The sequence below is a fragment of the Mustela erminea genome, chromosome 9 (genome assembly GCF_009829155.1).
Source record: "Mustela erminea isolate mMusErm1 chromosome 9, mMusErm1.Pri, whole genome shotgun sequence".
NCBI lineage: Eukaryota > Metazoa > Chordata > Mammalia > Carnivora > Mustelidae > Mustela > Mustela erminea.
In genome coordinates this window covers 95430219-95929666 of record NC_045622.1, presented here as the reverse complement: position 1 = coordinate 95929666, position 499448 = coordinate 95430219, and the positions used below count along the sequence as shown (strand labels likewise).

Below are 499448 nucleotides of genomic sequence, written 5' to 3'. Positions count from 1 at the left end.
GGGGTGGGGCGGAGAACGTCCAGACCCTGGAGCCGAGGTCTCAAGGCCCAGATAGCTGCTTTCTGTGACCTTACCCCGCTAAGGTTCTTGGGCTAGGGTCTTCCAGAAGGTTCAGTCATCCTCCTGGGTCAGTTGACGCTGATGGGAGAGGAGGAAACCAATTCAGAAAGGAAGGACTAGAGAGGTCTCCTTGGAGTCCATTTTGGACTCCTCTATTTCCCCCTCCAAATACCATGGTTCCCCCTTGCATACTCTCCTCTTGTCCCTGGGATGTTCATCATCTGAACCTCACATCTGGTTGATGATGGGACCCTGGTTGACTTCTCAGATTTAACACCTCCATTTCACTGTCCTAGACTCATCTTCCTGAAGCTGGCCTTTGACCATAGCACTTACTCCCCATCTGTGGAATTTAGCCTGGCATTCAAGGCCTGCCTCCATCTTTCCACATACTATACTGTGGTTCCATCCATTTCCTTCCACTCATCTGCGCTCCTTATTCTGGGAATTGGCATGAGGCCTGTATAGCATTGTTCATCTCCAATCTCCTCCTGTTGATGTATTTCAAATTCCAGGGCTCCACTCAAATGCTCACTCTTCCAGGAAGTCTTCCTGGATGGCTCCAGCTGAAAGTCATGCTCCTTCTTCCCAGACCCTATTGCCCTCTTCACCAGGTATCCAGTGTGTGTCTAGTCTAGTCTATGGTTTATCTTTTGCCACTGACAGTGAGCCCAGGGAGGTGGGAAGCACCAGATTCCCAGAGCTAGAGAATGGGCTACAAAGGGGGACAGCTACTTAGGGTTCCTCCAACTCTAATCGGTCCTACAGTGGTCGTCCTCCTATGTGTCCTTATACAGGTTGTTCCCGTGGCCTGGAGTGTGTCCTCTTCTCTAAAATCCTGTCCATTAGTCAAGGCCATTCTCAAGTGCCACATCCCCCAGGAACCCCTCCCTGATCCTCTGCTACAGATGTTGTCTCCCTCCTTTAGCCCTAGAACTATTTCCTGGGCCTCTGTCAGCACCCTCCCCTTCACACACGAACAATAACTAACATCTCATTTGATTCTCACCACAACTCTGGGTGGTAGATATTATCACTTCCTCCATGTTACAGATGAGGACACTGAGACGTCATTCAAGTGATTCAAGCAAATAAATCACTTATTTAATAAATAAAACTACCAAAGGGCAGGACCCGGCTTCCCTCAGCTCTGCGTCCCACCTTTCTCTTGCTCTAGTCCTCCCGTGTTGGGTGAATGGAATAAATGGAAGTGCATTTAAACTTCTTGGCCACAGGGTAGCTTCCTCCCTAAATCCAAGTTCTAAAGAAGCCCACCCTTGGAGGGGGTGAGGCAGGGTACTTGGGAGCCATCCCCTACCCCCAACCTTCCAATGTGCCTTTGGGTTTGCTAATTTTCCTAGCAGCCTGGCCCAAGGTAACCTCCTATACCATGAATTATGGTAGTTCGGGCTAGATTTGACATTCCCTCACCAGCTGCCTAGCTGCTGGGTTTCCAGGTTGGTTTTTCCTTCAGCTCTTTCCTGCAGAGCTCTCCCCGCTCAAACCTTTTTAAACTAAAGCATCTCCCCTTCGTCCTCACACCTCCCCCCAACCCCTCCCCGCCCCACCTTAGGACCAGCTGTTGACTGTGTTATGGGTGAGTTGTGGCACTTGCTCACTTCCCAAGAATCCAAGGGAAGAATGAAAGCCCTCTCCCCTGACTAGTCCAGCTACCTTCTGCAGCGTCTCCCGGCTGCAGCTAGCTGCTCTGATCATCTCCAGCCCACTGCCTCTGCACTCAGAAAATAATAGCTAATGCCTTTTCCAGTGTTTACTGCGCAGCTGACCTTGGGCTGAGAGCTTTGTATGCAAGCTTTCACTTGCCCCTCACAGCACCTTCAGGAGGGTGGGGACAATTTCACAGATGAGGGCACTGAAGCTCTGGGAGCTGGGTGCCTTGTTAAGGTCAAGTGCAGTGCAGACGTCAGGACCTCCACCCTTAACTGCCACTCTGTTGACAAAGCAACTGAGCCTCCTTTGGAGGTGAGTTCCCAGCCTGGCTCCCCTAGCGACCCAAGGAGCACCTGTTACCTACACCCCAATTTGGCCAGCTGGCTCCTGGGACCATCCAGCCCTCTGGAACTGGAACATCGCTCTGACTCACTCCATTTCCAGGCATTGCCCACAGTTGTTCTCCCTGCTTCTAGGGCTTCAGTTTCCAGTTGTAACCAAGGGTCTGTTGTGGCAGTCTGGATGGGATGGCTGGCACTGGGACAGCCATCAGCTGTGTGCGGGGCCAAGCTGGCTGCTGGCAGAGCGTGGAATCTACAGGTCCATCACCAGGGACACGTGAGGGATGTGATGCATGACCCTGAGGAGGTCGTATGTCAACAGGTGGCTTGTGCAAGCAGACTAACCCTGCATCCTTACAGAGGCAGGAGAGACTGCTCTGGATAAACAGACTTTGGGTGGTGATTACAGATAGCCTCACTTGGATTACCTCACCAAGCCCTGAGCTCTCTGGATTAGTTGTTCTAGGTAGCTCCAATGTCCTTGGAATTTAAAAAATATTTTATTTATTTATCTGATAGAGAGTGAGCTTGTGCATGCACAAGTGGGGGGGGGAGGGGTAGAGGGAGATGGAGAATCAGACTCCCCACTGAGCAAGAATCCCAAGGATCCCAGGACTCTGGGATTGTGACATGAGCCAAAGGCAGCCGCCTAACCAACTGAGCCACCCTGGTGCCCCTCCCCACCTTTTAAATAAGATTTATTTATTTATTTGGGAGGGAGGGGCAGAGGGAGAGCCAGAGAGAAACTCAAGCAGACTCTGCTGAGTGCTGAGCCTGTTGGGGGCCTGGATCTCATGACTCTGAAATCAGACCTGAACTGAATGGGGGTCTGCTTCCGGTTCCTGTCTCCCCACATTCTGCATCTGCAGAATGCCCTCCCTTTGTCTGGGCTTCTCTGGTCCAGAGTGGACCACTCCATCCACTCCATGAATCCTTGCCCCACCCGCCTAATCCTCTTCCCTCTCTGTGGGCTCCCTGTCTTCTAGAAATAACCATGGTCAACTTTCTCCCATCCAAAAGAATCACCATATTGTACACTTGAAACTAAACTTGTACTGTATGTTAACTAACCGGAATTTAAATAAAAACTTAAAAAAAACGAACAGCCCCCAGATTGCTCTTGATCTCACCTACCTCTGCCCTCCAGGTGCCACCCTCTGTTCCTTCCTAGCACAGCTCCTCGAAAGAATGCAGTGCATCCCAGGTCCCCCGTCCCCTTCCCATCCATCCCTCCTGTTCTCACTTCCACCTCTCCTCTCCCCAAAACAGCTCTGACCAAGGTCACTGGTGACCTCCTCATTGTCCAAGCGAGCAGACACTTTGTGTTCTTCTCATCTTTCCCAGCCTCTCAGATGTCATCTGACTCCACTGATCTCCACTCCTGGAGGCTTTCCTCTGTCAGTTTCTGGGCCACTCTCTTCTCCTGTTTTTTTTTTTTTTTTCCCCTCTCCGATCATTCCTTCTCAGCCTCCCTGTACACTCCTTACCTTCTACTGTCTCTTCATGTCCATATTCCTGGAGTTCTGCCCTCACCTCTCTTCCCTTTATGTAGACTCCAGACTTGAACACACCAGATGCAGACAATGTCCTTATCTCCACCAGGGATCCCTTTCTCCTAAGCCCTAGACTTCCATGTTAACGGGAACATTCTACAGGCAGCTCAACTTTGAGGTGTGCTCAAATGAATTATTTTCTCCCCAAACCAGCTCTTCCTCCTGTATTCTCTGTCCCCTCTGATGATCCCATCAGCCACTATGGCCTCCATGTCAGACATTTCAATGTCATCCAGGCTCTGCCCTCACTCCTGCACCCCACAGCTAATCTGATGTCAGAGCTGTTGTTAATTCTTCCTGATTATCTCTGGACTCTGTCTCATCCTTGTATACCACCTGCAGAGCTGTGGGACAGGCAAATCTGATGATCTCACTCTCTGGCTTAAAAACATTCAGTAGCTCCCCATCACCTTCAGAATGATATGTTCTTGGTTTAGATCCCGGGAAAGGCCATCCTTTTCACCAGGGCCAGGACTCAGGTGAGGCTAGCTGAGTGCCTGTGTGTACAGTTTAAGGAGGGGCTTGTTCTCAGGCTTGTTTGTACAAGCACCTCTATGCATAGGGCACCCTAACCCTCCTTGGCTCGCTTCGGTCCTGGCCCTGTTTCTCATGGCTCCACACCTTTGCCCTTGGCCAATCTCTCCACTTCCAACACCCTTACCTCTCTCTACCTTACCAAGTCCTACCCATTCTTTGAGACTCAGTTCAAGGGCCACCTCCTCCGAGTGACCCTCCCTGATTCACCCAGTCTGAAGTCTATGAAGTCCATGTAGCTCTCCATCACACCAGCCCTGATGGCTGGTTTACTCCCCAGCCTCCACCACCAGCCTAGCACCTCTGAAGACAGTTTGTTGAGTGACTAACAGAGGGAACAGATGAATGTCAGGAAAGAGGTCTGCTAAAAGTTATTGTTAATGAGGCTGGAGTTTAGGGCCAGGAGCCCAGTCTCTCGTGGCCTTGCCATAGAGGCCTGCATGTTCTAGCAGCTCAGACTGATGCTCAACAGCAGGCAGCGAAGTCCCTATCCAGTGGTCAAGACGAGGCTGTGAAGGAAGAGGGAGAGAGGATGGCCTAATGGCTAGTTCTGAGGTTCTAAGGTTCCACCAGCTGGGGGGCAGCTGGTATAGGCACATCCCACCACCACGTCCTGCTTCTGGATAGGAAAGTATCACACCTGCATGATGAAGTCCAAATGCCTTAGAAAGACATTTGAGTCCCCTTGGGATCTGGCCCCTGATCACCACCTGGCCTCAGCTCTCTACCATCGGGCTGTTCTAAATGATTTGAATTTCCTTGAAGTTTTCCTGCTCTCTGACATCTGAGAGGCCTTTGCTCGGGCTGCTCCCCTTCTTCTGAAATGCCCCTTTCCTCTCTCCTGCCTGCTTCCAACAGTCCATGTTGCCTCCTCCAGGAAGCCCTCCAGTCTGGCTGAGGTGCCCTCCTTTGTGCTATGACAACACCCTCTAGCTTGGCCCTTAGGAGGGGGCTCGATATTGCCTCTAAATGCACAGCTCATCTTTCTTGGAGTCACCATGGGCCAGGACCTGCTCTAAGCCCCTTACATAATTTACCTTGTTGACTCCCACAACTACCTCATTCCTTGGGTGTTATGTCCTGTTTTACAAATGGGGAAATGGAGGCTCAGAGAGATTCGGGTTATATAGTATCTCACTTTCCTATGCTGTGTAACAAATGACCATGAACATGGAAGCTTAAGATGACATATGGATGATCTCAGTTCCCATGGCCCATAGTCAGCTCAGTCTTGCTGGCCCTGTGTGTGTGTGTGGGGGGGTCTCATCTGGAGCCGAGATGAGGCATGTTGAGGTTTTGGTGGAATTCAGTGCTTTGCCACTTTGGCCCTCAACTCCTGTAGGCCACCCCCTCCATGCACTTTACACATAGTTGTTTGCTTCAAGGCCAACGGGGGACTGTTTCTTCTCAGGAAAGGCTCAGTGCCTTTAAAAAAAAAAAAAAAAAAAAAAAAAAAAAGCTTTCACCTGATTAAGCCAGGCCCACCAAAGATCATCTCCGTTTTGATGAACCCCAAATCGGTTGATTTGGGACCTTCATTACAGCTGCAGAATCTCTTTACTTTTGTCGTAAAAGGTCACCTAATTATGGGAGGACATCCCCTTGTATTTACAGGTCTCCTGCACACCCTAGGGGATGGGATTAAATAGGTGTGTATGGGAGGGGGAGGGGAGCAGAGGGGAAGCAGAGTAGGGGCCGGGAAGCTTGGAGGCAGCATAGAATTCTGGCTACCATGCCCAGCTAGGGAGCGGCAGCCTCAGGAGTTAAACACAGATCTTCTGACTATGGAGCCTGCACCTTTGACCCAGTTGAGGCAGAGGACACGAGGGCGGAAATGTTGGCAGGTGTCAGGAGGACCACACTGGGTAGAGCATGGGAAGTGTCCGGCACAGCGTCTGGTCCACAGGACAGGCTTGATCCTAGCAGTTTGCATCCCCAAAGGCCAAGACTGTGGCTGATCTGCTTCTCTGCCTCCATTGTCAGCAGTTGGAGGAACAGCCTCCAGTGGAATCCTTGGAGCATCTAGTCGGAATCCTGCATCTCGCTGGAAGAGGGAGAAATGCCCTCCCACATACCCACACCCCCAATGAACCCCTGGCGGAATATAAGATCGATTTCCCCTTCTCACTCCCCATCTCTCAGTCCTGGTCCCCTCCCCCACCATGAAGAAAGGCACAAAGTCAGGAATTGATGCTGAATCTTTTTTTTTTTTTTTTACTTTTGCCTTCTTAAAGCTTGTGCTGAGCTGATGGAAGAAGCAGTTTGGCAATTAAAAAGGCCCAGCGGCTTGGGCAGCGGCAGGGGAGGCCGGATGAGGGCCAGGGGAAGAGCAAAGCCCGCACTAACTTCATAAAATATAAAACAAGGGAGGGGTGAAGGGAGGATGGAGACTTGTAAAATACAATATTTTAGGGGATTGGCAATAATAAAAAATAAGGTTCATTATTTACAAACAATTTCTGTTCTTGGTCTCTGTACAGTGGGGTGGGGGGTGAGGGGGGTGTGTGTTGGTGTGTTGATGGGTGTGTTTGTGGGTGGGGGCAGGGAGGCAGTGGTCCAGTCGGTCATTATGAGAAAGGAGGGGGTCAGCCCAGTGAGTGGTTTATCTGAGAAGGACGGATGGCTGTGGGAGGGAGAGGTGAGAACAGAGTGGTCCGCCCAAGGGAACAGTCCAAATGTGATGGGGAAAGGAGAGGCCCTGGTAGGGAATGGGGCAAAGAAGGGCTGGGGAAAAGTGGAACCCCTTCTCCTGGGGTGGGAGCCCAGGGGGCAGGGGGACAATCTGGATCCGGGTTAGAGAGCAAGACCACCCCTCTTCCAGGTGCCAGAGGGGACGTCCTGTGTCCTGGGTCTTGATGCGCCTAGGAGAGTTTGATGGTGGTATTGGGGCCGAGATCCCTGGAGAGAGAACAGAAGTCTGGGGTGAGTCTGTCCATCGAGGACCTTCTCACCACTCTGCACGCTGGATCAGAATGCGGGTGGGATGGGGCCTTGGGGAGGCGTGGCTGAGATGGGGTCCAGCCCCCCTCCCTGCGGAGAATGGGTGGAGCCTGGGGCCCAGGAAGGGAAGGGGCCCCGCCCACCTACCTCTCACGGAACCACTCCTTGGGGTGAGAGAAGTCCGGGCTGGTACCGTTTCCACTGATGTCTTTCGGCCAGGCCTCGCTCAGGTACTTGGTGGTCTCGTGGGTGCTGTCCAGGTGGTCATGCTGCAGGTGGTCCTGGGGCCGCTGCTCAGCCGGCCCCCCGGGCTTGATCTCCCAGCCGTCTGGGGGCTCCACGGGCAGCAGGGCGCTGCGGCCATCCTCCCACGAGCCTGCCCCCTCATCGTAGAACAGGAGGCTCCGGGAGGGCACTGGACAGAGAGCTGATGGTGAGCCTCCGGGCCGAGCCTCCCCACTCCCAGCCACATTCCTGGCCCACCAGTGAAGTACGAGGACCTGAGTCAGAACCCCAACTCTAACACTGCCCTTGGGTATGACCTCTGGTGTCTTAGGCCTTTGCTTTAGCCTTTCTGAGCCTCAGTTTGCTCCTCCATAAAGTAGGCATACTAGGGTCGAGGTCGTGTGAATGTGGTTTGAGACCGTTATGGACAAAGTGATTGAAACTGTTCAGTAAGAACTCCGAGAAAGTAGTTCTTCCCAAGCAGAGGGTACCAGGGTGGGGCATCTGAGAACTGGGTTTTTTTTTTTTTAAGATTTTATTTATTTATTTGACAGATAGAGATCACAAGTAGGCAGAGAGAGAGAGAGAAGAGGAAGCAGGCTCCCTGCAGAGCAGACAGCCTGATGTGGGGCTCAATCTCAGGACCCTGGGATCATGACTTGAGCTGAAGGCAGTGGCTTAACCCACTGAGCCATTCAGGCGTCCCTGAGAACTGGGTTCTAATCCTACTTCAGCTACTCACTTCCTCTGAGACCTTGAATCAAAATCCTTCCATTTTTCTTTTTTGTGGAGATTTTATTTTTTTGAGAATGAGCACAAGGTGGGTTAGGGCGGGGGATGTGGAACAGCAAATTCCCCCCTGAGCAGGGAGTCTGAATGGGGGGTGGTGAGGGGGGCTTAGATAAAGGTGTAACCCACCGAGCCACCCTGGCTCCCTCTTCCCTGTTCTAGGCCCTAGTGTGCCCTTCAGGAAAATGAAGGAAAAGGAAACAGTTTGATGGATATCTACCCTGTGCTAGGCATTGTGCTAAGCCCTTTGACCTGTATATCAAATAACGAGCATCTCACAGAAACTTCTGGAAAGGGGATATTCTTAGGCCTGTTCCAGAGAACAGGTAACTGAGGTTCTAGCTTATCCGGTACTTTGGCCTACAAAGGGCTGCCTGCCTCCAGGATCTACCGCCACCTTCCAGGCCCTCAGGCCCTGACCTAAGAGAGTGTGTGAAGGACACTCCCTGCCATTGAGCAACGCAGCAGCCCGGAAAGCCAGCCGGCTCCAGAAGCCATTTCCTACCACAGACACACACACTGGGCCTGCCACCCACTGCATTCTCTCCAAGGGGCTCATTCATTCCCTCCCTTCCTCGGACTCCCTTTGTTCATCCACACTGGCCCAACCCCCCACTTCCCTCCCTTCCTCTCCTCCGGCTTCCTCTACCTCCAAATACCCCAGGGCGCCCCTGGCCTTGGAAAACGGATATGTGACTTTCTCGACTCTCACACCCCCAGGGCCCACCTCCCTCTGCAACTGTCCTGTCTCCTCTAAGGCCACGCTTGTCCAGGGAGTGGTTTTGGCTAGCCACCTCCACTTCCTCTTCCTCTAACCCTCCCCACCCCTTCCTCCTTTCAAGGCCCTGATGGTCTAGCTCATTCTCCCTGCCTATCCCTCCTTCTTGACTCCTACTCCTCCCCCGTCGCCTTCCTCTCTGACCCCCATCTCTTTCCTCTTCCTCCTCCTGTCCTGCCTGATGATTCGTTTCTGGTAGACGATGTGACCGTTAGAACATTCCTCCGTAGGTCTACCTGAAACACCTTCCTTGCCACCCACCTAGTGTACCTTTTCTTGCCCCCTGGCAAGGTCTTCAAAAAGGGAGGGGATGCACTCAATGAGTAAGCGCCTGCTGTGTACCAGACCCTGTGCTAAGAGTGTGTGTTCCCTGTGCCATTTAGTTGTGACAACCGCCATGCTTGGGGAGTGCAGAACGGGGACTTCCGTTTTTCAGATGAAGACACAAAAGCTTAGGGAGCTCAAGACATGTGCCCAAGGTCAAGCAGTTAGCAAGCGGCAATGGCAGACATGACGAACTTTGAGGCCCCATGCTCTTAATCACCATCGGTCCCCCGCGGGGTGATAACTACCTGAGCTCCCACCACGGCTGCCCCTCCTCTGCCGTGCTTGACATCCTGGCATTCCTTAACACGATGCTTCAGCCACCACTGTCTGATCAGAAAGTGCCCTTGAACCCAAACTCATGTGCTATCCCAGTCCTGAAATGCTAATTGTTCCTGGCAGATGCCCTTTAACCACTGGCACTATAATTCATGGGGGCCGGCGGGGTGGGGGGGAGCAGCAGTAGGGTGGGAACATTCCTGCTGTCCCCTAATCACCCCCCAACCCCTGCAGGCCACTCTTGGGTGGGCTGGGAGATCAGGGAGCCTGCAGCGTAGCCCCATTTCTACAACTAACGTTGAATAAATCATGGACCCATTGGGGGCCTCAGTTTCCCCATCTGCAAAACCAGGAGGTAGAATAAGATGTCGCCAACCGGGAACCCGCCTGGCTCCTGTCTTATATCTGGCTGATGCCCAGACGTTGGGACTGATGGAAGATGGCCTGGCCGAGAGCACTTACTCTGACTGGCTGTGTAGACGCTGTCAGCAGCCACAGGGTCTTCCTTCACAGTCTGGGAGCTGGAGGAGAACTCAGGGAGGCAGGGCACAAGGGAGCCCAGCACCAGAACGAAGCACAAGGCTGCCACCTGGTAGTGGAGAGAGCGGGCGTCAGAGCAGGTTGGGGTAGGATGCAACGCCTGCCACCCCCAATTCTCCTCCAAAACAATTGGTATAAAAAGCCTGGTATTTTTCCAAGAAAGCAGCACTCAGAGCCAACCACCTCCTAGATGTGCGGTCTTCTCCCCTTGTTGGAGAAGGTGGAGGAGGCTGCTCAGGCCATCTCAGCCCCTCAGGGGCCACCACAGGCAGTGTCAGAAAAAGAGGGAAGTAGTCAACATGGATATCACCTATAAGGTGGAAGGTCAGGACAGGGAAAAAGGAATGGGGGGATTCTGGGGGGGGGGGGCAAAGGAGGGGGACAGAGCATCACACCAGATTTGCAGCAGGACGAGGAAGAGTCACACATCCGGAACTAAGCCACGCCCATGCAGTGCCTGACACCAGACAGCATGAGGATCTCAGAGGCCCCAGGGAGTAGCCAGGAGGTATCAGGCTGCACATTCCCAAGACAGTGTGCAGAACCTGCAGATGCCTGAACCACACCCTGCACATTCTTTTGGGTTTCTAGAGATTTGCTCAGCCTTCTCCTCACTCACTATTCATTCCAGTAAGAAAGAACCAAGTGTCTCCCAACCTTGTGTCTCCCTAAGCCCTTTCCCCCTTAGGGTATAGAAGCCACCTCCTCAAGGGACTTGCCCTACCTCCTAACTGGGTTCATGTGCGTTGCTGCACATCCACATTGTGTTAGAACTGGTCAGGGAAGGTCATGTTCTAGAAGGCTACATGCGCTTGGTGAAAGAGGCTGGGGTCTTCAAGAGCCAGCCCAGCAGGCACTAGGGTGGTGTACCCTGGTGGTGTTGCCCAACCCTCAGAGCTCTGCCTGCCTTCCTAGAAAGCCAGCCTGGGGAACACTTGTCCTTGCGTGGCCCTGTGGTGAGGGAAAAGCACCTACCATGAGGCAGGTCCCAGTCTGGGTGGCGGCCATTTTGTAAGGTCTTGAGATCTTGTTGGTGACCAGAGTCTGGAGCTTCTGCAGCTGCTGGAGCAGGGTCCTGAGGAGGACACAGTGGTCACCCAGCAGGCATCTCTGCCTCCTGGAACTTTCCCAGAGAGCCCCCGGACTGGCCCCACACTTGGCTTCCACACCAGGTGCCCGTTCCGGTCAAGACAGAAAAGGTCACCTCCTGGGTGGCCTCTCTGTGGTGTGGCCTGGGGAACCTGGGGTCTATATTGGGGTGAATTTTCTGGGTCACCCTATGGGAGCTCAGGGGTGCTCTGTGGTGCTCCTTGCCAAAGTGGGTTTGGAAGGTCTGCCCCACCTGGGCTGAGGTCACCTTTATCTTCACCTACACCAGTCACAGCTACATTGACTTTCCTTCCTTTGTACCCCACGACTGCCAGAACGGATAAGAAAGCCATGTCTGGCAGGTGTCAATTCATGTTAGCTTTTCTTCTCCTCTTTTTTTTTTTTTTTTTTATGGTGTAGAGAGGGTCCAGTAAATAGTAGGTACCATTTTGGTTAATTTTGTCACTGTTGCTTTTATCCGGGGACCTGTAGCATCTTATTTCTGTTCGTGGATTTCCACGTCAGTCTCCTTCACTAACTGTGGGCTCCCTGAGGGCTAGGACTGGGTCCCACCCAACGTGGAGCCCTCTGGGCACACACAGGGGGTGCTCAGCCAGTGCCTGGCCAACTATAGTTTAACTCTCTTTCCTCCACCTAGCTGGCCAGTGGGGCTGCAGTTACCAGAATGTACAGCAGGTGGCGAAATAGCTCCAAGGGCCTGGCCCTATTTTGGGCCAAGAGAGGAATCTGGGCCAGAGGTAGAGGGGTGAGGGGTGTGGGCCCCCGCCCCTCTTCCCTGAGTGGGGGGCATTCTCCAGGTCAATTAGGGGGAGTGGCTGGATCCTGCTGGAGAAGCTGGGGGAGAAGGAAGGAAAGAAGGAGAAAGCCTTCTGTTGAGCACTGGTTAAGTACCAACTGTCGTCTCTTGTCATTTCAATTTACCCCAGCAAATAATTATTAGAGACCTACTGTGGGCTCATGGCGAGGCACTATCAAGAATTCAGAATAACCATAAAAAAAAAAAAAAGAGGAGAAGAAAAGCTAACATGAATTGAGCATTCCTAAATGCCAAGCACAGTGCTGGGCCTTTTACCTGCACTGTGTCATTGAATCTTCCTAAGAATCCTGGGAGATAGAGCTTCTATCGTCCCCTTTTAGATAAAGCAACCGGGGCCCAGAGAGCTTTAATGGTTTTCGCAGGATCACAAAAATGGCAGAGTGGGATTAAAAAACCCAGGCTGTGACTTTAGGTAGCTGCTGCGTGCTGGGCCCCATACTGAGGTTTCTCAAAGGAAACAGTGCGTGTGAATCACGGAAAGATCTTGGTGAAATGCATATTCTGATTCTGCAAGGTGGGGTGGGGGGTGGGGAGAGTTCTGAGATCCTGTGGTTCTTACAAGCCCCCAGGTGGTGTGGATGCTGCTTGTTGGTGAGAAGAGCTTGGAGTGGCAAGCACCCGTGCCAGGGGTTCTAACGTTAGGGCTCTAACGTTAGGGTACGTCAACATCACCTGGAGGGCTCAGTAAAACACAGATTGCTGAGCCCTCCCAGGAGTTCCTGATTCAGTAGGCTGGCTCCAGGCCTGAAAATCAGCATTTCCAATAGTTCCCACGCCTGGGGAATTCCGCTTTGAAGGCCACCGCCCTACACCAACTCATTTAAGCGGCTCACCTACCCTGTCAGGTGTCTAGACCTATGCGTGGATGAAGGATGGGAAGCCAGGGGTCGCAAGCTGCAGGGTTCCATGTTTCTGGGGTTCCTGTCATCCTGAACTCCGCAATCTGGCCTGTCTCCTGTCTATGCCAGAGCCGGGCCCTGCCTGGAGAAGGACGGGGACCACGGACGATGCAGGGGGCGCTACCTACCTGTTGGCATTCTCCAGGGTCTCTACCTTCTTCCACAGTTCGTTGTTCTCTGATGTAAATGTCTCCACCCTGAGGGGGCCAAGCAGACACAAGCTCAGGGGCAGTCCCCAGGTTCACTGCTGCCCCCTCTGCACCGCCCACCCCTCCCTGAGCGCCCCTCCCATCCCCACTCCTGCTCTGGTGCCCTTGGAGCGAGCACTGGGGAGAGGGGCAGGTGGGGAGTGGGTCCCAGGCCCGCCACCCTGCTCAGAATGCTTACTTCTTTTCTAGACATTCCACGTACTCCTTCTTCTTACGGCGGCTCTCCTGGGCCGAGATCTAGAGGGGGAGGTCCCAAAACAGGGGTTACCACAGCCACATAGCCATTTCCGGGGGGGGCCCACAATTTTAGGGCTGTTATCACCAGGGGAGCAGAGACTCCCATCCACCAAGGAAGCAGGAAGCAGCGCTGGGGCAGGGCCAGGGTCCAGCTCATGCCTTACCTTATTCTTGATTTTTCTCCGGACCCTCTTTAAGGCCTTTTCTTCGGCTTTGGTGAGGGGGAGTTTCGTGGGGATGGGGTAGCCCTCAGCAATCAGGGTGCGTTTCTCCTCCTCTGTCAGGAGCAGTGGCCCTGATGTCCCTTGTAGTTTCTGTGGGAAGTCAGACATGCTGGTTAGGAACCAGACAGCCCTGGGTGCAAATCCAAGCTCTGCCATAGACTCTGCGTGACTCAAGGAAGGCATGGACTCTCTCAGCCTCGGTTTCCTAATCTGAGATAGGGTGGACTTGGATTAAATCCGCTAACATGTAGCGACAGTGTTGGGAGCCCAGCATGTTAGGTGCTCAGTATATTATCTCAGGGTGGGCGTGGGGCCCCCCAGACTCCATCCTGGAATCCACACCCTCAAAGCTTACTTGTTTGGAGCCACTAGACAGCAACCCTTTTACCTGCACTATGATCTTTGCTTGGGAGGCTCCACACAGGACTCAGCTCCATGTTTCCCAGGGCAATTTTGGGCCTCCTGAGCACCACTCCCCAAGCAGTGCTCCTTGGAGCTGGCCTGAGCCATCATCCCCGGTAATGTGGAGTTCTAGTCCTGCCTCTAGTCCCTGCCACAGTGGGGATTCGGCAGCTTCTTGGACTTCTCTACCTGTTTCCTCTTTACCCCAGAGCAGGAGGAAAAGATTCTCACTCTCATCTGCTGGGCACACACCTCTCTGAATGCTTGTGGGGATGGGGACCATCAGGGTTGGGGGTCCCAGACCCTTCATCGCTGCTCTCGTGCAGGGTGGACTTACTCAATCCCTCACCTCTAGGGCCAGCCCGCCCCCAGCTGCTTACGTGAGGGGCGGTGAGAAGGGGGGAAGTGGAGATGGCCGTGGACGAGCGGGCCATGGGCCGGACAGGGCTGGAGGGGGGCAGAGAGCGGGGACTCTGGGAGCCGTCACTGTCGCTGCCGTGGCTGCTGGGGGGCGTCAGAGGCATCTGCACCAGGTCCTCTGGGGAGAGCAGGGGGAATCCAGGTTAGCAGGGTTGCAGCCCACCTCTGCTCGGACATCAGAGGTCAGCCGGGTCCCCCCGACACTGTGGGGGACGGAACACTGGGGCCTTGACCAGCTGTCCCATCAGAAGCTCCTCTGCCATGTCAGAAAGTTAAGCTAACATCCTGGAAGTTCATTTCTGAATGCCAGCCCGTCTCCGACGCCACAGAAGCCTGGCTCCTTTAAGCCTGGTCCCTGGTGTGATTATCATGGAAGCCAGATTCTCGAAGTCCCTCCCCCTCCCTGACTTCACAGGGTCCAGGCCCTTGGGAGCCTCTACTGGTAACCCCAGAGGGGACTGGAGTTTGCCCACAGCCAGACCCATGGGGATCAGGCGGGGCAAACAACAGCCTCTGTCACTTCCTTTTTCCCACTGCCAAACATCAGCCACAGCAATCCCAGGGTTTCCACTTCCAACTTGAGTGTGACAGGACAGCAGGCACTGGGCTCTCAGCAGACCAGCCAAGAGCCCTGCAGTCCGAAGCCTCCCCTCCCCACTGCTGCTCTGTGGCCACAGCATCAGGAAGACTGACACGCTGTAGGTGGTCAGAGAAAGGCCTGGGTAGAGCCACGAGGACCGAGAGCCCAGGTGCAGGGAGAGCTCCCAGGACAGCACAGAAAGCCCTGATCATTGCGGAGCGGGCTGAGGCTACGGAGGAACAGCCACATCCTTCCAGACTCTGCCTCGAGCTGCCCCCCTGGAGGAGTCCTCTCTTTCTCCCTGGACTTTCATTTGCCTCTTAAGAATGCCATAAGGTAAAGAGCCTGGAATATGGAGTCAGGGGGCCTGAGTTCAAGTTCTGCTGTCATGTGCCCCAGGTGTGTGACCTGTAGTCATATTTCTTAACCCCTCCCAGCCTCACTTCCCTGCTGGAAGGGAATGAATGGACTGCAGGGAGCCGTGAGGACACAATGAGCTCATGTCTGTGAAGATGCCTTACGGACTGAAGAGCGCTTTACAACATGATGTGTTTTCACGATGGCCCCTTCCTACCTTCTGTGAATCTTCTCTCCGAGGAAGGGAGCAATGGGAGGGCGAAGCTTGGGTCTTATTCATCTTTCTGAACCTTGTGCTACTCAGCCCGGAGCCTGATACACAGTATATGCTCAATGAATGTTTGATGTTTGATGAATTAATGAGATAGGGTTGGAAAGATTTGGTCAGCCTGTTCTTCTTCTGGCCAATTCAAGAAGCTTTCTCTGTTCCCTTCTCCCCTGTCAGATCTGGGGATGTGCCCCCACAGCCTCCTGGAAAATCTGCCATCTTTAGCCCATACCTGTGCTATGAAATTGGCCCTCACTACTCTGTGATCTACTGGCACAGGACCTGTCTTCTGTCTCTGCTTCCCGAGACATGCCCAACGAACTCTTTTGGATGGATGGATGAATGAATGGGTGGATGGATGGATGGATGGGTGACCATAGAGTGGGCTTCCATTAGTGAATGACAGGAGGGGGGATTAACTAACAGGGTGAGGGTGTCAATAACAGAGATGACAGTTGTAGACTAGGTATAAAGGGAGCTGGATGGTTGGAAAGTGCACAGGGCAGGGAGGAAAGGGTATTCTGGGGAGATATGGGGGCTGTTGAGGGAGATGGATGGGCTGGGCCAAAGGATGCTGTCTGCCCAAGACTGGAAAGAAAGAGTCCCTCTCTGGACACACTTACCCGATGTCACTTTGAGGAACTGATTCACCTCCTGGGGCTCTGCTTTGATCACTGGCAGCTGAGTCATCTCTCCTGGGGCCTGAGGAAGAGACAGGTCCAGCTCCATCAGCTGCCCCTGGGGCTGTCCCCACCATGCCGTTCAACCTCCCACCCTCCCTAGGGCTGGCGGTCTGCTCTGCACAATTAAGGAGATGGATAGACCCAGGGTTCTGGGCACAGCCCAGACGGAGGAGAGGCAAGTTCTGAGGCTTCGAGAAGTCAAGTCAGACCTAAGAGAAGAGAATGATAGCTAAGTAGCTAGTGTAGTTTAGACCTAAGCTTGGAGAAGGAGGGCTTCTTGCTGCCTCCAAGGGCAAGGCCATCTCTTTAATGGAAGCTGCTCTTTGCTGACTCTGAAGGTCACAGGCCTTGGTATATGGGTTGCCAAGAGGAGAAAAGTAATGTCTGGCACATTGTTGCTGTTCAGTGAATGGCAATAGTAGCCCCGATGAAGAAGGCCTGACCTGGCTGGGGGCGCGGGGTGAGCTCTCTAGGCAGCTGAACCTTGAAAGGAGTCTTGAAGTATAAACAGGAACATTCCAGATAAAGGACAAGGCAGGTGGTAAGTGAAATGAAAGGAATTTCCATCTGCAAAGGCCCAAGGGGCTAGAGAGCATGGCTGGCTCTGGAATCTGCAGGTATTTGGGGGTGTCCAGAGTGTAGGCGTGTGCCAGGAGGGAGTGGTAGGAAACAAGACCAGAAGACCTGGGCAGGGGGTCGGGTGGGGGTGGTGGTAGGATTCACAGAAGGTAGAAAGGGGCCAGGCAAAGAAGTCTGAAACAATAAAGAGTCCCTGATGGGGTGTATCACAAGGGACTGACAGAACTAGATTTATGTTTTAAACAAACACGCGCTGCTATCTCTTTATGTTCCAACTTGCTGCTCCAGAAAGGGCATCAAGAACATGCATGGCCTACTAGGTATTTACCCCAAAGATACAGATGTAGTGATCTGAAGGGGCACGTGTACCCCAGTGTTTATAGCAGCCATGTCCACAATAGCCAAACTATGGAAAGAGCCTAGATGTCCATTGATAGCTGAATGGATAAAGAAGATGTGATATATATGTGTGTGTAGATATACACACACACATACATACATACCATGGAATATTACTCAGCTATAAAAAAAAAGAAATCTTGCTATTTGCAACGACATGGATAGAATTATGCTATGCAAATAAGTCAATCAGAGGAAAGCAATTATCATAGGATTTCACTCCTATGCAGTATTTAAGAAAGAAAACAGGAGCATAGGGAAAGGGAGGGAAAAATAAAACAAGATGAAATCGGAGAAGGAGACAAACCACAGGAGACTCTTAACCCTGGGAAACAAATGGAGGGCTGCGGGGTGAGGGGGAGAGGGGATGGGGTCACTGGGTGATGGACATTAAGAAGGGCAGGTGATGTAGTGACCACTGGGTGTTACATGCAACTGATGAATCACCGACCTCTACCTCTGGTACTAATAATACATTATGTGTTAATTAATTGAACTTAAAAAAAGAACATTCTTGGCTTCCTACACACGATTCTCAATATGCATCTGACTGGTTCTCTCTTTGTGGAAGGCACCGTGTTTTGGGGTGCTGGATTTCAGGGCTGAGTCTCTCTTTTGGGTCCACAGCCAGCAGAGAGAGGCCATGACACTGTGGGTGCGACACAGAGCCTCCAATGTAGGCAGATGAGTAAGAATCACAGAAGGTTCAAGTTGGCAGGGACCTTGGAGAGTCTCTGGTCTGCATCCCAGCTCAGCCCTCAGGGGACAGAGAAGGCACTGTGATGCGGGAGGGTGTGTCACCCAGCCTATTACCGACAATGCCAGCTTCTGGTTCCTGGACCTTCCACAAGGGCATCGCGCTCTTACTAGAGTGGAAAGTGTGGGCTTCTGAGACTTGGAGGCCAGTTTTGGAATGCGGTTCATTATTTCCGCGTGTGGGATTTTTGTTTTTGTTTTTTTAGAGAGAGGGGGAGAGAGGTGGGGGAGGGATAGAGAGAGAGAGAGAGAGGCTCTTAAGCAGGTTTGATCTCACGACCTGGAAATCATGACCTGAGCAGAAACCAAGAGTGGGATGCTTAACTAACTGAGCCACCCAGGTGCCCTGCAGCTCATTATTTCTCACTGTGTGATTCTGGGCAAGTCCCTTAGCTCCTTGAGCCTCAGTTTCCCTCTCTGAGGCACGTGCCCCGCCTCCCGAGGCTGGCTCTCACTGCTGCTGCGCCTTCCTTTCCTGCTTTGGCAAGGCCTGAGGAGTCGCTGAGCCATCTTGGAGATGGTCACAAAAGATCTTCCGTCTTTGCAAGGGGCCCTTGGTCATCTGGGTCAGTGGGGGGGCGGGTGGGTAGGAAGGGGCTAATCTTGGCCTTGGGCCGCATACATTTTGATCAGGTGAGACGTGTGTGGCCAGCAGGGGGCAGAGCCAGTCAAACCCCAAATGTAGGCATTTCAAGCAGGCCCTTACATTGTAGACTCAGGGCTTGGAGCCCCTTAGAGGCAGTTCATGCTCCCATTTTACAGATCAGAAAGCTGAGGAAGAAAGAGAGGGGCAACATGCCCAGAGCACAAATGAGAGCTGAGCTGGGACCCAGGCAGGGCCCAGAGTCTGGGGCTCGCATTCCCAGGAGGCTCTTCAGATGTTCCTGTTCGATCTAGAGTTGAATGCGTATCATGGAGAGTAGGGGGTGGGTGGGAGGGTAGGGGGTGGGGGGGTGGGGTTGTGGGGGGAGGGGTGGCCTGAATGTATGAGGTAAAAAATATTGATCTCACAAACATATACAACTGAAATACAGCGCAACTGTTGTATTCTCATTTTGGTCTTTCTTTTTTAAAAATCCCAACACTTTTGAGAGAGTTGTCTAACCTGGGCTTTCTCCATCCCTGAGACCCTGGACCAGGCCCCTGGTGCTCAGCCCTGCCCAGGTCCCTGTCAGCTGCCTTCTGCACACAGCGAGGGGCCCCAGCTTCCTCCGAGGGTGCTACAGCTTGTTCCCATTCTAGGCCGGGGAAGGGGCAGCCCAAGGGGTCGGCAGAGGCCTGGTGCAAGAGTTCTGACCCTCAGGTTGCTCCCAGTTCACACAGCCCCGGGCTACGCAAGGCTTCCGAGGCCTCTTCCCACAGAGGCCCACCCCCACCCCCAACCCCAGCGTCCCTCCCTCAGCCCCTGGGAACAGTCCTCAGGCTCACCTGGTGGGGGATGGGCAGCCTGGACAGGGGGCTGAGGCCCAGCAGCGGGGGGGCGGCCATGGCGGCAGCAGCGGCCATGGCCGAGGAGGCAGCCAGAGGGTCCACGGGCAGCTCCGGGCTCTGCTCCTGCTTCACCATGACGGAGCACAGTTTGTGTCCCAGCACCCATGCTCCATGTTCCACGTCTGGGGAAGGGGGCAGGACCAGGCTCAGGGGACTCCCTGAGCAGAGGGCTCTGCTGCCCTCCTCCCCCTAGGAGCTGCTCTAGACTGCGCTGAGGAGAGAGACTAGGGTACAGGCAGGCAAGGGCAGAATGGGGCACTTGTGAGGTAGGCTGGGGCCAGAAATGTTGGGGGTTGGGTGGGCATCTACTTTACTCAGCAGCTCACAGAGCAGGCATGGACAACAGATCTGGACCCCTCTTGACTGGCTGTGTGACCTTAGGTAAGTTGCTTAACCTCTCTGAGCCTTAGCTTCTTCATCTGTAGATGTGCCCGGCAAGAAGGAAATGCTCAGTAAATGCTAGCTATTGTTAATAGAATGATTGCTATTCAGTGAACATTTGCTGAGCACTGTGCTAGGCTTTCAGGACCTTGTGAGAGTCGCCAGCAGTTTAGAGCAGCTGGAATGCAAAGGGAAGGGGAAGGCGGGCCCACAGAGGCCAGCAGGGGTAGTGCAGCCTTGGAGGCTGGGCTCACAGCTGTGACTTTGTCTCAAAGGTAATGGAGTGGGGGGAAGCACCGAAGGGTTTAAGCATGCTCAGATTTGTAATGTCAAAAAAAATCATGCTGTGTGCATATGGAGAAGGGCCTGACTGCAGGCAAGATGGAGGCAAAGAGACTCGAAGGAGGCTGATGACATAGTCCAGCAAGAGAAGATGAAGCCTGAGCAAAGGAAGGGACAGTGGGATGGAGGGGAAGGGACATACTGGAGACAGGTTTAGGGAGAATCCACAGGACCTGGTGACGGGCTGGGGGGGGTAGTGAGGAGGTGGGGGTGGTGAGGAGGTAGGGGTGGGGAGGGCATGTGGGTGGTGAGGTGTGATGTGCAGGTTTCCTAGGGGACGTCCACTTCCTGCCCTCTTAGTGGAGCTCCTGGCCTCACCTGGGCCACAGGGCTGGCAGGCATCACCCCTTTTCCTGAGTAGTGCCTACAGTCCTGCACTCCAAGTCAGCCCTGTGAGCCCCCGGCAGTGGTGAGATGAGGCGGGGGTCTGGGGATCCGGGATGCAAGGGAAGGACCAGGGTACTCTGGCCTCTGGGGCCTGCTGTGGGTAGAGAGAGGGGGTCAGTGGTGCCCGGTCCCACCTCAGAGATGAGGCCCCACCCTGCTGGGAGCCTGAGTGCCCCAGCTCTGGGCCACAGCCTGCCCCAGGGCTCCAGGAACACCCACAATCTTCCCAAATTACAGGGCCAGCTGTCCGGCCTCCGGGAAGCTACCCCTGCAAAGGGCCCACAGACAAATTGCTCTAAAAATAGACTTGGGGTGGCCAGCCTGGGCTGGCCTAGTGGGGGTGGATGGAGAACCTGCCATGGGAGGAGGTCCACCCCACACGCTGCCCCTCCCCAGGGTGGGGCCTGAGGACCTGCTGATGTGATTTCCAGAAGCTTCCCCGAGAGGCCAGGGCATGCAGGGATGCTAAGACCTCTGCAGCCCCAGCCCTGAAGCCATCTGAACCCCAGGCGGTGTCCCTGCCCCCCAGAGGTGAGCAGGGTGGGGATGCAGAGTCCCATCTCTGCCCCTGGGGGGATCTCAAAGACCCTCAGAAGCAGCACACACTTCTTGAGCTGAGTGAGGCTTTCAGGCCTCACTACTTCTGAATTCTTTTATCCCTCCCGATATTCCTATGCGGCAGGCATTATTATTCTTCCCATTTAATAGATGAGAATATTAAGAAACTCATTCAAGACCACTGTCCTCAGAAGAGAAAGCGGAATTAAAAACACTGGTCCCTGGGCCAGCCGCTGAAGTATTAATAAGACTTTAACACTCACAGTGAAAATAGCCACTAATTCTTTTTATATATTATGTGCTGGGCAGTCAACTGGGTATTTTATGTACAGATTTAAAAATCCTGGCCAGAATTCCTATGACACATTTATTATCTTCATTTTATAACTGAGAAAACAGGCCCAGGGAGATAAAGCAACTTGCTCAAGATCACATGGCGGCTGGGAGAAGCATCCGAATGCACAGCGGAACCGGATTGGTCCACACCCTGTACCCCGTGCGCAGGCCCTTGAGGCTGGAGGATGCCATGGTGGCAAGGGTGGGGGGCTTGCTTGCTCCCATGTCCCTACCAAGCATTTTACCGTGTGTGTGAACATGGTAAAATTCTCCTGAAGAACTTTCCTGAAGCCTCATTTTTCTGGGGGGGTGGGGGGTGGGGGAGGAAGCTTTCAAGGGAGCAGAGAAGGGCACTGTAGGCTGAGATGCCCAGGGGCTTCCCGGAGGAGTCACCCACAAACACCTCTCAGAGGAGTGCGGCCCCCTGCCTTTTTTTCTCTCTCATATCAAACCCTCCTGGGGGTCCTGGGGTCTGGGCTGTTCCTGGGTTCTGCTACCCGTTCTTACCTTGGGTGGTGTCCTCCATCTTGATGGGCACGAGGGGGCTCTGAGGCGCCGAGTCACCGCTCAGGGAGTAGCTGTGCTCAGCCTGGATGCCTGGGGTGGGGGAGTCCAGTTCCATGTCCAGTAGAGGGCTCTTCTCGTCCAGCACGGGATCATCAAAGAAACTGCTGAACAGGTCGTTGGAGAAGTCCTCCATGTTTTCCGCAAAGTGGTCCAGGTGCTCTGGAAAGTGCTGGGGAAGGAGGAGGGGGAGGGGGCAGTCAGCTTTGCTTGAAAAGGGGGCGCACATGCTGTTGTAGTGGGGCTCCCAAACCTGCCACCACAGCCACTGTCACTGCAACCTCCCCATTATTCTTCCTGCCATCAGTAACGCCACCACCCTCCCCACTACCCAAGTACCCAGGACAACTATTATGGGTTCTGTCATGACCATCACCGCTGTCACCACTACCTCTCCCTCCACCCCCGCTTGCCATCTCCTGCCTCACTGTCATTATCCTTAAGGAGAGGGCGCAGTAGCATCCCTGGACCAGGTGACAGGATACCAGGCTCTCAGTTCTGGCTCCGGGACCTTGGTTCAGTCACTCAGACTGATTCTCCATCTACCCTACTTCATGGGAAGACTAAATAAAGAGGGTGTGCCTACACCAGCAAGTCTGCATCCTAGAGATGTGTTGGTGTCTTTGGTATCTTTCGCTGGAGTGCAAGGTGGGGGATTATCAAGGCTTCTCCTCCCCTCATTAGCACAGTCCGCATCTGTCCTTGTGCCTCCAGACTCTGCTCTTCCAGACGTACTTTCTGCCAGGAGATTAGGCTCCAAAGCCATGTTACATGGGTTCGAATCCTGGCCTGGATACTTATGGCTATGACTCAGTGTTGATGAAACTGTGGCTCAGGGACTCATGAACGGGTTGTGAAATCAATCTAGTAGGTCACAACCAGGATTTAAGAAAAAATAAAACAGAAAGAAGAGTAGAAAATACCAGACTGCACTTCATGTAGGGAGCTAAAATACCTGGTGAGGTTCTTGTCCCAGTTGTGTGTGCATGTGTGTGTGTACTCAGTAATGAAGTAAAATACATTTCTTAGAAACGAAAAAGGTTGAAAAATATTCGTCTCTGAGATCTTGGGTAAGTTAATTAACGTCTCTTTGCTTCATTTCCTCTTTCGTATGGTGAGGATGATAACAGATTCTGTCAGAATTGTTGTGACGATGGCCCTGAGTACATAATAAGTACTCAACAAACATTACCTCTTATTATTAATAAAACACCCTGTGCCTGGTATGTAGTAGGTGCTTATTTTTTTCTCTCTTAAAGAATTATAAACATGTAAGGAAACACTACTGCTGTTCATTATTTACTGACTGAGTACATTTGCTGGTGGGGTGGAAGAGGCGGTGGGAGGGGGATTGCTTCAGGTCCCGGAGTCCAGCCTGGTGAGGGGTTAATGACTGGCTTCTGTGGTGGTGGCTTGAGGTCTGGATCCATTGGCCCTTTGTGGCATGGAATACTCAAAGCCTGCCCCAGTCCTGAAGGGGTGAACAGAGAAGCCCTCTGAGAATAAGCTTGAGAATATTTCACTTCTCGGTGCCTCAGTTTCCCTATCTGCAAAGGGGAAATAATAGTGCCTACATCATAATGTTGTCATGAAGAGCAAATATTTGTGAGGTGCTTAATATTCACCTTATAGGATTATGAGGGTAAAATGAGTAAAGTACATATACCCCTTACACACAGAACACACACACATTAATGCACGTAGCAGAATGGTGCCTAGTGTGTAGTGAGTACTCAGTGGTTGGTAGCCATTATTGGTATGAAAATAGCAGCTGCCAAAAGCCAGTCTGAGCCTGAGCTGAGCTGAAGAATGATCAAAGAATCAAGGACAAAATAAATGCAGAAACCCAGCAACGCAGGTTCTCTCTCCCCTTCTCCCAGTTTGCCAGGACTTATCATCTACTCTCCATTTTTACCATGATTTTAACCTTCCAAAGTGCTTTCATATGCATGATTTTAGTTAATCCTCATAATCACCCAATGGGATAAGGAAGTTGCATATCTGCATTTGACAGAGAGGGAAACTGAGGCCCAGGGAAGCCAAGTACAACAGGAAGTGTCCACAACCCCTCATTGTCCAGTCCTTCCCCAACTGTAGCAGACATTGCTCTGTTCACAAATTGCCTGTTTGCCAGCCTGAAAATTCCCTGAGACGGAATCTGTATCTCGTTCACCTGCTGGATCCCAGCACCTGGCCGGTGGTAACTGCTGGTGGTGGGATATGGCCTTGAACCCCAGAAGGCAATGCCATCAGTATGTCAACTGATCATCAGCGCCTGGCGTGAGGCACTAGGAGGAGATACTAGTACTAAACACATCTCTGAGAATAACTGATCCCGCACTAAGACCATTTACAAGGTACTCCCCCCAACCCCAGCCCCAGCCCGCCCCAGGACTGTGACTATGCGAGCTAGACCCTCTGCAGGACTGGGCCACCCCAGCCCTTTCTCTCGGGGTCTCTCAGAGGCATGGTGTGGGGCCCAGTGGGAGGGGGTGGTGAGGAAGGGAGGGCAGTGAGTCAGCCGCTAAGGTATTCCTCCAGCAGCTGCTTCTCAGGAGATAAGGGTTTGCCAAGCCTTTTCCTGGGGCCTGGGAGAGGAGAAATGCTTCCTTCAGTCTGGGCTGGGGGTCCCTGAAGGCCTTAACTCCAGGCAGATGAAACAGGCCCTTCTCAGAGACCCCTTTCAGGGTGCCCGCAGATCCTGCTCAGGGAGCTCAGCTGGCCCCGTTTTGTGAGCAGCCCCCACAGCAGCCAAGGCCCAGCAAGATGGAGCTTCCAGAGGGTGGGAGCCAAGTGTAAGGGGAGGGCGGCCAAGGGGCAGACAGGGTGTGGGGGGGAGGGGGAGGACATTCAGAAAACACATCCTCTTTGCGCAGGGCTTCCTTGTGTGCTGGTCGCACCACCGGCGGTCATGGTGGGCATGTCTCATTACCTCCAGGCCAATCTCCTACTCAAGGGAACATACCAGAAGGGACTCCCTTCGGAGAACTTTGTAGCCTTGTTTCTACCTGGTGCCTGACTTTTCAAAGCAGCCCAGTTATGGCTGGTTTGTATCATCACATTAGAGACAGAAGGTACCGGAGAAAACCGACGGTCCTCACTCCCCACTCCCATCCCATTTCCTAATGAAGAAACTGAGGTCCAGAGAGGGAAGGCCACCTACCCAGGGTGACACAGTGAGTTGGTCGTGGTGAGGGAGGGGTTCTCTGCAGCTCCAAGGCTGCACAGGAATGGGAATCACCTTCTCCTTGTCCTCTCACTTCTTCCACGGTACCCACCCTCCCCCAACCTTGAAAAGCCCACTCCGGGGATCTCGGGCCTCCTCAGCTCCAGCATGCCCGCGTTTCACCTAAACCCCCAACCACACCCAGCGCTACCCCCAGTTCGCACGCTAAAAGCTGATATTTCTTCAAGACTATCCGAAGGAAATTATTCGGGGTGGGGGGAGAGGGGGTGTTAAATCTGTAAATGGCAGGGGGTCATGGGGGGTGTTAAATCTGTAAATGGAAGGGGGTCATGGGTCAACGTTCAGAGGGGGATAGGGTTCTATGGGGGTGGTGAGCGTTCTGGGGTGCCTTGCCAGGCAACCGGGATGGGAAGCCAGAGAAGGAAATATTATGATTTGTTTCCCTCCTCGTTAAAGACTTTTTCCTACAGTCCTGCCAATATAAGCTCCTTCTCGGAGGCCAGGCGCAGTTAGCCCCGGCTTCCCTCTCTCTCTCTGTCGGAGAAGTCTCGGACTGTCCTGCTTGCATCCCCGCGCACACCACTCCCGGCGACACCCGCAGCGGTAGCCGGGTCTCAGCCGCCTGCCCTTTGAATGTAAAGAAACACCGGGTCCCGCCAGTCACAAGTCGCCCGCCAGAGGTTAACGCCCGCGCGCTGTGGGACCGCCCCGCGCCGGAGTCTGGCCTGCTCATTGGTGGGTCCCGCGGAGCTCCTGGCCAATGGGAGGAGGCTGCGGGTAGCCGGCGGCGGGGAGCGAGCGAAGGAGGATTCCGCGCTTCGCAGACCGCCGGGGCGTGGGAAGGGCCTGGAGCGCCAGGTCCGACCGCGCGTGCTTCTCTGCGCTTTGGGCAGAGGCGCTGACGGCCCCTGCGAGCTTCAGGAGGCCGGCAGCCCCACGCAGTCCCAAGACCCTTATAAGTGGCACGACCCCCCAGCAGGAGGGGGGAAGTGGAGAGGGAGGGTCTCTCCGGACGTCCCCGGCTCGCAGGGGAGGCCGAGCCGCAATTCTTAAGTCCCTTCACGGCTCTTCCAGCTCAGCTCCCTCCGTCCCTCTTCGAGCAGCCCTACCACTGGGCGCACTGACGGGGCGGCGGGTCCTTAGCCTTGCGGGGAGTGGGAACGCTCTTGGGGCGGTAACAGGACCAACTGTAGCTCCTCTCCTGTAATTCCCCTCCTGTAATTTCTTCACTGGGGTCAAGGCAGAGAGGGGAAAGCTCCGGGAGTCCAGCGGTCTGCCCAGACGGTGTGCGGGAGAAGGTTCTTCCCCCATCCTGGGGCAGCCTCAGAGCTCCCCCTTCCCTCCGCCCCTAGCCCCACGGCTCATGCACCCGGGTCCCTGACTTCTGCCTCTCCCCTCGCCCGCGCTGATTCCGTCGGTGCTTGGGGGAAGGAGGGAGGAGACCAGAGTGGGTCCAGCCTGAGCTGTGGGATAAGGAGTGGGGGGGGAATCCCGAGCCCGGACATTCCTTCCGAGAGTTAGCTCTGGGGAGAGATGGGAGGAGAGTCCTCTCACATTTCCCCCTTCCCTCCCCCGCAGGCGCCCCCCCCCCCCATACTGACCCATACATTCCGGGACGGTTACTTGCCTCGTGGTCACTAGAAAATCGACCCCATTTCAAGCTGAAGGGCCACCAGTCTGAGTCAGTGCTGTGCCCTGAGTGTGTATGTGTGTGTGTGTGTGTGTGTGTGGTGGGGAGAGGGGTAGGCTCAAGAAAGACCAGGGAGGGACTCAGGGGAGAGGAGATGGGCCCCTGGGTATCTGGTTGTCAGGCCCTCCCAGTCCTTAAGCATCACCATCCGGGCATTTGGGGGCCCCTTCCCAGAGCCAGAATCAAAGGTCCTCCCTTGAAGGGGAAAAGGCCCTGGACCCAGACTTGGGAGTCCCCAGTTCAAGATCCAGCTGTGCTCCAGGGCAGACCTGGGCAGGGGCAGGTGATATCTCCTTGACAGGCCTCAGTTTCCCCCATCGGTTATACACCGTGTTCCTACTGAGGCAGGGGTGGTAGACAGAAAAAGGGTGAGGCGAACAAGTCTTCAGAGATTGGGCTCTTTTCCTCTGTCCTGGCCTCCCTGGGGACTGGGAAGGGGTGGAGCCAGTTCTCCAGTCCCTGGAGCTGCTCCCTGAGTCTTCCTGGCAAAGGCATGGGGGTTAAGGAGGGGGACACATTGTTCCAACCTCCAACCTCACTCTCATCCCCTGTTCCCCACAGGCCCAGGGAAGGCGGCTGCTGAGGTTTCATATTTTCCCCCTACCGAACTATTCACCACAAAGCCCAAGTCCAAGTAAGCAGAAAAGCTTCTCTGTGTGTGTATGTGTGTGCATACATGTGCATGTGCTCTACAGACGTGGGCTGTGAGGTTCCTTCTTACAAACAGGGAAACACCACTTTTCTGATACCACACAATGGAAGATCCACATCCTCGGACACATCCCACATCCAGCCTGGCACACACACACTCAGGGGTTCCCCAAGGCTGACACCGGCAGGCACCAACACAGCCCCATCAAGGACACACTCCCCAGGGGTGATCAGACGGACACACATTCTCCTGTATACACGCACATCGCGCAGCCACCCCCGAGATGGTCAGGCACGGCCCCGCACCCTCTCACTTGAACACACACAACATGTCACACCACCACAGAACTAGAGGCTGACTGCGCCAACCCACACGCCTGAGTCATATGACCCCCAGTGAGGCAGCATTGGGAGTCCCAGGCTCGCCTGGGGCTGGGACAGTGAGGGCTGGGACTGGAGGAGGGGATGCCACAGGGATTGAGCCTTTCCTTGCTTGTGCTGGAGAAAGGAAGGGAGAGCCCACCATTGGCTGCTTCCCGCACACACAGCAGGGTCTGGGGAGAGCCGTGTGTTCTCATTCTCCTCTATAGCCCCCTGCTGGTGTGGCTCTCTGCTCCCCTCCCCTGACACAGGTAACCCTTCCCTGGCCAGGCCACAGACCCCTCAGGAAAGCAGAGAGAGCTGGCCTGCAGGTTCCTGGCCAACCCCTGGCACCTTCCAACCAGGCAGCCCATGTGCTGTGGCCCAGCCCTGGGGTTAGTGCCAGGTACTGTCTGGGCAGGAGGAAGCGGTGGCAGCAAGTGCCGCCGCCCAGGGCTGGGATTAGCTGTGACTGGCACCACTGAGGGCGCAGCAGCCCACGGTCTGGCTGCTGGAGATGTTGGTCCATACGCGGTGGCCAGAGGATCCCTGTGGAACAGCTCAGGACACTGGAGACTCAGTGCCAGTGCTGGCACTGGGGGCCTCTGGAGAATAAGGACATCTAATCACATCCATTTATTCATGACTTATATATTCCTTCAGGATTTACTAAGCACCTACTATGTGCCCAGGCCTGTGGATATACAGATGAACAAAGTCCAGCTCCTGCTCACAAAAGACTTTCTGACTAGCAGTATGAATACACCCCACTGAGGAAGGTAAGTCTCAGGCTTGAACTCTGATCAGTCTCCAGAACATTCTCTACCTTCCATTAAGAGGTACCTCCTAACACAATATGACTATGTGACTTTCCTCCTCGGTATCTATCGATGGCCTCTTACTGGCTTTAGGATAGTTTCCTAGTGTCTTAGTATAGCTTGAGATGATCCAGCCACATCGCCTCTATGTCTGCTGTGACCAGTTCTCATGTGTATCTCCGAAGCCCAGCGCTGGTCGCAGCACATGCTAGGTGCTCAGCTGTTTGCTGAGTGACTGCCTGATGGACTGAACGAATGGGTGAATGAAGGAATGTGCCAGTGAGTTAATGGACTGAGGCCTTTCTTCTGCAGCTGAGCCTCCAGGAATGACTGGCCTGAATTCCGCTTCCATGCCAGCTTACTCCCGCTGCAGGCAGAGTTTCCATGCTCCTGGCGTGCTTCCCTCAGCTCCTCCCTAGTGGGGCCTGTGGTACCCAGGTGGTTCTTTCCCAAGGCCCTATTGTTCTTAAGCCCCAGACAGACCAGTTCTCAGGGACCAGAGTCCCCTATTTGGTGCTGTAGGAGCTGCCCTCAGGGTTTGACTAGGCCCAAGAGTGTCAACAGAGCCCCGTGGCCACCCAGCCAAGCTGCTCTCCCGGCCCCTGGCCAGCTGGAAGGCCCTTCTCAGTTGGAGCCTGCCACCCGGCTCTGGCTGGAACTCCCTTGGCCTCTTCCCTCTCTCCAGTGCACTCAGCGTTCGGCCCCTGGCTTCCTCAGCTGTCCCGGCCCGTCTGAGTTGTCCTCAGGTTTTATTTTTGGAAGACGCTGCATTCTCTCTCCTTATTTACTCCTTGCCTTCAGGGAAGGTGCGGGACCCCTGGGTTCGGCTGGGGATCAGGCTGTGGCTCTAGCCTCGAGGGTTTGGGCCTCTCTGGGACTCCAAGGGAGGGGAGCTCCAAAGACTCCCGACCCATCAGATGCTTCAAAGCCAGCTGCCTCTGTTCTCCTTCCCCCACCCAGTGTGTGACTAATGCCTGCCCCTGCCCTTCTTGAAGAGCCCCACGATCGCCAAAAAAAATCATCACCATTTTTGAGCTAAAAAGAATTCTGGCATCGTTAGGTCCGTCCCCTCTTATTCACAGAGGCAGTGGAGTTCAATGGTTAAGAGCAAGGGAGGCAGACCGATCCAGTTCTAATTCTGGCTGTTACTTACTGTGTAGCCTTGGGCAACTTTCTTAACCTCTCTGGGCCCCAGTCCCAGCTCTAAACTAGGGGTACTGATCTCTAACTACTAGGGTGCCACGAGGCTTCAATAAATGATGACATTTGTAAAGTTTGGGACACAATGCAGGATGTGTGAAAGGGTCTCACTGACACGGAGCTGCTGCTGCTGCTGTTGTTATTATTATTATTATTATTACAGAGAAAAGAACGGAGAGCCAGGGAAGACAGTGGAGTTGCTCAGCATCACACAGCTTGAGGTAAGCAGCCATTTCCAGAGCCTTTCCTCTGTATCTCCCTTCCAAGGAGAAGAGAGGGCTGGCATCAGCCTCCGAGAGGAATCTCCTGGAGTCCGTTGCACAGGCAAACCCCTGGGCCTTTGGTGTGGGGCTTTTACCGCCATGCCCAGGCCCTCCTCTGGGGCAGGCGTTTCCTCCGGGGCCTCAGCAGCCTCATTCTTGCTCAATGAGGGTGAGGGGTCTGGCGAGGAGACCCTAACATTCAGCCCCAAGGTGGACCTCAGGCCAGTGGGACTCAGAGAGGAGGGGGAGTGCTGGGTCCTGACATCACAGAGCAAAGAAGCTGGAGCCACAGCCATGCGGCCAGCTGGGGCCCTTCCAGCGCGTCCAGATGTCTCAGGAATGTGCTGAGCTGGGAACTACCTCGCTCCTTCCCTCACCACCCCCAACCCCTCATCCCCTCATATGCTTTGCTCAAGCTCTGTCTCGGCCCCACCCCCTCTCCCCTCTCTCTTTCATCTCTCTCTGGGAGGGCCTCCTGTCAGTGGTCCCTCTGGTGCCTTGCCACAGTCTAGCTCCCTCTCAGACCTCTGAAGAGGTCACGGAAGGCAGGAGCCCTTCCCCTTCTGCAGACCCATGGGCTGACCATGTGGGGTGGGGGGAGATGGGAGCCTGAGCTAACTGGGAGGGGAAAGTTCTGAGCAGATAGTGCATGCCAGATCCCAAATGTGGAACTGATTTGCAGCTCTGGGAGAGGAAGGGGTGAAGGCCGTGGGGCAGCAGAGGGCAGGGCTGGGCCTCTTCTCTGGGAGGATGATGAAAGGGGCTCTGGGCATCTTGTCTTAGCTGATGGCTGGGAGGGCCAAGGAGGTGAGGGTGCCAGACTGGGATGGCCTCAGAAGGAGGGCTCAGATCCTTCTAGACCCCCAGCGCCCTACATGTCCCTGTAGGGCTGAGAGTGGAGGGTCCTGAGCTGTTGGAGGGGTGGGGGAACCCTTTAGGGCCCGGGGCCGGGCCAGGAGGAAGGACATGGTTCAGGCTGGAGCTCTGGGCCCTGCAGCGCGAATTCTGTTTCCTTGCAAGGGCGGAGTTGCCTTGGGCCTCTCCAGGTCAGCCTGGCCCAAGGGCTGCAGATGAAAGAGCCTGATGAGAACTGGTACTCCAGCCCAGTGTGAGAGTCACATCAGGGCACAGGGTGGAAGTCAGAGAAGAGAAGGGACCTGGGCTTGGCTACAGCCTCAGGCTGCTCCGGACTCCAGACACAATCCTCTCACCCTTTGGTGAGGGTCTCTCAGCATCCAGACAGGCTGACAGAAGATTCCTAATGGATCCTAAACTCCTAGCACTGATACAGTTCAGAGTCACTGGGACCACCACTTTGTCCGGCTCAGAACTATCTTTGGCTCCCTCCTCCCTACTGAAAAACTCCTATCTCCTAAGCATGGCATTGAAGCTCTGTTATTCATGTGTCTCAACTCAGCACTGTAGTTGGAGACCCTCGTCCTTCTCTTCCCTCTATCCTAGTGGATGACCACTCCCAGCTCCTTGAAACTGCTTTGAGCTTCAGTGCCCCAGGGCCTTTGCTTATACCATTCCTAGTGTCTGGAATACCTTTGCCCTTTATTTCTTTATTCCAACTCCTATCATCCCCTAAGGCCCAATTAAAATGCCACTTCCACTAAGAAGCCCTCCTTGGTCGCCCACCGTACCACCTGATGCCCCCTTGAACCGCTACAGCACTTATAGATTGTTGAGTCACTGGTTAGTATCATGTCCTGAACTCTAAGTAGGCGCAATGGGACCCATCTCTCCTTCTGAACTCATACCTCCTTGACGGTAGGATGCAGGATGGAGAGGGCCTAGCATATAGTATGCCTAATAACGAAAATAATAATAATAATAATAATAATAGCAGCTAATATCTATGTCCCTGGCACTGTTGTAGCTCCTTCCATGTAGTATCTCATTTAATTTTCAGAAGATAAGGTAGTATCCTCATTTAAAGTTGAGGAAACTGAGGCACAGAGAAGTTAAGTAGTTTCCCCAGGTTCATTCAATTAGCAAGAGACTGAATCAGGATTTGAACCCAAGCTCTGATTGCAGAGTTCGTGCTCTTAAACAAACATGACAATGCTGGTTGTTCAAGGAATCGTTGATTTTCTGCTGCCCTGTCCCAACACCAAGTACAAAGCCAGGTACAAACTATGCCCCCAAATTCCATGCACTGGGTCCTCACTTGGGGTCCCAATGTAGCTCATCCCTGGCTAAGCCCAGAAAGAGCTTTGCGAAGGGGGTCTGGCATCTTCCGTCTTTACTCAAAAGAGCCTTCCAGCTCCCAAGAGGTCAGACAGATAAGGGAAATAAAATTCCTACAACCAGGGCTCACCACAGGGATGGAGAAGGTGGGACCTTCCTCCGAGGACTGGCCAATGCTGGGACCTCCCTTTCAGGTCATGACAACAACAATCAGAATAAAATCAGTGGCAACAACTACAATTTATGGAGGCCTTACTGTGTTGCCAGGCGCTGTGCGAGGCCTTATCTAACAGAATCCTCCGAAGAACCCCATGGCCTATGGTCATACTTAATGGATGAAGAAAATCAGCTGGGAGAGGTTCCAGCATCTGCCCAAGTTCACAGAGATGACAAATGGTGAGAGCCAAGATTTGCTCCCAGGTCTGAGCCATTAAAGGAGATCATTTACGGCCACCCACCCCATCTCAGGATGGCTCAGGACCCCTGTGTTTTTGAGGTATTAGCTATCTGACCTGTGGACTTGCTGTCTGGTCAGGTTGGGTCTGGGAGTAGTTACCAGGTCCCAGGACATTCCTGTTCAGAATCTGCCCAGAATGGAGTGGACTCAGGGTCCCTAGAACACCTCTCCCCCAAACTCAGGCAGCTTTGAGAGACTCAGAGCTGGGCTCAGTTCTTTTTTTTTTTTTTTTTTTTTTAAGATTTTTATTTATTTATTTGATAGGCAGAGAGGCAGGCAGAGAGAGAGAGGGGGAAGTAGGCTCCCTGCTGAGCAGAGAGCCCAATGTGGGGCTCGATCCCAGGACCCTGAGATCATGACCTGAGCTGAAGGCAGAAGCTTAAACCACTGAGCCACCCAGGCGCCCCTGGGCTCAGTTCTTTAACAGGGGTAGTGAGTACATACATATCTATTTTATTATCCTTTACAATTCATATGCATGCCTTACCTATATTCTTTTATGACAGAACAGGCTAGTATGGTAAAGTGAAAGGTAGATGTGGAATTTAGGTTAACAATCACTATGTCCATAAAAAATAAAGTCCATTTTAACAAAAGGTACCATTAAAGCTGGAAGTGTGGAAGTGTCCTTTCTTCCACTGTCTGTTCATCTACCCATCTATCCATCCATCATCCCTCCCCACTCCTTCCTTGCTTTCCTTCCTTCTTTCCATCCATCCATCCATCCATCCATCCATCCATCCATCCATCCAATAAATAAGCATTTCCTCAGCACTCAGTCCCTATAGCTATAACTGGGCAACAGATAAAAATAATCGTCTGGGGACACCTGGGTGGCTCAGTTGGTTAAGCGGCTGCCTTCGGCTCAGGTCATGATCCCAGTGTCCTGGGATCGAGTCCCACATCGGGCTCCTTGCTCGGCAGGGAGCCTGCTTCTCCCTCTGCCTCTAGCCTGCCACTCTGTCTGCCTGTGCTTGTGCTCTGTATCTCTCTCTCTAACAAATAAATAAAAATCTTTCAAAAAAATAAATCGTCTGATGTTCCTGCTCTCAAAGAACTCTCCGTCTAGTTCAGCAATGATGCAGCCAGGGCCCAGAGAGGGGAAGTGATTTGTCCAAGGTCACACAGTGAGTTTAGGAGAGGTGAGGATGGCCCAGGCAGAGGGGCACGCTTGGGAAAGGGCTTGGGCCTCCCCGCCTCAGAAGCAGCTCCCCTCAGTGACTGCTTTAAAACCGCCTCCCGGCTCTCCAGGAGGGCCTGAAGAGCCTGCCTTACTCCTCTGCTGCTTTCATTTTTGTTTTTCTTTTGGAAGGGGAAAAGGGGGACAGCTGCTGCTGTCCAGCTGTTATACTGGACCACACAGCCCAGCCCAGATGTGTCAGCCTCTCTGGGATGGGTGAAATGGCTCCTGGGCCAAGAACCAAGGGCCAAGGGCCAAGGAAGCTGCGGCGAGGGCTCTGTCCCAGGAGACTTGGGAGAGGAGGCATGGCGAAGTCGGCAGCAGGGAAGCCCATAATTGCCCCAGTTGTCAAGCTGACTTTGCTGGTGACATGGTATGTCCAGGTCATGGAGATCAGACTCTCTGACATTCCAAGGAAATTGATCCCTTGGACATATTTTCTGTGATAGTCAGAGTTCTAGACCATCTCTTGTGCCTCCCAGCCTCTTCTGAACCAGACGCCCCCACCCTTACCTTCTTCTTACCCATCCTGGTCAAGGTCAAGGGTCCTGCCACTTATTCTAACTTCCCCTCGTCTGCTTGAGGGGGTTACACAGTGTTCCAGCCAGAGCAATGCTCACGGTCTTGACTTAACTCCACCCAAATCTTCCTCCTCCATCCTGCCCCCTGGAGCGCAGAGACTTCCAGAAGAACAGCTTGTTCTCCAGCATCTGGAGCTGGTTTCTTGAGGGAGGTTCAGGGGCAAGCCAGGTCCCAGAGAGGGTGCTCCAGGAGGGCCTCTGGACCAGGATTTGCAGGAGGCACATGGTATGGGGCGGGGAAGACACAAGGTGGGGCTGTCCTTTGTCCTCTCCTGGCACAGCAGGCAGGCCAGCCAGACATAAATAGATCCTCCTGGGGAGTCCTGGGAGCTACAGAGAGCAAAGGTCCTAGTTCCCAGGTGGGCCAGGGAGCAGCATGCCCAAGCGAATCTGAGGACAGGGCATGGGATGGGCTGTGGGGCCTCTGCTCTGCTCTCACTGGCCAGGCGAGCTGCTGGCACTGCCCCTAATGCTCCAGGCATCCGTGGTTCCCTGAGGTTGACAGTGGGAGAGAATGAAGGCGGGGTCCCTCTCATATCAGACAGCCCAAACTTCCCGTGGCCTAGAGAGCAAAGTGCAAACCAGAACGAGAGAGAGAGAGAGAGAGAGAGAGAGAGGATGAGAGAGAGAAATTGAGAGAAAGAAAGAGTGAGTTGACGGTTTTCTCCCCGACTTGACTCATTCCATGGGACCCCTGGCTCCTTTCCATCCTTGGCTTTCTTATCTGCACAGGGGACAAGGATACCTCTACAGGCTCAATAAAAGAGACAGTGCCTTCCAGCAAGTTCTTTGCCAAGAGGGATGGGGCCATGATGGAGAGAGTGTGCCAGGTCCCCTCCTCTAAGAAACCTGCCGTGACCTCGATCTCAGCTGGATGCTCCTCCTGGGGGGCCCGCCCTGCTCTGCACCGTCCCTGCACCCGTGGTGCTGCTACTGTGTCTGCCCCCCTCTCTCTCACTTGCCTGTCAGTTGCTGGAGGTCGCTATACACAGTGACCAGCAAAGGGCTCCTTCTGTGCCCATTTGTTAAAAGACTGGACGCATGGATTGAAGAACAACCAAGCGAAGCCCCAGCTGGTCCAGGTAAGCCAGAGGGACCCCATTGTAGTTTGGGGTACAGGCAGCATTTTTTGTGGGGTCCAGCATCCCAATGACCTTCCAGGCTAACCAGGCCAGGACCCTGAGAACTCTGGGGCCCCTTCTGGAATTAGCAATACACTTCTGGAACACTCAGGCCTGTCTTTTAAAAAACATTCTCCTATTCCCTTCCAGGGACTGCTCTAGTCTGAAGTAATTTTCTCTACAAATACAGTAAATCCTTGAAATGGAGCAAAATCCACTACAAGGCAACCCAAAGTTGTCTCTTTCCTCTGCCTGGAGCCCACCTCAAGTGATGGTGGGCAAAACCCTTATCTCGGGGTGGGCCGGTTGGTAAAGAAGTGACTGTCCCATGCTCCTCCGGAGCTTTCTCAGTTTGGTCTGCTGCATGTGGTCAGGTTCCACGATCTTGACTTTTGGGCTTTTTGTCATAGTACAGACCAACAGAAGAACGTTGCTTTTCATTGCTCCTGAAATAACGTAACTCCGCATTTTGCATGACTGAAAAATTTGGACTTGGCTTCTTGTCTTATGATGGAGTTTGACTATATTAAGCCCCTATTTTGTACCAGAGCACTGGGCTAGGTTTATGACCTAGCCATAAACCCTAGAACTGACAGGGTCTCTGTTCTCATGGAACTTGCTTCCTCAGTGGAGGAGATGGACAGTAAGCCAGCAACATAGCTGTACGCTGGGATGAGGGCTATGAAGGCCTCAAGGGCTGAAACCAGAAAAAGAGAGGGGGTCAGGGGTCACTTGAGGTGGTCAGGAGGCTGCTCCAAAGAGTTGGCATCTGGACTAAAGAGAACGGGATGGAGAGAACCGGAGGGGAAGTGTTCTAGATGTCAGAAACAGCATATGCAACAGCCCTGAGGCAGGACTAGAAGAGACTTCCTTTGAAGCTGGGTAAGTATGGATCCAGGAGTCCCAGGCAACCCGAACAAGAGAAAACTGGAGAAGATGGAAGGCCTAGGGCTAATGTTCAAAGATGAGACCTAAGCCACAAGTTCACATCTGCTGTGGGTCAGCTAATTTACATTATCCTTGTCCAGGGGCCCTGGGGGTCTGTGCCATAGGATGGGGATGACTCAAGGCAATGACAACTCATTGGGAATCATGGAGATCCCTTCTCGAACCTCAGAGTATGGCTTGCAGGATCCTGATGGCTGGCGGCTTAAGCACCCTTGTTCCTCCTACCTAAAAATATGTGAGGTCTGGGGTGAGCCCCCTTTCCCTCATTTAGCCATCCTCGGTTGAGGCCTCCTCTTTGTCAAGCACTGTGCTGGGCACTGGGGATAGCACAAGGGAACAAGATAGACTCCTGCCTTCAAGGAGCTTGTATCCCAGTGGGGGAAGCAAAAACAAAACAAAAGACCCCTACCCCAAACAAACTCAGTGTTTTGGAGGAGGACTAGGTATCTGGGGAGATCTCTCTTCCTGAGTTGGAGCCCTGAGATTTTAGCTTCTCCATTAGTTCTTTTCTAGGGGATTCTACTCTGAGACCAGAGTGCCTTGGCCCTTGGGTCTTCTTTCCTGTTGGTGAGAATTTAAAGAGAAACACACACACACACACACACACACACCCCTCCCCTTTTAGGGGCTGTTAAAGGCCCACACACAGACATAGGAACACCCAAATGCACATACTTCTCTAATCTCCCTAATCCCCCAAGGCTGGGATAGTGGTGGTTGTGGTGGTTCTCTGTTTCCCTATTTAGCTCTGGAGAAGCCAGGCTCTGGGCCTGGCTTAGCCCCCACAACTCCCTTCCCCTGGGCTGGTCCCTGGGTCCTAGTCATTTCCACACCTGGCCTCCCCAACTGCTGGGAGGTAAACGAATGAATGTACTGGGCAAACATCCTTGCAGCTTCCTGCTGCTCCCCTTTGAGAAAACAGCACTCCTCTTCCTCCTTCTCCTCCCCACACCCTCCCAGCTGGGGCATCTGTGGGATCCGAAGCCGTTTCTCTCTGGAGAAACTAGAGTCAGTCCTTCTCCTTAGCCAGAAGAAGAAGGCAAGAGGCACACAGACATAGTATCTCTGTCTGGAGACACAACCTGTTCTCCCTCTAGTGCTTTATCCCAGCTTTCTGAGCACCAGTCCCTCTCTCATACCTGCCCAGGTGCTTTAGGATCACAGGATACAGGGGACAAGGGCTCTCCTGTGGTCACATCAGGAACTGGGAAGGAGTGGGGGATGGAGAGGGAGTAGAAGTCCCCCACATCTGTCAGGAAGCACAGCCGCTTCTGAGGGGTGTCCCCGAGAATCACACGGATAAGCTGGGAACAGCATGAAGGAATCTTCATAGAAGGTAAAAAGAAAATGTCCCTAACCCTCCAGATGTACCTGACTTGAACTGCAAACTCATTCTGTCTCTGTCCATGTGAACATGTATTTCTTACAGAGTTGTGTACAGGGTGAGCATCAGAATTTTGGGTTCTTGCTTTTTGCATGGGGCAACAGAACACACACACTTTCCACATGATCGTATGGCCTTTATCTGGATTTTTAAGAAGGAGAGTGAATACCCTGTTTTCTATCTTCTAGACTGGGAGACACACAGACTCCATTCCTTCCCATCCTTACCTTGGAAAAACTTCCCTACCCTCATGCCAAATGAAGAGGGAGTCAGGGGTAGGGTTGGTATGTGGTCTCAGCTGTAAGGGATCTTGGACATATAAGCGGAGGCACCAGAGAAGGAAAGTGATTTGCTCAAGGTCACACAGCAACTCATTGAGTAGTTCTTAACCACCACTCCATCTAGTTTCTGGAACAAGTTAACTATAGAAACTTACCTGCCAGGCATTTTCCTCCATTGATTTTTTAATTAATTTTCTCACCACTATGGGGAAGGATCTATACCTCCATTTTTCCAATGCAGGAACCAAGGCCCAGAGGAAGAAAAGCCACTTGTCTGAACTGCCCAGCTGGCTGGTGACAGAAGAGCTAGAACCAAATCTCCAGATTCCTAGCTGGGAGTTCTTGGTCTATCCTCCTAGAAATCCCTTCCTCTCTCCCTTCCTGGCTTAGCCTTGCCTAGGTTCAAGGTCAGGAGTTTCCCCGGCAGGGCTTCCCCTCCCTAGTCCCAGTGCTGGATACCACTGTCTGATCCTGCCTCCTTTCCTGCGCTGGACCAAGGCCCAGCTGAGCAGCTGGGGACACAAGGCTGAATGGAGGATCAGGAAGAAGCTGTAGGCAGCAGAGTTCATTCAGAAGAAAGACCCACTCAGCTGCTGAGGGCACCTCATGGTGCTGTGGGGAGAGCTCTATCACCCCCCCCCCCAACCCTGCTGCAGGGGAACAAACTCCAAACTCCTCTCCCTCTGACTGGTATCCGTTACCAACTCCAGGAGGGGTGTACAGAACCCCCATTCCCTGCCACTTGATCCCCAGGATCTGTGCCAGACTATCCTTAGAAAGACTTGATTCAACTTCTGCCCACTTTACAGACAGAGCAGCAGAGGCACAGCACACAGTGGGATGCTGAAGCAGGCGCAGGACTAGAACCCTGCTCTCCCCACTACCAGCTCAAGTCCTCCCCACCTCCTGTTCTTGGCCTGTAGCAGAAATTGTGTTGCTCCCTTTCCCTGGGACCAGGGGCCATCCTCAGAAAGCAGGGTGACCCAGATATCCCTAATGGAGGGCTGGGAGACCTCACACCCCATGCCTCCTGGACTCAGGTTCCTGTCCCTTGGCTTGTTTCCCCACCATCAGTCTAGAGGTCTGGGACAATTGAAGTCAAAGTCCACGATGTCCAATCCTGGAAGTCTCTGCATTTGGCTCTTGTCTGGCCAAGTTTATCGTGGTCCCAAGAGGTGGAGACTAGCCAGCAGAGACCCGTCAGACGGAATCCCAGCAGATTCCCCAAGCTGTCCACATTTCAACCCAGCAGGCCCTTCTGAACCCAAATATTTTCTTGCCTTGCTGAGCCCATGCCCCTCCCCCCAGCAGGGCTTTTGGGCTGAGCCTGAGAGAGGGAGGAAGGGAGGGAAGAAGAGAAGCCACGTTTCCTTAGGGAGGGAGGGGAAGAGAAAGAGAAGCACAAGCTCAGAGACAGAGATAGTCACGAAGACACAGGGAGAGAGTCAGAGAAAGGGAGATACGAAGGACGGAGGAACAGAACTAGAGACACAAAGATGGGGAGAAAGACCTCCCTTCTCCAGACCGATCATCCTGTGCTGCCCTGACCATCTCAGCCTCGGGTCCGTCCCTAGGGAACCTCAGGCCTGACTCCGCGGGGCGGCCGCGGCAGCACCCATCAGTTACCAGGACTCCCTTAGAACCGGGGTACGACTCTGGCCCCCCAAGGGGCGTCGGGTCCCTGGCCTTCCGAACACTTCCGTGTGCGCCCCCCAGCGGAGAACCAGCCGCTGAGCCACCGAGGTCCTAAAGGGGGCGCAGGCAGGGGCGCCGCCACTTTTAGCCCAATCTGGTCCCGGAACCCCGGGGGTGGGTGGAGAACCGCTGGAAAATGGGGGGGGGGGACGTGGGGGGAGGCAGGACTGGTGTCCCTCGGGGACGTATCCAGGGATCGACTGGCTCTGACTCCTCGACATCCCATTCCTCCTAGAAAGCCGAGGTCAATGTATCCACGGACGGAGCCCCCAGGACGGGTGCGCACTAGCGCAAGCTCAGAGGCTCCGGCCCAGGTTCGGGGTCTAGCGGGGGTATGGAGGGATCTAGTGCCCAAATCTCACAGCTCTAACCACGTGTCTCTCGGGGACCCTGCACCGAGCCCCCTCCCCCGCTTCTGCCCTGTGATGTGTAGTCCCGTCCCTCGGGAAGGGGGGGTCAGGCGCGCCGCGAAGAGGGGTGCGGAGTGGAGGAAAGGGGACGCAGACCCTTCATCTTACCGCATTGTTGAGGAAATCCGACTCGTTCAGATCCCCCAAGTCCAGGAAGCTGGATCCAGGGAACAGCCTGTCGGCCGGGAAGGGCTCCAAGACGGCGTCCATCGCGGCCGGCTCCGGAGACCCCCTTCGCCTGGGCTTCCCTCACTCCAGGGCGGCGGCGCACCCGGCCCAGAGCTCCTGTCTGAGCGCAGGCTAGCGGGCGGGGGCAGGTCTGGGGCAAAGCCCCGGGGAGGGGCGGGCAGGGGCGGCGCGGCCCCGGGTAGGGGGCGCCGGGGGCGCGGGGGCCTTAGGGCAGCGGCGCGGAGCAGGCTGGGCTCAGGGGCCCCGGGCGCACCGCGAGCATTTAGCCGACTCCTCCTCCTCCGGCTCCTCCCGGGGCACAGCTGGCTTCCATGGGGAGCCTGGGAGTGGGGCTGAGGGCTTGAGGAGCCCCCCCGGACAGGGTGGCAGCCGGGGGTGGGGGAGCTAAGCGCTCCCCCGAGACTGGGTGGCTGCCCGGCGCTCTGCTCTCTCTGCGTCTCCCTCTGCACAGCTTCTGTCACTTTCCTCTCTGTGAAACCGGGAACCCCGGGCTGGTTAGCCCAGCTGGCCGAGGCGCCACGCCCCCACATCAATATTCACGATAAATTTCATATTAATGAGAAGAGGGAGGGGCCTGAGGAATGGCCCCTCCTCTTTTAAAGAGACAACGGCAAGCTGATCTTCCCTGTTTAATGTCTCTGTTCTCTGAAGATCAAGGTAGGGGCTTGAAGCAAAATTATCCTGGAGCCAGTAACTGTGTTCCTGGAACCTCGGCATCTCGTCGAGGCTTTGCCAACCACTGTCCCATAAATTCATTAGGGAGCTGAGTTATTTCCATTTTTCCAGCCTTATGCTAGAGCCTGAACCAAATCCAAAGTTGGGCAATTCTGTCTCATGGGCCCCTCAACAGATCTCTCGGTGGAGATCTGTTCACATGTCTCCTCCTCCAGGGAGACTTCCCTGGTCTGCAGGCTGGAGCAGTTAGCATCCTATACACTCGAGGGACACAGTGTGCTTACCTCCTCTGTGGTGAGTCTAATGTGTTACTGTCACCATTTGCTCACATGTCTATGATCCCACCGGACTCTGAGATCCTTCAGGGCAAGGGCCGGTATCCAGGTTTCTTGTGTGTGAAAGGGCACAGTGAACAGCAGAAATGAGGCGAAGACTCCTCTGCTCATCAGTCATCCAGTCCCTCTAATGGCTCGTAAAAACAGCAGAGCCCATGGAGCTTGCCAGGTGTGGCTGTCTGCACACCCCAGGGTCACCGAACACTCCCAGGCCCCCTGGAACCAGTACCCAAGTGGCCTGCCAGGGAGTTCAGCTTAATCTCTTGAAAAAGCTGATAAACAATCACCAGGCACCTGAACAAATGGAGGGAATGAGAAAGGCACTGGTTCCTGCCCAGAAGTCATTAATAGGATTAAGTGTGTCCTCTCAGTCTGTGGCTTTTAATTAGCTCAGGAACCAAAAAGCCTTTAAGAAGCAGAGATGTCATTGTGGTTAAGCCAGAGTGTCACGGAAATTGCTCTGTTGGTGCCAAGGTGGGCACACACGGTGAGGCAGAGATAGAAGCTGTTTGCTCGCCTGGGGCAGGTAGGCAGGCGCGTGGCTTTCCCTCCGTCTCATGACCCAGTTGACAGAGTTCTGGAGAATAAGGTTCTGACCCTCCAAGCTGTCACCTGACTATTAGTGCCCAAGCTTCCTGAAGAGTTTGCTTCTGAGAAGCTGAGAATATAGCCCACACTCTAGGTGGGCCCAAAAGCAATCAGCTGACTCTCAAAACAGTGACAGGTAGAATTAGGGTGCTGAGACCGTGGGTGTGTTCCCCACATGCCTCACATCTGGCCACCTGGGGAACATTCCAGCACTGAGAATGTGGCCGATCCTTTTCCAGGAGGAGGGGCATATCTCTGGCAGGGCCAACACACCAGTCTGTGGCAGGTCAGTTTGAAGTAGCAGGTGTCTGGGGTCCCGGTCCCCAAGCTTGGAGTCCCTGGAGGCCCCCAGGAGGAAGAAAACTGTCCCTCTGCCTGAGGTTGGCTGGAAATTGTGTGTGTGTTCCTCCCAGCCGGCTCTGTAATTGGAGACAGAGGCACCATTTAAATGATTGGGGAAGATTATATAGTTTTAGATAAATAGGATTAGAGTGTCCTCTCTTTCCTGATTCTTACCCAGGTGAACACCCCAGGAAACCATTGGAAATAATCCTGGGGAGACAAACTGGTTCCGGTACCTCCCGTGGAGTCTGAGAGGCAGGATCTCCCAGGAGAAATCCTGAGGGTGGGGGGGTGGCGGAGGGGGCAGGGGAGGAGGAGAGAAGAGAGGGAATGGGCAGTGCAGAGCCTGGCACATAGTAGGAGCGTGATCTTGCTTTTTTCCCGGGTCAAGGGGATGGCGAAGTCCCGCAAGGACGAGTGCGGCAGGGAATTTAGTCACATGTTCTGCAAGTATTACTGAGCGTGATACACAGCCCCGGCACTGAAGATATAGCAGTGATTAAGAATTTTTCCACAGTCACTGAGGGAAGAAAGGGTAGAAAAAATGGAAGAAAATGGTTTCAGAGAGTGGGAGGACCACGAAGGAAATAAACCAGTGTGATCCAGCTGAGTGGGGAAGGAGGCCCTCTCTGAAGACGGGATGTGTGAGCTGAGAACCCAGGCCTGGGCTGAACGGTAAAAGGGGGCACAGTGGAGGGAAAAGGACTGCAGCCAGAGGGAACAGTTAGTAGAACAGAAAGGGTGGGAGAGGCAGGCATTGGTGTGGGAGCGCGAGAGGGACGAACGTGAAACCCCGGTGCCCTCCACCAACCTGATCGTATGATCTATGATCACAGGAGGCTCGAGGCTCCGTTCAAGTACTGCAGAGAGTGGTGCTAGCTCAGGTTAGGGGGGCCACCCGAAGCCTTCTGGAGCTGTGTGTCCTTTCTGTATCTTCTCTTACCAATTTTTGGGGAGAGGAAATTAGACAACTCACTGGGTCTGAGGTTTGGGGGTCTCTCCTCATAGGGAGGGTCTGTTCCCTCCCTGCTAGTCCCTGGACCTGGCCCCACACCCTACCCCCTCTCAGGCCCCTTCTCTGCATCTGAAGGGTCAGGGGAAGGAGGCCAAAATTGGCTCTGCAAACACCTGCAATCCAGGTCAAGCAAAGCACAGACTGCAGCCCCTTCCGTTACGGGCTTAGGAACATCTGGTTGTTGCTCTCCAGCAGCTGTTTCAGAGGGTAAGCGAAATGCATAAAGACATCCCATTCCGGGCAATGACGCACCAGAGAGAAAGGACAGAGATAAGCTTCCTGCCTGTCCCAGACCCTGAAGGTCAGGTGGAGAGAGGGGCTCCTTGTCCGGCTGCGCTGTGAACAGGGATGGCGTGTGTGTATATCTTAGGGTGGAGGGGGTGGGAGCTTGGATGGGGATGGCCACGCTTTCATACCCCTGGAGAGTCACTGTCCTTCTCTGGGCCTCAGTTTTCACATCAATAAAATGGGAGATGTGTTAATGACGCAGAGGGTCCTGTCCTCTCCAATGACTTTCTAAATGCGCCTATACCAGCACAGGTCTTGTTGGAGAGTGGAGGTGGGAAGGGGCAAAGCACCTGCTTCCTTAGGAGGCTTGGCACTCCGATGTTCCAGGCTCCTGCCCAGAGCCTCCAGAAGGGTGCAAGGCTGGGTATTTACACTCCGCAGGCAGGCCCTGGGTGGTAGGTAGAAGGTCACCCAAAGTAAACCTGCCTTGTTTGCCTGGATTGTAAAGGGAAAAACACTTCGGCATACTCTAACAGGAACTTCTGAGAAATGAAAACACATTCATCCTGGAGATTAGGCTGACTTCCGGGGCATAGATGGGGCCCTTTGTTCTCTTGTGGCTTCCTAAAAGGGGCTGCACAGCTGCTTTCCCCGTGCCCCCTGCTGGGGCTGGACCTGGAGTCCCTGGGGTGGCACCCTGCCGGGTGGGTGGGGGTAGGCTTCAGACCCATCCCCTTGGCCTGGTTCCTTCCCTGCTTCACCCTGAACCATAAAAATACCTGAAATCTATTGAGTACTTGCGTTGTGCCAGGCACTAAATACTTATGTTATCGCATTTAATTCTTGGAAGACACTTGTGAAATGAGTATCATATTCACTGATGCTGGGAGGTACGTTTCAGCATCGCGGAAATCAGAATGTGTCTTATAATCGATGGCATGTGATACTTAGGTAGTTTTTTCTGAATGCACATGAAATAGTGGTGCATCATACAATTGATGATATCGATTCTTAGATTTGATGAAATGTGATTTATTATCATCCCCAATCCTCAGATGAGAAAACCAAGGCTCAGAGAGTTCATGACTTACCACTCCTTTGTTTTGCAGGAGACCAAGGCCTGGGGCAGAGGAGGCTTGCCTTAGGTCACCAGGTTTAAAGGAGGCAGAGATAGGGATGAAATCTGGGCCTCCAGGCTTCTTACCCAGGGCCCTTTCCGCTCACCCGAGATGAACTGGGTTTGCTCACTAGGGAGAGGCAGGAGCTGAGGGGAGGGCCTTCCAGGGCCTTCCTCAGCAGCTAGTGAATCACCAGCCACCCTGCCTTGGAAAAGGACCTTGATTTTTACCCCCTCTCCAAATTCTCTGAAGACTGAAGTTCCTTAAGGACTAAGAAAACACTTGCCTCTCTTCCAGTGACTTTTCCTGGTAATTATTTAAGCTTCGTTTTCCCTGAATTTCTGTTCTACTGTCCCTTCTTTGGACTGGAGGCAGGCCCGCCCCTTGGCCCTCTGTCTGCCTGCCGCCTGGGGAACAGCTCCACCCGCTTCCTGCTTTGCTCAGTCCTGCTCTGAACTCACCCTTCTTTCCTCTACCTCGAGTCACCTGTACCAACTCTGCTTCTAGATGCCTCTATAATTCAGGCCACTGGCTCCAACCCCAGAGTACGTACACTCAGGTATCCAGCCTCTAGCCCCTTCGCTTTCTAATGGAAGCCAGGGGAGAAAAGTCAACAAAGCCAGGCCTTCCTTTTGCCTTGGTGAGCCCTTGTGTTGTCGGGAACACTCCCCAGCAAATCCTGCCCCACCTAGGCCTGGCAGAGCTGGAAATATGGGACTGAGACGGAGGGCAGGGGTATGGAAAGTTCAGAGGCTAGACCCTGACCCCTACTGCCACACTTGCTCAGTCTACCTCCTGCCTGCTTCTACCTCAGTTTCCCCAACCTCCAAGGCTGGCGAGGCTGAAGGGGCCCATCAGCAGGAAAGCAAAGAAGAAGCATTGGGCATTTAAATCCAAAACTTTGCTAAAATGCACCCAGGCAGTGTTCAGGTGTGTGGGGACAGGTAACGGTCAAGGTTAAATCAAGACTTCAGACTCGTTTTGGTAAAATGAGGGTCTGGGACAGGATGATCGCTCAGATTCCATCCTACCAGCCCTGAGCTGCTGTGATTCGGTCTCCCTCTGTCCAGAGAGCACATGTGGGCTGTGTGTGTGAGGAGCTCCTGTGTCTCTGGGCGTCCATCAGCCAGGAGCTGAGTTTGCAGTGGGCGGCCCTGAGACCGTGCCTGCTCGCGCTGCTTGGGCGGCTGATCCTGCGTCTGGAGGTGTCGACTGACCTGAGGGGCTTCTGCCATTCGAGCCCGCGTGCAAGCCTCCGGAGGGAGAGTGCCAGCTCACACCTAGAAGTGGACCCACCCCTCTGTGCATATCCGCGCCAGCGCGTGCGGCCGCAAATCTGGTTTCCATCTTCTTCCAATAGGCAGCAGGGCCGGGGGAGACGGAATGGAAGATTAATGGTGCTTTTGCACGTGGCTGAGCTCCATGAATGTGGTGGCAGGAGGGAGCAGCCTGAAGCTATGTGGGGAATGAGGGGCAAGCCACAGGAGTGGGGTTCCCTGGGGTTTATAAGCCTGCTCGAGGGGAGGCAGAGCCCTGAGACCAGGAAGGGTGGGTGGTGGGGGGGAAGGGAGAGGACTTCTGAGACCAAGAAGGATCTGGGGACAGCAGGAAAGAATCGAGTGAGGTTTAGGGCAATTCCCGCACTGGCCTTGCCCAGAGCCTGGTACACAGTAAGTATTTAATTAGCATGTGCTGAAGGGTTGAGGAGCTGTGTGCACAGATCTCACAGACACTCCTTACCTGGGAGGAGACTGAGGACCGAGGAGGACCGAAAAGGAAGCGAGGGAGGGAGAATGGATGTATTAAGCACCTACCTACTATGGGCCAGCTGCTCTAAGGGTCACTGTCAGGCATTTTTATTTTAATTCAAACACAAAAAAAGCCCTAGAAGATAGCCTCAGCTTCGCTGTGTACACACTCCTCCTCCCCAACCTGCCCCCTTTGCTAGGTCCAGGGGACAGAGCTTCGTTGACCTCAGGGCACAGAAAAGCTGGTCGCTTCTGAGCTGTGGGTCTATTTTGAATCTCATGGCCACTTCAGATTTTGTGTCTCATTGAATTTCCTTTATCTGGGCTGTCAGGAAGCTCAGAGGTGAATTTGCTGGGGCACACCTCTGTAACAGGATCTCATGGCGAGGGTGGGGGTGGTCAGGACGGGTGGGGGGGGGGTGGGTGTTCCATTTCACAGACTGACTGCAGCCTGGCTTCATCTTAGGTCTTTATCCCCCCTTTCTTTGTATCCTTTTTCTCCTATTAAGATCTAATTCTGTTGTCTGCAGGGTTTCTCAAATACCTTTAATATACCCTGAAGTGAGATAAGTGTAAATACAGAAATATTCTTACTTTTATAGATGAAAAAGGTGAGGCTCAGAGAGGTTATGTTATTTGTCCAAGGTCACACAGCCATTAAGCTCAAGTGCGAATTGATCTGTTTGACTTAATCTTTCCAGGTAGGATCCAGACTCTAGGACTGGACACATTTGTAGTAATGGGGGGCTTTCTGGGGGCATTGGGAGGAACCTGGGGGCTTTGGAGACTCCAACCTTTAATTCTTGGTAGCCTTCATTCAGTTTCCTTTGCTTGAAGAGCAGGTCCACGTCTGGGCTCGCATCCCCTGTCATGCAGGGAGAGAGGACTTTGGGGGCTATGGGCATCCCCCATCCGCAGGAACCAGCTCCAGCTCCCATGGCTGAGTAGAACAAACAGAAAACCAGCAGAGCTGGCCTTGGCAATCACCAGGGAGAGCAAATATATATTCCAGATGCTCTGAGGAACATTTCTGGAGCCTCCAGAATTGAAGGGCGGACTAATTCCCTGGAGAAAATGAATGGATGTGGGCCCAGGGGAGCCACGTTTTTTTTCTCAGCTCTGTGGCAAGCAAGCACCAAAAACCCAAGGATCAGGGCGAGGGGCTCCAGTGGTGTGTATTCGGGGCCCTGATCCCTTGCTATACACCTTCAGGCCTAATCACTTGGAGTCTGTCTCCCCTGGGGAGCCCCTGCATGAAGACTTGGGGATTCCCAGGGTAGGCCTTAACTCATCTGTTAGTGAATTCAGTCCTTACACGGCCCGGCACCACGCATGTCCTCCACAAACTGGGCACCTCTAGGGAGGGTGCAAAGAATGAGTCTGATCGAGAGTGGAAGGGGAGTTGTTCCGAGAGCTGAAGTGGAGAATGACGGTGTCTGGCAACCCCGGGGACACTGGCAGTGACACACAGTGACACAGAGCTGATGAATAAAGACTTCGTTTCTCGGGCCTGTCCAGATGAGCCCTAGGGCCTCTCGTGTGGGACGCCTGCAGACACTCGCCTGCATGGCACGGAGGGGAAATCGTCATAGAAATAAGGATTCTCACAAACTGCCATGTATTCTGGTCCCGTTGACCCTCAATGCTCTGCCGATTTGCCGCGAGGATCTCAATCTTCTGAATCCATAAATCGCCCCTGTAAATCAATAAGACAAAGACCAACAATTGGCAAAAAATACCAACAGTGGGCCTGGTACATTTTTACGGTAACATTTATCATGTCTCAGGATTTATGCTATGCAGTTCCTCTGCCTTTTCTTAGTTAAGCCTCATTTAAGCCTTATCACAGCCCTCAGAGGCAGATACAGGATTATCCTGTTTTCCTGGGGCTCACACGGTGACTTGGACCCCTGTCGTAGCCTGCCCTTATGTGACGTACCGCTTGGGACAACAGCCACCACAGACCCGGACCCAAGGCCTCAGGAAAATACGGCAGGGCCCGGGCATGGAAAGTGAGGTAGGATCCTCTCTACCTAGCAACTTTGGAAAAAGCCTAGAACCCCCAGTATCTAGGTAGATGGCTTTGGAGGGTTGTTTTTTTTTTTTTTTTTTTTTTTATAAAGATTTTATTTATTTATTTGACAGAGAGAGATCACAAGCAGGCAGAGAGGCAGGCAGAGAGAGAGGAGGAAGCAGGCTCCCTGCTGAGCAGAGAGCCCGATGGAGGGTTGTTTTTTAAAAAATTATTATTATTATTATTATTTTTGGTCTTTTTGAATTTGTTGACTAGACAATGTCACGTGACCCAAAAACATAAAAAAGGGAATACAATAAGAGGTAATCCTCTCATTCCTATATCCTCCAACCTCATGGCTACATTTTCACCCTTTAATCAACATACAATCAATTTGATTGCTTCCTTGGGTACCCTTCTTTGGGGTGTGTATGTTTGTGTGTGTGTATGCATATGTATCTATATATTTTTTCCTCTCTCTCTTTTTTTTGGAGAAAGAGAGAAAGAGAGTGGCGGGGAGGGGCAGAGGGAGACAGAAAATCCTAGGCAGGCTCCATGCTCCATGTGGAGTCCGACATGGCACTCACGACCCTGACATCGAGACCTGAGCCGAAATCAAGAGTCGGACACTTCGCCCATGGAGCCACCCAGCTCTTTCTCTTTTTTAACTGAAAAGAGGGTTATTATATACATTGTTCTATATCTTTTTTTCCCTTTTTTTTTTTTAAATTTGTTTTGGAGATCTGCCTATATTAGTACATAGAGAACTTCCTCATTTTTTTTTTTAAGATTTTATTTATTTATTTGACAGACAGATCACAAGTAGGCAGAGAGGCAGGCAGAGAGAGAGGAGGAAACAGGCTCCCTGCTGAGCAGAGAGCCTGACGCGGGGCTTGATCCCAGGATACCGGGATCATGACCTGAGCCGAAGGCAGAGGCTTAACCTACTGAGCCACCCAGGCGCCCCTCATTCTTTTTTTTTAAGTAGCTGCATAGCTACCCGTTGTATGACTGTACCGTAATTTACTTCTCTATCCCTAGATGATGGACATTTGGATTGTTTCCAAGTTTTTACTATCACAAACAATGTTGTATTGATAGTCTTGTTCAAGCACTGTGTATCTGTAGGGTAAATTCTCAGGCAAGGTACTACTGGGTCAAAGAGAATGTGCATTTGTAATGTCGATAGATAGTGTCAACTGGTTCATATCAATTCACGCCCCGGAGCGGCTATGTACACAGTGCTGCTTTCTCTGCTGTCATTGAAATAAAGGGTATCAGTAAACGTTTGAATGGTTTCCAGCTTGCATTTCTCTTCTATTAGTGAGGCTGAGAGTCATTTTAGATGCCCAAGAACACTTTAAGTTTCCTTTTCTGTAGACCCTGTTCATATTCTTTGACCTTTTCAAAATTAGTGGTTGGTCTTGTCTTATTGATTTTTAGAAGCTCTTTATATGTTAGGGAGATTGTGCTATGATTGATAAGGGCAGCGAGGCCACAGTTGACATCCCCTCTGGGAAAGGCTGTGGAGGTGGATTCTTCCTCACACCTCCATCCTACCATCCAAAACTCAGTCATTTATTTAATGAGCATTTACTGAGTACCTCTTGAGTGCTAGGCTCAGTGCTTAGCCATCAGAGACCTTAGGTTGCTCGAAGTCCGGTGGGGTCTCAGATATGTAATCAGACAGGTTGTACGTCAGTGTGAGATGAACTGTAGTTCAGGGATTCAGAATGAGTGCTTCAGGGCATGGGAGGGGAAGCGGTAGCCTGTGCCTCCCAGTAGACTCGGACATTTGTTTCCATCTGGGGCTGGTTCAGAGCTGCCAAGGCTTTGCCTGCCTCCCTTGCCCTTGTGAGTTCAGCCCTCACACCCTGATTGCCGAAATGCTCGGCTCCAGGAAGATGGTTCTGTCAGTCCGTATCTACAGAATGCTTACCGCACGCGGACCTCCCATCTTGTGCACTTGGACTGCGCACGACTTCCTTCCCTGCCCCTTGCTGGTCCTCACCGTCTGACTCTATCCTGTCTTGCATCGATTACCACCTGTTGCTGGTCTGCATTCCTCCACTGCTCAGAGGATTGTAATCTCCTTGATGGCAAGATGATAGACTTCCCTCTGGGTCCTCTCTCCTCCGTGCTTAGCATCTGGTGACACTCAGCAAAGGCTTGTTGGATGATGGGTTGTCAGATGGCCGCGTTGGCCGTTAGAGAAGCTGGAAATCACGGCTTTCCTGCACTGGGGCGTGCATCGCAGACAGGCGAGATGGGCACACGTTGGGCACAGGGTTGGGTAATATGCTAGGATGAAACCCCAGCATAAGAGCCCAGCCAGGAAAGGGTTAAGCTTGCTGGAGTTTTGTATATGAAATGGCACCAGAAAAAAAAATGTGCAGACTAGCAATTGAGCCCTGTCTCATCCTGGTTCAAATGACATTGTCTGAGCTTTCCCAGCCTCGCCTCCTGCACTAATTACAGACCTTCCTGGGGAGGAAGACTGGGACCAGGAGGGCTTCATTACAGGCTCCTTTGCTGGAGGGAGCAAACCCCAATGACTGAACCCAATGACCAAACAAACTCTCTTGAAGAGAGGCCTGGGGGTTCCTCTGATGCACTTCCCTGCTGCTGTCTGGCTGATAAAGGGTTAAGAAGTAGACATGGACTGGAGGAATAGGCCCAAGTCTAATGCTGGGGTGGGAGGGCCAAGCCTGGGGTGGGGGGAGCAGCCAGGCCTAGGCTGAGCTACCCATCCCTGCTCTACTCCACTCGCCTAGGCTTGGGCCCCCCTCTCACCTCTTGCCCCCCAAGATGGCCACTGCCCGCTGCCCGGGCTGCGTCAGGGCCTCCCCTCTGTGGTCGCCTGCCTGCTGCCTCTCCCTGTGGCCTGTGGAGACCTCGCCTTCTTTAATCTTCCATTTATCTCGAGGCCTCGCCCCTCTGAGATTGGCTTTGATGTGGGGCCTGCTCCCAGGGGGGTGGAAATCAAGGGTTTCCTAGGCCTGGTCTGGACGCTGCCCACTGCCCCCAGCCCAGGCGGGGCCCAGAGGTCTCCTGGCCATCCGGACAAGACCCTGAGGATGACTCCCACAGACAAGAGGGCAGGAGATTTGGTCCCTGATCTGCAGGCCCATGGAGGGGCTGCTTCCTGGGCCCCAAAGTGGTGGACTGTGTTCAGAAACAAGAGCTTCGTTACCACACCGTGTGACTTACTCTCACGCCCGTCACCCCCACTGCTCACCCATCGGCCCCCCAGTGATAACAGCAAGAGCAAAGCAAATACCAACGTTCTCCTGTACAGCAAAGCACCCGGCGCCGGGCTCGGCATCTTCCGTGTATAACATAATTAGTCCTCCTAGCTAGGTGCTCCAGGCATCATTTTAAAGGGGAGGCAACAGCATGATTGATACATTCCTGTTCATCAAAATTTACTGAGTTCCTGCTATGCGCCCAGCGCCATTCTAGGCGCTGAGGGTATAGTAATAAACACAGTGGATGCATTCTTACTCTTCTGTACAGGAGGTCGTCAATGGTCAAATACACATAATTGTCATATGAAGTCAGTACCTTGAAGAAAAGCACAGGGCCATCGTTTCGGACTCAGTGGTGTCCTGCCACTTGAAGATGCAGAGAGGGGGCGGCTTGAAGACGCAGAGACCGACGGGGCGGCAGGAGAGATTTTGCTCTGTGACCATCTGCGGGAAACCCTGTCCCGAAGCAGGAAGAGACGGTGCAAAGGTCGGAGGTCGGAGGTCGTTCTTTTGCTGTGGGCACAGCCAGGAGGCCAGTGGGACAAGAGGTGGGCGGTGGTAAGAAGAGAGCTGGGTCAGGTGTGGTACTGCGGAGCACGATGGGTGTGATGGGAGGGTTTGAGCATCAGACAGGTTTGATCTCATTTACGTTTTGAATCAGAGACTCAAAACTCTTAAGTTGCAGAGGCTAACAGGAGCTCCGGCTCACCTGGCTACACCCAGATTCAGATCTTGGGGCTAGAAGTGGCTGCCATCTCCCACGAGGGGCAGGGGCTGTGGCCAATTCGCCTCGGCATCCCCTGAACCCTGCAGAAGGCCTGGCACAGACTAAAGGCTTGCAAATGCCTGCAGAAGAATGGGTCAGTTCCGAAACTTCCACGAAGTGGAAGTGGGAAGTGGGGAAGTGGTGGTTGGGGGCACGGGAGGCAAGTCAGCTAAATCTCTCGGGGTCTCAGTTTGTCCATCTGGAAATGGGGGAGAAAACAGTTTATTTGTCTTGCCTGGAGGACCTCACCAGGTGGGGATCCAGTGGGCCCCGGTGTGCGAAAGGGCGAGGCATGGTGTGAAGTGTCCGAGAATGCTCTGCAGTCTGATTTCATCTGTCTTTGCTCCTGGATGGCCCCTGACCTGATGGCTGAGGGGTGCAAATGTGTCCTTGTGACTGAGTGTCCCTGTCACCTTTCTGAGGTATGTGTGTGCCCAGGTAGATGTCTGTTTACCTGTGTCAACAGCACCTGGAAGGCTGCTGCCTTGGGCTGGCTGTCTGTGGGAACTTGGGCTCCAGAACGGGCACACAGGGAGTAGAAGACACAGACCCAGAGGACCTCCCTCTACCTCCATCCATATCGGGGTCCCCGGAATTCCCATCACTCCTACATCCTCTGTCCCAGCTCACAGTGAAAAGTGAGGGAATTGTCTGTACATCTGTCATTTTATCCCACTTGTCTGAGGGGTCCTGCGGGCCAGAGCTACTCCAGGGACAAGATTGTATCTGCTGGGTGGTTGGTGTTTAGTAAGCCATGGATGGATGAGTGGATGGATGGTCCCTGGTCTCTGGAATCAGATGGTTCTAGAGTCAGAGGGCCTCAGGACTCTACTTTAATAACCAAGTCACTCCTCCTATCTGGGCCTCAGTTTCCTTCTGTAGAAAGGGATTTTTGTCTTCATTCATTCATTCATTTGCAGCCCCCCCTTGTGAATGTTAGGGTACTGTCTATGTTCTGGGCAAAAGACATTATTTAGAATCAGCGCTGCCCTCAAGAAGCTGAAAGGTGTCACAGGCACAGGTCGCAAGAATTGCAGTGTAAAGTGAGAAATGTCTCTACAGAGGGTGCCGAAGGGGCTCAGAGTGGGCAGTGGCCTGCTCTGCATTGGATGGGAGGACAGGAAGATTTATTTCCCCGTACACAACGTCCTTGATGTGGGTCTTGGAGGAGAGAGAAGTAGGTGTTTGTTAGTGTGGACTTTCCAGGCCAAGGGGATGGCATGCCAAAGATCCTGGAGGTACGACAGAGCTTGACCCCTGGGGAGAGTGCCGGCACTGGGGTACTGGCCCCAACTTATTGAGGCTGGTAGGGCGTGGTGAGTGACTGGGCTGGGGAGGGCGGCCAGGGGCCAGATCATTCAAGGCCTAAGCGCCTTCAAGGAATTCTAAGCGTTATCCTGAAGGCAAATGGGGCCACTGGCAGATTTCGGGGGCAGAAAACTAGCATGATCCAGATGCATTTTCAGTAAACCGCTCTGTGGTGGTGTGGACAACAGATCAGAGGTGCGTAAGACTGGAACCAGCCCGTGGAGTTAGGACGCTGCTGCGGTTCTAACCAGGTGGGCGAAGATAAGGGCCTGAACAGAAGTTAACAATAGACCTCAGTCCCCAGAGCTGACTGTATGCCAGCCCAGCTCTACGTTAAACATTTGCAAATACTATCGCATTTCATCCTCAGAATCCCCGGTGCATGGGTGCTATTAGGATCCCTCTCCCCCTGCAGGAGTTCTTCCGTCACTCCAGGAAGAACATTTCTGCGGTCCTTTCCAGGATTCTGCTGCCCGTCCCCCGCCTCCCCCGCCAGGGGCCATAGCTAGTGTATACACACCGAGGGGTGGGTCAGCCTGAGAACCTGGCCCTCACCTGCCTCTCTCCTTGGGCCCTGAGGACTGCCCTGCCAGGGCTGAAAGCGTCCCCTGAAGGAGCCCGGCCCTTGGGCCAGAGCTGAGCAAATGGGATATTCTTCCCATTAAGAGGTTTCCAACAGGCCCACTGGCCATGTGGCTTCCCTCTGTGCTTCCTCTCCTGGGTCAGTTTGAAATGCCGGCCTCCCCCACTTACCTCTGTGGACTTTTCCAGGCCCCGGGAGCCAGCTGGGCCAACTGACGTCAGGACACCGATAGCCTGCGAGCGGCGGGCTGAATCACCCCCGCCCCAAGTGGACGCCCAAGTCTCTACCTGCGTGTTGCTTTGTCCTTCACAGGTCAGGGCGTTGGTTTTCTTTTTAAATAAATAAAGCTGAACCTGACTCACAACTCAACTCAAGAGAGGCTGCCGCTCAGCTCAGCGTCACCATGGTAACCGCTCCATCCATAGAACACTTGAAAATGTAATTATCAACAGTGACACTGCCACTTCCTTCTGGCCTCTGAGCAGCCCTGGGCTGCACAGTTCTCAGATCCTGGGTGCCGGGTGAATGGCCCAGGGCTATGCCTGGCTCCCGCAAAAAGCAGGGAGTTGAAAGTGGGGACTTGAGGTCCCCACTCCTGCCGACCTGCTTGCTGCTTGCACGTCCTTCTGGAAGGTCCTGAGAAAACCTTTTTCATCCTGGAGCAGGCTCTAGGGGTTCCCCAGTAAGCCCGCAATTCAGAGCCATGGGTCCATGGCTCCATCCATGATTTCTGTTGGGAGGATAAGATTGAGTGGCCGGTACAGCTCGAGGTGAGGATAAGCCTAGAATTAAAACGAACGTAAGGATGATAGTAATAATAACAGCTGTGAATTGAAAGCCTAGTAGCATCTGAGCCATGCAGCCTCTAAGAAAGCTTTCTATATCTGTCTCTGGTCGCTGGCTCTAATTACTTACCTAAAGGCAGTTTTAATTAATTTAATAATAGCTAGCTTTTATTGCCTGCAGAGACACTCTGCTAAGCGCCAGTGTTTGTTTTCACATGGGGAGCAGGAGTCTTCCCATTTTACAAATGGGTAAACTGAGTCTCAGGGAGGTTTAAATAATTTGCCCGAGGTCACTCCGCTACGGAAGGATGGAGCGGCTATTTGGATTCAGGTGTGTCTGACAGGTGTCCTCATTATTTTGTTAACAGCTTAACACTCAAGACTCAAGACACATACAAGCTGACAGAGGCTCCAGGTGTGCCTGATTTAAGAGACCTCCAAATTCCTAGACTGATATAGTTCTCCACCAAAACGGTTCCGGATCATGCTCGTCAGTCACCCGGGGAGACTGGAAGAAATGCAGATTCTAGGCCCCCTAACACGAATTGCTTCAGGTATTTGGGTATGGTCTTGAGGATTCTGTATTTGAGGCACACAGCCGGCTGAACTCTAACATCTGAGAATTTAGATTTGACTGGGTTCCTGGAGAGCAGGGACCATGTCTTCCCTGAGACATCCCCAGGGACTGGTGCAGGGCATGACCCCGAGGAGGGACACAAAAGGCAAAGGTTGAACTTGAGGGAAGAATGAATTGGGGGGCGCCTGGGTGGCTCAGTCGGTTAAGCGTCTGTCTTCGGCTCAGGTCATGATCCTTGATCCTGAGATCGAGCCCCACAGCAGGGAGCCTGCTTCTCCCTCTCCCTCCGCACCTCCCACCTGCTCATGCCCTCCCTCTCTCTCAAATAAATAAATAAAATCTTAAAAAAAAAAAAAAAGAATGAATTGGGGCCCATGAAGTCCCCTTGCTTCTACAGGACCATGTCCACCCCTGGCTCCCGAGAGTCCACAGTCCCCTCCCACTCACTCCTTACCTCCAGCCGCCAACCCCCTTGTCCCCCACCCCATCTTCCTCCCGCCCAGGGCAGAACTGCCCACCAGCCTCTGCCCCTGTCCCTCTGCCCCCTGCACTGTGACTTCCTCTGAAAGGGGAACAAAGGTATACACCTGTTGTCAAAAAGCTTTACTTTTTTTTTTGCAGAAACAAATTTAGACTGGTAAGCCAGCTTTCAAGACACTATCCTGATACCTCAGCAAAATGTCTTGGGTGGTCACCCCCAGGGTATAGAGGAAAGGTTGGGATCTCTTCCTCTGACAAGTTTTAACCACAGAAGAACCTTCTTTGCTAGAACAAAACACCCAAATATCAAGGAAGAGGGCGTTGGGTCTATGATCACTCTTATCTGCATATTAGGGAACATGAAGCAGCCATGAAAATGGAAGAATATTTAATGATGTTGTCAAACGTTCACCAAAAAAAAAGAGAAAAAAATGGGATATACAACTAGGTGTCCTAGGAAGACGTTTGTAAAATGCGACCGAGAAGCCAGTTAGCCCCCCAAAATCTGTTCTTCCTTTTTTCTATAGTAATAAGAGCTCTACTCAGATAAATCCTATTTCCTGGTGGTGGGGGGGCATGGGACTTAGTTCTGGCAAGGTGCTATGAGTAGGTGTGATGCATGTGAATTCCAGGAAACGCCCCTTTGAGGAAGAGGGGGTCTCTCTTCTTTACTGAAAGAAGCCGTCTTCCTCCATCAACCGTCCTGGGGCCCTAGTGGGAGGCATACACTGACGATGGAGAACCCCAGGTAGAAGGGGCCTGGGTTCCTTGATGGTCACGGGGCTGCTATACCAGCCAGGGCTGCTTACTTCCAGACATCATTTCCTAGAGAGCGAAACGAGCGTGTTGAAGCCACTGTTCCTTTGGGTTTTCTGTCATTTGTAGCTGAAACAATCCTAATTGATGTCAGATGTATTGTTAAATAAACAACAGAATGTGAGCTAAAAATAGTAGGAATCATAGGATTCCAATTTTATTGCAAAATGTATGTTTCCGTATATTTACCTGTGTACCTGAAAATGTGGACAGGATGGTTCAACACAAAAATGTTAGCAAAGGTTATTTTAGCAGGCTGTAGGATTTTGTGTGTTCATTTGTTTGCTTGTCTGTATTTTCTAACTTTTCTACAACAAAAGTGTATTACTTTTCGGGTAAGAAAAACTAATAAATGCTATAAATTGTATGATCCTAATGGGATCTATATGGATCGCAATCATAAGAAATATACCTTATTCATGATTACATGGGGAAAAATGCTGAAATGAAGAGAAGTGCATTAACAATTAAGATCCAAGGGTGTGGGAAACTGTTCAAAATATATTGTGAAGGGGAAAAAAAAAAAAATATATATATATATATATATATATATATATTATGTATAAAATATATTGTGAAGGGGAAGCAATGAAACAATATAAAGCCATTTTTTGGGTAACAAGAATAAAATGAACCTAAAATAAATACAATATTATATGTCAATTATACTTCAATTTAAAAAAAAAAAGAATAGGGTGCCTGGGTGGCTCAGTTGGTTAAGTGTCTACCTTTGACTCAGGTCGTGATTCCGGGGTCTTGGGATCGAGTCCCACATCAGGCTCCCTGCTGAGCAGATGGTCTGCTTCTCCCTCTTCCTCTGCCCCTACCCCCGTTTGTGCACGCTCTCTCAAATAGATACATAAAATCTTAAAAGAAAAAAAAAAGAATAAAAGGACATGAATGCATGCTAGAAAAAGGACCAGATATGAGGACCAGGATGTAAGTCAAATGGATAAATGGTCTGTTTGCCGAGAAGAGATTCTGGTGATTCTCTTCTCTTTCTACCTTTTGGTATCCCCTGAATTTCCCAATAAACCTGCATGAATCTTATTGACTTAAAAGTATTTTGATTTACAGGTGCCTGGTGGGCTCAGTTAATAGAGCGTGCACCTCTTGATCTTGGGGTTGTGAGTTCGGGCCCCTCGCTGAGTGTAGAGACTACTTAAAATCTTAGAAAAATGTTTTTACCAAGAGCAATTTTAACAATACAGAAAAAAATGTGACAGAGAACAGTAAAACACACACATCCATCTCCACTGCCCAGAATGAAAATGATCACTATTTCATTAGATATATTTTTAAAGAATTTATTTATTTATTTGACAGAGAGAAATCACAAGTAGGCAGAGAGGCAGGCAGAGAGAGAGGAGGAAGCAGGCTCCCCACTGAGCAGAGAGCTCTATCCCAGGACCCTGGGATCATGACCTGAGCCGAAGGCAGAGGCTTTAACCCACTGAGCCACCCAGGCGCCCTTATTTCATTATATTTAATTCCTGTCTTTGTTTTTAAGAAACAAGGATTAACAGGAGAGGAGGGATGTCTATCGGGATCCTGGAAGAACATTTCGTGTGAGAGCACTTGCCCCTTCTGGGATGGCCCAAGGCGGGGCTGTGGGAGGGCAGGCGAGAAGCCGCGCTCAGGGACTCGGACTTCCTTCCACCTTCAGCCAAGGGTTTGGCTCCAAGTGCCTATTTCCAGGACGGAGGCGGCCTGGGTGCGAGGGTGCCAGATTTGCCTGGCGCTGCCTCTGGAACATACGGCAGCAGGCAGGGCTGGGAGAGGAGGGTCCCGGTGAAGCACTTCCCTCCTGAGGTCACTTGGTGCCCAACGGGTGTTTACAAAGAGGGTGGGGTCCCCCAGTCACAGGGCTCTGAGGCCTTTGCTCTCTGGGGAGCTGGCCCGTGGCAGGCCACAAGCAAAGGGTGGCAAAACCACTGTCTCCTGCGAAGCTCAGAAGCTGGGCCGCGGCTGGGAGGATGCTGGGAAATGAGGGGCCTGAAGCGAGGTGGTACGGTGGTCAGTGGAGGTTAAGGGGATCCAGAAAGAAGAAGGGGAAAGGGAAGTGGCAGGAATGTTCACGTTGACTGCACTTAAGACCACGGGTAGTTATTATCTCCGTTTTACAGAAGAGGAAAGAGGCTCAGAAGGATTGGGTCCCCTGCCCCGGGCCTCATGGCTCCTGGACTGAGGTCCAGGCTGAGATTCAGAGGATCCCAAGGTTCGTGCTCCCCACACCACGCCAGACTGAGTCCCATGGGGCGATTACGAGGGAGCCGTTCCGCTTTGCTCGGAGACCGGGGCAAGGCGTGGGGTCACGTAGAGGCTGATTTTCAGGAGGCAGTGGTGTCTGGGGATGAAGTGCTCAGAGACAGCCTGTCCTCACTTGGCATGAGTCCTCCCCCGCTCTGTAAGAGGGGCTGATAAAGTTGGAACTGATTTTGGAGAAGAGTTTACTGGTGTCCTTTCTTCTTGACTTTGTGGAGACCTACAGCCTCCAGGCTGGTGGCCCGCTTTCCAGGAAAATGTTAGAGTCTTTCCCTGGGAATGGAGATAGGGATGACCGTGGAGCCACCCAGCCCTTCTCTCCTCACTTATCAAATGCAGAGTTCTCCCTGATTCTCTCCTGCACCACCATGGAGGTTAGGCTGGTGTGTCCATTTGCGTGTGCACACGCACACACGCCTACACACATGCAAGCCTTCCTACAAGTATCAGCAGAGGCAACCTCCCAGTGGACCATCCTTTTCGGCCACTGCCTTGTCTCCGACATCTGGCACACACCCTAAAGGCCTGGAGGCCCACACGGGGTGATGGGCGGGTTCTGCAAGCCACCCATTTCTGTGGATCACCTACTTCCTTGACTTAAATGCCAGGGCTAGCGTCCTCTCAATGCCAGAGCCAGGGGTGGTGAGACATGAAATCATCCGGGGGAGACTGGAGGCTTCTAACAGATCAAGTTGGTTGGAACTGTGGCTCTGCCACATTCTGGCTGTGTGACCTTGGGCGGCTTTCTTAATCTTTCTGAGGCTCCATGCCTTAATCGAATGGGAGGAGGACATTTTGGTTGATGGTGATAACAGACTTCCACCTCCTCTTCTAGCCGCCGGAGCAGGAAGCCCAAGAGTGCGCAGTGGTGTCCTGGCGTCGCGCACAGAGCCTGGCAGACGGCAAACGCGCCGTGGCAGCATCTGATACTTGCGTGGCCCTCTGTCTCTCCTACCCCCAACCCCATCCAGGGAGCCAGTCTTCACTCTGGAGTGGCTGGGGAGGCCCCAGGCCTCCTCCACTGCCTTCGTAGGCATGGAGTAGTCCCTTGTTCAGGACTGGGGCAGCTAGCATGTCTGAGGAGCTGACTTGACTGCGGTCAAGTCTGAGGTACCATAGATATGGGTCCCGGTCCTTCGAGCGGGGAGACCAGCACTACCCCCAATCCTGCCGCTTCCCTGTTTGACGGCCCCACAGTGGCTGTGACCGTGTCTCTTCTGCCCCCGCTCTCCAAAGACCTTCACCGCTTATGGTTCTTTCTCCTAGTGCTGCTCACATTGTTCTTCACGGCCAGGATGAATGTGGCTCCCGGTTACTGACCCCAGTGTCCCCATAACGCAGACGAGGACACTGAGATCCAAAGGGGTCAAGTGACTCTGTCATCATGGAGGCAGTGGCCCACGTGAGTCTGTCTCAAGGCTGGGAAGATGTGAGTGGACAAATGGAGCCTGCTGGGCGGGAAGACATTCTGCATGTCTGGACCCCGTCGGGTGACAGAGCTCCTGGTTTGGGATCCACGGGGTCCGGCTGGGGGCTGCTCAGTTCTGCTCACTGGTGGCCTCGTTTGCAGGATAGGCTTCAACTCTCCACCCCTTTCCACCCATGCTCAGGAATTGCCTTCCTCCTGAATTCAGACCTCCTATGGTTAAATGCACGTGTTGAAATCCCGATGCCCAATGTGATGGGGTTAGAAGTTGGGCCTTTAGGAGATGCTCGGGTCACGAGGGTGGAACCCTTTGAATGGGATTAGTGCCCTATGAAAGAGACCCCATGGAGCCCCTTGGCCCTTCCACCACTTGTGGACAGGACAAGGAGTCGGCAGGGTGTGACTCGAAAGACGGCTTTCGCCAGAAGCCATCCCATATTGGCGCCCGATCTTGGACGTCGGTCCTCAGGACCTGGGAGAACGACGTTTCTGTGTCTGAGCCACCCAGTTTGTGGTCTTTTGTCCTACTGGCCCCAGCAGACCAAGGCCCTGCTGCTCTGCCCAGGGAGACTGCCCCATCCACAGCTGGGGAAGGAGGTGAGGACCCGGTCTGGGCTAGAAGTGTGGAAAGAGGGTGTGGGAGTGGGGAGGCATGTGGGTTCGTGGCTGTGGGGAGGAGGAAACTCAAAGGGAAGAGGGATGGGTAGAGAGCCCAGGGCTGGGGCTGCCCACGGAGGGGCTGAGGCTGGAGGTGCTGCCTGAAGCTGGGGTGGGGGGCAGAGAAACACCTGGACTTCTCTTCCCGCGCTCCCCTTCCTCTGACACCTTTCATTGGGTGAACCTAGTCAGAAGCCCATTAGCAGGGGAGTCTGGCATGTGTCATTTGCCCTCTGAGATGTTGAGCAGAACAGAGAAAGGTAAGGAACAGATGTGACAGCAAACAACAAACAAGCGAGCAGGACCCAGACCTTTCCAAGGTGACGTCCTGCTCCCGTGGCCAACCCCAAGCCACTGTAGGGCTCCTGCGGGGTGGTGGGCCGGGAGGCTCCTGATGCTGACGACTATACTCCCCCTTACAAAGAAGACCTCTGTTCACTACTGGTTGGGTCCCATGGAGCCGGCCACCCTCCTTGCGTCTGACTGGGACTGCCGGGTGGTCTTCGTATGTCTTGTCCTTCACTCCAGTGACCGCCTTTCTCCCCTTGCCTGTCCAACCTAGAAGACCCAGAGAAGATGCTGCCTAGGGTCTCCCACCAGACACTCTGGTTAAGAACCTGAGGTCAGATCCAGCTCTGTGGCTACAGACTCCAAGCAAGTGATCTCACTTCTCTCGGCTCAGTCTGCCTATCTGCAAAATGGGACCAGCAACAATACATCCCTGCAGAACAGCTGTGAAGATAAAATAAGCTAATGCAGGGGCACCTGGGTGGCTCAGTGGGTTAAAGCCTCTGCCTTCGGCTCAGGTCATGATCCCAGGGTCCTAGGATCGAGCCCTGAATGGGGCTCTCTGCTCAGGGGGGAGCCCGCTTCCCTACCTCTCTCTGCCTGCCTCTCTTCCTACTTGTGATCTCTGTCTGTCAAATAAATAAATAAAATCTTAAAAAAAAAATTAAGCTAATGCACTAAGAGTGCTGAGCACAGGGCTTGGCTCTCAGTGAGTGTCCTATAAATGGCAACTTCAAAAACCATGGGAAGGAACGGTTGAGAGTCACTGCAGACTCGGGAGGGAGCACCTCCAGACCCTCAAGGTCCTGGCCACCAGGGTCCATGGTTGCTCATTTTCCTTGAGAGCTAAAGTCTCCCACATTCTGGGGGGCTGAGGAACGGGACAGCTCTCTCCCCGGTCTCACGGAGTTCTCATGGCTGGAAGGAGGAGATGTTTTGCCCGGAACTGGCCTGCACTCCCGTTTTGTACAGCACTAATGGCAGTCTGGAGGCTTGGGCATCGGATGCAGGAAGCTGTGTGTCCTTGTGGCAAGACCTACTGAACATCTGAGCGTTTCAAGGCCCCTTCCTTGCCGCCTGTCTGTGTTTCTGGTCTCATCTGGAAAGACAACGTTGGAATGGTCCAGGCCCTCCCTAAGCCTTTATCTTTTGTGCTTGGCTGGAGGTCTAGCAGCCAGTCAAAAATTTCTTCGGTTGTGCATAGTATTATAGTGTCGTGGGCCTTCAGGGCTTGAAAAGACATCGAACAGAACCCCAGACAGTGCTGGAAGGGGCCTCCTGGGGGACCACAGGAGTGGTCTGTGGTTCGTGCTAGACGGGTCTTCGGTCTGAGCATGGAATGACTCCTTCAGAACAAGCCTCATGTCATGGGACATGAGAGCAGGACAAGGGACTAGATGTAGTCAAACCCTCAGCTCCCTGTATAAGTAACTGGGGGGAGGGGAGGTTCTGAGAAGAATTGACTAGAGATGAGGTCCACATGACTACTTTAAGTGTTTAAGCTGGGGCAGAGAGAAAGAGAAAGGGCTTAGAGCTTATCTGTGCGGGGTGGGGGCTGGTTAGTCATTACAGGTAAGAGGAGAAAAAAAACGATGGGGCATTCATTCCACTAGTGATTGTTGACTCCTGTGTGAGGCCCAGCAGAGATGAGGAGTGAGACCCCATAAGGTGAGATGTGACAGAAAACCAACCCAAGCTGGCTTAGACAAAAGGTCTTTGTCAGCTCACCTAACCGGAGGCCCAGGCAGGGTGTCTGTTACGGATTGAATGGTCCCCTAACCCCCAAATTCGGTATGTGGAAGCCTTAATCCTCAGTGTGACTGTATCTGGAGACAGGGCCTTTAAGGAGGTCATGGAGGTTAAATAAGGTCACAAGGATGGAGCCGAATCCAAATAGGATTGGTGTCCTTTAAAAAGAGGAGGAAGAGACACCAGCGCTGGATTTCTACACACACACACAGCTCACCGAGGGAGGACACAATGACAAGGTGTCTGTCTACAAGTCAGGAAGACAGGCCTCACCAGAAACCACCCCTGTTGGGCCTTGCAGCCTCCAGAACTGTAAGAAAACAGATCTCTGTTGTTTAAGACCCCGAATCTGTGATATTCTGCTATGGCAAGCCATCTACAACAGCGGGCTCAGGGTGGTTCAGTCCAGAAACTCGGACACCATTTCTCTGCCATTTTCTCAGCTCTCCCCTCAGGTGTGGCCCCATTTTTAGGCCGGTAGCAAGAGGACGGCCATCGTTCCAGGCCCAGCAATGTCCAGAGGAAGAGAGAGAAGGTCGCTGCATGATCTCTCTCATAACAACAGGAGAGCTCTTTCCCAGAACTGCCCCCCAGAGAAAACCTTGCCTTCTGTCTCACTGGCCCTAACGGGGTTCCAGGGCTTATCTTGAACGAGTCCCCGAGGCCCGGGGAAGCCAGGCGCTGTGTATTTTGCAGAGCATGGGAAAAGTCGCTTTAATAAAGAGACTTCAAATCCAGAAGAGTAAGCAAAATAGAAATTTATGTCACTTTGATATCCTGTAAGAGTTCAGAGAGAAGTCATCCAAGACTGAGAGAAGGACTCCACCATCCTCCAAATGTGCCTTCCCTCCCTCTGTCCAGGGAGACCGCAGGCTTTATTTATTTATTTATTTGACAGAGAGAGAGAGAGAGAGAGATCACAAGTAGGCAGAGAGGCAGGCAGAGAGAGAGGGAAGCAGGCTCCCGGCTGAGCAGAGAGCTCAATTCGGGGCTCGATCCCAGGACCCTGGGATCATGACCTGAGCCGAAGGCAGAGGCTTAACCCACTGAGCCACCCAGGCACCCCAGGGAGACTGCTTTAATTTCGGTCACCTCCTAGTCAGGGGGAGGGGCTGGGGAAGGGTCAGGGAAACACACACACACACACACACACACGATCCTTTTGAGGGCACAGCCTAGAAGTGGTACACTCATTTCTGCCCACAGTCTGCGGTGAGACTTCAACTCAAGGCCACCTCAAGCTACAAGGGACGCTGGGAAATGGAGCTCTTATGAGCCAGCCACCTGCTTAGCCAAAACTCAGGAGTTCTGTTATTACAGAAGGGCACTGCTGATGTTGATATTGGGAAACCAGATTAGTTTAGGCCCAAGTTCTTGGACTAATTCTTGGAAGGGGTAGTGGGCCGACCCCTGGCGCCGGGCATGGGGTCAGTTTCCACTGAGGCACACGGGCTTGCCTCTGGACTCTGGATCTGTTTGTTAGAGCGGCTTAGCTTGTAGGCTAAACAAGACACTGTGCCTTGCATTTCTTTGGCTTCTTTTAGGAAGGGATAGAGTGGGTGTTGGGTAGCCAACCAGCGGTGAACACTGCATGACCTGGCTTGGAGGCCCTCTGCCTCTGGGTGGGGGAAGAGATGTCTTCAATCAGATAACTATGGGTCAACGTGACAAATGGTAAACTAGCAGCTATATATAAATCCCAATGAAAACAGAGGGGAGAATTAAGAGAAGGCTTCTAAGAAGGGGTGGGGGAGTATAATGAGTTCATTTTGTCTGGGTCTCAAAGGATAGGTGGGAATTCCCCAAATGACTTTGGCTGGGGAAAGACGATTCCAACAAAGAGAACAGCCAACTCACAGAGCCGTGGGGGCGCGCAGGGTGGGGCTGGCGGTCTGGTGTGGCCGGAGAGTGGGAGGGAGGTATGCTGGGCGCGGGGAATGAAGAGAACCCGAAAGTCACGAAAGTCACTGGAGGAAGCAGCCTGTCTGATAGGCCTCTGGAAGCCATGCAGGGTTGTTTTAACCCAGCAGAGATGTGGGCTTTGTCTCTGTCCTTCTCGGAGGTAGAGAGGGGAGGATGACTCGTTAGGAAGCTATTTCATAAATTCGGCTGAGTAATGAGGAGAGCCTGCATCGGGGTTGTGGTGCTGGGAATGGAGACAAGAAGCTAGATGACAGGGAGTCTGGGGTAGGCCTGACAGAACTTGGTAGCTGAGTGACGGAGGGGGTTGAGTGGGAACAAGGTGGGGGGGGGGATGTTAAATATGGTTAGACACAATCCTAAGTGTATATGCTTGTACTAGAAACCCGGAGAAGGAACATCAGAGAAGTAAGTTCGGGGGTGAGAGCAGAGGATGGCTTCCCACCATCTGAAGCCTGGTTCATGACAGGCTTCTTTGGGATCCTTGGGTATATGACATTCTCTCTTAACTAAGGGCTTCTGAACACTCTGTCCCTACTCCAAAAAACGTTCCCTCACCCTCAAATGTCCAGCTGGCTCATTCCTCATTCCCTCCAAGAGCCCTTCTTATTTTTTTTTTAAAGATTTTATTTATTTATTTGACAGAGAGAGATCACAGTAGACAGAGAGGCAGGCAGAGAGAGAGAGAGAGGGAAGCAGGCTCCCTGTTGAGCAGAGAGCCCTATGCGGGACTTGATCCCAGGACCCTGAGATCATGACTTGTGCTGAAGGCAGCGGCTTAACCCACTGAGCCACCCAGGTGCCCGCAAGAGCCCTTCTTGACCCTCTTCCTCCACCCCACCCATGCGAAAAACCCTCTTCGATGTTCTTATGGTATGCTGCTATTTCTTCTCTTTACGTGCCTCATGCTCGGGGTTGTTGAATGTCTGTCTCCCCTGACTCAGCCTATCAGATCTATAAAGACAGGAGCCATGTCTGTCTGTTTGCCCCTTCCTGCTCAACAGTGGATAGTGTCTGGCACCCTGCAGGCACTCATGCTCGAAGTATTCAACACTTGTCCTTGGAAAGAGGAGTTGGCCGGTAGTTTTTGTCAGGGCCCACTGAGACGTGATGCAAGGCAATGAGGCCACCGTGGGGACAGGTGGTGTGATCTAGTTGAAGACCTGGATCACCACAGACCAGTGGTTCTCAACTAGGCGCCATTTTTTGCCTCCCAAGGACATTTGGCGTGTCTAGAGACATTTTTGATAGTCATGAGTCATGTGTGTGTATGTGTGTGTGTTACTAGCATCTAAAGGGTAGAGGCCAAGGATCTAGCTAAACATTTTATGGGGCACCAGACAACCCCTCACAACCAAGACTTATGCAGCCCAACATGCCAATCGTGCTGATGCTGAGAAATCCCGCTCTAGAGACTGGGGAGCCAACTGGATGGTTAAGTTCCCATCTGGCCTGCTGGTTGCTACGGCCCAACTGAATGAGAGCAAGAGAAGCTTAGCGGCTGTCATAAGAAATATGGACTTGTGATGTGCAGCCAGGAACCACCTTGGATCGGGCCTCAGTCAAAGGTCCCAAAACCTTGGGCAGTTTCCCCTTAACTGAACTCCCTGCCTTAAGCCCAACAGACCAGCCTGGCACTCGCCCCTTTCTGACTCACTCCATTGGGTTTCTCTCGCTCTTTGGTGGAAGCGGCCACCACACTCTCTTCCCACCCCATCTGCCTCACTGATTATTTTCAGCTTGGCTTGCACAGGCCCAACGCTGCAATTACACCCCAACCTCAATGGCTCCTTCTGAAAATAACATTTGGGTCGAAGAAAACCTCAGTCTGGTGGGCTGGATTTTATACTAAACAGTTAAAGAGTGGGTGTGGGCATGGGGGTTGAGGGGGGGACAAGGGAGTGGCACAATGGTACAATTAAATGAAGAATCTGGAAGAAAGGGAAGGAAGAGGAAGTGAAGAGAGGGAAGGGGTGGTGGTGGTAAGGGCAGTCGCAGAAAATATACCTCCTGGGCAGGGGTCAGCCATCTTCTAGAAGTCTTATGCCAAGTCTTCATTTATGCCTCTAATTGAAGGTTTTGTTTCTGAAATAACTTGCCCCATCACCGAGGCCTGGGAAATTCATGTCTGCCTGGGGCCAGAAGAATTAGTCTATGGGCATACCAATCTTCATCCAAGCTAGTGACCAGATTTTCCAACCCCAAAATAGGAGCCACATGGTTTGACATAGGATTTCTGTTCTCTTTCCAGGTGAGAATAGCAGTCTGGGAAACGTAGTTTCACCATGCTGGTAGGTGGAACTTCCATGGTCCATGGAGAAGAGTGGGTAGGACTTTTAAAGTAGGGATTCTCATGGATATCACGAGAGATTTATGGGTTGCTTTTAGTTCAGAGGAAAGAAGGAAACCATTCAATGAGAACCTCCGTCTTACCTACAGGGGTGGGAGGGGGGTGGGGATGTAGGGGGGCAAGGAAAGAAAGAACTTGGAAGCACCTTTTGAATTCCAAAGGAGGCAGACAGATTTTAAAAGGCTGTATGAGGCGAGATTTGGGGAACTAGGGAAGTGTTCCATACAGTAGTTAAAAGCTCAGTTCTGGAGTCAGACTGACTTAGGTTCAAATTCAGACTATACTAACCCCTGGGTGATCTCCAAAGGTCACTCACTTGGCTGTTTCAGAGAGGCCAGCAGTAGAGGCTCTAGAGTGAGGCTAGTAAGGATTTGCATTCTGGCTCTGTGATCTTCTGCAAAGGTATTTCCCTTCTGCGTACTTTCCCTTTGTAAAATGGAAAGGTATGTATCAGGACCCAAACCTTTTCACAACACCACTTCTCAGGTGTCATAAGGTCAGATAATAAAGTGCCTGGGACACTGGCAATTACTCAACATATGTTAACTATTTTTTTAATTTTTTTATTACTTCTGGAGTTTTTCTCCAAATGCAGTAGGCAAGAAACTTTTTAGCTAACATACACATTTTTCTTTTTTAAAATTTGAACAGTTCTGAATTTATTTTCAAGTGTATTAAACTATATGACTAACATGTCAAACTGTGGTTTCGCTAATGTTATTGCTTAGGGCAAGGCTATGTAGAAAAAGGGAATCGATTTAAAGTTAATTTAGAGAATAAGGAGAGTTAATAAAAGAAGTCAATTAAAAATATATAATATAGATGGAATGTGGGTATGGAAGAAAACCATGCAGGCAATTCCTGAAAGGCTGAAAAAATTGGAAAATAATCCATGCTGCTTTCTGCCAATAAAACCTTCTAAGGCACATGGATGAAGAAATGAGGCAGGAAGATACCCATCAAGACGCTATCAGAACGTTGTCTCCCCGCCCCCCCAACCACTGTTGTTCCCTTTTTGAGAAATCGGTAGGAAGGCACAGACAAGCGAGGCCTGACGCCCTAATGTCTTGGAACCCCGATAGATTTGTGGCTGGTGGGGCTGGGGTGGGGGATGGCAGGCAGAATCCAAAGGCCCAGCTCTGAAAACGGAAAGCCAACTCCCCAACTTCTCTCTCCCGTCGTTCAGGGCGATTCAGGCCTCTCTGATTTTTTTGGATCACTGGGTCAATCAGTCAGCCAATGCCTCGGGAGAAGTTTAATTAAGCTCAGATCGCCAGCGTGAGCTGCCAAAGGTCTCCCTGCCCGCCCCCCCCCCCACACACATCTGGTGAAAAGCTTCTCCCCCGCCCCGCCCCGCCCCGCCCGGCTGGGCCTCAGCCCGCGCATGCGCGTCAGCAGGGCGCCCAGCGTCCAGCGGCAGGCTCGGCTCCCAGAACCAAGCGTTGCAAACTGTTGCATCAGACAGCAAGCAGCCTGCCCGGCCGGGCCGCCAGGGTTTCTAGGAAGATAGCAAGGGTTTGAGGTCCTCTCTGGTCGAATGGGAGCGTTGGCTGTCACTCACGGTGTTTACACGCTGGTAACACGATCCCCTGAAACCTCAAGTTTGCGCCAGTCCGGGGAGGGCCTTAGCCACAGGTGGAAGTCGCTTGAACCCCACGGCTTCTGCCTGCACTCCACGGCCGCAGGCTGGACCGACCGAACGGACTCGGCCTGTTTTATTAATGGCATGGGCCCTGAAGGAATGAGCTGGGTTGGATTTCTCTTCCCAAGTACAAGAATGCCCCTGAGGAATTTCTCACTCTGTGAAAGTGCAAAACTAATTTCCCCAGACAAGCGCTGTTGCCGGTTCCCAAAAGGGCTTGGAAAGATCCCAGCAGGAATGTTCAGTGGTTCCAAAGCTCTTCACCCCAGCTGCTGGACGTGCAGACACTGACCACCAAGATCTTGGCGGGTGGACACACGTCCTTCACAGACGGGCCTTCGTTTTAGAGTCTCTCAGGCCCCTGTGTTATGGACGTTTTGGACATCAGCCAGAAAATGCATAACCCCGAACTCACACAGACACAGCACAAATGTAACGGTTGTCTAGATTTCAAGTGGCTCTGCAACTCAGGTAAGGGAAAGTTTTCCTCACTACTCCCGCATCGTTCTGATCTCTGGGCTTCTGCCTTCCTCAAGGGGAGAGAAAATGATGCTGTAGCTAGCTAGCTAGCAGGGAGGGGACAGTCTTGGGCGGGGGGTGAGAATTTCAAGAAGAATGAATGTGATTTGGAGTCTACTCTCTAAAGGGATTCCCAGGGAGATCACCTGAACCCTGGGGTTCAACACTCTTTTTTTTGGAATGGGTGAGGACCAAGTCATTGAGTATTAATGGATTTTCCAAAAAGATAAAAACTGACCGTGTATACCTTAAGCATTCTGTCTTTACTAGGGTGTTGATGTTGAAAATCTATTCCATCTGAATAATCTGGAAAGCTGAAAGGGCTAGTGTTCTTCCTTCCCCTCATTATTTTGAATCAGTCAATCCCAAGTTTCGGTAACAAAATGACCTGAAAGACATATCCACTTGCCAGCTCGTCACCGTAGTTTGTTTAAGCCAACACTGTCCTTTGAACAGTGGGGTATTATGGCACTATGGGATTTTGTTGTTGATGTAACCGATGCTTCATAAATATGGCCCAAGCTGTTAAGGTCGCCCACAATGATCATCTGAGCTGAAGGCATGCCAGCTGGGGAAGGGCAGGAAGGAGTATGGGCAAGTACGTTTCCAGGCCCTGCTTCTGAGGGTATATCTCAGGGCCCAAACCTCCTGCCCAATGGATGTCACCAAGGTGGTATCCTGGGGTCACAGAGCCTGGCCTCCTGGAGCTATCCAGAATGTCAGATGTGCCTGAGCAACAGTCCCCACCTAGAGAAGCAAGTCATTGACTATTGTGGGGCATGAAAGTGGAGCAATGAGGCCAGGAGCCGGGTAGGAACTGGTGAAAGTAAGCTTGTGAGCTCATGTTAGCTTCTCTGCTGCATTCACAACGCTTACACACAGTGGGCTGTCAATGCATGTTTCTAGAATGAATGCCCTGAAAAAATGAGGGAAGGAGCAGAGAGAGGTAAGGTCGGAGAAGTCCAAGAATTTTGCAAGAAGCCTCCTGGGATGCCCAGGGTTCTTCTGTGTTGGGCAAGAGGGGAGTCCTTGTAGTTCAAAGACATAGGGCAAGAGAATCAGAACTGTGAAGTCACAAGTCTTCCGAGGTCCCTTCTGCCTCGGTTTCCCTGTTTGGAAAGGCCTCAAGTTAGTGACTCCAGAGCTGAGCAGTCAGTGTATTTAACCAAGCCTAGTGCATCATCATCAATAACAATTGCCTCACCTTGACTCAATTCCCAGAGCAAACTTCTGGGAAAATAAGGGGTCTGAGGCAGGGTGTGTGACTAAGACCCAGGGGACAAGAAAATCCCCTAGAAGCCACACTCTAAAAGCAAAGTGGTGGCCCAGATGGTTAGATGATGCAGACATCCACCAAAAGTGTGATTCGTTTTCCACATTTCTCGGGCACTCACCGATTTTAGACACTATACAGAGCCCAAACCCAGACAAAGCTCCTGTTCTAAGGGCTTATGATCTAAATTCCTTGTGGAAAGTCTGTCTTTCAAATGTTTAAAGCACCTCATTCAGTCCTCATTTCCATTTCAAGTCATGCATCTCCTTCCTGAGAAACCCACCAGGTTTGAAGTTTGTAGCTGGCCTTCCTTCTGTTTTTGCTATTTATGTGCCAATTTAAAGGGTGGGGAGAGCTACGTTAATTTAAAAATAAAACACAAATAGTGAAATGAGGCTTGGTTAAAGTAAAAAACCACAGAAGGCATTTTTTTTCCCTTCTCATATTTTTCAGATTTTCCTAGAACCACCTTTATTTCCTCAGAGCACAGTCATAGAAAGTGATGCTCTTCCAAGTGAAAGCTACAAGCCTTATTCCTATTCTCTCTCATCGCACCTTCAGGTTTTCTTTTTCCTTTTCAGACATTTGAGGGAGCAACTGAAAGCCCCTAATTCACATGTGGTATTTCTGAGCACTCTAAGAGTAGATTTTGGGTTGTTTTTTGCTCTGTTTGTATCTTACCTCTTCTGTTCAGTTGGCTCGGCTTGTACATTCTGGGGATGGGAACACGGCTTTAAAGTCAGATCCTCCTGGCGGATGCCCAGACCACCATTTATCAGTCTTGTGGCCTCTTCTATCAGAAGGAGAGTAATGGTGTACTCCTCCCAGGGTTGTCATGAGGATTGAGGAGTCAAGACACATAAAGGGCTCAGCACAAAACAGGCTCTTAAGACACAGTAGCTATTAAAAACAGATCCTTTCAACCAATCTGCTCCTTCCTTAAACAAGCTCCTCCTCCTGTTTTGGAGAAGAAAATCAGTTATCTATTCCAAGTCGATGATTTATCCCCATTTTACATCACCAAAGGGCCCGTGAGAGGGGGAACAAAACCGAGATTGACCTTGCAAAAGCGCGAGCCTTTTAATGGAGTGAAATCAGTTTTCTTGCCTTTCAGCAAGAGGCAACCAAATCAGCGGGGCAGGGACTTGGGGGAAGACTTGAAGGCCCACGGTGGGATAGCAGGACCACAGAAAATGGGGGAGAGTAATCAGGGAAAGCAGGTCCAGGGCTGAGATGAGGGGCCAGAGGGGCGACAGTCGCCAGGTAAGAAAGCTTCCCACTTGGGGAGTTCTGAGTCCAAGCGTGTGCCTGCCGAGGCTGCCCGGCCCCCGGGGTTTGGTGACCACGGGACCCGAAGAGCGTGCGACAGCGCCCTCTGCCGGCCGCGCCGAGCAAGCCGGCGACCCAGCCGCTCTGCAGGTGGGACCAGGGATCCATCTCTCGCAGCCTCCGCCCCGGCTGCATCCCTTCTGAGGACCGCGCCGCCAGGTCCCGACCGGATTCTGGGAGACGCGTCCCCATCAGACGCCTGCGGGCTGAGCAGAGACGATGCTCGGAAACGTCCGATTCACCCGGGGATCGGAGGCTGCGGGAACCCACCCAAACCCCGCAGAGGCTGCGCCTCTTGGGACCCGGGGCCAAAGCCTGCTGGGCTGTCGGAGGTGTTTGGAAGTGGCATCGCCTATGGCCAAGACCGCGGGTTCTGCGGACAGAGAGGAGCCCTGGGTTCGCTTTCTGCCTCATCCATTTTCCAGCTAGGTGACCTTGGGCAAGGTACTTAAATTTCCATGTGCCTTAATTTCCTCATCTTTAAGATGGAGAGAATGATCCCGACCTTATGGGTTGACATGAGGATTACATGGGATCAGACAGCCTGGGTTGGAATTCCGGCACTGACATCAGCTAGCTGTGTGCCTGGGGCAAATTACTTAACCTCTCCGTGCCCCAATTTCCTTAAAATAGGGATAATAACGGTACTTACCTCCGAGGGCTGTTGCCTGCAAAACGCTTAACACAGTGCCTGGCACAGAGTAAGCGCTCAATAAATGGTGGCTCTTATGGTTGTTGTCGTTATTATTGTTCTTAAGAGCGCTGAGCACACGAGCAGAACTCTAGCGGGCTGCTATTATTAGTCTCTTTCTTGGGTCCGGCTATTTCTTTCCGGCCATTGTTAAAATCTTTACCATGCGGTCGCGTCCTTATCAGTAGTCGAAGGACAGCCGGCCTTCCTGAGATTGGAAAAATCGAGGTTCCCCTGGAGGAGGGCCAAGGACGCGGCGGCGGGCTGCAAGGACCGGGACCTCCCCGGGGGACACCCGCGCCGCGCCGCCTCCGCCCGTGCCTCCATTAGCGCGCGTCAGAGCCGCAGTGACGTCGCCAGGTCCCGGCGCTGGGGAGGCGCGGCCTGGGCACGCGGGGAGCCTGGGTGGGGGGCGGGGGGTGGCCGGGGTGGCCGCCCGGCTGCAGGAGATGTCCGCGGCCGCGCGGTGCCTTGCTGTCTTCGGCGGCTTCGGCCGAGGCAGCCCCGGGAGCTGCGGGAAGTCCGCGGCCGGTGTAGGCTGTTCCCCGCGCCTGCCCGCGCGGTGCGCCATCGGGCTCCGCCCGCACCCCGCGGGGAGGCCTCGGAGGCCAATGCCAGGCCCGCCCAGCCGGCACGGGGCTGGTCTCCCCGCGGCCGCTCCGCGTCTGCGTGGTCCTCCCCCTCCCACCCTCTCTTCCCACGCCCGCCCCAGTCCCATTACTCGTTGTCCCGGAGAGACCTGCTCACTTTCTTCTTCCTCTACCCTCCTTCCGAACCAGCTCCTTTGCTGCGAGTGGTCAGCAGCCGCCCCCAGGAGGCGCCTCAGATCCCAGCTTGCGGCCCCCGGCGACCCCATCCCTTTGCTCGCTGGAAGGTTCCAGTAGACTTGCCCAGCACGCACCTCCAACTCACCGAGCCTTGCCCTCATTATTGCCCAAGACGGCGGTGTGCCCCCACCCACCCATCGTCCTATATGTCTCACCTTCCCTCCTAAATACCTCTCTGGGCACTCTCCACTTCTTCCAGGATGGCTTCGGAGTTCCAGCCATCCTGGTTTGGGCTATTGACATATTCCTCTCAAGGGGATCCTTGTCTGCACCCCAGCCTCCTTCACATGTGTCCTCCACGGGCTACGAGAGCCTGCCACCTACAACCCATGTCTGGCTATGCCTCTCCCGGCTTGAGGCTGGCTGCCCAGCCTGGGACCTCAAACCCTGTGTCTTCATGGACACTCTTGTCTGCCATTTTTGAGCATGTCGGGAGGTAGTCCTGGGTCTACCCACTCTATGAAAGGCCCTCCATGTCTTTATTGCTGTTGGTCCCTCTCCAGGGAATTTGCACTTCACTCCCTCCTTCTCCTTCCCCAATTGGCTTCCTCTTACTCATTCTCCACAACTCAAGATATGAGTCACCTCTGACAGGAATGCCTTCCCTGTTCTGCTATCTATGGAAGAGAAGTCTCTTGGGGACCCAAAGCTTCCCATCTCTGTTGCTTTCCTCATAGGGTAAAGACCTGACTTTCAAGATGGCTCTGGAAGCCCTGCATGGTCTGTGCACATGCCCCACCACCCACCATCTCCAACTCCAGTCCTTTTTTCCTCTGCTCTAGCCACACTGGGGTCTCAGTTCCCAGACCCTGTGCACACCCTCCAGCCCCAGGGTCTTTGCACAGCTTGTTCTCTTGGCCTAGTACAACTTTATGCCCTTCCTCACCTACTCAATTTTTGGCTCTCATCCTAGGTGAGCATCATGTCCTTAGAGACAGCTTCCCTGTCCCTTCCCATAACCCCACCTCCAACTCAGTCCACTTCTTCTTGGGTAGATCAAAGCATTTAAAAAAACTACGGGAGAGTAAGATCATCAAACCGGTTTATTCTGCACCCCTCCCGGGACCCTCCAACCTTTGCCAAAGCTCAACATTTGCCCTAATTTCTTCAAATCTTTTTTTTCGAGAACATAAAACATCTTTAGATCTAGATAGGGCCCTTTGAACCCATGTCTGTCCCTCTCCTAAGGTAACTAACCACTCTCCTGCTTCTGGGCTGTATCATTCCTATACAGGCTTTTGTATTTTTACTACATGTGTTTCTGCCTATAAACACTTCATAGAATTGTTTGGCATGTTTGTCAACTTTGGGGAAGTGGCATTATACTGAATACATCATAGTGCAACTTGCTTTTTTTTTTTTCACTCAGTGTTAGGATTTCAAAATGTATTCACGTTGATATATGTAGTTCTAGATCATACATTTTCACTGCTGATTTGGGTCCCATTGTATGAGTTCACCACACCCTATTTACCCATCTCTTTCTGAAGGACGCGTAGCTTATTTTTGCATTTTGTGTTGTTAGAAACAATGCTGCAGTTGATGTTTCTTATACCCATCCCCTTGTGTGAAAGTGAACTGTCGGGCCGATACTTGTGTGTGAAATTGCTGGACCAGGTCATGTCTATTGGCGGCTTTACTCAGCATGGCTGAGCAGTTTTTCAAAGTGGTTGTACCAATGTGCACTTTGATAGCAGCACGTAAGTAAGAGTTCCCGTGCTTGGCATCCTCGACAAGACTTGGTAATGTCAGACTGAAACATTTTTGCCAAGCTGGTGGGTGTGAAATGGTATTTCAGTGTTTTAATTTGCAGTTCCCTGTTTACAAGAGAGACTGAGCAGACTTTCATTAGTTTGTTGGCCATTTGCCTTTCATCTTTTAAAAATTGCCCTTGGTTTGACAGTGCTTCTATTGGATTATCTCTTATTATGCGTAGGAGCTCTTTATGTATTCTGGATACTAATCCTTTGTCAGGCTGTAGCCCATCTGGTGTGTTTTACTTCACTCAATTACAGTTTGAATCTGTGTGATTATTTGATTAATGTCTGACTTTCCCATAAGACTATAAGCTGCAGGAGAAGAGGGACCATTTCCTGTGACTAATGCAATGTCTAATACCTGCTAGGAACTCAATAAATACTTCTGGACTGAATTACATTGACCTTATTTGTCTTTTTCTGTGCTTCTGCTCAGCCCTCACCCTGAGCCTCTCACAAGGCTATAAATTCCTCTCGAGCAGGAATCTGGTGCTATTTTCCTCATCTTTGTATCTCCGTCTTTGGCTCCATCACGACACAACACCCCTGGCTCAGAGGATCTATCCAATCATTTCTGCTTGAGTTATTTTATTTGAGCTTTCTCTTTCCTTTCTCCTCAACCTATCTTTTATCTCTAAGCCCGGGTAGATATTATTTATAAAATGAACGAATAATCAAAACCTCTTTGGGTGTTTGTGAAAATCACAAGATATAACGTTTGCCGGTAAGAAGAGCAGTGCTTAGCACACAGTTGGCGCTCAGTAAATGGTGACTTCCGTTGTTCCCACAATGATCATTTGGGTGACTAAAGATATACTCTGTTTAACTTTAACAGACCAAATTCTTTGAGAGAGAGAATAAAAGTGAACTTCCTGAAGATCTGGTGAGCGGGTTTTTTTTTTTTTCCTTTATTGGCATTTGACCCATTATATAAGGCTCAGTCCCAACACGATCTCTGAAAAGCATCAAATATCATTCTTCTCCTTCTCTTTTATAAATTCCAGACATATCAAAGGCATATGAACCATACATAGAATTCAAACCTTTAAGTGGAAACATATAAAGGCCAATTCCACTCCTTTGGCCAGAAGTCAGAGAGCAGAAAGGAGGTCTGTGGGTGATACCAGGGGTGGGATTGAGTGGCTGCAGCCAGGGACAAAAGCAGAATTCTTACATCTGTTTCCTACATCTGCCATTGATTGTGTGACCTTTGATCTATTTATAAAATGAAGACAATAATTCTTGCTTTTTCTGGGAGGTGGAACTTCATTAATTGCGCATTTTTAAAAATGCCTTGAGATCCTTCCCATGAAAGCCAAAAGTTCCGCTATATTTAAACAGTGCTCCGGAAAAACGAATGGCCCAGCCCCACCTGTCCACACAACAGAGGAATATGATCTCTTTCTTACCAGAAAGCAAGGCTCAGGAAGGTCGATTTGCATGCCTGATGTGGTGTGTTGCCGGCAGACCGGGGAAACCCCCTTCATCACTGGCCCCAAGCTCAAAGGCATGAGAAATCTCAGGGCAGCCTTTATTTGATCAAGATGTCGTGCTCTACAGAGACCCGCCCTCTCTAGGGTTTTATCCCTGCTGCAGGAAAGCAGGTGACTGTGATGGGCCCACTACAATGTGAGCCCACCAGAGAGAATGCGGTGACCGCTGGCAGGGGCTTTCCCCAGAAGACCCAGAAGGAACGAACTTTGCTGCAGGATGTAACTGGAGAAGGTTGGCTGCTTCCCGAAGGTGGCGTAGGCAGGGCCCCCTCTGGAGCCTGACCTTCTCTTCAACTCCGGGGTCTGGGAGAGGGACCTGAAGGCTCAGGGAGGGCTGAGATCCCCAACTGACAGCTCTGTGCAGTGGCCTCCGAGGGTTATGCCCGCCCCTACAGTGGCTGTTGGAACCAGCAACACCATCTTGCAGGCGCTCGAGGAGAGAACCCTGGAACCAGAAGACCAGGCTGTAAACTCCAACTGCAAAAAAAAAAAAAAAAAAAAATCCAGCTGTGCCATTTGGTCACTAAACCCAGTCTCTGAGCCTCAGCGCTGCACCTGTGGGCCGGGGCAAATGATAACTGTGGGTGTTGTTAAGCAAGATCACAAGAGAAAAAACATGCGACAGTACACGAAACACAGACTGTGGAAGGGGGGAAGCCAGTACTCATCGAGAAGATGAAAACCCTAACAACTCATTTAAGTCTGAGCAGAACTCAGTCCCTTATCACAGTTTTTTTCTTTCTATTCTTTTTTATTATTATTTTTTAAAGATTTTGTTTATTTATTTGACAGAGGTCACAAGTAGGCAGAGAGGCAGGCAGAGAGAGAAGAGGAAGCAGGCTCCCTGCTAAGCAGAGAGCCCGATGCGGGGCTTGATCCCAGGACCCAGGATCATGACCTGAGCCAAAGGCAGAGGCTTTAACCCACTGAGCCACCCAGACACCCCTCTTTCTATTCTTTTTTTTTTTTTTAAAGATTTTATTTATTTATTTGACAGACAGAGATCACAAGTAGGCAGAGAGGCAGGCAGAGAGAGAGAGAGGAGGAGGAAACAGGCTCTCTGCTCTGCAGAGCAGAGAGCCCGATGTGGGACTCGATCCCAAGACCCTGAGATCATGACCTGAGCCGCAGGCAGAGGATTTAACCCACTGAGCCACGTAGGCGCCCCCCTCTTTCTATTCTTAAGGTAACACTTGCACCTGATTAAAAACAACAACAACAACAACAACAACCTACACCAAAAACCAAAGAGCCCGAGAGAGGATACAGAGAGAAATGAACATCTCTGCCATTGGAACTTCTTGTAACACTTTCTCCTTCCCTGGTGGCAATAAATATTAAATAACAGTGCCAGGTTCTGGTGTATCTTTCCAAAGATCACCAATGCATGTATGAGGATGTATGTGGATTATAAGCTGTGCCTCCTTTTGACACAGATAACATGCGATCTATGCTTTTCTTTTCTTTTCTTTTTTAAAAGATTTTATTCATTTATTTGACAGACAGAAATCACAAGTAGGCAGAGAGGCAGGCAGAGAGAGAGAGGAGGAAACAGGCTCCCCACGGAGCCGAGAACCCGATGCGGGGCTCAATCCCAGGACCCTGGGATCATGACCTGAGCCGAAGGCAGAGGCTTTAACCCACTGAGCCACCCAGGTGCCCCGATCTATGCTTTTCTTATACTCTGCATTTTTTTTTTCACTACACAGTGTTCCTTGACATGACTTGCATGTCAGTATGTATAGAGGCCCCTTTCTTTGAAGGCTGCACAGTATTGCATTTGCTCAGCCAGTTCTCTGCAGATAGACGTTTAGGTCTGTGGAGTTTCCTGAGGCTGCTGTAACAAATTAGCACACGTTCAGTGGCTTAAAACGACAGAAATCTATTATCTTACGGTTCGGTAGATCAGAAACCCAAAAATGGGTCTTGCTGGGCTAAGATCAGGATGTTGGCAGGATTGCCTTCCCTCTGGAGGAGACTTGAAGGGAGAATCAGTTTCCTTGCTCTTTCTAGCTTCTAGAGACCACCTGCCTTCCTTGGCTTGTGTCCCCTTCCTCCACATTCAAAGCCAGCAATGAGAGGTTGAGTGTTTCTCGGATCACCCTGGTCTCATTCTCCTCTTCTGCTCTCCTTCTTTCACTTCTGAAGACCCTTGCGATTACATTGAGTCTGTTCAGAGACTCTCCCTATTCTAAGGTCAGCTGTGTAGCAACCTTAATTCCATCTGCAATTAAAAAAATTTTTTTTAAAGATTTTATTTATTCATGTGACAGACCTCATGAGAGATCTCAAGTAGGCAGAGAGGTAGGCAGAGAGAGAGGGGGGAAGCAGGCTCCCCATTGAGCAGAGAACCGAATGCAGGGCTCGATCCCAGGACTCTGAGATCATGACTGAGCCAAAGGCAGAGGCTTAACCCACTGAGCCACCCAGGCGCCCCGCATCTGCAATTTTAATACCCTTTTGCCATGCATTGTCACAGGTTCTGGGGGGTGGGGATGGGGGACCTTTTGGGGAGGCCATTATTCTGCCCGCCAGAAGGTGATTTCCTGTCTTCTGTTATTACAGACAGAACTGATGAATGTCTTGTATAAATGCCATTTCCTACCTGTGACTATCTGTGTGAGATTAAATCTGATAAGTGGACTGTGTAAAAGGACATGTGTTTTAAAATTTGGGAAAGGTATTGTCAAATTTTGTTCCAAAGGGATTGTACTAATTTACACGCCTACTGAATACCCCTGTATTCTTGCAAGTTTAAAGAAAAATTGGTAGCTTTTTTATTTATTTTGTTTTTATTTTTTTAAGGTTTTATTTATTTATTTGACAAAGAGAGAGAGAGAGCGACAGTGAGAGAGGGAACACAAGCAGGGGGAGTGGGAGAGGAAGAAGCAGGCTTCCTGTGGTGCAGGGAGCCCGATGTGGGGCTCGATACCAGGACCCCCAGGATCACAACCTGAGCCAAAGCAGAGGCTTAATGATTGAGCCACCCAGGTGCCCCAGTAGCTTTTATTTTTTTAAAAGCAGTTTTAGGTTTACAGGGAAATTGATCAGACAGTATAGTTCCCACATTCCCCACCCCCCATTGTTTTCCCTCTTGTTTACATGTCGTGTTAATGTGGCATGTTTGTTACCACCGATGAACCAATGCCCATACATTATTATCACACAAAGTCCATACTTCACAGGAGGGTCAGTCTTGGTGTTGTACATTCTGAGGGTTTGGACAAATGTATAATGACATGTACCCATCATTGTAGTATCATACGGCGTAGCTTCACTGTCCTGAAAATCCTCTATGCTCTGCCTATTCATCCCTCTCTCTCTTTTTTCCCAGACCCCTCACAAACACTGATATTTTTACTCTATCCATGGTTTTGCCTTTTCTGGAGTGTCATATAGTTGGAATCATATAGTATATAGCTTTTTCTTTTTTTAAAGATTTTATTTATTTATTTGACAGACAGAGATCACAAGTAGGCAGAGAGGCAGGCAGAGAGAGAGAAAGGAGGAAGCAGGCTCCCTGCTGAGCAGAGAGCCCGATGTGGGACTCGATCCCAGGACCCTGAGATCATGACCTGAGCCGAAGGCAGCGGCTTAACCCACTGAGCCACCCAGGCGCCCCTATATAGCTTTCTCATATGGGCTTCTCTCACCTAGCAATAAGCACTTAAGATTCCGTCCTGTCTTTTTGTGGCTTGACGGCTCAATTCTTATTGCTCAGTCATATTTCCTTGTATGGATGGACCACAGATTGTTGATCCATTCACCTATTGAAGGACATTCTGGTTGCTTCTAAGATTTGGCAATTACGAATGAAGCTGCTATATAGTTGACCCTTGAACAACGTGGGGTTAGGCGACCGGACCCCTGTGGAAAATCTCAGTAGAACTTTTGACTCCCCCCAAAACTTAACTACTGATAGCCTACTATTGCCGATACCTATAATAACATAAACAGTAGATTAACACGTATTTTGTATGTTGTATGTATGATTTGCATATTTTTATAGTAAAGTAAGCTAGAGAAAAGAAAATATTATTAAGAAAATCAGATGGGGGGGCGCCTGGGTGGCTCAGTGGGTTAAGCCGCTGCCTTCTGTTCAGGTCATGATCTCAGGGTCCTGGGATTGAGTCCCGCATGGGGCTCTCTGCTCAGCAGGGAGCCTGCTTCTCTCTCTTTCTCTCTGCCTGCCTCTCCATCTACTTGTGATCTCTGTCAAAAAGATAAAATCTTAAAAAAAAAAAAAAGAAAAGAAAATCAGATGGGGGCTCCTGGCTGGCTCAGTCGTTGGAGCATGTGACTCTTGGTCTTGGGGTTGTAAGTTCGAGTTCTGTGTTGAGTGTGGAGATGACTTAAAAATTAGATCTTAAAAAATTAGGGGAAAAAATCATATGGAAGAGAAAATGCATTTGCAGTACTTTACTATATTTATTTTTTAAAATCTGCATATAAATGGACCTATGCAGCTCAAACTTGTGTGTTCAAAGGTCAGCTGTAAACATCCGTGTGCAGGTTTTTTGTTTTTTTAAGATTTTATTTATCTGAGAGTGAAAGAGAGCACAAGTGTGTAGAGGGGCAAACAGACTCCCTGCCAAGCAGGGAGCCTGGTACAGGGCTTGATCCCAGGACTCAGATATCATGACCTGAGCTGAAGTCAGACGTTTCACCAGGGGAGCCCCCCGGGTGCCCTTGTGTGCAGATTTTTATGTGGATGTAAGTTTTCAGTTGTACCACTTTTTACACATCTTTGAATGTACAGTATTTTAGAAAATTTTTTCGCCTTGGCTAATCTGGCAGATGAAAAATGGTATCTGGTTGTTTTAATGTACATTTCTTTATTTAAGAGTGAAGTTTGACATCGTTTCATATTTACATTTTTATTTCTGGAAATGGTCTGCTCATGTTTGTTTTTCTGTTGGGTTGTTTTTTCTTAGTGATACAAACACACTTTATATAAAAAGGAAAATTAGAAATGTGTTAAATTTTTGCAATTATTTTATCCGGTTTTCTATTGGTCTTTTGGTTGTTTTTTTTTTTCTGTGTAGAAATTTAGAACCTTTATAAGTCCAATTTATACCTTTTCTTTCTTGGGGGCCTTTGTGGTTATGCCTTGCCTTTTCTACTCTGAGATTTAAGAAAAAGTTCCCTGTTTACTTCTTGTGTTTTTATGGCTTTCCTTTGGACATTTAAGTCTTTGATACATCTGGATATATTTAGGTAAGAGGAGTAGATAGGTTTCCAAGTGCTGCCCTCCTCCCATTGTTAACCTATTAGGGAATGTGTGTCCTGGATCGCTTTCCAGATAATCCATCTTTCCTTTTTTTGGGGAAATTCCACCTTGATTATATACTGAAGTCTGGCAGGGAATTGTATTTTATTCTGGTCTTTGGAAGTAACTGTTTTGCTTACCAAAGTTTTACACCATTTTTTTAAAAGATTTTATTTATTTGACCAGAGAGAGTGAGAGAGGGAACACAAGTCAGGGGAGAGGAAGAGGGAGAAGCAGGCTTCCCCTGAGCAGGGAGCCTGATTCGGGGCTCGATCCCAGGACCCTGGGATCATGACCTGAGCCAAAGGCAGATGCTTAATGGCTGAGCCACCCAGGAACCCCTACCTCCTGGTTTTAAAAGTAACACTTTATTGAGATATAATTCACCCTTTTATATAGAAAATTCACCCTTTTAAGTATACAATTCGGGTTTTTGCTAGGTTCACAGCATTGTGTAATCATCACTGCTATCTAGTTCTACTGCATTTTCATCACCCCACAAAAAAACCCTGTACCTGTTAGCAGTCCTTCTCCATTCTCCCCTGCCCCCAGCTCCTGGCAGTCATGGATCTACTTTTCATTTCTATGGATTTGCCTATTGTGGACATTTCATATAAACAAAATTCTACAGTATATGGCATTTTATGTGACTTCTTTGTGACTTCTTTCACTTGCCATAATAGTCTCACGGTTCATCCACATCATAGAATGGATCAGTACCTCTTTCCTTTTCATTGCTGTGTAATATTCCCCTGTGTATCTGCACTACATTTTATCTATCCATTCATTTGTTGATGTATATTTGGATTGTGTCCATGTTTAGGCCATTATGAGTAATGCTGCTATAAACATTTATGTATAGGTTTTTGTGTAGACATATGTTTTCAATTATCTTGGGTCTATCTCTCTATCTATCTAGGAGTAGAATGCTAGGTCATATGACTACTCTATATTTAACTTTTTGAAGAACTGCCAGACTGTTTTCCAAAGTGGCTGCAGCATTTTACATTCCTTCCTAACAGCAATGTATGTGGATTCCAACCTCGTAGGTGTGAACTGGTATCAAATTGTGGTTTTGATTTTCATTGCCCTAATGACCAATGATGTAAGGCATCTTTTCCTGTGCTTATTAACCATTTGTATATCTTGTTTGGATAAATGTCTATTGCAATCCATTGCCCATTTAAAATTAGATTATTTATCCCTTTTATTGTGTAATAAGAGCTCTTTATAGATTCTGGACACTAGTCCTTCGTCAGATACATGATTTGCAAATATTTTTTCCCATTCTGTGGGTTGTGTTTTCTCTTCTTTAATGGTGCCCTATGAAGCACAAATATTTTTAATTTTGTTTTTTTTTCCTTACGTTTTTAATTTTGTTGAAGTCTAAATTTATCTGCTTTTTCCTTCTGTCCGTGGTTTCTGTGTTCTAGCTAAAATGCTACATTATGTTTTGATGTCTGTTAAGGAGTCTGTCCTTCCTGCCCTCCCCCCACACACTCCCCATGCTTGTCAGGCTCTTCTTGCTTATGTTTCTATGTGAACTTTCGAATCAGCCCGTCTTGTTCCAAAGCAATTCTTTATGTATATTTTAAAAACTGGAATCACTGGAAGTATAATGATTTGTGAGAACTGACATCTTTACAATAGCACACCTTCCTATTTGAAAACAGGGTATGTGTTTACATTTCTTCAGACTGTTAAAACTAGTGGTGTTCTAGGGCATTCTTCTTAGAGACTTAGCACAGTTGTAAAGGTTGTGTTTTTGTAGTGGCCCATCTGAATGGAATCTTTTTTTCTTTTTAAAAAGATTTTATTTATTCATTTGACAGAGCTCACAAGTAGGCAGAGATGCAGGCAGAGAGAGAGGAGGGGAAGCAGAGAGCTCGATGCAGGACTCGATCCCAGGACCCCAAGATCATGACCTGAGCCGAAGGCAGAGGCCCAACCCACTGAGCCACCCAGGCTCCCCTGAATGGAATCTTTTAAGAATTAGTTTCTAACTGGTTGATGATTGCGTATGAGAAAGCTACCCACTTCTGTTTATCTGTCTAAAATTGGTCATCTTATTCTATTGATACTGAATGATTTTGCTGATAATTCCTGAGTGAGTTATCTTGCATTTTCTAGATTTCCAGTCACATTGTCTAAAAATCATTATAATTTTGCTTTCTTCTTTCCTGTTTTCATACTTCTTGCTTTTTTCTCCCTGTTGTATAATTGTATAGGCCAGCACTTCTAGAACAATGTTAAATAATGCTGGTTAGTGAAGATCTTTATTTTGCTCCTGACTCTAAGGGAAATGTTTCCAGTGTTTACAGACTTTGCAGAGAGAAGGTTTCCAGCATCTCTTTTCTTAGTCTTTTCTTTTATTGTGTTCTTTTTGTCAGGTTTCATACACGGTTCTGTTGGCTTCATAAAAAGAATTTGGAAGTTTTCCTGCTTTCTCTTTGCTCTGGAACAATTTAAATAGCAGGTAGAATTCACCCATGAAACCATCTGGACCTGACACTTTTTTGGGGTATATAGCTCTTTGAAAACATTCTCAATTTATTCTGCAGTATTTAATAGGTCTCAGTTTTTTGGAGTGTATTTAAAAAAAAATCTTCTGGAATTAGCTGCCATATTTTCTATTTTCCTAGAAAATCATCTCTTCTCCCCAGGGTTTAAACATATCTGCTTTTTGGTTGACCAAAGTAATTGCTTAGGGTTCTGTTAATTTGCTCAGTGTCTATGCTAAGGTGATTTCTCAACTCTCATTTCTTATTTTGTGTATTTGATCTTGACGAACCAGGTCGGGGGGTGGGGCGGGTCTTCCACTGCAGGACTGTCTGTTGATATGGTCAGCCTGAAATTGAGGGCTCCCAATCATGAAATACCACCCCCCCCCCGCCCCCTGCCTAGCCAGTTCCATTCTGTTCAAGATGGCGGAAGATAGACACTTCTTCCATTACCTGGCTTTAGCTGTGACGGTTTGCCATGTGCCAGACCCTGTGCTAAGCTTTTTACTTTTGTTTTCTCACTGAATTCTCACAGCATCTCATGAGAGACAAAGAACTGCATTATTATTCCCATGTTGCCAGCGAGGAAACAGAGACCCGGGGAGATTAAGTAACTCACCCCAGGCCCCACAGCTCATTGCTGGCAAAGCTGAGGTTCTGACCAGGGCTGTCCACCTCAGGACCCATCTGAATGACAGCACCCTGCCCCACCCCCCCAGCCCCATTCTGCATTTGCTTTTCTCCTCATCGGCTGTCAGCAGCACAGGACTGGCCCGAGGTGGTGGACTTCTAACTCAGGCCCATGTTTTCTGCACTTTTTTTTTTTTTAAGATTTTATTTATTGATTTAACAGACAGAGATCACAAGTAGGCAGAGAGACAGGCGGGGGGAGGGGAAGCAGGCTACCCGTCGAGCAGAGAGTCCGATGTGGGGCTCCATCCCAGGACCCTGAGATCATGACCTGAGCTGAAGGCAGAGGCTTTAACCCACTGAGCCATCTAGGCGCCCCACTTTTTTTTTTTAAGGATTTATTTATTTTAGAGAAAGAGTGTGCACACAGTTGATGGAGGACAGGGGCAGAGGGAGAGGGAGAGAGTGAAATCTCCAGCAGACACCCCGCTGAGCGTGGAGCCCAACACGGGGCCGGGTCCTAGGACCCTGAGATCATGACCTGAGCTGAAATCGAGAGTCTGGCACTCAACTGACGGAGCCATCCAGGTGCCCCTGTTTTCTGCACTTCTCGTGTCTCATAGTGTGACCCCACTCCATCTCTTCGATGATGTTTGAGGGCTTGTTCTGTGCTAGCCACAACGCTAGGTGCTGGGACAATGGCTCTCAGGCATGGTGCTTATAATCCAGTGGGGAAGGAGCTGTGTCACCTGCAAAATGATGAATCTTTTTTTTTTTTTTTTTTTTTAAAGATTTTATTTATTTATTTGTCAGAGAGAAATCACAAGTAGATGGAGAGGCAGGCAGAGAGAGAGAGAGGGAAGCAGGCTCCCTGCTGAGCAGAGAGCCCGATGTGGGCCTCGATCCCAGGACCCTGAGATCATGACCTGAGCCGAAGGCAGCGGCTTAACCCACTGAGCCACCCAGGCGCCCAAAATGATGAATCTTATTTAAATAGCAGCCCCCTCACCCCACCAAAAAACCAGGCATCAAATCATAATGCCTTGAGGTATAATTGTTGAGAGAGCCCGGGACTGGTTTGAATCGCGCAGGTCTGCCCCTTAATGGCTATATGATCAAGACTTGCCACTCTGTTCCTCCGAGCCTCTTTCCACGTCTATAAAACGTGGATAACAATCGCACGCATTTTTCACGTGGCAGGCATATGTCTTAGAGTTGATGGGTGTCTCACAAGGATCCTTGACAGTGTCGTTGTTTCTGTTGCCTGTGCCACGAAAGAGTGGTGTGTCCTATGGATGGTCTTCGATTTGATGACACATGATAATAATCACATGGTTGTTAGAATGAAGTGACATAAAAGAAAGAGGAAATCTCTGTTAAATAGTGCAGGGAGATGGGCTGGTGCTCTAATCCCGAGTCGGTCATCATTACCTTGCTGGGTGATCCGGGGTTGGGGGGTGGGAGGCAGGTGACCGACATCGTGTGGTTTCCCCCAGTGTCCTTCTCTGGTCTTCCGTCTTAGCAAAGTGAGAGATTTATTTAATTTGTTAATTCAGCTGGCATCTCCTGAGCCCATTTTCTGGGCCAGGCACAATGCCCCTGGGCCATGGGAGTGCCTGGCTCAGTGGAATGCCGACAGGGAAGAGATTTTCCTTGTGAGCAGTGCAGATGACAAAGATAGAGACAGGAAGGGTGAGCTGATCTCATGGGGCTCTTCCAGCTTTAAATTCTATTCTTCTGGAAGGAGCAGGGCCAGATAGGGCTGGTGTGTTTGGAGAAGCCATATGGTGTAGGGGTTAATGCACAGGCTTTGGGGTAGGGCCATCTTAAGAGCACCAGTGCTTTTTGCTGTGTGACCTTGGGGCAGTGACTTAACCAACCTGAGCCTCAGGACCCTTATCTGTGAATGGAGAGTAACAGTAGTCCTGAGCTCATAGGATTGCAATGCGGTATGTAAATCACTCAGCTCAGTGAGGGGTAGTAATAAATGACTAATGAATGGTAGTCCTCTCTCTCTCTCCTTCCTTCCTTCCTATTCTGCCTCTCCTCCTTTCCCTCCTCCTTTTCCCCAGTTCACTTTCTGTACTTGAGAGGCAAAAACCTATTGGTGCAGGAATTCCTTGTCCAAAATTTCCTACTTTCTGTTTGGAAGTTGGCACAGAAAAAACAACTCTGGTGGATAAATTTGCCTCTCCCATTGCCAGCCTTTGCAGTGGCTCCCTAACCTTGCTGGAAAAAGTAACCTCCCTAACCTCCCTAACCTCCCTAACCTCCCTAACCTCAGTTCACTGTGCTTGCCCTGTCGCTGAAGGGACTCAAGTGGGGGCATTTTCCTCTGCGAGGCTAGGTAGACACAGAACCCAAGGCTTAGGTACTTTTAAAGGGCGTATGAAAAGGTCTGAATTCCAGAAAAAGCTATTGGCTCCAAAATGTGAAGAGGAAACTGTAAAATCAAGAAATGTTTAATTAGAAGCCTATTAAATGCCACAGCGTGTTAACATGATGAATTGTTGAAATTTACGGTTTCTTTATGTTTGAAAACAATTTGTAGGTTGGATTTTTCGCACTTTGCAAGAGTTCCCAAACATGTACAATAGTTATTACTGAGAAATTATAGCCAATTATAAATTAAGTGAGTTGTTCACCAGTTGTAAATTAAGTGTGTTTAGCCAAATTCAATAGCAAAAGTATAAAAAGCCCCTTCAAAAATTTTGCAGTTAAAATTGTTATTATGGAATATTTTAAACAATGTAAGCCCTCTCTTGGGTCTAGGAAGGTCTTTAAAATGCTTATGCTGTGCTTGGGAGGTTGTTAACCCTCTTTTTACTTTCCTCCTCTCCCAAGGATAGCTGATTTTTCTAGCCCTTTGTGAGACATCTAGCATTTAGAATTTGTAATAATTTTTGCAAATATTCACAGTGTAATGAGAAATTGCAGGACATTAAACTATAGATCAGTTTGATCTCAAGTAGTTTAAAAAATTCATACATGCATTAAAAAAAAGACTAGAAAGAAAGATACTGGAATGTTAATAGACTCTCTTGGTAGAACGACGTGCATAATTATCTTTTCTTTTTTATAGTTTTCAGACTTTCCAAATTTTCTACAATGAAAATGCATTACAATCAGAAAAACAATTTTGGTAGTTAAAAAAATTTCTTTCTTACTACAAAGTAATTTATGCTCATTATAGAAAAATCACAAAATACATATAAGCATAAGGAAGGAAAAGAAACATGCAAATTCCACCCACCCAGAGACAACCACTGGGTCCTTCCAGACCTTTTTTATGCATACATAAACATTTATATTTTTGTCACAAAATGGGATCATTCTGGACATAGTACTGTTTTGAAACCTGCTTCTTTCCCTCACAATATATATTGAGAACATTTTTTTTTTTAATGTCAACAGCACATTTCTACAAGATGATTTTAATGGCAGCATACCACATTTTCAGGATTAACTATAATTTACGTAACCTCTAATTATTAGACATGTATATTGCTTCCCAATTTTCCCTATTACAAAGAGTACTGTAATGAAAATATTTTAAAGCATTTTAAGAAGTCTTTATTTTCACGAGGAAATCATAGAGCACTACCCAATTTGTTTCTGAATGATGCCAGGCTGAGGATCCAAAGGTGTTTAAGTAGTGATCTGTGCTCTGGAGGAGTTCCCAGTCTTGGTGGGGTAGACAGTGGTGGGAGCCATGAACCCTGACTGAGAAAACCGAGAAAGACTTCTACGGGAGGGAGACAAGCCTGGGACTTGAGGACTGAGCAGGAGTTCACCGGACAGATAGGGTGGGGTGAGCAGGGAGCCCTTCCCTGGCCCAGAGAATAGGACAGGAGAAAATGGGAAGGTAACCTTTAATTTAAGTACCTGCAAGATGTGCTGGGTACTTATACCTAAGTTTTCTCATTGAATACTCACATCAGCTCTTCAAAGGAACCATTCTCATTCCTGTTTCCCAGCCAAAGAAACTGAGGGTGCGTGTTTGTTTCCAGAGGTAGAGCCAGGATTTGGACGTGGGTCTCACTTTAAAGTCCACGCTCTTTCTTTCTTCCTTTCTTTTTCTCTTTTCCCCGATGATAGCAGAGGCAGTTCTGTGCTCCAGGGAAGGTAGGAAAAGGTCTAATTCGTTTTCTTTTCATGTGCTTTTTCTTGGTAGCAAATATCCCAGCTATTTTAAGGCCTGTGCTATTCCCTGCCACAAAGAAGGGCTTAAGTCCCAGCCCTCTTCCTTCTCTTCCTTACAAAGCTTGAAAGTGAGGTGGGAGCATCCAGCCGCCATCTTGGGCGCTGTTCTTTGCCCGTCCTTGAGCAAGCCTGTCCCTCTTCTGTACCTCATTTGTCTTGGTGCAAGGACACAGAGTTAGGTGCAGAGAGGCCCATTTTAGGAACAGTGAGACGGAGCCTGGGGGATGGGGTGGAAAGTGGAAGGTGAGGGCAAGAGAGGTGAGTTAGACAGGTGGGCCATGTCAAGGCCTATGTTACTGATGTTTGCTAGGGGATGGACGTGGTCAGGGGCTCCTAAGGAAGAAGAGTCAGACTAGCTCGGGAAAGGATGGTGTGTCCTAGAGATGGATACAGGTGTTGGAGAAAACGTGATGTGGACCTAGAATAATAATAGGTAACAGTTTTTGATTGCCAGACACCATGCATGTAAAATATTCTTAATCTTGATGGGGTAGATGATACTATTATCCTCGTTTTCCAGGTGAGAAAATTGAAGCACAGAAAGGTTAAGTATCTTGTCCAAAGGCACACAGTAAGTGGAAAAGCCAAGATTTAGACCAAGGCAGCCTGTTTTTACCTTTCTTTTTATTTTATTTTATTTTTTAAAAAATTTTATTTATGTATTTGACAGAGATGACAAGCAGGCAGAGAAGCAGGCAGAGAGGCAGGCAGGGGGGGAGGGAAGCAGGCTCCTGGCTGAGCAAAGAACCCAATGTGGGGCTCAATCCCAGGACCCTAGGATCATGATCTGAGCCGAAAGCAGAGGCTTTAACCCACTGAGCCACCCAGGTGCCCCATGTTTTTACCTTTCCATCTAACTTAGCTCTCATGGAGCTCTGTGAAGACAGGGGTCCTCTAAGTTTCACCACCTGTGCAGGGTTGAACCTGTGAAACAATGCACTGTCAATAAATAGGGTTTATTAATATTTATTATGATGATAGTACAGTTAGGTGTGATGTATTTAATGTATATTATGAGAATTGCATATATTAGTGATTAAGTGTGGAAGCGACGAACAGACTAATACAGCAGCACAGCAACGGGAGGGAAGAAATGTTTCTGAATTACAATTACAGGGTTTGGTGACAGGGTGTGGGCTGAGGAGTAGAAGGGGAGGATTCTGGGTAGGTGACTCGGTTTCCAGGTTCGAGAGCAGGGAGAGGGTGGGGTCATTAATGAGGGTCTGCTTGGGGGGTTGTGGTAGAGAGTTATGTTTGGGCTGTGTTCCTCCGAGGGGCCCGTGGGCCTTGACCTTGGTCCCTGAAGAGCTCCTCTTGTGAGAATCCTATAAAGCTTGTTCTTCTGATTTGGATAGCAAAACTAACAGGTTTACAAACTTCTCACATGCTAATTAAAAAACTAATTAAAACCCATCAGTTCTAAAAGGCATATGGTTTATTTAAGGTTGATCCAAGCTTGATGTTTGGTTAAACAACATTTTAATAAATCATAAAACCAATTGGCTCTAATGATACTAGTATGCGTTTCCAATTTACTGGATATATTTCACATGTGGGTCTTTTTTTTTTCCCCCATTTGAAGGACATTAAATGAGGCAGTGTAGATAAAAATGCCTACTGCCTTATGATCATTTAAAATTTGTTTTCTTTTCCTTGAGCCCCTCGGCAACTCTGTGGGGCAGGTATAGTCTTTATGCCCATTTTACAGATGAGGAAACAGGCACCCTTAGGAGAGGTGAAGGAACACGTACGAGATGTCTTGGCACGAAGTAGAAAAGTCAGACCTCAAACCTAGGTCTGCTCCATGGTTCCTCTCTAATAGATTATCCCCAAACATAGCCGCTTAAAACAGAAAATATTTATTATCACACAAAGTTGCTCCAGGTCAGGAATCTATCTGGAAGTGGCTTAGCCAAGTGGTTCAAGGTCTCTCGGGAGGTTGCTCTTGAGCCATTGCTAGAGACTTCAATCTTTGGAGGCTGGACCAGGGCTGGAAGTACCGTCTGTAAGCTTCCTCACTGGGCGTTTGGCAGGAAGTTTCAGCTCCTTGGCATGCGGGCATTTCTCTGGGAGTGTTCATGACATAGCTTTACCCAGACTGAGTCATCTGCAAAAGAAAAAGAAAGGGGGAGGGAGGGGGAGAGAGGGAGGGGAGGAGAGCAACCAAGCTGGAAGTCTGAACCTCATCTCAGTAGTAACATCCCCATCAATTTCACTCCGTAGGAGCTAGTCCCTGGGCCAACCCTCCTTTAGGGCAGGGGACTTCCCAAGGGTGTGAATGACAAGAAGCAGGGGTCCCTGGGGACCACGTTAGAGGCTACCTATCACGGGCACCTTTTCCACTCCATCATACCATATCTTGTCATCTTCATCTTTGCAGCCCCTCCCCCGCTCCCCGTAGAATTACTTTATAAACTTCATGAAGTTGCAGTGTGACCAGTTTGGGGCAACTTATATTTTCTGGAGACAGACAATAGCACTGAACTACTTAGCAAACCAGGAAGTGGAAAATGGTTATGAGGAGATCCAGTCCTGTTCATTGCCAAGGCAGTGTAAAATGCAACATGTACAAATGGACTTAACTGGTGAAAAATTAATTAGACGATTAAACTTATTTCTGCTTAAATACACTTAGGTGTTAATTGGTAATTTGACTTGAAGTTTATTTTAAGGTGGATTTGTTATCCTGACTCTGTCCTTTAAGAAATGATCTCTTGTTTTAATATGCCATGAACACTCCTGGTCTTGCTGAGAAACAACATCTAGTTCATTGTCATGGTTCTTCTCCAGATGGGACTGATCAGGGTCAGACTGGCCCAGAGAGCAAAAAAGGCATTTGCTTTGGAAGCTCCATCAAGAGGAAAATCTTTCTGTTGCCTGAGGGGCTTTTCTGGGAAGGCTGAATGGTACTGGGAAGGACGACCTAGGATTACAAGTGGAAAAAACAGGGACTCCTTACATTTCTCTGCTGTGCGACTTTGGGCACGTTACTTCTGCTGTCTGGGTTTCGTTTTCTACATCTGTAAAATGAAGTGGTGAGAGTACATAATGTCTGAGGTCACTTCACCCAGAAAATTCCATGGTTGTCAAGAGCTCTCACTACGGCGGGGCAGGGGGTGGGGGTACTCTGCAACAGTTTTCTTTTCCTTAAAAAGAAAAAAAACAAAAAGAACTCTGAGCCTTGACTGTTTGCTAGAATTTGTTTCACAGGGTATCCTATGTTCTGGTTAAACAAAGTGGGTTGGTTATGTGTTTACTGTCATGTTCTCTTCAAGTCCCATTTAAGTGAAAAGGAGAAGGAGAATGGGTAAAGGGACATCAGTGGACAAGAGAAGGGATAGAAGGAGTAGATATTCAAGCCCCGCAGGGGGAAATGCCCACAAGAGGTCCAGAAGCTTGCCCTTCAGAATCCCAGAAAGGCTCAGGCATTTCAGGGAGTCACCGAAGGCAGAGTGAGGAGAATTAAATGACATTTAATGGTGAATTACATTCGCCTCCCAGACCTCTTCCTTCTCTCACCACCTCCAGGCAGGAGACTGGAAGATTCTTCTCTGGAAAACCTAAGCTATCCCAGAGGAAGGAGCTTCTCATTTGCCACCGGTGCAACTAACAGGGAACACCACCGGCTGACAAGCCCCACGTCACAGAGACAGAACTCTCCATCAGCCTGTAGTGCCTCTCTCTCTGTGAAGGCTCAGCCAAAGGTCACCAGGCACATAAGCAAAGCATCCTGACAGGAGAGAGGTCAGGAATTTTCCTCAGGTAGATGAGAAGATGCTCATTCAGATTTCTCCTCAATGGTCAGCTCATCGGAGAGACTTCCCCTGGCCACTATGTCTAAAACAAAACAAAATCTTCCACTACTCTCTACCCCTCACTCTGCCTAATTTCAGAAAGAGAGAACAAAGAAATGGAAGGGAGGACATTATCAAAATAAGTAGTAGGAAAAATTTCCTCAGAACTGAAGGAAACAAGCTTCTGGTTTGACAGGTCCATTGGGGGCCAAGCCCAACGCTGGACAAAAGACCACACTGTGAAAGTTTAGAACCCTGGAGATAAAGGAAAAAAAATCCTGAAAGCTTCCCAAGACATAGGTAGATTTGTACAAAGGGTCAGCAATCAGAACTGCCTCACTGCTCAAGGAAAACATCAGATGCTGGAAGAAAATAGAGCAAGTTATCAAAATTCTGAGAGAGGATGATACCAACCTGCAATTCTGTATTTAGTTCAATCATCAATTAAGTATTGAAGGGAAGTAAAGACATTTTTAGATAAGCAGGGTTATTTTTCTTGGAATAAACCAAACCAGAAGATGATGTGGGATTCAGAGGCTCTAAATCAGGAGGATGGCAAAAGAAGCTCCTAGGATTCTAGGATGACAATGGAAGCAACCAGTCCAGATGTAAGGAGAAAGCCAGTTAGGGAGGTCTGTGAACAGAAAAAATAAAATCCAGAATGGGTAGAGATGATCCAAATTGCTTGGTTTGAGGAATATCAAAAGGCTGTTAGAAGGCCTAAGAAAAACTATTGCTAGGTATCCAGAATAATAAGCAAATGAAAAAAGGGGGGAAAAGGTAATTATTAACTTTGGGGTAAACAAAAAATTATCCAAGAACAGAAGCATATCTTGGTACACTAGCTTAAGTGAATACAAATTATGTAATCAGAATAAGGTCCACATTAAGTGTGATCGTCAGCAGGGGTTCCAACTACACTGAGTGGAAGAGGGGAACCCTAGTGCTTCAGAAAAGCGAACCATTGGGCAGCGTTCATTGGCTGTCAGAGAGTTGATGGGGAGCTCAGCAGATGGAGACATAGAATGTTCTTTAGATTTGTGGAGGTGAATACCAGAGAAAAACATGCCAAAGAATGATTGTGCTGGCCTCTGGGGTGGAGAAGAGCGGTTTTTCATTAAAGGTGTATTTAGCACAATTTAACTTCTTAAACTAAGAGCAATCATTACTTTGAGAAAGATAAAGGGGACGTTCAAAAGCTTTGCATTTCATGTATGAACCCCTTCTTCATCAGCCGGTGTGAATTGCTTCCTGAGGTTAAGGCCTGGCTCATGCTTACACTGCTCCCTGAGTTTGATCTGAGGAGGCTGGGAGACGCCATCTTGGCCGCAGACCTCACCCCTGCTGCTGGTGGATGTCCACTATGTGGAGATGGTGGAGAGGGAAACCAGTGGACTGGAGTTAAAGGATTGGGGTTCATATTTAGTTTCTACCGCATGTTAGCCAAACAGTGTTATGAACAAACAAAACAAAACAAACCTCCTCTCCGATATTCCCCGAGCACCCACAGGACAGCTGTTAGACTTCGGGGATATACATCCCTGTGTTTGGATTGAGGAAGGGGATGAGTTTGTTTCTTGGCTGACTCAGTCGGTAGAGCATGTGACTCTTGATCTCAGGGTTGTGAGTTCAAGCCCCATGTTGGCTATGCAGCCTACTTAAAAAAAAAAAAAAAAAAAAAAAGCTTTCCTCAGGGATAAAATGGGAGCTCATTTATTCACTCATTCAACAACTACTTCCTGAGTATCTTCTGTGTGCAGGAGCCTGGGATAAAAGGGCAGCAGAGACTGGCTGCCGGGGAGGAGCAGGGGTGACAAGGCTGGGGCTCTGGCTGGCCAGCCTGCGGAGCACACGGAAGACTGTGGGGGTGAAGGGTTGCCGGGAAGGCAGCATCTCAGGGCAAAGGCCCAGACTCAAAGCCCTTGAGTTGGGAGGTGGAGTCACACAGCAGTGGTCCTAGTCCCCCACCCCCACCCCGTACCCTTCTATTTTCCTTCTAGGATTATCTTCAGAGGGCAGGGATTTCAGGGTTTTAGGTGAGAGGCTTAAACAGTACCTAGGCCATGGGGGCACTGGGGTGGCTCAGTCAATTAAGCGTGTCCGACTCTTGGTTTTGGCGCAGGTCCTGATCTCAGGATTGTGGGATTGAGCCCCTCATTGGGCTCCACGATGGGCATGGAGCCTGCTTAAGGTTCTCGCTCACCCTCTCTCTCTCTCTCTGCCCCTCCTCCCTGCTCTGTGCACTCTGTCAAAATAAATAAATAAATAAATAAGTAAAATTAAAAAAAGAATTTAAAATATCTAGGTCACTAATTCCTACACTTTCGCTATTCCTAAACCAGTAACATTCCTGAGTTGGTGTGGTGGGCCGACAGAGATTAACCAACTTATTTGCTAAACAAAGACACAAGAAAGAAACACCATGACGGGGGTGGGGGGTAGGGGGGTGGGGGGGAACTGGTACCATCTACCATCATTTCACAAAAGAAAGGACAGCTTCCTACAAAAAGTAGGAAAGACATAATCTCGGAATAAAGGACAGACTTTTCCATTGCATGAAGTTACCTTCCTTCATGAGAACACCTTACGTGGGCCTTATTTTTCTCATTTCACTGCCGTCATGGGGAACCTTGGGGACAGACCAATGCTAAACTGAGGTCAGCTTCAGGCACCCCTTTCATCACCGACCCATTCGTGTTATGGGTAAAGAGATCAAAGGTGAAGCCTCAATCAGATGTCTGGGATTACAGCAGAGCCAGAATTGAGAGCCAGGCCTCCCAGCCTCCCCCTTGGCTTCCATTTGTCCACTCTGGTGGGCAGGAAAGAGTGGCATCACTGACCAGCTCCTGCCCCGATGAAAGGAGAGACAAAAAGTTGAGAAGAATGGCTTCCCAATGAGGCTGCTGTCTTCTCTCACACCTTCCTGACACCCCCAGCCTGCCCACTCTGCAGGGACCCTCCTCTGTCTTCCTCTGCTGACTCAGGACTCTTGTGGGACCTGAAGCATCTGTCACTTCTGACTGGTCTCCCTCCTTGAATCTCTCCCTCCCCCCTGCTGTTTAATGCCAGTGTCTGTTGGGTCCTGTCCCGCTTCCTAAGCAACTCTTTCTCCTTCACTCATTCTTCTTTCTGCCTTGCGATGGTCGATTTCTCCTGGTGTTTACTCCTCAGCCCACAATGATCTCATTCATTACCATGTACATATGGATGGTTCCCAGACTTTTATCCCTGGTGCCATCCTCTCTTCCAAGCTTCAGATTCATGTCATTAATGGATATGTTGATGTCTCCACCTGGGACTTCTGGAAGGTGCCCAAAGTAACGAGGTGCAATCAGGAAACTTTCTTTCCCCTTCTAAACCTGCTCCTCCTTCCCTTTTTCCCTGCCTCAGGCTACAGCGATCACCCTCCACTCTACCTCCAAAGCTAGACATTTTGGAGTCAAACTTGACACCTCTCACTTCCTGCCAGTTTTGGATCAGTCACAAATCCAACCCATCCTTTCTTAGAAATGCCTTTCTAATCTGGAACGTCGTTCAGCCCATCCTCACTGCCTGGCGGTGTCATTTCTTTCCTTTGCTAGCACACCTAGTGCAGCACTTCCCTACTTTGCTCCCATGCAAGCACTCTCCTGCCTCTCTTCAGCCCAGGGGCTCTAGCATCTAAAATACAAACCTGAGCATGCTGCTCTTTCCTAGGAAACCTCTAGTAAAATGAAATTTTTTTTTAAAGGAGAATTTTTAAAAGTATAAGCCGCAGTGCTGATAAGGATGCTGTGAAACTGGCAATCTCATTTATTGCTAATACAAATGCAATTTGTTGAACTACTTTAGAATGCAGTTTAAAAATGCATCATAGAAGCTTACACATATTCAGTCTTTGACTAGTAATTCTATTTCTGAGAAGCTAGGGAAATAACCCCATCTATGGAAAAGCTTCATGAACAAAGATATTTATGACATCATTATTTATATGGAGAGAAATTGGAAATAGCCTAACTATATTACAATAAAAGTAATCTATGATACTGGGTGGCCTATTATATAGCTATTAAAAATGACATTTACTCATAGAACAAAGACAAAATAAAATACACTAAAATGTCTGTAATGATTATTTCTAACTGGTGGGGTTATGGATGGCTTTAATTTTCTTCTTTATAATTTTCCATATTTTCCAAAGTTTCTACCATAAATAACTATTATAATTAGATAAGAAAATTTACTTTTAAATAATGCTTAGAATACATTTATGGTAACTGAAAAAAAGAGTAGCATATCAAATTGTACATAAAACATAATCTCAGTACAAACACTAATGTGAATGTAAGGAAATACGACAAACCATTCAAACTGATTGACCCAAGGTCATAGCTCCCTAGGGAACTTTTGGTGATTTCACGTACCTGATTTTCAACCTATAGTGGAAGAAGAGTGTGCACACACACACACACACACACACACACAGGTGCATACACATGCACACACACGTGACACTAAGAAACCCTCTATTGCCTACAGGACTTAATCCACATACTTTGGCATGACCTACATGCCACAGGGACCCCAGAAGACATTTAAAAAAAATTAAGCTATAATTTGCATACCATAAAATTCACCTTTTAATTTGTGCAATTTTGTGGTTTTTAGCATATTCACATAATTGTACAATCATCACCGCTGTCTAATTCTGAAAGAAACTCTGTATCAATTCACAGTCACTCCCCAAATCCCCCTTTCCCCAGCCTTTTTAAATCACTAATATACTTTCAGTTTCTATTAATTTGCCTATCCCAGATATTTCATACAAACAAAAGCATACAATATGTGGTCTTTTGCATCTGGTTATTTTATTTACCATAATGCTTCCAGGTTCACCTATGTAGTACCATGTTTCATCACTTCATTCCCTTTTTATTGCCAAGTAATATTCCATTGTATGGATAGACTACATTTTGTTTATTAATTTATCAGTTGATGGGCTTGGGTTGTTTTCAGTTTTTGACTATTGTGACTCATGATGCTGTGAACATTCATGTACAAGTGTTTATGTGGATATATGTTTTCAATTCTCTTGGGCATATGTATGTGTATATATTGTGTATGTATATATATTCTACTCTCATATATATATATATATATATATATACAAATGGGAGTGGATTTGCTGGGTCATACTGTAACTCTATGTTTAACTTTTGAGGGAACATTTTCCAAAGCAGCTACCCTATTTTACATTCTTACCAGCAATGCGTGAGGGTTTCAATTTCTCCACATCTCCACTGCCACTTGCTAATGTCTACCTTTGTCATTAGCGCCCTTTTAGTGGGTATAATGTGGCATCTCTTGGTTTTAATTTGTATTTCCATGAGTAATGATGGGTCGATTTTTGTGCACTTACTGGCCATTTGTGTATTTTCTTTCGAGAGGATCTTTTGCCCATTTTTAAAGATTCGGTTATTTGTCTTCTCATCATTGAGTTGTAAGTGTTCTTTATATATTCTGGACACTAGTCCCTTCTCAGATATATAATTTGCAAATATTTTCTCCCATTCTGTGGGTTGTCTTTTTAATTTGATGGTCTCCTTTAAAACACAGAAGTTTAAATTTGATGAAGTTCAATGTATTTATTTTTTCCTTTTTGCTTTTGGTGTCATAGCTAATAAACCATTGCCTAATCCAAGATCATGAAGATTTGCACCTAGGTTTTCTTCTAAGTAGTTTTTAGTTTCTTCTTTGTAGTTTTAATGCTTACACTTAGGCCTTTGATCTATTTTTTTTTTAAGATTTTATTTATTTATTTGACAGAGAGAGATCACAAGTAGACAGAGAGGCAGGCAGAGAGAGAAGAAGGGAAGCAGGCCCCCTGCCAAGCAGAGAGCCCGATGCGGGACTCGATCCCAGGACCCTGAGATCATGACCTGAGCCGAAGGCAGCGGCTTAACCCACTGAGCCACCCAGGCGCCCGCCTTTGATGTATTTGGAATTACTTTTTGTATGTGGTATGAGGCGGAAGTCTAACTTCATTCATTTCCATGTGGATGCCCTGTTGTCCCTGTGCCATTTGTTAAAAAGACTATTTTGTCCCCATTGTGTTACTTAATATGCTGGTTGCAATCCAACTGACTCTAAATATAAGGGACTGTTGATGTTTTCACTTAATTGCTAGTCTTCATCAGACTTCTCAGTTTGCTATGTTTTTCCTATCCTTGATAACTTTGGACAGGTTGGTCCTTCACCTATACTTTCTGCTTGTCTTGGTAGGGGACTATCTTCATTCTTCAGGTATTATCTGTACCCACAGCCTTTCCATCTCCCCCCAGCAGTCAGATTCAGTGTCTTTGGAGCATTTTACACATATCTCTATCATTGTTCTATTCACATCATATTAAAGTTGTTTATTCCTGAGTTCATCTGGCTATGCTTTGAGATTTCTGACGGCTGTGACCACGTCTTTGAAACATGCAGCACAGCACCTGGCACTTAACAGGTTTTTCATAAAACCTGTTCATAAATGTAAATAGAGTGACCATTGACTGAAATTTCTGAAAATAAGCACTATGCCGAGAACTTTAATGGGAAAAGAAAGGAGCAATTTATTGGATCAATGCCTCTCACGCTCTCTCTTTCTCCAATTCTGGAAAATGGTATTTGTTCATTCATTTATTTAAGAAGTTTTTTATGAAGTACCTATTATCTGCTAGGCATTGAGCTAGAAGCTGTAGGTCATGTGGTGAACACAAGCAGACGTAGTCCCTACCCTTAATGGTGCATACAGTGTCATGAGTAAAATCAACATTAATAAAATAATCATATAAACATGAAAAATATGAGCGTCCATCATCAGACCATCTCTGTGCTCTGTACCTACCTCCTGCTCACGTGTTCACTGATGGTTTGACTACCCGGCTTGGTGACTTTCTCTGCACCCGGACTCCTGCCATTGCCCATAACGACTGTGAGGCCCACGTAGATGGTCATCTACGTCATCCTGCCTCTTACTTCTTGGTGCCTCCATGGTCCCCTCCTCCTCTCCATCTCAGCCATAGTCACACACAGACTTAGCCATAACAATAGCACCTCTAAAGTTTCCATTCCATCCCATTCAGACCGTCACCACGTACCTTCCCAACTCAGTGATCCTAGGGCTACCATTCCAATGACTCTCAGATCCTTTTGAGGTTCAGTCCACTGGCTCTGTACCCTATTTTCACCACCTCTTACCTAGGCCCTCCTTCCCTCCTCACCCAGCCTCGATTCTATGGCCTAGTGCTGTGATTTCTCCGTAATTCCCATGCTCACTGTTAACCCTGGTTAAGCTCAATGGAGCAACCCCTTTGCACCTGCATCTGAGATGGCACAGGAACATGGCTGGAGAAAACGCAGTTTTCTCAAATAACTAGATTGCCTCAGCAATGCCCAGCAATCCCATGACAGTCCGCAGTCAATCTACCACTCTCCAAGATGCCTATTCGTACTTTCTCCTCTTTTCTCCAGCCCCAGTGCCCTTCTTCTGCCTGGTTCTCAGCTAATGATCTCATCCTCCATTCACTGAGAAAACGGAGGGCATCAGAATGCTTATTATCCACCCCTAAACTGACCAGCCTCCAGCATCAGTATGTATGTGCTGTGCCCTCTCCTGTCACAGATTACAAACTGTCCCTGGGCCTGTGTAGTGCCAAGCTCTCCACCTGGGCTCTGGATCTCATTCTCCCTGACTTACTGGGGGACTGACTGCAGTGCTCTCTCTCTTTCTCATGAATCACCTGTGTCACCCTCCCTACTGGAACATTCCTTTTGGCACACAACTATGCTGCAATGTTTCCCACCTTAAAACAAAGTAAAAACCAAAACAGAGACACCCTCCATAATGTGCATGGGCTTCCCTGGTGGGAGCCCTATCTTTCTGCTCCTCAAAAGGCTTGTCTACATGTCCTTCAACCTCAAGGAGTACCTTCCCAATTTGCTGTCTCAACTCTAGGCACGTTGGTCATCTTCTGTTCTTCGGACTTATACTAAGTTCATTCCTGCCCCAGGACATTTGTCCTTGTTATTCCTTCTGTCCGAAGTTGTCTCTCCATACACCTCTTCATGGTTGGCTCCCTCATTTCACTGAAGCCTCAGTTTAAGTGTCACCTGCTCAGAAAGGCTTCCTCTGCTGCCCTTAATCTGAAATGATTACCCCCGCTCCTGCCACCACACTAATCCTTACCCAGTTTTTTTTTTTTTTTTCCCCCTCACAGCACTTACTACTGCCTGATTCTGGTAAACATGTATGTGCTCACTTGCTTATTGTCTCTTCTTCTGTTAGAGTGGAAGCTCCCTGGGGACTTCTTTTGTTCACCATTATATCCCTCACCTCTAGAAGACTGTCTGGCATATAGTAGACACTCAATAGCTATGAATTAATAAATATTTGGATGGCTGAACATGATTCTCTGAGGGTGTAGAAGGGAAGGATTTATCTAGTCAAGAAAGGTGGAGAAAGCTTCCTTGAGGAAGTGTGATATCAGGACAAAAAGAGGGGGTTAAACAAGTGAGCTTAGGAGGGACAAGTGCTCTATAGACAAAAGGAGTGTGCAAAGGTCCTGGGGTTAGCAGAAGGACAGCAAATTCAAGCTGAGAGAAGGCGTGCATGCAGCCCAGGGAATGAGAGGAAGCTGGTGCAAGGCGGGCAGGAGCCAGGCCCTGCGGTTCCTCCGTACAAAGAATGCCATGAAGGGCCTAGAGGCCGGGGGTGCGTTCTGGCTTCTATCCTAACAGCAGTGGGAGGCCTTGGACGAAAGGCACAATGTGATTAGATTTGCATTTGAAAAGCTCCCCCTGATCCACTTATTATTGCTAATAACGATGATATGATGATGATGATAAATGCTTGCATCTGGGTAGTGAAAGGTCTTTTCAAAGTGTTTTCACACTCTCCACCCCAGCCCCAGCCTCTTGGATCCTTCAGCAAAAGCTGTTGGACCTGAAGGTATAGTGTTCTAGTGTTCTCCTGTTACAGGGATCAGGTTTTCTGAATCCCAAATCAGGGCACATCTAAGAAAGGACACCCCCCCCACACGCCTTTTTTCTAAGTCTATAAAAGCTGTACATTCCAATCACATTTAATTACACATATGACAAGCCATCTCAGTTTTAAAAAATGCCCAGATATTGAGACTGTTTCAGAAGGTTAGGGAGAAATTATTACTGTGAGTAGTCCCCCCTCCTCACCAAGACACAGTCACGCTTTTAAGGCGATATGGATCCTAACATTGTTGGGTCGTAAATTCGATATATGATGACAATGATTTACAAGTCAACCAAAGTTCTTCTCCCTCCTCCCTCTGGTAAAAGGGCAGGCGCTTCAGGGAGTCTGGAGGTCTTGCTCTGATTTTGGGGGGGTGGGCAGGAAGGCAGAGAGAAGGCTGAGGGCTTGACCTTTTGGGACCCAGGGGCTCAGAGGGTCATGAGCCAATGTCCCTTCAGGGAGATCTCCTGGCTCACGTACACTGCTGTTGCTGTTGTGTATTTTGAGTGATGGTGAACCTGTTGACTTTATGAATAGGAGACACAACCCCAGGGAAGGCAGGAGAGGGTGTATGTTGGGTAGGACCGAGGGCAGATGAGGATGGACTGTTTAATCGGTTCTAGAAATAAAGGTGCTTATGCACACAAAAAAACACAGGAGGATACTGAGGTCAAGTCCTTCCCCGAGTCTGGCTGGGAATTGGGCAAAGGAACTTAATGTGATTTTGAGGATGCATTGGTGGGCCTCAAGAAATCTTTCTAGAAGTTTCCTGGAGGAAAGCAAGAGAGGAAAGGGTGACTTTCTGGGTGATGACTGTGGAGAACGATCACAAAGGAGAGGCGGAGTGAGTTCTAGGGACCAGGGAATTTATGGCAATCAGCCGTCAGAACTGGAACGTCCATGAGTCACGTTCTTCCCTTTTGCTATTAGTAATTGGCATCATTTGGCCAGGAAATAAAAGGCCGAGACATGATTTTATAACTGCTTTCAAGTAGGGAGAAGGTTTTCCTTTGGAAGATGGTCATGAGCTGTTTTCAGCCCTTAGCAGGGGGAAAACAGTTCGTTCCCACGCTGGTATAGATTTCAAGAGCTTTTCAGCTTTAAGTATAAGAACCGCCAGACCCTGGGGCTGGCTCTTGAGAAAGACTCAAGAAGGCCCCGGCATTTCCTGAGGTCTCGGCATGAGGCTTTGGAGTTGGGGCCCCATGGGAGGTGTGGTGTCCTGCCCCCCAAAGCCTCCTTTTCCAGGCGTGGGGGCAGTGGCGGGCGGGCAACCCCAGCACCTGCCCACAGTCCTCTGCACTCTGGAAGGATCCTGAGATGGTGAAACAACCACATTCCGGGAAGGCTGGTCTCCTCTTCTCTTGGGGCAGAGTGGCTGGGTTCACTGTCTGAATGATGAATGCAAAAGGGCCATGTCCTTTCCCACGCCATCTGATGTGAGAAGCATGACAGAAGTATGACAGAAGGGAGTCAAAGTGGGAAGAGACAGTAGTCTTCACTGATTGTTGTTAACACGTTTTACAAAAATGTGTGATGATGTAAACTCATTGCTGGGCTCCTCTGAGGGCATTGTAAGGGACTCATGCAAGTGTGTGTGTGTGTGGGGGGGGGTAAATTCCCAAAGTTGCCTTAGCTTTGGGGTAAACCTGCCTTTGATGCCCACCACTGTACATTCATGACTTTATTTTATCTTTACAATATTTCTATGAAATAAATACTGTTCTTTCTCCATTTTCCCAGAGACTGAGACTTGGGGAACTTAGGAATTTGCCATACAACTAGGGTGTGATAAGGCAGGGGTTTGAGGATTGAGAATAAGGCAGGGATCCTGAGGATCCATTTAAGAACTGGCATTTCTGGGGCGCCTGGGTGGCTCAGTGGGTTAAAGCCTCTGCCTTCGGCTCAGGTCATGATCCCAGGGTCCTGGGATTGAGCCCCGCATCGGGCTCTCTGCTCAGCAGGACAGCTGCTTCTCCCCTCTCTCTCTCTGCCTGCCTCTCTGCGTACTTGTGATCTCTGTCTGTCAAATAAATAAATAAAAATCTTAAAAAAAAAAAAAAAGAACTGGCATTTCTAACCACTGCCCTCTCTTACCCTTCAGGAGTATGTATTCCCAGAGAAACCAAGCACATATAAGTAGTCTCCTACCTTCCTTCCAGTGTCTGCTCAATTATTAACTCATCAAAAAGAAAGGGTTAACCAGGTGATGTAGGGAGGGACAAGTATTCCAGACAAGAGGAGCATGCAAAGGTCCTGGGGCTGCAAGGAGTGTGGTGAGTTGGGGAAGCTGAAAGAAAGCCTGCCTGGGGGCACAGGGAGTGAAAGGGAGCTGGTGTGAGGTGGGCAGGAGCAAGGGCTGGCCATTCCTCTTACAGAGTAATGGTCACCCACCCCCAACCCTGTTCTGATTTCCTCCACCGCACTTCTGATCACCTGCCATCCTCTATAGTTATTTTCTCTCCCCTGACTCCTTGCTCGATTGTGCTCTTCATGAGGGCAAGGACTTCATCTGTTTTATTCAGTGCTATATGGCTGGTGCCTAGGACGCTGTCCAGCAATGCAGGGGGGCATTTAATGTATATTCATTGCGATACACGGTTACAGAATTAAATAGGACCAGTGTGTTTTCGATAAATGCCTAGAGCATGTTACAGCCCACAGGTGATATAGTGGTTGGAAGACCGAAAACATTTCAAACCAGATTATCAGACAGGGTTTCCAAAAGGAGGTTGGCCCGTGAAGGATGGCTAAGCTAATATATATATTTAGGAGGCAATGGCGGGGGAAGGGATAGGATTGGGTAGCGGTCCAGCAAGCTGCTTGGCACGCCTCCCAGCCTCTGCCAGGCTCCTTGGATGTGGGCCTCTGTGCTATATTCACACATCATCTAAGTGGGTTGTGAAACACTGGCACTAGCTACCAAGGGATGCTATGGTTTCTCCTTCCTTGGAGATCTTTAAAAATAGGAATAAGCAATCAACTGTCCTAAATTCTTTAGGAAGGAAAGCACTGGCGTTGTTGGCTCCGACAGTGTATGAGGCCGTTTAACTTTTCCATCTGATACAAGCATCTCAGGAACTCGTGAGGCTGGCACCGGTTATCCCTATTTTACAGATGAGGAAACCAAGGCTCAGGGAAGCTCGTCCCACAGGGACGAGATGTGTCTCTCTGACTGCTGAGCCTGTGGTCTTCCCATTACCCAAAGGCTCTGGCGCTTTCTCCTCCATCTGTCTTTTTAGGACATGGTGTTTTTTTGTTTTGTTTTGTTTTAAAGATTTTATTTATTTATTTGATAGACAGAGATCACAAGTGGGCAGAGAGGAAGGCAGAGAGCGGGAGAGGGGGAAGCAGGCTTCCCGCTGAGCAGAGAACTCGATGCGGGGCTCCATCCCAGGACCCTGAGATCATGACCTGAGCTAAAGGCAGAGGCTTAACCACTGAGCCACCAGGCGCCGCATTTTTTTTTTTTTAAGATTTTATTTATTTATTTGACAGAGATAGCAAGAGGGAGAACACAAGCAGGGGAAGTGAGAGAAGGAGAAGCAGGCGTCCTGCTGAGCAGGGATCCCAATGCGGGGCTCGATCCCAGGACCCTGGGATCATGACCTGAGCTGAAGGCAGATGCTTAACGACTGAGCCCTCTGCCCCCCCTCCCCCCCACCCCAGCGCCCCAGACGTGTGCATTCTGTATTAGATTAGCACGTGGTGCTGCCGGAGGCTGATGGTAACCGGTGGCCTTCTGATCATGGTGGTGGCAGACATGACTCTTGTCATGTGATTGGATGTTAGGGCAGAGTTTCTTTGAGGCAGGAGGCTGGAGCAGACCCCCCTGGTCCTGCCTCCCCTTTGTTGTTGTTCTACTTGAAAAAGGTGGTATGAGTATGGATTTGATGACTCACTGAATGAACACCAGGTGCCCAGTGTGGAAGGGTAAGTTACATCAGTCCGGTGATGTATTGTTCCAGCCCCGTGGGTTGATGGATATGGAAGTCAGTGTGTGAGAATTTTCCAGGGAGGAAGCAGGTGGCAGAGAAAGTGAAAGTAAGGACTCGGAAGGCACCTGAACTTAACCCTCCATGCGTATCCTTTGAGAAGTGGCATGGGGGCTGGGACATCAGATAGCCTTGGGTTCAAAATTCTCACTTAGCCATTTACTGGCTGGGCAGTCTGGGGTGAGTCAGCTGACATTTCTCTGTCCATCAGCATTCTTTGGTTGCATGCGATAGAATCCATCTGTGGCTGCCTTGAGCAGGGGAGGGTCGCGGAATAGACAGAAAAGGCCCAGCTTCTGACCTCGGAGAGGGCTGATGAATGAGCTCTTCAGAGCGGTGCTCAGGGCACTTCCTCGCGGGTCTGAGGATTCCTCCGTGTAGGCTGGGGAAGGCGGGAGAGGTCTGGGTGCCTCGCCATCCTCTGGGCAGGAGGGCAGGGTGCATTGATTGTCGGTTCCCTCGTTATAGTACCCAGTGGGGGAGGGGAGAGTTCCCTCCCCCGAAAGCAGAATCAGGGCAGAAACATTACCTGCCCGCAGAGCTCTGTGGTAAGGATTTTGAGTTAATATAGCTAAACTGGTTTGCAGAAACTACTTCCAGGAAATGGTAGTTATTGCTGTAATAGAGCCAAATCTTTACTACCCCCTTTGTAGGTGACCCGTGGCAACTTCTATTTATTTATTTATTAATGATAGGGTGCAACTTTAGAAAAGAAAAAACAGATCACTGCATCGCTAAATTAATATGGATATCCCAGGTAACACAATTAATAATGATTCTTTTTAGATCACCTCATATGTCCATATTGGGATTTCTTTGGTGACTGTTAATTCTAGCCCGATGACTGCCTCGTAGAGTCTCTCTCTGTGGGCTCAGGAAGGATAAGCTCATTGTAATATTCGCCTAAGCCAAACAGAATTGGAAAGGTACATCTGTTACAGGAAAAAAAAAATCATGGACTGTATTTCAAGACTAAATAGAGTTGATCTGGGATTTCCCTCTGTTTCGGTGTATTCAGGTCACCACTCCCCCTCATTAGTACCGACTGTATTTAACACTGCCACAGTTAATGAAAGCTTTAGTAGTTAAACACGTACACGAAATCCCCTATTACTCCAGGGTGCGTGTCCAAGTCTTCCAGCGCAGTTCAACAAACATTTATTGAGTGCCTACTATATGCAAGAGATTTCTCCTTATAACCAGCCTCGTGGGGTTCTCGAGCCAAATTTGGGTGTTTTTTTTTTCCCCCAGTAAATTTTATACATCAGGACAGATTTGGCTGTCTAAAGTGGGAGAGAAGGAGCAGTCACACTACAGAATTACTTATCTATGAATTTTAAGATCTACTAAAAGGAACCCTCCTGGTTCCTTTGGGGACAAACATTTCATAATAGAAATGTTTAAAAATCAACCAAGATTTTTTTTAAAAAGGGTAGCCTGTTTGTTTCTTCTCGCCTAGTGACACTTTTCCCACCAAAGACAAGGGCAAAGAGATTTGCAAAGGAGTGTCTTCTGCAAAATCCAGGAAACTGCAGCCTTTGGGGCTTTATAGAAGCAGGAAAGACAGCAATTCTCAACCTGGAGTCTTCCCCGAAGACGGCTCTTTCCAGCTCCTTGAGTCAGAAATCACTGTCTCCAAGACAGCAGAGAGAAAAAGAGAAGTTGCAAGGCAGGGTTAAAAAGGTACAAAATATAATGTTTTATAAGACCAGCTGTGAGCAGTGATGTGGGGAAACGGGCCCTTCTCGACTCTGCTGTCGGGAACGTAAATAGATACAACCTTTCTGGAGGGCGGTTTGAAAATACTATCAAAAGCCCTAAAAACAGTCGGGCTCTTGGAATTGATCCCAGGGAAATAGATAGGGCCATACTCAAAGATTTATCCATAGGAGTAGTCGTTTCAACATTGTTTACAATAGTGGAAAATCGGAAATAATCTTAATGTCTAACCATAGGGGACCGACTTAGGTTGGTTCAGTAACTTACAGGGCATCCTTCCATGATGGAATATTATTCAGACATTAGAAATGATGTTGTAAAACTGGCTCTCAGTTAGGATCCATGGTTCAGGCGGGTCTCTGGAATTATATGCCAGATCATGCATGTGTATGTGTATGTGGGCATGTTTTGGGGTAAGGGAGGATTCTTATGGATTCTCAGACAGGTGCATGATCCAAGAGAGTAACAAATCATCATTGTAGAAAACACCTGAAGCAGAAAGGTGTTGGGATACCTGAGTGGCTCAGTCGGTTAAGCATCTGCTTTTGGCTCAGGTCATGATCTCTGGGTCCTGGCATCGAGTCCCAAGCTGGTCTCCCTGCTCAGCAGGGAGTCTGCTTCTCTCTCTCTCTCTCTGCCCCTCCGCACTGCTTGTTCTCTCTCAAATAAATAAATAAAATCTTTAAAAAAGAGCAGAAAGGTGTTGACAACATATTATATTAGAGAGTGAAGGGTAGGGTAAAAGTACTTTTAATATAATCCTATTTTTGTAAAATATGAGTGTGCGTGTGTGTGCAGGAAAAAGATGAAAAGGTGGACAACCAATTCCAATTTCTTCCCTGGAAAATTCCAATACACTTACTTCCATATTCATCAACCCACTGGGCATGAAATTTTGTCCACCAAAATGATAATTATGGTTATCTCCAAATGGGAAGATTATAGGTAATACTTCCTTTTTTCTTTGTTGTATTTTCTAAAATTGTTACCATGAACACGTATTACTATTATATTAAAAACAAATATTTTTTAACATATGAGTATGGACCTTGCACCCTAGACCCACACTGCCTGGGTCCCAACTGACCGACCAGCTGAGAGGGTCTACGGTGAGTTTCTTAACTTCTCTAGGCTTTAATTTCCTCATCTTTAGTATGGGATGATCATGTTCATATTAATAGCTGTAAAATACCAGGGCCTGGCACAGGCTCAGCGAAGACTGGTTATTTTTATTGTTAATAAAACAGAAGTGAGATAAGTGCATGAGCTTCGGAGACACAGGCTTAGGTTTGAACCCAGGTTTGCAACTCCTTAGTAAGGGATCCCTTTGTGAAAGCCTCACTTTTCCCATCTGTAAAATAGACACAGTAATACCTACCTTGCTGGGCTCATTTCAGCACTGGAGAAATATGTGCCTAATCCAGAGTAGGGGCTCGGAAGATGATAGGAAAGTTCCAACTAAAGTAGAACTTTATTCTTTGGGAATTGACAATCGGTGTTTAGAGAACTAATCCTTTGGCTTTTCTTCATGCCTTAACACAAATCTCCTCCTGAAAAACATTTTGGTTGCTTCCAAGTTTTGGTAATTATGAATAAAGCTGCTCTAAACAGGTTTTTGTATGGACATAAGTTTTTAATTCATTTGGGTAAATACCTGGGAGTGTGGTTGCAGGATCATATGGTAAAAGTATGTTCAGTTTTATAAGAACCACCAAAGTGTCTTTCAAAGTGGCTGCACCATTTTGCACCCCCATCAGTAATAAATGGGAGTTCTTACTGCTCCATGTCATTGGCAGTTTTTGGCGTCAGTATTCTGGATTTGGGCCATTTCAATAGCTGTGCAGTGGTATCTCATTATTGTAATTTCTCTAATAGCAGATGTCATGTCTTGTTGCCATCTATATGTCTTCTTTGGGGAGATCTCTGTTAGGGTCTTTGGCCCAGTTTTAACCAGGCTGTTCATATTCTTATTGTTGAATTTCAGAAGCTCTTTGTATATTTTGGAAATAGTCTTTATCAGCTATGTGTTTTTGCAAATATTTTCTTCCAGACTTTGGCTTCTCTTCTCATTCTCTTCACAGTGTCTTTCACAGAGTAGAAAATTTTTAATTTTAATGAAGTTCAGCTGGTCAGGTCTTTATTTCATGGGTTGTGCCTTCGGTGTTGTATCTAAAAAGTCACCACCAAATCCAGGATTATCTAGAATTTCTCCTATGTTATCATCTAGACATTTTATAGTTTTGTTTCATATGTAGGTCTATGATCTATTTTTTTATGTGCCTTCAGCCACTCTATGACCCATTTTGAGTTACTTTTTGCCAGGGGGTGTAAGGTCTGTGTCTAGATTCAATTTTTTGGCATGTGGATGTTGAGTTGTTCCAGGACCATTTGTTGAAAAGACTATCTTTTTTCCATTACATTGCCTTTTCTCATTTGCTAAAGATCATTTGACTCTATTTATGTGGGTCTTCTGCTTGGCTCTGTGTTCCGTTCCTCCTATATGTACTTCATAGAAATCTTTTGCACATTTTGTTAAGACTTATACCTAAGTACTACATTTTTGAAAAGTGCTAATATAAATAGTACTTTGTTTTTCATTTCAAATTCTACTTGCTCACTGCCGGTATATAGGAAAGTGATGAATTTTGTATATTAGTATTGTATCCTGCAAACTTGTTGTAATTGGTTATAAGTTCCAGTAGTCTTTGTTTTTGTTGAATATTTCAGATTCTCTACATAGACAATCATGTCATATGTGAACAAAGATAGTGTTATTTCTTCCTTTCCAATTAACATGCCTTTGTTTCATTTTCTTGTCTTATTATATTGGTTAGGACTTCCAGTACAATGTTGAAAAGGAATGGTAAGGAGACATCCTTGCTCTGTTCCTGATCTTACAGGATAATCTTCCAGTTTCTTACCATTAAGTATGGTATCAGCTGTAGGGTTTGTTTTTTTTTAAAGATTTTATTTATTTATTTATTTATTTATTTATTTATTTTATTATTTTTTTTAATATTTTATTTATTTATTTGACACAGAGAGATCACAAGTAGGCAGAGAGGCAGGCAGAGAGAGAGAGGAGGAAGCAGGCTCCCTGCTGAGCAGAGAGCCCAATGCGGGACTCGATCCCAGGACCCTGAGATCATGACCTGAGCCGAAGGCAGCGGCTTAACCCACTGAGCCACCCAGGCGCCCTATTTATTTATTTTTTGACAGAAATCACAAGTAGGCAGCGAGGCAAGCAGAGAGAGAGAGATAGAGAGAGGAGGAAGCAGGCTCCCTGCTGAGCAGAGAGCCCGATGCGGGACTCGATCCCAGGACCCTGAGATCATGACCTGAGCTGAAAGCAGAGGCTCAACCCACTGAGCCACCCAGACGCTCCTCAGCTGTAGGTTTTTTGAAGATGTTTTTAATCAAGTCGAATAGATTTCCCTCCATTCCTAGTTTGTTGAGAGTTTTTTTTTTTTTTTTATCATGAATGAGTGTTTGATTTTGTCAAACAGTTTTACTTCATCTATTAATATGATCACGTGATTTTTTCTTCTTTAGCTTGTTGGTGTAATGGGTTATATTGATTTCTCAATGTTGAATCAGCCTTGCATACCTGGGATAAACCCCACATGATCATGGTATATAGTTCTTTTAATGTATTGTTGGATTAGACTTACTTAATACTTTGTTGAGGATTTTTGTACCTGTGCTAGTGAGAGATTCTGATCTGTAGTTTCCTTTTCTGTAATGTCTTTGTCTGGTTTTGGTATTTGGGTAAGGCTAGCCTCATAGAATGACTTAGAAAGTATTCCCTCTGCTTCTATTTTCTGAAAAGAGAATGCACAGAATTAGTATAATTTCTTCCTTTAATTCTCGGTAGAATTCCCCAGTGAGCCCATCTGATCCTGTTACTTTCTGTTTTGGAGGGTTGTCACTTACTAATTTGATTTCATTAATATTCAGATTGTCTGCTTCTGTGTGAGTTTTAGCAGATTCTTTCAAATAATTGGTCCATTTCATCTAGGTTATCAAATCTGTGGGAATAAAGTTGTTCATAATATTCTTTGATTATCCTCTTAATGTCCATGAGATCTGTAGTGATGTCCTCTCTATCATTTCTGATTTGTGTCCTCTCTCTCTCTCTCTTTTTTTTTTTTTTAAAGATTTTTATTTATTTATTTCACACAGAGAGACACAGCAAGAGATGGAACAAAAGCAGGGGGAGTGAGAGAGAGAGAGAGAAGCAGGCCTCCAGTCGAGCCGGAGCCCCAAGCAGGACTCGATCCCAGGACCTTAGAATCATGACCGGAGCTGAAATTAGATGCTTAACAACTGAGCCACCCAGGTGCTCATGTCCTCTCTCCTTTTTAGTTAGCCTGGCTAGAGGCTTATTGGTTTTTATTTATCTTTTCAAAGAACCAGCTTTTATCAATTTCTCTGTTGATTCCCTATTTCTGCTTTAATTTTTTATTTTCTTTCCTTCTGGTTTTGGATTTCATGTTCTTTTCTTTTTCTAGGTTTCTAAAGTGGAAGCCTAGATGACTGATTTTAGTTCTCTTTTTTTTTTCTAAAACATCCATTCAATGCTCTAAATTTCCCTCTACGCTCTGTTTTTGCTGCATGCCACAAATTTTAATAAGTTGTATTTTAACTTTTATTTAGTTAAAAATATTTTAAAATTTCTCTCAAGAATTCTTCTTTAACCTATGTATTATTTAGAAATGTGTTGTTTAATCTCCAAGTATCTGGGGGATTTTCCAGTTATCTTTCTGTAACTGATTTCTAGTTAATTTTACTGTGTGATTCCCGTTGTTTTAAATTTGTCAATGTGTGTTTCATGATCCAGAATGTGGTCTATCTTGGTGAATGTTCCATGTGAACTTGAGAAGAATAAACGTTCTGCGGTTGTTGGGTGAAGCAGTCTATAGGTCTCAGTTATATCCAGTTGATTGATGTTGCTATTGAGTTCAACTATGTCCTTACTGATTTTCAATTTTCTGGATCTGTCCATTTCTGAGAAAGAAGTGTTGAAGTCCTCAATTGTAATAGTGAATTCAGCTATTTCTTTTTGCAGTTCTATCATTTGTTGCCTTACATATTTTGACACTCTATTGTTAAACATATCCATACTAAGAACTGATATGTCTTCCTGGAGAATTGACCCTGTTATTGCTATATAATGCTGTTCCTCACTTTCCCTGATAACTTTCTTTGCTCTGAAGTCTGTTCTGTCTGAAATTAATACAGGTACTCCTGCTTTATTTTGATTAGTGTTAGCATGATGTATCATTCCCTATCTAATTAATTTTAATCTATCTATCTATATGTTAAAGTGGGTCTTGTAGACAACATATTGTTGAGTCTTGTTTTTTGATCCACTCTGATAATCCCTGCCTTGTAGTTAGTTTATTTAAAGCATTGATGTATAAGGTAATTATTGATATAGATGGATTAATCTCTACCACATTTGTTAGTTTGTCCTTTTTTTTTTGTTCTTATTTTTACATTATACTTCTTTTCTTCCTTACGTGGTTTTAATTGAGCGTATTAGATGATTCCATTTTCTCTCATTTCTTAGTATATCGGTTATACTTACTATTTTACTCTTTTTAGTGGCCTAGAGTTTACAGTATACATTTACAACTAATCGAATTCCACTTTTAAATAACACTATACCACTTCATGGGTAGTGCAGATATCTTATAATAACAGAATAGTTCTTTTTTTTTTTTAAGATTTTATTCATTTATTTGAGAGAGAGAGAAAGAGAGCATGAGAGGAGAGAGGTCAGCGGGAGAAGCAGGCTCCCCGCCAAGCAGGGAGCCTGATGTTGGACTCAATCCCTGGACTCCAGGATCATGACCTGAGCCAAAGGCAGTTACTTAACCAACTGAGACACCCAAGCGTCCTGGTAACAGAATAGTTCTAATTCTCTCCTCTCATCCCTGGTATCATTGCTGTCATTCCTTTTACTTATACACGAGCATGTAAGCCTGCACACACACACGGAATTGAAAACATTGTTGTTATTATTATTTTGAACAGACCTTTGTTAGATCAATTAAGATAAGAAAAGTAAACATTTTTATTTTTACCTTCACTTGTTCCTTCTCCCATTTAGTTAGATTTAAGTTTTGACCAATATCATTTTCCTTTTCTCTTTTAACATTTCTTGCAAGGTAAGCATACTAGCAACAAACTCCTTCATTTTTTTGTCTGAGGAAAAAAACTCTTACTTTAAAAAAAAGATTTTATTTATTTATTTTAGAGAGAGAGAGAGAGCGAGAGCACACATGCACAAGTTGGGGGGAGCAAAGGGAAGAATCTTTAAGCAGACTCCCTGCTGAGTGCAGAGCCCAACATGGGCGCTATCCCATGACCTATGATATCATGACCTGAGCCAAAACCAAAAGTCAGATGCTCAACCTACTGAGCCACTCAGGTGCCCCTAAACTCCTTTATTTTTGAAGGACAATTTCACAGCATACTGAATTCTAGGTTGGCGGGGTCTTTTTTCTCCCAGCAATTTAAATATTTCATTCTACTCTCTTTTTACTTGCATGATTCTGAGGAGAAGTTGGATGTATTTCTTACCTTTTATTCACTATAGGTAAGGTGTTTTTCACTTTTTGCTTCTTTTAAGATTTTTTTCTTTATCTTTGATTTTTTGCATTTTGAATATAACATGCCTAGGTATAGTTTTTGTTTTTTTGTTTTGTTTTCTTTTGTTTTAGGGTAGTTGGGGGGGGTTATCCTGCTTTGTGTCTTCTGAGCTTTGTGGATCTGTGGTTTGGTTTTGGCACTAATTTGGGGAAATTCTCAGTTATTATGGCTTCAAATATTTATTCTTATTCTCTTGTTCCTTCCCCTCTTTGTTCTCCTTCTGTTATTCTCATTATGTATATGTTACTTTTTTTTTTTTTTTTTTGCAGTTGTCCCACAGTTCTTGGATATTCTATACTGTCTTTCCCCAGTCTCTCTTTTCTAATTTTTTAGTTAAAAAATTTCAATCTCAGAAGTTTTCTGTGGAGATAGCCGCAAGGTCAGTGTTTCTTTCCTCAGCTGTGTCCAGTCTACTGATGGGCCCATTGAAGGCATTCTTTTTTTTAAAAAATATTTTATTTATTTATTTTGACAGGCAGAGATCACAAGTACGCAGAGAGACAGGCAGATAGAGAGGGGGAAGCAGGCGCCCGCTGAGCAGAGAGCCCAATGCAGGGCTCGATCCCAGGACCCTGAGATCATGACCTGAGCCAAAAGCAGAGGCTTTAACCCACTGAGCCACCCAGGCATCCCCATTGAAGGCATTCTTAATTTCTGTTAGTGTTTTGTTTTGTTTTAATCTCTAGAACGTTTCTTTTTTATTCATTCTTTGAACTTTCATCTCCCTGCTTACATTTCCCATCTGTTCTTGCATGCTGTCTACTTCATCAAGCCCTTAGCATATTGATCATGGTTGTTTTAAAATGTAATCTGATAATTCCAGCAATACTACCATCTCTGGTAGTCCGGTTCATGTTCTATGTGATGCATGTTCTATCTCTTTAAGCTGTGTTTTTGCCTTTTAGTATGCCTTGTAATTTTTGTTTGATGACAGGATATATTGTACTAGATAAAAGGAACTATAGTATATAGCTGTGGGAGGAGGAAAATGTTCTGTAGTTCTGTGATTACATAGGTCTTTGTCTTTAATGAGCCTGTACCTCTGGACTGTGAATTTCATAAGTGCTTCTCAATCCCTCCCTGCATTAAGTAGGACAGCCTGGCTAGAGAGGGCTGGAGTTGAGTATTTCCCTTCCTCCATATTGATTAGGCTCTGGAAAAGCCCTCCACAGTTTAGGCTTCAGTAAAATTGTTTCTCTTGAGGGCAAGCCTTATTAAGAAGAACACAATATTCTGGTTTATTTCAGATGGTTCCTTTTCCTTAACCCATGCCAGAAGCAGGAGGGGATTTTTCTCCAACATTTACTGTGAAAACCTGGTTGAGTTCCTGGAGATAAAACAGAATGTAGGTGCCCCTTAAAGTCTGGGTCCCCCTAGAGTTTTTAACTTTCAGAATTGTGTGCACTGAGCCTCTAGCAGTTTGTCAATTAAATTTTAGGTTTTCCTTATCCAGCGCTGCCTCTTACAAAGGTTTCTGCTGGTGACCTCTGCTCTGAAGAGTTGTGATTATCTTCATTCACCTGTCTGTCTCTCTACATTTGGGCAGCAGTGGTTTGCCTTGAGATTTTTTTTTCCTCTGACAGATCTAAGAAGGGTTGTTGTTTTTTCAATTTGTTCAGCTTTTTACTTATTGTTAGGCAATTTCCAAGTACCTTATACACTGGGCCAGAAACTAGAAGACTCAAGGGGATTTATGTTATAGTCTCCTAACCAGTTTCCTTCTTCTGCTCTTGCTTACAACAGAATAACTCAAACTAGCCTTTAAATTTTAAATAATTTTTTTCCATTGGACATTATTTCCTGCTTTGTCAAAGATTAGTTGACTATCTAGTTGTGGTTTCATTTCTGGGTTCTCTATTTTGTTCCATTGATTCACATGTTTGTTTTTGTGACAGTACCGTTCTGTCTTGATGACTGCAGCTTTGTAATATAGCTGGAAATCTGGAATTGTGATGCCTCCAGTTTTGTTTTTTTTCATTTTCAGAATTGCTTTGGCTATTTGGGGTCTTTTGTGGTTTTGTACAAGTTTTAGAAACGTGTGTTCTAGCTCTGTGAAAAATGCTGGGTTTTTGTGGGGGTTTTTTGTTTGTTTGTTTTGTTTTGTTTTGACAGAGAGAGAGAGATCACAAGCAGGCAGAGAGGCAAACAGAGAGAGAGGGAGAAGCAGACTCCCCACTGAGCAGGGAGCCTGATGTGGGGCTCTATCCCAGGACCCTGGGATCATGACCTGAGCCAAAGGCAGAGGCTTAACCCACTGAGCCACCCAGGCGCCCCGAGTAGTTCTTTTAATGTACTGTTGAATTTGATTTGCTAGTATTTTTTGAGAATTTTTGCATCCCTATTCATCAGGGGTATTGGCCTATCATTCTCCTTTTTAGTGGGGTCTTTGTCTGGTTTTGGAATGAAGGTAATGATGGCCTTGTAAAATGAGTTTGGAAATTTTCCTTCCATTTCTATTTTTTTGAACATTTTGAGGAGAATAGGTATTAACTTTTCTTTTAATGTCTGGTAGAATTCCCCTAGGAACCCATCTGGCCCTGGACTTCTGTTTGTCGGAAGATTTTGGGTTACTGATTCAATTTCTTTGCTGGTTATGGGTCTGTTCAAATTTTCTATTTCTTCCTCTTTCTATTTCTATTTCTAGTTCAGCTTTGGTAAATTTGCAGATTTCTAGCAATTTGTCCATTTCCTCCAGCTTGCCAGGTTTGTGGCATATAATTTTTTACTATTTTCTTATAATTGTTTTTATTTCTGTGATGTTGGTTGTGATCTCTTCTCTTCTGTAGAACAGTTTGGAGATTCCTCGAAAAGTTAAAAATAGAACTATCCTACGATCCTACAATTGTACTACTCGGTATTTACCCAAAGGATAAAAAAATACAGATTTGAATGGATACATGCATCTCAGTAAAATACAGATTTGAATGGATATCTGCATCCAAGTGTTTATAGCAACATTATCAACAATAGCCAAACTGTGGAGACAGCATATGTCCATTGACTGATGAATGGATAAAGATGTGGTAAGTATAAATTTATGTGTACATACACATACATTTATACATATATATATGTACACACATATATATGTGTATATATGTATATACATACACATACATTTATACATATATATACACACACACACACACATATATATATATGCACACAATGGAATATTGCTCAACCATCAAAAAGAATGGAATCTTGCCATTTGCAATGACATGGATGGAGCTAGAGTATATTATGCTAAGTGAAATAAGCCAGAGAAAGACACATACCATATAATCACACTCATAAGTGGAATTTAAGAAAGAAAACAGAAGAACACATGGGAAGGGAAAAGAAAAAAAAGAGAGAGGGCAACAGCCATAAGTAACTTTTAATGATAGAGAACAAACCATGGGGGCGCCTGGGTGGCTCAGTGAGTTAAGCCTCTGCCTTTGGCTCAGGTCATGATCTCAGGGTCCTGGGATCAAGTCGTGCGTCGGGCTCTCTGCTCAGCAGGGAGCCTGCTTCCTTTCTCTCTCTCTCTCTGCCTGCCTCTCTGACTACTTGTGATCTCTGTCAAGTAAATAAATAAAACTTCTTAAAAAAAAACAACAACCAAAGGTTAATGGAGGGGTATGGATGGGGGATACGCTACTAAATGGGTGGTGGGCATTAAGGAGGGAACTGGTTGTGATGAGCCCTGGGTGTTGTATATGAGTGAATTCTACTCCAGAAACCAGTATGACACTGTGTGTTAGCTAACAAAATTTAAATTTGGAAAAAGTAAAAAAAAAAAAAAATTGAATTAGATTATTCTCCTAATCAGAACCTTCCAGTGGCTCTCACTCAGAGTAAAAGCCGAAGTATCAGGTCCATGTGGTGGCCCCATCTCCAATACTCTCTTCTGATGTCCATCTTCTCACCAACTACAAGCTCTCCTCCCATCTTCCTGGCCACCTTGTGGTTCCTTGGACTTTCCAGTTGTGTTCTTATGACTGGGCCTTTGCACTAGCTATCCCCTTTGCCTGGAATAGTCTTCCTTCAGTCATCTGCGTAGTCCAGTCCTTCCCTTCCTTCATCTCTTGGTTCAAATGTTCCTATCAGAACGAGGCTTTCCCTGATCACCCTACAGATCATAATGACCCTTCCAACGATCACCCCACTGGCTTCCTTTCTAGCTTTATTTTCTCCATAGCATTTATCACCATCTGATATACCATGTGTTTTACTACGTTCTTGTTTATAGAATGTAAAGTCCATGAGGGCAGGGGTTTTTAATCTACATTGTTCCCTATTGTATCACCGGTGCCTAAAATAATAGCTGGCATTTAATAAGTCCTCACTAAATATTCATTGAATGGATTATTGTCATACTTGTAAAGATGAGGTAAGGCATGCAGCTAGAGTTCAAACTCAGGTCTTCATGACTCAAAGCCCGTGTTCTGAACGACTATGCTACATTGCCACTCAATTCTGTGTTGAATATTGAATATCTGATGCGTTCTTCCAAATGGCTATTTCCTACACCCTGGCGGTTTTCTATTTCTTGGCTCTCACTGGAGTTGATTTTTCTGAGTTAGTAAGAACTCTCTATGAACTGCATCCTAATATTTCCTCAAGATCATTGCATTGCAAAATAGGTAGAAATAAGACTGCCCACTGCATTACCTGCAGGCTGTCTCCTTCATCTCACTTCACTGCAGCCTGTCTGCTAGCTAAGGCAAAGCACACTGGTCCTGGCCAGACACAATCTCAGGTTAAGTAGCTGATATGATGTAATCTGTGAAATAAGTTATTAAAAACCCAGGCAGATCAGTAACTGCCCCTCAAGTTTGCATGTTCAATAGCCTTCAAAGTGCCTTCAGGTTCATTATCTATTTTGAAGCTTATAATGACCTGCTGAATAGATCACTGCTTATCTCATTGCTTAGGTGAAGAATCAGAGGTCACAACTGGTAGCAGTTCTGGACCTAGAAGTCGGCTCTTCTGACCCCCCCAAACCCAGTTTCTCCTCTAACTGAGTTTCCTTCAGCTGGTTTATCACCATGTTTGACTTACAGATCTGCCAACTTTTGTTCATACACAGCACCTGGAATTTGGTGGCTAGGTGGCTAGGTGAATTGTGTAAGAGGAGAGAAAATGGGGCTGTTTTGGACATGGGTAATTTTTAGCTCCATTATCCAATTTTTGGCCCACCAGCCTGCTTCCTTCTTTTGGTAACAAACCCAGTTTCAGTTTTAGACAATTACTCATGCCCCATTGGTTGCAGTCTCAGTTGGGCTGTCAATCAAGGTGACAAAGGAAAGGGCATTTTGCTCAAGCCGAGCCCATCAGATTCAAGGACTTGGGATCTTCACCAGAATGGCAGAAAGATAACAATGTTGTGCCAGAAGCAAAGCCGTAACAAGATGGTTGATTGGCTCCTATTCTAGGATGTCATGGTTGTTCTCGTTCCCAACTCCACCAGCCACATTCTCATCTGTCTTTTGATTCTGTGAGCTGGGGCCCCACCTCTTAATACATCCCCTTGTCTAAGTTAGCCAAGGTTTGTTTCTGTTGCTTGCAACCAAAGAATCCTGCCTGGAGTAGGGGGGAATTATGGGAAGGCTGGCCTTCTCCAGCAAGACTGGACCCCTCTTCTTCAAGATGAGCTGGAGTGAGTGGGTGAGTAAACTGTGGTGGTACTCTTCTTGGGCAAAGGATTAGTGAATGCCTTTGTTTGTTTGTTTAGGATTTATTTATTTTAGGGGGCATAGGACAGAGGGAGAAGGAGAGAGAGAATCCTCAAGCAGACTGTCTGCTGAGCACAGAGCCTGACATGGGGCTCTGTCCTGGGACCCCGAGATTATGACCTGAGCTGAAATCAAGAATTGGCTGCTTAACCGACTGAGCCACCCAGGCTCCCCAAGTGAACCTTCTCACCTGGGACCTCACAGCCTGGCGTGGATGTGGACTTGGCAAGGCCCTCAGGCAAGTGAAAAGTCAAGTTGGGGAGGATGTGAGTGAAATGGGACTTCGGGGGTATTCCTCAAGGACTTGGGTGGAGAGAGCAAGGAGGCTCAGGGTGTCTTCCTGGAGCTGAAGGAGTTATCCAGACAGGAGGAACAAAACCTAAACTTGGAGAACAACTTTTGCTTTGCTGAGAAACTTGTGGTGGCCAAGGCTTCAGTGTCATGTTCTCGGGTCCTGATTTGCATATTTTAAGTAAATGGCAAAATTGTGAGCCAATTATCATGGAATGGAGAGTGGCACTGGTAGATTAAGGAGGACTCCCTGCTGCCACCCCCAACACATAGAGAACAGAGCTATTTCTCTTGGACACCCACTTCCTGTTTGCTCCTTCTCCACTTTTCAGCCCACCCCACCAGTTCTGATGCCTACCACACATCTTCTCTGCCGTGGACAAAGTATGTTGGATTTCCCATTGCTCATTTTCACGGGTCATATTTAAAGTACTAAACTCTCCCTTCCGAGAACTCTTTGCTATTTGTTTGGAAGTCAGTGGATTCCGAGAGCTCGCTTCATGCCAAGCACGGTGGTCGGTGTTCTTACATAAAATCTATGAACTTATTTAATTCTCACAGCAGCTTTGTGAGGTAAAAACCTTATGCCTCTTGGGGTGCCTGTCTCGCTCAGTTGGTACAGCTCTTGATCTCGGGGTTGTGAGTTCGAGCCCCATGTTGAATATAGAGATCACTTAAATAAATAAACTTTAAAAATATAAGGAGCTCTTCAGTGCTCAGCATTGAAAAAATATATTATCCCTGTTTATAGATTAGGAAATCGAGCCAATGAGAGGTTAAATAACTTGTCTAAGCTAGACCACATAACTAAAAAGTGGCAGAGCTTGGCCTTAAACCCATTTGATGAATTTCAAGGCTCTTCAGGAGTCTGGAGCTTTAATCCTGTGGAAACCAGCTACTTTCCAGCTCTGTGACTAGCTCTGCAAGTGAATCTTTTAGGCTCCAGAATCATTTATTAGTAAAATAAAGGTAGACATTGGAGATGAAGATTGGTTTTACAACCTGTGCCAAGTCTGGCTAATTAGTGGCTGTTCAGAGAGGGTGCTGAGAAAGATCTAGAGGCCATGCTAAGTTCATGAGGAAAGAGTTCGGGGATCACTTGGTGATGTTTGCCATGGGCCTGTTGGAGAAGAGAGATGGTGATTAGGTCACTTGTTAGCCCTCCCTGGCCTATGTGCTCACGAGGATATTAGGCTGTTCGAATGTTATGATTCCTTGATTTAAACATCCTGAACTTTCAATAAATAAGCCCATCCTGACTATGTTCTTTCCCGTCCTCTTTCTGTCTTTCCTCTGCTTGTGTCTTCTCCGTTTTCTACACCGGTCCAAAATCCATCATCACAGATTCATTGATCCAATTGCTAAAGCATCTCCTTCCCCCAGCCTAGGCAGCATTAAGTGTATCTGGTATCTATTGCTATGTAACCAGCCATGCCAAAGTGTAATGGCTTCAAACAGAAGTGGTTCGAAGCCATTTCTCACGATTCAGTGGCCCGGCCAGGTAGTTCTACCTGCCATGTGTTGTTAGCTAGGCTCACTCAGGTGCCCACATTCGGTTGAGAACTTGACTGGGCACCTCGGTTTTCCACATGTGGCCTTGTGCATCTCTGTGTGGTCTCTTTCCAGCAGGATAGCCTGGACTTTGGTCCCACATGGCAGCTGCATTCCAAGAGGGAACGTTCCAAGACGATAAGCAAGCTGTGGCGTGCAGGTGCTTCTCAAGCCTCTGCTTTTGTCACTTCTGCTACTGTCCAAGGCTCTGGATAAGTACAGAGTCAATGTAGTTTTACAGCGAAGGTATTACTCAAGGACTTAAATCCCAGGAGGCATGGTTCATTAGGGGCTGCCAATGTAACAGTCTGTCATAATAAGCAATTTCAATATTCCCCGGAATTCTCACTATGCATTTAAGTAATCACGGAGCACTTACTGATGTGTTAAGTGCTAAGGCTTAAGAGGTGTAAGGCAGAATCCTTGTCTTTTCGGAGGTTACCAATGGGTGGATAATACAGAATCTGCTCTGAAGGAATGAAGCAATACGAGTTAGTGGGAGTGGATTCCAACATAGAGTTGTATGTTGCAAAAGTTTACTGTGGGTCTATTATTTGGAATATTTTTTATGTAAACAGAATGGCTAGGCCACAAAAACCTGTTTAGCCCACAATACAGATAAATTTTTTTTTTGCATTTTATTTTATTTTTTTAATTAATTTTTTTTTTCAGCGTAACAGTATTCATTGTTTTTTGCACCACACCCAGTGCTCCATGCAATTCATGCCCTCTCTAATACCCACCACCTGGTTCCCCCAATTACAAATCAGTTGAAGTAGGGCTTCTTAAGTGTCACACATTTATGCACCAAGTTCATGACTTTTGCTGTCAGCATGTACACTGGAGCTGTTACTTAATATTCTCCTTTGATACAACTTACTTTTTAAGACCTAATTTTATTTTATTTTAAATATTTTTTTTAAAGAGGGAGAGGTTTTTTCTTTTTTTTTTTTTTTAAGATTTTTTTGTTTATTTATTTGAGAGAGAGAGCATGAGAGGGGGGAGGTCAGAGGAAGAAACAGACTCCCTGATGAGCAGGGAGCCTGATGCGGGACTTGATCCTAGGACTCCAGGACAATGACCTGAGCCAAAGGTAGTCGCTTAACCAACTGAGCCACCCAGGCATCCCTATTTTAAATATTTTATTTATATTTGAGAGAGCGAGCGAGTGAGAGCACACAGGTGGGGTGGGTGGAGGGGCAGAGGGAGAGGGAGAAGCAGGCTTCCCTGCTGAGCAGGGAGCCTGATGTGGGACTCAGTCCCAGGATACTAGGATCATGACCTGAGCTGATGGCAGACGCTTAACTGACTGAGCCACCCAGGTGCCCCTTAAGTCCTAATTTTATTTTTAAATAAAATTTTAGGGGTACTTGGGTGGTTCAGTCATTAAGTGACTGCCTTCGGCTCAGGTCATGATCCCAGGGTCCTGGGATGGAGTCTTTTTTTTTTTTTTAAAGATTTTATTTATTCATTTGACACAGAGAGATCACAAGTAGGCAGAGAGGCAGGCAGAGAGAGAGAGAGAGGAGGAAGCAGGCTCCCCGCGGAGCAGAGAACCCGATGCGGGACTCGATCCCAGGACCCTGAGATCATGACCTGAGCCGAAGGCAGCGGCTTAACCCACTGAGCCACCCAGGCGCCCCTGGGATGGAGTCTTACATTGGGCTCCCTCCTTGGTGGGAAGCCTGCTTCTCCCTCTTTTGCTTCCCTTGCTTGTGTCCCCCCCCCCTCAAATAAATAGATAAAATCTTAAAAAAATAAAATTTTATATCCTTGCTCTAAAAGTGAAACTAGTATTATCTGCCATAAACATAAGAATAATATAAAAAATGTTAATATAAATAGACGTAAATTCAGCTAAAATGTACAATAGTGATAACACCAAATGTTTTTGAGGATGTGGAGAAACCAGACCAGTCATACGTTGCTGGTGCAAGTGTAAAATGGTGGAGCCATTCTGGATGATAGTTTGCCAGTTCCTTTCAAAACCGAAAACTTACTGTATAACCCAGCAAGTATACTTGAGGGCATATATCCCACGTGAAAGGAAGGCTTATTTTTATGCAAGAATTTGTACATGAACATTCATAGCAGTTTTATTTGTAATCACCAAAAAACTGGAAACTACCCAAATGTCCTTCGGTAGGTGAGTGGTCAAACCAATCGTCATACCTCCATACCATGGAGTGACTACTCAGTAGTAAAAAGGTAGGAGCTGATAAATACAACTTGAATGAACCTGAAAGAAATTTACTGAGCAAGTAAAGCCAATTCCCAAAGGTTATATACTGTATAACTCTATCGATAATAAAATTTTTGAAAAGACAAAATTTTAGAAATGAAGAACAGAGTTGAGGCTTTGGTAAAGGATTCTTGAGAAGATGGTATAGTTGGGTATCTTTGTGATGGCGGTGGTTTCACAAGACTGCAAATGATAAAGTTGCATAGAACTGCACACACACAGGGATGCCTGAGTGGCTCAGTGGGTTAAGCTGCTGCCTTTGGCTCAGGTTATGATCTCGGGGTCTTGGGATTGAGTCCTGCATCAGGCTCCTTGCTCAGCAGGGAGCCTGCTTCTCTCTCTGCCTCTGCTTGCCTCTCTGCCTGCTTGTATGATCTCTCCCTCTCCTTCTCTCTGACAAATAAATAAAATCTTAAAAAAAAACAAAGAACCACACACACACACACACACACACACACACACACACACATGCAAGTACTTATAAAACTGATGGGGTCATTCCAAATCTCCTGGTTTTTCCATGGTACTATTGTTACGTAAGATGTTAACATTGGTGAAGATTGAGAGTAGGTGCCTGGGACCTTCCTGTCCATTTCCCTGCAACCTCCTGTGAATCAAAAATTATTTCAAAAAGAAAAGTAAAATAAAAGTGAATTCACAACAATTAAAAGATGTTTGTCAGCATATTAGCTAAAATACCTGAAATCGCTTCAGAAGTCACCAGCGGCACATGGATCCCACAGTGGAAGATTCTGAATGGGGGAAATAATAGAACTAACCTAGGTTTAAGGAATGAGGGCAGACTCTAGAAAACAGCATGGAGGCTCTTCAAAAAGTTGAGAATACAGCTACCCAGCAATTGCACTACTGGGTATTTACCCTAAAGATACAAATGTAGTGATCCTATGGGGCATGTGCACCTGAATGTTTATAGCAGCAATGTCCACAATAGTCAAACTATGGAGAGAACCTAGATGTCCATCAACAGATGAATGGATAAAGAAGATGTGGTATATATACACAATGGAATACTATGCAGGCATCAAAAGAAATGAAATCTTGCCGTTGCAACGATGTGGTTGGAACTAGAGGGTATTATGCTGAGCAAAATAAGTCAATCAGAGAAAGACAATTATCATATGATCTCCCTGATACGAGGAATTTGAGAGGCAAAGTCGGGGGTTTGGGGGGTAGGGAAAGAAAAAATGAAATGGGATTGGGAGGGAGACAAACTGTAAGAGACTCTAAATCTCACAAAACAAACTGAGGGTTGCCGGGGGGAGGGACGTATGGAGAGGGTAATTGGGTTATGGACATTGGGGAGGGTATGGGCTATGGTGAGTTCTGGGAAGTGTGTAAGCCTGATGATTCACAGACCTGTACCCCTGGGGCAAATAATACATTACATATTAATTAAAAAAAAGTAAAAAAATAAAAAAGAATGAGAACAGGACACTACACAGTATTGGAGAGAGTAGTAACAATGAGCATTTATACAGGGCTTACTCTGTGTTGGGCCCTATTCCAAACCCTTTCCCGAAACTAAGTCATCTAATTCTTGTAATGACTATGGGTAGAAGCGTTAGGTTCCATGGGAGACAGATACCGAAGCCCAGATGTGCATGCAGGAAGTGGGAGTACTCTCAGGGAGACCTGTGAAGGGTGACGGACCCCCTTAAACAGAGGGAGTGGAACTGTTACAAAGAGGTCTCAGCAGATTCTAGGGGGGTGCGCTAGGGCTGGCATGACCCTGCAGAATTGTCCTAATTAAACCCAGGGACCTGAATTATTTTACCTTCCGTTAGCAAGACACTGGATGTGGGCTGCCTCTAGAGTGAAGCAGCTTCCTTTGGCAGAGAGCAATGCCTGAAGAGGAGCTGAACTGTGAGTTGTTAGCAATCAACCCTCAGCCCTGAACCGGGAGAGAGTCGTCCGTGCAGTACCTCAACGTATCCACTACAGTCCACCCCTTGTGCCCAGATCCGCTTGCTTAATATACTAAGTTTGCCTTCTCAGAAGCTTCTTCAGAAGCCACTTTCTGGGGGCACATAGATAGACGAGGAAGGTAGTAGGACAAACAACTGCTCTGATTCTCTAGGCTGCTGCTTAATATTCCTTGCTACCTCCTCTCCCTGCATTCCAGATTCCCCTCCCTCTCAGTTAACATCTGCTGGTTTAGGCAGCTTGCTTGGCCTCAGGCTGTGGTTGATGGATTTGTCCATTTACTGCTGAGAGTGGACATTGAGTTCGGAGGGATATAGAGTACGTCCCAGTGATCATCTGGTGTCACATATCTTCTTTGCTCTCATTCTACTGCAGTCCCACCTCCTCTTAATGGTAAGTCTCAGTTGCTCGTTCCAGGAAGGTGAGCCCTTTCCTTCCCCACTGGTCTCTTAGCACAAGAAACTTAAATTGGCTGGGCAGCCGAAAGTTTAACTGGATTACTGCATCCCTGATAGAAGGAACCTTCTAGGGATCAAGACCTCTAGACTCCTTGAGCTGAGGTCACGGGGAGTAATGATAAGCAGAGCCACTCCTACCTTCACCCCTCAGTCCCCAGACCCATGTATTCCACCTTAATTGGGACACAGCACCATAAAATGGTCACTGATGTAGGCTCTAAATTATGTCCTGGAGGCTGGTGTTCCGTCTTCACAGGGCATTATTTCTGAGCTGTATCTCAGTTGTACTTTCAAAAGGCCATTCTATCACCCTGGGAGGCCAGCAGCTTCTGAGTACTGCAATATGCCATGGGCCAGGGATCCTGTGATCATATATCCATAGCCATACCTCTTTCATGGGCCCTTTGGTCTCATACAACATTATGTGAGATTCTGTTTCAGTGTATCAAACATTCTGTCTATAGTCAAGCAAATTCATGCATGGAACATGTGTTCATTTTAGTTTGCTGCCCTAATCAGTTTGGAAGGGTTATGGTGTATTCAATTTCCCAACAAGTTCACGTTGCTTTCCTGGAAGGATGGGGCCATGTAAGGAACCCAGCATTGGTCTCTGTTGCTGGTACATTGATATTTGGCAGCAGCAGTAGCTAGAGCGGTTTCTTTCTTTCTTTTTAAAGATTTTATTTATTTGTTAGAGAGAGAGAGAGAGAGAGAGAGTACAAGGAGGCAGAATGGCAGGCACAGGCAGAGAGAGAAGCAGGGTCCCTGCTGAGGAAGGAGCCCGACGTGGGACTCGAGCCCAGGACCCAAGCCAAAGGCAGCGGCTCAACCGACTGAGCCACCCAGGTGTCCCTACTAGAGCGGTTTCTTGCTGAGTGGGAGCTTATGCTGTTGGGCTCATGCACAGCTTTCATTCCTGCTCTGTTTGTGCCAGTACCGGGGTGGATGGTGGTAGAGCCTAGCTGACATCAACAACCCGTAAAATTCTGCCTACTTGGTTGTTTGGTGTCCTTTCCATGGTGGGTGACCTTTGATGGCTGTTAGCATGGAGTAAGAGCTTCACACGTCATGCACAGCCCCATAGATTCATCTGCCCACCTCTTTCCCAGATCCCTTTGTCCCTAACCTTCTGTTCTTTCTTCTTCCAGACCCTTGACCAATGAATCAACCAATCACACCTGCCTTTGAGTCACTATATAGTCTAATTTCAGGCCATTTTTCTCTGTACACCATCTAAAGGATTTCCCTTCACTGTTACCTTCAGAACCACCACTTTCCCCCACCCCTCACTGAGTGGGGCTGTGTGCAGCCACGGTCCATTTTCACTTTGCACCCACATACTGAGCTGACTCATCTGTGACCTACGCCCAGCCTTTTCCCTTTGTCATCTCCTGGCCATAACTGATCCCCCATGTGGTCCCTGGTGTGAACTGAGGGAGGGGTACATGGGAGTCTGAGCCTCCTACTCATGAAGCTTACTTATGCCTGCATGCTCGGCCCAGGCTTGATCCTGGATATGCTGCCTCCATCTTATGATGGGGGAGCTCTGAGCCCAAATGTCTTTGGACTTGGTGAGTCTGACAGACCCAGCCTGGGATGGAGCATTTTGACTTCACAGTCACTTAATGTCCCATAACCAAGGGCTCTGTGTCTACCGGAGCTCAGTAGAACATAGGTTGCTGTTTTTTGAATGAGAAACACAGTCCTCTGTTCTAGAGGATATGGCCTTGATCCAGAATATTAGGGAACTGCTTTGTGACTCTTCTCAGGGTTTGCCATAAACTCCATCCAGTGTCTTTTCCCATCATAGGTGCTTATGATGGGTCACTTGCACCATAGCCAGGCTTGACTGAAAGCTGACAGTCTTCTTTGTCAGTAAGTAAATGGGTGTCTTCAAGCATGGGACGCACTATCTCCAGAACCTGAAAAGGTCTGCCAGTTGCGGTTGGCAGCCTCTAAGGTGGTCCCCCATGACCCCTGCCTCCTGGCACTCCCTCCCTCATGTATTATCCCCTTAAGTGTAGACTGGACCTAGTGGTTTCCTGCTAATCCATAGAAAATAGCAGATGGATGGGATGGCCCATCCAAGGTTAGAGCCCAGAAAGGCTACGGCTTCCATGTAAGAATCCCTGGTGCCTTGTCACTCTCTCTCCCTGTCTTCCTCCCTCCCTCCCTCCTGTCACTAGCTGCTATGTGGAGAGGACAAACAGGACACAGGGAAAGGTACAAAGGCCTGCTAGCAACTGCATAGTTGAGCTTGGGAAAGGATCTCCTAAGGGCTGCAAAAGTCATGACAATGAGCTTGGACAGATGTTCCAGTTTCAGCTAAACCTCGTGATGCCTAGAGTGCTGACCAGTCTTGCCTGCAGCCTCGTGAGACTCTCAGGGTCCCATTCTTTCTAATCAGGCCTCGATCTTGGCACAGAGGATCCGCTGGAGTTGAGGATTCAATCTTCTTGGGAGTCCTGTTCCTCCTATAATTAAGTGCCGGGCCTGATCCTTCATTTTCTCTGCCCTCCAGTGCAGGAGATGGAGAGTCTCTCTATATGCTGCCGAAGATGGCCTCAAGCTCTTCCACTCTGCCCTATATTGGTGATTAATCATTCTGGGGCTTTCAGTGTCTTTCTCCAGCGAATCAATCCCCTGCCACCCCCAGCAACAGCCCTCTCATTCAATATTCTTTACAAATAGTACTTACCAGAACCTCCGAAACGCTTGAGATGCTGCACCCCCCAGGCGCCAGTGTTCACCTGTGTCCTATCCCAGGTCACCAGCAATGAAAGTTTGGGCAACTGCACTCCAGCCATGTGCCAGAGCTCTCTGTGCACCACCTGCCATCAGTAATAGGGTCCTTAGAGCCAGTCAGCTAGCAAGCAGTTCTGCTCCCAAATCCCAGTTTTGAGACTGCTTTCCTAGACCAACCACCTGTTGTAGGTCAGGTTTCCTGGGAAACAGACTTTGAAGCAGAGATTTGCATGCAGGCAGTTTTTTGAGGGGTAGTTTTGGGAACAACACCTGCGAGGAAAAGGAAAGGAAGCTGGAGTGGGCAGAGAGAGAAGTTGGTCTCTGATGCAGTCACAACAGGGACCTCAGGAGATTTTGTGGGGAGATTAGAAGCTGGCATGCCCGCTTAGAGTTGTCTCATCAAGGTGAGGCTGGCCAGGGCCAGCCCTGCCGACTGCCTCTGTGCAGGAAGCAGGCTTCCTCAGGGAGGGGACATGGCCTTGAGCAGTGCTGCTTCCTTTGGTCAAGGTCCGTTCTGGGGGGAACTCCGTATGAGCAGCCAGTGGCCATCACTCCTGCAGTTGGGGATTAAGTGTCTCCCTCTTGAAGGGGGATGGTCATGCACACGGCCACATCCATTCCAGAAGGTACTGGGTAAAAGGCAAAGGGTTGCTACCTCCTGCTTACAGATGAGGAAAACTGAGGCACAGAACAGATAAGGAACTTGTTCAGCCAGGAATTAACAGAGCCAGAGCCCGTGATCTTAATCACCATGCTCTATGCCATTCTAGGAGGAGGAGGAAGAGGAGGGAGAGAATCCTTCCCCCATTCCTGGGATCATGGCCAAGTCAAGTTAGAAATGCAAAATCTGCTTTTGATATTCCCCAGTCTCCATTTTGGTGCCTTTTCCTCACTTCTCAAGAGTGTCTTTCACAGACCTTGAAGTCATGGGAAGAGCATTCCAGGCTCGGGAGTGAAGGAAGTGGTGTTGTCCGGGTGGGTGTATGTATGACCCACAGGGAGGCAATCAATAGACCAATCTGGCTATTTAGAAGAAAAGAAGTCTGTGTAGGCAAGCAGGGAGTGAGAAAGGGCTAAAGGTGACCCAGAGGTCTTGATAGTCAAGCTGAGGCATTTGAACATCACTTTGTAAAGTGGCCAGGGAAGGGTGAGTCTGAGCAGAGGCGGGTGGATGAGAATGCTGTGCAAAGGGTCTAATGTGTCCCCAGGGCCAAGGATGAATGGGCAGGAACAGAGAGACTGGAGGGAAATGTGCTAGGAGGCTGTGAAGAAGGGCTCTCTGAGGAGGCCAGAGAGAGCAGAGACGGGGAGGGTGGAAAAGAAAGGCAGCAGGGTAGGCGTCATGAAGGAAGAATGTCAGGACACCATATGTGTTAGATGCGATGCTCTTAGACAAGATCAGCAAGGACCGTAGGACTTTAGGCACAGTAAGTAAGGGGTCCTAGAGCCAAGCTCCAGAAAGGCAGAAGCTCTTCAGGCTTCCCATGGAAAAGGCCATGGAAATCCCTTACCCACGTGGAAGCCTGAGTGCCCACACAGGAGAGACACCAAGAGCACAGGAGGCGTGTGGGCAGGCGAGAGAATATTTGTCAATCTGGGAAGCATTTTCTTTAACGATAAATACGGTGCTCGCTCTGTGCCAGGCACTGTTCTCTCTGCGAATAGCAACTCGCTTAATTACTTGTGGTCATTACAGCTCTGTAAGGTCTGTATGCCACTGCCATCTCTGTTTTACAGATGAGAACACCGAGGTACAGAGAGGTGAAGTCATGCGTCCAAACCTACCCAGGAAACGGAGGCACCGGGATTCAAACCCTCGCCCTGCCTCCACATCCCGTGTTAGGTTATTCTGTGGTCACGACACTTCGTGGTTAACCATGATAAAAGCTGAAGTGGGGATAAAAGAGACAATCACCGATTTACTGATAGGCACCATGAAACTCTTAAAATCCCCAGGATTTCTCGTTTTTTGTTTTAAAGCTGACCACTTCCCCACTTCTATTCAGTGAGCTTATCTTCCCTCCTCTATCAGATCTTCAATTCACGAATACGTTTTGGGAAGCTGTGCCCGTAGAGCTGTCCCAGGTAGCTAATGAGTCTGGACAACCTGCTGTGATTGCGTAGGTCGGCCATGACAGAAGCGGTCCAGATTAATTGCAATAGTTATTTATTCTTTCACCAAGTGCTTCATCTGTTTATACCAGGAAACACCTACCCCATGCCCAGTACGCCGGCGCCCTGGGGTGAACGTTAGAAATACGGGCACGAATAAAGGCATGGATCCTGACGTCTGAGGCGTCGGGAGTCTTCTGTTGCCTCCCTGAGCTCCCCAAACCAGAACTCTAAGAGCAGCCAACAGCTAGTGATGCAGAAGTGCACTCTGCGGCCGTTGGAAGCGGTGAGGGGTGGAGGTTTGCTGGATGAGTACAAGGAGATTTGGAGTAGTTGCTCTGTAAGGGGATGGGATGTGAGCCAGTGCCTTGCCTTGATACTGTTCCTTCCAGGCTGACCCTCAGATGCTTATCAGCTCTTTTCCCAAAGTCTTGGAAGAAGCTCAGGGGGCCCATTGTATTGATATTTTGCTGTATCAATGAAAGAGGTGACTTGCTTAATGTGGGTAGAATTCTCTGTCCTCCAATTGCATCAATTTCAGTTCTATAAAAGGTGTTTGATAGCTAAAAGAATACATACAGTGTATATCTAGCTACAAAGTATAATAATAAAAGGAACATTTGTAAACTGCCCAGTGCAATAATGTTTCCAGTTCTGTTAGCTACCTGCAAGCTCCTCCTCAGTCTTGCCCTTTGCCCCTACCTCAGAGGTACCCACTGTCCTGAATTTTGTGTTTATCATTCCCTTTCTTCTTCTTTTTTATAAACTCTTAAAAAAAAGATTTTATTTATTTGACAGAGATCACAGACAGAGATCATGAATGAAACCATTTTTTTTCTTCTTCTTCTTTAAATCTTTAAGATTTAAGAGAAGCAGGCAGAGAGGGGGGGGAAGCAGGCTCCCTGCTGATCAGGGAACCCAATGCAGGGCTTGATCCCAGGACCCTGGGATCATGACCTGAGCCGAAGGCAGAGGCTTAACCCACTGAGCCATCCAGGAGCCCCTATCATTCCCTTCCTTCTTAAGATTGTTTCATCACATGTATGCACCCCTTAACAATGTAATGTTTAGCATTGCTTGATCTATTTAGCTTTTTTTTTTTTAATTTTAAAAAGATTTTATTTTTTTGAGAGAGAGGGAGAGCACATGAGTGGGAGAAGGGGCAGAGAGAGAAGCAGGTTCCCTGCTGAGCAGGGAGCCCAACATGGGGCTTGATCCCAGAACCACGGGATCATGACTTGAGGTGAAGGCAGACGCTTAACCAGCTGAGCCACCCAGGCACCTGAATTATTTAGCTTTTATTTTATTTATTTTTAAAATTTTTAGCTTTTAGAAAATGGTTTCATTCAGGGTGCCTGGGTGGCTCAGTCGGTTAAACATCTGCCTTGAGCTCAGGTCATGATCCTCGGATTCCGGGATCGATTCCCGTGTGGGCTCCCTGCTCAATGGAGAGCCTCTCCTCCCCACTGGAGCTCTCTGTCACTACGTTTGTCTCTCTCTCTCTCTCTCTCAAATAAATATGTAAAATTTTTATTAAAACAATGGTTTCAGGGCGCCTGGGTGACTTACTGGGTTAAGCCTCTGCCTTCGGCTCAGGTCATGATCCCAGGGTCCTGGGCTGGAGCCCCGCATCGGGCTCCCTGATCAGCAGGGAGCCTGCTTCCCCCACCCCCCACCCCCTGCCGCCGTCTGCTTCTCGGCCTGCTGTGATCTCTCTCTGTTCCAATAAATAAATAAAATCTTTAAAAAAAAAAAAAAGAAAGAAAAAAAATGGTTTCATTCAGCATAGAGCTGACTGTGATTTGCTTTGTCCACTCTGCATTGTATTTCTAAGATTCATCCAAATAGCTCATTTTCACAGCTGTTTATTAATTCATTCAATAAACATTGATTGGGCCCCTGTAATATTCTATTAGGTGAATATATCACAATTTATTTGTTTAGCTTCCTATTGATGGATGTTTGGATGGTATTTTTTTTTTTTTTTTTTTTTTTTTTTTTGGCTTCTCTGAAGCACGCTACTGGGAATATTCTTTCACATAGCTCCTGACACACCTGTGGACGGATTTCTCGAGAGCACGGCTTTCCTAACTGAGATTCATGATCTTTAGTGGGCTGTGAAATCAATTTAATAGATTCAACCATGATTTTTTTTTTTTTTAACGAAAGAGAGCTATAACGACGTTAGTGCATTTCATGTGAAGTATTGCTTCGTGAAACTTCCTTTTCGGTTAGGTTTGTGCTATGAAGAGTTTTCTCACTATGGTTTTTAGAAAAGTTTGGAAGCCTTTACTCCAGGATGGTGCTTCTTGAACTATCTGTGGGTAGAGTGGAACTTGTTTTCCTATCTGTGCCAGACTGATACTTACGTAAAATACCATGAACATGATTCCCTGGAAAATGAAATGTTATTATATGCAAAGACACATATTTCAGTAAATATGTTGTGGCCGTTAATTAAAATAGACAAAAGATAGAAACAGCCCAACTGTTCACTGATGGATGAATGGATAAATGAAATGTGTGTATAGTCAATGGACTATCAGTCAGCCCTTAAAGAGGAAGGAAGTCCTGACACGTGCTACCACAAGGACGAAGCATGAGGACATTAAATTAAGTGAAATAATCCAATCACAAAAGGACAAATAGTCTATGATTCCACTCCTGTGAGGTACCTCGAAGAGTCAAATTCACTGAGATAGAAAGTGGAATGGTTGCTGGGAGCTGAGAGGGCAGGGAGAATGAGAAGTTGTTGTTCAATGGGTGTGGGATTTCTGTTGGGGAAGGTCATGAGAATGTTCCAGAGATGAATGGTGGTGGTGGTTGCACAACAGTGTGTATGGACTTAATGCCACCGAGCTACACACTTAAAAATGGTTTTAAATGGCCCATTAAAAAAAAAAAAGATGTATTTATTTATTTTAGAGAAGAGAGTAAGCAGTTGGTGAGTCAGAGGGAGAGGGAGAATCTCAAGCAGACTTCCTGCTGAGCGCAGAGCCTGATGCAGGGCTCGATCCCAGGACCCCAAGATCATGCCCTGCGCTGAAATCAAGAGGCAGCCGCTTAACCGACTGAGCCACCCAGGTGCCCCTGAATGGTCAACTTCTATGTTACATCTATTTTACTATGATAAAAAATGTCTGAAACATAAATAGAAGTTGGCAACAGCAAGTTGCTGTTGCATTTTCTAAATGCTGACTTTCAATTTTTGTACTTGTCTCATGAGGGCTTATCACAGATCATTTACTTCCTGGCACCAGTCTCTGGGCTGCACCTTGAGTGGCATTATTCCAGGGTATAAACCTAAGAACAGAGAAACCGATAGGCAGGCTAAGCACATGTTCATTTTACAAGATAATCCCCAATTGTTTTCTAAAGAGGGAAATAATTCACACTCCCCTGAGGAAGTGTACAAGTTTCCTGTGCCCCTCATCCATGCGGATACTTAGTATTGTCAGGATTCTTAACGCTTGCCAATCTGCTGAGTGCAAAAGAGTATCTCATTTTGGCCCTAATTTGCATTTCCCTGACTATTCGTAAATTCAAGCACCTTTTTACTTTACTTTTATTGACAAGTTGTGGTTTTTTTTCTCTCTTTTCTTTCTGAGATGCCTTGTTTAAGCCCGTGGCTGATTTTTCTGTTGGGTTTTTGGTATTTTTGTTATTGGTTTGTAAGTGTTTGTAGTCAATGCACATTTATTGAGAACCTGCTATGTGCTCTCTTCTGTATGCTGGGAATGCAGCCATGAACACAAGAGATCAAAATTCCTGGTCTCCTTTCAGAGTTTACAGTCTGCTGAGGAGAAGGGGAGATAGGCAATTAAATTATTTAGTCTCATATATAGTATGTATGGTAATGATAAATGTTACGGCTAAAAATAATGCAGGAAAGGCCAATAGGCAGGGCCAGGAGTGGTGGTGAACTTGCAGTTTTTTAAACAGTGGTCAGGGAAGGTTTTATTAAAAACATGACATTTGAGTAAAGGTTCTGAAAGAGACAAGGAAATGAGCATGCAGACAGCTATAGGAAAAATTTCTTATATATTAATTGGTCAGTTAATGCATTACAGACATCCTCTCCCATTTTGTGGCTTGCCTTCTCACTTTCTTTAAAATATCTCTATATATCTTTATTTGGGGGGGGAGGGGCAGAGGGAAAGGGAAAGAGAATCTTAAACAGGCTCCATGCCCAACTCAGAGTGTGACCTGGGGCTCGATCTCATGACCCTGAGATCATTGACCTGAGCTGAAGTTAAGAGTTGATACTTAACCAACTGAGCCACCTAAATGCCCCATTTAAGATATATTTTGATAAAAATATATTCTAATATGTCAGTCTTTTGTTTTATGATTAACATATTTTTTACCTTGTATAAGAAGTCCTTCTCTTTTTGATTTCTTAAAGAAATTCTATGTTTTTTTCTAAAAATTTAAAAGTGTTACCTTGTATGTTTTGCTTTTAATTTACACAGAATTCATTTAGGATATGGTGTGAGATAGAGGTCCATCTTCTTTCCCCTCTCCCCACATGAACAATAAATTATGGGCACCATTTAATAGATAATTCATCCTGTCTCTGGTGGTCTGCTGTGTCATCTGTCATAAATCAAGTTTCCATAGGGTTTTCCAAGGTTTCAAGTAGGTCTGCTTTGGAGTATTTTGTTCCATTCCTTTGGAGAATTTGTCTGTCCCTATATCTATACCACACTATATTCCTTACTTTATATTATGTTTTTATATATAGTAGAAAAGTTCTCTACACCTTATTCTCTATTCAAGAATATCTTGACTAGTTCTAGGACTCTACCTTCCATATAAGTTTTAGAATTATCTTGTCAAGTAACTTGAAAACACCTCTTGAGATAAGGACTTGAGTTGACTCAATAGGATCAGCTGGAAGAGAACTGACATCATTTTTACATTATGACTTTTTATCCATGAATATGGTTCATCTCTCCATTTACTTAACTCTTATCTAATGCCTTTCAATAAAGTTAGTTGTTTTTTTTTATAAAGGTCTTCCACACCTTACATCATGTGTATTCCCATGTACCTTAATTTTGGTTGCTATTATAATTAGCATCTTTTGAAATTATGCCTTCTGTTTATTGTTGGAGTTTAGAAATGCAATTGATTCATATTATCCACCCACCTTGTTAAACTTTAAAAAATTAACTCCAGTAACTTATCTATAAAATCTTTTGTGTTTTCTAGTAAACAACTATATTATCTATAATAATGTCAGTCTTGTTTTTTGTTTTCCAAAACTTACACATTTTAATTTTTTTTCTTTTCTTATTGTACTGGATAGGACCTCAAGTACAATGCTGGAAAGAAGACTTGCAGACATTTTTGTCTTGTTCCTGATTTTTAAAGAATGCTTCTAACATTTCATCTTCAAGAATGATGTTTGAAGAATGATGTTTGCTGTACTTATTTGGTAAAAAAAAAAATTCTCTCAGGTAGAAAGTTTCATTATGAATTGGTGCTTAATTTTAGCAAATGTTTTTTCTACAATTATTTAGATAATCATACAGTTTTCCTTCTTTATCCGTTAATGTGGTGAATTACATTAATAGCTTTCCCAATGTTAAATCACTCTTGCATTCTTAGGATCAGCCTAGCTTGATCATGATGTATTATATTTTTTATACATTGCTGAACTCAATTTCTAGGACAACCCCTCTTCTCATGAACCCCTTCTCTTTTGCACACCATACTCAGTAGTCAAATCCTTGGTGAAGCCTCTTTCCTTTCCCCGCCTCCTCACCCCTTGCAGTCAGTCTTCCATCCTCTGTGCTCTTCAGATGTGCCTTTAAAACAATCGCTTTAACCGGAAATACTTCTGTGTATATTTTCCAAGGTCAGGACATACTCTCACAGAGCTGCAGTAGAATTGTCATAGTCAGGATTTTTAATTTGGGTACAAATCCATTATCGAATGCACGGTTCATTTAAAAATCACATCCATTATCCCTGTCTTTAACTTTATTGTAACATTTGTCACATGGTTTTACAGATCCGTGTTCACATTCACCTGCCTCCTGTGCTCTCGCAGGCACGCGGTAACCCTGTGGGTTCGGGCTTATAGCTTTCATCCCCGGCTCCAAGGAGGAGCCTTGTCAGTTTTTATCCTCTGTGTATGTGTGTGTATGTGTGTGCATGCACGTACGTGTTTAATTAGTTCTCGAAGTTACATGGCTTGTCTTCGGTTCCTCTGGTCTTCCCACGTCCTTCCTGTCCATTCCCCAGATGGGGCCTCCTCCTACAGACCTGTGTCTTCTTGCTCTCTCTCTCTCTCTCTCATTCTCAACGCTTACACTAACTTCATTCCTGAGCCTTCACTTACACTAACTAGCAAATGACTCATGGTGGCTTGCAGTATCCCTCTTCTTAGGGGTAGTTACTGAGGGATAGGAAAAAAACCCCAAACAAATGCTACACCCCCACCCCCCGTCCTAAAGGACCTCCGATTCCTGCGTCCTGTGTGGTTTTGTTTCTCACGCAGAGGCCGACTATGTGCCTTGCCTGCCGTCAGTACTAGGTGACCGCTGGTTTGGGGAATGAATGCTAGCCTGCAAAGGTGGTCCCTGAGAGGAAGCGCCCAGGGTGCCACCTGGCAAGCCCCACCGTGGGGCCAGCCGGGTCCAGTGGCTGGACACGACGTTCCCAACCAGGGTATTCCATTACTTCCCTTTAGCTCACTTAAAGCCAGCAGGCCATTCTGAGAAGCAGGTCAGACTAAAAACTTGGACTGCCCGTTTTATGAAGTAAAATCAGTCAATCAATCTATCTTAATCAATTACCAAGAGACCAAGGAGAGAAATTGAAAAAAAGATGGAACCACTCCTTCTGAGGGTTGTCACTATTTTAAAATGCCCTTTTTTAAAAGATTTTATTTATTTATTTGAGAGAGAGAGAAAGCAAGATAGGGAGGGAGAAGCAGGCTCCCCGCAGAGCCGGGAGCCGGATGCCAGACTGGATCCCGGGGCTCCAGCATCATGACCTGAGCTGAAGGCAGTCGCCCAACCAACTGAGCCACTCAGGTGCCCTAAAATGCCTGACTTTTTAGCTGTCATCATTTATCCTTTAAATGCTTGGAGCTATGTGGGGAGAACATTCTCTAGGATCTGTAGTCCGGTTCCCTGCCCTCTGTCTGCTTATCACTTCTGCCTTGTGCCTTAGTTAGCTCCCGTGATTCTTTGAGCCTATCTTCCCATTGTTTTTATGTTTATTTAGTTGCACTATTTAGTTTATTTAGTTGCACTGGGATGCTAAATCTCCAGGGAACATCAGTGATAGGCAGGACAATGCAACAAACTTGTAACGGGGTCCTTGGAATACAAGCTTGACCAGGTTTCTAGGTTTTTCCACCTCTGTTGCTTTTGGTCAGTCTCCCCTAGGGTTCTGTGCGCTCTCAAGAAGGAGCTATCCTTCACCTGCTCTCTCACATGTCCAAGCTCTAGACTCTCCCCTGAATCTACATTTTAACCTTTGAACTCCTGAACCAATTCCTGTTCTGGGAGGCTTTTCAGGATGAGGACCTCTTCTTCCCAGTTTGGCCCAATTGACTTGTTCTCAGTGGGAAGCAGACAAAAACCTTGTCTTCTATCCTTTTCTGGGTGTCAGGACCCAAGCATTTCTCAGGCATTTTTAGGGCTTTATAAAAAACCATGTATAGGCAAAACATTCCAGAGGCTGATGGAGGCTGAAACTCTGCCCAGATCTCACCTTCCTCTGCCTACAGTGATGGGGAGCGAACCCCTTTTGAGCTAGCAGTTAATCCTGCGACAGCTGGTTTTGGACAAATAAGCCTGGGTCACCCAGTTCCCTGCAGGGCTCCAGGGGAAAGCCTGCGAGGGCCTGCGTCCCCAGGATCACTCTGAAATGGGACTGGTTTCTCGGAGATCATTAGTGCTCCTCTGTCATGGCCCCAGGTCAGACCCATCCCGGCTTATGTTATGACAGCTTGTGATATTTGTTGGCTCTGTTTTTCTCCTCGAATTGTCATCCTGTCTTCCTGAAGTGGAGGAGGAGGAGTGAAGGTGTGAAAGAGGCCAGAGGAAAAGACTCCGGTGGGAGATCATTGTCCTGCAGGGCCCAGAGCGGGACTGCTCCCCACCGGTATCTCCAATCTCCTCGGCACTTCTACCGCCCTGAGGCTTTGGCCCGTTCCCCTGGGGAGGTGGATTTTTCACAGTGACTCATCTTGTCCCTGACTTGGGGCTTTTAACACTCTCTTAATTCCGGCCATTGTTCCATTTCTTTTAATGTACCCTAAACAGCCCATCTTTTGCTTTGGTTCTTTTCACCTTGCTGGTGCTTGTAGATGGAATGATCGTTCTTGATTTATGAGTTAGCTAAGCTCTATAATTATTTCTTCATCTTTACTCATGGCTTCTTCCATCCCTTAATCACTCTTGTTTTTCCCTAGACTGTCACTTTCTTTATCCTTGTCTGATAATGAGGCAGCCGCTGCCGCGTCCGGTTCCTGTTCTGAGGACTGCGCGTCTGAAGAGGGCAGCTAATGTGCCAGGACCCGCCTCTGCCCCTTCGTGTTATGAATCAGCTCTCCTGACCATTCAGCACTGACACTTTCTTGATTTCAGCCCTTGTGTTTACTGAAAGTGCATCAGCCACGCAGTACCATAGTCCATCTCCTTCTCTCTCTGTCGGTGGATGGAAGGGTTTGTTTTTGATCTATGAATGTATTTATTTACAGAGGCTTTCTGAAGAAGACTCTTCACCACGTCGATTTTAGATGCTTTTCTGAATTCATTGTTGCTGAGGGAAGGCAGGACCAGACGTCGTGAGGTAGAGGAGGCCACGCTGGATGGAATTTCTGGCAGCCAGGGTTCAAATCCCGACTCACCCCTCTCCCCCTTCCTAGCTAAGTGGTCTTGGGCAAGTCACTTAACACACTTAACTGGTAAGAAGCCTCACTCATCACATGGAACAGCCGTCACCCTGGCCACAGTGTGGTCGCAAGAGTGGGAGGAAATGGCGTGCAGGAGCCCAGCACGGAACACATATCCAGTTCACGTGCATCTTCAGGACACGCGCGAGGCTGTCTCTTTTTCCCGGTGATTCCCAGACTTGTGTAGCTTGTAGACTGGGAAGATCTCAGAATGTATTTCGATGAGCTTAAGTTTGCCAACTTTTTATTTTGCTAAAGTAGGACAGTATAAAAAAAAAGCAAAAAACCACAACTCACCTCCATCTATTTTCACTAACTCTCATAAAATAATATTTGAAAACAAAAAGTAACAAGGACATGGTTTACGAGTGAGACGTGGAATACGTTTGGTGTTCCAGAAACCTCTCTGTATCATTCCTGTTTCTCTAACCTCACCAGGGATGCGTGAAAACTCGGTTCACAAATCAGCGTTTGGGAGCTGTCCCCTTCCACGGCTCAGGCTCAGAAGGGTTTTCCAGATTAGGGTTTCCTGCTGTGGACATGGCACCCTGAGGTGGGGAGGAGGACAGGTGAGTATGAGGGAGCAGCTCATCTTCTGGTATGAAGTTTAAAGAAGCGCTGAAGTGTGATTGCCTAGTCCGGGGACCTTGGCACAAGGAGAGACACCAGCAGGTGGGAGAAGTGGTTGTTGTGATACAAAGTATGCGGGGAGGGTGGGGCAGAACATTTCATGTCTGAGTTCCAAGTAAAATAATGGCTGTATCTGCATTTTGAGTCTAAAAAAAAAAAACAAAAACCACAAACAGATGCAAGTAAACAATGAAAACTTGCCGAGTCTGGTGGCTGAAATGTGCTTGGACTCACGATGATTTCACTCTGACCCTGTTCCAAATCACTTGTGGGTTTTCTGACAGCCCCCTCTCCCCCCCCCGCCCCGCCTCCAGAATACTTTAGGGTTGAAGCATTCCATATCTGGTCAAAGTGCAGAGGTGAATGGTTTTTGAGAAGTTTGAGTTAACTCGGCTCAGCTGGTTTTGCTTAGGGGTGTGTGGAAAAATCCTTGTTCCTTTTCCTAAGAGAAAAAAAATCATACACACACACAGACACAGATATGCATATCATTTGGGGGTCTTTTTAAAGTTGGATAAGCTTGGGCACCTGGGTGGCTCAGTGGGTTAAAGCCTCTGCCTTCAGCTCAGGTCATGATCTCGGGATCCTGGGATCGAGCCCCGCATCAGGCTCTCTGCTCAGCGGACGCCTGCTTCCCCTTCTCTATCTGCCTGCCTCTCTGCCTACTTATGATCTCTGTCTGTCAAATAAATAAATAAAATCTTAAAAAAAACCAAAAAAGTTGGGTTAGCTCATGCGCAGGTAAAAACCAGATAGAAAACCTTAGCAGACAACATCTGAACTTCAATGACTGACTGATGTCTGGAAGCAGGGGCGGAGCAGGCCCACGGTGTCTCTGTGTCCACGAGGGAGCACACTGCCCTGTGCTTGGGGCTGCTTCTGACCCTCCCAGTACTGCTGACTTTGCAGAATGAAGATCAAGGCCACTTACTATGTGCTGGGTGCTCTGCGGGGCGCCTGGTTTGGATCATCTCCTTCAACCCTCACACAACCCTCTGAGCTAAGCATTTTAGAAGGCCCATTTTCCAGATGAGAAAACGGAGGCTTACATAGCTGTAGGCAAAGTTGTTCAAAGTTGCAGCAGAGTGGATGAATGGCAGAGCTGGGATAGAAACGCAGGCCCTCCCCACTGGTGTTTCAGCCGCGAGAATGGTTAGCTCCTAAAGTCTTTGGTCTGGCGTGAGTGGGAAGAAATGGACTTGAACCGTGCCTTCTGAGATAGCATTTGAGCAAGGAGGCATCGTCCCACCACATACGCGCACACGTACTCTTTAAACTCTCCAAAGAACTCCGAAAGCACATAGCATTTCTCCCCTTCCTTTGAGAAGGCAACCTCGGAAACTCTCTGGATAACTTAGCGGTATTAGCAAAAGCCTTAATGTGATTATGCTTTTTTGACCCAGAAACGGCCCCACTCGGAACTGGTCCTGGAACCAGTATGCTCCAGGCTTCTCCAGCCTGTGGGTACAAAGTGGGCGGCTCAAGTGTCGCCTCCTCCAGTGGTGGGGGGGTGCTGACCAGCCCTACTGACGTGTCTCCCCCGTTCTCCTCACCCCTCCCCATCTTCCTCCAAAGCACCCACCTCCGGGTGAAATGACAGCACAGAGCTGTCACGGAAGGGGCGTCCTGTGATAGCTGGGATTTTTCTGTTTTGCCCCTGCTTAATCCCCAGTGACTAATAGAGCGTCTGACTCACTGAAGGCCGCCACAAAGGTTCACGCAGGAGTGAGTGAGCTCGGTTGCATAAATATCTCAGATCTCAAAATTCTGCTTGTCGGGGAGCAGATCTGGGCTCTTACAAATGTCCCAGTCTCCCACTCTGCTAAGACTCCCCTTCCCATCTCCATAAGTTGGTCCTAGACATCGCTTACCATCCCGGCACTTAGGTGGAAGGGGACCCTCAGTCGTGTCCCTAAGACCAGAGTCTCAGATCCTGGTCTCTCTGACGGCCTCTGAGAGCCACTTCTGCCGCATCACCTGGACCTGCTGTCCCCCGGAGCCCCTGGTGCTGTCTCCTCTTTGAGATATCACGTTGCTGCTGTTTGTGGCAGGACCAGAGGCTCACTCCTCAGCCGGCAGCCCACCCTAAGTGGCCCTGTGCAAACAAACCTCTGTCCATTTGCACCGGCAGTGAGGCACTCACATTTTTGCCAAGTTTTTTCGGGGGTGTTCTGCGGCAGAGTTGCCGGGGTCCCGACACTCTACAGCCCTTCTCCTGCGCCCCAGCAAGCAGACGTGGCACAAGCATCTCCAGCCTCCATCTCCAGCCTCCCGGGTTTGCCGACTGCAGGGGGAGCCTCCTCCTCTCTAAGCCCAGCCCCCGCAGCTGACTCCTTCAGCCTGTGAGATCCCTTCTGTCATCCAGCAGGAAGTCAGGCAGTGAGAAGGGCCCAGGGCAGGATCAGAATTAGAGTCTGTGGTTGGTGAAGGGGGTGAGAGGAGAGGCAGAGGCCCCACCCCCTGCCCTGAGAAGGCCCGCCCCAGGGCAGGGGCCTCCCTCCCTGCCTATTCCTTTCAAGGCAGGGTTTTTTCCCAGCAATCCGGACTCAGTTTTGTTGTTTTCTTTAAATCGGCTTTATTGAGGTGTAATTTCCATACTGTAAAATGCACCCATTTTAAGCGCACCCTTCAGAGTTCTGACATACGTATAAACCTGATAACCCGGATCTAGAAAATTTCCGCACCCTAAAAAGTTCCCTTGAGGGAACCTCCTACACTGTTGGTAGGAATGCAAGCTGGTGCAGCCACTCTGGAAAACAGCATGGAGGTTCCTCAAAAAGTTGAACATAGAGCTACCCTGTGACCTAGCAATCACACTACTGGGTATTTACCCCAAAGATACAAATGTGGTGATCTGAAGGGGCACATGCACCTGAATGTTTATAACAGCAACGTCCACAATAGCCAAACTATGGAAAGAGCCTAGATGTCCATCAACAGATGAATGGATAAAAAAAGATGTGGTGTATAAATACACAATGGAATACTATGCAGCCATCAAAAATCCAAAAATCTTGCCATTTGCAACAACGTGAATGGAACTAGAGGCTATTATGCTAAGTGAAATAAGTCAATCAGAGAAAGACAATTATCATATGATCTCACTGGTATGAAGAATTTGAGAAATAAGACAGAGGATCATAGGGGAAGGGAGGGGAAAAATGAAACAAGATGAAACCAGAGAGGGAGACAAACCATAAGAAACTCTTAATCTCAGGAAACAAACCAAGGGATGTTGGAGGGGAGGGGGCAGCAGGCATGGGGTGGTTGGGGATGGACATTGGGGTATGTACTATGGTGAGTGCTGTGAACTGTGTAAGACTGATGATTCACAGATCTGTACCCCTGAAACAAATAATACATTATATGTTAATAGTAAAAAAAAAAAAATTCCTTTGAGATTGCAGCCAATCTCCCCCACCCATCCCACCCTGCCCCAAGTACTAGTTAGTTTTCTATCCGGTTAGTTTTACCTTTTCTAGATTTTCATACAAATGGAACCATATTGGGTGTACTCTTTTCTGAACGCAGCGCCTTAGACTGCTCGGCCATCCTGACGACGGGTGTACTCTTTTCTGACTGGTTTCTTTTACTTAGGATATTTTTGAGATGCTTGTACATTGTTATACACATCAATAGGTCATTTCTTTCCATGGCTCAGTGATATTTCATGGTCTGGATTTACCACAGTTTGTTTATACATCCACCTGTTGATGGACACTGGGACTGTCCCAGTTTTGGGCTTTTGTAGATAAAACTGTTATGAATTTTTGGTACTAATATTTTTGGTGGACATGCTTTTTTTTTCTGCACCTGGAATTGCTAGTCATACAGACAATGAACATTTAACTTAATAGAAACTGCCTATTTTCCAAAGTGGCGACATAGGGAGGTTTGGTCAAAATCTTTTCACTGGCTTTATATAAGCCTTTATATAGGCTTTCTTATATAAAGAAAGCCTTTTTTTATATAGGTTCTGCCTTTCTTTTTTTTTTTTTAATAATTCAAATGAAATCATCCAACAAATACACCCATTTGTAAATTTTCAAGGATGTTCATTGCAGGCTTGTTTAGGAATTGTTTTTTAAAAATCCTGGAAATGATCCAAGTGTCAAAAACTAGCAGACCGCCGATTCTAGGACTGGGGCAGGAAATACACAAGTATCCTTGGTAAGCCAAGGATCATTTTGTCGGGCCAGAAAGTAAGGATGCGCTCAACGAAACAAAGACCGCACCTACAGTGGTCACATTGCAGAGAAGAGGCACAGAAAGAACTGCTGATTGGCTAAAGGTGGAACAAAATAGAGTAGTATTGGATTATAACCCAGAGTATAAAATAACTATCCACAAGCCCATACTGATATAAGTGATTGAATAAGTAAATAAGTGGAGGAGAAGAGACCCATCTGTCCTGCAGAAGAATTTCAAATAATTCATGTAGATACTTTGTCCCTAAGGCGGGGCAGCAGACTCCTCGCTCCAGAAATGTGGGCTTCACAGACTGACTTTCTTCCAAAGAGTAAGGCAGAGGAAAGGGGGAAAGGGGGAGAGAAACTGACAGTGGAAAAACACGACAAACCCAAGTCCAGCTGGTGGACCAAGGTCAACATCAGTAGTGATGAGTCATGTGGATAGTGTGTATCCTTAGTACGATGGGATGAAAATGGTAGTTTACTTCCATGGTCTTCCTTCTCAAAATATAACCTCAGTCGAATCATGAGAAAAACATTGCATAAATCCCAATTGAGATGCATTCTACAAAGGATCAGATTAGACTTCTCAAAACTGTCAAGATTGTTACAAACAAGGGAAGTCTGAGAACTGTCACAGTCCAGACGAGCCTAAGGAGACATGATGACAAAATGTAATATGGTGTCCTGAATGGGATCCTGTAACAGAAAAAAGATATTACATAAAAACCAAGGAAATCTGAATAAAGTGTGGATAATGATGTTATCAATGGACATTCACTAATTATAAAAAATTGTTCCATACTAAGGTAAGATGTTAATAATAAGGGAAACTTATTTTAGTGTGAGGAATATGAGAGCTCTCTGTCCTATAAACTATAATCTGTGTATATTCTCAATTGTCTTGTCAATCTAAAACCATTCAAAAATAAAAAGTTTGGGGCACCTGGGTGGCTCAGTGTGTTAAGCCTCTGCCTTCAGCTCAGGTCATGACCTCAGAGTCCTGGGATCGAGCCCCATGTCGGGCTCTCTGCTCATCAGGGAGCCTGCTCACCCCTCTCTCTCTGCCTGCTGCTCTGCCTACTTGTGATCTCTCTCTCTGTATCAAACAAATAAATAAAATCTTAAAAAAAATAAAAGTTTATTTAACCTACCCTGCCCCAAATAGCGTACTACTTAAATAAATTATAGTAGTTTCATAAATTGGAGCATATGACAGCTTTTAACATAGATGCAATAGATAATTATGTGTAGATATAGAAAGATATTTTTAAAACGTGGGAGTGGGGAAAAAAGTCAGGACCAGAAGAGTATGGATGTCATAATCCCATTACAAAATACATATGTACTTGGGAACAGTGGAGAGCGCTAAGTCAACCCTTAAGAGAAATTATCTCTAGATGGTAGCATTTCCATTTGTTTACTTTTTTTTTTTTTTTTTTTGCTTACTTATATTTTCTCATTTGTCCATGGTAGCTCAGTGTAAAAATATGATGCAATAGACAGAATTCAAGATGACCTCCAATGACCCTTGTGTAATTTCTTTCTCCTGAGTGTGGGTGGGACGTGTGAATATGATGGCCACCATTCCTTTGAGAGGTTACATTATATGGCAAAGGTGAGGGGATTTTTTGCAGTTGTAATTCGAATCCCTAATCTGTTGACTTTGATTTAATCAAATGGAAGCTCATCTTGGGTGGGCCTGACCTAAACAGGTGAGGCTTTTAAAGTGTCTTGGACCATCCCTGAGACCAGAGAAGATCCTACTGGTCTTGAAGAAGGAGGTGCAAGGAACTGAATTCTTCCAATAACCACAAGCTTGGAAGAAGTCCCTGAATTTCAGATGAGACCTCAGCCCTGGCTACATTGCACCCTTTTGAACCCCTGAGCAAAGCACCCAGCGAAGCCATACCCAGACTCCTGACCCACAGAAACTTCAAGGTCATAAATGGGTGTTGTGATAGTTTGTCGTGCAGCAATAGAAAATCAATAGAGATGGTAATGAACAACAAAACATGAAGAAAAAGGCAACTTAGGACAAATAGAATAAGATAGTTTCACTTCCAAACGAACAAAAAATGCCATTTTTATCCAGCTTTTTGGACCCATTTGTTGGGCTCTTGCCACTCACTTTTTATGGTTTCTAACTCTGAAGTCTTTCAAACGATGTAGGCAAAGTTGTTTGTATTTCATGACAATGGATTTATCATACCAAATGTGATGGATAACAGGACAAATAGTCTTAAACTGTACCTTGCTGTCATCCAGTAAACTCAAGTGAACAGGAAATCACCCCGCTGTGAAAAATGAAGGCAGAGAAAGCTGTTTGGAAGTCTGCTCCTCCCCACCCTCCACAAAATGAAAAAATAAACCCTCTGGTTTTTTTTTTAATAATACAAAATCATTATTTAAAAAATCTAAGCATACAAACAAAATGGAAGGACATGCTTCCAGGAAAGTCAGTTTCAAGATTAAGAACTCACTGAGAGAAGGACAGTGTGTGAGAAGGACATGGAGAAATGGTGCAAGTCCCTCATGGATGCTGAACTCGTGACCCCTGAGGTGAAATCAAGAGTCATGACGCTTAACTGGCTGAGCGACCCCGGTGCCCCCACACAAGTGGTTTTATGGCCCAGATGCTGCCTTGTTTGTTAAGTTGGGACGAGATGGGAGTTTGAGAAAAATGAAGTGGGAAGCGGGTGGTCCCGGAAGCCTCCTCTCACGGGGGTCGACATTCATTTAGGTTTTCCCACGCTTGGGGCAGGCTTGCCCTGTGGCCTAAGCAGGCTGGGCGGCCCGTCCAGGCTGGGAGGTTGCTGTCATTGGAGACATCAACTGCTCAAGTGTCCTTTGGACGGTAGAAGGAGCAGAAGAGGAAGCTATCTTTGAGGTGTGATTTAAAAGGTGGTGATAAAACTCAGACCCCCAAATTACTTCAATGACTCAGTTTCCCTGTGCTCTTGCTCACCATTAAAAGATTCATCTCTGAGGGGATGTTGAAGGCCTTTCTCTCTTCAAGAAGCCCTTCATAGATCAGATACCCATGGGAGACATAATAGAGGGATGACCCTTCAGAAAAGACTGGATGGAACCAGTAGATAGTAAGAGAAAGATGGAAAGGGGAAAAGAAAGAAATAAGTGGTCCAATTCCTGGAAAAGGTGACAGAGAGACAGCCTTTACGTCTTCCGTTTGGTATATATAGAAGACACAACGTGTGGTCGCGCCACGCTCCCGTATCTGCCTCAGACATTGCTAATGGACCGTGAGGCCCTTGCCCACTGGCCTTCAGCATCCTCTCCAACACAGCTGCTCAAGGTGCTTTTACCAGTCAACTGAGGCAGGCTGGTGAGGGGAAGCCTCTCTGTCATGAAACCAGGCCCCCGGCAAGCCGTGGCTGCTTGGGATGAGCAGAGAGGTCATTTCGAAACACGGGACAGTAAATGAGCTTTTGGGCCCCGAGGTCTAGTGTTAAGATAACGTTGGTGACCACCTGAATGGTGCTTATGATACAATGTCATCTCATTTGGGGTTCTTGGGTGGCTTAGTCGGTTGAGTGGCAGAGTCTTGATTTGGTTCAGGTCATGATCTCAGGGTCGTGAGATCGAGCCCCGTGGTCAGGCTCTGTGCTCAGTGGGGAGTCTGCTTGAAGTCCTCTCTCTCCCTCTCCCTCTGCTCCTTTCCCTGCTGATGTGCGTTCTTTCTCTCTCCCAAATAAATAAATCTTAAGAAAACCCAACAATATGATCTTATTGAATCTTACAAAATTCAGTGAGTAAACAGATGAGAAAAGGCTTCAGGTAGTATACGGTGGTCCTGGGATCGCCACCTGAGCCTTTTTACACCTCGAGCTCATTTTCTTTCCACCCCGCCCCCCAAGAGCCTGGCTCAGGCACAGCTGTCACAGATTAATTAATGGGGGTCACGGTAGAATAACAGTACAGGAGTAAACAACATGGCTTCGCCCCCACCAGCTCCTCCCTGGATACAACCCAGATAAAACTCATCACCGATAACCCATCCTCATCTTTCTGAACGCTATGAGCCTGAAAACACTGAAACTTAAACAATTCATGAATACATTTTTGTTTTAAAAATGCACACTATTCTTGGGACACCTGGGTGACTCAGTTAGTGGGATCATGACCTAAGCGTCTGCCTTCAGCTTAGGTCATGATCCCACGGTCCTGGGATCGAGTCCTGCATTGGGCTTCCTGCTCAGTGGGGAACCTGCTTCTCCCTCTGTGTGCCACTCCCCCTGCTTGTGCTCTTTTCTCTGACAAGTAAATAAATAAAATCTTAAAAAAAATGCAAACCATTCCAAAGTAAAAGTAAGTCTTCCTTCACTCATCCTTACTAACCCTAAAACACTTAAGTTCATCGTTAACAGTTTGCCAGACATGCTCCCAGACATTTTTTCTATGCATTTATACACATATAAATCTAAATGTTCAATATACAGGGTTTTGAACATATACCAATTGTATTTTATTATATATATTGTTCTATGACTTATTTTTTTACTTCACAGTATCTTGGAGAGCTTTCCATTTAAATGTACATAAATTTACTTTATTCTTTTAAACTGCTACCCGGTATTCAATAGTATGTGGCATTGTTTTCTTACCACCAAAGGACATTTATGGTATTAACAGTTTTTCAGTTTTATACACGGTCCTGCAGTGAAGAATATTGTAATCACAGCCTCTTGTACATGACTGAGTATCTCCCTGGGATTAGAGACCTAGAATTGAAATTGCTGGGTTAAAGAGTGTGTATCGCTTATATTTTGAAAGATGCTGCCAAGACAACCCCAAAAGTTGGTACCTTTACATTTCTACCAACAAGATGTGAGATTAACCCTTCCCCCTATCCTTGCCCACCCTGGATATTATTAATCTTGAAAATCCTAACCATCTGGCGGGTAAACAGTGATATCTTATTGTATTCATTTGTATCTCCTTATTATTAGTGAGATGGAACAATAAACTTTTTTTTTTTTAAGTTCATCTCAATAAATCTCTCAGAAAGTGTTGATGATCTCTCCCTAAAATTCTCCCTTTCCTTGGTTTCTGTGACCGTCCACAGAACAGTCCTGGCTTTGCTTCTACACCTCTGGTCACTCTCAGTCTCCATCCCTAACCCTTCCCTTTCCACCTGGCTTTACATATTGATGTTCCTCAAGGCTCGGTCTCTCTCCCGCCATCCTCCCAGCACACAGATCTCTCAATCTACATCCTTTCCCCAGAATATATCATTCAGGCCCATTCGGACTTCAGATATTGCCTGAACATCCATGACTCTCAATTTTTACCTCCATTCTCTCCTCTCCTCTTGCTCTGACCTGTCTATTCCACATCTTTCCTTGGATAGGTCAAGAGCATGTTAAATCACCATTCCAAAACTTAACTCAAGATTTTATTCCCCCAAACCCATCCTTCTCTAGGACTCCCAACTCATGGACTAGCTACCAACTTCTGGTTGCCCCAAAAGAACTGTAGGAGTCTTCCTTGATGATTTCCTTGTCAATGATTCTGGAATCCAATCCGTTTCAAGTCCTTTTGGCTTTATGTTCTAGATATCTCTGGAAAGTGTCCATTTCTTTCCATTTCTACCGGCTCCATCTCCCTAGATCTTTGGTGATGGTTTCCTCACTGGCTGAATCTATGCTTGACCTTGGGCACGGTGTGCTCTACAATATGACCAAAGGGATTTCCAAAAGGCAAATCTGACCACGTCATTCTCTTATACAAAGATACCACCACAAACTTGCTAAACACAAAATTGTTTATAATTGTTGAAAGGAAGAAAGATAGAAAAAAGAAAGGAAAAAATAATCTAAAATATACAACAATAACAGTTGGTTAACCACATTTAGTTCATCATTGATGGGACAATATGCAGTTGTAAAAAAACAAGTACGGTTCTAGCAAATGTTAAGTATCAGATAATTGCTGTTATTTAAAATTTAGAGCAGTGTCGCCCAATAGAAATATAATGTGAGCCTCATGTAGAATTTAAATTTTTCTAATATCCACATAGAAAAGTAAAAAGGAGCAGATGAAGTTAATTTTAATAATATATTCTATTTAATCCAATATATGAAAATATTTTCATTTCAGCATGTAATTAATACAGAAATCGTTAATGGGGTATTTTACATTATTTTTTCACACTCTTTGAACTCCAGTGTATTTTACACTTATCACGGGTCTCAATTCAGACACTAAATTTTCATCAGAAATACTGATCTCTAAAGATTTAGATTTCATGAAATTTATGTTAAAAAGTAGGTTTACATACCCATATTATTCTAAACATAAACAAAAGTTTTTCAGTAACTGAATCGAGGACCAGCTTTAAAATATAAATGTAAGTTAATCTAAATTAAATTAAATTAGAAATGTAGTTCTTCAGTTGCAATAACCACATTTTTAGTGCTCAGTTGCCACACACGGCCGGTGGCTACTGTATTAGGTAACAGGCTACAGAATAAGGGAGAGATCGCAAGTTCCCTAATTCATTTATAAGCTTTGCAAATTTTATTATAAAAATACTTCAAAGGATAAAAAATACAATAGCCCAAGCTCTCTTGGGAATAAATGCTAAATAAAATATTAGCAAATTGAATCAAGCCATATTTTTAAAATCCTCATAGCCAAATAGGGTATATTTAAGGAATGCAAGAATGGTTCCTTCTTGGCATTTTTTTTGTTTTTTTTTGCACAAAGGATCCATTCACAATCGGTATAAAAAATAAAATACTTACAAGTAAACTTAACAAAAATGGATATTTCATAAGAAACTGTAATGCTAAAGGACATGAGGAGACTTGAAAAATAGAGGCACACTCCATGATCCTGGGAGGAAAAACTAAATATTGGTAAAGATCTGAAGTCCTCCAAAATTAATCTGTAATTTTATTTAATTGATTAATTTTTTAAATCTGTAATTCTGATGTAATTCCAACCCAAACACCAAAAGATAACATATGTTGGGGAGGGGGAGATGGCTAGTTCATTTAAAAAGAATTTTGGGGGTGTGAAGGGCCTTTGGTAATATGGTAGTAAGTCCCAAGTCATGGAGGAAATGATTGACAGGTTTGACTATTTTGGCAGACACTACTGGTTACCAGCGAGATGTAAATAAAAATCTGCTGGGGACTACTGGGAAAGATTTTCCTTCCTGATGAGATAACAGATCTGTGAGATGAAAAAACAATTTTGTCCTCATCCTCTGCCTTGCTATTTAGACTATGAGACGTAAGATTTGAAGATGTCACAGCCTTCTCATCTTATGAGGGGAGACCCTGCCAGCACATTATAGCTAGCAAATCTGAGGGACGTCCATAAAGAGACGGATGGGACCTCTGAACCCCCACACTGATTCTGGGACCACGAACCCCTGGATCTCAGGTTAATTAAATAGTTAATATTTTCTGGCTTAAACCCCTGTTACTTGACTTTCTGTTACCTTGGGCTGATACAAATATATAAAAGCAAAAACTCTCTATGGCAGGGGCATCTGGGTGGCTCAGTGGGTTAAAGCCTCTGCCTTCGGCTCAGGTCATGATCTCAGGGTCCTGGGATCGAGTTCCGCATTGGGATCTCTGCTCAGCGGGGAGCCTGCTTCCTCCCTTCTCTCTCTCTGCCTACTTGTGATCTGTCAAATAAATAAAATCTTAAAAAAAAACAACCAAAAACCTCTCCATGACAAAAGACACAATGAACTAAGTAAGAAAAAATAATTTCAACATAGGTGTTCAGGTTAATATCCTTAATATATTAAGGATTTTTACTAACCAATATAAGGAAGAAAAAAGAGAGAGAGAGAGAGAGAATACTGCAGTGAAAGAAAATGGGCAAAGAACATAAACAGAGTTCATAAATTAAATTAGATGACAAATAGAGAGATAAAAACACGCTCAGCCTCACCAATAATCAAAGACTTACAGATTGAAACCACAGTAAAATATCATTTCCGGCCGTCATATCGGCAAAGATAAAAAGGAGTGAGAATGGCCAATGCAGGAGACAGCGTGAACAGTCATCCTAACTCATACACGTTAGTGAAATGGAAATTGGTACAACTTTCTGTAGAGCAATTTGTGAATATAAATCAAATTTAAAAAGATGTATGCTATTTTTGAAACTATTTTTATTAACATGTTGTATTATTTGCCCCAGGGGTACAGGTCTATGAATCATCAGGCTTATACACTTCCCAGCACTCACCATAGCCCATACCCTCCCAATGTCCATAACCCCAACCACCCCATCCCTACCTCTCCACCCCCAGCAACCCTGTTTGTTTTGTGAGATTAAGAGTCTCTTATGGTTTGTCTCCCTCCTGATCCCATCTTGTTTCATTCTTTCCTTCCCTACCCCCCCAGCCTCCCCACCCTGACTCTCAAGATATATCCTATTTTTCACAGCAATTTTCCTTTTAGGAGTTTTTACAAAGGGAACAATCAGCCATGTAGCAAAGATATGTATACAGTGATGTTTAGTAGTAACAGGAAGTAATAGGAAAATAATAGTTAAAGAAATTGGGACTCACTCACGTTTTCAACAATAGGTGATTAAATAACTTCTGACATTCATTCAACGGAATGGAATTCAAGGTAAACATGAAGAAAGATGGTTCAGTATATGTATTGACATGCAAGACGCTCATGATCTATTGATCGGCAGTAAAAAGCAGGTTACAAAACACGATGTGTTATGATTCTGTTTATGTAAATGTGTGTTTATATATACATGAACACTTGAAGGATTTATTTTTTAGTAACAGTGGCTATCTTTAGGAAGTGGAATTAGGAGGGAAACTTTATTTTTCTGTATTGGATGAATATTTTATACATCAGAAAAACAAACTGGATTCCAGTTTAGGAAATAAAATGTTTCCAGAATAATACGCAGGGATGTGCAAAGACATATATGACATATTGCTAAGTGGAAAAAGAGAAGACAAGTCAATGCTGTAGTAAGGAGTTATTTTAAGTGTGGGGCTAATTTAATTGACAGTTATCTGGAAGGTTATACACCACAGCGTTAACAGTGATTATCTCTTGGGGTGTGTGGTGGAAATTTAAATTAAAAATTTAAATTAAATTTCCATTTTATTGGTTATACTTCCCTTTTAAAAATGTTTTTTTAGAGATATTTGTATTGCTTCTACAGAAAAACATTACTTTGGGGCACCTGGGTGGCTCAGTCGTTAAACGTCTGCCTTCAGCTCAGGTCACGATCCCAGGGTCCTGGGATCGAGCCCGCATCAGGCTCCCTGCTCGGCGGGAAGCCTGCTTCTCCCTCTCCCACTCCTCTTGTTTGTGTTCCCTCTCTCACTGTGTCTCTCTCTGTCAAGTAAATAAAATCCTAAAAAAAAAAAGAAGGAGAAAAACATTACTCTTGAACAACAAAGGAATAAAAGAGGGAAAGAAGGAGAGGGGGAAGGAGAGATGGCAAACTAAGGCAAACTTGAACCCAGCCCTCTTGGAGGACAGCTAGGATCCTGAGAAGCCTACAAGATGTGTGTTGATTTGATGACATTACAAACAAACCCTGACATTTATTTAATTTTTTTCTTTTGTCGTGCCACAAAGAATTTGAGGCAGCTCAAAAGAAAAGATACGATAAATCAGAAAATTACAAAGAAAAAGATATCAGGCTCAAGGAAAATAACGGCACGCTGGAACGACAGGAGGGGGGAAAGCACGCTTTGGGGGTCATACACTTAGGAAAGGTGAGCTCCCTCCTCCATTCCACTGTCCTTGGGGTCCTCTGCTTGCCCGGATGGAGACTTGTAACAGCTGGGCATCTGCACAGAGTGAGCTCACAAAGACGATAGTGCAGTAGGTACACTGCCCAGCCCCTGATGACCCCTTTTGACCCCTTTACTTCTATGCCATAAAGGAGCTGGCAGTCTTGCAATTGATGGTGCTGGGGTGAACCTCTGGCCCACAAGGAGCAGGGCAGAATCTCTCTCCCAGACCTTCAGAACTGGGCCTGAGAGCTGGCCGCTGGGGGTGGCCACCCAGAGCAGAGCGCACCCCTTAGTTGGGGCCTTGGAGCTCATTTCTATTTTATAAGTCTCCTGGTACATTAAGAAATAAAGAAACAAGGTTACAAAAACGATGGTATATTTTTTAATGTTTATATTGGACAAATTAGTGCTTTGAACCCAAAAAATAGAGTGCCACGCATATGTTCTGTTCACAAGATAATTACAGGATTTATTAAAAATATTAATTCATGGTGCACTACAGGCGGTGTGGTCCAGAGCCAAAAGGGCCTGCGCCAACCTCCTGCTCCCCTCCTGCCATGTGCCCCTGAGGCTGTGAACTTGGGGATGAGCTGGCAGCCAGCAGACGTGGGGAGCTGCTTCTCCTGCTTCTCTCTCCTTTCCAGGGCTCAGTTCCAGGTCCTTCGGAGGCCCACAAACCTGGCCCCATGAGACACTTTCATATCCTTCCAGTGAGGTCCCTGCCCCTCCTTCACCAAACTCCGCTTGACGTGGATTTCTACCACCAGCCACCAAAAGAACTTTGCCAGGAACAACTTGCAGAGATCCCGGATTCTTATTTTTTCACAGGAGGTGTGTTTTGTTTTGTTTCCCTTGCACCGATATCCCCTCCCGGGGGAGAAAGGGAATTTTCAGCTTCCGTGGCCCTAGTGTGCAGCGAGTTCATGCATTTTCTCCCAAGGTGGAGGAGGATTGTTTAAAAGATGCTGAGTGGCAGGCAGAAGAATGTCACCTCAACATCCCTCCGCCAAGCCGGGAGAGGTTTGGCTGAGTCTCAAGGACGTAGGTTCAGACAAGGGCGGGCCCGGCTGCCTTACTGAGAGCCAGAGTCGTTTTCCCGATGCTGGAGAATGCTGGGGAACCTTGGGGTCCTGCTTCAAGCCCTCTCCTGGACCGGGTGGGTCCTAAAACTGGCTTCTGAGTGGGGAAGACAGCGAGGTGACAGCCCCTCTCAGGGGCTGCTTGGCTAACTCTATTTTGTGGAAAGATAGAACAGTGGAAGCTGGTTGCATTCATCTATATTATTTCCCCCATGGTTCCTACGGTGCCTAGCAGTGAGCCTTCCATAAGGCAGATACACCGCAGCTGTTTGTGGTCCCCGGGACTGTGGCAACGTAAAGCTTGTGTCCTTTGCTCTTAGCCCAGGCAGTTGTGGGAAAATGTTCCAGGACTCTCCTCCCCTCCTGTTGCAAACGGGAATCCATTCAGTTAGCCAACAAGTATTTCCTGAGCACCTACTTCGTGAGAGGCTCTGTCCAGGTGCTGGGAACCCAGGGGTGATGAGAGGTAGCCGTGGCCCCTTCTCTCCTAGAACACACATCTTTACATTCCACCTTTTACCACCTGCCCATCTCCTGCATATACATAATGGAAAAGCACACAAACAAGAGTGAATCGTATCTTCTTTCTCTTGACTCACCAAAGAATACCAACCATATCATTCTAGACAGAGAGAGAGAGAGAGAGAGAGAGAAAGGGAGAGAAAGCTCTCCTTCTACTTGCCAGAGAGAAAACTCCCAGTTTTGTGGTAATCTCCCAGAACAAGGGGCCCATTTTTGTCGTTCCTTGTTCAAAAATCCCGTGTCCCCCACTCAGTGCACGCACACACATACATATGTTCCTCGCCCAGTTTACATTCATCCCATGTACAGCTGGAGAGCGCTGAGGTCTGCCTCCCACATGATACAGAACGGATTGGCAACTGGGACTGAAGGCGATAGAAATAAGCTATTGATCAAGGGTTATAGAAGTACAGCCACTGGGATCCCGTGATGCTTGCGAGCTGAGGGCAGCAGGAAAGTGTTACACAAATGCAATAACATTTATAACCCCAGGGCAAGTGCTTTTTACATGAAAATAAAAAGCTGATCCTCTGTTTAATTCTTTCCCCCTCCTTGGGCCAGCCTGGCCAAGTGCAAGGACAGGAGCTAAGCAGGGCCCCTCTGGATGGGCTGGCCTCTTGCTCTCTGGGTAAGTGACAAGTGACGGGATCTATTTCCCCCTGGCTGGTGCCTTCTGGTGGTGTGGGGAGTACCTGCCCTGTTTAAGCTGCTCTGGCAGGAGGGAAGAAGTAGCCATGTCCTGCCATCCTGAGAGGGGCCCAGTCATGCCTCGGTCCCCTGGGTCTTCCTTGGTCAGCTCTGTGGATGTTGACTGGTCCTGTTGGGAGCTGAACTTTTCACTTGAATGGATGCTAGAAATCGCTCTTTCGAGCTTCATTCTGTGACATTTGTAAAAAGAAATCCTATTCTGGGGAGAAATAAATGGAGAGGAGAGACGGCTCTGGAGGTCCTACAAAGCAGTAAGCGAGGGCTGATGACTGAACTTGAGGAGCCCAGCTTTTTCTTCCCAAACTCACCAGACCACTGCTTTTTAACATGTGTTCCACAGGAGTGTCAGTCCTATAAGTTCTCCTTAAAAAATGGGGCTTTCTGGTCAATGATTGGGAAAACGCTTCCTCTTGGAGGTTTCCTATTGTATCTTTGGAGATTTCTTATTGCATCTTTGCAATTTAAAGGCTCTGAAAAGGGGCGCCTGGGTGGCTCAGTGAGTTAAAGCCTCTGCCTTCAGCTCAGGTCATGATCCCAGTGTCCAGGGATCGGGCCCCGCATCGGGCTCTCTGCTCAGTGGGGAGCCTGCTTCCCTTCCTCTCTCTCTGCCTGCCTCTCTGCCTACTTGTGATCTCTGTCTTTCAAATAAATAAATAGAATCTTTAGAAAAAAAAAAAGGCTCTGAAAAGTCCTGTAGTAAAGGAACAGTGTAACTTTGCTTGAACAGCATCTCCCAGATTTACTTGACTGCCAAGCCATCCCTCCACTTAGAATTTCTTTCATCTTTTCCTTTTATTACTTAATGCCTACTAACAACACATTTTTGGGAAAATGCTGCCAAGCAAGGTACTTAGAAGGATATGATATATTGCCTGCCCTGTATTGTAGACCTACCATGTGCAGAGTACTTGACATGAATTATTTCTCACCACCAAAACAACTTGGCAAGTGTTATTATCCCTATTTCACAGATGAGAAAAACGAGGTTGAACATGGGTACGTAACCTGTCCATGGCCCCTCGACTAAGTAGTGGCTTTGCCAAGAGTCTCACATCAGCTGTTCTGATTCCAAACTCCACATTTTCCATTATACCATGTGTCTCCCTACGTGGAATAGAGACTTCTCTTTTTGCCAAAGCGAAGTTAAGTTGCTCTTTTTGGGAGACCCTTGTCCCAGAATCTATTCATTTTTCTTTAAGCCTTGCCTGATTCATCTTTTAGCCGGGCACTAGCCCGTATCGCCTTCTCTGTGGCTCTTGGGGATTCCCATTAGAAAGCAGAGCCTTAATCTAAGTAGCCATGGGCAGGAGTCCCAGTTTTGCCATTTACTATTTATGTGACTTGAGGCAATTTACCTAACCCCTCTATACCTCAGTTTTCTTATCTATAAAATTCTAAGTATGCACAGAACATCTGGCCTGGAATGCTTAGTAAATGGCAGCTGTTAAGTTTACTGTTAATAATCAAGAGCAAGGGGTGCCTAGGTGGCTCAGTTGGTTAAGCAACTGCCTTCAGCTCAGGTCATGATCCTAGAATCCTGGAATTGAGTCCCGCTCAGGCTCCCTGCTGGCAGGGAGTCTGCTTCTCCCTCGGACCCTCCCCCTTCTCACGCTCTCTCTCTCAAATAAATAAATAAAATCTTAAAAAAAAAAAAAGCCAAGAATAAGACTTTGTCGGGGGGTGGTAGTGAAAAAAGCTTATTAGGAAAATTTCAGGGGTCCCTGTTTTAATCCCCCAACTATTCTGGTGTGATAAGAGACAGACATTTTTGTGTTGAAGAGGAAAAAACTGCAACCCGGTAAGCCAGTGACTTTTTCAAGTGTATGGTTACCCAATAGCAGAACTGGGACCTGGGCTCCCAGTTTCCAGAAATTTAAGACACCTGATGTGTCAAACAGCTAAATGCCCCCTGAGAAGGCAGAGACATTTAGATTTAAGGCTTTGGGAGCTATTTCCAGCTCAAGTCCAATTAGCAATGAGGATAAAATGTCTCTGGAATTGTTAAGTTTGGTAAAACTAAATATAAGAAACTTTAATTTTAAAAATTAGACCCACAATTAGATTGGAAGTAGGGCGCACTTGTCTTAACCACTATATCATAATTTCCTTGTTTGTTTACTTTTTCTGGTTGAATACAATTACTCAGGCCAAACCATTTTCTCTTTAAAACAACATTTTTGTAAATTGACTGAGGTTCTGATAACAGACAAACCTAAGATCTCTGTTAATGTTGTTAATGTTGTCATACTCTCGGTTGGTTTTGCTCTCTGATCTCTTTGGTTTTGCCTGGGCTGCTGAGGCGAGGACACTCCAGGATGAAACGAGCTGTCTTTAGGCACAGTTAGTCACAAAGCTTACGTTGGAGCATTTCAACTTGGAATGGGTCTGTTCCCATCAACCCACTGACGTTTATCAAAGGAAATGGAATATTCATCCAGATTGGAATTGGAATGAGTTTTTCTTTTCTATTAGATGAACGGTGACAACACAATGTACTTGGAAAAATAATAAGTTTGAGCCTTTGCTAATTGAGGAAGTAGTATTAAAATAAAGAGTGTGGTTCTGAGACCCATGCCTAATACTTTCGGGGAGTCAAAAGTCCCTAGTGGCTACTGGAAAATGCTTCTTGTTTTTTAAATTCTCACTCTCAATATATGAGGAAAACACAGTGTTCAGGTCCCAGCTTCTCTGTTAGTTCCATAGCTACCAACAATTCTTAGCCCAAAGTCCATAACCCACTGCTACCCCTAATTGTATCCAGTAACTCAGATGCCAGGATGGTAGAAGTGGAGTTATTTTAAACTTAATTAATTCCTCTTTCTTTCACTTACAGCACCAGTTTTCAGTAAACTCAAATCTTTTGCAACTTTTTAAAAAGAATTTTTATTTATTCATTTGAGAGGGAGAGAAAAAGAGAGTGAGTGTGAGAGGGAGAAGCAGATTCCCCTCTGAGCAGGATGTCTGATGCGGGGCTCCATCCTAGGACCCTGGGATCATGACCTGAGCTGAAGGCAGATGCTTAACTGACTGAGCCACTCAGGCGCCCCTCTTTTGCAACTTCTATCTAATTGGTTCTCTCCAGGCAAAGAGGGAAATGAGCATTATGTCATGTCCATTTCACAGATGGGAACACAGACTGTACCCAAAAGCTGTAAACAACCTTTCTCCCATCTCATAGTGCCAAAGAGATCTGGCTCGTTGATGTAATAAAGTGTAAAGCACAAGTGATCAACCTCTGTTTAGCCCTCACTCTATCTACAGAAATAACTAGAAATTGAGTCTAGTGTTTTTGAGTTCTGAGAGCCTTCAAACCATTTATTATTTTAGTAGATCTCTTAACACTTCCACCTATGGGAAAATCATATCCCATTTTAGAGGTGAAGCTAAAAGGAAAGGAAATTGGCCGGACTTAAAAGGAGGGAATACTCTCCAGGCCTTCTGCCTTTCTGTTCCCACCACTTTGGGGTGTGGTTCTCCATGTGTTCTAGCTTGGATGCACACAGCTGATTAGTAACACTAATGGGTGTCAGGTTCATCCAAAGAGCATGACCTCAGTATGTAAATTATTCAGCAATGAGGTTGATGTGACTATTTATAGGTCATAAATCAGTTATAAACTCAGAAATATGAGAACAGGTCCCTAAATAGAGAGGTACTTGTTACCTATCCAGGGCTTAATTTAAGTATGCAGGGTTGAAGCCAGGCAAATTTCAAATCTGATACTCTTTGAATTGGGCTTTGGGAGAAGTGGATAGAGTAGGTGTTACTTATAACAAGAAACGAGGGCCAAGCCCAGGTGTGACAAGATAGATTTCTTTCTTGAGCAAGTCCCAAACATTTGGTGAGGGCTGCCTGATGCCCTAGTGGAAGAAGGGATCCGAGGCCAAGTTCAGGCTCTGGGAAACCCACCGGTCATGGGCGGCTATCCCTAGCTCGGTTACTTCATCCCCTTTACTCATTTGTGACAGATGTTTCATGAAAGAGAGGACACCGGGTCACACTTGTTCACCAAAATTGTCCCGCTGAATCTTATTTATTGATTCATTCCCTGTAACCGGTCAAGAAAGACGAAAGCAAATTGCTTCCTCTTAAAGACGAGTAGAGCATTGTAGGCCCTTTTCCAGACTGAGATGATGAAGAGGAAATAAGGACATTTTAAGGTCCAGCTGTGACCGGTTAGGTTGCTGGCTGGCTTGGGGGCATCTCCTTGTCGTCATCGTCCAGAGGGGAGGTTTCCCTGCCACGCCTAGCTCCTGGGACTCTGTTCGCCTCTTTCTCTCATTCAGGATCCAAGTCGATCCGAGTGCACAATTACATCTTATTTCAGTGTGAAGGAATGCCAGGCCTGACAATATACACTTCAGGTCACTCCTAAGCTATAAGTAGCTCCGGTCTCTTAGCCTGGATAAAGTCCTAAACGAGTCCCTTCCTTCGGTGCACGGTCCTTTCAAGGCTTTGACCCCTGGGATTATGATACCTATGGCTGCTTCTTCTCTCATTCCTCTCTCTAGACTCACATCAAACAAACAATCACTCCTAGACCTTACTCTGGTCTCTGAAAAAATCAGGTCATGTCCTGTTTGGATGCCAGGCACACCCCTGTGGCTTTCTGTTCAGAACTGCACTATCTTTACAGTCCCTTGGTTCATCACCCTGCCTGCTGCCTCTGGGTACTCTGCTTCTCCTAGGCTTCATTCTCTAGCACTTGCTGGTCCCGGGGCTCAGTGACAGCACTCCTTAGCTGGTCTGATTCAGCTCCTCTTCAGTGCAAAATCTCCCCCTTTTCTAAAAGAATTTTTGCTATCGCCATAACTTTCTTCCTATTGTCCCTTGGAAAATCATCCTAAAATGGAAAATCATTTACATGGACGAAGAGCGTGTGTGTCAGAACTCATCCAAACTTCTGCAAGCATTATTTCATTTATTCCTAATAACAATATTGTTACCATCCCCATTTAATAGATAAGAAGACAGAGGCCCTTGAAGTGAATCATCTAGAATCTTGTATCAAGCGGTAGATGGTGAAATGACCTTGGCAATCTGATTCTAATTTATCATTTTGTAGTATCGCCATGTGACAATTCAGAATCACATTTGCATAGGAAAGACAGTTACTGTCTTGTCTGGAAATCGCCACTGCTTTCTTTCAGATTCATAGTAACCTGGGTGGCTCAGTCAGTTAAGCATTAGAATCTTGGTTTCAGCTCAGGTCATGCTCTCATGGTTCATGAGATCCAGCTCTGTATCCGGTCTCCGTGCTCAGCGGGGAGTCTGCTTGAAAATTCTCTCCCTCTGCCCTTCCCCCGCTTTCTCTTTCTCTCTCTCTAATAAATAAATAAATCTTTTATAAAAACTAATGCAGAGTAACCTTTTTTTTTTAAAACCCCTAATGATAAAAGACACGCTTATTACAGGATTCTCTAACCTTTAAAAACACCCAATGATTACATAAGTGTGTTTGCTTTGTGGAAATTTACTTATTTGTACAACTTGTGATTTGTGCACTTCTCTGTATGAATATTATACTTTAATTAAAAAGTTTATATAAAATAGGGGCAGGACGCCTGTTTGAGCATCTGTCTTCAGTTAAGGTCATGATCCCAGGGTTCTGGGGTCTAGTCCTGTCTTAGGCTCCTACCAGGAGCCTGCTTCTCCCTTTGCCTACCACCCCCTTGCTTGTGCGCTCTCTCTTTCTCTGACAAATTAATAAAGTCCAAAAAAAAAAAAAAAAGACAGGCACCTGGGTAGCTCAGTCAGTTAAGTGTCTTCCTTTGGCTCAGGTCATGATCTCAGGGTACTGGGATTGAGCCCCCACCCAGCTCCCTGCTCAGTGCGGACTCTGTTTCCGCCCTCTCCCTTTGCCCCCTCCCTGCTCACGCTCTCTCTCTCAACTAAATAAACAAATCTTTTTTAAAAAGTTTATATAAAAAATACCCTTTATTTCTATTTAAACCTTTTATATAGGGTTTGCATAAAAGATACCCTTTATTTATATTTATAAAATCCCTTTATTTATATTTAAACTTAGGAAACACCTCCCGCTACCCTTTTAGAACTGCAGTGCAGTTTGTTAACGATTTTGGGGAAGGTGCAACAGCATCTAGTCAGGCTCAAATGTTCAGGAGTGGACGTACATTGCGCAAGTTGGGCCTGCAATGCCTGACCCTATGTGTTTTATGTGATAGAGAGGTTGTAAAAAAACTTACTGGAATATTATTTCAGTAAAGGGAAGAGAACCTTACGTTACTGCAACAATCTTGTGCCCTGACTGATTTAACAGGGAAGCTGGAAGTTTGCACACTAGTTTAATGCTGCTTTCCCTTGGTTGGAATTTGGGATGCTACTTATTTATAACAGGCTCTCCCTCCCATAGGAGTATTCATTAGTTCTTCCAGTTTCCAGGTTTTGATGTTCATAGGGAAGAAGTTGCAATGAAATGATATGTATTTGTACAATTTGAGACAATTTACCAAAGACCACTAATAATATTTACCTGGCAGATGTGACACATTATCTCATTTAAATTCCGTAACAACCCTACGAAATCATAGGATTATTTCTGCATTTCGCACATAAAGTGTGGCTTGCGATCATGCATCATTTGCTCAAGGTCGACCCAGGACTCCATGAGCCTAGGGTTCCTAATTCCTCAAGAATAAGCCCTGCTACTTTTCACTAACAGCCTGGACCCTCATAACAATCCAGTGGATTAAGTATTATTTTTCCCCCTTTTTGGACAAGGAAATAGGCCCAGAAAGATAAAGTGATTAACTAGACATTTGCAGAGCTCAGACTCAAGCTCAGGTTCTCAGACTCCAAATCTGGGAATGCCTTCTACTAGATAACATCGTTGCTCGGGCCCACATGATAATTTATTTACGTTGATACTGGATAATCTAAAGGTGGAAATAATAAGATGATAAAATTCTTTTAACATCCCCAGTCTTGGATGATCTCCCTGTGATATTTTTAGCTCGGCAGCTTTAAGGCCATCGTTTCTACAGTTCTAATTGTAAGCATGTTTGTTTCTAACAACAGGTCCTGTAAAGGCCCCCTGATCTTTACCAGTTACCTTTGGAAAAGGAATTGGGATCTTCTTCTGTGTGGAAGGCAGAGTCACCTACATGCACGTACGCACCTAAATCTGTCCGTGGTGTCTGGTCCAGTTCAGTGGTTTTTGCACCCCCTGCCCTGCCACCACTCCGCCTGAGATTCCCTGGTATGATTTCACCCTCCTTCCCCCTGCCCCATACACACACACACACACACACACACACACACACTCACGCGCGCGTGCACAGGGGACATTTGGCAATGTCTGGAGATATAGTTTGTTGTCACAACTGTTGGGGAGAGGCTATTGGCATCTAGTGGGCAGAGAGCAGGGATACTGCTTAACATCATGCAGTGCTGCCGACAACAAAAAATTATCTGGCCCCCAAATGTCAAAAGTGCCAAGGTTCAGGAGCTCCAGGCTAGTTAATTCTATTAAACACGCAAACACCTGATGTTGCTTAGGATTAAATTGACCTTGGAGATTATGGCAAAGGAATGAAATTGAAGGCCTTCTTTAGAGAGTCAACTGCTTATCCACCACTATTTATATTTTACAAGTTATACCTGATTCATTTCCAATTATGATTTTGGCTTTCTGTAAATGCACGTGCAAGAGAGCTCAAGTGAAGATTTTTAAAAGATCAGGAACCTTTGAGACAGTGGGGAGAAAGAACATATATTCAACTTCTGCTAGTCACTGGGGATTTTCTGTCATGAGTCTTTAAAAATCACATGGATGGGTTTCCTGTACTTATTTAAGCACTTTGTTGGTACAAGCCAGGTTTTTACTTATTCCAGCCTATGAAGAATTAGAAAAGACCTGGAGAAGTCCAGTAGTTACTTCTGGGCCTCCATGAAGGAGGACCTTCGTTTTTTTAGACAATTTAAATCTCCTTTAGAGTGACCTTTTAAGAGACAATGGGGTTACTTTTCAGCCTTAGAGAAAAGGGGCGAAGGACAGGCAAGGAGAGTTGGATGAGAAAGCTTGTTCAATTAGACCTTTGTGGTGCTGGTAAGGGTGGGGGAGAGTTCATTACCTTGTTTGAAATACTCTCAAATTCAGTCAGAACATCAGAAACGATCATGTACAAATACAAGTACAAAACAGTTCACTCTCCCTGGGTGAAGTATGTGTACTATACTACCACAAAAGAAAATTCAGAAGAGACTTTTCTATTATAATGCATAATGCCTCCATATAATACTAATATATAAGCTTCTATTATATTTTTCCTACATGTACAGTATCTCCGCATTAGTCCTTACAGGGAGCTAGCTGTCTTAGCATTTCGAATGACATTTTATATTATCCAGTAGAATTCCAATATGAAATATTTTCTAGCAAGCAGGAGTTATTTAGATTCCTACCTCCTTTAATTTTTTTCTAAGATCTTATTTACTTTGAGAGAGAGTGAGAATGCAGGGAAGGACAGACAGAGAGAATCTCAAGCAGACTCCCCGCTGAGTGCAGAGCCCAGTGAGGGGTTCCATCCTAGGACTCTGACATCAGGACCCCAGCCAAAACCAAGAATTGGATGCTTAACTAACTGAGTCACCCAGGTCCCCTCTTACCTCCTTTCTTGTACACACACACACACACACACACACACATTATATGTGATAATGAGGTAAACGTGAAAAATAAAAACCATAAAAATACAAGAAGAAAATTATAGATATTTTTCTAATCTTGGACTTTGGATGACATTTTGAAACATGGACCAAGAGGCAGGAATAGGAATATATAGGAAACCTGAGATAGATTTGACTAGTTTTATAAAAATGAAAAACTGTACTCCAATATTTAATAACATTCAAAATTTGAGTTTACTTTTGCTCAACAGGGTCTTGATGGCTATTGAATAGTTTTGGAGGTATAAACAGGTTGTAGGAGAGCAAATTCTAAGTTGATGCACAGCTGCCCTTATTATTACGTCATTCATGTCTAAAAGTCGAATGATTTACTTCAAAGGAGCTTCTGGTGTAAACTTTAAATTTTCAGCTTATTTCTGGGATTTTCACTAACTTACACTAATGGATAGCTTTTTTTTCTTTGGTATTTATGCTACTCAACCCTTTCCAAAATCCAATAAAGATTATCTGTTGTGTTTTTTTTTAAGATTTTATTTATTTATTTGACAGAGAGAGAGATCACAAGTAGTCAGAGAGGCAGGCAGAGAGAGAGAGGAGGAGGAAGCAAGCTCCCCGTTGAGCAGAGAGCCCGATTTGGGACTCCAACCCAGGATCCTGAGATCATGACCTGAGCTGAAGGCAGAGGCTTTAAACCACTGAGCTACCCAGGTGCCCCATAAAGATTATCTTTAATTTGTGCATGAGAAACACAGGGTTCAGAAGGCTTAAGTGTCTGTCTAAGGCCATATAGCTAATGTAGGTCTACCAAATGCCCATGAGTGGCATGCTTAGAAATTGAGAAGGACCCACCAAAATCTATCACAATACCAACCCCACAACCTTGACTTACCCAAGAATTCTTGGACCTCCTATTGCCCCATCAGTGGCAGTGCAGACTGACAAGATGCTGGGACTCTACCTGTTCATCCTCTCCAGCGTTACTTTCACCCAGAAAAGGAATTTGAGGGCACAGGGAAAAAATGTATCAGGCACTGTACCAAGCACTTGTCGTGAATTATTTTGTTCAATTTTCTCGACAGCTCTGCAAATAAATACTAATGGCTGCATTTTACAGGATAGGAAAACTGAGGCTTTGAGAGGTTAAGTCACTTGTCCAAGGTGTCTTATATGAAAAGGAGTGGTACCACTTAGGTGACAGAATGTGGGTCGGTTTGGTTTGGTTCCACTCCTCCTCAGCATCTTAGGGTGGGAAAGAGTATGTAAATGTAAATAACTATCAATGAATCACAGCTACTCTTTTCTATAGAGTTTGATAGCTATAGGAGTGTTAAGAAAATGAGTCAGAATATTTTAATTACATGTAAATACCTGAAAAGAGATTTCGCATGACAGTGATGTTTGATTGACACACAAACATCTTAATGTTTTTCAGCTTGAGTCTTCTAAAGCCAGGGTTGGTAAGCCATAGCCCATGGGCCCAGTCCTGCTCACCCCCTGCCCGCAGGCTAAAAATGCTTTCAGTTTTCTCTAATGGTTGAAAAAATTAAAAGAGTATTTTGTGACACAAGAAAAGTAGACGAAATTCAAATGTCAAGGCCCATAAGTAAAAGCTTTATTAGAACACAGCCAGGTTCATATGTTTACGTATTGTCTATGGCTGTTCTTGTGCTACCAAGTACCTAGAGCTGAGAAGTCATGACCACTGTGGAGACTCTCTAGTCTACAAAGTCAAGATATTTATGATCTGGGTTTCTACAGAAAAAAGTTTACAGACTCCTCCTCTACGGCATTTACACACTCAGGCACGATATGAGTTTCTAATTTTTTTCTGTGAAATCCTGGAACATTTTAAAGTTTTTTTTTTTTTTCCCAGAAAGAACACTAAAGCAGTCTTGCTCTGAAAAAATTTCAACAGCCTGGGCTGATTTTTAGGCTGTGGTTCCAGTGCCTAGTTGGTCCAGTTTGAAAAGCCCTGCCTTAATTCATCTCTTAAATACATTAGCGTTATCTCTAGGTGGCAAAGCTGGGTCTTACTACCCAACCTGTCCTTCGGTGATTCATCTTGACTGTGTTATGGGTTCAGTTTCACAACATTATGAGTTCATCCAGGCTTCCTGAATCATTTATAGGGATTTTCATTTTCGCTCTCAAACTCTTACACACTTTCTCTGCTGTGAGGGTTTTTTTTTTTTTTTTTTTAAATATAAAGCTCAGAGTACTAAATGGCCTATGCCTGTAAAATAAAGCCCATACTTTTTTTTTTTTTTTTTTTTTTTAGATCTTTAAGAAATCAAAATTCTTAAATTTGTTTTTCTTGAGAAACTAAACTTAATTTTGCAGGTCACAGAAGTAAGAAAACACCTTCATACCCAAGGATCTCAAAGCACCTCTGGTGGAAATACACAAGGTAAAGAATGTCTATTTATTTTTAAATAACTCTTTATTTCTTGGAGGAAATACTGTTTAATGGGAAAGATGTGACTAGTAACAAATAAGAGTCTAAGGCTATTTCTGGTTCTGTCAATGACTCACTTTGACTTTGGGCAAATCATCTCACCACTGTTGCTCTTTATCTGCAAAAACTGGACTTCATGCCTATGGGAGTTGCATGGCTAATCAATGCCTGGAAAATGCGTAGTGGCAGATGCTACAAAAGTGCTGAGCCTTAAAAACACAACCACCCCCACCCCCCATTTGTATTCAGTTGAGGTTGGGGTTTATTGTTATTTAACATTCGAAGGCCAACACTAAGTCCAGCGTGCTGCACAGACCAGATAATATCACTGTCCAGTAGGGATTTTTTTTCTTTAATCTAGGATTTTGGACTTTTTTTCTTTGATTGTGGTTGGGGGTTATTTTAGAATCTAGTAGTAGATCCATACAAAAACATTAAGCTTTAAGTTGAAAACTATCGATTTGAAAATCTAAATAAACCCCCTCCAAAAAAAAAAAAAAAAAAAAGAGGCCCTCCCCTCCCCGCCAAGAAATCTCTCAAAACAAGAATTCCTCTGATGTGTGTGTGTGTGTGTGTGTGTGTGTGTGTGTGTTTCCTCCCTGCAGTTCTCCATGTTACAGTCCTTGGAGGTAGAATAGGCATAAAATACTTTCACTAATAAAATATGACAAACCGCCGGATTATACGTGGCCGATTCCCAGTGATTGCCCTGCTACACAAAGCAGAAAAGTAAATGCCATCATCCCCCTTAGAACAAAAGAACTTAGGAATAAAAAACATGGAGAGGGGGGAGAAAGCAGCAATAAATAAAGGTGAGGGAAGGACCCCGTCCCCCGCCCCTCCCCGACGCGACTGTGGGACTAAGTGTGGCTAATAAAGTGGTTCAAGGGTAGTTATTTGGAAAGGGGGCGGGGTGGCGAGGGGAGGGCGCGGGCGAGCGGCGGCCGGGGATTGCATGTTGCATTCGACTTGAGGTTGCATCTTTCTCCTGTTGCCTGGACCACGCTCCCCCATTGCAGTGCTTCCCCATTGCTTCTCTCCGCTCCTGCCCTCGCGGCTTTTTTCCCCCCTTAAAACTGCTGTTGCACTGGAGGGAGTTGGGGCCGCTCCGGAGCCCCTTTGCAGCTCTTGCCCGGGGGGAGGGGGAGTTGGGCTCGGGCCGCGGAGTTGGGGGGGCCGCAGCGGGCTCCGGCCTCGCCTCGGCTGCAGCTACATGGGAGCCGAGCTGCGGCGCTGCACCGGCCCATCATTGCGGCGGCCCCGGAGTTTGGCCGCCGCCGCTCCGTGCTCAGCCCCATCACCGCCGCCGCCGCCGCCGCTGCACTGGAGTTTGGCTGCTGCTGCCCTACTTCACTCTAGTTTAGTTTCACTCACTTTACATCCGGGTTTTTTCCCTAGGCAATGGGGGCCGCAGCACACCCCGTTCCTTAGGCAAAGTGAAATAAATTCGCCGCACCGACACGTCAAGTAGTCCGCCCGCCCGAGCGCCGCCGCGGGCCCCCGCCGCCCCCCCCGCCGCCGCCCCGCCGCCCCCGGGGGGCCCCCGTGCAGCCCGGGAGCCGCCGGCGGAGGCGAGGGGGCCCGGGCCGGCCTCCGTACAACTCCGCCCGGCAGCCCCCTCCCTCCCCGCCGTGCCCCTCTACCCCGGCGCCTCCTCTCCCCCCCTCCCTCGTCCCCGCTTTTCCAGCCCCAGTCCCTCTCGCCCGGCTCTCGGGAGCGGCGGGGGCGCGCACGGCGGCGGCGGCGGCGGGCCGGCGGGGCCGCGCGGCGGGTTCCCGCGCGGGCGAGTGTGTCTGGGCCTGGGCGGAGGGATCCCCGGGCTGAGGCGGCGGAGGTGCTGCGGCCCGGGGCCGGGTGGTGAATGGGCTGGTGGTGCTCGCTGCTGCTGCTGAGAGGAGGAGGAGGAGGATGAAGAGTTGGGCTTGTTTGTCTCCCACAGTTTCTCTCCTGCTGCTCTGATTCCCCCCCACCCCTATTCCGGCCCGGGGCCTGTGTGTGTCTCTCCTGGAGGAGGAGGAGGATCCAGTTCCTCCCCCCACCCCCTCCTCCCCACCCCCCCCTTGCCTGGGGAAGAGGAGGAAAGAAACAGCCCAGAGAGAGAGAGAGAGAGAGAGAGAGGGAGAGTGAGTGAGTGAGTGAGAGAGAGAGGGAGAGAAGAGGAGAGGAGAGGAGGAGGAGGAGGAGGGAGAAGGGAACAACCTACCATCTTAACACACTAATATCTAAAAAGTGCGAGAGGCCCAGAGCAGCAGCAGAAGCAGCAGCAGCAGCTCCAGCTTCTTCCCTCCCTCCCCATGAAGAAGAGTTCCCTCCTCCTCCTCCTCCTGCTTCTCCTGCTCAGAGTTCCTGCCTCCAGCTGCCAGGGGGGACAACCAGCCAGCAGCAGGAGGGTGCAGTATCCCAGCTTTTCCATTCTCTCTTCTCCTCACTCTCCTCTTTTTTTTCTTGAGTAGCTCTATTTCCCCTCCCTCCCCCCTCCCCCCTCTCCCCCTCTCCCCTTCTCCCTGTCTCTCTGTCTTGTCTCTGGTGTTTGTCTCTGGGAGGAACTGGGGCTGCCTGCTTGGAGTTTGTTGTGGGGGGGAGGGAGGGGGAGGGGAGGGGTGTGTGGGAGGGAGGAGGGAAAGGGGGGGTGTTCTCGTCAGGACCCCTCAGTCAACTTGAGATTTGAGCAATAACTTCCCCTTCGGGGCGCCCCCCTGCGTGCCCTTCCTATTCCTCCCCCCCTAAAAAAAAGACAATGGAAAAACCTTGTCTCCCCCTTCCTTCCCTCTGCCCTCCACCCCTCCCCAGGATAAATTGGAAGTAAGTTTATGAGCAGCCTCGGGAGCCTGGGCGCTGAGTGCAGGGCCGAAGCGGGTGACAGAGGCGGCGCGCCGGGGGTGGCGGGGAGGGGGCGTCACATTGTCCCGGCGGGGGGCCGGGGAGGGGGGGCCGCGGGCGGGGGCGGGGGGCGCGTAGCCTCGTCCGCCCCCTCGGCTGTCCCTCAGCCCGGGGATGGTCGCCTCGGGCCCTTCACCACCCTGCCCCCCCTCGGGATGCTGTCGGGGGGAAGTTTTTATTATTATTATTTAATTAATTAATTAATTTTTTTTTTTTTTTTTTTTTGAAAACCATCTTGTTTGGTGACTGAGGGATCTGGTTTAAAAAAAAAAAAAAAAAGCTGCGGCTGCTGACGCTGCCGGGCCCGAGTGTGTGTGTGTGTGTGTGTGTGTGTGTGTTGGTGCATTTGTCTTGGGTGGCCGGAGCAGCGTTGGGGAAATTCCGCTTATTCTTCTTCTTCTGCAACTTGTTATTCCGGAGAGTCTGCCTGCACCCCTCACCCCGGGGCCGGCCCTCCCGCACTCGCCCCCGCCGTCCGCGGCCGCTGGGCGCCCCCGGGACCCCGCGCGGGCCGAGGCCGGCAGGCGGCTCCGAGAGGGGCCGCGGCCGCCCCTCCCCCGCCCGCGCCCCCGCCGGGGGGAGGGGCGCGCGGAGTGGGACTCTTTCCGTTTGGTCCAGCCCCGTCGTGCACGCAGTTCCCAACACTTCTCGTCATCCTCTCTTTGGTCTCTTTATTCTGCTGAGCGGTGCTGTTAGGATTTCTTTTTTTCCCCTGACCACGTTCGCGATGGTGGGTAGCAGCAAGGTGGCCCTGGTAGGGGAGGGGTTGATACCGAGATTGGGCACCGGGGGAAGAATGTCTCGTTTCAACTTTGTCTGTGGCTTGCACCCCCGGAGAAGGCCACACGCCGGTTGTAGGGTGCAGATGTGCTGAGAGTGATTTCTAAGTAGTTGAGTTGTTGAGATGAGGGTACGACTGCTAATGGTAGGCAGGTTTTGTTTTCATTGGTGAATCTGGTGTCATCATATTCGGGGCATATGTTGAAATATTCTTTGTTTAGGTCTTGAAGTAGAGGATCTCACTCTGCACGTCCACATTGTGTTGTTTTTAAATGATGTCTGCAAGTGTGGCTTCCTAGAATTTCAAATGTGAGTTAAGGTCCGGGCGTGTGTGGGCCTCGGCATTGGCCTTGACAGTGAACTTTGTGGCTGTGTTTTGGATTTCAGAGATTTGCCCCATAGCTGGGGTGCAAGCTGTGCATTTTTTGTTAATAGTAGGTGTCAGGAATGTAGATGTTTAAGCTGGGGACATTAATGGGAGAGCATTCCTGTATTAATAATTGATAAGTGAATATTAGAATCAGATTAATTTGGGTTGATGAAAGTTTTTTTGTTTTGTTTTGTTTTTTCAAAAGCAGCTGTGCACTCTAGGAAGGAAGCCTTTCCATAGGCACACTTTATAGGGGTTCTTTAGGGTAGGGAAATGGAATATCTCCTTTTAAAGAGGATACTCATCAACATCTCTGGCTTCGTTGAGGGCCTGGTAAGGGGACTGAAATTGGGGCTAAGACATCTAAGTGTACTTTTCAGTGTTTATGTTGTTTGTTTACATCTGGTGTTTATCACATTTGGGCACTAGAAATAAATAGGGCAGTTTTTCTTTTTTTTTTGAAGAGTAGCCCCCCCCCTTTTTAAGTTTCACGATTTACTTGATTTCACAGCATTGTAGGAAACTGTTACTACATTTTTACTGGAAAAACTATTATTCATTTTGAGTTTGGTAAGTTCTTTCTATTCTTTTTTTCTATCTTCACTTGTGTATGGAATCTACATTGTGGGCTTAAAGCTAGCTTATTAGGGGCTATTTAAAATGTCTGAAAACTACATATTGAGATACCAAGACATATTTGATGGCAAAGAGGAAATTTTTGTGTGCACTTATACTCCTGTTTATAAAAAAATTTCTGTACTTAAAACTTCTGTAGATGGACAACTGTTCTTAAAAGGAGCATAGTAATAGTGCAGAAAATTCTTTAAACACAAACTTCCAGCTAATATGTTAAAAATATTCCAGGTATTTTTCTTTATGTCAGAATTTTGCTTTTGCTAACATAATGGTATTTGCAATATTACTGGCATTGCTTGGCTGGCCATAATAAAGTCTTTTGCTTGAGTGCTTTTGATGGCTTTTTAAGGTAGTTTTTAGATAATTTTGCAAGCTTTATTTAAGCATGTTGCCCTTTGGACTCAGGCAGGTCTTATGGAACCAGAATAGTAATAGATTAAAAAGACTCCTACCTATGCCAGATTTTCTTTTTAAGAGGTATAAGTGATGGACGGGGCCCTATTTCTTTTAAGCTTTGAAGGGTCCATCCTTTTTCCCATTCAGTCATCTGGAAGGAGCTGCCTCAGAAAATACTCTTCTTCTGCTTACATGAAGAACTCTAAATGCTATCCAGCAGGAGGTGCTACAACAAGATAAAGCCAATCTCTGAATTTTGAGGGCCTTGCTACTTATTACAGTTCTCTTAGCTTCAACTTAGCAACAGGATAAACGCCTTAAAGTTCCAGAAAGATTTTAAGTAAGTCCATTTAAAAGTCCATTAATAAATTACGTTTGCAATTTGAAACTGAAATCTTTGATTGCTTTTACCTGCTTACCATATTATACAAAGTAGATTTGTTATCGTGGTAGCTTAAGAATGCCACAGTTAGCTACAGAGTGCTGTTACAATTATTTAGATGTGGAGTTAGTCTTGTATTGGTGAGTGGGGAGTTGAACAGATATGGAAAAGGTGGTGTACAGTGGCTATAAACAAAAGAAGTTGGTGTGATGGTTTCGTGTCATCCCTGTAATATAAATACAGATAGGATATAGAGATATGAGATTTTGGACAGGGAAATGCTGTATGGAAAAAAAATTTAATTCCTTGTGTTTTTTTCCTCACATCTATAGACAGTGATCCTAATAGATAAATTCTTAGGCACTCAGCTTTACAGATATGTGTCATTGACGTATTTGAGTTGGCCTCCAAAGACTGAGATTCTCGAACTGTAAGTAAAGTTATATCTGTGAGTATAGGTCATTGCTGAGATGTCCCTTAGTAACACTTAACAATAACTGCATAAAGATGAAAGTTAGTTTCATAGCATTCACAGCACATGCTCCTTTGAAACTCTGTTAGTGTTAGGAGAATTGATTTATCCCTGGGAATATCATGCTACTTCAGTGCTTGTAAAGTTTTGTATCAAAGTTTTAGAAACTTAGGAATGTGTAGAAAATTTGATGAAGCTGCTTTGAATTTTGTCAGTTTTCTAGGCATAATACTGTACTTTTTTTTTTCCGGTAAGATCAAATGAGATAATACATATGAAAGTTCTTTGTAAATTGTCAGAAACCATGCAGATGTTGAGATAGGTAGCTAATTAATACATGGACAGAAATGTCTTTCTTTAAAATGTTAACGTTCTCCACATCATTTGGGAAATGAGCACATTAAAAAGTGTACCCCCAATACTTTATGAATTTTTTTAAAATGCTACTATGGTTACCAAAAAGCTCTTTGTTACAGTTTTGAAGCTTTGTTTAAAAAATGCCGTGGAGGCAGTTTCTCATAATTCAAAAAACAGATCATTTTTCTTTTTGTAGATCTTATGAAATGTATATCCCCCATTAAATTTTTTCTTCATTTCTTTATTGATGTGATAGTAGTTGATTTTAGTGAATATTTAAGTTCCTGGATCTTTCTATAGACTCTCCTTAACACACAAAGTAACAGATGTCACAGTTAAGATTTTGATTGTTTTCAGGGAGTCTGCTAACTTTCTGAAAAATTCTTACTAAGTAAAGCTTTCAAGCTTGTTTCAAAGTGAAAATGTGTATCAGTATGTATTAGTATTAGGTACGTGGGTATATCATTTTGTTTTTCTCTTTTAGGGGGATGCATGAGGAAATGACTACTCAATCTAGAAGAGTGCACTGAAATATTTTTGTGTAAAAATAACCCAAAAGTTTAAAACTCGGAGCCTTGATTTGTGGCTTTTTAAAAAGACTCTGCTTGCAAATTTGGACTAAAATAAAATAAAATACAGATAATTGGGAGTCCCTGTGTTTATGAGCATATCAAAAGGTTTAGTTTCAGTCTTACATTTTAGAAGCTACTGCTCTTTATGAAATAGCCCCTTTAATTAGAAATTAAATATAGAAACTTGTTTCTGTGTGTGAGAAAAACATTTAACTGTTTAAATAAAAATGAAACCTCTCAGGGTAGTATTAACTTTTCATCCTGTGGACACTGAAGACTAAAGTTGGTTTTGGTTTTTTTGTTGTTGTTTTTTTGAGGAAATACGGAAGTTAAGATTATAGTAATGTGCTTTTAAATTTTGTGTTCTTGGTATTTTATTGCTGAAAGCTTTTGTATTTAATAGCCATTCAAAGGGAGAAAAGGCAGGGATTAAAGTTTTGGGTCTCTAACCTTTTACAGAATTCCTTTATATCTATATTCAGACCTGATTTCTTGAAATCTTTCTGAACGTTCATGTTAATTTGTGCTAGGAAATAGTCACGATTTTTGTTGACTTCTCAGGAACTTTTATACATGGGCTTTTTTGTAGGCCTTAAGTATTCTTTAGGAGCACAGCAATATATTTTAATCACTTTAACTTTACCCGGTGTGTATTTTTGCTGCTTGGAGGGTTTTTTTTGTTTTGTTTTGTTTTTCAAGGAGGTAATATGCTAACCCTGCTTTAAATTTATTGCAGATAATTACTTTTTAAATAGCATATGTTTTTTTGTTTGTGTGTTTGTATGTACATGTGGCTGTGCTATTTTGTAGGCTTTCCTATAATTCTTGTGTGTGAAATTTCTGGAGTTAACTTTTGTGAGAATGTTGAAGTGGACTTTTAGGGATAACTTTTATATTACTTGTCTGTTAGTTCAGCGTTAAACTGGGGGTGGTGGTGAACTCTTCCACCACATTTAGAGATCATATGTGAGGTTCAGTCAACCTTTAGGTATTCTACAGCAACTTTCTCACACTAGACACTTGGTGTGGCAGTTTGAATAACCCTCCAACTTCTCTCCCTACAGTACATTGCAAGTCCTCCACCTGTTAAAAAAAAAAAAAAATCTCTGTTGAAGGAAAGTATTATTTTCTATATTTTGGAATCATCTATGGAAATGTTTTCTGGTTTTTTAAATAGACAAAAAGTGAACCGATAATATGGAGATAGGAAGGCAATGGGGCCTAACAGGTTGGTGATCTAGGCTTTATTTTGACTCTCTGGGCCTAGGGGACAAAAAATAACTTAAACACAGAAGCCAGAAAGATGGGTTTTGTTTTATTGTTTTGGCTGCATTGAGGATACAAACTGTCAGTACTTGAGGAGAAGGAGCAGCAGAAAGGAATTGATTTTTTTCTGCAGCAGATCCAAGTATTGTTAACCATGTGCATCTCTGAAGCAGCATACTTACAAATCAAACAGTAGTTGATTCTTTCACTCAATTAACAGTCAAGCCCTAGACAGGTTTTTTTAAGATTTTAAATAAGTATCAAAAACTTCAGAGTAATGACAATAATTTCCTGATAAAAGTGGGTGATAGTAACCATGGCAACTGTTATCTGGCCTTATGGCCAGTATGTTGTATTGATGAAGTCTCAGATCCTGTAGTAGCCTGTCACTTTTATGGTGAAATGTAGTAACATGTGTTGCAGGTGATTTTTAGCTGGATTGTGTTAAATTTGTGTGCCAGCTTATCTTTCCTTGTTAGGAATTTCTTGGACCATATTCCACAGCATGTTTGTGAAGGTGCTGTTGCCTGAAAATAACCCACCACCTGTGTTAGGCCTCCTGATGCAGATTGCACTTAGTTCTTTCCCAGCCTCCTTCCTCTGTCTTGCAGAAAATAGGGGTGTGCGTAGAAACTCTATATACATAAATAACATCTCAAAGTTATCTATTTGGACACATTATTGATAGTTTAAAAAAAGTCTTTTGGATGAGAGAAATGGGAATATTTTTTTCCCCAAGTGTTCTTTCTGGAAACGTGTGTGTGTGTGTGTGAGAGAGAGAGAGAGAGAGAGAGAAATGAGAGTTTAGGAGCGGAGGGCGTAGGTATTGAGTAAGGAGTTGACAAAAGAGAAACTTAAGTATTAATTGTTTTTGTGTGTGTGGTGGTGGTATGTGTACCTATTACTGTAAGAATGTTTTTCTTACTGGACATTATTAGAGTATGGGAAATGTTTTTGTATGAGATTTTCTCCAAGAAAATTATTTATAAAATATAACTTGAAAGACTGTTAAGAGAAAACCTGGTAAAACTTTCTTGGGGGAGGGGAATAGAGAACTTTGAAACTGATCAACCACACTTTAAAAAAATGGCTTTAAAAATGATGTTTTAAAAAATAATTTAAAAATTGTATGAAATCTTCTTGCTTTTTAAGCATTTCTTTTATTGCTTAACCTGTGTAAGATTTCTCTAATGTGAAAATGTTGATGTAAATATTCATTGATACTTTTTCCAGTATGTGGTAAAGAAACTGCCAGAGCAGAGAGCAAACAGGTTAGATTTGAATTTCACTAGACCCTGATAATAAGATCTAGTGAAACTGTGCTTAAATAGTTCAGACTTTCTTAAAACTTACTGTGATAGGGTGAAGTGGTTTACTTACTACATGTCCCAGGATGCATTTCGGGTTTTTGCTTAACTCCGGATTAGAGCGTTGCATGCTGGGACCTGTAGTTGATTTAAACAGCACAGAGAACCCTTCCCTCTTGTCTACTCCATTTTATACAAACAGCTTCCCAAGCCTCTAAGAACTTTCTGCTAAGTAAAATTTGATTGCTAATGTTATGATTATCATGGTGCTGATATTCTAAAGTGAGTCTTCAGAAACACCCTAGTGTTTTAGTTTACCTTGGATTAGTTTGTTTTTTTATCAGCTACTTTAAGATTTACATGTAAAATAACTGATACATGTTTATGTATGTTTGTGTTTATATATTTAAAACTTAGCAGTTGTAAATTTTTTTTGTCTGTGCTGCTATAGATTGCTTTATAATTACAGCACACAGATTGCTAATATGGGCATTAGGAGGTTATTATTATAGGGCCTGATATATATGCTGTTCTCTTTTCTTTGAATGGGGCCAGTTACTCAGTGCCCGTATTTAAATTTAGAGTTTATTTAAAAATTATTTTGTAATAATGGTCAATGTTTTGAGTCTTAGTGTTTTTTAAATGGAAGATGAATTCCTGAAAATAAATGTGGTTTCCATGTAAATTTAATACTCATAGATATAATCTGAAAGGTAGAGGAAAAGGTAAGGTTTCTTTAATAATTTGTATTTTCATTTGTAAAATTTAAATTTCTTTCTCTTCTTTTCTTTGAAGTTCTGATACTTTATTAGTGAATATCAGAATGTTGTTGCAGGGATTAGTTGTTGAAATCTGTGAAAGTGCTTAGCACAGTGCCGGCCACATAAAAAAGCCTCAGTAAATGTGTAGAATTAGCAGCAGCAGCAGCAGTAGTGGTTCTTGTTATTAAATAAATAGCATGCCTCACATTTTTTCCTCTCTTTTTACATTATTATTTGAACAGAAGCCCAGCCTGTTCTGACAAGACCTTGAGATTTTTGGCCTATGGTAATGATATGGCAGTTCCTTAGAATTTTTTGCTGTCCATAAGATGTCTTTGCACCTCAGTTTCTCCCTAAGTGACGTATGCCTGTAGTTAGCTACCAGCCAGTCACAGACTTTGTGACCAGAATTCAGCTGTGCCTGTTCATTACTCATTGCCACTGTACCACAGCTGTTGGTTGACTTTGGAAAGTTCAAAAGATAATAAAAATGTTTTTGTTCATAATGTTTGCACTGGTAAAATACCCAAACTAGTTGATTAATGAAAATAAGATGCTGCAAAAATGTTCCTCATGTCCCAGTGTATGTAACCTTGAAAAACTCTGCTGTGTTTAGAAGCACGAACGAAGCTATCGCCATAGTTTACAGTGTTAACAGGACTGGTGTATTGGAGGCCAGTGAGCAGCCCCAGAGAGAAAATGTAGTTTCAGGTCTGTGGGTTGTACTTAAAATGTTAGGTTCAAAAAAATCGTAAGTCTTTACATTATTTTCTCTTTTAGGACACTCTAACTTCTTTTAGGCTCTTGAACTTGTAGGATATTTTTATCTGCATGGCTGGTCTCTTTTAGCTTTTTGAGAAGGGAAAGGGACATCTGGGAATATTGAAAAATGTAAGCACAAGTTGTGATGTATGTGCCTTAGTTTGAGGGTATACAGAATCGATATAGTGTCTTTCCTACCTGCTTGGCCCGTATCTATTCCAGCTTTTCCCCTTGTGTGGAGTCCCTGGAATAATATTGCTGAGGGCTGCTGTGTTTATTTAAGAGAATTTTGCCTTTAGTAGTGATTATTTAAGCACTTGTTCACAAAACAAACCAACCCACTGTAATAATACTAACCTTTTTTTCTCTTATAAATATGAACTGAAATTTGTTAATATTTGTATTTTAGACATTGAATAGATTCTTTAGCTATGTCAAAAATTTGTGGGATCTGAGCCGGTAATGCTGCCACACCACGAGTGGCTTTATTTATCTTCTGTTAATTTGATTTTTTAAGACCTAACATTAAAATGAAATAAACTCAGTGGTTACCAAGAAGTTAAATACAAAGGACTAAGTATAAGGGGTAAAATTGTTTCTAGTGTTAATTTGGTCAGTGCAGGAAAGATCAGATTTGGATTAATGTTCCTTATCTACATTTTATAATTATACACGTGTGTAATTCTTAATATACTAAAGTTGGAAATAAGGAGAGTAAAACTGGGCAGCCATGTGTAATCCCTGTAGAGTCCTCCGACACACCTAAAGTATTGAGCACAGTTTTCTGTCTTTTTTTAATGAAATGTCCCAGGCCAGTGGAAATGAAACAATTGTGATGGTGTCAGAGGACTTGGCCCTAAGACCAGTCCTGTCACTAGTGGTGTGCTCTTGGGAAATTCAGCCTGCTGGGCATTAGTTTTTGCAATGGTAAGATGGGAATAGTGGAGAAAGGCAGCTTCACAGTGATGTTAAAAGGACTGGATGAGATAATACTGATGAATGCACTTTATAGACTAAAGTAGTATATATAAATTGAGTTTGTAGTCACTAATAAATGCCTGAATTTTAAGGTATTTCTCTGTATTGTGTTAACAATGTTGGTATTTTTAAAAGTTTAAATATAGGAGTTAGAATCATATCATATTTGGTGATCTGAATACCCCCTGCCCATGGTCAGCAGAGAAGTTCTTAATAGATAGTGACAATATGCACTGATGCGTTTGTGCGTGTGTATATATCTATATAATATACACAAATGTCATAAATGTACTGGTGTGTTGTTATGGTAATGCAAGTTTTCACTTATGGGCTTTTATATTGAAAATTATTTTTATGTGTTATTATACAGACTTACCCAAATACACATATTTGTTCTATAAATATATAAAGATTTATAAAGATATAAAATTGAACATTTGGCAAGTTGAGAGCTGTTCTTATACCATAAAGTTATGTTGTTTTAATAACAACAATAATAATGATTTTATATTTACTCTTTATTATATATAAAGTTAAACTCTTTTGTATATAGTATCTCATTTAATTGTAATCCTCAGCAATATTACAAGGATTTACTATTACTATCATACCCCTGTTTTAGAGATAAGGAAATGAAGCCCTCCCTGGGATCACATAGGTGTAGCAAATGCTACAACCAGCATTCAAGCTCAAGTTCGACTCCAGAGCCTCTTCTCTTAAGAGTCCATAATATTGTACTAAACTTAATTCCTCGAGAAACCTAGAAAGTGAATTTCTAAAGAAGTTTTCAGTTTACTGAAAAGGCCACAGCTACAATGTATCATCTTGAGACTGTTTCCTGCTGGTTTTGGTTGGGTTAGATTGAGTATTTTGGAAATAGTAAGCATTGGAATGGGATGGAAATGAAGGCATTTGGGTTAGTGCCTGTTTTGCTCATCACTGTATGCCAGTTGTGAAGCATAGTGCCTACCACGGAGTGGGGACTGATGCCTATTTCTTAAGGTTGGAATTTGGGTACTTTAGCATCATAGGCTATTTTATACATTTTTTAAAGTAAGTGCAGATATTTTACGTTTGCTGTTTTAATTAGTTCTTATGTAACTACAACATTTTAGAGGGTTTGATGAGAAATGTTCTTTTTTTTAAAGAAATATTATAAAGGCAGTGCATCTGAATAATTCTAGCCATATAGATATGTATAAAGTAGAAAATGAAAGTCATCCCATTCTACTTTTAAATTTTCCTGTGCATTAAATATGTACTATATATATCCATTTCAAAAATAAATAGAGTTATACCATAATACTGTCTTAAAGTTTACTTTTTTCAAGTGGCTATTTAAAAAACTTGTTTTTGAAAATAAAGCTCAGGTGGAAAGTGGGAGTGAGATTGGAAGGAGAGAGGTAAGATTTATACATTAAGATTATAAACTTAAACTCTAGACTGGTTATTACTTATGGGGCAGAAAGCATTTTAAGATCTTTTTAGTTGTGCATAATGCCTTAGTGATGGTCATTGTTATTTTTAAAACTTTAAAAAATAACCAATTTAAAATGGCAACACCATTTTCTGTCCTGTGCAAGTAATTTAAGAGGCATCATTTCAGAATTAAGTTCTACTAGTTTATTCTGGTAGCTACTATTTATAAAGAGATCAATTATGGTTTCACATAACTTTTTTTGAAACCGGTGGGTTCTCCTCTTGGTTGGTTAGAGGCATTCATTCAACATTTACAAATTGAAATAGCATTTTAAAGTTGAGAAAATAATTGTAATTTTTAATTCATGGAAACTCAAACCAAGTACTGCTTAATCGGCATTCAGATAGATACCCTTCATAGGAATTAGTGCTCGTACTCACATCTTTATGTCAGTAGTGTTGGCTGACCTCACCCCCATCCCTGTCCCTACTCACTCAACCACTACCAAATGCTATACTGATAATCCACCATTTTTTCAAGTGACAAAAAAAAAATTGAGTGCATGGTGTAAAATAAGACATCCTCAAGGCCTTATCATCTACATTAAATGTAATTTTTTGATTTTGGCTTTGAGAGTTTTATCTTGTTGCTAAAGCTATTAGTCATAATTCACCTTTATAATTTTTAGATTAAAAAATTTTATATCGTAGGTAATAAATTTTTCATTTCAGAAGTTTTAAAAAAGAGTCTTCCTTGTCCTAGAATGTACTCCTTGTGTCTGAGGTGCCTTAGCGTTTCTTTAGACTCATATTTAGTGAAGTGCTGACGCCTGGCCTTAAAATTCCAAGAATTGGATCTGACAGGGCATAGCAGTTTATTTAAACTACAGTATAGTCAATTATTTATTTACTTATTTATTTGAGAGAGAGGGAGGGCACCCAGGAATGGGAGTTGGGGTGCTAGGGAAGCAGAGGGAGAGGGAGAGTCCAGAGTAGAGCCCCATCTCACAGCCCTGAGATTAAGACCTGAGCCCAAATCAATAGTTGGATGCTTTACTGACTGAGCCACCCAGGCGCCCCCAGAATAGTCAGTTTTAACACACCAATTCAAGAGTTTTCTCATTGGCAGCATTCATATGTGCTTTTCATTTTGTGTGGCTCAGGCCATGCCCTAGAAAGTATTTTATTATTTCTCAGAATAGTCTTATAAGTATATAGAGGCTCAGTTCATGTCATGGATGGTCAAACTGAGGCAGAGACAAGAATTCAATTAAGTGAATAGCAGAGCGTGATTTTCCTCTGTTACTTTACCTTTGACATTCTTAGCCTGTTGTCTCCAAACTTTAAAAAATAACTGATAGCAGTAAATGTATATTTATATGTAATTTTCTGAATTAATGTATGTTTCAAAACATATAGAAAAGTTGAAATTTGAAAAAGGGTGATATTTAAAAATAGAAGTTGCAGTAATTCCTTCCCTGTCCTCCTTTCTTCTCCGGGGTGGGTGCACCCACTTGGAGACGAGTGCTTTAGATAGGCCATTCTTCTGCGGAAGAGGCAGCCATGGGGACACCTGGAGGACAGTTGGCACAAGGTGTGGGGCTTTTAAGTTGGAGTGATCTTTTGCAGCTTTTTAATTTTAAAGAAACAGGCTTTCTTTCTGTGAAAGGCTGAAAGACTGAGAGTAAAGGCCTTGAGAGAGGTGAGCTTAAAAGATGATAGAAGCTTTACTTATTTTCTTCAGAGTTGACCAAAGGGAAAAGGCAGCCTACCCTGTCAGCTCTTACTCCCACTATAGAGATGGCAGTGCCTTTTTCTGTTGTTGTTAGGCAGTTTATAGAACGCAGGATAGCTTGGTAAGCGTCTTCTCTGTGCCTGATATGACGTAACATTGTGGAGTATGCAGCATGCATGTTAAGTACAAGTGGTTGTATTTGGCTTGTTGCTGCAGCATTTTTGAGGATGTCTTAAAGCAGTTCTCATTCGATAGAGTTGGAGATGTGCAGATTATTGAAATCATCATTTCATGAAGCCCAAACTTTGTAACTTGAATTATTCTATTTAGTATTTGTTTATTTCTCTCCTCTCCTTCTCCCCTCCCTCCCTCCACCCCCCACCCCAGTACTTCAGAGCAGAATTCTTTTTCTGAAAGGAACAGATGCTGTTAACTTATCAGGACCTGATACTAAAAAGCCTACAAAAATCTTTGTGCTGCTTATTTTCTTTATTTAATCTATATGCAAAGCATATTGTAATTATTGCTGTTAGAGGGTTTTAAACTGATGGTTCCCCACCCTTTCTGTGCACAGGGGAGAGAGATTAGGAATGCCAAATGGACAACTTGGTATAAAGAAATAATGACCACTGAAATAAAACAGGAGTTCAAATAAAAAGCAAACCACATACAAATGTAGAATGAAAATATCTTTTAGTAAAATGTTAGCATGCTGTACTTGGAACAGATGCCACATTAATTCAAAAGAGAGCCCAGAAAATGTGGCAACTTTACGATGTCAATGGAGAGAGCTGCAATAGTTCCTTTTCTCATTGTGTCAAGTTCTCAGTACCTCCAGGTCCAGTCCTGTTCTTCTGTATTTATTTTTCTGGGTGTATTCCATGTTAGCATACAAATAATAAATCCGTGCTCATTGTTTTTATTTATGTAATTAAATATATTATCATACTAGTAGATATTAGGGTAGAAAGCCCAGTAACTTATAACAGTAATGATTTTTGTTTCAAATATGTGTATCAAAATATTCAAAATCTGAGGTAAAAATTGATTTTTCTCTCATCTTTTAAGGCACATTTATGATAATAAGGTAGTCTAAGAATTGAGACTTTCAAAGAGGCCTATGCTTTTTTCTTTTCTTTTCTTTTCTTTTTTCTTTTTCTTTTTTTTTTTTTGAGGCCCATCCTTTTTTGAATGTAGAATTTGGACAAGTTACAAAACTATGAGAATTTTGCATTTTTTTCTCATTTAAATTTGTAGTTATCATTGGACATTTGTTATGATTTTTAAGTAGCTTAGATTCATTCATTCCTTTTGCGGTATTCTTTATGGTGTTTGGGAAGAAGGAGAAAGGGTGTTGGAAGGGTACTACCATTCACACTTGGATACTTCCAGGCTGACGTTCATTTTATAGAGGATTGCACTGGGACATCTCTGAATTGCCTGCTTGTTGCAGTGCATGGCTAATGTGATTCTGAGCGTGGAGAGAGATGGGCTGGGGGTTCTTAACCAGACTTACAGTATGCCACTTCCTGAGCAGTGCAGTGACCCACCAGGGGTGGGTCCTCTGCACCTGTAAAGTCTGGCGGGCATGCTTAGAAGAGTACTACTAGTTTTCTCTTTTTTTTTTTTTTTTTAAATATTTTATTTGTTTATTTGACAGCTAGAGAGAGAGCACAAGTAAGCAGAGTGGCAGGGAGATGGGGAGAGAGAGAAGCAGGCTCTCTGCTGAGAGCCTGATGCGGGGCTCGATCCCAGGACCCTGGAATCATGACCCGAGCCGAAGGCAGCCGCTTAACCAACTGAGCCACCTGGGCGCCCCTAGTTTTCTCTTAATTAGTCAAGGCAAGAAGGCTCACAGTCCATTAGTTTTGTTGAAAAGGTTAAAAGTTTTGTTTTCATACAATCCAGGTGAAGGAAAGTTTTTAGCATGGCAATAAATAAAGCTCAGTGGTTGGGTATCTGTGCTGAAGCTGGAGCCAGTTTGCATGGGGCTGAAGTCCTGGCTTTGCCACCTATGAGCTCTCTAGTAATGGTCAAATCACTTCACTGTGCCTCTGCCTATGTAAAATATGAATAAATAATAGTACCTATATGGGTGCCTGGGTGGCTCAGTGGGTTAAGCCTCTGTCTTTAGCTCAGGACATGATCTCAGGGTCCTGGGATCGAGTCCCACATCGGGCTCTCTGCTCAGTAGGGAGCCTGCTTCCCCCTCTCTCTCTGCCTGCCTCTCTGCCTACTTGTGATCTCTTACAGTGTATCAAATAAAAAAAATACATATAAATAATCTTTAAAAAAATAATAGTACCCATAGCCTGAGGTTGTTAGGAGGAATTAATAAGTTAATGTATAAACTGCAGTAAGTTCTTGACACATATAGTATGTACTAAATAAATGGTAACTATTGTTAGGTATTACTTAACCTTCATTCTCAAGTTCTTTCTTCTCTTCTCAAGGCTTGAGAAAAATGTTGCATAATGGGAAAAGAGCCTGAGCTTTGTGGTCTGACCCCTCAATTGGAATCTCTGTACAACCACTTACAGTTGAGTGTGTGACCTTGGACTAATTATTTAAGCTCCCTTCAACAAAGATGTCTCTCATACATGCTGTATACCAAGCCCCGTGCTATTCTTTTGGACTTAAGTTTCTTCATCTGTGTTGTAGGGTTGATAACACCAACCTTCTGGGATTGATGTGAAGATAAAATGAGGAAATTTAAGACACTTGATAAGTAATAACTGCTGTTATCATTATTATGGTTACAGTCCCTCTTAAAGTTTATGGGGGAAGAGTAAATATGGAACAGCTTAGCTGGAAAGGAGGTTTTTTTCCCCTGAAATGTCATCGTGAGAAAAGGTATGGGTGGGAAAAGTGTATCTAATGAGTCCTTGTTTGTGAAAGCTCTGGGAGAAATAGAAAATATGTGGGAATATGTCAGTTTTAATAGACTTTAAAAAATATTATAGGGCACTTTAAAAAAACTCTTAGTGATATAATAAGCCTTTTCTTGTACCAGCATAGTGATGTGGTTTACAGTAGGTCACTTAGCATGGAGTCAGTAGTAGACTAGGCATTCTAACTCAGAAGTCTAAAATCCTAATCAGCTGCTCAGTCCCTTGGGTCAGCTGCTCAGGACAAAGTGTGTGCTTAACCCTGAGAACACAAGCTTGAATGGAATAACTAGTGGAAACAATTGTAGAGGCACACAAATGCTTTCTAGTAATGATGGACATCATTTATTTGCCTTCTGATTTTGGGCATTTTGCCTTTGTGAAATTTCCTCTCATCTGGTGCCTGGTCTTTTCTTATGGCAATTGTTATTTTCTTTCTATATTTAATTGTCGTATGTTACCTGTATTGAGCCTAGAAACTGGGCCTGAGGACAAGTTGGTTATGAAAAAAGCCACTCTTTAAGTTTCCACCTTACAATGATCTCAGACTTAAGATATTTTGGTAAAGTATTTGAGTTTTTAATATGTCCATTAGTGGGCACGTGTGCATGTGTGTGTGTAGGTATCTATCTGGTAAGTGAAATAAGTCGTTGAGGGAGGGGGAATGATCATTAAGTGTGACATAGAATTGATTTTATTTATTCACTACCAATTTGGAGCTGAAACTTTTTTGATCTTTGATCTGCGTAGTTTTTTCCCTAGGGTTTAGCAAATGTATTTACAGTAGCTTACCACAATACCGTAAATATGGCATGTGTTACCATGGATGAGCATTTGAGTTAAAGTAGAATAATAGCTTCCATTAACTTTTTGTTCTTACTTACCCAACTGTACCAGTTCATAAAGGCCTAGAAGGTAGATAGAAGCATTTACTAGATTTTATTTTGTCTGTGTTCCTAAAACAACGTTTCTGCTTTCTGAGCAGAAATTCCAGCAAGTTTGTTTTGATAACATGCTTATACTTTATCTCAACAGATATATTAAAAAAATCAAACAGTTTTATAGCAGGCTGTATAGTTTTCTTTCTTTTTTTCTTTTTTTAAGTAGGCTCCACGTAGGGCTTGAACTCAAAACCCTGAGATCAAGACTTGAGCTGAGACCGAGAGTCGGATGCTTAACTGACTGAGCCACCCAGGCACCCCAGTATAGTTTTCTTTCATTTTAAAAAAATTGTAATATTACTTTACAATTTATAGAGTGCTCAATAAGTGAAGCTTTGTAGTTTTAGAATTAGCATAGTGTATGCACAGTATTAAGGTTTCTTTATGCAGGGCTTACAAAAAAGTTGCTTCTCTTGGGTGAATGGAATTGTAGAAAGTTCAGAAGTATATTTCATTTCAATAAATAGAGGAGTTAGCAATAGGCCCTATGAGGCCTTTGAGGTTGACTTAAAGAATAGTACAATTTTGAAAATTAGTCTGTCTGATTTTAAATTTGTAAAAGTTGGGCCATTCATGTCAGGGCTGAACTCCTACTAGACTTATATGGGAACCTGTCTCATTCAGCTTGGTACATTAGCTGCTTCACAGAGAGACGCACGTCGATTGCACATACTCCCTCCATTGCCTTTCCTCGCCCCTCTCCTTTGCTATCTCTTTGCCGTCTCTTCTCTGTGTATGCTATCCTGTCTGCTCTGCATCACTGCCTCCAAAGCCACCACTGTCTTCTTCTCTCTCTCTGAAAAACAATACAAAACACCATTGTAATTATTAGTTTTTAAACAGAGCTGTTATCAGGACCTTGAGGCTTTAACAGTTTGTGGACCTCCTTATTTTGGGCCCTCAGCCAGGAGTTGGATAATTGATAGCTTAAAATCACTTGTGAAGTAACTGAATATTTGTGAAACATTTTATATCTGGACTGAGGAAGAGAATAGAAAAAGACCTTTTACCTCAAAAATTGCTGTATTTTCTGGTAGGGAGTGAGGTAGGGGCATAGTCAAAAGGGGAGCTTTGAAGTTACTTAAACTAAGACGAGGGAAATAGGAAGCATTAATTGATTAGATGGTTCTCTGTACTCCTGTGGACCTATCTGGAAGAGAATTTGGAAATTCTGGTGTTGCTGACCCTAAAAGTATTCCGGTTTAGTATGAGAGGACTAGTAGAATTTCTTTCTTGACTTTGTAAAATACAAAATATGGCTATTGTGCCTTGTTTTTAGGCATTGATTGCATTTCATTAATTGGTAATTGCAAAAAAAAAATTGGTATTTGCAAAATAGCAGATCATTTCCTCTCCAGATTTCTCGTAGTGGTTTTGAATTGTTAACTGAATTGTTTTGGTAAGTAAAGTAAAACGGAAATTAGTTGTGGTTAAATGTTAATGACTGTATTGGATTTAAATTCAGTAGCATATTTGAGACAAGAATTTTAACTTTATAGGATTTTTAAAACTTCTTTTTATGGAAATTTAAAAACATATGCAAAAGCAGAGTGAATAATATTAGCAAATGCCACATACCTCTTAACCAACTTCCAGTTATCATTTTACCAATGTTTATAGTGTGTGAAACATACAAGGAAAGTACTTTTATGTTTTTAAAACGGGCAGTACAAATAGATCTGTTGATATACTCAAAATGTGTGTGAGAATGTTAACTCTTTTCATACATTGTAAATTCAATGCCGATTTTCACCCTTTACCATAATACTGCTTTCATTTGTCTGTTAACTTATTGAAGGTGTGTGAGCCACTACTAACTTAACAGAGAACCACATCTGCTGGAAAGATTGTAGTTTTCTTGTGCCTTCTGTCTGTAGAAACTTATGATTATTAGTTTTTTGAGTTTACTATCTTTCTTAGTTATATTTTATTGTATGTACACTTGCCTATCGGCAACTTTCATATGAACCACCAATAATGGTGTTTCCTAGAGTATGTAGAGCAACTTAAAATTGGAAATTCTTAGATCTTGTTCTGCATATTCTCCTTTGAATATTCTGTTTCTCTTTCCTATTTGTATATACCAACTGACTAAGGATTACATGTTATAACATGTAAAATAGTTTGTTAAGGAGGGAATTTTGACTATCTGCTATCCCCGGACGTGATAATGGTGAACAGGAACTTAAGTTGTTTTCTCGCTTGTTCACTCCTCTTTTGAGGGGTAGTAAGTGCTGTATGTGCCTGTAGTTGTGGGGCCTATTCATTACTAGTCAAGGTGATGGTAGTCATATTTCTAAATTTTTTGCTTTTATTAGTTTAAATTAGACCCACAGGGGTAATTATCCTACCCCAGTGCATGAGGAAGCATAGTCACTGGGTGTTGTGCATCTGAACCCCCGTGAAGTGCATTGAAAAGGTATCTCTAACGTTACGATGCTGTTTGGCATATTTAGTTTAGTGCAAGGAGTGTACTTACTTAACAGGACCGCTAATAAGCTTCCCCTACACCAAAGATATATTTTTAAAAATTATACTTAAGATGACTTTGTAGTATTCCCCAGTAGAGTTCATCCAGAGCAGCAAAATCTTTCTAAAATAAAACTTATTCCTTTAACCGGTATTCATTTAAGTGGGTTTCTCTGTACTTGGTTTCCATGGAAATAGCGAATAGCTAACGTTATTTATAAGGTGGAAGTAAAATAGGGTGCCTAATGGGACCCCATGCTGCTCTGATGAAGAGACTTAGGAAAAAAATCCATGCTCATGGGATTTTTTTTTTTTTAAACAAGGTTAATGGAAGCCCTGATTTCTGTCTTCTGTAACAGAACATATTTTTGGTTTTAAAGGCTAGCATTAATATCAAGCAAACTTGTTCTTTTTTTTGTGTGTGTGTGTGTATATTGCTTTCACTTTCAACTTTTAGGACCACTTACTTATCAGCACGATGGAGGCTTTATGCTTCAGACTCGTGTTTCTTTGTGGTTTTTGTTTCAAAAGTTAAAATCCCCAGCATATTGTAGCTTTTACAATTTCTCATTGACATTTCAAAGTACAGATACAAGCTAAATGTTCATTAATGGTAGCAGCAATGATAAAGAATCAGTATGTTGGACTACATAGTTTGGTGTTTTGTTTTTACTGTGAGTATTATGGAACCATATTTAGTTTTCAGGCCTTAAGTCAGGGTGCTTTTTTATTTGTGTTGTGCAGCTAGACCAGTAGAGAGAGAAAAGATTCTAATTTTCTCTTGGGGTTAGAAAGGAGGGAAATCTTAATTTCTCTTTCTTTTTTTAAAAAAAAAAAAAAAAAGATTGTTGCCAAAGCATTTTAATTGAAATAAATGTTAGTTCTTTTAGTCTTTGAATGTGGATTTGGACTAAACCTTGGCTTTTCCTCATTTCTTCGGTAAGGCCTACTCTTAGGTTTCTAGGCCTACAGCGAAGCCTTGCATTTCTTAAGCCCCTTCAAGTGAAAGAATATCATTCCCTTTGTGTTTGTGTTTGTGATTGTGTGTGTGTGTGTGTGTGTGTGTTTGTGTGTCTCACTAATTTTTCTATAGCCTGAAAGGCACCTGCTCATTTTCCAGCCTGGTGAATACAGCAGTGCTATATTGAGAACTGAGGCAGTATGGAACACAATAAGGTGCTATAATTTTTATTTAGTTAGTTTTGGTCGTCCTTGGCAGCTTGTGATTGTTACCGTTTGTCTGGAAGTACTCTGTGATTATTCCTGGCTATCAATGCAGCAGGAGTTTTCTTCTGTGTTTTAAAAGCAAGGGTTGTAGTGTACTTAGGGCTCTTCAGGAGAGGAGTTTTTGTTTTGTTTTGTGTGTGTGTGTGTGTTTCTTTGGACAAGCTCCTGGCTATACTTGGGTTTACTGTGCTCTAATTTTTAAAAATTTGATGGACTTGATCTTGTTGAATTTTTGTGTGAGGTATTTTATCTCCAGCAATTTTCTAGTTTCTTCTGTACGTATTGGTTGGTGCTATTTTAAAAAATTTCTCCAGTGTGTCAGTTGTTTTAGTTTAGCTTTTTCTTGTAAATTTTAAAAATCAGGTGTTTACCAGTGACCTTCCTCAGTGACTTTTATTTGGATTGTCTTTGTGCTTTAGAGACATAGGAATTTGGGTCTATTATCCCATTTCTGAGAGAACAAGTCCCAGTTGTTGCAGTTAGTGCAGTAGAAAGGGGTTTTGCAGATACAGTGCTGGGCATTGATCCTCCTCCTTGGTGCTACGGTTTACACCCAGAACTCCCATTAGTGTTAATAGGAGACACTTGCTTAAATCCCTGTACACCAGGATAAACCCAAACTCTTTTGTGGTGCCTTATAGATACCTGAGTTGTTTTTTTGTTGTTGATGGCAAGAGTTTTGGTTCTGAGGTTAGCTGATTATTAGGATAAGAGTTTGAGTTATCTTGGGATATGGGGTGATTTACTAAGTCTGATCTGTAATTAAGTTTATGTTATGATTAGACTCAGAAAACATTTACAGCTTTGTGAGCTGTGGAAGCTTTTGAAAAAGGATTTTTGTACTTTATAGCATGATGAAGCAAGATTTCTTCTTTCCATTTATTTCTCCTAATACTTCTCAACTATAAAATAAATGATTTTACAAGTTTTTATACATATTGCAAGAGGACTTGGTAAAAACTATTCTTTTTATTTGTAAGCCTTCCTATAATTACTCTCTGGCCTTTAAAGTGTTTTATCAGCTAATGTTGCTCACATTTTCAAACATAGTGTGCATTGTCTTAGAGTGTGGACATTGCAATCACTGGTCAAGTGTTAGAAAATCACTATTTACTGTGATTACCTCTGAATTGTAGATTTTTGGTACTTTCATTTTATGCACGGTCATTTTATAAACTTTTCATTTATGCACGGTCTAATGGAAGGATTGCTAGATTGAGAGCAGTAAATCTGGATTTTAGGCTGAGCTTTGCCTCTTACTGTCTTTGTAGCTTTTGGCTAGTCATGTAGACTTCTTGGATTGCTGTTCCCCTGTGGAATGAAGGAATGGATTTTGTTCTCTGGGGTGTCCATTTTAGTTGTAGGCTATTTGAAGGCCTACTTTCCTAGGTACTGAAGGCAATAGAGGACCGTAAGGCAATGATTCCTAATCCCTACCCATCAGAATCTTCTGGGGGGTGTTAAAATAATACAGATATCTGGGCTCTAAATCAGACATCATGAATTTAGAATTATTAAGGGTAGGGCCAGTGAATTTATGTATTTTTTAAAAGTTTTAGATTTACCCTGATAAAAGTTTGAGAACTACTTGTGCAAGGCATTATTTCTACTCGTGTGTATGTGTGTGTGTGTGTGTGTGTGTGTGTGTATAGTCAGGGAGAGAAGACATACAATTTATGGTGTGGGACAGTATATGGCTAAATTTTAAGATGAATGTGAGAAATGATCAAGTATCTGAGAATTCAAAGAAAGGAAGAGCTGGGAGTTGAGATGGTTAGGGAAGGTCTCCATTTATCACTGAATCTTTATCTGGACTTGAATGACTGGCTGAGCTTTGGCTAGGTGGAGAGACAGTAAGAAAGGTATTGTTGGCATAAGAAAGAACAAGTAAGTTTGGGGAGAGGAACAATTCTGAGGACAACTGTGGTCTTTATTTTAGTATTCTCTTACAGATGCTGTAGATTTCCTAAACACTTTGAGGGAGTGAACCATGAAGATATTTTATGGAAGAGAGTGTTCCAGTCAGAGGGAAAAGCAAATAGAAGAGCCCTTAGAAGGGAACTTGTTTTGAGTTTTTGAAGTACAAAAAAGAGGTCAGTATGGCTAGAGCAGATTAAGCAGTGGCAGAGGGGAGGAGATGAGGTCTGAGAGTAGCAGAGGCCCAAATCACTTAGTCTTGGGGGCCATTTTAAAGGACTTCAGCTTTTTTTCTGAGTATTATGGGAAACTGTTGGAGGATTTTGAATAGAGGAGTAACTGGATCTGTCTTGGAGTTTGAAAAGGTACTCTGGCTGCTGAAAGAATAGACTATAGCAAGACAAAGATGGAAAAGAGGGAGGGCAGTTAGGAGGCTGTTGTAATAATCTAAGTGAAAGGTGGTGGTGCCTTGGATCAAGGAGGCTGTAGTGGAGTTGACACAAGTGGTCAAAACCTATGTATTTTGGGGCGCCTGGGTGGCTCAGTGGGTTAAAGGCTCTGCCTTCAGCTCAGGTCATGATCCTAGAGTCCTGGGATCAAGGCCCGCATTGGCTCTCTGCTCAGCAGGGAGCCTGCTTCCCCCTCTCTCCCTCTGCCTGCCTCTCTGCCTACTTGTGATCTCTGTCAAATAAATAAATAAAATCTTTAAAAAAAAAAAAAACCTGTGTATTTTGAAGGTGGAGGCAAGGTGATTGGCTATTAGATTGGATATAGGGTGTGGAAAAAAGAGGAGAAGAGGAGTGAAGCATGACTTTTAAGGTTTTGGCCTGAAGGGATGGAGTTGCCACTTACTGAAGTGGGGATGACTCTGAAGAGGAGGTTGGGAGATAGGGTGTCAAGAATTTACTTTTGAACTTGTTGAGCTTGAGAAACCTATTTGGCAAATGTTGAGTGGGCAGTTGTGTATATGAGTTTGGAATTCAGGGAAAAGGTTTGAGCTGGAGATAAAAATTTGGGAGTCACCAGTGTATAGATCCTTTTCTAGCCATGAGAGTGGGCGAGATTACCTGATGGGAAGCGCTCCAAGAACTGAGTCCTGGCGCAGTTCAACATTTTGAGGTCTTGAGAGATGATGTTACTTCAGTAGAAAAGTCTCAGCCCTCACTTCCATGTTTGATCAATAGCATCTCACCCGGTGGATCATTCCTTCCTTCTTGAAACCCTTTTCTCTCCTGACTCCCTGGACACCACCCAATCCCGACATTCCTCCAGATCTCTCTGGCCACTGTTCTGTATTTCTTATGCTGGTTTCTTCTCATCATTGGTGATCTTAAGAATGAAAGGAGAGCAAAGCCCTAATGGAGTGAGTCTAGTAGAGGATGGGGAGAAGGAACTAGGGACAGTCATATGGTTAAATGCTCTATAAATGGGAGCATAGACATGAGACAGTAACTAGAGAAGGATATGGAGGCAAGGGAGGCCTTTTTTTTTTTTGAAGATGGAAGAAACAGGGCGCCTGGCTGCCTCCAGTTGGTGGAATGTATAGCTCTTGATCTCGAGGTTGTGAGTTTGAGCCCTGTGTTGGGTATGGTGATAACTTAAAAAGTAAAATCTTAAAAAAAAAAAAAAAAAAAAAAAAGGTGGGAGAAACAAAATGATCCAGTAATGAGGGGAAAATTAATGGTTCTTGAAACTGAGAGGAGAAGTGCTAGAGGGATGTCCATGAGAGTGTAAGACTAAGAGAGATGGGGGACACAGGGATGATTATGGGATCGGGACCTAAAAGTCTAAATTTCATTAAGCAGTATTCTACTTTTTCTTCTGAGTACTTATTTGCATTTAAATTTATTTCAAACTTATTATGCTTTCTGTTAGAAGTTAGGAAGGGCAGATAAAAAAGCAGTAAAACTTATTTTGTACATAAGATTAGCGTATCAGCTTGGTATAGTAGAAGAGAAGAGATTGAATCTTTTGCGTAAGGTGACATTTTAAAGTGTCTTTGAATGACAATTATCTGTGCTATTCTAGTCCCTTATCAAAATTTATGATTGAGCACAGACTATAAACTTAATTGTTTGAATTTGTAGTGGGATGAATTTTAGCCTAATTTAAAACATGATCTAATGTTAAACCTTTTTTTCTGCAAAATTTGTTTATTATTTAATATATATGTTCTTCATACACAAAGGTTTTAGATATTTTACAAAAGGTACCTACGTTGTTATTAATCACCTTTGATTTATTGATGGTATTTTAAATTTTACAACCATATTAGAAATCTGAGTGATTCATTTCTTTACCAGCTCTAATTAAAGCAGCTACCTATGAAGTTCTAGAGAGGTGAACCATCTTCAGTTTGCAAAAATCATGGGAAATTATGTTAGCAAGATCATATTCACCTTTAAAAGCAAAAATAATTTCATTTAGTCTAACTTACGTGTTTTGAGTGCATTTTTTAAGAATAAATCTATATTTGAAAAATTTAAGCAAATATGGTTAAAATTTTTAACTGCCTCAGCTATGAGTATGAAGAATATGTGAGAAATTAAGTGGACTTTTAATCACCGTAACATGAGGAAATCAAACTTGCATTTCAGACTTAAATACATCTTGCATAAAGGTAGTGTTAAAATACACATTTACATATAGATTTTTTTTGCTCACTCACTCTTACTAAATTATAGAAATAAAATATTTTTTAAAATCAGTTTTCAAATGGTAGTCGATTAATCAGTCTTCAGAAGAAACACGCTAGTAGTTGGGATGCATGGTGTTTAAAAATCACTAGTCTAAAAAATGATTTTATTTTATTTTTTTTTGTATCAGAACTTCTGTGCAAATCTTGTTAAAGGTGTGGGGTCCTCTTCCCAGAATTCTTATACATACAGAACTTAACATACAGTATTGTAGGGTTGACAAACCCCTCTGAAACCCATTCATGAGTATCCCTTAGGCATGAGGGATCTCAAGTTTTAAAACCTGCCCTGTATAGCTTACTTATAATAATTTTTTTTTGAAACTTTATATGGAGACTTTTCCAAAACGTATTTTGCCAGTATTTAACTGTAATTTGTTTCTTAGAAGTGTTACTCCTGCACCTGGTTAAGAGGTGGTGAGGTCTAGTGGAAAGGCCAGCTCAGTCAGAGGAATCTCTGGGTCTGTAAGCTTTTCTCAAGCTTTACAACCAATTGGATTGTGACCTTCAGGGAAGTCACTTAACCTCTCAGGCTTTGATTTCCTATGTGACATCTACAGTCCCTGCAAGCAATTTTATGAGTAGTTTTATGATATCATGGTTTCATGATATGGTAAAATTCTTAATCAATTTGGGATTGACTCTGCTATTGATTTTTGGAGAAAATGCCCTAAGAGGTAAGGTGTACATCCATTGTGTCTTTTTACTGAATATGACTTTTCACAAGAGTTAATATGACTCTACTTTCTCAAATGCCATATAAGTAAAAGTAAAAATCACAATTCTATCCTGATCACTTTGAGTTTCAACATATTTCTTATGTTCTGGTTATAAACCATTGTTATTCTGTGTGTTGGAATTGTCATGTCCAATTCTGTGGCTTGTTTTTTCATTCTCTTGTGTTTTTTTGAGGAACAGAAGTACTTAATTTAGTACAATGTATCAGTCTTTTCCTTTTCATTACATTTTAAAATGGCAATATCTTCCTCTCTTATCTATTGTTTTTAATCCAAAGTCATTCATTTAACAAATAATGCTGTGGGGGATTGATGCATAAGAAATTATCACCAGCATGAAAAAACTAACAAGAAATGTCTCATAGAAAAAATAAGTCATCAACAGAGTTAAGGGTCCACTCACTCACTTCATTCATTTAACAAATATTTACTGAACATTTACTGTGTGCCTGGTACTGAGTGGTACAGAATCCTGTAGGTACTATCTGTAATGTTAAGAATTCACTTTTTAAAAATTGAGGTGTTACTGACTTGTGACATTATATTAGTTTTAAGTGTACAGCATAATGTTCGATATGTGTATGGATTGCAAAATGAATACCACAGTAAGTTTAGTAAACCTACATCACCACACATAGTTAACAATTTTTTCCTACCGAGAATCCACTTTTAAAAAATAATTTTTTAAAAAGACTTTATTTATTTATTTGACAGAGATCACAAGTAGGCAGAGAGGCAGGGAGAGAGAGAGGGAGAAGCAGGTTTCCCACTGAGCAGAGAGCCCAGCGGGGCTTGAGATCATGACCTGAGCCAAAAGCAGAGGCTTTACCCCACTGAGCCACACAGGCGCCCTGAGAATCCACTTTTTAATGACCACATCATTCTATGGACCTTTGCATGATTTTTTTTTTTTTGGTTGGAAGTCATTCTAATCTTGGTGATTAAAATAGCCATTTATATGGACTTGAGAACTTTCAGAGGTACTGCGCTAAAGAAAAGGCAGGATAAAACAGCAAATTGAATTTCTTTTGGAAATGAATGTTAACTGCTTGAACTGGGACCCTTTTAAGTTATTTTACTGCATGTTTGGTCTGACTGTACTTGATTAAATAAAAATTTATAATCTGGATGACATGAAGATTTTTTAAAATATATCCCTTGAAATGAGAACACTACTGAAGTAACATCAGTCAACAAGCACACTATGTTTAAAAACATAAGGAGGTTTTAGAGCATGCTACGTGGAGTTTGAATAATTTAATAGTAAAATATTAGGAGAAAGTTAATTTTTGTTTCCTAATGTTTTTTAAATGAAAAAGAAGTTTGAAAAAAAAAAAAGAAGTTTGGGGTGGGGAAGAGTTAAAAATAAATAATATAGGGGTGTCTGGCTGGCTCAGTCAGTAGAGCATGTGACTCTTGCTTCCAGGATCATGAGTTCGAGCTCCACGCTGGGCGCAGAGATTACATAAAAATAAAATCTTAAAAAACAAACAAAAGCAAAAAAAAAAAAATCCCAAAACAAAAACAACCCCCCCCCCCATAAAAACCAAAAACCAAAACAAAAAACCCTGAAACAAACCAGTATAGCTTGACTTGGCTCTTCTAACTTTGAAGTCAACTTAATGGAGTTTAGTTAATCTTAAAAAATGCAATTGATAATATCATCATTGAATGTTGAGCAAGATTCCCCAAACCTTAATTTTCTTTCTGGCTCTATCACTGATTAAATATGTGGCAGAGAGAAAGGCATGTTTGTGTTACATAGCTTACAGTCTGAAGTGGTGAGACTTGAAGAATGTAAATGAAACATGTAATCGAACTTACGATGATACATACAAGACGTGAATTTTAAAGCCTTGTATCAGACAAGTCAATTTCAAGATTAATTGAAAAGCCTTTTAAAGAGACCAAACTAAGGGTCAGTGCTGTAACCTTAATTTGTTACTACAAAGCAATGAACAGGGAAGACCATTTGTTGGGGATTGAGCTTATATTTGTGTTTTATTTAGATGAGGTGCATTTTATTTTTGTGCGTCCCTTAGGAAAGGGAAACTGTCAACTACTTACTTTTCCTTGTCTTGGAAAATTTGCAGTAAAGTGAAAAATGGAAAATTAGAGATTTAACTGCCTTTGAATTTTTTTCCTTGCTGTGAAAACTACCTCTTTTCCCTTTTTTGAGGTGGGGTGGTGGCTAAAGCTGTGGAGATTTTTGTATGTTTTACTTTTTCTTCTTAAAGTCAGATAGAAATCTTTAAGTCTTCAGCTTTTTTTAATGTGTCATAAGTCTGTGTTTATAGTCTAATTCCATTTTCCCCTTCTTCTGCTGTAGGGAGCAAGAGAGCTGAAGGAGAGCCCGTTTCCCCAAAATTGGTAAGTACTTTCACGAGGGAGGGATAATGTGCCTGATGCTAGTTGGGTAGTAATTCAAATGATCAGTGATTTTTTTTTTCTTTTTCCCCAAAAAGCTCTCTCCTAGAAATGAGGCTTTACTGTTTGCACTGAGTGAAAGTGAATTTTTGTCTAATTTCACATAGCTATATCTCAAATGCATTTATGTTTCTAATAATACTGCTGGGCTTGCATGTTCCTACATTCGATAACCTGTTAAAATGTAAAGATCCCCTTTCCAAAAATGTCCTTTATGCAGTGTTTAGAGCTGAAAATTCTAAAGTCAGGAATTTCAAAAGTTTAGGTTCCTATTGTGTTTTATATTATTTAATATGCTGTTAAATTTGATGGCCTTAGTATGTGTGCAAAATGGCTAGGTTAATGTAACTATGGGAACCTCGACTTTGAAATTTGGGACTCTTAAGCATTTATATCCTTAAATTTAATGCTGGATTGGCTTCATGTCTGATATTACATTTTTAGTGTGTGTTGTTTAGATAATTCTAAAAGAGGAAAAAATAAGAGAGAGAGTGAAATGTAGCAGTGTGGGGGCATATAGGCAAACATATTTTTTTCCTAAGATCTACTTTAGTATCTACTCTAACAGCTTATAGATCATCACACTTTAATCATTTTTTTTGGAATGACTAATTCAGGATTGGAAATCGCACAGGGCAGTCTAGTGACCAAGGATCAAACAAATATTAACCTTATTTGGAGAGCATGTATTATAATCAAAAATTAAACCAGAGAGCCGGAATAGGATCATTCCCTAATACAAGGCAACTTGTTTTTGTTTTTTAAATTCTCTCTCTCAAATTTTAATTAATGTAGTGGCTGGAGTAGATATTTGGTTAAGGGTTCTTTTTGATAATTCACTGTCCTTGAGGTGTCTCTCTTACCTTTTAGGGATTGGGCTTTGAACATGAAAGGGAGGCATTTGAACCAGTTAACCTTGCATTTTACTACATTTTTATTCTACTTGCCTTTCTCTCATGGAACCTTTTTAAATAAATAATCAAGACCCTATAGTCCTTTTCTTTGAGATGTGATAGAATCACAGAATCTTAGAGAGGGGACCCTAAGGGCTTTTCTCTTCCAGACTTTTACCGGTGTGGCAGTTTCTTCTCCTATATCCCTGACAGATTGTTATTCGGGTACATATTGAATACTACATTTAAAAAAAATGTAGCTCATTATTTTCTGTAATGTATTCTGAGGAATTCTAGTTCCTCAGAAATGAGTAACTATTATTGAGGTGGGGTGGGGGTGGGAAAAATGTTCTGTGGTCAAATAATTTGGGAAATGCTGCGTTAAACAAAGTTAAACAGGTTTCTTTACTGCAGGACTTCTCAGAACCTTTAATATGCTAATGTGCATTGTGAATCTCCAAGAGGGGGATATGATATGCAGCATTCTTGAATACTTCTAATGACAGGGAGCCCACTACCTCATAAGGTAACCCATTCCTTTTTCGTACAGCTCTAATCCTTAGCTCTTCCTTAAATTGATCTGAAATCTATCCTCCCGTAACTTCCACTTCTATTAAGTGCTTATTGGTTATGCCAAGATGACCACACCCTCTGGTGTTACTCTTTGTGTAGTAAATATTGATATGTTTCTGGCCAGGCTTATCTGGACAATTTTTTATCATTAAATAGCATTCTAGTAAATGTGGCAGTCAACTCTAAAATCTCTGCCTTGTTGTCACTGTGCTCTTATATACTACTCTCCAGACTCCATTCTGAATTTCTATGAGTTTTTAAAATTTACTTGCAATATTCTTAGTGGGTATAGTTGGGCTGATTTTAGTAGACTTGCTTGATTTCTGTAAAGAAAGGTAGGAAATAGAAGAATGTGTATATTAGCTAGGAGTGGGCCCAGGGATATGTGGTAGAAACTACATTTCAGGATGAGCATTGGTGGTAGATAGAGATGTAAGACAATGCAGCCGACCATGATGAAGAGGGTGCTGCTGGGAATCCCTGACTTGATGCTGTGTTGCGATGGTGTAACCTGTGTAGGGATTCCTTTTCTTTTTCTAAATAAGGATCTGGCCCCTTCCCAAAAAAACAACACACAGAGGAGAGATTTTTCAAACACATTCAGACATTATCATAAATCTAATTTTGTGTGTGTGTGTGTGTGTGTGTGTGTGTGTGTGTATGTATATGCGTATAAATCTAATCTAATGGTTAGGGCAACATCAGTCTCACTAGCTGAGGTGATTTTTGTCAACAGCTATTAATATCAAGACTTGAGCATAGTTACCTTGCCAGTGTCGGAGGGTAGCCTCTGAAATCAGGATTGCCAAGTTCTTTGTGCAGTAGTATTTTCTGTTGACATGTTGAGAGTCACCAAAGAAGTACTGTCATGAAAATAAGAAAACAAACATTGTATTGTTTTTTTAATGTCATTTTATTCATGTTAGTAAATACTAGTTTTCATTAAGTGCTGCTAAAGAGCTTTATCATCTGTGATAATTTTTAGCACTATTAGGTTAAAAGTTAAAGATACTATTTATGTCTCAGCATTTTTGTGCAAACTGAAACCTGATATTTTAGTGTTTGACATGTGACAAGTAAGGACACATAGATCTGTCAAGACTTTCTACTTCTCTTAAATTTTATTTTTAAGTAATCTCTATACCCAGTGTGGGGCTCGAACTTATATCCCCAAGATCAGGACTCACACACTCTACTGACTGAGCCAGCGAGACACCCCCTACTTCTTTTTTAAAAAAATTAAACCTACTCTAGACAGTATTCTGCATAATATATAGATCAAAAGTGGAGTCTTGGGGCACCGGGCTGGCTTAGTCAGTAGAGCATGAGACTTGATCTCAGGGTCATGAGTTTGAGCCCCACACTGGATGTAGAGTTTTCTTAATTAAAACAAAACAAAACAAAACACCAACTGGAGTCTTACACCAAGTTAATATTTGGTATAGACCACTGAGCTGTCCATTTTTAGGGAATTCAGTCTAGGGGCACAGTGTTTTATGGGCTTATTGTTGGTTAATGAAAGTTGGTGGACAACTTGAGTTTTGATGGGAAAAAAAGTTTATACCAATACAGGAACAGAGCAGTGTTTCTTAGCAGTACATTCAGAGGTACAGCATTACTACATTATTAGAATCATAATGAAAGACCTAGAGGTCACATATCTCTAAGCACAACTTTACCCAGCAAAATAGTTAGAAAGCCCTTCCTTAGAGAGTTTGAAAATAGGGAAGCCGACAGTCTTCTCAGCAATATACTGTGTTGAGAAGTTTATTAGAAAGTTGATTTGTATGAATGAAAGAGTTAAGTATGTTAAGAATAGCATAGAACTTTGTAGTTTACAAAGGGTTTTTCGAATAAGATCATCTCTTAAACCTCGTAACAGTTTTATGAGTAGATGATATTTTTCCCGTTTTTCTGATTTATAAGCAAACAAATTAAAAACCCTGAGGCTGAGAGTGGTTACACAGCAAGTAAATGGAATCCATTTTTTCTTGTTTTAGGGGGATGGTGAGTGTGCTTTCCATATATCACAGCTGTCTTTTTTTTAGTGGGATTTGATTATTATTTTTGTTTTGTTGGTTTGTGAAGTTTTTATTTGTTTGTGCTTTTGGTTTTATGTTCTTTGAAGGTGAGAAGCCGCTAGGTGTCCCAAGAGTTTGACATGTATAGTTCTGAAGATAACATATATTAGTATTTTGAGCTAGGCAATTGCCCTCTCTGATGGTAGCGTTTAGAGCTGCTAGGTGGTAAAAGGCCTTGTATCTCAGTAAAGTGTGTCTATTACTGCTTTGTGAGTCTGTTTATATTTACCTTGTAGCAACTGATTTGTTAGTTGTAACTTACTGGAATTGGTCAAAATACGATAAATCATGTTTTTACAAATTTAGCAAATAAAACCTTTTCTATGATGCTATAAACTGCCCCCAAATTGTCATCATATGATAGCTGCATAAATTTTCTAAACCCCCAAAATAATTTTTAAACGGGTTCAACATGCGCTTGCCTTGTTTTTATAAGTTATAAATATATGTATATAATGTGTTTCTTTAGGTAGAGACCAATCTCTTAAAACTGCTATCCAGAAAGAGAACTTTTTGAAGAAGTAGGGTATAAAATGAATCTTCTCATCCTTCATAAGCTTTTCTATAACAAGTCACTAACTTTTTTAACCCTTCAGCATTATTTTGAAATAAAATGAATAATTGGCATTTAGTCATGGCCAAATAAAATTTTGTGCCTTTCTGTGTGTCTAATAAGCAGACAACAATCTGATGAAGGAATAAAAGCTGTCAGCTCCTCATTAACTTGAGTTACAGGCTTCTTATCCTGCGAGGCACTCTTTGACATTTAGAGCCTCCAGGTTAAATCTTGGTTTTACTTCTTCTTTTCCTGAACATTTTGTTTCCTCGGTATCAGATTTTCTGAGACTTTAGCCATTCTATAGCTAATTTTTTTAAATTTAAAAATAAATGGATATTTTCTGTGGAAAAAAATTTCAAAACATCAATAATCTGAAAAACTGAAAGTAACCCTTAGTGCTACCACCCAGAGATAACCAGTAGCAAATTATGAAAGTACCACCCAACCCGAACTCTTGACAGCTCAGAGTATTCCTGTTTCTACAGATCTTTGTCAGTTTGATAGACAAAACTCGTCTTCTTAAAATTTACATTTCTATGACTATTGAAGATGGATGTTTTTCATGTTTTTTGGTCATTCTTATTCTTCTATGAGCTGCTTTATTCATATTTTAAAATTTGTAAGCACTGTAACGTATAAATTATGTTAACCCTTTGTTTTGTATGTTGTAAGTTCTATATTGTAAGTTCTCCCTGTTTTTTAACCTGTTCTTTGTTTCCAGAGTTTACATGTGGAGTTGAACTATACTGTTCTGTGTTACTATCAGTAAAATCAAATATGTCCTTTTTATTGTTGAAAATACCCCTTTAACTTTAAGGTGATTCTTAATTTGACAAAAAATTATAAGAAATCATTTTTGGACATGTTTTCTAATAGAACCTTGCAAAAATTAAAACTAATTCAACAAATTCAAGTTGAACTCTAATATATATATGTGTGTGTGTGTGTATGTATATATATATATAAGTTGCAAATTCGAATAGGAAGATTATTTTACTATTTAAAATTAAAGGGAGAGCCCTAGGTGGCTCAGTCATTGGAGCATGTGACTCTTAATCTCAGGGTTGTAAGGTCAACCTGCCCCTTGGGTATAGAGATTACTTAACAAAATCTTACCAAAAAATAACAATAAAGTGATGCTATAGTTTTAACATTTGCTTTTGTATATAGAGTACACTTACATGACAAGAAAAACCCCGGTCTTAGTAACTTCATGATTCTGATAATTAGTTATTTATTACAGTTCTATAGGTTTTCTAAGATAATAAGTAGCTAAAAAACTGCTTTTGTAGTTTATCAAAATATATCTCCTTTTGCAAATGGTCTCCCCTAAACATGCTGTCTTTTTTTGGTTAATAATTTTTTGGTTGATAGTATGATTGTATAGTAATCCTTTCCTAGCTCTATGGATGTTATGTTTGAAGGAATTTTATATTTTTGACATTTACTATTTTTTAAGTTAGAGTGTGTTGGTATTACATAACAAAAATAAATCCTAGGGGAAAGATTGCCAGTGATGTTTTAAGTCTAGCAAGATTAAGCAAATTTAATGAAAATTAATATTCAGAGGAATATATTTTCTAGTTATTGATCGCATTGTAACTATTAAGGAAGGTTTTAAAGAAGTTTTAAGAAAACTTAGGTTGAATATGGACTTGATCCATAGGTAAATAACTTTTGGAAAGTGTAAAAAGATTATGAATCTCATTGAATTGGTTTAAGGAGTAGTGGTTCTTTCAGATTCCTGATTGTTCCCTTCCTCAGTTTGTAAGAATGCTGAAAAGCTGCTGTAGCTACAGGTTTTATAGGTACAAAGAGGAGAAAGGAAAGAAGTAAAGTTTAAATTCATTTTGGCAAAAGCAAACTTCTGCTTTGGGAGGTTGCCTCAAATCATGTCTAAGGCCACATTCAAGAAAAAGGAAAAAAATTAAAAGAGAAATTAGTCATTAAGTTCATTTAAATTGTGGTGATGAGCAGAGAAGAATGGGAAAGCTCACATGCACAAGTTCAGACCTTTGACATTATTGCCACAGTTACACACACAGCCAAAAGAGATGTGCTGGTAGGCGTGAGGAAGATGGTGTTCGTTGTCAGGCTGGAAATGTCTGATCCATTGCTAGACCACCACCTCTATTAGACATGAGAGGTTTATTTTTTTAACATGCTTATTGTAACTTTATGCAGAGCAGAGTTAGATTGCATTGTATCTGTGTAAAGTATTAATTTGTTAAATGTAAACCTTTAGATGATATGAGAATTTTCCTGTTTTGAGTTTTATTTTTAAAATAGAGTAAGAATCCATCCAGACGAAATCACACCAGTCTTCTTTAAACTCTGAGAGACCCTGAACTTTCCATTTCACTCTGTGTGATGTTTAAAAATGTATGACCCTGTTGTTGTGTGTCTCTAAGGACAGTGCATCCTGGATGGTTGTAGTCTTGACCTCTAGATTCCCAGCTCATCTGAAGAAGTGGTCTTGTTCAGCTCTGTGTCCTCAGAATGCAGGATGTACCATGATGCTGAGCATGTAAGCATGCTTAGATGTTTTCATGACGAGATTAAACCCCCACCCCACCCCCGTTTCTTACTTACTTGAAGTGTTTTGTGGAGGAATGTTCAGTGAATTAAACCCAGAAAGATTTGGTACTAATTCCTTACAAAACTATTCATTTTGGAAAGAAATCTGTTTGGGAAACTTCTTGCTCTGTGTTAGAGCATCAGATAATTTTCAGCTAATGTAATTTCTTTTATTTAACACGAATATTTCCTTTATGATCCAAAACATTTTATGATCTCCACAGCTGCAGTGAGAAGAGGAGTTTATTTTAAACGGAGGCTGAAGAAACTGTAGAATTAGCAGACATAAGAGAAAGTGGAGAAGCTGGAGGATGGAGTTGCAGACTCTACAGGAGGCTCTTAAAGTGGAAATTCAGGTTCACCAGGTATGTTCCATTATTGGTTTCTCCGTGATATGTTATTAAGTAATGGCTAAGATTTTGAATCGTCTTTCAGATAGTTGTCTGAGGGTCATGTCATTTACCTTTTATTGCTAAATAACAAACTCACTGACAGTACTTCTAAGAATTTTAATAAAGTATTCCTGACTTCCTTTTCCAGAGGAAAAAAACGGAAAATATTTTTTCATAGACTAAAGGTGTGAAAAAAAAAACAAACAAACTCTTTTTTGGGGTTCATTTGAAGAACTTTGTTCATGTGAATTAACTTGTATATTTTAAGTAATGAGACATGTTTAAATTGACTACCATTTATACTGAAGTTTTTTTACATAACTCAGCTTTATGCCTTGATTCTGGTCTTTAGTAAAGAAAACATCACTGCCAGAGTGCCTGGGTGGCTCAGTCTGTTAAGCCTCTGGCTCTTGATTTCAGCTTAGGTCATGATCTCCGGGTCATGAGATCTAGCCCCTTTTGGGCTCCATGATCAGCATGGAGTCGGCTTGGGATTCTCTGTCTCCCTCTCCATCTGCTCTCCCGCCTCCATCTCATACTCACTTTCTCTCTCTCTCAAACAAACAAACAAACAAACAAACAAAAACCAACAAAAACTTCACTGCCTTCACAGATGTTTAAATTTCAAATATTATGATTCTTAAAATTTACCTCAGGTACATAGGCTAAACAAACCTAAAAATGTGTAAGTAAATATATGGAGTAATTGTTTATATAATATTAATAAAGTAATATTAAATATGTATAACATACTTTATATGCATAATACAGCTTATTTAATATAACTAATCCAGAAATGAAGCTCTCCTTAAATAACTGGGTCATTACCATATATCTTGTAAACAGAATGTCAGTGTTTCTATCCCCTTTCTAGACATTAGCTAGATGTGGTCCCAGGCTCAAGATAAACTGATATACACATACAATCAAAAGTGATAAATGATGATGAATTAACTACTTTTGAATGTTTGAGATGTAGAAGTAGAAAGGGGAAAGGAACAAGTTTCCCTTGTTTTATCTAAATAGTTCAATGTAAAGTTAATTTCTGAAATTGTTGGAAGCACCCCTTGGGCTTTTGATAACTACTAAAATTTGCAAGTTGCTTAGAATTAGGGTGGATGAGAGCTTACAGGAAAGCTTCAAAGGCATACACACACTTTTAAGTCTCTATGTATGCAGAAATCCCTGCTTCTGCTTTGGATCTGTTAAACTTTTGCTCAGCAGTAGTTTTACAGGTTGCTGTGTACAGGTGGGCTTCTCCAGGTGAAGTGTGTTTTGTTTTACGGTAATTTTAAGAAATTTAGTATATAATAAGTTATGCACTTTTTATTTTATTTGGCCTTGTTCTGTTACTAATTGAGGAGAATAAAAATTTGTTTATAAAATCAAGCTTGATGTGCCCGGCTAGCTCAGTCGGTAGAGCATGAGACTCTTAAAATCAAGCTTGTCTTTTTTCCCAGATGTAAGTATTTTAATGTAGAATTGTATTGAATACTTAATTTGGCTGAATGACAAATGACAACAGTTAAATTCATAATACGTTCAAAGCTGACATCATCATAGAAGGAACTTCTGGAGAACAATAACCAATCGGAAATTTGTATGGATCAAAGATATTTAATGAAGTTGTATGTGATTTTAGGAGATATTCCTCCTCTCAAGAAATTTGGAGATGGCAGCATTGACATTCTGCTTTTAGTTCATTCTTGCAAGATATGAACAAGTCTCAAATAAGACTTTCTTGACTCATCTCCTTAATTGAACTAAATTACTAAAAATGAGAATTTTTTTTTAAAAGGAGAGGGAGAGAGAATCCCAAGCAGGCTCCATACCAAGGGTGGAGCCCAACATGGGGTTTGATCTCATGACCCTGAGATCCTAAACTGAGCTGAAATTAAGAGTCAGATGCCTAGGGGCACCTGGGTGGCTCAGTGGGTTAAGCCTCTGCCTTCAGCTCAGGTCATGATCTCAGGGTCCTGGGATGGAGTCCCAATGTTGGACTCTCCACTCCGCAGAAAGCCTGCTTCCCCCGCCCCAGTCTGGCTCTCTGCCTACTTGTGATTTCTCTCTCTCTCTGTCAAATAAATAAATAAAATCTTTATGTTAAAAAAAAAAAAAAAAAAAAGAGTCAGACGCCTAACCAATGGAACCACCTAGGCACTCCTAAAAATGAGAATTCAGTTTTTAAAACATTTGTCAGAGAGAGAGAGGGGGAGTGTGCATTCAAGAGAGAGCTGGCGCACAGCAGAGTGGCAGGCAGGGGGAGAAGTGGGCTCCCCACTGAGCAAGGAGAGCAATGTGGGACTCAATCCCAGGACCCTGGGATTGTGACCTGAGCCGAAGGCAGATGCTTAACCGACTGACCTATCCTGGCATCCCAAAAATGAGAATTCTTAAATATTATTTTGCTTCTTTATTTTTAATTCACATGTACCAATTTTATGAAAATCGTAATCATGAAAAAATTTAATGTTTATTACTTTTTAAAATCTAATTTAATTTTTAAAATTACATTTATTGACTCAAAAGGGATATAATGTTCTTCTGAAAGTTATCCTAGTCTCTTAATATTTACATTATTTCTTTATATATTCAACTTTTTTTTAGGATAAATCAGGAGCTTTTATATTCATCCTTAATTATTACACATTTTGTTTGTGCAATAATAATCATTTATTTTTATGTTGATTGATAATATTTCAACTTATATACTTACAAAACATATATTTGCATTGTAATTACATTTAGAATACTTTCCTATCTGGGGAAAATTACTAAGTATTAGTAGTAAATACAAGTGACGTGCCTTGTTTGTAAATCTGATGTTGTTGTTGTGGTTGGATATGTGGTAACCTACATGATCACTGATCATGAAAAGTTCAGGAATGCCAGAAATAACATCAACGTAGGCTCTGGCTATTAGGCTGAGGCCGAAGCCAGATCATACATTTGACTAAATATGGGAGCAAAAGCCTCCCCTTTGCATTTCCAGGTAAGGATGGAATTAGTGCTGAAATTGAGCTTACTGGATAGAAGCATGTTAGGAAAGTATTGCTGTGGTAGAAGTATATTTTTCTATTCTTTATGGAGAAGGAGATGGCTAAGAAAGTTGCAATGTATGTATGGGTTGGTGTTGAGTAAATGTGAAATAATAATGGCCTGTGATGAGTAGCTCACCTTTTTTGAGAAATTGCCTTTTTAATTATTCTTACATAAATTTGATGGAAACCATATTTAAACTTTTGGAGTATGTATGGAATGGAGGATAGTATAAAGCAGAGATTAGCAAACTTTTTCTGTAAAGATGGTAAAATGTTTTATACTTTGTGAGACATTTGTGGTCTCTGTCACTACTACTCTGCTGCTGTATAGACAAAGCAGCCATAAATAATATATAAATGAATGGGTGTGGCTGTGTCCCAATAAAACTTTATTTATAAAAACAGATTGTAGGGGCGCCTGGGTGGCTCAGTGGGTTAAAGCCTCTGCTTTCTGCTCGGGTCATGATCCCAGAGTCCTGGGATCGAGCCCCGCATCGGGCTCTCCGCTCAGCAGGGAGCCTGCTTCCTCCTCTCTCTCTGCCTGCCTCTCTGCCTACTTGTGATCTCTGTCTGTCAAATAAATAAATAAAATCTTTAAAAAAAAATAAAATAAAATAAAAATAAAAACAGATTGTAGGCTCGATTTCTCTATGAACTATAGCTTACGCTGACCCTGGGCATAAAGTATATCCTCATAAAAAATTGCTGCATTCTTGCAAAATAAAGGAGTTTAATTTTGATTACATAGTGTCAGCTTAAAGTCATGAGGGATTTGGATGGTCTAGTTAAGTTGACTAGCTTCTTCTCCTGTCCTGCCTCTGATTGTCTAAATTGCAGCTTGAGTACTTATAGATAGAAAAGTTGGTTTCTTTATTTCCTCCAGGAGTGGAGGATTAGAGTGGTTATCAGTTTTTAAGTTCCAGTGTCATGGAAGAAAATGTTTTTTGGCTTTAAAAAAGCAACTTTAGGGTGCCTGGGTGGCTCAATGGGTTAAAAAAGCAACTTTTAGGGGCCCCTGGTTGGCTCAGTTGGTTAAGCATCTGCCTTCATCTCAGGCCATGATCTTGAGGTCTTGGGATTGAACCCCTCTACCCCTCCTCCCTGCTCATATGCATGCTCTCTCTCTCTCTCTTTCTCAAATAAATAAAGATCTTAAAAAAAAAAAAAGGCAACTTTAGTGTAGTAGCCAACTCTCTAGTAACTAAATTAAAAAAGAAAACTAAGGATATTTTTCATTGAAAAATGAGGCTAATCTTTAGGCTGCACTGGTGAAAAATATATATGTATAAAGTGTGTTCATTGTCACTGAGTTCTTAGAATGTGTGTTGTTACTGTTTTGTAGATTAAGGCCAGATATAGAAGACTTAACTACTGTCACATATGAAGTAGAACATAATAACATGTACCTTGTATGTATAGAAGTTATGTGGTTGGCAACCTCAGCTATCCAGAATGCATCTTAGCACCTGAAGTAAGGCTCCTGACCAACTACAGTAAATATCAGAAGTCATTCACTGAAGAGTATACATTTTACTCAAGGGGCGTTTCTTAAGCTATTACAACCTGTTTGCTCATCTTAGAACTAGTTCACTGTGCATATCACACAGCAGATCAGAAGCCACAGATTTGAGTTGGGGTTCTGGGGCTATTGGAGGAGACTAATAATAGTAACAAGATTTCCTAGCTAACTCCTTGGCATTAAGAAATAGATCGAAAAACTAAAATGCAGACAATGAGAAATCTTTAAATCATAGCAGTTTGGGGTCTTTGTTTTAAGGACCTGGTACAGTGTTTATAGAATAGTATATTAACTGATGTAATCATGCCTCTAAGTATCTGTCAAAGCTGACTTTTTTTCTCTTTAAGATAAGGACAGATAAGTATGTATTTTAGAAATATTATGAGTAAAAACTTTTAAAGTACCTTGACACTCAAAGAGAGGGACAGATTTTTTAGTTACATGAAAAATTTACTTGGGGGACAGCTTATTCCCAGATAACTTTTAGGAATCAGCTTTCTGATATTTTTTTGTCCTTCAAATTTTTCTGTCCTGGTTATTGTTATTTTTGGGCAATGATGCTCTTAGAAGTTGGATTAGGTCAGAAGATGTCCATTTTTCTTTCTTTTTCTTTTATTTGGACTTCTGCTTTCCCAAGTAAATGTCTTTCTTTTTGAGTATTCTGGTAGCACTCTCCTTCCCAGAGGAGCCCAGGTAGGTAGAGTTTGTGTTGTTGCTCCTTCACTTCCTTACTCTCAAATACTGAGCATCACAGCTCCACGGCGTCCCCCCCCCCCCCCCAAGAGAAGACAGTGGCAAAGTCCGCAGCTGATATTAGCCTCCTTTTGTGGTGAGAACCAAACCAACAGACTTGCCAGATCTGTAGCTTGCTGTATACAAACAGACCTTTTTTGTTAGAGGAGCAGCTTCTTTCCAGGCTTTTTGGGACTCTAAACAATGACAACATTTTAAAGGGATGTTTGGCTTTTGGAGCATCCAGCTTGTTTAAATTGCTTTTTAAAAGCCCCCATCCCGCACCCCATCTCCAGATTTATTAAAATGCAGGAGCTTTTAATTTCAAACACAAAGTGGTAGTTTGGTGTATATATATATATGTATATATTAAGAAGAGTGTCTCAGTAACCTTTTTTATGGCTCATATATGGCTTTTGGTCTGTTCCGATTATGTGTTGCTTGTTTTTTTCTGGGAAACTTAAAATTTTAGATTTTGGGGGCCAAGTCCAATTAGCCATAGTGGATTAATATATAAGACTGATGGCTCCTTTTCTCTCTTTATTACTAGAAACTGGTCGCTCAAATGAAGCAGGATCCACAGGTAAAGTACTACTTTTATTCATTTAATTTTTAAATTAAAATAATTAAAAATAACTATAAGATGCTAAAATACAGACCAGGACTTAAGTTTTAGAAACTATCTCCTCTCTAGCAGCAATTGTTTTTAGCACATTAGTCTTCATGTTACAAGTGTTTAGAAAAATCTAGTCAATCTGTTATAGTGTAGCTATCATTTTATCTTTGTTTCTGTTATTTTGCTTTTATGTTCATTTCTTTGAGTATTTGGGGGGAAAAACTGAGTTAATATTCTTCATATGGTTTGCATTTCACTTCCATAAACCTGCTTATTTAGAGTCAGCTTTTGAGACTTTGTATTCTCCAAATTATTGTATATGACCCAGAACAATTCTTACATTCTCATAGCTTATATAGTACAGGTACAGTACAGAACATTTAAATACTTAATTCCACTATGATTAAATAATTTCAGAATAATTTTTAAAGAAATTTTTAAAAATTATCTTAGGGCTCTTAAAGAGGGTTTAAAAGTACCTTGTATGATAACCTAGCAAATGTTATTTTCTCTTTAAATTCTCATAAGAGTTTTTGACTTAGACATATTTTTCTCTATCCCTGAAGAGAAATCTTCCTAAAAAGTTATTTTGCCTTTGATGATTACATTTATTGTTCAGGTAGTGTCTCTTTTGTAGCCATTAGGCAGTGGGTCACAAGTTTGGAGAATATTTATCAGACTTTCAGGATTTGTTTACCCATAAATCTTTTAACAGAACATTTAGGACCATTTGTGTGTGTGTGTGTGTGTGTGTGTGTGTGTGTGTGTGTGTGTTATACACACACACAAATATATATATGGCTGTTAAACATACCATACATTCCCCGTTGTAAAGTTAAGAAAATAAATTCCAGGATTAAAGAATGGTACTGAAGCAGATTGATATTTTTGGAAATGGGAAATATATTCATTTCTCCAAAAACTTAGCACCCAGTGGCCTAACTAGTGTGTGTTAACATAATCCATGGATTCTGAGGGCTGGCATTATGGCCCACATTTAACTCCTGTTTGACAGTCCTGCTTCTTTGAGAAGCTTTTCCATTTTTATTTATTTTTTAAAGTGTATTAAAATTTAAATTAGATTTAGGGAACCAAGAGGCAGTAGACCTTAGATTAATAGACTCTTTCATATGTAATATGGTAACCTACATTGTCAGCAACTGAAATATTAGAAAATTTTAGCATTTCTGATAGAGCTGGTGGTCATGTAACAGAGTAATCTTAACTCAAAAGAATCTGAAGGGGCAGTAAGTTGTTGGATAGCATTGTGACTGATCTCATTAGTGAAGCCTTATATCAAGTATAAAAAAGACAATGTAGAGTAAACATGAGGGGGAGGATGTGTGCCCCACCTCTGGCAGAACACCAAGCAGGGGGAATCAAAAGAAATGCATGTGAAACAATGAAGAAAAAGTAGTCTTTTATTGGAATGGTGTTCAGTCTGTTAGTAGACTGTCCTGCTGCATTAAGCATTTGAAAATTTTAATTTTGGATTTTTTCCCCACTTGAGTAAAAAGCAAGCACACTCAGTGTATCTCATCTAAAATAGTATTCTTTTTTGATTCCTAGAATTTTAGAACTGAGAAAATACCCTGGTAGTCAGTGTGTTAATTTGAATGATGTAGTGTTAAGGCGGTTGCAGCACTGACAGCATTTCAAATCTAGGCTAAAATAACAAATGTACTCTACTAAATAAGAGAGAGGGCAAGTAGAGAAAAACTCTTATTGTTATTGATAATGCCTTTAAGTATGCAGTGTATGCATACTTATAACTTCCATTTTCCTGCTTTTGTCTGATTAGTGGAGCTTGAGGTTTTTTGTCAACTGATACTTTCTATAAAGAATAAAATGTTTCAATAGGAAGGAATACTCTTACAGTACAAGATGCTAAGATATAAAACTTCTTGTAATTTGAAACAATTGCGAAGGAACTGCTCCTGTTCCAGTGTTAGGAGCTACATTTAGGATCTGTGCATTAGGTGGTGATAATATTTAATGCATGACAAATTTGATTGGCTAAATGCTTAAGATTGCTTCATCATTTGTAATACAGTATGCATAAAGTCTTCTTGCTACTATTCTGTTAACAAATGAAATATCTTTCTCACAGATATTTTTTCTTTCCAATCAGAATGCTGATTTAAAGAAACAGCTTCATGAACTCCAAGCCAAAATCACAGCTTTGAGTGAGAAACAGGTAGGGAAAAAAGGGGGAGGGGGCATATTTTTAACATTGTGTTCTAAAGATATGTCTGCTCGAGGCTTCTAGGAGAACTGCTATTTTTCCTCATGTGTGAAAATAAGTGTGGGCAGCCAGACTCAGTTTTAATTTTGTTTGAGCTCTGTTTATCTATTTTTATTTTTGGTTGAAATCAGTGTCTAGAGTATCCCATGGGTATATGTTCCTGGCAGATACCTAAAAGCAATGTGGCAGGCTGCTGTTAACTATGTTAATTAAACTCTATAGTTTACCCATAGGGGAAAGAGGTAAAGAAAGTTAGTGGGAGTATGTGATAGAGAATCTTGTGGTTGCTGGATGTGTCTTGTTAACCTGTTTTAAAGGCTTGAGATGACATGTAACTTACCGTGGAGAAAATGGTTGTAAATAAATTGCTGTAAATGTAGGTCTCTCATTCTGATTATTGTCATACCTTTATGTTATTCTTTATTAGATAGTGACCTATTACATGAAGAAACTTTGGTGGCACCTTGCTCTATATAAATAAATCTATATCGAGCAAGAGAAGAGCATCTTGCTTTTTTTCCAAGGACATCTGCAAAGTTTTCTTTGGAATTTCTTGTATAATGACCTCTACTTCGCCAATTCACGCAGCTCCTGCCACCAGGTGGAGTGTGACAATTGATAGAGCTCTTAGTAAATGTCTATGGTAATCTGACAAAGCATTTGTTTCCTGTTCCTTCCCCACCACTCTCCCTCTGGTTGAAAGGAGTTTTCTGTCTTGGTGTAGGTGAACGTGCAAACCAAAAGCATAAGGTGATTTTCAATTCATAATTCCTGCTAGTGACAGCTTATTGAAGATTTTTGAGTAAACAGTTCTCAATAATTGATTTTCTTTTCTTTTTTTTTTTTTTTTAACTTTTGTTTAGTGAAATAATAGTAATGAGAGAAATGTATCCCTGGAGATTTCTGATTGTGTTTGTATTGTGTTTTCTATTTTGTTTTCACTTAACTAAGAGGAGAAATAAATTTTGAGAACTATGTGGAATGGATATGAGTTGTTAATTGTTCAGAACAGAATCTTTTTCCAAGCTGAGTGAACAACAGCTTTTTTTCTCCCTGTTCCTGTTCTTATGCTTCTGCGTACCCCCCTTGTCTTCTCTAGAGACAGGAGATATTTTAGATTAGGGAATTGCCAAACTAAAATTGGGAGGAGATAGCGTGGTAGAGAACAATTTGTAAGAAAAAATATAAACAGAGTTCGTTAGTATGTATTTGGCTCTGAAAGTGATTCAGTCTCTAAAGTCAAAATGATGTGTGTTAGTGAAAGTGTTCTAGCTTTAGAATTCTGTTAGCGTTGAGCCTCCTTATAGTTTCAGGGTTAGTTTGACAAGATGCCAATGAATGAGTCACTTTTGCTGAAAAATTCACGTGTTGCAGCCAGGAAAGAAGGTGAGAACTGATTAGTGGAGTAGGGGTGGGGGATGCTGTCACAAAGTTAAGACAATCTAAGCTTCATTTGGGGAAAATGGGGCAATTGAAAAAATTTACATTTATTTGAAATTTTTGTTTGTGGGAACTGATGTGAAGATTTAGTTTATTTCTATAACTTTTTCTTTAATTTCTTTTTTTTTAAACTAGGGACCTCAGTTAATAGAAAATTGTAACCATTTACGTTTATGTTCAGTTAGACATTTCATCAAGTGGTAAACTGTCATCTGAACTAAGTTTGAATTTTAGAAGCTAGAATTTTAAAAAATGGGGCTGCCATCAGGAAAACCTTAGGTATACAAAGTAAAGAAAGTAAAGAGAAACGGAATCAGAAACTGAAATGCAATCTTGCAACTTTAAAAATATTTTCTTAACTGTTAAAACAACCTTTTGATAGAACATGAAATATATCATTTTTAGGTAGACTAGTACTTGAATAAAGCACAGCTGTAAAGTTCAGAAGCTGGGCCTTCCTCAGACTTATTTCCAACATAAAACATTGATAATTCAGTTTGAAATAGTTTTCTTTTACAACAAACACCTAATGCGGAATGCCTAGCATTTTGTTTTTCCTTCTCAAAAGATCTACTTAGCCTCTGGCAAAACACTGATTTTCCTTTTACTTTCATTACTAAAATCTGAATTACCTTACTCACATGACAGATATTTTAATTTAACATTAATTTTTTTGGTTGTGAGAAAAATGCTAAATTCAGCAAAGTACAAAGAATGTCATATTCCAGAATTAACAGCTACTAACCATTATCATTATTTGTTTCTATTCCTTTTATACTATGTTCACTTTTCTATTGTCATTTTTTCTATAGCCACTTAAAAATTTATACAAGTAATAGATGCACACATGCTCTTTTTTTGCTTTATTAAAAAAACAAACATTGTGGATAGTCATTAATTCTTACAGTAGGCACTTATTCTTATTTGTTATTACTACCTCAATCTTTGGTACTTAATCAGTTTCTTCCTCAAGACTAATTATGAAATGTTATGCTCCATTTGGGAAAATATGGTCTTTAGTGAGCATCTTTCATGGCTAAAACTCAGTGAATTTCATTGAATTCTTGGTTAGAAGGTTCCAGTGTTTTCAAACTGTAACTTGAGATTTTTGAATAAACTCCCTATTGCATATTTTGAAATCAGCTCCTTGGCCCACAGGGCTTTAATTTGTGGTTGACAGTTTTAACTCAGGAAATCCCCAGACTTGATTGGTTAAACCAATTACATGGTATGGAGCCATTAAAAAATCATGATTTCAAAAAAATTTTAATGATAGAGGATGTGCTCTTGATAAAGCAAGTGAAAAAGTACATGCAGCTTCATATGCATTATAATCCCACTTTTGACTGTGTTTTATGTATGTATGTATGTAGGCATGTAAATACATAATAGAAACAGTGTCACTATGGAGTATTGGAAGGTGATGAATTTACAGGTGGTTTATTTTTTCTTTATGGTCTTAATGTATGTTTGCTTTAATCTCTACAGTAAATATGTTGCCTTTTTATAACCAGGAATAGACAAGAAACATTATTTTAAAAAATTTTTAACACCAAACTTTTGTCTGTTCTACAGAGAGTTAGCATTTAAATATCCAGTGACATTCTCCTCATGGTATATGAACCACTCTATTCAGAGAATCCATCTATTTTAAATACTACTAATACTGAAGTATAGAAGCAACTATTAATTTCTTTAATAGGGTTCATTCTTATTTTGCACCCCTTCCTCCTCATTTTGGCATGATGTGTGGTCTTTTGCTTGTCAGAATAGAGGTTAGATAGTTTTTTAAAACAGTCATCTTGCATTTGATGCTTTTTTAAACTGAAATTATTATGAACATCTAACATTTTTGAGTGTTTTTTAAAACTACGATTTTTGTAGGTTCAAATACTTAGTGGTCTGGCTATAGATTATAATTTGGTTATTCCTCTAATATTTGATAATAGGATGTTTCCAGTTTTTTGCTGTTACAAATACTGCTATGGTAGAAATGCGTGTGTGAATTTGTCTCTGATTGCCTTAGGATACATTCTTAGGTGTGAGATTACTGGATGTATTGGTCGGCCATTGCTGTAATAGTTCTGCATAACAAACCAGTGTTGTATTGAGTAGCTTACAACATTTATTTTCTCACTGGATCTGTATATCACCTTGAGTTTTCCTGATCTAGGCTAGACACATCTTCTTGAGTTTGTGGGTTGGCTGGTCCTGCCAGCTCTGCTCTGTACCTGTTCACTTGGAGGCCTGCCACGAAGAGGCAGCAACAACCTGGGGCATACCCGTTTCACCAGAATACCAGAAGCAGACCAAAATACATTTTTAAGTCTCTGCTGGCATCAAGTCTTTTAAAATCTCACTAGCCGAAACAAATCATGTGGCCAAGCCCTGCAAAGTTACATGACAAAGGGTGTGGATAATAATTTTATAACAGAATATAAAGAATTGAAAACAATAATCCATCTACCTTACTTGGTTAAAGTTAGTATAAAAGAATTTAAGTTCTTTTTCTTTTTTTTTTTTTTAATTTTTAATTTTTTTAATTTTTTATTTTTTATAAACATATGTTTTTATCCCCAGGGGTACAGGTCTGTGAATCACCAGGTTTACACACTTCACAGCACTCACCAAAGCACATACCCTCCCCAGTGTCCATAATCCCACCCCCTTCTCCCAAACCCCCTCCCCCCAGCAACCCTCAGTTTGTTTTGTGAGATTAAGAGTCACTTATGGTTTGTCTCCCTCCCAATCCCATCTTGTTTCATTTATTCTTCTCCTACCCACTTAAGCCCCCATGTTGCATCACCATATGATAGTTGTCTTTCTCTGCTTGACTTATTTCGCTAAGCATGATACGCTCTAGTTCCATCCATGTTGTCGCAAATGGCAAGATTTCATTTCTTTTGATGGCTGCATAGTATTCCATTGTGTATATATACCACATCTTCTTGATCCATTCATCTGTTGATGGACATCTAGGTTCTTTCCATAGTTTGGCTATTGTGGACATTGCTGCTATAAACATTCGGGTGCACGTGCCCCTTTGGATCACTACGTTTGTATCTTTAGGGTAAATACCCATTTCCTTACACCACACACAAAAATAGACTCAAAATGGATAAAGGACCTCAATGTGCGAAAGGAATCCATCAAAATCCTTGAGGAGAACACAGGCAGCAACCTCTTCGACCTCAGCCGCAGCAATATCTTCCTAGGAACAACGCCAAAGGCAAGGGAAGCAAGGGCAAAAATGAACTATTGGGATTTCATCAAGATCAAAAGCTTTTGCACAGCAAAGGAAACAGTTAACAAAATCAAAAGACAACTGACAGAATGGGAGAAGATATTTGCAAACGACATATCAGATAAAGGACTAGTGTCCAGAATCTATAAAGAACTTAGCAAACTCAACACCCAAAGAACAAATAATCCAATCAAGAAATGGGCAGAGGACATGAACAGACATTTCTGCAAAGAAGACATCCAGATGGCCAACAGACACATGAAAAAGTGCTCCATATCACTCGGCATCAGGGAAATACAAATCAAAACCACAATGAGATATCACCTCACACCAGTCAGAATGGCTAAAATCAACAAGTCAGGAAATGACAGATGGCTGGCGAGGATGCGGAGAAAGGGGAACTCTCCTACACTGTTGGTGGGAATGCAAGCTGGTGCAGCCACTCTGGAAAACAGCATGGAGGTTCCTCAAAATGTTGAAAATAGAACTGCCCTATGACCCAGCAATTGCACTATTGGGTATTTACCCTAAGTTCTTTTTCTTGAAAGAACTTAAGTATATATATTTTTTATAAAAACATATTTTTTACTACTTATTTCCAAATAGCCTCCAGAAAATGCTGTATCAGATTAACAGCAAATATGACAGTACCTAGTTTTTCCCAGGAGGTACCCTGTGGGAGGAAAAAAGCATTTCGCTAATGTGGAAGATGAGTTAATAGGTATCTGATGCTTAACTGGCGGTTTATTTTTCAAGCCACTTGTCCATGGTACAGATATTCCATAGTATTCTTTAGAATACTTAGAAACTTAGAATACTTAGAAACATTTCAGTTTTAGGTTTTATTTTCCTTTTACCCTTTATCCTATTTTTCTTATTCCTTTTTAGAGAGACACCTTCATAGTCTTTGGCCTTTGCTACTGCTTTGCTTTTCTGACTCTATGTTTAAAAATTACAGTCTCTATTCCTTATAGATTGCTTAACCTAATATAAGATGAAATACTTTCTGGGTTTAATAAATAGTTGCCATTTATGAAGCCATTCTCATTTTAAATTTGAACATATCTTACTAAAATGGATTTGAAGCCTTTGAGAGAGAAGTTTCTGTTCCTGTCATAACTAATTATGTTTCTGATGCATAGAACAACATTATTTAAGCTAAGTAGGTGACGTGAAAAAGGGACTGTGGTTGGGGGAGGGGAAACTGGAGTTTGATTCTGTTCCTGAAATAGACTTTTTCATAGATTTTGAGTTAATAATTTAATATATCTGTTTCCTTGTTTATGGGATGTTTGAATAATGCCTTTTAGGAGTTAATGAAGGTATATCATTGTATATGTATCTATCATGTATATATATCTATTGAGTGCACTGAATGTTTTTGGAGGTAAGTTCTATTTCAATGGAATAGGTTAGCTTTAGTCATAGTGGTTAACTTCATCTCATATGGAACACCTTCATCCTACCGGTCAAGTACTACTTTTTTTCCCCCAAGTACTACTTTTTTTAAGAACTTAGAACATTTAATGCAGTCATGAGTAAGTACATCACTGTAATAAATAAACTGGGATGTGGACTGTTTTGACTTAGCCATGGTTATATATATAAATTAATCCGTATTTGATTTGAGACTAGAATCCAGATCACTATATTCTTTGTTCCGTTTTATTTGGTAAATTATATTCTTAAACTATTCTGTGGACCTTTATCAAATATTTTTTTGAAATAGGACATTAGGCACAATAATTACATTACCTTTAGCTTCATTGCATTGGAGTCAAGTAAGTAAATTAGTTCTTGTAGTCTAATAATGGTAACCTGATAGATGATTATCTCCAGCCTCTGATGCTGGTGACTGTAGAATGTGTCCCTTTTTCATTCAGAACCAAACTAGTGTGATTGGCTCATCACATTAGAATTTAAGATTGTTATTTTATTAGAGATTCTTAAATTATAGTGGGAATTTGACCTCATCTTTGTCCAGAGCTTAGGAGTTCCCTAGGATTCAGTCAAGTTCATCCCTCCTGCACAGTATTTATGGGACACCATTGGTCCAGTTGTTTGTTGAGTTTACTTCCTCTTGTGTACACAGGGGATCAGCTTCTTACTCTGTTTTTTCTTTTTATATCCTTTATTCTTGGAGTACATTTGTTGCTATTGCCAGTAGTTGTACCTAACTAATCAAAGATTGACAAAGAAGCTTGATGAAGTAACTCATATTTTAATAATGTATGCCATGTTATTGTAGGATATTTTACTTGAGTGTGGTGGAGGGAATCAAGTAGGGTGGTGGTTTTTGCCAAATGCAGCAATTCTGCTTCTCGTAGTAGGTTGGGGCAATCTTTTTAGTTCATTCTAATCATTTATTTTTGATGCTGTCAAATGAAATGAATTTTTATTTTTATTTTATTCTTTTTTGAGAGGAAGAGAGACAAAGCAGGGGGGAGGGAGCAGGAACGGGCAAAGAGAATCTTAAGCAGGCTCGACTCCCAGCACAGTGTGGATCCCACAGTTGTGAGATCATGACCTGAGCCAAAATTAAGTCAGATGCTTAATTGACTGAGCCCCCCAGGTGCCCCGTGGAATGACTTTTTCAGTTCAGTTTGAAATTCTTAATGTTCATCATTGGATGTTACATGTCTTGACACTGAACTACTGGGATCTATTGTATTTTGTTTTCTTTCTTTTCTTTTTTTTTTTTTTAAAGATTTTATTTATTTATTTGACAGAGAGAGATCACAGTAGACAGACGCAGGCAGAGAGGCAGGCAGAGAGAGAGAGAGGGAAGCAGGCTCCCTGCTGAGCAGAGAGCCCGATGCGGGACTCGATCCCAGGACCCTGAGATCATGACCTGAGCCGAAGGCAGCGGCTTAACCCACTGAGCCACCCAGGCACCCTGTATTTTGTTTTCTTTCTATGTTTATTTCTTACTTATTGAATAACATTTGCATCAAGCAATGAAAATCTGGACAAAGTCTAAGGTTGTGGAACTTTTTTCAAGCTCTGTATTTAGGGACTCTTCACTTTGACTCTTTGGAGAACATTAATCTTAACTTTTGACTGACTGGTTGATGGTGTGCACAACAAATGCTTATTTCATGGGGCCTTAGCCAGTAGAACTTTTGACTTCATTATTAAATTACTTTGTGCTTTCAAGTAGTCTCTTCCCTTCAATGTATTCCCTTCTGCCTGGGATCTGTGTTTTTTCAAATGTCTTTATTGTTCTAAGATTCTGACTCTTCTGTTTATTCCACATACATTTATTGTGAGTTTTCTATAGTGGACGGTATGGTACTAGGTCCCTGGAGGGTGAAAAGAATGAAAATGTTGCAAATGGCATATCCAGTAAAGGGTTAGTAGCCAATTGGGCGCCTGGGTGGCTCAGTGGGTTGGGCCGCTGCCTGCAGCTCAGGTCATGATCTCAGAGTCCTGGGATCGAGTCCCGCATCGGGCTCTCTGCTGGGCAGAGAGCCTGCTTCCCTCTCTCTCTCTCTCTGGCTGCCTCTCCATCTACTTGTGATTTCTCTCTGTCAAATTAACAAATTTAAAAAAAAAATCTTTAAAAAAAAAAAGAACTTATAAAACTCAACACTAAAAAGCAAATAATCCAATTAAGAAAGAGCAGAAGACATAGACAGTCATTTCTCCAAAGATGCCAATAGACACATGAAAAGATGCTCCACATCACTCATCATCAGGGGAAGGCAAATCAGAATCACAATGAGATATAGCAGCTTACATCTTTCTGAATGTCTAAAATCAAAAACTCAAGAAACAAGTGTTGCTGAGGATGTGGAGAAAAAGGAACCCTTGTGCATTGTTGGTGGGACTGCAAACTGGTGCAGCCACTGGGGAAGACAGTATAAAGGTTCTTCAAAAAAATTAAAAATAGAAGTACCCTACAATCCAGTAATCTCACTGCTGAGTATTTACCCAAGAATATGAAAACAGTAATTCAAGGGGATATATGCACCCCCGTGGTTTCTGCAGCATTATTTAGCCAAATTATGGAAGCGACCCATGTTCATCAATAGATGGATGGATAAAGATGTGGTATACATACACAATGGAATATTATTCAGTCATAAAAAGAACAAAATCTTGTTATTTGCCGTAACATGGATGATCAAAGAGTAAAGTGCTATGATATGCGAAATAAGGCAGTCACAGAGTAATTATATGTGAAATAAGGCAGTCAGAGAATAATAAATACTTTATGATTTCACTCATGTATGGAATTTAAGAAAGGAAACAAATAAAGAGGGGAAAGAGATAAACCAAGAAACAGACTCTTAATTATAATGAACAGATGGTTACCAGAGGTGAGATGGAAAGGGTGTTGGGTGAAATAGGTAAAGGCGATTAAGAGTACACTTATCTTGATGACTACTGGGTGGTAGAAGTGTTGAATCAATATATTGTATACCTGAAACTAATAATAACACTGAATGTTAACTACATTGGGATTATAATAAAAAAAGAAAAGAAAATCTTGGAGTGTTATTTTCCTGTGACTGGTCATCACCTTCAAGATGTTCAAACTCATTAGCACTGATGCTTTTAGCAGCTCATTCTTGATTGACTCTCTTGCATCCTTCCCTGCCTTACGTATCCCAGAAGTTCCCTGGTGTCATCTCTTTATACTGGTCTCACTCAGTTCTCTGTGCCTTTGCATATGCTGTTCTCTATGCATGAATTCTCTTTCCTTTTTACCTGGTAAATTCCTACTTATCCTTTGAAGATCCAGTGTAAGCAAGATCCTCTAGAAAGTTTTCCTTGACTTCTTTCTACTCTGCAGGCAAAGCTAGATAGGTATCCCTTTTCTGTGTACTCATGGTATTTGTGCCCACCTCTCTTATTTGTTTTCATTGCACTGTGTTGTAATTATTTGTGAGATTCTTGAGGATAGAGAATGTGTCTTCCTCATATTGGTACCCCTCAAGCCTAGCATAGTAGATATATAGCAAGTGTTTTCAAATATATTAATTCATTAGGCTTTCAAGAAGCTAGTAGTCTAGTAAGGTGGCCTATCATGTCCATGCTCAGGCATTTTCCCATTCAAAGATTTTCCTTTCAGTTTCAGTTTCCTTTTTTTTTTTTTTTTGGAGAAAAAATATTCTCAATGTTGCTTCCTACTTGAATGTTTTAAGAATGTTCAATAACATTTTTACTGTTTCAATTCAGAGCAGCTTTCTCTTAGTTTCAGAAAAGGAAAACTTCTATGATGTGAAGTAGTATAAAACAGTAAATGAGCCAGGCCAGCAGTCTGGAAATGTGATGTATCTAGAAACAGTCTCCTCTGTGGTGTTGCTACGTCACTTATTTTTGTCTGTTGTACCTTCTTCTTTGGGTTCTCCTGACTTTATAAAACATGCTTACATTTCTTTTATCTTTTAAATAACAAGAATTTATTTTTCTTAATTTCTTTCTGCCATTGCCCTGTCTTTGTGTCACTTCATGATTAAACTTCTTAAAAAGCTTAATCTTGGCTTAGTCTCTATTTGATGTTACTTTTGCCTTACCTTGTAGCCCATTATCAACTCACTGCAGTCAGTTTCCATCTTCATTCTGCTCTAGTGAACTCACTGAAACTTCTAGTAACATAACTACCAAATCTAAAATACTTTTTTTTTTTTTTAAAGATTTTATTTATTTATTTGACAGAGAGAAATCACAAGTAGGCAGAGAGGCAGGCAGAGAGAGAGAGAGAGGAGGAAGCAGGCTCCCTGCTGAGCAGAGAGCCCGATGCGGGACTCGATCCCAGGACCCTGAGATCATGACCTGAGCCGAAGGCAGCGGCTTAACCACTGAGCCACCCAGGCGCCCCCTTTTTTTTTTTTAACTTCATTTTACTTGAACTAACTGTAGCATTTCAGGTTAATGACCATTTCCTTCTTAAGGTTTTCTTCTTCAGAAAACCAAGAAACTTCCTTTCTTAGTTCTTTGACCACTTCAAATGCACCTACTCACTTTTCTTCTCAGCCACTTCTTCCTTACCCTGCCCTTTAAAAATTAATATTCTGTGGTGTTTCATCCTTGTCTTCCTTTTCATCTTGTTCTCCCCCCCTCCATGGGTAGCATACAACCTCAAACCACCACTGAGTGCCAGTGACCTCTAAACCTTTATTTCTTCTTCCCCTCTCTCTCCAAACTCTAGACAGATGTGCATTTTCCGCTTCAGCCTATTGGATGTCCCAGGGCTCCATATTCTCCAGATAGAACCCCAAATCCACCCCCTTCAGATTCTACTTCTTTCCCTTTTTGGTTAATGACATTCCATTTATCTAGTGGCCAAGCAAAAAGTGGAAGTCGTCATGGTCCTTTTGTCTCTCTCTCAGTCTCTTATCCATAATTGCAAAGTCCTGTTTATTCAAGCTCTTTAACATTGCCAGTGCTCCCTTACTCCATTTACATGGCAGCCCCTTGCATCCAGTCCTGTCTTTATCATCTAACCTTTCACTTTTAAAAGGAAGATGTAAAATACAACCTTTTTAGGTTGGCTTTCCTGCTTATGACTCTTCAGTAGCTCCCTTTGCCTTAGAGTCTAGGAAGAAATCCAGACTCCTTATGGTGGCCTCATTATCTTACCCATGAGCTTCTCCATTGAAACCATACACATCTTGTCCTCCAGACTTGACACATACTTACATTTTCTTTATTATGCTCTATCGTTTCTTCGACCTGGAATGTTCTTTCTTATCTTCTTTGTTTAGTACTTAAACCTAATGTAAGCAAAGGTTTGACCCACAGGCTCATTTACAGGACAGTACAGTACAGAAATAGCCACATATGAAAAGTGGAAAACAACTGCAAATGTATCCGTGTGCATTAGCAAGTAATACACAAGAGTTAACAATACATGCATATTATGAAGTACTTACCCGAGTAGGAAGATGAATGGAAGATAAAAATATCAAATTGTAAAACATTACAGTATGATTTATTTAAAATACAAAATATTAAAAAAATTTGTGTATATGCGTTCATGGTTATTTACACTTGAAAATATGTGGAGGGTGCATGGGTGGCTCAGTCAGTTAAGCATCTGCCTTCTGCTCCAGTCATGATCCCAGGGACCTGGGATTGAGCCCTGTGGCCAGCTAAATGAATAGAATCTTTAAAAAGAAAGAAAGAAAGAAAAAGAAAGGAAGGAAGGAAGGAAGGAAGGAAAGAAAAGAAAAGAAAAGAAAAGAAAAGAAAAGAAAAGAAAAGAAAAGAAAAGAAAAGATGTGCGAAAAGTTCTAGACTATTTAGAATTATTTGCATGGAACTGTTAATAGTGATTTCTTAGAAATGTGGGATTCCAGAGAGGTGACCAAGGAAGCTGGTGCTTTTAACTTTTTATACTCTTTATTATCTGTATTTTTTTATAAGGAGCGTATTAGTTTTTTAAACTAGTGAAGTATAGTATAGATATAGAAAACTACATATATATGTGTTTATATTTATGTGTATGTATATATAGTTCAGATATATTTTTGCAAGCTGGAACACCTGGGTAACTAGCACCCATGTCAGTATCAGATATTTACTACACAAAGTTTTTGGGCTTTCTTTATTTCATTCCAGTTCCCTTCCACCAGAGAAACCACTATTGTGACTTCTAACAGCATAGATTAATTTTGCCTACATATGGAATCATGTAGAGTATGTTTTTTTTCTGTCTTTCTTATTTTATTCAACATTATTTTTATAAGATTACATCTGTTTCTTGGGAAGTTTTAAAAAAATGTTTATTTTGAAATACAAGAGTCATAGGAAGTTATCTTTTAAAATTTTAAATCACTCAAGAAAAAAGTTTGTTATCTCTGATATATTCATCCCTGACATCTTTTGGCTTAGCTAAATGCTTTCTCTTGTGAATTGGTAGTTCCTTGCTCTGTTTCTCTCTATCGTATTGATTTTACTATTTGTTGGTATGTAAGAAGGACACTAAGAACACTAAGGACACTAAGGAGGACACTAAGAATTGTGTCCTCATCACACCTAAAACCTGGTGTATACCTAGTGCTTCACTCAAAGTGATATTTAAACATTTGTTAAAGAAAAGCAAGAGGTTCTAATCATGACTGGCCTTTATATCTATTGAATTTCTCTGAACTGGTTTCCTCATCTATAATATGGGCATTAAAATGACCAGTTCAGATGCTTTTAGCTGTATGTAACTGAAAGGCTAACTAAAAGTGACTAAAACAATAAGTGGACTTATTCACCTAATGAGTTACTGGAGTTGTCTGGTTCAGCAGCACCATCAGAACCCAAGTTCTAGTCATCCATCTGCTCTGCCACCATCAGCATGTCAGCAAACATTGCTCATGGTCATTGCTGTAACTCCAGGCTTTATATCCTTACGCATGAACATTCTGGGGCAAAAAAAAAAAAAAAAAAGACCAGTTATTCTTAAATGTCTCTTTTTAAGAGCAGGGAAAACCTTAGTTAGAGGCCCTCAACAGACTTTGCATCTCATTGACCATTTTTGTCACATGCCAATGCTTAAAGTAGTCACCGGCAAGAAGAGTGGATCCAAGACTGATTTAGGTTCTGGAGCTGAGGATTTGCCTCTCAAACATTTGGAGGCTAGACACCCAAACAAAATTGGTTTTTGTTAGCATAGGAAGCAGAAGGAATAGAGAATAATGGATGTTGAAAAAGCAATGAACAGTGTCTGTCTCCATCTATGACTATAACAGTTTTCTCTACTAATGTAAATTAATTATAATGTATATTTGAAGATGTGTGAATCCTGAAATACTATACAGTTAAAATATCCATTAGTGCTTGTTACTGGTTTTAGAAAAGTCTCCCTTTGCCATCCTAAACTAGCAACCTGCTTTAGGGCAAGGAATGCAGAAATAATTTTACTATAAAAAAGATTTTACTATAATATATTGCCAAAGTAACATATTATAAGGAGGTAAATCTATTATAGAAAATAATGTAATTTATTTCAAATGTGAGCTATGAATTATTTTTAAAATTGTTTGATATTTAAAATATTTGTTTATAAGCTATATTGTCACCATTGTTATTAATATTAATATTCCATGCCTTTGAAGCATAGCAGCCTTGATGTCCCTTTGTTAACAATACTTTCACACCTACATTGTTTAAGAATATCAGAGTTTATCAAAACCTGGTGATATTTATGGATTTCAGTTTTTATAATTGTTGAACATTATAATAGACAGGCCAGATCACAGATTCTTGCATTTCTTTTTCCCAACAGAGAAAGGTGAGAAAACCAGACAGGAAAAAGGAGTTTACTCTTGGGCTGTTGTCTTCACATGGTAGCTGGTTGGAGAGGCTGCCCTGTAAAATTATCTTCACAGAAGACATGTTCCCCAAAGTTGATTTACTCCAAGTTCAGGAAGCAAATGTTTGTGTAAATCAGTATGGATTGACTAACTTCTTTCCGACTAGCTCTGTCTGAAAATGACCAGAGTAATTATTAGTTTCTGTCAGTTAAGCACCAAACTTTCCTTTGCTCTGAAAGATGAGGCCCTAGAAATCTCCAACTAATGTGTTTAATTTGTTACCTTTTAAAAAACCTTTCACCTTTTGCTAGAACAGATTATATCATTTTGACCAAAAAGAAAACTAAAGATAGAGATCAATTCTGAACTTAGTTCTTTTATGAGCAGTGAATGATTATTGCTGATCTCATTTTATCTAGTCCTTTCTGTCATCTAATATAGTACATGGAAAAGAAATTAGCACTCCTATTCCTCTGGAGTAAAGAAGCACAGATAAACTTACCCTGAAAAGTTATAATGCCAAAGGAAAAGGATTTAGTAAATTGGGGAGTGTGTTCACTGAAAGAATTTGAGATTTGTTGTGTGCAATTAGTCATGAATTTGAGACAAATTTATAGAAGTGTAAGTTAATTGACCTTTTAATTAAGAATGAGATAACAACCTTACTTTATTTTTTTTTAAATGTATTATTTCACAGTTCACCTTTTTCATGGAATGTTTATTTGATTTTTAAAATAATCTGGAGTGACATCAGGCAAGGGAAACAAAAGTGAAAGTAAACTATTGGGACAACACTGAAATAAAAAGCTTCTGCACAGCAAAGGAGACCATCAACGAAACAAAAAGGCAGCCTAACGAATGGGAGAAGATACTTGCAAATGATATATCTGATAAGGCTTTAATATTCCAAGTATGTAAAGAATTTATACAACTCAACACCAAAAAACTCGAAAAATCCCATTAAGAAATGGACAGAGAACCTGAATAGCCATTTTCCTAAAGACATGCAGATGGCCATCAGACAATTGAAAGGAGATTCCACATCCCTAACCATCAGGGAAAGGTAAATGAGAACCAAAATGAGATATCACCTGATATCTGTCACCATGGCTAGAATAAAAAAGATGAGAAGTAAGCGTTGGATAGGATGTAGAGTAAAAAGAACTTTCATGTACTGTCGGTAGGGATGTAAGTTGGTACAGCCACTGTGAAAAACAGTATGGAAATTCCTCAAAAAATTAAAAATAAAAATGTCGTGTAATCCAGTAATTCCACTATTGGGTAGTTGCCCAACGAAAACAAAAGCACTAATCCAAAAAGATATGAGCACCTCTGTGATTATTGCAGCATTATTTACAATAGGCAAAATATGGAAGCAACCCAAGTGTCCATTGACAAAGGAGTGGGTAGAACATACAAACGCATGCACGGGTATTACTTGGCCATAAAAAAGGATGAGATCTTGTGACAATGGATAGACTAGAGAGTATAATGCTAAGTGAAACAGAGAAAGACGAATAACGTGATTTCACTTACATGTGGAATCTAAAAACAGAGCCATAAATACAGAGAGCAAACTGATGCTTGCCAGAGGAGAAGGGGAGTGGGGCATGGCCAAAACTGGTGAAGGGGAGTGGGAGGTATAGGCTTCTAGTTAATAAGTCCCAGGGATAAAACATGAGAACGCAGGGGAATATATTCAACAGTATTGTAATAGTGTCGTATGGTGACAGATTGTAGCTACATTGGTGGTGAGCACAGAATAACATACAGACTTGTTAACTCACTATTTTGAATACCTGAAACTACGTGTTACATTGTGTATCAGTTAAACTTAAATGAAAAATAATCTGGAGTGAAATCTCCCAGAGTATTATTCATATCTTAAAATCCCCAACTAAAGGCAAAAATAAGAGCTGGAAGCCACTTGTAAACACTTGTCACAAAAACTTCTGAAGGTGTACTTTTCCTGCTCTGATTTCTGTTTGTCCTAGATACCAGTTCATCAGATGAAACAGTTTTTGCAAACTATCAGAAGTATTGCCCTTGCTGCTAATAGCTGATAAGATTACATATAACTCTTTTTAGATTTTCAGTTTCCCATCTTACTTGCTTAATTATCTTCTTTAGGTATAAAGCATTTTATAGCCATCACTTCTGAAGAGAAATTGATTAGTTCCCCAAAGATGGAAAGACTAATATGATTCTCTAGAGCAGGGACTGGCAAACTATGGCCTGCACCTGGGCCAAATCTGGCTTACTGCCTGTTTTTGTAAATAAAGTTACTGGAACACAACCATGTCTTTCATTTACATCCTGTCTATGGCTGCTTTTGTGCTATAATGGCAGAATTGAGCAGTTGTAGCAAAGACCTGTTTATAGGCTGTTTATAGAAAAAGTTTGTCAGCCATTGCCCTAGAGAAATTTAACCAGGGGGACACTTGACTTAGATATTAAGCACAGTATAATGGTCTAGGGCAGGAGGGAGTGCCACACTGAGAATAGGGTTTATACCAAATAATGAGAAGACTCTCTTACATATAGGCCAGCCGTGTGGTTTTCTACTGATTTTTAGTACCTCATTTTCTAAAAGTCTCTTTTATTTTGGATACTTTCTCTCTCCTTCTTGTTTCCATTCTCCTTCTCTTTTCTAGATTTATTAAGGTATAACTAATATGAAACTCACATTTTTAAAAAGGTTTAATTTTTGTTGGGTTGAAACTATCAAGTCAAGATAATGAACATATCTGTCACCTCTAAAAGTTTCCTTGTGTTCCTTGGTAATCTCTCCCTTCCTCTCAGCCCCCAGTCTTGTCCCCAGGCAAACATTGGTCGGCTTTTTGTCACTATAGATTAAGTTTACAGATTTTAGAATTTTAATAAATAGGTTTATCCAGGATCTACTCTTCGAATTGTTTCTGGTTTCCAGCTATTAGATAGAAAACTACTATGAACATTCATATGTAAGCCATTGTGTGGAGATATTCTTTCATTTCTCTTAGTTAAATACCTACTTGTGGTTGGGTGGTATGGTAAGTATATTTTTAACTTTAATGAAACTGCCAAAATGTATACCATTTACATTCCTACCAACAGTGTATGAGAGTTTTAGTTGCTCCATACTCCTTCATTCCTAAATATGAACATAACAGCCAACAATCTCAAGATATATAAGGGAAGGCACTAAAATGAAAATCAAAACAGACCAAGAACATCATATGGGACAATTCAAAATAACTATAACTTTAGATCCTCAAAGAGAAGGTATTGCATCTGTGGAGCAAGACCAGGATAATAGAATAAGAGAACAAATAGAAAACAAAAAGGATTCTTGAAAACAAAAAAAGGTTTTGAAAATGAGATTGGAATAATCTCTTAATACAGGGAAGGGTGAAGTGATCAGTGATGGAAGAGAGAAAAATTTTAGAGGATCACACCAGAGGTCTGCTGCCTGACTAATAGAAATTCTAAGACAAGAGAACTGAAGATGGAGAGGGAGAAAATCATCCAGTAACTAATATAAGGAAATTTTTCAGATGTCTCATATATTCCAGATGAACAGAATTTACTGAGTACCAAACACTGCAAATGAAGAAAGACCCACACGCCCATACTGAGCGGCACATCATTGCAAAACTTCAGAAAAACAGGAAAAAGAGATATTAAGCTTCCTCAGAGGGAAAAACAGTTGCAAACAAGGATTGGGAATCAGATGGCATCAGACTTGTCAGCAGCAGCAGCAACAGCACAGGAAGCTAGGATGGGGAATGATGTTTTTGAAATTCAGAAAAGCAATTTGCAATTTGAAATTCTGTTCCCAGTCCAACTCTTGATCAAGTCTGAAGGTAGAGGGCCGCCTGGGTGGCTCTGTTGGTTAAGCGTCTGCCTTCAGCTCAGGTCATGATTTCAGGATGATGGGATCAAGCCCCATGTCAAGGCTCCTTGCTTAGTGGGGAGCCTGCTTCTCCCTCCCTCTACCTTCTGCTCCCCCTGCTCATGATCTCTCTCTCTGCCAAATGAATAAATAAAATCTTAAAAAAAAAAAAAAAGTCTGAGGATAGGACAGAAACATTGCAGACATACAAGGTCACAAGACTTACCTCCCATGCATTCTTTTTGAGGAAGCTACTGGAGGATGTTCTCCATTAAAATAAGAAAATGAACCAGTAGAGATGAAGACATGGATCCAGAAAATGGGGAATCCAATACAAAAGAGAGATGAAGAAAATCCCGTTTGATGAAGGAAAAACCCAGATGGCTGTTGTACAACAGGTTTAGAGGCCAACCAGTTTAGTTTGGACAAGAGGATAGAGGATCTAGGAAAGATGTAACCAAGGGAAGAAAATAGACTGACTTACTCTGTGATGTGATGTGTTTTGAGCCATCATTCAGAGAGATTTTATACCTTCTTTGGAGAGTATGGGGAAGAACTAATGACAGGAATGTAGAAAACTAGGCAAATAACAAAACAAGGCATTTTTAATTCCAGGAACAACAAAATGTATAAGAAAAGTATAATTACTGTAACTAATTATCTCACCGATTAATGTTTTTTACATGATTCTAATAATACAGACTTTAAATATGGATTTAACTAAAAATTGTGGTATTACTGTAATGGTAGTAGGGGACGAAATAAGAGAAGGTAGTATAAGAACTAAATTTCAGTTATCTGTGGTAAGAACTCAGGAGGTAATGATTAAATCGAAAAATTGGGAGATCACAATGAGCATGTATTTTAAAATAAGAAGATAAATACCTGAAGAAATCTCTAAAAGACTTGCCAGTAGTTTCCTGAGAGAAACAACTAGATGTCTGGAGAGGGTTTGTATTATAAGCCTTGTACTACTAGCTTTTAAAGCTATTTTGAATATATTACTTTGGTTTAAAAAATTAGATAGAAGAATGAAAGTCTGGACTTAGCATTAGATAGGATGTTGAGTCTTTGTGGGGTATCCTGGACTCCTGAAGCACATTACCTGCTGACTAAGTGTTTGACCTTCTGTCCATCCCCAGACTGTGCTAGGGGCTCTGCTTGGGCCACTCTAATTCTCCCTTTTCACTTTTCTTAGTACAAGCCACATGGAGCTCTACAGTTGGGTAAGACATTCCTTCGCAGTCTGCCAGAGAGATGAATGTGTCCTTCGGTTGCACTTCTCTTCTGGATGGAGAGAAGATGTAGGCCCTGATAATTATAATAATATAAAACATAACAAATGCCTATTACTCTTAAGTGTAGCCCCATGAGATATTATGTCTCTTCTGCCCTTAAACTGATACCTTCTGGTACCATACTCAGCTCGGAAACTCTCAACTCCATGAGGCCAGGGATTTTTACTTGTTTTGTTCATTGATGTATTTATTGGCTGTCAGTAAATATTTGTTGAGTGAATGAGTACTCCCTGAATTACTTAAGTTCCAACAAATGTGTATCTAGAGCCTCTGGTTGCCGAGCTTAGGCTTTTGTAGGGAATATGAACATGAAAACAATTAGAGTAAATTTGAGGTCAGAATATACATGGTACCCAGAGAGGAGATTGTCTCAGTGAGAATAACTTATGGAAGCCTTCGCAAGTGAGCTGATGGCTAGAGTTGAGTATGGAAGGGTGAGGAGCAGTTTGCTAGGTAGACAGAGGCCTCCCAGGCAGAAAGAACAGTATGTGCAAAGGTGTCAGAATAGGAATAGGAAAGCATATTCAGGAACTACAAGTAGTTAGGATTGCTAGAGCTGTGGTTCTGTCAGATGAAGATTAAAAGGCAAGCTTATATGATTTGAAAACAAAGCACTTTGCCCTATTGTTTTCCTTTTAATGCTCAGTATTATAGTATTAGTAATGGTACAGTTACACAGCACTTAATATTTGCCGGACACTTTTCTGGGTGCATTGACTCTACTAATTCAATTTTTAAATCATCACAGTAACCCTAGGAGATACATACTGTTATCCCCATTTTATGCAGGAGAGGTTGAGTCAACTTACCCAAGGTCACAGAGCCAGTAAGTATGTAGAGCCCTCTATGAATCCAAGCCATGTGGCTCCCACTGTTTTGGAATTTCAAATAACATCAAGGAAAAACAAGTGATTTACATTTATTTAAAGGGGTGGATGGATCATACGAGTTGAGAACCTATTAGATTGTCAAGTGAGAGGGAGAGCATTGGGAAGTGTGTAAATAAGACAAAGCTAGATCACAAGGAGGCCTAGTGTACCCATTTCCTTGACTTTTTTTATTCTTTCTGCTTTTGTTTCAGGGCAGCTTGATTTCTAAAGCTCTGTTTCTCTGAATTTTTACTCAGTTATAAATAATGCCTGGGAGGTCATCTTTCTTTTTCACCTCAGCTGGAATGAGGACCTTCCTCCTCAAATCCACCTACTCAAAAATAGTCTCTTATGTTTGATATCAATGAGTTAATTTTTATTTTTTTATTTATTTTTTTTTCTTTAAAGATTTTATTTATTAATTTGACAGAGAGAAATCACAAGTAGATGGAGAGGCAGCCAGAGAGAGAGAGAGAGGGAAGCAGGCTCTCTGCTGAGCAGAGAGCCCGATGCGGGACTCGATCCCAGGACTCTGAGATCATGTCCTGAGCCGAAGGCAGCGGCTTAACCCACTGAGCCACCCAGGCGCCCCAAGTTAATTTTTAAATAAAAACATTTGTTAATAGTATAATTGTGTGTGTGTGTATATGCACATGCCATAGCTATAAAAGGAGACTCAGATTTTGGCTGGGGGTTGTAGTCTATCATTTCTTAAAACTTTATTTTTTTTCATTTTTAGAAAAGTCATGAATGTTCACTTGGAAAATTCAGCAAGGGAGAAAAATCAAATTTCACTTTGATCTCACTTCCATATTTTAGATCCTTTTCTTTTTTCTGTGCTGTATATTTGTATTAAAAATAAAATTGGCATTGTGCTTATTGTTTTTGAAATACCTATTTTTTAACGTGTTTTGTGCATTTCTTTACATTTTAAAGTATTCATCAAGAATATTAATTTTGAGTAGCTTGATGGTATCCTATGATATGGGACAGGTTTTCTCTGCTATTTGAAAATAGAGCTTCCCTGTGAAACCTTTCATAAGCCAAAATGATGGCATAAAGTGAGGCATATCCCCCCACTTTCCAAAAGTTTGCATTTCACCATCTTGCTTTTATGAAAGACCTGTGTTTATACAGTAATGGCTTTTTCCCTTTGGATTTGTCTCATTTAGTGAAAATGGGTAATAATGTAGGTCTTCTGGGACAGCGAAGTGGGATAACTTGAACTTTTGGAAGGTGGCGGACACCTGTATAGGGTTTATTTATCCAGTTCACTCTTTTTAGACATTTATATTGTTCTCAGTTCTCTCCTGTTTCATGTCTAGCTTTGCAGTATATATCCTGGAACATAAATATTCGCACATAATTTTGGTTCTTTCTTGGAAGTGAAAAATGACAGGATCAGGAGAAGATAAATGCTTTTTATGTTTGGTTTTTTTTTTTTTTTATTGTCTTTGTGAAAACTTTCTTCTGTGTAGAGGAATCTGCCTCAAACTGGCTTAAGCATAAAGGAGAATTTATTGGAACCGTTAGAACAACTCAGGACCCCAAGAGCAGCTTTGGGGACTAGCACTGGAGAGTTGCTGTCTCTTGTCTCTCTTTGTCTTTCTCTGCATCTGCTTCATTTCCCCTCTTTCTCAGCTTTTGTGTATACGCTTGACAGACAGAAATCTTCTGGGTACTGTACAGTTCCTAAGTTTATGTCTTCTCTGTTCAAGTCACTATCCCAGACTTGCTGGCTTTTCATTCCTGGTTTTTGGAAAGGGAATGTACTGAGCCTCGTTGGACCAGGTATCTAGTCCTGGTCCAGTTAGCTTTGGCCAGGGGCCCATGTCTCCAGTACAGACGTGGCTAGGTCAGGGAGTACCTCTCAAAGAAAGGGAGCTCGATTAGGCCCATATCCCCAGAAGTTTCCGAAGCCTTGTATATTACCTGCTTGCTCTCTGGAAAGATTATGCCCATTTTTAAGGTCATTTTCTTAAAGAATAAGCTCTTTAACGTGCTGGATGGACTTCTGCCTTGCATGTAAAGAGAAGCTTTCACAATTAATTGATTTGGCAAATATTTATTGAATATGTTTCATATGCCAGGTATCCTCTTAGATGCTGAGAATATATCGGTCCAACAAGACTAAGTCAAGGCCGTTCTTTTAGTCATCTGTGACAAGTTTGACATGCTTTGAACTGATCTTCAAAATAGCCTTTTTAAACTCTTAATCAGATTTCATTTTACCAAGAGTATAATACAATTAAGCATTGTATAAAAAGGAAACACCCATAATGTTTCCTTTGTTGGATATATCCATTCATTTTTTTTTTCTAAGTGATTGGAAGTTGTGAGGTTCTGATACTTGACATCTTAGAATTTTAAGTTAACCTTCCTCCTCCCCTCACCCCTGTGGGAGGACGGTGACTGAGTGCAGGGAGGCATTCAGGCTATTCAGTTTCCGTTCTCTGCAGATTTAAGTGTGATCCTTTATATTGAACTAGAATTTCTTATAGGTAAGATGTTGCAGGACTAGAGTTCTTCTCCTAGTGGAAAATTAACTGAAAGGAAAACCTCTGCAAAGTAGAAAAAGTGGTGTGTTTGGAATTTCCTTCAAAAACAGATTAGACCCTTAGGGGGCGCCTGGGTGGCTCAGTCGTTAGTTAAGCGCCTGCCTTCGGCTCTGGTCAGGATCCCAGGGTTCTGGGCTCAGGCTCCCTGCTCTGTGGGAAGCCAGCTTCTCCCTCTCCTACTCCCCTGCTTGCGTTCCCTTGTGTTCCCTCTCTCATTATCTCTCTCTCTCTCTTCAAATAAATAAATAAAATCTTAAAAACAAAACAAAACAGGTTAGACCTTTTTAAAGATAGTGATTTCTACCTATCAGTCAGGCTAGCAGCTAAGTCACCGAGTAAGAAACTTGAAAATGTGCTGTGTGAGCCTGGAGTTTTAGAGGGAAAATTCCCCTAAGAATCATATTTTTATGTTTTTGTGCTCTGAGTTGGATTTCCTCAGAGTTAGTGGGTAGTGCCTTCTCATGAGACCTGATTGCAGTTAGGATGGGGCAGACCTCCTTTAGTGAGCTGGGCAAGGTCTAGAACAGCCTACGGACTGTTCACACTTGTGAGACCCCTTGCTGCTGTTGGAATTAAGAGTGTTAGTGGGTTTTCCTTATTTCAGCTTGAGCCATATTATATTTGACATTTTTAAAGAGGCGCCAATTTTTTCTTTTTTTCCTCTATTTAGAAAACAAAACATGGAGAACAAAAAGTGTTAAGTTTTCCGATGTAATTCAAGTAATTTCATCCTTTTCTCCAGTTTCTAAACAAGACTGGGTTTGATGTGAGAAGTAAACCCTATGCTCTTGGCATCTATTATGTGTATTGAGTTAATATTTCAGTGCATCTAGAATGATACAAGTTTTGTACTGTACTTGTGGTAATTGAGAAAATAGTCCCTAAAATAAGGTTTTGTGTTCTTTGGTTCAAACGAGGAATCTTGGTTGTGAAAGGCTATTCTAAAAATGATAGGAAACCCTGTCCTGGAAAACTTGGAGACTCTCAAAGATTATAGCTGTGTGAATTGTTCAGTGATACAATAACTGGTTATTTGTTCTAAGATGGGAAACAAAAGGTGTCAAGCATTAATAGCCCTCTGGACATGATCTGTTGAACAGAAGTATTCTGGCTGTTTCCTTTAATCAAGTACAGTATGAACTCAGGAAAAATACTTAGTTATGGCTTTTATGTAAACCAAAACAGATTAATACCAATAATATTTTTATTTATTTTTGGTCCTACCATTCGGAGGTTTTTTCCAACACTTTATCCATCTTGATTTTTTTTTTTTTTTACTTTGTTTAAAGCAAAGAAAATCAGTTATCTTTATAAGATGTGGTACTTGATTAGCTTTTTAAAAATGGATAAGTAAAAAGCCCATCAGCTCAGCAAAAAGACTAAACTATTTGTGCTTGTAAGTAATGTAACTTTTATGGAACTGAGCCCTGAGGGGTAGGGATAGCACATGGTTTGTTTACTAGCATGAAGTACAGAGATTCTGTAGCTAATCTAAGTCTCCCTATCTAAAGGTCTTTTAAACAGGAGCATCTATGAAATCTACATTACATGTTTACAGCCAATTCCTGATTCATTGATTGGGAGAGCTCTTGTGGTAAAACAAACACAGAGGCTAAAAAATGTTTCATAGACAGTAGAAATGACATGTCCATCTTGAACAAATTTAGATTCCTAGAAATAGAACATTGTTGACAAATTTATTCACCATCTTTTTAAAAAATATGTTAGCAAGGACCTTTTTTCAAAAATCTAGTTCCTTGTTTTGAAATCTTGAGTATGATACTAGCTGAGACTAATTTGAAAACCGTCAAGGTTTACAGATCCTTAAAGTAAAAGTCCTCCTTTTGCCATTGTCACCACTTCCATATTTAACCTAGAAATAATTTGAATTAATTTGTTATGGATGCTGGCCCACACAGTCCAAGCCAATGAAAATGCAAAGTCTATTTTGCTTTTGGAGTCTTCCACCAGATGTCCCATGGAATAAGGTTGGAGTTATCAGCTTTGTTGGGAAAGGCTGAAATAAAAACAAAACTGCTGCCTACTCTAAAAACATTTTAATAGTTCTGTTTTCTTCTTCTAAGATAAAATTCAAAATCTGAGACTTTATTACCTGGAAGTAGGGAGTAGAAATTCTATAACTCTACTAAAAACAACTTTCTGTGGAAAACTTGTGTATTTGAAAAGGTATCACATTAGCTGTAGAGAAGCAAGAATATTTTAAATTTTAAGGCTTTCAATAAAAGGTACATTGTAGAGCCTCCTGGTGGCAGCAGTTCTTTGTTGCCAGAATGTCCTCATTTGAGACACCTGCCGAATGGGAGCTGATTCTGAATGAGCTAAACAGACCTATTCTACTTGTCTATATCCTTTTGAGGCTTTTATTACAAACACTCTCAGTGAAATAATATGTTGAGCATTTTAAACATTCTGATTTTAGGCTCATTTCCTCTTCTATTTTATTTTTATTTATTTATTTTTTTTAAAAGATTTTATTTATTTATTTGACAGAGATCACAAGTAGGCTGAGAGGCAGGTAGAGAGAGAGAGGGGCAGAAGCAGGCTCTCCACTGAGCAGAGAGCCCGATGCGGGGCTCGATCCCAGGACCCTGGGATCATGACTTGAGCTGAAGGCAGAGGCTTTAACCCACTGAGCCACCCAGGCGCCCCTCCTCTTATATTTTAGATGGATCCCCTAGTTGTTAACTCATATATGCCTTCCATCTGAGTTAGAGAGTCTGGATGTCATGAAGGTGTTTGTATTAAGAGATTCCATGACTCCTGCTGCCTCTATACCGGATGACTCTCTGATGGTGCAGTATGCAGACCAGGTGCTACTTTTCAGTGCATCTCACTTCAGATGCTCTGCTAGTGAAGGGATGAACTGATTGCTCTAGGGATTTGGGGAGATCAGTGGGAAGAAACCTGTGGCTAGCGTTTGTATAACAGTAAAAGCTCTGTGCAGAGAAAAGTCTTAACTGACTATTGGCTTAACTGTCACTTGTCAGTCCCTCTGAATGCCTGTGGCCAGTAGGTTGCTGTCTGAGGTGCTCACATACATCTCCCATCAGCTGTAGAATGCTTATCAAGAGCGAGTTGTGTTTGTTCCCAAGCCCGTTCATGCCACTTGTTCTTGTTGTTGTAATTATGTAATTGAACTGTTACATAAACCAGTGACTTATGAAAAAACAAGTTGTTCCCATGAAAACCAAGTTAAATCTTTGGGAAGAGCTGATAAAGGTGAGTTAGTACAAAATGGCTGCCCAATTACCTTCAGATAAGACAACTGTAAAAGAATGGGATAAATTTTTAATTCCAGAAGGATCCTACATTCAAATTGCTTCAAAGTGTCTTAAATTCTCACCATAAAAGTCACAGGTGGCCTTGGTGGGAATGCAAACTGATGCAGCCACTCTGGACAACAGTTGGGAGGTTCCTCAAAACGTTAAAAATAGAACTACCCGTGATCCAGCAATTGTATTACTAGGTATTTACCTAAAGGATAAAAAAATACTGATTTGAAGGAGTACATGCACCCCAGTGTTTCTAGCAGCACCATCAACAATAGCCAAATTGTGTAGAGAGCCCCAAATGTCCATCGGTTGATGAATGAATGAAGAAGTTCTGGTACTTACATTCAATGGAATATTACTCAGTCATCAAAAAGAATGAAATCTTTGCATTTGCATTGATGCGGATGGAACTAGAGAGTATCATGCTATGTGAAATAAGTCAGCCGGAGAAAGACAAATACCATATGGTTTCACTCATATGTGGAATTTAAGAAACAAATGAACATGGAGGGTAGAGAGAAAGGCAAACCGTAAAATGGACTCTTAACTAGAAAGAACAAACTGATGATTACCAGAAGGGTAGTGGGTGGAGGGATGGGTGGAAGAGGTGATGGGCACTAAGGAGGGCACTTGTGACAGCACTGGGTGTTGGATGTAAATGATGAATCACTAAATTCTACTCCTGAAACTAATTATTATACTGTGTATCCCACTAACTGGAATTTAAATAAAAACTTGAATCTCCAAAGAAAAAAAAGTCACAAGTGGAAATGGTAGAGGATGCATTATGGTTATAACTTTTGAGAGACATTTTGACATTCTTTAAGGTATAGATCCACACGAACAAAAGGCCTGGTCCTGTCTTAGAACATTAGCAAATGGATGTTCAGTACACATACAAATTTATATGGTTTACAGATTTTGGTGACCCGCCCCCACCTTTTTTTTAACTGATCCTGACCTGGTCATTATTGATTTAAGACAGTCTGTGGTGTATTGCTTCAAGCTACTAAAGCTGAAGTGTACTTTTTAGTTTTTAATTCATTCATTCACAGATATTTATGGAGCAACTATTTATGTGCCAGGCATTCCACTTGGCTTCAGTGCTGAACAAGGCTGGTAGGGATTTCTCTTTTTAAGGATCTTATCTTCTACAGGCATGTTCGTGAAAGTATAGTGATTTAAATAGTAATGATTTTCTCAACAATTATAGAATAGTTATCAAAAGAAAACCTAGTCTATGTATTGAAGGCCAGACCCACATCTGTCTGTTGACTAGTGGTTCTCAGGGCTGGCTTGTACCCTAGAATAACCTGAAGTACATTTGACAAATGCTGCATCCAGACCCCATATTAGACCAGGTAAGTTAGATTCTCTGGAAGTGGAGCCCATACATACAAAGACATACATCAAGTTGAATTTAGTAAAAAGCAAGTGGAATTTAGTGAAAGTTGTTTGATACTGTCCCAACTAAATCTGATAACCCCAAGCCAGTTTGACACAGCACTTTTATTCCTAAGTCATCTGGGAACTAATCTATATGGTGTTGGTTTGTTGTTTGAATCTTGCTGAAGAAGAAACTTTACATAATGTTGTTTGTCAGAATAACGATTATATTAATACTCTGGCTATCAGTTTTTCCTTTTGGAGAAAAATTTTTAAGAAAGATGAGTTGACGGAAATTGTCTTTTGACTCTTCTCTATAGTTGGAAGTGTACAACGTTTACCAATGTATTTTGGCTTTCAGAAGCATTTTGGTGAGTTAGAAACCTGAAGAAAAGCATCATATCTCTTATTTGCTTTAAAATATTAAGTGTTCAGCTCACATGAAACACTGATTAAGGTTAGGAAATGCTGAGCCATGGGGTTCTTTTTACCAGGCGTTAGCATGTAGTTATAATTTTATGTATAATGAAAAAGCTAATTGATGTCAAAGGTACTGAAAATACCTTGAAATAAAACCTCCTCTTAAGAATGATTTCATTCATGCTTAATCTTTAGGCCCAGAAGCTTTGGAAGTTGGAGGTGTAGTACATTCATTACTTTTCTTCCTTGCTCTTGCAAGTACAGTTACAAAATGTAGTTGTGCTATTTGTTATTGTTGTTGGTTTATCTTCCCACTTACATCACTCAAAAGAGGACTAGACATTAGTACTTTTACTTTTGGATATTTGTTTTACTAATAATCCTTCTTTCCTATTGACGTGTTATAGACCATGTACATTTTTACAGAAGTTTTTAATTCCGTTATTCATGAGGGAGGTGACCTAGTGTTCTGTGCAAACAAGCATTTATCAGAACACTCTAACAAATTCCAAAACACACTTACATTTAATTATGAATTCTGACTTGAAAATTCTAATTTTCTAATAAAAACTAATAAAATACTCATCTTAAAGAGTTCAGTTCTGCTCTTAGAATACCAGGGCTTTGGGGAAGGGGGTGGTTTGGCACATTCGTTGACGGACTTAGATTTGCATCTTGTGTAGGGGTAGCTCCTTTTCATCCCTGATTTGCCTTCATGTGAGGATTATTCCTTTACCTCCTCTCCCAGCATGGATGCGACACACACACACACACACACACACACACACACACACACACACACACACACACACCCTTGAAGATGGTACTGTTTATTTTCCTTTTCTGTGATCCCTTTGCTTATCCATCATGGTAAGCTACTTAGGTAGTTTGGTCATAAATGTCCAGGAAGGTGGGAAAGTCTTGTTAACTGAAAGTCAAAGGGAAAATACTTAAAGATTTACTAGGTGATTAACAGGTTTGATAAAGATTCTGCAGGCCCCGCCAGGGCAAATGATGAGAAAACTAATAGAAGTGGAATGTTATCTTATCAGCACTTGCAGCTCAGAGCAATTTAGCCCCTTGAATATCTTATTCCGTCTATCTCTACCTTCTGTTTTAGTTAAAACATCAGTGCCTCCTGTGTAGTACTTAGCAGTTTTCAATTCTGCAAGGTAAACATGGTTTTTGTTTCGTTTTGTGTGCCTCCCCCTTTAGAGTTGAGAAAACTGGTATACAATGAGATTGAATGATTTGTCCAAGGTTATTTGGCTGGTTTAGTAATGTGAGAACTCTTGGTTTCAAATGATAGAAATTCAACTCTAAGTTGTTATGCAAAAAAGAGAATCTATTGGCTTACGTAGCTAGTAAGTTTAGGGGCGTAGCTGGTTTCAGACATGGCTGGATTTGGGGCTCCCACTCTGTTTGGAACAGTTCTCCTCCTTTCAGCTGCCCTTGCATCTGGGCTGTCTTGTAGCAGCAGTGGTTTCCTCTGGCATCCCTGGTTCACAGCCTACCATTTTGTCAACCCCAACGAAGAGAGAAAGCTTTCTTTTTCTCTGGAACTACCAGCACAGACGTGGACATGATTTTCAGTCCCTGTACCAGTCATCCTTCAGTTTGACCAGGGGTCTAGAATTGTCTCATTGACCAAACCTGGGTCACATGCCACCCCTGAAGCAGGATTGAGGTCATGTCTGGATGAACTTCATCTACTGAGAGCAGGGAGAGAGAAGATCTCTAAAAAGGTACGGGGGAGACAAAAAATGACTGATAAGTTACTGAGCCTAGATTTCTGATTCTTGAGTTGATGTTATTTTCTATTTTATTACTATTAAAAATGGTAAGAAAAATACAATCACAAAAGTATAGTTGTCTTGGGGTGCCTGGGTGGCTCAGATGGTTAAGCATCTGCCTTCGGTTCAGGTCATGGTGTCAGGGTCCTGGGATCGAGTCCCGCATCAGGCTCCCTGCTCCTTGGGGAGTCTGCTTCTCCCTCTGCCTCTCTCTCTCTGTCTCTCATGAATAAATAAAATCTTTTAAAAATATGTAATTGTCTAAAGATGGGGCATATAATTTTGAGATTTGTAAATTGTTTAATATCAAAATCCATTTTCCTTCCTTCTGGCAAGTTGAGTATTATCACCTCACAGCATCTTAAGAATCCAGGTACTGTTAAATAATCTGATCTCATTCTGACTCTTTCATAGGAAGAAACTTCTGAAGATTACCTTAGTTTTTTAATTCTGCTACTAACCTGAAATATATAGGGGGAATGGAGACTTGACAGAAGAGCTGTTATTGGATTGAGTGTTCTAGCAGTGCAGGAGGCCTCGATTTCTGGACAGAAGGATTTTTCTCCGAGTTCAGCCTGTCTTCTCCTGCCTGTCTTCCCTCCCATCATTCTTTTTTTGTTTCTGTTTCTTGGCTTGTGTCCACACCTTTCTCCAGTTCTCCTTGCCTGCAGAGCAAGGACTGGAAGGTTTCCTCACCCTCTTGAGTAGAGGTATAATGGCTATTCTCTTCCTTCAGGGAAAAGTACTACAGAATGGAATTGCACACCAGCATGTTTAAAGTGGTTAAAGAGAACTCACTTTGCTTGTGTGGACAGGAAACTTTGTGTCTCTGAGGACCAAAGTCAGAGTATCCAGTCCCAGATATCCTTGGGCAGCTTCAACTTGGCTGTCTCTGGAGGCTCTAGACGCAGCCTAGATGCTGGAGATGGAGGCTTATGGGCTTCTGTAAACTCTTCTGTGCCCAAGATGGCTATGAGAATAGAGGCGGGAGTTAATGTTAAATGCTCTGGTTTTCATTCCTGCTGTCACCAGAATAAAAATGACCTAACTGTATTTTGGGCCCCCAGGCAGCACTGAAATGACATGCCACCTGCTGACCTAATCCATTTCATTTCTGGTACTAGGATAGCCAAAGCAATTTGCTCAATTTGCAATTGACTATTTACTCTAAGGCAGCAATGATGAGAATCTAGTGTAAGAAGTCACAGACTCCATTTATCAAGAATTAAAACTTTAGAGATGGAAAGTTATCCTTTTTTGGGAAGAAGTCATTTAAATAGATGGTGTATTTTACCTCAGAGACTAACTATGCTTTTAGAAAACTACTTTTTGCTGTTGTTCCCTAGGAAGAAGTACAATCTGCTGATGAAACTTGAGATAACAGAAGTGTTTCTCAGTAAGAACTGAATGACTGAATGGAGCAGAGAACTAGGAGACTGCTATATTTAACTTTAAGTCAGTTTTGCGGTTTGCTAAGGAAAAAATCTGAATAGCATTCAAGCAGATTAATTTGTGTTAATCCAACAACTCTTCTCTGGCAGATAGAAGAGAGGGGGCTGCTGCTCTGGTCTTAGACACACACACTCAGGGGCTAGACACCCTTCCTTTGTCTCGAGTGCCAAGAGCTGCCCATGCTGATGAGGTCCTGTTCCCTAATCCCATTTTTTTTCTCTCCCCCATCAAGATGAAGTGATTAAAACTTTTTGAAATGATGGTTTCAGGAGCTTGGACTCTGGTCTTGAACATTGTGTGGAACAGTTATGTCTAGTGCTGCAGTTGATGAATTAGAGTTTTAGAAGCACCTACTTCATTGCCCTCCCAGAGATCCTGTATCAGTAAGTAACATGCTGGCAGAATTAAGGTGTCTACTTCCAGTTCAGCCCTCTTTTATTTCTTGTTGCTCTCTGTGATTCGGCAGCGGTGGAATTTGCTTCCCTGCATGGGCCTCTCAGAAGCCAGCTCGCCTGCTCTCCCCAACGTGCTCACAGTCAGCAGAACAGGGAAATCACACTGATCAGCACACCACTCAGTTGATCAAAGGAAACCAGCCACTTTTCTTCAACAAGACCCAGCGGTATTAGTCACTACGCCTTCTCCTGCCGTGAGCAAGGCCACTGGAACTCTGCTGGCAACATTAGTCTGTGTGTAAAAAGCTGCTTATAGTCCCTTTGCCTTGGCTTTGGTTTAGGCCTCAGAAAGTTGGGGAGAAAGAGAGAAAAATGCCCCGCCAGTATCTCTCTAAAATTTGGTGTTAAGCATTTCCCTTCATTGGCAATCTCTAGTGGCAGTCCCTAACTCTGCTGGGAGCTGACTTGCTAATTTTCTTTTAATTGTAAAAGTGCAGAGCCCCACAGCATACAGAACATGTGGTGACAATGTGAAATACATGACAGAATACGATCTTACGTTGAGTTAATCATAGGTCTGACAAAACTACAAAATTAAAATAAGCCACATTTTAAAGCACTTAATCTTTTGATTCTGTTTCTTTTTAATGTTTTTTGGGGGTAGTCTTATGTTATTTTGCAGGGAACCTGTGGGTCTTGATGCTAATTTTTTGGCTATAGGCAGCAGTTTGCTACTCGAAGCTTTAATGGGTGTGTAATTCCCTTTCTTATAAGCAGTTGGCATTTCAGTACAGTTTACAGTATGGAACATGGAAGGGACCCCCTGAGTAGGACAGTAGCTGCTCTTTGTCACTTGCAGCTGTGTTTGCAAGGGAGCATGCTGGCAACCAGCAAGGAGAGTGCTGTGACAGGTGGGAAGAGCAAAACCAGAAAATATGCTTCTCCTTTCTCTTATCCTCTTTCCAGTTCCTTCTTTCCCCCACCCTTTTCTACCTGACCTTCTGTTTTTCTTCTCTTCCCCTTTTAGAAGCCATCTGTTTCCCTCTACCAGTTCTGTTTGGCTTGCAGATGCCACTGTACAGGAGTACACTGGTTGGAGCTAGCATGTGCTTGACCTATGTTGAACGTATGTATTTGGGCTGGGCTCAGCCTGGTGCACTGAAGGGAATGGTGAGGGCCTGGCATACCGAATTTCATAAATTTTGGGTACCAATTCGGGAGACTCAAAAGGGCAACATTATCTTACCACCTGGATCTGAGCTTCTTAAAGCCTGGTTCTGCAAGTTCTGTATGACTTCCTATTAGAGATGGGAGGAGCACTAGTCTGTGTGTAAAAGCTGCTTATGTCCTCTTGGCCTTTGCCTGGGCCTAGGCAAGGAGGGAGAAAAGGAGGAAAATGCCCCAGCAGCCAGTTTTCTTCCTTATAAAACTTGGTGTGAAGCATTTTCATCTCTGTTGTCAGTAACACAAATTGTCACTGTGCAGAGCTGGTTTAGCTGCTCCCTCCCTGAGCAGGCACCAACCAGTTCACGGTCTCCCTGCTGTGGTCCCCTTCACTTCCCTACTCCTTGGGCCCTGCTGGTGGGGATGTTATAATGGTGCCACCACTTCAGAAAACAGCCTGGCGGTTCCTCAGAACCTTAGACCATAGTGTTACCACATGACTCAGCAATTTAAAGCCTAGGTATATATTCAAGAGAAGCAAAAACATAAACCAAACTTCTACACAAATCTTCATAGCGACATTATTCATGATAGCCCCAGAGTGGAAACAACCATTGACTGATAGATGGTTAAATAACATGTGGTATACCCATACGATGGACTATTGGTAGGCAGTAAAAGGAATGAAGTGCCGATACATGCTACCGCATGGGTGAATCCAGAAAGCGTTGTGCTAAGTGAAAGAAGTCAGTCACAGAAGGCCACATATTTTATGATTCCACTTAGATTAAATGTCTAGAATATACAAATCTATAGAGACAGAAAGATTAATGGCTCCTAGGGTGGAGAGAAGAGTGTGTGTGTGTGTGTGTGTGTGAGAGAGAGAGAGAGAGAGAGAGAAGAGAGAGAGTGTGAGTGAGAGAGGGTGGTGGGAATGGGGAGTGGCTGCTAATGTGTTTGGAGTTTCTTTTTGGGGTGCTGAAATGTTCTAAAATTGTGGTGATGGTTGCGCAAGTCTGTGAATATGCTAAAAGCCATTGAACTGTGTACTTTAAATGGGTGAATTGTATGGTGTGTGAATTATATCTCAGTAAAGCTCTTTTAAAAATTATTGCCACATATTTCATTTAGTCTGAGGGCATGGAATTATCTGTCCTAAAGTCGCAGAGGTTAGGAGAACCCATATTCTCAAGAATATTGAGATGTAGTAAAGGTAATAACTTATTTGTACCACGTGTCACTGCTTGCCCATAGTTCCATACTTTATGTGATTTGACCCTCACTGAACCCCACTGTGCAGAGGAACGTGACACACGTAAAGAAAAACTCACTTCTTTCAAGATTATACAACTAGTAAACGGTAGAGCAAGTATTTAATCTTGGGCTTTCAGAGTCCTAGTTAGTGCACTCTTGTCCGAGCAATGTCAGAGTTTCAAAGAATGCAGTGGTGACCCTTGATGTTTTCAAGATTCTTAATTATGCTTAACCCTCTCACCTCTTGAACGTGACTGAAAAAGCCACTCACCTTCCTGTCTTGCTTTCCATATCTGGAAAATGGAGATAAGAATGCCTCCTATCTCAAAAGTCACTGTCTTGATTTCTTTATGTAGAAGAGGGAGCTAGGAATGTTTCCTATCTCCCAGGCATATAATAAAGACTAATAAAAAATGATTATAAACTATCTTGTCAGGCTATAAAAATTCTCCATAATAAACTATCAAAGAGTTGTTTTTATCTTTTTTTAATGTTGTACAACCTCACAACCTCAGTGGGATGTAATAATAACCGCTTGTATCACTTTTCTCTAAGGAGCTCAAAGCACTTTACGGACATTATCAAATTAATCCTTCCGACATCTCTGTGAGTTACATGGGGAACTGGTGCGAGAGGAGTGAGAACACAGAGAGGTGAAGTAACTTGCCTGAAGCCTTTATCTCAGGCTGGGTTGGTACTATACCGATAGCTCATTTATTTGCCCCTAGTGATATTTATTTGGTCAATTACATTTATTCTCTATGAGTTTGTCACTTGTTAAATCTGAAAAAAATGCTTGGATAGCCCTCCTGAATCACTGTAGATCAGCTTAAACTTTATTGAGGATAAAGCTGTTTATTTTGATCTGTGTCATCCTTGATCTAGACTAGAAAACAGTTCAGAAGTCCTGAAATACACTTTTGACTTCAGCATTCACTATGGGGAGCAGTGCCAACTGTGTGTCCTGCTGTGTAGACAGGAGAAATCCTTGATGAGTCTTTGAAAACTACCCTCATTTGTCCACACACTCTTCACAGAGTGAAGGCAGACTTCCTTCCAAGTCGTTGAGTTTTACAGTGTGTTTACATGTAGAAAGCTCATTTACCATCTGGATTACAAACTTGATCTTCACCACTGCCATCGTCGTCTAATATTGGTTTTTGGTCTTATGGCTTAATTCCATTACCAGCCCTTCTGACAGAATATATATGAGGGGAATGGGTAGGATGATTAGAATGGCATGTATGAGACTGCCTTGGAATGGCTTCTAATAACCTGCTAGAAAGCAGAGTAAACCTGAGCCATCCACTAGAAAACACTAAACTCTTTCCTTGTGTTCAGAGAAGCTGAACACAGCTCTTGCCGAGACTGTCCTGGCAAGGTTTTTGGGTTTGGGTGTGTTTGTTTGGTTGGTTGGTTTTCGGTTATTTGTTTTTTGTTGTACCAATCGCCTACTTGATGGGAATATACTTCCCCCTCAGCCCAGAAGTGGATTTCCCTTGCATATTAGCCTTGTTGGTGTGCTACCCCAGGGGAGTTGGCCCCAGTACTGTTGGCACTGTCCTGTGTACAGTTAATTAAACCTCCTGCTGTGGACCTGGGTTTCTGCTGCCCCTGTTCACTGATGTGTGAGAAGCACATGTACACAAGCTCAGGCGCATTCGTGGAAACAAACCCTGAAAATAGCAAAAGATGAAGTTGGGGTAAAGCCTTCAGCTTTTAAATAAGCTTGGTAGTCTGGCTAAGCTGAATGCCAGAGCTCACAAAGCTTAGAATTGCATTTCTGAAGATAAGACAGGACCTTTTTGTGTTTTTATCTTTTCTTTCCCAAATATATTGAGTTTTAATATGGTACTTTATCTCTTGGAGCAAGAAAACAGAGTCAGTGGTGTACTCATGGACCACTGAGTCCAGCCTGCAGAGGAATTTGTCCTCATTTCTGTGGTGACCACATTCCAAGAAGGTAAACCTTGACCAGAGTCTTCTTCCCAAGACGTGTGGCTGCCACATTCTCTGCAGCATAAAAGGATCAGGCAAGTCACGTAAGAGGAGAGTGGTTTGAAGTTGGGGCCCTGCCCTTTTTCATTAACTGAATGTGCAGAGAGAGAATCTTGATTTCTAACTATTCTTTTTTGAAATACTTTGTAGTGCTTTGGCTCTTTCTTGTGATTCTGTTTACTAAGACCTAAAATGCTTATTTAAGAAGCTCTGAATAAATTTTTTCTAATTCCTAGCTTGCTTAACTTGGGTAAAATATAGCAAGTAATCAAGCCGGGGTAATAGTGGAGTCTTAAAAACATATCAGGCACTCTCTCTGTTTTTTTCTCCACCCATCCTGACTCCCCACCGCGAATTTTAACTGTGTATATTTATATAAAAATCCATCAACTAGGAAATATTTTTTCAGCCCTTCCTTTGTGTTAATATCTACTAAGTGATCCTTAGTAGGAAGAAAGGAATAAACACACATGGCAGAACAGGACACTGCATAAAAAAAAGTCAGTATGTAGTATAGATAATGAGAGGAGAGAGGGCAGGGAAGGCTTGGGAACCCAGGTGGGACTTGAATCCAGAAAGGCAGAGAAAATGGAGGCATTCTAAGTCAGGGGAATCCTGTGAACCGAGGCAAAGATAGAGCAATGAACATGGTATGTAAGAGGAAGCATAATACCTTTGCTGCATCCTAAAAATTTTTCGTAAGTTGTGGGAAATAAACAAACCAAGTTGAGACTGAATGTTATGAAAGGTCCTGGTACTAGAAGGCTTTAATTGACTACACTGTCCCCTGCCTGCATGGAGACTTGCTTAGAAAGCTTTGATCAGTACCTGCCTTGTGAGCTTTGATTAGCGCCTACAAATACTTGAGCATTTCAGGGCTGGAATGAGTTTGTATTTGGAGGAAATAAGGTTTCGTTGGCCTGTTTGCTTTTTTTGCTTGCTTGTGTTGCTAAAACAACATAGTCAGGGAACGAAATCAATTCTCTATCTTGTAGAAAGAAGTAATGTCTATAGTTAAGAGAGCAGGGTTTTCTTCCTTAAAAGGAATTTTGTTCCTAGTTGTGAAATCTTGGCCTGTTGTTGTTTACAAATGAAAATATTTGTGAGTGAAAGGACAGGTTTAATGTTTAAAAAGAGTTTGGATAGCTGTTGCAGAAGCAAAATTGATTTATAACATTGCTTCCTGATCTGGGGTTGCCTGAAGGAATAAGAGAAATCCTACATTTACTTATGATAAGTGGCATAGGCTGTTACTTAGAAAAACTGTTTGTTTGAAAGATAAATATGAGATCCAAGTGGGGGTGGTGAGGGTGGGGGGGTAGTAGTCCAGGAGGCCCGGTATAAAGGCTGGGAGTTTTTGTGTAAATTTTAATTTTAGATTCGAGTAGGAACAGATGACCCTAAAATTTCCAATTATATCTTTTACTTTAATATGAAGTTTCTGATGGTGATTTTTCCACTTATTAAAGGTACATTTCATTTAATAATGTATTCTCAGTAAAGCCAAAGAAACCCTATTGCTGTAATGGAGGTAGGCTTTTGAATAGCAGGTTGATTTATTTTCCAGTTCGTTTTCCTGTATCTTGTGTTGTATTGATAGTTGCTATTATTTATCTCATTTAAACAGTAGTGCTTAGGTTGAAACTTGATTTTAGTCAATTTTATTATGATGGGTTTACCATCTTCTCGAATGGAGTACTCCTCTAATGCATTGTTACTATATCATGAAGGTAAAAACAAATTTACAGCTGTTATAACCACAAACCTAACCTTTCATCAGTTTGCTTGATTTACTACAAATTAAATTATATCATGCCTGATATAAATCATTAACTGTATAATTTAAAGGAGTTGCTGTGATCCATCTTTTACTGTTTTCTTCCCTCACATCCAAATCTGGAACTTGAAGTCTGAAAGGCAGTAAAATGATTAGAAAACTGCCCTTCTGGAGTCATAAGTGAGCATTCATTTCCATGTTGGGGTATGACAGCGGGATCCTTTCAGCTCTGAGCTGGGATGCACACATTGCATTCAGGATGGAATCTTTGCTCCTTGACTTGTCTGCCTGATTTAAATATTCATACTTCACCAGAAGGAAAAGCTGCTGACTTCTAAAAGTGGGTCACTTTTTTTTTTTAATGGCCCTTTTGGCACTTTGTAACGTGTTAATACTGCCTTAGAGCTGGGGAATAGCTTGGCAGAGCTCATCTTTATCACTTCAGGGGCCAAGGCTTCACTAGGCCACTGGAAGGAGAGAGCATTGCAGATATTAATAGCTAATAGACTATGATAGGGTCTTCATTTGCCTTTCTGTTTGCTTTTCTAGATGTAGAGTTTAATATGTTAACCAGAAAGGATTAATTTGAGAAAAACCTTTTATGTGTAGATGAATGATAAAGGTGATGATGTAAGTAAACAGTAGTAGCCTGTCTTCAGATGCACAGTATTTCAGAATAAATTCCACAATTGCATACATTTGTTTTCTCTATTTAAATATGATAGCTTCCAAAAGAAGTCTTTGGATAAAATGAGATCATTGGTAGGTTTTTGAATCTTACTCCTATGTCATTTATTTCAACTTAATGGTCATATAAGGTATACTTTATATTGATTTGAGTTTATTACGTCTAAGTGACCCAAATAGCATTTTAAAAATGAATGTTCTATTTTTCCTCACAGAGTTAAAAATGTAAATATCTTTTATGGAAGGGAAGGGCGGGACACAGAATGAGAAAGGGAGGGTTAGAATAATAGGAGGTACTAGAAGGAGAGAGATCTTTGAGATCCTGATTACCGTGTCTTCTTAGTCATAGGACATGGGCGAAATTGAGAGAGTCCAAATTACTTGGTCAGGAAAAATGTTACATATTTCACCAGTCTCCTCCTTCAGTTCCCCAGGATTTGCAAAAATGAGTTGATGGTTTCATTCCACTCTTACAATGTATCCATGGCCTGTTCTATACTGTACCCTAGAGCAGCTTAGGTGGTGATGGATTCTCTTAGAATTGTGCTGATCACACAGACTAATATTGGCTTCTTCTAGGATCTTTTTGATCATTGTCAAATTCTGACTCCCACTTTAAAATGGCTGAAGACTTGCTTAGATCATTACTTAAAAGTTTGGTTCAGGTATCTCTCAAAATCTGAAATATGCCCTGTTGAGGAATATGGTCGGTCATGTGACTCTTCCACAGGTCCAAGATGTGTTTGCTTTTATCAAAATGATACGGTTACATTTAGTTGCCTGCCATCCTGAAAAATACCAAACTATTATTGAACTGGTAATTCTGAGGAATTATTACCTTCCATAGACATTAATTGTGTTCCAGAAGATTGTTTTGTAAATCTCAAAACATATTAAATGTAGGAGGGGAAATTGCTATTTTTAATAAACAGACTTCTAGGACTTGAAAAATAAATTAGGCGAATCCTGTTCTCAGAGATCTCTTAGTGTAGAAAGTTAAAGAATTCCAGAGTACATCCTTACTGTTAGGCACAGAAGCTTTCTGTAATAGAGATGCCTACTACTGAAGTATATTAAGGATTAAAATCATGATTTGAAGGAAAGCAGAAGGATATATAGATATTTGGCTTATTGAAGGGATCATTGTATTATTCTTTGAATTTTTCTGTATGTATGAAATTTTACAAAATAAAAGTTCATAAAAATAAAAACAAGAAGTGCTTCCTAATTTATTTTAAATCTGGGTCTTCATGTGTTAGGTATGCTTATAAAGCAGCAAATGGGGCAGAACCTGTACCTTTGGAATCCTGACATGCATGCTTCACTAAGTAGATCACACTTCCCCTGAAAGAAGCAGGTGATCTTGGCCTGCCTATAATTGGAACCAAGGAAAAGAGACTTCTAGCTTTCAGATTAACCCCTTGGTTGATATTTCCAAGATAAATTTGACCCAGATGACTAAAAAATAATCAGTTTTCAGTGTGTTTAGTAGTGTGCAGCAAAAATGGTATTGCTCAAAAGAAATAACCATAACATTCAAGTCATTGTCAACATAGTACTTTCGCTATATGTCCCGGATGTTTCTAAGGTCTCATTTGTTACCAACTTGTCTTTTCCATCCTCCTGACCGTTTTTTTTTTCCTTTTTTAGTGAGTTTTACTGTGTATTCTAAAAAGGATTTGTGTGTGTCGAGAGAATTCAGTTTTTAAACATATGACCAGTTCTGCTTTTGTATTTGAAACTGTGTTAGTGGAGGGTGAGTGAGGAAAGATGGAGCAAAGAGGGAGAATAAGGAGGTTGGATTTTTGTACATGTTTTAAAGGGGAGAGAGAGAAATAAGTTCGTGTATCTAGTGCTCACTGTATTATCTTCACCATGAAAAGTCAGCAAGAATGACCCATTTACTGTGTATAGTCATGTTCAAATCTAGTACACTGACAAAAGGTGGAACCAGCCTGGGAAATCCTTACTCTGGCTGCATCAAAAACCTTAGCCTTGTGAATGGGTGTGTGCATGCATGTGTGCGCTTGTGTATTTGTGTGTAGCACCCTACAAGCTCTGTCAGCGTAGTTCTAAGGGTGAATAGATTTATATTTAACGAAAGAGGAAAGGGGGAGCTAGCTATTCTTGGGTTTTTACTATTTAAATAATCAATGCACGAGAGAGCATCAGAGCTAAAAGGAAAAACTGCGGCGGTGTTTAAACTTGAACATATACAGAACCTTCCACTCCCCAGCGTGGTATACAGTTTTGTTAAAGATACTTTAGGACTGAACTGTAAGCAAGTATTTGTTACCAGCAGGACCTCTTCATGCAGTCCTTTAGCATATATTCTTATCTCCACACACTAGATTGTGTTAGTTGCTAAACCCTAATTTTCTGTACCACAATGAGTAATCCAACTATTTTACTCTCAAAGTCATCTGAGATTGGACAAGGCTATAAAGCCCCACGCCCCCACTTCTCCCTAGTGTTTAAAAATCACTGTTCAGGCATTGTCTCTTCTACTTATAGATTGGTAAGTTATTTTGGGATTAAAGAATCCATAAAAAAACACTTTATGTAACAGTATTTTTCTTTGTTTGTAAGTAGTATTATCACTCTGTAGTGTAGGTCTTTCCCTCCACCATCACCCCACCCTGCCTCCATTCTTCCACTGAGGTGGGACCACTGTGTTTAATGAAATTCTGTTTCCTATGTGATTTGTTTTATGTTCTACCCACTAAAATACAAGAGTCGAGTGAAAAGTCACTTGGGATTACTGCCAGAGGTTGTTCAGAAGAAACCACATCTAGTAACCCTGTTATATCTGGCAGAGTTCATACTCAGAAGCCAGCACAAAAAGACTTGGAAGGTTAAATTCTCCTACTGGAACATTTTCAGTTACATGTGCTTTAGGCCTAAAAAAGACCTAATCTCTTAAAAAAAAAAAATACTGTTCATATCAAATAATAGTAAACTTATTTGAGGGTTTTTTTTTTTTTTCATAGATATGTTGCTTGAAAGTCTTGCAAAGCTGCAGAAAAGGAAACAGATTGATAAGCACTCGGTATTTTTCATTCATGCAGATATTTTTAATCACAGGAAAATTTTAAAATTATTTTCTCTGACTTTAGTCAAGGACTCTAGAAAGCTGCGGATTGTGCAGTTTTAACTGAGATCTTGATAGTGATCTGTAATTTTAGTTTGCTCTTTATAATATTGACCTTTTGTCTTTACTACTGAGAAGGTTGGCGTGAAATACAGAACTGAATTCAGTGTTTGAGATCTACAGTTGAGCCTATACCTATCCTGATTTTTAAGATGTTGACTCATATGAAGAGTGTGGGGATTAGCATTTATAGGTCTCTAGATTTAAGTTAGAGCTCTCCATGCTAACCATGCATGCTTCCTGAGAGTATGATCATAAAATTTGTGGTGAACTGCTTCCTTGAAGATGGGCCTTGTACTTGTCTGTTCTCAGACTTCCCCACATTCATTTTGCCTAGGACAAAGTCTTTTGGACTTTAATTGCCAGAAATGTGTTGATTTTAGTTAAGACTTAATTTGGAAGTATAAGCAGATAAGAAAAAATGACCAGTTATATGAAGAAAATCAGCAGTTTGAAAGTGGGGGAATGAACCTGAGCCATCAAATCAAAACAGATTCCCCACCCCACTCCTACTAAGATAGCTAATGCAAGAAAATGGGACATAAGTTTTTTAATTTTTCATTAGTGTTTTCAGTGAGGTTTGAGAGAATATTATTTCATTGGTAAAACAAAAACAGGCTATCCTTCTTACCCCCTGGATAAAAAGTTAAGTCCTTACAGTGGCCAGTAAGACCTCAGGGCCTGTCCTCATTTCCTATTCTTCTCTAGCCGGCCACATGGGGCTCTTTGCTCTTCCTTGAATGTGTTGGGGCTGCTCCCAACCTTCAGGTTTTATAATGACCAGTCTCTCCACCTGGTAAGTGCCTTGTATAGTCATACAGCTAACCCCTTTACCTCCTTCCAAAGCCTAGAATGGTGTCTGACACATGGTAGGTACTCAATAAATAGTTCTTGAAAGAATGAAATAAACAGGAATATTCAAAAGTAAACTAAGTAGAGATAGTGAATAACAAAATGGATTCTGCAAGAAGATAAATTAGCAAATTAGGAGAAAATTAAGAAATTGTATAACAGTAAAGAGTTAAAGAGATGGAAAATATTAAAAAATATGGAGATTAGATTGAAGAGATTTAATATCTATATGATAGGAGTTTCAAAAGAAAAGCAATGATCAAAGAAATTACAGAAGAAAAAATTACTGAGCTGGAAAAAAAAAAAAAGCCTCAGATCTTGGGATAAAGCTCTTGGCATCAGGCAAGATTATTTGGGGGGAGAAAAGATCATCTTATTGCTAAAAATTTGAAGTTCTTAAATAAGGAGAAAAATCACCCAGACTTCTCAGTGGCTAATAACAACAACCAAAAAAGTTACTTGTGAAGGAATGAGAGATTAATGTGACATTTTTCATCAATGGGTCTAAATGCCAGAAGATAGTGGAAACTCATAGAATTCTGAGAGAACAGGATTGTGATACTAGAACTGTATGTTTAGGAAAGGAATCATGGCAGTAGGGGGGTAAAAGAAAGACTTTTCTCAGAATAGCCTTTCTGAGAAATTTTGTTTCTGAAAAATTTTGGTTGGATGCACTCTTACCAAATCAGTGAGAATTAAAGAATCAGTGAACAAAGTTGATTCTTTGAAATAGGTGAACAGAATTAACAAACTAATAATGATACTGACCAAGGAAAAAGAGAAGATTATTCTGGATATTCTAGATAATACAACAACATAGGAAAAGGAAATGAAAAACCCTACTGGAACAGTAGACATAAATTGTCATTATTTACAGATGACGTAATTATCTACATAGAGAAGCCAGGGAAATCAGTGTATGTTATTATAAGTAATAATAGTATGGTGGCCATATACAAGGTAAAATAAAAAACCAAGAACTTGGGCGCCTGGGTGGCTCAGTGGGTTAAGCCGCTGCCTTCAGCTCAGGTTATGATCTCAAGGTCCTGGGATCGAGTCCCACATTGGGCTCTCTGCTCAGCAGAGGGCCTGCTTCCCTTCCTCTCTCTCTGCCTGCTTCTCTGCCTACTTGTGATCTCTGTCTGTCAAATAAATAAATAAAATCAAAAAAAAAAAAAAAAACCAAGAACTTTCCTTTATATCAGCAGTATCCTGTGAGAAAATAATAATGGGAAAAATTATTTAGCCACAAAAGCAAGAAATCTTTTAAAACACAGAAATAAATTTAACAAGAAATGTATAATGCGTGTACTTTTATTTTTACTTTGAGATGTAAAGGAATTTGAATAAATGAAAATCTACACCTTCGTTCAGGTTGGAAAGATTCAGTGATTTTTTTTTTTTAAAGAAGTTAATTCTCCTGAAATCTGTAAATTTAGTATTCTTCCATTCAAAATTCCAATGGATATTTTGGGGACTGTGACAGATTGATTCTAAAGTTCACCCAAATATAGCCAGGGAAGCTTTGGAAAAGACAGGGAATGCTACATTTCTGGCCCAGACCTGTAATCCAGCTGCTACTGAACAACTTCACTGGAATGTCCCATAGACTTGTCAAATTCAGTGTATGTCCCAAACTTGAACTCATTATCTTCAGCTGTTTTCCTTGATGTTCCTTATTGTAAATGTTACCACTGTCTGCTGTAATAATAAAGCCTTTAAACTATAATGTCAGTTTTGACTCTGAAAGGCATCCTTGGTTGTTCTCTTTCACACCTCTCCAAAATTTAGTCACCTTTCCATAATCATTGCTTTAGTCCATGCCATCATCTCTTGCCTTGCTCATTAAAAGAGCCTTTTTGTGGCTCTCCTTGCTTCCAGTCTTCATCCTTTCCAATTACTGTAGTTAGAGTGAGTCTTCAAACATGCAAATCAGAATCGTAGCTTAAGATGCCTCAGTGTCTTTGCTTTGCTCTCAGGGCCAAGTACAGAATCCCAGAATGACATGAAAACCTGCATGATACTCATTTCCTTTTTTCAGCCTCTCTTCATTCCGCTCTTTCTCTCCTTCATTTCAAACAGCAGCCATTTTGGGGCATCTCTGTGTTTTTGAATTACTATTCTCCCTCCTGAGTCACAGTTCTCCCCACCTTGGTGAACCCATATGCATCTTTTAAGTCTCAGTGTGAAAACCACATTCTCCTGGAGGCCTTCCTTGACCTCTAGATCAGGCTAGGTCCAACTGTTGGATTTTTACCTACTACATCCTATTCCTTTTAACCTAACGTTCATTATATTTTAATGTCACTATTCTTGCTTTTAAGCAAACACTTTTCTTGCTTTTAAGTTTTTTTTTTTAAGATTTTATTTTTTTATTTGACAGACAGAGATCACAAGTAGGCAAAGAGGCAGGCAGAGAGAGAGAGGAGGAAGCAGGCTCCCTGCGAGTAGATAGCCCAATGTGGGGCTCAATCCCAGGACCTGAGCCGAAGGCAGAGGCTTTAACCCACTGAACCACCCAGGTGCGCCTTGCTTTTAAGTTTTAAACTCCATGAGAGTCAGGACATCCTCTCTTTATTCAAGGGGGTATTCTCTGTGTCTAGCACAATGTAATATATTCAGCAAGTATGTGTAGTGAACAAATTAGTTGCTAGAGAGAAAAACATACTAGAAAGTTATAATAAGTGAAACAGTGTGATGCTGGCAAAAACGAACAGATCAGCAGAACAAAACAAACTCAAAAATGAAGCTTTCATATAAATTGGAATTTAATGAGATAGAGGAAGATGGATTATTTAATAAATGGTGTTAGAACAGTTGGCTCTCCACTTTAGGAAGAATATCACGTGAGATTCCTACATTGGTCAGAACTTGTTTTGATTGCAGATTTCAAACTCAACTCAAATTAGCTGAGACCAAAAAGAGGATTTCTTGAAAGAATTTTAAGGTAGCTCTGAATAGAAGGAATAGAAGAACTACTAAAGCTTCAGGAATGCAAGACGCAGCAAACTTCTTCAGTCCTCACAGACTTGAAAGCTGCTAAAATATTCTTTCTCTTACATCTTATGTTCTCAGCATCATTTTCTCTCTACTGTACACTGTGTGGCAGAGAATGTAACCTGCAGTGGTTTTCAGGCTCAGAATTGTCACTTTGTGAAGAGAAGTGCTCTCCACCTTTACCTCCATGTTGAAAATCTCTGAGGAGGTACTTTGATATGTGTGCCTGGAGTCCCATGTTTGCCCACCATCCTCATCTAAGGCTTAGAGCAACTGCTGTGTCCAAGGAGACAGAGTAGTATAAGCTCCTGTTGGTTTCTGTGGGTGCTTGTGGGTGTGCGCATGTGCACATGGTGGGGAGGACAACGGTGAGAAGAAAGCTTCCTTAAGACAGGGAGGTGGGTAGCACAGCCATAGCCACGGAGGGACTTGTGAACAGTTGATGAGTCAGTGTCATTTTTGTCTGCTCTTACTTCACATCATACTCAAAAAACACATTTAAAGTGGATTAATCACGAACTTTACATCAGAAATTAATATGCTATATCTTAATTGACTTTAAGTAAAAATAAAGTGGATTCAAGATAAAATATAAAATTAGAAAAATATTAGAAGAAAACCGAGTTTTATTATTTTAAGAAAAAATCTTAGATATAAAATACCTTCTTTAGTATGGTGAGAAGACCAGAAACTACACTTAAAAGACTTAACATAAGGGAAAAAAAAGAAGACAAACCTTCCTTAAGGGAAAAAAGCAGTAAAACAAAATTGCAAGAACAACAATAAAAAAAACCCAAGAAAAATATTATCAACATGTCTGACAGAAGGCGTTTAGTCTTCATATGAAGAGTTCTTAGGAATGTCTAAGAAAAAGATGAGATCCCAAGGGAAAAGGAGGCAGTGGACTTGACAGTTCACAAAAGAAGTGAAAATTTTAGTGTATGTCACAGAGAAGGAAACATCAATGAACAAATATGAAACTTCATCAACCTTATTAGTATTTAAGGAAATGAGATTCCAAAACTAAGCCAAAATTTAGCTTCTGCCAGATTGGCAAAAATTGTAATATCCAACAACAACAACAACAACTGTTGGCAAGAGTAGAGCAACAAGAAACTGTGTATACTGTTGGGGGAAATGTGAAATGTGAAATGTGAAATGTGAAATGGCTTGACTACTTTTGTATTTTCTACCAAATTGAAAGATAAGCATACATTATGACCCAAAAGTTCTCCTCCTAGATGTATACTCTAGTGCAGCACTGTCCAATAGAGCTAGAACAGAAGCCACATATGTAATTTAAAATTTTCTAGTAACTATATGATCAAAGAGTGAGCAGATGAAGTTAATTGTAATTATATGTAGTAATTTTAATTATATTTTATTAACTGTTTTATTTAGATAAAAATACATCTAAAATACTAGCATTTCAACATGTTGTCAGTATTAAAAGTTACCAGAGAAGTTTTATGTTCCTTTGAAATCTCGTGTTTATATTTTTACATTTATAACACATCTCAATTGGGAATAGCCACATTTCAAGTGCTCAGTAGCCATATGTGGCTAGTGGGCACTGTATTGGACAGTGTGTTGGTAGAGACAATATTCATAGCAGCATTGTTAATAATAACATAACATGACACAAACAGAAATGGAACCCATTTAAATGTCCTTTGACAAGATAGATAAATTGTAGTGAACTCCTACTGTGGAATAGTATGCTTCTTTTAAAAAAATGAATGGCAGGGTGCCTGGGTCACTCAGTTGGTTAAGCTACTGCCTTTCGCTTAGGTCATGATCTCAGTCCCACCTCAGGGGGGATCGAGTCCCACCTCAGGCTTCTCACTCAGTGGGGAGTCTGCTTCTCCTTCTCCCTCTGCCTGCCGCTCTTCCTACTTGTGGTCTCTCTCTGTCTTTGTAATAAATAAAGAAAATCTTTTAAAAAAATTGGCATACAGATAAATGTATCAGTGTGGGGGATTTCATAATATTGGGCATAAAAGAAATACAAGTCATGGAGGAATGCATAAAAACTAATAAAACCTGGCTCCTGGGTGGCTCAGTTGGTTAAGCTTCTGCCTTTGACTTAGCTCATGATCTCAGGGTCCTGGCACCAAGCCTCGCATCTGGCTTTCTGCTCAATGGGAAGTCTGCTTCTCTTTCTCCTCCTGCCCCTCCCCCTGCTTGTGTGCCCTCTCTCCTCTCTCTCTTTCTCTCTATCTCAAATAACTAAATAAAATCTTAAAAAAAAAAAAAAAAAACTAATAGGGGCGCCTGGGTGGCTCAGTTGGTTAAGGGACTGCCTTCGGCTCAGGTCATGATCTCAGGGTCCTGGGATCGAGCCCCGCATCAGGCTCTCTGCCCAGCAGGAAGCCTGCTTCCCCCTCTGTCTGTGCCTGCCTCTTTGCCTATTTGTGTGTGCTCTCTCTGTCAAATAAATAAATAAAATCTTAAAAAAAAAAAAGAACAAAATTAATAAAACATTGTTTATGGATAGTTACATAAATGGTGAAGTTATAAAGAAAAAAAAGAATGATAAAAAATAGTTCAGAATATTAGCCAACTCTTGGGCAGAAGGAGAGGAATGCAATCAGAGAAGGGCTCACACGGATGCAAGGATGTGGATAATAGCTTATTTCTTAGAGATATATGTATGTGCTACACATAGATATATGTTCATACATACACACATGTACTTACACTCCTAAATCATTGGCCATATTAAACTCCTCAATGGCCAGTAAATATCAATTTCACTAATCAAAAAATTATAAATTAGTACAATAATGAAATTTTTTTTTTGCTTATCAAACTGGTAAAAATTTCGAAAATTATAGCGCACCTGGGTGGCTCAGTCTGTTGGGCGTCTGCCTTCAGCTTGGGTCATGATCCTGGGGTCCCGGGATGGAGTCCTGCATCGAGCTCCCTGCTTGGTGGGGAGCCTGCTTCCTCTCCATGCCCCCCCCAGCTCATGCTTTCTTTTGCTGGCTTGCTTTCTCAAATGAATAAATAAATAAATAAGTAAAACCTTCTAAAAAAAATTTCCAGGGGCGCTTGGGTGTCTTAGTTGGTTGAGCATCTGCCTTTGGCCTGGGTCGTAATCGCAGGGTCCTTGGATTGAGCCCCATATCGGGCTCCCTGTCCAGTGGGGGGCCTGCTTCTCCCTCTCCCTCTGCTGCACCCCCTGTTTGTACTCTTTCTCTGTCAAATAAATAAATAAAATCGTAAAAAAAATTTCTACAGTTGTCAAGTCCATGTACTTGTCAGGGATAAACTAGTAGGCAGTTGACACGCTATCAATGATAATTCACAGCCTCTCTAGAGAACAGTTTTGGAATAGGAATACAAGTTCTAAATTGGATTATTCTTTAACCCAGCAACTTAACTTCTAAGAATTTATTCTTAGGAGAGATGCATTAATGAATAAAAGTATACTTATAAGGATATTCATTATATCTTTTTAAAATAATTGTGTAGGGGTACCTGGGTGGCTCAGTCGGTTAAGGGTGTGCTTCAGCTCAGGTCATCATCTTGGGGTCTTGGGATCAAGCCCTGAGTCGGGGTCCATGTTCAGCAGTGCGTCCTCCTCTCCTTCTCCCTCTCCTTCTGCCCCTCCCCCAACTCATGCATGCATTCTTTCTCAAATAAAAAAAATCTTTAAAAAAGTCTAGTGGAAAATTGAAAACATTCATTGTATGGGATTAGTTAAAGTAGTGTATTCATGAGTGTAGTTGTTAAGAAGTAGATGATACATGTATTGACTTGGCGGGAAGCCTGCTTCTCCTTCTCCCACTCCCCCTGCTTGTGTTCCTTCTCTATGTCTCTCTCTGTCAAATTAATAAATAAAATCTTTTAAAAAATTAGAAAAACATCAGAAAGAATAAAACCCCAGTGTTTATCTCAGAGGCAGTTGGATAATTGTACAATATTTTAAATTAAAAAAAAATTCCAAGTGGAATTTATTATATTTATTAATAGGAAATCAAAGTTTATCTCCCCATTGTCTTATGAGATTGGCATCATTTTGTGTAGTAGGATTCTAAGGTCACTGGATATTGCTCTAGACTTACTTAAGTCAAACTTTGATGCCTTTCCTTTTGAAAAATTCATAGGTAAAGACACTTTTCTTTCTTTTTTAAAAAAATTGTTTTTTAGTTGTAGCTGACACACAGTATTATATTAGTTTCAGGTGTGCAACATAGTGATTGGACAATTGTATATGTTCCATTGACTATTTATTCCCTCTGGTATACCTCTCATTCCTGTGACTTATCCATTCCATAACTGGAAGCCTGTACCTCCTTCTCCCTTTTCCCCATTTTGCCTATCCTCCAACCCCCTTTCCCTCTGGTAACCATCAGTTCTCTGTATTTGAGTCTGTTTTTTGTCGTTCATTTGTTTTGTTTCTTAAATTCCACATATGAGTGAAATCATATGGTATTTGTCTTCTTTGTCTGACTTATTTCACTTAGCATTATACCCTCTAGGTCCATCCATATTATCACAAATGGCAAGATCTCATTATTTTTGTGGCTGACTAATATTCCATTATATATATATATATATATATATATATATATATATATGCCACATCTATATGTTGCCTATTTTAAGTAATGCTGCAGTAAACATATGAGTGCATATATTTTTTGAAATTAGTGTTTTCATTTTCTTTGGGTAAATACCCAGTAGTGAAATTACTGGATCGTGTGGTGTTTTGAGAAAGGTCGACACTGTTTTCCACAGTGGCTGCACTGATTCACATTCCCACCCATAATACACGAAGGTTCCTTTTTCTCCACATCCTTGCCAACACTGGTTATTGGCTATTTCTTGTCCTTTTTAAAAAATGTTTTTATCTTAGAATGGGTGTGGTCATGTGAATGGGGGCCAGGGGCAGAGGAAGAGAATCTTCAGGCAGACTCCCCACTGAGCGTGGAGCCCCACATGAGGTTCATTCTCATAACCCATGAGATCATGACCTGAGCAGAAACCAAGAGTCAGACATAGCCAACTGAGCCCCCAGGTGTCCCTCTTGTCCTTTTGTTTCTAGCCATTCTGACAGATGTAGGGTCATATCTCACTGTGGTTTTGATTTGTATTTCCCTGATCATTAGTGATGTTGAACATCTTTTCATGTGTACTTGTATGTCTCTCTTGGGAGTACGTCTATTCAGATCTTCTGCCCCTTTTTTTTTTTAATTGAGATAGAGACAGCTCTATCTCTTCTTATTTTTATTTACTTCTAAAAAATTTTTTTTAGGAGGAGGGGAGAGAGAGGTGGGAGTGGGGCGGAGAGCAAGGGAGAGAGAGAATCTTAAGCAGGCTCAGCGCCCAGCATGGAGCCCAGTGCAGGGCTCAGTGTTACAACCCTGAGATCGAGACCTGAGACAAAATCAAGAGTTGGGCGCTTAACCAACTGAGCCACGCAGGTGCCCTTGCCATTTTAAAATCAGATTTGTTTTGGCATTAAGTGGTATAAGTTCTTTATATATTTTGGATATTAATTCCGTGTTAGATATTTCATTTGCATATATTTCATTTGCAAATATTCATTGCACAAAACCCATTCAGTAGGTTGCCTTGTTGTTTTTGTTGATGGTTTCTTTCGCTGTGCAAAAGCTTTTTTATTTTGGTGTAGTCCCAGTATTTTGTCTTTGCTTTTGTTTCCCTTGCTTGAGAAGACTTAGCTAGAAAAATGTTGCCAAGGCTGATATCAAGGACATTATTGGCTATGTTTTCTTCTAGAAGTTTTATGGTTTTTCAGGTCTCATATTTAGGTTTTTAATCCATTTTGAGTTTATTTTTGTGTGGTGTAAGAAAGTTGGTTCAGTTTTGCTCTTATATGTAGCTGTCCAGTTTTCCCAGCACCATTTATGGAATAGACTGTCTTTTCCCCATTATATATTCTTGCCTCCTTGTTGTAGGTTAATTGACCATATAAGTGCAGGTTTATTTTTGCACTCTCTATTCTGTTCATTGATCTGTGTTTTTGTTTTGTGCCAGTACCATGCTGATCTGATTATTATAGCTTTGTCTAGTGTATCTTGAAACCTGGGATTGTGATACCTTCAGCTTTGTTCTTTCTCAAGATCGCTTTGGCCATTTGGGGTCTTTTGTGGTTCTATGTAAATGTTAGGGTTATTTGTTCTAGTTTCGTGAAAAATACTGTTGACTTTTTGATAGGGATTGCCTTGAGTCTGTAGTTTGCTTTGGTTAGAAGAGCACTTTAACAATATTAAATGTTCTAGTCCATGAGCATGGTATATATTTCCCTTCGTTTGTATTGTCTTCAATTTCTTTCATCAGTGTTTTTATAAGTTTTCAGATATACAGTTCTTTCACCTTCTTTGTTAAGTTTATTCCTAGGTTATTTTATTCACTTTGGTACAATTATAAATAGAATTGTCGTTTTAATTTCTCTTTCTGCTACTTTATTATTAGTAGTAAATAGAAATATAACAGATTTCTGTATATTAATTTTGTATCCTATAATTTTGCTGAATTCATTTATTACTCCTAATAGTTTTGGTGTAGGACAGTTTTCTTTTTAAAGCAGCATTTAACATTAAAGTTGTGACTTTGATTTAGACTATGAGCCGGTAGAACTATGATTCTCATTTTGGTGTGGAAGAGGAGAGAAAAAATGTGCACTGGGAAAAATTGTGTAACTGTGTGACCCAATCCAATTTAAGACCTTGGACCTATAATGGTACTGCCAATGTTAATCAAGCATTTGTGTCTCATCCCATTTCCATAGTGTCTGAGAAGTTTCACTCCGGAATACTTAAGGATAATTTCAGCTTTTGAGTATGGTGTTAATAAAGTCTCTGGGGGGTGAAAAATAAGATTATTGCTTTCTTTTCCAGACACTAGTAGGTCTTACAGACAAAACTAGAGGAAGCATCCCAGCCAAACCCTTTGGATTTGAACTGCCTCCGAGGGTCTATTAATCTAAAGAAAAAAGAATCTGCTAACTAAACAATTTAAAATGTATAGTGCCTGGTTATGCATGTTTATTATAAACTCCTTAGAAAAATAATGAACTTGTGTAGTCTGCATGAACAATTAGGTTAAATCCTGCCAGACTACCTCAATGGGTCCTGTGGACTGCCTTTGGGTTCCTGTTTCTAGGCTTCAGCTCCATTACCTTCCCTTCCCCCTCTCTCTCAGCACATGGTTTCAGGGACTACCAGGGCCCCTTCCAACTGTAATAGTCTATGATTCTTGCTTTTTTTTTTTTTTTAATCCAAGGAAGTGATATAATCAATCTGAAATCAATTTGGGAGCTGTCTATGTAAAGGCAGAAATGGGGTGCAAAAGTATAGTTAGAATCATATTACTACAGTTTAGGGGTAAGGAAATCATTTCTGACACAATAAGTAAGGGGCAAGAGGTATAGAAGGAAAGGTTGGAATGAACAATACTGCTGATACGGAACAAGAATCAGCAGGATTAGGAATTGATTAAAACTGGGCCACGAGGCAGTGAAGGAAGAATGAGATGATTCTGGGACTTTGAGCTTGGGAAGCTAACAGTGTATGGCACACGAGCACTTGGTTTAAGTGCTCCCTTATACATCAGTTTCTTGTGGAATTTCACTCACTGGAATAGTCTCTAGCTCCTGTGGTTCTGCATTATTTGCTATTTAAGACATTTATTTACTTGTGAGCTAATATGGATAGATGCTGCCGTTCTTTCTCTGGTCATTCCTCCCTTTCCACCCCAGAGTAGTAGAAATTGCTAACAAAAACACACACACATACACACATGTGTGCAATATTCAAAATCTGAGAATTTCAGGTGTAAAAAATGCAAGTGAAAATAGTTCAATGAGAGCATAAAATATTACTTGAAGGCAAATTTGAGATTTAGTGAAAAATTGGTTTATTATGTTTATGATGCAGTTGTTTACTTTTATTTATTTATTTTTTAAAGATTTTATTTATTTATTTAACAGAGAGAGAGATCACAAGTAGGCAGAAAGGCAGGCAGAGAGAGAGGGGGAAGCAGGCTCCCTGCTGATCAGAGAGCCCGATGTTGGGGGATCAATCCCAGGACCCTGAGATCATGACCTAAGCTGAGGCAGAGGCTTTAACCCACTGAGCCACCCAGGTGCCCCAAGTTTCTTTAAAAGAAGAATGTATTTTAGGGTTGAAAGATCTTTTGAGTTTTGTGTCCAGGCTTGTTTAAAAGTTAAATTTTAGTAACATCTGGAGAGTAGACTAATGAAAAGTAGCTATTGATAACATTTTGGGCTGAAATAAAAAGAGTATTCTCCCCATTGTTTGATTTTTTTTTTTTCAGATTATTATTTTTTTTAAGTGCTAGTATTGAAATCAGAGTTTAGTCTCCACTCTTTGGTTCAAAGAAGAATCTCATGATTATAATGCTAGACAAATGTTTAAAATCTGGGCAAATCATATAATTAGCATAGAAGACTGTGCAGTGTCCTCTTATAATGAAAGAAGCATTCTTTATTGAAACAAGAAAGCTTATGGAGAGAAGACTAATTTTTGGTCATTTAACTTGAAGAAGCCAGAGAAGTTAAAAAAAAGAGAGAATAGAAACCAAAATGTAGCTTGCTCGTATTCTCTGGATAGTTCTTTTCAGAGGCTGGGATTCTTAACCTGCAATAGCTTTTAATGTAGTAGCAAGATGTTCTCCAGATACAGTCAGCAGTTTGCTCTGTGTTTTAGTAGTTGATTCTTTATCCAAAGTAATGAGTAACAATCGCCTGTATTAGTTGTGTATGTCAGGCTTTCTTCCTGCAGCAGAAGGGGTAGCGCACTACATTTCAGTTTTGAGAACAAATTTCAGTGAGAAGGATAATTACCAAATCAAGTTATAAAACACCATCCTAAGAGTCTTTTTAAAAAACACTTTCATAAATAAAGAGTATTTTATCTGCCTCCCCCTCCCAATTTAGGGATTCAAATTCCTATTTTCTTATATGCCTTTGTTATTTTTACTGTGTGACTGCAGAATAGGGAAGGTGAGTAAAGTTGAAATACTTTTAACTAAAAAACCATCCCAGTAGTGATTTGTTGTTTTTATTCCGGGTACGCTACTGAAAATGACATGGAACTTACTGCTCGATTTTTAGGTTATATTTTTCACAATGAAGACAGTGAAGAACTTTTTGAACCTTAAACTCAAAGGGAACTGTAGGACAAAAACAGTCTGTTTTCAGAACAGTTACTTAGTTGGGCGTCTAAATAGAATAGAATATTGTTTTGGGAACCTATTATGTGAGGAAAAATTCAACTCAAGTAATTGCTAGACTTTGTGAAACTCAGTAAGTATCAAGTAGAATTAATCAGTGAAAGAGAATCTCAGAACATTGCAAAAAATTTGTTGAAGATTATAGGACGAGGGGTTAACATTAACTTCTTGAGTTAACTCTTTGATTTCCCTAAAGTTTAGTCTGTCATGGCAGACACCACTCCTTTAGGAGCTGCATTTTGTTTTGAAAGGTTAAGTTTCAGATTAATAAACCATGGTCACATCAGATTGGACTTTGGTTCAGTTTGGAGATCCAGTAGGATTGAAAGTGCATCTAACAGTCTGCAGTCCTCCTCTGTTCGTGTGTCCTTCAGGGCTGTAGTAGTACACACTTGAAGCTGGTGACAAATTTAAAAGACCTTTGAGGGACACCTGGGTGGCTCAGTTGGTTAAGCCGCTGCCTTCGGCTCAGGTCATGATCCCAGGGTCCTGGGATCGAGTCCCGCATCGGGCTCCTTGCTCAGTGGGGAGCCTGCTTCTCTCTCTGCCTCTGCCTGCCGCTCTGCCTGCTTGTGTTCTCCCACACTCTCTCTAACAAATAAATAAATAAATAAATAAATAAAATCTTAAAAAAAAAAAAAAAGACCTTTGAAAGATATAAGCTCTTAAAGTGTAAAGAAAGTATTTTAACATACAGACGTTAGCTTTACAGGAAGCCTTCAAGTATATGGAGGGAAAAACATTTTTTTACCTAAAGTAAATAATGTAATTACTATTCTGATTATGAAAACGAGAGAGAGAGAGAGTAAAAAAAGAGAGAAAGGGGGAGAGAAAGAATCTCAAGCAGGCTCCATGCCCAGGACAGAGCCTGATGCAAGGCTCGATCTCACAGCCCCAAGACCATGATCTGAGCTGAAATCAAGAGTTGGATCCTGACTGAGCCATCCAGACCACCCCCAAAACAATGTATTTTTATTGTAAACCTTCAACTAATTCAGCAAAGCAAAAATTGCCTACAGGCTCAGCACTCAACTGTTACTATTTTGTTGTGTGCTGTGTTATAATTTTTGTGGAAATTAATGTGAGATTGTTCCAAAAGAACGAAGACATTCCAGTTAAAAGGTCAGGGACAACTGTGTGTGCATGTACTTGAAAATTGAAATAATTTTGCATCCTGACACCAAACAAATGCTGGAAAGTTAAGTTTTCTTGAAAATTAAGAACACAAGTTTAGGTTTTGGACAAGACAGCATTTTCAAATCCTTTTTTGTTATAAACTCCCCCTCCTTTTTTTTTTGGGTTATAACCCTTTTTATAACCTAAAAAGGTTGTAACCTTTTTAAAAGAAAAAAATTGTCCCCGGAGATTCCCAACTCAAGTATCTAGAGAATTAACTACCAGCCTATTAAATAATTCCAGCTGTAGTAAACGTTATCCTCTTTGTGTTATTAGGCTGAAGTGAACTGAATTCCTTATTGACAAAGAAAATGATAGTTTAGGCTGCTTTCCCTCGGCGTAATATTAGGGTCTGTTATGGATAGGGGTTGATGTTTCTTTGGTAGCCAAATAAAATTTCTTAATGTACTTACTACAAACAAGAAAGTAATATATTGACCACTTTGCTTATTAAGTATCTTTCCAATGTGAATTATATGCTGAAAGCAGGATAAAGAGAAGATAGGAATCATTTTTTAAAAGGTGTCCCCTGAATACTGATTTTTGAGAAGGTAGCTTTTCCATCTGGGAACAAAAGGTGTCTCCTCATAGCTTCCATACGTGATGGAAGATGAATTGGGAATGTCTTTAGCACTTGGGTATTTTAAAGATCTTAAGCAGTACATTTAGTTGATTGGTTTGCTTCATCTTGAAAGAGTTGTATGCATTCAAGACTTCATCAAATTGCATTGTATTTTGTGTGTTTCCTGTGCAAGCGTCTGCATTCAGGTGTAGGTAGTTCTGTTTTCCAAGCCTAGAAAGGGCAGGGTGCTCAGTTGCCTTTATAAAGGCAATTTCTTGGTTGACTGCGATTGAGTGCGGAATTGTAATACTGAGGGCCTAATTTATAACAGAAAATGCAGGACTGCAAACCTGTTAAACCTCTTACACATGTATAAATAAGGTAAACAATGGCAGATTAGCATGGAATATCATTTGATGTGAATAATCTTAAAAACAAATTTTCTTGGCCTGTGCATGTTGTACCTGTTAGCGCAGAGAAAACTTGTAGAAATCGGTGCATCATCTTTGAAATACAATAAAATCAGGGAGAAAAAGCAGAGCGATGTGAGGCAGCTGCTGCTTGGATTGGCAGCCTATTTATAATCTGGGAGGCTCGTAGCTAGATTGCTGTGCTCTGTGCTGTGCTCTCACACATCAGATAGGAATGATGATTTGCGTGCATATGTGCGTGTGTTCCTACTCTCAGACTTTTAATTTTTCTTTTCCTGCACAGAAATGGAGCATGCTAGCAAAAGCAGATTTTCTGAGTGCCAGACCCTCAGCGGTCTCTCCCTCTCTCTTGGGCATTTATCAGTGCTGGGGGAGAGACCTTTGGTGGGCGAGGCATTTAAAGATGTAAGGCCTTCTCAGCATTCTTCATGAGGCTGCCTCTGCTGAGTGAGTGAGTCATGTGGGACAGAATGTCGCATTTCAGTACCTTTTGGCTATCTGTGCACGTTAGACAATAACGATTGCCAAGCCAACGCGTCTCAGGTTTTTTAATTACGGATTTAAATGCCCACAGGAGCTCTGCTCATATGTTAATTCCACTGTTTGACTTTAAAGGATTTTTTTTTTTTGCATTTTCTAATTCAGATTATAAAAGGCAGTCAGCCATTTAGTATGGAGACAGTTTACCACATAAACTTATTTGAGGACAAGCAGGGTATAGAAGAGGTAGCTAAAGATTTTTCCCTGTTTTTATTCTGAGAGGGGGGAAGGTCCTCCTCCGTACTCGTCCTCAGGTTTTATTTTAAAAGGCCCAAATGGGGGCTTCTGGGTGGCTCAGTGGGTTAAAGCCTCTGCCTTGGGCTCAGGTCTTGATACCAAGACCCTGGGATGGAGCCCCATATCAGGCTCTCTGCTCGGCAGGGAGCCTGCTTCCCCCCACCCTCTCTGTCTGTCTCTCTGCCTACTTGTGATCTCTGTCTGTCAAACAATAAATAAAATCTTTAAAAACAAACAAATAAATAAAGGCCCAAATGTGGTATATTAATAAAAATAACCTTGACACTGTTCTGCAAAGGATTGTAAGGTGTTGGAATGGCATTCTTAAGTACATGTACTGTCAGCTTTCAGGTACCTGTGCTATCTACATTACAGACTGTCTGCAACTGAATTTTCTACCCAGGGCACTTTTCCCTGAGGCATACTCTACTACAGAAACACTTCCTATGCCACAGAGCTTGGGTGTTTAAGAACATTCTAATGGAATTTTAATTTTAAAACTCCGTTAAGGGGCGCCTGGGTGGTTCAGTGGGTTAATCCTCTGCCTCTCGCTCAAGTCATGATCCCAGGGTCCTGGGATTGAGCCCTGCATCGGGCTCTCTGCTTGGCAGGGAGCCTTCATCTCCATCTCTCTGCCTGCCTCTCTGCATACTTGTGATCTCTGCCTATCAAATAAATAAATAAAATCTTTAAAAACAAAACAAAACTCCGTCAAAACACAATTATAGAGTTACAGCTGACCCCCAAAGCACTGATGATTTAAAAGCCAAATATAAAGGAATTTTGGATATTCTGAGATTTTGGTTTATCCTTAGTCCAGTTTGCTCACATAATCATGAATTATCAGAAAGCTGACTTCCTCTGATGCCCCATCAGAGAAATAGATAAGACAGGACACATTTAAATAAGTAACAAGGCATCATCTGGGATTTTCTTTGGCTTAAAAGACATTATTGGGACATTGGCAAAATCTACTTTTGAATAAGGTCTGTGGGTAATAGTATTGTATCATTGATTTTCTGATATTTTTCCCCTTACATTTTACTATGAAAAGATTTCAAACGTAAAATAAAGTTGGAAGAAGTTTATAATGAACATCTGTTGGGTCATATACCCATTACCTGTACTTGCTACATCACACATCTGTCTTTGAATCCATCTTGTTTTTTTATTAGCAAAACAGTAGTAAAGACATATCATGTTTGCAGCTTACTCGAAAATGGCTCAGGGGAAAAATGCGTGCGTGCGTGCGCGCGTGTGTGTGTGTGCACGCGCGTATGTATGAAGAGAGAGAAGGGAATAAAACAAATATGGCAGTTAATATCTTGGAAGTCTGGGTGAAAGGTGTACAGGAACTCCGGGCCATTCTTATAACTTTTGTAAGTCAGAAATTAGGTCAAAATGAAAATTTTAAAGAAAAAATTGAGATTGTATGAAACACATAATTAATGAAATCAGAATGTCCTCAGATTACCAGAGAATCGATTACTTCTTCTCAGGTAAAAGGATTTTTGTAACTCAGAACTGTAAATGGTTAGAGTTTTATTGTTGTCTTATTAGGAGGAGAATATTACTACTAACTTAACCTATTATGGAAATTATAGAGTTAGTGCTAAAACAGGAATAAAAGGGATATTTTTGTTAATAGCAATAATTGACTTTTACCTAAGGGCCACCTATAATGTTCACCTGTGAGTTGGTCATGTCTGAGTGAAAGGGACACAGTAAGTTTAGACAAAGAAGAAACTTAGTGGTGATAAACCATCAAAACTCCTCCTTTTTTTCAGTCTGTGGTATAATATTGACTTTATTGTGAGATGGAGAAAGTTTTAAAAAATAAACTGTGTATGTGTGCCTGAGAGAAAATTCTTCTCCTTCAGCGTATACCCACATCAGTGTTCTGTCTTTCAGAGAAAACTCCTGTGTGTAGGCAATGTATACTTATTTCCATAAAGTGTCTAGAACACCACTGCATAGTTGATGAGTGGTATCTAACAGTGACAGGATTAAAAAGCAAGAATGGAACAGCACAGCCTAATGTTCATCTTGAACAGCTTCCTGTGAGGAATTATTTACTGGAAAGGATGGGTGTTCAATCATAAGAGATGGTGGCTTTATAGACCAGCCTGGAGGTGTGGGGAGTCATGATGCAGAGAACAGGGAAATTAGAGAATCATCAGAGCAGCAGGTCCAGGCTGAGAGACATCCCCACATCTTATCCACATAAATTAAAGTGGAGAGTAAAAAAATAGAGGAGATTCTGAACTTAGATGGCTACATCAGAGAGGTATTTAATATTAAGTGAAAAGCAATGACAAACATTTTTTAATGGAAGAAAAGTGATGTTGCTTTATTAATAAGTAGAAAGCACTTTTATGGGAGAAAGAGGTCTACTAATAAGAAAAAGGAGATAGGAGGAAGGGGGGGAAGGTTCTGATAGTGTAGAGGAATAAGTAGGAGAATTAGGAGAACCAGAGGAGATAATAATTTAATGGGAGGTAGGTTTATGCCTGGATCACGGCATAAATGCGAAGGAAGAAAAGAAAGCAATCAGCATTCCACTTGGGCCGAAATATATAAAATCATAAAGTTGGGAGATACTCTCAGAGAGCACCTCGTCCTTTCCTTGCTTTCACATTCAGTTGTACCTAAATCAGCATTTCCCAAACTGTGTTCCTTGGAACATTAACGTTATAACCGTGTTAAAAGGTTTTCCATGCAAAAAGCATTATGTAATTAGGAAATTTAAAGAAATGTTCTATATTCTCTGCCTCTCAGAAATTCTTAAGAGACATTATCCATTGAAAATTCTGGTATTCTGTAATCAGTTGTTAAACTGCTTTTAACTTGGTATTTAGCAAACTCTTTTCCAGGAACTCACCTTCTCATACCTCAGGGGACACCACTCTTCCTCATTACCCAGTTTGGGAATGCTGACCTAACCCTTGAGAGAGAGAGAGAGCACCAGCAGTCTTCCTTCTTAGTTTCCTCACCTGTTTTTGGAAATGGATTTTGGCACTTCCCAAATGTTAGTCTCGTTTCTGACATATTGGCTAAATCCCTTCTTCCTGGGTCCTCTGGCTCCGTGCGGAATAGCCTTGTGCAGGACATACTACCACACTGTTCAGAGTGGGAGGGACACGAGGATCAGCCCCTCTGCCAGCCCCTAGCCTGGCCTCACGGAAGGCTGGGCAACTGTCCACACTTACCTTTACACAGGGGCCCTTCTACATCACTTTTTTCTTTCCCAGACCAAATGATACAAATTCTTTTAACTTTTCCTCTCTTTATTTTCTAATCTTTTCTCTCGTTATTTTTGTGATACTCAGCCTAGCTCAACTGTAGTGGAAACTAACAGAATGCACTTTTATTGTGCAATGAAAACATGGCAGAGTCATATGTGTATGATGAACTTTTACTTCTTTTATGCCATTCTTTCATTTGTTTCTCTCCTTATGACATTTGTGTCTCTTTAAAGATGATAACATTGACTTCCCATTGTCTCTGTTGCTCTGGGACACACCACATGCACACACAGGTCTTTTCTGTTCCCACTTAGTGTGATGCCTGCATTTTCTCTTCTTGTGCTGGTGGGTTTTTTTTTGTTTTTTGTTTTTTTTTTCTGGCCAAGGGAGTTATTCTGCTCCTCCTGAGGAATTCTTGAAATGTGAGCTCTAGGAAGATAAGAGTCTCTATCTTTGGCTATTTTCTGTGGCACCTTCTGTGATGCGTGGCCCAGTGTGACACCATTCACAGACTCACAACACTGATGGAAGTGGTGGTGTATGCTTGTTAGTTGTTAAAAATTTGGTGAAGGTATTTCAGAAGTCTAATGGTTCCTTCCATGTATTTGAAGTGCTTAGTTTAGGGATAATCTTTTTTGATTATGATTATCATGGGTTTGGCACATCAGCATTCAAGACAAGTTACCTTTGAATTTGAAGTCTGTACACTTGATGCAGGTCCGAAGAGACAGCTTAAGATATAGGGAGCTGGGAGTCCTGATCAGATTAGAAATTTCATAACTTCTGGAGGTAAATAGGACCAAAGAGATTATTATTTTATATTCTAGATCATCAGACAGTGTCAGAAACGTGGGGAGCAGAAAGAGTGAAAGTGGGAGCCAGTTGTGTTGAGGATCTGCTTTAAAAGACATGACAGTAATACACATGGCCCAGGAGACTCGCCCACTGCTTATGCACAAGGTGCTTCCTTCCTGCTGCTGCATGAAGACCAATCAAACAGTGTCAGAGCCAGCTCTCCTGTTCCTTGGTGGCAGTTCTAATGAAAAATTGGTTTGCTGCAGGATATCAGCAGCCACTTAAGGGAATTCTAGAATTGTCCCCAAACATGTCACAGGATCTTACTCTGCAGATGCAGTATGTGTGAATGAAATGCCATGTCTGAGAATGTCAACAGGGAACAAAAGAAGACATTAGGAAATGACTCCACTGATGCCACAAAACAGGGACCAGATCCAAGAAAAAGTAATCCTTTTGCCAATGAGAGTATTTTTGAGGGGCACAGTTGCCCATTTACTGGTAGTGAATAGCCAGGATAAATAAAGTGGGAGTAATGGAAAACCTGCTTTCACTAGAGTCTCTTTGCTTTTTGGAATTGGCCTAAGTTCCTGTCATTCATGGAAAGCCATGTTTTCAAACTGATGGCCAAAAAAAGGGAGTTAAAATTTTGAAAACGCTGATCTGCTCTTGAAGGGCAAGAGTCTATGACATGAGAGCAAACATTATCAGGAACTCTGAAAGTCAGGTGCATGCTGGGTTTCATGGTCTTTTTCTGCTTAAGGTTACGTGGTCCTTTTCTGCCTTGGAAGGATAACTCATGTTTGGTTCCATATTCAGTGTTGTGCTCTCCTTTCTAGAGCGTAGCTGCTGTTTAACTCTCAAACAGAAATACAAAAACAAAGGAGCCAGTCAAATCCAAACAAAATGATGGGACTCAGTTTCATTGCTAAGACTAGAATGTAGTCTAACTGCCTCATAAGTGAATTCAAAAGCAAAGCATAGAGGTCTTGAAAAAAATTGTTTCGAGTGGATTGAATGCAATTTAGAACATCAGTAAGAACGTGATACTTTGTAATACTGACTCCAGAATTTATTCAGAAGTATGGCAGAGTATCTTTAACTAAATCCCTCTGATCCCTACATTAGGCAGACTTTGGATTGGCCATATACAGGTGCCATGTGGGTCAGGTTTGATCCTACTTAGTATATAAAGGCCATCTTATTTTTTGGCATGGCATGCATATTTACCCATAAAACTTAGCTTCTAGGCTAATCTAGATCTCAAATGAAAAAAATTAAGATTGATTTGATGTGATGCTTCATTTTGATATGAGTTCATTTAAAACCCAGAGCCCAAACTCTTCAAAAAGTGCTTTTACTGCCAAGTTCAAAAGCTGACAGCCTTTTCTCCTATCTCCTAGAAAGCATTAAAAAGCAGATTTTTCTTTTCCTCTTCAAAGAAGATAAAGCAAAAAAACCGATAACTGAGAAGTTAGCATCCACAAAAGTTGGAAAATAGAGTATGTGAGTTTCAAAGGCTCCAAATTAAAAACAAAAACAAAACAAAACACCCAAGTAGACTAAGTTTCCAGAATGGGAAGGGGTTATTTTAATTCTTTCTTTTTCTTGCCTTATTTTTGACCAACTCAGTTTGTCTTTAAGTACAATTTTAGCTTCTTACATGATTTGTGTGTTCTTGCTGCTTACAGTGATGATACATTGATTTTGTCATAAGAAGTCTTGCACTGGGCTGCATTGCTCTGAGATGTTATTTTAGAAATTGGTGATGTGCATCTGTGAGAGCGTGTCAGGGTATGCAGTAAGCAGTGCCATTAAATGGGTTATTGCCATCTGCTCCTACCTGCAGTCATCCTCAGTACAGCATCATTTTTTCCCCTACAAGCATCAATTGTTGTCCGTTTTCTTTTTCTAATATAATTTGGCATCCATTTCAGGATTTTGTCCATATTTGCCAAATTGTCTATTGCCAAGTCATGTGATATATTCTTGTAATTGTATGGAATCCCTTCCATAAGAAAATGAGTCAAATAGGCTAGTGAATTTTAAAGGCATTTGAATGGACACATAAATTAAATTATGCACAGACAGCTATTTTGGGATAGCTGTTTTCTCTGAATTGACAAGAGATGAAGTCCTCAGACAATTTTCTTTCAATTTTAGGAAGATTCTTTCTGCACCCCCCCCCCCATAGATTTCCCAACTGGTCCATCAGAGACTAAATGGTAATAGTATGTGTTCTTCTGAAGGTGATGATGAGCTTGAGCCCAGACCCTGAGGATGCCCAACCATCAGATCATGAGGGCATTCTGGGGAAGTACATTTCAATGCTTTTATTAAAAAGGAGCTTTTGAGGCATAGGACACATTTTTTTAACCCTTACAGTAGAGTAATTAATTTAGCTAATCAAAGTAGAAAATTTTCCTTTTTGTACCAGTTGAGATTACAAAATTGAAAAGGAAAAGTATAATAATAACATTCAGTTTGGGCAGTACCTTGCTGTCTGATGGTCTTTTCTATTGAATGCTGCCTAATTTTTAAGGAAAAGGTTAGTTTTTCCTATCAGTCTACATATTTATTACCATTGGAATTTTGATTTAAGTTTTGTTAATTTTATAGAAATTAGGAAGAAAACGTTATAGTGAAAAAAGATAGTAATCTCTTTACTGGTTTTTGTTTCTTTGTTTTGTTTGGGTTTTTTTTTTTTTTAAGATTTTATTTGTTTATTTGACAGAGAGATAGAGATCACTAGTAGGCAGAGCAGCAGACAGAGAGAGAGGGGAAAGCAGGCTCCCCACTGGGCAGAGAGCCCCAGGGGGGCTTGATCGGAGGACCCTGAGATCATGACCCGAGCCAAAGGCAGAGGCTTAACCACTAAGCCACAGGTGCCCCTGTTTTGTTTGTTTTTAAGAGCAAATCTAGAGTTCTTCATTGTCAGGAATTTTAGCTTACCAAATAGCTTCATGGAGCCCCTCCACTACAGGTAGACAGTCTCCTCTGTCCACACTCACAGGCAAGAAAAGAGCACATCCAAGGACTGTCAGTAAGGAGTGTTCTGCACTCTTGTTACCTTTTAGTATATTCTGATATCTTCTGTATCTTTACTCATTCTGAGTTTTGCTAAAATAATCTCATTTTCACTATACTGGAGCTATGAGAAGATAGCAAATGTATCCTACAAAAGTCAACAAGTATACATTTTCATGAATTGAAATTTTAGTTTATTTTTTTCTCTACATATCTATTTAATTTTATTTTTGGTGATTTTTGTAGGCATCATGAGATTTCAACCCTAAGTAAATACTCCAGCATTTATCTCCAACATAGCCACAGTATAACACTTAGGGGCTCATGGGTCCTCAGTCGTGAGTTCAAGCCCCATGTTGGGCATGGAGCCTACTTTAAAAAAATTTTTTCCAATCCATTGTTTATACTTTTGTAAAATATGGTAAGATGAGTTACTCGAGAAAAGAAACTTTAAAAATGGCATATCTTATTAGGTTTATCTTATTATGTTTAACAGACATTAAAATTACTTGTCACATTTCTGTACAAGTTTACAAATGTTTACTCTCTGTTTTTATACTTAACTGCAACATGTATCAATAACAGCTTACTGGTGAGCGTGGGTCATGGACTATACTTTTGGGTAGCTCTAATCTTGTACTTATAGTTCCCTAGTAGGCAACCATTATGTTCTCTAAAAGCTTTTTTATTTTTAAACCAGGCCAATCAAGGATCACACATTGCATTTGATTGCCATTTCTCTTTGATATTTAACCTACAACAGTTTTATGGCCTTTTTGGGGGCAGGAGGTGGGGGGGATGGATGGGAATGTTTCATTTGTTGACATTTTTGTAGAGTCTAGGACAGTGGCAATGCTGAATGCCTTGCAGTTTTATCTGGTTGTTTCTTCATGATAAAATCCACGTTAATTTTTTTTTTTTTTTTTTTTTTGCTTAGAGTACATTGTGCCTTCTTCACAGCAGGGCACATCATGTCCATTTGCCGTTATCATTCATGATTGTTGGTTGGGATAGTGTCTGTTTAGTTACTTTTTTAAGTGCTGTAGGTCTGCACTGTAGATGATAGAATCATATAATTGCTCTCTTCAGTTTAACAAACATCTGTGAGAGCTACCAACTTCCAAGCAATGGACTGCAAAAAAATGAGTAAGACTTAGACTCTCTTGTTCTCAAAGCACGACAACATAGAGGAGACAGATGTTTAAACTACAAATTGAAGGATAAAATAGATCATGATACATACCATCATAGAGTTATAAGCAGGGTATTCTGCAGATACAGAGAAAGGAGATCTTAATCCTGAGTAGGGGATTAGGGAAGGACGTATGTAAAAAGTGGTATTTGTTTTGGGTCTTCAAGAATGGGTGAGATTTAGACAAGTAGGAGAGGCGCTGGATGGAAGGGAGGGAGTAATTTAAGCAAAGGTGCAGAGGCAAGAAAAAACATTTCAGGTTCTAGAAATAGAGAATAATTCAGAATAGTTGAAGGAATGGATATAGTGGGAGATGAGGCCTTTAATGCCTCATCTAGGAGTTTAGGCTTTATTCCATAGTTACTAGGGAGAAGACATGGAAAATTTTAAGCAGAGAAATGACATAGTGAGATCCCCTTTTTGAGAAAGGCTGTTCTACCAGCAAAGGGATCTATCTGCTTTTAGATGGGAAAGATACCAGTTAGGAAGATGTTATAAACTGTCCTATTAAGAGCCCTTAATTAGGGGCCCTTGGGTGGCTCAGTGGGTTAAAACCTCTGCCTTCGGGTCAGGTCATGATCCTGGGGTCCTGGGATCAAGCCCCGCATCAGACTCTTTGCTTGCGGGGGGAGCCTGCTGCCCCCTCTCTCTCTGCCTGCCTCTCTGCATATTCGTGATATCTGTGTGTCAAATAAATAAAAATCTTTTTTTTAAAAAAAAAGAGAGAAGCCTGAATTACAGTAGTAGGACAGAAGTACAAAACCGTGCAGGAACTAATTAGATGTAAAGAGTAAGGGGGAGGATGGTGTGACGATGCCTATGATTTCCAGCTTGAGCTCTTAGGGGGTTATTAAGATGGGAAAAACAATGATGTGCTTCATCTTGAGCAAGCCAAATTTGAGGTGTTAGTGAGGCATTAGGCTAGAAGTGTCTGTCATATGATTAGAAGGGGGTTCCAAGAGAGGCCAGAGCTAAAGACAGATTTTTTGACCTAAACTATGCCCCAGGCACTGCGGTAGGTGTTTTATGTAGCGTTATGTCATTTAATCATCACAGCTGCCCTCTCAAGTACATACTGTTATTCCCATTGAAGAGGTGAGTAAACTGAGACTGAAGTTAATTAACTTGCCTGAAGCCAACTAGTCATACAGGCCAGAATTCTTTCCAAGGTATGTGGTCTTCCATTGTTCCATGGAAATAATTGCAGCATTGAGACTGACTGTAGTTACCCAGTGGATAAAGATAGAGAGGGAAGAAGAGTCTGGGCTAGAAACCTGAAAAGCACCTGAGTATAAGATCTAAACTTGAAGGAACTTTCAGTGCCATGGGAAAGAGAATTAAGACAATAATGACAGATGAACAGAGGGTTCCAGGAAGAGCATGGTCAGTGGTGCAGCCTCACAGAGAGGTCAAAAAAGACAAGAGATAGTGTTTGAGGGAAATTGGTAGATGATTGCATAAGGGTGAATTGAAGGTAGGGGTAAAGATAGTGTGAACTCAGCCCCCCGTAGTGATGAGCAGCTCAGGAGTAAGCATTGTCGGGGTTAAAAGGAAGAGGCGGTTGCAGGGGAGAACATAATGGATAGTTTACCATGGGTCCCAAGATGCATATGCATAGAAGGTACTGAAGCCATGATTGGCTGATAGTCTGGAAGTCTACACAGAGTGAGGGCCCTAGAGTGAGCACTTTGCTTCTAATTTTTGTGCATGAAGTTTAAAAATTAATGTTACTCTTAGGGGATGGCTCGCTTAAGCACTCAACTCTTGATTTCGGCTCAGGTCATAATCCTCGGGGTCCTGAGATCGAGGCCCACCTTGGCCTCTGTGCTGTGCATGGAGTTGGTTTGGAATTCTCTCTCTCCTCCCTCTGCCCTTCCCCCTGCTCGTGTGTGCATGCATGCGCTCTCTTTCTTTCTCTCAAGTAATAAATAAATAATAAAATCTTTTTAAAAATAAAAAATTAGTGTTACGCTAAAGAAGCTTTTGGTCTTTCTGTTTTGATGGATTGCATATACAGCTTTAAAGTGAAAAGAAGGCAAGAATTAATAGTAATTGCTTCATTTTTGAAGTCAATCAGTCAGTAAAAACTGCTTTTTAGAGCAGTTTTTAGAGGGGAGTTTTAGCTCCCCTCTGCCAGACTCATGGACATCCACATTTTTTTCTTTGGGGAAATTTTGTTAGCTAAAGACATTGCCTGAAATAACATCTCTATTCTGCAGAAGTCAGAGAAGAAAAAGGATCTCAGCCAAAACTCTTTCATGAATTTAGAAATGAAAAGCAATGTTTAGTACCAAGTGAGAGATGTCATGAAATACTAGACTTCAAGAGCCAGAAGAGATCTTAGAGATCTCCAGTCTTCTTATTTCAACAATTGGTTTATTGAATGCTTATTGAATACCCTATCACTTAGCTAGGGTGAACAGTGAAGTGACCAGTTAAAACAGTCCATTCTTGTCCTCAAGGAGCTCTAACTCCAGTGGGAAGTTCAAAGCGCCCAATAACTCCATTAAGAAATTTATCGAAGTTGCTTAAATTTTGTTAAATGAATGAAAAAAACCCATATTTTAATTGATATCCTCAGGCCACCTGGCTTTCAAATTGATTACATAATCTAATACAGCTATCACATGATTTCCTAATAAAATTAATACTTAAAAAGCAACAAAAAAGAAATTTAGTGATGAAGGGGAAAGAGAACTATAATTTAGCAGGTGCCAATTTTTTTTAGGTATTCTGCTGATTGCACACTTCATTTCACCCTTCAGGAAAGAGAAGGAGAATGAACAGCAGACTGAGAGAGAGAGAGACAGACAGAGTTTTTATACAGAAGAGACTTATGCTTATTTATAGTTGGAGGGGAAGAAGCCAGTGAAGAGAGATCCTGTGCACTTTCTGGTTACTTTTATCACTCCAGTGCACCCAGCAAGTCAGCCTTACAAATCAGCTAATCATTATTACCCACCCCGTCCCCCAGCATCCACTGGGTTAGGGTGGGAAGTTAGTTAGGGGAGCGGGACAGAAATCTTCCAAAATAAAAGGTAAATAGAGGTACGAACATAAATTTATTTTGACTTCTTATTCTCTAATTCTATGGGCCAAGCCTTTGCGCACTGGCTTAGGAAATCTGCTTTTGTTTCTTCCGGAGCCAAGAGTATTTTTATTTTTGTTTTCCGATTATTGCTGACTTGCAGTTATTATAAATTACCAAAAGATGAGACTCAAAAAAACATACTCGAAAGTCAAATATAATTTAATTTTGAGTTATCCACACCACTATTCCCAGCACTGTTGTAAAGCAGAAGGGAATGTAGGCATTAGAGTCAGAAAACAAAGATTTGAGTCCTGTTCCTGTCACGTAGCAGTGTAATTTTGGACAAATCATTATATCTCTTTGAGCTTCACTTTAGTCTTCTTTAAAATAAGTAGCTTCCTAGGATTTTTGTGAGGTACAAATAACATGTACTTAAAAGAAAAGGCTTTGTAAACTGTAATGTCAGTTTTATTTACAGGATGCCGACATTTTTAAAATAACTGTGTATCTGGGACTGGTACTATACCTGTTTCCAGATGACTTAATCACTGAATTATTAAATCTCCATTATTAATTTTCCTTACACATACTCCAGAGTCTGCTTTGTGGAAATGGGCATAAATCTGGAGAAAGCGTTAGTTTTTGTTCTAAAAGATTAGTCTTATTCCTGCAACTAACTCTCAGACCAGCTGTATTTTTTGCCATCTTAGAAAGTAATCTATTGTTAAGTGACCAAATGAATGTTTCTTAGACATTTCTAGATTTTTTGATTCTGGACTAGAAGTAGGAATGATCTCTTACTGGAAGCTGACCAAATTGAGATATTTATTTAAAAGAAAATGCTGAAGTCTGAAATGGCTCATTGTAAAGCTGAACTTCTTTCCCCAGATTATAGTGACTGGTGGTCCATCTCTACTTTCAAAGAAACCCTGAGTACCAAATTGTAAAACTCAGGAAAAGGCGAGGTGGTAGAAGAGTTAACACTAGATGAAATGCCCTTATCGTAAGGGCTCATGCATTCTGGGTCAGAAGACAAATGCATGCATTTAAAACATTTAATGAGAATCCGTACTGTATGTTGGATAAGAGTATGGGCTCTAGAACCGGTCTGCCCAGAGTTAGAATCCTGCTTTCTGGCTCTGCCACTTACTGCCTTTGGAACCTGGGAAGTTGCTTAACTTTCCTGTACTTCAGTACAGTACATAAGTACTGTACTTCAGTACATCTGTAAAATGAGATACTAATAGTACTATCTTATAAGAGTCGCTTTGCAAATTAAATTATATAATACATAGTTAATGGGCTTAGAATTGTGCCTTCGAGTAAGCAGTCTATACCTGTTTTCAGCTACTATTACTGTTATATGCTTATATGTTAAGTTGTATGATTCAGACATTTGGTGAAATAGGCTTCCACAGATCATTCTAGGCAGGAAGAGTGAAGGAAAGTTTTATGGAGGCGGTGGGACTTACCAGAATCCTTAAGGGTGGATGGACAAACAGAACAGAGGAATGGAAGAAAGGATATTTGGGCCCAGGAACCATCATCAACAAAAGCTTCAAAATGGCAATTGCAGGGTCATAGGGTAGCTCTATTTTTAATTCTTAAGGAATCTCCATACTGTTTTCCAAAGTGGGAGCCAGTTTGTTTAAGTTCACTGAGCTGGGAAGAGACGGATTTTATCGAAGGATCTAATTAAGATGGAGGGAAAATATGGGTCAGATCAGTGGTGGGATGAGAGCGGATAAGGTAGATTAGATTATTAGGCTGCAAATAGCATTTTTGAGTTTGTGTTCACATTTGTTCACTTAAATTCAGATATATTTTAGATATATTTATGTAAGAAATATACACTATGTTATTACTGTTATTATTCATATTTTCATTTTACGAGTAGATACACTGGAGCTCGGAGAGGTATAACTGTCCAGCAGGATGAGGTTTTCATACTCTAAACCCAGCCCCATTTTCATCATCTCTTACTGTTTGTTTTCCTTGACTTGATATGACAGTCAAACTTACCAGTCAAGAGGAGGCTCTTTCCCCATCTTCTGCCTTTGAACCCTGGAGTATCTTTTAGGCCATTGACATTTGTCTAGTGAAGGAAATCTGGGTCAAGATGGGATATATCACCCATTTCCTGACTCCCTTCAGGAAAGGAAGAGAGGAGTTTAGATTAAATTCAGCTCATCTGTTCAGAACACGGCCATGTAAGATTCGTAGTGGCCCAGGTATGCTTTACAATATGGAACTCCACTCTCTAGTTTCTTTAGTAAGGACACACATGCAGACACAGACACACACATACAAGGAAGAATTTCCATGTCCTGAAGAGCCCACACCTATTGCTAAATTTGACTGAATCATCGTCCAAGCATTGTTACATGTTATTAGTCGGATGTTGACCTGGTAGAGTATAAGGGAGAGATGTGTAAGCAAATACGCAGTGCAGGGGAAGATGCCAAAGTCTTAAAAAGTTAACATTTCCACTTGGAAGATAGAATAGTTTGCAGGTTACTTTCCTGAACTTCACTTTACATTAATTCCTTCCTCCTCATGAGTCGAAGAACAGTGAACAGTTGAAGTTCCTATATGTTCTTACCCAGAGTGTGGTACTCCCAAGAAGTGCAGAGGAAGAAGTAGAAGCAGGTAAATGACATAGCAGTACTGATCACTGTACCAGGGCCCGTGCCTTATGAGAGAGTCTGACGTTCCACAGAGGAGCAAAGTGGAGAAGCCCATTATCCTGAGATTTGTAATTATAAAAATAAATCACATGTGGAAATTAAAGATTATTTTCATCGTTAGGTTATGGGAAGAGTCCACATCTTTTTTTCTTATCAATATTTTGGTTTAAATTGTGTAACTAACTCAAAATTATGATGGATTTTAATATTCATGGTAGCAGTTGATTTTTTTTTTAAAGATTTTATTTATTTACTTGACAGAGAGAGATCACAAGTAGGCAGAGAGGCAGGCAGAGAGAGAGAGGGGAGGAAGCAGGCTCCCTGCTGAGCAGAGAGCCCGATGCAGGACTCCATCCCAGGACCCTGAGATCATGACCTGAGCCGAAGGCAGTGGCTTAACCCACTGAGCCACCCAGGCGCCCGTAGCAGTTGATTTTTAATGTGAGGAAAATTAACAGTAAAACTACAGTAAAAAGTAGGTGTTATAAGTATCTTCTGCAAGGTGCCACCAATTCCTGGCTTCAGAGCTCTGCTAGGCTCCTTGAAAGGCTAGGTCTCGTCTCTTAGAACTGGGTCTCATCACTTGACATGTTTCTGGGCACATAGTAAATATACAATGAGCTAGTATTGGTAGATGAGACACTCACATCATAGTCATAAGAAAAAATCACTGTTTTGATTAGTCACTCCAGATTAAAGTGTTTTTGTAACAGAGAATCTTCTGTAGAACAACATTGCAAAATAGCTTTAAATAGATTAAAACTAAATAAATAATTTTAAATAAACCTATTAGATAAATAATAGGTATTATTTTTTTTAATTTTTATTGACTGGATGTTGTTTTGTATTTGACTTTGCATTTTTGTGAGATCTTTGAAAATATAAATTATTAGTACATATTGATTAATATTCTGTGCCTTTGAAGAATAGAAATATTACTCCCTTCTAAGTGAGGATTGCTCATCTTAAAATACTTCTGTGCCATTTTTATGATAGAAAAATTTACTACATCCTAATAGTAAGCATTCAAGTTAGTACACTTATCAGTAGAAGTGCATATATCATTTAAAACAAGACATTGGACCAGTTGAGTAGATTGTAGTAACCTGGAGTAAACTAGATTCAGTTGAAATCTCACTGATCCCACTAGATGGCGTTAATTCATTAAGTGATAACTCCATCCTCTCCCTGAGGCAGCCACCCTCCTCTGTGGTTAAGCTGATTGTATCTTTAGTGGTTGAATGTAGTGGTACATTCTTAGACTCCTTGCTATTTACATAGAGTGATTAGTGGAGGTTATTTGGAAATACTAGGCAGATGGGAAGGCTGAGAGCAGATTATTCAAGCTTTTAAAAAAAAAACTGTAATCTACAATATTTTGTTAGGTGCTTGTTAATTCTATCCTTGACTTAGCCTTTGCCCTAATTGTATATCTAGCTGAAAGATTCTGAACTTACTCTTTTCTCATAGTTTATTACCCTGTTATCATTACTTCTTGTTTGGGCTTCTGGAGACATTGGAAAACAATTGAAAATAGGAAGCTGTTACTTCTTAAAGCTCATAGTTTATAACAGATTTAGTTTTAAAATCATTTGGTTCTTATTTATAGGAATTGGATCAACAGTGATCCATTTGTAAGTTATTCTGTTTCTTTAGTCATAAATGCAAAATAGAATGAACATCCCAATTCTTTAATTCTTTCTTGTCTGAATTTGAATTATTTATTATCTATAAAGACCGTTTAATGCTACATACTAGTCCATTTTCAAAGTTTAAAAATTGTGCTCTACCACAGTCATTTGTAGGCTCTAAATTATTAAGCTATTTTATTTATGCTTTATTTCTTTCTCTTGTTAAGAGTTCCGAAGTGAAATTTTTTTAAAGAAATGATTAATATATTTCACATGCAAAAAAGTCATTCCACATTTCATTAGAAGTGATTTTTTTTTTTTATGATCAGATTCATACAGCTAGAGTAAAATTGTTTCAGAATTGATGGGATGATCTGTCTTGAGCCTTAGAGGCTTAATTGTGCTACAAATATTATTATTTTATTCATAGCCCATGGGGAGTAAGTGGTTGGTGCTGATGGTTCCCTTAATGTTTATTTAACTATTCCAGTGTGAGGCAGTTCAGGTTTCTTAGTTAAAAAGACTGCCGATAGTTTCATTCACTGGTTGTAATAAAAAGCTGAGAACAATCGAGGTCTTTTGCCAGTACAGTCAAAAGGACCTGTTTTATAAGTCAGAACAGGAAGGTCTGAGTATTTGGTGTCCATTAGGCAAATTAATATCTTGAATGAGGATTTTGCTTTTTCTTAGGATCTGAGAAAGCTTTAACCAAAAACAGCAACAGCTTAAGGTTATCTTAGGAATGTAGTATAAACAAGGCATAACTATTTTGTGACTGATTTTTTTGTGACTTATGAAAATAAGCTCATTTCTTTCTAATCATACCTTATGCACATATTTGTACTTATGCATGTCATACAGACATGTATTAAAATTTAACTGCATAAGCTCATTTTCCATATTCAGAGAAGTTTCTGATGACAGAGGAAATCCTATTGTAAAGGGGCAAAGTAAACACTGTTGCATAGCACTTGAGGTTACCTACTTGCCTGTGTTTCTTTTTTGGAAGTAGACATAGGAAAGAAAAAGAAATTTTGAGTGTATGCAGATGTCAGAGAATAGTGAAAGAGAGGGAGAGGTCGTTTTTTCAGGAGACATTAACTCTGTTTTACAAACAGATCTCTGGGTGGTAAGTCCCTTCGTCTTGAGGAGACAGTGTAATGGACGGTCTCCCGTCCTGGCAGGATACAGTCCTCACCCACTCGTAGAACTTAAGTACTGTAACAAGATAAATACTTCTGTGCCCTGCAAACCAATGTGAAGGAAAATGAGTTTCTGTTGGATAAGAGGTCAGATGAGCACAATTCTTTAAAACTGTTATGTTGAAAAATATATATATATAGGATATTCTATTATAGCCATGGACCAAATATTCTGGTTTATGAAATATCATCCAGTACATGTTTTAAGTAGCTTTTAAAATAATCTTAAAACAAGGATTACTTTCTCCTCTGCCCCTCCTCCCCAGTGTCTCTTCTTTTTTTCTTTTTATTGAAGTACAGTTTGACATATACTATTAAATTGATTTCTTATTTCTTGCCTATTAAAAGTGAAATCCTTTTCCTCAGTCAAAAACAGAAATTTTTTGCCGTGTCTGAGGCATCTCAGGTTGAATGTCTTATATACAGTGGCACCGCCCACAAAGTCAGACCCATTTCCGAGGACATTGACTGTTGTTAAGGTCTCTTTTGCGTTGAGCTATTTGATCTTTATGAAGATAAAATCTGATGAAATTTCTTACCATATAAATAATTTGGCGATTTTAAGAATTTGAGGAAAATAAATCTTTAAAAATTTAAGTGAAACAGGTTAAGAAAAAGGGAGGGGAGGACTTTGATCGTTGGTATGTCTTTTTAATTTTCTACTTTGTGACTCCATTAAAAAAAGAAACCAACTCTGTAATTTTGAAGCAGAGATTCTGAAATTACCACTTTTCTAAAAATACCACTTACAGCTGAAACTTAATATATCTAAGCATTTTAGTTCTGGGAATGATACATATTTTCATAAAGATGTATTTCCAAATGGAAATAGCACCGAGGCTTCTGAAATAGGGAACCTTTCCAGAACAGGCTTGTGGTTGCCTGGGTGAGGAGTATTAGGTTGCAACACTCAAAAAGGAAATCCTGGCATAGGAAGCAATTGATGAAGGGCAAATATCCAGAGTCTAATGAAGCTTTTGAAGGGACTTGTGTGGGCCTGCATGAGAGCCCTGGCCAGTATCTCCCAATTTAAATACCGTGTGCTCCATGGTGTGCTGGGCCATGCTTATTCTTCCATCTTTGCTTCTGTTCTACACAATATATCATTCTTATTTTTAATCTTCTGTAAGTACTAGTCATCATCCTAGTGAGAACTGCAGCCTTTCCTCGCCCTGCCCTTCATGAACGCATCATCGTGATAAAGGGCGACAGGGCAGCTTTATGGTGTTTTAAAAATCAAGTTCATCAGCACCTTTCGGCCATCGGTTTATTATTTAGTGTCATTATGAGGACTAGGAATACCGAATCCTTTACAACACTAATTTTATGAAAGATTTTCTCTTCTCTCTTGGAGCGCAGTCAGGGTGGAGAGGTATGTTATCCTCGTTTTGTAACAGAGGAAACTGATCCTGAAGAGAGGCTGAGTGAAGATTAGAGTCGCATGGATGGGGTGAAAGGGCATCTAGCATCCTGGTTTGTACAGTTGTTAGCCTTCAGCACAAGCTCTTCCCTTGCACAGTGGTACAGGTACAGTGCGTTCCAGGCTGTTCTTGTTCAAGTGGAACTCTTTCTATACAGATCTTCTTTTCAAAACAAGAAACATCTGAGTTACAAAAACGTTCAACCAAGGAAATTATTCTGGCCCTGTTTTTACAAACTCCTATCTCGGAATCTCTCAAAATAATCTTCACGTGGTTTTATGCCATTTGGGGGAAGAATAAAGTCACAAAAACAAACTTACCTGATGGTGCAAATCCTAAAGAGTTGAAATGCCTAGTGTTGAAGCTTTAGTAAAATTTCTGCAGTAGATACATATTTACTAAACTAATTCATTTTTAATTAATTTGACCTGGGTTTTTAAGTCAAAAGTTACCATCAATCTACTTAATGTTGAGAATGTTAAGGTTTTTTGTTTGGGGGACTTCCATTATTACAAGTATGGAATTCTGGCTTTTGGGAAGAAGGGACCTGAACCAGGATGAGAACTAGGAGCTCTGTGGAGGACATTCAGGGTAGGGCTTTAAATTCCCTGAAATATGTGCAAAACCTGGATATGTGTTCATGCACATGTAACACTTTGGAGGGCACGCTTCATAGTTCTTCATTATGATCTAAAAGGGTGAGTGATACCCTTCTCCCCACTGGTAAGATTCATGATCTAAATCCATTCTTTTTTTTTTTCTTTAGATTTTATTTTATTTTTTAATTTATTTGACAGAGATCACAAGTAGGCGGAGAGGCAGGCAGAGAGAGGAAGGGAAGCAGGCTCTCTGCTGAGCAGAGAGCCCAATGCGCTCGATCTTAGGATGCTGGGATCATGACCTGAGCTGAAAGCAGAGGCTTAACCCACTGAGCCACCGAGGCGCCCCTAACTACATTCTTTTATAAGGTTTAAATAATAAAACATTTTATTTTCCCCCTCAGATGAAGAGGATCACATGTGAATATACCTTTCTTCAAAATAGTGCTTTAAAAGTCAGGAGTGTTTGCTGGGGATTGTTCTTAAGCAGAGCATAATTTATAAATGGTAAGACATACGGTAGATTACTCTTGCATTCTGTTGGAAAGTTAATAAATTTCACAAGTTGTAGTAAGTACAAGTTACAAATTAGTTCCTTTCTGAAACATTAGCCATTTCATAATTATTTTGAGGACTAAGTACTCTAGTTATAAACGCCAAATATAGAAACAAATCTTGAGGATGGAGCAAAGGAAAAAGTCGCTCAAAGGAGCTCAGCTCGCCATTAAAACCCAGCCAGTGTGCCAGATTGTAATGATTTAAATCACTAATGAAATTCATGTTATTTGAGAGGGATTTTTTTTTTTACATTAAGTGTGGTAGTAATTTTCCAGTAGTCAAATTTAATGAAAACATTTACTCATGTAAATTGGAGCTTTATTTTTATATATTAGTTTTACTGTTTTATTTGTTTTTACTAAAAATAGTCACTCTTTTCTTTATATTTGCTCATGAAATCTTTCAGAACCACTTCTAGAAATGGCATCATTTTGCCATAAGTATTTTGTTTTCTCCCCCATCTAGTTTTTATGAAGTAGTGCTAACTCTGCCTTAATTTGATTTGGCATCCCTGCAATTGAACATTTGTAAGTATCGTGTATTATGGCCCATCTGGGTTGTCATAGAAACCAAAGACCTCCATCCTCTTCCCTCTAGTTAAAAATGGAATGCAAACAGGGCTTCAAAGTGACGTTTTTCTAGTACGAGTGACAGCCCTGTGAAGTGCAGAACAGAAAGGTTTCTTATTGGTTTTATTCTCCCATGGCCTATCGTACCAGTTAACTCTGATGCGCAGCTTTTCTCTTGAAAATCTGGCAAGATACTAATGGAATTTTTTTAATGTAAGCATCAGTGGGGGAAAGAATGCAGTTAATCCTCTTCCTGCTCTTTTCTTACACAAAAATGCAGTGTTGGCTAGCAATGTTTTTGTTTTCTTCTCTGTGTTATTAGCTGGTCTGTTGAAGCTGTGGGACACGTGGCGGAAGCGTGGATTAGTCACCACAACTGTGGCTTTCATCCTTAGTCTTGTTTATTTCTCAGGTCAGGTGAATGTGGTTTTTTTCTCATTAGAACCTAGAGGCCCTTTGGTGAAGTATATGGCAGGAATTTGTTAGACTAGAAATTTGTTGAAATGGCAAGTCTAAGGGCCCGTCATTGGACCCGTTTCTAAAATATCATAGAGCCCCGCTTTCACCACCTGGGTTGTCACAGAATCCTTGCCTTTGATGGGTTTTCAACTTCTGCGTTCCCTTCAGCTTCTCTTTCAGAGCAGTACATGACTTCTATGATGTTTCTGCTCCTAAACAAACAGCTGTGTTAATAAGTTCTGGTGTGTGATTTCACTTTCGTTAGCAGAATATCTGGGTTTGATGGCTAAAGATATGTTGAACTGTTGGTGTGGCATTACTCAGAGTTTAGAGTGTCAAATTCTTATTTTAACATAGGCTTTGGATTTAGAAAATGACACAGATAGTGATCTTTGACTGTGAAACAAATAATGACAAACTGACATACAAGCTTTTACCCTAGTAGGAGTGTTTCAGAAGGATTGGATTAAAATAACTACAATTGCACTGGGTACGTTTTTGGTCAGTTTTACGTCTACTTGCTTTCAAAAGGAAAACGTTAGAATATCTACAATTCAACTGTTAGCTTAATTTTTGATAATTGCGTACTTTCGTACCTTTAGTCCCACATCTCAGCTAGTGGTCATTTGTAGCATTGAATTCGGAAGTGTTATATGAGTATTGTTAGGGTGGAGTGGCTCAGTCAGTTGAGTGTCGAACTCTTAATTTCGGCTTGGGTCATGATCTTGGGGTTGTAGATTCGAGCCCCCCATCGGGCTTGGCACTTCTGGGGTCTGCTTGTCCCTAGCCCTCTCTCTGTCCCTCCTCCTGTTCTCTCTCTCTCCTTCTTACTCTCTCCATCTTTAAAATAAATAAATAAATAAATAAATAAATTCTTAAAAAAAAAAATTGCTATGAGTATTCTCATCTGTTGATGAGACAGACCCAGCAAACTCCTAGGAGAGTATAAGTAAAGGTAGGGTTTCACTGCTGTCCTCCCTAAAGGTAGGAGAATGCAGTTTCCAAGTAACACTATATTCCTTGGCATGTAGTGTAGAAGTGAATAATTTGTTTTCATAGCAAAGCGTGGGAAATGAGGTAGCAGTTTCTTCTCGCTAAACATGTTGCTTTCTTCTTTCAAGTCTGCTATCTTCACTCATGATTTGATGGTGCCATTTTTTTGTTGTTGTTGGTTTTTTTTTTTTGCAAGCATCAAGCAGATGAGAGGGTTAACATGCTAACCTCAACTTTACAGTCAATTTAAAATTAGAATCTTTCCTTGATCACTATTTTCATTTATCAGTATCTGTTTAAAAAAAAAAAAGACTAGAGATGTTGCTGGTTGTTTGGTAAATGTCATATTGCCACCAGGCTTGCAGAAGGTTGTGACTTTGCCTTAGCACAGGGGAACAGGACAAGCATTTCTATTCACCACGACTGTGACTCATCTTCAGGAGAAAAGCTAAGATGTTTGTGTACAGTGGAGAGAGTAGGACCTTGAACAAAATGCAATGTGATGAATTTCTTACCCACTAAGAGACAGAAATTCTAGTGTAGGTGTCAATCTCTCTCTCATCCCTCTGCTTTGGTTGCTGCTAATAAGCAATGTAATACTTGCTTTCTTTTGACCTGTTCATAGGTGCATTTCTGCACAGTTCCTCCTCTAAACACTAGTCTGGAAGCTCTTCAGCTCCTGTTAAATTATATATTTTTCAAGTCCTCTACAGATAGATTTTAAATTTTCCTTTCTAAAAATAGACATGCATTTTTCAAGTACATGTGTTAGAAACAAGATAGATTAATTCTACTTTTGATTCTCAAAGAACAGTCTTCTGAAATGTAAAGAGTAAAGCCCAGTGGAAGTATATATGTCTTTCATTGGGTACATATTTCTTTATCATAATATTCAGGACCCTGTAATCAATCACTAGCTTCTAAATTTGCCTTACCCCATTTCTCCAAAGTAATAATTTTTCATTATTATTGATAGCCTGTTTTTAATTATTTTGCTCCCTCCAAAATTTCCTTGGATTTAGCATCGTTCAAAATGTACACTCTTGGAGGGCGCCTGTGTGGCTCAGTTGGTTAAGCGTCTACCTTCAGCTCAGGTCATGATCCCGGGGTTCTGGGATCGAACCCCGCATTGGGGTCCCTGCTCAGCAGGAAGCCTGCTTCACCCTCCCCCACTCCCCCGTGCTTGTGTTTCCTCTCTTGCTGTCTCTCTCTCTATCAAATAAATTTTTAAAAATCTTAAAAAAAAAAAAAAAAAAGATATGGAACAACAGAAACTCTAAAAAAAAAAAAAAAGGACACTCTCCCAGGTTTGATCTTGTCCTCTATGGTGGCTTCATTTCTCTATTGCTCACTCTCTGTTTACTTATTTTTTAAAAAAATCTTCCAGTAATTTTGCTTATTAATACTCCATAGGAAATGTTATAATTCTTTTGCATATGTATCTTCTATTTCCTAAAATAGCTATATAAACCTCTTAAAAAATTTAACTTTCTTTTTTTTTTTTTTTTTTTTTTTAAGATTTTATTTATTTATTTGACAGAGAGAGATCACAAGTAGGCAGAGAGGCAGGCAGAGAGAGAGGAGGAAGCAGGCTCCCCGCTGAGCAGAGAGGCCGATGCGGGACTCGATCCCAGGACCCTGAGATCATGACCTGAGCCGAAGGCAGCGGCTTAACCCACTGAGCCACCCAGGCGCCCAAAAAATTTAACTTTCTAATGTTATAACCACAACAGCTTGTGCAACAGCTTATATACTCTGTAGGTATGTTCAGTAAATACTGTCTTCAGACCTGTTCTCCCTTCTATTAATGACCTTAACATCCTTTCAAATCTAAGATGAGAGAGTGATTAGCAAAGTACATGCAAAACAGCAAACAAATTTCAGAGGATGTTCCAAGAACCTTTTCTAATGCTGCTTTAAATTTGTGTGCTAATCACACAGATGGAAACCCATCTATGAATAAGTCACCAGTCTTTAAAACAAGGAAGGCCAGAATGGTTTGTATTTATAGTTCATGCCCTTGTCCTCTGGGATTGAGCAATCTTTTTAGCCTCTTCCCACAGTAGTGCATGTATATTCTGAGTAGCAGGCTGACTGCTGCTGATGGTACTAAAATGTTTTGATAGGAGCAGAAATATGCTGCCACCTTCCTCTCCAGCCCAACGTTCAGAGATGACCTGTTTGCATGTGGGCCTATGGTGTATCATTTTTTTTGTACCAGAGCGGTAGAATAAGGTCTGACTCTAGTTGATTGAAGTGGTAGTTTCAGATTCCGGTAAGAGGACCTATTGCTGGTGAGGGAGGTTGAAACTGCAGAATGAGTTTGCAGTGTGAGGCTGCTCTGCACAGCAGCAGGTTGATGGGCACTGTGAGCCACGCGGCTCACATAAACAGACGGCCCAGGGACAAGTCAGAGCGACAGGTCCTGAGCGGCTAGATTGGCTTTTGCCTGATTCTTAACATGGTTAGAGAGAGTGTAATTTTAATTTGTCTGCCACTCTTTAAAACTGAAGAACAAGTACTTAGTGAATGAAATTCTATTCATTGGGAAATGAAAAATATGCATGATTATGCAGAGGGGAAATCTGAGTGTCACCCGGATCTGGACATTGGAAAACTATTTTCAGGAGCCGCTGCCTTAGGGATAGGTTGGTTTTATCTTTTGGCATGTAGTCTTTCAACGTCCTTATGCTAAATGCTGCAGCATGTAACATGCAGCAAGAAAATATTAAAATTTTATTATTGGTATTAGATTTTAAAGAATTATGAACTATTTAATTGGAAGCCTAGAACTGATATTTAGGTTAAGAAAAACAATTTTGAAAAGGATAGCATGGTAGGAAGTATGATAAAAACACATAGTAATGTAAATTTGTAGTAGTATTAAGCAAAAGAAAAAATATTAATGGAAAAAATCTTTCCGTTTCATGCATAGGGCATAGAAAAAAGGAAGAGTATAGTAGAATTCCCAGATCTAATCATCCATTTTCAAAATGTAAATGTAAACAATCATTTCTCTGCCAAACACTTTCAGAAGTACTAAGCATTTCATTAATTCTCAAAAACAAGATTTTGCTGTAGTTTTATAGCTCTAGAACAGTGTTTTAAATATAATATTTGATGAAGGAAATACTGTACCACTTGAGTTCCTATGCTTCAGCTCCCTGTCAGGTTACACGTGTCATAGACCAACATCTTCAGTATATACATTTGCCAAAGAAAGTGAGGTGGTAGTGGGTAGCATTACCAGGATACCTGTTGACCTTCCTTGGGTCACTGTGGTTAGGAGATGTGCCCAGAAACTCAAACTAGCATGACGGAAACCTTATTCTGAGATGTGTGAGGACTGTGAATGCCATTAGTTAAGGCAGAGGTATAAATATAGCTTCCTTTTGTTTCCCAAATAATTGGGATCCTATTCAAGATTAATTGTGCTAGCACATACTTCCCAACTTGGCTTTCGTTTTATCTGCTCAAGCATGTAACACCTAGCCTTTGCTCAGGGTAGAAAAAGCACTAATCTACCTCTGTGCATATGGAAAGTAGTGTTCCGGGTGCTGCATTAAAACTTCGGGAGAATACATTATTAATGGAATAGGTCTCTTTCTCTTTCAAAAAGGGAAATCATTTATGTGGCCACAGTCAAGAAGGGTAGAGATAGACTCAGTGCTAGTTCTTAACTATTTTTTTTTTAATGAGTTATTGAGAGATAGGTAAGGAGAGATACTTCAGCAAGTAAATTACCTTCACAACATGCAGCTTGTAGACACCAGTGTGATCTAATTGTAATATAGATCACCCTGTAATTTTCTCACCCTGTAAGCTTGAGAATTCCAAGTACATTTCTTATAGGATACCACATTATCAAAGGTTAGAAAAATAATAATAAACTTGGGGTTTTATTATTATAAAGATTATCAGAAGATTTTCAGATCACTTCTGGTTTAAATGAGTTCCCATCATATATTTGCTCGTTGCAAGCTTTACGTTTTCAGTTTGTTTTTGTCTACACACGTATAATTGAGCTGAGTATGTGTGCCAGTGAGGGGCTATGGGGCCGCGTTGAGCTTCTGCTTAAGTCTGCAGTATTAAAGTGTGCCTTTTGTTGCATGAGCTGGTCTTGCAGACTCTGTAGAGCCTTATCAAATGCAGCCAGTTGGTGCTGCTGGTATGAAAGCACAGGGGAGCTCTCATGTGGAAGGTTAATGGAGTGTAATTATAAAGAAAAATGAACTGCTCAACCACTCTATCTCACTCTACCTGCACCAAGAGTGACAAGTGCTCTGATCCTTTATAAACCCCGGAGCAGAGGTTTAACTATCTAAAATTATGGCGGTATAACTGTCACACAAACAAACACCCTGTGAAGTATAGGTATGCATCCCTGCGTAGGAATGATCCCTTCCCGTTACAGGGTGTCTCAGTTGGGAAAGGAGTACCTTCAACCACCAAGAAGAGCTGTGTGTTAGATGTTGTACTTCCGTGTCACTCCTTCTTTTCTAGTCAATTTGTTCCATTTTCTTTTCCTAAATATGCTCTCTCCCCTCTGATTGGTGGCGGGGCTGACAGCCTGCACACCAGTAGTTCCATTCCACTGTATCCACCAGATGACAAATATCCTTGCTTTCTCCAAGAAGGTCCATCTTACCTGCCCTCACAGCCATCCTTAAATCAACTGGGTTCTTTAATTTTTTTTTATGATTTTATTTATTTATTTGACAGAGATCACAAATAGGCAGAGAGGCAGGCAGAGAGAGAGGGGGAACCAGGCTCCCCGCCAAGCAGAGAGCCCAATGCGGGACTCCATCCCAGGACCCTGGGATCATGACCTGAGCCGAGGGCAGAGGCTTTAAGCCACCGAGCCACCCAGGCGCCCCTCAACTGGGTTCTTTTAAAGGGGATGAAAACGGTCCCCTCTCCTCATTCTCAGCACCTAGACAGAGGTGGACTGTAGGAAGCTCAAATACCACCCAACAGGTCTTTCTCCCAGGATCTACAAGTAGCATAAAGATTACGCACATTTCTGCAGGCTCAAGATGGGGTTCGATCCTTACGTCCTTCAGTTGAAAATATCACAGGAAATATTTAGTAAGGAAAATTGCAGCTGGGAGAGACAAGGACAGAGAAGGACGAAGGAGACATTCAAAGGGTGTGATGACGAGACGAATCTGTGTTCCTAGTGTATCACATTGTTCGTGAATGTTGCAAAGTTGTCCTGTTACTGGAATGGCTGAAGGGTAAGCAGAGCTGGATTGTGGGGCTGGGTTGATTTAGTAGTGCTTTTGCCAGCTCAGCAGAGAGTTGAAATAAGGTGTTGCAGAACCATGCAGCAACAACGAAACCCCCGCCACCTTGTTCTTACCAAGTCTGAAACGCAGCCACTCTTGGCAAGGCTGTGCTGCCTACTGAGATAAGTAAATGCAGCACCGCATCCATTAGGGCTATGGAGACTCAGCAGAAGTGATGGCTGTGTCATTCACACAGCCTGCTTATTGACTGAGCCTTGGTCTTTCATGTTGGGCAGGGGAGGAGCAGCCAGGCTTCCTCGTAGCAGCTCTACAAGTGGGGAGGCTGGTTTTAAAACCTCTCTGTGTGGTTTATAATGTTATTTCCCCATCCCCTTTGCATATGGGTTTTGATCATCTGTGCTCTCTTTCAAAAGCAAAATAGCTGTATGGTTTTTATGGGAGGAGGATAAATCTGTTAGTGAGTAAAAATTTTAAATCCAGCTTTGTATTAGTGGCTGATATGTAAAGTTTCCTGTGATAATATACTCCTTAAAAAACCCACTGGAATCCCAACATTTTACCAGCTTAAATGTTGCCAGCATCCATTCCACTTATTAAATTGAAGTCGTTGTTACAGAATTGAAGTTTTGGCTCGAGGTAGAAGGTTAGCAATAGAATCTTAACATTGTCCATCACACTTCATAGATGAAGACGCATATCGTTCTTGCTGGTTTGGCTTCAGCGTGTATCCCTGCTCAGCTGCCAGAGAGAGTATCTCTGATGACAGAATATAGTCTCTGGCATTTTGGAGCAAGTCATCCAGCCCTGCCTCATCCCTTTTAAGAACATTCCTAGGCATTTCAAGTGCTCAGAGCAGTTTATAGGAAACGTGCCACAGAGTGGGCATCATCAGTGTGGTTTGCTCCAGTCCGATCTCTTGAGCTGTCCATGCCTCACCTCTGGCTGTCACATTTCCAACCCTGACTGTATCCTCTGGCTTCTCTCCTGCTTGGCCCCACCAGTTTGTTGCACAGCTTACTTCCTTGGCTTTCAACAGCCTGTCATTGTTTCCTGGCAGTTTACTGTATCTAGACACTGATGTCCAGCAAAGGACATCTCTCCCCCTTGGCTCATCTCCCCACACCAGTATATTCTACATTCAGTCAGTCCACTTGGATATCACCCAACCTCCTGTCAGCCCCAGAAGTGTTGGCTCAGACAAATGAGCTCCAGCTCTTTGTTCAGTGAACAGAGCTTCATTCAAACTAGTTTCCAGAGGATAAGGATCCCATTTTCTAGTGCCTCTTTTACTATTAGGTAACTGTTCATTGGCCATGGGTTACCGCATGCCTCAGTTTCCCTGTCTGAATCAATGACACTTGCTCTAATCCACCCAGCATGGCTGTGAAGACCTTCTTTGCTAAGAGGGCATGAAAATTTACAAGTGTAAAGTACTAGGTACATGTACGAATGACTACTTAAGCTGAAAATATCACATCATTAAGAAATTTGTGGAAAGCAGGACCATCATTTTTCATCTAGGGTTCGTTCAGAAAGTAGAATTCTTGAAAATTTATTAAGTAATCCATATCTTTGTAACATGAATTCCTTTTTTCTTAATCATGTAAATTAAATGATTTTGAAAACTCTTAGTACTCAAAAACGAGAACCAGTTAAATGGCAGGAGGTGTTTCTAGTGTTCTGGTTGGATTCCAAGTTTGATGATCACATTTTGCTTACTGTAATTCCCTGGACGGCTTCAACAAGGCAGTTTTCATTTTTCTGACCTCTACAATGCGGCTGTTAAGCAGCTGCTTTCTCCAGCCCTAGAGACAGCCACAGTTCAGTGGTAGATAAACTGATTCCAGTTCATTCTTATGTCAGTGCAACATGACGGGGAGGGGATTAAATTATCTGTGAGGTATTTTAAGCTATTTTGAAAAAGTCAGCACATTTCTAGGACACATTATTATTAATTTTGTCATTCTTGTATATTTTGTATGTAGTTGTTTGTCTCTCTCCTATCTTCCAGATATTTTATCTTAACCACATTTTTCTCAGTGCCCGTTGATTACTTGGCATTGTATGTCTGTACCTTTTCTCATGAAAGTCACATCCCAGCCCTTTCACAGTGGTAAATTTTAATTAACCAGGAAGCCATTTTAATTTTCTGGTTATCTGAAATCCTTTTTGACTCACCTCCTATTGTTGAAAATTTTTCTAAGTAATGGCTGATTTCTCTCCTAGTAACTACAGTTCACTGGTTGTAATTATTGTCTAGGGATTGAAGACTGGTAGCCCCTGGGCCTAATCTAACTGGCGGAGAGATTTTGTTTGCCTCACAGCGTTGAAAGCAGCTCTTCCATCAGTGCCTTCAGACGGGCCCTCCCTCTCGAGTTGACCTTAGTCCCCATCACTGCTTATTATCTCTTAGTTGGCACGCTTCATTTTTGTACATTACCTGACAGTGAGTTTTCAATCTCAGAATGAAACATTTTTTAATGATTTAGTTTCTTTGTAGTGTGTGTCAAGATCATCATTATGACCATTAGTTTTCTGTGTATAGCACTTATAAGAAGTATAGCTCAAGAGATTGTATTCTTGCCATTCAGAGATTCATAGAATTTTAAGCAGAAGAGAATGTTAGAGACTGAGAGAAACTGAGCCCAAGAATAGGTAAATAACTTACCTGAGGTCACAGATATGACTTAGTGACAAATATGAGACCAGAACCCAGATTTTTTGGACTCTTTGTATTATTTTTGCTGCATAATACTACCTCTCTACTTATTTTTCCTAAAAGTGGGTGATACATGTAAGAGATATGTATCTCGAGATTTTTTATGCGGTGCTTTTGTGGCTTGTTATATTACGTAGTATATAGATGTGAGGGCTCTTAGTCCTTACCAGCAGGTAGAATAATTGGGGCAGGGGGAAAAGGGGTGGATATGGAATTAGATATGAGGAACTAGAAGTGTTAATTAAGTCTGACTCTACCCCTGGCTTGAGACTTAGGTCAAGTTACGCAGATGCTCTAGGGTCTCAGTGTGTCCTACCTGGCAGGCAGTGTCTATCCAATAAGATGGTTGTTGTTTCTGTTGTGACCATTTAGAACTCACCAGTGCCATATTAGACTATATCTAAAAGTCAAGAAACTGCTGTGGCCCATCTGGACAATGGAATATTATTCAGTGCTTAAAGAATGAGCTATTAAACCATGAAAAGACAAGAAGAAACTTTAGATGCATATTACTAAGTGAAAGAAACCAATCTGAAAAGGCTCTCTGCTACATGACTTCAACAATATGGCATTCTGGAAAAAGCAAAATTATGGAGACAGTAAAATGGCCAGTGGTTGCCAGGGGTTGGTGGGAGGGAGGGACGAATAGAGCACAGAGGGGTTTTGGGGTAATTAAAGTGTCCCATATGCTACAGTGGTGGGCATATGTCCTTGTACATTGGTCGAAATGCATAGAATATACATCATGGGGAGTAAATCCTAGTGCAGTAAATCCTGGTTTTTGGGTGATAATGAGGTGTTCAGTACAGGTGTATCAGTTTTAACAAGTGTACTGTTCTGATGGGGATGTTGATAGGGAGGGAGAAGGGTATCTGTACTCTCTACTCAACTTTACTATGAATTTGTAGCTGCTCTAAAAAATAAAGTCTAATTTTAAAAGTCAAGGGACTGATCCTACATCGAGTACAGTGTCCTCTCTTCTGACCCTGCACCTCAGTAATTTTGTTGGATGTGGAAACTGGAGAACAGTAGAGGTGAAAAGCGTGAGCTCCATTTAGTACCAAGAAGTATACTGAAAAAAGATATAAAAACAACACATCATCTTTACTGCAGCCATGCCATCTTTTCTAAACCTCAGAGTGTGTGTGTGCGTGTGTGTGTGAGAGAGAGAGAGAGAGAGAGAGAGAGAGCGAGAGAGAGCGAGAGAGAGAGAGAGAAAACTAAATATCCATATAGAGATTCATGGATTGGATTTAATGGTTTTCATAGCCTGTGAAAAATGTTTTCCTTCACACTTAAGATTTAATAAAATACTTAAATTTTTAACCAAATGCTTTTTATTCATTAGGAGGTTATTCATGCTTTTCTTCTATATTGCTGAATCTCTAGCTCTCTTTAATAAAATTTCTAGTACTGACAAGTTAAAACAGAAAAGCAAACCCGCTCTGAAATTCTGAAAGATGAGTTCAAGTTTCTTCTGTCTCTGATGCAGAAAACTCAGACTAAACACAGAGTAGTGCAAATCATCTTTTGTCACGTGTCTTGGAAGATCCAGTCCCTTGAAGTTCCCCATCTCTCATCTTGGCAGCCTACGTAGGTGATGGAATTGCTTCCTCAGTGTTGTTTTATGTGGGGTCTTGTCAGAAAGCAAATTTGTAACACTGTTCATTTTTCTCTTTAAGTGATTGTAACAAATATTTGGTGATAAATTAACTACCCAAATAGCAAATACTTTGTGAAATTAAGAGACACTCATTGGGTAGCTTTGGAAGCTTTCTAAAATCCATGTGTTTATGCTGTGATGGCAGATGATAACAATTACGTTTTTAGACATCAAGAGTGTTGTTCAGGATGTTCTTTTGTTAAGATACTTCCCAATTCAAAATGTCAGTGTTTAGTGATTTGTAAGACTTACTTTTTTTTCCACATGCAAGGAAAATACTGCATTTCATCATAGAATATTTTCTACTTGATGTATCCAGCCTGACATAGTATATTGTTCTAATACTGTTGTCTGTCTTTTTCTCTCTTTTAAGATAAAACTGCAGAATTAAGGATTGTTAAAAAGATCCTCGCCTTTAGACATGATTGATTTGTGTCCTAGTACATCCATTCCGCATAGAATTTGGTTGTCTATTATATTTACCTCTTCCAGCATCTTATTCTGTCCTGTGTTTCTGTGAAAAGAGGACTTCTTACGTTCTCTCTTATTGTACCTAAGGTTTGGGAGTAGGCAACACCATCTTTTATCTGAGCAGTATCCCACAAAATGACAGAGGTTTTTGGTTTTGTTTCCCCTTTTTCCTCCTCCTGTTTTAGGATCATTACTGTGCTTAAATTGTATTTTCATATCCAACTTGTCAGGGACAGCTACTGCACAGCAACCTCCAGTCATAATTCTTTTGTGAGGAAAACCAAGCACAGCAGCTTCAGGACAGAGCAAAGAGAGGATTTCTGTAGTGTATGGGACAGCTCTGACATTAACAAGGCAATGCTGCCTTTTAAGTTGTGGAATAGAGCCATGGAATGATGAATGACAAGCTCATGGTGTGTGCAGGTCTGTAACAGATAGTTACAGAGGGGCATGCATTTTGATGAACTGGAGCTTAATTTACAAATTAATAGCCTCCGTGTCATATCTCATTGTGGTACAAACACAAAGATTCAGGCACTTTTTTATATTAGCAAGCAGCTAAATTGTACAGATTATAAATGGTTCTTATGTTTTTTTCCTGCTGTTCTCATTACTATATCTAGGGTGTTTGCTGGGTCAGGTTGCATTTAAATTGGACATCTATTTTATGCATTCAGAATATGGCCCTGAACCGCTGTAGAGGTATAGGAAACCTGGGCCATACCTAGATTTCTATACAGGGAAATATTCTCTAATGTGTTTGACTTTTGAGACAAAAAGGCAACAGGTAGCATTCTCTTTCTTAATCCTGTACATTGTTTTGGTGACTCCTGCTAAAAAAAACTAACACAAAAATATTTGACTAGATGTTAAAAATCAAGCCATTGAAATATAATTGACATTGAAAGTAAAAGTCACATTTAAGTAGCTGTTGCTTTCAGTTAAAAATTCCTCCTAGTGGGGCGCCTGGGTGGCTCAGTGGGTTAAAGCCTCTGCCTTGGGCTCAGGTCATGACCCCAGGGTCCTGGGATCCAACCAAGCATCGGGCTCTCTGCTCAGCAGGGGGCCTGCTTCCTCCTCTCTCTCTGCCTGCCTCTCTGCCTACTTGTGATCTCTGCCTGTCAAATAAACAAATAAAATCTTAAAAAAATAAAAAATCCTCCTAGACACATTGTATTACTCATTGGTTATCATGCCTTAATTTCACATTGCCCTCAACAGTTTTTTAAAGCACTCCCTACCATTAATACAGTTGATCCTCAATATTTTTCTGAAATAGGCAGGACAGTATAGCTTAGTGCTTCAGAGAAATATAGAAAAAATTTTTTAAAGATTTTGTTTATTTGACAGAGATTACAAGTAGGCAGAAAGGCAGGCAGGGGCATGGGGGAAGCAGGCTCCCTGCTGAGCCGAGAGCCCCAGGCAGGGCTCCATCTCAGGACCCTGAGATCATGACCTGAGCTGAAGGCAGAGTCTTAACCCACTGAGCCATCCAGGCGCCCCAAACATAGAAATCTTAATTATAAGCCAAATGGGTTCTGATTTTGCTTTCCTTTGTTTTTTATTGTAGAGAAATATCTTACAACCACCATCCCCAGCATGCAGTGCTCTTTTTTTTTTTTTTTTCTTTTTTGGTCTCTCTCTGCTTTTATACTATTTCGCCCTTCCATTTGAGTATGTTACATCCTGGAGAACCGTAGTGCTCCAGGGACATATCTCTCTTGAGTTCAACAGCTACACTCTTTCTTGTTGGATGCAAATAAAGGCAGTTCCCAGGTTCTTAGAAGGGTCCCTAGGTTTAGGTAGAGTCTGACTACAGCAATCTTAGCAGTCTTTCATAGTCCTGCATAAGGAGTTTATCTGTTAGAGCATGAATGAACTAAGTAAGAAAAATGTAAACCACATTTCAATCAGGGCATCACATAAAGGCTCTAATCCCCTATGGACATGGAATATAATCCCATTGATATGAATAAAAGGTCTAATTTCCTGTGGAGATGGGATGTGAAACCTATTGATTTCAATATTGTTGTGTATATGTGTGTGCGTGTGTGTTTTGAAGGAAGAGTAAACCCCAACAAATGTATTTTTAATTAAAAAAGTAAGCCAAAAATCAGTACCATGACATACATGTGTGTTTTCCACCATCTGTTAAGCATGCATGTGGAGAATGTTGAACTTTATTAAAAAAAAAAAAACAAAAAAAACAACTCTGGTAATTCCACCTGCTGCTGTCCTCAATTTATTTATATTGTACTGTACAAATTCCATGGCGCTCTGCAGAGCTCTAAAACAGCATCCGCATTGGCAGCTCTCTAAGATCAAGCAGGTCCTCATTAGTAGACAGTAACCGGTTCTGTGTCTAAGGTGAGGGGGTTGTAGGTAGTGCTTCTGTCAAACAGGTGGTATGTTCAAAGGGCATATCCCTTTTTTAGAGGCTTTATAGGTTAGAATCTATTTGCCTAATTCTAACCGTGAAACTGAGTATCAGAGAGTTTGGGGAAAACTTTTCTAGTGCCTTACAAAACAAATAAAATGCAGTTATTTTTAGCTAAGTCTATTTTTATACCTGCTGCCGCCAGTATTCCTCTTCCTTCCTCTCTGTCAGAATTCTGTCCTGTGTGTCTTACCTAGAACGTTCTCTCTAATACCTTTAGTGTATGTTCTTCCCTTGAATTTTACTTACTGCATTAGAAAGGGGCTGATTTTGAATTTATTGTCTTTTCTTTGTGTTCTTATTCATAAAATGGTAGAAATTTCCCTCATTTTTCTCTTTCCTTTTAATAACGCATACCTTTTACCCAGGATTTAATTTTTTTAAAAAGATTTTATTTATTTATTTGATAGAGATCACAAGTAGGCAGAGAGAGAGAGAGGAAGCAGCAGGCTCCCTGCTGAGCAGAGAGCCTGATGCGGGGCTCGATCCTAGGACCCTGGGATCATGACCTGAGCCGAAGGCAGAGGCTTTAACCCACTGAGCCAACCAAGTGCCCCCTCCCGATTTACTTTTGTGACTAATTTTATGACAGTAACATATGCCCTATTCTTTAGAGGATAATTATGTAGTAGCATTCTGAAGACTGTTACCTTATCTCCTTCCTGTGTCTTCAGTGTTAAAGAATATTGGTATTGCTTATAAATGCAGTGGTTGAACTTCAGTCAGATAGTAGAAAGTTTTTTTTTTCCCCATCTCTGAGTAAATTTTGACTTCAACAAATCTAAATTTCTCCATGTTAGTTTCTCTGCACACCAAAATTTAGTATCGCTGGTTTCATTTGAGCTATTGGTGAGTCTGAAGACCTGGAAAAATTTTTCACTGCATTTTACATAGGAAGGTAGGTAAGATTTGTTCTTGACTTTCTGGATTTGTGAAAAGTTACAAGTCTTTTTTGGTCTCTGGCATGAAGGGTATGGGTTCTATTTTCAGATTGTATGATTGATTGATGGAGGGGACAAAGGATGAATTTTTAAGGCAGTACCATGTAAGAAGATGTCTGTGTGGGTGTTGCCCTATCATAATTTATATAAAACAGGTAATGTAGAATGTAACACAAGTAAGTGGAGCAACTGACTGGATCGCTGACATGTAGTTATGGAGGGCAAGGGCTGGTACCTGGAGCTCCTTTTGAGAGATTTTTTTTTAAAGATTTTATTTATTTGACTGAGGGAGAGCGAGAGAGCGCACACACAGCGGGAGTGGCAGGCAGAGGGAGAGGGACAAGCAGGTTCCCTGCTGAGCAGGGAGCCGGATATGGGACTTGATCCCAGGACCTTGGGATCATGACCTGAGCTGAAGGCAGACGCTTAACTTACTGAGTCACCTAGGAGCCCCTGAGAGAAGATTTTTAAAAGCTTCTTGAGAATTTGCTGGAAATAAAGTGGGGGCTTCATGGGGGGGGGGGTCCTGCCATCTCTCCATCTCCCTTCTGTATTGACCAGTGCCATGGAACTTGTTGTGATCGACTTACATAACTGAAGAATGAACCCGATTTTCTGTTGAGTCATACCTATAAACTTCTGTATTTTCTTTGGGATCTGTCTTGCTGTCGTGTGAACACGTTGATAGTATCGCTGAATGTCACAATATTGATCACTGTGACTACCTGTCTCAGAAACTGTGACTTGAAGTGTTACAGGCCTGTGAACTCTTCTTCCTGAAGAAGCCCTGATAAAACCTAGTGATGGGAATGTCAAGGGGTTCCGAGGCTTGGAATTACATGGGGTTTATGGAGCAGTTCTTGACAGATGGATTGATTGGAGGGGGCAGTACTAGCTAGCCATTCTGGACACCAGACCCTTTGGCCCATTCTTATAGGAAATATATTAAGGAAAGAAGGTGATACATTACTGGCTTCTTCTCCCTCCCTCCTACCTTCATCCTTTACAGCGTTTCCTTTCTCATCTCCTTCTTTCCCCACCCCCTTCTCTTTTTAACTTTCATTAACTTATTAGTCAGTGACAAATGGCCAGTTTGTGACACTTAGCCCTCTTCTCAAAGCTTCAGGTTAATGTTCCAAAATAGTTAGCTACATTTCAAGGTCTCCTGTATACGTGAATAACATTAAAAACGCCAAATTGTTTACTTTGTATAACCTTCATTAAGGACCAGCAGAAGTCATGATTTCTTTGTTTAAAACATATAATAATAAAAGTAGAGGCTCACTTCCTGTGGAAGTGAGAGGATCCTTAAGAACTTTGCTTGATAGCACATAGCTAAAATTTATGAAATTTGATAGCTGTAGTCTTTTCTGCCCATAACTGGTACTGATCCAGATCAGGTACTTGCTGGAGTTAAAGTGACTGGTGTGTTTGCCGGAGCTGCAGGACTAAGCTCTAGAACAAGTCTGGGTTGTGGAACTTAGGAAAGCCCACTAAAGCATAGGGCACCTCCCTTACCAGCCCGCTGGCTAAGGCATGCCTCTGCCTCAGACCTCGCCTAACTTCAGGTCGTCGGTTTTCAAGACGCAGTGATAAATTTTTTTTTTTAATTTTTTATTTTTTATAAACATATATTTTTATCCCCAGGGGTACAGGTCTGTGAATCACCAGGTTTACACACTTCACATCACTCACCAAAGCACATACCCTCCCCAATGTCCATAATCCCACCCCCTTCTCCCAAACCCCCTCCCCCCAGCAACCCTCAGTTTGTTTTGTGAGATTAAGAGTCACTTATGGTTTGTCTCCCTCCCAATCCCATCTTGTTTATTCTTATTTATTCTTCTCCTAGGCACTTAAGCTCCCATGTTGCATCACCACTTCCTCATATCAGGGAGATCATATGATAGTTGTCTTTCTCTGCTTGACTTATTTCGCAGTGATAAATTTAAGTGACAGGAGGCATCAGTGCTTCCCTCAGACCTTCATTTTTTAAAAAATTTGAATAGACATGCACAACTGCAAGCTTAGCGTTCTTCTAATGGGAACAGAGAAAGGAGGGCAGGGACAATGCATTTCTGAGCTGCACTCTGAAACATACCAGAGCCTTCTTTCAAAGAAAATTGTACCCAGCATATGATCTGACCCATGTCCCATCTACACAGCTTTCTTCTCTTCCCCCACTTCTTTTTCCTTCCCTCAAAGACTAATGTAAGTTTGCAAGTATTTTGATCCCTGTGCCTCCCCAAGGGTTCCACAGGCTTTGTTTCAGGCCCCGGGGGAGGAACAGTTGTGAATGCAGTGTGACTCACTGACTCCCACTTCGCTGATTCTGGTTCTGATTGGCCGTCACCTCGTTCTGGCCATATGGCTGCAGAGTACTCTAGCCTGCATCCCTTCCTCGTTCTTTCCCCTACTGTTCCCTTCTGTTGTACACGACGCTGGGAGTGGGTTCTTAGCTTTGTCTCTTGCTTCCAGTTTACCCCAGTTAGGCAGTTAAGTAGGAGAGCATGCTGTATGTCCCAGGGATGGCTGTAGAGGGGAAAAATATCTTTTCCTTTTGTGCCTGGTAGGGTAATTACTTCATTTTTGTGCTGTTTTTTGTTCAAAGTTTATTTTTTGGCAGGTGTCACATTTGTGTTCTATTATTTCCTCATGGTTTCTCTCCTCCCCTCGATTTGAGCTGGGGTTTTTTGTAGAGGTTCTTGGCGTCCCTTTTGTGGTGTACCGATGCTACACTTCAGCTAGTCGTTACTATGTTTGTTTAGTGCTGGTTTTATGTTAAGGAGGGGGACTGAGAGCAATGATTTTAAAGTAATGATTTAATTGTTAAATGTCTTAATGTTCTGGAAGTCACCACGCAATAAAATCTATCTGTGATACTCAAAATTATCTGTAGCACCACTGCCACTTCTTGCCCTTCTCCTAAACTGTATCAATTCAATTACTCTATCTTTTTATACTTGAGAAATAGGATTTTGAAGACTTAAGTTAATTTTTTATAAGAATTTGATATTTTTATTAATTTGCATTTTTATTATTCTACAGATGGTTTCTGCAGAGACTTTGGACTCTGCATCCTTTTTTCTTTTCTTTGTGAAATTTAACTACTCAAAGAGGCAGTGAAGACAGAATATAAAGTTTAGCAGACCCCCCCATATTGGCCTTTATATGATATTTTCATTGCCTAAAAAGAATCAATAAAAATACAAAAAAATTCTCTCAATAATATATTTTGTATTGACTTAAAAGTTCTTAAAAATCCATTTTATAAATATTTTAATGCTCAAATATGTTAAGCAAGTAACCTTATAAGTTTGGGTTCTTTAGAGGATATGTGCAATGAAGTTGGTTAGCATCATAAGGGGAATTTGAGGGGCACCTGGGTAGCTCAGTGGGTTAAAGCCTCTGCCTTCAGCTCAGGTCATGATCCCAGGGTCCTGGGATCGAGCCCCACATCGGGCTCTCTGCTAGGCGGGGAGCCTGCTTCCCTTCCTCTCTCTGCCTCTCTCTGCCTCTCTCTGCCTACGTGTGATCTCTCTCTCTGTCAAATAAGTAAATAAAATCTTTAAAAAAAAATTCTTAAAAAAATAAAAATAAAAATAAGGGGAATTTGAAGTCAACCTGGCCATATGGTGTCACTTAACCCTTTATTTAAAGATCTTCATTTACTTATTTTTCTTCATTCGTGATCTGTATTGGAAAATGGCAGTCTATTTTATCAGAAATAACAAACCTCAGCTGGTGAGCTCAGTTGAAAGTATATGAAGAGTGCTGCTTACACTTGCTTCCAGCCATTAGGCCCAGAGAGGCAGCCCCAGTCTGGCCCCCAGTGGTTTTATAGGACATGTTCCCTGAGTCATTTGCTGGTCTCCGGTACCCATCACTTTTCACATCCTGTGAGGAGACATTTACTAAGCTACATAGTTCTAGCCCCGAGTATAATCGTGGACAAAATAGGTCCTTGCCCTCATGGAGCTTATGTTCTTTTGAAATATAGTAATGAAAGTATCAAAATACATATTTTTCTTGGATTTGGATAAGATGTAGAAATTCAAGAAACTCCAGTTTTTTAATTTTTATCCCATGTAACTAAGTCCCTCCTTTGCCTAAACAAATGTACACATTTCTGCAGATCCTATCCCAGCAAAGAGGTCCTGCTCATGAGTTTCACAGTTGAGTCATTTAGAATGAGTATTCTTTGTATGGCATATATCTGAGATCAGGGTTTCTCTGTTTAAGAGTCTATTTAATGTTTGAGACCGATACGTGATGTTTGTTTGAATAACAAAAATTAGTATGGCCGATGTCTGTGTTACCAGATACTAAAAGTAAAACCACCAGCAATGTGCCCATCACAGTTGTGAGTACTTTACACCCAGCAGCCTGTCGGGTCCTCATAAGAACCCCAAGGATATTGTTAATCACCTCATTTTACAGAACAGGAAATTGAGACACAGATAGGTTAAGTAGCTTGATGAACATCAGAGAGCTGGTAAGTAGCAAAATGTAAGTCTGTGTCTCCAGAGTCCGGTGTTAGTGGCCACACGGTATTGCCCTTCCAGCTGAGCACACCAGGCTAATGATGGTCCAGAAATGTGAGCTCTGCTGTGTGAAGTCCATTATCTTCTCTTCTCCTCTGTGTGGCTCTGTCTCCCTTGAGCTATAAAATGTTTCCTATGCTGTTGGTTTCTCCTCCTGTGTCACATCTGTAAATTTTAGACGTCACAAGTTTTAGGTGAAGCTGGTCACAGAACGATGTCAGAGGTGTGTAGCTGCACGCGTCACAGCTGACAGGACAATACTCTGATACATGGTCTTTCTTTTTGTCTCCATGGGGTAGAAAAGGGTAGTTGAACAGCTACGGAAGAACCTGATAGTGAAGCAAGAACAACCAGACAAGTTCCAAATACAGCCATTGCCACAGTCTGAAAACAAACTACAAACAGCACAGCAGCAACCCTTCCAGCAGCTCCAGCAGCCGCAGCAGTACCACCACCACCACGCCCAGTCGGCTGCACCCTCTCCCAGCCTGACCGCTTCCCAGGTAAAAGTGTGGCGGAAGCCCTGCCGGCTTCCTGCGCTAGGCTGGTTTATTTTCAGGCAGGTAGAGCTAGGGCCCCTTTCAGTACTAAGCTCAGCTAACCCTAGACAAAAGTTATTGTGGTTACTTTTTTATACTATACACTGGGGTAAAAAAATCCCTTGAAATTCCCTGGCAGAAGGAAACGGTATTACTGAGGAGTAAAAGTCAAATGATTTCCCACCTGTCCAAAGAAGAGGGGAAAGGTAGTTGGTGACAAAGAAAAATCACTTCTCTGTGTTAGAACTAAGGTCTTAAGAACTAAGGTCTTATTTTGCATTTCTGGAAGTATTTCTTTGCACCTGTTCTAAAAGTCTGTGTGACTCCGCCTCCATTGAAATCGTTTTGCTGGAACTCTTAGCAGTTAGGTGTGGAGGTGAACCAGGTAGAAAGGCATTCAGAAGAAGGGTGATGTGTTTCCATTATTCAGAGATATGAATTTGTTCCAATATATTGAAGGAAATCTGAAATGGAAGCTACAGGTCCAAACTAGAACTAAGAACTGGAGGTTTGATAACATTCTAACTTGGTGTAGCTGTGCAGATGTTTTTGCTGAAAGGGGCGTTTAAACTAGCATATAAGGACAGTAAGGCAAAATACACAAAAAGGACATATTTGAGGATAATGTTCAATTAGGAAAACTATTCCAAGCAAATGTTTTTGACATTTTTAATGGTTAAAGGTATTTCATAGTATTTGTATTATTTCGCATGAAAATTATATGAAAGTCCATTTTCAACATCCATAAATAAAGTGGTATTGGAACACACACACACACACACGCAAACTATTCAGGCTTGATCTCCACACACCTGCCTGTAATGTGAGCATACCTTTTAAGATGGGATGGTTGAGCAGTGGTTCTTGATTCTTAGGGATCATGACCCCTTTAAGACTTTGGTGAAAGCTGTGGATCCTCTCTCCAGAACAGTATACATTCACACCTAGTAACACTCATTTTTGCACATGATTTCAAAGACGTTGGGATCTTCTGAAATGCAAGCATGGGCACCCTTTATGCACCAGTACCAGGTCTTCACTGTATACATAGAGAAAAAGATTATAGTTTGCTTGATTAATCACTGTTTATGGACATTGGGCTGGTTCACATAGAACACTTTTCAAGTGAGGAATATATTACTTGTAAAAAATACTAAAGATTAGTAAAGATAGTTGACATTTAATCGAGGTTACTGTAAACTGCTACTCTCCTGAGTACTTTACATATGTAACATACACAGTCCTTACCACAACCCTAATAAGGAAGATATTATTATTGTTCTTGTTGTTGTTATTGTTTAGAAAAGAAAACCAAGACACAGAGAGATGAAGTAATTATCTAAAATCATATAGATAGTATGTGTGGTAGAGCCAAGATGTGAACCCAGGTATTCTGGTGAAAACCTTTGTCCATTCATGGCTCTTCTGTACTACTGTACAGTACCAAAAAATGAAATACCAACATTATAGAAAACGCTGCCAATGTAGGAAAAAGAGTAATTCCTGTTGTAAATCAGATAGCTGGAGCATAAATTTTACCATAATCTCCACTCCGGGGCTCTTTGAAAATGAAGCATTCAAACTGTTTTAAAACCCCCTGACCAGGACTTCTATTTCTTCTGAAGGATTGCTTATCAGATTACTTTTGTTGGAGTTGATTAGTTTGTTCTCTTTGCAAAGTACAGTTTCATCAGAAAGTGTCTACAGGGAAAGAGTGTGGTAGAATTCATTGTTTCCTGGTATGTAGGCGTTTTCTCTCTTAACCCATGGACACTTTCTGTTCAAGTAACATTCGGTGTCCCACAAATCAGAGGAAATACTTATATAATACTTACAATAGCTCTTCCCTCCTAGTAGTCTGAGTTCTGTGCTGCTGTGGGATGGTGAGTGATAGTAAGGGGCGAAGGGCTGGCCCCCAAACAGTGTTGTGTGGCAGCTGTCCACCTGGTAGCTCACCTACCATATATTTAATTGATTTATCTAAGCTCGTTCTGTTCTATTGTGTTCTGTTAAATGCAGATGTATAATTTTAAAAGCCAAAAGACCCTCTAAGTTTTTAGTTTCTGTCTTTACAATAAACTTTCAATCAGTATTTATTGGGTGTTTTCCGTGTGCTAGATTCTGGTATACAAAGAGGTGGTCACGGTCCCTGCCTAGAATCTGCTATATTATCATCAATTTCATTCATCCTGTAAATTTTTATTGGGTCGCTATTATATACAGACACTGTGCTCGGCAATGAAGAAGGTGGATTAAAAAACAAGAATATTAAAAATTTAGAAAAGAGGACAGTGTAAACAGCTAACAAAGAGAATAAAATGAAAGTACTTGTGAAGAGTAAATTTTAACTGGAGAGATCAGAGGTGCTTCATGGACGAGGTGACACTTGAGCAGGATGTGGACAGATCAGTGAGATTTTAGCGATAGAGCAGAAGGGAGGAGCATCACAGATGTAGACAATTATGTGACCAAAAGTAAATGTGTGTCCCAGGAATAGCAGAGACTGATGTGGCTCAGGTGTGGATTCTGGGCAATAATGGCGAAGGGAGATAAAGCCAGAGAGGTAGAAAGAAGCTAGCTTGGAGAAGCCCTCCAGTGTATGGCAGAACTGTTAGTTTTAGGCAAAGGGAGTCCTTAAAAGTCCATGAGGTCAAGGACAACTGAGAAGTTGTATATGGCATATGTTAAATATCTAAGTTTGGAAAAGAATATTAAGTAGCAGTCAGCACAGGCAAACAGGAGGTGCTTGGCAGAGAATGTTTTTTATTCTGAGTCAAGTGGCTAGCAGGGACCAAGGCATGGGGAGTGGGGGGACCGGTCCCCTTTACTTGGTTAACTCAAATTCATCCCTGTAGGTAGATTTTGAAATTTTTTCAATTCACAGAAAAAGAATGAAAGACAGTAGAGTTGAATGCAGGTCTACCCTTCAACTCACATTCCCAGTCGTGTCCTTTTTAATGATGGAATACAAATGTAATGAAGCAACAGTTAATGAAACCAAATAGAAAATAAATCCTAATGGACCAAAAGAGGAGTGGGTTGGTTCTATTTGTAGTCATGTGAGTGCGCAACAGTTACTTGCCATTCAAAATTAAATGAAAATAGCCTAAACTAGGGATGGAAGTTCACTAGCGCCCGTAGTAATAACCCCTGGCCGTTCCAATTTGTTCACTGCAGTCTGTTTTAAATCAACACCGCATGCTTTGCCGGTAAACTACAATAACTTGGCCAAAAAAATAAATAAAATGATTTTTAGTGTTTTATGCCATGTATTTCTGCATTAATACATGCAGAACTCTCATTGGTGCAGTTTAGATTTTGTCAAACTTAAAGAACCTCTTCATGACGCTGTGGGGAAACTGCTCACTTATCTGGAAGCCGGTCACAATTGGACAGCATCAACCAGCCAGGGACTACTCACAGCTTCCAGAAACATCATTTTCTTTGTTATTGGATACCTTTCCTCTCCCGTGTCTTCTCTCCTTCCTGCCAAACAAGTCAGAGGTTGTCGTTAGGTTTGGATTTCAAAATTGTAGATTCTTTTTGTCATCTAAACTCTAACACTCCCAAGAGTTTGGTTTATATCCCCAAGCACTTAGAATAAGCACCAGACCAGAGGGAAGAATTTAAGCAATACCTCTGTTATGCCTGGTGTGAATAAGTGGTTAGCTGATGTATTTTCCAAAAAGTTTTCATCAGTGAATATAGTACTAGACAGTACTACACCTTTACATACAGTGAATTGTATAGATGCTGGAGTACATGTTGTGAAATTAGCCATAACTATATATTTATAAAGGGGAATAAGATGCTAACCTAAGATGTCAACAGACTTGTTAGGTTTTAAGGGTGTTTTTAAGTGTTACGGTTAATGGTAAGTATGTAATTCAGGTGAGTTGGAGGTTTCACTGACTTTTTTTAGAATAATTGGTTTAGGGTGATTCAAAATATTGATAGTAATTTACCTGAACCAACAATGTTTCAAACAAAAGTACATGACCTCTTTCAAAGCAGTAACAGCATGCACAATTGCTTTTTAAAATCCATGTCAGTGAGTTCTGCTGATGAGAGATTTTGCTTCCATAACCTGTGTTGGCACCAAGATTGAATGCCATCTGGTGTGACTTGCTCACCATTTGAAAAGGTTTTTGTATTTCAATGTCTTAAACTGAAAGATAGGCTAATGTCACACTGGGTTAAAAACACTTACTACAAATAACTGGCAATGTAAAGTCGGTCCTTTCTTCTACACTAATGTAATGTTTCTAATGATAAACAGCATTTAGCTTTTATTTGGTTTTCATCTTGCATTAATAGTAGATGAACCCCCACCCCGCCACCCAAATAAATACCAGTGGTCTCCTTTTACTCCCATTTCACATTTGAGGAGGCACTGGCAAGGAGAATGAGACATGCCTGTTTTGTTGATTAGAGAAGAGGAAACAAAGATATGGGTGATTTTCGTTACAAGCATTAATAAAGATTGCTTGTAGGTTGCAGTGGGATAGATGAGGCCAGATTGCTAATTGTTTTCATTGAAAGGAAGTAAAGATACTAAAAGATTAGATGATGTATGTGTGTATTTCAGGCAGAAGATGGAAGTAAAGAATTACCGCCCTCCCACCCCCCAAAACCCAACTTAGTACACAAGTACTGACATAGTCACTGAACTAGAAACGCACGAGGGGATTTGTCCAGATCTGTTTCAGGGAGAGTGGGGTCCTTTTCACTGGTCTAGATCAGTGCTGTCCAGTAGAACTTCCTGCAGTGTTGGAAATCACTGTCTGGTTTGGTAGCCACTAGCCACAAGTGGCTTTTGAACACTTGAAATGTGGACAGTGTGGCTGAGGAACTGATGTTTTAAATGTTTTAATTTTATTTTGTTTTAATTAATTTGGATTGAAATGGCCACGTGTGGCTGGGAGCTACCAAACTGGACAGTGCCAGTATAGAGTAAGAAGAAGAAGGTGGAGTAGTACCAAAATCAGAACTGGCCTGTTCTGGTTGCACTTCTGTGTTCCTGAAACGGTTGGATCTCGAGGATCTTGAGTGAGTAACGGCACTGGATAGGTGCGTGTGCCATGTAATAAGGTTGTTTGCATTTTCTTGTTTTGTAACTGTTCCCTTTACCTACTTCAGTAAGAAGTCTAGAAACTACAGCTGCAGAGCTTCAGCACTAGTGGAGGAGCAAGTCCTGTTACCTCTGTTTGTCCTCTCAACCATAAGGCTTTTTTATTTTTATTTTCCTAAGCAGTGGCGAGGGGCCAGTGGGAGAGGGAGAGAGAGAATCTCAAGCAGGCTCCACATCCCTTGCCAAGCCTGACACGGGGCTCAACATATGACTCCTAGATCATGACCTGAGCCAAAACCAAGAGTCAGATGTTTAACCAGCTGAGCCACCCCAGGCACCCCTTATCTGTAAGGCTTTTTGAAACACAGGTGTTTGTTTCCACTTTGTCATGTTTCACTGTATCTTTGATTGCTTCTACAGCAGCTCTCCAGAGAAAAGATTGTAGTTAGTGACTCTCAGCCCTTTGGTATCAAGAGCTGGTATTTACTATACTAGGTGGTTAATGGGTTTTATTATCTAGAGTTTGGGATTTACTGCCTCTGAGGCAACAATTGTGCTAATCCTCATGTGAGTTTCCCTTCCTCCTCTCTAGGGGGACACTCAAAAGAATGAAAAGACACTGTCCTTTCATCCCAGCTTTTGTGTCACAGGAGGCAGATAACCAGAATTATATGATGGCTTCATATCGATGAGGTTGTAGCAATTAAAAATAGAGATGTTGTGTACCCCATTGATTTGCAACCTCTGCAGAGTTTAAATTGAGAGCAAGCAAAGAATAAAAAAAAAGTAGATAAATAGGTATACTTACATTCTATACCTGTAAACCCACCCCATTCATTGTTGAAAATCCTGTGCCCATATCTATCTGCAGTTATGACTATGAACTTAAAGCTAAGTTTGAAAACTCTGGCACAAGCTAGAGATTATCTTTCTCTACAGTAAGAAGTGTGCTGTATGTAAACAAAAGAAATACTGTTATATTGAGAAACTTGATTATAAGAATCATTGCTTTGTTTTCTTCTGGGGATTAGCAGCATATTGTTTAGTGGGGTCACACTTCAGTGTCCTAATATCTGTTCTCCATGTCTCCTAGAAGACTGTAACTACAGCTTCTATGATTACCACAAAGACACTACCTCTCGTCTTGAAAGCAGCAACTGCGACCATGCCTGCCTCTGTTGTGGGCCAGAGACCTACCATTGCTATGGTGACCGCCATCAACAGTCAGAAGGCTGTGCTCAGCACTGATGTGCAGAACACACCAGTCAACCTCCAGACGTCTAGTAAGGTCACTGGGCCTGGGGCAGAGGCTGTCCAAATTGTGGCAAAAAACACAGTCACTCTGGTAAGCCAGCAGCTGCTACTCATGTGTGGCCACATGAGAGGGTTCAGGATATGCATTTGTAGAGTATATCCATTTTATGCTCCTGCTGGATTTTTTTAGTCTCCATCATTCAGCCATACCAAGTTTTCCTTTGGGGCTGACAAGGGAATATGGCATTCCTACTATCTGCTCAAATAACTGTACAAGTGTCCCTTGACACCGAGGACCCAGATCCATACAGTGTGTTATCTGCAGTCGAAGTCTGACTTGACTTAGGGAGGCGTGTCCTTCATAAGGGCATGAACACTGTTGCACGTTGCTCTCTCCATCCTGTTCACAGACCTGCCTGTGAAACTTGAGTACTTACAGATTCTCTGGTTCTGTATTACCGATTTGGGGAAAACTCCCCGCTGAACTCCTTTCGTTCACTATCCCTTGAAACTGGCTGCACCTAGGAAGTACTAGAACAAGCTGAGGCACTTAAAAATATTCAAGAAACTCACAAATTAACAGTGTCCGTGTCCAAGGTCTATCAGGGGGAAAAAAAACATCCCTTGAAGAATTACTTGAGCAAAAACTGTTCATGAGATTCTAGGGTGAAATCATTTAGAAATTGATGCCCTCTGAAGCTTGGGGAAAATATAACCAAATTGTGGTTTTAAAGTCTATTCTTAAAATTGCAGCTAAGAGCTCTTGGTGGCTTTTGGATGATGACCAGTGATGAGTAAACTAGATAGCAATAAAGTGAAGCTTCAGCATTTACTGGGAATCTTGAGAGAAGTGACCAGTTATCTCAGTCAAATGCTGAGAATTAGAGACTTCTCTACAGGAATAAAGCCATCCAGTGCTAGATAAAGCTCATATTAGGAAAAAGCCCATTTGGCCAGGCAGCAAGTTTGATTTTACTTTGGATCCAGTCTTGACTTTTAAAATATGTACGTGCAAGAGTTCTTGAATGTCAGAGGAAATTGTCTAAGATTGCCAAGCCTGCTGTGTTTTACTTTAGGCATGTAAGGACACAGAAATGCAGTTGGTTCACTTCTGTAGGGTAAAATGTGCAGGTGGGAGAGTGAAAAAGTTTTCTTCAGGAAGTCTTAATTCAGATGGTTAATTCTACAGTGAAAATTTTTAGAATATATTGTCTGATACAGGGAATAGTGATGCTAAAAATACTTTAAGAACGCCTAGCTTTGATATTGAACAACTGTTGTTCTCTGTGGTTTATTTATTTTTCCCGTTTTTTAGCAGGTTCAGGCAACACCTCCTCAGCCCATCAAAGTACCACAGTTTATACCCCCTCCTCGACTCACTCCACGTCCAAACTTTCTTCCACAGGTGAGTAAAGCAGTGACAAGCCCAGTGATGGGTTAGGTGAGACAGAAGTCCTCATGGGCCCTCTCTGAGTCACATGAAGTGTGTGTATCAGCTCAGCTTTGTTCAGATCTTACTTAGTTAGCTAAAGGTTCTAGATGATGATTTCTATACTGGGAAGAAGCTTATTTGATCACTGGGGTTTCTTAGCAGTGACCAAAGGTAGTAGCAGGGGGATGTGAAGAAAGGGAGAATTTAAGGTACCATTTTAAACCTTATAATGTTAACTTACTGGAAGTTTAGCCAAACCTGCCTGCCAGTGGGGAAGGAATGCCATCACTACTCCCCACCCCCGCCATGAAGGAAACAAAAGGCAAACTAACCAGTGGAAACCAGAGAAATTTAGTTTTGCTCTGGAAAGTAATGGCATTTAGTATCATTTTTAAACACAAAGCCTTGCCTATAGAAGCTTGGACTAGGGTGGTACACAGGAAGCTTTCTACCTAGACCTAGGCAGCTCTGTTTGCGCGTATTGCCCTGGGAGAATTCTTTTAGCAATTGGACTGAACTCATTCTCATGGCAGGATGTCAGGATTGCCCTAGTCTGGGTTTTGAGGGGACTTGACTTGCCAAGTAGAAATCCTAGGAGTTCCCATCTGAGGCCCATGTTGCAGGCAAAGAGAGAAGAGAAAGGAATTTTGTGATCAGTGGACATAGGTGACTTCCAAATTGCCTGTGCAGTAGGTTTGGGCATTGAGAACACAAGATAAAGTGATTTCAGTCATTTATCCGGTAGATCCTTGGGTATCAGAAAAGCCAGTTTTTAAGATAGACCGTTCTCTGCCCTCAGAGAGCTTCAGATCTATGTACAGGCAATCACAGTGTCCATTATGGGAAGTACAAGGTAGTCTGACCACATATGGGGGGAACCCCCATCTCATTCTTAAGAGTATTCTAGAAAGTTTCCTAGAAGAGTTGACATTCAGTCTGAGCCCTAAAATCCTAGTAAAATTAGCCCAACAGAGTTTTGGAGGAAGAATAAGTGTCCCAGGCAGAGGGTAGAGCATATATGCAAATCCAGTATGGAGAGATACATGTAAGCCTAAGGAACCAAAAGGCAATTTGGTATAGCTGACCATGGTGGGCCACATAGCCGACTCAGGCTAGGGGAAGAGGTGAGGCTGGAGAAGCCCATTGTGCCAGAGCTTATGGAGCCTTCTAGACTATGTAGGAATTTGGGCCTTATCCCAGAAACAACAGGGATCTATGAAAACACTTCAAACAAATACCTGAAATGGTGAGTTTTTTTTCTTTTCTTTTCTTTTTTTTTTTTTAAATTCCCTTTTGTCATTGTGTGGAAAATAGATTAGAGATGATCGAGATTGTGGGCAAGAAGAATAGTTAGGACATCAACAGTAATAGCGAATGTTTAAAGACTGCTGCTGTGTACTGTTTACTGTGCGAGGCACTTTCTGTGGGTTATCTGTTTTAATCCCCACAACAGCCCTGTGGAAGTAGGTATTACTATTTTTTTTTAGGTAGGGAACCTAGGGCTTAGTCCATGTTTTCCAGACAGAGGGTCATGACCCATTAGTAGGCTATGTGAAATCAATCTAATGGATCGTGACCAGGGTTCTTAAATAAAATGAACAAAACAGAATATGAAATATTAAGAGTACATAGCGCATATGTAATGTCTCATCAAGTTTTTGTTTTATAGCGATAGAGGTCTATGTCTATATGCAAGTACTGGTTACAGTAAGAAATGTATTCCCTTTAAAAAAAAAAAAAGAAGAAATGTATTCCCTACTGTGTGTCTGCCGCAGCCACCACATGGTCATCTTAAGTTCAGCTAAATATTCAGATTCGTGAGACTGGCCCACACATGGTACCAGTCTACTTGGAACAATACAATACAGAAGCCACAGCTTACCAGCAAGACAGCATCAGACATTTTTTGTCAGCCTGATTGGCAGTCTCTGCAGCTGTCCAGTGATAGCTCAGGTGCAGGGGGATGAGATCTTGATCTAGACGGTAGGAGAGCCATCCTGGCATAGAAGGCTTATGCCATGCAGGAGCCAGTGTATCTTCTAACAATTCCATAGCCATGGCTTTCAAGGTCCCCACACATGGGGACACGCTCAGTTACAAAAGTAACCCCACTTCATGAAGCCCAAAGCATGGTGTCCCATCAAGTATTTTTAATTCTCCCCGTTCAGATTCAGTTTAGCAGTAAGGGATCATTTTTACCATAAGCAATGTTGCCTGGTAACATAGTTGACATTCTTACCCTTAATCAGGTTTCCAGGGGAACAGAGCTGGAGAGTTAACTGCAGGTCAAAGTTTCATGCATCAGGGGAAAAGATTTTGCCCACAGGGTCACTGTACAGAAAGTTTGAAAAATGCTGGCTTAAATCAGGTTATGTTACCTGAGGTTAGCCGGCTAGTAAGAGGTAGGAACCAGGATTTGAACCCAAGCAAGGCTAACCTCCTGTTTTTAATCATAATTCTTTGTCACTGTTCTAGTAAACTAAACATAAGGTAGAGTGATGGCAGGATGAGCATAGAATGTAGCCATATTTGAGAGGGATTTAGGAAGTAGAGGTGGAGTAGAAAGCATCAAGAATGGTTCTGAAGTTTATTTATTTATTGAGGGGATGATAATAGGAGGAAGGAGAGGGTCAGAGGAAGAAATAGGTGAGTTTGAGACATAATGATTTTTTGTTGTCATGGTTTTTAAAGATGTTATTTCTAAGCAATCTCTCTACACCCATCATGGGGCTCAAACTCACAACCCCAAGATCAGGAGTTTCATGTTCCACTGACTGAGCCTGCCTGGAGCCCCTAGACATGTTGATTTTTAATTTCTTGGAAGACTTCCAAGTAGAGATATATGACAGGCAGTTGAGTATGTGATTCTGAAGTTCAGGAAATGTCTGTTCCCGAGATACCAAGTATGAATGTCTTCAGTACAATAGATGGTAATTGAATCCATGGGATGGGTGAGAATTTGCAGGAAGAGTGAGGAGATTGGGAAGAAGAGGTTCCACGACAAAACTCTGAGAAATACATTTCCGATTGGGCAGAGGAAGAGGAAGCCCACAAAGGCGACTTAGAGGAGCAGCCAAGAACAGGGAGTTAGAATCACACTGAATGAAGCCACGAACATGAAGAAATTGAGAATGTGGAATAAGACCAGTGGCAGCATTATTACCACATTGGGCACAAATCCTGAGTGCGATCAGTCTCTGGATTAGGCATTTGACCTCAATCTGAAGAGCCATCATGGTATGGGAGAGGGACCTAAGGTCTGGATTCAGAAAAACCACATGGTAGGGTAACATTTGGACCCTCTTAAGAGCTGATGAGTCTGTTGTTAGATTATATATCCTGATAGCTGTAGAATTAATACCACCAGCATGAATATTAATAAATATTGGCACTAAATACCATTTCACATATAAAGTGTGAAAGACCTGGCAATGTCTTAAACTTACAAGACTTGAGAAATTTCTTTAAGTAATATTATCCTCTCTTTCCCCATAGGTTCGACCCAAGCCTGTGGCTCAGAATAACATTCCTATTGCCCCAGCACCTCCTCCCATGCTTGCAGCTCCTCAACTTATCCAGAGGCCCGTCATGCTGACCAAGTTCACCCCCACGACCCTCCCTACCTCCCAGAATTCCATCCACCCCGTCCGTGTCGTCAATGGGCAGACTGCAACCATAGCCAAAACGTTCCCCATGGCCCAGCTCACCAGCATTGTGATAGCTACTCCAGGGACCAGACTCGCTGGACCTCAGACTGTACAGCTTAGCAAGCCAAGCCTTGAAAAACAGGTACAGGCAGAGTATGCATCTGCTTTGGGCAGGAGTAGCCTTGCCTTTGAGGCTGGGCTGTCTCTAAATACATTCTCTCAAGAATGCTTTATCTCAGCACCATTGTCGGTAACCTGTTGCTCATCATGTGATCATTTATCCGCAGTGCGAAAGGGCCAGTCTTACTGAAGAAAGTTAGGTTGCTTTTCCCACCATCCCCTTACAGATGGATTCAGATTCCTGTGGGAGTGAGCGCCCCCTGCTGGTTCTGAGCAGATATTCACAGATGGGTTTCTGCTGCTCTCGCGAAGCACAGAGGTATAATACACAGAAAATGGCATATTAGTTTTGACCCAATAAGAATCCAGATGAGGATATGACTGTGAAAGTCAGGAAGAGTAAACAAAACAGGGAAAGGGATTTCATTTGACAGATTTCCCCTGGTTATTACAGAAAATGAAGAACCAAATGAAAAAATTAAAATTTCTAAAAAGCTTTTTTTTTTTAAACTCTAGAGAATACAGCCATTTTAGCTTAAATATTGAAGTCTCTCATGTATATTTCTAAAATCAGATTTTCTCTCAAAAACACAAGGCTATGGAAATACAAGTAACCTCCAAAAATACTTAAGGGCTCTGTGATAGAAGACTTCTAAAAACAAGAAAAAGGATTTATAGGCAGTCACCATATTCTATTTAAAGAAAGACCAGTGGCGAGAATGAATTTTGCAAAGAAAAGCATCCTCTTTCAAGAAAGTTGCTTTAAAAAGTCATTGACCTATTTCTAATTGCTCAGGCTTGAGTTCTCATTCTTCTGAAAATAGTCTCTGGTGATCCTGAATCTTCAGCTTCTGGATGGCTGACCATGATTCAGAGAGGCTGGCCAGATGGTAGGAATTAGAGGCTTCCTGCTGCCTTGGCCTTCTTGAACAGAGGATCCTTATGCATAGAGCACCCGGCTTTCTACCCAGACAGCTCATAAATGCAGCAGACCTTGCACTAAAAAGCTGGTACTAAAACCTCATGCTCAGAAAACACAAGGGAAAACAGATATCTTTTCCCGGGGAGCCTACTCAAACCCCAGAAAGTGCTTTGAGGAACAGTTAGAAATAAATTAGTTACGTATGTTTTACATCCTAAATTTTCAAACTTAGTATCAGCAGAACTTCATTATTAAAATATGAAAGCGAAATGCTCAAGCTGGGTAGTTTGGGTAGGGGCGTGTTTGGAGATCAGTTGCCTCGTGTCCTTGCTGGCTTTCAGAGAGCTGGTGAAGAGCCTTAGAGTTCCAAAGAATGCGGTTTCAAAACTCTCTTTTAGATTACCAAATCATATTTTCCTCTGACCTCTTTTTTGGAAAAGATACTTTTAGGAGACCTATTTTTTCAGTTTCATTTTATTTTTACATTTCTCATTTTCCTAAGTACATCTAAGATAATAAATACTCCTAATGAAAGAAAACTCAAACATTATGGAAAGATATAATGAACAAAATGCATCCACCTCATGATCTATGGAAAGAGTAAACTTCTCCCATAATTCTAACCCCTGACACATATAAACAGTATAAACAGTTCCGATTAGATTCCTTCACTTATTTTCTGTGCACCTACTAACATTTTTAAAGCAAAAACCAAAATTAAACAATAAATATTTTGTAACTTGCTTTTTTTCCATATTGGATCTTGAATATCTTTTGTAGGTTCTGGCCTTACATGTTCATAGAGCTTTTAATTTTAATTATAATACCATAAAAAGGTACCCAGGTTTTCTCAAAAATTTTAAAAAGAATTTCTTTCCTAGCAGTAAATTGCATGGTCTCTCTTCTTGTTGATCTAATGGAGGAATCCGGTCATTGCTCTGTTAGTTTAGCAGACCTTCTGGCCTGATGGGCTTGCAGGTTACTAAGCCCCGTCAGCAGGGGTATGCTTTAGACCAGACTCCATTCTCAGAATCCTCTGACTTATGAGCTTTCTGCTGTCCTTCTTTTCTGTGTCTCATTTCCAATATCACATTTATAGAGATTAGGAGATCTCATAGATGGCCTAAGAGTGAAGCAATATAAATATTGTAGCCACAGAAGTATTACTCGCAGTCTGTTCATAGAGTTATCAAAACTTGTGTCCAGCCTTCTCTGTGTGACCAGGTTACATGGGTCCCTTTCTGTTTCCTTTACGGTAATAACATGCATTTAATAGAAATGTATTGATTAGGAGCCAGCTGCTATGCTAAACATGATGCCTGAATACAAGGGTGGTTAAATCAAGGCTAAACCCTCACAGACTCAGTGTGCAGTGCATTTAGAACAGGTACAGATGGAGGCTGTGCCTCGAGGGAAGGAAGCATGGCAAGTTGTGTGGTTTCAAAGGCCTCCCACCTTGGCACAGAAAAAGAAGGCAGTGTCAGTAATAACAACATCGTCTCACGTCTCCTTCCCCATCAGGCATTACCAACTCCTTATCCACCCCAGAGAAGAGCTCCCTTGTCTTACCCTTATTAGAGGCCACATCACATGGTGGCTCTGAGAAAATGAGTGCTAGAGTTTAAAGAGCTTTGAGGCTAGAAACGTTTTTGGCAGAAACATGGAGCCAGGCAAACTTACATCCCCAATACCACTGCCTTTTATGTCCCTGTCTGTCCAGCACTCTGTGAAATGGGGCTAAACACCTGCTATTGATGCACGGAACTAAAATAAAGCATTTAAAGTCTATTAGACTGATGTAGTTAGTTCCTAGGAACTATGTTTGTATTTTATCCACTGCACCCTTCCCTTGCACCAAAGACCTCTTTGTACGTCCCCAAGGTAAGCTACTGAAAAAAAGTCTTGGGTTCGTTGGGAGAAACTGCCAGATTGCCACCCATTTCCCTACTTCTATATATATCTTGCATAGGAACTTATACTCAATCCTCTAAAAAAGGAGTGCTTCCAAGATGAGAGTATTATCTGATGTATTATCCTCAAATCCCAGTCTTCCCTCTTAGGAAACATGCGCTGCTGACTCTTCACCTTTCATGTCAACACTGGTGTTCTAGCAGGGAAGGGAGACCAAGTGACCAGGGATGGATTTTGCTTTACCTTCCATCCAAATTTATTTAACCTTGATTGATGAAACTATTTGGACGTTTATTCTTTTTATTTTTTTTTCAAGGTTTTATTTATTTATTTGACAGAGACACAGCAAGAGAGGGAACACAATCAGGGGGAATAGGAGAGGGAGAAGCAGGCTCCCCACTGAGCAGGGAGCCTGGTACGGGGCTCGATCCCAGGACCCTGAGATCAGGACCTGAGTGGAAGGCAGTCACTTAATGCCCCTTGGACATTTATTTTTTTGCAAGTGGCTAACTTTGATTATTCCTGCAGCCAAGTTTCAGAAGGTGAATTTGGCATTCAGGGTATAACTGGTTAACTTAGTTTTTCTAATCCTGTTAAGAGTGTTTGATTTCTATCTTTATCATACCAAAAAGAACAGGATTTCTAAATTCAAATAGTCATGGGTGCAAAGCAGTAAATATAAATAAGTAAAGCACGCTGGAAGTAAACACGTGGACTTTTTATTTTTCAGTTTTCGATGGGAGCATGAGTACAAGAGATGTCCCACTTTTATTATTTTTTTTAAACCTTTTTTTTTTTTTTAAGATTTTATTTATTTATTTGACAGAGATCACAAGTAGGCAGAGGCAGAGAGAGAGAGGAGGAAGCAGGCTCCCCGCTGAGTAGGGAGCCTGATGCAGGACTCGATCCCAGGACCCTGGGATCATGACCTGAGCTGAAGGCAGAGGCTTTAACCCACTGAGCCACCCAGGCGCCCCTATTCTTAATTTCTCTTTGAAACAAGCATGATAAAACTGACAATTTGGCCTTGGTGTCAGGAAGACCATAGAAGGTAGAAGAGACTGATAAGCTGGAAAGTTAATATAAGCCGTCTCAAGAAAGCAATTACTTCTTGACAGTAGCCAACTTTTTTTTTTAATTATATGGAAACTTTGCCTTTAAGAAAGGGCAGAAATCCAGATATTTTGAGAAATTGCCTACTTTTAAAAATACTGATAACTGTTTAAACACCATGTAGGCAAAAAATAACATTGCAGGACAGCTTTACCTCTGGGTAAATGGTTTTAATGTCTGATTTTAGCTTTTTGGGGTTTGTTTGTTTCCCAGTTATTGTTTCACTCGGGTGATATTCATACCATGTAAAATTAACCGTGTTGAAATGAAGAATTCACTGGCATTTAGTACATTTACAGTGTTGTGCAACCACAACCTCTGTCTAGTTCCAAAACATTTTCATTACTCCAAGATAAAACCCAGGATCTCTTAAGTAATTACTCCATTTGCTCCTCTCTCTGCTTTTTGTGTCTATAGATTTACCTATTCTGATATTCCATACAGATGGAATCATGTAATGTGTTATCTTTCATGGCTGGCTTCTTTTACTTAGCATACTATTTTCCAGATTCCTCTATATCATAACATGTATCAGTACTTCATTTCTTTTTAACAGTTGAATAAGAGTCCACTGTATGTATATACCACAACTTGTTTATCCATTCATCCATTGATGGACCTTTGGTTTATGTCTACCTTTTGGCTATTGGGAATAGTACTGCTATGAGAATTCATGTACAAATATTCGAGTATCTGTTTTCCATTCTTTGGGGGTCTATACCTAAGTGGAATTGCTGGACCATGTAATGGTTCTGGGTTTAACTTTTGGAGGAACTGCCACACTGTTTCCAAAGCAGCTGAATCCTTTTCCATTCCCACCAGCAATGTATTAGCATGCCGTTTTCTCTGCATCCTTGGTAATACTTACTATTTTCTCTTTTTAAAAACTATAGCCACCCTAGTGGGTATGAAGTGGTATTGCATTGTGGTTTTGATTTGTATTTCATTAATGATTAAAATTGTTGGACATCTTGTGCTTGTTGGCCATTTGTATATCTTCTTTAGAGAAATAGTTCTTTGCCAGTTTCTATATTGGGTTGTCTTTTTGTTGTTGAGTTATAAGGGTTTTTTGTATAATCTGAGTATTAGATTCATATCAGATTTGCAGGTATTTTTCTCCCATTCTATAGGTTATCTTTTCACTTTTTTTTTTTCTTGGAAGCCTGTATTTTCCTTATTTTATGGGTAGTGTCCTTTGATACTCAAAACTTTTTAACTTTGATGAAGTCCAGTTTATCTTTTCCTTTTGTTGCTTGTGGTTTTTGTGTCACATCTAGGAATCCATGGTCACATCTAAGAAAATGAAGATTTACCCCTAATTTTTCTTCTAAGAAGTTGTATGGTTTTGGGGCACCTGGGTGGCTCAGTGGGTTGAAGCCTCTGCCTTCGGCTCAGGTCAAAATCCCAAGGTTCTGGGATCAAGCCCCGCATCGGGGAGTCTCTGCTCAGCAGGGAGCCTGCTTCCCTTCCTCTCTCTCTGCCTGCCTCTCTGCCTACTTGTGATCTCTGTCTGTCAAATAAATAAATAAAAATCTTAAAAAAAAAAAAAAGAAGTTGTATGGTTTTAGCTTTTACTATTTAGGTTAGTAGTTCATTTTGACTTAATTTTTGTATAGAATATTAGATAAGGGCCTAATTTCATTCTTTTGCATGTGGTTATCCATTTCTTTTGTCACTATTTGTTGAAGAGACATTTCCCATTTGAATGATCATGGCACCATTATTGAAAACCAGTTGGCCATTGATGTGTGGATTTATTTCTGGACTCTCAATCCTGTTCTGTTGGTCTGTAGATCTGTCATTGCACCAGTACCAACCAAACTCTCTTACCTCTTACTGTAATTTTGTAGTAAGTTTTTAAATTGGGAAGTGTGGGTCCTCCAATGTTTTTCTTTTTCAACATTGTTTTGGCTATTCATGGTTCCTTCAATTCCTACGTGAATATGAAAATTGGTTTTTTCTTCAATTCTTCTGCCAAAAAAAGGCCGTTGGAATTTTAATAGAAATTATATTGAATCTGTAGGTTGCTTTGCATAGCATTATTAACAATATTAAGTCTTCCAGTTCTTCTTTCCATTCACTTAGGTTTTCTTTATTTCTTTAAGCAGTGGTTTATAGTTTGCAGTACACAGTCTTTTATCCCCTTAGTTAAATGTATTCCTAGGTATTTTATTCTTTGGGATGCTATTATAAATGTAACTGTTTTCTTAATTTCCTATTACAGTTGTTTGTTACTGTTATATAGCAGTACAGCTGATTTTTGTGTTCATATTGTACCTTGCAACTTTGCAGAGTTTCTTATTAGCTCTAATAATTGTTTGTGGACTCTTTGGAATCTCTATATGTAAGATCATGTCCTTTGCAAATAGAGATAGGTTTACGTTGTCCTTCCCAATTTGGATGCCTCTTACATCTTTTGCCTAATTGCTGTGGCTAGAACTTCCACCATAGCGTTGAGTAGCACTGATGGAAGTGGCATACTTCTCTTGTTCCCAATCTCAGAGGAAAAGCTTTCAGTCTTTTGCCATTGAGTATGATGTTAACTATGGTTTCTCATTAATGCCCTTTAGAAAGTTGAGGAAGTTTCCTTCTATTCCTAGCTTTCTGAGTGTTTTATCATGAATGAGTGTTAAGTTGTTTTTTCTGCATTGAGATGGTCATGTGTTGGGGGGTGGTTTGCCCTCATTTATTAATGTGATCTATTATATTCCTTTCATTCCTGGGGTAAGTTCTACTTTGTCATGGTATATCATCCTTTTATTTTTTTAAGATTTTATTTACTTTGTAGAGAAAGTGCAAATGCAGGGGAGGGGGAGTGCTGAGGTGAAGCAAAGCGGGGAAGAAGAAGGAAAGAATACCAAGCAGACTCCATGCTGAGTACAAAGCCCTACATGATGCTTGATCTCACGACTGACTCCGACTCCGAGGTCATGACTGGAACAGAAACCAAGAGTTGGGCATTCAACCGTGTGTGCCACCCAGGTGCCCCTGTATCATCCTTTTAATATGCTGTGAGATTCAGCTTGCTAGTATTTTATTAAGTTTTTTTTCACTGTATAAGGGACACTGGTCTGTGCTTTCTATTTTGGGGATGTCTTTGACTTTGGTTTCAAGGTAATACTGGCTTCATAGAACAAGTTAGGAAGTGTTAATTCTTTAAATATGTGATAGAATTCATCAGTGAAGCTGTCTGATTCTGGACTTTTGGGGGAGGATTTTAATTACTGTTTCAGTTTGTTTACCTGTTACAAGTCTGTTGAGATTCTCCATTTCTTCTTGAGTCAGTTTTGGTAATTTGTGTGTTTGTAACAATTTGCCCATTACACCTATATTATTTAATTTGTTGGTAATTCTTCAGTGTACTCTCCTCTAGTCCTTTTTATTTCTATAAGATTGGTACTAATGTCCCCACTTCTACTTGTGATTTTTATGATTTGTGTCTTGTCTCTTTTTTTTTCCTTAGAGTGTCCAGCTAAAGCCTTCTCAATTTTGTTATCTTTTTGAAGAATCAACTTTTGGTTTCATTAATTCTGTTGTTTTTCTGTTCTCCGTTTCATTTATTTCTACTGTAACTTTTATTATTTTCTTTGTTCTGCTAGCTTTGGGTTTAAGTTCTCCTTTTTCTATTTTCTTAAAAGTTTTTCTAGTTCCTTAAGGTTTAAAGTGAGGTTATTGACTTGAGATCTTTCTTATTTTTTAAGGTAAACTGTTAGAGCTACAAATTTCCTCCTGAGTACTACTTTTACTACATCACATCAGTTTTGGTATATTGAGTTTTCATTTGTATTCCTCTTAAAGTATTTCCCAAATTCTCTGGCTGTTTCTTCTTTGACCCATTGGTTGTTCAAGAGTGTGTTGTTTAAGGCTCAGTGGGTTAAGTTTCTGCCTTCGGCTCAGGTTACGATCTCAGGGTCCTGGTATCGAGCCCCACATCGGGCTCTCTGCTCAGCAGGAGCTTGCTTCCCCCTCTCTCCGCCCGCCTCTCTGCCTACTTGGTGATCTCTTTCTGTCAAATAAATAAATAAAATCTTTAAAAAAAAAAAAAAGTGTGTTGTTTAGGTTCCACATATATTAAGTTTTCCAGTTTTCCTTTATCACTGATTTGTAGCTTCTTTATGTCGTGGTCAGAGAAGGTACTTTGTATTATTTAAGTATTTTAATATTTGTTAGGATTTGTTTTGTGGCCTAAAACATGATCTGACCTAGAGAATGTTCATATTTACTTGAGAATGTATGTTCTATTGTTGTTGAATAAACTCTTCTTTATATGTCTGTTAGATCTAGTTGGTTTATAGTGTTGTTCAAGTCCTCTGTTTCCTTACTGATCTTTTTTTTTTTTTTTTTAAAGATTTTATTTATTTGACAGACTGCGAGAGAGGGAACACAAGCAGAGGGAGTGGGAGAGGGGAAAACAGGCATCCTGCAGAGCAGGGAGCCCAATGCGGGGCTCGAACCCTGGGATCATGACCTGAGCAGAAGGCAGATGCTTAACGACTGAGCCACCCAAGCGCCCCTGATCTTTTTTTTTAATAAAGATTTTATTTATTTAATTATTTGAGAGAGAGCAGGAGGAGAGTTGGGGGAGGAGGAGTAGAGAGAGAGGGAGAAGCAGACTCCCCACTGAGCAGAGGGAGCCCATTGCAGGGCTCAGTCGCAGGACCCTGAAATCATGACCTGAGCTGAAGTTAGTTGCTTAACTGACTGAGACACCCCGTCACCCCTCCTTACTGATCTTTTATCTACATGTTCTTTCCATTCTTTAAAGCGAAGCATTAAAGTCTCCAATTATTATTATAAAAATTTTATTTCTTCATTCAGTTCTGTCAATTTTTGCTTCATATATGTGAGAATCTGTTGTTTGGAGCATATATATTTAAAATTGTCTTATCTTCTTCATGAATTACCCTTTTATCAATGTATAATGACCTTCCTTGTCTCCTGTAACAATTCTTGACTCAAAGTGAGTTTTGTCTGATACTAGTAGAGCCGTCCCTGGACTCTTTTGGTTACTATTTGCATGGAGTATCTTTTTTCATTCTTTGACTTTCAACCTGTTTGTATCTTTGGCTCCAAGATGAATCTATTGTAGACTGTGTATATTTCAGATCTTTTTTTTTTTTTATCCATTCTGTCACTCTCTGTCTTTTAATTGGTGGGTTTAACCCAGTTACATTTAAAGTGATTGCTGATAACAAAGGACTTAAGCCATTTTGTTGTTTGTTTTCTGCATGTCTTATGTCTTCTTTGTTCTTGGTTTCTCTAATACTGCCTTCTGTTATGTTTGGTTTTTCTTTCTAGTGCACACTTTTGATGCCCTCATTTCCTTTTCTGTATATATTTCAGTTATTTTCTTAGTGGTTACCATGGGGATTACAGTTAACATTCATAAATTTTTAACAACTGAATTGATACCAGCTCAGCTTTAATAATATACAAAAACATTGTTCCTATACAGCTCTGCCCCCACTTTACGTTGTTATTGTCACAAATTATCTCTCTATACATTATATGCTCACTAATATAGATTTATGTATTTCTTTCTTAAATCCCGTAGGAAACAAAAGAGAAGTTAGAAATCAAAGATACAATAATATTGGATTCTACTTTTACCTGTGTAGTTTCCTTTACTGTAATTCTTATTTCTTTGTATGGCTTTAAGTTACTATCTGGTGTCTTTTTATTTCAGCCTGAAGAACTCCCTTCAGCATTCCTTTTAGGTCAGATCTACTAGCAATGAACTTCCTTGGCTTTTTGCAGGATATAGCATTCTTGGTTGATAGTGATTTTCTCTCAGCACTTTTAATATATAATCCTGCTACCTCTGGTCTCTGGTCTCTGGGAAGAGGTTGGCTGCTAACCATATTGAGGACCTCTTCTATGTAATATATCACTTATGTCTTGCTGCCTTTTTTTTTTTTTTAAGAGATTTTATTTATTTATTTGACAGAGATTACAAGTAGGCAGAGAGGCATGTCTTGCTGCTTTTAAGATTTTTCTCTTTGCAGGGCACCTGGGTGGCTCAGTGAGTTAAGCCTCTGCCTTTGGATCAGGTCATGATCTCAGGGTTCTGGGATGGAGCCCCGCATTGGGCTCTCTGCTCAGCAGGGAGCCTGCTTCCCCCTCTCTCTCTGCCTGCTGCTCTGCCTACTTGTGACCTCTCTCTGTCAAATAAATAAATAAAAATCTAAAAAATAAAAAAGATTCTCTCTTTGCCTTAGCTTTTGACAGTGTGACTACAGTGTCTCACTGTGGATCTCATTTATTTATTTTCAATTTCTTTTTTTTTTTTTGGCAACACAGATTTTTTTAAATTATAAGTTTATTATTATTTAAAGATTTTATTGATTTATTTGAGAAAATGAGAGTGCACAAGTGTGGTGGGGAGGAGCAGAGGGAGAGGGAGAAGCAGACCCCCCACTGAGCAGAGAGCTTGATGTGGGGCTCAATCCCAAGACCCTTGGGATCATGACCTGAACCTAACACAGATGCTTAACCAACTGACCGACCCAAGTTCCCCTATTTTATTATTTTTTAAGTTTTTATTTTAATTTCTGTTAGTTACCATACAGTGTTATATTAGTTTTAGGAGTACAAAATAGTGATTTAGCAGTTCCACACACCACCTGATGCTCATCACAAGTACAGTTCTTAATCCCCTTCACCTATTTAACTCATCCCCCACCACTCTGCCCTCTGGTAACCATCAGTTTATTTGCTAAAATTAAGAGTTTATTTCTTCATTTGTCTTTCTCTCTTTTTTTTTTTCCCCCTTTGCTCATTTGTTTTGTTTCTTAAATGCCACATATGAGTGAAGGCATATGGTATTTGTCTTTCTCGGACTTGTTTTATTTAGCGTTATATTCTCTAGATCCATCCATGTCATCGAAAATGGCAAGATATTGTTCTTTTTTGTGGCTGAATAATATTCCATTGTATATATATAAACCACACTTCTTTATCCATTCATCCAACAGAGGGGTGCATGTATCCCTTTGAATTTTTGTTTTTGTGTTTTTTGGGTAAATACCCAGCAATGAGATTGCTGGATCATAGGGTAGCTCTGTTTTTAACTTTCTGAGGAAACTCCATATTGTTTTCCAGAGTGGCTGTACCAGTTTGCATTCCCACCAATAGTGCAAGAATATTCCTTTTTCTCCCCATCCTCATCAACACTTGTTCCTTGCATTTCTGATATTAGCCATTCTGACAGGTGTGAAGCGATATCTCATTGTAGTTTTGATTTGTGTTTCCCTGATGATAAGTAATGATGAACATCTTTTCATGTATCTCTTGACTGTCTGGATGTCATCTTTGGCAAAATGTCTGTTTACGTCTTCTGCCCATTTTAAAATTGGATTATTTGGTGTTTGGATGTTGAGTTTTGTAAATTCTTTATGTATCTTGGCTACTAACCCTTTAGCAGATACGTCTTTTGCAAATAGTGAAAGTTTCTCTTTTTCCCTACCCATTTGAATGACTTTTCTTTGTGTTGTCTGATTGATGTGGCTAGGGCTTCCAGTATAATGTTGAGTAAAAGTGGTGAGAGTAGACATCCTTATCTTGTTCCTGACCCTAGGAGAAAAGCTCTCAGTTTTTCTCCATTGAGGATGGTGTTAGCTGTGGGTTTTTTATATGTGGCCTTTATTATGTTGAGGTATGTTCTCTCTAAGCCTACTTTGTTGAGGGTTTTTATTGTGAATGGATGTTGTTGTACTTTGTCAAATGCTTTTTCTGTGTCTATCAAAATGATCATATGTTTCTTATCCTTTCTCACTGATATGATGTATCACATTAATTGATTTGTGAATATTGAACCACCCTTGCAAGTCAGGAATAAGTCCCACTAGTCATGGTGGTGAATGATTTTTTTAAGTGTATTATTGAAATTGGTTTCCTAGTATTTTGTTGAGGATTTTTGCATTCATGTTCATCACAGATACTGGCCTTTAGTTCTCTTTTTAAGTGGTGTCTTTATTCAGTTTTGGTATCAGGAGAATGCCAGCCTCATTGAATGAATTTGGAAGTTTTCCTTCCTTTTCTATGTTTTGGACTATTTTGAGAAGAAGAGGTATTAACTCTTCTTTAAAGTTTGATAGAATTTGCCTGTGAAGCCATCTGGTCCTAGATTTTTGTTTATTGGAAGTTTTTTCATTACTGATTCGGTTTCTTTGATATTTATTGGTCTGTTCAAGTTTTCTGTTTCTTCCTGTTTCACTTTTTGTAATTTATATGTTTCTAGGAATTTATTACTTCCAGATTGTCCAGTATGTTGGCATATAGTTTTTCATAATATTCTCTTATAATTGTTTGTATTTCTTTGATTTGGGTAGTTACTTCTCTTCTTCCATTCATGATTTCACTTATTTGGGCCCTTTCTCTTTTTTTTCTTGATAAGTCTGGCTTGCTTCCCCCCAGCCCCCTCCCAAAGAACCAACTCTGTTCTGTTCTATTGTTCTATTCTGATCTGTTCAATTGTTATTTTAGTTTCTATATCGCTTATTTCTGCTCTTTTCTTTATCACTTATTTCTGCTCTGTCTTTATTATTCCTTCCTTCTGCTGATTTTAGGTTTTGTTTGCTCTCTTTTTCTAGCTCCTTTTGGTGTTTAAGCATAGTTGTTTATTTGAGATTTTTCTTACTCCTTGAGGTAGGCCTGTATTGCTATATTCTTCCCTCTTAGAACCACTTTGCTGCATCCCAGAGGTTTTAGAATGTTATGTTTTCATTTTAATTGCTTTCCATGTCCTTTTTTGTTTCTTCCTTTAGTTCCTGGTTGACCCATTCATCGTTTAGTAGCATGTTATTTAATCTCCATGATTTTGTGGTCTTTCCAGATTGCGGCTGACTTTTAATTTCTTAGCACTGTGGTCAGAAAAGGTGCATGGTATGACTTCAGTCTTCTTGAATTTGTTGAGGCTTGTGTTGTAGGCTAATATGTGATCTGTTCTGGAGAAAGATTTGTGTGCACTTGAAAAAAATGTGTGTTCTACTGTTTTAGGGTGAAATGTTCTGAATCTATCTATTGAATCCATCTGTTCCAGTGTGTTGTTCAAAGCCACTGTTTCCTTGTTGATTTTCTGTTTGGATGATCTGCCCATCAATGTAAGTGACATGTTAAAGTCCCCTATGACTGTTGTATTATTATTGATTAGTTCATTTATGTTTGTTACACACTGTTTTATGTATTGGGGCGCTCCTGTGTTGGGTACATAAGTATTTACAGTTGTTCTATCTTCTTGTTGGATTGTCCCCTTTATTATTATATGTGTCCTTCTTTGTCTCTTATTACAGACTTTGTTTTAAAGTCTTTTATCTGGGGCACCGGTGGCTCAGTAAGGTAAGCATCCAATTCTTGGTTTTAGCTCAGGTTATGATCTCAGGATTGTGAGACTGAGCCCCACATCAGGTACGGCACTGGATGTGAAACCTGCTTAGGATTCTCTCTTTCCCTCTCCCTCTGCCCTTCCACCACATGTGCACAGTCACACACTCTCTCACTTTCCCTCTCAAATAAATCTTTAAAGTCTTTTTTTATGATATAAGTATTGCTACTCTGGCTTTCTTTTGATAGGTATTTCTCCATGACCTCATTTTCAATCTGTAGGTGTCTTTAGGTCTAAAATGAGTGTCTGGTATATAGCATACAGATGGGTCTTAGTTTTTTTTTAATCCACCCTCTCACCCTATGTCTTTGATTGGACACTTTTGTCCATTTATGTACAAAGTAATTATTGCTGTATTTTAATTGCCACTGTATCCCTTGTTTTGTGTTTTTTTCTGAGAATTTTCTCTGATCCCCTCTTGTCTTTGTTTTGCTGATTTTCTTTAGTGATATATTTGGATTTCTTTTTCTTTTTTCTTTGCATATTTATTGTGGTTTTTGATACATGGTTACCATTAGGTTTGTATATAACATCTTACGCATATAGTAGTCTGTATTTTTTTTTTTTTTAAAGATTTTTTATTTTTTTATTTTGACAGAGAGAAATCACAAGTAGACGGAGAGGCAGGCAGAGAGAGAGGGAAGCAGGCTCCCTGCTGAGCAGAGAGCCCGATGCGGGACTCGATCCCAGGACCCTGAGATCATGACCTGAGCCGAAGGCAGCGGCTTAACCCACTGAGCCACCCAGGCGCCCAGTAGTCTGTATATTAAGTTGAAGATTGTTCAAGTTTGAACCCATTCTTTTCTTCTCCCCCTCCATGTTTTATGTATATGGTATATTTTATATCCTTTTGTGTGTGTGAGTTCCTTGACTTCTTTTACAGAAATATTCACTTTTACTGCTTTTGCATTTCCTGTCTCTATACTGTCACTTTTGGTCTCTCCCTTCCACTTGAAGAGTCCCCTTTAATATTTCTTACAGGGCTGGTTTAGGGTCATGAACTCCTTTAGTTTTTGTTTGTCTGGGGAAGTCTTTATCTCCTTCTATTCTGAATGGTAGTCTTGCAGGATAGAGTATTCTTAACTGCAGATTTTTGCCATTCAGCACTTTGAATATATCATGCCACCCCCCCCCCCGGCTTGCAAAGTTTCCGTTGAAAATCTCTTGCTAGACTTATGAGTTTTCCCGCATAAGTTACTGACTTCTTTTTGTCTTGCTATTTTTAAATTTTTTTCCTTGTCACTATATTTTGCCAGTTTAAATACAGTATACCTTAGTGTGGGTCTGCTTTTGTTGACTTTGATGGGAGTTCTCTGCCTCCTGGATCTGGATATCTGTTTCCTTCCCCAGATTAAGAAGGTTTGCAAATATTTTTTCTTCTAATACATTTTCTGCCTCCTTTTCTCTTTCTCTTCTTTTTCTGGGACTCCTATAATACAGATTATTATATTTGATGGAGTCACTGAGTTCCATAAGCATATTCTCATTTTGTATAATTCTTTTTTTGTTTCTTTTGTTCACCTTGATTACTTTCCATTGCTCTGTGTTATAGATCACTAATTTATTCCTCTGCTTCTTCCATCCTGTTATTATCCTATCAAACACATTTCTCATTTCATTTATTGAGCCCTTTATCTCTGCTATATTATTCCTTATCCCTGTGTTAAGGGTCTCACTCATGTATTCCGCTCTTTTATCAAATCCATTGTGTATCCTTATGCTTTAAATTCTCTATCAGCCATGTTACTTATATCTGTTTTACTTAGATCTCAGGCTCTGGCCTTGTCCTGTTCTTTCATCTGGGATGGATAAATATCTGTCATCTCCTTTTGTCTGCCCCCGTGTGTCTGTTTCTGTGTGTTAAGAAAGTCCACTGTTTCTTCTTTTCTTGCAAGTAGTGACTTTATGAAGAAGAGTTCCTGGAGTGCCCTGCAGTGCAGTGTCTCCTGTTCCCGGAGACTGGCACTTCGGGAGAGTATCCTAGGTATTGCTTTTGCCCTGCTCTTGAGCCTGAATCACATTTCCTTTCAGTGGAGTCATCTGCCCTGACTCTCTGCCTCTTTGGGGCTGTGCTTGCTTTCTGTGGTGTTCCTGGGATCCAGGCAGGCTAGCTCTGAGGGGTCGTGCCCACTGGGGAACTTTTGAGTGTGGGGGTAGCACAACTTGCCCTGGGCCACTCGTCCTATGATGAGTTTCCTGAAGTGCTGTGGGTGGCCAGTGGAGTGGGCTAAGTGTGGCTGGGTCTGGTGCAGAACTAAGGGACCACAGGACGCACGCTGCATGCAGTGGCTGGACCAGGCATGCACACTAACAGAATCTACTGTGAGCCCAAGGCTGAGGCTAGCTGGTCCTCTAGAGAACTTGTGGGTGTGGTGCCCTGCGAGCTGGTTTGGTAGCAAGCATCTGTGCAGCACTGTCTCCTGCAGGTTTATGCTTAGAGGAAGGATGGGGAAGGTGGAAGATGGCACCTGCTAGCTCCTTTGTTTTTAGAGAAGTCCCCCAACATGCTACAACATCAGTATGAATGGATCTGTCTCCCATTTGACCCCAGTGTTGTGCAAATTGCCATTTTTATGTTGCCTGTTGGCTCAGGTTGCTATCCCTTTAAGGGTGTTGACCCAGCTATCACTCACCTTCCTGGCTTGCTCAGTGCTGAGTCAGCTGACTTTTAAAGTTCCAGCCTCCAAGTCCCACTGGTTTAAAAAATGTACGGAATTCAGCCCCATTTTTTTTTTTTAAAGATTTTATTTATTTATTTGACAGAGAGAGAGAGATGACATGTAGGCAGAGAGGCAGGTAGAGAGAGAGGGGGAAGCAGGCTCCCCGCTGAGCAGAGAGCCCGATTTGGGGCTCAATCCCAGAACTCTGAGATCATGACCTGAGCCGAAGGCAGAGGCTTTAACCCACTGAGCCACCCAGGTGCCCCCAGCCCCATTTTTGAAGCCAAACATTATGGGGCTCAGTCTTAACCCCAGTTGAGCTCCCTGGTGTGAGGGCACATTGCTCTGCCATCTCCATGCACACAGCTCTCTCCCATCTGCAGGCAGCCTCCATCCACCTTTCGGAATTTCCTAACCTTTCAGATCCTGCTTCTTCTGTATATTTAGTTATGGAGTTTGTCCTGCCAGTCTTCTGATTGCTCTCTGGTTTATTGACTTGGGTATGGTTGATACCTAGTTGTAAATGTAGGGACAGGGAGAGCTCTGGGTCCTTCTACTCTGCCATCTTCCCCCAGACCATGAATCTTTTTTAGTTTATTCTATATGGATGTCAGTGAGCTTCTTGGATGTGTAGATTCCTGTCTTTAATCAAATTTGGGAAGTTTTGAGCAGTTATTCCTTCAAATATTATTTCTGCTTCTCTCTGTCTCTGCTCTCCCCATGGGAGTCCATAATGCATGTATTGATAATGCCCCACAGGGCCCTTAGGCTCTGTTTATTTTTCTTCATGTTTTTCCTTTCTGTCCCTCAAACTGGATAATTTCAGTTGTCCTGTCTTGAGTTCACTGATTCTTTCTTTTGCCTGAATCCTTCTAGTGAATTTTTCATTTAAGCTTTTATACTTTTCAGCTCCAGTGTTTCTGTTTGGTTCTTTTCAGTAATTTCTGTCTCTTTTATTGATCGTCTGTTTTTGCTGGGAAATTGTTCCCTTGGTTTCTTTCAGTTCTTTGTCCATGATTTCTGTTATTTCTTTGAGAATATTTAAGATAGTCTTCCTCTAGAGAGTCTGAGAGTCTAGGTTTCCTTAAGGCCAGTTTCTCTTGATTTCTTTTTTTTCCTCCAAATGGACCATACTTTCCTGTTTCTTTGTATGCCTTCCAATTTTTTGTTAAACTGTTCATCTTGAAATTCCAGTGGGATAATTCTGGAAATTAGATTCTCCTCCCACCACAGATTTTGCTGTTATTGATTGTTATTGATTGTTTAGTGCCTTTTCCAACTGTATTTCTTATCATGGATAGTCTCTAAATTCTCTGTTATGTTGTCTTCGGTCAACTCGTGACCTGACAGATTTCCTTAAACAACTGGAGCCAAAAAGACCAAATAATGATGATGATGAAAATAACAACAACAACTAAATTTAAAAAGAAACTTTCCTATCTTTACAGATTGACTCTGAACAGGAGTACTTACTTCTTCAATGCTAAGCCAGGCTGTCTCTAACTCTGTCTTAGCCTTCACCTCTTTCTTGGACAGAATTCAGAGATCAGCCAGAGGTATAAGCCTAGGGTTCTCTCATCTGAGCACACATCTAGCCCTGGGAATATGCAGTGCACTCTGGATTCCCCAGTATACGTGATACCCCTTCAAAGCCCTTACTATTAAGAGAATCTTCCTCCTCAGCCTCCTTCTTCCCAGGCCTTTGGGTCTGTCTGCCGTATACTCCATCCACCATCCCTTACACCAGGTGATTGGGTAGCATGGCCTTAGATGCTTTCATCAGATGCCACCCCAAAAGGCACTTTTAGCCTAAGATGGGCAAAACAAAGGTCAGGCTTGCCAGTCCTCAGGGAACCCCCCCAAACAGGTCAAAGTGCACAACAAGCTTTGAGAACAAGGTCCATGTTGGATCCTATAGCACCAGCAAGCCACACTAGGAACACAGGGTGCTGTCCCCAAAGCCTCAGCCCCAAAGCTGTGCAATGGGGTTTGTATGTAGGTAAGGAAAAATGCTTTCTTAGGGAAATTTACCAGCCTCTTTCTTCACTGAGTGTCCCCCTGGTTACTATAAGGTTTTTATTAGATTCCAGAATTCTAAAAAGTTGATTCTGTTTTTGCCAGCTTAATGATTGCTCCAGTGGAAGAACTAATTCTTAGAGCTCCCTGTTCTGCCATTTCTGTCACTCCCCCAACCCTAAAGTTTTGCATTTGTTTTAAGCAGCTTAAAACAACAAGTATTTATTATCCCATTTAGCTTGTGAGGGTCAGGAATCCGCTTGTATCCTAGCTAGGTGCTTCTGGCTCAGCATCCCTCCCAAGTTTGCATTCAGACAAGTTGGCCAGGGCTCACCTCCTCTCAAGGCTCAGCTGGAACTGGATAATTCACTTCCAAACTCAGTTGTATGGCTGTCGGCAGACTCCATTCACTCTGGCTGCTGGCGGAGGAGGTACGATTCCTCACCACACAGACCTCTGCATAGTGCTTCTCACAGCATGGCCTGGTTTCCCCCGGAGCAACAGCTCCATGAGAGAAAGAGATCTCCCCGGTGTTTTGATTGTTTTATTTATTTATTTTTGGGTGCTTTTTGTGATCTTTATCCAACCCTCAGATAATTGCACTCCTTTTGAGTGAGAGAGAAAATCTGAACCCTGGATAATTTCTTAGTGGAGAGGAATTGGTTTGTCCTTCCCCAGAGGCATTACCACTATGTGTGTTCCTCAGCCCTCAAGATGGAACCAAGAGACCCTAAGGAACCTCACATAGCCTCGGAGGAGCAGCAGACCCTTGCAGTTGACCTCTTATCCCCCCTCCCTTAGACCCCTGCCCTTCCTCACTCAGAAAGCCATGAAAATAAGCTTTCTGGACACCCAGGGCCTTAAAGATGACACTATAAACTGCTTCCCCATTGTGTCCCCTTGTAGTATGTTCAGTGGTTTGTTTTATGAAGAAATGTGTCCTTTTAGGTTAAAAAATGTATGTGAGAGGTGAAGTGAGTGATTCTTGTAGAAGGGATGGTACTAGGCACAGAGGACTGCAAACCTGTGTAGAATAATGCCTGCTTTCAAGTAGTTTATCATATAGAGGAGGAAATAGGACAGGAAAGTGATGAAAAATAGAATATCAGGCAGCACTTGTGCCTCAGTATTGATAAGGCAGACGCTGACATTCTCCGAAAGTAATAATATGAGAAGCAGAAGGAGAATACGGAAGTGGCTAGGAAAGAAAGTGAAAGATCTTTGTGATCGTATTTGTCTTTCAGATCTGGTTGCATATTTCACAACATAATGATTTTTGAAAACTTTTGATTGTCCTGCTTACAGGACCGAAGCTTCTTCCTCATGAGTGATCAGTTTCATTCTCGTTTATTTTGTTCCTTGCTGCCATACAGAAAGACAATTAGCATCCACATTTTTTTTTAATTTGAAAAAGTAAATTAGGTTCATGTTCGCAGTTTTATATCCACTGTTCTGATATCATTTCAGTATTTACAGAAGGGTTCATAAAATGAATAAGCCATTGAGTCATAATAAGAATAGTAATGCAAGCCCAGTCTACCAATTTGCTAGCTGCCATTTGTGCTTAAAAATGATAATGCTACTGATGTTCTTCTGTTTGAATGGATGCATCTGGAAGACAAGGTTGGGGGTAATCAGAGGGTCAGCCTCTTGCAAGATGACCTTTCCTTGGCAAGTGCATCTCTCCTCTAATGAATGATACAGGCAGGTGTTAAATATCCCAAGCGAGGGTAGTTCTGCATCTTCTCTTAGGTTATGATTGGAATTGGAAATAGGACAAAGTGTATGTAAGATTTTTTTTTTTTTACATTCAGATCTTAAGCATGCTATGGACTGGAGTTTGACCCACATGTAATAAGAAAACTGGAAAACTGTTCCTATATCCTAATATACAGTGAAATCAGAGCAGCCTATACTCATTTTTATACATTGGAACTAAACTGTGGATTTTTCTTTTTGTCTAGATTTAGACTGTTGTAGTTATATCTACAACATATCTACTCTGTCTTCATATCTACTCTAGTTATACAATTTAATTATTTCAACTGGGGCCGTACATCTTATTTTTCCCCTTCCAAAGTGTAATCCATATTACCTCCTTTATTAATATGTTTCCAATTTGAGAATATTCTTTTTTTTCTTTTGGCTACAGTGAAACTGTGTTTTCATTTTTTTGAATAAAAAATGCATTCTGAATTTTCATTTAATTTTCCTTCCCTAGACAATTAAATCCCACACAGAAACAGATGAGAAACAAACAGAGAGCCGTACCATCACTCCACCTGCTGCACCCAAACCAAAACGGGAGGAGAACCCTCAGGTAGGCTCAGCCCTCCAAAGGCATGGTTCAGTCATGAGACGTGACTTATTCTCAACGAACGAGGAGGGACACTTGCTGTCTAAGTCACTTGGTTTTCCATTTCTTGTACTTCCATACTATTCAGTAATGTATTGCCAAATCAATTTGGCCTAAGGCAGATTAAGAGTATGGTCTGGAGTGTCCATGAACTGGCATACAGGCATTTCATGCAACTTACAAACTTGAAATGTAAGATTAATGATAAATTTCCCTCATGATAATTATATTTTGTCTCAGTCAACATTTCTAAGAGGTCCATCCAGTTCACTCGGCTAAGGTCTATTTATGTTATTGATTATAGTTGTTATATGTGCATTTTTGTTTCTACCATTGTATTGCACCAGATTCCCAAATCCCAAATGAATCAGTAGCCCAAAAGTTATTCATTGAAGCATAAAAGTAGGGATGAAAATAGTAACATCTGTACTATAACTTAGGATAGAGTTACAAACTTACATAGCCAGCAGGACTGGTACAATACACAATGTAAATTTGTGTGTCCCCTTAGACGAGAGAATTTTTTAGTTTGGCTCATGGATAAGCAGCTCTGAAAGAAAAATGTGGACAGGTAATATGATGATAAAAATCTGATAGTTGGATTTTATTAGACCAGCAATCTATTTCCTTCTGTCCTCTGTGCATTCTTTTTAATGAAACCATGTCAAATAGTGGCATGAAGCCATCAAAACTTAATGTCTTTTTTTTTTAAGAGATGATTTATTAAGTTAAGCCAGATCAGGTTTTTCTAAAACAAGTATAAATTATAATTCTGATATGAAATGGATTTGTTTTTTAAATATATTTTTAAAGTTTTTATTATAATTCCAGTTGGTTAACATACACTGTTATATTAGTTTCATTTCTTTCTTTCTTTCTTTCTTTTTTTTTTTTAAGATTTTATTTATTTATTTGACAGAAAGAGACACAGCAAGAGAGGGAACACAAGCAGGGGGAGTGGGAGAGGGAGAAGCAGGCTTCCCGCAGAGCAGGGAGCCTGAACCGGGGCTCAATTCTGGGATCATGACCTGAGCCGAAGGTAGACGCTTAATGACTGACCCACCCAGGCACCCCTGAAATGGATTTATTTTTAAGTTATCTGTGAAGAAGGGACCAAAACTTGAACTAGAAAGAAGTACTAGTGATGCAAATTGCTGAAGAACTTACGAACTTATCCACAAAATTACCAAAGGAAAAGGATATCTTATATTGGTAGCCCAGTGTGGGCAAGCGAGCACCACTACCATGTAGAGTGGTAGATAATTCACCTTCGAATTGGACAGAATCACTGCCTAAAAGAGAATAAATTAGTTTTTGGTACACGTGTGATGCATACATGAGGCAGAAGTTCTTGACAACTTTTTATTCTCTTTATCACTGGAAATCTGTACCAGAGGAGAGATTTTTTTACTTTTTTCTTTTCTTTTCTTTTCTTTTCTTTTTTTTTTTTTTTGGTGAGCTCAAAGTAGACTGGCAAAGATGAGTTGTTTGTGACTACCCAAGAGGAGTACTGCCACTTGATTAAAAGAAGGTGCATCTGGATGTCAAACCACACGCTGCTCTACAGAGAACAGCTGGTAGACAGCCTTCTTATCTTGATCAGGTTGTGAAGAATAGTGAAAAGCAGGAATGTAGTTCATTGGCAATCACTGAGTGTATGCCATTTCAACGTGCAATGTGGAAAATGGGCAGCAGGTCTAAGAGTGCTTTTCCTTACCGAAGTATGCTGGTGGTCGGGGGATAGGCTCCCACCTAAGTTTTTGAAATAAGAAATAAAATAAAAACATTTCTTCAGAACTCTGAGCATACCAGTAAAGAACACTTCTGTTTTCTTAAGTGGCTTGTTCAGGGACTGTTTCTTCCTAAAATACTCAGTATCTTAAACAGCTTGAATCTCTCACTTCAGGCCAAAATACCGTGGTATTGAATGTTGAGGGTAAGCTGTCAGGATTTTTAAAGACCAAACGGTGATACAATTCCACAGGACTATGTCCTAACAGTTGATGCTATTCTTTTTTGATAATAATCAGTGAGATAAGTTGGTGATCTGTTGTTTGGCATATTTAGCAGCCACGTGCAAATGAAAACATACTTTTCAGACCACATGTGACTGCTGAGCAAAATAGGAATCAGTTTGTTGCTCTCTCCAACTCTAAGCATCTAATGTCCCAGCTTTGGGATTCAGTTTTCTAATCAGTGGAACTTCTGATGGAGCCCTAAGTGGTCTCCAAAGAGGGATTCCTCCATAATTTTTGGGTCCATATTTGATTTTAAAACCATAGTATTAAGCAGAACCATCAGCTGTTGTTCCTAAAACTCATTCAGCTTTGAGCTAGCATTGTCCAGTCATTGGTAGTAAAAATGTAAGAAACCTGGCCTGCTATGACAAGTGAAGTACTTAGAACTTGGAGCTTGTTGTATGGGAGGCTCTTTGTTGTAACCTCTACATGTTTTCTGAGTATGAAATTCTCTTCCCTGTCAGAGGATTTTTCTGGAAAAACAAAAAAAAAAAACTAGGGCACTTAAAGATGCTGATTTCTGTCATTGAGAAAGTAGAAGATGCAAGCCACAGTCCTTCTTTTGTGATCCCTTTGAGACCAGAAAGCCTCCACAGTGACTCTGGAAGGTGTCTGTTCTTTGGTCTTCTGAACCTGGCCTCCTTCCTTCACGTGACCAGCCCATTGGGCTGGCTTTGCCGAGGAGTCTAACTAGGAACATGCAGTTGGCTTTGTGAGAACCCAAACTGAAGTACATTCTTGTTTCTCTGGCACAGAAACTTGCCTTCATGGTGTCTCTAGGATTGGTAACACATGACCATCTAGAAGGTAAGAGAAGATATGGTGCTGCCTTGCTTGTGGCCCAGAGCTTTGTTCTTGGAAATGGTGTTGAATTTATTGTTAGAACGTAGAACACTGGAACACCAGTAGTGTATGATCAGCTAGTGTGGACTTTCTTTCCTTTGGAGTCAAACTTGCCTTTCCTCTAACTTCACCCCTCCCCTCCCTGTTGTCATCCACACTGCTGTCCAAGGGAGACGCCCCAGCTGCCTGTATTAATCCGACTGCTGTTCCCTTTAGAAGAACTCTTTTTTCCCCTGACAGCACGAAGTATCAGATGCCCCTCTGACAAATCTTTGTGTTTTTCAATCACTCTGGGTTATCCAAATCTTAAGAAGTTACAAAGCTACACCTGTCCTAGTTATCTAACTCAAGAATGGTGAACTATGGTCAGTCTAGGTTTGTGGATAGAGTTCACCCACACCTATATTCCAGTGAACTAAAAGTAGGCAAGGACAGCTTGTTTGTTTATAAGTGTAATCTGCTGTTCAGCTCTGGGTCACAGAGAGCCACCCTGTGGGACAGCATGGTCTTGCTTTCTGAGAGGTGAGAATAGATGGTCCCACGCCTTTGTTCCCAGCAGTGTGCTTGCCTCTGCTCAGACTGCGGTGACACAAGAGAGATGTGCCCCCGTTTCTCATTTGTCATGGGAAAACCAAAAGATAAACAATGAAGTTCAGTTTTTGAGGTTCTCTATACCTCCCTTCTAATTCAAACCTTTTGCTTTCCCAAGAAATCCAAAGCAAGAGGCAAGAGCGAAAAAGAAGAACGACGGCAAATCCAGTGTACAGCGGAGCCGTCTTTGAGCCGGAGGTATTCCTGGCCGGAACTTGGCCCTCCCCTCTCTGTTCTAGTTTTATTTATGATTTTTTCCATCTTCTCCCATCTGAAAAACCTGCTGAAGAACAGTACCCTGATTATACTTGGCCAGCTTTGTGAAGTGATGGGTTTTTCTCGGGCCAATCATGCTGTTTCATTTATATCATTCACTGCTTTCCCCTTCGTTTTTTCCCTAAGTTGGAGGAAATACAAACCTACCTTAAAAATTTAACTCATCGTGGCTTAAACACAGCTGTCATCCGAAGTAGAGGCAGACCTCTCTGGAATATTCTATTCTCTCAGAGCCAAGTAGATATACTAAAGCCCATTAGCCCTGAGACCTTGGGTGACTCGCACTCACTCGCTGGCATGTTGGCAGGCGTGCTGTGCGCGGCCATAGCTTATACCGGTATTGGTAGGAACCATGCTATTCAGCTAGTTACCTTTCCTTCTTCAATCCTCAAAGCGTAAGAAGAGCGCAGTCACATACCTGAACAGTACAATGCATCCTGGGACCCGGAAGAGAGGTGAGTACCTTTTTGGAGCTCTCCCTCGCTGTTGCTTCTGCTTTCTGTGTCGTGTTTCTTCCCCCTCCTTCCTCCCCTTGTCCTAGAGCCTGACTCCTAAATCCCTGGAACATAGTTTTGTTGTTGTTGTTCTCTGAAAATGGGGGGAGAAGAGAGGGAAACTTCTCCTTAGAGTTCCGTATACTGAACCGCAAGCTGCCTTTCCTAGGATTCTGGCAAAGCTGACTCAAGGAAATGGCTTAATACAGCATTTCTGCCCCAGGCCCATCAGGCTGTCCATGAATAGCACAGTGAACAGAACATTGTGTGAAAGGAAGCATTTTAGCATCATTGAGCAGAGCAGAGCACTGCTGTTGCCAAGGTGTTCTTAGTAGTGTCGAAGTCGTCCTGCTGCCAGCAAGACCAGAGCATGACGCGGGTCTCTGTGAGCCGCAGGCTTTCCAGGAAGGAAAGACATAGCCACACTGAGGACTTAGAATCTGTGAGTTGAGGACATCTCCAGCTAAGGAAGAGTAGGTCATGGTCAAAACAGCTCCCTGAAGTAGAAGTTCCTAAAGAGCCCCATCCCATATTTCAGGCCTGACGTGGCGCTGGTGCCCCTTCCTTGTGGGCGGGGCAGAGGCAGCAGCCTTCCATGCACGTCTGAGTAGGTCTTAATAGCTCTGGGTTTGAGCTCATAAACAAGGTTCTGAAATTGTTCTTTGATGTCAGTAATACATCCCAAGGTCCCTTTCTCCACATGATAATGTGTCCCTGAATTATAGTTCCAGGCTGGAAAGGTTGCAGAGTGAGTGGAGTAGCATACTAATTTTTGCATAAGCACACACTGTCTCAGAGCTCTTGGAAGCCTAGGAGGTCATCCTGACCGTTTTCTTTTGTCTGCCTTAGGCAGGGCTACAACTGTACCATTTCCACCTCCTCACCAGACCAGATCGCATACTACCTGCAGCGACCCGTTCTAATGGTTCATTACCTACCTGTCCTCTAGGTGGCCGCAGATATTTCCGTGGGAAATCCTAAGTCGTTCTTTCCTATTGATTCCTGGGCCACAGTAACCAGTGTCGTGGGTTACTTTTTGTTGTTTTGTTTTTGGTAATTTTTAGTGACCTCTGACCCAGTTCTCAGAAAGGAGCCCCCAGTCAGAAGCCACAGTTAATTGGTCTGCTGGTGGGGAGTATCTGCTAAGAGGACAGGGGTTAAACGAGCCAGAAAGACCTTGGCCTCACTTGCCAAGGTCAGAGGATGAAAGCCTGTATTCACAATGCCTAAATGTGCCTTCTGCGGGTAAACAAAGAGCATTCATCTTTACTTCCCCTTTGGGCGGCCCTAAATTCCCTAGAAAAGACAAACTTGTATGTTCTGTTTGTACTGCAGACATTGTCAGTTTAACACAGATAGGTAAGATTTGTGTAATGTCAGAATCATGACTCTTGTGCATAATCCTGATATAAATTATAACTGTTGGCAAAGTTGTGAGCCCCTGTACCTTTCATCAGTGCTCGTAGGCAATTGTGTGCCTCTCTAGCTTTTTTTTTTTTTTTTTCCCCTTTGCTGTGCTGAACATATATATACTTTTGATCACTCAAAGCTTAAAAGCTTTGATCCTGGTCCTTCTGACAAGGACTCTGGCTTAGGTGTATCGTAAAGCAGGAGTGGTTGAACAGTGTTGCCACACCTGTCAGGGTCCATTCATAGATCCTCTGTAGCCATGGGGCTTGATTCCCAGGGCTCTTCCTCCAGCCAGTCTTCTAGTGGCATTACTGATGGGCCGGGCTTTCTCTGAGATTTGCTGACAGGCCCCAGTCTTTAGATATGGAGTTTACCAGAGTGTTTGAGGCGGAAGCGGGGAGACAGTTGTTGAGCAACTGCGGAGGGAATCTGACTCCAGACATACTTAAAATCACTGTTAAGATCAGATCATCCTTTAGCTCTCAGATTCCAGCTAGTCCCAGGACATATTTCTGTCTAGCTCGATCAGCAAGGGGTAAGAATAGTTAACTTGAATTTTGCCTCCTCAATGTGCCTTCCTCCATCCTCACAAGCAGTGAAATGACCAAAATATAGATAGGAGAGAAAAGGAAAAAGCAGAGATCCTAAATAAACCCATTTGTGGGAACAGGGACTCATTACTGATTGCAAGGATGATGGTTAACAGAGAAACTTTAGAGAACAGTATGTAGAAGTGGTGGAAAAACAAACTCCTGTTCCTAGCCGTGGCCCCTATGGAGCTTCGGCGTCTTATTCTCACCCTAGAAATCTCAAATCATAATAATCCAAGCGTGTCACCATGATCCACCCAAGGCCAGGCCCTTTGACATGACGCAGCCCTCCTGTCATTCTCTAAGGCTCTCTTATCCTCCTTTCTTTTGAGACTCATGCAGTTGTTTCTAATGACATTTAAATCTTTGCTTCTCTTCCTCTCTTTGAGACTGTTGTATTAACCTTCTGTCTGCTACCTCACTTCCTTTTCCATGCTAGCCAATGAGGAACACTGGCCAAAGGTATGTAAGATCATTTTTCCCCCTTTCTTTCCCTCCCCCTTTTTCCCCTTTTGTTCCCTTCTCTTGGTATATAGGTCGTCCTCCAAAATACAATGCAGTGCTGGGGTTTGGAGCCCTTACCCCAACATCCCCCCCATCCAGTCATCCTGACTCCCCTGAAAATGAAAAGACAGAGACCACATTCACTTTCCCTGCACCTGTTCAGCCTGTGTCCCTGCCCAGCCCCACCTCCACAGACGTAAGTAACTTGGGAAAAGCACGCTCTCTTTCTGAGAGCTTAAACTGGGGAAACCGTTATCATGTGTTGTGTCCTTACCAGCTGCATCTCCTTGACTAACCCTGGAACAGCAGTAATCCCTACAGGACACTAGACCATGGAAGGCAACCTGTGCTGGGGCCCCAGGTCCCACATGTCCTTGAGAATCACCTACAACATCAGGAGGCTCAGTCAGAGTCCTTAAAATCTGCATTTGGTCTGCTGTGAATGAGCTCTCAGGAAGACGGATGGGGTGGGAAGTCAGCTCTTGCAGTTGAAAGGTGCCCAGGTTTCCATCGTCCGTGTTTTGGGGTGACAGAAAGGAGCAAGGCACGCGATCGTGCAGCAGTCCTTGCTTCCTGCTTCAAGCAGAATTCCAGAGGTGGAAAACTTTTCTTTCAAGTCACTTTATTCAGCAGAGCCGACCAAACAGGTTTCTCTGGAAAGTGTCAGATACTTAGTAGCCTGCACGTGGAAACTGCAGGATTCAAAGCTAGTGCCCTCAGATTTTGTTTTTTTTGTTTGTTTTTATTTTACTTATTTTTAAGTTTTTAACTTTAATTCCAGTCTAGCTATCATACAGCACAGTTATTAGTTTCAGGTGTACAATACAGTGATGCAGCAGTTGGATGCGTTACTCAAGGCTCGCCACTTGTCAGGTGTGCTCTTGAGTCCCCTTCACCTGTCTCCCCATCCTCCCAACCCCGCCCCTCTGCTGCCCTGCAGTGTGTCCTCTCGCAAGGGCACTAAGATCTTAAATGAGCATTTACGTAGCCGTGAGTTTAGTCAGCAAATACTTCCCAGTGCTACTCTGCTGGGCAGGTGCTGTTCTGGAGGCTCGGGACGAAAGGGGAACAGAACCAGCTCCCTGCCCTCCGGGAGCTCCTGTTACAGGGCCAGAGGCAGGTGATAAGCAAATGAACACAGAAAAGGTAGTGGTAAGTGCTGTCGAGAAAACAGGGACAGAATTAGGGGGAATGAAGAAGGAGGGCAGTAGGCTCCTCTGTTTTACGAGGGGAGGGAAGAGAGGGCCTCTCTGGTGGGAGGTGGACGGTGTGAGATTGGGCCGGGGGAGACCATTCCGTGCAGAGGGAGCAGCAGTGCGGAAGCCGTGAGGTAGGCACCTACATGGTGTGGAAGAAAAGCTAGAAGGCCAGGACAGCAGGGCCGAGGGAGCAACGAGACAGTGGGAGATGACACTCCAGAGGTGGCAGGGCTCAGGGCGCAGGGCCTTGGGGCTTTTGCTTGGAGGGAGAGGTGGGGACCGCTGGAGGGCTTTGAGGAGAGGAGTGATGTAATTTTTCAACTTTTTATTTTGGAAAATTTCAGACCTACAGTGTAGTTGCAAGAAAATACAAAGAACAAATACATACGTTTCACCCAGATTCACTGATTGTTACCATATTGCCATATGCTCCCCCCTACACACACGCACACAGGCATGCTCTTTGGTAAACTAGTTAAGAAGTTGCAAACACCATGAATCTTTACCCAAAACCTTTCAGTGTATTTCTTCTTCCAAGAACAGAGGTGTTCTCTGATAGAGTCACAGTGCAGTTATCAAATTGAGGACACTTAATACTGAGTAGATATGATTCTGTAATATATATTCCGTATTCAGGTTTCTCCGGTTGTCTCAGTAATTGCCTTAGGCACACTTTGGGTTTTTTTGCTCCAGAATCCAGGTTAAGATCACTCTTGATAACTGTTGTCATGGTATTCTCTCTTCTTTCTCCTTACTCTAGAGCCGTTCTCAGCCTTTCTTTGTCGTTCATGACATTGACAGTCCTTTTAAGGAAGGCCAGTTGCTGCATAGCGTGTCCCTCCATTTGCTTGATCTCATTGTCTCCTCAGTAGACTCAGGGTTTGCATTTTTGTAGGAACATTGAGTGCGTGATGGTGAGTCCTTTTCATGACAGGTACCACGTGCCTCAGTCAGTCTGTCCTGTTGTCAGTGATGTTAGCTTTCGTCTTTTAACATAGATTGTGTCAAATTTCTCCACTTGTAAAGGTGCCTCATTTCTCTGGCAGAGATAGTTTTGAGCTGTGGAAATATCCAGTTCCCAGCAAATTGTTACCCAGTGGTTTTAGCATCTTTTGGTGGTTCTTGCCTGCATTTACTATTTTTAAGGTGTTTACAGAATCAACTTGGATTTTAAAGGATTACTGTGTCTGAAATCTGCAGAAGAGACTGTGGAGAGGATAGGATGGGAGCAGGAAGACCAGTTAGGAGGCGGCAAGAGCTGAGGGTGACTTGGCCTGGTAGCGTGGTAGACCTAGGGCTGGAGGAGAGTGACCAGGTCTGCATATATTTTAAAGAGCCAGCAGGAGTAGATATGAGGTATGAGAAAAAGAGAATAGTCAAGGGTGAATCCAGAGTTTTCAGCCTAAGCAACTAGTAGGATAAAACTGTCCTTTCCTCAAGATGGCAAGAGGAGTGGGTTTGAGGAGGGAAACTGAGAGTTTCATTTTATCTATGTCCCATTTCTTTTGTGAATTACAGAGTTTATCTTTAGGATCATCTTCAGGTAAAAGGTCCCTCGAACTGGAAGGTTGTCAGTGCTTACTAATGAACTACCCTTTTCCAAAGAACAAAAGAATACCATATCCACATTCCGAGTTTAAATTCTAGAAGCAGCAAAGGAAGTGTCTTCTTTGGAGGACCAGGTCATAGTGGGGTTCTGTTCTCTGGCAGCCTTCCTTCTTGGACATAACTGGTGACTGCAGACTCAGCTCTGCTCTTGAAATTCAGAATTTCATCCAGCCCGCCTGACTTTCGGCTTGAGTAATTGATGCAGGTTTTCTACCTGTCCGAAGTAATGAGGACCAGGACTCCTTATCAGAAACCTTGTTTGCTGGCACGAAAGATTGTCCCAACTTCTCTGCAGCTGAAGCATTGCTGGAAGAATTGGTGGCCTCTGACCTCTTGGTAGGGGTCTCCCACAGAGTGGGATACAAATGCGGGGGAACAGGTGATTCTGTGGTTCTGTGCGTGAGTCTCTTTCCAAAGTGTTGACCCCTGATGGGGATCTGTGGCTTTCTTTGAGAGACTGAACCCCAAGGATCTATTCAGATCAAATAACAAAATCTTCTGCCAGGTTTTGTCTTAAAATGCAAACACTGCACTTTTCAGAAATCTATAAGCAAAAGAAGGCTTTTCTAAAACCACTAAATACGTTAGAACTTTCTGAGTTAAACCTAGTGGAATGGATTTTTTTTTTTTTTTTTAAGATAATTGACTTCTACTTTTACAGTATCCCAACAGTAGCAGTGATTAAAATCAGCACGCAGGACTCTGTATGTTTGCTGCTGGGTAGAACAAGCCCCAACAACATTAATTAAATAATCACAGCTGAGCAGCAAGCATTTCCTGGGGATCAATAACCGTCTAGAAGGACTTGGTAATGCAAAACCCAGCCAGACGCTAATCCTCAGCACATACCTTGTTGCACTCGCACTTTGTGAGAAGGGAAGATATGTTGACAAAGTTATACAATTCTTTTCAGCGGATGATGAAGTTGCAGTTGATATAGCCAGGGTGTTTGCAAAAAACATACACACTCGGCTCCTATCAGAGAATCATGGGTCACCATCTTTCAGTTTAACATTTGGTTTATGGTAGCAAAGTAGTCACCAAAGCCGGAGCCTTTTGACCTGGAGCAGCACCTCCACGGGACTTCTCTGCTCTCTTGAAGCTAAGCTGAGAACCCGTTCTGGGTAGATAACATCTGTACCTGGTCATTGTATTATTCATTTCTTTGGGTATTCTCCAGGTGTGGTCCCTGAGACTCTTTTCGGGGTCCATAAAAGCAAAACTATTTTCGTGCTAATAGTAAAATATTCTTTGCCATTTTCATTCTCTTTTTCTCAAGAGTAACCAGTAGAGTTTCCCAGATATTACCTGACCTGTAATGATGTCATAACTCTGAGGGTTTCATGGAATGTGCCCTTAGTGTGTTCTGGGGTCTGACGGTTTTTCAGTACACTGTTTTTGTAACTTCCTGTAATTCTGTAATTACTTCAAAAATGATAACTTGAAACTTCTAAGTCTAACTCAAATAATATATAAATAATATATACTTATTTATATTTATAAAATATATAAATATATATTATATATAAACATTTATATATATATAATATATATACATATATATAAATAAATATAAGTTTTAAGATTTATAAAGGGGTCCTGACACTGAACAGACAGAACTGTTGCTCTCGAACATGGAAATAGGAAAGGACGTCGTCTTCTCTTTAGAAACTTGAAGGAAATCATTTAGCCTTTATTCACATACTGTCTGGCCTCCAATTCTTGCAGTGCTCCTCTCAGGAGCAAAAGAAAGTGAGCAGAACTCTTGAGCCAACGGAATAAGATGTCCGGTTTTTTGTTTTGTTTTATTTTGCTTTGTTTTCCTTCATCACTGGTAATTTATCTTGAGTCCATCTGACAAGATCTCTGAAACCTTAAAATTTGTATAAACTTCATAAAGATGCAGACTCACACAGGTTCAAGAAAGACTGTTTCTCTAGAGAAGAGTGCCGTTCAGCCTGATTTTAAGAACGAAAGAAGAAAGTTCAGTTAATCGAGGGATGAAACCTTCACCTCTTTAGCTGCCTCAGAGCTGAACCTTGAGGCCACACACTCATGCAGTATTTTTGCTCGTATACTACTTTTTATTGCCCAGAGATGACATTTTCTTACTAAGAAAGACTAAAATTGGCCCACACTCTGATTATCTTACAACTTTTTGCAGCCAGTACTCTAGGCTCTGGATACCTCAGTGAATTACAGAGAAAGTTTCCTCTTCTTTAGAGAGAAACTGTAGGTCTGGGAGGAGTTATTCCAGCAGTGATGGCTGAGGGTTTAACAGCATAGGAAGGAAGACTCGAGCATTGCTGTCTGTGCAGAGTTTCTATATCAGGCCTTCTGGCAGAACAGCCTAGAAATGTAAAACAACACACCGGAAGCGAAGACGGGGCTCCAGGACATGGCGCTGCATTGCCGGCCAGCGTCTGGCATGTCCCTTCAGTCTTCCTTCCTGTGTGCCTTTATCAGTCCTCTTCCCAGAATAGGCCGGGGATGAACCTGCTGAAAAATACCTTTTCCCTAAATACCTTTTTTTATTGTTGTTCCAGCGTTCTCCTTTTGTTCAGAAGGCTCCAGCAGACTTAGAGCGGCAGCACTGTCAGTGCTGGGGGCTGGGAGACAGGCAGGGGACACTGGGGCTGCTCATCTTTTTCCATCTGGTGACGTATTTTATGGGGAGGAATAAAAAGCCACCCAGCATAGAATGGTCCGTTGAACAGCAAATGCCAAATAGTGGTTTTAAGAGAACATTGTCAGCTGTTGCTCTGGCTTTTAAATTCTTCATGTTAGAAAGCTCATGTGGCTTTGGTGAGTGCTGTGGGGTGTGTGGACCTGGCGATTCACGGATCTGTACCCCTGGGGATAAAAATATATGTTTATAAAAAATAAAAAATTTTAAAATAAAATAAAATTAAAAAAAAAAAAAAAACAAAAAACAAAAAGAAAGCTCATGTGAGTTTAATTTGTTCCTGACTTAATCTTTTACTATTTCTTTGTGCACTGTATTTTTTCTCCCTGAGCAAGCAAAGAATCTAGTAAAATTTCATTTTTTTAAAAAAATTCCATTTCTTATCTGTCTTCTTTTCCCAGTCCTGAACTCCCCTAAAAATGATGGGTAACGAGAATTGTTTGTATCATATTGTGGAACACTTTGATGAATGGATTTCAATGGTTCAAACTTCATGATTTGTGGGTTGGACTCTTCCAAAACATAAGTGCTATAAAGTTAATTAGGGCCTAGGTGATGACATGGCTTTTCTGTAAACTCTAGTTTAAGGACACTGCCCCTGCCCAGGGTCAGCTGTGTGGAGCAAGTGAGGGCTATGCCACTGGTATTTCCTACTTTCCTCGAATACTTTTGTAACATGTTGGAGGGGGCACAGCTGGTTTTCCTGAAATATACATGTCCAGAATGTGCATGTCAGCATTCATATTTCACCTTTTTTGTCCTTTCTCTTACCTTTCCTCTCCATTTCCTAGGGTGATATCCATGAGGATTTTTGCAGCGTTTGCAGAAAAAGTGGCCAGTTGCTCATGTGTGACACGTGTTCCCGTGTGTATCATCTGGACTGCTTAGACCCTCCTCTGAAAACGATTCCCAAGGGCATGTGGATCTGTCCCAGATGTCAGGACCAGGTACTCGGGGTGGGACAGACAGAGTGATGGGCTCAGGAGGACACGTGCGGTCGGGAGCACCTCCTTTGCCCTCAGATCCGGGGGCATGGCGAGTCTCTTCCCTCTCCTGATAGTTCCCCTGGCCGCCCCTGGTTTGTTCCTGGCACCGCACTCAGCCACACCGTGTCCATCCTCTCAAGCTTCTCTGTCCTATTACTGAGGTGGTGAGTCTGTGTATATAGGTGGAAAGACTCTAACTGCTTCCCTTTGTTTAAAATGACTTATCTTCTCATGACCTTGCTCTTTCAAAGCCATAAGACTTTCTGCCTCTTTCTCTAAGAATGGTCCAAACCCAGTAGGTGGTTTTAAGACTCTTCTTTTGGACATAAAAACCCTCAAAGGAAAGTGCCCAATTGACTGTTTAATTCAAATAAACAACAGTTTCCCCTTAAACCTGTGTTGTCACTGGGATCAGAGAACTAACTATAAAGTGGCCATCTTGCTATTTCATGGACTTGAAAGGCAAACATTAACTGCCCTAGCCTCTTCCCTTCTTCTCTGTTTAGTTTCTGGTTTCTTTTTCTCAGCTATCCACGTACCTTTATGTTTTTATGATAAGCTCTCTCAGCATTTTTTGGAAGTAGGCGAAGTATAAATAATAAATAGACCGAGAAGCTTAGCAAGCTTTGGGATGCTGCTCAGTTCTTTGGAATCCTGTTTGAGAGAATTCTGGTTTTACTCTTTTATTTTTTTATTTTTTTAAGATTTTATTTATTTGACACAGAGAGAGCAAGCGAAAGAGAGACAGAGAGCAAGCACAAGCAGGGGGAATGGCTGGCAGGGGAGAAGCAGGCTCCCTGCTGAGCAAGGAGCCTGACATGGGACTTGATCCCAAGACCCATGGATCATGACCTGAGCTAAAAGCAGCCGCTTAACTGACTGAGCCCCCAGGTACCCCAGTTTTCCCCTTTTAATCCTAGTCTTCATCCTACTGTCTTCGAGAGGTAGTAGAGACCATTCTCTCTGTGTTCTCTCCTGATGCTGCTCTATGACCGTCTGATAATTTTCTACACAAGGTCTAGATTATGCTTTAGTATTTGGAACTAATTTTTAATTTTCTTGGTCAGGCTATCTTTGAGGGTCATGAAAAACTAAAATTGAGACATGCCGATCAAGGATAAAACTACCAGTGGTTGCTGCTGTCCTGCAGGCCTGTGGCTTGTCTGCCGGTGGTTCTGGCTGTCAGAGCGGTTGGGCCTTATATGTGGCATAGATGAGAAGCTGGGAATGCCCAGCCAGGTCCCAGCCTCGTCCCAAGCTGGGCCTCAAGTGGCTTGGCTTTTCCTGTCATTGAACCTCATCCTGTCAGGAGTATCTGGAACTTCATAGTCTAGAAACCATAGACCAGGGTTTTGCAACCCTGCCACCGTAAGTCCTTCCTGGATTGTGTCTGCCAATAGCTACAGAGAGCGTTGCTTGTCACTACACAGGGGATGTGTGTTTATACCACCTTTCAAGGTAAAATTCTAACCCTCGTTTCAGATGCTGAAGAAGGAAGAAGCAATTCCATGGCCTGGAACTTTAGCAATTGTTCATTCCTATATCGCCTACAAAGCAGGTAAAGAATCATCCTCATCCCCTTTTGTGTAAGCCTCCCCTTGCTTAAAAAAAAAAAAAAGTATTAGAAGTTCGCATTTGTTTTGCTTTCAAAAAGAAATTTAAAGTTAAAAATGAATAGCTTTTCTTGAACAAAATGAAAAGATTGTGTAGTATTTTCTTGGGGTGGAAGTCCTACTTAGAGCCAGGCCCACGCCACCGCCAGTCCCCTTAGTGTACCTGGCCGACACAGAATGTGGGAAGCTCTGTGGGCATGATGTGCACGCCAGCTGGAGCGCAGGAGAACTTTGGGCAAAATACCTTCTTTGGCCAGCATTCTGAACAAAGTGGCCTTTTCAAAGAATTTATTGTTAAAAACAGTTTCTTTCTTTTTTTTTTTTTCCCAGCAAAAGAAGAAGAGAAACAGAAATTACTTAAATGGAGTTCAGACTTAAAACAAGAACGAGAACAGCTAGAGCAGAAGGTGAAACAGCTCAGCAGTTCTATAAGTGTAAGTAGAGCTCGTGCCTTCAGCTATGGCTACAGACCGGGGCCCTTGCACGGCCAATCGTCCGTGTGGCTCCCAGGGCGGGTTCAGGTCCGTCAGCTTACTAACACAGGAGACTTTGGGTGGACGCAGAGTTCGCCTCCGGTTACAGTCTGGCCCTTAGGACAGGTGGCCAGTTGGTATATGGTGCCTTCGCCAAGCTCTGGAACCTCTCACTGCCTTTGGTCTGAGAGAGGATTTTCAGTCTCCAGGCTGAAGAGATGCCGTAGCAGCTACAGCAGGATGGCCATACCCCTGTGTGTTCCTTGGTGGGTTTGGGAGGAGTGTGAAGCCTCTCCCTATGCCAGGGAGACACAGATCAGGCCCCTGCAGAGAAGCTTTCTCATCGTCCTAGTTAGTGGCCTGTCTGCATGGCCTCTCGTTCCCGTCCTTTCTTCCACATCCTGCTGATGGAGTCTCCAGGTTTTCCTGACCAGCCTGAGGAAGAGAGGTTCCTGGAGACAAGTATTGGAAGTAAATACTGTCCAGCCTGGCCTGTCCAGGTGGAGATCAGATTGTATTTGCAGCAGAGATTCTGAGGCCCCTTCCAGAGCAAGTTTTACTTCTCGTTGAATAGGTGCCCCTCCCCTTGTTGGAGCCGGGTGGCCTTAGCCCTCGTGGACAGCAGGTGGGACCCTGGACTTGGTGGCAGTTGGGCTGTCCCACTCGGCTGCCTTCTCCTCATCACCGTACTCCCCATGGCATGCAGGTTTTGCATCTCTTCCTGCCTAGAACAGAAGCCAGCAGCTGTGGGAGACCTTGAGCAAAAGGGCAAAAGACTCCGAGTCCATGACTGAGCAGAAGGGTTTCTGTTGGCTGTAGTGTTTGATTCTCCCAAATATCACTTGTGCTGCCCCAGGCGTGCCTCTAAATTCTTGCCGACCAAGTGATCCTCAGTAGCCCTCCAATGGGACCCAGATACCACTGGCTCATTTTCTCTCCTCGAAAGCTCGGCCCAGTCCTGAGCACGTTAGCACCCACTTGCACGGCAGGAGCATAGCGAAACCTGTCCCAGCAGCCTCAGCACAGCTCTGGGAATGTTGTTTTTAAATTGCTTTTCTTTTGTAGCATTAGAGTGGTAATTCACATTTGGTTTTAAGTCCTAGTGTCAAGCAGGATTGGCTTTTATTTATTTATTTATTTTTAAAGATTTTATTTATTTATTTGACAGACAGAGATCACAAGTAGGCAGAGAAGCAGGCAGAGAGAGAGGAGGAAGCAGGCTCCCTGCTGAGCAGAGAGCCGATGCGGAGCTGGATCCCAGGACCCTGGGGTCATGACCTGAGCCGAAGGCAGAGGCTTTAACCCACTGAGCCACCCAGGTGCCCCAGGGTTGGCTTTTAAAGCACGCATTTACACTCTCCCTCCTGCCTGTTGGGCCTCCTCCTTCTGTTGGGCAGTAGCGCTGCCTCCAGTGCAGAGCAGAGCAAGGTCTAGGGGCTGCACACCAGCCAGCAGGGTTCTTTTCCCTGGAGAGGGCTGCCAGGCCTGTCAGAAAAGCCACGGAGGCTCAGTGCCACCGCCCTTCTCATTTGCTGCAGAAATGCATGGAAATGAAGAACACCATCTTGGCCCGGCAGAAGGAGATGCACAGCTCCCTGGAGAAGGTAAAGCAGCTGATCCGCCTCATCCACGGCATCGACCTCTCCAAACCTGTAGACTCTGAGGCCACTGTGGGGGCCATCTCCAACGGCCCGGACTGCACCCCCCCTGCCAACGCCGCCACCTCCACGCCGGCCCACTCCCCCTCCTCCCAGAGCTGCACAGCGAACTGTACCCAGGGGGACGAGACTAAATAACAGAGCCCCGCGAGGAGAAGCCACGGGATCCCGGCAGCCAGGAGAGCAAAAACACTGAAGACTCTAGAAAAGCAAAGCCGGATTTCTTCTGGAAAGTACAGAATTCTTTTGGTTCTTTGGTTCCAGAGAGAGAGAAGATGCTTGTGCCAGGTGGCACCAGAGTTTGCCAATTGATCCTTCTTATTCTGTGTGTACATGCAAAGATTGGACCATGTTACATGAAATAGTGCCAGCTGGAGGTCCTTTGCCAGCACCATGCCAAGTGAAATAATATATTTACTCTCTCTATTATACACCAGTGTGTGCCTGCAGCAGCCTCCACAGCCACCATGGGTTTGTTTTTGTTTTGTCGGGTGGGGAGCAGGGACGGGCGGAGGGAGGAGAGCAGGTTTCAGATCCTTATTCGCCGAGCCGTTTGTTTAGGTAGAGAAGACAAGTCCAAAGAGTGTGTGGGCTTTCCTGTTTCTAAACTTTCACTACTATAAAACCAAAAAAAGGAAATCGAGATTTAACCAACCCCAGTGCCCAGAGGAGGGATGGGAGGGAATGGGGGGGAGCCGGGGTGGGAAAAGTCTATCAAATAAGCAGTATTTCCTATTGTCTGGGGTGGGGCCCAGTGCACGGAGAGGGGGACACCGAGGGCAGCCACGGGTCCTTCTCCCGCACACCCTGCCTCCCGCCCTGGGCGCCCCCGCCACTCCCCGCGCTCCTTCCCCGCTTTGGCAAATTGGCGTGCGTCCCGTGAATGGTCCGGTTACCTTCCCTCTCCGAGAACAGGCAAGAGGCCGCCCCAGCGGGCCATTGCCCAGGGCAGGGAAGAAAGGTGTGTGTGTCCAGGAAGGAAAAAAAAGGTGGATCAGTGATTTTTACTTGAAAACAAGCTCCATCCCTTTTCTATATTTATAAGATTCTGAGCGAAGCAGCACGCGACCCAGGTGTGTGTGAACTGAATGGAGATGTTTCTTTTCTCTTTTTTTTTTTTGTTTTAATTTTTGTTTTGTTTTGTTTTGTTTTTCTTTAAGAAAAAAAGTTTTATTTTGTTGTTTATTTTACTTTTTTGGTAACAAAAACTAAAATAAGGAATAGAAAAGCTGTTTTTCAGGCTGACAGTCAATTAAGGGTAGTCGAGGCCGTGCATGGTAGGGTAGGAGTCATAGTGTCAGTGAGGTCCAGTGAGTCCGTGTGAGTCCTTGTGTCATCGTCCGGGCACTGTTTTTTATGCAAGGGCAAAAATCTTTGTATCTGGGGAAAACAACAACAACAACTTTTTTTTAAATTAAAAAGGAAAATAAAAGATATTGAGGTCTTCCTAGTGTTACTTAAATTAAGATCAAGGTAAGAAACATTGTAAAAAAAAAATTACAAAAGTGCTATTTGTTTCCTAAAAACAGTGATTTCTATTAAAAAGGTGTCAGAACTGGAGAAAATGCTGTGTAGTTATAATTTTTTAGCACAGAACCTGCTGATCATGATGACATTTTGCTGTGTTTGGTGTCTCAAGACTGGTGGGCTAGTGTCCATGATTTCTGTCCTCTGGACGACTGCAGCCCTGATGGGCGCAGCCGAGCCCTCCCACCACTCTCCTCTCCTCGGAAAGGACTGTCCTCTCTTCTTGGCGCAGGGATCTGGGCTTCTGTTCTTGAAGCCCACGTGGAGTGTGGATGGTATCAGGGCCCTACCCTACCCATTGTCTCCTCGGATTTTGCTAGAGCAAAAGGCTGGTGCCTAAATAAGATCCCTTCCTTTGGTGCTGCTCTCCGTCTTTCAGCCACCAGCATTGTGAGTGCCTGGGGGACAGCTTTGAAGGACATGGCCAGTGACACTCATTGGTGCCCATGCGCCCTGGCCTTGGTGGGAGGGTGCAAGGGGCAGGCTGGCTGCATCAGCCCTTGGTGCTGAGAAAGGATAAAGGAGTGAGATGTCTTGAGGGTACATGGTGTCTCTGAGACAAAGAGCCCCGCGGGGTGGCCTTTGTGTCTGTCTTGCCTTTGAAGAGGTCTGACTCTGTAGCCGCTTTCTCTGCCTGCTGGCTCCAGGTACCCGAGATAGAGTTTACTGCCCTTTGCCCATCCACAAGCTTCCTGGGCGACCTTTGGCTGGAATCGCTGTGCTTGCCTTGGCGTGGCCCTTCTCCTTCTTGAAAAAACCAGGGTTCTGAAAGGCTCGGACCATTTCTCTCATCTTGCCTCGTGGGAAGTAAATTTTGTCAGGTGTGTGCCGTCATCGGAGAACTTGGCCCGTTGTGTGCCTGGCCCACAGAAGGGAGGCAGGCGCTCCTCACCCCAGCTCTCCTGGGACAGCTCTCCCAAGCCCGCCCCATACTGCATAATGGCCAGAGTCTAGAAGGGGCAGAAAAGGTCCCGTTAGTTTCTCCTTTGCCTGGTAAGTCCCAGAGATCCCCATTAGAAACCTGAAAGCAAACCCAAGAGAAAGGGACACTTCTTAGGTCAAAATGCCTCATCTCTACTGGCCATTTCACCTTCCCAGGAATGTTAGGGGATTAAGAGTGGCTGCACAGCCTCAGAGTCAGGCCCTGGCTGTGAGGTTGCCTGAGGGGGACAGCAGCTCCCCTTTTCTCCTGCAGAAACCAAGGTGCTACGTCTAGTCAGGGGGCTTTGGAGATGCCTGGACTGGTCGGAGGCATAGTTGGCAGAGGTTCAGAGCCCGGCAGCAGGCTGTACGCCCGGTCTTCCGCTCTCCCACTAGACTTGTCTGGGCCCAGGGACTGGGAGTTGCCATATGATACCTGTCTTTTCTTGAAAGAAGTTAGGAAGCGATCATTACTAGAAGCCTTTGCTCAGAGAGGAGCTGCCTGAGAATTCTTGGGGTGTCGGCGGAGACGGGGGCAAGGTGGGTAGAGCTAGGCATTGACCGGTATCTAGCCTGCTGCTTTGAGAACTCACACTCTGGCCTTGCCTGAGGTTGGGATATGGATTGTTCCTAAAGTGCGGATGCAAGCTGTTCTGTGAGCCAACTAGCATGGAGTACGAAATGCAACCCTGCCTTCAGGCCCCCACATTCTGGCCTCAAATTCCCAAACTCTACTTACTGCCAAGAAAAGGCCCTGGTCACCCCGTCTCCTTTTCCTCTACTGTCCTGCCAGGAGAAGACCGTCTCTCTGTGCCCTAGACCTTGGGTGCTTGTGACTCCCTGAGACACACATTCAGGACCGCCTCACCCCGGCTGTCTCCACCGCTCTCCTCTGCTGCTCTTCCGCCATGCCCGGGCCCAGCTGCTCACAGGCACATCTCAGACCAGCTGGCTTGGCAGTCACTTCAGAGGCCGGGGAGTGGCTGATCTGGGACGAGGAGCTGGCTGCCCCCGGGCCCTTGATCGGGAGGCCAGTTGCACAGGCACCGCACCCTGGAGCCGGTGAGCTCATGTTACTGTCATCTTCCCGCCTCTCGCGTTCTTGCCAATGCCGCCCGCAGGTCCTTCTTCTCTCCCGGAGCCTGCTGGGTCTTGTCTCATCGCCGCTGAGCTCATCCAGAGTTGTGCTTTCTCCCTTCCTGATCAGGCCCCTTGGGGCAACCAGGCTCGGGGCAGCCCCCGAGTGTGGGGCTGCACCCCGGCCACCTCCAGCCTGCAGCATCTGAGTGCTGTTTCCCCACGGGGCCTGCCCGTCCCGGCTTCTTCCTGGCTCAGGCCCGACAGGCGGTGTGAACCGGCACAACGGCTGCCCCCACGCTTCTCTCCGTGAGGGGGACCGTCTCCCGCTCACTGAGTCTGCATGTACCGTTGGCCCTCCAGCCATCTCTGAGACTTCCTCTTGGGGCCAGCTAGAGCCCCTCTGGGCTCTTGCTCCCAAGTCGCAGGACACGCTCTAAGCGGTTTCCTCCCTTCACTCCCTTTTAGGGTGTGGTCTTTCTTATTTATCCAAAGGGCTTAATTTAGGAGACTTTTACCCCAGGGGTAAAAGGCTCTTCTGGGTAGTAGGGCGGATGGTGGCCCAGGTATTCTTCAGGCCCAGGGTTCTCCAGGTTCCATGGCTTCTGTTGGATAGGGGCAACTTTGCTCAGTGTAAAGGACTGTGGGCCTCACCCCCACCCCTCGGCTGGGCACCTCTGGTGGGAAACAGGAGACCCATTCGCACCCTGGCTTACAGCCGTCCTCCATGTCCGCTCCTCTCCAAGGGAGGGGGTGGCCCCCGGGAAGACAGCCCTGGCCCTCCGGCATTAGTGAAGGGGAGGCCACAAGGTCGCCCCCTCCAGAGAGCCAGGGTAGAACTGAAAAATCGCCCTCGCAGAGGAAGGGCAGGGCTCACAAATTCCGCTTTGCTCCCAGCTCCCACGGGGCCCTTCCTCCCTGAGGACTCCCCCACCCCCCACCGCAGCCTTTGGCCTCTGCGCCTCTGTGTCGTTTTGGGTCCTCAGCCCAGGGTAAGCTGCAGTCAGGCAGGACAGGACGGGCAGCCAGAGGTCAGCGAGCTCCGAGCAGAAAAGAGCCAGCCAGCCCCCAATCCTGTCTCTTGTCCACGCCCTTTGTGATTTCAGTCTTGGTAGAACTTGTATTTGGAGTTTTGTGCTTCAAAGTTTTTGTTTTTGTTTGTTTCATTTTTGTTTTGAGGGGGTGGGGGGGATCCAGAGCAGCTGATCAATTTGTATTTATTTATTTTAACATTTTACTAAATAAAGCCAAATAAAGTCTCTCAGCCTCATGGTATTGGGTTTGGGGCAGGGGAGGGTGGGCAAGACGCACTCGGGTCCCCCGGCCCTCCTGCCACTCCGGGGAGACTCAGCCCCTTCCTGGTTGACCCACACCCTCATGCCCCAAACCAGATGGAACATGAAAAAGAGAACTTTAATTACAAAAAAAGGAATGTACAGATGAAGGTGGGGGAACCAGCCCCAAACAGCTGGGGCACCAGGAGAGTAGACCCCAGCCGCAGCAGCAAGGGGAGGCCCCCAGGACCCGCCCCACAGGTGCTCCAACGGAAGCCCTTTCCACTGAGACCTTCAATAATTTAAGTAGCGGGGGGGGGGGGGGGGTAGGGAGGGTGGCTGGGTTGTTCCAGTGTCTACAGGGAGCCCTTGAGAGCCAAGGGGAAGCGCAGGGGTGAGCCATGGAGGGCCAGCCTCGGGGAGGTCAGGCGGGGCCTCGGGGTGGCTGCAGGGCAGTGAGGTATTTGAGGGCAGCAGCCCCGTAGTGACGGGACAAGTCCTGGTGGAACTCATCCTTGAGGACCTGGAGGCAGTCACGATAGGTGGGGCTGGAGCGGAAGCGAGAGATGTCAAGGCTTGGGGCATGCGGCAGGTGGATGGTGAAGGCCTCGGGCAGCACCAGGAGCTCGTATTCCTATAGGACAGAAGCAGAAGGACATCCATTGCCTGTGCTGGGGGGAGGGATGGGGAGCAGGCTTATCTGATCACCTCTAATAGCCAAAGTAAGGGTCAAAAGGCAGATTTTAGTTCTACACCAGTGAAATTTCTAATAGTACTGCTTAAGGGTTCCGTGTGCCGAGCCGAGGTGTAGTGAGCTCCCTGGGCCTGGAGGTATCCAAATTGAAACTGGAGGCAGTAAGGCACATCCTCCTCACCTGTGCATCCAGCTCCACGATGTGGGCCACCTTGTTCCAGCCAAAGCCTACGAATCGGGGGTCATAGCGGGGACAATCACGAGGCACCACCACATAGGGCTCGTAGTCAGCGGCCCACTGTACGCGGTATGGGGTCTGAGCCTCCCGCCAGCGGGCATAGTCTGTGGGCGCGTGACCCCGGGGCCACTCGTGGTACCTGTGGAACAGGATGGGCCTCGGTGAGAGGGTGGGGGGAGCTGTATGGGTGGGGGAACAGAGCCGAGCAGGGGCCTCCCCTACCTGAAGGTGTAGAGAGAGCCAGAGTCCAGCAAGGCCAGCAGCTCGGCCTTGGAACTGGGGAAGCGGAAGCGGTAGTGCAGGGTCTCGAACGCTGGCACCACCAGGGCCGCTTTCCGCTCGCGGCCCAGCTTCAGCTGCTCGATGGAGGCCCTGATCGGGGAGCGCCCATGAGTGCCGGAGGCGAGGAAGGCTCTGGGCCCAGCGATTCCCTTTCCTTTGCCGCAGGACCCAAGGCTAGCTGGCTCGACCGCCCCGCGGGAGAGAGACAAGTGGGGGGCTGCTGCAGGAAGTGGTCCCAGCCTCCCCTCCTCTCCAAAGGCAGCCCGGAGAGCTGATGCGGCCCCTCCACCCTGCTACGAACCTCATCTTACAGGGGACATGGAGGTCCACAAAGGAGCCACCACACACTTGCCTAGGGTCCCAATCCACACACACCCCTCTGCCGCTCCACTCCCCCGTCCCCGGGCCCACCTGAGGTAGTCGTAGAGGGAATAGGCAGGCAGGAAGTCAATGTCGCTGAGGAAGACGTAAGGCGTGAGGGACTGGGCCAATGCCACGTTCCGCAGCTGGTTGACAGGGTAGAGGGGACCCTCGCGGTATACCACGTGGTAGGCCACATTCTGCCGGGCAGAGAGCACTGCCGAGGCCTCGACGAAACGCAGGAACTGCTGGGCCTCTGCGTCTGTGAGGTATAAGGCCAGGCTCATGGGGCCCGGCCAGTGCCTGCACAGGGCTTCCAGCATCTGCAGCCTGGGGCGAGGGGGGTGGTCAGCCCGCTGGGGCAGCTCTCCGGGGCAGCTGCCGCAGACACCCCTTCCCATGGGTGACTGAGCACCTTCCCGGGCCTTTCTAAGCTGGTCTTACCTGACCTGCACAACGACCCCACAAGGGGACCCCTTCCCAGGGAACAGGTAAGAACAGCAAAGGCTGGAGATAGGAAGACTTGCCCGTGGTCCCCCAGCTACGGACGTCGGTACCCAGGCACCCAAGCTCTTAACCACAGCCCATGTCTCCGGATCCGGGAACTCCTCAAGCCTCAGGCAGCGAGCAGGAGCTCTTCCTCCCACCCACTGAAACCGTCCTCTCGGAATCCCCCGTCCCAGCCCCTGCCTTGCTCCCCGGTACTCTCACCGGTCCATAGAGAGCTGGGCCACCAGCGTGACGTCGTGGGGCCGGGGGGACGGCGGCTCATGGGGCAGGAAGGTCAGGTGCACGCGGTGCACAGTGAGCTGCTGCTGCCGGAACTCGAAGCAGGCATCTTCCTCGTCCAGGTGCGCCAGGGCCCGCTGCACCTGAGGGGGTTTCGGGGAGACGGGCGCCAGGGCTGGGGCGGGAGGGCAAGTCCCCAGACGAGGCCGGGTCCCATCAGAACAGGGAGGGGGCAGAGCCTCCCTAAGATGAGGGAAGGCGGCTCCCTCTCACCTGCTCGGCCCCGGATGGGGGTGGGCTGGGGCAGCCAAAGAGCTCTCTCCGCAGGAGGTTGCCGTCATACCCCAGGAAGGTCAGGTGGAGGTTGCGGAAGTATCCCACGTGCTTGTTCTTCACGCGAAGCTTCTTGGGTGAGTTCCAGTGGATTACCTGGGACCCAGGAGGGTGATGTTCAGGGGATGCGCGCAGAGACCGGAAGCCCACCGCTCGGCCCCAACCCCACTGACCTTGAGATCAGACGCCTCCGAGTAGCAGCGCTCAGCCAGCGTGTGGTCTGACAGCTGAACGTTCCAGATGCAGGGCAAGGGCTGCACCAACCCTGGGTGTTCCTTGATTACGGCATTGAAGATGTCCTGGGCAGAGACAGCCATTGTGTCGTGGCCCAGGGCCTGCCCCCCTCACCCTCCCACTGCTCCCGTTCAGAGGATCCCCCCCCAGACCTGGTCCGCCAGTGAGGTGGCCGGCAGGGTGAGGAGCTCCCGTGTGGCCGTCAGCTTCCACATCTGCCCCCAGCTAGCCTGCCGGAGCCGGTCCAGCCGCAGGAGGATCACACCTGCCCGGGGGGAAGGGGTCATCATGCCCACCTGGGCTAACCCTGCCCCTGGGGTCAGGGTTCCTGAAGATGTCTTTTGAATGTCTACTTTTTGACTTATTGGTATTTTCTGACTGTTCAGACAGGAGCATGGACCACTTCAGTCAACCATCATTCCTTTTGGAGGTGAAAGGGGGGCACTGCCCAGCTTACAGAGCACCTCCACAGCCATCTTCTCCCACTCAAGTGATCCCACAGCTGGCAACATCATCCCCATTTCATGGATGAGAAATCAAGAGGCCCAGGGGGACCAGCAAAGTCATCCAGCACAGCCAAGGTTGGAACTGTTTTCCAGCTCTTCTCCTGGTGTCCATAGCACTATTCTTTGGTGGGGGGGGGAGGCGGTCCCTAGCATTCTGTGTCCTGACCAGTGGTCACCCCTCCTGCCTCCACCGACCACTGTCCCACCTGTGTTAAATCCCCTGCCCAAGGCAGGCCAGGGCCTGTGGTTCTTCCAGAGGTTGCCCAGGTACCAGTCGCTCTGATTCTCCACAAGACCGATCACCTGCTCATCTGGGAGGGGAGGGCATGAGGGAGCTGCCTGAGGCCATCACTGGCCCTCGGCTCAGGGCTAGGCTACAGCCGGGCCTGGACAGGCCAGGGAGGGGGGACTGGCTGGGGCTGGGTCCCAGGCCTCTCACCAGAAAAGTGAGCAAAGAGTGCCCAGAGCTCTGCGATATCAGAGGCGAAGGTGACATCTGTGTCCAGGACAATGACACGGGCCAGGTCAGGGGGCAGGGCAGCAGGCAGCACTAGCTTCATGAGGCCGTACAGGCCAGAGTAGTGCTTGTTGGGGATCCAGGAGACCTGGGGCTGTGTTGGGGGAGGGGGTGGGAAGGACAGGGCTTGAACCTGGCAGAGAAGGGCCTATGAGGGCCAGAACATATGCCAGGGGTGACACAAGGGGAAGAAGGCATGGCCCCAGGGAGGATGAGGGATTTGAGCTTCAGTGGGTGTGATGGGATCGGGGGTTCCAAGGCAGCTCTAACCTCTCCCCCACGCCCCACCCCCGATGCCCTGGGAGGAAGGAAAGGACTGGGCACTGCCAGAAAGAAGTCCAGAAGGGCCAGGGCCCCTGCCTTGAGCTCCTCTGCGTCATAGAAGCTGACCCGGACAGCGGGCACCATCCACGTGTAGAAGAGCATCTCCAGAATGTTCCTGGCCACGGCATCAGTCACCAGATGGAAGTGCAGCGGATTTTTCCTTTGGGAAGGACAGGTGAGGAAAGCTGATAGGCCCAAGAAAGAAGAACTCAGGACAAGACCCACCAGAGGGGCTCAGAAGTGGAAGCACAGCTTCTGCAGAGCTTTTCCGTCCCCAGCTTCGGATGCTGTTAGAACCATCTTCGACCACTGTCCCTGTGGTGCAGATGGGGCCACTGGAGCTCCCAGATCCCGCCCAAGCCTGTGTTCCCTTCCCTACTGGCTGACTCCCCACTCCCGACCTGTTATACCTGTAGAAGAGCACAGACTTCACCAGGGTGACGAGGTCTCGGCTGGAGTTGTGTCCCGCACACACGATGGCCACGTGCAATAGCTGGGAAGGGGATGACAAGGTGAGCAGCTGCCCCTCCCCCACCAGAGCCCACGACGGGGCTGGCCAGGCGGAGGGCAGCGCAGCCCCGCCCGGCAACAGAGCTAAGGAAGACTGTGGTGGGGGCACTCGGAGCAGGAGTCCACCCCTATTTCACAAAAGGGGAAATTAAGGCCGGGAGCAGGGGAGGCGTCCCTGGCCCGCTGGTCAATGTCAGAGCCACCTGGCGGATTCTCGCCAGGTGTCGCCATTCCCACAGGTGTCCGGGAGGTCCGGCTGGGGGCGCGGCGCCCCTGAGATTTCCGCCGCCAGGGGCCGCGCTCACCTACCTCGCACCTCGGCAGCGGCGGCGGCGGCGGGACGCAGTCCGAGTGGTTGTGGCCCCCGCGGTCCGCAGACGGGTCTCCGTCTAGGGCACCAGCGCCCGGCGGCCGCCCGTCTGCAGAGACACGTGGCGTCAGCGGGCAGGGGAAGGATCCCGGGCCCCTCCGCCCGCCTCCGCGCTCCCCGCGCTCACACTCCAAGTCCCCGCCGAACAGGAGGAATCCGATCAGAAGCAGCAGGAGCAGCAGCGCCGCGGCCCCCAGCGCCCGGGGGCGCCCTCGGGGCAGCATAGCTGCCGGCAGGGGCGCTCAGGGCGGAGCGCGACCCCGGGCTGTGGGCTCCATCGCGGTCCCTGAGGATCGGGGAGGGAGGCAGGAGGATCAGCCTTGGGCGACGAGGCCCGACGGCCGCCTGGTCTTCCGTCTCGCTCTCAGTCGCCACCTCACCTGCTCCAGCGGCTCGGGAACCCCGACCTTCCTCTTCCAGAAGGCGGCCGGGGTGCAGGGGAAGGGGGTGGAGGCGCAGGCCAGGCCCGTCCAGAGCAGGAGCCAGCCCCGCCCCCAACCTGGGTTCAGGTTTCACCTCCGCTCGACTGAGCCCAAAGGGGCGGGGAGACCCCGGGGGTTGTGGGGTGGCTGGCCCCGCCCTCCGCCCCGGCATCCGATGCTCCCCCCCCAAAGCCCGGGAGGAACCCGGGGAACCCCCAGGATGGCTGGAGGGAGCAGGGGCAGCCACCCAGGAAGCCACGGTCCCCGCCACCTGCCCTGAGCCCATCCCCCTCTTCCAGCTCTGAGGCCCCATCTCCTTCCCTTAACCTCCCATCGGGGGAGGGGCCCGTGACCCCGGGCCCGGGATCAAAGGGACTGCCGGGTTAAGGCGGAAGGAGTGGAATGCGGGGCCTCGAGGGTCCGAGACACCTGCTCCGGGCACTGGAGGCGGGGCTGGCCGAGTCCTGCCCAAGCACTCGGAGCACCTGGAGCTCCCGGGCCGCCCCACCCCCATTCATTTCTGGCAACTCGGACAAAGCCGCCTTGCGAAGATCGACTCCTGCTCGGGAGCTGGCGAGGGGCCTCCCTGACGCGGGGACCGGGATTCCCCACCCTTGCCTAGACCTGCGCCTTGTGACTGGGGCTGGGACTGGATCTCTGACTCGGCCCCATCTCGCACCCCGCAGCCGACCGCAGCCCGGCCCTCGGCCCTGGAGGGAGCGGTGGGCGCTCTGGCCCGTGAAGGAGAACAGTCACGTCTGGCTGAGCGCACATTCGTGCCAGGCCCGGTGCTGAGGTTTGCTGAGCCTCGTCTCGTTTAACCCTCCCCTCGTCTCGGTTAACCCTCCCTTCGGTCCTGTGACGCAGGCGTTATTCTCCCGAGGAGGGAAGTGACCTGTTCCAACACCCAGACCCCTTCCTAGGCTCTTCCCTGAAGGCAAAGTGTCCTGCTGCTCTACTCGAAGGCTTCCTGCCCCGGGACTTGCCCCTGATATTCCTTCTGCCTGGATTCCACCAGGTCGCCTACCCCCACCCTCCCGAGGGCGGGCTCCTCCTTCCACCTCCCTTGGTTTATTTTATTCCTAGCCCTCCTGGAAGTTGACCTCGTGGACCTGTTTATAGCAGGTCTCCCCCCCTAGAAGAAGGCTAATCCTGGGCCTGGAGCCTTGTCTATCTTGTCCTGTACTGGGCCCGGGAGCCCAGCCAGGGTCCAGCACCCACGGAGCACTAAGTCGGTGCTGAAAATGGACGGAATGCCCCAGGCCTCTCTGCCAGACCGGTTACCGCAACTTCACCTATTAAAATGAGGGCCTGGGAGATCCTAACCCAAAAGCAGCTGTGGAAAGCAGTCCAGCATGAGACCCTCTCAAGTCTCCTCCTTCAAGACGCCAGGATACCTTTCTCTGGGAGATGGGGTTTTTCTAGGAAGGTCCAGTTTGGGAGGCCGGGGTCACGGTTGCCATGGAGACTGATGGTGGCTCCCTGCACATCTGGGAATTAAAAGGAGATGGGGGTGCAGAAGCTATCCTGGCGCTTGGAACTTTGAGCCTTTAGCCCCTCTGGCCCTCATCTCTAGCCTGGAGTGGGAGACAGGTGTGGCCATATGAAAGGGCAGTCTTCTAGGCCTGAAACCTCGTTTGACCCAGCTCTGCCCAGGACTTTGCTGTGTGACCTTAGCCCAGTCAAGCCCCCTCTCTGGGCCTCAGTGACCTCCTCTATACTGGTTAGACTGGTCTAGCTCTCTTCTCCTGTGGCTCAGGGCCGACCCGACCAATGGGAGGTTCTGGCCCAACTTGCCCAGAGGCCCTTCCATCCCAGCCAGGTGACCAATGCCAGGTAGAGGGACCCGGCAGGGAGGGGCTTTGCCAAGTACCTCCTCCACACATGTGGCCATGTGTGGAGGAGGTACTTGGAGGAGGTACTCTTTGTTTCTGGGACCTAATCAGGCCTGAGATCTGGAGAGGACATTCAGGCAACCTTGCTGCTTCCAAAGTGGCTGGGCCGGCTCTCCTCTCCCAGTCCTGCAGGGAAGGTGGAGAAACAGAGGCCAGTGCCCCTCACTCTGTCTGGGGGATGCTGCTGCTCTGTCCTCCACACCTTTTCTCCCCAGAACCACAGGCCCGTCAGCCCTGCGAGTATCACAGAAACTTCACACTCCCCGTCCTGTCCTCACTTTCTCCACGGCTGCAGAGGGAGAGACTGGAGGAGTGCCCACTGGTGAGGTTCAGGAACAGGTTCATTAAGATGGTGGGGTACAGGGAGGAAAGGAGAAAGAGCCCCACACTGAATGCCCTGAGCCCTGGTCTTAACCCCATCTACTGGCTAGACTCCCGATCACGTGGCCTCACTGTGTCACTGCCCTTGCTAGGCTGTGGGCAGTGGGAGAGAGGGCACTGCTGTGGGAGACGCACATTGTGGTCCATTTGGCCAATGCCATGTCACATGACCTGGAACAAGTCCTTTCGCCTACTGGGGCCTCTTATACCCCATCTGTGAAAAAGAGTTCACACCTAGCTGGCAAGGTTGCCAGAAAGAGTGGTCTAGGAGTAAGCCTGGCATCCAGGAGGTGGTGAGAAACCGTGTTGATGATGCCCACGACTGCCCCCCTGTCCTCCAAGAACTTTAGCCTCTCCCGAGGCCCCTGGACACATCTCCCTGGGTCATCATTGCTTAGCATGAGTAGGGAGGGTAGCTGTGTTTCCCCACCTGATATAGAAGAAAACTAAGCTGGAGAGGAGGGTGAAGGAGTGGGGAGGTCTAGGAGGGGCTGTGGCTTCCTAGTGAGTCGTGTTGTTGAAGCCGCCTAGGCTCTGTGGTCAGACTACAGCAAGATTCGAATGTGGCTGGGCGTTCTTAAGCAGATCCTTTCCACACCTGCTGATAATATTCCGTAGAGGGAATCAGGTAAAACAACGTGTTACTACTTTCAGAGTTCCCTGAACCAGCGAGTCAGGTCCCCAAAGGCTCAGACCTTTGACCCCACCCAGACCCCGCCCCTTTCCTCACAGCCAATCAGTGCCGGCCTCCCCAGAGCGTCAGATGCCCCGCCTCTGGCGGCTCCTGTCCCGCTACAGCCTCTTTCAGGGAGGCCGCCCGGTATGGGAAGATTCCCGGTATTCTCGCCCGTCCGTTGGGGAGCCGCTGAGGACCGGAAGGTGCATCCGAGAGCCGAAAAGCGCTCTGAGATTGAACCGGAGTTCAAGGAGCAAGGCTCCCCTCAAACCATTTTACAGATAGGAAAACTCGAGACTCAGAGAAGGGAAGCGCTCGACCAAGTCACCCCAAGCCAGGAACCGAAGGCGGAAACAGAGTTTTCTCCGCGAGGATGGGACTGCACACCCGCATAGTGCATGCGGGAGCTGTGGCCGAAGCCCAGCACTAACAGTGGCTGACCAGGGATCGAGACTGCGTGGAGGGCTGGATTCTTCCTTGCCTCGGTTTCCCCAGCACTACCTCTGGTGGGGGTCGGGAGACGAGGCAAGTGGCCAACAAGATGCCTGCCAGGACTGTCCCCGCGCCTCCTCAAGTCTGATCGTAATTCCTTTAGCCGACTACCTCCCCGCCCCCTTAAAATACGGTCCTCCCGTTCGAGCCTCTCGGTGTTCTATTGGAAAGACTCTAGGGTCCTAGTCCATTCTCTAGAATGAACTGCTCAGACTACAGCGGGAGCTTCCCTGGAACTGCTAACTGCGCAGGCGCAAGGGCCGCCCACCCGGAAGGCGGAAGAACCCGGTCCCGACGCCGCTGGGAGGGTCGGGGGCGGAGCGTGTATTAACCAATGACCTGAAGCAGCAGGGAGGGCGGGATCAGGCCCGCAGTTGCTAAGCGCTACCCTGGAGGGAGGTGATTTAGGCAATGGGGTGAAGGGTGGTTCAATGGCCCTTCACGTCATTATCCTTCTGGCCCTCGGAAGTTAAGCAACGAAGAGGCGGGCCTAGGACCGGAAGCAGGAAGGAGGGCGCAGGAAGAAGGTTGTTGCAGCTGGTCGTGCAGGCGGTCCGTGAGTCTATCCGTCCCGAGGGCAGGATGGAGAAACTGCGGCTTCTGAGCCTCCGCTACCAGGAGTACGTGACTCGTCACCCGGCCGCCACGGCCCAGCTGGAGACTGCAGTGCGGGGCCTCAGTTACCTGCTGGCAGGTGCTACCCTGACCTTTGACCCAGCCCTTAGGGGCTCTGACCCCTGACCCCCACTGGCCCCTTCCCTTCGGAATCAGAGTAGTGATCGCTGTGCTTGAGAAGTTCCATCCAGGTTCCCGTCGGGCATAGGGAGGGGACGTCTGCGCCCGAAGCCGCAGACTGAGGCGAATGCTCACCGTCGCCTCCTGTGCCTTCTCCCCAGGTCGCTTCTCCGATTCGCACGAGCTGTCAGAGCTGGGTGAGTGGGGCTCTGGGGTGGGTGGGGGGCGGCGAGGCTTCCCAGAGCGGGGACCACCCCGGTCCGCAGTCCTAGGCTTTCCGTTACATGGTCCTGTGCTGAATCGGACACAGTTCCAGAGTCCACGGTCTTGACGTCTTCCCCCCGCCCCCCAAATAGACCAGAGACAAATCTGGGGACCTTGACTGGTCTGGCCACTGACCCAAGTACCTTGCCTGCCTTTGCCCAGTTAATCTTCCCTGGAGTCATAGGAGGTGGGTAGTGTAACTGTCCTCAGTGTCCAGTTAAAGGGGCAGCTCAGTGAGGTTAGGGGACAACTACTGATGATCCGAGAGGCAGGATTCAAGCCCAGATTTCTCACATTCGAGGAGCCTCAGACTGTAACTGCCTCAGTCGTGTTTGCCCAGGGAGCACGGGAGGTGGAACTGGAGCTGCCTCTGGGCGGGGTTGGGGGGGGCAGGCTGTAGAGAGAGGAGGCCAGGAGGCAAGACCACCCATCCATGGCTGTGAGAGCGAGAGGCAGTTCTGGGCAGCCGGCCAACCAGGGCTCTGGGGCAGGGCAGTCACTGCTTTGTCACAGAGATCAAACCATCCCTTCGTGTTCCAGCCACCCACACGAGATCTTACCCGGGAGCGGGGAGCTCTGAGGAAGTGGGTGAGGAGGCGGGTTGGTTTCCACACAGTCTGGGGCAGGAGGAGTAGAGCAGGTAACAGGTGATCCCTGCAGCTCTGGGGAGAAGGGGAGGGTGGCGAGGCTGCAGGAGCAGCCCCTGAAGGCCACAACTCTCCCTCTCAGTGTACTCTGCCTCTAACCTGCTCGTGCTGCTTAATGATGGGATCCTGCGGAGAGCGCTCCAGAAAAAGTTGCCTGTGGTGAGAATTCTGGCAGGAGCTGAGGGCGGGAAGCTTTGGGACTGCGTGTGTAGCCTGTGTTACCATCTCAGTGTGAGACATGCCCACGTCTGCTGAGGTTCAGGCCGTCTCATCAGGGGAAGGGTCGAGTTGTTAGTGCCCCTGTCTCAGATGAAGAGACTGAGTTTCAGAGGCATAGGGTAGCCTCTGCCCCCTGGAGAACTCAGGCCTACACGGGTAGTTTTAGGGGAAAATCCACCTCCCCTAGGGGGATGGCCTGGGACTGGTCCCCCCAGCCCTGACCTCTTGGCCTGGGGTCCTTGCAGTCGCTGTCCCAGCAGAAGCTGCTGACATGGCTGAGCGTGCTGGAGTGCGTGGAAGTGTTCATGGAGATGGGGGCCGCCAAGGTGTGGGGTGAAGTGGGCCGTTGGCTTGTCATCGCCCTCATCCAGCTGGCCAAGTACGTCGGGACTGAGGAGGGCAGGTCCTGGGTGGAGGTGACTCTGGCCAGCAGTTCGGATGGGGTTCATCAGAGCACCCCTAACCCCCTGCTGGCTAGCCATCGCCCCCGCAGCCCTGTCATACTCCCAACCCAGGGCTGTCCTGCGGATGTTCCTGCTGATCTGGTTCAAGGCTGGCCTCCAGACCTCACCCCCCATTGTTCCGCTGGACAGGGAGACCCAGGCACGGCCCCCTGGTAAGCTGTTGCCACTCTCTGGAGCGGCCTGGCACATGGAACTAATTCGTGGGTTTCGAGCGGGCCGGCGGGAGTGGCGTGTTGTCTGTTCAGGGAGCACATCTATCCCCAGCAGTTCAGTTTGCTCTCATTCCCCTGTATTGTACAGAGGGAAAAAAAAATGAGGGTAGAGGCATAATCAGAACTTGAACTCAGGACTCCTGGCACCATTGTCTTCATTCTTTTTTGTGGGTGGCAGGAACGAGGGACAGCATGAGGTGGAGACAGAGGTCCTGCCAACCATGGGCCTTGTTCTGGATCTCAAGTGCCACAGTTGTGTGAGGCTGGGTACCTGGCAGATCTGTCCCTTCGGGGCTTCGTACTCCTTACCGGTTGGCCTGATGCTTCTGGCCCTCGATGGGGACCATTCTTTGCTTCTCCTCCTGATCATATTGAATGCAAAGGCCTGAGAAGGCCTGGGCTCTCCCTCTTTCCCTCCCTCCCTCCAGTCCCCAGGGAGGTCTGGCTTCTTGGCTGGCTCCCCTGCCACCAGTGATGCTGCACTTTACCCAGGCCGGGGATGGTGCTGACCCCACATCGCTGGCGACTGCGTCCTGCCTCAGCCGCTGCCTTGGTCCAGGCTTGTCCACGCTCACCTGTTCTCCCCTCAGCCCCCCAGGAGCGTTCACGGCACGCATGTTCTCCACAGGCTCTGCTGGAAACGTGGCCCTCTGACAGCATGGCCTTCTGTCTGTCCCTGCTAGATGGTGACCAGAGCACTGACAGCCAGGAGCAGTCGTACGTGGGGAAACGGTCAAACCGAGTGGTACGAACCCTCCAGAACAGTAAGTGTAGGATGTTGTGGCCTGGGCGCCTCAGGGCTGAGGTCAGCCTGGGCCTGACTGCTTAGCCGCGGCCCTTGTGTTTCTAGCCCCATCCCTGCACTCGAGGCACTGGGGAGCCCCCCAGCAGCGGGAGGGACGGCAGCAACAGCAGCAGCGCGAGGAGCTGAGTGTCACCCCCACCCCTCTGGGCCTGCAGGAGACCATCGCAGAGTCCTTGTACATCGCCCGGCCGCTGCTGCACTGTATCCTCAGCCCACACGGCTGGCCAGCCCTGCAGGACAGGCCGATGGGGAGCGGGGGGCGGGGTGGGCCATGTGCTGGAGACCTCCTTGACACCATGGCCATCAGTGCTCAGCCTGGGCCTGTGGGGTCAGCGGTCGTGGACACCCTGGCTCCTCTCTGGGGTCGTGGATGTGACCAGGTGAGCCTGGGCCTGCCTGGAGAGACCACTCTCTCTGCTGGGTTTTGTGCTACAGACCTGTCTCCACCGGAGCAGATGGGAGGGCCCCCCTCCCCCGTTGCTGGTCCTGACCGTGTTCCCTCCTGCCCCCAGCCTGAGCCTCCTGAGCGACAGGAAGGGCCTGAGCCGGAGGGAGCGGCTGGAGCTGCGGCGACGGACCATCTTGCTGCTCTACTACCTGCTGCGCTCCCCGTTCTACGACCGCTTCTCCGAGTGAGGACGGGCCCCAGGAGGGGCGAGGCCCACCCTCGGCCTGCACCCACTGCCTTGGGGTGTTCAGGCCCCTGGCCTAGCCCTGGGCGTGCTGAGGATGGGGCCGTGGGGATGGAGGGGGGGCTTTCTTCCTGCTGAGTGGTTTGGAGCCCCACGTTGCAGAGAGGCCCTTGAGGTTCACAGAAACTGGGCACCTTAAACCGAGCCGCCCAGCTGGCCTGTGGCAGAGCCAGGGGCCACCTCCATGATCTCTCTTAGCCTCTCCCTACCTTGCCCAGCCCCCGTTGTCTCCTTTGAGGGCCCAGAGCTTCCGGCCTTAGCCAGGCTCAGAGGGCCCACTGGCTGCAAGTTGGGGGGTGGCTTGGGACCAAGTGCCACAAGGTCTGCCGGGTGACTGCCTGAGGTGTGACTGTGATCTGGAGGGGCGGGGGTGGTCCCTGTACAGCGACGGGGGCCAGGAGACAGACGAGAGGCTCCTGTCTTAGTAAGTCCTTTGCTGGAAGACTGCAGTCGTACCCGGAATCACATTTCCTGCTAGGACTGCACAGCCTCTGTTTGGGTTTGGTTTGCTTTGTTTCTGAGGCAATAGGAAGTGAGTTTGGGCTGCAATTAATGCCACCTCAGTGAGAACAGCCGGGCCTGGCTGTCCCTGTTTCCAGCTAAGTTTGCAAGCTCACAAGCTACTAAAGCCAAATCCTATTCCCTGCTCTGAAGGAATATTCCAGAGACTTACGTGGACCATATGAGCTCCCCCCACAAACAGTCTGCCCTTTGCAGAGGAAGCATAGTCCCAGGATCTTGGAACTGAGGCATTTTGAGGTGACCATACCGGCAGAGGTGGCCCCATAGGCGGCGAGCCTCTAGTTTGGCTCCTGCCGAGCAGACCAGCCTAGTACCCTTACAGCAGTGGCTCAGACTGAGAAAGGTCTAGAAACCTGCCAGAGAAATTCCTGTTTCCCCAGAGGACAGGGAGTGGGCTGCTGAGCAGCTCTGGGGCGCAGGCTGTGTGGGGAGCCCCCTGTCCTTCCTGTCAGAGACCGAGTGTCATCTCTGGGGCCAGTCTGCCTTCCAGTTGTGTGACCTTGGGCAAGTTACTGAACCTCTCTGTGTCTCATCTGAATGACGGGGACGTGATTGTGCCCACCTCAAAGGGTTGTGGGAGGCCTTCTGTGACCTCAGACATACGGGAGTGCTTTGTACAGAATCACTCAACAGATGCCGAGTCTTGTCATCATTTCTCTTGTTACCATCCCCAGCACTGTCGTGTCACCCCAGGTCCTCCCATGGGAAAGTGCCATCTCTTAAAAAAAACAAAAAATAAGGCTTTGGCTCTGGCCCCTTCCTCTGAGTTTGCCTCCCTCAGGGGGCCTGGTCACTCAACATTGGCTCATAAGGTTTCAGTGTGGCTCAGCTCTTCTGGTTCACGGGGCTTCTTGAAGGTGGGGCTGTCCTTCTGGGCCCTCACCATCCCTGTGCTGGGACTGGCCCGTGTGCGGTGCCCCAGGAATGCGTTGGCTCAGGAGAAGGAAGGGCAGGACGAGGGAGGACTGTGTGTGGTGCCGCGAGTAAGGCCAAGTCCGGAGCTGAGCTGTGGGCGGTCCAGGCCTATGGCCGGGGTCGTAGGCACCGAGACCCCCCACTCAGCCTGCTTCCTGCTCATGTCTCTGCAGGGCGAGGATCCTCTTCCTGCTCCAGCTGCTGGCAGACCACGTTCCGGGCGTTGGCCTGGTGGCAAGTAAGTGCGGGATAGGGATGTGATGATTACAGAGTGTCACGGGTCTGTCCAGTGGCCCGTGTCCTTGACTATTGTCTCTTTATCTCCTTGTCATTTGATTCTTGACAGAGTCAGGAGAGGGAGCCCAGAGAGTCAGGTTGGGCGGGTGACAGCTCCTGGGCAGGGCCAGGCTGGCACATAGAGCCTCAGGGGTGGCTGGAAGGGGGTGTCCTGTCCTGGGAGAAGTGTAGGGCCACCCTGGGCTGTCAGCCTTAGCTGCCCTGGGACCCCGGAGCCGTATACCGCTGGCTTCTCTGGGGCTTTCTGGTGCCCACCAGGCTGTTTGGAGCTCTTCCCTCAGCAGAGAGGCCATCAGTGTCCACAGTGGGACCAGCCCTGTGGCTTCTTGAAGCCTGAGGGTCTTCTTGCAAAGGGGACAAAGGTCGCTGCTGCTGCTGCTGCTTTCCTAGGGGCGGGCAGATGGGAGAGTCTGTGGGGCTGGTGGCCCAGTAGATGTGAGCAGCCGGGCTGGGGCTGCTGAGGCTCCTGAGAACAGCCTCAGGTAGAGCAGAGTCAGGTTGGGGCCAGGTTGGAGTCTGGCCCTCAGCCCCGAACTCCCTCTCGTTCCAGGGCCGCTCATGGATTACCTGCCTGCCTGGCAGAAAATTTATTTCTACAGTTGGGGCTGACCTATCCCAGGAGTGGGTGCAGGGAGGGGCAGGGGTGCCCCAGCCTCTGGGTCCCCCAGGGCCCCTTCACCCTAATAAACCGACTCTGGCAGCGAGCCCACCTGTGGCGTCTCCATCCCACTGCCCGGCGCTCCTGGCACCCCCACCCAGCAGCCAGGCCACCCACGCACCTCCCGAACTTCTCTGGCCATGGAGCCACTGCCTCCTGCCCCTCATCCCTGGGCTGAGAACCCTCGGTTGGGACGGGGGCCTGGGCTTCTCCAGCCACAGAGAGCTGGGATCTGGTCTTTGCAAGCGTGGGAAGCCGCTGGCCATGGCAGCTGCAGAGGTTAATCCCACACCTCTGTCCCCGATCCTGGTGACAACAGACAAGGCCCAGCTGGGCACACAGTGCCTGTGTGGCCTCTGGCCAGAGCCTCTGTCTGCCCCCTCCCTGCAGGGCCCTGTCGCTCCAGCCTGCCAGCCTCTCTGTGCCAGAGCCTGGTGAATGGTGGGCCCAGCTTGGTTTGGGGACTGCTGGAGCCCCAGCCCCCATTTGATGGCAGGAGGTTTTCTCCCATAGGCACCAGCCAGCCATGGGGCCAATGCTGGGGGCAGGTGTCAGAGGGACTCAGAGCCTGAGCGGGTGCAGGTTCGGCAGTGTGAACTGGGGTCTCCATGCACACTCCCTGCCAGCTCCCTGGAGACCATGCAAACGCACACACGCACACGCACGCTGCTGGGGAAGGTGCAAGTGCCCAGACCGAGCAACTGCAGCCTGGCAGATCTGCCTGGGTGATCTACCTGGCCTGTCCCCTTCTCAGCCGCCACCCCTGTCCCCTGTGAACAGACTGTCCTCTCCTGCCGCAGTGTCTAGCCCAATGAGCCGCCCTCTGAGTTCCAAGGGCTCCATCCGCACCAGCTTCTACCACGCCTCATTTCCTCTGTCTCTTGGGGGGAGCTGTGGCGGGGGGCAGCCAGCCTTTCCCTGCCACCCCCCCCCCCCCGAAGGCACATCCAGGTCCAGGACTGGAGGGTGAAAGGACAAGCTCTTCAGGGAGGTCACAGCTTGGAGCCCTGACTGTTGCCGGGCATGTACCCTGTAAGTGGCGTCTGGCCCGGGGCTGTCCGTGCAGCGGGAGGAGAGCAGGCCTCCCCGCCGGGCACTCACCCACCAGCGGAGACATGGAAATGAGGCATGCGGGGCGTGAGAACAGGTAGGAGCGAGTACCTGAGGAAGGCCAGGTCCAAGATGTGAGAGCAGAGGACAGATGCCTGTGGAGGGCACACCTGTCAGGGAGGCCTCTATTCTAGTGGGGGTGACCCTGCATCAGTGCCCTGCAGGCTTCAGCTGGGAGACGACGTTGTGCACAGCAAGTCGCAAGAAACTCAGACCTGTCTCCGGAAGGCAGCGGGGAGGGGAGCATTTTAAACCTCATCCCTGGGACGCCTGGGTGGCTCAGTGGGTAAAGCATCTGCTGCCTTCGGCTCAGGTCCTGATCCCAGAGTTCCGGAATCAAATCCCCCATTGGGATCAAATCGGAGTCCTTCAGCAGGGATCTGCCTCTCCCTCTGCCCCTCACCTTGCTCGTGCTCTCAAATAAAAACTTGCTAAAAAAAATACACCTCACCCCAGCGGTCTGGTGCAGGGGCTCCCATCGGGTGGTGCTGGAGGCTGAGCACAGGGACACAGTGGCAGAATCCTCCAGCAGTGGATGGGCCTGGATTCAGGTAGGTTCGGGAGTGGGTGTGGCTAGAGGAAGATGGTGGCATCTTAGAGGCAAGGAGGGTGAGGGACGAGGGACTGAGTTGGGCAGAGTGTCCAGAACTGTGGGTTCCCGGCCCATAGAGGATGGGGACCCGGGCTTGTTGAGGGACAGCTGTGTCTAGGACACAGAAAGGGAGATGACCACTGAGCAGTTAGTTAGCGTGTGGGCTCAGAGCACACAGGGACAGTCTGAAGGAGATGCCAGCACTTGTTACCCTGGGGGTTGCTGAAGAACAGGAGCCAGGGATGTCCCTCTCCCAGCCTTGGGCACGTGGGCAGTTACGGGTGAGGAGCTGGGCCCCTGGAAGGTCTGCTAAGAAGCGATGGGGTTCCCAAAGTGCAGAGCCCTGTTCAGCCCTCGGGTTCTGAGTGCACAGGTCTGGAGCGGGCTGGGGTTTTGGAGGTGAGCTTGGGCTGCGCACTCCGACGGGCCGGGAGGAGCCTGGCTCCATGCTAGCACGTTGCATTTATTCAACAAATCTTGACTGAGCATCTACCGGCTGTGGCTGGGGATCCTGCCTCGAACAAAACCAGTCTCTACCCTCGGGAAGCTTCCACTCTAGGGAGCAGGCTTTGCTACCGACTCAAAAGCCCTCTGTCCAACCTCAGGGGTGGTGGCAGGGCCTGGGGAGCCCCAGCGCTGGGCTGTTGGAAGCTTCGCAGAACGGGGGGGGGGGTGTCTCTTAGAGCAGCCCGACCCCCGGGCCAGGGCTGAATGGCCTGCTTGATGCTCTCTGGCTGGAGGACGGTCCAGGCGTCACTGGGGGGGGTGGGGGGAAACAGGGCAGTGGCAGCAGGAGGCCGGAGGCCGCGGAGTGGGAACGGCTGGGGCTCCATGTGACCTCTCCTGCGTGCCACTTCTTGGGCACCAAGTATGCACCTTACCTCAGAGATGAGAAGGCAGCCTGCAACTGACATGGCCGCCTCGCAGGAGACAAGGTGGGGCTAAGAATGGAGATCAGATGCCAAAAATCTATGCCCTTAACCCTCGGGCAGTGACACTAGAGCAAGAAACTGTTTGGCACCTGTTGGCGGACAGCGTCGACAACATGAAATGAAGACCAAAGCTCTGCTGGACGTTTCTGGCCTGGCCGAGCCCTGGAACCCTGCCCTTTGTGAGGCGGCCCGGGAGTGGGCAGCAGTTCCGTCCTTCTGCCGGGGGAGGGGCAGGCAGAAGCCAGGGGACAGGGACCTGAATAGGAGATGGTTCTCGCCATGCTGGGGGCTCTGCATCCCAGGGCTGGGCTGAGCCTCTTCTTCCTCTATCTCGTCCTGGCAGCTGCACTCCTCCGCCCCCAGCCACTGAGGTAATACCCGGGGGCACAGGCTCAGGGGCCCACAGGGGAGGCTCTGTCGTGCTGCCTCCCGCTCCGCTTCCCAGAGGACTGGCTGGTGCCATAGTCCTGGGTGTTGCAGCTCACACAGTCCCCCACCCTGAGCCCTCACAGGGAGGTGGTTAGTGGCCTAAAAGGGCCCGGGCTGAGCACCCCAACACCTCCCACAGGCCTCAGCGATCTGTTCCTGAAGAATTTTCAGCCCCTCTGCAACTCTCACAACCACTTTCCGGCCTAGTGGATGGTAATATCTCAGCCCTGCCCTGCCCGGCCGCCCCCCTGCCCTTCCCCCGCGTGTCCCCCACCCCCGGGGACACATGCCCTAGGGGAGGGCACCCACACCCAGCCTCCGGGGCTTTTCATCCCAAATGGCACCATTCTGGGGTGATCTTGGTGGATTTCCCCCTGCCACCCACACCCTCTTCTCTTCTCAGACTATGGGGTTCGACCCAAGCACCCCTGGCCACGAGGGCCTCGACCCCTCCTCTCCCGAGCCCAGCAGCGCAAGCGTGATGGGCCAGACATGGCCGAGTATTACTACGACGCACACCTGTGACCGGCGCCCATTATAAAGCTGTTCTGTGCAGCCAAGGCTTGGGCTTTCCTGACACGGACGCCAGCTGGGGCCGGGGGGAGTGGTGGGGGCGGGAGACACAGCCACTGCAGTCCAGACAGGAAATGGCACTTTAATAGTTGTGGCCAGGATGACAGGACCAAGCTGGGGCTACAGCCGAAGCAGCTGAGAGGCCCTGGCTGGCCCGGGCCAATCCAGGAGCCGCCTTTTCCTGCCCGGTTGGGGCCCTGCCGCAGCGCGCTCCTTCCCTGGTGAGGCCCCACACGTGCCAGTGGCCAGCGTGATGGCCACCCAGAGACCACCCAGGTGACAGAGCCAGGAACAGGGACTGCACCCCCCCACCTGCTGCGAAGTTCTTGGGAGGTGGCTGGGCTCAGCATGAGCTCAGGGCCTTCAGTTGGGGTTGGGAGTTGGGGATGGGGTGGAGGGAACGCTGGCAAGTGGCATGGGCTTTGTGAAAGCAGGAGCCACAGCCGGAGAGCCAGAGGCCCTGGCAGAGGAAGTGATGCCCAGGATGGGCCGAAGCCCTCCGCTCCTACAATGGGCATCCTTCCGGGCCAGAGGCCTGGCGCTACCCCCTTCCCCAGGCCCGCCCCCTCCCAATCCCTGGGCAGCCTGCTTTGTCCTCCATAGATGAATCTAGTCCCATATATTACAATAAACTGCATTTGCCTCTCCCCGAAACCCCGCCCTCCCCCACCCTTGGCCAGAGGCCCCGACTTCCCCGTCCTCTGGGGGTGACGGGCATCCCTCTGCTAGCGTGCTGCGTCCTGTCGGCAGCCGACTGTTCCGGCGCGGGCCCCGGGGGTGGAGAGAGCGGGGCCACGCGGCTACTCCAGATAGATGTCTTCCGTGGGGCAGGTGTACTCCACGAACTGCTTGTAGAACTGCTGGAACGCTCTCCTAGAAGGCAGGCAGACACACAGGTGACGGGGAGTACACCATCTCCACCCCTGGTTTTTCACCTGGAGCCTGGGGCTCCCTGGGCAGGGCTCGGGCTCCCCCAGATGGAGGGGCTCGGCTCTGCTCTCTGCACGTTGCCCTTCTTGGGTCAGACCACCGCCCAAGGAAGGGCCTTACCTGGCGGGGAGCTAGTCCTCAGGACCGCCCCACCTGGGCTCGAGGCCATGAGGCACGCAGAGCTGGGAGGGGGCCCGGGGCTCGCTCTGGGGCCGGGCGCTCGGCAGGAGACACACAGACACACACACACAGGGCCGTACCCCACGGACTCTGCCAGGGCTTTGGTGGATTCCTCGGACACAAAGACGTGGCAGGCAAACCGGTGGTCAGCAGGGTGCTTGGTGATGAACCCAAAGTACCTGCGGGAGGACAACCATCTGTCTGAGAGCGCGACAGGGGCGCAGACCCCCCAGACATACTCACAGACCCACACCCGACCGTATCGGCCCCAGGCCGCCCCCTCACACCTCATGGTGTCCCTCTCACTTACTTGTTGTTCTTTGGATGGTATCCACAGAAAGAGATGTTTTTTAACTGGAAAAAGTGGCTACATTTATTCCCCTACAGGAAGGAGATGAGAGGCAGGGTGTCATCAGCCCGCAGGGCCCACAGGTGGGAGATCTGGTGGGGGGCCGGGGGGGTAGAGGCAGTCACCTTGGCGTCCTGGGAATCATCAGCCTTGACGCCGATCTTCACGCCCCGCACGCTGATCTCCAGGACGCAGCTGGACGGCGGGTTAAAGTGCACGGTGAGCCGGCGGGTGGTGGCGATCTGTGGGTAAGGGACGGGAATCAGGCTCTGGGGGTCTGTCTCCCCAGGAGAGGAGGGGGCCCAGGTGGGGGGCGGGGACCACGTACCTTTTGCATAGCAGCACAGAGCACGTCATTGCCCTTGTGGTAGGGAACCTGGACGGAGCCCAGGAACTTCACCCGGAACTGGTCCACCCAGTCGCTGTTTTTGGTCAGGGCTGGAAAACAAGCATGAAGTGAGGGGTGGCGGGGCAGCAGACGGGCCCGCCATCCACGGATGTCCCAACTGGGCCGGGCCTCCCTTCTCTCTGAGGGAGATGGACCTAATGTGGTCCCCTCTGCGAGGGCCCTCCCTATGGCTTTAGAGTCACCTGGCAGCATGTCTGGGCAAAGGTGGGGCCTACTGGCGCCGAGGAGGGGAAAGGACGCTACCTGCCATGTGCTCGGGCTCCTTGGTGACCTCGATGGCGTAGTAGGCGGGGAAGACACCCCGGGCACCCGTGCGCATGTTGTAGGCCTCATACCAGTAGTCCTCGGCCTGCAGCTCCACCAGCAAGGGGTCGTCCACCTCCAGCTCCAGCTCATCCTCGTGTCGAGGCACAAACCTGTCCCCCGCAAGGGCATGGGAGAAATTCACCACCAGGGCCTCCCCAGCCGGGCTATCCATCGGCTCCCCCTCTCTCTGGGGGGCAGGCTGCTGCCAAAGCGGCACCAGTTCAATAAGTCTCCACAGAGTATCCTGGGCCTGGGCCTGCTAGTTCCTGGGGAAGTTCAAGATCACGCAGACAGGCTCCTGCCATCCAGGGGGCTCAGGGAGGAAGTGCCCAGAGCCACTCGGAAAACACAGAGGTAACAGGAAGTGAGCGCTTCCCTGTGGAGGGCAGGGAGGGCTATGCTTTGTACGGGTTGGGCAGCATCTCCGCCGGAACCCCTCCCAGACTCTGGACCCCCACGCCCACCCTGCCAGATGGGCTGCTCGGTCCCGGGCCCTGGTGGCGCATCACAGGTCACATGGCCTGAATCCATCCACCTGGAGTCCCGCCTGGGTGCGCCCTGTGCCCCTGGGGCTGGTGGAGGGACGTGTGCCAGCGTGAAGGCTGGGTCTAGGCCACATAGTGAGGGCAGAGGCAGGGAGGGGGCGGCCCCACGGTTGCCTGGCCGGCCCAGCACTGGGGCTCTTACCTGAATATGGCCCGGTGCGTCTGCTCCTGCTCCTCCCCATTGATGACACAGGAGAAGAGCCCGAAGGACTCGGCACCTGGAAGCGAGGGGCCGAGCTGGAGGAGAACGGACCCACTCCGCTTGGCGGGTGGGGCCAGGCAGCAAGCTCTCAGTCCTGACACATCGAAGCAGATGGGCAGGGCCACCTTCCTGGAGCAGCCTCGATTCGGCGCCCTCCCCCTCCCAGGTGCCCCAGCACGCCGGCCGCAGACTCACTGGAGGAGCGCGAGCGGCCGCTCATGAAGACGTTCAGGAACTTCTTGGAGAAGTGGACGTCGGGCTCGTCGGGCGTGGAGTCCTCGGAGAGGCAGACAGGGGGCCGCGGCCGGGGAGCCTCCTCGTACTCCTCCCCGATGGCCGACTCGTAGGGCGAGGAGGCGGAGGCGCAGTTGTCATAGACGGTGGCCGAGTCGCTCTCGTCGCTGTAGTCCCCGAAGCACGGCCGCAGGCTCACCAGCTCCAGCTGCGCGTGTTCGTCCACCACCAGGGTGTACTTCACCGAGTCGTAGGACAGCGCGCTGGTGTCCGAGCTCAGCGAGGCCCGTGGGGGTGGCGGCGGCTCCCCGAGGCTGCCCCGCCAGCCTCCGCCCTGCAGCTCGGGCCGCTCCGGGGACGACAAGCAGTCGAAGCCCTCATCCTCCTCGCTGATGGAGGGGTGCGGCCGGCCCGCTGCAGAGGGGTAGGCGGCAGGGTCTGGATCGGAGCTGACAGACATCCGGCTCTCTGCCGGGGGCAGGAAGGCAGAACTGGGCTCCGGGGGGTCTGGCGGCCTCTGCACTGGCGTCAGGTAGATCTCCTCGGTGGCCTCTAGCCGCACGTCGGCCTGGTAGTGGATGCGGTCTCGATGCGAGTGGCTCCGGCTGCTCGGTGGGGCAGCCGTGGGGCCGCCGGGAGGGGCCATCTGTGTGGCGGTGCTGCGGCGGCAAGGGCTGTCAGTGGAGGTGCCTCGGTCCTTGGTGGCCGTGGGGCTGCTCGGGGGTGGCAGCTCATCGCTCAGGCAGATGTGCTCATGTGGCGGCGTCTGCTCCCCTGGAGGGCAGGCAGGTCGCTGCTCAAGGCGGGTGGCCTTGCCCCTGCCTCCCTGCCCTCTCCACTCAGCATGTGGGACACAGAAACCCAGGCGAGGGCTCCTGAGCCCTGGGGGTGCTCTGGGACCAGTGCTCTCCCCCAACCCCAGCTGACTTCTGATGGGCCTGCTCAAGGCAGTTTACCTCAACTCGGCAAGTTGGAGGCTGCCAGGGTTGCTCTCTGCTGAGGAAACTGAGGCAGGGGTAGGGCCAGATAAGGGAAACGGTCCTGACTTACCAGTCTTCAGGGGTGAGGATGACCGAGACACCCGATCCTGCCAACTGTGCTTCTTGCCCAGAGAATTATTATTCAATGTGTCCTGTGCAGAAAACAAAAGGCCCTTGTGACAGAAGGCGTCAACAGTACCCGGCACAGGGAGGCCCTGGCCCTGCCCCCATCAGGCCATCCCTAGGCCATTTGCTGCCCACCCCCCCAGCCCAGGGCCTCACCCCCAACCCTCCCCGAACAGGCAGGAGGGGTGGCAAGTCACAGCCCTCCCAGCCCGACCTATTGGCTCTAGATGGCTCTCCATCCTGACTCAGGGAAGCTGGCCAACCCTTGGGGAGGTGCTCTTGTCAGCCTCCTCAAAGGCGGTGATGACCAATATGTATGGTGGTAAATGGGGGAGAAGTGGGGGAGAAGCAGGAGCCATCTGGGGAGAGAGCCGGACCCCCAGTCCCAGACACAGAGGCTTTACACAGTAGATGCTCCAAGTCCTGGAGCGCTATGGCCTAGGGGGCAGGGACATTCTAGAAGTTGAAAAATGGATGAGGAAGGGTCTCTCAGCAGCCGGCCTGGGGGACCGGGATGAATCACCCAAATGATGAATCAATAGCATGGCTCTCCCACCCCTGCAACAGCACATGACTGAGGAATGACAGACGTAGTTGTCAGCAGCCTTCCTCCTGGATCTCTTGGGCTGGTACCCTGGGACCCCTCTTCACCATGCCTACAAACAAGGCTCCCCACAAACTATTCAGGTCCCCCCCCCCCCCCGGAACACACTCACAGGCCCTCTCAGGAGTTTGGCTGCCAAAATCCACCCCAGACGATTCTGGGAGAGGCACCAGTCCTTTGCCTGCAGGACCTGCACCCTCCACCAAGAGCCCCAGCTCCCTGAGCCCCTCTTCTGTACCTCTCCTGACTGGGCCTGGAAGACAAAGGGCCACAGTAGGCTCTCCTCCACCCTATTCAACCCTCCTTGGCATCCAGCCATCCAGCCCAGGGGCCCTGGGCCCCCAACTCAGCCAAGCAGCTCCGCCTCCCATGCCTCTTCCCTGCCTTCTGGGAATTCCCAGCTGCCCACATTTCCACCTGCCTGCTGCCTCTGAGCTCCACGTCCCCACCTATTCACAATTTCCCATGACCTTCCCCCAGCAACGACCACTTTAGACTCTCTTTTCTCCTGGCCTGCTTCTGCCCTTCTCCAGGAGCCCCACACCCTAAAGGGGAAACCTCAACCTTAGGTCCCAAGCTCCAAACCCTTGCAATTAGCCCTCAAAGCTCTGTTCTGTCCTCCTTAAGCCCCCACTGCTCTCCTTACCCAGATCCTTCCACTGTCCCTCTCGGTCCTTTCACTCCTTTAGACTCAAGGCTCCAAATCCTGTTGGCCCGACCTGGTCCCTCTCCCTTAAGGCAGATTCCACTACCACCACCACCCCCCAACCCCAGACCACCTCCCTGGGCCGGCCCCCTTGGGAAGTCGCACCAGGCCGACTTCTCCCTGCCCTGGCCCGCAGGTCCCTCTGACACAGCCCCTCCTCGCTCCTCCAGCCCGCGGGCCAGGGGTGGGCAGCGAGCTGCCCGGCGCCCCCCACACCTCGCGTGCCAGGCCTCCGGGCGCCGCCCCTTCAGCCTCGCCCCACGCCGCTCGCGCCTCACCTGAGACCGCGGCACCTGCGGGAAGAGGTTGAGCGTGGTAGGCCGCTTGGGTCGATAAGTGTCCCCGCCGCCCTGGCCCTGGCCTTGGCCCTGGCCGCGGGGCGCCGGCTCCTGGCGGGGCTCGGCCTCCGGCGGCCCCGCTCCCGGCCGCCGCGCCGCGCGCTCCTCCTCGTCGTCGTCGTCGTCCTCGGCGCCGGGAGTATCCCCCGCCGCGTCGATCAGGTCCATCTGCAGCATCTCCGCCTGCAGTCGGCTCCCCGCGCCGCCGCCGCCCCCAGACAGCAGCCCGGCGCGCGGGGGCTGCGCGGCGCGGACGGAGGGGCGTCAGGGGGCGGGGCCGAGGCGGGGCCGAGGCCGGGGCGGGGCCGACTCCGCCGCGCACCGCCCCCCGCCCGGGCGAGTCCATTCTGCGGCCGCAAAGGGGGAGGGCACGGGAGAGAGGCAGGGGGCCCGGCGACAGGGGGCCGCGCCCTCCCGCCCCCAGCGACGACGCGCGAGAGCGACTGCTCCCCAATCTAGTCGGCGCCTTTGGCCGTCCACACCGCCCCCTCCCCACGGTACCAGCCTTCCTGACTATCTGCACCCTCCCGTTCCCTTGGCAACGTCCAGTGACCTCACCGGGGTTGTAAGCTGAGCCCAGAGTGAGGTCACCGCTGTTGCTATGGGGACGCAGGGTCGCCAAGGAGTTCGGGGCCCCACAAGGGATGGAGGGGGGAGGTTAGTATTTGAAGGGGGAAGTGAGGAAAACTGGGAAAACAGCCTCAGCCAGGCGGAGGGTGGTGGGAGGGCCGCAGGGTGAACAGGAGGTCCTAAGCGCGGCCGGGGTGCGGGGGGAGCAGGGGCCAGTGGGGGCATCTGGACGCGGCACCTGTCCACAGTCTGAAGGCCCTCCAACCTGGGGTGTTCCCAGGTTTAGGCCATCCTAAACCTCGGTAACTGGAGTTTCAGCTCTGCCGCTAACGCCTGGGCACCCTGGACAGATCCCCTGACCCTCGGATTCCCTCCCCAGTTAACTGCCTCCCAGCTTCCCAGGGAGGTGAGGACTCATGGGCAACAGGGTGTGAGAGGCCCCCAGAGCTTGTCTAAGGCCCCACAAGGTACACCTCCAGCTAGTACTGCCTCAGCGCCCTGGCTGTCGCAGGGACCACCCTCTCTAAAACTGTGCCACTGCGTGTTGGGTGAAAGGGTGGTGAGGCATTACAGAAGAGGTGTGTGACCTTAGAGAAGCTACATCAGGGCCCTGTGACCATTCCCGCCCTGGCTGGCCTAACCAGAGTGGGGAGGGTTGGGGCATGGGGTACTGCAGGGTCATCCTCACCCCTTGGTTTCCTCTTGCCTGGCAGAGCTTACAGAATCTCTGTGACAGGCAGGAGGTCACCCGGAGGCTGACCCCCCCACCCCAGCTCACACGGCAGCTCTCCTTTACTAACTATTCTCCTAATACCACCAGGGTGGTCACCCACCCCCTGCTGGAGACTGCCAGAAGCTCTGGGTTCTGCAACCTAGTCCCGTGCTTTGCCTCCCATGTCCTGGCCAGTGGCCCCTTCTTCCTGTTCTGAAAAGACACAGGGGGATCCCTGTCTGACCCAAGCTCCCCAGATGCTGAGGATCTCCTGGCAGGATTCAGAACTTAGGGAATGGAGAGAGCTATCTGTCCTACATGACAAGGCCAGGAGGCCAAAAGCAGCAGCAATGCTGGATTAACCCTCTAGAGGGGCCCTCAGAATAGCGGGCCAGGGAGGGTCTGCGGGGCTATGTGGTGTGGGTTGGTGCAATGGCAGCTGAGGGAGCGCCTTGGCTCTTTTCTTCCAGCCCCGGAGCACTGCGGATTCCACCGGACTCCACCCTTGCTCTGCCTCAGGCCCTATGCCAAGGCCACCCAGGGAAGGGTTTAGAGTAGGCCTGATCCTTCCTTTAACCCTACATCTGAAGACGACCTGCCCTCTCCCTTCTGCTGGGCAGTTGAGGGAGCTGCCTCTTGCTTTAACTCCCCTGGCAAAAACAACCAAAAAATCCTGCTTGAGCACCCCCAAAATGTGTCAAACACTAAACTGGATGTGTTTTTTGGGTGTCATTTCATTTTCTGAGGATGCCATATAGAGATACGGGGGTGCCGTCACTCCTGTCCCACCCTGTCCCCCTTAACCCCCCGCCCCCTGGGCTCCTGAGAGCCCACTCTTACCCTCAAGGACAGAGTATCTTTGCACTGCAGGCTGATGCCACACTCCTCGGTGATCTCTGAGAGGTCTTCATCCTCAAACTCCTCCAAGCTGATGTCATGGGTGAGCCTGGTGAGCACAGGAAGTCGAAGTTACCAACCCAGGGGCACTACGTAGCCCACCGAAGTCTTCCTAGTACCTCTTCTAAAGGGTGGCCCCTCGAAGGCAGATCACAGTCCCCAGAGGGTGGGACTTGGTGTCCGCCTGCGCCGAGGCCAGGGGTAACAGGCAGAAAAAGGGGAGGTCCAGGTTACTCCCGCTCCTCCCCGCTGGGAGCTATCCGCTCTATTGCCAACCAGGAGGCAGTGCCTAGAAGGCCCAGCTGGTCAGAGCCGAGGCCCTGCCAGAGAAATGCCTCCTGGGGTCAAGGCAGGTGCCGAGGCCAGTTCACCCATGGAGGATGCAGAGTTGAGAAGCGACTCCAAGGGATGCCTGGAGTAGGGGTGTTCCCGGTGCAACCCCTGCACTGACAAAACCCAAGGAGCTGGCAGAGGCCCCTCCCCAGCCTCAGGAGAGTGCTCCGTGCCCCCAGCCCAGGAAGACCAATGGCTCTTGAGCCCTGGGAGCAAGTGAAGGGAAATCTGGTGTCAAGGTGGCGAGTTGCTGCCTATCCCAGGAGAGGTTACACCCCCATTGTGGGTTCTCCATTTCATCTCTCCAACCACATAATCGCTTGCCCAGCGCACAGACCCTAAACAGAAGGCAGCAGAGGGGTCAAGGGAGGCCTGGGGTTGGGGCTAGAGGCGTTGTGCACTCGGAGGACAAACCAAAGAATGTCACCACCACGACTCCGCCTGTGCTAGAACCCTCTCCCCCTGTCCCCTAGGCCCGCTGTATGCCTCCACCCCACTGCAGCGACTGCCTGCTTGTCCCCTAGACCTGACTCACCACCCGCCCCGGGCACTCCACCTGGTTTGGTGTGGGTAGGATGTTTGGGAGAATTCTGCTGGGGGAAGTTGGGGCCAATTCTGAGCCTCTTCTCCCAAATAAGATAAGGAGATTGAGGCACAGAGCAAGGGACACCCAGGAGTCCAAGGTCACCGGGGAGAGGTGGTGGTCCAGCCCCCAGGGGGACCTAGGAGGCCCACACCCCCTGCCTCTTGCCTTAGTCAGACCAAACAGAGACCCAGAGCTCCATGGAGCTGTCCCCCAAATGCTCCCCCCACCCCCCGCCCAAGACCAATCCCTATACCCCCTACCAGCGCTCCCACTGATCCTCCAACCAGCTGTCATTGTCTGGGCTCGAATCCATCTTCAGCACCAGCTTCATGGAGAGCCCTGCCCAGCTGGGGGGCTGCAGGGCCCCAGGGCCACCCTCTCATGCCCAGAAAGGTTGGGAGGCCAGGGCTCAGGGCAGGGCTGGGGCCTCGGGCCTCCACTGCCTGGGCCTCCCTGTCTGCGTCCTGCCCGCTGCAGAAGCCCGGGGAGCTCATTAAAAATAGATGTGCCAGCAGAAGAGGCAGTGGCTGCCGACCCGGGCCCCAGCCCCAGCGCTTCCCAGCCCAGCCCTCCGCTGCAGGCCGCTGCCTTCCCAGCCAGGCCAGCAGTGGCGCTGAAGCCGCTGTGGCTGCCACCTCCCCCTCAGGATCGGGTTACTGCGATCCGATCCGATCGATGCCACCGGCTCCACCTGCCCTTCTAATGCCCCTGTCAGGGGCTGCGGTGGCCCTTCTCCCAGGCTCGTGGGCAGATGGCAGAAATCTGGGATGTCTCCCCCCAGAAGCCAGCCCTGATCTGTTTTAAAGGGCCAGCACCACATTCAGGGCACCTGAATGGTCAGATGGGGGGGCTTCTGAAATTCTCCACGAACGGATGTCCCCATCCACATGGCAATGTGCTCAGCCCTCACACCCCCTCAGGGAGGCTTCTGTGGGCCCAGGTGGCATCCACACAGCGGTGGGTGACCGAGGAGGGTCTGGATTGCCTCCACGGACAAGCTGGATGCAGGACAGAACCCTGGCATCCCCCAGAGTTTCATCCTTCAGCACCCAGGATGTGCCTATGGGCTCAGGGGGCTCCACAGCCAGGGCTAAGGGCAGACCCCTCGGGTCTGGACCCGGGTGTGGACCCCTCAGGGCAGGACTGGAAGGCAAAGAGCTTTCTGTCACTGCGAAGTTCCACCCACAGAAGCCGGAGGGAAGAGCAGAGAGGGATTCTGACCAGGACGAGGGAGCGGGACAGACGAGCCCAAGGCTGGTAGGCTCCCAGAGCTGGGGAGGGTTGTGATGCGGAAGTTGGGGGAGGCTGGGGAGGGGCTGGGCTGGCCCAGAAACCAGAGCGGCTCTACCATCTGGCCAGCACGGCCCAGCATCTCGGGCCCGGAGATGAGAAGCCCGTGGCTGGTCATCACACCCCAGCTGCCGGGACAGCTGGAACTCTGCCAGCATCAGGGAGCTGCAGGGCCACTGGGCATCTGATCCAGAGGTGCCCTCGGGTGCCCCTTACTCTGCCAGGAATCCCTGCACACCTCTCTCCTTCTCTTCTCTGTCGGGTCCCGGCTCAGCTCCTGTCTCTGCAGCCCCAGACCCGCACCTGCCCGCCCTGCAAACACCAGCCTGCTCCCCTCAGTGCCCCCATGTTGGAAGTACTCCACCCCATTCGCCACCCTGCAAAGCTGAGAAACACCACCCTTCTGCCCCCACTCAAAACCCCCTAAGGTTCCCTGCTAGTGGCGGACTGCTTGGTTTGGCATTCAAGGTCTCCAGCTCTGGGTGTGACTGCCCACGCCTCCCACGCCTGCCTGCCCGGGGTCTAGTCCAGGGCTCAGATGGAGCCCCTGGCAGGCTTTTCAACCTGCGCCCACTGGAAGAAGGCTCGGTTAAGCCCACTCTTCCAGGAAGCCCTCCCAGCCTGCCTGTGCCGTGCCTTACAGCCCTCCTGGCTATGCTCGCTGGCCCCTGGGCATTCCCTCACTTGTAGCTGGTGTCACCATCTGCATGGATGCAAGGCAGTGTGGGGGACAGACAGAGCCAGGCCTCCATCAGACACCCCACCAGGCTGCCCCAAAGACGGATGGAGCTCACGTCGCCCACCCTCATACCCAGCAAGGGAGGCAGGCAGGCCCCCGCTCGCCCAGCTCCAGCTGGACTGACTGCATGTTTCTGGAAGCCAGAGCTGGGGAGGCTGTCTCGCACACACCAGGCTCTCGGTACACGCCTGGCAGGTGTTTGCCAAGGGACATCCTCAGCATCCGCGTGCTCCTCCCCAACCCAAGCGTTCAGGGCATGCCTGCGGGGGAACCTTCTCGGCTCATCTCTGCACACCCACGGCCTGGGACGGCAGGTCTGGGGGCAGGCGGGGACAGCCTTGGCCTCTTGCAATGAAGGGCCCGGGGGTGAACGGGGCGTTGGGGGGAAGCACAGGGCTTGAAAGCCCGCACTGGGTTCTGGCTCCAGTGGGGAAGGTGAAGGGAGTTTCTTATCTGAATTTTTTCTCCTACGTGAGGCAGGATGGCAGAGTGGTTACCACGGCAGGCTTGGGGACAGGACGCATGGGACCAGATACGGATGCCCTCACTTAGCAGGACCAGCCGCACCATGACCTGAGTAGCTGTCGCTCCCTGGACACCAAAGCACCCTCATGCTCTGTGTCTCCTTCAATCCTCTCCACCACCCGGGGAGAGGGTCTGACTCAGCCTGTTATCCAGATGAGGAGCCCTAAGGCCCTGACAGAAGGTGCCGTGAGGCTACTTATACCCGCCCCCCAAGGGCGCTACTGGGGGTTCACAGAGCTGAGCTGCGGCAAGCTGGAGTGCTGTGAGGGGGTCACGACCAAGGGACAAGGGGAGGGACTGGTCAGGCAGTCTCCTTTGCAAGTCACCCCCCACCTGCGCTGTCCCTGCCCTTAGCTCCTGCTTCGAAGGCCCCAGATGTTCTGGGTCCTTCATGGAGGAAAAGCTGAACAGACCCTTGGGCCCTCCAAGCTCAAGAGAGGCAACTGTGGGGAGGAAGGGAAGAAGAAGGAAAAGCTGGGGGGAGCAGGAGGAGGGAGGGAGGGTGTCCCCTTCTGATGGGAGGGTGCCCACATTTCCCCTGGAAACTGGAGCCCCGAGCACCAGGGGTTCACCTCCAGCCGAATCACACGCCCTCGTGAGGACGGCTCCCTCACCTCCTGGCCTGGAGGCCTCGGAGGCAGCCCGTCCATCAGTCAGACCTGCTTGCCCGTCCGGGTGAGATGCCTCCCAAGGTCTCACCCAGGTTGACATTTGGAGGCTCTGAGTCATGAGTTTGCTCTCCTGGGACCTCCCGGACCTCCTGGACCTCTGGAGTCTATGTTTCTGTTCGAGGCCCCCTCTTCCTGCACGAACCCTACCTCTTGTTCCAGCACGCCCCAGTCCTGTCTTCTGGCCGAGCAGCCTCCTCCCTGCGTTCTGAACGCGCCGTCCCCCGCCCCTCCCCCGTGCCCCCCGCCTCCTCCTGCCATGAGCCCTCCAAAATGAACAAACATGCCTTTGTGCTCTGATGTTTATTACGTGTGCATTTCCCTTCCACGTGCCTTCCCGCCTCCCTGGCATCCTCGGTCCCCCGATGGCAGCCTAGCCCTCGCCAGTTCCTCCTCCCAGGAGTGGGCTGGGTTAGGAGAGCAGGCAGCAGAAGGGTTAAGTGGCAAAGTGCTGAGGCTTTAGCTGAGCAGGGCCAAACCTGAGCCAGGCATTTGGCTGTCCAGAGGCCATTCCTGTCTCCCCGTTCCTGGCTCTCCGGAAGCCAGGTAAGGATCCAACTGAGCGACCTTGGGTCCTGGCCATGGTGTCCCACGGGCCCCTCTCATGGCTGAGAGCATCTGTGGTTCAAGTGTCCAGCTTGTCCCTCTGCTGCCCTGTGAGTGCTGAACAGACAGCTGGCCCCCAGTGCGCTCGCAGAGAGGCAGGTTCCCCACTGCCTGCTGGCTCCCCTACAGGCCATTCTCCACCAGGCCACCAAAGGCAACACCTGACATACAAATCTGGTCTGGTCACCCTGCCCCAGCTCAGAGTCCCTTAGTAGCTTCCCCTGGCCCTTAGGGAAAGGGGTCCAAATTCCCTGTGGCCTGAAGGCTCAGGAGGGCTTCCCCCAATCTTGGGGGTCATCACCACCCCCCACCCCTCCTTGCTGACCCCCACCCTTCCTGCCCCACTGGCTCCCTCAAAGCCTTCCCTGATTTCCCTGACCTGGCACACAGCCCTGCTACTCGCTCTCTTAGGCCCACTTGCTGGGTTCCTGGATCGCTGTGACTGCGCCTCTGGGTTCTGCCCCCAGTGGGGGGCTCCCCTCAGAGGCAGCACCATGTCTGTCTTGATCAACAAAGCAGTGCCTGGGAGCTACTTAATAAATGTTGACTGAGTGAACCACAGGTCCTTCTAGATTTTTCCTCTTAAAACTCCCTAAGTCGGTTGCCCTTCCAACTCAACTTTCTGAGTCCCCACCTACGTCAGAACCCAGGGTAGAATGTGCAGCCCTCTGCAAGGAGGTGCTGGCCGAGATGGTGGGGTTGGGGGAGCCCTTGGCTCTGAGTGGACACTGGGCTCAGACGAGCTTTATTCCTCTAATCCGTCCCTCCCCGACCATGTCCACACCAGGGTCACTGCCAGTGAAACACCGAGTCCAACCCCAGAAATAAGTCCTCAGGGCCAATCCCTACTTGGGGTTATAATGTGTCTGATGGCTTTACAGAGCCCGGGGCTGATATGGAGCCGGAAGTCTGGATCCCAGCGCTCTGGCTTTTGGAAAGCTGCGATGGGAAGCAGTCCCATACGCGGAAAGCTTTATACCTTCATACCCGAGAATGCGTATTTTGCATAACCACAGACAGAAAACCACCAAATAGCTCAGCGCGGGGTGGGGTGCGACCGGGTGTCCAGGAAAGGAACATCACACAGGCTCCTGGACGAATGTTACAAATTTTGGAGGGAACGTGGAAAATGACGACCGGCATTAAGGAGCGAAGGGAACGCACAAGCCCATGGTCTCACGTGCGGAATCACACGCACCCAGAAGCAGGACGTCTCTTCTCCTCTGCTTCCCAATCCCCCAGAAGCTTTCTGGACGGGGTGCACCAGGCTCCCACTTGGGTTCTGGGGCCGCTGGCCCTGTCGCAGAGTGCCTTCCTGAGGGCAGGGGGCCCTCGTGTTCCGCTTGGCACCGATTCCCTACCCTCATGCAAACGCACGCACAGGGTATCCCTCATGGGATACCCCAGGTAGGAAAGGACTATGAGGTAGAGGAAGAAAGGCGGAGCTGGCTGCTCTGGGGGCCCGAGCAAGGCAAGACCCATGGTCAAGGCTGGGAGAAGACACAGGAGGAGGGCCAGGGGGCAGAGATAACATCCTAGAATGGCTAAGATCCCCTAAGTGGGGATGGTGGCAGTGACCCCATTTTGTAGGATCCATGGGGGCCCCAAGCCAAAAATCCAGAGACCGACTTCAAGGATATGGACATCAAAGAGGTGGGGGGGCGGGGTGCAGACCCTGCATGGCCACGTCCTGGCAAGTGAGCCAAGTCAACACTCTGGCCCCAGATTGGGGGTTCAGTAGGAGCCGGGGCACCCAGGGCTCGGGGATGGGGGGGGAAGGTGGCTCCAGCAGCAATGCATTTCCGGAACCCCTCCCACTGCCGAAACGTGGCTGCTGGAACCAGCCTGGCCCCGTTCTCTCCCATCGCCCTGCTCTCTGCTGCCCCCTGGGTAGCAATGTCCTCTCTGAGGCTTTCGGGTTGGGGGGACCTCTCTCAGCTGAGACTCCTCCCAGGGTCTCTGGCCCCAGCCCCATCCTCTCCAGTGACCCCAGGCCCCAGACCAACCCCTAGCCTGAACGCTGCAGTTGGGTACCCCAGTGGTCACCAACCTCAGACTCAGGAGGTCTCCCACTAAGTTCCCCTCCCTGCCCGCCAAGCTCCTCCTTTCCCCAGGGCAACCCATCTCCAGCACCATTTTGGACGCCAGCCTCCCCAACCCCTAAAACCAGATACCTCACCCATGGGGCTAATCCCTCCCACCCCCGAAGTCCTCCTCCCATCCTCTCCCGCCCCTGCTTGTGGCACGCAGGATGACCAGCCTCCAGGGGTCTCCCTGCCTCCCCGTCCACTCTACCTAGTGGCTGGCAGGACCTTCCCAAGACAGCGAGCCGATGCTGCCATTCCCACAGAACCTTTGCTGCTTGCCACCGACCCACAGGCCTGGGCTCCCCTGGGCCCTGGATCTCAGTCACCGTCACCTTGTCTGCTAAGGCCTCGTCTGTCTGTCTGTCTGCCTCCCCTCTATACAGACTGCACGACGTTAGGCCCATGACTGTCTCTGGAGCCTCTGTCCAGGGAGCCCTCCAAAGTGCAAATATTTGTTGAGTGAAGGGAAGGAAGGAACAGCCGTCGCGTGAAGAGAAAAATGAGGAGGTCTCTGCGCCTCTCGGGGGCCACATCTCTCATCTGCAAGGCAGTATGGGGAGGTGGAAACCACACCATCCAGCCAGTCAGGGGGCCTGGGGTTGGCCACTCACGTGCTGTGTGTTCTGCGGGATGACACTCCCCCTCTCCTGTCCCCTTCTCGGTAAAAGGAGGGGGGCGGTCAGGACGAGCTGATTTCTGGGGTCCCCTCATCCGCATCCCCCATGGCGCGTCCCACCGTCCCTCCCCTTTATCTGACCCACCCAGCTCAGTGTAGCCAAAAGCTATGTTTCTAAAGTCTCTTTTCTAGAGTTTTCCTTCTAATGAACATGTATCACTTGAATTTTAAATTCTCTTTTCTAACTGTGTAAGTTACAGAAGTAACCCATGCTCCTTGTAGAAGTCAAATCATAACAGCGGCGCGTCAAATAAGGGAAATCCCTTCCCCGGTTCCCCATCAACAACTACAGAAAACTGGCTGGAGCATTTCCATCATCAGAAGGGGGAAAAAACAAACAAACAAACAAACAAAAACACACACAAAAAACCCCAAAACAAAACAAAAACAACCCACCCATCTATTGAAACCAACCAGCAACAAGCAGGTGCTCTCTCCAGCCTCCACGTGTCCCAGCGTGCTCACTCCCTGCTCTCCCCCACTAGTCCCAGGCTCTCTTTTCAGGGTGGCTCTAGAGTCAGACCGCCTGCATCCGAACCCCAGCTCTGCCATTCACCTAGCCTCTGGAGACCTCAGTCTCTCCTTATCTGCAAAGTGGGGACAATGGCAATGCTCAGTTTACACGGATCTGGTGAGGATGAGACGCTCTTGCGCAGAAAGCCCTTCGAGGGGCGCTGGGCAAAGTGAGCGCCTCCCGGGTGCCAGCGCGCCCCGTCCTTATCCTCTGATAGCAGAGTCGGTCTGTTACCCTCTGAGCTCCAGGAGGCCCGTGCACGCCTGATCTGCATCATCACCCAGGGAGGCATTACTGAGCACTGACTCTGGGCTGGGCGCTGTGCAGACCCAAGTGTAGGTATCAGCTCTTCTGCCTTCTGGAAGCTGACAGTGGGGCTGGGGTATACAGAGTTAACAACAGCAGCCTTGCAGGAACACAGCTCTCCACAGCCCTTGAAACAGCCAACACGTGCCGTCCCGGGACCATCCTGAGTGGGAGCCAACGCTGGCATCGTAAAGAAGAAACAAGGGCTCCAGGGTTAAGTGCCCTGTCTTGGGGCACAGAAGTGGGAAGGCAGAGCCAGATGGCAAACCCAGGCCAGTTGGATCCACGGCCCCACCAAAGAGCGGTGGGAGAGCCTTAACCAGGGTCTGCTCGGGTTAACCCGAGCTGGGTGCAGGGCTCTGTGAGGCAGGACAAGGGAAAGGTCAGCGGGGGCTGCTGGAGCAGGCAGAGAACGCCATGTGGGGCTGGAAACACTGCCCTTATTATTCCCAGAAGCTGGCCTTGTCTCCACAGCCAGGCCAGGGTGTCCTGGAGGGCCGGCCCACGCCTTGGCCTTGGCGCACAGCTGTTCTCGCCCACCTGGCCCGGACAAAGCACTCTCTCTGGCTGGCGCCCACCTCATCAGTTCCTCTCACTAAAGCATCCATGAGAACCTGCTAGCCAGGGATGGGGTGGGGTGGAGGGGACTGTCCCCTGGGGATCTGGAAGCAGGTAGAGCGAGGCAAAGCTGTCCTCTGGGCCAGAGGCAGGGCCTGGAGGCTGAGTGCACTGAACACACACAGACGGCCCCAGGCTCGGACTGGGGGTCCTCAGGCAAGCCACTGCCTTACTGAGCCTCAGTCTTGTCATCTACAAAATGGGCAGATCAGTGCCCATGCCTGTGGGGGTAAAGGAACCTGCACTGGGAATGCTTTGAACAGTCACGAGCTACAGAAGCGGTCACCAGCATGGAGGGCGGACACTTGTTGAACACCAACTTGATGCACACTAAGGAATCAATATTCATTATCTCGCCTGACAGATGGGACTGTCGGGTCACTTTGCTAGGCAGAAAGTGGTGGAGCTCAAATTTGAACCCAGGTTCCTCTATGCTGTGCTACTGCAGAAGGGCCTCCTGTAGGCTGGCAGTATTGGCCTCTCAGCAGCGTGTGTCATGCCAGGGGGAACTGGTCTCAGGATTCAGCCTCATGACTCGGAGGCACCAACCACAAAGGCCCCAGCCCCAGAGCCCTCACGCTTGGCCTCCTCCATCTGGTCCCCTCCCTCTGGTCCTCCTGACTCCTCAGCTCAGGGCCTCCAGGGAGGTTTCTAGCGTTGATGATGCCATTAGAGATCCCCAGGGGTCCCTACCCACCTGAGGGCCAGGGAGCCAGCAACCCCTTGGTCAGAGAGGGGCTGGCGCCAGAACCCAGCTGGGGCCTGGCTGGGGTGACAGGCCCAGGAGAGGGGAAGGCGCCAGCTCCTTAGATGAAGAAACAATGGGGTATGTGTAGGCCTCTTCCTAGGCTCTGGAGCAGTTACACCCTCCTCTTCCTTCTCTCCAAATGGGGCCAGGATTATGATGGAGGGATCTCCATCCCTTCCCCACAACATCCACTGTCCATGTCTCTAAAATCCACCTCCCAATACCAGAGAGTGGGCAGAGAGAGGGTGAAGGGGAGCCCAGAGCGTGGATCTGGGTACTTGCTCCAGCAGGAAACCTTCCACCCAATGTCCTTGGCTACTCCTGGGCTGCCCAAACCAGACTTCCCCAATCAGAGCTGGGTGGGCAGTCTCCTGGTTGAATCTAAGCCTTCTGCACCTGCACACACCTGACCAGGTCCGTGCTTGCCCAAATCCACAGAGGGTCCTGGCCATACCAGTCCTGGGAGTTAGGCTCCTCTAACCAGACAGGGCTGGGGGAGGGGCCCCCGACTTCTTCCTTCCAGCACCAAGGTTGTCAGTTGCCCTGAGAAACTGGGACCCACGAGGCACCCCAGCCTGCTCCCATCTCTATTCAGAAGCTTTCGAACTGGGCATAAGCAAAGCCTTAGCCTGCCTGCCTCCTCTGGGATCTCAGTCCAGACCCCAGGCCCTGCCGCAGTCCCAAAGTGGGGGAGAAGGAGGCCTCCGCGCCCCCTCCTCCAATTCCAGCTCTGAACCTCCCAGCCTAGGACATGGAATGGCGGAGGCAGCTGCACCACTGGCTATGCAGCGGCTATCAGCCTGGACTTGAGGCTGAGGGGGGTTTCTGGGGACTCTGTCCAGGGTAGAGACCCCATCCCCATGCCGCCCCCTCGTTCCCGGGATCGGGGTGTGTGTGTTGGGGGCTGGGGTCCGTTGGGTGGGTGGCGGGGGACGCGGAAGCCGGGGCAGATCAGCCTGGGCTGAAGGGCGGGGCGCAGCGGCCGGGGACTCTCACCTGAAATTGGGCGGCGACGCGATGTGCAGCCCCAGGAACGGGGAGGCGGCAGGCGGGGACGCGGCCCCCCCGCCCAGGCCGCCGCTCTCTCGCTCCGCCATTCTCCGGCACAGCCCTGGCCATCCGGGCGGAGCGCGGCGCAGAGGCGGCGGCGGCGAAGGCGGCGGCGGCGGAGGGGAAAGAGGCGGGGGCGCGGCGAAAGACCGCCGCCGCCGCGGGGTACGGCTCGGGCGGGTGCGGCTGGCGCACCTGCGCAGGGCAGGGCGCGGCTCCGGACCGCGCGCCGCTCTCGGGACTGGCGCGAGCTCCGCCGCGCGCCCCCGGGCCCTCGCCGGGGTCTCGTGAGCTCCGCCCCCGCCCCGCCCCCGGCCCCGCCCCGCCAGCGCTCTCCGAGGTGCTGAAGTGGCGGCCCCCGCGGCCCCTAGACTCGGACGAGCCCGGCTCTGAGTCGCACACTGACTCCTCTGCTCTCTTTCCCCTCCCGTTGCGCCTTCGCGCCATTTGGGGTTCTGCTTCTTGGATGGGCCTAGCGCCTGGGTTAAGAGGGAACTAATGGCGGGACCCTGGTCCCCAGGGTCCTAGTTGGTCGCCAGCAGCAGACAAAGAAGGCGGACAGGGAAAGTAGGGCCGTTGGAGGAAAGCAGAGAAAGGCGACATAGTGTCAGGAGTGGGCTCCTAGGGCAAGCCAGGTTTGGAGTCAGGTCGTATGAACTCACAGCCTGGCTTCCCAAGCGAATAGGTGGTGTGGCCGTGCATTAGTGACTTCACAGGCCTAAGTTTGGTTTTCTTATCTGTGAAATGGGGACAATAACGGTCCCTCTCATGGTGGTTGTGAGGATGAAAAGTGATACAAGTATGTTGTCAGCAGAGGCAGGGAACACCCACCTCCTGCTAGCATCCAGGTCTCACCCAATCCTGTCCCCCTTATCTTGAGAAGACCCTCTCATGGGCTCTCCCTAGAGGGTCTTCTCTCTATAGATTGACCCTACAGCCCCAAACACCTATCAATGATGAACTGAACCCTTCCTCTTGGCTTCTCAGTTTCTTCTCCCTCACACCAGGACTTTCCCGGATTTCTCTCACTTCTCACTTAGCACCTCAGTTGCATTTCTTGCAGAGCACCTCTCTTTTGCAGCCACAGACACCCCATGGCTGACTTCTCACATTCTAAGACTAGGAGCCAGCCTTTCTTCCTGCTGCCATAGTTGACTTCTTGAGATTTTTTCTCGTGGTTTTTCTGCTCCCTCCAGCACTTCTACCCCTGCAGTTCTGGGCCATGGTTCCCTTCTGATCTCTCCCCTAAGTGGGCTAAGCCCATGAGTTCTACAGAGCACAGACTGTTGGACACTCAAACTGCTGGCCAGGGCTAGGGCCCCAGCTTTGGTGGGTCAAGAGCCTCTGACCAAACCTTATGGGTCTCTCTGGCCTCCTGAGAACCACAGAGGCCTTGCCCTTACCTCTCTCTGAAGAAGGGGCAGAACAAACTGTTTCACAGCTTTTGGGATCCCATTTGCAAATCTGGACCACTTACTGGTCATGTCACCCCCTCTTCCTTCAATGTAGCACCCAAAAAGGAACTGCAGGCACCTGCCCTGCAGGAAACAGCTTCCCACCTCCAGCCCCAAGAACATCATAATACCTAGTGCCAAAGGCTCGTCTCCCTGCTGGTGGGCCCAAAGGAGTGACCCCATTACCTTTCCTGCTATCTTGGCTCCGCCACCTTTCACTAGGACCAAATAGTAACCACCTTCTGCTCAGATGCCTGGCTTTTGCTCCCAGGAAAGCAATCTTGACATTGTGGCTAATAACTGTTGCTTAAGAGTGTGTGCTTGCCTCAACTAGGAGCATCCTTAGGTGAGAAGTGTGCGTGTGTGTGTGTGTAGGACAACTCCATTTTCTAGAATCTTCTGCTCAAGAACAAAGCTATTGTAGCTCCTGAGGCAAAGCCAAAACCACATTAGAGAGGAGCCAGAAGGGGGAGAGGGAAGGACAGGTCCAGGTCTTGGTGGGAAGGAACTTCAAAGCGGAGCTAAGAATGAGATGAATCCCAGGGCCAAGTTCCTCCCTTTCCCCCCTTTTCACTGTGTGTAGAGCAATTTGTGTATTCTTGGGCCCTGTCTGAGCCGCTGCCCACATGAAGTTGGAGTGTGGTGTGAGCTAACAAAACTCTTCCAGGAGTCCAAGGCTAGAAACTACCATAGAAAAGCCCACATCCACTGCAGAGAGGCCACTCTCCAGACAGATGGCATGAGACAAAGCCAGCATCCGGGCCCTGGGCTTGGCTGTGGGCAGAGCTCCACCATCCAGACTCAGCACTGGCCGCTTGCGTGCCCGCCCCACCACGCAGTGCTTAAGTGGCTGAGTTGAGATAAACGATGGCTTGGGGGCCTGGAAGAGAACCCTGCCACTCACTGAGCCTTGGCCCTGGGGCTTTAGGTGGCCCGAGAGGCTGAGTCACTGCAGGATAGAACTCAGAAACCTCATCCTGGGCCTGGAGTGCTCTGTACCATTCTGGCTGACTGAACACCACCCCTACCCCCACCCCAACTCTGGCTAAGCTCTGGAGCTGCCACTAGTCTGCCCTGCCTGCTCACCTAGGGGCCTCCAGCTTCCCCCCATCTCAACCCATCCCTCTCCTCCCTGCCAAGTCTGAGGAGGGATGAGAAGCTCCTGGTTCCAGCGGAAGCAAGATGGTCTGGTAGAAGGCTTCACTCAGGCTCAGCCTTACTGACTCCTGGTTCCCAGATCTCCCACAGATTGACAACAACACAGCTTTGCTCAGACAGGATCATTTATGAAACACGTGAATATTCACAAACTGTGGGAGAAACGCACCTTCCCAGTAGTAAGAAATCTCTGTATAAAGTGCATTTTGTCTGCGACCATCTCTTCCCCATGCTGGCCCTTGGATTAGGATTTGGGTCAATGTTCTGTGGCAGCCCCGGGGACACTTGGGCTAGAAGAGGGGAGGCACGAAGCCGCCGTGGAGCTCTGGGCCACTGGATGCACCCTCCCCTTACCCCGGCCCTCCCAGCTCTGGGAGGGGACCACTCTGTTCTGCTGGGAATGGGCCAGCTTGCCAGGGATGGTGAAGCAGGGGGAGGTGGTCCCACCAACTTGTACCTCGGGCAAGAGGGCTGTCATCTAACAGGCAGGAGAAGGAAACATCCTGGTACCTGAAGGTGCTGCTGAACAAATACCGACTCTGGGCCCAAGCCCTCTGGCGTTCCCGATCCCTCAGAACAGCCCTTCCAGGCTCGCTCTACTCCCCTTCTGGCAATAGTCCCCAATTCTCCTTCCTCTAGGCTGGGGCTGGAGGAACAGAGAAGACCCCTACTCAACGCTCTGAATATACACCATCACCTGGGCTCTGCTTCCCCCACGATTATGGGACATTTCTAGTGAGGGTGACACACATACAACAGGGGGACTTGGAAGGCAGCTCTCCGGCTGAGAAAACCTGAGTACATCTCAGGAAGGAGCCTGTCAACGCGCTGGACAGCTGAGGGAACAAAGGCCTGACCCCAGGGTTCTGGTCTGAGGACAGAGGAGGGCAGAGAGGGACAGGGCAAGGGCCAAGGGAGTTAACAGCTATGAGGCTGGGAAAGGTCACAGGGAGGTAGAGAGGAAAAGGCCCGGAGGCCAGCTTAATGTTACACATGAGGACAAAATCCAAAGAGAAATCAGCCTCTCAGCTATACACGCACCTGTACACACACACACACACACACACACACACACACACACACACACATTGTGGCTCACGTGCAGGCCACAGGGCAGAAGGAAGACTGGCTGTAGCTGACCACACAGTCCTTTTCATTATGTCCTCAACACAGGCCTTTAACAGTGGGAGGGCTGAGGTGGGAGCCAGGCCAGTCCCGGAATGCAAGGCCTTGGCTTCTCTGGGTCAAACCTCCCACCGGCTGCATCTGGAAGGGTCGGTGTGCTGGCTGAGAGCTCTGCTCGGACATTTCTCAACTGTCTCTGGCAGTTCCCCCGAGTCCACCTGCCGGGGTCCTTGGTATCCAGCCACTGGCAGAGCTGACACAGGAGCTTGGATGCGGACCAGTCCCAGGCATTCCCCAGAAGCCTACAGACCACGGGACAGAATGGCTCCCCTGGCTGGGTGTCAGCTAACCTCATGCAGCACTGCGGTGTGGCTGGAGGAACCAGGGGGCTTTCTCACCAGGAACCTGCTTCCTCCTTGTGGAGGCACCGAGTCTCCACAGTCAGTGCTGAGGCTGGCTCTCAGCTTCTGAGGCAGGAACAGTAAAAGCTGCAATTCAATTCCTAACTTTAGGTTTTCAGCTCCAGAAAGGTGGGCACTTTTGGGGCTAGCGTCTACAGTACCATGGGTATGGCCCATGAGTCCGGTATCTGGGTGTACCTCCCTGGGATGGCGGCATGTTTCCAGATCTATTTACAGCCTCAGGTTCAGTCCCAGATGCCCGAGGAGAACTCTGGAGGACCCGGTGGCAGGAAATTTTAAGATGAGAAAGAAGCCAGACCAGGTGACTGTATCTGGAGAGCATCTGTCCCCTCCAGCCTGCCCAACCACCCGCATCATAAAGCAGGAACTCAGCAGGGTCCTGGCTGCTTCTAGAATCCCATGCTCTGGACAAAAGCCAGCAATGTCGTCCTCCTGCTCCTCAGTCCGATGTGTGAGAGAGGGAGGAAGGGCTCAGGGTCGGGGTGGGGTGGAGCAGGTGCCCGAGTCCCAGCTAGGGTCCTACTACTCTCCTATTCAGACAAGGTAGCTGGCTCCCAGGGACAGGTTTGGCTGAAAGTCACTGCATGACCTCTAGCCTGGCGTCTGGAGGCTGAGGTGAAGCTGCTACACGTGCTCCTCCAGCCCAAGCCGTGCTCAGAATCACGAGAGTGTAAACAGATGCATGCACACGCAAACACGCACACCACTCCTTCCCCGCACACGCGTACACACAAGCACACATGTTCGCTCAGTCTAGTCTCCGTCGGTGATCAGCTTTGCTGCAGGTTGCACTCTGCTGCCGTGGCGGCTGCTCGGGCTCCCAGGCTTCGCTCACGGAGCTATAGTGCTGCCGCTGAAAGACAAAAACAAGTGCAAAAGGGAGCGTTCAGGGCGCTGCTCGGTGGCTCGGGGACACAAACTCCTCTGGCTGCTTCTTTGAGGACACTCAGACTGCGAACCAGGAAGAGCCTGGGGTGCGCTGCACGGGTCGGAACACCGCCCCCTCGGAGGCAGTGCACGGGACAAGCTCTCCCTGCAGACCCTCGGCGCCTCCTTGGCTCCAGGGCTCAGGGCAGGAGAGGAGGAGGAGAAGGTCACAGGGACTCCCCGCAGGCCGGGGTGACGGGCGCTCTGACAGGACAAGGGCAGTTTTCAAATCAAGGCACAGTGGCTGCTGCCAGAGACACTCAGAAAACAAACAGCAGAAGAGAAGCCAGCGGGGGCCGGGAATGGGAAGATGAAGGCAATGACGGAGTTTAGAATCGGCAGGTAAGCACATTTCCACAGAGAGGGCAAAGAACCCTGGGCGCCGTGTGAGAAGACCTGGGGGGTGGGTATCACGGAGACACAAGGAGGAGTCATTTTAAATATTTATAACATCCTGAATTTGGAGCAGAGGGATGAAATGGCCTCATGTCTGAGAACAGAGGACAGGGCAGGCCAGTCACAATGCTGGGTTGCCTGTTTAAATAGGTCTAGTGTAGCTCAGAGGGTACAGACACCTGAGGGGTTCCAGTAAAGGTTTGTACTTTTAAATGATGTGAGGCAGATGATACTAAGGCTCACTGTACCTAATGCAGTCAGGCACTATACAGTTGTATTTTTAAAAAGGATTTTATTAATATATTTGATAGAGAGAGAGGGAGACAGAGCACAAGCAGGGGGAGCAGCAGAGGGAGAGGGAGAAGCTGAGCAGGGAGCCTGATGCAGGCTCCATCCCAGGACCCTGGGATCATGACCTGAGTCGAAGGCAGACACTTAACCGACTGAGCCCCCCGGCGCCCCTATACAGTTGTATTATGGCTGAATTGTGTCCTCCCCCGAATTCATATGTTAAAGGCCTAACTCCCAGTGCCACATAATGTGACTGTATTTGGAGAAAGGGTCTTTAATGAGGTAATTAAGTTAAAGTGAGGTGATTAGGGTAGGCCCCAATCCCATATGGCTGGTGACCTTATAACAAGAGGGATTAGGACACAGGCATTCACAGGAAGAAGACAACCGTCTGCAAGCCAAGGAGAGAGGCCTCAGGGGAAGCGACGAGCCAGCGCCTTGCTCTCAGGTGCGGAGCCCTCAGAACTGCGAGAGAACAGACTTCTGTTGTTGAAGCCCCCCTGTCGGTGGTGGCACCTTACTCTGACCGCACTCGCAAACTCAAACAGCTCGTGATCCTGTTAATCCTGAAGATATGGCCTCTAGCTATACAGATGAGAAAACAGAAGGTAGACAGGACAAGTGGCCCAGGATGACAGCATCAAAAGTCACCAAGCCAAGCCAGGAAACCCAGGACAGACGCCAACACCCGTATTTTCACCACGAAGCAATCTCTCGATCACAGCACTGCTCATCCAGACTTCCAGAGGACACAAAATGGAACTTCACATGGTGGCATGAAGGCCAATACACATCCGAGCAACATGAACGGAAGTTCAGAATTTAAGAGAAGAGGGAACGCGCTCCGCAGGGTCACAGACACTGGAGCCAGAGATTCAAAATCAGTCTCCGGACATGTGCAACCCTTTGAAGACAAATGCGATTCCGAAGAACACTGTACCTGGATGATGGTAAGTTATCTGGAGGCTAGGGAAAGAAAACGAAGAGCAAACTAAAGGGCAGGTACCTGATTGGGTTAGTACTGAGAGCCTCATTCTTTAATATATGTATTGTTTTCTTTTTTTAAAGATTTTATTTATTTATTTGACAGACAGAGATTACAAGTAGGCAGAGAGGCAGGCAGAAAGAGGGAGAAGCAGACTCCCCGCTGAGCAGAGAGCCTGATGTGGGGCTCGATCCCAGGACCCTGGGATCATGACCTGAGCCGAAGGCAGAGGCTTTACCCACTGAGCAACTCAGGGGCCCCTAATGTAAGTATTATTTCAATAGATTTTTCCTTTAAGCTTGTACCATAATAATCAGCTAGCCATGTTTTACCTATAAATAAATGGGTCACTTTCTAAAGCATACATATGTTTACTGAGACAGGATGTGATATATATTTTACACACGGGTCTCGCTCTGACGCCCGTTAAGCCAGAGATGACTTTCCTTCTGAAACTGCAAATTTCAGGACTGGAGAGGGTCCTCTTCCCAATACCTCTGTTTCTTGTGTTTTCTCCACCTTTTGGGATGGGGGAAGATAGAGTGCATACAAATTCCTTAGAACACTAGCTCTTACTCTGGGGTTCTTGGACTTTTTTGGGGTCCAAGGATAGGCTTAAGGGGTGATCCATGAGGGCCTTGAAGGTCGGCACACATTCCTGTGTGAGTAGCTCAAACTTTCTGGGGAGGGCTTCCATCCTTTATCTGACTCTCCCAAGCACAGGTAACCCCAATACGGTTTGCAAACCAATGCCTATGTATGGCTGGAAAAAATGTATTACTAAATTAATTTCACTTATTCCTCAATGTAGTTACTAGAAATTTAAAATTACACTGTGGCATCCATGGTAGATCTGACAAGACTGATCTAGAATTTGAAGCAAGGACGTCTTTGTAACTAAGGAGAGAGAAGGCCTCCTCTTTCCCAGATTCTCTGATCAAACACCTGGCAGCCTAATTGTGTAGGCAAATCGTTTAACTGTAGCCAGTGATCTTCATAGCTTCTGGCGAACCTGTCTCTAAGTGCTTCTGATTGCTGCTTATGGAGCCAGGGCTTAGCAACAGAAGGTGATACTGGGTATGTGTTAAGGGACTGATTTCCAGGCTCCCTCTCCCTCTTGACCCTACAAGGGAGGAGATGCGCACTTACTTCATTGGGCAATGGCTCTCTATGGTGGCTGTCCAGGGTCTGTGGGGCCTTTGTGGAAGAGAGGACACGAGCCCTGCCTTCACTCCTGAGATCACATGAGTAATGGATACATGTGCTTGCTAACAGTAGTGGCTTGCTTTTGGTTAAAAATGCCCTTTTCAGGGACTGGTTTAATTCAAATGCTTAGAAGGTCTTTTTACCAAAAAGCATCAAAAATCCTTTCTCTTCTTAGCTACTCGTTTTCATTATGTTTTCTCGGGGGATGGCCTAAGACTTCCCAGGCCACTACATATATAGAAAACACTCTCTGTGAATCAGGTGACTTTGTGAGCACTTTTAATCAAATTTATAAGATTATTTTCTAATATGCTTTGCCTGTCAACTGTCTTGGTGATTTTTTTTACACCCCACAGTGAAAATGACCCAGCATACAATCTGTTGATGGCATTTGCTGAATTAGAATTGGGCTTATAATGATTCTCCTATACTTTAAAGTATGATAATCAAGAGGCTGTGTTCTTTCATGTGCAACGCTTCCCTTTTCTATCTGGCATACAGTGGTAACGGGCAGGTACTCCAGTCACTACGAGAGCCTAAGATGTACCCTGTCGCCCCCACATCTAAAACCCGAGCAATGCATTTGTCAGCTCAATTATTCTGCATCACAATTCCAACATTTTCCAAAGGATGACAACAAACGCCTGAACTGAGAACGTGGGGCGCCTGGGTGGCTCAGTCAGTTAAGCATCTGCCTTCAGCTCTGTTCATGGTCTCAGAGTCCTGGGATCGAGCCCCACATCGGGCTCTCTGCTCAGCAGGGAGTCTGCTCTCCCTGTCCCTCCTGTTTGTGTGTTCTGTCTATCAAATAAATAAATAAAATCTTCCAAAAAAAAAAAACAAACAAACAAAACTGAGAATTTAAGCAGCCACATGGCTCTAAGGCTAACACTTCACACCCATGTTGACTTGGGCGAAACTGTGCTATGCGGCAGGCTCAGGAAGGGGGTGGCAGTGTGTGGCCACAGATATGGCCCAGTGACCCAAGTCCCTCTGTGATGGGTTCAAAACCACAAATACAGAACAGCATGGTTTGGAAGAACCAGCTTGTTCTTGTCCACAAAGTTAGTCAAAGGCCTAGTCAACTAGTTCCTCAAGCTGCTTGATCGGCAGGTAACTAGACAGTTCCTCGTGCTCTTGTTCTCAAGCCAGAGCATAAGTCTGCAGAAAAAAGGGGCTGGGGAAGGCAAATGAGGCCCTGTAGGAAAGTGATGACAGCAACACTAAGAGAAAGGGAAGAACAGCTTGGGGGAGGCACCAAGGGAAAAATCAACTCATAAAACATGTGCTGAAAAATCAATCTCTCAATTGCCCGACTCTTTCAACCTGTCGTTAAATACAGCAACCCCAGAAGCAGCTGCTGGAACACAAAGTGACTTAATGGTGCCCCCCTCGGTGTACCCAGTGTTAGGGCTACATGCCCTCCAACCTGTGTGCCAGATGCGAACAAGAAAGCCCAGTCTGTGAGGCCGTCCTGCCCCCGATCCTAGCCCGGAACGGGTGTACGTGAAGCGCATGCTGGAGTTTGCCTCAGCAGATTAGGTGGGTGGAAACTTCCTTTGGAGCCTGTAACCAAGTCTCAGTGTCCCCGAGCTTGACAGGGGCAGAAGGTTTGCTACGGACTCCCAAGTTAGAAATGGGGAAGAACAGAGGTGCAGCTGGGCCCAGACGGGCCAGGATGGGGTACAAAGCTGGGCTCTCAGCTCCGTCTCATTCCTCATGTCACCGACACACTGTCCCTCCCCGCACCATAAAAATCCTACAGCAACAGGGAGGGGACGTCAGTCAACCAGCAGCCACTGCGGGGACGGAGGTGGGGAGTGCAAAGGGACACAGCCCGCCCGTATCCCAACTTCTCATTTCCAGGGTGAGAAGCAGAGGGGTGGCAACTCGGCAGGCAAAGGCTCCCGGGCAGTGAGCAGCAGGACTGCCGCGCACTGGCTGATCTGGGCGGGAAGCCCAGCCATTGCACTGTCTTCCACGGTGTAGCGTTTCAGACTGCCCGCTGCCTTTCACACACAGTGCTTCCTCCAAAGAGGGACACACAATGGAAGAAGTGCCAAAACGACAAGGAGAGTGCAGGGGTCAGGCTTTCGACAGTGAAGCTCCAGGGTTAACCCAGCTCTGGTGAACCGTGGGCAGGGCAGGGAATGGGAGGGGCGATCCTCTGTCAGGAGCCTTTTGTATTCAGTGGGGCTTCTCTCAACAGATCGCTGTCCACCAGCCGATGGGTAAATGGCTCACGTGAGCTGGTTCCCCATGGTAAAATGTTTGGACCAATAAGAAAAATCTGGACACAATTGGAGGCTAATGGAATCCTGGGCAGTCAGCAGATTTGGGGCTTATGGGAAAGCCTCTGCAACAGCTATTTGGGGGCTGGCTTATTTTTCAGTTTAGTGAACATCGTACAATAAAACCAGATGCAGAACAGACATCAGTGTGGGTTTTAGGTAAACGTGAAACCTACTGATATCAGGGCGTGTTTTACACTGTAAATCATTGTCTGCCCTGAGAACTGCCACAGGTCTGAAGCATTAGAAATAACAGAACCACAAAACGATAGAGCTCAGAGCTGAACGGGGCCTCAGAAGGTTCAGGATGGAGCCTTCAGGCTGGTCAAGACTGAGTAGTCGCACTTTACAGATACCTGACAGCGTCTCTTCGAAAGGCTAAGTACCCTGCTCCAGGACACACAACTAAAAATGACCAAGAGAAGACGGGAAAGGGGGCAAGTCTTCTCACTATAACGTGGTGTCAGCGCAGGCCATGTGGGCACAGCTGTGTGGCCTACTCAGCCCAGAGGGCTGCCTCTCACTGACATTAACAATAATACAATCCAAGATGCCCTGAGAAACGTGGGCAAGACGGGAACATGATTTCATCTCCCTGGTGCATTTTACTTGTTCAAAGGCTTTGAATGTATGGTTTTACACTTGCTTCCCCTGCCAGGTATGTTTGATGGGCAGGGCAGGTGACGAGGTGCTGTGTTTTTTTTTTTTTAAAGATTTTATTTATTTATTTGACAGAGAGATCACAAGTAGGCAGAGAAACAGGCAGAGAGAGAGGGGGAAGCAGGCTCCCTGCTAAGCAGAGAGCCCGATGTGGGACTCAATCCCAGGACCCTGAGATCATGACCTGAGCTGAAGACAGAGGCTTAACCCACTGAGCTACCCAGGCACCCAGACGAGGTGCTATTGTCACTATTTTGCGGATGGGGATGCTGGACGCCGAGGACCAGGCACTACCAGCAGCGGACAGTGAGACCCTAGTGTCCTCTCTTCTTGCAGGGTTTCCAAAGAACATGTGCCTTCCTCTCCAGTCTGTCTTGTCCTCTGGCCTCCTGGCTCCCACTTCTGAGCAATGAGCCATGACGAAGGGCATAGTAAACCTTGAGAATCAGACCTTAAGATCCTAATAGGCCAAAGAATAATTTCCTGGAGGGCAAGGCCAGAGACAGGCTGACTTCTGCACCCTTGTAATGTTTTCATTTGGGGTCTCGGCTATCGCCTCTCATCAGCCAGCTCCCACACTGCCACCGTTTCCTCTGCAGGCCCCAGACTAACGCCTCCAAAAATGCCAGTTTGATCACTTCACTTTCCTGTTCCAAAATGTCCCCTGGCGTCCAGAGTATACCAAGGATTCGCTAGCCTGACATTTAGGACCCTTCCTGATCCAACCCAACAGTAGTCTTCTGTTCTTCTAAAATAATAATGATAACAGTATCTATAATAGTAATAGTGGATACTTGTGAGCTTATGAGCCAGGCATTGAGCTGTCTTGTATGTTACCTAGACACTGTTAGCGGTCTACCAGTGTCCACACTTCATCACTACCAAAACCTAGCAGTAGCTCATGGGCCTAACACAGACAATGAGTCATGATTGGTCTAAGTCAGTGACTCTCAGAGTTCAGTCCCAGAATGGCAGCATCATCAGCTGCTGGGAACTTGTTAGAAATGCAAATTCTCAGGCCTCACCCCAGACCTACTAAATCAGAAGCTCTGGGAGTGGGGCCCAGCAATCTGTGGTTTAACAAATCCTCTAGGGGATTCTACGGCTCACTCAAGTTGGAAAACCAATGGTCTAAACCAATCCTGACAATCCAAATGCTCACTTTCCACACTGGGCGTGGATTTCTTAGTCTGGAGTCATGAGACCAATGTGAAAAGCTGGGGAAGTGGTATTCTGGGAAAGCTTTTCTTTCTTTCTTTTTTTTTTTTTTTTTAATATTTTGTTTATTTATTTGATACAGAGAGATCACAAGTAGGCAGAGAGGCAGGCAGAGAGAGAGAGAGGAGGACATAGGCTCCCTGTGGAGCAGAGCCAGATGCGGGACTTGATCCCAGGACCCTGAGATCATGACCTGAGCTGAAGGCAGAGGCTTAACCCACTGAGCCACCCAGGTGCCCCTCTGGGAAAGCTTTTATTTTCTTCGTAAAGAGGAAGAGAGGCATCTCCTGATAATCTTCTTAATATAAAATTGCAACCCTCACTACGCCCCAACCTTTACTTTCTATCTTCTTACCAACTTTAATTTTTTTCATATCATGTAGAGCCTCTTGACTTTGTTCCTTGTCTGTCTCCTCCACCAAGATGCATCCAAGACGGAAGGCCCTTGTCAGCCTTGTTCGGCATGTCTCAATATCCCAGTAAGCACGACAGTGTCTAGCAAACTGTGCTCAAAAACCGTAGGTGTGTTTACTGACGAATGAGTGCAGCTGTCTCTGCTATTCCTTTTCTTTCTTGCTTCCTCTTTCTTTCTTGAGGAACTGATGGCTGAGACTGTGGCAGCCACCTTGAGACCATGAAGCAAGAGAAGCGCAAAAAAACGGGCTCTGACATGCTGAGCCACCATGCAATGCCCACCTCAGGGCCTCTTGTTAGAAAGAAAAATAAATCCCTACTTGCTTGAGCCACAGCAGGCAGCTCTCCTACTCCTGATGGCCCCACGCATTCCTACCTGACAGATCTATTTAATAATTGAACCTTTATGACCACGGAATTTAGAGGTGAGGAAATGAAATCTCATAGCGGTTAAGGAATTTATGAAAGATCATGTGACCCTGAAGCTATTTTTCTTGTCTGAAATGCCCTCCTTGTGGCCTAAATCCAACTCACCTTTCAGTCCCAAGTGTAAAGGTCTGTGTCCTGTTCCGTGATCACCCCAACCTACCAACAGCCGGCCTGTGGGAAGTGTGTGCTGCCTAGGAATCATAAATTATTTGTATTCTTTTCTAAGGAGACTGTTAAATGCTTGTGGATGGGGATCATAACACATCTTATATGCTCATGGTCCCTCCTCACACACCTGCTGGCGACAATTTCATTCTGACTTGGATGCCATTAGCTTCCTGAGCAACGCTGACCCAGACGTTTACCCTCTCTATTCTTGGATCTTCTCACCTGAAAGTCGGAGTACCAGCCTGGCAAGCTCCAGATTTATAAGAGAGAATAAGCTTTGCTTAGTATCACAGAGCTAAGAGTTAACAAAGAGAGTAGCACCTGAGATACTATCTGGTAGTGTCTAAGTAGTATCTAAGGCTGCCAGTGCTTCTAGAACAAGCCAGTACAAATCAGTCAGCAACGTCTAGCACACAGAGCCTAGCAGGGTAAAGGGCACGGGTGTCAAACACAGCACTCAAGCACAGACGCTCAAACCAGATGGCCCCGCCTAGCCCTGAAATGGAAGGGCTGGGAAAAAAGAATTAATTGGTTCCACAGAGAAAAAAAATCACTCTCCAGTCCAATGACACAGGCACGGTGCATAAGGAACACCTGAGATGATGACTCAGGAGGAATTTATACTTCCCCAAGAAAGGTAAGAGTCCCAAGAAAGTCCCTTCCTGCTCTGTGGAAGGAGCCAGGTTTTATTTTTGTTTTTTCATGACATTCAGGGGGCTTCCAAGAAAGCTGAGTGCTGACACGGAAGCCCAGAGCCAAGGCCATGCGGAAGGTGAGAATGAAGGAGTGGCTTTAAGAGGCGCTGATGATGGGCAGCCAGACCCTACTGGTCCTCAGCTGGGGCTGGGCCTCCCTCCAGCGCACAGCCCGTTGCCTTTCTTTCTTCCGAAGGGGAGTGCCGCCCTCCGCTGGCCTGTCTACGGGACGCAGCCTGTCCGTGGTGGCAGAGGGCCCGGGAGCCTCCTCAGACCCTGCCACGGGGCTGATTCTCCCACAGCTTCACCTCCTGGGCTCTACTTTCTTTTTGTTGGATCTGACTCACTTTGATAAGTAGAAAGAGTCAAAAACTATTCTCTTCCCTTAGTTGGTAAAAAAAAATAAAAAGGCTTTACTTTCAAATATCCTTTTTAAAATTTAAAAGTATGGAAGTTAGAATGGTAGAAATTTAAAGTTGAAATCCAAAGGAAAAAAATCATGCAATCCCTACCAGGTTTTAATCTAATTTGCTGGGTTTTAACCTTCAGCTCCAAACCCGTTCCCACCTTTCTTCCCAAAGGTGCCTCTAAGCTGCTGTCACTCACTCTCAGACATCCCTGCTCGGCAGCTCTGGGGCGGGCAACTCTGCCACCCTGGCCCGTTTGCTGAGTTCTTCACCCGGTGGTTCCTCGGCTGCTTCCAGCTTGCGTTTGGGGGACGCTGGGCCACTGGGGAGTGGTCTTGGGCCTGTAGGGAAGCAAGTCAAAGTGTCAAATGGACTGTGACTAAAGCCAAGATGACCCAAAACTGGGCAGTGGCAGCTCTTTTCCGAGCAGGCAGCCTGCATCGAAGCTGTGCCCACATGTTGCTTCACAGCCCTGCCCCTCAGCCTTCCTTCCAGCAGTGACCTTACCCTGAAATGTCTAAGGAGAGCATAACGCAGCATGCTGGCAGTAGGGCCAGTTCTGGGGCCCAAGCCCCACGGGCTCCAGGCCAGAGACAGATTTGGCTTGTCTGCTGCCCTTGCTTCCAAGGTCAGGCATTGCCCCCGGGACGCTGGCTCAGCCTCCTGAGGCAGCACCTCCTCTGCGGAGCCGGCCTGGCTGGACAAGCTGCAGAAACCCGGAGGTCTTCCTGGTCTCACCTTACTGATACTTAGCCCAGAGCTGGGGCGGGCTGCGGGGCGGGGTGGGGGGCTGTTGGGAGGCAAAGAATTTGGTACCACCACCAGGCTGTGCCGCCACCTCCTGCCTGACAAGAACGGCTGCCTCCTTTCTAGCCTCCGTGTCCTCGCTCCTGCCCACACTGTCCCCTCCACACAGCAGGCAGAGTGAGCTTCTGAAAACCTAGATCAAACCCCCGCACCTCCACCCTGCTGACCACCAGGCTGTGCCTTCTTAGGGCACTGACGACGGACTCCTCCCCTCACCCATGCGGAGCCCGGGGACGCCACTCCTGCCACAGCTTGTCCTTGTCTCACTCTGACTCCTCCCTTGAGACAGGCCGGCCACCCTGGCTTCCCTTTCTGTTCCTTGCATGTCTCTGGTCTCTTCCTGCTACTCCCTTTGCCTGGAATGCTCTTCTCCCAGTTCCCGGAAAGCTGGGTTCTGCTCGGCACTTGGGTCGCGGCTGAGACGGGCGTTCCCTGACCGCTCCGATCTGAAGTACCTGAGGGAGTCCCCCTTCCCCAGCACCTCTCACATCAGATTGTTCAATCTTATTTCCCCCAAAGCACGTGCTATTGGAAATGATCTTGCACGGTTCCTTTACTATTTGTCTCTCCCAAGCGGACGATAAGCTCTGTACATGGGGCATAGACTCATTCCAGCCTTTGTCCTCAGGCCCCCGTGACTCTAGCTCTGCGGTGGTCTCCGGACGGACACAGGCCACAGGAGGCCAGCTGCTACTCACCCGCACTGCTCATGCTCCCAGTCTGGCTCGAGCTGGGCTCTGCCACCGGGTTGTTGAGGTCTTCCACACAGGAAGGGACAGATGCCAGCAGACCTGGGGGAGAGGCAGGGGAGCAATCAGAACGTCATCTCACGGGAATGCAGAGAGCCACAGGGCAGCTGAAGACAGGATGGGCGGCGGGGGACAGGGGGTGCTGGGCCATGACGCTGAGGTTCCACTTCTTCCCACCCGCCACACTTGAGAGAGGCCTGATACAGCCCAGCCTGGAGTGCCCTGCGCCCATCAACTTAATAGCTGAGAAGAGAGTACTTGGTCTCCCTCTGCAGGAAGGACCTGGAAATCCCCGCTGAGCCCACAGGAGCGTCCCTTAAGTGAGGGAGGGGATGGGGGTGGGAGTAGTGGCTCCTTACAGAGTCCCCGATAGCGGGACAGCTGCTGGTAAATCTGCTTCATTCGCTCGATGTTGAGCCGGCTGGTCTCAGCGTGGTTGACGATGGGCCGGGGGTAGTCCACACCGATGATGCACTTGGCTGCCTTCTGAATGGACTCAGGGGCATTCCAGGGCTCATAGATGTATCGAGAGGGGAACCCTTTCAATATGGGCAGGTAGCGCCTGAAACACGCATTGGACAGCGGGTCAGCATGCTGCGACTTTCCTTCAAAGGACACAGGTATCTACGTTTTACTTTTTAAAGATTTTATTTATTTATTTGACAGAGACAGAGAGAGAGGGAACACAAGCACGGGGAGTAGGAGAAGGAGAGGGAGAGGCAGGCTTCCTGCTGAGTCGATCCCAGGATGCTGGGATCGTGACCTGAGCCGAACGCAGACACTTAAGGACTGAGCCAGCCATGCGTCCCCCGCCAAGGCTATCTTATCTTAGGAGCCGGTCCCAGCAGCCAGGAGCCAGACAGCCTGGACTGCATCCTTACCTGATGTAGTCCCCACTGGGGTCCGTGCGGCGGCCAAAGCCCACAGGGCAGTAGCAGTGAAAGAACTGCTGGAAGAAAGCACTGCAGGACAGCCACATCCAGCTGCCTGCGTTCACGCTGAAATCCGCATCGAGGAGCAGCTCATCAAATACCTAGATGGGGAGAGGGTGGGACAGTCAGCCTCGATGGGGACCTACTGCTAGGGTTCTCCCCAAGTTACTACACGCCCCATGGAGGAAAGAGAGCCAAAGCCCTCCTGCTGATAAGACAAGAGGGATCTGGAGGGGATCCCCTGGATCCAGGGATCCCACCCTATGCCCCAGGCCAGAAGAGGGCTACCCTTGCTGGGCCTGATGAGAGGGTATGGGCCTGCTTCCCCTGAGAGAGACTCACCCGGACCCCGCTCTCCCAGCTGACCCAGAGGTCCCCGCGGGTGAGGAAGCAGGCCACGGCGTGCCGGGCCAGATGGTGGATCCAGCCCTCCTGCCTCAGCTGGGTCATGATGGCGTCAATCCAAGGGAAGCCTGTCTTGCCCTCGGCCCACTTGGCCAGGGCCTCGGGGTTGCGGTCCCAGGGGATCTGGATGCAGATGGGGTTCCCTTCCATGCGGTCAAACCTGGGGTTGTTGGTGGCTGCCGTGTAGAAGAACTCTCGCCACAGGAGTTGCCCAAACAGGGAGAGGGGGGGTGTGCTGTTCCGCTTCACCTGGGGGGTGGGGTAGCACATGGATGTAACACTCGCCCAGCCCCCGGCGCCGGGTCACTCAGATCTCTCCCACAGAGCAATCTGGAGCCTCAATGAATGTGGTGGCATAGACATGTGAAGGGGCTATGCCCTCGCAGTGGCCCAGCGTGCCCGCAGTCTGAAACCCCAGAACCTGGCTGTGGGCACCGGGAACCCAACTCCTCAGGCCTGGCCCACCCTTCCCCTCAAGGGTCCCTGCTTGGCTCCACTTTCTACAGAGTCAAAGGGAGTTTTCCCATCAGTGCATAAAAAATGCTCACTTTAGATTCTGGTTAAATAAGTGATTATGACAGCCTGGATCTGGGGTCTGAGGGAACTGAAAGATCAGCCCAGGCCTCCCTGCAAATAACGACCTTCCTGAAATCCCAAGAGTTCAAATTGGCACAGCCACCCCATAGCACCCCATCCTGCTCCAGGCAAGGACAGGGACACAGCATGAAACAACACAGATGGAAGGGCGACCTGCTGAAGGTGGACAGTTGGATGTGTCCCCCTCTTTTCCTTCTGGGGGCAGGCACACCACCTTAGGGTTATTGGCCTACAGTCCACAGAGGACAGTCCTGCCTTCAGCCCAGGTCATCTCCTCGTCAGTGGTAGAGAGCAGCGGCTCCCGGACTCCCCGATTACATGCTGCGGACCAGCCCCCCAGAGGACTGCTGTGCTCTTCTGCTCAGCACTGGTTCCAGTCCTGCCCTCCCTGCCTCCCAGCCCGAGTGCTTGCCCCCCCCATCCACCTGCTCGCGGCAGATCTGCCACCTTGAGGGTCACACCCTGAGCTCAGCTTTTTGGCCCGTCCTGCTCTACTTGATAACCTGGAGATTACTTAGATCAGCTGTTTGGATGGTGCTGGGCTCTGCCACGTCTTGGATGTGGACCCCCCACCTTCTCTGGACCATACACACACGTAAGCACCCCTAGAATCCACAACCCGGTCTCCGCCAACCCTCTGCAGGGTGTCTGACTGGCCTAGAAGGCTGGTCCGCGGGGCTGCAAGTGAGGGCAGGGCATGGTGGCCTCGCCGCCCCCTCACCTTTTTATACAGGTCCCACAGGCGGTAGTAGAAGAGGCGGCACGAGAGGCAGCCGAAGCGCAGGTAGGGGCTGAGGCCCGTGGGGCTGGCCAGCAGGGAGTTGGCGTTCATTCGGGGTCTCTCGTAGTTGGCAACCCAGGCCTGCAGCGGGAGGAGAAGGTGAAGAAAGGAAAGGCCTGGACGTTGCAGAGAACAACCCCAAGGTGCTGGCGTACTTGGCGCTTTGCTTCGCGGCTCATGGTTATGTGGCTTCTCCCATAGAACAACCCACTGGGGCAGCACTTATCAGTACTTCCTCTTGAAAATGAACCACGAAGCTCGAAGGGTTATGTGGCTCTTCTGGGGTTACAGAGGTGCTAAGAACTAGGGCTGGGGGGACGTAGCTTCCAACTCCAGATTCCATCGCCAGCTGCCAACTTTTTCTTCCTTAACTCCTCACACCCTCTTTCTCCTTGTGATGCCTCCTTCTCAAACTTGACAACTCCGCAGGCCTCCTCCTCCACACTTCCCCACCACCCCTCAATAGACAACTTTCCTTTCTTGCTGAAATGCAAACCTTCAGCTGAAAAACTCAACTCTTAGCCTCCAAATCTGCAAACTCAACTGTGCCACGCCTCCCCCTCCCCAGCGCCTCTCCCTCTCCAGTGATTCTTCCCAAGGCCAAGGCCTCCCCTGGCTCTGAATCCCTCCCCCTTCCTTCCCCTGCACCTTCCATCTCTCCCGCTCCAGTTTCCACTCCAATAACACTTGTCAAATCATGTTGTTTCTTTGAAAACAAAAGAAAAAAAAAAACAAGGGCCCTTTAGGAAGCCTGTGGACCTCTGTCGGGTCTGCTGGGTCTGCTTTCTTCTCTCCGAAGCCCATGTCCCACAGCCAGAGGTGCTTCTTGGCTTCTGCCTTCACTGCTCCCCCCAGGCTGGCTCCCACCAGAGCCCCGGTGATCTCCATGCCACGGAGTCCTGCAGGCGTCTGCCTGGCGTATTTGTGGACCTCTCAGCACAACTCACCCTACTCCAGCCTCCACACCCTCTGTTCCCTTGGCCTCTGGTCTCCACACGTTCCTGGCTGCCTCCCACGTGGCTGGCTGCCTCCCCTCCCAACCCCTTCAGCGTTGGCATCTCAGGGCTCTGTGCTGGGCCCCGACTCAACTGTGTTCCTGGGGAGGCATGTCCAGCACCACGGCTCCCAACACTACCTCCGTGCAGGGGATCGATACGTTGGTGGCTCCAGCTCGGACTGCTCGGCTCCTGCTTCGCTAGACTCCCAGATCCCTCCAGCCAGCTCCCTGCCAGCAGCCCTGCCTGACTGCCATCCAGGCCCCTCAAAATAAGAGCTTTTGTCTTCAGACCACCCTTCCGTGGGCTTTCCTATCTCAGAAAGCACATGGTCGTCCACTTGGATGCCCAAGCCAGAGGCCTGGCAATCATCTTTGACTTCCTTGTCACTAAACCCTGTCAATTCTACTGTTCAAATTCTCCTCCGATCTGTCCTTTTCTTCCCAGCCCTCTTGCTACTAACCTGGCTCAGGCTAAAATGTAGACTAGACAACCGTGACAGCCTCCCAGCAGACCTTCCCGCCTCTCTTCTCAGCCCCCTCTAATTCCATCCCCATACTGGGAGCAGGGCAATGGCTCAAGAACACCGTCCTGCACTGGGCTTCCTGTTGCTCTTAGGACAGAGCCCCAGTCTTTTTTTTTTTTTTAATTTTTTAATAAACATATAATGTATTATTAGCCCCAGGGGTACAGGTCTGTGAATTGCCAGGTTTACACACTTCACAGCACTCACCATAGCACATACCCTCCCCAATGTCCATAATCCAACCACCCTCTCCCTACCCCCTACCCCCGGCCCCCCTCAGTTTGTTTTGTAAGATTAAGAGTCTCTTATGGTTTGTCTCCCTCCCGATCCCATCTTGTTTCATTTATTCTTTTCCTTCCCCTCAAACCCCCCACGCTGCATCTCTACTTCCTCGTATCAGGGAAATCATATGATAGTTGTCTTTCTCCGATTGACTTATTTCGCTAGGCATGATACGCTCTAGTTCCATCCACGTCTTTGTAAATCACTTATAAGTAACCCACTGGGTGAGCCTGTCTTTCTAGCTTCACCTCTCGTCACTCTCTTGTAAGCACCATGCTCTCGCGGCCCTCTGCACACGCAGCTCCCTCGGCCCGGAATGTTGTCCTGCTTTTCACTCACCTTCCCCTGGTAACCTCTGACTCTCTCTGCAAGTCTCAACCTAACAGTCCCTTCCTCTTCAGGTAGCCCCTCAGGTGTTGGGTTAAGTGCCTCTGCCAAACACTAGGTATATTTGCCTGCTCACGCCCTTCTGCACCTCCCTCCGAAAGCCTTTTTATGTTAAGTAAAATACAGATACGGAAGTAACACGGATGTGTGGCTTAACAAATTATTCTAAGGCAAACACTCGTGCAACCATCACCGAAGTTCAAGGACTGGAACTCTGCCGGCCGCCCCAGAAACCTATCCTAGTCACCGTCCCTTCCCGGCCTCACAAGTGACCGCTCACCCAACTTTTATAATAATCACTTCTTTATGTAAAAATGTTGACATTTTTCTAGTTTGGCAAAGCACATCTGGAGGGAGGGCTTTATCTTTTCAGTTATTCCTTGCATTTTTTAGAGGGGTGGAGGAGCAGAGGCAGAGGAAGAATCTTAAGTAGGCTCCATGACCAGCAAGGAGCCGGACTCGGACACTTCACTGACTGAGGCACCTGGGGGCCCCTGTTCCTTGCATTTTTTTAAAAAATATTTTATTTATTTATTTGACAGAGAGAGATCACAAGTAGACAGAGAGGCAGGCAGAGAGAGAGAGGGAAGCAGGCTCCCTGCTGAGCAGAGAGCCCGATGCAGGACTCGATCCCAGGACTCTGAGATCATGACCTGAGCCGAAGGCAGTGGCTTAACCCACTGAGCCACCCAGGTGCCCTGTTCCTTGCATTTTTAAGTGGGGTTTTTTCAACCTCACATGCATCCCTAGGCACTACTGTGTAGCCCTGGCCATCTATGGGACTATGGTGTGTTATTTAAGTTTCTTTTAGTCTACATATTTCCGGTCATTTCTTTCTTTCCCTTGCAGTTTTTGTGGGGGAAGAATCCAGGCCATTTGACATGTACTGATTCTCAAAGTCTGCATTTTGCTGCTTGCACACTCATGGTACACTGCCTGCAAATTGGTGGCTGGTACCAGAGAAAGGAATGGACTCACGTTTGATTCCACAAGGCTGTTGGGGGACAGAATGCCTGCCTAGAGCTCTTTATGGGGTCAACAGTCATTAATGTACAATGCGGCATCACTGAAGGCTGCAAAATGCTGCTGTTCTGTCATTCCATTTTCATTTAAAAATGGGGATACTTGGGCGCCTGGGTGGCTCAGTGGGTTAAAACCTCTGCCTTCAGCTCAGGTCATGATCTCAGGGTTCTGGGATGGAGGCCCGCATCGGGCTCTACTCAGCGGGGAGCCTGCTTCTCCCCTCCCCACTTCTCTCTGCCTGCCTCTCTGCCTACTTGTGATCTCTGTCTGTCAAATAAATTTTTAAAAAATGGGGTACTTTTTTTTTTTTAACGATTTTATTTATTTATTTGACAGACAGAGATCACAATAGGCAGAGAGGCAGGCAGAGAGAGAGAGGAGGAAGCAGAGAGCCCGATGTGGGGCCCGATCCCAGGACCCTGAGGTCATGACATGAGCCCAAGGCAGAGGCTTAACCCACTGAGCCACCCAGGTGTCTCGAAAAATGGGGATACTTCATAAAGAAATGCTTGCCCTCATCTACTATCTTGGGTAACAGCTCTTCTCCTTCTCCTTGGGTTACCCTAGATCACATGGTTTGTCTCCCCTCTTCGATGATAGCACTGAATTTTCTTGCAGTGATCCAGCCTTCCCTAATCTCAGCCCAAGTGAGCGAAGTGGAGCTAAGCTCCCCTTCGGACTCTGGGAGCAGGCTCAGGATGCAACTCCGGCCAGGGAGAGCACCCCCCTTCCCCGCCCATGGTGACTGAGTCAGGCCAGTGAAAACACTCCTCGGGACTTTTCCAGGAGCTTTTGGGAAAGAGGCACACCACTTCCTCTGGTGCACTAAGCAGATGGAAAATAAGCTGCTGGGGACCACTTTGCCACTGCTGAAGGAAAGCCTACCTGAGAATGAACTAAGCGAGAGGGAAGCAGAGCTCGAGAGATGGAGAGTGCGTCCCCGGTAGCATTCTTCAGACACCTGGGTCCAGCTGCGCCTAAAGACTACACTTAGACTCTTAGTTATGTGAGTTCAAAAACACCCTTTTCAAAAGTCAGTTTGCAAATACGAACTGATTAATAGAATTTTCTTGCTCTTTGCTCTCCTAACCCTTTGAACTGCTCTTCTCCTCACCCAGAGTACATTGTAATTCCTTGTTTCATGCCTATCATCTGTAATAACCTACTCTCCTGGAGACAGACTCCATACCTGCCTCACCGAGCAGTCTTTCCAGCAGCTAAGCCATCTTGACATGAGTAAATAGATGCTCACTTCAGAGTAAGAAAACGGAAGACTAAAATAAACCTCCTCAGAGCAGCATACACTCCTGCTCACAGCCCCCTTTGCTTCTCCCGGCTGTGTAGGACACAATGTTCCCACTGGCCACCAGAGAGTCTGAAGGATCCTGACACAGGGTCCCATGACAAAGCAGACCCTCCAGGGGTACATGGAAAAGGAGCCCCTGACTGGGGATCGAAGGGGCAGCCCTCCACCGAGCGCTTTTAAGGGGATGATAACCCACAAGGCTGTAAGTTAGTTCTTTATACTTGTCTTACTCTACTCCTGCATTTCGTTTGTCACCTCCACCACTCTGCCTCCTGGCCTGGCCTATGTCCTCAAACTGGTATGGAAAGGAAAGCTGGTCCTGCCCATAGCCCTTGGACATCAGTCTCCTCCTTCTCAGTCAGTGGGGCTGGCTGAAGGTAACATCCAGATAGGGGCATCAAGGCCTCTGTGCCTAAGGGAGGTGGGGCTTGTGGCATGTTTTCACTGCTGGTGAAGCACCTCTGGGGCTGGGAAGCATTTTTCCTATGTATCTGCCTATTTTTCCTTGTTCGATAGTTATCACCTGGCTGCTGGGCCAAATGCCTACCTATCTGAGAGTATGAAAGGTTGTGAACTGGTCTACAAACCAGCAACAGTGGGCAGGAAACCAGCAGCTAACTCAATCACTAGAACCTTCTCTGCTCCTCTATTTCCATGGTAATGGAAGCCGTGTGACACTGTTCAGGAGTGCCTTTGGGTCCTTGGTCTCTTTCCTTCCCCCTGCCAATCCCCACTTCGCTGGGAGGTTGCCATCTGTTCTCTGTGTCCAAACAAATGGAAATCGATGCCTTGGTGGGGACCCAGCAAAAGGTGAGGAGGGGACACATAAACACAAAGAAATTAATCTTATGGACTTCACTGACCAACTACCCTCTTAGTAAGGGGAACCTGAAATCTAGTGTAAGTTCTAGAATCACACAGAACAAGATCTCAGTCTACTATTTCCTAACAGTGTGACCTCAGGCAAGTTACTTACCTTCTCTAAACCTTAATGTCTTAACCTGTCAAAGAAAGAGCTTAACACCTACCTTGCAGGGATGTTGAAAAGACAAAAGGAAATCGTGCAAGTAGGTACTTCATGCAGTGACCAGTAATGTGGTAAGCACTCACTGAATGGTAGCTACCATTCCTGCTGTTCCTGCCCCAGGAAGGTTTTTCACTTTTAAGCACTCGGAGCTAAGAGGCACTAAACGCCATGAAGCTGACCCTCACATCCCCTGCTTCCTGGGTGCTAGCCCCCGAAGTTTTGTGTCCCAGAAGTGGGGGCCATACCTTCCGTTCCAAATGCTTATCCAGCCGGGCCAGAGCTTCTGTCTCTCCTCCTTGCCAAACGGCGGGGCCCAGTCCTTCAGTAGGGAACCCTATGCGAGGAGGAGAAGGTCACAGGACCAGAGGTCAGGCCATTTCAGTGATAGCTCAGCAAGTCTTGGCACCTCGGTACGGTCTTTGAGCTTTGTGGGAACTGAACCGTGTGTTCTTGGTGCTGCTGGGGCTGAGATCACCCTAACACTTCGGCATCTGCCAGGCCATCCTGCTTCTCTTTCCCCTGTGACTTTTTTCCTGTCCTTTCCCTTGTCTTCCCTATCGCAGCCACTCCTCAGTCCAGGCACAAGAGAACAATCCTGTATGCCTGCCCTATCGGCTTGGCTGGCAGTGATTGCTGCTTTCAGGTGTGAAAGGATAAGTTTATTTGGGTCAAAAAATGGGGACTAGGGGAGGAAGGGGAGAAAGGGTATAGTCGGGACGCCTGGGTGGCTCAGTTGGTTAAGCAGCTGCCTTCGGCTCAGGTCACGATCCCAGCGTCCTGGGATCGAGTCCCACATCAGGCTCCTTGCTTGGCAGGGAGCCTGCTTCTCCCTCTGCCTCTGCCTGCCACTCTGTCTGCCTATGCTTGCTCTTGCTTCTCTCCCTATGACAAATAAATAAATAAAATCTTAAAAAAAAAAAAAAAGAAAGAAAGGGTATAGTCAGTAACCTGAGGGGCTGACAGACGCCCCCCCCCTTCCAGTGGAAGCAACATTACTTAATTTAGTATTGAGGAGCCCACTGATGCCAGCAATAGACTGTGCCTTTCTCTTCTGAGTGAGAAAGGTACAAAAACAGGAGCAGAAATTAGAAACGTAACATTACATACATGAGTAGGAACAGAAAAGACTAGAGAGACATGCTCCAAAATGAGTAGTGGCTATCTCTGGGTGGTGGGGTCCTAGTGACTGTTATTTCCATTCCGGTTTTCTGTATCTTCTACATCATGGATAATATGCATCACTTTGACAAAGACAAAAAAATCTGGTCAGTTGTTTTACAAACAAAGGGGCTCTGGGTAGGAAGTACGCACCCAGCTCCTCCAGGGAGGGCACGCCATAGGTGTCATCGTGGTTCTCCTGGATGTCGGCCCGGCAGCTCTCCATCTGCTGGCTCGTCACGGAGCCCACGGGCTTCTTGGGCAGCTCCATGCGGCTGATGATGGCCTGAAAGCGCTTGTAGGTAAGGGGTGGCTTCTGCCCGTTCAGCTCAATGATCCTGGGAATCCCAAAGCACAACTCCCGTCATGCACAAGGCCCTTCATTACAGGTCCCTGCCCACCCAGAAAAGAGCCCAGCCTCTGAAGGCTTAGAGGGTGGCTTTCCTCATCCACTTACGGGTCCCACCCCTAAGTGGAAAGGAAGGGGCAAGGGAGGCTACATCTCCATTTTACCGAGAGGGAAAATGAAGCCCAGAGAGCAGGAGCAGATGCCTCAGGTAATGGAGCAAGGCAGGGCCAAAGCTGGGACTCAATTCCAGGTTCCCTGGTGTCGACGTGGAGTCTCCTAAAGACAGAGACTGACCATATCTCTCTAATCACAGAAAAGTCCCCACTAGCCTTCTTGGTACTCAGCCTGTGTGTCCAAGTCATGGGAATCCCCATGGCGCCTTTCTCTCTAACCCAATGTAAGCCTTCAGGAAGTTCTTTGATAAAAGCTGCAAGCATGCTCTTTTGTTGAAAAATCATTGCCTTCTTGGCCCCAATTTATTAGAACAGAGAGGTGGAGAACAGCCTATCCTTCCTGGATCAGAGACTGGGACTGGGGTTAAAAGCAACCACTGTTTAATGGGTGTCTGGCAGTTTACAAAATCTGTTCTCACGATCAAGGGGAACAGAGCTGCATTCAGGTAAGAGAAGAAGATACAGGACTGAGGAGGAGAATCGAGGCCGTTTCTACAGAATGCACTGGGGCGGTCTGGAGCCAGATTCCCAGGGCTCTTCCTGTTGGCCAATCGGCAGCTTACGCAAGACCTGGCCGGCTGGGTGAGTTCACTGTGGGGCTGTAAGGCCGGCTGCAGCCTCTGCAGCACCTCCCCCACCCCACCCGCCAAGTCCTCTGGCACGTGGCTGGAGGAGGAGCTCCATACCCAGCGGCTTCTTCTGAGAACTAGCTCACGTGCAGAGATGTGTGACCTGGTTCCCTGGCAGCCGCTGGGTGCGGGAGAGGGGGGCAGGGAACAGTGATGGCTGCTGGCTTAGCGGCGGCAGCAGCAGCAGCAGTAGCAGCAGCAGCAGCAGGGTGACAGCTCTGCCAGGGAAGGGGAGGAGAGGGTTCCCTCTGCTCTGAAAGCAGAGGCCAATCTCTAGGGAACAAGGGTACTCTGTAGCTACTGGCTCCTGCAGGGAACTCTAGAGCCTCCTGCTCCACAGCTAAATGCATGGCCTGGAAACCCAGATAGCCAGAGAGCCCAGGGAGCTCGTATTAGGTACAGAAATGGCACCTAGGAGAACAGAGCTCTGTTGGGAAGGGGCTAACAGGCAGGGTCCACTGAGGTGACAGAACAGCCTTCCAAGAGCAGAACAGGAGTAGGGAGCATGAGGAGGGGATAGGACAGCAGATTAGGAGCAGATCTATGAGGATCCTGTATGGGGATTCTCACTGCTTTCATCCCTCGGCCCTAGGAAGCCTCTTCGCACCCAAACCGGGGAAAGCTCTTTACGATCTGTTCCACAAGCACCCAACTCTGGCCCATTCCCCTCCGGCTTCTAGAAAATGCCATACTTCATGTGCCAGGTGGCTCTGTTGGTAAATCTCCCAGAGTTCTGTTCAGCAGAACCACCAATTCCCACAATTGGCAACCTGACCCCTGGGACCCAAGTCTTACTTGTCCAGGTCATAGAGAGTATGAGAGTTCTCAGTCACCACCTCCACGCCGGCCTCCTTGGCCATCTTCATGATGGCTGCATCCCGTTCTTTCCCAAAGGGTTCGGAGTCATATTCAAAGGTCAAGCGGGTCACCCCCCATTCCTGTGGGGAGAGAATCTATTATGCTAAGCACTGTCTGGGGAGGAGAATGCAGCTGAGGACTCAGTTCCTTCCTGGGAAGAAAGGAGTCTAGAGACCAGTCAGAATGGGCTACAGAACAAACTAGTGACAGAGATTTCTTTTTTTCCCCACCGACCCCTAGTGACAGAGATTTGAACTAGAAAGCAAACAATCTGAGATTCCCAAGGGTTGAGGAAGCCTTTGAGGTGAGGCCCCCAGCATGGCAAGAGTGGAGCCCGAGGCTAGTGGAACCAAGAGAGAGGTGGGTAGCCCCGTACATTTGCTGTGTCCCTGGGGTAGGAGAATGCAGCAGAAGACTATAAATACAATGCTCCCAGGGGAGCCGCTAGTCCCAGAAAGCAGCACTGAGTCACTGGCAGAGACAGTGGGGGAAATGATCACTGCCTCCCTCCTGCCCAGCATGCCTTTCCCAGAGCTCTTCAGAGCCCTACACACTTTTGGCTTAGTTTTCTTGGCAGACTTGTGCTATGTGAAGTGTCCTAATGGTTTCCATAGAAACACTCCTGAGGCCAGTAGCAAACAGAGCTAACAGGCTCTAACTCTCAGAAAAGTTGGGGAAGGAGATACAATCCTTAGTCCAGAGGTCAGAGAAATCAGACCAGAAGGGCCACATATTAAAGAAGAAGGGAATTCTTTTCCAAGCATTAGTCTTTTCTAGTAGAATATTTTACATTTCCTTGCAATGCTGGGAGAAAGCTGGCCCAGTAAAAGGTTGTACAGACAACCCACAAAAACCCTAGAATATGACTAGCAAGAAGAAAACCACATTCCAACCAAAGTCTCTGGTCAAGGTCCCTTAATTCTCTAAACTCCTAGGGCAAATGTCCTGGTCATGTGGGACCTAACTCAGTCCTGTCCTGAGCAGGGTTGGCTATCCCTCATCCTGGATAATGGGACTAAGCATTTATTGAGCCCTTACTAAGAGCCAAGTTCCATGCTTAGAAATTCATATAGATGACATGGTCAGAAACTCATAAATCGGTGAATAATAATAAAAATATTATTAGATGCCATCTTCTCCAAGTAGCTTCCCTTGACCTTTGCTTTCCATAGGATTCTCCCACATCTTTCCCTTTTCCCACCACTGCGTTTACCATATGGCAGTGAAGTTGCCCATTACTTGCCTGTTTCCTCCATTAAGAGTGTGAACTCTCAGTGCAGAAACCATGTTGTCTCATCATTACCCTAGTACCTCACTGGGGGCCTAGGACATAGTAGAAGCTCAATAAATACACGGTAATCGTATCTGCAGGGACACGTTGCAAGGCCACCAGGGAGGCCTGCAGCTGCAGACAGTACTGAACCCCACACAGAGCGCTTTGTTTTTTCCTGCACATACTTACTTATGACAAAATTTAATTTATAACTTAGGCACAGGAGATTAACAAGACTAGTAATAATAGCGAACAATTATAAAACACACTGTAATAAAAGTTATGTGAATGTGGTCACTCTTTTAAAACACCCAGTCTTGCACCTTATACTGTACTGTGATGAGAGGAAGTGAGAGGGACACAGGTGTTAGGACACAGTGTGAAGCTAATAAGGACCTTCTGACTCTATGTCAGGAGGGGGATCATCTGCTACCAGACTCCAGGTGACAGCGGATAATGGAAACCGCAGAAAGATACGGGGAGAGAGTCGTTATGTGCTGGACGACTGAATAAATGATCGATCTGTACCTCTGGGCTGTTACTGGTTGGCCTCTGAGGTGCTAGAAGGAGAGAGGAGAGACAAAGCAGAGGGTGAAGACTGGCAAATGTGTTTAATGGTGTGCAGGTTAAGAACACAAATCTGGGGCCAGAGAGCCCGGGCTTGAATCTTAGACCATCAGCTCTTGGCTTCACGACCCCAGAGTTATTGTTCCCTCATCTGCAGAACAGGGACAGCAGCACATACCTCTACGGGCTGCTGCGAGAATTCATGTATGTAAAGCACTCACTCAGAACGGCTCTTGACTCCTAGTCTGTCCTCAGAGAACACTGGCTATTTTCAGCACTGTGTGATTTCAATGTGTGTGTCTGTGTGGGGAGTTTGGGGAGGTGAAGTGAATGATGAAAGATTTCCTAAGCTGCTTGCCTTGACATCAGATCTTCCCTCTGGTCTTTTCCCCCAGGAAAGGCAGGGAAAGGAGCTGGGCCGGAAAGGGGCATGAAAACGATCCCACACTGCTGAGGACGAGGAGAGACTGTCCCAGAGCCCTCTGTCCACAAGCACTTTTGCCTCTGGGTCTTAAAGTGTGCTTTATCAAGAAAAGGGTTGGAGCAGGGGGTTGGGCGGGGGGTGGGCTGGCTACCTGGTAGGACAGACAGAAGCCTACATTGTACCCAAGTGAAGATTTTATCAACATTTGCCCCGGGGTTGCGGGGGGAAGCAGGGAGCTCCCTCAAAAAGGCTGATTTTTTTCCCCAATAAACAGAGCACAGCAAGACAGGAAACACCCCGTGCTAAAAAGGAATTCTCATCCTCAAGCTCCTGGCATAGGAAGAGCCCTAACAAATCTCATTGGCTCGAGCCAAGAAAACATCTGAGGAAGCCAGTGGCATCCGGGGAGGAGTAACTTGCCCCATCCCCTGTCTGGACTGAGCTGGGAACCTTCCAACAAGACACTGGTTTCAGAGAATTTCTTCCTTAACCCAGTTTCCATTCTAAGTGGGCAAACTGATCAGCTTCGCTCCCAACTTCCCTACAGACCAGTGCTGCCCGGTTCCATTTTCTGAGTCAGAACATCACCTCATTCAGTCTGTGGGGGAAAGTCCAGAGAACAGAATCTCCCCGTCTTCTCTAGGACTCGGCACACTTACCTTGAATAGTCTTGGGAATACATCGGCTGGCTGTCCCCGGACTACAAACAGGCGAGAGTTCAGTTTCCTTAAACTTGTATCCAAATCTTCCAGAGACTGAAGTAAGAACCTGCGGAGCCCACACAGGCCTTTTAGTGATAGTGTTAGAAGAGGCAGTCTTTTTCCTGCCAGAGCAGGGAGATGCTGGTGCATCGTTAGTACGGTCCTCCAGCCAGGACATGGTGGGGGATCAGCACTGCCTCCACTGAAATCCTGGCTTGGCCACTTCCTAGCTGCATGACTTTGGGCAGTTACTTAACCTATTTAGCTTTTCTTTCTTTCATTCTTTCTTTTTTTTTTTTTTTTTTTCCCCTAATCTGTAACATGGAGTCGATGTTAGCACCTATCTCCTAGGATTGCTGAGAAAGGAAAATCAAACCGTGGCACAGTAGCCTGAGGTCCTGCTAGGGAGGAACAGGACTGCAACAGCCCCGGCAAAGCCTATCTACCTTGGTCCACCCTGCCTCTCTGTAACCCTGCCTCGGGCTGCACAGACGTCTACTGCTGCAGCCCCACAGCCTGGGCTGGGTCCCCAGGTCCCAGGGTTTTGTTTGGCAGGGGGTGGGGGGCTCATTCTCCAGGGCTCTGGCCACCAGATTCTCATCCCAAGAGAGAGAAAGCCTTAGAAGGTACATCTCTATAGGATATCCGCACATGCTTTTGGGGGTGGGGGCTGGGGTGGGCACCCCCAGGTACTTAAGAGGCCTAGCCTTAAGAACTGGATCACTGTGGAAAAGGAAATAGCATTTGCTGAGTGGCTTTGGTGTTTTATTTATTTATATTTGACCACAAACATTTGTCTACTGTTCAGTTAGGCACAACCACCTCTCTGAGAAATCTAACAGCACCTTTTTGCGACATGTGTTTTATTTAAAAAAATTTTTTAAGTTTATTTATTTTTTTAAAGTAATCTCTACACCCAATGTGAGGCTCGAACTCACAACCCCAAGATTAAGAGTCACAGGCTCTACTGATTGAGCTAGCCAGGTGCCCCTGACATGTTTATTTGTTGGTTTGCTTGAAAAGCTTTTATTTTTCAGTAATCTTTACACCCAATGTGGGGCTCAAACTTACAACCCCGAATCAAGAGTCACATGCTCAGGGTGCCTGAGTGGCTGAGTCAGTTATGTGTCTGACTCTTGATTTTGGCTCAGGTCATGATCTCAGGGCTGTGAGGTTGAGCTCCAGGCCCTGTGCAGAGCCTGTTTAAGATTCTCTCTCTCAGGGCGCCTGGGTGGCTCAGTCAGTTAAGTGTCTATCTTCAGCTCAGCTTCATGCATGGACCCACAGCCCTGTGCTGGGCTCCCTGCCCACCAGGGAGTCTGTTTCTGCCTTTCCCTCTGCACCTCCGCTTCCCCACTCATGCTCTCTCTTGTGCTCTCCCTCACGATCGCTCTCACATAAATAAAATCTTAAAAAAAAAAAAAAGATTCTTTGTCTTTCTTCCTCTGCCCCTCTTCACTTCCCCGCCTTGCTAAAAAAAAAAAGTTGCATGCTCTACCCACTACCCACTAAGCCAGCCAGGCACTCCAACATGTGTTTGATTTTTAAAATTTTTAAATTAAATGAAATTAGCATTTTAAACAGATAATTATGTAATTCAAATTCAAGTTATAAAAAGGTACATGGTAAAAAGTCTCCCCTTTATCCATCAGGAATTTAATTCCCCTCCCCAGTGTCAAACAGTGTCATCAATGTTATTATCTATCTGCTTATGCTTTTTAAGCACGTTTTCTTTTTAATTCTTTCAATACATTTTGAAGGGAAATGCTGTCTTCATTTTATAGATGAGGAAAATCAAACACGGAGAGGATGATTAATTTGCTTAAGGACATAATTATTAAGTGACAAAGCTGTGATCAGAAGCTGTGCCCCACCTCTAAAGCCTTTTTTTTTTTTTAAGATTTTATTTATTTATTTTATAGACAGAGATTACAAGTAGTCAGAGAGGCAAGCAGGGAGAGAGGAGGAAGCAGGCTCCCCGCTGATCAGAGAGACCAATGCGCTGATCGATCCCAGGATCCTGAGACCATGACCTGAGCCGAAGGCAGAGGCTTTAACCCACTGAGCCACCCAGATGCCCCCACCTCTAAAGCCTTTCAGTGGCACACCAGACAGGACTCAGGGGCTGAGATTCCACCAGACCTCAAGTGTTTGGAACCCCCTTCTGACCAACACAAACCTGAGTAGGGGTAATCCATGCACATTTGGAACTTCTGCAGGAACTAAGCCCTGACAGGTCGGCCTGGTTCATAGACACCCCTGCTATCTACACTTCGCCATCTCCCACCCATCTCCGTCAACCATGGAAATCACTAGATTTTATTTTGAACACAATGAAGCCCTGTGCCACCTCTGCAGCACATCGCACCCCCGGACTGCTGCCGACTTACAGGAGCAGCTCCTGTTCCCAGGCTGCCACCTAGAACCAGTCCCTGCTGCTGTCTCTGACGTCAACAACGTGACACTCCCACGGCAGCGAATGCCACAGACCCACATTCCAGCAGGAGCTGAGTCCCACGCTTAGCCCAAAGCATCCTGCTAGCCTGCACAGACTCTCCGGGAGAGGCGGAGATGGGAGACTGTGGCTTTCTGAAACCCCCAGCTCCGCCTCTGTGACTTCGTTTTTGAGAAACTGACTCAGAAAAGGAAAGCGAAGCCGGGAGTGATGGGAGTGACGCACTTGCACCTGTGCTGGCCTCCTCCCAGGCCACACTGTTGTTCTCCAGAGGAAAAGAGGAGAGACCTCTGTGAACAGCCTCCTTCCACCTGAAACCTGGGCCCTGCGGGGGAGAATGCCTGGATGTAACTGGCAACTTAAATTCCAACTTAAGTTCAGGGCACCGGGTCCTCCGTCCAAGGCTCTCAGGAATGTCCCTGCCATGCACGCTGGTCTCCTCCCTCACAGGCCACCAGGCTGCATAGGTTTTCAGTCTGAAGCTATAAATAAGACTGACATGCACACGAGAGCTAGGATCCAGCTGCCTCCCCAGAGCTTTATTTCTAGACCTCATTTACTAAAAGGAGAAATTCCGAAGTAAGCGTCTCTGAAGCACGGTAAGTCAGATAACCCCGAGAGAGCCCTTTTCTTCTTTGACTTCTCAAGGTCTACAGCTGAGGCAGGAAGCAAAAGGCCCAACTCTGAACTCTGCAACCAAATGACAGTAATGATAACAGCAACAACTAACATTTTTAAAAAGATTATTTATTTATTTATTTGACAGAGAGAGAGAGAGAGAGAGAGATCACATGTAGGCAGAGAGAGAGAGAGAGAGAGAGGAAGAAGCAGGCTCCCTGCTGAGCAGAGAGCCTGATGCAGGGCTCAATCCCAGGACCCTGGGATCATGACCTGAGCCGAAGGCAGAGGCTTTAACCCACTGAGCCACCCAACAACTAACATTTAAGGCCACCCAACAACTAACATTTAATCAGCATTTGCAATGAACTGAACACTAGTCTACTTATTTTATATATGTTATCTCATTTCCTTCATGAATAGATCTGGGACATAGATACTATGATTATTCCCATTTCATAGATGTGGAGAAGAAGGCACAGAGTTATCAAGTAATTTTCTAGTAAATGGCCACTGTTCAAACCAGGCAGTGTGGCTCAGCATCTGCATTCTTAACCACCAGCCTCCACTGCTTGACCAGAACTTACTGCCTGAGCACTGAGGCTGTGCTGTCCAGTACGCAGCCATCAGAGAGAACCGCAGCCAATGCCTTTGCCCCCAGATCCTTGCTCCTCTGAGGCTCAACAGCGTTAAATCACCCAGAAGCTTGCTGAAATGCAGAATTTCAGACCTCCAGGATAGGAATCTGCATTTTAGCAAACTGGTGATTTCGTGCACACTAAAGTTTCACAAGCACTATTCTAGGAAACTTCACTTCACTTCTAGCTTCTGTTTATAAATTGCTTTTCTTTGCTTCTAATTTGTTTCTACTAAATTTTCTCTTTGAGATTCTGGTTTCTGCCTCTTCTTTGGTGCTCTAGATATGATCTGTTACTTCCAACTTCAATTTTGAGTCCAGCCCTACTGGGCTTTTTCAGGAAGGACGCTTAAGGATTGCCCCCATAAAATGCAACAGGCCCCTGGGAGCCCCAGCCCTAGGCAGCCAGAGAAAGAGAAGCCACTGCTATGGTGCCTCGCCTGCCAGGTGACAGTTTGGCGTAACACCAAAGAAACAGAAGCAGCGCTGCTATGGGGTCAATGCTCGCTGGGGCAGGTGGGTGCACTCTTTCACTGGAGAGAATTGTGGGCCTTTTGCCCTCCTTTAGAGCCCTCCTCTCCACATGGCCAGTTTCTCTTTACTCCAGTGAGGGTGGACTCTAAAGAAAACTGGCCTGGGCATTGGAGATGGTGGCATTTAGGGCTGGCAGCTCACTCTTGGCAGCTCCAAGCTGAGCTCACATGGCCAAAATTCAGAGCACACGGTCCTGTGCGAGCAGTTAAAGCTCACCCTTAGGATTAGACAACATGTGCAACTGAATTACATTATGTAAGTGCTCTGGAGCTAGAGGCACACAGCACTAGAGAAGACCAAACAGGGATTTCCAAAAATACAGAAAGGACTCTGTCATTCAGGCACTCCACGGGGCTACCTAGCCCTTTAGAATAAGACAGGCAGATCTTTAGAGAAGACCTTCCCTAGAGATGGCAGATTCTGTGTTGAGGAATGCTTTGCTGTTCATAGGAGGAGGGAGGACACTACTGAACTCTTTTTGGATCCAGATTGCCCTTGACCAAGTTTCTCTGCATCAAGCCAAGATTATCTAACTATATGATGATGTCATAGGCTGGCCCAGACTGGCTATGTAGGATATTAATAGAAATTAATTTATCTAAGTAAGACAGCATAAGCCCCATGAAAAAGGATGACTTAAACTCACAATCCATAGCAGGGATTGATCTCTAAGTATCACTCACTTAAAAACAGATTTATTCTTTCCTAATTTCAAAGAAAAAGATGAAGATTTTCCTCCCCTTTCAGCACATGGAAACGTTCCTCAGCAGCAGAACAGCGAAATGACTCTCTTGAGTACCCGGGTGAACAGCTCAGAGAAACCTTGATTTCTTCCCCAAAAGACTACAGTTCTCAATCCCCTGCTTGCTGACCGAGACCCGACCAAATCGACATTCTCACAGTGACTAGCTCCCAGCACTGGGATGAGAGACACATTGTTCTCACCAGGCATACTGGAGTTCCTAGTTCACCTCATTTATTAACTCTGAGCTATATGGCCTAATATTTCTACCAATTCCCCCTGTCCTGGAAGCTCCTGAATGCACAGGCAGCACAGAGCTAGGGAGAAAATGATGTAAATGAAGGGTGCAATAAATTACTGTCAACACCAGTCGAAGTTGCAGGAGCAAGAGGAAGGCAATGAAAACCCACACTGAGTACCATTTTTAAATTTAGAAGCTGATCACCCCCGCCCCCTGCCTTTTGGGTGGTTCTTACTGCAGTACCTCCTTCCACATAGAGCAAATTTGGGGAAGGTGGGGCTGGGAAAAATGGCAAAGGGCTTAGCCAACTAGTGCTTGACAAAAAAGTCCTGAGGCTCACTGAGCTACAATTAGCCCATCAGCTTCCCACTACCACCAAGGCAAGGAGTATGCCAGCCTTTCTGCTCTGCTAATACACATATTTCTTGGTTGCCTTTCTCTGTCCTCTTTGACTTTGGAAAGTGCTATCCATGGTTATTTTAATCGGATTCATCTGCTGAAAAATGCTGTGCAGGAGGAAGACATCTGAGATCTTGATTACCCCCCACCTCTTGCAGATGGCCCATGACCCACCCTTTCTAGGGAGGCTTCTCAGAGGCAGCAACTGACATATCTGCAGAGCTAGGATGTTGTGCTGCAGCACACTTGTCTCAGATCACTCCCAGCTTTAGACACAGCCACCGAAGATTACAAAGACTGTAGTTATGGGAGGTACAGCTCACTCTGTCACTCCTGCAAACCCCAAATGCATGTCAAACAGTCGCAGCTCTGCCCTGAGTCTGATCGTGGGAGCAGAGTATGGTGGGGGTGGCAGCAGTGGGTCTGTTTCCAGGCCCAGAAGCAGTTAATCATATTTGATCTGTTTTGTGTTTTTTCACCCCTTTCTTCTGAATGCCAAAGCTAATTAGCCTCCCTGGCGAAGCACTGCAACCCATTTCCCAAGCTGTCAGGCTCAAGTCTGTGGTTCTCCAGTCCAGTGCTTCTCAGGCTTCATCGCACATGAGAGCTTTAAAAAGCCGTAGCCTAGACCCATTAAATAAAAACTGGGGGAGGACGGAGTCAGGCATTTTTTAAAGATCCTTTAGCGATTCCCATGATGCTGCTCTAGTCCGTCTCCTATTTTATTTATTTCGTGGTATTTAGTTCTGCTAAATTATGGTTGTTTACTTGTCTCCCTCTACTAAAACGCAGGCTCTAGGAGCTCTGGACACAACTGCTTGTTCACTGCTGTGTTCCTAGCAACGCCCAGATCAGTGACTGGCAGATACGAGGCACCCATTAAATCATTGTTCAATTAATATCTACATTCCTACATGGCCTCTGACTTTAGGATTTGACTAAGGCATCTGAGCTGCCACATTCCTTTGTCTCCCTCACTTGCTCAAAGGCACAGTCACAAAAGAGAGACCCATAAAAATCCATATACACGTAGCTCCTAGCAAACCTGAGTTTAATCAGCAACAGAGGTTTTGTTGTTCATTTTTTAAAAGATTTTTATTTATTTGACGGACAGGGATCACAAGTAGGCAGAGAGGCAGGCAGAGAGGAAGGGAAGCAGGCTCCAGAGCCAAAAGCAGAGGCTTTAACCCACTGAGCCACCCAGGCGCCCCTTGTTCATTTTTAATCTCCACTATCACAAACGTGCAGGTAGGCCTATGCAATGTCCCCCCAACCCTGGTAAAACAAAACCAAACCTCTTTCATGAGAATGTAACAAGCAAGTAGTCAGATTTATTTACTCTGCTCTAATTGGCACACTGCCATAAACAGAGGGCAAAGTCTAAGGCTTGGTTTAATGTCCATCCATGCTAGGGATGGCCATTTTGAAGATGTTTGTCAAATCCAACCTCCTATCTATAGAAACTGGAGCACAGGCAGAGCAATAGAGCAGCCCGAAAACTGTGTGGGCAGGCTCTCCACAGGACTATCTTTAGTTGTTCTTTCTATATAAATGGGGCAGGAGGGGGCATTTAATAGACCCACTGCTAGGGGCACTCACTTTCCTAGCAGGGCACACACCTCCGGGAGGAAAAGAATGGCGTATTGATAGCTACCATATCCTGGAAATAACGCTGCCCATCAGTGCAACAGGGACACAGGCAAACATCACCCAGAACAATGCAAACAAACCAAAGGACAGCTGCGAGGTGTTTTAAAGAGAGAAGGGTACAGGATGTTTCAAAACGCCTTGGTTTTAAACACACTGTTTACAGAGAAAGGACATCAGCTACCTATCTGTTAATCCTTTCCCATGATTCTGTTGACTGCATCTCCTGGGAATCATCAAAGAAGGATCTTCTTGATTATCACAGCTCTCCTGCTCCCTAACCCCAGGCAGTGTAATCCCTAGTGGCTCAACTGTCCTTTAAAATCAATCTCAGGAGAATAGGAGGAAGGAAGTGATACTTTGGTTTCTTTACCTTTCTTTTTTTCTTTCGTTCTCTCTCTCTTTTTTTTAACTAGTGAGCTCATAGCTAGCAGTTGAGGGAATTCTTCAAAATGGGTTTAAGTGCTACTTTCTAGCTGAGGACACAAAGTGCCTCTAACTGGACAAGCCCTTGGGGTCTTCATAATAAAAGGGCAGAGGGCACCTGCCTTGTCTAATGCTAATTCAGATCTGGAGACACCTCCAGAGGCAGGAAGGTCTTGGTAGAAGGAAACCAGGATGGGTGAAAAGATGGATTCAAACAAACCAGAAGCTTACAGACGACCTTCGGGAGCCCAGCAACAGGCTCTTTTCTCGAAGAATGCCAGAAGCACCCGCTGTGCTACCAACTCAGAAACCCAGAAACCCGTCCCTGTCCTCCCATCCCAGGATCTCCTTTCTTCCGCTCCCTGAGCACACCCCGAAGAGCCCTAGATCAGGAGTCCCTGCTTTGCCACTCCCTGACTTCAAGTCCTCCGGCAGGCCCACTCTGGGTCTCTAGGCCTCAGGAGTTCCACCTGTACAATGGGGAGTATGATCTCTGGTCATCCCACAGGAATGCTGTGAGCCCCCAAGGGACTAATACACAGTGCGAACGCGCTCTGCCAGAGGTGGAGCCCTGGCCCAGGCCCAGGCCCACCCAGGCCATTACCAAGATGACTAACCGCTTCCCTCGTCCTGGCTTCTCCCCTCTGGAGGCCCGGCTCGGTCTCCCTGGCTCACCTCCTCAGGCCGGGATTTTCCGGCCCTGGGACCTGATGGGATGGAGGGGGCAGAGCTTCCCTCTCTGTAGGGCGGGGGCGATCCGGGCTTTTAGCCGGGCGCCCTCGAGGCCAGGCCGCTCCCCTTGGGCCCACGACCCCGCTCCGGGCCCCCTTACCTCCATCGGTTGATCCCCACTGAGGAGGAGGCCGCGAACCACGGGTCCAGGATGTAAACGCAGCGCACGCAGCGCGCCCCACGCACGGCCGCCAGCAGCGCAGGGTTGTCGTGGAGCCGCAGCCCTTTGCGGAACCAGTGCACCGAAGAGGCGCCATCCACTCCGGCTGCCGGCGCCGGGGCCGGGGCCGCCGCTGCCGCCGTCACCACAGCCGCCGCCATCACCACTCTGACTGCTCTGGCCTCTGCCGCTCCGCCCCCGTCGGCCTCGCGGGCCCCGCCCCCGGGCCGCCCAGTGACCTACGACGCCGCCGCTCCTCTCTGTGGCCCCACCCCCAAGGCCCTGGAGCGCCCCTGCCATTGGCTGGGAGCCTCCCACCGGGCGATTGGCCCAGCAACGCGGAGTCCGGCCCCGCCCCCTCACGTTCCCACCATGTGTCGGTCCGGGAGAGGAAGCGGCGGGCTGGGCTGGTGACGCAAGTTGCCTATCCCTTCCGAGGTCTGGGCGTGGACGGAGTCTCGAGGGACGGAGGATCTCTTACAGGCGTCCTGTCCTAAGCCTGTCACTGGAAGCTGTCTGGGCTGATGGGGGTTGCTGCGACTCCAGCCAGTGACCTAACCAGCATCATCCACTTCTGCCTCTAGGCTGGGATATCCTCCGCAACATTCTACTACGGCTACTATTTATTCAATGCATTTTATATAGCAAGCAACGGGATAATATCCTTACATAGACTATCTCACTTACTATTCTTAACCTGGTTACGTTCACTCAACAGATCCCAGTGAAAGAACTGTTATTATTCTCAGTTTAGATACGGAGCAATCTGAGGCTGCCACAGCTTGAGTGACTTATTCTGTATCAGAAAGCTAATAAGAGGGCGCCTGGGTGGCTCAGTGGTTTAAGCCGCTGCCTTCGGCTCAGGTCATGATCTCAGGGTCCTGGGATCGGGTCCCGCATCGGGCTCTCTGCTCGGCAGAGAGCCTGCTTCCCTCTCTCTCTCTCTGCCTGTCTCTCCATCTACTTGTGATTTCTCTCTGTCAAATAAATAAAATCTTTAAAAAAAAAAAAAAAAGAAAGCTAATAAGAGGATCCCACCGACTAGACAGAATCTGAAGCTTCTGCTTTTACCCACAAAGCTATACTCTTATCTGCATAGAGCTCCTTGGCATTTCAAAGTGGCAAAGTCTAAAGAGGGAGAAGTGCCCTGACGCACGACACTGGAGGGACTGGGAGTAGGAATGGGCAATGCAGAGGATGTGGGTCAAGACAGTAATTATGCCATCAGATGAATTTTTCTCTTTCTTTCTTTCTTTTTTTTTTTTTTTTGTTGTTGTTTAGTAGAATATAGAACGATGGTACCTCTGTGCTCCCGAAGCCCTGAACTGGATTCTGTGTGGGATTCAGAGATATGGAAAACACTGTCTCCACTACTCCTCTGGGGAGCCAAGAGGAGCCCTGTTATTCTTCTGGAGCCTAGCACTGGCCTTGCTGATAGACTGAATGGCAAGAGAAGCATATGAGCGCCTGCGATGAAGTGTTAATGGTGAGCTAAGATAGCCTAATTAGACTGCAGCTCTGTGGTTATCGAAATGTGGTGACTGAATTTGGCCCTAGGTTGTGCACATACTCACATCCCTTCCTGAATTTGGAAATGAGCGAGGAAGGAATTTAGCAAATTAGTGACATTATTTGGCACAGCTCTCTAAACCAGAATCATTCTCAATCCCAGGTTCTCTCTCATATGTGTAAGTTTTTCCTTCAAGCCTGAATCACTCTTCACCCTGTCCCGCCCCTTTAAAATTTTTTTTTTTCTCTCTTTTTAAAAAGAATGTATTTATTTGGTAGAGAGAGAGGGAGCATGTGCACACACAAGCAGGGAGAAGGAGAGGGAGAAGCAGGCTCCTGGCCGAGCAGGAAGCCTAAGGTGTGGCTGGATCCAAGGGTCCCAGGATCATGACCTGACCCAAAGGCAGATGCTTAACTGACTGCGCCACCCAGGCACCCCTACCCTGTCCCCCCCTTTTTTTAAAAAGATTTTATTTATTTATTCGACAGAGAGAGAGATCACAAGTAGGCAGAGAGGCAGACAGAGAGAGTGGAGGAAGCAGGCTCCCCGCTGAGCAGAGAGCCCGATGTGGGGCTCGATCCCCAAACCCTGAGATCATGACCTGAGCCGAAGGCAGAGGCTTAACCCACTGAGCCACCCAGGCACCACCACCCCCCGTCCCCTTTTTAACTCCAGTTTTTTCCGTGTCCAGTTTGTACTGTGTCACTCAGAATAGATGTCACTTTCTTGGTGTCTGGTCCCAGCCCCCATAGTGCCCATCTCATTCTGTGCTGTTTCTTATCACTGGCTTTAGTACATAGTACTGGCATTTCTTACTCATCTCTCTGTGCCATTAGATTATAAACTCCTGGAGGGCAGGGACCCTGGCTTATTCACAGATGAATTTTCAGGGTTTAGCTCAGTGCTTGGCACTTATTGATTGAGGATTCCTTGAGCAAAAGGTGAACAGAGAAACTAGTCTTAGGTCAGCAGGAACCTGAAAGGTCTATTCATTCCTGACTCTGTCCTTGTTTTTGAATCCCAAATGCTTGCTGGAAGAATAGATGCCACCTCTCATTACTTTTCTCTTGAGACTTTGTGTTTGCCCCTCTCTTATCCCCGTTTCTCTCCACAAGGTTGAGGAGGGATGGAACAGAGAGTGTAAGGATATGGTTCTTTCCCCTAGCCTCGAAGATGGGTACTCTTTCTCTGCTAAACTCCTGTAATGCTCTCTGTGTAGACTGTGGGTCCATGAGGGCAGGGGCTGTGCTTATCTTGCTTGTCAATGTATTCCCAGCTCCAGTTTGGTACCTGACATGTAGTAGTTGCTCAATAAATATGTGATGAATGATTGAATGCCATTTATCCCTATCTTATTGGGTTATGATGAGAGGCAGTGTGTAGTACAATGGTTAAGCCCAACATCTTGCATGTCTGGGGTGGCTGGATTCAAATTCTGCTTCTGCTTTTACTCTGTGACCTTAGTAAACTAGTGACCTCCTTGTTCCCCACTTTCTTAAGCTATACAATAGGAATGACCATAGTAGCGAGGACATAGTAAGCATTTTATGAGTCAGCTACTATTAGTCTGAACAGCAGGATCTGTGTCTGCATTTGTCTTCCTTGCAACATCTTGTTCTTGGTCTTACATGTAATGGGCAATCCGTAAGTTGCTGGTGAATAAAAGATTTTAATCAGGTTTTCAAAGACCTCAAAATTATACCAGTAATGAAAAATAACAATTCCCCAAACCACTGCAGTGTTGCATGCATTTTTAAAGAAAATATTAAGTATATTCTATATTGTTGTGTCATTGTGTTATTTCAATCACTATATTGTCCTTTATCGTGTTGATAAGGAAGAATTATTTTATTGAATGATTGCATATGGTTTAAGTATAAGAGGGTAACATTCAAGAATCAATCAGGAAGTGAATCTCCCCCTGGACAGAATACTGGAGTGCAAAGTTCACTTTTGTGAACTTTACACTTTATAAGGGACCTAGGGAGGGGTACCTGGGTGGCTCAGCCAGTTAAGCAGCTAACTCTTGATTTTGGTTCCAGTCGTGATCTCATGGTTATGAGATCCAGCCCGGCTTTGGCACTGTGCTGAGTGGAGAGTCTGCTTCTTTCCTTCTCCCTCGGCCCCTCCTCTCTCTCTTTCTCTCTCAAATAAATAAATTTAAAAATGGCGGGGGGGGTGTACATAGAGAAATTACTGAGAGATCAAAGAAACCTGTACATTGTTAGGGAGGTGAAATGTAATCGAGTACTATTGTATCTTTGAGAGCAGTAAGAAGGAGGTTTGATCTCATAGCTGTATACCTCGTAATTTACAAGCGTCTCTGAAGAGTGGTTGCCATGAGGATGCCAAACAGTTGCTCCTTGTTTCCATTAGGGGTAGAGCCAAAGAATCTAGTTTGAGGGAAAAAAAAAAAAATCTAGTCTACGCTAAGAAGAGAAGGAGATTTAAGGAGAAACTTCGTATTCAGTTGTTTAGGAACGAGATAAATTAGGTAGCGGGAGATTTCGTTCTTCGCTGAGGATATTGAGAATACAGAGATCAGTCCTCCATGTTTTTGTTGTCATAGCCTCGCGTGGAGACTGGATTGGGCAACTTTTTACATTCCCTTTGAGCAGCGCTTTGGGTAAATATTTGATGATTGGTTGAAAGGTAACTAGGGGCGGGAGGGAGGGACGTTCCTGGCGAGTTTAAGTTACCCGCGCCCTCTAGTGGTGGAACGGGGAAAGAAGCGGCTGTTCGTGTGGGGCTGAGCACCCAGCATCCGGTCCTACCCTCCCTCCTCCCTTTGTTGTGTCAACCCATCGTGTGCAGCCATGGCATTCCTATTCCCAAGATTTCGCACAAAGCCTATTTTGATGTTCTTTGAACCCTTCAGCTTGAAAACTTGTAAAACTTATAGGGACATATGGACCGAAAAGCCAGACTCTTTGTTCCATTTCCAGCTCTGCCATCAACTGGCAGATTACCTGGGCAAGTTATTTAGCCTTTCTGTGCTTCATTTTCCTCATCTGGAAAATGGGGATGATGATGATGGTGGGGACACACGTGCAGCATGGAACTGGAGCATGATAAATAGGCAAAAGTCTCAGAATTGAGAGACCAGGAACAGACTCGCCCATATCTGGGTATTCATTAAGGACAAAGATGTCTTTATACAGAAGTGAGGAAAGGTGGTTTTTCTTGAAATGGCAATCAATCAGATAGATATCCCCATGTAAAAAAAAAAAAAAAAAAGGGAACTTGACCCCTATCTCTGAACATACACAAATCAACTCCAGATAGATTATATATGTAAATGTGAAAAGTAAAACAGTAAATAAAGCTTTGGGAAGATTATATAGGAGAAAATCCTTATGACCTTGAGGGTAGACAAAGAATTCTTAAATAAGACATGGGACGTATTAACCATAAATGAAAAGATTGATAAACTGAACTACATTAAAATTATGAACTTCTTTTTTTTTTTTTTTTAGTTGAAGGATAGTCGACATACAATATTATATTAGTTTAGGTATAAGGCACAGTGACCCAATAATTCTCTATATGATACATTGCCCACCACAGTAAATGTTGTCACCATCTGTCAGCATACCAAGTTATTACAATATTTTTGACTTTTATCCCTACGCTGTACTTTTCACCTTCATGACTTATTTATTTTATAACTGGAAGTTTGTACCTCTTAATTCCCTTCTCTTGTTTTGTCCACCCACACCCACCCTCTGGTAATCAGAGTTTGTTCTCTGTAATTATGAGTCTGTTTCTGGTTTTGCTCGTTTGCTTTGCTATGAACTTCTGTTTATCAAAAAAACATTATTTAGAGAGTGAAAAAGCAAACCACAGAATAAGACAAGATCGTTGTAACCCCTATAATTCTTAAAGAGCTCAGATCCAGAATAAAAAACTAAAAAGAGACAAGGCAACCCAGTATGAAACTAAGACTCGAACAGACACCTTCTCCCCAACGAAGGATAGATATGCAAGATGCCAATGAACACAGGAAAAGGTGCCCACTTGCATTAATTAGTTCATGGGGGGAATACAAATAAAAACTACAAGATACCACTATAAATCCACTATCATGGATAAAGTTAAAAGAATGGACAAAATCACGTTTTGGGGGGGCACCTGGGTGGCTCAGTGGGTTAAGCCGCTGCCTTCGGCTCGGGTCATGATCTCAGGGTCCTGGGATCGAGTCCCGCATCGGGCTCTCTGCTCAGCAGGGAGCCTGCTTCCTCCTCTCTCTCTCTCTGCCTACTTGTAATCTCTCTCTGTCAAATAAATAAATAAAATCTTAAGAAAAAAATCACGTTTTGGGGAAGATGTGGGCATTTGAAACATACTGCTGTTGAGAGTGTAAACTGATGCAATCACTTTAGAAAACCGTCTGGTGTTATATATTACATTTGAAAAACCAAATACCCTTATAGATTGCAAACCATATACCCTCTGACCTATCAACTGAATTCCTAGCACGTACCTAGCAGAAATTTGTTTACATGTACACAAAAGACATTGTCAAAATTTCAAAATAGCCAAAGTAAAACCAACGAATCATGGAAGCAGTAATTAGTAAAAATTTTTTGTGCACACGCCAAAAAGGCAGCTTACAAACCAGAGCAGTCAGAAGAGAACATGGAATGAGGTTTGGGGGGTATTGTTATAAAGCAGTTTACAGCCAGAAAGCAGTGACTGTTAAAATTGGTTACAATATTACCATTTTCAGTGGTTACCCCATATTAACCTTGGGAAAAAGTTTAAGTTTTGCTTATCCTTTCCAGAGCAGAAGCAAGAAGCAATTCAGGTCAAGTTAGCGCAAAAAAAATAAATTAAGTTTTGTGTGCTTGCCTATAATTGGGGCTGTCTGCTCAGGGAGCCTTCAAGGCTAGCCTCTGTCTGTCCTTGACTTTAACAACTTGTATGGAAATATCCACAGCGTGATGTTCTTAGGAATAGTCTTAAACCAGAAACAGCTCAAATGTCTCTAAGCAGTAGAGTGGATAAATAAATTAAGGCGCTTTCAAACAAAGGAATACTATATAACAATTAAAATGTGCAAACCATAGCTATACATTCAGGGATGAAACTCACAATTTTTTTTTAAAAGATCTTATTTCTAAGTAATGTTTACATCCAATGTGGGGCTGAAACTTACAACCCCCAGACCAAGAGTCGCACTCTTCATGGAATGAGCCAGCCAGGTGCCCTCAATTTCACAAATTTAATATTGAACAAAAGAAGATGGACATAAAAGCAAACATGGATATATGCACGGATCCACCATATAGAGTTCACAACGTGGCAAAACTAATGTTTGGTGTTAAGAGCCAAAGAAGTAGAAACAACCTAAATGTCCATCCTCTGATGGACAGATAAACAAATGTGGTAGATCCATACAGTGAAATTCCACTTAGTTATAGGTAAGAAGGGAGTACCAGCAAACACATCACCGTTCATGAACCTTGAAAACATTTGCTAAGTGAAAGATGCCTGTTGCAAAGAACCACGTATAGTAGGATTCCACTTATATGAAAAGTTCAGAACAGGCAAATCCATTGAGACAGAAAATGATTTCCTAGGACAGGAAGGGCTGGGGAGAAATGGGGAGTAACAGCCAATGGATACTGAATTTGGTGAGGGGTAAGGAAAATGTTCTAAAACTGATTATGATGATGGTCCCACAAGTCTGAATTCAACAACAGGTGAATTGTATGGTATGTGAAATGGATTTCTATAAAGCTATTATTTAAAAAATATATAGAGGGCATTATTAAAAAAAAAAAAAAAAGTAAAGTAAGCCTCAGCAGCAGAGTGGGACTTTTAAAAAGACAGGTCTTGGGGCGCCTGGGTGGCTCAGTGGGTTAAAGCCTCTGCCTTCGGCTCAGATCATGGTCCCAGGGTCCTGGGATCGAGCCTCGCATCGGGCTCTCTGCTCAGCAGGGAGCCTGCTTCCCTTCCTCTCTCTCTGCCTGCCTCTCTGCCTACTTGTGATCTCTGTCTGTCAAATAAATAAATAAAATCTTAAAAAAAAAAAAAGACAGGTCTTCTGTTCAGAAATGCCAAAGTCAAAAAATGTTGTTTATATTAAATTTGCATGTGTAAGTTCTAGTTTTTTATTGATGTTAGGGATCTTTTATTTATCTGAATACATTGAATTAAGATGTATAGTGTTTTAAACAGATGAATGTCTTGGTGTCCATATTTAAAAGATCTTCAGGGACGCCTGGGTGGCTCAGTTGGTTAAGCGTCTGCCTTCGGCTCAGGTCATGACCCCAGGGTACTGGAATCGAGCTCCGCATCAGCCTCCCTGCTCAGCGGGAAGCCTGCTTCTCCCTCTCCCACTCTCCCTACTTGTAGTCCCTCTCTCCCTGTCGCTCTCTTGTCAAATAACTAAATAAAATATTTTTTAAAAAGATCTTCAGCTCATAAATTAGAAACAAAACCAAAAGCTAACCTAATCCACGGTGCTAGACATGACATGCCAGGATGCTGGTGACTATGGACCAGGATGGAGGGATAGAGATGGGGGCACCTAGGGGAGTTTCAGGGGTGTTGATAATGTTCTATTTCTATTTCCCTCGGACCTTTCCCAGACTCTACTGCTGGCCAGAAGAACTGAGGAAGCTGGACGGACAGGATCTGAGTTCTTACAGACACACCTGAGTTTCCACCCGAGCCACCTGTATTATGCTTTGTTGGGTCCTACAGAAGTCTCACTATCAGTCAACCACCAAGGGAGAAGTTGGGCCTAACCTCCTACTAGCCGCCCCAGAAACTTGTAGCCTTGAACAAAGGACCAAGGAAGTGGGGAAACAAGTGCTTTTCTGACCTTTGCCACAGGAGACCAAGAACATACAGGATGTTCCTTACGAACACCCCATACCCCCCAATTCTGGTGTGACCATCAGACCTTGGGCCAGGGACCCGTGGCCAGGGGGGATGGTCAGGCAACTGTGCTCCGACCTCCTGGGACTGAGACCTCAGTCACCCCCAACACTCAGAAAAGCTGCACTCCGTTCTCCCCACCCTGAGAGGCAAGGTCCCAGCCTAGAAGTTGGACCACCCAGTAAGAAAGAGCAAACCCGAGAAAGAAAAACCAGGAGGAGGGGCTCCAGTCAAGATAATAGGGCTATGGAACTTGTTTAATTTCAACACTGAAATTTCAAGGTTCTTGCTCAAGAGAACAGCAACTACTCTTCGGGCTCAAGGGAGGGAAGTACAGTGTGTGTGTTTGCGGGTCTGCGTGTGACAGGGATGAGAGAGACAAAGGGCGCGAGTGACATGTATGTACCTCTCAGCCACCAGGAAAAGAATCTCGCTGCTGAGCCTTTCTCTGCTGATCTGTCTCTGAGGCCCAGGTGACGTATTTGAGGTGACAGATTCATGAGACACTTGCCTCAGCCTGCCCTTAATGACAAGCCTCTGCTGGAGGAGTAGAGCCCCAGGCAGTTACATGCCTGAGACTGGGCTTTGGTCACTAACACAGAACTGTGGTCTTCTCTGAGATATTAGCATTTGTTGACCCTCCCTTCCCTCCATTTTTTAATTTAGAAGAATAAAGTGCGAGAAATGAACTTTCCTTCTCGAGGACACTGGAGATTGACTGCTTGCCTTCTGTGTGGTGGGATATGCTTTCCAGAGGGGTGGGGCGCAGGCCGGTGGAGGGAGCTCACGGAGCTGCCATGCTGTGCCCCAGACCCCTCTGGCCCCTGAGTTAAGAGGACACCATATATGTGTGACCTTCGCCCAAATCCTTCTGGTGTCAGGTAATCAAAATTTGTGAGCTAGCTGAAGTGAAAATCAAACATACATTGAGAGGACACAGGAACATCCTGCGGGGGACCCCAGGGCCTAACATGCTTCTTGCTTTTCCAGAACTGAAAGCAGGAATAATTAAAGCCACTGGATACGGGACAGCCATCCTCCCTCTGTTTCTCTTTCTCTGAGAGCCTATGGCCTCCCGTTTGCTTCTTCTTGCAACTTTCTCCACTTTCTTTCCCCACCCTGAAGTTGTGTTTTCTCGGCCTGCTCTGTGAACAAGGCCAAATATGGCTGCGCCATAATTTCCGGCTACTACTAGGGGAAGACTGCCAGGATCTTTTAGGTCCCGATTCAGGAACCGTAGGTGGCTTAGGACATTGGTCCAGTCAGCAGGGGGAAGGGACGGGAGGCTGTGGTCCAAATGTGGAGTGAGGAACACCCCCATGAGCGAGGAAGGTGTGGGAGATGAAGGTTTGGGTGCTGAGTGGACATACATTATCATTGCCCTTGCTTATGAGGGTATTCTGACCAAGTGCCTCCTGGGTCAGGCTCCAAGAAGGTTCTTGAAGATACAGGGTTGGGTTAGACATAATTCTTGCCCTTTGAGAAACTTAGAGTGAAGGAAGCAAGTGTATTAACATTTTTTTTCTGTTATGTGCTTCATGAGAAGTACAATAGTAGAGTTTTGTGCAAACTGAGATCATAAGATCACAGAGGAACATTAATAGTGAATATTTGTTGAACTTTGCTCAGCACCTGCAAAGTAGGGTCTGTTGTTGTCATCACTCTTATGCTAGCCATGACCTCTATTCACCGAGGACACAGGCTTGGAGTGACTGGGCATCCTCCAAGTGACAGCTAGGAAGCCGGGAGCAGGGATTCCAGTGCAGGTGCAGGTCTGTCTGAGTGGAAAGCCTAAGGTCTTCCTACTCCAGCAATGGAGATTTTAAAGAAATTATAGGTCATTTATATTTCAATTAAAAAAAAAATACAGAGGATAGGGGCTCCCAGGTGGCTCAGTCAGTTAAGTGACCCTACTGACTCTTAGTTTCTGCTCAGGTCCTGATCTTGGGGGTCTGGGATTGAGTCCGACGTTGGATTCTGCACTCAGCTGGGAAGTCTGCTTGACATTCTTTCTCCCTTCCCCCTGCCCCTCCCCCTGCTCGTGTGCCCTCTATCTTTAAAACAAATTTTTAAAAAATCTTAAAAAAAAAGTAAAGAGGATAAAACTAAATTAATTAATTAATTTTAAAAAGCTATGAAATAGTATGTATAGGATATATGTATAGAAAAAGGATAGGGCACCTGGGTGGCTCAGGTTAAGCCTCTGGCTTCAGCTCAGGTCATGATCTCAGGTTCCTAGGATTGAGCCCTGCATCGGGCTTTCTGCTCAGCAGGGAGCCTGCTTCCCCCTCCTCTCTCTGCCTGCCTCTCTGCCTACTTGTGATCTCTCTCCCTGTCAAATAAATAAATAAAAATCTTTAAAAAAAAAAAAAAGAAGAAGAAGGTTACATGGGTCTCTAAATTTATAAAAACAAGATAATGAATCATAAATACATTTTAAAATGTAATAGGAGTCTGGGGCACCTGGGTGGCACAGTTGATTCAGTGTCCAACTCTTAGTTTTGGCTCAGGTCCTGATCTCAGGGTCATGAGATGGAGCCCCCTATAGAGCTCTACTCAGCATGGAGTCTGCCTGGGTTTCTCTTTCTCTCTTCCCCTCTGCCCCTGCCCCCATCTCTGGTGCTCTCTATCTCAGATAAATAAATCTTTTTTTTTAAAAAAAAAGGTAATGGGGTACCTGGGTGGCTCAGTGGGTTAAAGCCTCTGCCTTCGGCTCAGGTCATGGTCCTAGGGTCCTGGGATCGAGCCCCAAATCTGGCTCTCTGCTCAGCAGGGAGCCTGCTTCCCCCTTTCTCTCTGCCTACTTGTGATCTCTGTCTGTCAAATAAATAAATAAAATCTTTAAAGAAAATTGCTGTTACTATTAAAAAAAAAAAAGGTAGTAAGAGTCAGCACTGGAGAGGGTGACATAACTTTTTTTCAGGCTCGGGTTACTGAGGTTGGGGAGGGATGGGGCAGAGGGAAAGTTGACCCTATACGTTTCTGTACCATTTGAGTTTTGAAAACATGCATTGTTCAATTTGTGGTTAATTAATACATTTTTTTCAAAAGATATCAGATTAACAAATTAGCTCAAAAAAAGCAAAAAGAAATGTCAGACATAATGACCTTGCTTAGGCCCCCTGCAAAGTTAACACGGCCCCATCGGTGGCGAGGGACTTCTTGTCAAGGGATGAGGACTTTGCCTTCCCCTGCTCCCTACCATCTCACTCCCAGAAGCCCCGTAGCCCTGCCTTCTTTTGCAGAGGGAGGAGGAGGGAGGTGATGAGGCCCGTCCACCAGCAATTGGGTGGGGTCCAGGAACAAGATTCTAGTTTCTCTAGTGGAGGTTCTTAAATGCAAGTTTTCCAAGGTGTTCAAAATGCAGATTCCCTGCAGAGTCTGACTCAGGAGGTCTTGGGCAGGGCCTGGGAATTTGTATTTTGAACCATACATGGGACAACGAAGATGCAGAGGGTTCTGCGTGGACCACATTCTGGAAAACACTGCTTTAAGCCATGGGTGGAGCATTCCATGTCCCCAAGGCTCTGAGGCCCCTCTGTCAAGTCAAGGGAGACAAACAAATCCCCCCCACCCCCTGCCCCGAGCTAGGGCGAGGCCTACCATTATCATGTGTCCCAAAGCTTCTTCTTTTTTTTTTTCTTATTAATACAGTATTTATTTGTCTTCCCTCTGTCAAACCCTGAGCCAACCACTTTCCCCAGGCTGCCTGGGGGGGTATAGGAAAAGGATTATACAGGGCAGAGGAGACACGGGAGAAAGACCTATGGGAGGTGGAGACGGCTCCTTCACATGGCGAAGAGGATGAGAAAGGCCACCATCAGGCAAAAGAGCCCCATGGCCTCTGAGAGGGCAAAGCCCAGAATGGCGTAGGAGAAGAGCTGTTGCTTCAGAGAGGGATTCCTGGCATAACCAATGATGAGGCTCCCAAACACAGTCCCAATTCCAGCCCCAGAACCAGCCACCCCTACCGTGGCAGCCCCAGCTCCAATAAACTTGGCTGCTGTATCGATGTCCCTTGAAATGGCGCTGGTTTGGAAGCTTCGGCTGGGAATAAGTGAGGTCAGGGGACGTGGGGCTGCCAAGATGCTGAGGCCCTTATAAGGTGCCTCATCTGTCAGTGTCTCGGGTGGTTTTAGCACCACTGCAGACAGTGATCGGCTCAACAGCTGAGAGGTGCTCCTGACCAAGAATGGGGTGGAGACGAACTTTGCACAGGTGTACATTTTCAGGGAATGAGGGGCTGTGGCAGGAGAGCTGCTCCCAGGGCCGAGGAGACAGAGAGGGCGGGGGGGGGGGGCCCCAAAGCTTCTTTTAATCCCTATACCACCCTGCCTCCACTACCCTGAGACTCAGGGGGAAACACCCTGGGGCTTTGGGAACACTGGATAGGGGAGAGGAAGCCAGCACCCAAAAGAGCCCTCTCTGGCTTGGGGTGTGGCTGGCAAAAGAGCCCTCTCTGGCTTGGGGTGTGGCTGGCGAAGATGACCGTAGTAATGAGAATTCATAATAACATAGTAACAATTCCTCTACTACGAAATGGATGTGAATATACTTAAGGTCTTATTCTTAGAAAAAAACCAATGAGGTTGGTATTATTATCTTTTCCTTACATAGGAGGAGGTTGGGGCTCAGAAAGATATTGGAATAATTTGCCCAGGGTCACCCAGGGTCAGAGCCAGGAATTGAACCTGAATCTGGCTGAACCAGAGAAATGAACCACAGGGCTGACAGTGATCCTCACAAGGGTCTCTCAACGGGTCAGTGTGGTTTTCAAAAAGGATCGCCTAATGGAAGTGTAAGAGAGCAGTGGGAGAAGCTTGGTTACAAGGCAGGGAACACTGCAGGAGCCCGGGCTGTAGGGGCTCCCATGGTCCCCCAGCGGCTGGGGTTCCAGGCTCTGGTCTATTCATCATGGTAGGGTTCCAGCCCCTGAAGATGTTATACGCCTGTTGGTGATCTTTATTATAATCTGTCTTCTTCCCCAACCAGAGCATGATAGGATAGTTTTCTGGCCGCGAGGTCTCATGGGATGGGCCTAGATCCCTCAGGGGACTTTAATGGGATTTGGAGTCAGGTAGACCTGGATTCAAGTCCCAACTCTGATACCTGCTGTGTGGCCTTGGACAAGTTACTTAACTTCTCTGGGCTGCAGTTTCCTTGTCTACAAAACATACAATACTCTTTCCTCCCTCTCAGGGTGATTGCAAGGATTTTGTCCCCTAAATCCTGTAATGTACCCTGCACAATGCCTGGCACACGAAATAGTGATTGGGACTGGGACTACTGGTGTTATCGTGATTGGCCCAGGCACGTGGTTGTCTCAACCTTGGTGTTTTGGGTCAGATAATTCTTTGTCGTGGGGGGTGTCCTGAACACTATAGGATGATTTAACAATCCCTCAGTCGTGACACCCTCATGGCCCCTGTGAGGCAGTACTCCCCCCCCCCCGCCACCCGGAGCTGAGAGCCTATGAACATAGGGTAAAGGCATGAGAATGTCTTCAAAGGGAGCGATCCTGGAGGTTGATCCAAAACATCTGGGCCAAATGAGGGGCCTGATGTGGGGTGGGTAGAAAGGAAGGAAAGGGTGTGCGCTCAGTGTATAGGAACATAGTCAAGCTGGGAGATCCCAGCTGAGCCAAGAAGGGGAGGGCTCCGAGCTAGAAGGGGCCAGAAGCCCCTGGAGATGGCACAGCCAACAGCAGCATCTGGGGTTCTATTTCTTTGTGTAGTGGAATTTTGTTTTTCCAGTTGTACCAGCAGTACAAGTTCCTCTTAGACGATTCAGGAAAGGGCACTTTCCAGAAAATGAAGATCTCCTGTCATCCCAGGCTGAAGTCCTCATTTGTTCTCTTCATTCAGAAATGTTTATTGGGTGCTCACTGGATGCAGGCCCTGTCTGGGTGCTGGAGGTTCTGGGGATGTCTGTGTGGGCCGTGGGGTGGGGATTGGCCGTTGGCCTCTCTTCCGTGGCCCCTGCCTCGGAGCATCTGTGCAGCATCCTGACCCTGGCTCCTTCTCCTGGATCTTTCTGGAATCTGCCCATTTCTCTCCATCTGGGAGGCCTTGCTTGCACTGCCCCAGGCCCTCGTCCTTCTCTTGCCACCAGCCACTCTAGTGTTTTTTACTGTTTCATTGTCCTTTCCTTTTCTTTTTTTTTTTTCCTAGTTTTTTTTTTAATTGGGGTTAAAATATACTTCATATAAATATACCATTTTTTGATTTTTAAGTATACAATTCACAGCCATTAGGTACATCTATGATATTGAATGACCATCACCATGATCCCTTTCTAGAACTTTAAAAATCATCTCAAACAGAAACTCTGTACCCATGAGCAATAACTCACTCCCCATCACCAGTCCCTGGTTGCCCATATTCTCTTCTCTCTCCCTCTCTTAATTTGCCTTTTCTAAGAACCTCATTTGAGTGGAATCATGCCATATTTATCTTTTTGTGTCTGGTTTATTTCACTTAGTGTAATGTTTTCAAGGTTCAGCCACATTGAAGCAGATATCAGAACTGTATTCCTGTTCAAGGCTGAGTAATACTCAGCCTCATACATAACACACCACATTTTGTCTATCCATTCATCTGTCCTTGGACTTGTGGGTTGTTTCTACCTTTTGGCTAATGTGAATAATGCTGTTCTGAACATTGGTGTACTCTTCTTTTTAAACAATTTTACTGAGATATAATTTGCCTGCCAAAAAAAATGCGGCTGTTTAAGTGTGCAATTCACTGGTTTTTGCTACATTCACAGACCTGCAGACCTACTACCACAGTCTAATTTTAAATATTTTTATTTATTTATTTGAGAGAGAGAGAGAGCGCACACAAGCAGGGGGAGAGGCAGAGGGAGAAGCAGGCTCCTCACTGAGTAGGGAGGGAGACTGATGTGGGACTCAATCCCAAGACACCAGGATCATGACCTGAGCTTAAGGCAGACACTTAACCTACTGAGCCACCCAGGTGCCCCATACCATAGTCTGATTTTAGAACATTTTTCCTGACTGACTCCAAAAAGAAGCCCCCAAACCCATTAGATGTCCTTCCCCATGCCCTTACCCCTTGACCCTAGCCCTGAGCTGCCACTGATCTCTTTCCTGTCTCAAGAGATTCGCCTGGTCTGGACATTTCATATAAATGGAATCATACATTATGTGGGCTTTTATACCTGGCTTCTTGCATTTAGCATCATTTTTCAAAAAAGATTTATTTATTTATCTGAGGGATAAATAATTTATCTGAGGGAGGGAGAGAGAGAATCTCAAGCAGACTCACTGAGCTCAGAGCCTGACCCCATGACCCTGAGATCATGACCTGAGACAAAATCAAGAGTCAGATGCCCAACCAACTAAGCCATCCAGGTGCCGCCCATGCAGCATAAAGTTTTTAAGTTTCCTCCATTGCTACTTGTTTTGTAAGTAAAATGTCCTTAGAAACCAGTCCTGCTCACTTGTTTACATACGGTCAGTGCGTGCTTTGAGTTATAAAGGCAGAGTTGTTGCAGACACTATGGACAGAAAATCCAAAAACAGTTACTGTCCAGGAGTGCTGGGGTGGCTCAGTTGGTTAGGTGACTGCCTTCGGCTCAGGTCATGATCCTGGAGTCCTGGGATCGATTCCCACATCGGGGTCCCTGCTCTGTGGGATGTCTGCTTCTCCTTTCGACCCTCCTCTCCCGTTCTCTCTTTCTCTCTCAAGTAAACAAAATCTTAAAAAAAAACACAAAAACTAGTTACTATCCAGCCCCCCCCTTTTTTTTTTTAAGATTTTATTTATTTAGTTGACAAAGATCACAAGTAGGCAGAGAGGCAGAGAGACAGGGAAGCAGGCTCACCACTGAGCAGAGAGCCCAATGCAGGGCTCGATCCCGGGACCCTGAGATCATGACCTGAGCCGAAAGGCAGAGGCTTAACCCACTGAGCCACCCAGGCGCCCCCTATCCAGCCCTTTTTAGAAAAAGTTTGCAGACTCCTGATTTAGGTACTTTGAGTTGTTAAGTTGGGTTTTTTCGTCATCGTCGTCATATTGTTGTTTGTTAGTTTTTGGCGTCTACGCTGAGAAAGGTCCTTAAAAAGAAAAGAATAGAAGGAGGAGAAATTGATGCCAAGAGCCCACGTCAACAAAAGCCACCACTCTTGGGCCCAATCTGTAGAGGAGAGCAGTCTCCCAACCAGCCAGGCAGAGAAACACTGTGCAGGCAAGCCCCCATGGCCTGGGAACAGGAGGCAGAGCCCCTCAACAGGAGAAGTGACCTTTTCTACCAGGTGATGATCTCTTGGGGCCCTGAACGATATGGTGAAAGCTACAGGCAGGAGAGGCTTGTTATGGGAACTGTGTTGGCCTTTTCCGTGGAAAAATAAGTGGAAAAGTCAGTGAAGTTTCTCTTAGGGGCAAAACCTTCTGCAAGCTCTGGATGCTGGCGCCAGAGAGGTGGTTCCGCTCAACTTCCCAGCAAAACTTGGAACATCCTGAGATAGCAAACAATTCCCCAGGGCTCTCTTATCTTCTTCCTCAGTTGCTATCAGCTGTCTGCATATTGGGGGTCATTTACATGATACTTAGGAAGGGCCACCTTAGTCCTGTTCCCAGGGCTGGGGATTCAGACTGGAGCAGGAGAGGCTCCATTGCTGCCTTCAAGGACCTTACAGTCCAGTGGGGTAGACGCTTTCCTCCCCATGGAGGAAGGGCATAGGGACTCAGAGATCATGTCACAAGAGTGAATGATTATTAAGTGCTAACAGTGTCCCAGAGGCCTGCTCAACTCACTTTTTGTGAGATGGATCATTATGTTAATTGCTACTTTACAGATAAGGAAACCAATGCACAGAAAGGTTAAGACACTCAGGTAAGGTCACACAGCGAGGCAGAGCTGGGATTTAATCCAGGCAGTCCAGTTCCAGCATCCAAGTTGGGTGGGTAAAGGAGGGCTTCTCTGAGGAACTGATGTCGACCAAGGAAGGGTTCACAGTTCTGCATTTCTCACTCTGTTGTGTTGACCAAACTATAGTCAGGCTTCTCTCTTGCCTACAGGCCCATGAACTCTGCTTGTCCCAAGCCTGAGCAAGCACAAAAAAGTAGAACATGTCTCCCCTTATCAGCTTCTGGAAATGTGCTGACCACAGCCAAGCCCCTGCTCCAATAAGACCCCACTGGTCATTTCTCATTGCCTGCCTGGCTTTCCCTCTAGAGATTCTGCTTGCCTCCTCCTTTATCCTATAAAAGAAAACTTTTTTTCTGCTGGATATTGAGATACTTACATATTTCTGAGACAGACGTGCCCTCTCTTTTGCAACAGTCTAATAAAATAATAAAATAAAATAGTCTAATAAAAGTCTAATAAAAGTATCTCCCTATCTATGTCCAGATTTTGTTTTGTTTTGTTTTTTAAGATTTTATTTATATATTTGACAGAGATCACAAGTAGGCAGAGAGGCAGGCAGATAGAGAGAGAGGGGGAAGCAGCCTCCCTGCTGAGTGGGGAGCCTGACATGGGGCTTGATTCCTGGACCCTGATCATGACCTGAGCTGAAGGCAGAGGCTTAGCCCACTGAGCCACTCAGGTGCCCTCAGATTTTGTTTGTACTGGACAACATTGGGGCCGAGATCAGAGCGGGTAGCAGGTGCAGCTCTATGAAGAAAGAAAGAATAGTGCTGCAGGTAGAGGGAACAGTATGTACTAAGGTCCTGAGGTGGGTGGGAGCACTGAGCACTTGAGGAACTAAAAGATTAGATGTTAAGAGAAATAAGCTCCAGGTCAAGCAGCCAGGTTCCCCCTATCTTTCCACTTACCTGTCCTCAGATGTTGGCTGCTTTCTTCACGCTGGCAAAATGGCTTCCGCGCTCTACACACCTTATGGAACCCTTCCTCTTGCTCCTTTGTAGCAGAGAGGAAAAGTCTTTAGGGAAGCACCCAGCCAGACCTGCCCCCAGGTCTCATTGGTCGGAATTACATATACGCTCTTGCCCAGACTACTCCATTACTGTCATGATTGAGACCAATCACAATTCGCCCTTGGGACTTGGACTCAGGGAGTGGCTGCCATTTGCATCTGCTGTGAACGTGATTATGAAACTGACGAATTTGGGGAGGAAGCTGATGGGACGGAATGGACTCTTGCAATCTCTCAAAATAAACTAGGAAATTGCATGCAAAAGTTCCTTGCAGTAGCAGAAGGCTTTGTTAGTATTATAACTGGTATGTAACCATTGCTATTATCTGTAGTAGCAAAAGCCCCCTAGAGCCCACTAGGTGCACTCCTGCTTCCCTGTCCTTTGGCAAAGACAGGGTGATGGGTAGGGGGGCGCATGATGAAATCTTTCACCTGCTTCAAGACCCCTAAACGTTTATGATATTCATTGCTGCAGGCAAGTGGTGGAAACAGCTAGAGAGACCCCCTTGGGGAAGCTTGTGTTGGGGGAGATGGGAAAGAAGGCCGCTTTAATAGGGACAGGCAAAGGGGCAATGCCGTTAGCTCCGGTTCACAGGGATACTGCCATCTCCGCCCGTGGATCCCATGTCCTGTCCACCTCTCACGGGGGTGACAGGCTGCTAAAGAAGTTATACTCTAAGGAAGAGGTGTGAAAGGTGGCCCGAGGCCGAATCCAATGCAAGCAGGAGCCACAGAGCCCATGTGGCAGCTTATACATTTGAGCCACTGTTTAAAAATCAGGAGCTTGCACATAAAAGTTCAGATTTCCAGCTTCTTTGGGAAAAGTTGTCATTCTAGCGATACAAGCCCTCACTCCCCAATGGCAACAAGTGATGGGAACTGAGTTGTGAGTCCCTTGTTTACAATGCTCCATCACAGTGCCCTCCTGCCCCCCACCCCGTCCCCCACCTCTGCTGGCCAGCTCCCCGTTCTCATTTACATTCCTGGTTTTCCTGGTTGTCCCTGTTGGTGCTTTCATGAAGAGTTCACTCCTGTGATTAAGAAGAAGGAGGAGGAGGAGGAAGAGGAGGAGAAGAAGTTGTTTTCATCTCCCCTGCAAATGCAGCGGGAGGGAAGGAGCAGAGATCCATTGAGTAGATGTGGGCAGCAGAGAGAGAGGCAGTCCAGGTTCTGGGCCTCTCCAGCTCCTGCCAGGGCAGCTCTCTCCCACCCAGTAGGCTGGAAGGCTGCTTTGGGCGGGACTCAGAGCTGAATACACAGGCCCATGTGGCAGAGGGACAGAGTTGCACCCTTCTTTCTGCTGCGAGCGATCACATCGGCTGTGTGTGTACTAGATGGTGTGCTCAGTGTGCACTATGCACTGTCTCACCCAGTTATTGTAGTAGCCCCTGGGAATAGCAACTCTTATCGTCCTCACTCCACATATTAGGTCAGCAAGGCTCAGAGACATCAAGTCACTTGCCTAGGGTCACACAGCAAGGAAGTGGACAGGAAGCTGAGACGAGTGAGGCGAACTCACTCAGCTGAGGACACCCAGCCAACAGATGGTGGGGCTGGCGTTCCAGCTCAGGTCCAATTTACTCTAAAGCCTTGAAGTCGAAAGCTGGGGGCATGCTGGTTTGGCCAGCAGTATTTTTGGAAACAAGGAACTTTTTGCCCTTTGCTGGGGGCTTCCTGGTCCTGTTTGCCACAGGTCCCATCAATACCTGTGATTTGCACCTGGCCTCTTCCCTCACGCATGTTACTTTCTTGGCCTCTGGAGAAGATGACAACCTTCGTGTCCTTTCCATGTTCTCCAGCCTCCCGGCAGAGTCCAGCTCAGATGACTTAGAGCTCTTGGTTCTAGGACAGATCTGGAGGTCTGCGTTTGCTTTTGCCGACCCCACCCCACCAGGCATTCTGGGAGTTGAGGACAGAGATCAATGGAATATGGTTAGAGTTCAGGTTCAAGTTCAGGTTCAGCTCCATGACCATGATGCTCCATGCCTCGGTTTCCCCATCTGTGAAATGGACATGCTAATAGTACTTGCCTCAGACGTTAATACATGGGAAGTGTTTAGAAGAGCACCGGGCATGTGGTGAGTAACCAACAAATGTTAGTAATAATAATAGTAATAATAATAATAATAGTAATTCTTACTGAAAAATTATTATGATGGTGTTCCATGGAAGGGCAGTAGTCTGGATTCTGTCCCATGTCGCTGTGACCTTGGGCAAACCAGTCACAGTCTCCCAGCCACAGGCTTGTCTGTGGAATCTAGGGCTGGATTCTCATTTCCATTATAAATTCTCCACTGGAGGCTCCTGCTGTCGCCCATCGCCATGGATGCCTCCCCTCCCCCACACCCACACAGCCTTCCTCCCAGCACTCCGCCAGGTGCTCCAGCTCAGCGGACTCTGCGGGCCCCATTTCAGCTAGTTTCAGACCCTAAATTTGGCCCTTTCACAGAAGCCGCGATTTGTGGTGGGGGCAGGGCGAGAGTGAGGCCTGTGTCTGGGGACGCAGCTTCCCCACCTGACTGGTGCTGTGAGAGGCAGGCAGGGTCAGGAGGGCTGAGAGCCACGCTTGACCTTGTCATTGGCTTGGGCACGTCTTTGGACCCTTACCGGCCTCAGTTTTCTTATCTAGCAGCTAAATTTCACATAAGTTGACTTTTTAAATCATCACATTATCTCTTCAATTAAAACAGCTTTCTCTTCTTTTGTATGAGGAAAAGCTCAGAGAGGTTAAGTGATTTAGCTCAACCCACACAACTAGTGTTTTATTCGAGTCATCTTTTAACCCCCAGGTCTAACCTCCTTTTATCCTTACTTTTTTTTTTCCTTTTTATCTTTAGATGGAAGGTAGAAGCCATGGTTTTATGGTTGAGAGACAGACTGTTTGGGTTTGAACCTAGTTCTGTTGAGTATTAGCAACGTGACCTCAGACAAATTGCTTAACCTCTCTGTGCCTCAGTTTTTCTCATCTGTGTGTTGGGAGATGATAACTGGACCCACACAGAGTTGTTATGAGGATTAAATAAATTAATATGTGTAAAAACACTTTCAGCAGTGCCTGACACTTAGTAAAATTTATTTAAGTATTACTGAATTAATAAGGTAACTCCCCTGTCAATCAGATCTCAAGCATGTAAAAAAAACCAAACCCACTCTAGATCAGGACCAGGAGACCCGTGTTCTACTTTGGGCTTAGCCACTAATTTGTTCTGTGCCCTCAGGGACCTCCTTTAAACTTTCTGTGCCTTAGTTTCCTTAGGTACAAAATGAGGAGCTTGGACAAGTTCATCGATGAGCAGCATTTTTTAAAAAAACATCAAAACTGTTTTGATCACATCTTCTTATCTATTTCCATCTATCGGGGAGAATATTTCAGTGTAGAAGATGCTGCCTGGGCTGCTGTCCCAGCACCTGTGGATCCCCCCCACCCTGGGGGCCCCATAGCAATGGTCTGGATAATGTATGTGACTTTACCAGACCCAATCATACCAGGAATTGTGGAAGCGGACCCCAAAGGGAGACTGAGTCATATTACGGGTAGCGTTCAGGCAGAAAGGTCATGAATTCCTGCTTAGGTAGCTGTCGGGTTCTGGTTCCTGTGTTTTTTGTTTTTGTTTGTTTGTTTTGAGATTTTATTTATTTGTTTGAGAGAGAGAGAGAGATAGTGACAGAGAGCACAAGTGAGGAGGAGAGGGAGAGGGCAAAGCAGGCTGAGCAGGGAGCCTGATGTGGGGTTCAATCCCAGGACCCTGGGATCATGACCTGAGCCACCCAGGCACCCTATGGTTCCTATCGTTTCTCAGGCTTGGCCTATCTTGAATTCCTGAAATTCAAATATCACCTCTCCCCCATTTACTTAGGCTGCTCTACCAGTTATTTATTGCTACATAATCAATCACCCCATAATTTAGAGGCTTAAAATACCAATTTCTTTTTTCTCTAGATTCTTTGGTTTGACTAGGTGGCTCTTTGCCTGGGTGGCCCTTCAGCTGATCTTAGGGTCACTTGTGTGGCTGTATTCATCTGGTGAGTAGGCAGGGCTGTTGGCTGGGGTGTCTTAGTTCTCTTCCCTGGGACCTTCCCATATGGCTAGGTTAGGTCTCCTGAGGGTGGTCTCCGGATTGCCAGGGGCAAAAACGAAAGGCTAGTCAAAGCCTGGCCTCCAGAGCCCCAGAATATTGCTTTTCCTGTATTCTCTTGGTCAGAGCCAGTCACAAGTTCGGCCCTGATTTGATGACTCAAGGGACCCCAACTCTTCTTATAAAAAAATTATTTATTCATTTATTTGACACACACACACACACACACACACACACAGAGATCACAAGTAGGCAGAGAGGCAGGCAGAGAGAGGAAACCAGGCTTCCCACTGAGCAGAGAGCCCGATACGGGCCTCGATCCCAGGACCCTGAGATCATGACCTGAACCGAAAGCAGTGGCATAACCCACTGAGCCACCCAGGCGTCCTCAATGGACTCCAACTCTTGATGGGAGATGCAGTGTGTGCATTGGAGGTGGGAGGAATAAAAGGTGCTGGGTGTGCAGACAAAAGCCATAACTAGCTGCAGTGGATTTCTTAGTTGCAGATGAAAGAAATGTAAGTAATATATCTTATGATTTACATATTCCCACCTAGAGCAGCCTGATTTCATTTCTCACCACCTCTCAGTCACTGGGGCCTTGCCTTTCTTCACTCACACCAATCGCACTCCCACCCCAGGGCCTTTGCACTTGCTGATCCCTCTGGACCCCAGATCTTCTTCTGACTGCTCCTTTGTTACTTTTAAATCTTTACCTGCATCTTTACTCAGAAAGGTCTTTTCTGATCTCTGATCTAGTCCCTCCCCTGACATTGCCAGTGCCCTAATTAGACCTTATCTTCATGGCACCTACTCTCTATTATTTATTTTTTGGCTTTTTGTTTACTATTGTTCTTTTCTCAGCTCCAAGAGTGCCAGCCCCATGGTCTGCCTGGGTCTCTGACGTATGCCTGGCTCATGGTAAGTACTCAGTTACTGAAAGAATGAATCTCATGCTTTTTAGACATTGTACTATTAATATGCAAAGAGTTGTGATGAGAGGCAGCTTAAATGACATGACAGATGATTCCAGGAGGTGATGCAGGGAGCTCACACTAAGGCTGGATAATCTCAATGACTCTCACCCTTTCCAGTTCTGCTAGTCCATGACTATAAGCAGTATTCAAAGTGCTTTCAAGATCTAAAGGTGAGATATAAACACCTAGTTATTACGACTGAGAGTGTGCTGGGCAGTTCTGTGAAGGACGGGGCATGGGTGTTCATTATACCTGCGATCGAATGGTGTTCCTCACTGAGCTGCAGAAATAAACACGTGTGTGTCATCTGTATTCCCTGCACCTCATAGGTTTTCAAGGGGCTGTTGTCAATGGACAGCCGTAAGAAGGGCTGTGTGGTGGTAATGTGTATCCCCAGTTGTCTTGGACTCTCCTCCCATGGGAAGTGGGGACCCTGTCTCCTACCCTTGGATCTGAGTGGACTTGTAATTGTTTTAACCAATAGCGAAAGGCAGAAGTGCCATGACACTTCCAAGGCTGGATCAGAAAAAGCCAGCTAACATCTTACCTACTCTTCTTGGGCCATGAGCTCTGGTGGAAGCTAGTAACCAGCAAGGAGTCACACCACCCTGAGACCACCACACTGGAGAGGCCATGTGCAGATCAATACTTAAGTGGGATAGGCTGTTTCTTTGGTGCTTTCCGCTTCCCAGAAACATCTAGAGTACTAATGTCCCACATTCTACTTGACATTCCCAAACTGGATGATGTCTTGTTCCCACCAACCATCTGACCTCTTGGACTTAACGTGTCCCCAGATAAACTTCTGGTCCCACGCCAACCTCTAACCCTTAGTCTTCCCTGTCTAATAAATGGCACCTGCTTTCCCAGTTCTGTAAGCCAGGGTCTGGGCATTTTTCTTGAATTCTCCCTTTATTCAAGAATTCTCCCTTGAATTTCTCAACTCCACATCCAATCCCTCCGAAAGGTCTATTGGCTTTACCTCCAAAATGCATCTCAAACTTGTCCTCTCCCCTTCCCTAGGGCCACCACACTGGCCTAGGCCAGCATCATTTCTTCCCTGGGCACCACTGCAGCCTCCCTACTGGTCACCCTGAGTCCTTGACTGTGCCTTTGCAGCCCTTGCCTTTTGTGCCCATCCATTCTCTTCATAACAGCCAGAAGGATTTGTTATTTTTTAAAGTTTTATTTATTTGTTTGTTTGTTTAGTATTTTATTGCTTTTTAAATTTTAACTCCAGTATAGTTAGCATACAATGTATGTTAGTTTCAGGTCTACAATATAGTGATTCAACAATTCTATATATTGCTCCGTACTCATCACCATATGCAGGCTCTCTAACCCCCTCTACCTGTTTCTCCCATTCCCCCACTGGGGATTGCCTTAAAATGTAAATCAAGTCATGGCGCGCCCCCCCCCCCCCGTGGCTGTCCATGGTACTGAGAATAAATCTAACCTCCCTGTGGTCCGTCCGTATCCTGTTCTCTGGCCAGAGCTTGGCCTCTGACTCCTCTCTTTCTACTTCTCCCCTGGGTAAGTGGAACCAAAAGGAACTCGTGTTTCCCAGCAATGTCAGGAAGTTGCTAAATCCGCTTCTACCTCTTTTCCCATGTCTGGGATTTTGTCTTCCTTTCTCTGTGAAGAGAAACCCAGTAGGAATGACTAGTTGGGTTCCCTAGCTCTGTTCCTGCTACCCTTTCCTTCACTCTGGTCTTTGACCATGCCTAGCTCTTTGTCCTCCTCAGGGCCTTTGCATGGGCTGTAAGCTCTGCCTGAACACCATTTCTCTAGCCCTTCGTATGGCTGGCTCTTTTCTATCATTTGAGTCTGAGGTTAAAAGTTGTGCTCACAGGGGCACCTGGATGGCCCCATCAGTTACAGTGGCTGAGTCTTGATTTATGCTCTGGTCATGATCTCAGGGACTCATGAGATCTAGCCCAGCATCAGGCTGCTCGCTCAGCATGGAGTCTGCTTAAAACTCTCTCTCCCTCTCCCTCTGCCCCTCCCCACAGCTCTCACTCTTTCTCAAATAAATAAATCTTAAAAAAAAGAAAAAAAGAGTTGTGTTCACTGAGAGGCCTTCCCTGATTAGTCTATCTAGAAGACTTTCCTCTCTGATAGTCTCCATTTTGGCTTTTTGTTTGTCTTCTCCTTTGTTCTTACCACACTGCATGGATCTGATTGTTTACAATGTCTCAGTCGCTGCTGGTCTCCCTAGTGCTTGGGGCATGATTAGCATTCAGTAAAGAGGTGGTCCTTTGTTGATGTTGATAATAGGGTTAAAAAAAAGAAACCGATATCCTTCAACTTTCCCCAGGGTGGCAGGGAAACCTCGGGAGGCATGCCTTTAGTTCTGCCCAGTTTAGGGGAAAGTCGAAAGGGTTCAGGATCTCTGGGGTCTCTTCCAAGCACATAGCTAAGATGGATCTTTTTTTTTTTTTTTTTTTTTTTTAAAGATTATATTTATTTTTCAGAGAGAGAGAGAGAGCACAAGAGGGGGAGCAGAAGGAAGAGGGAGAAACAAGCTCCCTGCTGAGCAAGGAGTCCCTTGTGGGGCTCAATCCCAGGACCCTGGGATCATGACCTGATCCAAAGTCAGATGCTTAACTGACTGAGCCATCCAGACATCTCACTAAAATGGATCTTTAAGAAAGTTATGGATTTGGGGGTTTGAGAGGTATCAGTCAGCTGACATCTTTTGGCGGCTGTGACAGTTCAGAGCTGATTCCAAAGGAACAGGGAAACCCATAATAGTGGATTTGTTCTCCTCTCTCCTTGTGCATACAATCTTTAGGAAAGGTTTGAATTTCAGTTCAGGTACAGTTTTTGACCTCAGTTTCTGCTTCTCCTTTTTTTAAAAAAAGATTTTATTTATTTGAGGGAGAGCCCGAGAGAAAGAGAGAGAGAGAGAGAGAGAGAGATCATGAGCAGGGGGAGGGATTGAGGGAAAAGTAGACTCCCCGCTGAGCAGGGACTCACCCCTCCCCTGGATGTGGGACTTGATCCCAGGACCCTGAGATCATGACCTGAGCTCAAGGCCGATGCTTAAGTGACTGAGACACCCAGGCACCCTCTGCTTCTTGTTTTTATCCTATTACCTTAACCTTACTTGTTGTTACTGGAAAATTTTGGATGACGTCACAGTGAACCCTCTTTGTAAACTGCCACTTTCCTTTCCAGGGTGTCCCAATCGACCTCTCCAGGATTAGCATCTCCCTCCACTAGCACAGTGTACACCTGATCTTTGGGAAAAGCCCCCAGTCCTCTGGAGCCCAATTGCAAAGTCTAGGCTTGGTGGTATGGGCACTGAACGACACCTAGAAGGACATCCAGCACCCACGAGGGTCTGCACTTGTCAAGGAGCTGGTATACCTCCTCGGAGCACTTAGGAGGCACTGGGACAGATGTTGAGGACATTTATACGTCCTCATCATCTTTATTATTATTTTTTTAGGTAGTGACAGTAGTCTTGCTATCCAACCCACCCTCCTTAGCTCTCCTTGGCCTTGACTCTGCAAGACCCTTATGAGCATTAATAGCCAGTTAAAGCGTTTGCAATTAATGGTCTAATTGGCTCTTTAGACCATATGGCCTTGATCAAGCCACTCTGGGGAGATCATTGGATCATCATGGCAGCCTCGAACTTTTGGGTGGGGCTACCTCAGGCCACACACCACAGAAGCAGTAAGAGATAGTCCTCCGCAGCGTGACAGACTCTCCAGCAAGCCGTGTTCCTTTTCCAGATGGTGTCACCTGCCTGACTTGGGTGGTTGGTAAGCAGGCCACAGGTAACAAGCACATTCCCCTTGGTTGACTGCAAGGGCAATCACGCAGCCACACTGGTTGTTTTGTGGTGGTCTCAGCCTGTCAACAGGCCATGTGGCCACGGGACTGGCCCCTGCAGTTCTTGTGATTACAAGACACCCTTCAGCAATAACCATCAGAAACTTCGAAAAAATAAAGGTTTATTACTTATAGGATCTGGAAACCACACAGCACACCTGGGGCCACACTGCAAGGTGGTGGTGGGGGGAACAGGGAGAGAGAATGAGAGCGCACGCAGGCCTGGGGTTCTGCTTTTATTGGGGGGGTCAAGGGTTTTGTGGGCTTCCTCTTTATTGGTGAGTTCAAAACATAGGAGTGGAAATTTAAAGCGAAGGAGGAGAAAAAACAAACAAACAAATGGCCCAAATGATCAGTTACTGAAATCAACCAAGATCTTAAAAACCAAGGGGCCTCTGATGGGGAAGGCGGCCTGGCTCTGTCTCGTGCAGTGGCTGGCCATCTCTGATGTGGCTGCTTCAGCCCTCAGAGCTAAGTCAGGCACTTGCTTTGCAGAAAAGACAAGACCCCAGCGGTGTGGGTTTACACTACAGTGTCTTACTCCCGTTTCCATTCAGGGCATCAGGCCTTACTCACTTCCTTAGAAACCACCTTGAGTTAGAAGCTCGCCCTCCCCAACCTTTCCTCCCTGACGGCATTATCCCAAGGAGGTGGAACAGAGTGCAACAGAAAGGACAGGGACTGTGAAGGCCGGCATGAGGTCACGGGGCAGGGGTGAGGGGAGGAGAAGCTTCTCTCAGCCCTAACCTCAGGGAAGAAACATGGCAGTTTATCTCCTTCATCAGAGCCAGGTTGCAACCCTTGCACAAGGATCAGGATCTGGGAATGGCAAAGCACCGCAGGGGAGCGGGGGTGAGGGGCTCAGAGCCAGGATCCTTGCTCTAGCAGCCTCCTTGGGGATGCAGCTCTGAGAAGGCTAAGCTGGGAGGTCTTACCTGGGCCAGGTGCCCCTCTGGAGGGGAGGAAGGACACTTCTTTGTGTCAGGGATTGGGGTGGGTGTTAATGGCCCTGCTTAACCTCTTCAAGCTGTGTGGCTCCCCTGTGTCCAAAAGCTGGGAACACAGGATACAGATGGTGGGAAAAGGGCGCTTTCCCATGAGGTACCCCATTCCCAGGCCTCTTCCCAGTAGGCCCTGGGGGGCCCAGGGCCGGGAGCGGGGACAAATGATCCTCTGTGCCCTTCCATGGGGCCTGCTGGGCTGGACGCAGAGAGGAGGGAACACTTGTCAGTTTCCTCCCTCAGCCCTGTTCACACTTTCTTCTAGAAGGCAGATGATTGGTGGGATCAAAACTCCACTCCTTGTCTTGGGACTCAGAGAGATGAGGTTTCCCCAATCCCTTTAGTTGGTTTGTGGTGGAGTCGCACCCCCATCTCCCCCGGGTACAAGTGAAGAATTACTGCTGTCCCTAAATGGTTGTGGCCTGTCCCCAACTCCAAAGGTCACATGGAGGTAGAAAGCCCTGGAAGGGGGACAGGAAGGGGTGCTGCCTCCCTGAAAGTGAGGATTTTTCCAGAGAACCCAAGTGGCCGTTCCCATGGGGTCCCATCCTCCCTAGAGGAAGACAAAACCCAGAAACAGGGCATGGGGTTGAGATAGGATTGGCCACTTTCTGACATCCCTTGACAACACTGGTTTCATTTTAACCACCAGACTGTGATCAGGTTTGTAAACAATACCCCCTCCAGACCCCCTACTCAGGGTCCAGAGAGATGTCTTCATGGCTATTTGGGCCCTACCCTGGGCCTTTTCCCTGACTGGGCCATCCCGAGGTTCCTGGAGCAGCTCACACCCCCATGCTGCTTTTCTCCTCCTCTTTGGGGCTGGGCTCCTCCTGAATCTTCTTCATCTCCCAGCCCCGGACCCAGGTGTAGGCAGAGGAGCCCCCCAGCACCATCATGTTGCTGGTCCACCAAAGGAAGCTCTTGGTCTCCTCGTAGTAGAGCACCGCCAGCACCGTCTGGGCACAGGCTTTGGCCGTGCCTGACACATTATGGGTCAGGGGGCTGGTGAACTTGATCTGTAGACCGGTTACGTAGCCGATGGCAAAGCCGAACAGGCCACCCAGGGTCATCATGCCCCAGAAGTGGGCGCTGCCCAGCTGGGAAAAGTCGCGGAGGGCCTGCAGCTCCCCCAGCAGCAGGAGCAGGGGCAGGAAGAGGACGCAGGCATTGACATTGTTGTAGAAGGTCAGGCGCCAGATGCTGCCATCCACGGCCGGGAGCACCTTCTTGGTGTAGATGGCGTTGAGTGAGACACAGAGGCTGGCCAGCACGCCGAAGAGGGTGCCTGTCCAAGACAGAGTACCCTCTGCCCCCTCCTGGTCCACACCAAGCCAGAAGCCACCTGTGGGGGTGGGGTGGGGTGGGTAGAGGGGAGGGTCAAGGGGGATGAGGTCAGGGAGGAAGAAGGACAGAGAATTTTGCCACTGGAGTTCACAGAGTGTAATGCAGTCCTCACCCTCCCATCCCTCCCTGCCCTGTCTGCAACAGAGGCGTCCAAACGCTCGAATACATGCAAAGCACCATACGAGGGCTGGGAAGTGGCCCAGGACACGAATGCTTTCTCGGGAGCTTCCATTCTAGCAGAGCGGGAAGACATTAAAACGATTCATTTCCCAATTATTTCTTTAATTACAATTGTAATGAGGGCCATAAAACAGTGCAGTGTGCTCTGAGAACCCATAATCCACGACTGTGCTGGCTTGAGGCATCTGGAAAGTTACGTTGGAAATGAGCTCCAAAGGGTTGAGCACTTCGTGGTTAAGGTAACTTGGGGCAAGTGACTTTAGGTCCCAGAGTCTTGGCTTCCTTGTCTGTAGAATGGGAGCCTGTAATGAGTTTGAGTCACTTGTGGCCCGAGGTCTTTGGAGACAGTCCACTCTTTTGGACACTCGGTCTGTGTTACCTCCTGCTCACAGAGCCTCCATGGCTCCCCATTGCCCCCCAAGACTGCACTCTTCCATCTGGCACATTGGCCTTCCTGGACCTTTGCCTGTCTCTGTCCCATGATTGTCCCAAATTGTCTCTCTCATCTTCCTGCTTCTCACACTGGGACGCAGTGTTCTTGTTTGTGTCCTGCACCAGAAACCCCTTCATCCTTCTTTCTGGGGGATTCTACTCAAGCATCAAGGTCAAAGCCACCCCTCCAGGGAGTAAGTCTTTCTTAATACGAGACCTCCCTTTGGCCTCTTCCTGCCTGGGCTTCCCTGCCACGACCCCTTGCCTGTCCTGAGCTGTTAGGCCTCTGCCCTTGGGAATGACTATACCATCTCTTTAGCGAGACCCCACCTTCTGGGGAGGCAGAGGCTGAATTCTGGTGTCAGAGAGATATGGGCTCTAATTGGGTTCTGCTGTTGAGAGGCTGGGTCACCTGAGGAAAGTCGGCTAAAGTTTCCTAAGCTCTCATTTCCTTCATCTGGAGAGACCTGAGTCATTTTCTTGACCCCCTCCTCCAACCAAACTACTTCCCACTTGCAACCAGAATGATTGTCCTCAAGCACAGATAGATCTGCTTAAAGCCCTTTCTCGCCTACAACCCTCAGGAAACCTTCCAGACTCACTTAACTTGGGCAGCCTCCTGTCTGGGGAGTCCCACTCTGGTCCAAACAGGAAGAAATGCATGGGTACTTTTTTTCTGTCTAGAACATTCTCTCCTCACCCCTTCCTTATACCTATCTAGTCCTTCCTCCAGAACGCCTGCTTGGATCACCCCATTCCCGACACCGTCCTCCTTTCCACCCCCACCAGGTTCTCTTTTCCACCCCAATCCCAGCCTCACCCCTGCAGCAGAACTCAAGACCAGGCATCACCACCATGCCCGTCCACCTTTGCCAGATTCGTATCCCCAAAGTTTGGCATGACCTCTGGCATGTGCCCGGCTGTCAGTTAGTGTTTGTTGACTGAGTGACCACAGGAATGGAGGTTGTTCCGGAGGTGGCTTTGAGGGCTGAAGGAGATCAGGCGTCTACTACTGTGCCGGCCCTCATGTGCGGTACTCTCTTTCTTGGCAAACAGCTATCTGTACACCTGCTCCAGGGGTGTGGAGGGTTGCCCAGAGCACCTGCCGTCCGCCTGCTTGCTACTTTCCGAGTCCAGGAGGGACACCTACCACAAGTTTCTGCATCCTAGAGGGGCTCGCACTTTAAGGGGGGAGCCCAGCCGAGAGGGGGCCAAGTCTGGGGCCCACAGGAAGCACCAGCTGACCCAGCTCGGCCCCATCGGTATGACCAGCGAATATGACCTTTCTTAGGAGCTATCACGTCATCAGCTACTTTGATTACTTTTAGGACCTGGGCCCAATTTCCCTAGCGATTCACCTTTCTGTATGCAAATTTCCTTCCCATCCCAGATTCCCCACACCCCATACCCCACCTCCTGAGGTCTGTAGGGCTCAACTGGAGATTCCTGGGGCATTTGGCTAAATAAGGCCTGGAACTCTGTATCAGCTCTGGAGGGACCGGCTTTGCAGAGCAGGGGGAGTGCAGGCAGCTGATACTCTGCCAGGGGCCCAGCAGCTCCTTCTGCTCTAACCCCAGCCTTCTCCCCTCTCCCATCTTGGGGCTGGACAGAGGAGTCTGAGACCCAGCAGCTGCTCGATGAGGGTGACATTTTCTAGGACGGGTGGTAGGGGAGGGGCCCTCAGCCTGGGACTCTGAGATGCCAGCAAAGAATATGTAGGTCAATCAACACGAACTTTACGGCACCAGGAAAAACAGGTTAGAAGAAAAGGCGACATTCCTGGATGACAGATCACTGGGCGGATTCTGAGGGAAGTGGGTGCTCCTTTACCCAGAATGCTGCAAAAAACCATTCTGTGATCATGGAAACATTCTATCATCTGTGCCATCCAATACAGTAGCCACTGGCCACATGAGGCTACTGGGCACTTGAAATGTGGCTACAGAATCAGGTTATAACACCTGCAACTAAAGAACTGAATTTTATTTATTTATTTAAAAAGATTTTTATTTATTTATTTGACAGAGATCACAAGTAGGCAGAGAGGCAGGCAGAGAGTGAGGGGGAAGCAGGCTCCCCACTGAGCAGAGAGCCCTATGAGGAGCTTGATCCCAGGATCCTGAGATCATGACCTGAGCAGAGGCTTAACCCGCTGAGCTACCCTGGTGCCTCCCTGAAGAACTGAATTTTAAAAATGGCACTGCATTTGAATAAACTTTGAAATAGACACATGTGGTCAGTGGCTAGTGTGCTGGCTAGTGCAGCTGCAATCCTAGGGCACAAGAACAGAGCAGAGGGGTTAAAAACATAGGCCTGGGAGTCTGGCCAGTCTGGGTTTATGCCCCTGCCTGGCTACTTCCTTGCTGTATGGCCTTGGACAAGTAACTTAACCTCTCTGAGCTTCAGTTTCCTTGTTGGTCTGGAGTTGATGAGGGTGATGTTACCACTCAGGGAACCTCTGGGGAACACAGGAGATGCTCTGTGGGAATGATCAGCACAACGTCCCCATCAATAATTCTTCCTTTCTCAGGGCCAAGTGTCGAAAGACAGCTAAGACCTCTCAAAGCTTATGGTTTTCTACTCTCCTAGCCATTACTACAAGCCTGCAAGGTCAGAGGGTGATGGTATATTTAGTGCAAGATGTATTCTCCTCTGGAAATAGCACTGGGTGGGGGAGTCAGGGCACTTGAACCCTTGAGAAGCAACACAGTGGTCAAGCATCCCAGCTCTGCCGCTTATTAGCTGTGTGATCTTCAACAGATTACTGGACTTCTCTCTACCTTGGTTTTTTCCCTCACCCTGTGTGATGTAGATTATAATCCCATCTCATTGTTATGAGGGGCCCACGTTGGGCCCCTAAGTTGCTGGGCAACCTCAGGAAGCTTATTCTCTCTGGGCCCCAGGCTCTTCCTTACATGACTCTGGGCAAGGGAACGGGGACAGATAAAGTCCAAAGATGCTTGGCAGGGTTGCTCTTTGGGGTTTTGGTCCCCTGTGCCCCCCTCCCTCCCCGTGGCCCTCGCTGGCTACTCACCGATGATGACTCCGCAGGTGAGCAAGGCATAGAAGGAGGTGGTCTGCTTGAGCAGCAAGTAGGAAAGCAGCACGTTGAAGACGGTGGTAAGTGAGCGGCCCACATTGTAGAAGGCCACCCCGACGTACTTGAGGCACAGGTTGTTGAACGTGATCATGCCGATGAAGACCACGGACAGGGGCAGGACACTGCGGGCCACCCTGAGGTCCAGGCGCAGGGAGGGAAAGTCCATGGTGCCGGGGCAGAGCGTGGCCAGGGTGCTGAGGCTCTTGCACAGCACCGTGGTCACCAGGCACTGGTAGAAGGTGACGAAGATGGGGGTGTCCAGCTGTAGGGAAGGGCTGTCCAGCAGGTACTTGTTAAGGAACACCATGGAGATAGAGGTGGCCCAGTAGAGTGACACCACCAGGGCTATCTGCAGTGCCCGCAGCAGGAAGGGCTTCTCCTTGCTGGCCTCTGCCTCGCCCGAGGGGTCGGAGGTCCCCATCAGTGCCATGTGCAGGATCCGGGACCGCTTCAGAGGGGCCCTGTTCATGATAGCAGAGGAATTGGGTCACCCTACCGCCAGAACTAGAGTACTGGGTAGTATCCACTCCTGCCTGCTATCTGCCAGCCACAGCCCTCAACTGTCACATGGAGGGGGTGGCCTAGAGGCCTCCCCATCCAGAGGTTCTGTTTTGGGGGGCCCCACAACCTGCTCCCACTCTGAGGGGGCGCATGAGACAAGACACGGGGAGGGGTGAGGAATGGGCTAAGGTTAGAAGACTTGTCAGGAGAGAAGGGCCTTGTGCCTGGTAGGGATGAGTCTCAGGAAGAAGGGTAGGGAGAGGGAAGAAGAAGGGGAGGAGGAGGAAGGCAGGGCCAAGGTGCTGAAAAAGGGCGGAGGACAGCCTGGGGGAGAGAGGGAGTCTTGGGCGTCTGCAGGGAGAAAGGGGAGGCATGCAGGAAGCTGAATGGAAGGAGGGCGTGCGGGGGCGCTGGGAAAGAGGGGTGCAGGGAAGGTCAGAGGTGCTCAAGGCGGGGTCTGAAGGACGCAGGAGGAGGCCGGGCCGGCCCAAGCCCGCAGCGGGAAGCCCTCCACAGCCCCAGCTCCCGTTCAGCGGCGGAGCCTCCGGACATCCGAGGCCGCGCTCCCCCGCGAGGCGGGCCCAGGACTCATTTCCTGACACGCCCCCGACCCCTCCTTAAAGGGCCAGCACGCCTGGCGTCACCCTTAAAGCCACAGCCCGCGAGAATCAGCCTTCAGAGTCAGGCTTGCGTGTGGGCCCCCAACCGCCTCTCCGCTTCTGCGCGCTCCTAGCTCGGGGATGGTGGGGGACGATCGGCTTCCACAGAAGGTTCCTATAGGTGCTTGAGCCTCGACCACCTTCCTGAAAGCCCTCCCCCAACCCCAGCTCCGTCTCCACCAGAAGCTAACCCCGGACTCCGCTCACCTGCAGGTCCGCCGCCCCCTCCCCCATCCCGGGCCCGACAGCACCTCCAGAGCCTCGGCAGCGCCTCGCGTCCCTGGGCGCCTAGACAACCCCTACCAGCTCCCTCTGTCAGCCCTAGCTCACTCTCCCTTGTCGTATTCCATTCCTTTCCCTTACTGTCACTTACCCCATCCCTCTTCCAAACCTGAGGACCGCCCCCACCCCAACCCCGTGGCGCTCCCGGAGGCCGGAGGCCACAATACCCCTTCAGGACACTTCAATCAGTCTGCGCGATCTCTCCGCCCCCCCCCCCCCCATCTGAGAACAGCCTTATGCGAGCCTCGAGGCAACACACCCCCCGGCTCCATCCTCCTTCTAACAAACCCTTTCTTCAAGAGGGGCCCAGCCGCCAGCTCGGGCCCCAGGGCTGGCGTTCCCTGGCCTCCGTGGGGACCCGGCGCTCACCTCCTCTAAGGCACTGGCCTCCCGCCGGCGCTACTGAGCGCTGCACCTGCAGCGCCGCACCTGCAGCACCGCGCCTAGGGCGCTCCCGCTGGAGAAGACTTCCTGCTCCCCGCCCCGGGCGCGGGCGCCCAGCCAACCTCTCCCGCTTGCTCCCCATGTGGGCCCCGCAGGTGGTGGCGGGACGACCCGGGCCCCAGCCTGACCTTGGCCCCGGGCTGTCCAGCCAGTCGTGGGAGCACGGGTCCTTCTGTTTCTAAGCCCACCCGAGGCCCAGTACCCTTGCCCGGCCCGCCCGGGATACCCCACTCCAATTACCGCCGCTTCCACGTCCCGGGACCCGGCTTCATCCCTGGCCTGCTGCGCGCCCCGCGCGCCGCGCCCCGCCTGCGCTTACCGGAGGGCGCGCGGGAACCGCTTCCTGCTCGTAGTAAGCGGAGGGTTCTCTGCCCTGCTCCAGGATCCGGGCCTGGGAAGTCTGCACCAGCCCGGGTCGGTCACTCACCAGGCAGCCTGGAGGGCCGACTTCTCCCTGGTTCTTCCTCTAGCACCAGTGTTGGGCGGCTCACCTCAGAGTTCTCTTTGTTGTAAAAAGGAGGGGGCTGGCAGGACAATTCCAGGGGGTTCCAACGTCCTTGCTCATTACTCTGGCTGGTTTGGTTGAACGTAGGGACTACCATCTGTTTGTAGTATTTCAAACACCATTTAATTAGTACCATTTAATTTACAGGTGAGATGTCTTAGATCTGCTTTAAAATACTCAGAATACTCACCAGAGAACGAGAGAGACGTGGATAGATAAGTAAAACAAGATAGGCAAAATGCTGATAATTTTATAAGAGTCATTTTACTTTTGTGTACATTTGAAAATTTCCATAAGAGGGTAAAACCTATGGGGTACATTTAAAGTCTCACGTGCTAACTGATAAACCCTGGGCCCAGTTTAACACAGTCCTTGGTGGGCTAGGCAGAACCGGAGGGGTTACAGGGAAATAAGCACCATCGCAAGCCCCAAGGCAGGTGCAGACGCCCCAGAGTGAGCGCTGCCCCAGGCCTACCCTCTTCCAAGATCAGGCCTCTGGCCCTTACTCTCTGGGACCTGCACTACGCCCCCTTCCTCCAGAGCTGGAACTTCCTGGTTCCTAGTTTTGGGCTGGTCTCCTGGTGAAGATTGCCATCTGGTTAACTTGTCACCTTGGGGATCAAGTTTCTGGGGTGGAAGGACTAAAAGGGACTGGTCATCAGAATCTTACTTGAAGAGTCTCATTCCAGGGCCAAACTTTGAAGGCTGTGGGCTTCAGTTTGTTAAGAGCAAATCAATGCCTCTTTGCTCTTCTATGTCCCTATGACAAATAATTTAATGACAAACAGGGAAAACTTGTCTGCGAGAGGCCCTGGTTTCCTGGAAGGGCCCTTCTCCTTGGCACATTTAACAGAATTAATTCATCTGATGAATGTGCTGCCACTTTGAGCCCCTAGGGAAGAGACGCAGGCTGTATATAGGACAGACGCTCTTCACGGAGAGAGAGCAGGGGCAGTCCCTGCTGGATATGTGGGGCACAGCCTGGGGTCTCCACATGTATCCCTGTCTCCAGTCTCTCTCCTTACATTTTACCTGAAATTCCACCATTAGCCTCAGTCTCCTGCATTGAGGTTGTAATAGGCCAGTAGGACAAGTTTCCCAGACTCCGATCCTTTTTGCTCCTCATGAGGGAAAGGGAAGAGGGGTGTGTTTTTTAGGGGGCCTAAGTCCCTGGGAAGTACACTCTTTGCACCATTGATTTGCTTTCTATTTTTTCTTAAGGATTCTTGATTGTCGAAACCATTCATCAAGGATGAGGTTTTAGGTCTTGTCAAGAGTCATTACTCAGTGTGTGAACTTGGTGTGAGGCAGACCATAAGATCATCAGCGTGGCAGGCAGAATGCTGTAATAATCCAGGAAGGAGGGCCCCTTAAGGGAGGAGTTCTTGCCTTGGCTGGGAGCCACTGATGACCTCAGAAGGCAATCTCTTCCAGACAGAGTGACCGGAACTAACCTCCCAGGTGTAGGGGACAGTGGATCTGTATCAGTAGGGCCTGAGAGTTTTTGGGAACACACAGATGTCAACTATCTCACCCCTGAGTTCAACAAGGACTCATGAGCCTATTTTGTGGTGGTGGACACTATGAGTTGTCTACCAAAATTCATTCTCCCATTTGACTCAGATAACTGGACGGTAGCCGATCACGTGGTTGCCCAGCCAGAGACTACATTTCTCAGCCTCCCTTGTGGGGAAGTGAACCATGTGACTTAACGGATGGTAAAAGGAGGTGATACATGCCACTTTCCAGGTCTGAGCCCTATGACTTCCGGTGTGTTCTCTTCCATGCTCTTGTCTCCCCTCCCCATAACATGGGACCCGAATATGTCTATAGCCCAGCTGTGACCATGCAAGCAAGGTGAATGGCTTGGGGGTTCTGGGAGCAATATGATGGAAAAAGCCAGGGTCCCTGATTGTGTGGAGCAGAGACACATTCACCAGCGTGGACTGCCTACACTGAAACTGTTAAACGAGAGGGAGATCAGCTTATGTTCCTTATGCACCTGTGCGGTTACAAAGGGATCTCTGTTACAGCAGTTTTGCCTTTAGCCACATACCCACTGTAGTCTGTATTCCTTTCTTTTTACATACATATTCAATAGGCAAAATTGAGAAGGCATGACATAATTATAATGATCTCTGACTCTCTCTCTCTTGCTCTCTCTCAGTTTATTATCCCTCCCTCTATCCATCCATCCATTCATCCATCCTGTCCTTATCCGGAACGAATGGAAGTCAGACCACCAGAAGAAGTGCTTGAAAATCAAGGCCATTTTAAGACCTTTATTGTTCCTAAGCCCTGAAAGTGGATGAGGCTCCTCATGTATCCTATATGTAATTCAAAATTAAAAATTAATGCTAAACTGTAAAATAAATGTAAGCAGAGCAAAAAGTATTGTGATTTTTCCTTTTTAAAATATTTTAAAATTTAAACTCAATTTAGTTAACATGTAGTGTCTTATTGGTTTCAGGTTTTAGTGATTCGTCAGTTGTATGTAACACCCAGTGTTCATTGCATCACGTGCCCTCCTTAATACCCATCCTCGAATTACCCCCCTCCTCCCTCCCCTCCAGCCACCCTCAGTTTGCTCACTGTGGTTAACAGTCTCTTATGGTTTGCTTCCCTTTCTGTTTTTATCTTATTTTTCCTTTCATTCCCCTATGTTCATCTATTTTGTTTCTTAAATTCCATACTGGAGTGAAATCATAAAATAATTGTCTTTCTCTGACTTATTATTTCTTTTAACTTTTTTTTTTTTTAAAGATTTTATTCATTTACTTGACAGAGAGAGATCACAAGTAGGCAGAGAGGCAGGTAGAGAGAGAGAGGGGAGGAAGCAGGCTCCCCGGTGAGCAGAAAACCCGATGCGGGGCTCCATCCCAGGACCCTGGGATCATGACCTGAGCTTAGGGCAGAGGCTTTAACCCACTGAGCCACCCAGGCGCCCCTCTCTGATTTATTTTGCTTAGCATAATACCTCTTAGTTCCATTCACATTGTTGCAAATGGTAAAATTTCATTCCTTCTGAGGGCTGAGTAATATTCCCCTATATATACATACCACATCTTTGTTATCCGTTCATCTGTCAGTGGACATCTGGGCTCCTTCCATATCTGATTTTTCTTATGAAGATTGGGATTGTTATTGAAAATCATATAATCTTTCCAGAAAAAAATATAACTTTCCTTTGCCGGTACTTGATGTAGACACTACTAATTATTTACCCTAGGAGCTGGCAAACTTTTTCGGTAGATGACCAGAGAGTAAAAATTTTAGACTCTGTGATCCATACAGTCTCTGTAGCAGCTGCTCAACACTGCTGTCGTAGTGTTGTAAATAAATGGGTGCGGCTGTTTCAATAAAACTTTATTTACAAAGATAAGCCATGGACCAGATGTGGTTTACTGCCTGTAGTTTGCTCACCCCATTTTACCCTATATTAATTTCTCCTTTTTTCCTAGTAATGTCACCCATATTTTATTTGTATGTCGTGTTTCCCCCTAAGAATACCTACTTTTCAGAGTCCTTGTTGCTGGAAAGTAGCATGTATCACCTCCTTTTACCAGCCATTAAGTCACATGGTTCACCTCCCCACAAGGAAGGCTGGATACTTTTAGCCAGTGAGTCATAAATTGAGGATTTCTGGGAAAGCTTTTCTTTTTGGTTATAAATACAGTCTTTGCTGCTTCTTTTTCTTATATGTTCTCTGGGTGTGAGTGTGTGTTTAAGATTTTTTTTATTTGTGAGAGAGAGAGGGAAAGCACAGAGGGAGAGTGACAGGGAGAAGCAGACTCCCCGCTGGACAGAGAACCCCACGCGGGCCTCCAACCCAGGACCCTGAGATCATGACGTGAGCCAGAGGCAGATGCTTAACCCACTGAGCCACCCAGGTGCCCCATGTGTTCTGTCTTTAATGCACACCTGAGTTCTGGAAGGGCAGCAGCTATCTTGTCACCATGAGACAAAAGCTCTGAGGAGGAAAGCTAAGGGTGGCAGATCAGAAGCACAGAGATGAGCTGTCCTCACAGCACTTGGCTGCCTGTTCCTTATTGTAGAAGATGAGCAAACCACCGCTATCAACGCGAGCCGTTGCAGCGTCGTGCCCCGTCTTTGGCAGGCAACCATAGTCCCAATTGCGATAGTGCTCTAATGTGTAATTCATTGTTGCTGGAACTCATGCGTAAGGTTCCGGGAAGGCTTGGGATTGGCTGGTACTGGTTCTGAGCCAACAATGTAGGGGACACAAATATCAGGGAGTAAAGCCAACCTGCAGAGCTGACAGTGCGGTGGAGAAATCCGAAGACAGAGCCCATTTGCTGGAGAAGCATGAGGAGCAGAAGAGCCAATATCAGGATAGGCGAATCCCAAACCTTGAGGGTGCATGGCCAGGGATGAGGGCTTGTCAGCAAAAAGGAGTTCCTCACATGGGAAAAAAGCAGGAAAACTGCAGAGGATTAGTGAAGAGCTAGCTGTTCTTTAACAAAAAATGTCTGTTCTGGCTTCTGGAAATCATCTAGCTTTGGACTGTGCTGGCCTTCTTGTTTTTTGTGAGATCTAGAGCAGTCAAAAGTGTTGCTCTCCAAAGCCCCTGTAATATGCATCTGTGTAATCTACGAGCAGGCTTGCTGTCTCCCCCAGATTAGGAGTTTATCTGTGGGGGATTGAGAACTATGGTCGGTCCCTTTGTTTTCTATGCAACACGTCAGTCCTTGCAGTGCTGTTATTAAGGGCTGTCTCATTATCACCCCTATTTTACAGATGAGGAAACTGAGACCCAGAGATGTTGATTCACTAGCCCAAGGCCACCCAGGGAGGAAGTGAGAATCAGATCTGAACCCAGACCAGTCTGATGGCTGAGCTCAAGTTTGTCCTGCTGCATGAACTCAGCTCATCCTGACCCCGGTTTTCCGGTCGGTGTCCTGGATCCCTGGGCCTAGGGAGTGACCCTGGTCTCAAAGGTAAAAGGCTCCGATTCCCACTTTAGCGACAGGGGAGAGCTTGTTGAAGCAAAATGGAAATTACTGGCTCAGGTCATTGGAAAGTCCAGGGAGAGTCCTGGCTTTAAGTGCAGCTTGACCCAGCAGCTCAAAAATGTCATCAGACAGATCCTGGTCTGGGCCCTTCTCGAAGTATTGGCTTGTTCTCAGGCTCCCTGTGATGGCAAAATGGTTTCAAGCCTTCCAGAGCTTATAGCATTCAGAGTTTTTTTGTTTTGTTTTGTTTTGTTTTTAAGATTATTTATGTATTTATTTATTTGACAGAGAGACTGAGAGAGCATAAGCAGGGGGGACAGTAGGGAGAAAGAGGGAGAAGCAGACTCCCCACGGAGCAGGGAACCCGATGTGGGGCTCCATCCTAGGACCCTGGGATCATGAGCTGAGCAGAAGGCAGACGCTTAACGACTGAGGCACCCAAGCGCCCCTATTTGTCTATGTTTAAGTAGACTATTTTTAAAAATGATTTTCCCAGGTGCCCTAAACAGACTATTTTTAAGAGCAGTTTAAGGTTCACAGCAAAACCGAGCAAAAGGTACAGAGATTTCCCATTTCCCCCGACATTCAGGTGTTCTAGTCCAGTGGGGAAAAAAGAATTCACCGTCTCTCAGAAGCCGTGAGGTTAACTCTGAGTGGTCTGGCTCATGTCGTCTAATGACTCTTGACTAATCACTGCTGTCAGTGGAGCAAACCCAGACTCTGGCTGAAGCCCGGCATCGCAGGCTCCAGCCCTTGGCCCCGCAGAGGTGGTGTGAGGGTGGGGAGAGATGGCTCTGGAACTGAAATTTGGACGGTATTGTCTGAAGCAGAGAGATGGATGTGACCAACGTGCGCTGCGGGGCGCCAGGACTGGATGGGGGCAGGGCGTCGGGAAGGTTGCCCGGATCTCTTCCCTCCTCCGCTCCTGTGGTTCCGCTTTGTTCAGGGCTCTCCCACACTCACCCCAAACCTGGCTAAGTTCTTCTCCTGCAGGACTCAGTGCAGACCTGACCTCCACAGAGGACCTTCCAGTTAAGGAAGATCCCCTTGATACGCACTCCTGCTGTTCCCCTCTGTCGCCGAGATGCGAAGAGACATACACTACAGGCAATGATTCTCTTTTTGGGGAAGAACGTCCAGATCTCACTTTAGAAGTGCACCCACCTCCTCTGGCTTTTGCAGTCTTGGGGGGGAGGGGAGTCAATCAGTTCACAAGCTTGCTTTCCTCCAGCCAAAGGGTACACAACACAGGCCAGGCCAGTGAACCCGTTGATTTTTCATTTGAAATGGAGCCTGGCACAGAAATAGCCGCTGCCACCACGAGACCTAACATTGGTTACCCGGGATGGCTGGTAGCGGCCACCGCCGAAAGCCTGGTTTCCTGCCCCAGAGCCTCCCTGCCCGCTGTTCCTTCCCAACTCCGTGCTGCTTTTCCCTCGGTTCTGCAAGCGACCCTGCAGTCTTCCAAGTCCCTCTTTATACACGTTGGCTGGAGTCCGTCTCTGTTGCTTGCAGTCAGAGAACCCTGAGCGCTAGTGTGGGCATTTCCTTCTGTCCAAGAAGAGGGGTCAGGATAGGAACCAGCCAGCTCCAGGGAATAAATCTCGTTTCTATAACCCCATTTCTCCCCCAAGTGCTGGGGGTTCCAAGAGCAGGGTAGGGAAAGGAAAAGGGCAGGACAGCAGGAAGTGTAGACTAGATGTGTCAACACTGGCGTGTTTGCAGAAGGCTGCTGCAGGCGGATGCAGACAAGGGTGGTTTCTTTCTTTGGGTTTTTGTGCTCAACCCAGCAGCGGGTACACAGCAGTGGTGAAGTGGGCCCATGTGGCTACCTTGGAATTTGAAATTGGTTTATTCAGCAAACATCTTCTGAATGGTCTTTGTGTAGGAGCCCTGGCTTTGGCCCCTCCCCTCTGTTGGGCTCACTTTTTAGTTCCCATAGGATTTATGGGACAACTTAGGCTGGTATGCCAGTGGCACACATTGGGGCCGGGATGCACCACGTCTATCCCGCACACCGCACTTGAACAGGTGACTTCTCTCTCTCCAACCAGACTCTCTTGTTTCCACAGTACCCTGGCACCTTGCACAGAGCTCGGCATGCGGTGGCTTTTGATAAAGGTTTGTTGCTGGGCTGTAGAGCTGTTTCCGGCATGTTGGCAAGCCAAGTGCCCTGACGATTTTCTGTAAGAGACATCCCAGCCCAGATGAGAACTGTGGTAACTCAGCATGCACCCAGGTTCCCTTTCCGCATTCTGACTCAGCCAGGCTCTCCTCTCCCATCTGGGCTTCAGTCTCTGGAAGGCCGACTAGTTGAATGCTTATTTCAGGGTGGTTCCTGAGATCTGGGAGACCGTGCGCTATCTATGTTCCTATGATTAGGAGACAGACATCATATGGAACCAGTGTAATTACATCAGGAATGCAAACAAGGCGGGTCATTTGAATTTATTATGAATATTCAAACATTTTCAAACATAGGTAAACATTCTGGAAGAAACTCAAACTGAAAAATCTTCTATTGTGCTTTATATATTGAATTTATCTCAATCAGTACATGAATACACATATATGTGTTATTCTAAGGTAAAATAATACAATGATGAGTGATAATTGGAAGATGTTAATTTTAGGCTCAAAATAATTGCTACGTTTCAAATATTTAAATAAATAAAAAATAGACTGATAGGAAAATAGACTCATATGCATGTTAAGAGACAATGTGTTAGCTAGGTAACTTTAGGAACTTTTCATTCTTTTGGAACCAGTAAATGTTTGTAAAAGTTTAAATAAGAGTCGTAGGCAGAATAATAGAGTTTCAATTATCTTTTAAAATTCCAATCTTTATGGAATTGTTTGGCAGAATAGCATTTTTAACAGTAAATAAAGTAACTTCTAAGAACTGTATTTAATTTGTAGCTATTTAATTTCATTTAGACTATTAATCTTTCAAGAAAATGTCAATTTGGGAATTATTCATGTTTTGTGGGATCGATTAAAATAAAAACGGCTGTTTTGCCATCTCAGAATTTTACAAGAAAAATTCTACTATCAAGTGCAAGAAAATCGGTGATAAGTTGATTTCCATTCACACATGATAAAGAATATAAAAAGTATGAAGGAAAGTGAAGGTGGTTAAAAATAAGGAGCTCTCCCCCGTATAAATACAAATATTTTGCTCTTCCCTTAAAGCTCAGTTGAAAGCGAGAGACTACTTCGTGTAGCAAATGTGCAGAAAGTTCCTTCTGGTCATTAGTGAACTGATATCTGTCCCTATCATTTTGTTTTTTTCCAGAATTTTCCAGAACACAAATGAAATCATAGCATAAATAGCCTTTTGTGCCTGACTTCCACTTAGCATAATGCTTATACCATGTTGTTTGCATCAACACTTTGTGTGCCGTAATTTGATCGTACGTCACGTTGTGGACTTCTGGGTTGTCTCCAGTTTGGAGGGGGTTATTCTTTCACCATAAATAATAATAATTTATTATATTTATAATAAATAATATAAAGCTGATTTCTTCAGCTTTATCTTAAATCTTAAAGTCAGGCACTGTGAACCCTCCAATTCTGACTCCTGTTTAAACAACGTTTGACTAGCCTATATCCTTTATTTTCTCATATAAATTTGAGAATTAACTTGCCAATTTCTTTTTTTTTTAAATTAACATATAATGTACTATTGGTTTCAGAGATAAGGTCTATGATTTAACAGTCCCAGGGCTCATTACATCACATGACTTCCTTAATGGCCATCACCCAGCTACCCAGTCTCTTATGGTTTGTCTCCCTCTCTGGTTTCATCTTATTTTTTTCCTCTTTGCCCCTATGATCCTCTGTTTCATTTCTTAAATTCCACATATCAGTGAGATCATATGATAGTCGTCTTTTTCTGATTGAGTTATTTCATGTAGCATAATTACCCTCTAATTCCATCCATGTCATTGCAAATGGCAAGATTTCATTTTTTGATGGCTTTGTAATATTCCTGTGTGTGTGTGTGTGTGTGTGTGTGTACCACATCTTCTTTATACATTCATCTGTCGATGGACATCTGGACTCTTTCCATAGTTTGGCTATTGTGGACATTGCTGCTACAAACATCTGGGTGCAGATGCCCCGGCGGATCACTACACTTTTATCTTTAGGGTAAATACCCAGTAGTGCAATTGCTGGGTTGTAGGGTAGCTCTATTTTCAACTTTTTGAGGATCCTCCTTTCTGTTTTCCAGAGTGGCTGCACCAGCTTGCATTCCTACCAACAGTGTAGGAGGGCTCCCCTTTCTCTGCATTCTTGCCAACACCTGTCGTTTCCTGACTTGCTTATTTTAGCCGTTCTGACTGGTGTGAGGTGGTATCTCTCTCTGTGGTTTTGATTTGTATTTCCCTGATACTGAGTGATTGGAGCGCTTTTTCGAGTTGGCCATTTGGATGTCTTCTTTGCAGTAATGTCTGTTCATGTCTTCTGCCCATTTCTTGATTGGATTATTTGTTCTTTGGGTGTTGAATTTGGGAAGTTCTTTATAGATCTTGGATATTAGCCCTTTATCTGTGATGTCATTGGCAAATATCTTCTCCCATTCCGTAGGTTGCCTTTTAGTTTTATTGATTGTTTCCTTTGCTGTGCAGAAGCTTTTTATCTTGATGAAATCCCAATGGTTCAGTTTTACTTTTGTTTCCCTTGACTTTAGAGGCGTGTCTTGGAAAAAGTTGCATGTCTTGTAAAAAGTTGCTTTGTCCACAGTTGACAGGTTAGTGCCTGTGTTCTCCCCTAGGATTTTCATGAATTCCTATCTCACATTTAGGTCTTTCATCCATTTTGAGTCTATTTTTGTGTATGGTGTAGAAATGGTCCAGTTTCATTCTTCTGCATGTAGCTGTCCAATTTTCCCAATGCCATTTGTTGAAGAGACTGTCTTTTTTCCATTGGATATTCTTTCCTGTTTTGTCAAGGGTTAATTGACCATAGAGATGAAAGTCCATTTCTGGGTTCTCAGTTCTGTTCCTTTGATTTATTGTCTGATTTTATGCTAGGGCTATACTGTCTTGATGATTATAGCTTTGTAATAAAGCTTGAAGTCTGGAATTGTGATATCCTCAGCTTTGGTTTTCTTTTTTCAATCTTCCTTTGGCTATTTGCAGTCTTTTCTCATTCCATACAAATTTTAGGATTAGTTGTTCCCATTCTGTAGAAAAAGTAGATGGTATTTTGATAGGGAATGCATTGAATGTGTAGATTGCTCTAGGTAGCATAGACGTTTTAACAATATTTGTTCTTCCAATCCATGAGCATGGAACTCTTTTCCATTTCTTTGTGTCTTTCTCAGTTTCTGTCATGAGTGTTCTGTAGTATTCTGAGCATGGATACTTTGCCTCTTTGGTTAGGTTTATTCCTAGGTATCTTATAGTTTTGTATGCAGTTGTAAATGGGATCGACTCCTTAATTTCTCTTTCTTCTGTCTTATTGTTTGTGTATGGAAATGCAACCGATTTCTGTGCATTGATTTTATATTCTGCCACTTTTCTGAATTTTTGTGTGAGCTCTAGCAATTTTAGGGTGGGGTCTTTTGGGTTTTCCACATAGAGTATCATGTCATCTAGAAAGAGTGAGTTTGACTTCAGCTTGCCAATTTCTACAAAAAAAATTGCTGGGATTTTATTCAGATTATATTCAATACATAGATCTATTTGGGGTGAACTGACATCTTAACAATTCTAAGTCTTTTGATCCATGAACATCATATATCTTTTCATTTATTTAGGTCTTGGTCTCATCACTGTTTTATCATTTTTAGCATAGAGGCCTTGCACATGTTTTGTTAAATTTATCTCTGATTGTTTCAGGTTTTCTTTTACTATTGTAAATGGTACTTTAAAAAATATCAATTTTTGCTTATTTATTTCTGTATATAGAACACAATTGATTTTTGAATATTGATCTTGTATTCTGCAACCTTGCTTAACTCACTTATAAGCTTTAATAGCTTTTAAAAATAGAATTATTGAGATATAAATCACACACTGTACCATTTATGCACTTAGAGTGTACAATTCAGTGGTTTTTAATATATTCACAGGGTTGTGCAACCATCACCTTGATCATTTTAGACTATTTTTATCACCCCAACAAGAGTCCCACAGATCCCTTAACAGTCACTCCTCATTTCCCCCAACTCCTTCAGTCCTAAGCAGACAAAATCTACTTTCTCTCTGTATTGACCTGTCAATTCTGGGCATTTCATATAAATGGATTCATACAATATGTGGTCTTTTGTGATTGGCTTCTTTTATTGAACATAATGTTTTCAAAGTTTATCCATTTTGTAGCATGTATCAGTACTTCATTTTCTTCTTTATGGCTGTGCATTAGTCAGAATTCCCCAGAGAAACAGAATCAATAGGAGATATATATATATATATACACACATACACACACATACACATACATCTATGTATGTGTGTGTATGAATATGTATATATGTATGTATATGTGTATTTGGGTGTGTGTGAGAGTATGTATGTATGTATACGATATATCTATATCTATGGAAGGAGACTTATTATGAGGAATTGGTTCATTATGGAGGCTGAGACATCTCATGATTTGCCATCTGCTGGCTGGTGACCCAGAAAAGCTGGTGGTATAATTCAGTCTGAGTGTGAATGTCTGAGAATCAGAGAATCAAAGAAATTAAAGTCTGAAGGTGGAAGATGACTGGAAATGTACAGTATGGAGATTCTTAAAAGAATTTAAAATACCATAAAAATCCAGTAAATCACTACTGGTTGTTTACCCAAAGAAAACAAAAATGCTAATTCAAAAAGATGTATGTACCCTTATGTTCATTGCAGCATTATTTATAATAGTTGTGTTATGGAAGTGACCTAAGTGTTCGTCAATAGTTCAATGGATAAAAAAGATGTAATACACACACACACAAACACACACACACACACACAACACAGGAATATTACTTAGCCATTATTTTGTAAAATAATGAGATCCTTGCCATTTGTGACAACATGTGTGGACCTAGAGGGTAAGTGAAATAAGTCAGACAGAGAAAGAGAGATACCATAGGATTTTACATATATGTGGAATCTAAAAAACAAAACAAATGAGCAAACAAACAAACCAACCCATAGTTATGAAGAACAAACTGGTGGTTGCCGGAGGTAGAGGGTTGGGGGATGAACAAAATAGATGAAGGGAATTAAGAGGTACAAATTACCAGTTATATAATAAAGAAGTTACAGAGAGGAAGAGTACAACATAGGAAATATAGTCAATAATATCATAATAATGTTGTATGGTTATGGATGGTAACCACACTCATCATGGTAAATATTACATAATTTATAGAATTTTCCAATCACTGTGTTGTGCAAATAATCTAACATTATATGACACTATGCTTCAATAACAAAATTTTTAAAAGGGGGGCAAATTCCTCCTTTCTCCATTTTTTGTTGTATGCCCTCAGTGGATTAGATGATGCCCATTCACACTGGGGAGGGTGATCTACTTCACTGACTCTGCCAATTCAAAGGCTAATCTCATCTGGAAACACTCTCACAAAAACAACCAGAAATAATGTCTAATCTGGATAACTTGCGGCCAATCAAATTAAGGTAGAGCTAACCAACAAAGGCTGAATAATATTCCGATGTATGGATATACCACATTTTATTTGTTCACTCATTGTGAATGCACATTATGTTGTTTCTATTTCCTGATATTATAAATAAGGCTTTTATGAATGTTTATGTTCAAGTTTTTAAAAAAGATTTTATTTATTTATTTGACACAGAGAGAGAGAGAGACCACAAGAATGCAGAAAGGCAGGCAGAGAGAGAGGGGGAAACAGGTTCCCCACTGAGCAGAGAGCCTGATGCATGGCTTGAACCCAGGACCCTGAGATCATGACCAGAGCCGAAGGCAGAGGCTTAATCCATTGAGCCACCTAGGCACCCTGTGTTCAAGTTTCAATTTCTGTAGTTGTAGGGTGGAGTGTTATACACAATTTGGTTATACCTAGTTGGTATAAAGTGTTGGGTAAGTATTGGTTTCTTTACTGATCTCTGTCAAGTTGCTCTATCCATTTCTGATAGTGGAATATTGAAGTCTCCAACTATTCTAGAACTGATATTATGGACTGAATGTTTGTGTCCTCCCCTCTAAATCCATATTTTGGAAGCCCTGCCCAGTATGGCTATATTTGAAGATGGGGCCCATAAGGAAGTAATAAAGGTTAAGTAAGGTAATAAGGGTAGGGCCCTGATCCGGTAGGATTAATGTCCTTTTAAGAAGGGACATCAGAGAGCTTTCTCTCTGTGCATACACATGAAAAGGTCATGAGAACATATTATGAGATGACAGCTGCTTATGAGCCATGAGAAGAGGCCTCAGAATGAAACCTACTTTGCCAGCACCTTAATCTTGGACTTCCCAGCCTCCATTATTGTGAGAAATAGATTTTTTGTGATTTAAGCCATGCAATCTGGGGCATTTTGTTATAGTTGTCTGAGCAGACCAATACAATTTTTTCTCCCTTTAATCCACTCAATTTTGCTTCATACATTTGGGTCCCTGTTGTTAGAGACATATATGTTTATAATTGCCATACCTTCATGATGGATTGACTCTTTTATCAACATATGAAGTCCATCTTTGTCACTTGTAACAGTTTTTGTCCTAAAGTCTATTTTGTATAATATTAATAAAGCCACCCCAGTTGTATTTTAGTTACTATTTGCATGGGATATCCCAATTTTTTATTTTCAATGTATTCCTGCCTTTGGATCTAAAGTGAGTCTCTCCTCTTAACTATAGGAAACAAACTGAGGGTTGCTGGAGGGGAGCTGTATGGGGGATGGAGTAATTGAGGGATGGGTATTAAGGAGGGCAGTTGATGTAATGAGCACTGGGTGTTGTATGCAGCTGATGAATCACTAAATTCCACCCCTGCAACTAATAATACAGTGTATGTTAACTAAACTGAATTTAAATAAAAATTAAAAAATAATGTGAGTCTCTCATAGTCAGAATATAGTTGGATAATGTGTGTGTGTATATGTGTGTCCATTTTGCCAGTGGATTTCCATTTGCTTTTTTTTTTTTAAGATTTTATTTATTTATTTGACAGAGATCACAAGTAGGCAGAGAAGCAGGCAGAGAGAGAGATGGGGAAGCAGGTTCCCCATTAAGCAGAGAGCCTGGTGTGGGGCTCAATCCCAGGACCCTGGGATCATGACCTGAACCGAAGGCAGAGGCCTTAACGCACTGAACCACCCAGGCACCCCTTCCATTTGCTTTTTAATTGGAGAACTTGATTTATTTACATTAAAGTAATTACTAGAAGGAAAGACTTCTGTCATTTTGCTGTTTTTCTATATGTTTTATGTCATTTTTGTTCCTCAATTCTTCTACTGTTGCCTTATTTTGTAGTTAGTCAATTTTTCTCTAGTGTGCTATTTTGGTTCCCTTATCTTCTCTTTTTCTGTATATATTTCAGTTTTTTTCTTTAGTGTTTACCTTCAGGATTACAATTAAAATTGTATTAAATCTACACTAAATCTAAACATCTGAACTAAATACCAGTTTAGTTGCAACAGTATTAAAAAAAACTCTGCTTGTCTGTAGATCCATTCCCTTCTCTTTAGGTTGTTATTGTCACTAATTGCATCTTTATACATTGAATGCCCATTAACACAGACTTATACTTAATGTTTTATACATTTGTGCTTTGAATCTTTAGGAAAAGAGAGATTATGAATGAAAAATGCAGAAATATTGCCTTTTACTTCTTACCTTTGTAGCTATTTTTACTATTGTTTTTAAATTCTTCTTATGGCTTTAGTCTCTTTTCATTTTAGCCTGAGTGATCCCTTTAGCATTTATTTTAGGGTAGGTCTGCTAATGATGAGCTCTTTCATTTTTGGTTTATCTGGGGATGTCTTAATTTTTTTTTCCCATTTTTTTGAGGGATAGTTTTGCTGGATATAAAATTCTTGGTTGACAGTGTTCTCTTTCAGCCCTTCAAATGTCATCCCACTGCCTTACGGCCACCATAGTTTCTAAAGATAAATCAGCTGTTAATTTTATTGAGAATTCCTGTATATAGTGTTTCACTTCTCTTTTGCTGCTTTCAAGAATCTCTCTTTGTCTTTGCTTTTTGACAACTTGACTGTAAGGTCTTGATGTGGATGTCTTTGATTTTCCTGCATTTGATTGCTGAAAAAACAGGTTTGAATTGACCTGGCCAGGGTCAGTCAGTGCCACAGTTAGGGTCAGTGTCAGTCAGTCAGTCAAACTCTAGCCCTATTTCCTCATTCAGGGCATTTTTCACATAGGACGTTGCAGGAGGGGCATGTGCATGTGTGTGCTTGCAAATATACAGGTGTGTATGCATTTAATGTTGAGAAACAAGTGGACTGTTGGATAAAAAGCAATTTGGTTGAACAATGATATTCAACTTCTTACCTCTCAGAATTAAAAAAAAAAATGAAAAAGCTGAAACTAGGGAATGTTTGCCAGAATGGGGAGCAAATGGGATCCTTTTACACTGCTGGGAGAAAGTAAAATGGTAGAGTCCCTTTGGAAAATAGTTTGGAAATGTCTTATATAGTTAAACATATATTTTTTACATGATCCATGAACTTATTGTTAGGTATTCATTTGAGAGAAGCTAATAATTACATTCAGACCAAGACCTATGCAAAAATCTTCATCAAAGCTTCATTTTTAATAGCAAAAAATTGAAGACAGTCCAAATATTCATCAAGAGATGAATGGATAAAAACACAGTTTGGTAGTTTCATGCAATGGACTACTACTCAGTAAAAATGAAAGAATGCTTTGCTTCAAGCAACAAAGTGGATAACTCTAAAACACATTTTACTGAGTGTAAGAAGGTAGACACAAAAGGGTAGTACCAGACAAGTTGTCTTACATGAAATTCCAGGACACACAAACATAAGCTCTGATTATAGAGAACAGATCATTGGTTGACTGGGGTGGGTGGATTGGTTACAAAGAGGCAAGGGAATGTTCTGGGGTGATGAATGTGTTCGGTCTCTTATCCATGTCAATATCAATCAACGCCTTGATTGCATGGTTGTTAAATGGGTATATATGTGTCAGAACTTAAACTCTTGCACTTAAAAAAACCTGTGCATTTTATTGTATGCAATTACACTTCAGGAAAGCTGATCCACAAAGGTTGGTTGAAACAGTATTTCTGGCCTGTTTTTTAAGTATTAATTTTTATGCACCATGGGGTGGCCCTGGAACTTTTAAAAAGTGTATTTTAGCTTTTATTGGTATCTCTTTATGCTCCATCTCTGCCTTAAGACTTTTGGGCTTTTAATTTCTAAATAATTTTCCAACAATTATGCATTTGTCTAACAAAGTTATAACAAACTGTAAAGTTTTCTCCCTAGGTTCGAGTGAATCAGCCGAAAGGAATTTGGTTGGAAATGAATGTTTACAGCCATTAGATCATGTCTTGATAAGGTCGTTGCACCCTGGAGAGATTTTGCAATTTTCATATGCACTTTGAAAAGCAATTCTGTCTGCTTTCTAGGTTCTTTCATTTAAAAAATTCATTTTCAGTCATCCATGTCCACTTTACCTATTTAGCTATGTTTTCACAAATTCCACGGAATATTTCTCCTCTCTTCAAGAAGAAGACAGAATTGACAGTTCACAGAAACATTGCCAAACAAGCAGAGCGGGCATAATGAATTGAAAAGAGATTAGGACGTTAAATTAACGAACAAAAATCCAAGGTCTGAAAGGAAACTATAAGAATGTAAGAACATTGCAACACAAATGCGTAAAAGATGATTTCATGAAGTTCCCAAATTCTGTCACAAGCTTGCTTTGTGACCTTGGGCAAGTTCAACCTCTTCCAGCCTCATCTCATAGCCTGAAAAGTGGGGGCTCATAATAGAACCCACCTAATAGAACCCACCTTATAGATTATTATGGGGATTAAATAAGATTGCTCATGGGAAAGCCTAGAGACCAGCACCAGACAGAACAGGCATTTAATAAATATTTGCAATTATTATTATTGTTATTACAATAATGGTGTACAATTACATTGGGGAAAAGTGCGAGTAGACATATTGTTAATCTTTTTTATTATTTCACCCAGGGTCATGCTGGGGGTGTGGCTGGCTGGCTGGTGGTTTAGAAGGTGAGGTGACCGGTCTGCTGGAAGAAAAGAAAGACAGTTGCAGTGCAGAGGAGGCTCAGAGGCTTAATTCTGAGGGTCATTTAGTCACTCAACAAACACAATGATTCCTCAGTGCCCCACGAATATAGCTTAGTGGGGGGTCGCTCACAGGTCAGTGAGGGAAAGACACCTGGGGTGGGGGGTTAGCCTAAATAGCCCTAAGCTCCTGTCCGCCCCTCAGGTGGACAAAATCAAGCTGGGAGCTGCCATTGACCCTGAGCTGACCCATGGGTCCAATGATCACAGCAGCTCATTGTAGAAAGTGCTTGGGACAGTTCTAACAGAGGAACAGACACTCTCACCGAGGAAGTAGTGACATTTAGAGTTGGCAGTGATAGACGGGAACATCCCAACAATAGGGAGGAAAGGCTTTCCAGGTGAAAGTGCAGAGGCATGAGAATAAGGGATGTATCTGGGAAACATCCAATACTGTTTTTTGTATCATGGGACTTACCCCTTCCAGCCTAGAAGGGCTTCCTGGAGGAGGAGACACTTGGGGGCTGACAGCTGGCTCTGGGTTCAAGTAAATGGTTACACTGCATTGTCATAGTCATCCTGCCTAGGAAGTAGGTGGTGATGTTGTTATTATTATTAGTATTGTTATTTTTAAGATTTATTTATTTGTTTTGGAGGGGGGTGGAGGAAGGGCAGAGGGTAAAGGAGAGAGAGAATCTCAAGCAGACTCCATGCTGAGCGTGGAGCCCCATGTAGGGCTCAATCCCACGACGCTGAGATCACTACCTGAGTCGAAACCAAGAGTCTGACCATCAGCCAACTGCACCACCCAGGATCCTTGGAAATGGGTGGTATTATTATCCCCATTCTGCAGAGATGGAAACTGAGGTGCAAACAGGGCAAGTGCCATGGCTACAGGCTTGCTCAAGGTCGGAATCCCAGCTGGTGGGTTCAGAGCCGGCCCTGGCTGTCCCTCCTCTCTTCCTTCCTAGGGCCTAACTTGCCCTCTCCTAGGCCCTGGCTCTGGCCAAGATGAATGAGTCTTTCTGGAAGTAATTTCAGGCAGGGGAAGGCCAGAGAGACAATTCACGGGAGTTGAACTGAGAGGTCATGCTTGCAATGTAGAAAGTCTGCAGGTAAAGGAAAGGGAGGTAAAGGAAAGCTGGCTCTCGGTTACCTCCTACCCCAACGTGCATCTAAAGCCCCTTCAGGCTCCACACTGGGGAGGGGTAGCTGGGACAGAAGGAAGGACAACTTGGACCAAATGCTGATGGGAAGAGGAGGGGGAGAGGAGACTGGAGGGGGGGAGCCTCCAACGGGGCCTCTGCTGATGCTATGAGATGAGTGGCTGGAAAGTTCTGAAGTCCCCATCTGCGATTATTGGGTGGGGTCATTCATTTCCACCCTTCTGGGGTTCAGGACCTAGCAAGGGAGATCATGCAGGGTGAGGTCACAGTTAGGAGAATTTCAAGTATGTGGCTTTGGAGAGCTGCAACATAAAAATGCTAATAAATGTTTATGCACTGAGTTGGGAATCACACGAAGCCCCTCAGTTAAGACAGATTGTCAGAATTGCAGTTTCCTGGACTCGGAGGAGCTAAGTGAGTTGTTAAGTGGGAGCTGTAAGCCTGCCACATGGAGACGTTGCTCTGGTTATGAAATAGAATCTATATGCATGCACTTTTTTTTGCATGCATCCGAATTTCTTCCAATTTCGGTGTGGGGATGCTGGAGACAACTGTGCAGTTTTCCCAACATTCACAGTTATTATAACTTTAAATCTTTTATCTGTATCCTGTAACAATGTCATCCAAGTGTTCTTTAAGTGGTGGGGCCGAAAAATGCACCCGAAAATCGATCGCGTTGGAAGGGAAGTGAGATGTGATAAAACGTTATGAAGAAGGCCAAACCACCGGCAGGAAATGCTGCGCTGTTAATTTAGCAGAGAGCGCGCTGTGAAATATTAGAGATAATGCTGGGAAAATAAAAAGCAGCATTAAAGCAAAAATATGCCACAATGCGGGTAGATTTATGCAACACATCCTTGCTATTTTGCATTCATTTCCATGGCAAAATTAGCCTGGAAATATGCATGTTTTGAATTATGCAGGGTCTTCAGAAACATGTGCTTTTTGCAAAAGGTAAGACTGCCCTGTTGCTTATCAGTGGCTGGTGTAATGGGCCAGTCACTCGAGGGCTTTCTAAGGTCAGGCAATTTTATCTCCCCATCCTGGCTTGTGCCTCAGTGACTCCATCTTTAAAATGGAGCAGTCGGACTGGCTTATCTCGCTCTATTAGACTTTCTAGAGCTAGTCACCATCTGTTCTGAAGGTGTCTTTTCCCGGATGGAGTCCATGGTCCGCACTGAGTTCATCTTTATTAATTGTGAGGCTGGCTGGAGACCAGCTCTCTTTACTTCCACCTCAGATTTTACAGACATTAGCCCTGGTGAGGACGGGTGGGAAGTTAGAAGACCGCCTGGGTGAACGGGAGAAAGCCAGATGCGATGGCGACCCAGCGCCACCAGAGGGCAGCACCAGCATACAGCTGAGGCCGACTCTCCCAGATGGGGTGCAGGAGGGAATGCGTGCCATTCACCGCAGCCCACCAGGTACCAGGCACCTTGCTGGGTGCCAGGCATGGGGGAGTGGGGGTTCGGAGACGGGTTGGGGAACAGGAGACCCCAAGTCCCTGCTCTTACGAGGTTCACCTTCTCCTGGGGGAGACAAAATGAGCACTTAAGCACATTAATAAAGGAGGCAGTTTCAAAGAGGAATAAGCAGCAGTATCGTGGTACATATAAGATAGTGAGAGGGCAGGGCACCAGCAGGGAGGCCTCTTTGGGGAAGTGACAGCTGACATGAGATCTACCTGGGAAGCAAGAGCAGAGATCTCAGGATTTAGATGCAGGCAGATAGGGAAGGGTGGGTCTGGGGCCTCCAGAGGGACTTGGCGGTGTGGGTGAGGGACAGCAGCTTCATCACAGAGGAGGAAACCAAAGGACAGAGCAGCGAAGGCACTTATTCGGGGTCACAATACTTTATGGACAGAGTCTGACAAAACCGGAGGAGAACTTACCGCCGACATCCCTGCTTTTCTTTGACCCTCCGTCTCTAATCAGCCTGGGACAACAGGTTCCAAACCATTCCCCATTCCTGACCATCATCCCCTTTGGGAGACCGGGAAGGGGTCATGGGCTGTGAGCTGGCACACGTCTTCTCCCACGCTGGGTCTCAGCTTTCTCGGTTATAAAATGCAGGATCCCCCAAGCCTTTAAGTTCTGGATTCTAAAGTAGCCGCTCTTCGGGCGCCTGGGTGGCTCAGTGGGTTAAGGCTCTGCCGTCGGCTCAGGTCATGATCTCAGGCCTAGGCTCGAGCCCACGTCGGGCTCTCTGCTCAGCGGGGAGACTGCTTCCTCCTCTCTCTTCCTGCCTCTCTGTGTACTTGTGATCTCTCTCTCTCTCTCTCTCTGTCAAATAAATAAAAATCTTAAGGAAAAAAAAAAAAAAAAGGAGCCATTTTTCTGGGACTCCTGAATTCTAGTTCCTGTGCGCCCTCTTGTGGACATCTTTGGAAGCACATGCTCAACTGGAAAGGATAATGGGAAACTGATCAGAGCCAATTTCTAAGCGGCGGTGGATTCTAAGGGATTGCCGAGTGAGTGTGCATATGTCTGGGTCTTTCTAAGTGTGCTGCGTTTGTGTGCACATGCATGCAGGCATCTGTGCTTGTCTGTGCCCGCGTCTGTGTCTGTGTGTGCAAGTCGGGGAGGATGTGTGTTTCAGCAGCTGGGACATGATGTTGATTTGGGAAGTCCTCAGTCTTTCTCATGAAACCCTAACCACTCGCCCTGCAGCTAACTTCCTGCTCCTCTTGCTTCTGCCTGAGCCACCACCTGACTTCCGGCATTCTGGGATCCTGGTCTCTCCTCCCTCACTTCTCCCCTGCACTGTGTCAGTAAGCTTCTTTGACTGTTTTTCTCTCTTGAGGCTCCTTTGGATGTTATAGATCATGGCTCAAAGAATAATTCTGCTCTGTTCTACCCACTTGGACCATCAGATTCATGCCCCACACCCCCGGAGTGGGGTTGATTACCCACTGCCCTACTGCAAGGGTAGCAGACACGTGGGGACTTGTGCACACTTGTGCCCTGGAGAGATGAGCAGAAAGCCAGGTGCGTGGTAGCTAAGACACGATGGCTTGTTAACACGATGCTTTAAATTCCCCTCACACAAGTGCGT

At 45.4% G+C, this 499448-nt stretch overlaps 9 protein-coding genes and 5 long non-coding RNA genes across 47 annotated transcripts; 6 read left to right on the top strand and 8 right to left on the bottom strand.

The window, feature by feature from the left end:
- Positions 1 to 6359: 6359 nt before the first annotated feature.
- CREB3L1 (cAMP responsive element binding protein 3 like 1) lies at positions 6360 to 41146 on the bottom strand. Its single transcript, XM_032358948.1, has 12 exons — positions 40561 to 41146; positions 21977 to 22205; positions 19403 to 19587; positions 16181 to 16259; positions 14313 to 14470; positions 13471 to 13620; positions 13248 to 13306; positions 12989 to 13057; positions 11010 to 11109; positions 9957 to 10083; positions 7247 to 7514; positions 6360 to 7057 (listed from the first exon to the last, which is right to left on the bottom strand). Exons 1-12 carry the CDS (start codon positions 40660 to 40662, stop codon positions 7021 to 7023), a joined length of 1563 nt encoding a protein of 520 aa, XP_032214839.1. The 5' UTR covers positions 40663 to 41146; the 3' UTR covers positions 6360 to 7020.
- LOC116599204 lies at positions 26049 to 33048 on the top strand. Of its 4 annotated transcripts, none has more exons than XR_004289282.1 (5): positions 26049 to 26078; positions 27472 to 27544; positions 28585 to 28700; positions 30103 to 30160; positions 32590 to 33048. It is a non-coding gene; the product is annotated as an uncharacterized LOC116599204 (long non-coding RNA). The 4 variants fall into 4 exon arrangements; XR_004289283.1 differs by lacking the exon at positions 26049 to 26078 and adding an exon at positions 26818 to 26919; XR_004289281.1 differs by lacking the exon at positions 26049 to 26078 and adding an exon at positions 26819 to 26901.
- A 1987-nt stretch (positions 41147 to 43133) lies between the features above and the next one.
- On the top strand, positions 43134 to 59874 carry LOC116599644. Its single transcript, XR_004289439.1, has 5 exons — positions 43134 to 43256; positions 54798 to 55047; positions 55763 to 55948; positions 58778 to 58835; positions 59394 to 59874. It is a non-coding gene; the product is annotated as an uncharacterized LOC116599644 (long non-coding RNA).
- LOC116599643 lies at positions 46783 to 54857 on the bottom strand. The gene is made up of 3 exons (XR_004289438.1): positions 54780 to 54857; positions 52269 to 52408; positions 46783 to 48386 (listed from the first exon to the last, which is right to left on the bottom strand). It is a non-coding gene; the product is annotated as an uncharacterized LOC116599643 (long non-coding RNA).
- Positions 59875 to 69338: 9464 nt separating the features above from the next.
- Positions 69339 to 142060, top strand: LOC116599437. Of its 2 annotated transcripts, none has more exons than XR_004289372.1 (3): positions 69339 to 70035; positions 137606 to 137734; positions 140321 to 142060. It is a non-coding gene; the product is annotated as an uncharacterized LOC116599437 (long non-coding RNA). The 2 variants fall into 2 exon arrangements; XR_004289371.1 differs by having other exon boundaries at positions 137606 to 140418; positions 141017 to 142060.
- A 143-nt stretch (positions 142061 to 142203) lies between these two features.
- LOC116599436 lies at positions 142204 to 144254 on the bottom strand. The gene is made up of 3 exons (XR_004289370.1): positions 143985 to 144254; positions 143713 to 143879; positions 142204 to 142283 (listed from the first exon to the last, which is right to left on the bottom strand). It is a non-coding gene; the product is annotated as an uncharacterized LOC116599436 (long non-coding RNA).
- Positions 144255 to 171316: 27062 nt separating this feature from the next.
- On the top strand, positions 171317 to 362506 carry PHF21A (PHD finger protein 21A). 19 transcript variants are annotated; one of them, XM_032360002.1, is made up of 22 exons: positions 172633 to 172817; positions 173749 to 173807; positions 174386 to 174609; positions 174984 to 175081; positions 199484 to 199524; positions 200889 to 201000; positions 206489 to 206629; positions 212499 to 212531; positions 214696 to 214761; positions 311869 to 312072; positions 318273 to 318524; positions 319749 to 319838; positions 323361 to 323654; positions 343858 to 343956; positions 346766 to 346817; positions 347563 to 347642; positions 348115 to 348175; positions 350751 to 350914; positions 357003 to 357158; positions 358680 to 358755; positions 359141 to 359244; positions 360822 to 362506. In XM_032360002.1, exons 7-22 carry the CDS (start codon positions 206576 to 206578, stop codon positions 361077 to 361079), a joined length of 2043 nt encoding a protein of 680 aa, XP_032215893.1. In that variant the 5' UTR covers positions 172633 to 172817; positions 173749 to 173807; positions 174386 to 174609; positions 174984 to 175081; positions 199484 to 199524; positions 200889 to 201000; positions 206489 to 206575; the 3' UTR covers positions 361080 to 362506. The 19 variants fall into 19 exon arrangements, with proteins under 19 accessions (XP_032215898.1, XP_032215899.1, XP_032215883.1 ...); XM_032359999.1 differs by lacking the exon at positions 174984 to 175081; XM_032359998.1 differs by lacking the exon at positions 200889 to 201000.
- Positions 362507 to 366063: 3557 nt separating this feature from the next.
- Positions 366064 to 371765, bottom strand: LARGE2 (LARGE xylosyl- and glucuronyltransferase 2). Of its 2 annotated transcripts, XM_032359989.1 has the most exons (14): positions 371218 to 371765; positions 370777 to 371123; positions 370368 to 370450; positions 369994 to 370117; positions 369556 to 369727; positions 369323 to 369427; positions 368763 to 368875; positions 368550 to 368675; positions 368317 to 368472; positions 368026 to 368186; positions 367366 to 367644; positions 366895 to 367044; positions 366616 to 366811; positions 366064 to 366374 (listed from the first exon to the last, which is right to left on the bottom strand). In XM_032359989.1, exons 2-14 carry the CDS (start codon positions 371059 to 371061, stop codon positions 366165 to 366167), a joined length of 2160 nt encoding a protein of 719 aa, XP_032215880.1. In that variant the 5' UTR covers positions 371062 to 371123; positions 371218 to 371765; the 3' UTR covers positions 366064 to 366164. The 2 variants fall into 2 exon arrangements, with proteins under 2 accessions (XP_032215880.1, XP_032215881.1); XM_032359990.1 differs by having other exon boundaries at positions 370777 to 371765.
- A 2556-nt stretch (positions 371766 to 374321) lies between these two features.
- Positions 374322 to 381179, top strand: PEX16 (peroxisomal biogenesis factor 16). The gene is made up of 11 exons (XM_032360013.1): positions 374322 to 375397; positions 375600 to 375635; positions 376432 to 376508; positions 376814 to 376947; positions 377084 to 377184; positions 377928 to 378008; positions 378095 to 378250; positions 378357 to 378429; positions 378562 to 378681; positions 380352 to 380416; positions 381026 to 381179. The coding sequence occupies exons 1-11, from the start codon at positions 375286 to 375288 to the stop codon at positions 381082 to 381084; spliced, it is 1014 nt and encodes a 337-aa protein (XP_032215904.1). The 5' UTR covers positions 374322 to 375285; the 3' UTR covers positions 381085 to 381179.
- A 103-nt stretch (positions 381180 to 381282) lies between these two features.
- On the top strand, positions 381283 to 384804 carry C9H11orf94 (chromosome 9 C11orf94 homolog). The gene is made up of 3 exons (XM_032360014.1): positions 381283 to 384138; positions 384336 to 384409; positions 384600 to 384804. Exons 1-3 carry the CDS (start codon positions 384035 to 384037, stop codon positions 384719 to 384721), a joined length of 300 nt encoding a protein of 99 aa, XP_032215905.1. The 5' UTR covers positions 381283 to 384034; the 3' UTR covers positions 384722 to 384804.
- A 27-nt stretch (positions 384805 to 384831) lies between these two features.
- On the bottom strand, positions 384832 to 403869 carry MAPK8IP1 (mitogen-activated protein kinase 8 interacting protein 1). Of its 3 annotated transcripts, none has more exons than XM_032359987.1 (12): positions 403550 to 403869; positions 392801 to 392906; positions 390619 to 390918; positions 388975 to 389056; positions 387886 to 388698; positions 387631 to 387706; positions 386881 to 387053; positions 386557 to 386666; positions 386354 to 386470; positions 386190 to 386260; positions 385960 to 386058; positions 384832 to 385642 (listed from the first exon to the last, which is right to left on the bottom strand). In XM_032359987.1, the coding sequence occupies exons 1-12, from the start codon at positions 403648 to 403650 to the stop codon at positions 385570 to 385572; spliced, it is 2121 nt and encodes a 706-aa protein (XP_032215878.1). In that variant the 5' UTR covers positions 403651 to 403869; the 3' UTR covers positions 384832 to 385569. The 3 variants fall into 3 exon arrangements, with proteins under 3 accessions (XP_032215878.1, XP_032215877.1, XP_032215879.1); XM_032359986.1 differs by lacking the exon at positions 403550 to 403869 and adding an exon at positions 394037 to 394511 and having other exon boundaries at positions 387631 to 387784; XM_032359988.1 differs by lacking the exon at positions 403550 to 403869 and adding an exon at positions 394037 to 394508.
- A 2453-nt stretch (positions 403870 to 406322) lies between these two features.
- CRY2 (cryptochrome circadian regulator 2) lies at positions 406323 to 442596 on the bottom strand. Of its 2 annotated transcripts, XM_032360011.1 has the most exons (12): positions 442330 to 442596; positions 433757 to 433865; positions 430771 to 430913; positions 428978 to 429162; positions 427912 to 428000; positions 422061 to 422201; positions 420680 to 420991; positions 420287 to 420438; positions 419765 to 419967; positions 419355 to 419447; positions 418049 to 418190; positions 406323 to 408615 (listed from the first exon to the last, which is right to left on the bottom strand). In XM_032360011.1, the coding sequence occupies exons 1-11, from the start codon at positions 442548 to 442550 to the stop codon at positions 418051 to 418053; spliced, it is 1788 nt and encodes a 595-aa protein (XP_032215902.1). In that variant the 5' UTR covers positions 442551 to 442596; the 3' UTR covers positions 406323 to 408615; positions 418049 to 418050. The 2 variants fall into 2 exon arrangements, with proteins under 2 accessions (XP_032215902.1, XP_032215903.1); XM_032360012.1 differs by lacking the exons at positions 433757 to 433865; positions 442330 to 442596 and adding an exon at positions 429338 to 429449 and having other exon boundaries at positions 430771 to 430894.
- An 11821-nt stretch (positions 442597 to 454417) lies between these two features.
- On the bottom strand, positions 454418 to 455079 carry LOC116599067 (ATP synthase F(0) complex subunit C2, mitochondrial-like). The gene has a single exon (XM_032358725.1). It carries the CDS (start codon positions 455011 to 455013, stop codon positions 454576 to 454578), a length of 438 nt encoding a protein of 145 aa, XP_032214616.1. The 5' UTR covers positions 455014 to 455079; the 3' UTR covers positions 454418 to 454575.
- Positions 455080 to 461457: 6378 nt separating this feature from the next.
- Positions 461458 to 477975, bottom strand: SLC35C1 (solute carrier family 35 member C1). Of its 8 annotated transcripts, XR_004289234.1 has the most exons (4): positions 477771 to 477848; positions 475579 to 476105; positions 470218 to 471930; positions 461458 to 461471 (listed from the first exon to the last, which is right to left on the bottom strand). XR_004289234.1 is itself a non-coding variant. In XM_032358723.1 (3 exons), the coding sequence occupies exons 2-3, from the start codon at positions 476072 to 476074 to the stop codon at positions 471371 to 471373; spliced, it is 1056 nt and encodes a 351-aa protein (XP_032214614.1). In that variant the 5' UTR covers positions 476075 to 476105; positions 477958 to 477975; the 3' UTR covers positions 469687 to 471370. The 8 variants fall into 8 exon arrangements, 7 of the variants coding, with proteins under 7 accessions (XP_032214614.1, XP_032214615.1, XP_032214608.1 ...); XM_032358723.1 differs by lacking the exons at positions 461458 to 461471; positions 477771 to 477848 and adding an exon at positions 477958 to 477975 and having other exon boundaries at positions 469687 to 471930; XM_032358724.1 differs by lacking the exons at positions 461458 to 461471; positions 477771 to 477848 and adding an exon at positions 477850 to 477868 and having other exon boundaries at positions 469687 to 471930.
- Positions 477976 to 499448: the final 21473 nt, after the last annotated feature.

What these genes read in the sequence shown, in the direction of transcription:
- MAPK8IP1 (XM_032359986.1), bottom strand. Translation starts at nt 394,107, where the DNA reads ATGAAGCTGGTGCTGAAGATGGATTCGAGCCCAGACAATGACAGCTGG. An exon ending in ATCCTCACCCCTGAAGACTG is followed by an intron (nt 388,699 to 388,974) that starts GTAAGTCAGGAC and finishes CCTGCCCTCCAG; the next exon opens with GGGAGCAGACGCCGCCACAT. An exon ending in TCTGTGCTGCTATGCAAAAG is followed by an intron (nt 386,471 to 386,556) that starts GTACGTGGTCCC and finishes CCTTACCCACAG; the next exon opens with ATCGCCACCACCCGCCGGCT.
- PHF21A (XM_032359991.1), top strand. Translation starts at nt 206,576, where the DNA reads ATGGAGTTGCAGACTCTACAGGAGGCTCTTAAAGTGGAAATTCAGGTT. An exon ending in CAGCTTTGAGTGAGAAACAG is followed by an intron (nt 214,762 to 311,868) that starts GTAGGGAAAAAA and finishes TCCATGGGGTAG; the next exon opens with AAAAGGGTAGTTGAACAGCT. An exon ending in GAGCCGTCTTTGAGCCGGAG is followed by an intron (nt 347,643 to 348,114) that starts GTATTCCTGGCC and finishes CAATCCTCAAAG; the next exon opens with CGTAAGAAGAGCGCAGTCAC.
- LARGE2 (XM_032359990.1), bottom strand. Translation starts at nt 371,061, where the DNA reads ATGCTGCCCCGAGGGCGCCCCCGGGCGCTGGGGGCCGCGGCGCTGCTG. An exon ending in CGGAGGCGTCTGATCTCAAG is followed by an intron (nt 368,473 to 368,549) that starts GTCAGTGGGGTT and finishes CCTGGGTCCCAG; the next exon opens with GTAATCCACTGGAACTCACC. An exon ending in TCGTGGAGCTGGATGCACAG is followed by an intron (nt 366,375 to 366,615) that starts GTGAGGAGGATG and finishes TCTGTCCTATAG; the next exon opens with GAATACGAGCTCCTGGTGCT.
- PEX16 (XM_032360013.1), top strand. Translation starts at nt 375,286, where the DNA reads ATGGAGAAACTGCGGCTTCTGAGCCTCCGCTACCAGGAGTACGTGACT. An exon ending in CCTCAGTTACCTGCTGGCAG is followed by an intron (nt 375,398 to 375,599) that starts GTGCTACCCTGA and finishes CCTTCTCCCCAG; the next exon opens with GTCGCTTCTCCGATTCGCAC. An exon ending in CGCCCGGCCGCTGCTGCACT is followed by an intron (nt 378,251 to 378,356) that starts GTATCCTCAGCC and finishes CATGGCCATCAG; the next exon opens with TGCTCAGCCTGGGCCTGTGG.
- C9H11orf94 (XM_032360014.1), top strand. Translation starts at nt 384,035, where the DNA reads ATGGTTCTCGCCATGCTGGGGGCTCTGCATCCCAGGGCTGGGCTGAGC. An exon ending in CTCCGCCCCCAGCCACTGAG is followed by an intron (nt 384,139 to 384,335) that starts GTAATACCCGGG and finishes CACCTCCCACAG; the next exon opens with GCCTCAGCGATCTGTTCCTG. An exon ending in ACTTTCCGGCCTAGTGGATG is followed by an intron (nt 384,410 to 384,599) that starts GTAATATCTCAG and finishes TTCTCTTCTCAG; the next exon opens with ACTATGGGGTTCGACCCAAG.
- LOC116599067 (XM_032358725.1), bottom strand. Translation starts at nt 455,013, where the DNA reads ATGTACACCTGTGCAAAGTTCGTCTCCACCCCATTCTTGGTCAGGAGC.
- CRY2 (XM_032360011.1), bottom strand. Translation starts at nt 442,550, where the DNA reads ATGGCGGCGGCTGTGGTGACGGCGGCAGCGGCGGCCCCGGCCCCGGCG. An exon ending in CCCAGTGGGGACTACATCAG is followed by an intron (nt 419,968 to 420,286) that starts GTAAGGATGCAG and finishes TGCGTGTTTCAG; the next exon opens with GCGCTACCTGCCCATATTGA. An exon ending in GTCCCGCTATCGGGGACTCT is followed by an intron (nt 419,448 to 419,764) that starts GTAAGGAGCCAC and finishes CCTCTCCCCCAG; the next exon opens with GTCTGCTGGCATCTGTCCCT.
- CREB3L1 (XM_032358948.1), bottom strand. Translation starts at nt 40,662, where the DNA reads ATGGACGCCGTCTTGGAGCCCTTCCCGGCCGACAGGCTGTTCCCTGGA. An exon ending in GGAGAAAAATCAAGAATAAG is followed by an intron (nt 13,307 to 13,470) that starts GTAAGGCATGAG and finishes CTCCCCCTCTAG; the next exon opens with ATCTCGGCCCAGGAGAGCCG. An exon ending in AGACTGGGACCTGCCTCATG is followed by an intron (nt 10,084 to 11,009) that starts GTAGGTGCTTTT and finishes CTCCACTACCAG; the next exon opens with GTGGCAGCCTTGTGCTTCGT.
- SLC35C1 (XM_032358717.1), bottom strand. Translation starts at nt 477,802, where the DNA reads ATGAAGCCGGGTCCCGGGACGTGGAAGCGGCG. An exon ending in CCCGGGACGTGGAAGCGGCG is followed by an intron (nt 476,106 to 477,770) that starts GTAATTGGAGTG and finishes TATCATGAACAG; the next exon opens with GGCCCCTCTGAAGCGGTCCC. An exon ending in CACCTGCGGAGTCATCATCG is followed by an intron (nt 471,931 to 475,578) that starts GTGAGTAGCCAG and finishes CCACCCCCACAG; the next exon opens with GTGGCTTCTGGCTTGGTGTG.